The sequence below is a fragment of the Leucopleurus acutus genome (assembly GCF_964270905.1).
Source record: "Leucopleurus acutus genome assembly, chromosome: 9".
Lineage (NCBI taxonomy): Eukaryota > Metazoa > Chordata > Mammalia > Artiodactyla > Delphinidae > Leucopleurus > Leucopleurus acutus.
Window position 1 is genome coordinate 21572864 of NC_139144.1, and position 541470 is coordinate 22114333.

At 40.1% G+C, this 541470-nt stretch overlaps 1 protein-coding gene across 1 annotated transcript; it reads right to left on the reverse strand.

The window, feature by feature from the left end:
- Positions 1-122196: 122196 nt before the first annotated feature.
- Positions 122197-476697, reverse strand: LHFPL3 (LHFPL tetraspan subfamily member 3; the record flags this gene model as incomplete). The annotated part of the gene is made up of 2 exons (XM_082846249.1): positions 122197-122549; positions 476256-476697. The coding sequence occupies 2 exons, from the start codon at positions 476695-476697 to the stop codon at positions 122197-122199; spliced, it is 795 nt and encodes a 264-aa protein (XP_082702375.1).
- Between the last annotated feature and the right edge of the window lie 64773 nt (positions 476698-541470).

A 541470-nucleotide genomic window follows, 5' to 3' on the forward strand; every position in this document is an offset into this window, starting at 1 on the left:
ATTCAAGAGAGGAAGCAAAACTGTTGTGGTGAAGATGGCCCTGTTCTTTTTTTTTTTTTTGTGGTACGCGGGACTCTCGCTGTTGTGGCCTCTCCCGTTGCGGAGCACAGGCTCTGGACGCGCAGGCTCAGCAGCCATGGCCCAGCCGCTCCGTGGCATGTGGGATCTTCCTAGACCGGGGCACGAACCTGTGTCCCCTGCATCGGCAGGCGGACTCTCAACCACTGCGCCACCAGGGAAGCCCGGCCCTGTTCTTTTAAAAAAAGACTTTTTCAAAACAGTGGTCTGTGGATCTCTTGCATCAGAATTACATGGAATGATGATTTAAGAATCAGATTTCTGCATCCTCACTGCAGAACTCCTAAATCTCTGTGGGTGAGGGGTCAGCACCCACACTTAAATAAGCTAAGAGTCTGTCATCACGTATAACTGACATCTCTCAATTATGCTTGGAGCAGGGGCCTCAACCTAGGGCGAGCCTCACCGTTGTCTGGAAGCCTGAGAAACACAGGTGGCTGGGCCCCACGTGCAGAATTTCTGATTCAGTAGGTCTGGGGCGGGGCCTGAGCATCTGCGTTTCTAACAAGTTCCTGGGTGATGCTGAGGCTGCTGGTCTGGGGACTACACCTTGAAAACCACTGGGTTAGAACAATGAAAACAATCCAGCCTTGTGTCCGTCAGGTGTACCCTACTTAACTGTTCTCGGGAAGCCCCGACGATCAGAGTGTGGGTGGTGGTGGCAGTGGTGGGCTGGTGTTCTGTCCCTCCAGGAGGTGAACATCTGGGGAAGCAGTGCAGAGTCACCTGGCCTTCAAGCCAGGCCAGTCTGCACAGGACTCCTGGGGGGAAATGTGGGTTGGTACACGTGCGTCTGTCAGATAACCAGGCTTCTGGTGGCGGGCTCTTCAGACTCGAGGGAGCTCAGTTTGGTTTCAGGTAACAATGGGGTTACAGGTATATCTTAGGGCAAGTCAGGAAGGATCCAGCAGATCCCAGAACTAAGCTGGTATAACAGGAGGTAGAGTCCTCCTCACCATGACTAACTGGCCAGCTGGGCATGTTCCCATGGCGACAGACCACTAGGCCTCCAGGCTGATATTTCGGGGGCCTCAGGCCTCTGATACACCCTTTCCTCTATCTAGAAAGTATTTCAGGCTGAGGCCTCCTCAGACCACCTAGGACATGCTTAGCTGTGTTTTGGGGCAGCCCACAGTGTCTGACTTCCTCCCCTCCTGCCTCAGACGCCTGTAGTGACCAGTATGGCCACTAGAGGTCTCAGCAGGACAATTATTACCCTAGGAAGGGGCCAAGAAGAACCTGGGAGAAGCCTTGAAAAGCGCGTCTTCCCACGACCCCAGAGATCTCCGGCAAAGGGAAAAGTAAGGTGAGGGGCTCATGACCTCTGCCTGCCTGTCCAGCATCCTCAGCATGACAACTGGTCTTGTGTGGCTGCCCAAGGATGTAATTTTCCTCTTCATACGGCACAACAGTCACCATGGGAGAAGGAATGGTAACACCAGGGCAATGATGGTTGCCAAGAAGGGGCCTTAATTTCCAACAGCTGCTCCCTCCCAATGACATGGTCGATTGGCATTGTTCAATTTTATGTTAAGTGCCACGCAAATGCAGCTTTAAGAGTCCTCTAGCACAACCCCTCCAGCCAGATTTGCTGCTGCCTGCAAAGCCCTTATTCCACCAAAATCCTGAAGCTGAGATTCTGTCCCAGTAATATTTTTCAAGGTCGCAGCTCTTTGCAGCTCTCCATTTTGTCCAGCAGCGTTAGAACCTAAGACACACACAGGGAGCTTATCCACCTCTGTATTCATTCCCCCTCCCTGTCCTGCTCTTCCCACCAGATCCAGGGGAGACGGCTGCAGACCTGATGGGCTATCTTGGAAAAAGGTGCATGTTAAGCCAAACTTGATCCGTGGACAACAAAAGGGGCCAAAGGTTAAATCAGTGATGATTCTTTGCTTTATAAGAAAGATTGATTATGAACATGCCATGGATTTACCATGGAAAAAGAAAGCTCTGTTAAAATGACATTGCACCTTCGGTTAATCTCTGTATTTCTATAATTTTACGTAAACAAGGAGTGTATCTCAAAACTCTGCTGCAAACTAGCACGTGTGGGTCTCTACTCTTGCCTTAATTGGTGTTCAAATTATTCTCGGACTGCCTCACTGACTTCCCTGGCCCTGTTAGCTCAGGGAGCAATGCATCGAAAGGAGAAAATGTGACTTAGCTCACCTACTGAGTCTCCCTAAGCTCCAGAGCTCTAATCAGTGGTGTCTTGGAAAGGAGAGAAGTGGATATCAGCCAGATAACCTCAGACTGCAGAAATCAGCTTATCTGAGATGATCACACCTGGAGTCGGCCACGTCCACCTCCGTGTGGCAGGTCCGTGTAAGGGGGGCAGGCTACTTGTCTCTCACCTGCATCTTTCCGTCCTGCCCTTGTCCTTCCTCAGTTAATAACAGAGACTCACAGAGCTCTTGCTCCTGTAGGCTGTCCCCATTTACACAGCCTGACTAACTTTTTCCATAATCCTATGGTTAGAAATGAATACTGCTGGGAGGAAGCTGCATGGAAACAGCCCGAGGTTAGGAGCAAACTGAGCGTCATGTACTTTTTGAAATTAGCTGTTGTCCAAGTCGTTTTACAGATGAGGAGCCCAAGGTCCAGAAGGGCAGAGTAACTTTCCCAAGTTCATGCAGATATGTAGTGGCAGAGCCAGGAATGGGAACCGGGGTCCCTTCTTGGGAGGGAGACTCCTTCACTTTCATTCACTTCTTGGTTGTGTACATGGTTCTCTCCCAGACAAAAATGAGCTGGGGCAGCACAACGGTAAGATGCTTTGATGGAAAGAGAACTGAGTTATAATCCAGGCTCTGCCCCATTTGGGCAAGTTACTTTCCCCCTGGAGGCCTCAGTCACCTGTGAATTAAGGGGTTTGGAGTGAAGAATCCATCTCTAAGGACCCGTAAGCTCCAGCATCCTGTGTATGTCTAAACGACGGGCTCGAGTCCCAACCCTGCAGGGGACTAAGTGCTCCGTCACATCTCATGAGAGAGCCCCTGCACTTTTAAATTCTTGTCATCTCTGACAACTAACTTGGAAAGTTTCCTCCTCACTCCCTTTCGACATGCACTAGAAACTTCTGGGAGACTGAGGACAAGAGGAAGTTCCAACCCTGAAATCACGGTCAGGTGGGGAAAGCTGTACAGTAAGACAGGATACTTTTTGTCAGGCACAAATTCCTCCTCCCCAATTTGTTACTCTGTAAATCTAGTTTATCACATATTGAATTTGTGTGTGTGTGTGTGTGTGTGTGTATGGGTGTGTACAATGAAGGGTCAATATAACCCTTCATTGTACAGGAACCATTATCCTTTCTCATTGGCTTAGGAACCATTATCCTTTCTCATTGATAATCACAGGTTTGGTCAATATATGTACATGTGTCCATCATATACACAGGTACAGAGAAAACAATAAACAAATGAGAAGATGACCACTTTTCTCCATGGCTCATTTTAGCCCTGTTGCATGGTATTTATTCTCACAGAGCATTCACTCTGCAAAGGCTCACAGAGCAATAATCCATTTAGGCTGGTGGTCCCAGAAGAACACTGCACAGCAAAGATGCAATGGGTGCCACAGCCTGCATGAGGGGCCGACACACGTTTCTGCTCTGTGGAGTAGAACGTTGCTGTGAGAACGTGGACACTAGCCCAGAATCCTAAAATCTGAAAATATGAGGGCTCACTGTCAGAGAACAATAACAAAACGCATTCCCCGGGTGTCCCCAGCTCCTTCCCGGGGAGGTGTCAGGCAGACAGCGGCAAGTTCTCTAGGGATTGTGGGAGAGAGAAATACAAGTACAAAATCAGGAACAAAGACATAAGCTCTACGGCTTAAGAGCGACGGTTCATGCGGCCCCAGGGGCAAGCGGCGAAAGCGGGAATCAGAACAGCGGAGGAAACATGCGGGGATGGTAGGCGGAAGCGCACAAAACACAGTCGGGCCCAGCGGAGCCATGCTCACACTTACATGGCGTGGTCTCACACTACCTTAGTGTGCTTTAAGCATTTCCATCATCTGAGAGTTTAGGAGGGAAAAACAGAATAGTTAAAGGTACAATAAATTAAGAGCTTGCACTTTATCTTTAAAGGTTAATAATAACGTGTCATTCCTGGCCATCCGATTCCTAGTGTGAAGAGCAATACGTGTGACAATTCATAGTGGTGAGAAGCACAGTTCTGAGAGCCAGACCCTGGTTTCATATCTTGGTTCTGCCACTTGTAGCTGTGTGACTCTGTGTAAGTGTCTTACTTTTCTATGCCTCAGTTTCCTCATCCGTAAAATGGGTCTAATAGTACCACTTACCTCATAAGACTGTGGTGAGGGTGGAATAAATTAATACATGTAGAATACTTGAACAGTCCTATTCAAGACTAAGTATCATCTAAGCATTGGTTATCACTGTTGTTATTTTGATCTTTAGCTTCCTCAGGCAATACCACCCAGAGTAGATGATCAAAAGTTTACAGAAAGCTAAGGACTTGGTGAGAAATTTAGATGCTCAATAAGAAAAACAACTGAAGAAATCAAACATTCAGGAGAAAAACAGACAAAGTTAGAAACGCACGGGTTGAGCAATAGTTTCTGTGTTGTTATAATTCTTTGAGGGTGTCATTTCAAATTCCAAAGCAATTCAGAGTAGCTTTTTAAGAAAGATAAATAAAAATCAATGGCACACACTCAGATCGATTAGAACCCTGAGGCCTGGTTCGTGTTGGACAATTCCAGGCTGTGTACACATCATCAGGTGTTAACCTTTGGACTGATGGCATCTAACATGTTCTAACTTGCTTATGCCCAGTGCCTCACACAGTAAGCGAATTGCCAAAAGGTGTCAGCGCAAGGTTTCTGGGTCATGAGTACCAAGTCATACAGAAGGACAGACTCCTCTATTCTTTCCCAGAACCATTCTGTCAGCTTTGACTTCACTTGGCAGGATACGGTGGTCAAGGAAAATATGACCTTAACCTGAAAGGAACCTGCAAGTGAAGTGCTCTGAGGATAACCTGGGCTGAGTCTGCCTTTGCTGATTACACTCGGAGTCCCTGGGTGGCCAGAACCAGTGCCCTGCTAGTGCTTTACTTGCCCCCAGAGTGAATCCTCTCCCCCACTTCCATCTCCTACTGGTGCATCTGCACATGGAGACAGGTCTTATTTAAAAACATGTGGCAGATGGCCAAGAGGCACATGAAAAGATGCTCAACATCGCTAATTATTGGAGAAATGCAAATCAAAACTACCATGAGGTATCACCTCACACCGGTCAGAATGGCCATCATTAAAAAGTCTATAAACAATAAACGCTGGAGAGGGTGTGGAGAAAAGGGAACCCCCTTGCACTCTTGGTGAGAGTGTAAATTGATACAACCACTATGGAGAACAGTATGGAGGTGCCTTAAAAAACTAAAAATAGAGCTACCATATGACCCAGCAATCCCACTACTGGGCATATACCCTGAGAAAACCATAATTCAAAAGGAGTGATGTACCACAATGTTCATAGCAGCGCTGTTTATAATAGCCAAGACAAGGAAGCAACCTAAATGTTCACTGACAGATGAACGGATAAAGAAGATGTGGCACATATACACAATGGAATATTATTCAGCCATAAAAAAGAACCCAAAAATGCCATTTGCAGCAACATGGAGGGACCTGGAGATTATCATACTAAGTGAAGTAAGTCAGACAGAGAAAGACAAATATCTTATGATATCGCTTATATGCAGAATCTAAAAAAAATGATACAAATGAACTTATTTACAAAACAGAAATAGACTCACAGATTTAGAGAAAGAACTTACGGTTACCAGTGGGGAAGGGTGGCGGGGAGGGAGAGACTGGGAGTTTGGGATTGACATGTACACACTGCTATATTTAACTGAGCTAACCAACAAGGACTTACTTATAGCACAGGGAACTCTACTCAATATTCTGTAATAACCTAAATGGGAAAAGAACTTGAAAAAGAATAGATACATGTATATGTATAACTGAATCACTTTGCTGTGTACCTGAAACTAACACAATATTCTTTTTTTTTTAACATCTTTATTGGAGTATAATTGCTTTACAATGGTGTGTTTTCTGCTTCATAACAAAGTGAATCAGTTATACATATACATACATCCCCATATCTCCTCCCTCTTGCGTCTCCCTCCCTCCCACCCTCCCTATCCTACCCCTCCAGGCGGTCACAAAGCACCGAGCTGATCTCCCTGTGCTATGCGGCTGCTTCCCACTAGCTATCTATTTTACATTTGGTAGTGTGTATATGTCCATGCCACTCTCTCACTTCGTCCCAGCTTACCCTTCCCCCTCCCCATGTCCTTAAGTCCATGCTCTACGTCTGCGTCTTTATTCCTGTCCTGGTCCTAGGCTCTTCAGAACCTCTTTTTTTTTTTTAGATTCCATATGTATGTGTTAGCATACGTATTTGTTTTTCTCTTTCTGACTTACTTCACTCTGTATGACAGACTCTAGGTCCACCCACCTCACTACAAATAACTTAATTTCATTTCTTTTTATGGCTAATATTCCATTGTATATATGTGCCACATCTTCTTTATCCATTCGTCTGTCAATGGACACCTAGGTTGCTTCCGTGTCCTGGCTATTGTAAATAGAGCTGCAATGAACATTGGGGTACATGACTCTTTTTGAATTATGGTTTTCTCAGGTTATATGCCCAGTAGTGGGATTGCTGGGTCATATGGTAGCTCTATTTTTAGTTTTTTAAGGCACCTCCATACTGTTCTCCATAGTGGTTGTACCAATTTACACTCCCACCAACAGTATAACACAACATTCTTAATCAACTATACTGCAATATGAAATAAAAATTAAAATAAATAAAAACATGTGGCATTCCATGAAACCCAGATTAATGACCCAGGGATACCTCATTCCTTCCCCTCTGACACCTTGCATCTCCTGCTTCCCATTTCGCCTCTCCTGACTTCTCTAGTCTGGTTGTTACCTGACTATGTCACTTCTTATTCATCACTGGTCTGAGAAAGTTTCCAGGGTGGAAGCTGTAGGACTCCTCTGTCACTCTGAGTTCCCTCACGCCCTTTCTCACTTCCTCAGAGGACTGTGTTGGCCCTCACTGGGATGTAAGCATTCGGATGAAGCAATGGGATCCTTTAAAGTTGGAATGTTGGGTGCTAAAAGCATCATTTCGAATGAAAAATGAAAAGCAACACTGGAAGTCTTCAGCTGGTCAAACACAGAAGGGAAGAATGACAAGGAAGATGCCAGGGTCTGTTAGGAAGCCTGGCTTAGCCAACTTTTGCCAGAAAGGGTGAGTCATAGGCTGCCTAGGCAGGAAGCACGCTCACCCCTGGAGCACAGACCCCATGATGGTTCTCGGCTTCCAGAGAAGTGCATTTTCCCACCAAGCTGTGTGTGTGTGTGTGTGTGTGTGTGTGTGTGTGTGTGCGCGTGTCCCCGACCACAGACTGCTGTGCTATGACAAGGCCTCTGCTTTGAGCAGAGTTTTAATCTGGCTGATATTCTTTTGTGTAGATGTAACTCCAGCTGCCAGTTGGGCTGTGGGCTCCTAAAGGCTGGGCCTGGGCCCTTCTTTCTCGGGCAGCCTCTCACCCTGTCAAGCACAGTAGCAGCAGGCTGTCTACTGCAGGAGCAGGTTAAGGCTGCTGGTGACTGCAGCTTCATTTGTCTGGCAGGGATGCTGGTGTTTTAAAGACACACTCTCAGATCTTTCCCAATCGCAGGTACTGCCTCAAGGACGTAGACTACAGTGCCTGGGCTCTGGAACACAGAGAGACACCTTGATCTGTCCAACACCTCTTTGAATGGATGTTATTTACGTCAACAGAATGTTGCTCTGGCAAAATTACTAACGGGAGAAAGAGGCAGAGGACACTTAGAAAAGCAAAGGGGTTTCCAACCAGAAAAAGTAGGTCTAATGATTTAATATTTGCAGCAGTGGAGACATTTAAACAGAATTATTAAGCAATTAGCCAAATTTTAACTAGAATGGGAACTACAAGATGATTTCAGAGGGAACCATTTCAAGTTAAGTCATTCTCTTGCCTTGGAGGGCTTTCATTCCATGCTGACCAGAAGGTCATTATTTTAACAGAAGAGACAGAGGCAGTCACATTTTTCTTGCTGATGGGACAAGCAATGCCACGTATCCTGGGGGATCAGTGATCCTATCAGGCCACAGGACCGCATCTGGAGAGCTGGGGCCCTTGCTGCAGTGAAGACAGATGTGGTATCATCATCCTGCACGGGGTGAATATTAGTAAACAGTTCAATGGCAGTAGCTTCTAAGTTCTCCTCTAGGTCCCAGGACCCAATGCTCTCCCAAGGCAGGACAGACATTTCTAGGTGGAAGCTGTCAGGCTAAGTTTCAGTGGGCAGCTCATGCAGGAAAAAGGCCAAAAGAATGGGTTCTATTGCTAGATGAGGGGCTGATGCCCGAGTAATCTTAGAGTATTTTGATGCTCTATGCTGTGTCTTGGCTACAGAGGTCTCAAGGCAAACCTCTTCTGGGTCCCTCTGAACCCTAAGCATTATCCCACAGACTACAGGTATGATATGCCAACCACTGCTGAGGCAATGGGGCATACTCTCTGTGCACCCTTCCATAAATGTGGGAGAGGACTCCTTAGAGAAAAGGAATAGCATTACTTCTACCAAAAGGCAGCAGTGGCTTGGTGGTTCCATGCACATGCATGGCCAGCACAATTTTCTCTTTGCTACAGACGCAGACAGGCCTTGTACCATCACTGCTCATATGGGACCCCTTTGACTGTGCAGAGACCTCACGACACATGTGTCACTCTCAGAGTGGAATATCAACCAACAGGCTGAGAGTCCACTCATTAAGTAATTTTATTTATGATACTCAAAACATAAAAACAGACATAGCTTTTATGTTCCCATTTGATTTACTCACACTCGAGTGAACAGCTGTCTCATTCATTGGAAACTTTATAGAAACCAGCCCAAATGTCCCTCTGAGATTTCTTTTGTATCTGGGTGATTTGCACTGAATCCTGGGAGTCTGGGTTCTATAGTTTAATTTCCCACTTCCTAGGTGGTAGCAGATAATAGATGGAACGCTGAGCTTTACTCAGTGAGTAAAGCTGAGTGTTGACTGATTTTTTTTTCCTTCAAATGCATCACCTCTTGACCCTTCAGTGCTCCGTGGTGGAGGGTAACAAAGAAAAGAACAGAAACGAAAGAGAGTCCTAGTGAAAACTACTTTCAATTGAGAGGCCTTTCAGAGAAGACATAGGAGATGGCACTGCAATTTACTGTTACAGTCAAAGAAATCTAGGCTGGATGTGACCTTGGTAATTCATTATCCAGTCCCTTGCTTCATTTTACAGATGAGGAAACAAAAGCTCAGAGAGTACGAGTGAAAGCCAGTTGGAGAGTCAGGGTTAGAGGGAGACCGCCTGACTTGTGGTCCAGGACCACCCCACCTATCACACCACTTCCCATTTGCAATAGAAGGGCACAGTTTTCTAAGCAAGGACCTCCATTAGGGAATATAATAGGAACAGTATGCCCAACCTGCCCTCTGAGTCTGGAAAGGTTTAATCTTTTCATGAGCAAGCTAAAGGCAAAGTTGAAAAACTGCTTCAACTCCTCCAACAAGATACAAATCAAGGGGTGTGTGTGGTCTGCCTCTAGGTCACTGATCTCCAAATCTGAAGAAACTATGGACCCCTTTAAAGGAAAATAACCCTCTAAGACCTATGGTAAATTTTCTTAACCAGCATTTGAGAAACATTTACCTAAGACAGCTGAAGTCTCATTCTTTGAACATGATTTTCAATTGAGAAGTCTCACTGAAGAAAAGATAAGTTTTCTGTTTATAATCGGTAAAAATGAAAGCACAAAACCTAAATGTCCTTACTAAGCCCAAAGAACCCCATCTCCCGCAAGCATATGTGCCTGAAATCTGATTTGAGAAATACTGTCCCAGCTCAGAATTCATTACTGCTCTCTTGTCTGGCCCATGAATGAACGTCTTCAGTTTACATGCCTCCCATCTTCGCTCCTTTGGTAGCTACTTCTTTTGTACCGAACGGATTTTTAGTTCACATTTTTGCAATGGGGCCTGTGTGTCCTGTATTCCTGTTGCCTCGTCACCCTCTCTCTTTCTGAATCTGGGGTCACTTTGTGGTTTACCTAATATTTGCTTTAGATGAAAATTCATCACAATCCTGCTTTTGTGGAACGGTGTTTGTAATGAAAATGCTAGTTTTCTAAGGTGAAGGCGATTCAGGTTTCGAATCTGACATCTAGGTAGCATCAGTCCCCATCTGGATTTCAGCAATGAAGTTCCATCGGTTAAAATGCACCTTAAACACCTCAGCTGGACTTGTACGGTAGTTAACTTCCTTGTTTTACAATCTTACCAATTTAACATTGCCATCCTGTCCTCCCTCTGGGGTGACAGGTGGCTAAAAACACATTTAGATTTTCCTCTGAGGGGGGATTTCTCTCTCCTTGACAGTCTCTCTCTGCTCTGTGTCTCACAGACAACTAGGAATTTGCCATGGAGTTCCCCTTGGGAATGCCTCTTTCCTGCCTCTCTCCATTCATCTATCCTGGGTCAGAATTTTCTTTTTTGTTAAGAATTCATTCCCCAGTGGAAATGTTAGCATGGCAGAGTTTCTTCCAGTCTCTTACAGCGTTGTTGTTGCTTTCTGCTTTGGATTTTATGGAAAGCGATTAAAAAAATGAGACGGGTCCTAGTTCTATATTATTTTGGCTAAAAAAAATAAATGGAAGCATGTTTCTCTATACTGTACTGTACTTGTACATTCCAATACGGCAGCCTCTAGACACACGTGGCTATTTAAATTTAAGTTAATTAAAATAAAATACAGTTAAAAATTTAGTTCCTGGGCTTCCCTGGTGGCGCAGTGGTTGAGAGTCTGCCTGCCGATGCAGGGGACACGGGTTCGTGCCCCGGTCCGGGAGGATCCCACATGTCGCGGAGCGGCTGGGCCCGTGAGCCATGGCCGCTGAGCCTGCGCGTCCGGAGCCTGTGCTCCGCAACGGGAGAGGCCACAACAGTGAGAGAGGCCCGCGTACCGCAAAAAAAAAAAAAAAATTTAGCTCCTCAGTCTCACTAGCTACATTTCAAATGCTCAGAAGCCACATGTATCTAGGACACTGTATTGGATAGAGCAGACAGAGAGCACTTCCATCATTGTTCTGTGAGACAGTGCTGCTCTACATTTATTATGCTCTAATAAAACTTTAATGTAAGCCGTGTACTATGGTGTAGAAGTCTAATTCTGAAAAAGATACAATGAAACATAAATATGTAAGTATGTAAGTCATCTTCAGTCAAAACCCACCTGTAAAGTGCTGAGGATAATTATTTAATATATTTAATAAGCAATACAGGGACTTTCCTGGTGGCTCAGTGGTTAAGAGTCCACCTGCCAATGCAGTGGACACGGGTTCGAGCCCTGGTCCAGGAAGATCCCACATGCTGCGGAGCAACCAAGCCCGTGCGCCACAACTACTGAGCCTGAGCTTAGAGCCTGTGAGCCACAACACTGAAGGCCATGAGCCTAGAGCCCGTGCTCTGCAACGAGAGAAACCACTGCAATGAGAAGCCACCGCACCACAATGAAGAGTAGCCCCCGTATGCCGCAACTAGAGAAAGCCCGAGCGCAGCAATGAAGACCCAACACAGCCAAAAATAAATACATAAATAAATAAGTTTATTAAAGAAAAATGAACAATACAGGTAGAAGTCTGGGCGTCTTTATGTTCAAGTCAGCCACATAAAGCCTCATCATTTAATTGAGATTCTAAGAAGATCAGCCTTTATTTAAATGAAAAGATAAAACTGACTTTCTCTAAATGGAGGTAGGTGTCTGGAGTTGTGGACCGTGGAAGTGTATGGGGAAATGTATCAGAAACACCTGGAAACTTGCATCAACTTAGACAATTCCTCCTCTACCCAGATAGGATGAGGATTTGTTGGGGCAGTGGATGTGCTGCATGTGGAACTTCTGTAGTGTGAAAAAGCTCATCGGGTGGTTCTCATGTGTCTTCTTACTCCATTCCTCTAGATGGGAACCACTGCTCCCAAGAATGGCTAAACCGGTTGAGGAGACTTGCCTAATTACAGAATATCAAGGACAATTTATGTAAGTCAAGTACATAAGTCTTTATATGGGTTATATTAGTCAGAGTTCTCTAGAGAAGCAGAACCAATGGGAGATAGATACACAGATGGTGAAACTGATGATAAGAATTGGTTCATGTAATTATGGAGGCTGAGAAGTCCTGCAGTCAGCTATCTGCAGGCTGGAGAACCAGGAAACCCAGTGGTGTAATTGAGTCCAAGTCCAAATGCCTGAGAACCAGGGGAGCCGATGGTGTAAGTCCCAGTCTAAGTCTGAAGGCTGAGAATCAGAAGTGCTGATGGCACTTCTGAGGGGCAGGAGGAGACGGATGTTCTACCTCAAGCAAGAGAGCAAATTCACCCTTCCTCCAACTTTGTGTTCTATTCAGACCCTCAACAGATTGAATGATGCCCACTCACACTGGTGAGCGTAATCTTTTTTACTCAGTCTACTCTGTTCTGGAAATACCCTCACAGACACACCCAGAAATGACGTCTTACCAGCTATCTGGGCATCTCTTAGCCCAGTGAAGTTGATCATAAAATTAATGATCACATAGTTTAAGTTCTGGCTACAGGGGATAGTCTAATGGGCAATTCTGCATAAAAGTCTAAATAGAGTAAAGCCTTCTGGTTAGCAAGGTTACATTGCTTCTCCAAAGCAGTATGAGTAAAGTCTGAAAGCAAGTTAGCAGAGCATTAAACATTTATTCATTCAAGAATCACTTATTGGGCTTCCCTGGTGGCGCAGTGGTTGAGAGTCCGCCTGCCGATGCAGGGGACATGGGTTCGTGCCCTGGCCCAGGAAGATCCCACATGCCGCAGAGCGGCTGGGCCCGTGAGCCATGGCCACTCAGCCTGCGCGTCCAGAGCCTGTGCTCCGCAACGGGAGAGGCCACAACAGTGAGAGGCCCGTGTGCCGCAAAAAAAAAAAAAAAAAAAAAATCACTTATTGAGCATCAAACACCTTGATATGTACTGTGAATACGATAAAATAAGTAAGGGATGATTCTGGAGTGTGGTAGCTAAATTTCTGCATGGGCTTTGGAGTCAGCCTGGGTTTATATCTGGTACATTCTAGCTGTGCTCAGGCAAATTACTGCACTTTTCCAAGGTTCAGTTTGTTATTAAATTGGAGATAATGCTAGCACTTATGCCATGGGGTTATTATCAAAATTGAATAATATAAGATGCATAGTAAACATTCAATAAAATTTAGTGACTACAGATTATTAAACAGCATATAGAGGGCAGAGTCAACATGGCAGACTAGGATGACACAGGAATTGAGTCTCTGCACAACTGGGGCACCTACCAGGCACCGGTGGGGGACCACAGACACCTGAGGGAATGGGAGGAATCCCCAGTGACTGGGTAGGACATGGGGTGGAGCGAGGGGGGAGGATAAGTGGAGGCGGGACAGGACCCGCGCCCCTGAGGGGCGGCTGGGGGAGGAGGAGGGATCCCACACCAGAAGGGGGATGGGGGGGACGATGGGAGGGCAAAGGATCAAAAGGCAGCATGGCCAGCATTTCCCCTGCCCACCTGGGCCCCCCAGGAGCCTGCTGAGATCCTGGGCCTGATCCTCTGCCCATCAGGGCCCCCTCCAGCAGCGAGGGTCCTGAGGGAGTGGGACGGAGGGAAGGGGGAGCAAAAGTAAAGGCCAGACCTCCGGGGAACTGCACCCCTGAGGGGCGGCTGGGGGAGGGGAGGAGTTCCTACAGCCAGCAGGACCCACCCACAATGGGGGAGACCCTGCGGGGGGGGGGGTGCGGAGGAACAGAAGGCAATGCAGCCAGTGCTGAATCTAAACTGCTATACTAACAGAGAACCTCAGACCCCAGGAACTATTAATCAGAGTGAGGCCTCCCAGAGGTTCTCATCTCAGCACCAAGACCTGGCTCTACCCAACTGCCTGCAAACTCCAGTGCTGGACACCTCAGGCCAAACAACCAGTAAGACAGGAATACAGCCCCACCCATCAAAAAAAAAAAAAAAAAAAAGAAATGACAAAAAAAATGTTACAACGAAGGAGCAAGGTAAAACCCTACAAGACCAAATAAATGAAGATGAAATAGGCAAACTACCTGAAAAAGAATTCAGAGTAATGATAGTAAAGATGATCCAAAATCTCAGAATGGAGAAAATACAAGAAACGTTTAACAAGGATCTATAAGAACTAAAGAGCAAACAGATAGTGATGAACAACACAATAACTGAAATTAAAAATACCCTGGAAGGAATCAATGGCAGAATAACTGAGGGAGAGGAATAGAAAAGTGAGCTGGAAGATAAAATGGTGGAAATAACTGCAGGGAGCAGAATAAAGAAAAAAGAATGAAAAGAATTGAGGACAGTCTCAGAGACCTCTGGGACAACATTAAACGCAACAACATTCGAATTATAGGGGTTCCAGAAAGAGGAGAGAGAGAGAGAAAGGACCCGAGAAAATATTGGAAGAGATTATAGTTGAAAACTTCCCTAACATGGGAAAGGAAAGAGCCACCGAAGTCCAGGAAGCGCAGAGAGTCCCAGGCAGCATAAACCCGAGGAGAAACATGCTGAGACACATAGTAATCAAACTGATAAAAATTAAAGACAAAGAAAAATTATTAAAAGCAACAAGGGAAAAATGACAAATAACATACAAGGGAACTCCCATAAGGTTAACAGCTGATTTCTCAGCAGAAACTCTACAAGCCACAAGGGAGCAGCACAATATATTTAAAGTGATGAAAGGAAAGAAACTACAACCAAGATTACTCTACCCGGCAAGTATCTCATTCAGATTCGACGGAGAAATCAAAAGCTTTACAGACAAGCAAAAGCTAAGAGAATTCAGCACCACCAAACCAGCTCTACAACAAATGCTAAAGGAACTTCTCTAAGCGGGAAACACAAGAGAAGAAAAGGACCCCCCAAAACAAATCCAAATCAATTCAGAAAATGGTAATAGGAACATATATATCGATAATCACCTTGAATGTAAATGGATTAAATGCTCCAACCAAAAGACACAGACTGGCTGAATGGATATAAAAACAAGACCCTTACATACGCTGTCTACAAGAAACCCACTTCAGACCTAGGGACACATACAGACTGAAAGTGAGGGGATGGAAAAAGATATGCCATGCAAATGGAAATCAAAAGAAAGCTGGAGTAGCAATTCTCATGTCAGACCAATAGACTTTAAAATAAAGACTAAAAAGAAGACACAAAGAAGGACACTACATAATGATCAAGGGATCAATCCAAGAAGAAGATATAACAATTGTAATATTTATGCACCCAACATAGGAGCACCTCAATACATAAGGCAAATGCTAAGAGACATAAAAGGAGAAATCGACAGTAACACATTAGTGGGGGACTTTAACATCCCACTTACACCAATAGACAGATCATGCAGACAGAAAATAAATAAGGAAACACAAGCTTCAAATGACACAATAGACCAGATAGACTTAATTGATATTTTTAGGACATTCCACCTGAAAGTGGAAGAATACACTTTCTTCTCAAGTGCACATGGAACATTCTCCAGAATGGATCACATCTTGGGTCACAAATCAAGCCTTGGAAAATTTAAGAAAACTGAAGTCATATCAAGCATCTTTTCCGACCACAATGTTATGAGATTAGAAATCAATTACAGGAAAAAACCTGTCAAAAACACAAATACATGGAGGCAAAACAGTGCACTGCTAAAGAACCAAGAGATCACTGAAGAAATCAAGAAGAAATAAAAAAATACCTAGAAACAAATGACAACGAAAACACGATGATCCAAAACATATGGGATGCAGCAAAAGCAGTTCTAAGAGGGAAGTTCACAGCAATTAAAGCTCACCTCAAGAAACAAGAAAAATCTCAAGTAAACAATCTAACCATACACCTAAAGCAACTAGAAAAAGAAGAACAAAAAAACCCCAAAGTTAGTAGACGGAAAGAAATCATAAAGATCAGAGGAGAGATAAATGAAATAGAAATGAAGAAAACAATAGCAAAGATCAATAAAACTAAAAGTTGGTTCTTTGAGAAGATAAACATAATGATAACCCTTTAGCCAGGCTCATCAAGAAAAACAAGGGAGAGGACTCAAATCAATAGAATTAGAAATAAAAAGGGAGAGATTACAACTGATACTGCAGAAATACAAAAGATCATAAGAGACTACTACAAGCAACTTTATGCCAATAAAACGGACAACCTGGAAGAAATGGAAAAATTCCTGGAAAGGTACAACTTTCCAAGATTGAACCAGGAAGAATTAGAAAATATAAACAGACCAATCACAGGTAATGAAATTGAAACTGTAATTAAAAATCTTTCAACAGACAAAGGTCCAGGACCAGATGGCTTCACAGGCGAATTCTATCAAACATTCAGAGAAGAATTAATATGTATCCTTCTCAAACTCTTCCAAAAAATTGCAAAGGGAGGAACACTCCCAAACTTCTTCTACAAGGCCACCATCACCCTGATACCAAAACCAGACAAAAATATCACAGAAAAGAGAATTATAGAGCAATATCACTGATGAACATAGACAAAAAAAATACACAACAAAATACTAGCAAACAGAATCCAACAACACAATAAAAAGATCATACACCATGATCAAATGGGATTTATCCCAGGGATGCAAGGATTCTTCAATATATGCAAAACAATCAATGTGACACACCATATTAACAAATTAAAGAATAAAAACCATATGATCACCTCAATAGATGCAGAAAAAGCTTTTGACAAAATTCAACACCGATTTTTGATAAAAACTCTCCAGAAAGTGAGTACAGAGGGAACCTACCTCAACATAATAAAAACCACATACGACAAACCCACAGCAAACATCATTCTCAATGGTGAAAAACTGAAAGCATTTCCTCTAAGATCAAGAACAAGACAAGGATGTCCACTCTTGTCACCATTATTTGACATAGTATTGGAAGTCCTAGCTAGCCACAGCAATCAGAGAAGAAAAAGAGATAAAAGGAATGCAAATTGGAAAAGAAGAAGTAAAACTGTCACTGTTTACAGATGACATGATACTATACATAGAAAATCCTAAAGCTGTCACCAGAAAAATACTAGAACTAATCAATGAATTCGGTAAGGTTGCAGGATACAAAATTAATGCACAGAAATCTCTTGCATTCCTATACACTAACAATGAAAGATCAGAAAGAGGAATTAAGGAAACAATTCCATTTACTATCGCAACAAAAAGAATAAAATACCTAGGAATAAACCTTCCTAAGGAGGCAAAAGACCTATACTCAGAAAACTACAAAACACTGATGAAAGAAATCAAAGATGACACGAACAGATGGAGAGATATACCATGCTCCTGGATTGGAAGAATCAATGTTCTGAAAATGACTGTCATCTACAGTTTCAATGCAATCCCTATCAAATTTCCAAGGACATAAGATATTCCAGATATCTCAAAATGGTTCAAGTGGGTGTCCCAGTGATGGCAATAAGAAAAAAATGATATCGGAAGGACTAGACCCAGATCTTCCTGAGAGGCCAGATGCCCCAGTGCCTGATGTAGAAGGTGAAAAAAATACAGAAGAAAGTTCAGACAGCGAATCTTCTTTTAGTGACTAAGCTTAATTTTGATAACAATTACATATACACGTGTTGGTGCACATTTACATTCTCTAAGAAAGAGAGCCTGAACTTTAACTCTTAGTCATAAAAGCATCAAATGGCTACATATCCACCACCAAGCTCCCTCTGTGAAAAAATAAATAAAGCATTTATAATTAAAAAAAGAAATTACCAATAGCATTTTTCACAGAACTAGAACAAGAAATTTTATGATTTGTATGGAAACACAAAAGACTCCAAATAGCCAAAGCAATCTTAAGAAAGAAAAATGGAGCTGAAGGAATCAGGTTCCCAGACTTCAGACTATACTACAAAGCTACAGTAATCAAGACAGTATGGTACTGGCACAAAAACAGAAATATAGATCAATGGAACAGGATAGAAAGCCCAGAGATAAACCCACGCACATATGGTCACATTATTTTTGACAAAGGAGGGAAGAATATACAACGGAGAAAAGACAACCTCTTCAATAAGTGGTGCTGGGAAAACTGGACAGCTACATGTAAAAGAATGAAATCAGAACACTCCCTAACAACATACACAAAAATAAACTCAAAATGGATTAGAGACCTAAATGTAAGGCCAGACACTATAAAACTCTTAGAGGAAAACATAGGAAAAACACTCTATGACATAAATCACAGCAAGATCCTTTTTGACTCACCTCCTAGAGAAATGGAAATAAAAACAAAAATAAATAAATGGGACCTAAGGAAACTTAAAAGTTTTTGCACAGCAAAGGAAACCATAAACCAAACGAAAAGACAACCCTCAGAATGGGAGAAAATATTTGCAAATGAAGCAACTGACAAAGGATTAATCTCCAAGATATACAAGCAGCTCATGCAGCTCAATATCAAAAAAACAAACAACCCAATCCAAAAATGGGCGGAAGACCTAAACAGACATTTCTCCAAAGAAGACATACAGATGGCCAACAAATACCTGAAAAGATGCTCATCGTCACTAATCATTAGAGAAATGCAAATCAAAACTACAATGAGGTATCACCTCACACCGGTAAGAATGGCCATCATCAAAAAATCTAGAAACAATAAATGCTGGAGAGGGTGTGGAGAAAAGGGAACCCTCCTGCATTGTTGGTGGGAATGTAAATTGATATAGCCACTATGCAGAACAGTATGGAGGTTCCTTAAAAAACTAAAAATAGAACTACCATATGACACAGCAACCCCACTACTGGGCATATACCCTGAGAAAACTGTAATTCAAAAAGGTACGTGTACCACAATGTTCACTGCAGCACTATTTACAATAGCCAGGACATGGAAGTAACCTAAATGTCCATCAACAGATGAATGGATAAAGAAGATGTGGCACATACATACAATGGAATATTACTCAGCCATAAAAAGGAACTAAATTTAGTTATTTGTATTGTGGTGGATGGACCTAGAATCATACTTCATATACAGTGAAGTATGTCAGAAAGAGAAAAACAAATACTGTATGCTAATTCATATGCTAATGCATATATATATGAAATTTTAAAAAGCAGTACTGATGAACCTACTGGCAGGGCAGGAATGAAGATACAGATGTAGAGAATAGACTTGAGGGCACGGTGGGGAGAGGAAGCTGGAATGAAATGATAGAGTAGCATTGACATATATATGCCACCCAATGTAAAATGGATGGCTAGTGGGAAGCTGCTGCAAGCACAAGGAGATCAACTCAAGGCTTTGTGACAATCTAGAGGGATGGGATAGGGAGGGTGGGATGGATGCTCAAGAGGCAGGGGCTATGCGGATATATGTATACATATAGCTGATTCACTTTGTTGCACAGCAGAAACTAACACAACATTGTAAAGCATTTATACTCCAATAAAGATGTGGGGAAAAAAAGAGCATATAGATTAGTAAGGAAGATAAACTCATTTGATCTGTACTCTTCAGTGCAGAGATGGCTGGTTCAACTGATAATGAAATGGTGCTAAAGAAGTCAGAGGTATAGATTTAATCCCTGTGTGGTCCAATAAGCTGTACTGTATAGCAGATGCCCCTGCCTTTAGCCCTATCATCTCACAAATGTGGACCTCTAGGAAATGAGGATGATGGTATATGGACAATCAAAAGTGAGAGCTGAGAATGATCCAAGATGGAGTTGGTCCAAGTTTCTTCCTTCAGAGATAAGCAGACTAAGGTTCAAAGTAAAAGTACTTGGACAAACTTTAAACATAACCCCTTGGTGACAGAGCTGAGGTCAGAACCTAGAGATCCTGATTCTCCGCTCAGTGTTCAGTGTATATGCACTGATAGTCTCCTAATGCAAGAGAAATCTTCATCACCATGAAATATTAGGAAAGATGCTTACCTTACTATCACTGGGCTGTGGGGTTATTTCCAAACCCACTGCTTTAGCTTCGGAACCCAGACACCACACTGGGTACAATTTTCATTTGTCCTCAGAAGAAAACTGACATCCTATGAGACATAGCTCCTAGAAGGGACTCCATGCAGACTCACAATCTATTACAGCCAAGTGTTCTCAGGATCTAGTTTGGGGTACATCCCAAAGGTCAGTCTGGCTCATCAATGCTCAGCAGGGGTAAACCTTCGATTCTTTCTGGAATATTGGAATGACTGGGACCACACAGTGAACTAATGAAAAACAGGGTGCAGGAAGGTAGGAGCCAATCTTCATGTTCACCACAGCCCTGACACTATCTCTCCCGGCCTTTAATTCTCAGGGCAGATGGTCACCTTCCTACTTCAATCACTGCTTTCACTTTGTCACCTCCTAAAAGCACAAATGATGAAAGAACAGTGGGCTTTTCTGAATGTGATGGCCTCTTGGTCTGCTGAGCACTTCTTCCTGTGGCTGTATGGGATAGCTTCTTCCAAAGACAATAAATACCTCATCATAGAGGGCCAGCCACACACAGTGACAGTAAAGAGAGGTATAAGACAGCCAAGATGCACCTTTAAAAGTTTAAGTCAGATTATATTACTCCCAGTTCACAGCCATCCAATGGCTCCCATCACAGCTGGAATAAAATCCAAACTCCTTTCCCTGGCTTATAAAGCCTTTGGATCTGGCCCTTGCCTACCTTCCAGCTTCATTTCACACCACTCTCCCTCCTACCTAGTACTATCCAAACTGCCCTTCTTTCTGCTTCTCATTCCCATCTTTGGAACTTTGACCTTGCTCCTCCCACTGCCTGGAAGTCTTTCTCATGACTGTTGTTGGATCAGTCTCTCCAGATTTTGGCTTACATGTCACATCCTCAGAGGCCCTCCCTGAACATCCAACCTGGGGGAGCTACTTGGTCCCTGTCTATCATATTGCCTGGTTTAAATTCTCTGCATAGCATTTTTTACTCTCTGATAGTTTCTTCCTCTTAAGTTTATTTATTGCCTGTCTCTCCCCAGCAGAAAACAAACTCCAGGAGAAGTGGGATTTTTGTCTACCTGGTGTGTTACTTTATCTCCATCTTCCAGAATGGTGCTTAGCACATAGTAGGTGCTCAATGTGTACTGACTGAAATTAATGGATGAACAAGTGACGACCGTTTGAGGATCAGAGCTCATCTCAGCTTACTTTCCTGCTGTTGCTGTTCACGCCTACAGTGAATTTCCTAGGCTCTGGACAGTGGCTGCCTACATGCAAAGTGTGGAGCGCCCTGAAGAGCAAATCTAAAAATCACTCTTACCAGCAAAACACATAGCAAATGTTGGCTGATTGAACAATACTTAATGAGTGCTTACTCTGTGTCTGATACTAGGGTCTTTATGAGCAGTCACTCATTTAATCTCAATAAATCAATCAGTTAGGCACTATTCTCATTTCCATTAGTGAGCATCAGTAGACTGAGGTCCTTACAGTTAAATGTATCACCCATGGCCACAGATATAGTAAATGGAAGGGTCAAGACTTGAACCCAGGGCATCTGACTCCAGAGGCCACACTGCCACCTGCTACAGAAAGTTCACAATGGAACCCACACAAGTGAAGAGAATGCAAGGAAGGAAGGAATGGCAAAAAGAAAGTGCCAGAGAATAAAAATTTATATTTGTTTAATGAATATAAATCTGGCTGACAACTGTCTTCTACCTGCATCAAAATAAACGGTATCCCTACCACTCCAAGGCTACAATGGTCTTCAGTGATTTGAGAACGTCCATTGAGATGAACAAACGTCTCAGCAGTATGGAGGCCTAGTAAAGGAATTCCCTGGGCACATTCCATCTAAACCATCATGTAACTGAAGCTGCCTTCTCTGTCTCCAAACCTGAGCAGGTCATGCTGAATGGACTGTGCACATGTGTGTTGATTAACTAGCCAATGGAACGTTGGGAGCCTGTCAGCTAGCTTTTGGCCCTAAGCCTTCCTTCTGCCCACCTCCCAGTTGTTCAAGTGTTTGTCTCTACTGGACAATGACAGCTGCCACACCTTATCGGGCATCTGGACTCGCCATCTTGATCCCTCTTGCCCAGCCAGACCCCAATGATGTCTACTAGGTCCAAACAGCTAATTTTAGGAAGCAAATGATGCTATAGACTACTTAAGTCAAATGACAAAAGCACTGGTGATGTCCAAGGGCAGGAGATACAGGAGAGATGTCCAGGAGATACAGGAGAGAAAGAGAGATGAGGATTCAGAAGGAGCTTGCAGTTCAGCTGTGATGGAATCCAGAGACAGGGAAGTCCCGTCTGGTCTGACCTTTGCATCAGGTAGAAATACTGAACAGAAAGATCCTAAGACAAGGTGGTGAGCCATGACAGGAAAAGAACTTTTTTTTTTTTTTCTTGCGGTATGCGGGCCTCTCCTGTTGCGGAGCACAGGCTCTGGACACGCAGGCTCAGCGGCCATGGCTCACGGGCCCAGCCACTCCGCGGCATGTGGGATCTTCCCGGACCGGGGCACGAACCCGTGTCCCCTGCATCGGCAGGCGGACTCTCAACCACTGCGCCACCAGGGAAGCCCAGGAAAAGAGCTTTTTGAGGTGGATGAAAAGCATTCTAAGTGAGAAGTAACAGAGTAAAAGAAATGCTTTAGGACTCAATTTGCTGGGTTCAATATGCTTTACAGTAGTATTACTCTCTGGCACATTTGGACAGAATGAACATTAGTTATGAAGAAAATTCTCTCCCAGATGTATGCACTCAAGCCCTATGAATTAGAATCACTGAATGTATAGCTGGGAGAAAAATTTGGTCCTTTATACCTGCCTGTGTTTTTTGTTTTTTTTTTAATGTTCCTGGAGAATGTAATACTATGGGTACTAATATCGCCTGATAGGATGATGGACAATGCAACCAATTTTAGATTCTCCACCATGAAAGGCCAATGACAGTTATCTGCTGCAGCTAAACTCCTAAACATTCGAGTCTATCTTCTGTACCAAGCTCTTTAACTGGAGAAGAAAATAACAAAGGACAATGCTGATTTCTGTACGTTTCATTCCATTTCAAAGTTTTCTCCCTGTTCCAGCGTGGCTTTCACCAATATATACTGAAACGGCAAAAGACAGGAAAATAGGAGAAGTGAAGGGACTGGAAAAATTTACATAGTGTACATTTCATTAGTCCCTTAAATAAATGAAGGGCTGATCAGGTAGAGGGACTGAGACTGTCTACTGCATGACGAGCATTTCCTTGTGCCATCTTTAGTCCATTTCCATGACACCTTTGAAGGCAGCTATTATTAATCCTCCTTTTACAGATGAGGACAGTTAAGTCCAAAATGCTTTAGTCTCTTACCCAAAGTCACCTAACTAGAAACCAGTAGTGCAGGTTCAGTGGGGATTCAAATTCAGGGCTAGCTGCTCTGAAGACTATGCTCTATCGAGTGCCCCACGTGCGTCATACAGAATTCCGAAACACTTTCTTCTGATGTATTAAGGTGCTCTATGCGACTTTACATCATTAATCTTCACAATCATTTTGTGATGCAGGAAAATCCCCACTGCCTCTACTTTTTTTTTTTTTTCAATGAGGAAACTATGCTGCAGGGAGGCTCTCAGAGAATCTGAAAATCTGACTGGGGTGTCTGGTGGTTTGCTGTACGCAGGCACACATGGGGATTGTGACTGAGCGAGGGGCGGGTGAGGGCACCCTGGAGGAGAGGGGGCTGCAGGCCATTCTCCCGAGTGGCAGTGCTTTACGCTTGATTTTCTCTCTGATACAGGACGTGGTTACGCATAGCTTGACAAACACCTCCAGGCTCTAAATGTTGTTCCTTGCTCAGTTTGAAAGTTTTGGGTTTTCCTTCAAAAGAAACAAACTCAGTTTTTCTCAAGGAAAAATGCTCTCAAGGACATGTTTTGAGAGCACGATTACATTCTTGCCAAAGATCTCTTTACATCGTTGGAACTGCCTGATCTGAATTTCCAAGCAATCTGGGAAACAAACCTGTGCAGACTGCACTTTCACCAAAACTCTCTCTGCTTCGGCAGACACTGGAACGCTATCGTGCTGGAGGATGCTGCTGTGAAAGGTACATGCTTTGCTTAGTCAAACTTCTACTCTGCCAGGCACAGTGATGAGCATTATATGTTTAATTTCTCATGTAATCTTCCTCAGACCCCCATCAGATGGGCAACAGAACACAGTGGTTAAGAACTCAGGTGCTGGGCTTCCCTGGTGGCGCAGTGGTTGAGAGTCTGCCTGCCGATGCAGGGGACACGGGTTCGTGCCCCGGTCCGGGAAGATCCCACATGCTGCGGAGCGGCTGGGCCCGTGAGCCATAGCCGCTGAGCCTGCGCGTCCGGAGCCTGTGCTCCGCAACGGGAGAGGCCACAACAGTGAGAGGTCCGCGCACCGCAAAAAAAAAAAAAAAAAAGAATTCAGGTGTTAAGTAAGAGCTGTGCAATCTTGAGCAACTGCCTTAACCTCTTGGTTTGCTCTGTGTAAAAGTAAGGATTATATAATAGCACCTTCCTCACACAGTTGTTGTGAGGATTAAATAAGTTAACATACGTGAGCCACTGAGAACAGTGCTTGGTCAGTAGAACATGGTTGATAAATACTAACCATTCTTCCTATCATTCCCATTTTATCAATATAGAAACAGAGGATGATATTGATTAACGCCACAAAGAGAGATGAAAAACCAGACTTTAGACCCAGTTCTATCGAGTCTAAGGCCTCTGCTCCTTCTCTATGTTGAGCTGCCCCCCTTAAACATCAATAAACAAGTCCGGGAAAATATGAATGCAGCCTTTGAATAAACAACAAAATTAAAAATAATCAAAAAACTATGATGATACTGCACTGGTTTCCACAAAAATTATTAAACCTATTATAATCATTTGTAGACTCAAACCATTTAAAAAAGAACTCTCTCTGGTTACTTTTAGTATTACCATTATGTATGGATAATATTTTTTTATTAGGAATAAAAGTGCAGCTTGATGACATGCAACTTAGATTAACATAAATTAGCTTGGATAAGAATATAATTTTTAATTTGTAAAGATGAACATGGTTACATGGTAAAATGGTCAATGTCTAGCTATAAATATACTATGATTATAGAAGAAAAGTGATGAAAAGAATAACTTATTATCCTTTCTAGTCCCTCTCCAAAGTAGAGCCACCATGTTACTTGTGGTCCAATCAGGTCCATTTCAAGAGTGAAAGTGGACGCTATTTATAATTATGTCAGGTCAGCAGGTATAAACTGGGACTCTCCCAGGAAAGTCAGGATGGATACCCATCCTAGCCAAAGAGAAACCACTTTTTCTTCTATATATTCCATGAAAACCCAGCAATCCGTGACTTAAAAGGCACCTGTGACTTCTATCACTCCTCACAGCAAAGTGGGTCCTTTTATATTTTTTCTGCTCTCTTCCTTTATAATTTCACATTTCTACTTGCCTTTGACAGTGGGCAAGCCAGGCTGTGGACCCTTGGTCAGCAAGATGGGGGTGCTCTATCTCCCCAGGAAGCAAGACCTGAGGCCAGGAACTTGGGGCCAAACTGTAGCCTGGGCCTCATAAGGATGAGCTTTGGGAGTCAGTATGTTTTGGAGACAAATTTTCCTTCTTACTTTTCTACTTATGCCATCTGTCTGGCTAACCTCTTCAGCTGCTCTGGCCTGGGGAGCCTTCACCCATCTTTCCTGTGGTTGAGAACAGGAGGGCTGCTGGCTGTGCCTTACTGAGCCCTGGCTGCCTCATCCCCTGGGAAGGGCCATCAGGCCAGTACCCTCTGGGAGTAAGTCCTGAACTCCTGGAACACTGCTCCTTTGCTGGAAGGGTATCTGGGCATCTACGTCTCTTGGTTTCAGACAGGAGGGTAGGGGAGGGAGCTAGATTTGAGTTACTGAGTTCTCTGCTTGCTGGGGCAGGGTTCTCTCCTCCCCATTCTGTGAGGCTGTGTCCTTAACCCTTTGCCTGCTAATTATGTGAACAGCACCCTCTGCGAGTTTGAGGAGTTTGAGGGCAGTGGGGACAGAGACCTAGAGGCCCTGCCTCTCTGCTCTGAGGGCATCAGAGCCCAGGAAGGTCAACTCTGTTTCTCAGACTGCCCCATAGGAAGAGGCCTGGGCTGTCTCAGAGCCTCTGATGAAAGAGTCCCCCAGGGCTGACTTATGAGTCAGGCATGGCAGGAGTGGGCTGCAAAGAGAGAGTCTAAAACTAGGAAACTGACAGACCTGCTCTGTTTCCTTTTGCACTGCCCACACCTGGATCATTTTGTTCTGCTGTGTGAGCCCCAGCTACAGAGAGATCTGGTTCACAGAAGAATGTTTAGGACTTCTGACAGTACCGTCTGACTTGAAGGACCTGGGGGTAGTTGGTCTGGGGCTGAGATGGTCTAATGAGCACAGGACAGCTGCTTTCAAAATGCCAAAGGCTGTGATCTGGAAGAGGGTCTAACCTCTTTTGTGAGGTCCCCAAAGGGTGGTGGAGGCCTCTGAGAGATGGGCCTTGACCCAAAGATTGGATAGGCCTTCTGAGGGAGTCGGAATAGTGAGATGGGCCAAGTATTTCCAAAATAGCTTAAAGTATACATTAAATAATAGCTTTTATTCACTGAATGCCTTCCATTAGCTAGGTGCTTTACATATCGTGAGAGGCTACTAATTAGTCACCTAGTATCCACTCTCTCCTTTTGTCTTAATCCCCTACATTGTTGAGGGTAGCAATGTGTCCATCTCAATTCCTAACTCTTCCAGTCTCCCTTGAAGATAGGTATGACCAATGAGTTATAAACAAAAGTTGCTGGGTGAGGCACCTAGGAAAACTCTTTAAACAGTTAGCTGGAAGGCAGGCTTCTTCTTGTTCCTCCCTCTTCTGCTTCTTCCTAACTGAAATGGAAATGTGATGATTGGAGCTGCAGGAACCATCTTATGATCACAAGGTAATCGCGAGGATACAAGCCACAAGCTAAAGAGAATACAGCAAAACAAAGAAGGAAATTGGGACATTCTTGATGTTACGGAGCCCCCTTGCCAGTCATGAACTGCTACCATCAGAATTCATATTATACAAAGGAAAATCAACCTCTCTGTGTTAAAGGCACTATTATTTGGATTTTCTGTTATATGCAGCTGACTCAGTCCTGAAACACACATGGTTTCATTTAATCCTCACAATTCTGGATTATAGGTCTTACTGTATCCTTTTTATAGATAGGAAAATGCAGTCTCCAAGACATTAAATAATTTGTCCAAGGACACATAACTAGAAAGTGGTAGATGTTAAGATTTGTCTTGGATCAATCTGACCCCAAGTTCATCGTATTTCCATGTTGCTTCTCCTTTTTTTTTTTTTTTTTTAACAGAGCAGCTAACGTGTGACAGCAAATTCTGTACAGTTCACACCATGGAACGCTCTTGCTGTCTAAATATGCTTCAGTTCATGAGGCTCACTGTGGCTATGCTTGGCCCATGCCAACCTGAGTGGGGAAGGGAATTGATCATTTGTATCCTCCTCATCTCTGTACCAGTTCCTTATATCACTGTCCTACCTTAACATATTCTCCCTCCCTCCCTCCCTCCCTCTCTCTCAGCCATACATGCCTGCTTGAAATGTATACTCAAGGCTAAAGGCTGTTCTGTTTTGAGTTACTGGACCTACTGCTTCAAATGTCCACTCTCTGTGTGTCTAGACACCAGCTGAGTTACACAAACATGAGTACTTCAAAGAAGGCAAGTCACAAGCTGGGCCCTGTGCTTTCCAAGCTCCTAAATCTTGTTTGAATAGTTTATTAGCCATATGTCTTTTTCTTCTTCTTCTTTTTTTTTTTTTTGTTCAGCTTAGTGGCCATACCAGCAAATGTGAAGGCTGATTTACAGTTTGTACTCTGTGCACTCTCTGAAGTGGGGTGAAAAATGGAAAGGCTTATGTCAAGCCCATTCATTCAGACACATTCAAGATCAAATTAATTTTAAAGTACTTATGAGCTATTTAATGTTTCTGAGTTCTCCTTTACATATCTATGCTGAGCTTTATGGCATAATATATATTTCAAGCTAAAGCTATTGCAGATTTGGAAATACAATTTTTTTTAAAAATTATTTATTTATTTATTTTTGGCTGTGTTGGGTCTTCATTTCTGTGTGAGGGCTTTCTCTAGTTGTGGCAAGCGGGGGCCACTCTTCATCGCCGTGCACGGGCCTCTCCCTGTCGCGGCCTCTCTTGTTGTGGAGCACAAGCTCCAAATGCGCAGGCTCAGTAGTTGTGGCTCAAGGGCCTGGTTGCTCTGCGGCATGTGGGATCTTCCCAGACCAGGGCTTGAACCTGTGTCTCCTGCATTGGCAGGCAGATTCTCAACCACGGCGCCACCAGGGAAGCCCTGGAAATACAATTTTTTTATATAAAAAATTCTGGGATGCAATACTTCAGAGAATGAGAAATTAAGCTCAGAATGGAGAAAACCAAAAGGGCTCAGCGTCACAGAATGTTGTAGCTGGAAGGGCCTGAGAAATCATCCGGTTCAGCCCTCTCATTTTAGAGATGGGAAAACTGAGGCCTAGAGCAGTTATGTGGCTGCATTGGTCACATAGCTGGTTAGGACAGGACTAGTCCTTGAACCTGGGCCTACTAACTCTTCATTCAGATGAAAAATACTTATAAAATTAAAAATTTTGGTAACAGAGGGACTTCCCTGGTGGCGTAGCATATAAAAATCCACCTGCCAGTGCAGGGGACATGGGTTCGATCCCTGGTCTGGGAAGATTCTACATGCCGCGGAGCAACTAAGCCCGTACACCACAACTACTGAGCCCGCGCTCTAGGCCCTGTGAGACACACTATTGAGCCCGTGTGCTACAACTACAGAAGCCCTTGTGGCCTAGAGACTGTGCTTTGCAACAAGAGAAGCCATTGCAAGGAGAAGCCCGCACACTGCAACGAAGAGTAGCCCCCGCTCACCACAACTAGAGAAAGCCCACGTGCAGCAATGAAGACCAAACGCAGCCAAAAATAAATAAAATTCAAAAAAAATGTTTGGTAATAGAAGTTTTTTTGGAATGAACTCATCTTCTTTTTTTGAAATTAGTTATTAATTTGGGGAGCAGTTAATAACATTTGCCACATACTGTGCTGACTATCATGTATCACTATTTCTGTTCATCCCATACAGCTTGGACCATAATCCTACTGTTGGACATGTCTATGCTCATCTCCTCACGTAGACTATAAAGTTCTAGAGGCTTGGGACTCCATGTTACTTTGGTTTTGCATTCCTTGCAGGTATAGCACCAAGACGGTGACATAGCAGACACTCAACAGCTACTTCATGATAGAATGAACAATGAGAACAAAGCAATCTTTGCGTACAAGCCCACTGTCCTTTAAAATTCTACCTTCATTTTTACTCTCTCGCCTGTGTCCTTTTTGTGTTAGCCCTTTGCTGAAGATCACAGCTATTTTGCACCTCTCTTCGATCTAGGATTCCCCCAAGCTGTCATGGCTTACTTGGCCTTAGGGGCGAACAAAGAGGGATTTGTTAACAGACCACTGCTGGCCCACAGGGTGTCTTTGTGTGAAGTAGAAAAAGTTATTCCTTCTTTGACAAGGGTTCTCAACCAGGGGAAACTTTGGATCCTAAGGGATATTTGGCAGTAACTGGAGACATTCTGGTTTATGATAACTGAAGAGTGCTACTGGCTTTGAATGGACAGAGGCCAGGAATGCTGCTAAACATCCTGAAATGCACAGGAAAGCCCACCAGCCCCAAAGAATTAGCTGGTCCAGAATGTCCACAGTGGTGATGCTGAGAAACCCTGTAGCAAGAGGAAAACATTCAGAACTAGACTAAGATGAAATATCAGGGACCTTGTTTTTACTTGAGAAATGTGTTATAAAAAGAATTTAGCATTTTCTACATCAAGTATCTCTTTCAACCAAGACTGAATACTTCTAGACATTTGTATTTAGAACATCAGGACTACACTAGAGTTTATTTAAGCTCTATGTAACCACCTTTGAGAAAGACCCTTCAGACTAAGGTCACTTCTGGAACAGAATGAGCCCGGGGCTACTGAAGTCTCATCCAATCATTTAGTATCACAGAAACCTCCTTAAACGGACAAAGCCTACATTATGATTGATGGTTGTGAATTATTGAAAGGTCCTCCCCGCTTCCTCCTCCAGGTGGTATTGTCACCAGACTCTAAGTTCAGCCCCTCATGCTTCACTCAATAGGCCCTTTCTGTCCCTGGTGTTGATGCCTTCTTAATATATGCAGGCTGTTATCATCTCCACCCTACAATTCGGGGGAGGTAAGTAGCTCTCTAAAACTCTTGGTAAATTTACCAACCTTTGATTATAGTACTTAATCTGTGTTTGCAAAGTGCTTCACCTATATTCTTATTCATGCAATTTATTGCATCGAGATGAGGTTTCACTTGGAGCTGGGAGAACTGGTTATTTAATTCACTTCTCTGTGAACTCTGCTTTTGCAACTCCAGAAGCTCTGCTACTTTAGGCCTTTAAAGACAGCAAAAACAAGGTTATAAAGCAATGTAGTGAGACGGTCACGCTGCAGGTTAAATCAGATCTCCTGAGTCCAGCACCCCATCTCATTCATATCACATGAAATGCCGTTAATGGGTCTAGTCTTTGTCTTCCAGAACCTTTGGGCCCACAAGTTTATAACTCCTGGAACTCAAAGATTTGGCTGTCTCTGAGAAGCAGCGACAGGTAAATTTAAGGAATAATTTAGGATTTCTTTCCAGAACCAAGAATATACTCACCACCTCGGCCCTCACTTCAGAGTGTATCTTCATTAAACCACCTCTTGCCCACAGCTACAAGTGCTTCTAAATTGGAAATCTTCACTTCCTTGCCTCTTCTGCTCCTACAGAGGCAGCCCTGCCACACCCTGGGGTGGACGCTCTTAGCAGGGGGCCTGTGCTACTCTGGAGTGGTCCACAGAGTTTTGGAAGAGGAGGATGTGGGGCAGCCCATCCAGCCTCATTTCCCCAAGTCCTTACCACTATAGACATTTGCTAAAACCCATGGAATAGATTTGCTCTGGCAGGCACTCCCTGGCGCGTTTAATAAAAATTCAATACAACATAATAGTATTTTTTTTAGAAACAGAAAACGTGCACAAAAGATTAATCTAGGTATCCAGAATGAGTGACATCAGCAAAATGGCTGAAGAAGATGCTCGTTGCTCATATCCCCTCCTTAACAACAACAAGTTGGAATCCATCCATGGACAAAAGTACCTTTGTGGGAGCTCTGGGATCCAGGTAGGAGACTGTCAAACCCCAATGCAGTCTAAGAATGAGGAGAGCTATTTTGGCAGAAAGTCCCTCACCCAGGCATCTAACTTGCTGACCACGGTCCTGCCTATAGACGCAGAAACAACGCTGTCGCCATGAGGACTAGGCTACAGGCCCTTTTGGCTTTGGTTCTGTCTTATGGATCATACACCCAGGGACCTGGGACAAGTCTCACCCACCTGTGTGCTGAGTCACGTGTGTGCTCGGCCCTGGCTGTGGTCCCTGTAGTGCCCTGTAAACTGGCTCCAGCTACTCTTGGCCGTGGTCCAGGAGCCCCTGGTGAACACTGACTTAGACAACCACCCATGGAGGAGAGTACATTTGTGGAAGTCTGGTTTTCCAGAGGAGAAATTCCAGCACTTCAATGGAGCAAAACAATTCAAAATTGGATGCACTGGAGAGGAAAAGAGGAACAGTTTGACTTGACCTGTACCAACCCTCCCCAAGGTGGCACAGCTCAGTTCCAAGAGCCCTTCTTGGCCTGTGGTTACTCCTGTGAGTGCTCAGCCTTCCCATCTGTGCAGGACGCTGCCAAAGAGGCTCACTTCTCTCTTGTGTCATGAGCTGCAAGAATGGGGGGCCGGAATGTGTCAAGGGGAATGCAGATCCTAATAACCGTATCAAGGACTCCATGGGGGATGCCTACCCATGAGCCACTGCGGATGTCTCGCCTCCAGATCTCCTCACCGGGCCCCCAGTGCTCTGCGCACCTCACCCACATGGCCCATTACCTCATGCCTGACTCCCTGTACGTATTCCCAATGATGGCAAGAACAAGCTTTCGCGGATGGATAGTGAGCCTGAATCTGTGGGCCTGGGAGAGACCACAAACTCGAACATTTAGCACTGCCCTTGGGAGAGCAAAAGGGAGGTTGTCAGCATATGGCATGGCTCTGCAGGATTGAGAGAAGGCATTCTAGTTTAAGAATTCTGCCACGAGAGGAGGCAAGAAGTGTGGAGCAGGTGTTTCTACAGAAGATCTGATAAAGCCTCAGATTTATAGCAGGGCTGACAGAAGGTATTTCTCTCCTGAAGTCAGTTAGTAAAGATGGAGGAGGCAACTTCAAATGCTAAGACAGCAATGTAAGACTTTAAGGAACATAAAGAATCAAGGACACATGATATTACCAAAGGAACACAAAAATTTTCCAGTAACCAATCCCAAAGAAATAAGGATATGTGATTCACTTGACAAAGAATTCAAAATAGCTGTTCTAAGGAAGTTCAATGAGCTATTAGAAAACACAGAAAGATAAACCAACAAAGTAAAAAAAAAATATATAAGAAAAATGGGAAGTTTAATAAATAGATAGACATCATTATCAAAACAAACAAACAAACAAAGAAAACCCCCAACAGAAATTCTGGAGCTGAAGAACACAATGAATGAAATGCAAAATGTAAAAAGAGTATCAACATCACAATAGATCAAGCAGAAAAAAGAATCTGTGAATTAGAAGATAGGAACTTTGAAATTATTACATCAGAGAACAAAGAAAAAAGAATGAGAGAGAGTGAAGAAAGCCTGTGTGATTTATGAGCTACCATCAAAAGAAACAATCTTGGAATTATTGGAGTCCTGGAAAGAGAAGAAAGGGAGAAGAAGGCAGAGCTTATTTAAAGAAATAATGGCTGAGAACTTCCCAAATCTGGGGAGAGATTTAGACATCTAAGTTCATGAAGCTTATGAGTCCCCAAACAAACTCAAATTAAAGAGATCTCTTCAAAAAAAAAAAGAGATCTCTTCAAGACACATTACAATAAAAACTGTCAGATATCAAAGACTAAGAGAGGACCTTAAAAGAGCAAGAGAAAAGAAGTTTGTAACTTACAAGAGAATCGCGTAAGGCTAAGAGTAAGTTTATCAGCAGAAACATTATATGCCAGGAGAGCTTGGGACAATATATTCAAAGGGCTAAAATTTAAAAACCTGCCAACCAGAATTTTCTATACAGCAAAGCTGTTCTTCAGAAATGAAGGAGAGATAAAGATCTTTCCATAAAAATACTTATATTAAGAAAAAAGAAAGATCTCGAATAACCCAACTTTACACCTCACAGAACTAGAAAAAGAAGAACAAACTAATCCTAAAGTTAGGAGAAAGAAAGAAATAACAAAGATCAGAGTGGAAATAAATGAAACAGAAACTAGAAAGACAATATAAAGAACAATGAAACTAAGAGCTAACTTTTTGAAAAGATAAACAAATTGACGAAATTTTAGCTAGACTAACAAAAAAAAGGAGAGAAGACTCAAATAAATAAAATCAGAAATAAAAGACAAGATATTACAAGAGGAGATATACCACAGAAATACAGAGGATCATAAGAGAATACTTTGAAAAAATATACACCGACAAACTGGATAACCTAGAAGAAATGGATAAATTCCTAGAAACATGCAACCTACCAAGACTGAATCATAAAGAAAGAGAAAATCTGAACAGACCAATAATGAGTAAGGAGGTTGAATCAGTAATAAAAAACCTTCCAACAATGAAAAGCCCAGGACCAGATGGCTTCCCTGGTGAATTCTACCAAACATTTAAGTACGAATAAATGCCAATCCTTCTCAATCTCTTCCAAAAAATTGAAGAGGGAATGCTCCCAAACTCTTTTTATGGGGCCAGCATTACCCTGATACCAAAGCCAGATAAGGACACTACATGGAAAAAATGAACAGGTCAATATCTCTGAGGAATACAAATGCAAAATTTCTCAAAGTATTAGCAAACTGAATTCAACAGCACATTAACAGACTCAAACACTGTGACCAAGTAGGATTTATCCCTGGGATGCAAGAATGGCTCAACATATGCAAATCAAAAAATGTGATAAACCACAGGAACCACAATGAGAGACAAAAATCATATGATTATCTCAAAAGATGAGGGGAAGTGTCTGACAAGTGCAACTCCCTTTCATGATAAAAACTCTCAACAAATTGGGTACAGAAGGAATGTTCCTCAAAAGAGTAAAAGCCACATATGACAAACTCACAGCAAACATCATACTCAATGGTGAACAGCTGAGATCTCTTCCTCTAAGATCAGGAACAAAACAAGGATATCCACTTTCACTACCCCTATCACATAGTACTAAAAGTTCTAGACAGAGCAGTCAGGCAAAGAAAAGAGATAAAAGGCAGCCAAGCTGAAAAGGAAGATGTAAAACTGCCTTTGTTTGCAGATATTATATAGATATATACAGACAATCCTAAAGACTCCATCAAAAAACTGTTAGAACTAATCAACCAATTCAGTAAAGTTGCAGGATACAAAACCAACATACAGAAATCAGTTGCATTTCTATACACTAACAACAAATTACCTGAAAAAGAAAAAAAGAAAACAATCCCATTTACAAAACAATAAAAAATAATAAAATACTTAGGAATAAATTTAACCAAGGAGGTGAAAGATCTGTACACTGAAAATTATAAGACTTTAAGAAAGAAATTGAAGATAACACAAATAAATGCAAAGATATCTGTATTCATGGACTGGAAGAATTAATATTGTTAAAATGTCCATACTACTCCAAACGATCTATAGATGTAATACAATCCCTATCAAAATTCCAGTGGCATTTTTCACAGAAATAGAAAAAACAATCCTAAAATTTGTATGGCATCACAAAAGACCCCAAATAGCCAAAGCAATCTTCAGAAAGAAGAACAAAGGTGGAGGCATCACACATCCTCCTTTTAAACTATATTACAAAGCTATAGTAATCAAAACAGTATAGTCCTGACATAAAAATAAAAGACACACAGACCACTGGGACAGAATTGAGAGCCCAGAAGTAAACCCATGCTTATATGATCAATTAATCTACAACAAAGGAGGCAAAAATATACAATGGAGAGAAGACAGCCTCTTCAATAAATGGTGTTGGGAAAACTGGACAACTATATGCAAAAGACTGAAACTGGCCCACTTCCTTACACCAGACACAAAATAAACTCAAAATGGATTGAACACTTAAATGTAAGTTCTGAAACCATAAAACTCTTAGAAGAAAACATAGTCAATAAACCCTTTGACATTGGTCTTAGTAATATTTTTGGGGATCTGACTCCTCAGGTAAGGGTAACAAAAGCACACATAAACAAATGGGACTACATTAAACTAAAAAAGCTTTTGCACAGTGAAGGAAACTACCAACAAAATGAAAAGGCAACCTACTGAATGGGAGAAGATATTTGCAAATGTTACATCCAATAAGGGTTACTATACAAAAAAAAAACTCATACAAATCAATATAAAAAAAACAAACAACCCAATTTAAAAATGGGCATTGGACCCATATAGACAGTTTTCCAAAGAAAACATACAAATGGCCAACAGGCACATGAAAAGATGCGCCTCATTACTAATCCTCGTTACTCATCATCAGGGAAATGCAAATCAAAACCACAAGATATCACCTCACACTTGTTAGAATGGCTGTTATCAAAAAGACAACAAATAACAAGTGTTGGTAAGGATATGAAGAAAAGAGAACCCTTGTGCACTGTAGGTGGGAATGTCAATTGGTGCAGCCACTATGGAAAACAGTATGGAGCTTCCTCAAAAAATTAAAAATACAATCCAGTAATCTCACTTCTCAGTATTTAACTAAAGGAAACAAAAACACTAATGTGAAAAGACACATGCACCCCAAAGTTCACTGCAGCATTATTTACAATAGCTGAGATATGGAAACAACCTAGATGTCCACCAGTGGATGAATGGATAAAGAAGATGTGAGATATATATATATATATATATATATATATAAAAACACATAAATATATATATATATGCAAAATGGAATATTATTAAGCCATAAAAAGAATGAAATCTTGCCATTTGTGACAACATGGATGGATCTTGAGGGTATTATTCTAAATGAAATAAGTCAGACAGAGAAAGACAAATACTGCATGATTTCACTTATATGTGGAATCTAAACAATAAAACAAAACCAAAATAAGACAAAGCAAAAATGAGCTCACAGATACAGAAAACAGACTAGTGGTTCCCAGAGGTGAGGTGGGTAGAGGTAGGCAAAATGGGTGAAGGGAGTCAAAAGGTACAAACTTCCAGTTATTTTATAAGTCATGGGGATGTAATATACAGCAGGGTGACTAGAGTTAATAATACTGTACTGCATTTTTGAAAGTTGGTAAGAGAGTAGATCTTAAAAGTTCTCGTCGTAAGAAAAAAAATTCTGTAACTATGTATAGCAATGATGTAAACTAGACGTACTACGGTGATTATTTTGCAATATATACAAATATCTAACCATTATGTTGTATACCTGAAACTAATATAATGTTGTATGTCAAGTTTACCTCAATTAAAAAAAAAAACCAGAAGAACACTCAATGGGGAAAGAGTAGTTTCTTCAATAAGTGAGGAAACTGGATAATCACATGCAAAAGGATAAAACTGGACCCCTGTTTTACAACACTCACAGAAATTAACTCAAAATGGATTAGACTTAAACACAAGACATGAAGCCATAAATCTCCTAGAAGAAAACACAGGGAAAAATCTCCTTGACATTGGTCCAGCAAGAATGTTTTGGATATAACGTCAAAAGTACAAGCAACAAAAGCAAAAATAAACAAGTGGGACTACATCAAACTAAAAGGCTTCTGCACAGCAAAGGAGACTATCAACAAAATGAAAATGCAACCTACTAATGGGAGAAAATATTTGCAAACATCTATCTGATGAAGCATTAATATCCAAAATATATAGGGAACTCATAAAATTCAACAGCAAAAAACCAATCTGACTTAAAAATGGGCAGAGAAGGCTTCCCTACTGGCACAGTGGTTGAGAGTCTGCCTGCCAATGCAGGCGACATGGGTTCGAGCCCTGGTCCGGGAGGATCCCACATGCCGCAGAGCAACTAAGCCCATGCACCACAACTACTGAGCCTGTGCTCTAGAGCCTGCAAGCCACAACTGCTGAGCCAGCGCACCACAACTACTGAAGTCCGTGCGCCTAGAGCCTGTGCTCCACAACAAGAGAGGACATGGCAATGAGAAGCCTGCATGTCGCAATGAAGAGTAGCCCCTGCTCACCGCAACTAGAAGAAGCCTGCACGCAGCAATGAAGACCCAGCGTAGCCAAAAATAAATAAATTTATTTTAAAAAATGGGCAGAGGACTTGACGTGTTTTCTAAAGAAGACATACAAATTGCCAACAGGTACATGAAAAGATGCTCAACATCACTAATCATTAGGAAAATGCAAATCAAACCCACAAGGAGATATCACCTCACACCTGTTAGAATGGCTATTATCAAAAGATGAGGTAACAAGTGTTAGAGAGGATGTGGAGAAAAGGGAATCTCTGTGCACTGTTGGTGGGAATGTAACTTGGTGCAGCCACTATGGAAAACAGTATGGAGGCTCCTCAGAGAATTAAAAATAGAGCTGACATATGATCAAGCAATTTCACTTCTGGGTAGACACCCAAGGGAAATGAAAACAGACACTGAAGAGATAACATGCACTCCCAAGTTCGTTCATTGCAGCATTATTCACAATAGCCAAGATATGGAAACAACCTAAGTGTCCATTGATGGATAAATGGATAAAGATGTGAAAAAATATATACATAAAAATTATATATACATATATATGTATATATATATATGTGTGTGTGTATGTGTGTGTGTATATATATATATATATATATATATATATATATAAAATTCACCCATGAAGAAGGAGGAAATCCTGTCATTTGCTATAACATGGATGGACCTTGAGGGCATTATGCTAAGTGAAACAAATCAAACAGAGAAAGACAAATAGTGCATGATCTTACTTATATGTAGAATCTAAAAAAGCTTAACTCATAGAAACGGAAGTAGACTGATAGATTGGTGGTTGCCTAGGGCGGGGCAGTGGGGGAAATGCGAAGATGTTGGTCAAAGGGTATAAACTTCCAATTATAAGATGAATAAGCTCTGGGGATTCAATGTACAGCATAGGTAATACTGTATTATATACTTGAAAGTTGCTGAGAGTGTACATCTTAAACCTTAAATGTTCTCACTAAAAAATGAAAAGATACGTATGTGAGGTGATGCAGTTGTTAACCAAGCCCATCCTGGCAATCATTTCACAACAGATACCTGAATCAAGTCATCACGCTACCCCTTAAACTTAAAGCTATATGTCGATTATGTCTCAGTAAAGCTGGGGGGGAGGAAAAAAAGGTTAATCTAATTGTGGCGATGTTTTATAAAGGTTTTAAAAAGGTTCTATTTTATAAATTAGCAGTATAAGAGCTAATGTTGGGAAGAAGCCTCTTGGAAGGTGTTTGAAGTTCCCAGGGAAGGGGAAATGCAGGCCAATTTAAGCGGGGAAACGCTGGGGGTGTCACTCTAGGCTCCTGTCTGGGATCAGATCCTGAAAATGCTTAAATCCGACGTCAGGACAAACTGGTTGAAAAGTTAACTGTTTGCTTTCCTTGGCAGTGGGCTCATTGCAAAGGGTTGGGAGGCATTTGCTCCTCTTCTGGAGAGGGTGCGGTCAGGACCTCTGGCACAGAGGTCTTTGTTTTCTTTGCCTAGAGGGGAGGTAAGGGGTCTCCCACAAGTTGGTGCTCGCTGAGGTGGTGATGGTCAGACTGCGTGAGTGACGTGCGTTGCCTGAATAGAGGGAGAAATGGCTTCTACGTGATACTGGGAGGAAACTGGTGTTGCCGGTTCCACACGTGGTGGCCCTCTGCACCCTGCTCTTAAACTGAGGCAAGCTGGGCATGAGATAAGCTGCTAGGGAGCCTCAGTAAAGATCCCTGGAAACACCGATTCATCTGCCTCACAATTCTGCCAGCATCATCTCTGCTACCAGCTTGACAAGGCATGGCTGGCTTATGAAAATGTATTCTGGGCATTCAGCTCACATCTCTTTGAGTATATTCCTTTTGCTAATCAAACCCAGAGAAGCATTTCACTTGGTCAGATGCCAAGCAGAAGCACTGACACTTTAATCTGGACTGTGGTACATTATTAGCACTCTGCTCACCCTTTCATTCATTTGCTTCTCTCCCAGAAGAAGCTTCCTGGATGATTTTTTCACTGAGAATGATAAATGGGCTTGACGTTTCCCGCTCTCATTTTTTGCATGTCTGTGAATGCACTTGCATTTTCCAATTTTCAGATATAACATGTCCAGATGTGTATGAGTGAGAAGATGCAAACGTCCTGATGAGCTTAATTTTCCTGGAGAGAATTTTGCAATAATATGAATATGGAGCCCAAATTGTTAAACACACAAGGAAAGAGAACGGAGAGAGTTTCTCTCTCATTAAAAAAAAAAAAGTCACAATCAGCTCATCTTGTGCATTGCTTTGATCCTAGAGTTTCCCTTTCATCAGGGACCTGGTGACAGTGGGGACTATTGTGGCAGCTGAAGCTTCTCTATAGCCATGTTTGTTTCTTTGTAAATTTTGAAACTGATTGCTTCTTGACAAACTGGGTGCCTTCAAAAATATAGGCTGCAGTGGTGGATTCATAAAGATGGTGTGGAATCCCTATTAAAATATGCAAATATTAATGAGCTCTGATATAAAACGACTGGAATCCTGAATGGTCATGATTACTTTTGAGCAAAGGGCTTCCCCGTGAACTGCATTTAAAGCGATTAACTGCTGTAACATGGGGTATTAGTGCCGAAGGACATATACTTTATATTACAGGAGTAATACAACTGCTGTTTTTATGAGAAGAGGGAAAAAAGGCACAAGCTTCCTACTGCAAATTATTTTCTCCTGGGATATTGAGAAATCATTCAGAAGCCAGGGTCAGAGTTTTCTGTGTGTAATCATGTACGAGGCTCCTGTGCGAAGCTGAATGTAAGTAGTTGAGAGAGCAGACAGCAGGGTTGTTTTCGTATTTTTTTCCAGATCCAAATGTACTAGAGGAATGTATCCTTTTAGAGACAGATAAACGGCAGAAGAGGTTTGCATAAAACTGAAATAAACAAAAAAACTGAACTCTGGTGAGCTGTGGTGGATTGCCAGTGGTGATATGTTAATTGTGATGGTTGTAAATAGGGACCATCTGTTTTGGAACCATTATTAGAAATGCAAGCACATTCCCCATCATTCATGTGATTTACTATTTTCTTAGCAGGATCAAGATGAAAAATTTTTAGTTGCCTTTACAGGGATCAAATTAAGCTGATATTAAATCCATTTAGTAATGCTGGGAATGATTTGGGTCTTTTTTTTTTTTGCGGTACGCGGGCCTCTCACTGTTGTGGCCTCTCCCGTTGCGGAGCACAGGCTCCGGACACGGAGGCTCAGCGGCCATGGCTCACGGGCCCAGCCGCTCCGCGGCATGTGGGATCTTCCCAGACCAGGGCACGAACCCGTGTCCCCTGCATCGGCAGGTGGACTCTCAACCACTGAGCCACCAGGGAAGCCCTGGTTTGGGCCTTTGCCTAATGCATGTAAAATAAACATTATGAATATCAACAGGGGCCATAATATATTTTCTTAAGTTTCTACATAGCTATGAATTGTACAGGCAGTCTCTTCTATAATGAGAAAAGAGAATCTCAGTGTTGGTGATGGCATTACCAGAGATAAAAAAGAGGAAGAAACCTAAAAACTAGCACTTAAAGACAAAATCTCAGGGAATTCTCTGGTGGTCCAGTGGTTGGGACTCTGTGCTTTCACTGCCAGGGCCCGGGTTCAATCCCCAGTTGGGGAATTAACATCCCACAAGCCACACGGGGTGGCAAAAACAAACAAATAAAAACAAAAAAAAACATGAAATCTCAAGGATCTTGAATCTGTATAGGAATTCCTTTTAAAACAAGCTAACAAATTCCCAAATGCAACCCATGTAAATAACCACATTATAGGAAAAGTGAAACATCTTTGTTTTTCTGGCTTTGCTCTAGTTTCCTCTCTGAGTACTTCTGAATATCTGAAATTTAGATTATTAATTATTTCACTTGTAAACCTGAGTTCATAATGATATGCCCTCTCAGGGTCAAGAACAAAAGAATCTCAGTAAAGCATAAAACTGAAACTGTGTTTAAAAAAATCAAGTAGATGTTTAAAGATCACATATATTGGGCTAGCCAGGTCAGCTGTCTCAGGCAAGCAAGGAATTCCACAAATAATGTTAGAACTTCCTGCCTGTATGGATTGTGATAGGTTCGATAGATTACCCAGAAGGTGGTGAAAAGACTCTCCTTGAAATTGATAGAAAATGAAACAGAACGGGAAAATGAACTACCATAACCTCAGAAGAGTTTAGGCACATTCATCCCTAAGAGTTCTGAAATGAACTAGATGACCCCTGCTGGCTCAATAAATCCTTCCTTCCCCTGTTTTCTCATCACTCTTCTTGCTTGCTCTAAGTCAGCACTGTCCAATACAACTTTGTGTTATGTTGGAAATGTTCTGTATCCGTGCTGCCCAATATGGTAGGCACTGGCCACATGTAGCTACTGATCACTTGAAATGCAGCTAGTGTGACTAAATTGGAAACTTTAGGAAATAAACTATTTAATTTTAATTAGTTTAAATTTAAATAGCCAGCATGGTTTAAGTCCTTAATATTTCAAGTGAAGACTTTATGATGAGTCAGCAATGGGAGGATTTCAAAGGACAGTTGATGATGTGGTGTGAGGGAGGGACTGTTCAGAGCAGAAGGGTGTAAGGGTACGGTTAAGGGGGTTCATATGGGATTAAAATGAGACAAATGGTACTGTCTGATGGAGAAGGCTTCTGTGAATCTCTGCCTAAAACTGTCAATCAGTGAATCAGGGAAGGCCTCCGAGTTTCTTAGGGATGTGAAACCCTTGGGGCTATATAATAAAGCACAGGCATGGTTTTTGTCCTTGGGATTCTCCCAGTCTAATGGAGAAAGATGAAAAAGAGTAAAGATTACACTATTGACTGAAAAACAAGCAAATACGTTTTGCAAGAGATTGGGAAAGGGATGGAATCCAGAGATAGAGTTGGAAAGTAAGGTTATTAAAAAAGGTGGCATCTACGTGAGAAAACTTCCCTGGAACAAGAAAGCCGTGCTGTTCTTTGATTTGGGGTTGGGCTGCATCAAGACAGCCACTAGAGAAGATTAATCAGGTGAGGAGGAAAGTGGTGGGGGGATGCCTGTGAGGGCTGATTGAAGATTATGGGGTGAGGTTAAAAAAACCTGAGCCTTTACTCGACACATCAATATTGAATGCCCCACAGGGGATAGGCACTGTCTGTGCACAAAGCATTGGACAGGGCTCCACCCTCAGGAGATTTTAATGAAGATGGCAAACCAGCTCTGCCTAAGCTGAGATAAACAACACTCCAGTGAAGTGCCTGGAGAGGCAGAGCAGGGCACTCCCAGCTTCAGAACAGAGAGAGGCCCCTGCGCGTTGGGGTGGCCAGGGTGCTGGGGGTCTTGGGCTTGAAGAGTTTAACAGGGTGGGAAGTAGAGGAGGGAGAAGGGACAAAAGCTGGAGAGGAGCTACAGAATGACTGGAGGAGACAGTTGTCCGGAAGTTAAGGTGGTAACGGTCAGAAGTATGGGCTTGACCCAGAGGACTCTGGAAAGCCACACGACAGAGAGCTAATGAGGCAGACTTGGTAAGGGCATTTTCTTGACAAATGCAGTGGTGTTAAAACAGCCCGAGGCTGGGAGGCTCCAGGGAGGCCGTGACCGGAGCAAGATGAGCTATTTCTACACTCGGGCAAAGGTTGCTTAGGCCCGAGCCCTCTGCCAAGCTGAGTGGCCTGAAAATGAAACTGCTCAGCTCTGACAGCCACTGTCTGCCTGGAAAAGCAGGGTCCAAAGTTCATTTTATAAGTGAATTCCCACGCAGACCAAAGTAGAAATTTCAGAGGAGGCTTAAGAGATTAAACCCAGTATCTCCTTTATGTAACTGCTCATAATAATTGGAAGAAGAATTCTGAAACCATGGTTACCATAGAGGACTAAAATTAAGATCAAAGGTGATGATTTCAAATCCAAGGAAATAGAACAGGTTCAAGCTAGAGCTCACATTTATGCTTTGTATAGACTATCTGATAATCCTCTGCAAATGCATCTTTTTATGAAGCAACCTCAGGAGACAGTGTAGTGGTTCACGCAGCCCTGAAGCTTAGCGCAGATCCCCACCAGTCCTGGGTAGCAGGATGGAATCCTGCTTGGCTGAAAGGAAATGAGGTTTGTAACAGGTATGAGGTTGTTAGACAGGATTCTTACCTACACTGTTGATTCTTGTTCCTCCTGGTGGGCCTAGCTGGGCCCTATTAGCTAATAGCAGAGGTGATGGCTGTAAAAAAATTTTCCCAGGAGACTTCAGAATAAAGGTTTTCTAATAGGGCTCAGTTTTTCAAGTTGTTCTTTCAGACAGGAATCTCAATCTCGTATTTATAAGGAGGGTGGAGACTGTTGTGGAATGTTCTAGAACAGGTGACAGGAGGTACACCACGGGGCTAATTCTCCTCATTGTGAAAGGGGTGCCAGCCTGTCTGGAATGTTGTGGACAGCTACGAGGCCTCTGCACTCTGAATGAGCAAAGTAGTTCCCTGCATAAATCCCTCATTCTTCAAAGAGGAGGGTACATTGCCAATACTGTAAGTTGGGCGGGAGGCTGTTCTCACCACTGAGTCTCTTTCCCCCAGTGCTGCTATGAGGCAGTGTGGTTACCCAGTGTCTCCCAACAGTCATGCCTGCTGCCTGCCAAGAGACGACCTCTCCTTGTGTCAGAAACCAAGAGACGGTTGAGGTCATGGGAGCCTACTATGGGTGGGGTAGGGGACAGGGGAGAATCGAGTGGAATTAAAAGAAAGGGCCCTCTGAGGGGAAGATGGTATTGGGGGAGACTTCTGAACAGAAGGAGGAAAAGGTAGAGCTGGAAGAATTCTTTTAGGGAATAGAATATTTGGGAATATCCCCCAAATTATTCCTTTGGGGAGTAAATCATTGTAATTAGAATTTTAAAAATTTGCAGTTTAGGTTCCCTCAAATCACTAAGTGGTCTCTTTATCTTAAAAGAATTTTTTTGTGTGTGAAGTACACACTCAGAAAAGTGCATAAGATACAAATGCACAGACTAACAATTTATTATAAAGTGAACACTAGTCAGGTCAAAAAACAGGACATTGCCAGCATCCTGGAAACCCCACATGCCCCTCCCCAGTCACATGACCTTCTCTTCCCTCTGGGAGTGACACCATTCTATCTTTCATGACAATCACTTCCTTCCTTTCCATTATGGGGTTATCAGCTATGAACACATTCCAACAGTATTCTAAGTCCAACTTCTGATCCTAGAGGTATACTGTGTGTTCTCTTCCTTTCACTCAGCTTTGTGCATTGTAACATTCATCCGTGTTGATGTGGGTTGCTGTGCCTCTTTTATTTCCATTGCTGTATAGTATTCCATTACATGAACACACCAATTTATTCATCCATCCTACTAGGGATGGCCACTTGGGTCATTTCCCTTTCCTTTCGGAGATCATTGCTTTCTCAGCAGCTGCTGGCTCTCCATCAGTAGTGGTCATGCCAAAAAAATAATTAATTGAAGCTCAGAAGGAGACTTTCTAGATTTTAATGAAGATCAATCACTGAGAAAATGTTATCGATCACTTTCCAGGTAAGACAGCATACACGACACACAACAGAGCTCACGGATGCTCGGACACTGAGGAAGCGTGAGTCTCCATACTGGCAACTCTCAAATTTTCACCTGCTCTAATTTTGTCAACATTAGAGAAATAATTCTCTGTATTAGTACATTCAGCTTACAAATGATCAAATAATAATTTAAATATTTACTGTTTGTGAGCTGTATTAATTCTGCAGACTTACTGTCCAAATCCATCATTGTTGTGTGTATTCTCTAAAATAGCTTTCTCTCATGATGATACAATCAGCTAGTAGATGACAGCAATAAATGTCTTCATGTTATTTCAGGTTTAGCCTTCAAAATGAGAATGAACTAAAAGTGGAAAGAGCTTTAATATATGCATTCATTTATGCTAGCTTTGACAAAGACTGATGCCGAGAATCAATGTGGCATCTGTCATAATGATAATTGCTAAGGATTATAACAACCACAGCAACAACATGCTGTCAACCAGATATAAAATGATGCCACTAACTCAGAGTCAGTAGAATATACTGTTTAATTTTTTTTCCCTCCAGGACTGGGATATATGTGTGCTCATCCATCCCTGTTCTCTTAACTGACCCCCATTAAAAGTCTGACTTTAGGCAAGTTGCCTTTGATCACATTTCATCCTGACTCTAACTTCAAGATGGAGACAGTTCTCCTGGGCACACTCACGGTATTCCTGGACCCCCTGATATAAGAAATGCTATAAGGGAAAGGACAGAGCAATAATCCTTTGCTGCCAGTTTATTCTGGCAGCTATAATGACAACAGTCATAAAATGTGTCAATTAAACATCATAGAGCAATTGGAAAGAAACAACTCCCTTAATTGTTCTCTTGGTGGAAAACCCTTTGGTCAAGAATTTCACATAGGGCTTCCCTGGTGGCGCAGTGGTTAAGAATCCACCTGCCAATGCAGGGGACACGGGTTCGAGCCCTGGTCCAGGAAGATCCCACATGCCCTGGAGCAACTAAGCCCGCGTGCCACAACTACTGAAGCCCGTGCGCCTACAGCCCGTGCTCCACAACAAGGGAAGCCACTACAATGAGAAGCTCGTGTGCCACAATGAACTAGAGAAAGCCTGCGCGCAGCAACAGCCATAAATAAATAAATAAATAAATAAATAAATAAATAAATAAAAGAATTTCGCATAAACTCAGACACATATATCTGCTGTCTAATGGATATCTTCATTTGAATATCTTATTGGTACCTCCCACCTCAATATGTCCCCACACGAGAATGACCGTATGTCTGGTTTTCCAGGAACAGGCTCAGTTTATATTGTTGTCCCAATAGTACCAATAGTACCTCCTTTCCTTTTCAGATGTGTGCTGGTCTGGAAAATAAATGATATGGTCACCCCACCCCAAAGGAACTCATGTCTTCCCTCCTCCAATTTCCCTCCATGTCTCCAACTTACGACTCCACTGATGTCCCCTTTCTCAGCTACAGGCACCATCATCCTTCCTGTGGCTCAAAGTGGAGGAGAAGAATGACCTTGTCTCATCAAGCCTTGTAGATTCTACTTTGAAACCTTTTTCCAACCAAGCACTTCTCCGCCTGCCTGCCACTGCACTTCTTCATATACCATCATCTCTTGCCTGGCTCTTCTGTGAAGCCTCCCCTCTGGTCCCTCTGCCTCTTGTCTTGATCCTTCACAATTTGATTTCCACCCCCTTTGAAGCACAAGTCTGATCATGTCACCCCTGCTTAATCCCTGCCATGGCTTCTCATTGTCCTTGGATGAAGTCCATGGTTCATGGGGCCCATCACGGCTGGCCCTCTGGCTGCTCCTTTTAGCATTCTAATGTTACCCTCTACCTTCCAGGCATGCAGGACCTCAGGTGTTAGGAGCACTGTGCCTGCGCTCTCTGAGGTGCTGCAGATACACCTCTCATCTGGCACGTTCTTCCCCTTCACCTGGCTCACTCCTTCAGATTTCAGCTTACTTGTTGCTTCCTCTAAGAAGCTTTCTCTGGCCCCTGCAGACTAGAAGCAGTGTTCCTGTCAGGTATAGCCTGCTTCTTTCCTACTGGAGCACTGATCATAATTTATTCTAATTGCTTCCTTATAGACTATGTGCTCCAAGTAGCTAGAATTGTGTTCATCTTGCTTATCACTGAATCCCCGGCACCTGGCTTGTGAGCATCACTGGTGCTCAGAAAAGATTCACCAATGAAATGACTAACATTCAAATCCAGGGTATCTGAGCTACAGAAGAATGAACTTCCTCTGTCCTGTTTGGGACAGACTCCTTTTACCCTCAATAATAATTTCCTTAGCAAAAATAAACAAATGGGATCTAATCAAACGTATATGCTTTTGCACAGCAAAGGAAACCATAAACAAAATGAAAAGACAACCTATGGACTGGCAGAAAATATTTGCAAATGATGCAACTGACAAGGGCTTAATTTCCAAAATATACAAACAGCTCATACAATTCAATAACAAAACAAACAAACAACCCAATCAAAAAATGGGCAGAAGACCTAAACAGACAATTTTCCAAAGAAGATATACAGATGGCCAATAGGCACATGAAAAGATGCTCATCATCACTAATTATTAGAGAAGCAAATAAAAACTACAATGAGGTATCACCTCACACCAGAGGATGGCCACCATCAAAAAGTCTACAAACAGTAAATGCTGGAGAGGGTGTGGAGAAAAGGGAACCCTCCTACGCTGTTGGTGGGAATGTGAATTGGTGCAGCCACCATGGAGAACAGTATGGAGGTTCCTCAAAAAACTAAAAACAGAGTTGCCATATGATCCAGCAATCCCACTCCTGGGCATATACCCAGATAAAACTATAATTCAAAAAGATACAGGCACCCCTATGTTCATAGCAGCACTATTCACAAGAGCCAAGACATGGAAACAACCTAAGTGTCCATCAACAGATGAATGGATAAAGAAGATGTAGTGCGTATATATCTATATCTCTCTCTCTATCTATACACACACAATGGAATATTATTCAGCCATAAAAAAGAATGAAATAATGCCATTTGCAGCATCATGGATGGACCTAGAGATTATCATACTAAGCAAAGTTAGAAAGAGAAAGACAAATACCATATGATATCACTTATATGTGGAATCTAAAATATGACACAAATGAACCTATCTATGAAACAGAAACAGACTCACAGACATAGAGAACAGACTTGCGGTTGCCAATGGGGAGAGTGGTGAGTAAGTGAAGGACTGGGAGTTTGGGATTAGCAGATGCAAACTATTTACATAGAATGGATAAGCAACAAGGTCCTACTGTATAGCACAGGGAACTATATTCAATATCCTGTGATAAACCATAATGGAAAAGAATATAAAAAAGAATATATATGTATAACTGAGTCACTTTGCTGTATGGCAGAAATTAACACAACATTGTAAATCACCTATACTTCAATAAAATTTTAAGAAACTATTCATTTGGTACTATACATAAGACTCCTATATAAGATTATTGATAGGAAATACTACTTATCAATAATTCTAAATTTAAAATGTTATTGTGAGTGTGCGGGTTATATATTTTAAAAAAGAAAATGTATCAAGAACTAGTAAACACAGTTGACACTAGATCAAGGGCTTCAGGATTTTTCCTCACAGAAAACCTGTCCTGTGTCCAGGCTCAGCCCCTTAAAGGCAGATGTGGATGGTCCCTCCAGCACCACTGCAGCGTCCACTAATATGCTCTTCGAAGTAGAAATTGGAAAGGGCTCTTCGCATGTCGTTCACTCTCTTCAGCACGTGTACTAAGAAAAGAATCTGAAGGCATATGTACGTCTTCTGTAGGGCTCAGGAAACTGACATTTAGGAAAAAGATGTTCAACGATTTATAAACTTCTGGAGAGCTCCATGCTGAAAGACCTGAACTTTATTTTTTAATATTTCCCTCCCCCAGCTTTATTCAGATATAACTGACTTATTGTTTAAGGTGTATGTACAATGTGTTGATTTGATACATTTGTATATTGCAAAATGATTGCCATCACAGCATTAGCTCATACCTCCATCCTGTCCATAATTATCATTTCTTTTTTATGGTGAGAATGTTTAAGATTTATTCTCTTGGCAACTTTCAAGTACATAATACAATATTGTTAACTATAATCACCATGCTGTATATTCAACCCCAGAACTTACGTGTCTTATAACTAGAAGTGTGTACTCTTTGACCAACATCTCCCCACTTCCGCCACCCCCCAGCTCCTGGTAACCACCACTCTACTCTCTGTTTCTACGAGTTTGGTTTTTTTAGATTCCACATATAAATGATATTTTCAGTATTTGCCTTTCTGTAAGACCGGCACTTTAGATTCATTCCTAATCTTTTAGTAAGATGATCCAAGATCCATTGGGTGTGTGTGAGAGGGCAGCAAATGACCAAGTAGTGATTAATAAATATTTTGTGAGGGATTACCCTAAAATCAAGAGATACTCCTAATAATTAATACTAATAACCTTTTTTGTTGTTGTTGTCATTTGCCTGTTTTTATGATTCACTAGCCTTAAGGTATCTAATAAATATTGCCTTGCAGTGCGGGTAATTATTACAAGTTGGTGAAACCAGCCACTGGTAGAGCAAAAAGAATGAATATTTCTGGGCTTCCCTGGTGGCGCAGTGGTTGAGAGTCCGCCTGCCGATGCAGGGGACACGGGTTCGTGCCCGGGTCCGGGAAGAGCCCACATGCCGCGGTGCGGCTGGGCCCGTGAGCCGTGGCCGCTGAGCCTGCGCGTCTGGAGCCTGTGCTCCGCAACGGGAGAGGCCACAACAGTGAGAGGCCCGCGTGCCGCAAAAAAAAAAAAAAAAAAAAAAAAGAATGAATATTTCTCTCTCAATATCCAGACCCGTGTCACCCAGGGCTCTGGCCTTGAGTTTCTGTCTTCTTCACCTCTTCACTTCCAATTCTAGAGGATTTCTACCATGCTGTGGAAAAAGCGTGGGCTTTGGAGTCATTCAGGCCACAAAATATTTGCTGACTACCACAACGTACCAGGCATCATTCCAGGATCTGGCTCCTAAGCAGGGAAGTCCTGAGGCATAGGTTCAGATCCTAGCTCTGCCAATTCCCTGCTGGACGATCTTGGGCAATCCAGCCACCTGTGAAATGGGTGGTAATTTTTGAAACGGGAATAATAATTCTTCCATACTGAAAGTGGGGGCTGGTGGGATCAACTGGTAGTAAGTGTCTCATAGTGTTTTAAGTATCTAGCAGGTGCTTGATAAATGGTACCATTTAAAATAACCTGGGCACTCTGGTCCCTGCAGGATGTTGGTAGAGTTTGCTGTCTTATGCCTCCTCGTGTCTACTGGAGGCAGACTATGGAAGGGGGAGAAGAGGAGGTTGAGAGTCAGAGCACTGTCACTTACACCACAGGCACAGCCCTCGTGTGAACACAGACCACATCTTCCTCTAGGATGGAGTACAGTGCTGGCTGAGGCAGAGTTCCAGACCTCCTGACCATTTTGTTGAATGGATGAAGGGGCCAGGAACTATGATGTCTTCTCAAGAATTATCCATTTGCGATTAAACACCAGTGTCTACCAATATATTCAGTAAGAATAAATATTCCAAAGATTCAATAACGAGTCTGCTTTACACTCTTTGGATGGGTGGGTAAAGTACAAAGATAGAAAAGAAATATATGCCTTGCGGAGGCTGTTTACATCTTTTGTATTTCACAGAGGGGAGCCAGGCTCAGTGAATTCATTCTCTTCTTCCTCCTGCTGCTTCTTTTGCTTCTCCTTCCACTGCTGCTGCTTCTACCCCTTCTTCTTCTGCCACTTCACCAGCATCATCACAGTCATCATTATCAGCAGCAACAGCAGTAGCAGCACCATTAACTTTTATTGAAAAACCGTATGGTCCAGGCATTAGGCTATGTAAGCCCTTTACATGACTTTGGGATGTCTGTGTATCTCTTGTCAACCAGGCAGTTTAGAAGAGGGTTTTGAGCTGGAAATAATAGTTTGGATTTGGAATCTGTATTAGTTTTCCAGGGCTGCCATAATATGTACCACAGACTGAGCGGCTTACGTAACAGAAACATATTGTTTCAGGGTCCTGGAGGCAACAAGCCTAGGATCAAGGTGTTGGCAGGGTTGATTCCTTCTGGGGACTGAGGAAGGATCTGTTCCAGGTCCCTCCTCTCTGGCAGTTTGCTGGCAATCTTTGGCCTTCCTTGACTTGTAGAAGCATCATCTATTTCGATCTCTGCTTTCATCTTCACTTCGTGTTCTGTGACTGTGTGTGTGTATGTGTGTGTCCAAATTTCCCCTTTTATAAGGACACAGTCACACTGGATTACTGCCCGCTCTATGACCGCATTTTAACCTTACTACCTCTTTAGAGACCCTGTTTCCCAACAAGGTCACATTCTAAGGTAACTGGGGTTCCAACAACTCTTTTTTTGAGGAGATACAATACACCCCACAACAGGGTCATAGGGATAAGTGAAATTATTAGGAAGAACATGTAGAAGGAACAGAGGACTGCGAAAAGGAGAAGAGAATTTCCAAAAGCAGTGTTTAACGCCTGCCTGCGAGGCATTGAGGACAATGAGGCCCGTGGCTCTGGCAGTTAGGAGGGTGAGGGCAGATACCTGATGCCAGACACAGCCCATGGTAGGACTTTGCTGGGTGCCCTTTCCTCATTCCAGGGGCCAGCCCTACAGATATTTTGTTCAAACTGAATGAAAAAAAAAAGGACCTCCTTGTACTAATAAATCATTAATCTTCCTTCTAGAAATGTCAACAGAATTTAATCATTTTGATTTTTTTTCATGTTGAAAACATTCAGATGATGTTCAGATCAAAGAACACAATGGACAAACATCCTAAAAAGATCCTAGGTACTCTTCATTTTAGTAGACACTCCAGAGAAAACATTCATGGTCATCACGAGAGCATGTGTGACTACTAAAAAAGAGAAGTTTGATGCTTTGGTTCCCAGAATCCAGAACTTGTATTTGTATCAAAGACAACTTTGGGATCAATGCAATCCCTTTACTAGTTTATGAATGTACCAAGATCCAGACCCATTTGAGGATCCTCGGGAGAAACTGTCATAGAAAATTTCCCCTAGCAGAATGAGTCTTATCCTGAGTTAATCATTCAAAACATGTAATGCATCTCTAAACAGTCTATGAATAATTCAGTCCTGAAAAAAACTAAAACTGAAGTGTGAGAGAATCATTATGTTTTGCAGCATATAGCATGAGAACTCTGGAAACAAACAAACAAACAAAAAAAACCCAACCCAACCAAAGTGAAACTAAAACCCAGAACCTTCAAGTAGTTATGACCCAAATGACCTAAACATCAGTTAGAAAAAAATTAGCAAGCTTTCCCCCTGTATCCCGCTCTTTGTCTGAAAGCTTGCACCTCTCAATGCCATGCGCCAGGCAGAGCTGTGTCTTCACCCAGGATTGCTGTAATTCCTGTGCTGTGAGTCTCAGGCATTATAACACGGCCCGCAGCAGGCTTTAATTACCCATAAATGCACCACCTGTCACCTTTTATTGCTTAATCATGAAACATAACACGGTTTACCGTGCGATGAGATTGAAATACTATATTGAGTTGCAGAATCACAGAATCCACAGAAGAATAAAGCCCAGGTTTGGGATGAAGCCGCGTGGCAGGGGTAAACCTGGTGAATCCTATTCCCTGAGGGGTGAGGCATCCAGTCTAAAAACTGTGGATGGGGCAGAGAGGAGATGGGTGTGAGCAGAAAGGGGGTTCAGTGTCAGCCTAAAAAGCCCAGAGGAAAGAGGAAAGAGGAAATATGACTCTCCATGTAGGATGACGGTTCTCCAAAGAGCTGGGACACCCTGGAGCCTGACTGAAGGAAAGGCTTTGCGCTTTGGTGGCTGGAAGTTTTGTGCAGTGCTGTGAATCCTCCTTCAGTGCTAACTGCAGCCTGGGCTCTACGGGGCTGCAGCTAAGCGTCCCTGGAAAGAGTGACAGAGGGGAAGAGGAAGGGACTGAAGACAGAAGGAAGGCTGGTGTGGGACTATATACTCTGACCATGCATGATGACTCCAGATAGGAAAGGATGTCAAAAACAGTAACAGGTGAGAACTGTCCCCATCACCACAGACAGTCATGACCTGACATTCACATGGACTGCATTTTCATTTAAGTCATTTCTCTCTTGAAGAGCAATTATTTTGGGCTCCAAAAATGCTTCCTTACCCTTCAGCTCAGCACTGTCACATTATGTGTGGAGCTGACTTCTGTAGCTGAACTTAAGGGATGCCAGAAGGGTCCCAGATATCAATGAAAAATGTCACTGAAGGTCTTTTCCTTTGGGTTAAGACCTGAGGGATCTGTGATAACTGGCCCAGTCAGATGCTTTCTCTGAACAGTGAAACTGTTAGTTCCTAAACTGAGGTTAGTGCACAGATGAGTGAGGGGAATGTATGGCGAGCGAGAGTGCTGGGCCTTCCCCAGGGTACATAAACACTCTGGCTGCTCAAGATTGGCACTGGGTGCTGGGTAGGAGGGGGTGAGGGAACCAAAGCAGACCTGCAAGAGATTCTGAAAGGCACGTGGGAGGGACAAGGAAGTGCATTGGTTATTTATTGCTGCATAACAATATTACCGCAAACCTAGTGGCTTAAAACAGCACGCATTTGGGCTTCCCTGGTGGTGCAGTGGTTGAGAGTCCACCTGCCGATGCAGGGGATGCAGGTTCGTGCCCCGGTCCGGGAAGATCCCACATGCTGCAGAGCGGCTGGGCCCGTGAGCCATGGCCGCTGAGCCTGCGCGTCCAGAGGCTGTGCTCTGCAACGGGAGAGGCCACAGCAGTGAGAGGCCCGCGTACCACACACACACACACACACACACAAAAAAAAAAAAAAACCAGCATGCATTTGTTATCTAGCTTTTCTGTGTCCTCTGTCTTAGAATCTGTCACAAAACTGCAATCAAGGTGTTGACCAGAGCTGAAGTCTCACCTGAAATCCTGACTGGGGAAGGATATACTTCCAAGGTCACATGGTTGTCAGCAAAATTTAGTACTTTGAAGGCTTTTGGACTGAGGGCCTCACTTCCTGTCCAGAGTCACCTTCAGTTATGCAGCCCTCTCTAAATCATGCAACCAAGGCAATAGAGTGAGACTGCTTCCAAGGTGGAAGTCACAATCTTACATCTTAATCATGAAACCGACATTCCATCACCATTGCCATATTCTATTGATTAGAAAAAGTCACAGGCCCCAACCACACTCAAGAAGAGGGCATTACAAAAGGGTAGAATGTCAGGAGTTGGGGGTCACTGGGGGCCACTTAGAGGCTGCCCAACATAGGGAATCAAGAGGGATGGCAGACATCTATTGTTTTTTTTTTTTTTTTTTTTTTCTTTTCTGCTTTCTATCCATTCATCTTTCTTCTGGTACTTAGATTTTCCCTCTCCATCATCCCCAAAGTGATTCTGGCAGTCCCAGCTGCAGAGGTGACATGTGACTCAAGCCTGGTTAACTAGAATATCATGTCTGGTGATAACGATTGGCTTAGGGTTGGACATATGACCCAACAAGAGCCAGCGAAAAACAATGAAACCTTCTTGGGAATCTGGGAAGAATATGCCCCACTTTTCAGACTGACTTAAAACTAGAGAGAACCTAGGGCTTAAAGCTGCTGCCTCTACTTGCTATGATGTAAAGCCCAAGACTGAAGGTAACATAACAGAAGGAGCACCAAGAAGAGTCCTAACGCTACTGTTGAACCAGCCTTGAATCCAGCTGTGCTTTAAGTGAATTATTCCTAACATACTCAATCCATTTTGGATCAAGTTTTCTGCGATCTGCAACTGAAAGGGTCCTAATTGACACAAGGGAAGAAACTAACATTTATTTGACACATTTGGGGGTCATGAACACGCCATATCCCATCTGAAGGCAACTTCTGAATCCTTTGGTTTCATTTAGAGTTGACAAATTATTTTACCTACAGTGATAAATATTTTACCTAAAATATTTAGCCTATAATGAATTGCCCTAACACGAAGTACACGTGAAGCTTTGAGATAAAGGGGGTGGCTTCCATGATTATCACCTTCCTTTCACCTTTGACTTTCTTGTATTTTTAGCAGCCCCCCAAAACAGAAGGGTCCCAGATATGTATATCCTGCATAGGAATTTATAGCTTCTTCTAGAGCATATTTATGGCTAATATGACCCAAAGGGTCACCTGCTGCTGACATTCACCAATTCAGCCACATCCTTCCAGTTCAAAGTCTTCACACCCTGTGGTCTCTTTGTCTAGATCCCAAGGCTCTGCTAGACCACTGCTGTTTCTCAGAATCTCTCTGGTCTCCCCTGGGACAAGCAGGAACTTCTGACACTCCTACATGCCTCGAGCAGCCCTTGGCAAACTGGAAGCATACCCTTAGGCCCATCTGCCTGGTCACCTCCCTCAGCCCTGTCTAGTCTGTGGCTCAGCGGCCAGATAGTGTGAATTTTTGCACGAGGCTGGTGGTCTCATAACGGGAAGCCAGGCCAAGGGCCCATCTTCTCTGGGGCCTCCAGAACTTATCTGGAGCTTCTATTGTACTCTGACTCCTGTCCACTCCCTGGTTCTGGTCCCAGAGTTGGGTGTGTGTATAGAAACTCTAGCATCTCAACTGCTACCCCCTTCTCCAATTCCTCCTTTATGTACTGTCTCTCTGGCCAGTAAGGAAAGGAACGAGATCCCCCAGGAGTACTCAAAGAGGTATTTGGGTAGGTGGGTTGATGGTGGTGGGAGGAGGCAAAGGTTTGGGTGGGGAGATAAAGGGTCAATTAGTTCAGCTTAGGCAGGTTGAATTTGAGGTGTCTTAAGGTATTGAAGACACCTTGCATTAGCTGTTGGAAACAGGATTTGGAGCTCAAGAGTGGTTGTAGTCAGAGTGGCTGGTTATGGGTAGTCAAAACAATGGGAGTGGATGAGCTTAAGGAAGAGGAGAGAGGGGAGAAGAGGTGTGAGGAAGAGAAGCTGGGAGGACCCTGGGATGGAGTAGTTGGAAAGGTAGGAGGCAAGTTCTCGGTCCTGCTTGGAAATGAAGCCTAAGATCCCATCCATACATACATATCCATATAGATCCATCCATCTAATCCGTCCATCCACCCAGACCCCAGAAAGCTTGACACCTCTTGGAAAGCTCACAAAAACTCACTTAAGCAGCGACACATCAGGTTCATTTTGTCTTTCAAATAAGAGAGAAGTATATTTGGTAAACTGAGATGGAAAGTCAATTATCATTGAGGAAGATTCTCAAAGGTGAGGCACTGTCAGGCTTGGGCTTAAGGGCATCTCTGGTTTAGGGACAGCAGCCCCTGCATGATCTGCTTTTGTAACTATTTAAAATTTCAGCTCGCTTCCATAATAGCAACAAAGGACAAAGCCTAGACCTGGTATCCTGCAGTCACAAAAAGGAAGGTCACCTGGAAGAGCAGAACAAGAGACCCCAGCACCAACTGGCCGTGGGTCAGGAGATAGAAGGCTGCCAACACAATTGTCAGGAAAGAAGATGGAAGACCAGTCTCGGAGATCACGACGGCTGAGTTTATGCCGGGGCAGCGGCTGCAGGGTGAGTCGTGGGAAGGCAAACTTATGAAGGGCATCAATCAAGGTAAAAGCAAAAGGAAAATGAGGTGCTTCAGGGCACAGTGTGTGGGAAGCAAGAGCGTGATGGAAATCATTAGGAGAGACGCTGAGACTCCCTTGCCCAGCAGGCCCTTTGTCAGCAGCGTCTGATTCCAGCTCCTAAGGTGGGGACAGAGAGTCTGTATGTCAGCATTGTCAATGCCCAGGGATGGTCCTGGAGGAGCCTGCTCCTCCCCTACTGTGTCATGAAAAAGAGGGAGGCCAGGGTCTGGGGGCTTTGGGTTGTTTCTCTCCCTGGACTATCAGGGAAGGACTGGGGGGGCATGGGCCATGCTGGTGTTTCACCATCTCATGTTGACCAGACCGACCTGTGAGGACTGTTTGTCAAAGGAAAGGGAATCTCTTCTCCAGGTGAGGCTGGTGCAGCTGCCTGGATGTGACTGCGAGGCACACGTTTCCCGCCAGCAAACGTCTGAGACTCCACTCCCATCCAGACTCTGCTGGCTTGAGCACCAGCCAGCCAGGACCAGAACCCAGAGCCCAGACCTTCTTGCTCCCAGGTCACTGCCCTTTTACAAGCTAGCACACAGCCCAGTAACAATTTCTGTGCCTTCCTATTTTCATCTCTGAAATTATGATAGTAAAAATAGCTCTTAAGTATGGAATTATAACTGCATTTTAGAATAGAGCACAGAAAAAAATCTAAAAACTGAGCATCTTGTCACTATGAAATCATGCCGTTTTTTGAAGATTATGACCTAATCAATACTACCCAGGTATGCTATTCTGGAAGCTCTCAACAACCAGGAAGAGTGTTGTTTTTTTTTTTTTTAATAGATTTGTTTTATTTATTTATTGGCTGCGTTGGGTCTTCCGTGGCTGTGCACGGGCTTTCTCTAGTTGCCGAGGGCTTCTCACTGCGGTGGCTTCTCTTGTTGCGGAACACACAGGCTCCACGTGCACGGGCTTCAGTAGTTGTGGCGCACGGGCTTAGCTGCTCCGCGGCATGTGGGATCTTCCCAGACCAGGGCTCGAACCTGTGTCCCCTGCATTGGCAGGCAGATTCTCAACCACTGTCCCACCAGGGAAGCCCCAGGAAGAGTGTTTTTGAATGCAGCAATATAAATTATCTATAGGAGGGTAAACCACCAAATCTTAAACATTACTCTCAGTGGGGGGAAAAAAAAAACCTCCTCCAAATCATTCTCAGATTATATACCATGGAATTCCACACAATTCATTTTTGTTGAGCTGGTTAGAAAAATTCTACAATATATACAGGTCAGAGTCAATCCAAAAAAAGCAGCAACAGAGACAGGAGTTGGTTTTAAAAGTTTTTTTAAGAATGAAAATATACTTGAATATATGGAAGAGGTATTTTAGTTATTAATCACTAAAAAATTTGAGACTTTTTGTCTTATTTTCATTTAACAACTAAGCTTTCAAAAATCAGAAGATATCCAGAGACTTTACAGCACCTATCTTTTTGGTACTAGGATAATCTATATCATATACCTATTTGTTCATACTTTAAAAAATGCTGTCATTTTACAAAAAAGGCAATTAAGAGTAGAATGACGGTTACCAGGGGCTGGGGGAATTGGGCAGATTTTAAGGGTACAAACTTGCAACCAGTAGATAAGTCCTAGAGATCTAATGCACAGCATGGTGATTACAGACCATACTATATTATAAACTTCAAAGTTGCCAAGAGATTAGATCGTAATTGTTCTTACCACAAAAAAGAAATGATCATTAAGTGATGTGATAGAGGTGTTAGCTAACGCTATGGTGATGATCACATTGTGATATATAAATATATCATATCAACACGCTGTACACCTTAAACTCACACAATCATAATGTCAATTACATTTCAATGAAAAGCCAATTATAAGATGAAATGGTACCAAGTTATACTTTTTGGTAGACTATACATTAGAGCAATAAGCATTGCCTATGTGTAGTAATATACACATACCAATTAGTGATACCTACATACTTCAAATGCATTTCAAAAACTAAAACTTATTTTAATAAACATAAGACTTAAAACTTTTGTTTTCTACATTGTAGGTTAGTTTTTTCCATGAATACATTTCTGATCTTAAGTAACTGTTTATATGAATTCAGATTTCCTTGATCTGGATAATTCTTTTTTCCAAAGTTTTTGAGTAACTTCTTTAATTAAAAAAAAATCCAACAGAAAGTAGATTCCTTTTTATTTCTTATATGCCAGGCATGAGTTTATGTCCTTAAGATCATTAGATTATTTAAAAGAGATGAATTAGGAATAATTTTTTTCTTTTGTTTCCCTTGAGGACAAGAACCATAGCTGGCAGCTCTGTCTATAGAAGGGGATTCTCGGGAAAATGTTGCTTTTTTTTCTGGCTCTAGTACAGATGTGCTCACCCTGGCCTGCCCATACTAATTGATATGTGATGTCCACCTCACCTGGCCTCCTTACCTAGGACAAGACCCCAAGAGCTAATATCAGCTGCTGCCATGGATGCTGTTCACAGTGGTATCAAGGACAGACAAATATGTTGGAGTATTAGAGAAAAGATCTTAGTAGGTTTTAACAACAAAGTTTATTTCTTGTTCCCCACCATGGGTTGGCTGGGGGCTCTGCTCTATGTCTCCTCATTCAGGGATGTAGAATGAATCAGCAGCCACCATCTAGAGCACTCATCTCACAAGCAGAACTAAAGATAGGTCTGGAGGCCTCACACTGGCCATTAAAAGTTTCTGGCCTGGCAATGACATGTGTCACTTCTGCTCACTACTCATTGACTACAACAAGTTTCATGGTCCCACTCAATCTCTAGGAACCAGGAAGTACAATCCCATCACATGCCAGGAAGGTGGGAAGCCAGAAACACTTGGTGGACGGCATTAATGAAGATTATAGTCACCCACACAATATACATCTCCTCTGTCTCCTTCCTAGGAGAAGGCTGACTTTGATTAGTTATCTATATCTCTCTCCCAGGCTGCCCATTAAGTTAGGCAAATCTGACCTATTTCCGTTCCAGAATAGACCTTGATGTATTTAAGCCAATCAAAATGATCTCAACCTGGTTGCAGTTAGTTCAGGAAGGAACATGAGACATAACTTAGGCCAATGAGATGCTATGAGAGGTTGTAGGGCCTTTGGGGAGTTTCTTATCATTTTTCTAGGACAGCTTCTAGGGGTAACTCTCTTGTTCTCCCTGGATGTGAGACAGAAAGCATAGAAGCCCAAATGAGACTTGCAGCCATTCTGTGACCAAGAGGAGAACAAGTCTCAGGCTGGAGCTTACACTGGGGATGGTAGAGCAGAGAGATAGAAGACACGTGGGGCTCTGAAGAAATAACTGGCTTCTGCATCAGTCAAACCTAAAGCTTATCCTACCTTTGGACTGCCAGTTATCTTAGCCAAACAATGTCCTTATTGTTTAAGCCACTTTGAGTTGGATTTTCTGTTATTTGCAGCCCAAAGCATCCAAACTGATATATCTGCTTAACTAGGTTTCCTGTCATGTCCTTCCTGCTTGATTTGTAGCCCTTGACTCCAACTTGGCCTCCTTATTCATACCCTACTGGCCACCCTTCCCTCTTGTCGCAGTTCACTCAGATGTATCAATGGAATATAGTTTTGCCTCAAACTCCCAGTATCGTATGAATTCCTCCCCTTGCTTACTGATTTCATGACCTTCATACATGGCCTGCTGTTCTTTTACTCTCTGCCTCCAACTACTTGGACCATTTCTGGCCTCCCTTGATTAGCAGCTCCCCATACCAGTGCTAAGAAGGACACCAGCTTCTCAAGGACATTTTTGCTTCTTGAAAACATGTCCTTTGTGTTGTTAAATTGTATTTTACCTACACACTGGTTGAAACTAAAGCAGCCCATCTGGTCAAATGCTATCTGATACAAAAGGTCAGTGGAGCAGTACTCCAACTCTGTCAGCTGCACATACTATCAAAGAGCTGTCAGCTTTGTGATTTAATGACTTGCCTAAGTCCTAAATTGGGGCTGCACTCCTGAAGCCTCAGCAATCTGATTTAAAGCTGCCATTGAAACATCCCATCGCATCCCATACGTGGGCTGAAGGGTGACAGCAGAGCACATTTCTATGGCACTTGCCACAGCAAAAGGCAGAAGCCCCAGCGCTCAGTGAGCAGGGATGTGCTTTTTAGATCCAGATTTTAATGGGCATATTTTACGTGAATTCTAATAGGCATGAGTTAACACAGTTTGTATGTGTCTCCCAGCCTGGCTCATACACCACCATAAATACAAGAAGCTGTGCCAAGATAACTCACTTCAAGTAATTTCGGAGAAGTCAGGGACGAGGCAAAGCCGTGAGTAATCTAAGAAATAGAAATATGCTAGGAGCTGTGTGGGGGTAGAGGGCCTGGTGTTGACTGGTGACTGGACACGCGCAGTCTGAATTGGCCCTTTTCTGAGTTATTAATACTTTCTAAAACCATACCATGGAAGACCTGGACCTGTTATATTTACTGTCTTTGTATCTAACAGGGGTGATTCCAGAGAAATTTCTGGCAGATTCTGGGAAAATATTCTGAGACTGACAGTTGCTTTGGGGAATAAAGAGGCAGCATGTGTCTGCTTATTTTCCCCCTCCTATTCCTTTTCTTTAGCTCATTTTATTGAGTCATGCAGGGCTTTCACTAATACAGTTGAGGCTTACAAACTGTTAGAAGAATTGCTGTCTTAATGAACATCATTTAAGGAAGAGAGGAAGAAAGAAAGGAGAAAAGGGATGAGGAGAGAGAACAGAAGGCTGTTATCTAGCCAACTTGGCTTCCTCTCCTGCAGAAGGCTGACTTTCCGGCAGTGGGAAGGAGGATGGGTCAAATTATGGTAATTAGGATCTGATGTGGCAGCTCAGGATGTGCATTTCCTTCATTTCATTGTTTGCTACAGGACAAATAACACACTTCTGAGTTTGCACCAAAGGATTATTCTTGGGACTCAGAAGAGGGACGGCCATCAGAGAGCACGTCTGGCCTGGTTTTCCAGAATGCTTTTCAGGGAGAGAAGGCAGGTGGCTTAGTAGAATCAGGTGACCTATCTCTAGGGGACGTTAGAGACTTTAGCAAAGGATCATGAGATGTTAAGAATTTCCCTGTGGATCCAGGTGCTGGCTAAGTAGTTTGATTGTGCATTGGATTATCAAAATCATTTATTTTTCCTTTCTGTGTTCTACTAAACACGTTTTGCCTTCCAAGAGACTCAAGTTATAGGAAAAGCCCACAGGGAATTAGGTAGGTTTAGCTCATTTTCTTATCGAAGGGAGGTTGCAGTCATTTCTATCAATCCAGCAAACGCCCTCCAGCCCAGGCCCTGGACTTTCCCCATCCATTGTGAGGTGTGACTGGCAACTTCTCACTGATGATAGAGATTGCCAACTCTCCCTAGCTGTCAGTCACTGTACAGGTCACCTTCAAGTTCACTTCATATTAAATAAGAAAGGAAAGGAAGTGCTTGAAACACCAAACTGCAGGATTGGTTGGAAGTTCCCAGAGTATATTTTAACAGAATCACATTTTCCAGCAGCTACTTTTGAGAAGAAACTATTAGAGAAACATTGGTTCTTGGATGTAATGTGATTGCAACATCACGAGCTGTGGGATGAACATCTGCTATTAAAGTAGGGGCCCACACCGACAGCCACCTGAATTCTACATGTTTGCTATCAACACAGCCCTGTAGTTCCAATTATTATTCTACATCATTCCCCACTTGGCAAATTTACACAGCCTTCAGTTCATTGCCTCTTCTGGGAAGGCCTGTGGCAACTTTGCCCGTGTTCTGATTATTATTCGAGTCACTAATAGCAGGAGTATCAATACTCTGCATTCATCACGTGCCAATGATGACGGCACCGAGAAGCTTCAGAACTGGAATCATTTGATCTGCCTTCTCATTTTGTAGAAGAAACTGGGGCTCAGGTGTCCTCCTCCAAATCTGCTGTCTATTTAGAGAAAAACTGGCAAGAGAATGCAAAGGCTTTTTTAATGTAAATGTCTCACTGAAGTCTAATGTGTATTGTACTTCTGTATTACATATAGAAAAGTATGCATATCATATGCGTGAGCTCAGTGAATTCACAAAGTGGGAACACCTAGCCAGACAGCAACCAGCTCAAGAAACAGAATCAGTACCTTTATGCTCCCTTCCCAACCGTACTGTGACCCTCTAAGGGTGACATCATCTTGACTTGGAATACCCTAGACCGGTTTTGCCCGCATCCAGACTTTATACTAATGGATCCCAAAGTCTTTAACTCACTGCTCCTTCTACCACCACCATAGTTTAGCTGGGAGAGAGAGAGCTTCTACAGGGGATGACATAAAAGTTGAGCACTATCAAAAACAATGCTGGAAGGAGAGTCCACCTTTATTTTGAAGTCAGATTACCATCATATTCAAGTTGGCAGCTCTATAATCTTTCACAGTGAGAGACAAGGCCACTTTATTGGAGCCAAGTTGCTAAAAAACCAAGACAAGCCCAAACCAGCTCCTGTCCGATCAGTTCTGAGTGCAGGGCCACCTAGTTGCTTACTGGCCACTCTGATGACAGTTACAATTCTACACGTGTGAGTTCTAACCATTCTTTAGAAAAATTTATTACCTTTCTGTGGTGGCTATTGATTTTCACCCTGACATATTACTCTTCTTGACAATACTGCTTTTTCATCACTGACGTCTTAGTAGATTCAGAGACAGAAATATCACTGGAGTATGTTTTCAGTTTCCTCATAATGAACCGCCAACTTTCTATGTCTCATTTCCTAGAATGCAATGTTAGTCTTTCTGTTTGTTTGGTTCATTTTGAATTAAACACTTAGTTTCTATGACAGACATTTCCCATCATTCCTCTGTTTTCTCCCCTTTCTCCAGGAGGTAATGCAAACCTACATGCTTCATTTACCATCCAGTTGTGCAGCTGACTGCATCTTATAAATGTGAGCAAATAGCAGGATCGGATACAGACTAATGGTCAGCTCACAGAATATCCATGACAGTTGTTGCATCCTTTGGTCACACATCCCTCTTTGCACAGTCAGATATTTTTTCCAAAGTGGTTTTTTATGTACTCAGATATAAGTGGCTACAGGATTGGGTCTACCAGCTGCCCAAACTCTTTCAGCATATCTGTGAATCATCTTATTTTTCCGCTCTACAAGTTACTGAATATGGGAAAAACAGAATAGATCCTCCTTGTCTGGTAAATGAAGGAGATAAAGTTACAGTAGTAGAAACAAGGTACAGGAACTAAGTGCTTGGGTTTGCTCTCCAGAGGGCATTTTATACAGTCTGTGCCTACTTCCCCAGAGGCAGCAGGATTCTTTTGACATTTGAGTCTTGAAGAACTCTAAGAGATAATAGTGAAAAAGCTATTTAGTCATGGATAGAACCATGTCAAAGTGAACTGAAATAAGTAGCTGTGACGGAGGTGATTAACTCATATGTAATAGAGTTTGGACTCACAGAGAATTCTAGTAGTTTTTGATTTCAAATGGGAGAGAGACATGTTATGGTTTCCAGGAAAGAAGCTAGCCATAGAGAGATCTTCTCTCAGATTAAAAAAAATTTACAGGCTTCCAGCCTTTAGCTGATAAGGGGACTGGAGGCATACACTTCTATCTATTCTCCTTCCCAAGATGTCTACCCAGTGTCTCCTTATCCATTGGATGGTTGTAGGGCATCCTGCATTTGTGGGATGAGGGAAAGGGGAGAATGGAAGTAGGAAACAGGGCAGGAATGATACTGATGGGGAAATGCTCTATCTCTGACTTTGAATGGGAATGTGATGTTTTCCTTCCAACAGCAGTATGGAAACTTTGTTATTTTGAACTTCATAAAGATCCAGTAACTTTCTACAATCCATTGGGAGACTGGGAGTAGGCAAGCTCTCCCAGACAAGCTCTCAGGTTCCTGAGAGCACAGTATCTTGAGAAAGAAAAGCCTGAAAATATCCTGTAGTTACTACTAAAGACTCTTAAAAGTTGACTGTCAGATAAGGTTGTCCTAGTTTGATAGGCCAGGTGAGTCAGATATAGTTGCCTTGGAATCCAAGAATATCAAGTCCCTGCACTCCTGGGGGAATATTATTTATAATCAGGCAGGAAATACATCCCTTAAGATCCCTGAAAGTCAGAATCTATCTCCATCTTCTTTGATTGTCAGAAGTGGCAGCAGCCCAAAGAAGTTGAGCTTCCCAAGGATGGCAAGGCAACCAGCAGTTCCGGCCATGCCTCCAAAGATGCAGGCAGGTGTGAAGACCTTTAAACTGTAGGGATCACATGGTTGGAAGCTAAAAATATCAAGGAACCTGTGATGTAAGGCTGCCAGAAACCCTTTCTCTCTACTTAACTCCATGATTAATTAAACCCTTTTTAATTATGCCAGAATTAGCCCTGTCCATAGAAATGTTGCCCACAGGCTCAGTGCCCAGCCTTTTGAAATTTCCTTTGTACTTTCATGTTTGTTTTGTGAGCAATGAGAAAGTTTCCCTGAGGCCAAGGAAGTCTAATGACACCCTCCCCCCATTTTCAGATCAGATCACAACAGTGATAACTTGGTTACTGGAGAGGAAACAGCTCAGAGAAACAGTTCCAATTACACCAACAGGAAGCATGAACAACAAGAGAGCAGGTTATGGCAATAATAACAGAATATCAATCAGAAAAACAATGGTAAAGCCTTAAATTTGTGGAAGATCTAGAAAGTTCAAGATGCTCTATCTGCACTTTCATGTCAACAATGTATAGAAAGACCAATGACTTGATAATTAAACGTACATGTTTTAGTGTTTTATTGATATGAATGGCTTTTGCTTATCCTGTCTTTTTTGATCCTTATTTGAACCTGGGAGATAGAAAGGTATGTAATATAGCAGTTTTGTATACAAGGACAATGAGGCTCAAAAAGGTTATGTGACTCGTCCCAAGTCACGAATGACTTTGAATCTGATCACCTAGCAGTTGGTCGGATATGAATTTCAATGCACTAGAATGTCCTGTTCAACATATTTCAGGAGGGTGAATTCTAGATTATGGGCTTGGCATCCTAACATAAATCAAATAATTACTAAGATTACTATAGCCTGTTTTAGGCACCATGGGCTTCAAAAGGAAAATCGAATGTGATGCTGCCCACAGGTGACTTACAACCTGGCTGGGGAGCGTGGCCCTGAAATAAGGGATAAACAAGACACTGCAAAACTGGACGGTACCAAAAAAAGCAAGAAAATTCCAGAAAGGAAACATAAATATGGCCAGGCAATGCTAGAAGATTTTCAGATAGGAGGCTGTAGAAAAGTAGGCTCTGCCTATGGGGAGACCAGTGGGATGTGTGAATCTGACCCAGGGAGTAAAAAGGCAACTTGAGGAACATCTTGATTTTAGTTATGTACATGAAGATTTTGAAATTTGTGGAGAGAATTGCCTTGGAGGGGTGAATAGGTAAGGCTATGAGGATTCAAATCATTTAAAGCTTCAGGATAAATTTCAACACTTGGAATCGCATTTGGAAGCAACCAGGGAGCCAGGCTGGAGCACAGAGCCCTGGTTAACACAAAAGGTCCACCTGGTTTACACGACTCAGCAAAGTGCCATCGCCAGCTTTCTTCTTGTCTTGCAAGGCAGTTTTGAATAAAAAAAGTAGCAGGATAAATCAGGAAATTCAGAAACCCAGAGGCACACTTGCTTGGCTGGCAAATCTACAATATATAATGTAAGTTCAGTGCCGTCATTATATAGCAGAGAAGAAAAGAGCTCCTAGAAACAGTTAGGGCCTACAGTCAGTCTGAATGTTGACAGCGAGTCCTGTCCAAGGCTTCACTCCTCCACTGAGATGTGTATGGAGAGGAATTCTCTCAAAAAGCATCTAAGTCAGCCACAGCCACAGCCACCTGAACCTGGGGCTAGTAAGAGTCAGTGTTGACGACTGATAGTGGAAGGAAAATCATAGTTTATGAATAGATGGCTATATTAGGTAATTTTTCTCTGTTTTTCTACTACTCATCTCATGAAGCTGTCCAAACCCATTTCAAGGTGCATATGGATTTAGTAGAAAATGGTGGGAAAGGAGTGATTGACGCCTGAAAATAGGAGCCAAAGTTTCTTATTCCTAGTAGGGTGGGCAGTGGGACAGGAAGCCAGAATTTATGTTTTTATATTAATTTTGTTTCCTTCATGGTGGCTTCCAATGCAGATAGTTGAAGGTTGGCTGGAACATGGGAAACCCCAGAAACCCAACCCATTTAAAGATGGCCCCTTAGCATTCCTCTCAGCTCTGGGAGTCTTGGAGTTTATAGTCCTTAAAAGTCACTTATTCCCTGAGCCGTGTCCCCAGGACTGAGTTAGGTTCTCTCCATGTATTCACCAAGAACACTATGTTCTTATTGGCTATAGTGTGAGAACGTGGTGTGTGTGTGGTGTGTGCGTGTGCGTGTGTGTGTGTGAGAGTAAGGGGTGGGGGGGGGAATTACTTGGTGCAGGATGGTTACTGGCCTTCCACGGTAGTTCTGGAATGGAAGCTGTCATAAGCAGGTGATGGGCTGTGAATTCCATTCTTCACTCAGTCCTTCTCAGTCCCCTGTGCTTTGCATACTGTGAGCAACTTGTCCTGTCCTGTGTTTTGGAGTTTAAATATATATATATTTTAAAGCGTAGTCTATAAATACAAGAATGGTGTTCAACAAGCAGCAACTGCTTTCCACACCAGCAGAAAGCGAAGTTGGATATGTTGGACTCAGAGACACGCAGTGCTTCCCTAAAAGGGTTTTACAGGGTAATTCTGGCTATAATTTTTGCCCTGCTGCTCACTTTCACCACCACTCCCGTGTACATGCAGTCTTGCTCAAGAATGAGAGAGAGAATGGATGAAGGTGAAGAGAAAGACGGAGGAAGTGGGCAGTATGATTTGGACGCCTCTTTCACCAACACCTCAGGAAAATTCCTCCTTGCCCACGAATGTTCACATCTCCATACACTGTTGATGCAGCATCTTTTCCTCAGGCTTCAGCAATTCTCACAGCTTTCACGTGAGGAAGGCGAAGAGAAGACAGTCTTCGCCTCATTAGAAAAGCAAGAAAGTCACGGTACCGGCTGGCCTTAGTCTGTGAGAAAGAAGTAGACTTAGAACTCCAGACCCAGTTTATCTCCTCACACATATAATGCAAGCACAAAGTAGAGCACTATGTGCTTTCTCAAAAGTGCAAGAGCGAAGCAACAAAACAAGGTTTTTATAGTCCCACTGGATGAAGCCCCACAGCATACTGAAGAGATAAAGTGTGAAATGGTGCCTGAAGACAATAAGCTAAGTTAACGGAGGAGTCAGTCTGAGAGGCTGCAGCTGACAGGATTCGGGACGGAGCATCGCTGATGTCTTCTGGAGAACACAGTCTTGAATACTTCATTCATATCTCTTGATACACATACGCCAAGCTCCCTAATAGTTAGGCTGTAGGTGATTCTATTCTGCTTCTTAGACTGTAAATTAGTTGACCTACATCATGTATCAGAGATTATAAAAACAGAACCAGCAAATCTGCTGGGAAGACTCTTCATCAAGGAATTACATTTTCTCCTATGTGTAAACAGAAATGGTTTCTACTCGTCCTGCGGGGCTATACACAATTTATAAAAAGCCTCACTAGGGATAGGTTGCACTGCCCAGGGTTTAAAAATTCAATGAAAAGAATGCAAGGAAGATAACCATCCCAAATCTATTGTTCTCATGCTTTCTATTGTTTTAGGACACGTGATTATCCTGGGAATGAGCTAACATTAATTTTTGGCTTCACAGCTGCTGTGTCCCAACAAGTCACCCAAATTATACTGAAAGGAATTGCAAGACTCTTCTGTACTCGAAGGGCAGAGAGCATAAACTGAATAACGCGAGGCTTCAGTGATGATGCTAAGAGTGTTTCTGAGTGCTTCCGGATGCAACTGTGAGAACAAGCCCATTTTAGAAGTGGAAGAGTATCTGCCACAATGCCCAGCAATGAACACATTTATAAGACAACAGAACGAAGCATAACGGCAAGTGGCTTGAAATAGCAAAGATCTACCTTAATAATCACAGATTGCAGTGAGGCCAAGTCATACACGGGGTAAGAGAATTTTCCAGAACTATCTTTATCTTATTGGTTCTGAACAATGCTGGGTTTTTAGAGTAAGTCACATTGTTTCTTTAAAAGTTATTTTTCTAGTAATACAAATGCATTCATATGATCTGGGTAATTAAACTTAATTGTGTAATTAGAACAAATGAGCATAATTAGATTGCACTAACCACATGTAACAACATTATTAGGTATACAAATCTTTCGTTCAAGTTTTATACGGAACACACAAACACACACGGTAGTTTTACCCAAGATCATGAACATCTTATCATGTCATTCAGGATGGCACTATTATTTCAATGCCTGTTACTCCCCTGCCTAAAAGAAATTGTATAGTGGTACTCAGATGTTAATGAGGTCTGTTAGTGAGAACACATGCTTAAGTAGCAGAATGAGAAAGTTGATTCTATGATAATAATAATAGCTGCCATTATGTCATGAATTGGGTTAACCACTTTACGTATCATCTCATCCAAAATTTGACAACTCTATGGGGAAGGTATTCTTAACCTTATGTGGCAGATGAGGACTTTGAGCAAATAGCAACCAGCTACAGAAAATTTCAAAGCTTGGCTCTTAACCATTATGCTACCTTTTTTTATTTTTTATTTTTGCGGTACACGGGCCTCTCACTGTTGTGGCCTCTCCTGTTGCAGAGCACAGGCTCCGGACGCGCAGGCTCAGCAGCCATGGCTCACAGGTCCAGCCACTCCGCGGCATGTGGGATCTTCCCGGACCGGGGCACGAACCCGCGTCCCCTGCACTGGCAGGCGGACTCTCAACCACTGCGCCACCAGGGAAGCCCCATTATGCTACTTTGACATGATAATATTGATTATTTTAATTCTAAATATTGCTACTCAAAGTCTCCATTCCCTGCTCCTACATCTTTCCTTGTGGACAGCTGAAATTTGTATAAACATTTCAGTCTGTAACCAGTACCTAAGCTGGTTGGACCACTGGGCTCGCGGTAGGTGGGAATTTTTAAGACGAAATTATTTACATCACAGCCATATTGCTCGTTGGTAAGTGTTCACTTAATACCCAGGAAGCATGAGTTTTTTCCAGAAAGAGAAATTGGGGGTAGAGGAGAGTATGTCCACACAGAGAGACGCAGACATGGAGTTAAGAGATGGGTCTGGTGGGCGAGGGGAAGTGTGTCTGCAATGTAAGGGATTTGGGGTCAGGGAGGAAAAAATGACAGAGCAGGTGGGGGCCAGAACACAGGTGCACAATTGGTCCAACCAATGCTTGTGAACTAACTCTGTGGGAGATAGGAGACCATGGAAGTGCTCATGGGGTTAAAGCTTAAGCAACATCACTACATAATGAGATATGCCCTTTAGAAAGAAAAATCTGGCACTGGTATGAGAAATAAACTTCTTGGAAGAGCAAATGGAGACAAGGAGGAAGCTACTGCCATAGTCCAGCTGTGAGATGATGAGGCCCTGCAGAATGAGAGAAGTGGCCAGATTCTCAAGACATCTCTAGTTTAAGATCAACAGGGCTTGGATAATCAGTGAAAGCAGGTTGGAAAAATCCAGACAATATTAACCAAGATCACAAGGAGGAGCTTCTTTATTTCCTTGGGAGAAGTTAAAAAAATGAAAATCTGGATATGTTGAATTTGCAAGACCTAAGAGACAGTCAGCTGGACGTGTCCATTGAGTACATGGAGCCTGGACTTGGGTAGAGGCTAGAGCTCGAGATGCTCACTGACTGAGTGCCTGCTTCAGCTCCAGGCCCTCTTTTAGAGACTTGGGAGAGCAGTGAACAGTCGTCATCATGTCAGTGTCTGGTGAGGCCGGAGGGGTGGCTGAAATCCTGGGAGTGTGAGACAAGGAGAGAGGACGGCCAAAGACAGAATCCTGAGGAACCTCGACAACCGGAGGGCAGGTGGGAGAGGAGGAGGGGGCAGCAAAGGGGGCTGAGAGGGAGTGGTGACAAGGGCAGGAGCACACAGTATTAGCTGGAACAAAGGGAGGGAATCAGGTCTGCTTTGTTTTTTAAGTTAAAAAATGTTTAATGTGGTTAAAAAAACACATAACCTAAAATTTATCATCTTACTCACTTTTAAGTGTACAGCTCCATGTGTTAAGTATATTCACATTGTTACACAAAGGATTTCCAGGACTTTTTCACCTTGTAAAACCGAAACTCTATGCCCATTAAACAATTACCCATTTCCCTCTCCCCCAGCCACTGGTAACCAACATTCTGCTCTCTGCTTCTATGAATTTGACTACTTTAGACTCCTGATGTAAATGGGATTGACAGTATTTACCTTTTTGTGGCTGGCTATTTTCTTAGCATAATGTCCTCCATGCACATCTATGTCATAGCATGTGACAGGATTTCCTTCCTTTTCAAGGCTGAATAATATTCCATCGTATGTATATACCATATCTTATTTATCCATTTATCTGTCGATGGACGTTTGGGCTGCTTCCACCACTTGGCTATTGTGAATGATGCTGCTATGACACAGATGTGCAAATACCTCTTGGAGACCCTGCTTTCAATTCTTTTGGATATATACCCAGAGTAGGGTTGCTGGATCATACGGTAGTTCTAGTTTTAATTTTCTGAGGAGCCACCATACTGTTTTCTACAGTCTACTTGGTTTTTGATATCCCTAATTCTCATTGGGAAGAATAGAAAAGAGAGCTATCTTGCATATTAGCTGTGTGTTGAGGAGCATATGTGCATTACCTTATGTAATCCTCAAAACAATGTTGTGAAGACGTATTATTACCGTATTTTGCAGGAGATACAGAAGCAATAAGTAGTCCATAGAGCTGGTTAAGACTTGGGACTTGACTTTGGGTCATTCCTGATTTTCAGATGTAGCCATTTTGCCATTTTATTTCTAAAGAGAAGGGCTCATTTTCTCAAGCTCCCTAGTGATTCATGAACTGTTTTTCATAATCTGGAGAGTATTTTGTGAATCACAAGGTTACACTGAAAAGGATCGAGAGTCAGTAATTATCCTGCCACTCTTTGATAATTTGGGCCCCAGATTCTTAAATAGTCATATTCTTCTATGCAGAAAATAGAAGCAGTTCATTCTAGGTATCACCAACAGCACCCCAGGTTAGCACTATGCTGAGCCGCTCATTTCTAGCTTGGATGTCTGCATTGTATAACGGTTGCGGTTATTGTGCAGAATTAATGAATAGTTTGCAAACTAGCATCACTTCTGTGAAAGTTGATGGACATGTTAATTACACCTTATTTAGATTTCACAGTTGCATGACCCAGATTCTTCTTTTCTGCCAAATTTCCAAAGATTCACTGGCATTTTAGAAACTCCAGTAAACACAGTTAGTGTATTAAAATGCAAGCGATGGAGGAACTGGCCACGCAGAGACAGGAAGATGATGAGCTTGGTTTATCTGATTTCAGGGCTAGAGTCAGGTAGTCTATTTTCAGGATTTTAAGTTGATTCAACAGTGTGTATCTTTCCCCTTTAGGGTTTTATTAAAGTCTATTGTAGGCACTGTACCTACTCAGTGTCTCCTTTCTATTATGCAAGGATCAAAGCATTTACTTGAAGCCGCATCCTGGCTGCTAATTACCAGTATCCTCAGGGCATTAACTCTCTTGTTTATGGTGTTTGTAGTCTATCCTTCTAGAATATCGAGATGCACACTTGAGTTTGAATCCTGGCTTCACCACTTTTTATTGTACTAATGTGACAGGCATTATGTAGACGCTGGGGATACACCAAGTAAACAAGATACAATCCCTGTCTGTGGGAGCTCAGAGAGAGCCCACTGGGTTAGCTAAGCAAGTAAGTAGACAATTACACTATGCTGTGATGGGGATATGATCAGGAGAAAGATAAGGGACTGTGGAAACACACAGAAAAGATCTCTATCCCAGGAGTTAGGTGGAGGGTTAGGTCAGGGAAAGCTGCCTGGAGGAAGGGTTGTCTAACAGATTAGTGTGCACCAGAATCACCTGATGGGATTGTTAAAGAGAGATTTCTTAGTCCCATCTTTAGAATTTCTGATTCAGTAGGTCTGGGGTGGGGCCTGAGAATTCCCATTTCTAACAAGTTCCCAGTTGATGCTGATACTGCCTGCTCTGGGACCACATTTTGAGAACCACTTCTTTAAGCCAAGATCTGAAGGAGGGTGAAGATTGAAAATGTATGTGTGTATGTGTGTGTGCTTGTGCTCACCCATGGGGGGTGGGGCATGGGGAGCGCTGGGTAGAAGTATTACAGAGGCTTGGAGATTAAAGAAGGCATGACATGCTTGGGGACATCAATGCTGTAGAGTGTAGAATATAAGAAGTGGTGAGAGGTGGAGGTGTCAGCAGTGACACGTTGCAAAGGACCTAGTTGGCCATGCTAAGGAGTTTGGGCTTCCCCCTCAAGGAAATAGGAAGCTGCTGAAGTGGTTTAGCCAGCAGAGTGTTGTGATGTGATATGCATTATAGAATGATAAGCATTATAGAATGCTGCTCTGGCTTCATTGTGGGTAATGGGATGGAAGGGGCAACATGGGAGCAGGGAGACCAGTTAGGAAGGCATTAGTAATCCAGGAGAAAGATGATGGTGGCTGTGCAGAGACTGTGGGTTTTTTTTTTTTTTTTTTGCTGTGGAGAAGGTTGTGGTGGATTGAAGATGACCACAAATACTTGGATCCCTCTTCCCACTGAGAGAGGGGGGGTCTGTGTTTTCTTCCCTTGAATCTGCATGGGCTTATGACTAGGTGACCAATAAAATAAGGCAGAGGGAATGCTGTGCCAGGTTCCAGGCCCAGGCTCTCAGAGACTGGCACCTTCTTTTCCTACCTCTTGGAGCACTTGTTCTTGGATCCCTGACCTGCCTTGTGAGATGACTAGACAGCTTGGCTGGAGAGGCCATGAGGAAAAGTCCTGAGACTACATGCAGCAGGAGAGGGTCCCAGCTTTCTGGTTATGTCTGTCAAAGTGTCACTCATGTGAGTGAAGACATCTTGGGATTCCAGCCCAGCCCAGCCACTAGCTGAATATTATCAAGTGACCCCAGTCAATGCCATGCAGAACAGAAGAACTGCCCTGCAGAGCCCTGCCTGAATTTCTGACGCACAATGTTATGAACATAATGGAATGGTTGTTGCTTTGAGCCACTAAGTTTTGGGATAGTTTGCTTAGCAGTGATAGATAATTGGAACAGTTTCGGTAATTTTTTTAAAAATTAATTAATTAATTGGCTGCATTGGGTCTTCGTTGCTGTGTGCGGGCTTTCTCTAGTTGTGGCAAGCGGGGGCTACTCTTTGTTGTGGTTCGTGGGCTTCTCATTGCGGTGGCTTCTCTTGTTGTGGAGCATGGGCTCTTGGTGTGCAGGCTTCAATAGTTGTGGCACACGGGCTCAGTAGTTGTAGCTTGTGGGCCCTAGAGCGCAGGCTCAGTAGTTGTGGTGCATGGGCTTAGTTGCTCCATGGCATGTGGGATCTTTCGGGACCGGGGCTCGAACCCGTGTCCCCTGCATTGGCAGGCGGATTCTTAACCTCTGTGCCACCAGGGAAGCCCCCAGTTTCAATAACTGAATCACAAAGAATATCAATATTTAAGGGGCAGGCAGGGGAAGAGAGGCCCTCCCAGCAGGATAAATTGTAGGGAAGGAAGAAAACAAGGAGAGTGTGGAGTCATGGAAGCCAAAAGAAGAGAGTAGATCAAATAGGAAGGGGTGGTTATCAGCATCAAATGCTGTTGAGAAGAAAAAAAGATAAGGACCAAACTGTCCTTGAGATTTAACAGCACAGAGGTCTCTGGTGACACTGGTGAATATTTGGTAAGTCCAGAAGACGGTCTGCAGTGAGGAAGTGGAAGCAGAAGGTGGAAAGAGGGAAGATCCGTGGGTATGTAGGGTTGAGGAAGGTTTTTACTTTTAAGTTATCGGACTTGAATATATTCCAGTGCTGATGGCAAGAATACAAAACACAGGGAGAGAGTAAGGCGAAGCGCTGGGGACAGGCGGATACTGTAAGATTCTGCAGAAGCCAGAGGGGACATGTTCCACTGTACAAGCAGACGGATTTGTTTGGGATGGAAGAGGGACTCCTCTTGTACTGTGCCAGGAGGGAATGGGAAAATGATGGTACAGAGGAAGAGAAAGGTATAGATGTATGTCGGCTGTAAGGCGAGGGGATACTTTATCTGACGGTACCTATTTCTTCTGTGAGGGAGGAGACAGGCTGTGTGCTGAGACTGGTGGGGGAACAGGTGAGACAAGACTTTTAGGAGAATGGAGAAGACTTGAAATAACCACTGTGGGGGACAGCAGGGAGCCAAGCAGAGAAACAGAGAAGGATTGCATCCTGGGTAATGGTACATATTTCTGTGGATGTGTGATTTTCTTTTCCCTTTGGCACTACTTAGCAGTCCAGGTGTAAAGTCAAAGAAGGCAGACAGTTGGATTAATCTAGGGTTGGAGCCTTGGTGGACTTATTTAAAGGCATGGATTTGAGGCAAAGGATTTGAGGATGTTGGCAAAGAAAGGACTGAAGTGAGGGCACACCGATCAGAAAGCAAGCGATGACAAAAAGAAAGTCAAGTTTGAGGGATCAAGGTCTTGATCAGCTTAAAGGACAGAGAATGGATATCCGGTTTTGCTTTTTGGAGGCTGTAGGTAATGGCAGAGTCCAGGATCTAGAATAGCTGGCTGGAGTGGAGAGGAACTGAAGAGCATTAAGTAGAGGAAATCAAAGCACTGAGAGTCCCCGTGATGAGGTCTCTTTGAAGGGGGCCGGGCTTGAAGGTAGAGGAAGCCCGGGGGCACCAGCTGCTGAAGTGCTCAGAAAGTACGCAGGTCTGGGAGGTTGTAGACTACTGCGATGAGGACGGGCTGGGAGAGAGGAGACCTGGTGACATGAATCTCAAGGAGCCTTTTTTTCCTGTTTCTTTGTTTTTAACCTGAGGGTGCCAGAATATGCCCTGGAAGCAGCACTAGAAATCAGGGAGGATACTGTCACCACCACCGTAAAAAGCTGTGGGTCAATGAGCACATCCTCCGGCCAGGGCTGCAGAGGTGGGGCTCTCAGGCAGGGCTGGGCTTCGGTTGAGGCAAGGAGACGGGGAGGAGGTTGAGGCAGTTGTTGTTGTTGTTGCTGCTGTTTTTACCACAGAACAGGGGTGCCGGACACTTGCTGACAGTGGGAGTGGAATCACTGCTTGGGCCCCTGCTATGGCTCTCTCCCTTCCATGGAGTCTTGGTTCCCATGGAGGAAAGTGGGCTTCTGCACCAGCACTCGCTCAGGAGGAAGTGGCCACCAGTGTGTGGGGTGGGGTCCTGTCCTGTCCTTGTACATGTGGGATCTCTCTGCCCAAGGATGGGGCCACACCTATAGAGAGGTGCTCAAGAGGAGGGGCCCCTGGGCCCTAGAAAACCTTAGAATTCCTTTGCTTATAGGCAAGATTATAAGCTATGAAATAGATTAAAGATTACTTTAAAAAAACCAAATTGATACCACTTCGAAGAGTTCCACTTAGGGGTTTCAGTCATGAAGCTGTGCTGCAGGGATGGCTTCTTGGAGACCAAACACAGTTATAGTAAGAAGCCTACGGACTTTTGTCAAGTCAAACTTGCTGCATGTGGCTATTGAGTTTGTTCAGAATCCATGTTCAGGGAGAAGTGAAGAAAGGAAGGAAATGCAAACTAGAGATCAAGAGTTCTAGACTATAACCTGTTAAACTATATTTTAGGTACAGAAGATACAGAAAATCAACAAGCCGTCCCGCTGTCCTCAAGGAGCTCCAAGTTTAGTGAGAGAGGCAGACAAGTGGGCCCACACGGATACGAGGCTCTGCTCATGTGGTGCTTACTAGGCCCTGGTGTCGCTTTCCGTGTGTGACCTACTTCATCATCACAACCGCCCTCCGAAGTGAGACCTATTATTATCCCCGTTCTACAGAAGAAACTGTGGCACAGAGATCACACAGTTATTAAGTGGCAGAGCGAGGCCGTGAATCTAGGGAGTCAGGCTGCAGAGTTTGTGTTCTACCACAGGAAGCCGCCTGTAATTACAGTATATGCGATAGTAGCTATAAAAGGCTCATGCATACGGAGCAAAAGAAGGTAGGACGGGTTCCTAGAGGACACATGTGACATTTGAATTGGCCCTTGAAGAATAGCTCACATTTATCGAGCCAGGCCTTATGGCAAGTATTCTACCTAAAATAATTCCACTGAATTCAACTCTCCTGACATGCCTCCCAACATCCCTCTGAGCGGAGGCTCAATTATCATCATTCCCATTTTAGAGAAGATGACACTGAAACACAGGATGCTTTAGCACTGGCTGCACGTGACAGAGCGTGTGCTGGAGACTGGATTTTAACTGAGGCAGTACAGAGACAGAGCTGGGCCACCCAACCACTGCACCTCAGCCCAGGAGCTCCAGGTGATGGTTATGGGGGGACAGGGGACCTGGGCAGAGGGAGTGTGTTGGTCAAAGTAGGAGGAGGTGTGTGCAGGAAATGCCTTGGATGCTAGCAGGCTCGGGGAGTTCCTGCAGGGTGCACATAGCTGGCAGACTGGAGAAACAGAGTGAAGGATTTTGATTCCACTTGGGCATGAGGATAACTGTTCCTTCCATCTAAGCACGTGGAGCTCAGGGCACCTCTTGGGTACATTTGTGGAGTGGTGAAGTCTGTGGCTGGAGTGCTCCTGCCTCCCCTCTCCCTGCACCAGGAACACATCCCAAGCTCGTGTGGCTCAGCCATCCTAACAGTCAACTGATGCTGGCTTAGGGAGGCAGCAGCTGATCAAGGCACTCGAGCCCGAGTTGATATGGTTGCCACCTCTGCACAAGGCTGTGGGAGAATGAGTCACTCACAGGAGGGTCAGGCTGTAGATGACTCAAGGAGGTGGGGACCATTGAGAGCCCACAGTGATGCAAATCTAAACCCAATCAATCTCCTGGTTCCAAAAGCATGTGTGAAGGATCTTGTGAGAAGTATGTGGGCTCATGCTCTCTCCAGCCATAGCACCTCTGGCTCCACTGCCCTTATAGGACCTGGTCTGCTTCCTTCTCAGTCCTCCTTCCCGAAGACAGGGCTCTAGTCCCAGGAAGCTGAGCCCAGGATGTCGTGGAAGGAGCTTGGGTAAGCACTCTTTGGGAAAGGATCATGGATTAAATACATGCCAGATTCTTTCTAGACATCAAATCCTGCACAGACCAGCAAGCAGCTGGGGGAGAAAGCCTGCTGAAATGATTTACTTAAATTGCAAGGGATCCCCGTCCTCCCCTTTCTTTTCACTGGGAGGAATTTCTCAAGAGAATGTGATTTCTGCTGTTTCTGTTCCAACTCTGCCTCCTGGTCAGTCACTCAGACAGAGAAGGAGAGAGAACAAGTGGTTAATCTACGGCCATTGAGCCGTGTATCAGCGAGCCAGAGAGGACTGTGCAATGGTCTCCCCAGGTTTCTGCGGAGAAACTAAATAAGACAAGCTATTTTCTCTGATGTGCTGGCAATCAGGCACTGGGGATTTCTGGGAACACTGCCTTTGGGGGTTTGGATCAGGAAAAGGGAATAAATAGCAAGGGGCAATGAGAAACCGCAGACAGCAACCAGAAGGTATCCTCAGGAAAAGCCTCGTGGCCCCTTACTCCCATCAGACCCCGAGCCCGCAGCACTCCCTGACTCGATACCACAGCAGCGACAGAATCAGGAGCGATGGGCCACACAAGGGGCATCCGCTAATGGACTTCAGGGCTTATTAGAGTGCCATTCCCTGCTAACCTCTCAAACCCTGTTTTCTAGGAGCCCCTGGAAGGAAAATATCAAGTGCTCAAGCCTGAACTCATCTCCAAACATATCAAAGAATGTGCAGAGACCCATTAAAAACCATACGTGAAACACTGTCCCTTCAAGGCAGAAAATCATGACAAGGGAGGTGACTTCTTTCTCGTAAGGCCACACCAGAAGTCTATGGGGCTATATTTTGTCCCCTGCATCTCCTTCTTGTGGCCCAGACAACTTGAGACTCCTAGAGGTCATGGCGCTCAGAATCAGACAGCACTGGGCCCTGTGGATGACGCTGGAACATAATGTCCTTTTCCAGTGAGGTGGTCTCAGGACAGAGTTCGCTAAATCGAGCATCATTTTATTTCTCAAACGGGGCTTTTTGCAGTTGAATCAGGGGTGAGGGGTGTTCAGCCATAAGTAGGTATATTTGTTCCCCTTGTCGTAAAAGCCTGTCACAGCTTGTTTTCTTACAGTGTGGGATTCGCTGCCCTTCAGTCTGCCAGCCCAGCCACCCAACCCGACCCTCACAGTTCCACATGCTGTAAATAAGAAACCAAACACAGGGGAGATACTCAATGAAAATGCAGCATCTAAATGTCAATACAAATATTTGGGATGTTAAAACAGCCATTTCTTGTTAGATTAAGACCAAGAGATTCTCCAAGTGTGGACCCAGGACTGGCAGGTTCATATCACCTATGAGCTTGTAGACATGTGCATTCTTGGCCCCTACCCCAGACCTTCGGATCAGAAACCCCGGGGCTGAGGCCCAGTGGAGCGGGGAGGCTTGGAAGGTAATTCTGATGCACACTGTTAGGTGAGAACCACTGGTTTACACTGACCTGAGTAAAAGAGGGAGCAGGCAGAGGGCTCTTGTGTCTGGACTAGGACAGATACAGGCTGTCTTACAGCGTGGGAGGAAGGGGGAAAGGGCTGAATTGGCAGTAAGGGTGTAGAGACCCATAGGTAGCTAGGTAGCTTGGTGGCATGGATATGGGGTATGAATTTTTAAAATTTGCTCTATTTGGCATTATAATCATGGCAATAGGTTAAATGTTATATTTCCCAATACATTTTTCTTATCAGCGTGGGCATATAATTTCAATTGTAGCCTGAGTGACTCTGGACTCACAGAGATGACTTCCCTTCTAGTCCTTTGTATCTGTCATGCCCACCACGATGAAACTCTGATGTCCTTAGGAATACCTTTAGAGTTATGTCCACTGTGTTTACACACCTCTTTGGCTTTGGTCTGGTGGTAACCAGTCTACACCTTAAACCCCCACTTGAAAATATGGACAGAGGGTATTTTCGGAATTACATTTTCCTTCTTTTCTTCTCAACAGTGCATTCCAAGATTCTGATACAAATGAGATGCATTTTAGGGTACACATGGAAAATCAAGATTTAAGAACAATGTAAACATGCGTTTTTTAATATTCTGGTAAGCTGAGCAATAAAGATGGGAGAGAAAGTTCCGAGAATTTAGAAGAAGAAACCCTGAAGGATAAGCCTTTTAGCCAAGAAGAAAGACTGTTAGTTGCTGGTTATATTCGGAAGATTTGCATTTTAAAGTTAATGACTGAAGTAATAAAACTTCCCAGTTAAATTATTACAGTGGCTGCTTGCTTCAGGGCAAGCAAAAAACCTTTGAGGCTTTCTATCATGTTCTTCAGTCTGGCAGGAGAGGGTATTTTAAATTCTTGCAAAACGGTTTCTTTAATCTCTTACTTTTCTCTACCTGGCCTCTAATTCTCACACACCTAGCAGGCAAATGAAAAAGAATTTTTTGTACAAAAAATGTTGGTATTTGGATACAAACGGGTAATATTAAGAAAGCTGAGGCTTCCTTGGAGATATCCTAGGTTAATAACCTATAAAAAAATCGGTAGCTGTATTTAATTGCCTAAAATGCATCATATTTTGGTTATCCTATTTTTGACCCTTGGTGTGATGCAACCTTTGACATGTGCATTGATGATGGGACAGGACCCTTGAAATCAAACCTGCCTCAGAAAAGCCCAGATATTTGCTGTAACACCAGTGCTGACGCCTCGGCATTTGCCTTGCATCAAAGAGGCAGGGCAAGTGGAAATTTTACAGTAAATTCTGCTCTAATGCATAATGATGCTAAGACTCATATATTTTGCCTCCTGAATGAAGCCTTTAAGGCAGCATGCTCCTTGTACTGCAAAGAGATCCTCAGAGCAAAACTCCATAAAAGAACACGATCAGCAAGAACTGAATATACAAAAGTTCTCGAATAAAATGAACCATATCTCAATGCCCAGAATGTAAGTAATCAAAGCACTCTTTGTCAATAAAGCCCAAGTTCTGGAAAAACACTGGGACCCAGTGATGGGCATTTGCTTAGAGGCTCTACTAGGGTTTAAGCACTGGAAAAGCTAAAGGCTTTGTTTGACCTCAGATTGCAAAGACCCTTTCTTTCTACACTATCTGAGTAAAGGTACGGAAGTGAACAATGAAGAGGTAGGAATTGGGTCCTGGAGACTTACTGCCTGGGACCAAATCCTGGCTCCACCACTTATTAGCTGAGTGACACTGGACAAGTTATCTAAAAATCTTTTGTGTTAGTTTCTTTATCTGTACAGCAGGGCTAACAGCAGTATCTAACTTAAGGTTGGGGTTGGGTAATGATGTAAAGTGCTTAGAACCATGGTCGGCACACAGCAAGCTCTCAACGAGTTCAGCTTCTACTACCAATGTTATTTTAGTTTTTATGAGTGAGGGCCCTGTAAAAAGAAGAGAAGAGGATGCACTGCTTTCTTCCTTTCTTTTCTCCTTTCCTTCTGTCACCTTTCTCTCTTTCCATTTCTATTTCTTGGCCACATTCCAAAGGGGTTCTTGAAGCCGAGGAGTTACGCTGAGCATGTTTAGTGTTGTGTGTGGACACAGCCCTGGTCTAGAGAGGGGGGCGCTGACTTCCCTTCCTGGCTTTACCATTAACTAGCTGTGGGACTGTGGGGAAGTTTTCTTGCCTTCTGTATTAGTTTGCTAGGGTTCCCTTAACAAAGTATCACAACCTGGGTGGCTTAAGACAGCAGAAATGTCTTGCCTCACAGTTCTAGAGGCAAGAGACTAGAGGTCCAGAGCAAGGTGCCGGCAGGGTTGGTTCCTTCCGACGCTGTGAGGGGGGATTCTGCTCTAGGCCTCTCACCTGTTTCTGGGGGTTTGCTGGCCGTCTTCGGCCCCCCTTGGCTTGTAGAAGCATCCTTCTGCTCTCTGTCTCCCTGGTTACAAGGTGTTCTCCCTGTGTGGGCGTCTGTGTCCAAATGTCCTTTTTTTTTAATATTCTTTTTTCTTTAAACCCCACATTTGTTTATTTATTTATTTTTGGCTGTGTTGGGTTTTCGTTTCTGTGCGAGGGCTTTCTCTAGTTGTGGCAAGCGGGGGCCACTCTTCAACACGGTGCGCGGGCCTCTCACTATCGCGGCCTCTCTTGTTGCAGAGCACAGGCTCCAGACGCGCAGGCTCGGTAGTTGTGGCTCACGGGCCTAGTTGCTCCGCGGCATGTCGGATCTTCCCAGACCAGGACTCGAACCCGTGTCCCCTGCATTAGCAGGCAGATTCTCAACCACTGCACCACCAGGGAAGCCCCAAATGTCCTATTTTTATAAGGAATGGATTAGGGGCCTACTCTACTCCAGTGTCACCTCATCTTAACTAATTATACCTGCAAGGACTCTATTTCCGGATCAGTTCACATTCTGAGGTACTGGAGGTTAGGACTTCACCATATGAATTTGTGATGGGGGGCACACAATTCACCGCTAACACAAGGGGACACTTCTCAGAGTCTTCTGGATGTTGCTGTGCTCTGTGATTCTCTGAGAGGGGCATAAAGCATGTATGGTATTTCTCCAACTTATCTAACTAGAGAGCACTTTTGTTCTGCTGTGGAGAATCCTGACAACCTCATGCTAATCATGACAGCCTTTTAGACAACGCTGACAGGGCCGTGACTGCCCTACCATGAATATGACAATCGGGACTGACCATAACCTGGCTCAGAAAGTCCTCCTCCATCTCAGGGCAGAGACTGCCTCCCACCATCTCCTCCAGCTGCACCCTGCCTGTCTGTGGCTAGCTCGCCAGGATGATGGGTGAAAGCAAGACAGCAGCCCCTCACTGCTCCGTCAGTCTCTGGGTGGGCAAGAGACCCCCCAGGGGGCCTTTCTGGCTCCGAGACAGCTGGTGTGGATAACACAGAGACTGGGCGGCTGCATTTACATTCAAGCAGCTGTGATCCCACACAAACTAGAAGGGAAAGCCCACAAGGGAGAAAATGACTTACTCATAAAATTTTAATAAATAGGTTAAAAGGAAAACCTCCCTCAGCTTCGCACTGTGTTGCTGTCAGCGAGCACATCTTTCATAGCAAGCTGACATTCTTGTCGACAGTGCTGTTAACAGCACTCCGAATAAGGTAATTACCCAACAGAGTTAATGTTAGCCAAACTGCATAGTACTTGAATTAAAAATATATCTGATTGCAGGACTGAAGCCTGAGTCATGTGTCTTACCCACTGAACGTGTGGTTTGCCTGCCTCGAGAGTAGGAACCGACACGGGAAAAAGGCTGCCATTTACATTCTGGACGTGAAGCCACTCTTGGAAGGAGGTGCCTCGAAGATGCTTTCTTCTCTACCTCAAGGCAGCAAGAGAAAGAGATTTCTGCTTTCTCCTTTATCTCTGCGTGATGTTTCTGTTCACTTTGCAGGGCACAGTGTAGTTTAGCACAGCCTGCCCTTTTCCTTGAAGAGTGAGCTGAGGTGGCATCAGAATGGGAAATGGCACTGCTATATCGGTTCCAGTGTCCTTGTAGGACTGGTGCAAGGAAACAGTCTGAGCTGCTCTCTGAGCCCTCCTGTCTGCATGCCCTGGAGCTGCAAAGCTGTGAGACAGCTCACACAAAGGCCATGAGGTTTGAGCAGAAAGAGTGCAGGACCTGGGGTCAAAAGAACTGGGTTCTAAGAGTCACTGTGTCATTAACTAACTGATTTTTGGCAAGTCAGTTCCCTTTTTTATGCCTCATTATCCTCATCTGTCAAACAGAAGTAAAAAAATTCACTCTATCCCTCTGGGGTGAGATAATAAAAAGAATAATAGGCATGCAAGTACCATGAATATTAGTAGCTTTTATTAGCCTTAACTGATTGGCCAGCAGGGAAGTTGCCATTTTAGGATATTAAAAAAACAAGACAAAACAGACACTAATAAAAATAAAACTAAGGAACTTCCTAACAAATATAAGTCCATGCCAGATGGCTTCACTAGTGAATTCTACCAAACATTCAAAGAAGAATTAATACCAATTCTGATCAAACAATTCCAAAAAACAGAAAGGGAGGAAGCACTTCCAAACTTATTTTATGAGGTCAGTGTTACCCTGATACCACAACCCGACAAGGATGCCACAAGAAAATTATAGGTGAATATCCATGATAAATGCAGATGTAAAAATTCTCAACAAAATATTAGCAAACCAAATTCAACATTACATTAAGAGGATCAAACACCATGATCAGGTGGGATTTATTCCAGAGATGCAAGGACGGCTCAACATCCACAAATCAATCAATGTGATACATAAACAAAATGAAGGATAAAAATCATATGACCATCTCAATAGATGCAGAAAAGCATTTGACAAAATTCAACATGTATTTATGATTAAAAACTCTCAACAAAGTGGGTATAGAGGGAACATACCTCAACATAATAAAAGTCATATATGACAAGCACATAGCTCACATCATACTCAATGGGGAAAAGGTGAAAGCTTTTCCTCTAAGATCAGGAATAAGACAAAGATGCCCACTCTTGCCACTTTTATTCAACAAAGTATTTGAAGTCCTAGGCAGAGCAATTATACAAGAAAAAGAAATACAAGGCATCCAGATTGGAAAGGAAGAAGTGAAACTGTCACTATTTGCATGTGACATGGTATGCTATATAGAAAACTCTAAATACTCCACCAAAAAAAAAACCTGTTAGAAAAAAATAAATAAATTCATTAAAGCTGCTAGATATAAAAACAATATGCAAAAATATGCTGCATTTCTATACACTAATAATGAACTATCAGAAAGAGAAATTAAGAAAACAATCCCGTTTACAATTGCATCAAAAAGAATAAAATACCTAGAAATAAATTTAACCACAGAAGTGAAAGACCTATACACTGAAAACTAAAAGACATTAACAAGAGAAACACAACACAAATAAATGGAAAGATATGTGCTCATGGATTAAAAGAATTAATATTGTTGAAATGTCCATAATACACAAAGTAATCTATAGATTTGATGCAATCCCTATCAAAATTCTAATGGAATTTTTCACAGAAACAGAACAATCTTAAAATTTGTAGGAAACCACAAAAGAACACAGATAGCTAAGGCAATTTTGAGAAAGAAGAACCAAGTCGGAGGCATCATGCTCCCTGATTACAAACTATGTTACAAAACTAGAGTAGTCAAAACAGTATGAGATATATATAAATTTTTTTTTTTTTTTTCCGGTACATGGGCCTCTCACTGTTGTGGCCTCTCCCATTGTGGAGCACAGGCTCTGGACGCACAGGCTCAGCAGCCATGGCTCACGGGCCTAGCCGCTCCGTGGCATGTGGGATCTTCCCGGACTGGGGCACGAACCCACGTCCCCTGCATCGGCAGGCGGACTCTCAACCACTGCGCCACCAGGGAAGCCCCCGATATTTTCAAAATAAAAACATATGCGTAGATTAATGGAACAAAATAGAGAGTCCAGAAAAAACCCACTCATATATGGCCAATTAATTTATGACAAAGGAGTCAAGAATATACAATGGGGAAAGGTCACTCTCTTCAATAAATGGTGTTGGGAAAACTGGATAGCTACATGCAAAAGAATGAAACTGGATCACTATCTTACACCATACACAAAAATTAACTTAAAATGGATTACATACTTGAATTTAAGAACTGAAACTATAAAACTGCTAGAAGAAAACACAGGCAGTAAGCTCCTTGACATTGGTCTTGGTGATACTTTTTTTTTTTTTTTTTGGATTTCACATCAAAAGCAAAGGCAACAAAAGTAAAAATAAGCAAGTGGGACTACATCCAACTAAAAAGGTTCTGCACAATAAAAGAAACCATCAACAAAATGAAAAGGCAGGGTCTTTCCATTTGCTCCTCCTGCAGCAGCAAGAGCAGCACTTGGCAGTGGCAAGTTGGGACTGAGCCCTGGGCAAGCCCCCACAGGGTGGTGCTCAACTGAGAGGGGGGCTCAGTGCCTAACTGAGAGGGGGGCTCAGTGCCTAAAGGGGTGTGTGTAGGGTGGAGGCAGCCAGCTGGGACCAGCTGGTGGCCCTGGACAACCTCCCCCACACCCACACACCCCTTTTGTGTTGTAGGCTGACCCTCCAAGAGCAGAGGCAGCAAGAGGAGGTGTGTGCACCAGTCCTCACAGGGAAGCAGTAGGGATAGAGCCCGGCACCACCTCCTGGTACTCCCTCCAGGGAAACCCAGAAAACAAGAAAGAGCAAGAGCTAGACAAATGCCTGGCTTTGAATTGGAGACCATTCAACTGTCTTTTGCTTCATTCCTGGAAATATCACTGCAACTAAGTAAGGAAAAAAAATACCCGAAAGAAAGAAAACAAAGAACAAAATACCCCAGAATTCCTTAAGAACACCATGTGGCTGACAGGATCTTGGTGCTCTGCCTGGGTGTCAGACCTGTGCCTTTGAGGTGGGAGAGCCAAGTTCAGGACATTGGCCCACCAGAGACCTCCCAACTCCACACAATATCAAACGGTGAAAGCTCTCCCAGAGATCTCCATCTCAACGATAAGACCCAGCTCCACTCAACAACCAGCAAGCTACAGTGCTGGGCACCTTATTCCAAACAACTAGCCAGACAGGAACAAAACCTCACCCCTTAGCAGAGAGGCTGCCTAAAATCATAAAAAGGGCACAGACACCCCAAAACACACCATTGGACACAGTCCTACCCACTAGAAAGACAAGATCCAGCCTCATCCACCAGAAAACAGGCACTAGTCCCCTCCATCAGGAAGCCTACACAACCCACTGAACCAACCTTAGCCACTGCGGGCAGACACCAAAAACAACGGAAACTACAAACCTGCAGCCTGCGAAAGGGAGACCCCAAACACAGCAAATTAAGAAAATTGAGAACACAGAGAAACACACAGCAGATGAAGGAGCAAGGTAAAAACCCACCAGACCAAACAAATGAAGAGGAAATAGGCAGTCTACCTGAAAAAGAATTCAGAGTAATGTTAGTAAAGATGATCCAAAATCTTGGAAATAGAATGGAGAAAATACAAGAAACGTTTAGTAAGGACCTAGAAGAACTAAAGAGCAAACAAACAATGATGAACAACACAATAAATGAAATTTAAAATTCTCTTGAAGAAATCAATAGCAGAATAATTAAGGCAGAAGAATGGATAAGTGACCTGGAAGATTAAATAGTGGAAATAACTACTGCAGAGCAGAGTAAAGAAAACAGAATGAAAAGAATTGAGGACAGTCTCAGAGACCTCTGGGACAACATTAAATGCACCAACATTCGAATAACAGGGGTCCCAGAAGAAGAAGAGGAAAAAAAAAGGGACTGAGAAAATATTTGAAGAGATTATAGTGGAAAACTTCCCTAACATGGGAAAGGAAATAGTCAAGTCCAGGAAGCGCAGAGAGTCCCATACAGGATAAATCCAAGGAGAAACACACCAAGACACATATTAATCAAACTATCAAAAATTAAATACAAAGAAAAAATATTAAAAGCAGCAAGGGAAAAGCAACAAATAACATACAAGGGAATCCCCATAAGGTTAATAGCTGATCTTTCAGCAGAAACTCTGCAAGCCAGAAGGGAGTGGCAAGACATATTTAAAGGGATAAAGGGAAAAACCTACAACCAAGATTACTCTACCAAGCAAGGATCTCATTCAGATTTGATGGAGAAATTAAAACCTTTACAGACAAGCAAAAGCTAAGAGAATTCAGCACCACCAAACCAGCTTTACAACAAATGCTAAAGGAACTTCTCTAGGCAGAAAACACGAGAGAAGTAAAAGACCTACAATAACAAACGCAAAACAATTAAGAAAATGGTAATAGGAACATACATAATGATAATTACCTTATATGTAAATGGATTAAATGCTCCCACTAAAAGACATAGACTGGCTGAATGGATAAAAAACAAGACCCGTATATATGCTGTCTACAAGAGACCCACTTCAGACCTAGGGATACATATAGACTGAAAGTGAGGGGATGGAAAAAGATATTCCATGCAAATGGAAATCAAAAGAAAGCTGGAGTAGCAATTCTCATATCAGACAAAATAGACTTTAAAATAAAGACTATTACAAGAGACAAAAAAGGACACTACAGAATGATCAAGGGATCGATCCAAGAAGAAGATATAACAATTGTAAATATGTAGGCACCCAACATAGGAGCACCTCAATACATAAGGCAAATGCTAACAGCCATAAAAGGGGAAATTGACAGTAACACAATCATAGTAGGGGGCTTTAACACCCCACTTTCACCAACGGACAGATCATCCAAAATGAAAATAAATAAGGAAACACAAGCTTTAAATGATACATTAAACAAGATGGACTTAATTGATATTATAGGACATTCCATCCAAAAACAACAGAATACACTTTCTTCTCAAGTGCTCATGGGACATTCTCCAGGAAAGATCATATCTTGGGTCACAAATCAAGCCTTGGTAAATTTAAGAAAATTGAAATTGTATCAAGTATCTTTTACACCGCAATGCTCTGAGACTAGATATCAATTACAGGAAAAAATCTGTAAAAAATACAAACACATGGAGGCTAAACAATACACTACATAATAACCAAGAGAGCACCGAAAAAATCAAAAAATACCTAGAAACAAATGACAGTGGAAACACAACGGCCCAAAACCCATAGGATGCAGCAAAAGCAGTTCTAAGAGGGAAGTTTATAGCAATACAATCCTACCTCAAGAAACAAGAAACATCTCAAATAAAAAACCTAACCTTACACCTAAAGCAATTAGAGAAAGAAGAAAAACCCCCAAAGTTAGCAGAAGGAAAGAAATCATAAAGATCAGATCAGAAATAAATGAAAGAGAAATTAAGGAAACGACAGCAAAGATCAATAAAATAAAAGCTGGTTCTTTGAGAAGATAAACAAAATTGATAAATCATTAGGCAGACTCATCAAGAAAAAAAAGGGAGAAGACTCAAATCAGTAGAATTAGAAATGAAAAAGGAGAAGTAACAACTGACACTGCAGAAATACAAAGGATCATGAGAGATTACTACAAGCAACTATACGCCAATAAAATGGACAACCTGGAAGAAATAGAAAATATAAACAGACCAATCACAAGCACTGAAATTGAGACTGTGATTAAGTCTTCCAACAAACAAAAGGCCAGGACCAGATGGCTTCACAGACAAATTCTATCAAACATCTAGAGAAGACCTAACACCTACCCTTCTCAAACTCTTCCAAAATATAGCAGAAGGAGGAACACTCTCAAACTCATTCTACGAGGCCACCATCACCCTGATACCAAAACCAGACAAAGATGTCACAAAAAAAGAAAACTACAGGCTAATATCACTGATGAACATAGATGCAAAAATCCTCAACAAAATACTAGCAAACAGAATCCAACAGCACATTAAAGGATCATACACCATGATCAAGTGGGGTTTATCCCAGGAATGCAAGGATTCTTCAAAATATGTAAATCAGTCAATGTGATAAACCATATTAACAACCTGAAGAATAAAAACCATATGATCATCTCAATAGATGCAGAAAAAGCTTTCAACAAAATTCAACACCCACTTATGATTAAAACCCTCCAGAAAGTAGGCACTGAGGGAACCTACCTCAACATAATAAAGGCCATGTATGACAAACCCACAGCCAACACTGTTCTCAATGGTGAAAAACTGAAACCATTTCCTCTAAGATCAAGAACAAGACAAGGTTGTCCACTCTCACCACTATTCTTCAACATAGTTTTGGAAGTTTTAGCCACAGCAATCAGAGAAGAAAAAGAAATAAAAGGAATCCAAGTTGGAAAAGAAGAATTAAAGCTGTCACTGTTTGCAGATGACATGATACTATACATAGAGAATCCTAAAGATGCTACCAGAAAACTACTAGAGCTAATCAATGAATTTGGTAGAGTAGCAGGATACAAAATTAATGCACAGAAATCTCTTGCATTCCTATACACTAATGATGAAAAATCTGAAAGAGAAATTAAGGAAACACTCCCATTTAACATTGCAACAAAAAGAATAAAATACCTAGGAATAAATCTACCTAAGGAGACAAAAGATCTGTATGCAGAAAACTATAAGACACTGATGAAAGAAATTAAAGATGATGCATACAGATGGAGAGGTATACCATGTCTTGGATTGGAAGAATCAACATTGTGAAAATGACTATACTAGCCAAAGCAATCTACAGATTCAATGCAATCCTTATCAAACTACCAATGGCATTTTTCACAGAACTAGAACAAAAAATTTCACAATTTGTATGGAAACACAAAAGACCCCGAATAGCCAAAGCAAGCTTGAGAACGAAAAACGGAGCTGGAGGAATCAGGCTCCCTGACTTCAGACTATACTACAAAACTACAGTAATCAAGACACTATGGTACTGGCACAAAAACAGAAATATAGATCAATGGAACAGGATAGAAAGCCCAGAGATAAACCCATGCACATATGGTCACCTTATCTTTGATAAAGGAGGCAAAAATGTACAATGGAGAAAAGACAGCCTGTTCAATAAGTGGTGCTGGGAAAACTGGATAGCTACATGTAAAAGAATGAAATTAGAACACTCCCTAACACCATACACAAAAATAAACTCAAAATGGATTAAAGACCTAAATGTAAGGCCAGACATTATAAAACTCTTAGAGGAAAACATAGGCAGAACACTCTATGACATAAATCACAGCAAGATCCTTTTTGACCCATCTCCTAGAGAAATGGAAATAAAAACAAAAATAAACAAATGGGAGCTAATGAAACTTAAAAGCTTTTGCACAGCAAAGGAAACCATAAGCATGAGAAAAAGACTCCCCTCGGAATGGGATAAAATATTTACAAATGAAGCAATTGACAACGGATTAATCTCCAAAATTTACAAGCAGCTCATGCAGCTCAATAGCAAAAAAAACAAACAACCCAATCCAAAAATTGGCAGATGACCTAAATAGACATTTCTCCAAAGAAGATATACAGATTGCCAACAAACACATGAAAGGATGCTCAACATCACTAATCATTAGAGAAATGCAAATCAGAACTACAACTAGGTATCACCTCACATCAGTCAGAATGGCCATAATAAACAAATCTACAAACAATAAATGCTGGAGAGGGTGTGGAGAAAAGTGAACCCTCTTGCACTGTAGGTGGGAATGTAAATTGATACAGCCACTATGGAGAGCAGTATGGTGGCCCCTTAAAAAAACTAAAAAGAGAACTACCATACGACCCAGCCATCCCATTACTGGTCATATACCCTAAGAAAACCATAATTCAAAAAGAGTCATGTACTACAATGTTCATTGCAGCTCTATTTACAATAGTCAGGACATGGAAGCAACTTAAGTGTCCATCGACAGATGAATGGATAAAGAAGATGTGGCACATATATAGAATGCAATATTATTCAGCCATAAAAAGAAACGAAATTGAGTTATTTGTAGTGAGGTTGATGGACCTAGAGAGTGTCGTACAGAGTGAAGTAAGTCAGAAAGAGAAATAAATACTGTATGCTAACACATATATATGGAATGTAAAAAAAAAAAAAGGTTCTGAAGAACATAGGGGTAGGACAGGAATAAAGATGCAAACGTAGAGAATGGACTCGAGGACACAGGGTTGGGGGGAACAGTAAGCTGGGACGAACTGAGAGAGTGGCATGGACTTGTATATACTTCCAAATGTAAAATAGATAGCTAGTGGGAAGCAGCCACATAGCACAGGGAGACCAGGTCGGTGCTTTGTGACCAGCTAGAGGGGTGATTGGGAGGTTGGGAGGGAGATGCAAGAGGGAGGGGATATGGGAACATATGTATATGTATAGCTGATTCACTTTGTTATATAGCAGAAACTAACACACCATTGTAAAGCAATTATACTCTGATAAAGGTGCTAAAAAAAAAAGGCAGGCTAATGAGTGGGAGAAAATATATGAAAATTATATACCTAATATGGGGCCAATTTTATATATATATATATATATATATATATATATATATATATATATATATAAAGAACTCATACACCTCAATAGCAAAACCCCAAACAACCTCATTTTAAAATAGTCAGAGGACCTGAATAGACATTTTTCCAAAGAAGACATACAGAGGGTCAACAAGCACATGAAAAGACGTAATCAGTAATCATCAGTAGTCATCAGGGAAATGCAAATCAAAACCACAATGAGCTATCACCTCACACCTGTCAGAATGGCTATTACCATAAAGACCAGAAATAACAAATGTTAGCAAGGATGTGGAGAAAAGGGAACTCCTGTTCACTGTTGGTGGGAATGTAAATTGTTGCAACCGCTATGGAAAACATTATGGAGGTTCCTCAAAGAATTAAAAATAGACCTACCATATGATCCAACAATTCCACTTCTCAGAATTTATCCAAAGAGAAAGAAAACACTAATCTGAAAAGATATTTGCACTCTCTTACTTGTTGCAGCATTACTCAATAACCAAAAACATGGAAACAACCTAAGTATACAGAAACAGATGAATGGATAAAGAAGATGTTGTGCATACATATAGAATGGAATATTATTCAGCCATGAAAGAAGGAAATCCTGCCATTTCTGACAACATGGATGAACCTTGAGGGCATTATGCCAAGTGAAATAAGCCAGACAGAGAAAGATGAATACCACGTGTTCACACTTGTATGTGGGATCTAAAAAAAATAAAACAAAACAGAAAAACCAAACAAACTCAGAGATACTTAGAGAACAGACTGGTATTTACCAGAGGCAGGGGATAGGGTGTGGGGGAAATAGATGAAGGGGGTCAAATGTACAAATTACCAGTTATAAAATAAATACGTCATGGGATATGATGTATAGTATGGTGACTATAGTTAATAATACTGTATTGCATACTTGAAATTTGCTAAAAGAGTACAAGTTAAAAGTTCGCATCACAAGAAAAAAAATGTGTAACTGTGTATGATGACAAATGTTAACTAGATGTATTATGGCGATCATTTCACAGTAACTGAATCACTACATTGTAAACCTGAAACTAATATGTCAATTGTACCTCAATAAAAAAATAAAAATAAATAAAACTAAGGGTAGATTCTGGGCTCAGAGGAAAAAATCCAGAATCTCTTATTTTCTTCAGAGAGTAAGTGGTAGAGTTAGCAAATCACTCATGGATGAGCGTGATGAACAGCAGGAGAAATATTAATTAGGAACTACAAAGGAGAGCCAAAATATCAATACTCATTGGGCTAAAACACTAACTTTCTTTAAAAAAATTTAGTGAAATACTCAAAATATAACATATGTAACTATGTAACTAGTATATATTTCCAAAACTGTGGAATTGGAGTATATGGATATAGCCTCTACTGAAGCAAATGAGATATCAAATGGCAGCGTTATCTAGTGGAAAGAGCACTGAGCAGATAGATGCTACCTCTGACATGAGCAAATCACAAGAAAAACCACCTCTGTGCCAATGTTCCCACGCCTATAAAATGGAGATGATAATTCCTGTCCCCTTCACCTCATAGGATTGAATGAAATGAAATACATATCTGAAAAAGTGAAAGTGCTGTACACCTATGAGGTATCATTATTTTAATCATTTGATCTGTTCTCTGTTCTTATTCTAATTCAATTCAGCAAAGACTGATTGGAGGGTCTACAGGCCAAGTGTGGTAAGTTTGGTAAAGAGGTTACTCATGCATGTGGCTGCATGAAGCAAGAAGAGAAAGAGGTGGCTTCTGGCTGGAAGGGCTGAGAAGGGTTTGTTACAGAGGTGATGTATGAGATGTCCCTGAAAAGTATGACTGATTGATCCACCCTTGCGCCAAGCACTGTTCTAGGGCCTTGGGAGTTCATCAATGAACAGAAGGAAGATCCTTGCACTTTAAGGAACTTACATTCTAGTGGAGGAAGGTCGGGGCTGGGTGAGAAAGAAGATGCAAGTCATAAGGGTGAGGAGAGATCATCCAGGGGGGAGACAGCAGCGTTAATAAAGATACAGAGAGGGAACTCACAGGGGCTACAGAAAATAAGCTTCATTTCTGGTTTTATTTCAGATTATTTGGTAGTGGCTGTCTGGAATCGATGTTGAGGAGGATTCTGAGACTTCCTTATGGCTCAGGCGGAAGAGTGACAGGATTGATTAATGATGTCTGCAATGGGTGTGGCAAGGGGGAAGTGGAGGATGTGTGTTGGATGTTTGCCATTCCTATGTGGTTGGATTTTACCTGTGCCATTATGGTCTGTGCTCTTCCAGTCTCCTGAGAATGTTATGGAGCTCAGTAAGCAAGTATTATTAAGTTCAGCACTTATGTGTACATGAAAAATTATTTGGACATTCTCAGAGCAAGGCTTTCCTACATATATGGAAGTGTTACTGGTCTACTTCTCTAACTTTTACCTCCTCTACAGTGAGACCACAAGTAGGTGTGTTACGCAGCAATGTTTTACAGAACCTGTTTCTCTTTGTGGTTCCACTTCTTTGGCTCCCTGGACCCCAGCTCAAAGTGAGCTTCAGCCTCAGATTCTCAGAATTTTTAGTTGCTTAATTTTTATTCCTATCTTCTGTTTGGAGTCATCTAATTTATCCCCCTCACAGCATTCTGGAAAGAGAATGATCTATTTCTTTCCTTTAAGTCTCCTAAAGAAACTATGCATCTCTCCTTGTTGACTCATCCTCTTTGCCTCATATCTCTTACAGTTTATTGGGGTTTCAGAATATCTTATACTAGAATGACTCCAACTTTCTGGCTGGGCCTCAAAGGCAGATGGGAGGAAACCCTATTACTTAGCCTTTTATGTGTCAAATAAATACATTTAGCAAGTCCTTTGTTGAGATTGTATTGCTTTTAGGCTACCATGTTAGTGCAAAATTTATTTTGTATATCAAGAGTGTTAATTTTTTCTATTAGATTGAACTATAGGAAATTGCCATATTTTAGGTCAAAAAGGTTGCCTGAAATGTACTACAGTTCAAACTAATATTTGTATACTTTCTTTAACAGTGCTAATCTGGAGGGTCTGATTTAGACTATATTAGGGAGACTGTCTTGTTCTTAGAAAGGCAAAAGAGAGATGAACATTAATATTTTGTTAAAACATGTCTTCCTGCCTTTAAAGCCCATTCTTCTTGTTCCCTCCTTTATGACAGTAAGAAAGTTGCTCAAAAGCCTTTCTTCTCAAACTTGAAGGGTTGGATGCCCTTCAACTTGGCTTTTATAAATGATGTAAAGCCAGAAGGCAGTTTGTCCCCTTTAGAATTCACTGGTTGGATGGAAAAAATCAAATATTTAACGAGAAACTCTGGGATGTTTGAAATGATATCCACACTTCTGTTTCCCAAATGCCTGAGGGCAGTTTGGTTTCTGGATTCACTACTGAATAGCATCTGTGTTTAATAGCTGACAGAACCTTGAAGGAAGGTGAGGCTGGTGTTCAGAGACGTTCTGTCTGAGCATCTCTTTTTATTTCACTTATGTCATCCAGTGGCTGTTTGTGCATGCAGGTATGGAAGTACCTGAATGCTTTGATTAACATTTGTATGAAGGATTGCAGGGCAACTGAAGAGTGCAACAGAACAGGCAAGTTGGAGAGAGGGCTGTTTCAGTTTGCTAGAAGGTGGAAACAAACCCATCTTCTAAAAGGGCGATGCTAGGAGTAGTGTTCTGTTCCTGGAAACAGAAGTCAAACTAATCTCTTTGTGCCAGAGGCTTTGCTTGCTGGACCTCCTTCTCGTTGTTTGAAAACTGTTAGTCGTAGAAATAATGCGGCCAGTTGGCTAATTAGCAGGGATTCTGCTGCTGGGAAGGGTAGCATCTACAGATGACAAAGGGACACTAAGAGACCTTGGTTCCCTGCACTGTCGTCTCATACCATTTCACACAGTACCTCTAGCTACGTTGGGCAAAGGAGCAGGCTGAAGCCCAGCTCTGTTGACTTCACTAATAAAAAAGGCAACACTCAGAGTGGTTTTTACTCCACAGAGATAGGAGTGTGTCCTTTGGTGTCAATTTCTTCTCACTGAGCCAAGAACAGTGTTCTCAGCAAATTCTCAGACACCCTCAGCCAATTGACCGGGTCACTGTATGAACTTAAAAACAATATCGAACATGAAGATCAAAACTAGAGAGCTGAGATATTTCCAGTAAGAGGAAGGAAGGAAGAAGCATTGTTCCTGGTTTTGTTTTCTAGCAGAAGGATCACAAGGGTGTTGGAATGTCTGCTTCAGTCTTTCATAAGTATTCTCCTTGGAGGCTGATGTGGAAGAGGTCAGTAGCTTGTTTTTCTTTGCTCCAAGAGTCATTATCTCAGAGCTTTAGGGATTAGAGAACTGAGAATGCCACATGATGGGGATGAGAGGGTAGAAAACAATCTGGGAGCATTTACTTTTAGGTAAAGATGAAAATTACATGTCTTCTTTTTCTGCTTTGTTCTACAACTTCCTTAAAAGTCATGTTATAGGACAACAGTATAAATAAAAATTATTTTACAAGTGGGGAAAAAACCCCAAATCTGGAGATGTGATTGTTAGGAGGGGAAGTCAGAAGCCACTGAACTCTGGGTTTTTATTCTAAAGCCAACCTGTGGATCTGGTGATATATTTTGGTCAATCCATTTCACTTCCATGGTTTTTTCAACAAAATCACGCTCTGCCTCCTGTGCAAGTTGCAAGGTTGCTTTAATTAGGGTTTGTACTTTGAGAGGCTTGATGAAAGATGCTTAGAAATTCAAGGCAGTGTAACAAAGTAAGCCGAACGCACCTTAGAAAAAGATTAAAAATATGCACAGGGTACCTAAAACTCATTTCAGAGAAGCCTAAACGCAAACTTTACCCAGAGACTACACAAATACCAACTGGAGAGAGTAAGATCAGCTTCCCCGGGCCTCAAGATATCAGAGGCAGGGTGATTCTGTTAATCCTGTCCCTCTGGGTATTACGTGAATTTTCAGCCCGTCTCTCTAGGTCTTCTCCAGGACGGAAGAAACCTGCCAGAGGCACCCCTGGGTTACAAATCCTCCAGCATTCCCACTTCTCCTTCCAGAGCTCATTCCCTGATCGCAGCACCAAATGACCTCTCTCGGCTCCATTTAATCCCCAACTGCTCTCGTCCTAAACAGTTTCTATCTGATCACTACTGAGGGCACTAAACTAGAAGACTGAAGAGAATGAACATGATGGTTACCTTGACAAATATCATTTTCAGAAAGTCCCAGCTTATCTCATTTGATCATAACTTTGACCTTTTTTTAGACTGGTTTGGATTATAACTTCATCTTTCAAAATTTGCAGACATTCCGTGATTTTTTTTTTGTTGTTGTTGCTGAAACATTTTTACAGGAATAAAGACGGGGATGTAGAGAATGGACTTGAGGACACGGGGACGGGGAGGGGTAAGCTGGGACGAAGTGAGAGAGTGGCATGGACATATATACACCACCAAGTGTAAAACAGATAGCTAGTGGGAAGCAGCCGCATAGCACAGGGAGATCAGCTCGGTGCTCTGTGACCACCTAGAGGGGTGGGATAGGGAGGGTGGGAGGGAGACGCAAGAGAGAGGAGATATGGGGATGTATGTATATGTATAGCTGATTCACTTTGTTATACAGCAGAAACTAACACACCACTGTAAAACATTCAGTGATTTTTGCTTTTAGCTTTTTAAAAAGAAAATCCAAGTTTCTTAAGATAAAGGCAAGCAATTACAATGCTTCCCATAATTACAAGCTCTGCTAAATGCAAATAATAATGGAAATAAAATGTATGAACTTGGTATCCAAACCAAGACTAAGCTACTTTGGATTTGGTGCCAGTCAGAGATATTGACTGAAAACCCTTGAAATGAGTTTTCCTTCCCCCAACATCATTTTATGTGTTTTGAATATGACTTTTCTGGGACATCTGGTATGGTTGCCCAAACCCACAGTTTGAACTTTGCCACAGACTGACAGAGTGATAGAGGAGAAAAATTGAGGGGAGAAGGAAATTAGAAGAGAAAAAAATGGAAGCACGAAGTTGGGAAGCAGAATGAAAGAAGAAAGGAATGTTTGCTCTCTTTCTCATCCTCTGATGTCAAATTCTGTCACTCATATGAGGGGCTCAGAATCAGAGGATCACACACAAGGCTAGAAGTATGGCAGTGGTTTTCAAACTGTGGGCCAAGGAACCCCAGCGGTTCTTTTCAGGGGCTGCCTCATAGATGGGGACGGAGAGAAAGGCTCCATCCCCTTTTCCCCAGACCTCATGGACTGGACAGCAAAACAGAATCCTAAAGGGAGAGCCAATTATAGTTTTCCAGGTGAAATTTAACCCATTTAGTATTTTAGTTTTAAAATTAGATCATCACAAAATGAACAAGGTGGAGAAAATCAGCAAAGATCAGAAATGATCCAAGTGAAGCATCCTGTAGTTGTTATTGGTTCACGTCCTTCATGGCGGGATTTTCCAAGCTCAGGGGCCTGACAAAGCGGGTGCTCCTCACATTGGCCTCTGCCAAAGCCTCGTTCCTGTGACATTCAGACTCCCAAGAAAATACAGTTTAGTTGTAGATCACCCCACTCCTCACTCTTCAGATTGTCTCCTGTATCTCCTAAGTGTCTTCTGTTCTCTAGAAAGCCAATATAACAACAAAGCTCAGCTTCACCACGCACAGAGATTATTTTACGGTCATTCCAGATAGTCGCTATGGATCTCTGTGCCAACTCAGGAACAAACAATTGTGTCATACAATGATGATCCAGCAGAAAAGAAGCCATAGAGCAGGGTTTAGAGAATTATGAGAGCTGACTATAAAATAGAGAAGAATATGCTGGAGTTTAAAAATAGCTCCCAAGTAGTGGTGCGAAGTGCAGGGGGGTGAATAGAGCCTGATGTCAATCATGAAAGAGCTGCCAGAACTTTTCCGGGAGAAGGGCAGGATTTCTGCCCAAGAGATTGGAGCCTGGACTTCCATCACTGTGCCACAGTCATCAGACATCTGCACTGCACATAAGCGGTGGGGGGTGGAAATGCCTGATGTAAGCTCTGCTGAGAATGACAATAACTGAGTCTTCTATCACAGGACTCTGCCCTGCTGCCACAAGGTCATCATGGGAGGAATAATGGGGCAGCTTGCAAGACCAAAAAGTATTTGGTCCTTTGCATGCCCTGTATTGCACTTCGTATGTGACAGCAGCTCAGTAACTATTAGTTAAAGATGGTGCAGAAAATGCCTTTGTAACTTCTCTTGGTAAATGCCTTTCTTTGCAAAAGTTAGGTTGAAAGGAAAGCATAACTACTTCTAAAAGCGATGACAAGAAAGCAGGAATGAGTCCTTCATGCTAATGCTGTCCCTCCCCCACAGAAATAATTCCTAAGGGGTATTAAAATTGGAAGGTCATCTAGGCATCTCTTTGAAGTACAGCAAGAAACTATAGCAAGGTCTTTGGCCAAATACTGAGTTCAGCAGCATTCTGCAGCCCATGCTTATCTTTAAACTCAAAAGAAAAAAATCTAATTCTATTTCAGATGTGTTTTATCAGCTCCCTAGTAACCTGCTAGTGTCATAACCTTTCCTCTTCCTTGTAGCTAGGCTGGAGTCCTTTCCCTTAAAATGGCCATTTATTTAGACTTATCAAAATTTTAGCATTCAACAGAATTTTCCCCACCCGCTTCATCAAAAACAAAATGAAAAACTAAGTGTCATTTTCTGGTTGCTTCTAAGGAACCCATTATAAGAAGTGGTTTTGAAGTTTCAGATCTGATATCCTATGAGATTGGGCTCCATTTACATTTTGGCTTCCCTCACCCATACCCCAACATTATTTCCCCCGAGAAACAGAAGACGGAGGCATGAACCTTGAACAAGTCACCTAGCTTCTGTGAGCAATTTTCCTGTCTCTAATATGAGGACAATAATAAGGGGACGGTTGAAGGATCAAATGAGACAGAGGATATAAAAACACTTTGTAAAGTACTCCACAGATATAATTATAAATACTAAAGAAGCAGTGATAGTACAGTGGAATGAGCATCAAATTTGAGGTCAGGAGATATGGGTATAAATCCGAAATCTTCTGCTTAACAGCTGTGATTTGGGGCAAGTCATGTAAACTAAGACCCACTTTCCTAAATTGTTAATGTGGATCATTAAACTACCAAAAAACTTCACAGGGCTTTGTAATTGAAATAATAGCCGGGTGAACCAGGGGTAGACATTCAGCCTAACCTAAGCCAATCAGTTTCTCTTCCTTGGGAATCTGGGATTAGGCTTAAAGGACTGTCCATCATTTCTGAGCAAGGATGTCAGAGAGAGGAGAACTCAAAGCACCTTGTATAAAGGGCTGATTAGTAAAGAAAGCAGATTTACTGAGAAGGAAGAACGAAGTGGGTGAGAGAGACAGGGATACACACGCAGAGAGTAAGAGTCAATGATTACTCCTTGATTTCTTTACTGCTCCGTTTCTAGGTGACATCCCTAAATATCCTTACTGTAAATTCCTCCCGGATTAGTCAAGGTTCAGCTGCAGATAAGAGAATCCATTCTAGCTAGTTTAAGCGGAAAGGGGTTTACTGTAGGAATTGGGTACTGACCAAGTTGCTGGTAGGGAGAGGAGCAGGCTCTAAGCCAAGCTTTCAGGACAACTCCCCAAACAACCCCACAGAAGTGGCCCACTGGGGGAGTTACTGCCCTTCCAGAAAGCTGGGGAAGCAAGAAGCTGCTCCCAAAGCCACTGGCTTTAGGACCACACTGGTTTTGTCAGGAGCCACGCCAGGAAGAATCTTGATACTTGTGAAGCCAAGAACTGGCCATGGAGATATGTGCTACCACTCTCACCCTCTAGCCACCGCACCCGCTTATCAACGGGGGGGCATGGCCTCCAGCTCTTGAGGTAACCTCTGCTTGGTGGAAGCTAAGTGGTGTGCAGAGCCGCATTCTAGGGATCTGAGCAATGGGATCTCCACTGCTCCCGCCTGTGGCGTGCAGCAAACCACACATGGGATACAATAGGGTTCAGTGGGCTAATGTGCATATCCCCACATCTACTTTGCCTCCTTCTCTTCAAACTTAGTCCAGTCAATTTCTGTTCATTTAAACTGAAGAGCATTCATCAACACGCCCATGACTACTGCCAGGCTGTTGAATGCACTGCAATGGAGCCACTGGGTTTCTTTCAATGAAATGTTTGGGGACAGCCACCTCAGACACCCACATAGAAAAATAAGGACAAGGTCTGGGTACAGTTGGGGCATTGTGACCTTTACAATGTCTCTCCTGTCCTCCCCCAACAATTTTTGCGCTGAATTACTATTGACAAGCCCAGAGCTTAAGATATGGGTACTTCCCACATGAAATAACTGAAGAATTAACAGAGATTGAATCATTTCTGGCATCATCACAACCCTGAACTGAAGTCTTAGCAGGTCTTCATACTATGTCCCGCAATGCCTGGCACCTTACCCTTCCCTCCCTCTCCCATCTTCAGGCCACTTGCTGAACTGAAGGCCCACCTCCTTCCTCAAATCTGGGGTCAGACCGCAGGAGCCCTGGGCTAGAGTTATGTTATCCCATTAGTGTGCTGCTAGGCCTGTACGGGGTCATGGAAAGAGCATAGAATGTGAGTTGTTTGCTTTGCCACTGAACAGTGAGGGACCTTAGACTAGAAATTAATTCCTCTGAACTTCAGATACTTGTCCAAGATGGAGTAATAACGCCTGCCACAGATGTCTATGAGAACTATATGAGATAGTAATTACAAAGCCCTTTGCAACAGTGCTCAACACCCAGACCACGTGTATTAAATACTAGCTTTTTCAGGGCTGAGTTTTCATATCTGTGGGTTCAACCATGTTTCTTTTTTTCTTTTTTCTTTTTTTTGCGGTATGTGGGCCTCTCACTGTTGTGGCCTCTCCCGTTGCGGAGCACAGGCTCCAGACGCGCAGGCTCAGCGGCCATGGCTCACGGGCCCAGCCGCTCCGCGGCATGTGGGATCTTCCCAGACCGGGGCACGAACCTGCGTCCCCTGCATCGGCAGGCGGACTCTCAACCACTGCGCCACCAGGGAAGCCCTCAGCCATGTTTCTGAAGCTGCACTTTTGGTCAATGGAACCTTGTCTTGTTGTCCTCGGTCTGAGTCTGTGTCTCAGTTCTAGGAATCTGCAACTCAGCTGCTTGCCCACACAGATTTCTGATACTTCTGAGATTCCCCACTGCACCCATCACCCTTCCAACGGTCATGACATCCTCAACTGCTACTGCTGGCCTGAGGTACCACATGCTATTTGTCATGTTGCTCTCCAGATACCAAGTTCCACCTGGCTTTTCTCTTGTCATTTTTAGTCGGGTCCTTATTTTTCCTCCTTGCTATCTGCATCTCCCTCTCTTTCTCTCTGGCTTCAGTGAACATACCTGCTCTCAGGTCGTGGATATTAACCCTCTCATGCCAGGTACTGGCATGCCAGGTACAAAGTCCTCTAGGTCCCTGCTGCTCAAACTGTGTGCACTGGCATCACCTGAAGCTTATTCTGAATCAGAATCTGCATTCTAACAAGATCCCTAGGTGATTCGTAGGCACATGACAGCGTGAGAAGCACTGCACTATAGCAAGGAAATGTAGGTAGCTTAGAAAATCTTTTGGTAGTGTCTGGTAAAAATTGATCCGTCTTCCTCCTTGTGATGTTCTAGAGAAAACTGCTGTTTCCTAATATGGTTTGCTGGCACTTCCATCAAAGGGACTGCACTATGGTATTCCGTGTCTTTACATCCAGGGCATGGGCTTTGTACTTGAAGAATGAAGTCCAGGCTTGTGTCAAGATGCCATTAAGTGAAAATTCTGGTAGGCTATATATCTGGGGATATTGACTCTACGGCAGTTCTACTTGTTTCCGGATCAAATCAAATGAAGGAATTCTGCATTTGTGAAATACACTATGAAGAGGAAGAACTCTTCAAGTCCATTTTTTATCTTACGTTTTTTCCCTCATCCTATTCCAGGCTTCCCAAACCTTCCTTCAGAACCAGCACCCAAGAACAGAGCAGAGCCCAGGAGTCATAAGAGACATGGCAGGGAAAAGCTTTGAAAAATGTCAGGCATTTTTGGTGACTTGACTGAACCAGTGACCTTTCCTCCTAATGTTTTTGTTCAAAACGTGTCTTTGTGATATTGGGGTAATTACAGTTTTTTTCAATTATTCAGATAGACCAAAATCCCACCCTTTCCCTTCTTAAAAGCTCTAAGCGCTACAAGGATGAACTATTCTAAACATAAACAAAAAAGAAAAAACCCAAATCAATCAATCCACATTCAGATAAGAAAACAGGCTTAAAGCATCTGTTATGAAAGGTGTAGGCTGTGGGTGACTTGAGAGACTTAGTGGTCTTTCCAGCCTAATTGCCCCACATCCACTTCACTTCCATCTATACAGTCATTAGGTGACTGAGTAAAAAACAGCCTGTCCCTCTGTTTGGTTTTGAACACACATATGCTACTCGTATTTCTGATGAGGCATCTAAGGAAGATAAGTCTTCTATTTTCAGCGCCAATATCAGTTTGCCCAATCCTATCAAATCAGCACACCCGGGTCTGCTGTCATCTTGTGAAAATGATGGGCTCCACGATAGGCAGCATAAGGTAATCTGTTGTTTTTCTTTAGATATTGCCAGGGTTTGAGAGTTGGGTTAGAAGAGAGGGCTTAAAAGTCATTAAAAATAAATAAAAGGAATGAAAAGGGCTCTCCCTGGCAAGAATGAAAAGGGCTAGAGGTCACTGGCTAGAAAGATTGAAAATGTCCCCAAGCCACTTAATAAATCAAGAGATGGTGGAACTTGTTAGTAGAAAGGTAAATAATTTCTTGTCTCTTGAGCACAGCAGTGGTGGTTAAAATACAATAAGTTAAATTTCAGACTGGGATAGGATTTTTCTAAGCTGCGGTAAACACACAGTGACTATCACTTGCTTTTAAAAAATGCCACTAGGAAAATATCTGACAATGTGGCTCCATCTTAAATAAAAGATACTGCATGAAATTTTCAAAAGGTAGTAGTGGTGACTTAGAAATGTGTGTGCTTGAGAAAAGACTGCCCAGTGTTTACATGATGCGAGACATCCACATGTATCATTTCCTCTTCTCTGCAGGAACTGGGTGAAGAGGTGAATGCTTCCTTACTTGCAATAAAGTACTTACGTTCAATGGTTAATTTAAATGAATTAAAAGGGTCATGATGAGTGGATCTTTCCCAGTCCATACTACAGGGTGGCCAACTTTAGCTAAGAGAACAATAATGGACAAATTTATAGATCAAAGTTCAGTTTCTGCCAACGTAGGGAAGCATCATTATTAGCTTAAGACAGATAGGCATCTATATAAGATATCATATCCAGCCAGTACCTCAGAGGTTCTCAAATTGTGGTCCCTGGACCAGCAGCATCAGCATCTCCTGGGAACTTGTTAAAAACATCAATTCCAAGGCCCCACCCTGACCTGCCGAATCAAAAACTGCGGGGGCAGAGGCCAGCAACCAGTGTTTGAACAAGACCTCTAGGAGACCTCACCAGTTTGAGAGCCACTGCTATCTAGCGAGGTCTGAGGAGGGACTGTGATAGAGCAGAAAGTGCCAGGGCTCTGGAGCCAAGCCCGAGTTCCTTCCCTCCCCGCTTTGCCAGCACTAGCTGTGTGACCCTGGTGAGCCCTTGGACTCGCTGATATTGATTTTCTCTTCTGCAAAATAAGGACCATCTCCCCTCCTCACAGATGACCTAAGTCCTTGTTCATACAGTGGCTCAGAAAACACTGATGCTTTTCCTCTTCCTTTCCCTGAAGCTGGGTTCCTGCTGGGAAACACAGCAGGTCGGATTCATCAATTATTTGTGGAAAGCTAAGAGCATTTTCACATACTCATTGACATTATAATTAAAGTCAGAAAACTTGTATTCGGTGGGCTATTTGCTGCCTCGGCCTGTGCTGTCCTATTCAGGCCCCACTGGCCATGTGGGCCGTTGAGCACTTGAAATGTGGCTCATTGAACTGAGATGAACTACAAGAATAAAATACACACTGGATTTTTAAGACTTAGTATGAAAAAAATGTAAAAATATTTAATTTAAAACTTTTCAAAATTGATTACATGTTGAATTTAAAGTTTGGATATACTGGGTTAAATATATTCTTAAAATTAATTTCATCTTTATTTTTTTTAACTTTTAAAAGTGTGGCTACAAGGAAATGTCAAAGTACTTTTCTGCCTCACATGACATTTCTGTTGAACAGTGTTGGTCTAGGCATCCCCAGGGTCTAGCATGGCACTGCTCTCATGCCAGACCCAGGAGACCAGGGAATAAAAATTGCTGATAAAAATTTATTATCTTCTTGGCTACAAAATTTATAACCTCTGTGGAACTGTTCCTCATTATAGTCTTTGCAGCATTTTGTAGCTGCAAAGGATTCCATAATCTTTTCATCCGTTATTGCTCAGGACATAGTCTGTGAGGCAGGTCACTGCTAAATTATGAGACTTGTTAAAGTGATCTTCACCATTTAAAGGCCAGTGGAGGCCTCCACAGACACATACCCTCACACAGTGGTTAAACGGGATCGCAAAGGAATGGCAAGAACTACAAAGCAAGAGTCTGGGGTGGGGAGCGAATACAAATGTGGGGCTAACCTGGAGTAACTTGTGCATGTTAGTCATGTCCTCCCTGCCAAGGAAAGCTCACTGTGTGGTCCCCCCATCCCATGCGGCATCACTTCTCCCCTACTTCACCATGCTTTCTAACGGGCAGAATCTAGAGACTTGATTAACCCTTCAGATATTTTAGACTCAGTTTTCAGGAAATGAGGGTTCTTTCAGCATCAGCTCACTCTATCTTCTCTTGCTTAACAAAAGCCAGTGAAAGGCGGTTCCCTCCGATGTCTATTTGTCCTCGGTTCGACGTAAAAATCAGCTCAGGAAATCATTTGTCAATCAAGTACATTACAGAGAGAAACAGTCATGGAATTACCTGACTTGAGATGTTTCAAATGACAATTTTGTACTTGCACCTCTTCAAGTATTCAAGACAACACAAGGCTGCTCTAATCTTTAAAAAGATTTTAGGATTAAGGAAACTTGGCACTCTATGTTTCAAATATTTAGTCTTACTTGAAGAACCCAACTCTTACAGGAGCCTCAGGGAGGGTTCCAATAACAGAATGAAGCCCCTTGACATGAGGAATAGGCCAGGTGGTAAAGACAGATGACTCTATGCAGGTGTAATATGTATGATATCTGATCAGTCTTTCATTTCAGGTTTTTGGTTTGGGGGGTTCAGAAAGTTCCCAGTTGGCCAAGCTGAAATAAATATTGAGTACCTGCTGATGCCAGGCACTCTGCCAGGGCACTGAGGGTGCAGAACGGAAAGAGACACAGTCCCAGGTCCAGCTTGGACTAAAATAGAAATAAATGACAATCCCCTTTACATACCCATGATTATTATTTTATTGATTTTCATGTATAGAGCTCATTGTTTTCTTTTTTCCTTGTTTGCAAGGCACCATTCTAGGTATTGGGCCCTTGATACATTTTTAAAGTATGAAAGGCATATTTAAATTTAATTTTAGCAGCAGAGAAAGGGATATTTTGCACACAGTAGTGAAAAGTCATTAGAATCTGGGCTTTCCTGGTGGTTCAGTGGTTATGAATCCACCTGCCAATGCTGGGGACAAGGGTTCGAGCCCCGGTCCGGGAAGATCCCACATGCCGCAGAGCAACTAAGCCCACGCGCCACAACTACTGAGCTTGTGCTCTAGACCTCAGGAGCCACAACTACTGAAGCCCGCGCGCCTAGTGCCTATGCTCCACAACAAGAGAAGCCACTGCAATGAGAAGCCTGCACACTGCAACGAAGAGTAGCCCCCGCTCGCCACAACTAGAGAAAGCTCACGTGCAGCAACGAAGACCCAACACAGCCAAAAATAATAAATAATTTTATGAAAAAAAAAAGTCATTAGAATCTGTATTTAGTATTCAAACCAAAAATGCCTTTTTGAATGAATGAATGCTTCTTTGAAGGTAAAACTGTTGCATTTATAATGTAATATGAATGCACATTTCAGGCTGTTTAAGCAGGTTTTCCCCTACCCTGGGACAAAAGATTCATTTTTTTTCTTCAAAGAGACTTGTGGATACTCAACCATTTCATTAGAAACTGACAATTTTGTATTTAAATTTTATATATGCCAGATTGTAGCTATTGATACTAGTATGAACATTAACAGCAGGCTATGATAGTCTATCAAAGGTTCAGGACAAGGTACCATGATTTAAAGGTTAGGAACAAACTTTATAAAAACTTGTAATTTCATCTCAGTCCTTGGTTAACATCTCTGCATTTGTTCTGGATTCAAGAAAGGTTTTTTTTCATTTATTTAAAAAAAAATATTCCCAAATAGCACTATCTATTCAGTTGTCTACTTCTTTAAGGATAGATCTCCACCCCTCTGCACGTCCCACCCCCAGACCCCAGAGTAAGACTCATCTATCTTTAGTTACTGTATTAAAGTTAATATCACACTAGTCACTGGGGCTTCCGCCCTCATGTGTGTGGGTATTTCTCTGTGTGTGTGAGAGAGACTTGTTCAGGCCCACTTTTTGCATCATCTGGCATTCAGTTTTCCTGCTTTTCCAGCTAGGCTGTGTTCCCTCTTGCCTGTCACTCATAAGAAGGATGTGGCTTCCTGTGTTGATTGCATGAATGGGCCAGTTCTTCACCCTTCCCTATCCTCTGTCCAGTTATTTTGCTGTGCCTTCCTCCTAGGGGCGGGGTGCAATTCCCCACCTGTAGGCATGGCCATACAACTTACTTTGACCACTTACTTTAGCAGATGTGACACAGCAGAGGCCCAAGTGTCCTGTGCTATTGAGCTTGATTTTCCTGTGTCTCTGTCATCACCACGGGAAGAACATGCTGGCCTGTTAGTTCCAGGAAGAGGATGAGAGACACGTGGAGCAGAAACACCCCCAGACAAGTCTAGTCTAGTTGCTCCAAACCCCAGGTAACCCACAGACTCCTAAAGAATAGTAAATGATTGTCTGCTTAAGCCACTGAGTGTTGGGATGGTTTGTACACAGAAAAACTTCCATCCTCCCTACTCTGTCATCATCACAGATGACAGCTCTCCCCTTCTCTATTTCACAGGCTTCTTTTCCACCTAACATCACTCTGTCCCAGCACCCGGTGGCAAAAAGTGGGATCCTCTGTGGAACTGGGGAAGTGGAAGAGAAAATAAGGGGAGGAAATAGGGCAAAGGAGAGAAGACTGATACCAACTGCAAGATTTTTATCGGAAAGATGGAAAACTTAATTGTCACCGCACTCAGCCTGCTCCTGCCTCCATTCTCCCATCTCCTTTCTCTCCCCCAGCCCTAATTTCTTACCCTTAATAAACAATGTTCCCACAATCAATCTTCAAGATAAGGCTGAAGTTATATTACAATAATGCTAATATTTATTGAATACCAACTGTATATATTAAGCACTGAGTTAAGTGCTTTACTTGGACTGTATCTTTTAAACCTCATTGTGATGCTGTAAGATAGATAATGTGATCTACATTTTACTCCTGAAGAAGCTTAAGGGACACTGAGACCCACAGCTAGTAAGGGCTGGAGCTGAGGGTCTAATCCAATCAGCCTGATGCCACAGCCCAGGCTCTTTACCCCCACACCACACGGCCTCCTCTTGTTGAATCCCCTTATTCCCATTCCCCACTGTCATTCTTCTCCCCTCTCTATGGGCAACCATTAATGGATATATTTTTATTTTAATATATTTTATATTACACACTGTGGATCATTGTTTGATATGAATTATTTTTAATTTATGTAAATGGTATTTTATTACCTATATTATTGTTTCCTTTTTCTCACTAAGCATCTTGTTTTTTATACATCCATGTTGCCATGTGTTGACTGCCAAAGCAATCCTGAGAAAAAAGAACAAAGCTGGAGGTATAACCCTTCCAGACTTCAGATTATACTACAAAGCTACAGTAATCAAAATAGTGTGGTACTGACACAAAAACAGATATATAGGTCAATGGAACAGAATACAGAGCCCAGAAATAAACCCACACACCTATGGTCAATTAATCTATGACAAAGGAGGCAAGAATATACAATGGAGAAAAAAACCCGTCTCTTCAACAAGTGGTGCTGGGAAAGCTGGACAGTGACATGTAAAACAATGAAATTAGAGAATTCCCTCATGCCATATATTAAAGTAAACTCAAAATGGTTTAAAAACCCAAATTTAAGACATGACACCATGAAACTCCTAGAAGAGAACGTAAGTGAAACACTCTTTGACATAAATCATAGCAATATTTTCTTAGATAAATCTCCCAAGGCAAAATAAATAAAAGCAAAAATTTAAAAATGGGACCTTATCAAACTTAAATGCTTTTGCACAGCAAAGGAAATCATCAACAAAATGAAAAGACAACCTATGAAATGGGAGAAAATATTTGCAAATGATACGACAAACAAGGGGTTAATATCCAAAGTATACAAACAATTTATACAACTCAATATCAACTACTAGCAGTGCCGAGGGAGATCCCTGCCTGTTATCCTGTCTAAATTCTGCCAACCTAAAAGGTGTAAATTTACAACTCATTGCTCTTCTAATTTATATTTCTCTATTAACAATTTGGGACATTTCTTCATATACTAGTTCCTTCTGTTTCCTTTCCTACAAATTGCCTGTTCTTTGCTCATTTTGCAATTGATTTTGATTTTTTTTCTTATTAATTTCGAGGAATTCCTTGCTTATTCTAGTTAATTGCTATTTTGTAACGTTCCAAATAACTTCTCTAAATCTGTCACCTGGTCTTTGTTCTTGCTGTCCTTCATGAACAGAAGTCGTATTTTGATGTAATTCAATTAATCTTTTTTTGCCTTATGGTCTGTGCCTTTGAAGTTTTGTTTTAAAAAATCCCATCCCATCTCCGGTTCTCAAAGATTTTTATTTTGTATTTTTGTCTATTGACTTTATGGGCTTACATTTCTATTGCCTTTTGTAAAAAAATCCAATTGCTTAAATAACCTTATTCTTCTAACATTATGAGTGAAACAAGCTTTGGAGGGCAAATCCAAGAAATTGACCGTTGCTGACATCAATTGCTTCTATGAAAAGTATGTGATCTGAGTTCCAAAACACCAAGCTGGACGTAAACTTTTGGAATAGATCCTATTTATGCACTGAGGGGTGCCAGGATATGTATGAAAAGCAACTCTAAAGTAACAATACTGCTCTGGCCATGGTTGTTGGCCTCAGTATCATAACATTATAATTGTAGTGTTAATCTGATTATAAATGACCCCGAGCAGTGTTGCTTAAAGCATTGCCCTCAAATCAACTGCAACACATTTACTTAAATGTACTTATTGAAAATACAGATTTCAGTGTCAACACCCATAGAATGTACAACACAAAGAGTGAACCCTAACATAAACTATGGAGTTTGGTTGATAATAATGTGTCAATGTTGGTTCATTAATTGTAATAAAAGAGCCACATTGATGTGGGATGTTGATGGTGGGGAGGTTGTGTATATGGGGAAAGCGGTGTGTGGGAACTCAGACTTTTTGCTTGATTTTGCTGTAGTCCTTAAACTGCTTTTAAAAAAATAGTTTATTAATTAAAAAAGAAGACTCCTTAGAGCTGTTCCTTAGAACTACTAAAGCCATAATTTCATTTTTCATTAGCATCCCAGGTAAATATTATTCTCATAGAAGTTTGATAGCTACTACCTGAAATGTATCTTTTAATAATAATAATAATAATATTTGTTACCTGGTGGGTGTGAATTAGCTGGTGAGGGAAGGGATCAGTTTAGAGTGTATCAGGAGAGAGAGCCAGAGATAAATGGGTTTTGAATAATGAGGGAGGAGTCCTCCCAGTTTATTTTAGCTTCTAATAAAGATTTTATTACTTATGTTTGTTTGACATATGGATTTTATTTGCCATGTATATGGTGAGGAAAATAAAGATGTGTTCTGACCAAAACACAGGCACATACTAGCCTAGTAGCACTAAACTTTTATCACCCTATGTAAGAACTGAAGTGATTGTATTCCCCTACATTCAGGGGATTCTTGTCTTTACTGCTTTTTCTGCCTGGGTGGAATCCCTTCCCTCTATCACTTCTGAAGGACACTTCTCACAGACATTTTTAAGGCCTTGAGTTTGGCTCTCATCTGTCCAGCAGTGCACTGAAGGAATTTTCCGCCAGGTTGAAATTGGGTAACATTGTAATGAGTGAGTCTTATTTCTATCAGGGGATCATGGGGTCTCCTTGGTGACTGTCACTGAATTTACAGAGCTGGCTATATGGTTTGAGCTCTTTGAGTAGCAAATATAATGGAATACCTCCTCCCCCATCCCACCCCTGATCATCCTGGGATATGAGTACATGCAGGAAGATTACAAAAAACAAAGCAAAATTTCCCACAAAACCTCCAACCAACCAACCCTCACCAGTCGTATTGAAAATATTTGTAAAATTACCAGATGAAAAACGTCATATTTAAACATGTGGAGGGAACAATTTCTAGATCTTAATGAGGTCCCCATTATGATGCAGAGTTGCTAAGAACAAAGGGAGACCATGGTGCAGTGGTTAGGGTGTGGGCTCTGCACCGCATGAACCATGGCATACAAACAAGCTCTATATATGTGTTTGTCAAGTAAAATCAAAGCTCTCAAAATAAAAACAGTTTTCATAGGTGTCAGACATTGTGACAGTTTACATACACTATCTCATTTTCACAAAATGAGGCAGGTTCTATTAACGTCCTTACAGATGAGCACACGAGGCTTAGAGAGGTTTGCCCGAGTTCACAGAGACAGCAGCTGCCACAAATCGATTTCCCAGGGCTGGCAGAAAGCTCTGCTTCCAAAAATAACAGCAACTGAACTGTATCAGAGATGATTATTTAGCCTATTACAGAATGAAACTTGACTATTTTCATGGGTTACCTACTGATTTCTAATTATAAAAATTCAAACTGATGAGATGATCTTTATTTCCCCTCTCTGTTCCTCATCTATAAAACGAGGGCACTGGGTGAAGCCATTGGTCCTCAGCCCTGGCTGTACATGAGAACCGCCTGAGGAGTTCTCACACCTGGATCCACCTCATGCCAACTGAATTAGAATCTCTGCAGTGGCGCCCAAGCACTGGAATCTATTTTTAAGCTCCCCAGCTGACTGTAAAGAGCCAAGTGATTTCTGGCTCTACAAGTCCTCACTCTGTGATTATATTTCAACATTTCTTTAGCTTGACCCTGTCCCCCACCACACCCCAGTACAGATGAGAGGAGAGAGTTGGCCATTCACCCAACATCTGAAGAGTTATTAAGCCCACCACTAAGACTTCTTTTCAGTTGGATTAAAAAAAAAAAAAAGAAAAAACAAAAAACCAAACAGTCACCCATGCTTTTAGAGGATTTTCCTGAAAAAGAAACTTCAAGACAGTGTCATCTGGTAATCTGCTACCATGTACTGATCTACATAGCATCTCTGAGCCTCGCTTACCAAGGTCAGGAAAGGGTTTTCTTATTTTTTCTTTTTTAAATGGGTGAACTGGAAACAAACCTCCCAGAGCCCAGACAATTGCACTTCTCCCGTCTGGACAGTCAGAGAACGTCTGGTTCATTTTGTTTGTTGGCATTGGCACCAAAAGGCCAGCCCCTGGTGAGAAGCTATCAGGTGAGCAGATGGAATTTGCTCATGTGACTTCTTCTGGGCTTGTCACCTTCTCTGGGACAAGGGACAGTGTTTTAGATTTTCTTTGGAGAAGCTGCCCCTTGTAAGGGCTCCGGATCGGAGCCCTCCTTTCAGTGAGCACTGCAGCTTCACCCGCTGCCGCGAGGGGCTGCGTCCGGCTTCTCTCCAGCGACCGGCCTGCCTAGTGGTCCTGTCAGAACATGTGCTGGGGTGGCTGACACTAACACCACAGCTGCGTTTCTCCCTGGTTGAATTCTGCCCTTCAGATCGCTTGACAACATCGTCACTCTCGCTCTTGTGGGCTTGACAGCGCACTGACTTGCAGACAGCATCGCGTGGCAGTTGTCAGAATTCACATTTCGTCTCCTGGTTATTCCAGACACATCATCAAAGGTGACGTGGTGAAGTTAAGTTAGGGAGATGATATCTACTCAGGCCAAACCGATTTTTCCCCACCAAATCTGAGGCTGAGATTACGTGTGCAGCAAAGCAGGAAGCAAAAGTCAATGAAATGCATAAATACAGCACTTGCTGAGGATCAGCTGGCTGGCTGACTGGAAAGACATCGTTCAAGGGTGATAACATTGGCGGTACAATGGACTTTTCCCCAAAACAGTTTCTGGAGTTTAGATTTTCAATAGGCTGCTCTAAAACGAATGCTTTAGCAATAAGTGAGAACTCCCCACCTCTCTATTCTGACTTGTCCCTGTCCACAACATATCTATTGCATTTTTTTCATTTCTTCACAGTTGTGTTCTCCTTTGTTTATTTAATACTAACAGACTCACTGATGTTTTTCTACAGGCTGATTTTTTTAAAGCCTCTCAGCAGATGAAACCTTGCGTGTCAAATTGTCCTTGGGAAGCAGTCTCTGCTTATTATAGCATCATCTTTCACTGGTGCTGGAGTGAGGCAGCTGTCAGTGACAGCATGCACTCACAGAAGTGGTACCAACAAAGTGACCTGGTGAAGCCATGTCTACGAGGACGGGATTGGAACTCAGAAATATAACCTAGTGCCTATAACACTACATGTTCTCCCCAAAGAGACTGAGGGCAAACCTTGCTCCACTCATTCTGGAACTCTCAGTGTTTATCACGAGGCTTGACACACACGAGGTGTGGAGGAAATGTTTGATGAGCTGACTGCTGTGGTTTTGCCCATTGCTTGGCACACAGCAAGCACAGAGTACATTTTTGTGCCTGTTGAAATAAGGCCTAAAGAGGTACACTGATTTGCTGAGTGGCAGAGTTACAGTATATTGTTCCAACATGCCGTTCTCTGATTCTTTAAAAATACGTATCTATGTGTAACATGGAGGCAAATTTATTTCCTTTGCAATCCATGAAGTAAGAGACAAACTGCTTCGTGTGCAGGGAACATGTTAAATGGGACATTTACTTACACAATTCTTTCATGGAATTGATTCAATAAAAGTAACAATAACAAGTGCTTAAATTTATTAAGCATTTACTATGTGCTGAGAACTATAATACTGGATATAACAGATAAATAAGACATAGTCCTTGCTCTCAAGAAACTTAGAGTAAAAAATGTAATTTGCGGGGTTTTGTTGGGGGGTGGTCATATTTTGTAAAGCACTAATAGAACACCTATTTCTGCAAGTAATCTCAACATTTATTTATCTCAGCAGTATCCGCTTGGCACTGTGTCCTTACCTCCCCTACCAGACATTAAAAACAGAAGATGTGATACACACACACTCACACACACACACACACACACACACACAAACGGAATACTATTCAACAATAAAAAAGAACGAAATTTTGCCATTTGCAGCAACATGGATGGACTTGAAGGGCATTATGCTAATAATAATAAGTCAGAGAAATGTCAGACAGAGAAAGACAAATACTGTATGATATCACTTATATGCAGAATCTAAAAAATACAACAAACTAGTGAAAATAACAAAAAAGCAGACACATATGTAGAGAACTAGTGGTTACCATCAGAGAGAGGGAGCGGGGAGGGGAAATGTAAGACTGGGGGACTGGAAGGTACAAACTGTTAAGTATAAAATAGGCTACAAGGATATACTGTACAACACGGAGAATATAGCCAATATTTTATAATAACTATAAATGGAATATAACCTTTAAAACTTGTGAATCACTGTATTGTATATCTTTATATAATATTGTACAGCAACTATATTTCAATAAAAAAGTCAGAACCCCCCCCCCCAAAAAAAACAGCTGTTTCTCCTTTGCCAGGGGCAAGTGAAGTGACAGGTTACATTTTCAGTGTGTTCTTCAACCTCACAATGGAATCAGTGAACATGCAGCAAGAATGTAAACATCACTTGCCAAAAAAGTTTCATGTACACTAAAAAAAACAAGTCTGAGTAGGGACACTAAGCCCCAAGGAGATTTAACTAGAATGAAAGTCAAGAACACTAATGTTTCATTTGGTACCTGTGCTTCTCCAGGTAGAGCATGTGGAAAAACACCAGAGACTCCAGCATGAATAAGAGGAAAGCTAGAGGGGTTCATTGTTAGGAAACTAACTAGATAAACAGGAAGCAACTAAACTACTGGAGAATATTTATGGGGGAGAAAAAATTTTCAGAGGTATATTTGTGGCCTAGAAGTGTAAATATGTAGATAAGAATACCAGAAATAACAGACGTCACGAACTGAGATGGGGAAGACCATGGGGGAAGGAGGCTTTGTGGGAAAGACAAGGAGCTCAGTTTGGGAAAGTTTCTTAAGTTTGAGAAGCTAATTTAGATATTAAAAAAGGGTGTCAAGTAGGCAGTTGGGTATATGAGACCAGAGTTCATTGGAGAGGTGGAAGGTGGATTAAATTTGGGAGTCATTAGGGTACAGCAGTCATTTAAAGTCACGGGAATAAGGACACAGACCTACTAGAGAGTGGACTTGAGGATATGGGGAGGGGGAAGGGTAAGCTGTGACAAAGTGAGAGAGTGGCATGACATATATACACTACCAAACGTAAAATAGATAGCGAGTGGGAAGCAGCCGCATAGCACAGGGAGATCAGCTCGGTGCTTTGTGACCGCCTAGAGGGGTGGGATAGGGAGGAGATATGGGAACATATGTGTATGTGTGACTGATTCACTTTGTTGTAAAGCGGAAACTAGCACACCATTGTAAAGCAATTGTACTCCAATAAAGATGTTAAAAATAAATAAATAAAGTCATGGCAGAGATGAGATAACCTGGGATATGAACCTAGATACAGTGGAGAGATAGATAGTGAGGAATCAGCAAAGGAGACTTGAGCCCAAAGAAACCCACAGAGGCAAGAGGAAATCTAGGCAAGGTCAGCTACTGGAAGCCAGGTAAAGACAGACCTTCAGATGGTGCCAGCAGTCAGTTGTGAAAGGTTGCTGATAAGTCAATACAAGGATTGATAATCGACTATGAAATTTAACAATTAGGAGACTGGGGGTGACCTTCGTAAGACAGTGTCTGTGAAGTGCTGGGGGTGAGAACTTGAATGGAGTGAGCTTATAGAAGAGTGAGAGGAGAGGAATTAGAAGCTCCAAGTATATAAAACAACTCTATGAGCACTAAGGTCTGCTCCAACTGAGACTGACGTGAGCCCTTCTGAAAAAGTGTCAAGATGTATGCCATTTTTTAGAGGCACACTCTGAGATGCTTTGATGACCAAGGGGGCTTTGTTCAAATCCCAGTGGGAAACAGACAATTCACTATGGCCTTATTAAAGCTTTAATTCAAAGCACTTGAAGATACTTTCTTTCCTACGCTTCCTGATCTTACCTCACCAGGTTTTTATAAAGTTACAGAGTCAAGTAAGAGGATGAGTTTTAAATCAAGGCTTTCCCCCATTCTCAAGTGTATTAAACTTTTGATTGAATAATATTATCTAAAAGCTACCAAACGAAAATAAGACTATACTCTTACTTGCACAGGGCTGACTACTCAAGTGGAAAGCAATAGAATCAGCAACCATAAAGAATTGATTACATCATGTTGTGTTATTACACAACAGAAAGAACTCGAAATTTCAAGTAAAATGATTTGTGTTTGAGTCCTGGATCCATTCCTTCCTAGCTGTGAAAATTTACACAGAATATTTAACTTTTATGGGCCTCGGTTTTTGACGTGTAAAACTAGGATGATGGTAACTACTTCACAGGATTATTCCAAAGATCAATTAAAATGTCATATGGGGGAAATGATTAGTAATAAGTAAAGCCTATATCAATATGACTGATTATAAATTGCTTCTACATCTATGCTTTTGGCGGATTCTCCCAACCCTACAGAGGAGGCAGAGCTGGGTATTATCATTCCCATTTTAAAGAAAGTGAAGCTGAGGCTCTGAGATGTTAAGAGACTTGTTCAAAGTCACATGACTAATCAGTGCCAGAGTTGAGACCAGAAAAAAAGTTTGTGTCTGTGATCTGGGGCCTTGTTCACTGTCCAGGTGTCCACATGCACATCACATAGTATGGGAATCTAGTGGGGCGAGGAGCCTCCTCTGCAAGGGACAGAGTTTCTAAATCTGACTCATTCTCCTCTTGGTGGTGTGCACGAGTGGGGTTGTGACAGCAGGTTCAGTGGGGAGGTACACGGCTGAGGGAGAAACACCTAGGCATCCTGGACCTCCCTCCCCTTGACCTTTATCTTTCCCTTCTCCTAGTCACCCCTGCAGTGCTAACAAGTCCCTAAAAGAGCCTTTAGTGTATTCATTGCTCTGAGGGTAGAAGCTATTACGACTCTCAGAGCATCCTTAAAGGACGCCTCTGAAGGTGTCCCTTGAATTGGAATATTTTACAGCTGGAAGAAACCTCAGATGCCATTTAGGTAAGTCTGCATTTTACAGAGAAGGAAGCTGAATTCCGGGACTATTAAGATATGAATGCAAGGCTCCTCGGGTCACATCACACCAGCTCTGGGCAATGCACACTCTTTCCACAGACCACACTGCCACCCTCAATGAGGCCATGGCACGGCATGGTACCTTAACTCAAAATCTTGAAGCATTTCTCAATTAGTTATTTAAGTAAAATGAATTTATTCTAACTCCCCCTATTATAGCATTAAAGAGCTTACACCACTTAATAAATAAGAGGCAGCTGGAGTCACCTCTTGATGGATAATCATGTTTTCTCATTTGAAGTTAAAGTGCTAGAAGACAAAGTGACTTTAAATCTGCTCAGGAGAGGCCCCAATTATCTGATAAGCAATTCCAAAGACCATACACATAAACGCAGAAACAGACCTCTTTATGAATGGTGTCTGACAAGGAAAGAGATATTTGTGGCATAGGAGCTCTTGAAAATGTAATTATTTATCCTTTCACAATTAATGAAAGAAACTGAAAATGAAGCTTTCATTTCAAATCCTTTTTATCTGGATGAAACTTTAATTTTACATAATGAAATTGACTTCACAGTTCAGTGTGTTAAAATATGCACTTAAGCAGCATATCAAGGTTAAATGCCGACGGTTGTTGGCTCATTTAGAAATCATGCTGCCCAACGCCCAAAACAAGAATGAACACCTGCCTGTCTGCTACTAGCCCCAGATCCAGGGACAGCACACAGCCTGCAGGGCTGGCTCCCCTCAACATGCAGGGGATGCAGTTGAGTTTTCTCGCATATGCCGACTCCTGTATAAAGTCAGTTGGATATTTAGAGTTTTCACTCCTCTTTGTTTTTCAGTGGGGCTGTTTTTTATTTGTTTTTTTGTTTGTTAGAGCGCCACAGATGATTAACTTTCTCTCTTACAGAAGTCTGCCCTAAGACAACACTTGCATCATCAAAGTTGTTGCTTTCAGTTTGGTGAAACAATGTTAAAACTCCTTTATTCAGATTTTGCCATTTCACAATTTATGATAAATTTCAGCTTAGATCTCTTTCAAATTATATTTACACTCTTGGAAAAGGAGGACCTTATGAAATGCTGTGGGAGGTGTGGTATGGGAACATGAAAAGGGGATTGAGGTGAGTTCACTGGACATTTATCTTAAGAGACAGGTGGAGATGTTCATCTGTGGCTCTCCCTGTTTTCCCTTTGAATAGCACCTTTGTGACAGTTAATTTATGGCTCTGGAGCATCCTATGGAGCACCTTTCACCCTAAGACTCTGTAAGTGGAGTAAAGGCAACAATTAGAGCTGCATTCCCTTCCCTTCTCTGATATAGGCTGTAACAGTGATTCTTGTTTTGACCATTGGGGTGGTTGCTGGGAAAGACTTATGGATCTAAGCAATATCTTATTGTACTGAACTCATTTGGTGGCTTTTCTAGATATACAGGGCAATTGTATTATTAGATTACAAAAGCCACATTAAGAAGAAACGATAATGAGACCTTTCAGGACAAACTTCTTCGAACTGGGGGCATATGCCACATTTGCAGGTTTATTCTTTCTGTAATGGTCCTGCTACTTGTTATAAGATGTAGGTTGTTAGGATGATTGACAGGCCATAAAACTGGAAGACTGTAAAAGATACTACAGTGTGTGTGGTGATATAACCTATATCATAACCTATTTCCTCTTCTGAGTCAAAGCTTGAGTTATGGTATTATCTGCTTCCATGATACCAGAAGGCATCACGTAGTTTATAACATCTTCCAAAATTCCATGAGCTAGATTTGCCTCTTGTTTCATTGCATTGCCCTGGAACCCAAAGGAGGCCTTAGCTATCAAAGGACATCACGTTAGTTTTATCAGTTAAAAAAAAAAAAATTGATAGTGAAAAACAATGTTTCAATAAGGGAAAATTTATATTAACGTAGCCATGCAAAGTACCTATATAAAACCAATTTCATAATTACAACTTATTCTTACAGATCCTCAGGGAAGTGAAATCTGAGAGAAGGTAACAATGATGTATTTAGTTTTGGTTACTGCATGTACCTCAAAGCCATTAAACTACTGGTTAGTGAAACTATGTTCATACACAAACATACAAACAAACCACTGATTGGTTTTCCCTCAAACAACCTAAGTTTTTGCAAGTTTTAACAATGAACAAGTGTTTAAATAATAACAAACAATAACGGCTACTCTCTACAACAACTGTAAATCTCCTACCGTTTCTCAGAAACATGCAGGTTTGATTACATTGTATACAAGGCTTAGAAAACCTTGCTCTAATTTTTACACCACCCTATTGTTTACGGATCAGAACTGCCTGGGTAACAGAACTGTTGATACATTCTCAGAGTTCCAGGAAAAGCAATTTCAATTGTGAAATAAAAATGTGGTAGAACTGAAATATTTCATCAATATGGCCTGGTGTTCTCTGCTGCTTTATTAGATCTATCTGATTTGATACAGATGAACTGCTACTGATTTTAGTCCTTCAGAACCAGATGGAAGAAACTCTAGAATACATCCAAATATGATACGTTCAAATGGAGAAGATGATGAACACAGAAAAATTATTCACAGATAGTCCCTAAACCTTATATTGGCCTATTTTAATCTTTCTCATTAATGCTTTTACAAGGTGTTTCCAATATATCATTGAGTAGAAAATGATGCTTTCTTTAATAAAGACCTAGACAGAAGGGATCAGACATCCACATTTAACTGAATCAACTGGTAGAAAAGACCCATCTTGGAAACTGTTGATTATTATTCTATAATCCTGCCTGTTCCGTCCTGAAGTATGAATTCAGGAGAATTCTCAGTTGTATGTGTGATTGTGAGTTAGAATTCTCAGTGGCCAAGTGAAAACATTCCTGGCTTTGTTATTTTTTTCTTCTGAATTTTCTTCTTCTTTTATGTGGTCAAAGGATATCTGGAAAGTTAAAGGTTCTCAATATAACTATGAATTGTACAGTGAATAAATAGAATTCTGGGTGGTGGTGACAATCAAGCATTTGCAGAACAAAGTAGTTTTCTTTAATTCATTCTCTAGGGAAAGGTAATTTATTCTAATATTGAGCTATCTCTACTATTAAATTTGAAGTGAAGTTAACAGGACAGAGACCCGTCTGTGTACATCCAACAAGACACAAAGACAATAGCCAAGGGCACCAAATTAATGAGTGCATGTTGAAAGCACTTTAAACCTGCAACATGCTTTATAAGTGTAATCAGCATCTAGAAAAGGCAACTCAGAGGGAGGTAGTCATGTTTTTAGGAAGTTCAGCACTATTCCCCTATGAAAGGATTATTTTTGTGTTTAGAATATTTTTGATAGACCCAAGTAAACTAATATGTATTCTGTCTATAAATCAGAGGAATAAAGGGCTCGCGGGTGACTGCTCCTCTCCCGGACTTCTCTATTCATCTCTTTATAGTTCATGGCTTATGAGCATAAATTGTGATGCTCTAAGTATAAAGCTTGCTACACTATCGTTACATGTGACATTCACGTAGATACTAATGTATGCTTATATTTGAGGCATGTTGAGGCAGTGAAGAGTTTTTCAAGTAAACACTACTTGAAATAAACTAAATTTCATAATTCAAAGATGGATTTAGTTCTTAATTAGGAATAAAAGCTAGAAGAAGGAGCCACTCAGTTGAAGGTGCTGATACAAGTCCAAAGTATTAAAGATAACATAAAGACAAAACAATTTAATGAACCTAAGGCTTTAACAAAACAGAGATAGTAAAATTCTATCCCAAGAAATTGGTTTAGAAATGTGGAAAGAAAATTAAAAGATTTATCCTGAATAACGACTTGCTAGCTCTTACTGGCACACTAGAATATTCATGTATCATTCACTAGTCAATGTCCTATTTTCTATCCTAGTTTGTGTGTGTGTTACAGAAGGCATTTTCTTTTTCAAGAGAAATTTGAGGACTTTTGATTACCCAGATAACACATTTTAAAATTCAGCTAATTAGGTAAACACTGAAATATCTAACCGTAACTATTTGTGGCCAGTATCTCTACCTCTTTCTGAGAGGTTGAGTCTGAATTCAAGTATATTGATGGTGAGCAGTTTAACAAAGATGCTTATAGATGATTCTCAAAGACTCCCCAGGCATTTATTTCAACCTGGAAAATAGCTGAATACGTGGCGAGAAAGCACTTGCTGTTTGGCCAAGTAGGGCCTCCCCACATCCACCCCCCAAAAAAAGTTGTTTCATAGCCATGGACTCAGAAAGCCTCAGAAAGGTAAACATAAAAATACACTATTTTAATTGTGTAAATGTCTTGAGTCTGGGAAAAGTCTGTGAACTAGACACCATTAAAAGATGCAGTATCTGCTAGTCCCAAACTCCCAATCCATCTTCCCCCAACCCTCCTCCCCCTTGGCAAACAAGGTCCTACTGTATAGCACAGGGAACTATATTCAACATCCCGCAATAAACCATAACGGAAAAGAATATGAAAAAGAATGCAGATATATGTATAACTGAATCACTTTGCTGTACAGCAGAAATTAACACAACACTGTAAATCAACTATACTTCAATTTTTTTAAATGCAGCAAATTAGACCCAGCGGGGATGCACTGCTACCAGACGGGAAAGAATGCAGAGTGTCATATTTTGTGTTTGAGGTGTCCAGGTAAGAGTTCCCCAAAGCAATCTTACCTTTGTTTTCTGCCTTCAGTTCCTCTGCCATCAAGCTGTCTTGTCGGTTACCAAGCACGAATGCCAGAAACGAGAGGATGAGGGCATCCAAAATCCCAATGATAGCCAGGATGTAAGCCCAGCGGACTGAACAAGCCCCAAGAGTGTACTTGTCTGTCTTTTCTCCACACATCCGTTTTACTTCATCTGAATCCCAGCCATCAGGGAAAATCATACAGCCAAGCACAAGGCAGGCAGCTTAGAGAGAGAGGAAAAAAAGAGAAAAGGAGTTACATAAATTTCATTTTAGCAAATATAGCTACTATGTGTCAAATCATTGTCCAAATTCTTGATGTCAAAACCAGCAAATCTTACTGCTGTCCAACCCTGAGTGATTTTTTCCTGGTTAACTTAATAGCAGCCCAGCACTCTGCAGTGAAAGGGGCTCTGGGAACACTCTTTTCAGTGAGACTGAGCATTATAAGAGAGGTTAAGGTATGTTGATCAATAAGAAAATACTTAAAAAAAAATTGAATTTGAGTGCATTTGTGAGAAGGCTTCCACTGCAAATAGGCCACAGGCAATCCTAACACTGCAGAATGACAATTCAATGCTGGCTCTGAAGAGCTATAACAGCAGCCAGGTTGGGGATTAGGATAACATGGAAAGTACCAGAGCATATACTGACTTGGAGTCACAGTAAAAAATAGTTTCATATGGTGACCTCCAACATACACACTAAAAAGTTTCTTGAAACTACACTTACCACATGCAATGCACTCTGATATTTTCTAGTCTATTCTCCGTTCTATTTCATTTTTTAAAAGGCCGAAAATCATGGTAATGCAGTGTGGTACCACAGAGCTTTCATGGAAATTCAGGAATTTAAGGAGAATACTTATGTTCTATTTCCCAAATATCACCATGTGAATCATATGAATACTTTTCAATAAGAATATGTTAATTTGAAGGCTTTTGTCGCTACTCTCTTTACATTTTATCCAATTATTTGAGGGTAAATGATGACAGTGTTAGGTTGCACAGAGCATTCTGAACAGGTAGTTCACTCATTAATTCAACAACTGCTTATCGAGTGTCTCCTATGGAGTACCAGACACAGTTCTTGGTGCCATCAAGGGATACAGTCATCAAGAAAAGAGACATGGTTTATGTTATCACAGACTTTACGTTCTGTCAGGAAAGGAGGCAAAAAATGAGTAAGCATGCAAATAAAATAATTCTAAGTTGTAATAAGTAATAGGCAAGAAAGAAACAAAGGGCTCAGAGAATAGCGGGTGGGACCTTCTTTAGAGAAAGTGATCAGGTAAGGCCTCTTGAGGGGATGACATTTAAGCTAAGGCCAAAAACAGGCAAAGCACTAGACATGTGAAACAGATGGGAAAGATGTCTCAGGCAAGAGCATGTGCAAAGGCCCCGATGTGGGAAAGAGGCTTGGTGTATTTCAGAAGCTACCAGGAGATGAGTGATGGGGGTGGAGAAAGTGATCCTGTTGATGCTGTGAGGCAGGCAGGGGCTATGCATCCCAGCAGGTCATTGTTTCCAGGGCATGTAACTAAAGAAGACTTGGATGGCACAACCCAGTTAGAGTTCTGTGACTGTCGGAGGCAAACAATCCCTGAAGCTGGCAGGAGCAAGTCCCACACAACTCTTACCTCACTGCAACTCACTGAACAAGCCAGAAGTAGACAACTATTATCTTACTTTTTAACAGGAGCACAGCTCTACAAGACAGGTCTGGAGGAGACAGATACCAAGAGGGGTGACAGGAAGGAAGACTGCCTGGGAGAACTCTGATTTAGGATTCCTTGTTATTTTCCAGGATGATAGTTCAAAACTTTGGGTCACACTTAAGTCCTCTCTTTTCTTTGCCCCATATCACAAATGTTGCCATGCTCCTCTTACCTACCTGTGCAATATCTCTGCATAGGCACTCTTACTTTAAGCCTTCATTATCTCTCAAAAGGAACCTAACTTCCCTCTGCCTTCTGTTCATCCTCACTGTATTTTACATCACACATTACTGCTCACGCTCAAGATGTCTTGCTGGTTCCCACTGGTACTGAAGAACACTCAGACACTCAGCTAGGTATTCAAGGATCCACGGTCCAGCCCCTACTTAGTTTCCAGTCCTCTTCCCCTTTATACTCTCCACTTCATGTGGGTTGAAATACACATGATCCCCTGTCCATGCACCAAGTTTTTGGATCTCTGTTTTCTCTTTTGCCTGGAGAATTTGCCACTACTGTCCCTAAATACTCTACTCTTTTTTTTTTTTTTTTTTGCGGTACGCAGGCCTCTCACTGTTGTGGCCTCTCCCGTTGCGGAGCACAGGCTCCGGACCCGCAGGCTCAGCGGCCATGGCTCACGGGCCCAGCTGCTCTGCGGCATGTGGGATCTTCCCGGACCGGGGCACGAACCCGTGTCCCCTGCATCGGCAGGCAGACTCTCAACCACTGAGCCACCAGGGAAGCCCCAGAGGAATCTTAAAATAAAACCTGGGCTGATAACAAGGTCGGGTTTTGGCCTCCCAGGGAAAAAGGTTTAGGTCCCCCACTCACAGGTGGACTCCAGGTGTCCTTCAGGCCAGAAGGCACTGGAATTTGTACTGCATTCTCCACCCCCTTCTTGTTGGCTGTCTCTTAAGGTGAAAGATCTGATCTTTTAAAAAAATTCATCTGTTTTGAAAATCTGAATGGTTCTGTAGTAGGATAATAAAAAATGAAACTCAATTGCATTTAAAAGCTTTCAAAACTTTGTAAGTGAAGTCTGTGATTAAAATCCAATTTTTAAATAAATATATCCTATCTTTTTGAAAGCTGTGCTTCTAGATGGCCACTGCAGAACAAATTTTATTTTCTGACAATGTATTATCAAATATACATTTTCTTCTCACCCTATCCGAACTTCCCCAACTTGGCTGTTTTATTTTTGAAAGGCAAAGCCCCCTCCCCAAAGTTATAGTGTATTAAAGATTAATTTAAACCATTAAGATAGTTTAGGCTCTGTTGGTTTCTCAGGAAAGGTATGGTTATTACATTCTGCATTAATGCTTGAGTGCTATTATAAATTCTGTTTTCTGGCATCCTATTAACCAGAACCTCACTAACCTGCACGATTTGTAGAGCCGCTAGAAACTAACAGCTGTTTGTAATCCTGACTAAGAAGTACCTGCAAGATGCTAGGCTAATGCCTCAGTCAACAAAGGATGAAATAATATTCCTGTTGGCTTTATAATTATTTCTAATTCTTTACAAATTGATCATCCTGTAAGACGCAGCACCACCACTATACTAAACATTAGCGTATACAAGGCACCAGAACATCTGATTAACTTGGACATGCTATTTCCTGACTGGGAGGGATAGTGGAGAATTAGTTCCAACTGGGATATTATCCAAAAACGGTTCCTTATTAGAATGTCACCTAGAAAATGACTAAGTTACTCGCAGTTATATATTCCTTCATTTCAGCAGTAGGTTTTCCAGAAGTATATCAGAGAACATTCTTGAATATTAAAGAGAAACAAGAGCTCACAAGCTGGAAGTGAGCAGAGAATAATGATGAAAAGAAACCTATGTCCTTACGGAACGCTGCCATGACATCTTCTAATCTAGAATATACAATCAAGGCACCTTTGTGAGGGCAGCACTGTTGATTTCAATTTTAAGCATATTCCAAATGGCTAGGAAGCATTCACATTCTAAAAGGAACCTCTATGTAGAGGCTGCCCACAATGGGTTCTTCTGAAATAGTACACAAACAGCTAGTGGTTCCCTAGAGCCACTAATTGCCCTGGCATTTTTCTTTGCCAAAGAGCTGAATATAACCTCTGTGAAAGAAACAGCCTCAGAAAAATCCACAACTGTTTTTAATTGGGTCTTTCTCCAAAGGGAAATGAAGCAAGAGGAAAAAAGCAATGGCGGGGGTGGGGGGGTCCTATGATTTGGGTCACTTGGGCCTGCTGATATTGCTGAACCAACTATCCTAATCAGGACTTTCAACATTGCAAACCTGAGAACGGCTTATTTTTTGGACAGGAAGGGAAGGTCTAAATTCATTCTTTTAAAAGTCTATGCACTGTTGCACAAAAAGCATTATAAACTGCCTCACGTTGCTGAAGCACTCAGAGGGAACGTGGTGAAAACAATGAACCTGAGTTCACTTTATCAATTATTCAGGCATATAGTAATTGAAGAAACTGATGCCAGCAGAGCTGCCAGGCTATGGAGGGGGAACTTTCACAGGAGGATTTTTACTCTAAACACCTGGTAAAGGAGAGACACGAAGCATTCCTACAGTTTCTTCATTAGCACACGGCCAACAAAACTGAACCCTAGTATTCATACGTCTGGAAAAGGTACTGTATTTATACCTCAGTTTACCTCTGGAGAACTGAGTTGCTAGACAATCCAGGACAAAGTACTGTGGTTTAGAGTCCAGTGGAGAAAACCAATTGTCTCCTGATCAGTTTTGGTTTTAAACCCAGTATAATTTTATGAGCATTTAACTTGGGGTCATAACACAAAAGATACAACATCCCTTAGAAAGAGGAGAAAGAGAACATGTAAATAAACAACGGGCTCTCAAAAGAGGAGAATTAGAAAGTTGTGTGGGATGAGAGAAGCTTCTCTGCACAGACGCTCAGCCCTAATTGCCCGAGTAAAGGGCGCCATGCATCCACGTGTACCTTGTGCTCAATCAGCTGGTGTGAAACCCACACCATCGGGTTTAATAGAAAGGGGAGAATCAGGAGCCCACCCACACCTGTACTTAAGAGCTACGTAGTGGAGAAAAAGCTTTTCCAGAATATGAGGAAAAACATTTAACTAAGTACAATGTACCTTGCTAACGTGCCCAAATTTTGAGGGTTACTAGCCAAATATAATTACAAATCAGAATGTAGAACTTAAAAATACAATATAGTTCTGATCTCTAGAATGCTAGTAGATGGCTTTTGATATCTATCTTGGATCCAGTCAGACGCCATGAAATCTTGATATGACATAGTTAATAACAGTACACACCATAATAAATATCTAACATTTATTAAACGCTCACCATGAGTGGGGCACACTGCACATACATCATCTCATTTAATTCTCAAATAAAGACAAACATGAGAGCACTACGTCCCGGCTTCTCTAGTTTCTAGAAACAGGGATTTTTCCTGAAATACCCTTCACTCCCCATCCCATTCTTTCTTCCTTCCCACTGAGATGGAGTGAGTCCCCTGAGGAATACCTGGAGGAGAGGTATTCTGCATACCAGCCCAGCCCCTTCCTCTCCTTACCTTAGGAGCAGTTTGCCCACATGAAGAATATACTCCACTCTTCTGTGCTGTACATTTTACACAGGGTGGGCTTGACTTTCCAGTGATGCCCAGAAGTAGGAAGACAAGTATGTTTGATTCTGGGGGTGCAGATTAGGAAGTCCTTTTGGCTGAGAGACCCAGAGTCATTTCTTCAACCTAAGCCTTCTCATCCTAAAGGGTATATTTGGTCTCCATCTGCCAGCTCTTCTCTCTCTTAGTTGGTTCAGAGCTTGGGAGGGTCCCACAGTTCTGGAGGCTAGAAGTCTGAGATGAGAGCACCAGTATGGTGGGTTTGGTGAGCACCCTCTTCTGAACTGCAGATGGCTGACTTCTCGTTGTATCCTCCCTCACATGGCGGAAAGACAGCTAGCTAGCCCTGCAGCCTCTTCTTATAAGGTCATGAATCCCATTCACGGGGGCTCCGCCCTCAGAACCTAATCACCTCCCAAAGGCCCCAGCTGCTAATACTATCATACTGGGATTAGGGTTTTAACCTGTGAATCTTGGGGAGACATAAACATTCAGTCCACTGCAGAGGGGGAACAGAGGGTTGTCATTCATTGTTTCTCCACCAACCCCAACATTATTTTCTTTTTTATGTATAGGAAAAAAGGAAGCTGAAGCACAGAATCTTCAAATAGCTTGCTCAAGGTCATGCAAAGCCCACAAGTGGTGAAACAGGATTTGAATTCAGGTAGTCTAGCTTTGGAATCTATGCTTTTAACACCACATACACTATTACCCTTTACTTATCAACAATAAGGATGCACATGAAATTACTTTATATTAGAGTTTAAGATTTCACTCTTTTCTTTTTTTTTGGCCATGCAGCGCGGCATGTGGGATCTTAGTTTCCCGACCAGGGATTGAACCTGTGCCCCCTGCAGTGGAAGCACAGAGTCTTAACCACTGGGCTGCCACGGAAGTCTCGAAATTACTTTAGAATATTTTTATTTTTACTAAGAACACTTACAGAATCTTGAAAGTGCTTGTTGTTTATAATTAGACATTTATTGAGTACATGAGCTACTACTAAAATGATGCTTAGAAACTGCTAGCTTTTATATATATAAATATTTCTTTTGTTTACATCAGTACTTTACCTAATCAGAATTTCACCTTATATGCAGTGCCAAGAACATAAGAGTAATTATAAATTATAAATGTGTGAAATGGGAATTAATGAGATTAATTATAAATAAATATATGTATATTTGGTTTTATACACATTTCCCAAAAAAAATCCAACCTTTTTTTTTTGGCTTGATATTTTAAGTTGGTTTTTGGCTTGATATTTTAACTTGGCTATCTATTAGCCAAACATTTTATATGCTCTTAAAAGGTACATATTCCTTTTAAGAGTATATATGTGTATATATGACTATGAATATATTTACCTTATTAATTTACATATGGTTACTTACATATAGAATAAGTTCTACTTCAGGTAAAAATAAAGACATGAGTCAATTCGGTCCTATTAAAGTTTTTGTGAAGATTTACTTCTTTTAAGTAACTTCTTTGAGTTTCAATAGACACATTGTTTTAATGAACATTTCAATAAACGCAAAACCAAACATGCTGGCAGGTCACAAACTTTGAAAATTGCAGGAGAGCTCTTGAGTCAGGCAACATTTTCAAGCGCTAAAATCTATATTGCATTTCAGACACAGGACCTTAATAGAAGAAAATATCGTCTTTCTCCACAGCCTATGAACAGTACGCCTATCATCGTTCTCCCAGCAAATCTGCTTTAGCCATGGTAACACCTGGAGCAAAGACCAATTATTATCTTGCCAGCACTTTTCCATGTGGCTCCTTGTGCCAAGCTACTTTATTTGTAAAACAGGGAGCCCTGGTCTAGATGTTTGAGTGGTTATTTACTATTTACTTTATATCATTCATATTTAGGAGTATATTTGTATTCACTTGACGCTCCATACATACACATATGACGAGAAATAACTGCATCGGTAAAGTAATTCCTGAGCAGACTCAATGTCTTCCTGCTCAGCAGACAGACAGAGGGTGGTATCCTCGCTCTCTGCCCTAACTCAGGGAAAGGAGACATTGGCTGGAGTTTGACAAGGTCAGGAATCTCATGCCAATCCAGCTAGCAGCATTTCATTTCTCTGTAAAAAGGGGTAAACTTAGGAGCAACTGAACTCCTTCTCAGTGAGGATGAGCTCTCCCAAACCTGCCAGACTCCCCCGAAACAGAGTGCCCATTTGTACACACTTCCCTGAAACAGAATTTGTCACCAATATAGCTTTATGGTGGCAAGCTTTTCTTTTACACAGCTTGCCCACTTTTTATTTTATTGATGTAACATTTGAATTCTTTAGAAACTTCAAATGGCAAAAAATATTGTTCAAAGAAAACATGTGGAAAAAATAAATACTACATACTAAAAATGTCAGAAGTGGAACTAAGCTCAAGCAAGATGGATGCTTCCCCAACCATCTTTTGTAAGGAAGGCTCCTACTTTCAAGGGGGCATTAGATGCACACATGTACACATTATTTACAGACTCCCAGGTTATGTTTTTTCACAGTTTAGCTGATATTTCTTTCTTTCTTTCCCTCTCTCTTTTCCCTTCTTTCTCCCCCCTTCTCTTTCCTCCCTTCCTTCCTTCCATCTATATCTAATCAATATATCAATATTGATATCAATATCGATATGATACATACAGATCTCCCTCTGCTTCACTCCTGGTCCCTATACAGCTTAAGAACAGCCACATAACCTATGGAGTGGTGTCATTCTTTGCAGAGAGGGCTTGTAATATCATTCAGGACAGATACGGTCTAGTCTAGGCACTGAATTATTTTTTCATCACGTTGAAAAAGGCGGAACAGCACAGTGGGGCTCTGGATAACAAAATTTTCGAGCTGACTGTTCCTAATGTCTATTCTGTTCCTCTTTAGTATCACGTCCTCATTTCCATCCCCTCACCACTTGGATGCTTAAGATCAAGGTTATGTGGACTCTCAGGGTCTGCTTTATTACAGCTAAAACAAAAAACTGCTAAAGAAAAACACAACTGTGGCAAATTGTTTGAATTCCTTTTTTTTTTCTTTATTTCTTGCTCCTTGAAAAAAAAATTTTTTTTAAAGCCTTCCATTCTCTTTGCTGTGCCTTTGAAACAATTTATTCAGACTAGGGAAAATAATCTGAGATATGTTAGGCTTTAACTAATCTATGGTAAAATCTTCAGTGATTTATGTTTATGGAGAACGCTAATGGTTTAGAACAAAAAACTGTCCCCAGAGAAACCGAATTGGAATTGGCAGTAGGTATCAAAAATGAATAGGAGAAAAACCAGGTCAAGAGAAGGTGAAAGAAGTCAGTGGGTTAAATGTTCTGTCAAAAGATTTTCACGCATCTTTCAACCTCAAATTCTTAAAGTGGTAACCAAAAGTTTATAGATACAACCTTGTCAGGTGTGACATTTGAAGGACAATGCCTGAATCAGAACAATGCCTTCCCTTGACTAAAAGGAAATGCAATCCAGTCTTAACCTGCCAGTGAAATGCCCAGAAGGTGGTTTTGCTTTGAACTCAGGTGCTAGAATGGCCCCAGGCAAAGCTCTGGCTAAATCTCCCTCAGCAGGGAGCTTGGGCTTTTGCTCTCTGCCCTTGGGGGATCATTCCTGCCCTCAGGGTTCGGTACTTTCACCCTTTAACCAAGGCCCCAGGTTCCTGACTGGGGTTAAAAAAATCTACTGTGATTCATGTGCCACTCTCATAACCAAGGCTGGGGTATGCTGATGGGAATTATAGCACTGTGATGATCTAAAGTATTTTAAACTTCGAGATGATGGCCATGTGAATTACTGATAAACTCTGCTAATTAGAAACATTTAATAAAGTGATAGGATGGTACACTTGTTCCAACATGTTTCAGTAAAGAATTTGTTTTTCTTGGGCTTCCCTGTTGGCTCAGTGGTTAAGAATCCACCTGCCAATGCAGGGGACATGGGTTCGAGCCCTGGTTGGGGAAGATCCCACATACTGCGGACCAACTAAGCCCTTGTGCCACAACTACTGAGCCTGCGATCTAGAGCCCACGAGCCTCAGCTACTGAAGCCCGTGCGCCTAGAACCCATGCTCCGCAACAAGAGAAGCCACAACAGTGAGAAGCCACAACAGTGAGAAGCCCACTCACTGCAATGAAGAGTAGCCCCCACTCGCGGCAACTAGAGAAAAGCCCGCGCATAGCAATGAAGGCCCAATGCAGCCAAAAATTTAAAAAGAAAAAAATTGGTTTTTTTTTACCACTATCTGAATCCAGAATACCAGTTTCCTGCTTGCCCAGACAGAGAGAGGGATATTAATTCTTGTTAGAGACCAATATATGACCAGGAGCAGAGCTTAAAATTTCTGAATGGAAATTGAGAACAGTCTAGAGCAGCCATGATCTGGGCTTGGGTCCTGGTCCCTATCTTGAGTCCGGCTCCAGGGAATAAAAAGATGAACACACATTCTCCACCCTACAACCCTGCCTGCTCTCCCTCTTCAAGGTACTGTTTGTATTCTTCAAAGAGTAGTCGACTTTCATACATAAAAGAAATATCACTTGGGACAAACTGAGGGCTTGTTGATTCTACAATCAAACACAATCTAGATTAAGCATTTCCTTATCTGTACTGTGTATTAGTTTTCTACAGCTACTGCAACAAATTGCCACAAACTTAGTGACTTAAAATAACACAAAACCATTTTTTTTTTTTTAGATTCCATATATTTTTGTTAGCATACGGTATTTGTTTTTCTCTTTCTGACTTACTTCACTCTGTATGACAGACTCTAGGTCCAAGGTTCTGAAGAACCCAGGGGCAGGACAGGAATAAAGACGCAGACATAGAGATTGGACTTGAGGACATGGGGAGGGGGAAGTGAAAGAGTGGCATGGACATATATATACTACCAAATGTAAAATTGATAGCTAGTGGGAAGCAGCCGCATAGCACAGGGAGATCAGCTTGGTGCTTTGTGACCACCTAGAGGGGTGGGATAGGGAGGGAGACAAGAAGGAAGAGATATAGGAACATATGTATAACTGATTCACTTTGTTATAGAGCAGAAACGAACACACCATTGTAAAGCAATTACACTCCAATAAAGATATTAAAATATATATATATATATATAATTCTGTAAATCAGAATTCTGATACAGGTCTCACGGGGCTAAAATCTCACTGTTTGTAGGGCTACATTCCTTTCTGGAGGCTACAGACAAGAATCCATTTCCCTGCCTTTCTTTTCCTGCTTCTAGAGACTGCTGGCATTCCTTGGTTCCTGGACCCTTTCCCTCTTTCAAGGTCTTCAATGGTGAGTGGGGTCTTTTCACATATCTCTCTGACACTCTTCTGCCTCTTCTCCTTCCACTTTTAATAATTCATGTGATTAGATTGGGCCCACCCAGATAATCCAGGATAATCTCCCCATCACAAGGTCAGCTGATTAGCAAACTTAATTGCATCTGCAAACTTAATTCCCCATCTCCATGTGACCTAACATATTCACAAGGTTCCAGGCACTAGAGAGTGGACATCTTTGGGGGGCATTATTCTGCCTACCACATGATGTTACACATGGTAGTGTGTTGTTACAATCTTTTTTTAAAAATTGAAGTCTAGTTGGTCTACAATGTTTCAGGTGTACAGCAAAGTGATTCAAATACACACACACACACACACACACACACACACGTGTATATATATATATATTCTTTCTCAGATTCTTTTCCATTACAGGTTATTACAAGATACTGAATAAAGTTCCCTGTGCTATACAGTAGGTCCTTGTTGTTTATCTATTTTATACATAGTAGTGTGTATCTGTTAATCCCAAACTTCTAATTTATCCCTCTCCCCTACATTACCCCTTTGGTAACCATAAATGTGTTAGAATTCTAAGTACGTGAGTCTGTTTCTGTTTTGTAAATAAGTTCATTTGTATCACTTTTTTAGATTTCATATACAAGTGATATCATATGATATTTGTCTTTCTCTGTCTGACTTATTTCACTTAGTATGATAATTTCTATGTCCATCCATGTTGCTGCAAATTGCATTATTTCATTCTTTTTTGCAACTGAATAATATTCCATTGTATATATGTACCACATCTTCTTTATTCATTCATCTGTCAATAGACATTTGGGTTGCTTCCATGTCTCGGCTATTGTAAATAATGCTGCAATGAAACTGGGGTGTACATATCTTTTCAAATTATGGTTTTCTCCAAATGTATGCCCAGGAGGAGGATTGCTGGATTATATGGTAGCTCTATTTTTAGTTTTTTAAGGAACCTCCATACTCTTCTCCATAGTGGCTGTACTAATTTATATTCCCAGCAACAGTGTAGGAGGCTTTCCTTTTCTCCACATCCTCTTCAGCATTTATTGCTTGTAGACTTTTTGATGATGGCCATTCTGACCAGTGTCAGGTTATACCTCATCGTAGTTTTGATTTGCATTTCTCTAATAATTAGCAATTTTGAGCATCTTTTTGTGTGTCTCTTGGCCATCTGTATGTCTTCTTTGGAGAAATGTCTGTTAGGTCTTCTGCCCATTTTTTGATTGGGTTTTTTTTTTTTGACATTGAGCTATATAAGCTGTTTGTATATTTTGGAAATTAATCCCTTGTTGGTAGCATCGTTTGCAAATATTTTCCCCCATTCTGTAGGCTGTCTTTCTGTTATGTTTATGGTTTCCTTTGCTGTGCAAAAGCTTTTAAGTTTCATTAGGTCCCATTTGTTTATTTTTGCTTTTGCTTACATTACTCTAGGAGATAGAGCCAAAACATACTGCTGCAATTTATTCAAGTGTGCAACACACTTCAAAGAGTGTTCCGCCTATATTTTCCTCTAGGAGTTTTATAGTATATGGCCTTACATTTAGCTCTTTAACCCATTTTGAGTTTATTTTTCTATATGGTGTTTGAGAATGTTCTAATTTTATTTTTTTACATGTAGCTGTCCAGTTTTCCCAGCACCACTTATTGAAGAGACTGTTTTTTCTCATTGTATATTCTTGCCTCCTTTGTCATAGATTAATTGATGATAGGTGCATGGGCTTATTTCTGGGCTTTCTACCCTGTTCCATTGATCCATGTGTCTGTTTTTGTGCCAGTATCATACTGTTTTGACTACTGTAACTTTGTAGTATAGTCTGAAGTCAGGGAGTGTGATTCCTCCAGCTCTGTTCTTCTTTCTTAAGATTGCTTTGGCTATTCAGGGTCTTTTGTGTTTCCATACGAATTTTAAAATTGCTTTATTTCTATGAAAAATGCCATTGTAATTTGATAGGGATTGCACTGAATCTGTAGATTGCCTTGGGTAGTATAGTCATTTTAACAATATTGATTCTTCCAATCCAAGAACATGGTATATCTTTCAATCTGTTTGTGTCATCTTCAGTTTCTTTCATCAGCATCTTACAGTTTTCGGAGTACAGGTCTTTTGCCTCCTTAGGTAGCTTTATTCCTAGGTATTTTATTCTCTTTGATGCTATGGTAAATGGGATTGTTGCCTTAATTTATCATTCTGATATTTCATTGTTGGTGTAGAGAAATGCAACAGATTTCTGTATATTAATTTTGTATCCTGCAACCTTATCAAATTCATTGATGAGCTCTAGCAGTTTTCTGGTGGCATCTTTAGGATTTTCTAGGTATAGTACCATATCACCCGCAAAACAGTGACAGTTTTACTTCTTCCTTTCTAATTTAGATTCCTTTTATTTGTTTTTCTTCTCTGATTGCTGTGGCTAGGACTTCTAAAACTATGTTGAATGAAAGTGGTGAGAGTGGGCATGTTGTTATAATCTAGTTCCTGTCTTCTGATTTGTAGTTACTGTGGTCCACACTGAGAGGCATACAGTTGTAGATCTATTGTAAGGGATGAACCCTGAGCATCTGTGCCACACAAGGCTGGCCTTCCATGGATCTCTGCTGGGTTTTCTGGGTATGACATGGTTCTATCTTGATTTCCTGATTACCTTTAGGTTTTCCTGTTGGGACCAACGTTTGACCTTTTTTGAGCCTGCTTTTCTGAAGTCCTGATATTTTTCCTGTCTCTGACAGTATACATTCTTTAGCTTAAGCCCTTAAAGGCAAGCTTGAGTCATGTTTCAAGAGTGTGGATTATCTTGACCAAAGCAAACAATGCTCAGAAAGGCCATGACTTGGGGGCCTTCTTGCTAGGACCAAATCCACTGCTTGGCTATCTCTCTGCCTTGGATATTCAAGCTTCCAGCTTGAATCACACCTAACTTTGAATCCTTTGGGCTATTTGCTATTCCTCTCAGTGACTCTGTGCAAGCACACACTTGCTAGTCCCTACTTTCTCCCTTCCAGCACTGGCTCCCTCTTGGGGTCACAGCATACTACTTGGCGGAACTCACCTAAACTGCAACCAGCAAGGCCATCTCAACAGCTCCAGACCTATAGAGATGACACCAAAGACTATCTTTTCTCCCTCCTTCCTAAAAATATGGGTGATCAAGATGAGTACCTCTGATGTCTGCAGAGTGAGAGCTGAATAATAATTTCCCGAAACTTTTGCCATTTGACACATTTGGAAGTTTGAATAAGAGTGCATATGGATCCTGTCCCCTAACCTCTAGGTACTGATGTATTCGACCTGTGGGCTCAACCTTCACACCTCTAACCCATCTTCACAAAGACAGGCAGTATATTGGGAGGTTCAGATGTAGCTGCATGGAGTTAGTTATGGGTCTAGTGTGTAGCATGAGCTCAGTACCTCAATTCTTACCCATTATTCCCAGGTACTGATCTCTGGACATTAATAATAGAATTATTATTGTTATATAAAGCCAAAGCCATCATTTAGGTTTCTGAGAGTCCAGAATCTCCAGTGAGATGAGTAGTTTGAACCAATGTTGAAGAAAATAAATTTGTCAGGGAAATTGGAGCAAAAACCTGTAGTGCCTTCCTTTTCCTAAAATATTTTAATACTGTAAAAATAACAGCTAACATTATGAAGCACTTGTGTCACACACACTCTTATATGAATCAACTCATTTAAACCTCATTACAACCCGATGAAGTATGTACTATTATTACCCCCATTTTATAGAAGTTGAAACAAGAACAGAGAGCTTAAGTAACTTTGAAAATGGCACAGCTGCCAGGATTGACACCTTGGGCAGTCTGACTGTTGTTCCATCTCTTAACCATTTTATAATTATAGAGTTTAATTTTTACTATTTCAGGAAAATACAGAGCTTTCCTCTAACAACAAAATCAGAATACCACAAAAGATTCACCCAAGAACTGGTGAGACTGATATAGATAATCTGACGAAAGACTGGTCTTTGACTTAATTAAATACAGTCAACAATTAAGGTCAAAGCAGGTTGTTAAAAATGCAAAAATTGGACACATCAACAGATATTTGTATTGCAGTACATGGCTAGAAGCCCATTACTGAGAAATGGTCTTGTGGTGGAACAATACTAGAGTTCCCATGAACTTTAAGAAATGGACCAACATATTTTAAAGTGTTGGCATCCTGAGTTGTCAAAATGACATTCCTAGAAATAACTGGCAGCACAATCTCAGTAAACTGAAATGCAGGAACTTCATTGATTTTTGTTATTGCTGTTGTTGAACTTTAGAGCAATATATTCCCAGTTAAGGGAGTTCTTGTCAACAGCTGATGAGAGCCTTAAGAGGTGCCATTTCTTGTATGGCCAGACATAAAGTGATTTTACATAACCTTGGCAAACAGCTTCTTCAGTCAGGTAACTATTATTTACATCCCAGTTCTGGGGACAACAGGTGATTAAGACACATCTCATTCCTTCTCTCAAGGGACTTCTAATCTAAAAGGGTACCTAGTTTAACTGCTGTAATACGGGAAAAAGGGAGAAACAGGCTACTGAGTGTAACTGAACATATAATCTTAAACCTCCAACCTATGCTTTGAAATTTCAAAATTTGCTGAAAGGGAAAATTTAAGATTTTTAGTCTCAGACCATTATTCTTTCAACCAGATCCAAAAGTTGGAAGGGGACTGGGACAAAGAGGACTGGAAGCTGGAGGACATAAGTAAAACCATATGTGTGTGTGTGAGTGTGAGAGTGTGTGTGTGTGTGTGTGTGTGTGTGTGTGTGAGAGAGAGAGAGCATGGTTATTTAATTATAATACTATATAAAATAAAGGTACAGATATAACTGTTAAGACTTGGAAGATAACTAGTATCAAGATAGGAATATGCAGTAAAACTTACAATTACTAGGGAGGACAAAAGGGATTAAAAAAATAATAATTCTAGCAAAAGAAATAGGAACTGGGGTATAGTCTCAAGCTGAGGAGGTCGGGGGATGTCTCTGCTATATGACAATACGATTCAAACTCAAGCTCCCTGTATCATCAATAGTGTGGTATGTTATTCATCTCTTCTACTGGAAGTACAGTAAATATTAGGACTGGATGTTTCCACAGTGAAAGTTATGTTTCCTTGAAAGAGTCCAAATAGGGAAAATGATTTACCATTCGCATCTTTTAGATCAGGATACTTCATATCTTTCCTCAGTGCCAGATCCTAGAACACTGCCTGGAAACGTGAAGTGATGTATGGTTTACATGATCTATAAAGGCTGACAAGAACCTTGCTCTTGGGTCTTTCTTCATGGTGATGGGTGTTTGATTGTTTCCACCAGCCCTCCAAACTGGCCCTTCGAAGCAAGGGGAAAAGAGTTCTAGGCCTCATACTCCTGCTCTCCCCTCAACATTTCTTTATTTCTGGCACATTCTAGGTCTTTGGCCTCTCTAAGGTCCCTGTAGACTCCTCTCTTAGCATTTTTTGGAATTAAGCACCATTTCATGGTTTTAAATTACTCTTGCTTGCCCTGGTAGTGTCAGGGCTAAATACATCCCTCCAAACTTTAATTCTTCTCTTTAAGCATTCTTCTTCCTGCACTGGGGAGGAGGATCACAATGGTCCCTTAAATTCTACAGGAAGTGTTTTCAGTCATGCAGATGCAATCAATAGAGAACTCAACACAGCCTTTATAAGCCAGAATGGAGCCAGTATACAAAAAGATCTTTAAAAAGTACTGGAGAAAATGGAAAAGGCACACAGCTCTGTAACTAAAACTACTCACGGGTCAGAGGGAGAGAAGGAACATTCTTCTTGTGGTCCCAGCAGGGATCTCTATCAGGGATGGTTAAATGCTTAAGAGTTCCTTGAAGTTCCAGTCGTCATGGAGCTATTTGTAGACTGGTCTTCCCAGGATATCAGTTGCTTCAATATTACAGATTATTCTTGCATGGTTGGTGGCCAGTACATTTTCGTGGTTTCTAGAGGGTCCCAATTTTGCAGATCCACTTGACCAGGAAGTTTCCATTCCTCAGTAGGGGGTGTGTGTGCTTATTTTATTCATTTCAGGCTGATACAATGCTAAATTTGACAGAAGATATTTTTCAGTGAACTGGCTGGTTAGAAACCCTAAGCTTCTGGCTCTTCCCTGACTGAACACTATGTACCCTGGGAAGTGGTGAGCTCTGGAGTGAATTAAGCCTAATGGAGCATGAACTTAGGTCTACATCCATCTGCAGTCAGGCACATTCATTTATTGGGTTGGACATGAAATGGTGCTTTAGATGTGGTTGAGTGATGATGCAACTGCTCCTCTGGCACACCTCGGATGTTGAATGTTTGGTGTCAAATTTAGAATGAAGACCTAAGGCTTCTTTTTGTTGTTTTATCATAACGCCCGGAGGGACCAGGATATTGGTTAGCATCAGACACTAGTCTAGCTGGGCACTGGATCCTGTAGATATCACTCACTCCTTGCACCCTCGTGCCACTGCCGACCCTGCTCCTGCTAGAATCTCACAATTGCAGCTACTCATGCTTCCCCGTTTTGGTTTTTTATTTATTTATTTATTTAAAGATGTTGCCAAGCATGAGAATTGTGGCTGGGCCACTTAATCTGGAATGATATTGACATCAGCACTGGCCATTGAAATTTCATCACATAGCAAAACATCACTCATGATGATCCTTCTCCCATCTGAAGGCTAATAAAAGAGGAGGCATTCATGGGGTACTTTATAAGATATGCCCTACCAACCTGAAAATTGACTTCTAGTAGAGAGTTACTATCTACAATTTTCACCACCTCAATGCAGTAAGTTCATACATCCGCAAACAATGGTTCTGGGATGCAATCTTTACTGAACTTGAATTTTGGCTCTGCTTCAACCTAGAGTAAGAGCTACATCATGGATGCCAACTGTCTTGCATATGAGACCTTAATGGTCAAGAAAGTGAGAATGCTGCCCACCTGGCCTAACTTGTCCAGCTGTAACAATGTCCCCAGTGGTCTCTTGGAATGCTGAGTCACAGGCCAGAGCTAGATGCTATACAGCAGTGTCCTTGTCAAGGCCTGTCTGTAAGTGATATCCCTGTCTGGTTTACCTGCCAGTGGTATCGCTCGCTGGCAGCACGTGATATCCTGGAATTCTTAAGGTAATGAGAAATATCATGCCTCCTGTTGCTTTGGTCTGATGATGCTGAGTAGCTACTATCATCATGACATTGGGTCAGGCTGTAAGGCTAATAACATAGTCTACTGCTTTGCCACTAAAATAATGTATTGGAAGATGAAGGCCTGAGAACACATCCCTGACTCATTCCTCCAAAAAAAATGAATAAATTGAGGCCGCTGGCAAGTTAAGAGGGTGTGTGCCAACCTGAGGGTCAAAGTTTCTGCTCCCTGTGGTGTTGAGGAAGAGTGGAGAGGGCTGTGGAGTGGAGACTCCAGATTTCCTGCTCCTGGAGGGGCCAGACCGGCAAAGGCCTGTATGCATATTCTGCTTATGCTCCTGGGAGGACTGTAAGACCCCATGGCCTGGAGGAGAGATATTTTTGTAGCTGAATTGCTTCCAGTCCCTTAGGCGGAGAGGACTGCTGCTTGTTCCCAGAAAGGCCTCCTTCCCACCTCAGGGCAGCGACTACCAGCTCAGTGCTTATCAACTGACATAGCAGAAGTTTTCATGGCAAACATCAATGGCCTAGGGAACCTCTAAGTCCTGACTGAAGCTGAAGGTAAATAAATCATGAAGAGTCAAAGGAATGATAATTCCTTTAACGGGAATCAGACACCCAAGGGAGAAAGGAAAAGCTGAACTGGAGCTCGTGGCTGTACTGCCATAGAACTGAAAGACATAGGAGAGAATGTGAACAAAGTACTGATTCTCCTCAACGAGATGCAATTAGAATACATTAGACTTCCTGGAGCTAAATATCAACCTCAATTTAAAAAAGGAAAAAAAAAAAAAAACCCGACCTGAAGAAGATGGGTGTTGTTGAGAACTGAAATAGTGGTTTGGAACACCCTGAAGAACAAATGGCACAAAAGAACAAAATCCCAAGGTATAAGGGAAAGGACAAGAGATCTGGAAGTTAGAAACTTAAAATGTAAATAGTAAGAGCTCTGAGAAGAAAGAAATATATGGAGATATAATTTTTTAAAAAAGAAGAAAATTTCTTTGGATAAAGACAAGTTTTTAGATTAATAATAGTTACCACGACTCAGATGTGATTAATGGAAAAAATTTACATACCTAGTTATACCTTGGTGAAGCTTATAAATTCCTTGGATTAAAAAAATCTTATAAACTTCTACAAAGAACATTATGACAACAACAACAAAAATTAACTAAAGAAATGGTTACTATGTGTTACAGAGTTCTGAAACAAAAGATATACTGAAAGGGAAAATAATATCCCCCAACTAAAATTTTGAAGCAGTCCAGCAAACCCTACAAATTTTAGTGGAAGTAGAAATGCTGTGGTGTATTGGAAATGATTAACAACTGATTCTATGGAAAAATGATAAACAAAAAACAAAGCCTTGCTTTGAAGTGCTTGCCAATTTTCACAGTGTAACTACTCCCTCCAACGTTAATTTCAAGCTCTCAAAGTGATGTCATTGAACACAGAGTTGGGAAGAAAGGAGTCAGTTTAAACCAGCTCCAGGACACCACTGCAGAGAGCGTTAATGTAGATATAACAGCTTAAAAATATCACCTCTATGGAATATGTGATGAGCATGCAAAGAAAATACCTTAGTGGAAGGACACCTTTAATATGTTAACAGAGAAATGCAGGTGTGATTATCGCTGTTGGGGTGAGAAGGTAAGCCTTGGAAGAACTGAAGACAATTAATCAGCACTTCCAAATTAACAGGGCAAAATACAATGAAAGAACTGACCAAGTCAGAAAAGTAAGAGGGACTTCTGGTTTCCAGTCCCTCATGCAAGGAGCTTGGAAATCACCACTTCATCCTAATTGTAAGTAAAAAATTTGTACTAAAAAAGTCAATAAACTTTCTCACATCTATCAGGAAAGTGAGGTCACAGGGCAAACTGCTACCCCCAAGTTTGGAGAGACAGACAGGTGGATACAGAAACTCACAACTTATGAGAGCAGAAACCCATGAGCAGAAACCTGAGGAACCAGTGCAGGGGTAGGAAAACCTGAACTGTAACTGACAAATTGCTGGGGGCTCAGTGTGGACAAGTTTGAGAGTTAAAAACTCCTAGGGACCCAGTCACAAGGTGGCCTCCACACATTTGTGAGTTTTACCTTCTGGAGCTCTGCCAGATCCCCAGAGTGAAGACTGGAGAAAATTCCCCTCATGATGCTGGCAGAGAGAGGGGCAAAGGAACCATTCTGAAATATGCCAGAGTGTCTGTTCATCTTAACAAGGCCTGTCCTCAAGGAAAACTATTTTACCAGAGTCTAACCTATTGGGATTTTATCAAAGGTTAATCAACATGGGGGGAGGGAGGAAATACCCAACTCCAGCCCCTTCTAGCCATCCTGTCCCATTTAGAGCTAGGGAAAAACTAGAGAAGCACTTGTAAAGAAAAGTAAGAAGAGGAAAAAGAAAAAAATAAAGTGTGTTCATAGTAAACCTAAAATTAATGGAAGGAACAACACAAAGAATATCAGTTATGCAACAAATATGGAAAGTCTGAATTTCCCTATCAATATACATTATCATATTCAGTTAGACAAAATCCAGTTATATGTTAACAAAAATCACCATTAAAATAAAGTGACAGGGGATGGAGTAAAGATGGCATACTAGGAGGACACGGAATTCGCGTCTCCTCATAACTAGAGCAACTATCAGGCACCGGTGGGGGGCCACGGACACCTAAGGGGATGGGAGGAACCCCCAGCGACCAGGTTGTGAGATTGTGGTTCCCAGGACGAAGGTTGGGCCCAAGCTCCTGTGGTGGGAGCTCCAAGTCCAAACATCAGGACTAACAGAGAACCTCAGACCCCAGGGAATATTAATCGGAGTGAGGCCTCCCAGAGGTCCTCATCTCAGCACAAAGACCTGGCTCTATCCAACTGCCTGCAAACTCCAGTGCTGGACATCTCAGGCCAAACAACCAGTAAGACAGAAATACAGCACCACCCATCAAAAAGAGAAAAAAAAACTGAAACAACAAAAAAATATGTCACAGACAAAGAAGCAACGTAAAAACCTACAAGACCAAATAAATGCAGATGAAATAGGCAACCTACCTGAAAAAGAATTCAGAGTAATGATAGTAAAGATGATCCAAATCTTGGAAATACAACAGAGAAAATAGAATAAACATTAAGATGAACCTAGAAGAACTAAAGAGCAAACAAACAATGATGAACAACACAATTACTGAAACTAAAAATACTCTGGAAGAAATCAATACCAGAATAACTGAGGCAGAAGAACAGATAAGTGACCTGGAAGATAAATAGTGGAAATAACTACCACAGAGCAGAATAAAGAAAAAAGAATGAAAAGAATTGAGGACAGACTCAGAGACTTCTGGGACAACATTAAATGCACAAACATTCGAATTATAGGGGTCCCAGAAGAAGAGAAAAAGAAAGGGACTGAGAAAACATTTGAAGAGATTATAGTTGAAAACTTCCCTAATATGGGAAAGGAAATACTCAATCAAGTCCAGGAAGCACAGAGAGTCCCATACAGGATAAATCCAAGGAGAGACACGCCAAGACACGTATTAATCAAACTCTCAAAAATTAAATACAAAGAAAAAATATTAAAAGCAGCAAAGGAAAAACAACAAATAACATACAAGGGAATCCCCATAAGGTTAACAGCTGATCTTTCAGCACAAACTCTGAAAGCCAGATGGGAGTGGCAGGACATATTTATAGTGATGAAAGGGAAACACCTACAACCAAGATTATTTCTACCCAGCAAGGATCTCATTCAGATTTGATGGAGAAATTAAAATCTTTACAGACAAGCAAAAGCTAAGAGAATTCAGCACCACCAAACCAGCTTTACAACAAATGCTAAAGGAACTTCTCTAGGCAGGAAACACCAGAGAAGGAAAAGACCTACAATAACAAACTCAAAACAATTGAGAAAATGGTAATAGGAAGATACGTATTGATAATTACCTTAAAGGTAAATAGATTAAATGCTCCAACCAAAAGACACAGACTAGCTGAATGTATACAAAAACAAGACCCATATATATGCTGTCTACAAGAGACCCACTTCAGACCTAGGGACACATACAGACTGAAAATGAGGGGATGGAAAAAGATGTTCCATGCAAATGGAAATCAAAAGAAAGCTGGAGTAGCAATTCTCATATCAGACGAAACAGACTTTAAAATAAAGACTATTACAAGAGACAAAGAAGGACACTACAGAATGATCTAAGGGATTGATCCAAGAAGAAGCTGTAACAATTGTAAATATTTTGGCACCCACACAGGAGCACCTCAATATATAAGGTAAATGCTAACAGCCATAAAAGGGGAAATTCACAGTGACACAATCATAGTAGGGGACTTTAACAGCCCACTTTCACCAACGGACAGATCATCCAAAATGAAAATAACTAAGGAAACACAAGCTTTAAATGATACATTAAACAAGATGGACTTAATTGATATTTACAGGACATTCTATCCAAAAACAACAGAATTCACTTTCTTCTCAAGTGCTCATGGAACATTCTCCAGGATAGATCATATCTTGGGTCACAAATCAAGCCTTGGTAAAGTTAAGAAAATTGAAATCGTATCAAGTATCTTTTACAACCACAACACTATGAGACTAGATAACAATTACAGGGAAAAATCTGTAAAAAAATACAAACACATGGAGGCTAAACAATATACTACTAAATAACCAAGAGATCACTGAAGAAATCAAAGAGGAAATTAAAAATTACGTAGAAACAAATGACAATGAAAACACAACAGCCCAAAACATATGGGATGCAGCAAAAGCAGTTCTAAGAGGGAAGATTACAGCAATACAAACCTACCTCAAGAAACAAGAAACATCTCAAATAAACAACCTAACCTTACACCTAAAGCAATTAGAGAAAGAACAAAAAACCCCCCAAAGTTAGCAGAAGAAAAGAAATCATAAAAATCAATCAGAAATAAATGAAAAAGGAATGAAGGAAACAATAGCAAAGATCAATAAAACTAAAAGCTGATTCTTTGAGAAGATAAACAAAATCGATAAACAATTAGCCAAACTCATCAAGAAGAAAGGGGACAAGATTCAAATGAAAAGAATTAGAAATGAAAAAGGGGAAGTAACAAGTGAAACTGCAGAAATACAAAGGATCATGAGAGGTTACTACAAGCAACTATATGCCAGTAAAATGGACAACCTAGAAGAAATGGACAAATTCTTAGAAAAGCACAACCTTCCCGGACTGAACCAGGAAGAAATAGAAAATATAAACAGACCAATAGCAAGCACTGAAATTGAGACTGTGATTAAAATCTTCCAACAAACAAAAGCCCAGGACCAGATGGCTTCACAGGCGAAGTCTATCAAACATTTAGAGAAGAGCTAACACGTATCCTTCTCAAACTCTTCCAAAATATAGCAGAGGGAGGAACACTCCCTAACACATTTTATGAGGCCACCATCACCCTGATACCAAAACCAGACAAAGATGTCACAAAAAAAGAAAACTACAGGCCAATATCTCTGATGATCATACATGCAAAAATCCTCAACAAAATACTAGGAAAAAGAATCCAACAGCACATTAAAAGGATCATACACCATGATCAAGTGGGGTTTATTCCAGGGATGCAAGGATTCTTCAATATACACAAATCAATCAATGTGATATACCATATTAACAAAATGAAGGCTAAAAACTATATGATAATCTCAATAGATGCAGAAAAAGCTTTCAACAAAATTCAACACCGATTTATGATAAAAACTCTCCAGAAAGTAGGCACAGAGGCAACCTACCTCAACGTAATAAAGGCCATATATGACAAGCCCACAACCAACACCGTTCTTGGTGGTGAAAAACTGAAACCATTTCCTCTAAGATCAGGAACAAGACAAGGTTGTCCACTCTCACCACTATTATTCATCATAGATTTGGAATTTTTAGCCTCAGCAATCAGAGAAGAAAAAGAAATAAAAGGAATCCAAATCAGAAAAGAAGAAGTGAAACTGTCACTGTTTTCAGATGACATGATACTATACATAGAGAATCCTAAAGATGCCACCAGAAAATTACTAGAGCTAATTAATGAATTTGGTAGAGTAGCAGGATACAAAACTAATGCACAGAAATTTCTTACATTCCTATACACTAATGATGAAAAATCTGAAAGTAAAATCAAGAAAACACTCCCATTTACCACTGCACCAAAAAGAATAAAATACCTAGGAATAAACCTACCTAAGGAGACAAAAGATCTGTATGCAGAAAACTATAAGACACGGATGAAAGAAATTGAAGATGATACAGACAGATGGAGAGATATACCATGTTCTTGGATTGGAAGAATCAACATTGTGAAAATGACTCTACTACCCAAAGCAATCTACAGATTCAATGCAATCCCTATCAAACTACCACTGGCATTTTTCACAGAACTAGAACAAAAAATTTCACAATTTGTATGGAAACACAAAAGACCCCGAAGAGCCAAAGCAATCTTGAGAACGAAAAACGGAGCTGGAAGAACCAAGGTCCCTGACTTCAGACTATACTGCAAAGCTACAGCAATCAAGACAGTATGGTACAGGCACAAAAATAGAAATATAGATCAATGGAACAGGATAGAAAGCCCAGAGGTAAAGCCACGCACATATGGTCACCTTATCTTTGATAAAGGAGGCAAGAATGGAGAAAAGACAGCCTCTTCAATAAGTGGTGCTGGGAAAACTGACAGCTACATGTAAAAGAATGAAATTACAACAATTCCTAATACCATACACAAAAATAAACTTAAAATGGATTAAAGACCTAAATGTAAGACTGGACACTATAAACTCTTAGAGGTAAATATAGGCAGAACACTCTATGACATAAATCACAGCAAGATCCTTTCTGACTCACCTCCTAGAGAAATGGAAAAACAAAAATAAACAAATGGGACCTAATGAAACTTAAAACCTTTTGCACAACAAAGGAAACCATAAACAAGATGAAAAGACAACCCTCAGAATGGGAGAAAATATTTGCAAATGAAGCAACTGACAAAGGATTAATCTCCAAAATATACAAGCAGGTCATGCAGCTCAATATCAAAAAAACAAACAACCCAATCAAAAAAATGGACAGAAGGTCTAAACGGACATTTCTCCAAAGAAGACATACAGATGGCCAAGAGGCACATGGAAAGATGTTCAACATCACTAATCATTAGAGAAATGCAAATCAAAACTACAATGAGGTTACCTCACACCTGTCAGAATGGCCATCATCAAAAAATCTACAAACAGTAAATGCTGGAGAGGGTATGGAGTAAAGGGAACCCTCTTGCACTGTTGGTGGGAATGTAAATTGATACAGCCACTATGGAGAACAGTATGGAGGTTCCTTAAAAAACTAAAAATAGAACTACCATACGACCCAGCAATCCCACTACTGGGCATATACCCTGAGAAGACCATAATTCAAAAAGAGTCATGTACCACAATGTTCATTGTAGCACTATTTACAATAGCCAGGACATGGAAGCAACCTAAGTGTCCATCGACAGATGAATGGATAAAGAAGATGTGGCACATATGTAAAATGGAATATTACTCAGCCATAAAAAGAAACAAAATTGGGTTATTTGTAGTGAGGTGGATGGACCTAGAGTCTGTCATACAGAGTGAAGTAAGTCAGAAAGAGAAAAACAAATACCGTAAGGTAACACATATATATGGAACAAGAACAACAAAAAATGGTTCTGAAGAACCCAGGGGCAGGACAGGAATAAAGACGCAGACGTGGAGAATGGACTTGAGAACACGGGGAGGGGGAAGGGTAAGCTGGGACAAAGTGAGAGAGTAACACTGACATATACACAGTACCAAATGTCAAATAGATAGCTAGTGGGAATCAGCCGCATAGCACAGGGAGATCAGCTTGGTGCTTTGTGACCACCTAGAGGGTTGGGATAGGGAGGGTGGGAGGGAGGGAGACGCAAGAAGGAAGAGATATGGGAACATATGTATACGTATAGCTGATTCACTTTGTTATATAGCAGAAACTAACACACCATTGTAAAGCAATTATACTCCAATAAAGATGTTAAAAAAAATGTTTCTTGCATGAATGCTTGTCATTCAATCAGAAATTCAACTCTTTCCTTGTGTGGAATGTGTTACAAGTTGCAGCAAGGGAAACGGGTACGGGCTTAAGCAGGTTGCAATGTAATGGAGGGGACCAGACAAGCTAAGATTATCAAGAAAACTCGAGGCCAGGTGTCAGCAAACAATCTGTAAATGACTGGATACTGAATTTTAATTTTAGGTTTTGCAGCCCATATGGTCTCTGTTACAACTACTCAACTTAGCCATTGTAGCATGAAAGCAGCCACGGACAATATGTGACCGAATGGATGTGGCTGTGTTCCAGGTGTGGAACATATACCTGATTCACTTTGTTATACAGCAAAAAGTAACACAACATTGTAAAGCAATTATACTCCAATAAAGATGTTAAAGGAAAAAAGAAAAAAAAAATAAAGTGACAAAGATATGGCAAACATATGTGTGACTATGTCTCCTCAGGCAAGGAAAACAAAAGCAAAAACAAACAAACAAATGGGACTACATGAAACTAATCAGCTTTTGCACAGCAAAGGAAACTATACAAAAAAGGAAAGGGCTTCCCTGGTGGCGCAGTGGTTGAGCGTCCGCCTGCCGATGCAGGGGACACGGGTTCGTGCCCCGGACCGGGAGGATCCCACATGCCGCGGAGCGGCTGGGCCCGGGAGCCATGGCCGCTGAGCCTACGCGTCCGGAGCCTGTGCTCCGCAACGGAAGAGGCCACAAAAAAAAAAAAAAAAAAAAAAAAAGGAAAGCCACCTACTGAATGGAAGATAATATTTTCAAACAATTATCTGATAAGGGGTTAATGTCCAAAATATACAAAAAAACTCATGCAACTCCACATCACAAAAACCACAAACGACCTGATTAAAAACTGGTCAGAGCAAAGATGTACAGAACAAACTTATGGATACCAAGGGGGAAGGGGGGTGGGGTGGGATGAATTGGGAGATTGGAACTGACATATATACACTACTATGTATAAAATAGATAACTAATGAGAACCTACTGTATTGCACAGGGAACTCTACTCACTACTCTGCAGTGACCTAAATGGGAAGGAAATCTAAAAAAGAGGGAATGTATGTATATATATATAACTGATTCACTTTGCTGTACAGCAGAAACTAACACAACATTTTAAGCAACTATACTCCAAAAAAATACATTAATAAAAAAAACTGGTCACAGGATCTGAATAGACATTTTTTTCAAAGAAGATATACTGATGGCCAACAGGCACATGGAAAGATGCTCAACATAACTCATCATCAAGGAAATGCAAATCAAAACCACCATGAAATATCACCTCACACCTGTCAGAATGGCTATTTTCAAAAGACAACAGATAACGAGTGTTGGTGAGGATGTGGAGAAAAGGGAACACTTGTGCACTGTCGGTGGGGATGTAAATTGGTGCAGCCACTATGGAGAACAGTATAGAGATTCTTCAAACAATTAAAAATAGAACTATCACACAATCCAGTAATTCTACTCCTGGGTTTTTATCCGAAGAAAATGAAAACACTAATTAGAAGAGATACATGCACCCGCTACGTTCACTGCAGCATTATTTATAATAGCCAAGACGTGGTAGCCACCCAAATACCCATCAGTAGATAAATGGATTTGCAACAGCATGGATGGACCTGGAGGGTATTATGCTAAGAGAAATAAGTCAGACAGAGAAAGCCAAATACTGTATGATTTCACTTACCTGTGGAATCTAAAGAACAAATGAACAAACATAACAAAACAGAAACAGATTTATAGATAGAAAGAACAAATAGGCAGGAAAAAATAACACAGACAGATTGAAAATAAGGGTATGGACAAAGACACATCTCATTAATGCAAACAAAGGAAGCAGTAGTAGCAGAATTCAAAGTCAAAAGCATTTAATGGGACCCCTGCCGTCTGCGGGCCGCCAGGCCCAGGTCGCCACCGGGCTCTGTCAGTCGGTATCTTCGTGAAGGTCTCTACCGCCCCTTTGGCCGTGTCCAGGCTCATCCATTTGCCACCCCTCTCCACGGGGCCTTCTGAGCCCCGTTCACCAAAGTTCAGGAAGAGCCCCCAGGAAAGAAGATCAACAGGGCAGCACGGTGCCCTGCCTCTTTTACCTGCCCGCTTTGCTGCGGCCAGCCGCGCTCCTCCGATGGCCTGATCTTAGCACATTTTAATATGCCTGTGTCCACCTCAGAATAATGTCATGGAACCTTTCTGGGGAAGATACCGACCACAGGAAGCTGCTTCGCAACCATGAGCTAGCGATGTCTGGTGATCACAGGAATCCTCTCTTTTGTGTACTTCTCTTCACGCACACACACACACACACACACACACACATTCACACACACTTCACACACTCTTTAGTGCATTGCCTCTTCCATACGCCACCCTCACTCTCCTGGTCTAGCTCTTCCTATTCTCCATGCCCTGTCCGCACACACGCGCTCTCCACCCCCCAGTACCCGGCCTTACTGTCCACCTGACACCCCAGCACAATCCCGCCTCCCTCCCATTCAGTGTGACACGCGGAGCTGCAGCCGGGGCACACATGAAATCCAAGGGCCTGCAACACGGCTCCACGCACAATTCAAGGCCTGTTAGGGGAGACTACCCCCCAGTCCGCACCCCAAGCCTACACCCGCGGCGAACACAGACACCTCTGTCTCCTCTCTCCACAGACAACCCCCTGCTCCCTGGGCCCATGTTTTTTGTATTTCAATACTAAGCCTAGACTGAAGCACAGAGTAAGTGTGAAAGCCCAAACATAAAGAGAGGTGACCACTTCCACTGAAAAAAAAAATTTTTTTGCGCACCATTAAGATTCAGCCTCTTTTAATGAGAAGAAATCCCCACCTTTCTTCCAATTCTCCTGGGCCCCAGAGCCATTTTCACGTTTTCCTGAGTGCTTTCCCCCGAGATGAGCATAGCTTCCAAAACGCAGATCTGAGGAACTGAAAAGAAATGAGCGGCGCCGGGAAGAGCCAAAGAGATGCCTGTTCAGGCCGCAAGATGGCGGCGAGGATCGCAGAAGACGCCGCGCTCCCCAGACCTCAGCTGACGGAGAACCGCGATGAGAGGGGCCACGAGGCCAGCGGCACCAACTTCCTGTATTCCAGTCAGAGGAAAAGAGCCTCTGCTACCACAGGAGATTTAAAACGTGGAGGACCTCTCCTGCTGCAGAAAAGGCCGGCTCGGAAACCCCTTTCCAGCCAGCGGCTCCACTTTAGGCGAGGCACACGCGCGAGTTCATCACGTGGGCTGCCGTGCTTCAGGCTGATTGGTCGATTGATGGAGGGTGGGTGGGCTGCAGGCTCCGGAAGCCAAAGTGGCACTAGAGGCTTTTGCGGTGATAGGGCTTTGAGGGCTGTGAATATTTTTTTTCTTTCGTATGCCTCAGATTGGGGACCCGATATCTGGAGCTCACTTAGAATTTAGGATTAGGTCACACAGAAACGTCTTAGTTTGCAACAAGTCCATTTCAAGAAGCAGTTTATTAAATGGTGAGGCCAGAACTGTGCTTAATCCAAAAGACTTAAGACAATTCGTGCCTGGAATATCATGTGTGGGCTTTAACTGGGTTCTGGTTTGCACAAATCAACTGCAGAAGACATTTTGAGAAACATTAGGTATACTTTAACATAAACTGAAAATTAGATTATGTTGGGGAATTATTGTTAGTTTTGTTAGGTAACCAGGGAAGAGGCCAAGGAGGAAAAGTAATTCCGATTTTCAGACACACATGCTGAAGTTTTTTGCCATCTAATGATTTTTGGAATTTGTTTTAGAATATTTAAACTTTTACTAAATGAAGGATATGGAGTAAAATGGAGGAAGAGGAACAGTCTATAATAAAGGGGAAAAAAAGCATTTAATGGGACAAAGAAGTTTATATACTGACCAAAGAGGATATCCATGAGAAAAATAAGCCATGAATCTTTATACACCAGGTTATGTACAAGCATAACAGACCAACACCTTAGAAAAAATTTTCTAAAAATTTGAGGAGAAAATGATAAAATCACAGTGGGAGGTTTTAATAAACTTCTTTTGGAATTTGACAGTCTGAAAATAAACTAAAGGATTTGAGGAGCATGATCAACAAGGTCGAGTTAACTGACATGTATAGAATTTTTACTTTACAAACACAATAGGTAATCTGAGCCTTTAGAACACTTGTAAATATCAATTTGGTGATGAAGAACCTAAATAAATTAATAACATTGGGATTTAGAAGCTACATCTTGATTTGGAAAGATCAGAAATCAATAATAAAAAGATGACCAGAAAAACTACTTGGAAATTAAATAGATGCCAGAAGTTAAAAAAAGCTGGAAGATAAGAATTTTTGGATTGAAAAAACTCACTAAATGCTGAGTGGGGTGAGTGAAATCAGATAACTCATGTCATTGTAAAATTGTAGAATGCCAAATATAAGAAAGTAATGTTAACAGCTTCTAGAGAGAAAAAAGTTCAGTATAACAGACAGGAATCAGACTGACATCAGGCTTATCAGCAACACTGGATGCTTCAAAACTGTCTAGCAATTCCTTAAAAATTCTAAGGACAAAGGATTTTCATCCCAGAATTCTATACCCAGACAGATTATTCATTAAGTGGGAGAATAGAGTAAAGACACAGGCCTACAAAGATCCAAAGTTTACAACCCATCTATCTATTCTTAAGAGTTATTTGACGACGTACTCCAGCAAAATGAGGGTGTAAACGAAGAGGAAGGCACGGCGTCCTGAAACAGTAGATCCAAACCAGGAGGGCAATAAAGGGAGCCTCCCAGTTACTGAATGTGCAGCAGACCTGGAGACAGACTGGCACAGATTGGACAGGGGGGATGGAGGGCTCTAGAAAAAATGGAAGTTGACAGAATAGAAAATATGATGGATGTTTAGGGGGCAAAAAGGACATAATAAAGTCAAATAATGCAAGACAAAAGGGCAATTAAAACTAGAAAAATCAAAACTATAAAATATGGCATGAATTTAAACCACTGATGGAATTTAAGAAGAGCAAATCCATTAACCTCAATGCTAAAAATACTCTCCTTTGGGTCACCAACAGAGGAAGGAAATATAATCAAACACACCATGTGACCCGAGACAAAAACACATTTGCAAGTTATATTAAAGCAAAGGCAGTTCAGACCTTTTCAACCCTTAGAGTCAACCAACGGACAAAGTAGAGATGATTAACAGTGCCTGCAGGATGTGTCACATAGGAAGCTCCATATACTCCCCACCCCCCAAGAGAAAGAGTGGAGAGCCCTTCCTCCCGGTGGAATCAGGAGAGAGACAGTTTCATGGGCAGTGAGTAAAGAAGAGTGAGGACCCTGACTGGGTCCCTCATGAATCCAGTAGCTCACCAATCTGGGCCTTGGCCAATGGGGTGAGTGGGTAGAGATTATGGACACTTCAGGTAGGCTAAGAGGAAGGCCAAAAAAACAGAGATCAGTAATTTCTTTCCTGGTTATCTTTGAGCCAATATTGAGAAGGGACAGGAAAAAATGAAATGGTGGTATGACACATTGATGTCAAAAGAGGACTCGAGGCAGTTCTTATTGATTCCGCATAGCATAGAGATCCTGCATGGTCCTCAATTGCGCAGGATGTGTAAGATGCCTAAAGATGCAGACTGCTGGTCTTATGGTGGGGGTGGGGTGGGGGGGGGGTCAACGCAGGATGGGGTGAAGTGACCTTACAGCTAAGGACTGAAGGGTAGATTCCCAGACTGGGGAATGAAGAGAGATTGCAGCTGACCCCAGGGGATCTGTGAGGCCTGATGGCTGAGGTTGGGGTCTACTCATCAGAGCAAGAGAGCAAACTCCCTGGGAGAACAGACCAAAGATGCTATTATGCTGGAGGCAGTATGGCCGGAACTTCTTTGGGTCAAGACACCCCAACTGATGTCAGAATGCAAACCAAGGGCCTGGCGCCAGAGCTACGAGGATACCTAAATTCTGGGAAGGAGTAAGCAGCCAGGAGAAGCCTGGAAAGTAGGGAAAACTGCCCTTAGAGTAAAATATACATAACATAAAATTTACCATTTTAACCACTCTTAAGTGTACAGTTCTGTGGCATTTTAAGCGCATTCACATTGCTGTGCAGCCAGTCCCACCTCCAGACGTTTTTCGTCTTCCCAAAATGAAACTCTGCACCCATTAAACACTCTCCCCATGCCCCTTTCCACCCCCAGCTTCTGGCAATGACCACTCAACTTTCTATGAATTTGACTGTTTCTATGAATTTGACTGCTCTCGGAATTTCACAGAAGAGGAATCATACAATATTTGGTCTTCTGTGACTGGTTTATTCCACCATTAGGTCTTCAGGATTCATCCATGTTGTAGCATATGTCAGAATTTCCTTCCTTTTCAAGGCTGAGTAACATTCCATTGTACGTGCAGCACATTTTGTTTTATCCATTCATCTGTCAGTGGACACTAGGGTTGCTTCCACCTTTTGTCTATTGTGAATAATGCTATGAACACTGGTGTACCTGTTCATCAGATATTGTTCAAATCCCTGCTTTCATTTTTTTGATTATATATCCAGAGGTGGAACTTGGACCATATGGATTTTCTGTTTACTTTGTGAAAAACCATACTATATTGGCAGTCGCACCATTTACCTTCCTACCAGCTACATTCAAGGGTTCCAATTTCTCCACAGCCTCATCAACATTTGATATTTCCTTTTTCTTCCTCCCTCCCTTCCTCCCTCCCTTCCTTCCTCTTTCCCTTTCTTCCTTCCTTTCTTTTTTTGATAGCAGCCATCCTAATGGGTGTGAGCTGGTATTATGGTTTTGACTTGCATTTCCCTAATGACTAGTTAGGGAATATGTTAAGCATATTTTCATGTGCTTATTGGCCATTTATATACCTTCTTTGGAGAAATGTCTATTCAAGTCCTTTGCCCATTTTAAAATTGGGTCATTTGATTTTTTGTTGTTGTGTTGTAGGCGTTCCTTGTATATTCTGGATATCAATTCCTTATCAGATACATGATTTACAAATATTTTCTCCACTTCATGGATTGCCTTTTCACTCTGTTGATAGTGTGCTCTGATGCATAAAAGTTTAAAATTTTGATGAACTTCCATTTACCTAGTCTTTCTTTGTTTGTTTGTTCTTGGTTGTGCTTTTGGTCCTTATAGAGTTTTAAACTTTGAATTGACTGAGAACCGAAAGAGTCTAAGTCAACACACTTCCAAAGCTTAATGAGCAGAAAGAGACATGGCTGACTTTCACTGGTACATTCATGACTTTTTGGTTTTTATTTTTTGCTACTGGGTGAGAATTAGAGCTCTACTGTAAAGTATGATGGGTTATTAAAAAAATAAATAAAAGTTGCTTTTTTTTTGTTCTTGTACATCTGAATTTTAGTGTGTACATTTTTGGCCCTTACTCAAAAAGACGGCAGAAAATTCAGTAGCAAAATGTGACAAAAGCCCCATGGAAACTTTGATAGAATATCATTCCACACCGAGAATGAGGCCTGGCTGGCAGGCACACTGCTCAACATTTGGAGAGTTATACACATAGGCCCTGTGATATTGGATGAGGGTTGGGAACTTATTTAGGTTAGTTTGTTTTTCCTTCTCAAGAACATGAAAACCATCACCGTGGGAATAAGAAACCTGTAATACAACCATGCTAAAGATGGGAACTTAAATTGAAAGTCATAAAAGGCAAAACAGAATTTCAGAAGGAATCAATATGCTGTCGCATCCGTTACCTGCCTACCAGGTCCCTGGGATGCAACTGGGTGTTCATTAACTGGGTGTTCTCTCTGCTGCTCTGGTTTCATCAGCGCCAAGTTAAAGAACTTGACCAACTGGCTTTCTTTCCCCTTCATATTTGAGAACATAAATATTGCATTGGCACTAGGGTAAAACTCAATTATAAAGACAAGTTAGATGAAAAGCTCAAAATAAAAGCTTTGCTCTTAAAAAAAAGAAAAAAAGCTTTGCTCTTTTGGTTTTGTTGTACTTCTGAAATCGTGTATGGAGAAATTGTTCTGATCTCCAAAGTATACTACATCCTTATTATTTTTGAAAAGGCAAATGAATTATTACATTTACATTCTTTGGCCTAATATACAGCAAATCTGATTTCTGTTCTGTTGGTGCTTCTAAGAAGGCTATAAATCTCCTTTTGGCAGGAAACATCACTGTATATTTTATTTATTTTTTGATCATGCGCTATTAATATTCTCAGGCAATATATCTGCTCTATCCTTGTTTATGGATTCTTGCAGCATATAAATTATGTGAACCTCCTCATATATCTGCCAATTTGAAATAAACTGCAGGTCCTCACATAGATTCTCAAAGAACTCAGACTGAGTCTTTGCTCAGAGCTTATCTCTTATTAGTCATTAATGCTTGTCTTTATTTTGGGAGACAGTATTTTCTTGTTGCATCATTGCCCCCTTTCTCCTGACCAGACAACTATTTCCTTGTTGTAGGAAATGTCCCCTTGACGTGGAACAGAGAAATCCTACCGGGAGCGACTTGATTCCCTTCTGCCCCAGAGCTTGTTGACGGAAACAGTTTCTAACAAAGGGATAAAACGATGGGTTATTTCATTTTAACTTCACCAGCTAATTTGGCTTTAACAAAAGACAATTATCTTTCCTTATGCCTCCTCTTCACCTGTTCCCAAAGAGTGGCATTTTTGCACGTTCACTCCCGTGCTCTGAAACCCCTCTCCAATGAGCCTGTCTGCTGTCCTTGGACTACCCCAATGCTATGCATTTATTTTTTATCAAGCAGCTCAACACCGATTCACAAAACAAATTCCTGGGTTGGAACTCTGCAGGGACACCCGGTTTACAAGGTGCTGAAAAATCCTCAGAGCCATCAATTTCTTTCATCTTTTGTGGAACTACCTTGAAATTTTCAGTTCTTGCTGCATTTAGTTCTCTCCTTTAGTGATGGTGAAGCAGGGACTTACACTTGTTTCTATCTTCCCTTCTAAGATTTCCTCCCCATCCCCTTAGCTAATTTAGTCCATATTCTCAAAACCCTTCATAAGGTAAATTTGGTAAATTTTACAAGGTACGTACACACACATGCACAAACACGTATACACACACATTCTCAGTGACACGATTTTTTTCTGTTTCATCCTTTTAAACTTTCACCCATCTCTTTCTTTCAACTCCCATTTGCTGAGCACGTTTTTTACACCCTGGTGCATTGCTGTTCACGTATTCTCATTTAATCCTCAAAATAATCTTGCAAGTAGGGATTAATCCTAGTTTATAAATGAGAGATTTGAAGCTCAGAATTCAAATCATTTGTCAAAGAGCATGCACATTTCGGAAGTGGGTGAGCAAGGAGGTGAGCCCAAGTCTGCTTCTCTTTCTACTCTAGCCTGCTGCTTTTGTACCTGGTGTTCTGCACAATTTCCAGGCCTTCTGCTCATTGCTTATTGCCCTTGTCTATCTAAGGCAGACATGAGCTAGATTTAGTACATTTATTGCTAGTGCTCTTGGGTCCCTTGGGGAAGTGGTAAGTTTCTTCTGGATGTTTTGCATTCCTCCTGTCAACTTACTTCATCTACACGGACCACACCCATCAGAAACAATGTGTAAATCTTCCAGATCTGAAATACCCAGATGCAAAGCCCTTGTTTTCTTAGTCACAGCTTCTTTGGCCATGTTTACAATTAGGATATTTGCTCCTTTTCTTCTTCTTTTTTTTAAAAACTAGTGGTTTTTTTTGTTTGTTTGTTTGTTTTTGCGGTACGCGGGCCTCTCACTGCTGTGGCCTCTCCCATTGCGGAGCACAGGCTCGGGACACGCAGGGTCAGCGGCCATGGCTCACGGGCCCAGCCCCTCTGTGGCATGTGGGATCTTCCCAGACCGGGGCACGAACCCGTGTCCCCAGCATCGGCAGGCGGACTCTCAACCACTGCGCCACCAGGGAAGCCCTATTTGCTGCTTTTCATCTGGCATTTCTCTCCAGCTAAACTGTCCTTACCAGAATATTGAGGATTCAAAAATCTAGGAGACCCAACCGGTAAGGTTATACCCTTTTTTTTTTTTTTTTTTTTTTTTTGCGGTACGCGGGCCTCTCACAGTTGTGGCCTCTCCCGTTGCAGAGCACAGGATCTGTGGTAGACATCCATACAACTCTGAATTTTTCACTCTATTTTTTTTTAAATTAATTAATAAATTTATTTTTGACTGTGTTGGGTCTTCGTTTCTGTGCGAGGGCTTTCTCTAGTTGCGGCGAGCAGGGGCCACCCCTCATCACGGTGCGCGGGCCTCTCACTATCGCGGCCTCTCCTGTTGTGGAGCACAAGCTCCATACGCGCAGGCTCAGTAGTTGTGGCTCACGGGCCTAGTTGCTCCGCGGCTTGCGGGATCCCCCCAGACCAGGGCTCGAACCCGTGTCCCCTGCATTGGCAGGCAGACTCTCAACCACTGCGCCACCAGGGAAGCCCTATTTTGACATCATGTCGGCAAACATTTATATACATTTCTATCGCTACTGCTTCCACTTCCAGAAAAAGAAAAAAAAAAAGGGGGTTTTTAGGTTTTTAATTGGATAAGTGAATTAACTTTGTTAATTCAATGTAATTGCCATAGTGCCTTTAATAATTGTTGTTTTTTGGGGTGTACTTAGGTTAAGACTATTAAACCTGGTTCCCAAGTCTTCCATATTGCAATAGACCAGTGTTTCTCAACCTTTGTTTTTTCATTATTCCTGTCTAAGGAGCATTTTTAGACTTTTTTCGTAATTGCCCCCCTTCCCAAGAAATTTTAATACTAAAATGCATTGTGTATCTGTTTACAAACTATAGCCCTTTGGGAGGGGATCACAAACCAGTGTAAACTGATATTGCTCCCACTGAGAATGCATGCAGAGACCACCGAGGTAAATTCTACAACACTGTGGTTAGGTGTTAAAAAATTCCAGAACACTTTTTATGATCCTTGCTGTTTCTGCATAGGGAAGTACAAGCAAACACTATTTCTCCTTCCATTTCAAGACACTATCACTAGACCTAACTACTTCCTAGTGAAAGTAGAACATAGACTAATTACTAATTATGTGTGTGGTTATTAAGAATCTCAGATGACAAAATCAGGTGTGCAAGAAACCCAACTTTCTGTATTTTTCAAGAATGAAACAATTTCCATTTCTTTCTCCCATTCTGCTGCGTGGTAGACATTCAGTATCAGGTAGCTCAAGATTCTCACTCCTCTTTTCTCGGGGATTTTGTTTAAACTCCTGGCAGAGCTCTGGTCCTGAGTATCCTATCAGGACTGGTGTCTGTTGAGATGCCCTGGCTTCCAGTGGCTGGTCCGGGTAGGGCACTGGTTTTTTGTTTTGTTTTTTAAGTTAAAAAAAAATTTTGGGCTGCGTTGGGTCTTCGTTGCTGTGCGTGGGCTTCCTCTAGTAGTGGCGAGTGGGGGCTACTCTTCGTTGCGGTGCGCGGGCTTCTCATTGCTGTGGCTTCTCTTGTTGTGGAGCTTGGCTCTAGGCACGCGGACCCTAGAGCATGCAGGCTTCAGTAGTTGCAGTGCATGGGCTCAGTAGTTGCGGCGTGGGCTGTAGGGCACGTGGGCTTCAGTAGTCGTGGCACGTGGGCTCAGTAGTTGTGGCTCACGGGCTCTAGAGAGCAGGCTCAGTAGTTGTGGCAATGGACTTAGTTGCTCCGTGGCATGTGGGATCTTCTTCCTGGACCAGGGATCGAACCCACGTGCCCTAAATTGGCAGGCAGATTCTTAAGCACTGAACCACCAGGGAAGTCCCAGGGCACTGTTATATTCTCTTTGTAGCCACCTGCAAAGATCTCTGTCCTCAGTTGTCCCATTCTTGGCGTGTGGGAAGTACATGGTGGCTCCCACAAACTGCTGTGCTGCAGTGAGTTCCACTTCTCTACTCCTATCTGGCACCAGGGCTCACCTGCATGCCCCACGGGTGGTGCAGGGGACACTGCAGGCTGTCTGGAGCCTGTCTGCTGTTACTTACGCTGGTTGAGGAGCTGGGTTCTTATTACCTCTGCCCACTTTGAGAGTCTGGGCACAGCCCTGGAGATGTGGTCCTGGGGTGGGGTAAGGAAAAGGACTTCTCTTCAGGGACCACCTCTTCTTCCCTCCACCCTCCTCACACCCTGAGGGCACTTTGCTCTCATTACTCACAGTGTTTCCAAACCTTTTGTCTTTTGCCAGGGCTTAGGCTTTTGAAACTCAAAAGCCAAGAATTTGACTCTTGTTATTTGTGTCCGGCTGAATTGTCCTTTATGTGAGGGAGTGAAGGCAGAGTTCTGCCCAGCTGTCCCGAATATGGAAAAAGCAAGGGTAATATAAAATATTAGAGGTGCAAATGTAAGTTACCATTCTGAAACAGGATCTCAACAATCCTTGGGTGCTTATTTCTCACTCTGAAGGACTAGTTCTTATTTTTTTTAATCTATAACCATTTCTCTACTTAATACATTCCCACTGGTAAAACTCTATTTCAATAGGGCAAGGCATGCCCCGCCCATGTGAGAATCAACGGTAACTCATCCTGGGTGAATCTAGTAAGGTGTGCCCATTTATACCTGAAGTGCATAAGCCACCTGAGAATCCTTCCTTCCTTCCTGCTTTTTGAGAATCTGCTGTGTGTTTTGGACTTTAAACTTATCCTTGGAATCTAGGCCTTGGAAACAGAGGCCTAACCTCAGAGTGCAGCCTAAGATGGTGGCAAAGGATAGACTCGGTCCCATTTGGACCTGATCATTCTTAGAAATATTTAGAGAGGGCAATCTTGGAAGAGACAGACTTTTTGTGGGTTTAGCAAGATTGAGGTTAAGAGCTTAATGATGGCCATTCACATTTAAAGCCTGGTTAACTCTGGCCATACCAGTTACACAGAGAAATTTATTCTGAACCTGGCCTCGAAGATTAAGCAGAACTTCTTGTACCATCTGCTGAGTGTTTGGAACTTTGCTTTTACAGCTCTTCTCCAAAAGCGGGACAAGGCACTAAGAAGTATACAGTGCAAGGAGTTCAAGTAGAAATTTGTTCCCTTAACCAAAAATTTCAGAACATACCATCTAATAGAATATTCGATGTGTAGGGATTTTGAGTTTACCCTATGTAATCGACATGAATAATATGTAATAATACTGGAAACTATCAATTTTGGAAGCAGCATTTCACATTCAATTTTGTGAATAAAGAAGCCTAAGTAAAACAAAAAAAAAAAAAAGAAAAGAAAGTCATTTCAGAAAGTGCCCCTCTAATTTTAAACACAGACAGGGTCAACCCATATCTACTCTTCCTTTCCCCTCTGGCTAAATAGCACACTTCAGGCCTCCATTTTCCTCTGCAATACCGTCGTTGCTTCAGTGGCATTTCTATTTATCACACTAACATGGAATCATCTGGCTGCAATGTCTCCTCAGGTCTTGCCTGGACTTGCTAACCATTTTCTCAATTCCTCCTCATCTAATCCTTCAGAGATATCTAAACAACAAGCCACGAGGAGCAACCGATCTTAATCTGGAGAATACCTACAACTTCCCCGGGCAGGTCTCAGATGTGTCCATGCATAGTGTGTTTATCATGGAATCTGTGCTCTCAACACTATGTTCTGTCTTTTGTCAAATGAACAAAATCTTAGAGGCAAAGGGTCCTGCAGTTCTGATACTCAGTTGATCTGCTGTGGCTACAGGTACCTGGTTACACCTTCTGGAGGCTTCCTGTGATGGGCACCTGTAAGGATACCTCCTGGGCGCTCTTACACTCTTTTAAAAATCTAGTGAGTTGAGTAAGGCAAGGAAAACGCATTATGAAGGAGACAGTGTGGAGGAGGGCAAAGAGTACCTGGATTTGGGTCATGCTACTGTCTCTGAGGGTTTTTTTTTTTATGAGTTACTGAATCTTTCTGGGCTAGGCTTCATCTGAAAAACAGAACAGATGAACTAGAGCTGCATAGTCCTAAAAACCTGTATCTAATACTTCACTCCGTGGTCAGAAGAATAAGTGAATGAGTTTCTCTTTGAGAAGGACAACCTATTTCTCTTCTCAAAGTACCCATATAGGCAGGATATTTAGAGATATCAATTCATACTTTGTTTTTACTGCTGTCAAAGAAACAGAATGAGCATGATTTTCCCTGTCACCCAAAAGAGGACAAATGGGACCCTGAGTGGTGGGTATCAGGGATATCCTTAACTCCCAAGTTCTCAGAAAAGGATGAAAATTGTCTAAGAAGTAGGAGCCAGCAAGGTTTGAGCTGGGCGCACTTCCCCTCTCTGGTGCAGGCAGCGCGTGGCAGGGTGGAGCATCTAGGGCTGCCTGGCAGTGGGGACCTGGATTCCGACCTCTACAACTTCCTTTCTTTGGGGCACCAGGTGGGTTTTTACCCTGAACATATCAGTGGCATTGAGTGTGGAAGAAGTTCCGAGCAGGAGGTGGAAAATCATATGCCCTGCTGCCTATTTTTGTACAGCCTGGGAGTAAAGAATGGATTTTACATTTTTAAATGATTGAAAACAAATTTTGAAAAGAATAATATTTTATGACTGTGAGATATTAGAAAAAATATATATATTGGTCTCGGCCCCTGGTTCCTGGAAGAGAGCTCCCGAAATTCTTGTAATTTCCTAAGTGACAAGAGCACTAGGAACATCTTCTGTTCTCATATTTGGTCTTTGACCCTCATTCCTGACAGAGTTCCTAAATCCCTTGGAATTTCCTGGGTGATCAGAGTGTCATTTGTTCCAATGAGGTGACTCTTCATGGGCTCCTAGATGGGGCTGGTCACCAGAAAGACCAAGCCATGATTAGCAGCTTGGAATTTTCAGCTCCACCCCGCATTCTCCAGAGAGGAAATGGAGTTAGTAACTGATCATGCCTCCATGAGGGAGCCTCCATAACCAATAGTATGGGGTTTCGAGAACCTCTGGGTGGCTGGCCATGTGGAGGGGCTGGGAGAGTAGGGCACTCAGGAGAGAGCATGGAAGCTTTGCGTTCCTTCCCACATACCTTGCCTTATACATCTCTCCCATCTGGAAGTTCATCTGTGTCCTTCATCATTTCCTTTTCTAATGAACTGGTAAACGGTAAATAAGCTGTTTTTCTGAGTTCTGTGAGCCACTCTAGCAAATTAATCCAAGCCGAGGAGGGGGTCATGGGAACCGCTGCTTTATGGCCAGCCAGTCAGAAGCACAGGTGCCACCTGGATTTGTGATTGGCATCTGAAGGGGTGGGGGAGTCTTGTGGACTGAGCCTTTAATCTGTTGATCTGATAATATCTCCAGATAGATAGTGTCAGAATTGAGTTAAACTGTAGGACGCCAAGCTGGTGTCACAGAATTACTTGGAGTGGGGAAAACCCCCCCACGTCTGGTGTCAGAAGTATATTGTGACTGTGGTAATAATGTGAGAGTAAAGGAGAAACACAGGAGGAGGGAGGACTAAGCTTTCTCCTACACGACACATGAAAATTACACGAAGTTCACAGTTTCAATGTCCATAAATGAAGTTTTGCTGAAATACAACTACATTCATTTGTTGACATGTGTATTGTCTGTGGCTGGTTTCTACAATACCAGAATCAAGCAGTTGCAAGAGTGACCAGTACGGCCTGCAAAGCCTGAGATATTTACTATCTGCCCACTTATAGAACATGTTGACCCCTTGACTAAGAGAGCCCTTGGAGACTTTCATTTATTTCTTGTGAGAGGAGTTCCATAATGACTGAGGTGAAATTTCCCACCAGTTGGGGTTCATGGCAGACCAAATTAGATGTAGAGAGATATAAAATAAATATGATGCTTATTATATGAGTGTTATAGATTAAGACTTGCACCTATTATTGTCGTTTGCAGAAAAGATTACAAAAGAAGTTTTACTGAACTGGGAACCTGGCTTAAAGGGCCCTCTTTATTAGGCACTTTTCCATTCAAATGTCATCTCTGGGTAAGGGCAGAGCATTATATAATCTCAATCAATTAGTAAGCTGCAAATTCTGAAAACAAATATGATCCATCCCTATTATACCGACTAGTTTAAGGTGGAAGATTTTTTAGTATTTGGCTATACAGTCAATAAAAATGATTTAAAAAAGTTTTATTGAAAATATGTCTCTATCAAAGTTATCCCTCAGAGGAATCTTAAAGGTGTTTCAAAGACCAAGAATCAGATTCTTCTACTGGGAAAGGACAAGTGGCATTCTATTCGATTCTATTCTGCTCTACTCTATTCCATTCCATCCCATCCCATCTCATTCTATTTATTTATTTTAGCGACACAGTCTTTTGTTCAAAGGTAATCTGAAGCACAGAAGCATGGTATTAAAAACAGACAAGAAGCTGAGCTGGGCTGAGCTGCCTGGTGGGGAGCTTGGAGGCAGGGTCAGGGTCAGGGGATCCGGAATCCTACCTCCTCCACATCTTCACCTAAGAAGGTCCCTTAGGAGAGGGGGTTTCAGGACCCGCTCTTGAAAAACTCTGGATGAATATAACCTCACTATTTGTATGAGTATTGGGTGATCTGTCCTAAATCTCAGTTAAGTAGGAAAGAATTCTTTATCATGAATTAACTTTAGTACAACAACAGTATGGGAAATAAAAGGAAATAGCTAGAAAGCAAAACTTAAATTCAGAATTGTGGATTAACAAGTTTGGCACTAATGTATGTTCCAGAAACTAAAGTTTTAAAAGTAATCTGGCATTTTCTTTATGGAAAAAGAGGGTTAAATTCTGTCCCTAAATATAGATGTGCCTTTTTACAAACATTACAGAGAGAACTGGTTCTTTATCAATAATAGCAGCATACACAAAAGCCAACAAAAATTTTTTGATGAAGTCTCTAATTTGAATAAATGGAGAGAAATGTCAAGTTCCTGGCTAATAAGGCTAAATGTTGTATAAATGTCAATTCTTCCCCAATCGAATTAAAGGGATGTGGACTTCTGATTGTTGTTTCTGGTTTGTAGCTTGGTGATAATATTGAAGTTTACTAAGAAACGAAGAATGCAAATTAAAATAAGGAACCATCATTATATTACCCCTCAATTAGTAGAAACTCAGAAACATATACTAACTCCGGAGTTAGTTGGCTTTGTATTTAGATTAGTACTTAGACTGCTTCTGGGAGAGCGACTGGCATAGTCTTTCTGGAAGCTGACATTATGTTTCAAAGTAAAGGTATCAAACACCCTTTGACTCAGGAAATTTTCAGGTGGGGGGAACCAATACTAAGAAATCACCAGTCATGGACAAAGATTTATAAAGAAGAACATTCATCATAAAATGATTAAAATAGTAAACTAAATTATAAACCATATATCTTTTCAATTAGGGGTGGTTAAATTTTGAAATCATCACAAAATAGAATAATAGAGATCCATTTAATTTTCTTCAAATTATATAAGCTGGGAAAGTGTTCAGGACAAGCAAAAAAATCAGGTCACAAATCCACCCATATAATACCACTTTTGCTTAAATTAAGATTGATAAGAAACACACCCCTTAGCAGCAGTGGTTCGTATTTTCTAACTTATCTACAGTAAGCATGTATTGCTTTTATAGTCAGATATAAATAAGCACCATAAGAAGAAAAAAATCCCATCAACTAAATATGAGCTTGAATTCCAAATGTTGCCTATTAAAATTAATGTCAAAGCACATGACACAATCAAATCCTAACAACGGCTCAGCAGTTGAGAGGATAAAAATAAACTTGCAAATATACATTCGAACAGAGGAAGGGGGCACAATTATCCAAAAACTTGTCTTCCCGTCGGCACAGTCCCACTCCAGGACCCTCTAAAGCCAGACCAAAACATTTTGATCTTCCCAGAGGTTTCAAGGTTCCCATTATTGTAGGGAACGGAATGGTGGGTATAAGGAACAGAATTCCAGTGAGCACTGTCAGACACTATGCTGGGCACTTTAATTCTCACATCTTCCCAGATGAGGTCACTGAGGCTTAGAGCTGTGCTTCTCAAAATTCAATGTGTCTGTGAGTCACCTGGGGATCATCAAAGGCAGTTTCTGATTCAGTGGGTCTGGAGTAGGGTCAGAGGTTCTGCATTTCTAACAAGCTCCCTGGCAAAGCCTGTACTGCTAGCCCCCCTAGAGTAACACTTTGAGGAGCTAGGATTTCCAGAGGGAGGTCTCTGGTCCAAAGTCAAACAGCTAGTAAAAAAAAAAAATGGGTATGGGTGTAGCTTTCTACTTTTTTGGCTGTTCTTAAAATAAAAGTGAAATGAGTTTGAATGTAGGATGCCTACATGAATTATTTTCCACAACTAGTTAGGCTACTAATAACAGTGCTTGGCAATTATGTAGTTCCTTATAGTTTCAAAGCTTTTCTGTAACTATTAGTTTGCTAATCCACCAATTTATCTTGAAGAGAGGTAACTATTATCACCTGTGCTCTATGGCCCAATTAACTGTACACACTTATCTTCAATCCTTTACGGTAGGCTGATGGCGGAATTAGGATTTAACTTGAGCTATGTAAGTATTACACACAGACATGTATGAGAAACTAGACCAGGATAATGTGTGTGGGACGTGGCCTACATGTGCCTTAATGTTGTCTTTTAAAGGTTAGAAGAATGATATTTGTTGAGTGAATACATGTTAGAATCAAGCCCTTTGTTAGCTGTGTGGTTTAGGCAAGTTACTTAACCTCCCTAAGCCTCAAAGCCTTACCTGTATGGGTTGGCCAAAAGGTTCGTTAGGGCTTTGTGGTACGATGTTATGGAAAAACCCAAATGAAATTTTTGGGTCAACCCAATAGAATAGGGATAAAAAGGCCTTGAGGGGATTAAATGTGATGATATTTCCTTCCTCTCTTAATCCCTTCCTTTCTCTCTTCCCTCCTACCTTTCTCTTGCTTCCTCCCTTTTTTCCTCCCTCCTTTTCTTTCCCTCATCTTTTCCCCCCAACGTTATTAAGATATAATTGATATATAACATTGTGTAAGTTTAAGGTGTACAATGTGATAATTTTATACACACACATATTGAGAAATGATTATCACAGTCGGGTTATTTAACATACCCTTCACCTCACATAATTACCATTTTTGTTGTTGTTGTGGAGGTGAGAACTTTTAAAATCTACTGTTTTAGCAACTTTCAAGTATACAAGACAGTGTCTCCACGCTGTACATTGGACCCCAGAACTTATTCCTTCTCTCACTGGATGTTTGTACCCTTTGACCCTTTCCTTCTTTCAATAAATAATTTTTGAACACACACTTTGTGCCAAGAACTATTCTACATGTTGCCTAAGGATACGGCAGTAAATGAAACAGACAAAAATCCCTGTTCTTATCCTCATGGGCCTAAGATTCTATTGGGGGAAACAGATAATAGGGCATACCACCCCCAACCCCACCAAAAAAAAAAAGACAAACAAGCAAACAAACAAAACCCTCAAAACCAATAAAATATGTTAAGCACATGTAACAATGTCTTTCACTTCATAAATGCTTAACAAATTAAAATATTATTAGGATACTGGGGTAGGAGGCTATATCTCATAGAAGACAATCTGTTCAAGTACATGTTTACTTTTCTATATGAAATAGCAATACTTTAAAAGTTCAAGCTTAATTTAGGTTGGATGGATAGATACTAGAGTTCTATGAATTCAGCCAGTAACTAATTTATTCAATAAACATTTAGAACCAGGCTAATTTTTCTTCCTTTAGATGCTTCCCTTCCTATGTTTTGGCCCTCAGGTAAAATTTACCCTGTGTGGGCCACCCCCAAGCTTCCCTACTTTTCTTCTTTCACCTCCATCAAGTTTATCTCTTTTTTGGTCCTGATTCTTCCAAGCAAGGATCTCTTAGTGATTACAGTAAGCATTGCCTATTAAATTGTCCTGGCTAATGTGTCCATTTATAGTGTGAATTCTCTTTCCTATACCCATGGAACAAAACCTACAAAAGGCCTTTGGGACCAACTTCCCTGGAAAGACTTGAGAATCGTTAGGTCTTGCAAGGGGAGTTCCTTTTAAGGAGGCATGAATGATGTGGTAAGAAGCAGAAAATGGTAGGACTTGACAGGGAGGTATTTTTGGAGTAAAGAGAGCTTCAAGTATCCTCAAGTCACACCGTCAGAATTTCTTGTTCGTGTCGCCCACACAATCCTGACCATAAGTGATTGATGAGTAATCCCCTGTGCAGGCAAATATTCCTGCAGCCATGAGGGGTGATGAATGCTGTCACACAGGCAATGCCATGACATCCAAACAGGGGAAATCTGTTTCCAGCTTGAAGCCCAGTCAGGACACTACTCTTGCTGCCAAAGGAGTGGGAAACACCTCATCCCGTCCCCTCTGTATAAGGAGCAGCACAGTGGGGGCAGGCAGGCTGAATAGCCACATTACCATGTGGGCAGAAACAGCCCATTCTCAGGGAAAGCAACAAGGGTTCACTGGTCTGCGTGCTTATCTCACTGCTTTTCTTCTTCCCTGTGACACCGAAGGAAATGTTGTGCTTTGGACGTGGCAGTTTTGAGAAGCCAATTAATCATCTCAGCAGAGACGTTGAGAAGGCAGCTGGATATACAAGTCTGAAGATCAGGGAGGGGTCTGGGCTGGACATAAAAAATTTGAACCTCATTGAATTGCATGAGATCACCCAGAAAAAAATGCAGACAGGGAAAGACAGAGGGCAAGGGGTTATTTCAAACAGAATGTCTTCCATTTGCCAGGGCAAAGCTGCAAAGCACCCACTATTAGACTTTTCTGTCCCTTTCCTTCAGAGTTGAGAGACCACCTGAGTTTTCTTTGCACTCTTGTTTCACAACTAGCCTAGTAGAAATCTTAGGAAACAGAGGGTAGCATGCATTTTTGGACTTTTGACTTCACAAACGTACATTCTTAGTGGGAAAAATGTGTCAGGCACAAAATTACAATTACTGTGTAACAGAACCCCAAGAAACATGGAGAGAAAAAGTATACTGCAAATCTGACATTTGACTATGAACCTTGGCATGTAAGTTCTATTCAGATTCTAAGTATGGCCTTGTCCTCTCTTATTTGACAATAGTATAATAAACATAGACCAATCAAGCTAGTTAACAGGCTAAAGCATTCCACGTATGTTTTGGTTTAAAGTACACACATTCCTTGATACTGCCTTAGAGCCTTCAAGAGGCAGAAAGAATCTCATTCCCTACTTCCTCAATATGGGCTGGACTCAGTGACTCTCTTCTAATGAACAGAATAAGGCAGACGTGGCTACATGACTTCAAGGATGGTACACAAAAGACAATGAGGCTTTAGACTTTCTCTTTTGGATTACTAACTCTTGCATCAGTCAGCCACCATGTAGTGAGGACACTCAAGCAACCCTGTGGAGAGATCCATGTGTTGAGGCCTCTGTTTCTGCCAAAACCCAGTAAGGAACTGAGACTTCTTGACAACAGCTATAATGGAAGAGGATCCTCCACTTGGAGGCTCACGTTAAGGCTTCAGATGACTACAGCCTGGCAGACAGCTTGACTGACATCTCATGCAACACCCTGAGCTAGAACCACCCAGCCAAGTTGCTCTAGGATTCCTCACCTTCAGAAACTATGTGACTAATACATGTTTTTTTTGCAGTATGCGGGCCTCTCACTGTTGTAGCCTCTCCCGTTGCGGAGCACAGGCTCCGGACGTGCAGGCTCAGCGGCCATGGCTCACAGGCCCAGCCGCTCCGCGGCACGTGGGATCTTCCCGGACCGGGGCACGAACCCGTGTCCCCTGCATCGGCAGGCGGACTCTCAACCACTGCGCCACCAGGGAAGCCCCTAATACATGTTTTACGTTGCAAAGCTTTGGGTTAATTTTTCACACAGCAATAGATAATGAATACAATGTACAGTTATGAATTATAATTTGAAGTATATTTTCTTTTAATTTTTGTTTACTTTGTAGAAAATTTATTTAGATTTTAATTAAAGTTTCCACAAGTATACTCACACTAATGTGAAAACAAAAAGAAAAAATATTTCATATGTTATTTTTAAAAAGCAAGAAACAAGTGAAACCTATGGCCACACTGATGTCAATGTTCAAATGCAGAGTTAATTGCAATGTAAAGAAAGTCTAACTGAAAGTTGTTATGACTATATAATTATACCTATAATTATACCTATATAATTATACCTACCATAATTTCATTATTTTTAAAACATTATTCTCCCATCAGAGTATAATAGTTACATTACCTTAAGTACTATAAAATTTAATAATTCTGATTAAGAAGAATTAAGAATTGTACCTTTTTCTTCTAGTTAAAAACAGAGACAGTAGTAGATTTGGGGGAAGCTCTTAAAACACATTAACCAGAAGAAAATACCTCTTAAAATCTCAGCCATAAAACAAAACACTGGAAAAGAGCAGGGTTTTTCCCTCCTCCTTTTAAGAGGTCATTATAGGGTAGTTCTTCATTTGTAACTCTAATGTGCAGCACATGCTGACAGAAATAAGCCTATTTACTTATTTTTATTTAACTACAGCTGATTTACTCCTAATTTATCTTTTCCCCTCCCCTTTCCTCTTTGGTAGCCGTGAGTTTGTCTTCTATATCTGTGAGTCTGTTTCTGTTTTGTAAGTAAGTTGATTTGTATTTTTTCAGATTCCACATATAAGTGATATAATATTTGTCTTTCTCTGCCTGATCTACTGCACTTAGTATGATAATCTCTAGGTCCATCCACATTGCTGCAAATGGCAATATTTCACTCTTTTTATGGCTGAGTATTATTCATATATATGAATATTATATGTGATATATATATACACACATATATATATGCCACATCTTTATCCATTCATTTGTCAATGGACACTTAGGTTGTTTCCATGTCTTGACTATTGTGAATAGTGCCGCTGTGAACATTGGGGTGCATGTATCTTTTTGAACTACAGTTTTCATTCTATTCTTAGTTTTTTAAGGAACCTCCATACTATTCTCCATAGTGGCTGTACCAAATTTACATTCCCACCAACAGTGTAGGAAGGTTCCCTTTTCTCCACACCCTCTCCAGCATTTATTATTTATAGAATTTTGATGTGTCCATTCTGACTGGTGTGAGGTGATACTTCATTATAGTTTTGATTTGCAAGAAATAAGCCTACTTAAAACACAATATTTGAGAAGTAGTGTTGTCTACCTTGTCTGAGCATCACAATCTTGCCTGTAACATTAGGACAGTATTTACCCTGTCCAGAATTCTATCTTTACCAGGATGCAGAAGTTATTTAATTATAAATTTTATGACACCAACCAACTATAGGAATTAAGAAAAAACCTACATCATGGAATGAGAACTCTATATGGTTTACTTAACAGTGAATTTATACCTAAATTACATGCATCTATGAATTTTATACAGTGGAGATGGAATTAAACCTCCAGTTTCTCCTAGGAAACTGATGGGATCCTAACTCCAAAGGGGCTGATAGTCCTGCATCTCGTCTACTCTGGATCTTGTCTCTTCTCCTACTGAACAGGGTTTGATGATCCTTTCCTCCATGCCCCATGCCATAGAACTGCACTGTCCAATACAGTAGCCATTATCTGTATTCTGGTTCTGTAAATTTAACTTAATCAAATTGAAGAATCTGTTTCTCAGTTGAACTAGCTCCATTTCAAGTCCTCAATAGCCACATGAGGCTACTGCATTAGCACAGGTGTAGAGCATTTCCATTGCTGTAGAAAGTTCTAAAGGATGTGCTGCCCTAGTATGTTGCTTCTGTGCTATTTCCATGAAAAATTCCTAGCCTTTTCTTCTGCAATTGCTCCATGTGCCAATGTAACTAATAAATATAAAACAGAAAAATTGAAACAGGCGAATCTAATAAAATTAAGATCATTTATCTCACACCACCCAGAGATGAACATATTGTTTGACTTATTTTCTAGGCATATGTAAACAGAAATAGGCTATAGAGTTTCGCTATATTAGAAGCATTTTTCTGTCATTACTTCCATGACATCATTTTAATTGCTGCATAGTATTTTATCATATAGATATTTCTGTATTGTTCATCATGTTCCCAACTTTTCACCACCCCAATTATGGATACTGTGAACACTCTCATAGTTAAATCTTTGCCCTCATCAATGTGGCACATATATACAATGGATATACAGTATATACAATATATACTCAGCCATAAAAAGAAATGAAATTGAGTTATTTGTAATGAGGTGGATGGACCTAGAGTCTGTCATACAGAGTGAAGTAACTCAGAAAGAGAAAAGCAAATACCATATGCTAACACATATATATGGAATCTAAAATAAAATGGTCTGAAGAACCTAGGGGCAGGACAGCAATAAAGACGCAGACGTAGAGAATGGACTTGAGGACACGGGGAGGGAGAAGTGTAAGCTGGGACAAAGTAAGAGAGTGGCATTGACATATATACACTACCAAATGTAAAATAGATAGCTAGTAGGAAGCAGCCGCATAAGCACAGGGAGAAGAGCTCGGTGCTTTGTGACCCTCTAGAGGGGTGGGATAGCGAGGGTGTGAGGGAGACGCAAGAGGGAGGGGATATGGGGATGTATGTATATGTATAGCTGATTCACTTCGTTATACAGCAGAAACTAACACAACATTGTAAAGCAATTTTACTCCAATAAAGATGTTTAAAAAAATAAATATATGTATATATCTGTACTCTATATCAAAAAACACATTTATTGCTGACTTTGGGTACATTTCTAGGATCATAATTTCTAAGGCGGGGACTGCTGAGTCAAAGGTATGCCAAGGGGCTTCCCTGGTGGCGCAGTGGTTAAGAATCTGCCTGCCAATGCAGGGGACATGGGTTCAAGCCCTGGTCCGGGAAGATCCCACATGCCGCAGAGCAACTAAGCCCGTGCGCCACAACTACTGAAGCCCGCACGCCTAGAGCCTGTGCTCTGCAACAAGAGAAACCACTGCAATGAGACGTGTGCCCAACGCAGCTAAGAGTAGCCCTTGCTCGCCGCAACTAGAGAAAGCCCGTGCACAGCAACGAAGACGCAACACAGCCAAAAATAAATAAACACAATAAATTAAAAAAAAGAAAAAGGTATGCCAAGTTTTCAGGCTTTTTTTTTTAACATCTTTATTGGAGTATAATTGCTTTACAATGGTGTGTTAGTTTCTGCTTTATAACAAAGTGAATCAGCTATACATACACATATATCCCCATATCTCTTCCCTCGTGCATCTCCCTCCCTCCCACCCTCCCTATCCCACCCCTCTAGGTGGTCACAAAGCACCGAGCTGATCTCCCTGTGCTATGCGGCTGCTTCCCACTAGCTATCGGTTTTACATTTGGTAGTGTATATTTGATACAAATTGACACACTGTCTTCCAGAAAATATATACCAGTTGTCAAACCTTGCAACATTGTTTCAGAAAGACCATGTCTCTATCTCCTAGTCAACTATGGATTTTTTTTTTCTATTTTGTGTTCTTTGCCATTTTGGTAAGGGAAAAATTAAATTTCATTCATATATATGTATATATTACTGAGGCTAAACATCTACAAGTCTTTACCAATGGTATTCCTAAGATGGTTTGCTTCATCCAATGTGGTTGTCAGATAATTTTTTAAAATACCAGATGTGCTTGGTAAAATATCTTCTACCAGAAAACAATATGTGCATGATATGAGAAGTTTCTTGATGACTTCTTACTACATCTTTGCTTTTACATTAGATATACTTAAAATTCTTTTTCACTCCTTTGGAAGCCAGTGATGAATTTTTTTAAGTAAAAAGGTGATAAACATAAGGCTATGACTTCCTGACTTCACAAACCTGTTCATATGTATAATCCTTTTCTGCGCTGAAGTGTTAGTGTTCCTCTCAGATATTTTTGAGTTTTTAAGTGTATCAGGCATACTAACCTTTTGTTTGAAAATTTCCCCCGATCTTGGTTTTTGCCTTCAGACTTAATTTGCAATGTCCTTAGAATAGAGAACAGTTAATAAACATAAAATGACTAAGTGAGCATAAAAGCAATAGAGCTCATGAAGCAAACATTTGACATATGTGACCACATAAAAACAGTACTCTTCGGGCTTCCCTGGTGGTGCAGTGGTTGAGGGTCCGCCTGCCGATGCAGGGGACATGGGTTCGTGCCCCGGTCCGGGAAGATCCCACATGCCACGGAGCGGCCGGGCCCGTGAGCCATGGCCGCTGAGCCTGCGCGTCCGGAGCCTGTGCTCCGCAACGGGAGAGGCCACAACAGTGAGAGGCCCGTGTACCGCAGAAAAAACAAACAAACAAACAAACAACAACAACAACAAAAACTGTACTCTTCCAAAGGTCTCAGTCATCTTTGCTGGTTCCTCCTCATCAGCTGGCCCATAATGTTGGAGTGCCCTAGGCTCAGCCGCAGACAACTTTCCTTCCCTCTCCCACTTCAGCCCCTAGCCAAAGATCACCTCATCTGGTTTCAGGTTATTAAAAAACACCCACATTCTGAGGACTCCCAGTGTCCATCTCTAGTCCCATCCTTTCCTCTGGACTTGAGACTCATACATCCAACCACTTTGGAGGGACATCTCGAATATAACACATCTAAAAGGGAACTCCTGGGTTTTCTTCCCAAACCAGCTATCCCCACAAACTCCCTCATGCTTCAAATTACTTATCTAGCTGCTCAGGTCAAAAAAAACATGTGTCATTTGAGACTCCTCTCTCTCACACCCCACATTGGATCCTTCAGCAATACCTGTTGACTCTGCCTTCAAAATATATCCAAAATTTGATTATTTCTCACAACTCCTTTGTTATCACCGTAGTCCAAGCTAGCTTCATATACTACCTAGATTGTTGCAATTGCTTCTCAGTTGCTTTCTCTGCTTTAGCCTTCGTCCTCCCCAGCTTTTTTCTACATAGCAACCAGAACGATGATCCTTTTAAACCTTAAGCCACACTATGTCACTCTTCTGCTCAAAACTCCCAAAGGCTTCGTATCTCACTCAGAGCAAAGGCAGGGAGTAGCAGGAAGACCCTGCAGGACCTTTTCCTAACTGCTGCACTTTTGACTTCATTGCCCATTGCTGTCCTTTCTGCCCACTCTGCTCAGCTACTCTGGTGGCTCTTATTTTGAAGACACTAAGTTTTCTCTGCCTCAGGGCATTTGCAGCTCCTATTGACTTTCCTAGAAAGTTCTTCTCTTAGATGTCCAAATGGTGAGTGCCTTCTCTTCTCTCTGCTCAAATGTCATCTTCTGAGGCACACAGCCTCCTAATCCCTGGGATTCCTTATTGCTTCTACTCTGCTTTATTTTGTTTGTTTTGTTTAATGAATACATTTCTATTTGTTCTTCTCTGAATTGCTCAGATCATGGATTCCTTTTTCTTTCAAGTTTTTCGTGTTTCTGTTATTGGTTTATATGAATGATGCATATTTGGGATACATTTACCCTTCATTGGAAACATTTTCTACTAATTTTGATTTGCATTAAAATTTTGTTTATGATATCCCCTGAAGCATAGAAATATTAAAATTTTATGCTGTCATGTGTGTCAGTCTTTCTTCCTTATAGTTTCATTGCTTTTATGCCTTACAAAGTGCTTTTCCCCTTTCAAATTTAATATTCACACATACTTTCTTGTAGAGTATTCATTTTTTAAAAAAATTTCATCTCCTCTATTAACTTTCATCACATTTTCAACATGCAGCCAAGAATGAAGCTTTGACAGTAAGCCATAAGTTTACACAAGCAAGCATTGTCACTTTTCTGCAGTAGCAGCACTGAGATAACACGAGACTTGAGTATTTTCTTTCTTGTGCCTTTCTTTACTGAAAAGCAATAAAAAAAGACCTGAAAGATTTATCCATACCTCAAATTCATTTACCATAAATCTCTTGAAATTATTGCATTTAATTTTGTTTGGTTTCTGGCAAATAAAAAATCAACTTAGTTCCCCAATTAGATTGTTAAATGCAGATTTTTAAAGATCACAGTGATGACAGAACTGGTACATGTTTCATCATAATACACCTGCTTATGAGAACTGACGTTAAACACTAAAAAGGATTTACATTTAACATGGATCATTTGCCATGTGGGCAAATACTTCCGGTTTACTCAGAGCTAGAGTCGTTACATGGTTCCAGAGGGATGTATTGCAGATTTTGCTGATTACTCATTAAACAGCTGAAACATGTATAGACATTATTTATCTTACAAAGCTTACCCACAGGTAAACAGACATAAAAATTAGGTAAATCTATGGACAAGATTATGGTTCTTGGAAAGGTTAAAATCACCTATATTTTTGGTAAGCTTTTCCTTGTGAGCACATTTTAAAAGCTGAAAATAGGAAGTGCTGGAAGGTCACAAACTTAACAAGCATGTCTTGTCATCCAGTGAAACACGGCATTACACTGCCATGCAAAATCTGCAACTTCTCCCAACAGGTCACTCAGAGACCAACGTGGCTCTCTTTGCATAGCAGAGACAAGGTTTTGACTCTGCTCTCTTTTCAATGTGATCTCTGCTCCCAGGACAGTTGTTTCCCAGTACATTACTCATGGAATAACACTGTATACATTCCTCCAAGAGCCAGGGAGGCTATGACAGGCAGCCACCATATCTGCTTTCTACAATAATAAAGTCTCCAAAAAGTGTTAGGCAAGAACATATAACAAATAAAGGCAAATAATTTTATACTTAATATTCTATTTCAGAGCTTCTCAAGGCAAACCAACAAGATAATGCTAACTTAGTGTTTCCCAAGAACTTCATACTATGTGTGGCTAAGTCACTTGGGACCCGTGTATAAACCCTTTTTATGTTTTGCTCAAGTGTTTAAAAAGAATAAAGTCTGATTTAGTTCAGAATTCAAGTCATTCCCAGCCTTTTTAAGATACAGATCTTACGTAGAGGATCTATAATTCAGGCTGTGAATTTGCAGGGGGTGTCCCAGATGTCATAATGGATTTGTACACAAATGTAAACTCATCAGTAAATGAGTTATCACTGCAAGGGATTAACATCTATGGTCAAGTGAAAGAGGGGGGAACGTTATTTCATTCAGATTCGAAATCAAAACAGCCTTGGGAGAGTCATGCAGAGAAATGACCACATTTTCTCCTTTACTGATTGGGTAAAGAAAAACACACAGGAACCCTGAGGGCTCAGGTGCTCTAAAGAAGAGGACAGCAACTGGGACCCATTCCTGGGATTGACCAAAATAATGGGAGAAGAAGAAAGGTGAAGGAAAACAGCACAAACTCCACGAGGGTTCATGATGAACTGAAAAGGTGTGCTTCTCTTGAGTTCACAAACACCAAGACTAGATTGAGTTGTGATTCGAAAACACAGGTTTAGGACTGAGATACTTAACAATAATTTGGTAGAGAAGGGGAGCAAAGCAACCTGTGAGTTCCCATTAAGTGCTAGGCACACCCTAGCTACATCATGATCTTATGATGCTGATTCTTTCATCGACTGTATAAAATGTGGGGAGAAGAGTCAGAGCTGGTGCTGCCACTTTCTAGCAGTTGACCTTGAAGAGATTATTCATTTCTCTGAGCCTTGTTTTCATGTCACTCACTCTTAATCACTTATTCATTCATCCAACATTTATTGATCATATTCACTGTGCCAACTACTGTGCTTGGAATCAACAACACAAAGATGAATTAGGATATGGACTTTGGCCCCAAGAAATCCTGAGCCAAAAAGGCGAAATACCATAGCAGGTAGATTATAAAACAAGATGGTTAGTGCAACTAGAAGAGAGGAACTCTGTGAGCCCAGATCATTTATCCTGGGATGATATTCAAAACATTTAACATCTTGTTAACATGGTATTGCTGAGTCACAAGGGAGGCGGCCAGAAAAAAACCAACCCACTGACCCATCAGTTTGGCCCTTCCTGTGCCTATTGGCTGGATGTCAGCCCTGCAGACATCCCATCAAGTAGGAAGTTTGCATGAGTAACTATTGCAGCAGCAGCGACAACAACAACAAAAGTGCACTTGGGAATTAAAGTGAATATTCTAAGAAGGGAGAATATATTACAAAAAAATTCAACACTCTCCCACTTGCTTTTATAAATTGCTCTTTAGTACTACCATCATAATCAATAAAAGTAATGGAAGGAAAGAATAATTCTTTCAAAAGAAGGGCTTCCCTGGTGGCGCAGTGGTTGAGAGTCCGCCTGCTGATGCAGGGGACACGGGTACGTGCCCCGGTCCGGGAGGATCCCACATGCCGTGGAGCGGCTGGACTCGTGGGCCATGGCCGCTGGGCCTGCGCATCTGGAGCCTGTGCTCTGCGGCGGGAGGGGCCACAACAGTGAGAGGCCCACGTACCGCAAAAAAAAAAAAAAAAAAAAAAAAAGAAATAGGAACATTGATATTAGTAGAGAAAAAAATCAGACACCAATTCTCCAACTAAATTATAAAACGTGTATAATAACATTTTCTGGGTTGTTATTAGGATTAAATTAAATAAAGGATGGGATGTAGACCAGCTATTTCAGTACTTAGCACCTAGAGGGCCCTGAATAAATGGAGACTCTTAATGTCTTTTTTACAGATGAAACAGACTCGAAGAGGTTAATTAATTTGTTCACGTTTACATAACTAGTGTTGAAGCCAGAATTTGATATCATTATATAACCACACAGTGGAAAAGTCCATAGCTTTTCCTTGTATTTCTTTAATTACTAAGTTGTAAGTTGTTGCAAATATAATGACGTGTTAACCTTCGTTACTATTTACCTTTGGCTGTTTCGACAAGTTCAAGGTTGTACACTAAGTGGATAACTAATATTTGATATGCTGATATTTAGTCCAATTACAAGGCTTTGGAGGAAGACTGGCTAATCTGACCACAAGTTCATCACCCGGATGACATTGATCCTGCTGGGGCAGCTACTTTAAATTAAAGGCATAAGCACCCAGGAGGATGGAAGCAGCCGCTGGGTTGTGAGCCTTGAAAAGTCAAATCTATAAAGTGACAGCAAGGGCCCATGGCATGTGATGTTTAATACAGGCAGGGAGCATGACAGTGCCTTGTGATTATAAGAATGTGGCATAGCCACCATAAAACATCTTTATGTGCTCATATATACTGGGTGCCGTGTAAGCCAATTAAGGATTTTTCTCCACAAGAAAGGATAATTGTAGGAGGAGATATTTGCACTGGAAATTTGCACCTTTAAAAAGGTTTCACCTAAAATCATTTAGAAGCTATAGTGGAATATTTCAAACAGGATTTGTAAAGATAAAGCAAGGTACATCTGCAATGCATTTGGAATCTATGGTTTTATGCCCAGAGGAACTCCACATGGGAAACAGAGCTCAGCAGCAGGAGTCCTTCTCACCTCAAACTGAGCCACCCAGTCTTCTCCGATAGTTAAGAGATTAGGAAGACACCTGTCGATCTAGGCACTGGAAAAAGTCAAAGCGGCAGAAAATCAATTCTTTCCTCAACCACGAGTCCATTAGAGATAGGTCATTCTTTCCTCATGCATCTGAAATAACTCACCTTTGAGCAGAGATAAAACATATGTAAAGCTTCACTAAAAAAAAAAAAAAAAATCACATTTTCTTTCTTTCAAGTTATGAACAACAGATACATGTGAATTAGGGTGTCTATACTCATAGCTCTTACTGCCTTGGACACAACTCTGTCTTGATATAATTGCTTTGTAGTTATGCAAAGCAGAGTTTCTGTACAGGGACAAGTCAAAGTTACTGTGGATACTACAGTTTAGAAATTCCTGGAATTTTTTTTGTTTTTTTTTTTACAATTAAAACAAATCTCAATATGGTTGTATTTTTTAAATGAATGGATTATTATAATTACAACCTGATTTTTAAAGCTCTGAACCATATTTTCCTCATCTTCTGAAGAAAATACTTTAACTTCGGAAAACAATTCAATGTCCAATCTTCATGGATGGACCCACCTGCTGAGTGTTCTGATGAAAACTATACAGAGAAGCCACCAGTTAATTACAGATACACAAACCGTCACTTTCCATTAGAAGCTACATTTGTAGATAACCAAAAATGTTTCAATAAAAACATGACCTATTGGGATTCCCTGGTGGCGCAGTGGTTGAGAGTCCGCCTGCCGATGCAGGGGACATGGGTTCGTGCCCCAGTCTGGGAAGATCCCACATGCCGCAGAGCGGCTGGGCCCGTGAGCCATGGCCGCTGAGCCTGCGCGACCATTGCCTCTTTTGAAAACTAGTTTTATAATAGCAGTCTGGGGCAAGAAATTCATAACTAGTAAATTAGTAATTAAGTGCTAAAGTTCATTCCATGAAATAGTATGGCTTTTAAGAAATCTGAAACTCAACACTCATTACTTTAACAGGACCAGCAGAATAGTAGCTATGAGTATGATATATCTGTGGCTAGAATGGCTAAATGTCTATCAAGGACTCATATTTCTCTTCCATGATAGAGACAGAGGTGCTGCCAGGAAGTGACTTCCCAGCCAGGAACAGACTTTCCAGCCAGGGACTACATTTCCCAGGCACCCCTGCACCTAGGTGAAGCCCTGGATTAATTCTCACTAATGGAAGTGATGTGTGACACTTTCAGGGCAAGATGACTCAGCCAAGAGTGTCTGTGTTCTATACATTTTCTGAGAAGATTCTGAGACCTAAGGACAGGGGTAAGCAAAATACAGCCTGGGGGCCAAATCTAGCCTGCCACTTGTTTTTGTAAATAAACTTTTATTGGAATACAGCCATGTTTAGTCAAGTTATGGCTACTTTCTGTGCTACAACTACAGAGCTGAGGAATGGCAAGGGACAATATGGCCTACAGAACCTAAAATATTTACTCTCTGGCCCTTTAAAGAAAAAAGTTGCCAACTCTTGCCATGGGGAATATTGGAGACAGACTATGAAAGGAGCCTGTGTTCTTGAATCATCATGAGGAGGAAAAGTACCTGATTAGACATACCCATTTGGGGTCTGAAGGAGTGAGAAAGAAATAAACTTCTGTATTTGAGGCATCCTAAAATTTTTAATCAAAAAAAATTTTTTTGTATTGTTTTGCCATATGTTCAAGGAGAATTGGAAGGCCAAAGTTTTTATTTGGCTGAAAGAAAGAATGCTTAAATAAAATTTGGTGCAAAACTGGCTAATGTCTTTGGGCAATAAAAACGTACACTTTATCTTTTCTATGGGACAGAAATTAATTTCTATCTCTACTGGACAAAATTCATTGGATTGCTGTCAGACAAGAGTCATTTCCATCACTATTAGTTTTCTAAGAGTTATTATCTATCTGCTAATCAACAGTAAATAGCAAATTAAACAAAGGAACACACTCCGACAAAATCAGATACTCCCCAGGCACTTCTGCTAGCTAGTATGTCACCTAACACTGAAAACACATGCAGTAATAACTTTTGCCTATTTCAAATTTTTGTTGGTCTTATAGACAAGGTGAATAAATATGGTCTGGGTGACCGAATAGTTGAACATCCAGCTCCAAAGACCTCTTGTTTACATGGATCCAATTCTAGGATCATGGCATTCTGTGATAGTAAATACAAATTTATCTAGGTAATACACCATGAAATCCCAGCTCTTTTAGTTTTCTGGTTGTTCTCTTTTAACATAAAATATGTAGTTTCCTAAACTTGATCTCCTACATGGTAACCTGGAAAATTTTGGCATATACTCTAACTCTCCTTGGTTTTCCTATGACAGTAAGGCTACTAGCAGGGCATATGACTCTTTACAATTCTGCATGTTGTGTATGAATTCTGCAACCAGATGGTGTAGCCATGTTTCATTTGAAATTCACAGCCTGGATCTATGCTCAACGAAGGATGGATGAGCCTTGGCTCCTACTTCAGACAGGGAGCTCCAGCCAGAACTGATACGTGGTTTTCTTTAGCTGAATCCCTTCAGATAAAAGTTCCACTCTTCCTGGATTGGAATGCTAAAACTGGCTGCCCAAAGATGTTGAGGAAAAAAGAAAAATTCACAAAGATCCTCTCTATGTGTTGGATATCTATTACTTCTGATGTGTCTTCTCTCTCAGTGTATGAGTTTGTCTTCTAGCATATAGTTAAAATAGTTTGTTTTAAAAAATCCCTAAAAATTTCAGATTCAAATTCACATGCATTGTAAACAAGTTTGACTATAACTCAAGAGATTGAACCTTCCAGTTCTTGGGTTTGTGATCAAGGTTATTATTTTATTTTATATTCTGAAGTTAACATTTGGAAAATAGGCATTCAAATAACCATTTTTTAAAAAATGTGCCAATCATGGTTGGATTTGTGAAGAAAGGCTACATGAGGAACTGGGACTTAAATAAATTGTGGTGAAAAGGAAAATATTTTCAAACACAGAGGAGCATGACTTATTAGAGGTAACTGAGAGAATCAGTTCAAAATATCTAAAGACTCTTTCTGGAAAATCATACATTTTGATTTAAAACTTTAAAGACTGATGATCTAATGGTAATCATACAGAGCTTTTGCTGTTATTAAAGTATTCTGATCCGATATTTGGGAAGATAGACTCCACCAAGAGGTTCCGTCAACATTTACAACCCCCAAAAGAAGAAACTCCTTTTTTCCTTTGCAAGATGGTTGAATATTCATTCATTTGTTTGTTCACTAATTTGTATAATTCCTCCAATAAACATTCATTAAGTGCCTATAAAGCATCCTCATTGCCCTGGGAGTTGAGTGTCGCCTACCACACCCTACGGGGCACCTAGTTAAAGAGAGCTGATTCCAGAGCCAAGCTCCCTAACTTTGACTCTAGACATCTCTATTTATTAGCTGTGTGACCTTGGGCAAGTTATTCAGGTTGTTGTGCTTAGTGTCTTCATCTACAAAATGGAAATTAATAATAGTGTTTACATCATTGGGTCTTTGGGAGTATTCAATGAGATAGACTATTTTAAGAGCCTGGAGCAGTGAAGGTAAATAGTGAGTGCTAATATACTTCTGCTATAATAATTATCTGTAAGATGATTCAGTTCAAATATATCACCAGAACTGAACCATAAACACAAGCCGTGTCCTGCTACCACAGTTATTGGTATCTATATATTATGAGGGAAACACGTTTTAGATTTATCAAGTACTTCTCCCTGTCTCCATCCCAAAATAACATACAAATATCTTTTTCTCCTCTCAACCAAGAAAACGAGACAAAAAAGTCAGAACATAGGCATTTTGGATTCCTGAATTAATTGCCTGTCATTCAGAGAAGGGCAGTGCGGATGGCCTGCTTTCTCAAACGGTGGTCTAACGTGAGTTAGCTCAATTAGAAATATAGCCATGGATGTTGTAACTATTTACAGACTCCTGGGAAGAGGGCACTTGGGTGGAATGGTTAGGACCACCTTCCCACTCAACCAGTAGAAAGATGCTTCTGGAGGCCAAGGAGATTTCTGTGTGTAGTTTACATCTATATATCCAGCTGCCATCACCAACTCATAGGAACCTGAATTTCCTTTGACACCATCTTAATTAGGTTCACTGTGCTCTGGGTCCAGCAACTTCATGGACCATTACTGCACCATCCTTAAGCCTGGCTGATATCAGTGCTTACGTGATCTCAATACAGAGGCATCCATCTCATTAAGAAAGTTAGTTGTACTAATAGAAATGTGGTGTCTCCATGACCACAATGCCAGCCAGCAGCAGCAGCAGTTTTAAGATTTAAGTCCATCTGAGGTTACATTCGTAGGTATAATAGGGAGACGTGTGGCATCTAGTTTTAGGGGATGTGCTCTAGCATAATGAAAAGAAGACCAGAGAAATGGTGTACACTGGAGTGTATGACCTTGGGAAAACCATTTGACTTCTATGTGTTATGCAGATGAGATGAATGTGTTATGCAAGAAGAGATGAACAACCCAAAGGGATGTGGTGAGGCCAAACGTGGAAGATTTTGAAAAAGGAAAGAGCTATGCAAATGTGGCTATTAATATAACCTTCAAGGCAAAGATGAAAGTCTTCAAGGATGATTTAATTGACACTGACTAGAGAGTAATCTAGTTCCTTGTGCCTCCACATACAACAGAAGGTGACTAGGAAGTTCACATTGGGTTGTTTATATAGCAACTTTCTAACCCACTCTGACATGAAAATCATGTACCTTCTGCTAAATTTGCATCTAGTTGATAGAAATAGACAACATGGCATAGTACAAACAGGCAGCCTGGTATGACTAACACTCTCCCCCATACTGACTGAGGAAAAAAAATCCTTTTTTTTTTGGCCCAAGCTACAATCGATTGGAAAGAGATCTCAGCCTGGGACTGGTGGTGGGCAGAGCTGGGCTGGTTGTGCTGACAAAGCAGATGGTAAAGGGATCACTTGTTGTACATTGGGTTCAATTAAACAAAAAGGGTTGCTATGGGAAACTTGAAGGCCAAGGAAAGGAATCAATGTGAAACATCTCATAATTATTAAGAAGAAAGTGACAATGAGGCCCTTCTCTGGGGGCAGTGGGCCAGCAGGGCACAGCAGGGGACCACTTCTAACTAACTCTTTCTCTCTAATATTAGAGCTAGTTGGCTCAGAAATAGGGACTGTGGCTAATCCAGACCAAAGCAAGATAGCTTTCTATGGTAGCCACCCAAATTCTTCCTGATTTTACTGTCTGAAATTTTAAGAAGCAGCACCATTGCGTTCAGTTGCTTATTTAGAACATTGCACTAAGATCCCCATGTTAACAGTTTCAATTTTTGTGTTGAAAAGTAGTCACTTTGGTCTCTTTCAGGGCCTCAAGCCATCCCCCTAATCCTACTAAGAATTCCCCTACCACCGTGGATTCAGGTCATCAGAAGCATCCAGAAAAAACATGTGGCTATACTGTGTGTTATGGAGCACTGCTGGCTGGCATCTGAAAGTTCCTGACCTGCTGGTGCAGCCTGGAATTTCCTGGTGAGAAGGAAAGAGCACTGAAGGGCCGGCAGAAGATGGTGGTCCAGATCCTGGCTCTACAACCTGGGTGCCTTATTTAGAAGTACCTCCTCTGTTCCAGGCACGGAGGGAGGCACTGGGTATCTGAGATGAGGCCCACCACGGAGGAGCTGACAGTCTGTGGGAGCACAGACAGATGTAGAACCAGACACCTGAAATGTGGTACTTACATACCAAACCATCAGAGCAAGCCAAAGGCAAGGAGTGGATGATGCACTCTGCCCGCCCAGAGCTGGGCCATGAAGGATGAACGGGGTTCCAGACACAGCGAGGTCATGTGCAAAAAAGCATGTGGTGTGGGCTTCCCTGGTGGCGCAGTGGTTGAGAGTCCGCCTGCCGATGCAGGGGATACGGGTTCGTGCCCCGGTCCGCGGAGCGGCTGGGCCCGTGGGCCATGGCCGCTGAGCCTGAGCGTCCGGAGCCTGTGCTCCGCAGCGGGAGAGGCCACAACAGTGAGAGGCCCGTGTACCGCAAAAAAACAAAGAAACAAAAGCATGTGGTGTGCTCAGGGGACCAGATGGTGCAGGTAGTAGGACCTCACTGAATCTCAGATTTTCCACTGGTAAATTTCTATCTCATAGGCCTGCCTTGAGAATCCAGTAAGGTAATGTTTATTACACTAGTTCTATATCTCTTCCAGTTTATCTCAAAGTAGAGTCTGGGGAATCACCTGTATCAGAATCATCTGGGGTATTCGTCAAAAATCCAGATCCCTGGGCTCCAACCCAGACACCCTGAGTTTGAATCTGGGGTGCAGCCCAAGGTGGTGACTTTTTAATAAGTACTCCAAGTACTGAAGATGGAGAACCACTGATGTCATCTATAGTGACTCTGAGCAATTCAGAGATGAACTAACCTGATTTCACAGACTCACTGAGTAGATAAAGGACTAAGTCAGCATGTTTTCAAAGTTGGGAGTGAAAAAAAAAGATCAGAAAGATGTGTGTGTACATATATGGGGAAATGTATTTCCCTAAAGTCTTTCTTCTCATTCTATCTAGAAATGCACTTGATATTCAAAAGAAGTCAGAATTGAGAACTCGCAATAATATATATATACACAAATATATTTAATGGTGCATAAAGGGCTATATGCATATTTTTTGATCAAGTCAGCATTAAATACCAAGCAATTCTAACTGCAAGACAGCAAGAAATTTGAGAGGTCTCCATAATATTACTTGAAATCATGTATTATTTTCTTCCAGTGAACACTTTATGATTTAATATTATGGCCTTTTTTTTTTTTCTGCCAAAGGCATAGCATTGAAAATAATTGTACTAGTATCTATGGAAAAACACTTGATTAAATGGGCCCACATATCACTGTAATTGCTTTCTACTGGCAAGTTAGTAGCCAGATAAAATGGGATATTATTCAACTGTCAAGACTTAGAATTTACTTTCATTAAAGCAGTTCATCTTGACTGTGATTGTGGAAGTTTTCAGTACAGTGGAGAAGAAAAAGTTTAAAGCCGTGACCTGTGAGTTGGGGAAGGGGAAGTCTGTAAGAGGCCAGGAAGGAAGCTGGCCAGGAAGGAAGATAACGGACAGAAGGGCAGGTGGGAATGAAATGCACAGAGAGAGCGCCAATTATACCGGAAAGAGTGTCGGATTTGGAACCAGATCTGTATTCACATTCGGGCACCTTCATGCATTTGGTAAAGTAATTAGTAATATCATTCTCAATTTCTTCAGTAAAGTGAAGAAATTATTGTCTATCTTGCTGGGCTGCTATGAGGATTCAATCTCTGCCAATGCTAGATGTTTAGTAACTAATAACTATTAAAATTAAACACTAGTATTTCCAACAGAAAGGTAAAAAAAAAAAAAAAACCCTAGATTTAATTTTTAATCCTCAGAAGGAATTTCAACCAATGATTTGCTGCCTTAAGGATCAAACTTAAACGTTGCCTTTCCAATGTCATTAGTTACACATGAATTAGAACAGTTGAAAGTATTGATAGGCAGGCTTAGCCGAGCATGCCTTCGGGAAGCAGGGTTCCCTTTGGCAGCTTTTCATTAAGTCTGAATTCTTCAAAGGCGAGCTTCTGCCAACAGCTACTGCCTTTAAATTATGCAGAGTTGGAAAACATGTTGATGATGGGATATTTTGATGCTTAAGAACCACTTGAAGAGGGATTCATAAAATTAATTAGCATACACATAAGATTGCTCAGCATGTATTAGATTATGTTAGATTATATTCTGTTAGATTATGCATAATTGAAAAAAAATAAAAAGGGGAATGTGGAGAAAGTGAGTCATCACAATCAGCCAAACTCCTACCCTTACCCTTACAAAAAGGCAAATGGGAGGCCAGGGCTTTGGTTCTGGCCAGGCATATTTTTCTGAGGTTTGGACTTGTGGACAACGGCAAGTTCAGAAAATGTAAGTTAACGTGGGCTCCAAAGGGACGTGGTAGACCCCCATGACCTTTTCAAACAAGGGCAGTAGAATGCAAAGATGCCCAGATGGGGAATTAGAATATCCACGTGATGTCTTAGCAGGAAAATAAAGTGTGATTGTAAATGGTCTTACAATCAGCAGATATTTGGTCAGACAGGTCCTCCTCGGCTCAGGGAGTCCTGAAGAAGTCTGGGAGGTAGGAGGAGAATGCTGTGCGGACGGTGGACAGAGGTATCTTGTGGTGCGTGGCCAGTGGGTTTCCTGTGGGCAGGGCCTTCTCAGGCTGAGCAACGTCCAAAGGGCCACCCTCTTCAGGAAGCATGAAGGGGGAGGATGCCCTTGTAGGTCAACTCCTCATGCAGGATTTACATCTGCCTCTGCCAGGAGATCTGGTCACTAGGTTCCAGGCAGCATCAAAGGAAATGAAGAAGTGCGGCTGGGAGCAGCGGGTCATCAGTGTCACATCCCTGAAAGTAGCCCCGAGATTTGTCCACATGCATTTATTTCCCAGCGAGACTCACTCCAGCTCACGTTACCCTCCTTTATGGCCTACACAAGGCCTCACCAGACTAATGGACGCACTTGGGTTAAACTCATTCGAACTCATTGTTGTGTAGAACAGCGCTTGGTAATCATAAAAAAAAAAAAAAAAAAAAGGCCTCTATGGAACAGGCTCTTCCCCTGCACGCCCTAACTCCCATCTCACTTTCTTTCCCCTGGAATCATATAAAACACATTTAGCAAAAAAACAAAACACATTTAGCCATTTCAGGGATGTTGGAGGGAATCAAATCAAAAAAAAAAAAATTAGCAGCAGTCATCTTGTTTATTTTATTTAGGCGGAGAAGCTCAAATTGTTTTTTTTTTGTACAACCAGATTGATTATATAGAATTTTATATAAAATGTCTCAATTCTGAAATCTGTAATGAGAGAAATAAAACCTCCCCAGTAGAGAAAACCCCTACTAGTCATTTTCTGCTTTTTTGTTACTGTACTCATTTTATTGAAAAAACAAAATGCAATGCTTTTCCGGAGACAAAAGCATATCACTAGTTCTAACCTTTGTCAATGCAGCACAAAAGCAAAGATACTGTGTTTAACACCAGAAACCCACAAATGAAGAACTGAAAGTCATTGGTAACCAAGGAAACGAACAGTGAATGGCTGGCTGTCTTTCAAAGGAAGATAAGAAGGGGCAGGAGAAAGATAATACAACATAGGTTAAATCCCACGGGAAGAAAAGATGCACTGCGCCCAGGTATCCTATTAGTACCACCTCTATTTACATTTTGCTGATTTCTTGCAACAAAATCTCCTGCCACAAACAATTCAACACAAGGAATACCTGTCTTTGGTCTTAGTCCACCGAACAGTTGTGTTTTATAATAAAACCCATTCAATATTTCATTTTGGCCCTTTGAGTATACCCAATTTTGCCCTCAAGGGCTGTCACTCCAAAGTACATACCAAACACTATTTCCTGTCAAAGTATTTATTTGCTGTTGTGATTGACAAGTTATCATTCTTGGAATATAACATCGTCAATTGTAACTATTCACGACGCACACCCAGATATCTGCTACACAATCATGTTTCTCCATTTTTAATCATCAGTCAAATGCATTCACAGGATGCCAGCCATGCACTGAGAGGACAGAGAGAAGAAACAAGATGTAGAACCCTGGACCAAGAAAACCAAAGGGACAGAACAAACATGGAGTGAGAAAACAAAAACCATCCAATTGGAAAAACAGCAAGAGAAACACAGGAAGCGCACTTTGCCAAAGCTATCTACACAGCACCGCATGTACGTGTGGGAGAGCTGGAGTGGGACAAGGGTTGTCATCACTCACGGATGGCTTCCTGGACCAGCTGGGGGAGGCAGAAAAGGAAGCAGAGATGGAAAGAAGCATAGGATGCACTTGGAAGAAACTACACACTTAGCTTCTTTGGATATGTTCTGAAATGGGACTCTGGGACCTTACAAATATTATGACAACCATTTACTGAGTGCTTTCTGGGTGCCAGATGCCTCACTTGGAAGGTTACAAGTATTATGTCTAATCCTCATGATAATCCTACAAGGTATGCACGATTATCCTCATTTCACAGACGAGAGGTCTGGGGTTCAGAAAAGTTAGGTCACTTGCTCAAGGTCACACAGATATTTGAATCTGGAATACAAGTCTGATTCTCAAATTGGAACATTCCCACTATCACCTGCTGCTTTTCTCAGAGGTGCACTTCAGAGGGTACAAGATTCAGGAAATCATTTACTCACTGCAGCCCACCTAAATCCTCTGATCTTGGAAACATGTTCGAATGTTTAAAACAAACAAACAGACATTCTCAGACATTCTCATTAGCTGAAAGGAGCAAGTCCTTTTGGTCAGCCCTTGGGTTTTCTGCCAAGGACACAAGGCAGAAGTACCAGCATGATGCCCTGGACAGCTATCACATCTGCTTTCCTGTTCCTGTTCTTAGACAATGCAACTGACTAAGAAACCTACTAATTAAATTGCAGGTGGAGTTGCAATCAGAGAGGAACTGCTTACTTGTGGTTTCTCTCTGGAAGCAAGTAGGGAATCTCTTGGCACGGAGGGAATGGGCAGACCTGAGGTACCATCCGAAGATATTTTTAATGTGAGCATTGCCATGCAGGAAGTTTCTCCCCCTTAAGCTTAAGTAGTGGGCAAAAAAAGTGCAGTCTCCAGGGATGCACATCGCCTGGCTCTGCATGGAGGCTGCAGGCATGCAGCTTGGTAGAATGCATCGGGCCTGAGGGTCTGGGGGGATGCCAAGCAACAAATTAGTTCTGCATCCCGTAGATGAGGCTGTAATTTCTTTTCCTTGGCCGGGAGGAGGGGATGAAATTTTGCAGGTGAATGTTTTGCAGGAGAAAGTCCCCACAGGCAGGGGGAATGTCAAAGCGTTCTACGTTAATTTGAGGGGTAAAGAGAGCAACCTCCACACACGTATGGGGTCAAAGCAGAGCTTAGCAAAGGGGTCAGCAAGTGACAGCTGGTTAAATCCAGCTTGCAACCCGTTTTGCTGTGATCAGAATGACTTTGGCATTGTTAAATGTTTGAAAAAAGAAGAATATTTGACAGAGACCATATGGGGCCTGCAAAGCCTGAACTATTTACTATCTAGCCTTTTACAGAGAAAATTTGCGGATCCCTGCTTTGAATGTTGCCACTAAAGGACTTCAGGGTCCCTCCGTGCCTCAGTTCCACTCTGGGGATTCCATCATTTGTGCTTTTTACCCAATCCTCAATTTCTGGTTCAATCTTTCTTCTCTCTTGCAGCCCTCCACTCGGCTTAGAAATATCTTTGTTTCCATGACCCTGGCTCCTCTGAAAGACTCTGTCCTTGACCAAACTCAGGCTCTTCTGAGCCTTCTTCTAGACGAGGCCTCAACCTTGGCCTATAAGGACTGCAGACTCTGCATAAATGACTTCATCCACCCTGGGCTCCACTAAGAGACCTGAACCAACTTAAGCACAGTTTCTTACAGCTCAAGGCCATGTCCCCCATCCACTCTTAAGTTCATGCCTGAGAAAGCTCAAGACCCCCAAAAGAATTTACTGTCTGTTCCAGCCAACACCAGAAGATAGAACCCTTGTCTCCGATAAGCATCGGACAGCAAACCCAGATGGCCTAATTACACTGACCAACGCCTTTACCTGCATTTTGTAATTTTCCACTTTTCCAACTTGAGCCCCAATCATTCCCCCTGCCTATTCCCTCCTTCTACCTTTAAACCACCAATCACCTCTGCACAGAACAAAATCGAACTTGGCTTACATTGGACTCTCTTCCCTATACTATGGTAGTTATTGAGTAAAATCAGTCTTTATTGCTTTTTACTAATGTCTGGCTTCCTCTCTGACACCTCCCAGAACTTCTACCCCTCATCCAAGTGGCCCTCACTTACCACCTCCAAGGTCTCACCTCCCACCCACACCTTGGTCCCCAGCAATCAGGATGCTATCTCCAAAAAGTCCCCACTGACCTCCTAGCGGTCTCCTTTCATCCTTTTCCTCCCAGGCCTTTGCAGCATCTGACCCCATAAAAGATCTTCTTTTTGAAACTTTCCCAAGAATTCAGGGCACTGCCATCATCTGGTTCTGTTCCTATTTCGCTCTCTGTTCTCCAATCTACCCTTCAATGTTGGCAATCCCCAGGGCTTTTCCTTAACCCTTTCTCCACATGCTGTACACCCTTGTTAATGGCTTCACAACCAATACCATCTACTGTCCCTGGATATCTATTCATCTTTTCAAGTGTCTCTGGACATCTTTTCCTCTCAAACTTCCTACTCCTCTTACATTTCCTTTCTCAGTTAAAAGCAACTCCATTTACCTAGTTGCCGAGCTTAGAAACTCAGATACCTCTCTGCTGCTCCTTTTCCCCAAAGTATCACAAAACTTCTCCATCATTTGGCGGACATAGACGAGGTAGCTGACATTTACTGAGCATCTATTATGGGTCAGAGAAACCATGCTAGACAGTCCACATAGGTGATGGCATTTAATCCTCACAACTACCTATGAGTCAGACTATGATCACCATTCACATATCAGGAAACTAAGGCTCAGAGAGGTTACTACCTTCCCCAAGGTCTCACTGCTAGTGGGCGACAGTGATTCCAGAGCACGTGCTCTGACGTGCTTTATGGGCAAGATCAAAGTGGTGGTATATGCTGGAGGCATACAGAGTAGAACCCAACACGCATCACGGTGCAGACGGAAGAAGACCTGGCTGAAGTCACTTTCATACACTTCTATGAAAAACTGACGACGCTGGATCTCTTGTATCCGGCTCGGCCCTGCCTGCATGAGAAACAAAGGCAGGCACCCTGCCTCCCTTCCCTTCACAAACTGCACTGCTGAGGGCACGTGCTGGGGTGAGCAACTGAGCCACTGCCAGGTGAGGAGGCACCTTGGAGCGGGTGGCAAGGCCCCAGGGCTCAGGGCTGCACACAGACATGTTTTCCTGGAGATGCTTAATCCTTGGGTTCCCATAGCTCACAGTGCATTCCAGCCAGAAAACCTATGGCTTAAAATCTTTATTTCAGAATAATGGCAATACGGAACCCAGACAGTCAAGGGTTTGTTCTAATTTCTACCAGTCTTAGAGCCTGAGGAGGCTTGGATTCTAGCTCATGGAAGGGAAAAAGATCACCAGGGACCATGCTTTTCCATGTGGCCCAATAAAGGGCAGCCTGTTTCCCACTTATTCAAAGATCTTCCCTCAGTGGCTTGGTTTCAACTCACCCTTGTCCTGCTCCCCGTGGGGTGTTACGTAGTCTGGTTATTCTCACGGCAGCTGTTGCCTCACTCCAGTACTACACTCAGAGGTGACCCTATCACACGAATACACTCAGATCCTTACAAGTCCTTTGAGATGAAGACAGACTTCTATCGAAGTAAGTCACTGTAGAGGTTGATTTTTTTTTTTTTTTACCAGTCTCTCTTTGACAGTATGAATCATTCCTTTTAGAAGTTTCATTGATGCCCCATAGAAATTCTGAATCACCTTAAGTGATTGTCTACTTAGCTTTCACAATCTTTTTCCTGCCATGGACCTGCCATGGACCTCTTTTGCATTTCTCCACAGTGTCAAGGGCAGCTCTCTTTCCACACTGTGGATTTTCTCCCCCGCAACCAAACGTGTGTGTGTGTTGACAAGAGAAAGGGTAATCAGAAGCTTGTAGCACTGAAGACCTCACTCTCTTCGGGCTGTTAACTCTTTCTGAAGGTTACAAACTCTAGGGGCACTCAGGTGTAACAAAAACGATGCTTTCAGTAAGGGATTCAGCAAACTGAATGGAATAATTGAATTTTGCTTGTTATAGTTCTGCTTTGCCATTATTAGCCTTGTATGAAATGTTTCTCTACTATTCCAGATTCATTAAGTCTTGAAAGCATTTAACTGGCTAACTCCCATTAGAAGGGACTGTTCGCTAAGGAAGAAGAAAGCAGCAGTGAGGACGATTTCTGCCGTCACCCTTGTTATCCGGGAGCTGTCTGCAGAAGTGCCTCTGTTGCCCCATCTTGTGTGCTGTCCAGCATCTTCTGAGGCTGCTGGGGACGTGTGTATCCACCCCAGAGGATGGCTCAGTTGGTCCCTGGAGAAACTGTGTCTTCCCATTTCGGTGGCTTAATGGCAGCCTCTTACTACACACACCTTCTCCAGATCACTGTGCCTGAGCACGTGGCATCCGATCCTGGCGTTTTGGACTCCCTGTCGCTCTTACATGGGCAGATGTTGACTCTGAGTTGCTGTCTCCCCTCAAGTAAAAGCCTTCTATTGGGACTCATTCTTGGATGGAATTTAAAACAGACCTCTTGGTTAAATTCTCTCTTGCCCCTGTCTACTAGATCAGTGCTTCTCAAATTTTGAGGGGCACGTGGGTCACCTGAGGATTTTACTAAAAGTGCAGAATGAGTCAGCAGATCTTAGGTGGGGCTTGAGATTCTGCATCTCCAACAAGCTTCCAGGTATTGCCAGTGTGAACCACCGACCACACTTCTGAGTACAAGATACTAGATTCAGTGATACTGGGACAGCACCTCAAGGGGATCCCTCCCGGAAGCTCACGGCTCCACTGGGATGCACAGGCACCTTTGTTCTTGCTGCTCCCCATGACTCACATCTCTGTGCTAGTCACACGCAAACGCATCCTCCTCCCTGGATTAAGCGCCTTCGGCAGATGCGTGCCCTCTCAACAAGAGATTGTATTCACAATTTACAATTCACAATTCACAATTTATCTTTCTGGGCTGGTCTCCTGTCTCCCTCCCTCACCCTAATCACCTTCCAAGTGACCGATACTGGCTGAGAGGCTGCTACGGGCCAGGCCCTGCCCCTTGGACCCTGCAGCTCTCCATGCTCTTTCATTCCTCGGGGCTCTTGAAAACACTATGCCTTTACTAGGAGCCCCCTCTCCCATCCTCTGCTGTTGAGTGCCACCTCCCCTGGAAAGTGCTCCTGGATTCTACCAGGCAGGGTTGCTTGTACCCTTCTCTGTGCTCCAAAAGCTTCCAGGAAAGATCTGTTTTATTTTGTTCATTTGCCTGTCTCTATTCCCCAAATATACCCTCCACACTGTGAGTTGAAGGGGCCTGCAAAGTGTCTTGTCATTCCTAGCATCGATCCTAGCCTTTCCCCACTCTCCAAATTAATGCAATAAAGTGAATTCTGCTAGCTAACCTATGTGCTCTTCAAAACAGTCAAATCCTCTCTCAACTCCTAGGTCATAGGTGAGGTAAGCAGTGCCTAAGTGATTCTGTCCTCTGTTCAACTTGACTGGAGCACAAGGAGTGAAGAAAAATGGGAGGAGCCCTTCAAAGGACAGAAGGCCAGGGTATGTCCACGGAGTTCCCTATGGTTTGGGTTGGAGAGTTGACAAGACATGTCTCATACAGCAGAATTAAACATCCCCACCTGCTACTCTGAGAGCCACTACTGCATTATCATGCAGAGTATGGTGTCTGGGATCAGACAACCTGGGTTTAATCTAAGCAATCAGCTTTACTTTTAGAGCCTGTTTTCCTGATAGGACTAGTAAGCGCTAGTACTAGTAGTCATTGGTAGCTATTCTGAGGATGAAATGGGCTTCTCTATGACCAGCACTTACTCAGTGCCTGGCACAAAGTAAGCGCTTTATACACGGTTGTTACTCTATTACCTAGAACCATGGTAATCTAGGGAAGAGTAGAATAAAGCGGTGCAGGGCTAGGAACAGACAAGTCAGGTCTCCAGCTGGGTGACACAGGCTGAGTTACCAAACCTTACTTTACCTTTACCAGCTTTGTGTGCTCACGTGGGAATAATACCACCGTTCCTTGATTCTGTTGATACCACCAGTGGCGAGATACTTCATTAATTTAATAACAGCTTTCCCTTTGGTAGGGGTCTGAAGATAGAAACTATTAATGTAGACATCATCCGAGGGCCTTGCCTTGAAATTAAGGAAATATGGCTGATTGAAAGGCTCGAGAGGCATCCCTGGCAAGCTCACTCCTGAGCACAGTGCTTGGCAGTGGGGAAGCACTCAGTACACAGAGATGTTATTGTCACTGTTACAAGTAGAAGCAGCCCAGGAAATGGAACAATACACACTCCAGGACTCGTGTTTCTGCCACTGGCTTCCTACCTAGGAGAGGTCCTTCAGGGGTAATTATATTGATGCTTTGATCTGCCAGATGGAAATGGCCCAGCTACTCAGTAAAGAAAGTAGAGAACACACATACAAATATACAATAGAAATAGAAGATACTTCACTCTTCCATCAGTTCAGTAGAAGCCTTCCTCAGAAGTCAGATATCACTGCTGATATGAGTCGATTTATTTAGTAGATATGTGAGTCCTCTTGCACACTAATTTCAATATCATCCATTGCATCCATGAGAGGGGTATATAGCAGACTCTGGTGATTGGCTGACTCATTCCCATCCCAACTCCCTTTCCCTTTCTGGCTCAAAGAATTGCCAGAAGAGGCCTGCTGTAGGCTTCCTGGGAAACTTGCTTTCTTGAAATAGATGCTGCCCCTTCCTCTTCAACCTTCTTTCTAAAGGAACATGAAAAAGATGGCAGGAACTACAGCAGCCATCCAGTGATTATGAGGAAAGGACCAGAGAATCAAGGAGATTTCTGCACTGGCCTTGTAGATTTGTTGAAACAACTTCCAGTAATGTTACATGAGAAAAAAGAAAACTCTTTGTTTAAGTCACTCTAGTAGAGGGTGCTGCTACTTGAAGCTAATGCAACATGGATGCAACTAGAGATTATCATACTAAGTGAGGTAAGTCAGAAAGAGAAAGACAAATACCATATGATATCACGTATATGTGGAATCTAAAATATGACACAAATGAACCTATCTATGAAACAGGATCATGGACACAGAGAACAGACTGGTGTTTGTTTCCCACTCAGCGATGGAGTGGGAGGTTGCAGTTAGCAGATGTAAGCTTTTATATATAAAATGGATAAACAACAAGGTCCTACTGTAGAGCACAGAGAACTATATTCAATATCCTACAATAAACCATAGTGGAAAAGAATATAAAAAAAGAATGTAGGTATATATATATATATATATATATATATATGTGTGTGTGTGTGTGTGTGTGTAACTGAATCACTTTACTGTACAGCAGTAATTAACACAATATTGTAAATCAACTACACTTGAAAAATGAATATTTGACATAGTAAACCCTACAAATATGTGCTAAGAACCAATGCAACAACAGAAAAGCCAAATTAACAAGTTATTCCAGACTCTTCCTAGATGCCTGTAGAGCTCATATTCATAATTCCAGCCCCACTTCATTCTATTTCCTTGCAGGCTGAATGAATACATTCCTTGGGCAGGAACCACTAGCTCAAGCCAAACTCAGCTACCCAAGGTCCAATCCTAAGTTGATATAGGTCAGCCTTACTTAGTTTAGACCATTTTACTTGGTGTTCTGGGTGACATGAGCCTTTATGAACTAAGGAGGAAGCTTTCTAGAGTTGGTCCAAGCAAATGAATTCCCTCTTCCTGAAAAAACCCAGGTTCACAACTTGTACAGTTTAGCAACTATATTATGAATAGTAAAAAAACAGGGAGACTTGTGCTTTCATTAGCCTGAATGAAAAGAAGTAAATAATGAAGACTTCCCCTAAGACTCCTAGTCTGTCCTGGGTATCCCAACGGGATTTCTGATCCCTTTCACTGGGCAGAGGATGGGATCTGTGACTCCGGGTTAATCAATGCCTGTTTCTAACAGCCGCCATTGTACTCAGTTGACTGAATCAAGATACTCATGTTCACAACTCCATGGGGGTCCTGAGGCTGGTGGGGAGGGAAGGCACTGTGCTTATTCATATTTGTGTTGTAGCACTTAGCCCAGAATCTGGTACTCCATAGAAGTTTGCTAAATACTGAATAAATGGTGTCATGTCTATTAACAGTGAGTTGGTAATTCAGATCTCATTGCTGTACTCTAACTGTATTATACTTGCAGAAAATCATCTTAGTGACTAATGATTTAGGTTATATAAACATTCAATAGTGCAGTCCCCTATAATTATGTTTATCTTTGATTAGGACAGCTTCAATTTGTGCCTGCCCATTTAATTTGTTTTAGTAGAATACATATTACAAATAAACTTGGAATGTCATCCCAGTTAAAACAATTTTCTTATTGAGTTTTAGAATCTGTTTTTCTAGTGAAACCCAAAAGGTTTCAGGTCTCTTTTCTCTGTTTGATAATTTTTATATTCTACTTCACAGAAATAAAACTCTGAATCATAACTCCTTATTGTATACATACATAGCACTATTCTTCTTCACTTACAATGATACTGGTGATCATTTAAAGAATGTTCCAGAGTGTGCTACAGAAAATAAAACTTAGAGCCCTTGGTGACCGAAGTGGAAGTGAACAGATTCTTTAAAATACATGTTTATAAATTGAACAACCGATTTATCAAGCACCTACAATACACCTGGCATTGGGGTTGTTGCTGTACAAAATTTACTTAAGCCTCATATAGACATTGAAGGGGATCAGGATATGCCATCCCCAAATATGCCCTCTGACATAAGGATCACTTTGAACTGAAGGCAATTAAGAAACAACAGATACAAGAAGAGTTCTTTGCCCTTTTCTTATCTGCCTAAAAACAGGGCATAAATTTCCCCTTTTCCTGCACTAGGAAGAGAGCTGGCACTGAGATGAGTCTCCACAAACAAATCTTACTAAAATAACCCTTATCTTCCATTAATTCCCCTAGACGTTTCCTAGTTACTTCTCTGCAGTTTTTCATTTCTTGAAGCCCAAACCCTCTTTCCTGTGTTAAAAAGGGTATATAAGCTCCTGAGTCTTAACCACTTTGAGTTTCACTTTTTTTCTGTGAACTCCCATGCATGAAAAATATTAATACATTTATATTTCTTTTCTCCTGTCAATCAGTCTTTTGTCAGTTGAATTTACAGGCCCCAGGAAAGAACCTAAGAGGGTAGAGGGAAAGGTTTTACTCCCCAACAGCATTATTACCCCTCTCTTAGATAACCAAGGAATATGAGGCTCAGAGAGATGAAGTACCTTATTTTTGGTTCCCTGACCTGTAAGAGGTGGTGCCTGGAGGCAAACCCAGGCCTCATGTTCCCCCGAGCCATGGTGCCTGGAGTGTTATGAGGAAGCCTCTCCACCAGGCACTGCTCTGCATTTTGAGGATGAGAGATCCTGATTCCGAAGGGCAGTGGTATGGAAAATCTACCCCCGTGGAGCAGAAACGTCAGGAGAGTGCCCTTGTATCACAAGAGGAGCTAGACAGGGTTCCCTTAGAAACATTTTGCTGTATTCATAAATTATTTCTTCCGCAGAGTTACTTCATATTCTCTTTTTGTCAGGAACACAGTTAATGTGAGATATTCAGAGGGAACATAGCACTCATCAGGGAATTTTATAAAAATTCTTTTCACTGGGCAATTATATAGTTCATGGGATAAGGCCAAAAGACTCCTTATCCTGTTTTATTTTTAAAACTTAAGCAAAAACTTATTTCTTTTTAAAAATAAGATGTCTTTATGGAAAGTTTTTACTAGATTACATGCACATGGCTCAGAAATAAAACGTCTGGACAAGTTAACATGAAATCACTATGCTCCTACTGAGGAGATCGCAGCAAGTTTTAGTCACTTGTCTATCCTTTCTGAGATGTCAGAGCATAACCAAGTAAATACAAGTGCATGTACACACACACACATATTCCTTAACCTCCTTTAAAATATATTATAGCACACAATACACTTTATTCTTCACCTTGCTTCCCCCCCGCCCCTCAGTTGCTTTGTACTCTATTGCATATATGTACTGTCGTTTAACTGGCCCCAAATTTGATGGACATTTAGTTTCTAATTTTTTGCTGCAATGAATAACCTTGTACATACATTTTATACACTTCCACGCACATCTGTAAGTTCAATTCCTAGAACTTCAATTGCTGGGTTAAAAGATGTGTGCATTTGCAAGCTTTTAGATATTGCTATGTTTCATTCATTGAAATTTAAGCAAATCTGTTCTTCATAAGCTACATATTAAAGTCTATTTCTCCATGGCCTCACCAACACAATGGGTTATTAGGTTTTTGAAGTTTTTCTAATCTGATAGGTGAAAATGGCATCTCAGTGCAATTTGAATTTTCATTTTTCTTTTTATGAATGAGGTTGAAAGTCTTTTCATTTAAGCCAGCTGTAATTTCTTTTTGTGATGTATTTTTTCATATCTTTTGTCTGTTTTCCTTCTGATTTATTTTTCTTTATTGATTTCTAGGAGCTCTTTATATAATTGATAAGTTTAGCCCTTTGTCTGTGATGTGAGTTACAAATATTTCCCCGGTTTGTTGTTTGTTTCTGATTTTGCTTTAAATGTTTTTTTGCAGCTTAGAAGTTTTTTGAATTTTATACATTTGAAGATACGAATTTTTTACTTTTTGCACTTTGATTTTAAGTCACAAATGAGAAGGCCTTTTTTACTCTGACATTATATAAAAATTCTTTTGGCATTTTCTTGTATTTTCATGGCCTCATTCATTTTTTTTTTTAACATCTTTATTGGAGTGTAATTGCTTTACAATGGTGTGTTAGTATCTGCTGTATAACAAAGTGAATCAGCTATACATATACATACATCCCCATATCTCCTCCCTCTTGCGTCTCCCTCCCACCCCTCTAGGTGGTCACAAAGCACCGAGCTGATCTCCCTATGCTATGTGGCTGCTTCCCACTAGCTATCTATTTTGCATTTGGTAGTGTATATATGTCCATGCATGGCCTCATTCTTTAATTTCTAATTTATTGTCCTGTATGGTGTGACATGTGAGTCAAATTTTGTTTTTGTTTTCCAATTGCACTCAGTTGTTCCACCACTGATTGACTAGTCCACCCCCACTGATTTGCAATATACCTTGATCATATACAAAAATTCCATCTATATCAAGGTCTATTTCTAGACTTTTCTCTCGATTACATTGGTCGGATTGCTTATTCATGCACCAGTGCCACACCATTCTACTTGTTAAGGCTTTATAATGTTATAAAATCTAGTGGAGGCTAGTTCCCCATCAGTGATCATTCTCAAAACTTGACTGACTATTCTTGCTTGTCTATTTTTTCATTTCAACCTAACTACATTATCTAGTTCAAAAAGGAGGGGGGGCTCTTAATACCTTTATTTATTATGATTGGGCTAAATTTACAAAATGACTTAGGGAGAGTTGGCACCTTTGTGATGTTTGTTCCCACCTACAACTTGGTCATTTGTACAAAAAATATGTACAAATAACTATGTCTATTTTAATATTACATAAAATTCTTCCCCATCTCCAATTGCTTAGCAAAATTATACTTCCAGGGAGATTCCTACCAGTCACATTCTGGATCGTCCCTGGAAGTATGCAAACCTTCGTTATAGAAGTTCAAGTTCTAAGGGCTGTGTTTAAGATGGAAAATATTTTCTCCTCACAATATAATTGGTTCACAATATGAACCATGATCATTTAAACTGCAGATTAGCTGTGTCTTTCAAGTTGCTTAATGACCTTCTTCATCTCTTTCTTGTGACCTTCCACTTCCCCTAGGCCCATATACTACAGCTGTAGATGCTCAGTGACCATTTTATAAACATTCCTTTGCCCTGGCCTCAGTGACTGGCCTTGAGAAAATCTGAGACCTGTATCTAGAAATTTAAGGTTGGGATTGAGAGAGACCAATTTCATTTCTTTTGGTGGCTGGCCTGTTACCTGTTGGTAGCTAAGTTCTGCTATGTGACTAAGGAGGAAATGAAGCTGGTTTAGCAAGAAAAGGAGGAAGCAGATGCACAGAGAACGAGATGAGAATCACAGAGTGGTCCCTGGCTCTAGGCCTTTCCAGGCTGCATTCCCATCCTTGAATTTTATAAAACATCACTGTATCTTTATAATAATCCAATTTGCTTAAGCAAGATGAAGGTGGTTTTTGTTTCTTGCAGTCAAAAGTAAACTAATACAGTCAGTGCTTCTGTATGAAATGATCTATATTAATTCCACAATAATATGAAAAAAAAAACCCCCCAAATATTCCAAATTTCATAGAGAACAGACTTGTGGTTGCCAAGGGGAAAGGGTTGGGGGAGGATGGAGTGGGAGGTTGAGGTTAGCAGATGTGAGCTTTTATATATAAAATGGATAAACAACAAGGTCCTACTGTATAGCACAGGGAACTATATTCAGTACCCTGTGATAAGCCACAATGAAAAAGAATATTAAAGAAAGAATGTATAGATATATGTATATATATATGAAACTGAATCACTTTGCTGGACAGCAGGAATTAACACAACTTTGTAAATCAACTATACTTCATTAAAAAAATAAATTAAAAATATCTTCCAAATTAAAAAATGCTCTTAGGGCTTCCCTGGTGGCGCAGTGGTTGAGAGTCCGCCTGCCAATGCAGGGGATATGGGTTCGTGCCCCGGTCCGGGAAGATCCCACATGCCGCGGAGCGGCTGGGCCCGTGAGCCATGGCCGCTGAGCCTGCGCGTCCGGAGCCTGTGCTCCGCAACGGGAGAGGCCACAACAGTGAGAGGCCCGCGTACCACAAAAAAAAAAGAAAGAAAAAAAATGCTCTTAAATACCTAACAATAGCAATAATGAACATGAATTACATGCTTCCCAAGTGTTGAGTTTAAGGGCTTTACATACTCTCTCATTTGATCCCTACAAAAAGCCAATCCTGTTTTACAGAGGTGGATACTACCCAGGTATGTTAAGTAAAATGCCTGCTCACAGATTTGAGAAAGTCAAGATTTAAAGCCAGAGTCAGAGGTCTCACCTGTGAGTTATGCTGCTTCAAACACTGACTTTGCCTCACAGAAAGCAATGGGAAAGTTTAAGCCAACTCACTCTCGAAGCTGGCCCTGGCTTTCCTCAACTGAGGCTGCAACGCTTACCCGGCAGTTCTCTGACAGAAGCGTTCAGGGTGGAAGACTTGGCCTGAGTAGAAGAACATGTGGTTCTGGAAGAGGCCACGGGCACTGGAGTGCCTACTCGTTTCCCTGGCTGGATGAGAAGGACCCAGATTGGAAATGTGCTCTAAACCTGGACACCAGGTACCATGTTCCACCGGAGAACTGCTTATTGGGAATTGGCTTAAGTATTGAGAAATGGGGCCATATGAAAAAGAAAACTATTTCAAACTACTGAACTTTAATTAAATATAGAAGTTAATACTAGTAGGAGAGCTTTTGGGGGTCTGTTCTCCCTTCAAATCAATATCTCATTCAATTTTTTTTTTCAGGTGTGTACACATTTACCTGGAAATAAAATGGAGTTAATTCGCAAAACATACGCTAAAAATAAATTTTGTGAAAACAAGCATTTTGGAAAAGAAGCCTTTGCTGTACCTTTGGGACTTCTCAGCGATGGGGTGCTCTGGCATGTTCCCTCTGCTGAGTACCATAGGTTGAGGGATGCTTCTGTGCCACCGCTCTTGCTTCAAATGCTTATTCTATCACTAAAGTCTGGATTATATGCACACCAGCCACCCCGGCGCAGTTTTGCTCGTAATTCATTTTTGTGCCTTGCTTTTTGAAAAGAGGAGTACTGGGGCTGCTCTGTCGGGGTAAAAGCAGCAAAGCAGAGCCTGCCTCCACATGCACAGTGCAGCAGGGAGAATCCAGATTATCCTGGTGCAACAGAAAAACCTGGGTGCTTGCCTCTTTGTTATGGTAGGAATGTTTTTATAGTGAGAGCAGAGCAGACGCAAGTTCTGGGAACTGTAGAGGGGTGGTGGGGAGGGGAGAGGCCATGGGGTAACGGATGAGTAGCTCAGTGGTCTGAAACACTCAGTATACATCAAAACCACGTAGGAGCGTTTTAAAAAATACCAACAACTGGAGGGTTTTGTTTGTTTTTTGCTTTTTGATTGATCTGGTGTGACTTGGGCCCTCCTGTAATTTAAAACTCTTCCAGGTGATTCTTCTGTTCAGCAGGGGTTGGGAAACCACTGGGCGAGTTGATGGACACTTGGTAGGCCGGGAGGGTGGAGGAGTGTCCGTAGAAGCAGCAGCAGGCATTGACCGGGGAGGAGAGTCTGAGCACAGTCCTGAGCAGGGCTCCAAGGACTAAGGACAAAGTCATTCCCCCTGCTGGATGTCACACACTGCAGATATCAAGGAGCCTTTCTACCGAGAAAATTGAGTCTTGACCATAAGAAAGCGCTCAGCTTGGCAGATGAAGAAAATGCCACTACCCAGTTCTATTCATACTATTCTAGATGTTGCTTTCCCAAGAGTGGGCATGGATGCCGCCAGTTCACCCATGCTTTGTGTGTGTATGTGTGAGTGTTTCTGTGTGTGTCTGCTTTCTTATCACCCAATACTATTTATATACCTGCGTTATGCGCAGTGTGAAAAAAGAGATTTCTTGGGAACAGCTGGGTTAAAGAAAGTTAGTAAAGGACTCTCACATTGCTGGCAGTTTGAACCTGGGTTGGTGTGTGAGCGGGAGGTCTAGGTGAGAGTATAGGGAAGACAAGTGAAGTTTGCACCTACAACTGTGGGATTGACCATTCTACAGACACAGGTGCCCGAGCCTATTAGAAAGACTCAGAAATGGCAATTGTAACTTAGGACTGCATCAGTGAAATATTTGGTGATGAAGGAGAAACTTGATAGTTAGTATTTTGACTAATCTGTGAAATCAATGACAAGTTACTTTGACTCCTATCAATTAAAAAATGGGAAATGTTTTATCAGTGGCTACAGTCTCCTAGTACAGGTAACACTCAGCAAAGAACTAGTAGCTGACATCCATTAATGGTGCTTGGATTTGAACTACATTCGCTTATAAGAGCTCATTAGCAGATTTCTCAGGGTTTCTCTGGGATAAGATCATAGTTCAATAGCTACCCAGGAAAATTCTGCAATTTTACAAGTAGTGGAGCATTCCTTTGTGAATTGGCTCTGCGTTGGCATTTTTACAAGCTGTACACTGAAGAGAGAGCCCCTTGCTGGATTTTGTTCAGGTGGATTTTGAATCTAAGTTTAAACAAAAATAGAGTTTTCAGTCTTGGTTGTCCATTAGAATCATCTGGGGAGCTTTCAAAAGGCCCAGGCTGTGTCCCAGGACAAACGGCTGAGTACTTCCAGGTGTGGGGTCCAGCATCAGTAGTTTGTAAAGCACTCCCGGTGAGTCTATCGTGTGACCAGGGTCAAGCACTACTGACCTAGCGCTCTCCATGGGGCACTCAGTGTCTCCCACTGTTCCTGCTTTACCCTGGCGATGGCAAGATACATGTAAAAATTTCTAGGAACTTTTCCAGAAACTCTATCCAGAAGAATCATAATGTATATGATAATCATGATGTATATAAGGTATACAGAACGTATATGATTCCATATATAACAAACCCTGTAGTAGTAGCAGCAGCAGGAGTTAAGAAAACAACAATAATAACTAATATTATGGATTATCTCAATCCTAAGAAAAACTATGTGAGGTAGGTACTATTGTTACCTTCATTTTAAAAGTAAGAAAACTGAGGCTATGGAAGGCTCAGAGAAAATTTTGTTTACCATGTCCCTCTTTTATTTCCTGTGTGGGAACTTGGTAGAGAAGGGGTCAGAAGGAGATGAGGCCAGGGGAGCTGCCCTCCAGCAGACAGAGCCAGGTGAAGAAGTCAAGGCTCCACCAACAGAAGAGATCTGGTGGGCACATGCCTCCCTGATGAGCCAGTTTTATCGGAAGTTTAGACATCAGATTCTTGAGGGCATTCATGCCCCCCTCTGCAGAGTAAAGACCAACCTGAGTTTATGTGAAAAAAAAACATCTAAATCAAAAGAGCTTATAAGCAAATAAACTCAAAAAAAAAAAAAAAACCTTGGTTAAATATCGCTGAAGTTGGACTGAAAAGGGGGTAAGCTTTTAACTTCATGAAACGAAAGAAAAGTCATCGCGTATTACAAGATTTTTAAAACAACCGCTCGAGAGAGAGTTGATGAGCTATAGTTAGATAATCTTTTAGCATTCAGAATGCCAGCTGGTGAAGAGGAAACCTCCAGAGCTGAGACTTCCACCGGGTGTCTTATAATCAGGTGTGGCAGTGGGTGGAAGCAGGATGCTCCCCAGACCTCTCTTATCACGCCCTGCGTGGGAGACTGGGGGACCAGGTTATGGGGAAGAATGTGGGAGGGGGTAAAAAGTGGTTTTTATTTCCACACAGAGGGGAAAAAACCCCTCTACCTATGACTAACAAGAAGGAGGAGAAAGAGAGAAACTTCACAAACGAGAGGCTTCATTTTGTAAACATGAGATGTACTGTGCTCTGAAAATTGAAGCGAGCAGTAAAACAAAATTTTACAGTTGGAAACATTTTTATTTATGTTTGTTCTCTACCATATTTATTCCTGAACAACCAGATTCCTCTAGGGGAGGAATAGAAAATAAACCAATTTGTGAAACTTGTAAGTTATGGGCCAGTAGAAAATCTCAGTGTGAAGCAATTTAAATATGGCTCCCAAGGAATCTTTAAGAGCAACACCAAAAGATTTATTATTCTTAGTGTCTATTTTGTTATGTCTGGTTACAAAACTTGGGTTGTTTTTCATCATTTACGTATTACTTCAAAAACATTGCCTAATGAGGTGCAGAGAACAGAAAACCATCACTTTCATAAGGAGATCTTTTTTTTCTATGCCTGTAAATACTAATAATTTAAAAGTTCTTAGATACACAATGTTATGGTAATTATATCTCAATAAAAAAGAAGTACAACATTAAAAAAAGAAAGTTCAGATAGAACCTAATCTTCTGAGGATGTGAATGAGTAGTCTTGCAAACATTTTATAATCTCTCCTATTTCTCCCTTCATATAAAGATTTTCCCAGTCAATTTTTTTTTTTTTTTTTTTTTTTTGCGGTATGCGGGCCTCTCACTGTTGTGGCCTCTCCCGTTGCGGAGCACAGGCTCCGGACGCGCAGGCTCAGCGGCCATGGCTCACGGGCCCAGCCGCTCCGCGGCAGACCGGGACACGAACCTGTGTCCCCTGCATCGGCAGGCCGACTCTCAACCACTGCGCCACCAGGGAAGCCCTTCCCACTCAATTTAAGAAGGAATTTGTCACTGAAACCACAGGTCAGAGCACATCAGCAAAATAGAGTGACTAGTCACCAGAGAAAACCCTCTCATCTTTTACTTAAAAGAAACAGCCAAGAAAGAGAGGTATCCACTTGAATACTACCCTTTCCCCAGAAGAAATCAGTTCTGATTTTCAAGTTTACCTCAAATGAAAATGGACCAAATGAAGGATACTTACTGAGAGGTAATTACTGCACAAGCAATTAGGTGGATCCTCTTTCATAACAAAATTAGCTCATTCGTGTGTCCTCTCTACATAATTCACTGACCATGTTATGTTCTCCATGGTGCATTAAGGGAGGGAGTCACAATGGTCCCATTCAAGTGAAGCTACTCGTGTTTCTAATTTAACTCATTGGCTGATGGTCTAAAGTCTGGTCTTGCCAGCTTTCTCTATCTTGTGCATTGCTGGTGATCAAAAATAATGTCTGGCTTATTTTGACATTCACACTTTTATTACTTTTGCTATTTCTCAAGATATTTGGCATCCCACTTGGAAATAAGATAGACGGGCTAGGAAAAAATGTGGCACCAAAACACAGCGAACACACTTACTTATTCCCTGTCCTACTTTCAGCCCAGTGTGCCTTATCTTTGCTCCCCCACCCACAGGATATGTTCACTTAGGAAAAGAAGACCTGTCTTTAATATGAGTCAACCTAAGGAAGCATCATATAAGGGGCAAATACGCTTCTAAAATCATGTAATATCGTCCAAGACCAAACATAAATATTTTCCCCATCCCTCAGAGGTAACCCCTTTCAACTCTTTGAGCTGTTTCTTCTTGCATTAACTTCCATGTTTCTAAGTATATACATATCCTGCTACCTCTTAACACATCTGCTTTAGACACTGACTATTGAAAAAGGCTTAATTTCCTCTGTGATAGGTAAATATTCTTCCCCCCTCCCAATATAATTATGGTTAGGTCCACATGTATTCAGTGTTTTCATTATGATTATGTAAGCATTGTTCACTGCCGAACCAGAAAGTTAATATGATTCCATTTCCTTTCTAGAATTACATTTTATTGTTGATATAGCTAATAATGCCCTTTCTTTTTTTAAACTTAAAACAATTTTATTTATATTTGTCTGTGTTGGGTCTTCGTTGCTGTGTGTGGGCTTTCTATAGTTGCCGTTAGTGAGGCTACTCTTCGTTGCAGTGCGCGGGCTTCTCATTGCGGTGGTTTCTCTTGTTGTGGAGCACGGGCTCTAGGCGCGTAGGCTTCAGTAGTTGCAGCATACGGGCTCAGTAGTTGTGGCCCGTGGGCTCTAGAGTGCAGGCTCAGTAGTTGTGGCATGCAGGCTCTAGGGAACAGGGCTTCAGTAGTTGCGGCTCGAGGGCTCAGTAGTTGTGGCTTGTGGGCTCTAGAGCGCAGGCTCAGTAGTTGTGGCGCATGGGCTTAGTTGCTCTGCGGCATGTGGGATTTTCCTGGACCAGGGGTCGAACCCGTGTCCCCTGCATTGGCAGGTGGATTCTTAACCACTGCGCCACCAGAGAAGTTCTAATTCCCTTTTTTATTGACTCATTTTGGGGGGAACATCTGATTGTTTCCCACAACCTCCAACAGCTCTATAAAATGCCTCTCGGTATGATTTTCAATGTGGTCAAATTTGTCATTAATTTACTGGTCCATCTCTCTCCTGAAGACATACCTCCTAGGGTCCTCTAGTTTCCTGCTCCAGTCTTGGCTGGCTGTGCTCTGGCCTGGAACAGAGATGGCATGCTGGGACTTCCTTTCACTCTCATACTGGAGGTGTCCTTCGTCTCTTTCCTGTATTGATTTCTACTTGTCTTCCTCCTTCTTGTTCACTCCCCTTGCTTTTGTGGAATACATACTGCAGTAACTTCTTGAGTAATGGTGCAGAGAGACAAATTTTTTGTGTGTGTGCTTGCATGTCTAAAAATGTATTTTTTCTTCCTTTCTGTTTACATGATAGACTGGCTGGATGTAGAATTCTCAGTTAAAGATCACTTTCTTTCAGTATCTTGAAGGCATTTCTCTATTGTCTTCCAGCTTCCAGTGTTTCTGTGGTTACCTCCTTCTTGAATGCTTGTTTTCCTCCTCAGAACCAGTCCTGTTTCTGTTGTATATGTGACATTGAGGCAATGCACATGGTCCAGTTTATACATTTCCTACTTAAGAGTAGTGGTCAGAAATAAACCCCATCCCAATGTAGCATCAACATTGTGTCAAGCTGAAGAGTCAGCTAAATGTTACAGAGTAGGGGAAACCACGTTTAAGGGACAGTATGGCTGGGATACAGACTGGCTATAGCTACTATAAGTAGCTTCTTAAATAGTTTCCTCAACACCTTTTATGTATCAGTTGGAAAGTCTGAGTCACAAGCGGTGAGCTGGAACATAGCCACTCTATCAGCACTGAAGCCAGGCTTGGAGTAGCATCAGCTCTGCAGGGTTGGAAATGTACAAATGACAGATAACATAAGGCCTGCTTGCCAGATTCCACGTGGGGATGGAAAGGGCAGGCAAAAGAAATGTGGTGAAGACTTCTTGGGGAAGACCTAAGGTGCTGCTACCTACACTGTAAACACTGCAGAAGCTAATCAACCTGGCTTGTGGCCCTCAGAGGCAAAGTAAATCATTTTGAGCTGTGGGACCACAAATTCTGGAGGGTAAATAAGCAGAATTGTGAACAGTGACAAAGCCAGCGACTAACTTTCCCGAATATGCAATAAGTAAGGAGCTGCTGATCCCTCATCAGTCTTTATCACCATGTGAAAGCACATGAGCCTCAGTGATGTCACAGCATCCTTCTATGAATACAAAGTGCAGTGAGTGAGACAGGTCTAATATGTCAGCAGAAATAAGGGAGAACACTGACATTGCAAAGGAGAGAAGAACTTTTCCAGTCATCAGCAGGTAACACATATAAGATATTTTTGGTGGCTTAAATGGCAGTATTACAATTACACAAAAGGAATAAAATCCAAACAAAATTTAATTGACAGAAGGCAAGATGGTATTTTATTTAGCAATATTCTCAGACACTTAAGTAAAAACATTTTCAAGATATCTTAATATAACTGGTGCTGAGGACAGTCATTGATCCCATGAATTTGAGAAGTCTGCTTCATATCTGATATCAAGAAACATTCCCACTTAAGGTGTAGCCTCCCAAAATTGTGGCCTAAATGTCCAAAGACACCGTTATTAATCAGTAAGAGTAGAACAGGGGTCAGTTCTTAATTTCTTTAAAAAGAACTAACCTTTAGTTAAAATTACACAGAAAAATCCGATAAAAATCGTTCATTTAATTTCAACTGAAAAAGTCTAAATTTAGCTCTAGGGAATCTCAGTAATATGAGTCTCCCTTTCCCTCTCTCACTACACACACACACACACACACACACACACACACACACACACACACACAGCCACTTATTTCCAGTGATCAGAAAACACTGTCATCGGTTGCAATAATTTAGCAATTCTGCACATGCCGTGAGATCCTTGGCAATTTTCACCTGATGGAACCACAAGGGAAGATTTATTAACCAAATTTAATATTCTAGCATCACAATCTCAGAGTAAATGTTATTTACATCATCACTGATATCTCCCCGAGAGATATTTTGTAAACATAAGAGGATCCTTCATACATCATCAGATTAAAAAAACCATTGAGCATTGGATTTTTGTTGTTTGTCAAATTCTGCAGCTTGATTTGCCAGTATCTGAGGATTATGTATTCCAGGGCAGTGCTGTTTTTTGGTTTCTGGTGCTTTATCTTAGCTGAATATGGCAGTGATTTAAGAAAGCCTTAGTTTAGGGTAGTAGCTGCAGCAATAAACTACTGTCCTATTTAAAGCTTGCTCAGTAATGTACCTAATACAACATTACCTCCAATGAGGTTTCATACTCATGCGCAATTATCAGCATTGATATAGACAGGAGTGAGCCATGTGTATCTAATTTTCAATGGACAAGAGAACAGCTATCACTGTCACACACTTCAGACTTGTGCTTCCCTCTTTCTGCTCTACAAGCCCTTCCATCTAAGGCATTCAGGAGTTACCGTGACATTCAAGATTAAGGGCATTGCTTCCCTGACCCCAGAGGAATGTTAGAAACCTTGCCTACTCTGATGATTCAGGATGAAAAGGGTCATAAATTTACTACCTTTAATGGATTAGACATCTGGTTTGGATAATTCATGGTTACAATTATTTCCTGATCTCCATTATTGCAAGAGCAACAGTCAACTGCAGAGCAAGAATATTAGATTTTTCAGTAACCCTCTCCCCACAACACCGCATGAGGCAAAAGTGCTGTCTTTGGATTCTGCCTTGGAGGCAATATAGGCTGGCAGTTTGATTGTGGATCACATTTTAGAAATTCAGAGTTCGCAGCTGAGGTATGCAAGGAACTGTCCTAGGTGCTGTACTCTTCCTAGTTTGTTATTCACAGGAACATTCAGTACAAATAATGAAAGGAATGGTATCTTCATGAAAGGCAAGCAAAATCAGGAGGTCTCTGCATTGGAAGAACTGGAGACCTAATTTTGTGGAGAAGCCTGCTCACCCCAGATCTGTCCAATATTACAATATTGTCTTCTAGTTCTTCCTGAAGATGTCCCTTCCTTTACCATAACAACCACAGTTTGGTTATAAAAGCAGCAGGAGGGGTGCTCCATCAACTAAATAATCTAGTTTCTGGATGTTCCCAACCAAGACATCCAAGTACCTCATGATATCTCAAATTGTTTTGCATCCATGTCCAGCAATCCATATGTCAAAAATCCTAAATTACATAGATGTGCATACTAGATTGGGGACCTCAGATCACAGCAAAGAGGACCATAAAAAGAGGGACGGATGGGACGTAAGTATTTTAAAGTGCCTAAATGAAAGGACAAAGAAAGGATATTATGCAAATCAGAGCAACTCAGCTTATTGTAGATTCCTATTTGGGAAACTGAAGAAATAGAATGCAAGTTTGAAACCTTCTGCCTCTAATAGTGGCACTTGTAACTGTGAACAGCTGGACTCTAGAGGGAGGAAGTCTGATGCTCAGAGCTCTACACGTCTTTGGGGTTGATAATGAGTCACACATACCACCCTCTCTGGAAAGCAATCTTGTAAGACACGGGCACTCAGGTCTAAAATGTTAGGCCCTGGAGCTAGTGCATATTTTGATTAAAGTGAAAAAATTACATGGGTGTGGAGGATGTTTTTCCCATAATATTAGTGTCTTATTTATATGAAAGGAATGACTACAGTACGTTTGTGTTGTTTATTCTTACTGAATATATGCCAAGTGTGAAAGTGGAGCTTATTAAGGCCTAGAAGGCAAATTGGCTCTGGCAGGGCCATGGGAGGGAAGATGACAGCTGGTTGGCTGGGGTGTTATTTCAGAAACTTTGAAGAAGTTTCATGATGCGAGTACCATGTGAACCTTTTAAACATCACCATCTCTGTATGGGTAAACTTGATTGTATTTGGTTGATAAAGTCATATCCAGTTCATGAAGGACCCCAGGGAAGAGTTCACAGATTGGTAAAAATTCCCCCTTAAAATTTCAGGTTTAGGTGGGCCTTTGACCACTTGGTGATTGAAAGTTGTTTGTAACTTGGAGATGGAGGACAGCCAATGAGTAAGGGAGGCTGCTGTTCACATGGTAAATCCCTGGTGATATTAGTCTCAACAGAAATACCAATGGTAAGAAGGATAATATGGTCTTATCCTTCCTTTATGGATAAGATATAGAGGTACAAAATTAAGGCAGGTATGGTAGACGCTTTGAAGAGAGAAAATTCCAAGTGTTGCTTCTCTCTCTGCTGGAATGCCATGCTTATTACTGCTGCTGGACTTTTGGTCATGAATGGGAGGATTTTGGTCTCCTGTACTGTGGAACTGAGATGGGCAGCATTTTGCTTATAGAATAAAAAGGCAATATTGTAAGTTTGTTGTTTAAGTTGCCTGTTTTATGTGATAGGCCACAAAATGCCAAATGTCATTATAGTCATTGTTTTCCAATAACTGTCATAATTAATTCAGAATGGTCACGGTTTTTCACACATTTTCTTTGGTGAAGAAGGACAGCATATTCAATGTAATTAGTGTCTTTTACATAATGGCATGATACTTAAAACTAGGTGACTTAATGCAAGGACCATCTTAGTGAAGAGTTCATCTGACTATGTATGATTTTCAGAGATGTTTTAATAAATTAGAAGCAGGAAGGGCCCTCTACATATAACTGTCACCTAAACGATTGTGGGAAAATGAATATTTAATTCTTCATAATCTTTAAGGAGGTGAGAACACAATGCTTACTATCTATAAACCATCTTAATGATTAACATCCCACCTGATCAGAAAGTTCAAGTTTATATGCCCGAACCCAGATTTATTCTCCTTTTGCTCTTTAATGAATCTCTGGAGATAAATGTCTCTCCTATATGATAAACTAAAGACACATCCAGCTTTTCCGCTAGGGAAAGAAAGAAGGAAAGCACACCACTCATAAATCTCAACCTACCATTTTTGTGATGGTTCATTTTTTCTTGAGTTGAAGGGATACCACTAAATAGTCTTTCAAAGAATATTATTTTTCCTTCTATCCATCCCCCTATCCATCTTTCTATCCATCTACCCATCCATCCATCTATCCATCCTTTCTTCCTTCCTTCCATCCATCCATCCATCCATCCACCCACCCTCTCTCTCTTCCTTCAAAATAACAATACTTCAAAATAATGACTCCCTTCTTTATTCCAATATTTAAGTAAAAAGAAGCAGCGCTGCTTTGGCTGAAGGGATGGTGATGAGGAGGCCCACCCACTGGCCTCATCCTCCTTTCTCACCCCTTCTTCCCCCTGGAAGTGTAGCTGAAGCACCACCACACACCCTAGGGGAGTCTGTGGTACTCAGGAGGAAGATAAGTTCCAAGGAGATGAAGTGACTTACCCGTGACTGACTATTAGAATAGCTGAAATTTTATAGGAAGTCCTGATTTTCAGCAGGTCCTCCTTTATATACAAACAACAGGGGTTAATTAGAGGAAGCCTCTGATTCGCGATATTAGCTACTTAGCTAGTAGTTGGGTTGTTGAGCACAGCTACAGCTCCACAAACTGGATCCTGAATTGTTTTTAAAAGTGGATGCTCCACTTTCAGATGTGTGTAAAAGTCTCAGGCTATTCGGTTTAAATTTAAAGTGATGTAGCATAAAGGCCTGAAAAACCTCTGGCATCAACAATATTCAAGACTTAGGGTCAAAATTATAACACCAAAAAAATCATCTTTTCTAAAGGAAGTTTCTTAAGTAAATATAACCTTTTATTTCTGAACTAAACACAGTCACTTCCCCGGTGTTTCAGTTATCTAATTTTGTGGAACAAACTATCTCAAAACTTAGTGGCTTAAAATAACATCATCTTATTTTCTCATGATTCTGAGTCAGGCATTTGGACAGGGCTCATCTGCATGGTTCTTCTGCTTCACATTGCATTGACTGGGGTGCTGGATTTCCCAGAAGGTCCAAAATGGCCTCATTCACATGGTTGGCAGTTTGTGCTGACTTTGGCTGGGAGCTCAGTTAGAGGTGTTGGCCAGAGGCCTCAGTTATACTTCATGTGGACCTCTCCGCATGGCTATTGGGCTTTCTCACAGCATGGCAGCTAGGTTCCCAGGGGAAGTTTTTCTAAATTTGAAGGCATAGTCTGAAGATCTTTTAAGATACAGACTCAGAAGATGCTCAGAGTCACTTCTACCACATATCAGTCAAATGAGCCAAAGAGTCAGCCCAGATTAAAAGAGGAACGTCAGTCACATTGCAAAAGAGCATGTGGGAAGAGAAAATATTTGTTAATCATATATATGATTTGTATCTAGAATATATAACAAACTCTCACAACTCAATAATAAAATCCAAATAACACAATTTTAAAAATGGGCAAAAGTATTTAAGTAGGCATTTCTCCAAAGAAGATATATAAATGGCCCATAAACACATGAAAAGAAGCTCAGTGTTATTAGTCATCAAAGAAATGTAAATAAAAAATCACAATGAGAGAATACCTCATACCTATTAGGATGGCTACAGTAAAAGAGACAGATAATAACAACTGTTGGTAAGGACGTGAAGAAATTGGAACACTCATTCAGTTCTGGTGGGAATATAAAACGCTGCAGCCACTTTGGAAAACAGTCTGTTAATTCCTCCAAATGTTAAACGTAAGAGTTACCATGTACTCCAGCAATTCTATTACTAGGTACATAACAAAGAGAAATGAAAAAGAGAAAATATGCTCCCACAAAAGCTTGTATATAATGTTCAGAGCAGCATTATTCATAACAGCAGAAAACAAAAGTGGAAACAACCCAAACGTCCACTAAATGCTGAATGGATACATAAAATGTGGTATATCCATACAATGTAACATTATTTGGCAATAAAAATAAAGTACTGATGCATGAAACAACATTCATTCACTTGAAGTGAAAGCAGTCAATCACTAAAGAACACATATTGTATGATTCCATTTTATATGAAATGTACAGAATAGGGAAATCTATAGAGACAGCAAGTAGATTAGTGGTTGCCTAGGGCTGTGGGGTATGAGGTTTTTGGGGGGTGGTAATAAAAATGTTCTAAAATAAATTGTGGTGATAGTTGTTCACTTATGAATCTATTAAAAACCATAGAATTGTACACTGTAACTAGGTGAATTTTATGGTATGTAAATTATATCTCAATAAAGCTTTTTAGTGGGATGAGGGATATTGTTTCAGCCGTCTTTGAAAACACAATCTACAACACTCAGAGGGATTCATTGTTTATGCCACAGTAAGTAGAAATAGAGGGAATTTAATAAATTGTAAACACATATGCTTTATTGTCTCGAGTGGGAAGAGTATTTTTTGGTAGGTAGAAGATGATGTTTTTGGTGTCAGCATGGGTTACTAAAAGACCAGAAGATTAGGCATGAGAGGCCTATTTAAAAAAAATTCTTTGGGGACCTAGAGTTCAAAATTGCTATAAAGCTAAAGTTTTGTGACCTCCATAAGTGGAGTGGTCCTCTCTTCCTGCCCTCCTTCCTTTTAACATTCTATGATAAAATAAGAGAACTGAAGTTGGAGTGTACATGCTGCCATCTCTTATCCTACTTACAGATGCAACTAAAAAGCCAGTTACAACCCCCTTGTGAGAGAGAGAACAATTCCCTAGTCTGTCATTATCTTCATAGCTGGCAGTAAGATTAAGTGATCTGCCAGCTTCATGGAGGGAAAGGTGTCAATGTCATCACCTCTGTATGGGAGTTCTAGGTGCCCCCTCTTGCCCAGCTCACTCTTCAGTGGTATTTGTCATTCATTACAGAAGCAGCTGCTTCTTTTAGTATGAATCTGATGGACTGGGCAGTAATTCAGTTTGCAAATGTGTTAACTCTGGGAAATCACATATTAGCATTGTGCTTTTAAGAAAGGCCACATACAAAAACATGAGCATACGTGAGTGGCAAACTCTTTCAGTGAAACATCTCTCGTGGAATATTACAGTTTTCTATTAATCCATCAAGAGAGAGAAAAACCCCAATTCAACGAAACCTCAAGAGCCCCCAAATTAATTTTCAGGGCCAGATCTCATTTGACTTTTGCATGGGCAGGACAGGTGTCATGGGATTATGGGTAGGGTTGCAGACTGAAAACTGGGAGACCTGGGGATGGGTCCACAGATTTGGAAGATAAAGAAACTTGAAACCCTAGTCCTCATTTTGTCCCTTGGATTGCCTGTGTAAGAGAGGATATATAGGACAAACGCCTGAACAGAGCCAACTTCTGTGAGCAGAGGATGGGTTTTCCCTAAAGGGGGTAGAGATGTATACTGTAGAGGATTGAGGAAAGGGCTTTCTCTCTGAGGAAGGAAATGAGACAAGTTCCTGGACCTGAGGGCATTTGAAGGTCAACCTCAGTCACGATCACTTTATATCTTTCTCTGTATCTGCTCTCTGGCTATGAAAAGTAGTCAGGTACGTCATTTAACCTTCTTGTTAATCATAAACCCCTAAGCTGGGCTCCTACACACAGGAAGTATTGCCATTTCAAGATCCTTGGTGATGAGTCTGGGCCATTATGCAACTAGAAGTGGAAAATCACTGCAGGGAAGAAAAAGTGCTACACTAAAGATAAAAGGTATTTCTATTTGGCTAGAGTTGCTGTGTGTAACAAAAGACCTAGTTGGAGGCTTAGACAAGGGGTTAAAACTGATAAGGAGTCCCTGCAGAAATGAAATGAATGTTGATTTATGAACATATTCAAAGAATCACAGACTTGAAGGAAGAAAGCAGAGACTGTCACGCAGTGATAAATGCCAAAAATGGAAGCCAAAGTCGCACAATTTGACAATAAAGCAAAAGATGAGGTAGAAGCAAAAAATATGTAACACAATCTATATAGACAAAAGGGTTTATGCATAATTGTCCCATTTAAAGCTCTTAAACACTTTTATGAATCTATGATAGAGTGATAACTGTTTCTAATGACATGTCTAAAGCACTGTTAGATCCGAAAGTGTCCTCTGAATCTTCCAAGATCAAATTATATTTAACAAGATTTGCCTGCTTCTCTGATTTCCCAAGGCTGGGTCACAGGTTTGTCTGAAGGTCCCCTAAGAGCTGTGTTCTTGCCCACACCATATGACACTTGACATATTGTATGATACTTGTCTAGCTCCCCAAGTAGACCACAAACTCCTTGGATAGTGACGCTATGACATTGTTATTTTCCCAGTATCTAGAACACTGTTTGATTCAGCTAATGTGAATTTTCTGATTAAAGGAATAAATTAATGAACATTAAGTGGTTAAGTATATTTAATTTGAACTATTTGAAAACTGATACCTCAGCCTATTGATTTAATAAATATGTAGCATTCTACTAACTAGAATAAATATGTATTATTCTATTAACCAGAATATCTCTCATTCAAATCATTCCAAATTAATAGAAAGTTTAATTAAATTATAAAAGAAATATGACAAGCACAGGCAAAAAAATTCTGAAACAAGAACAAGGGCCTACAATTTGCAACCTGATACGTAGCATTAAAATACCAATGGCATTACCCTAGAAATTTTCGAAAAAGTCATGGTAAAAGGAGTACATGAAAAGTAGCAGAAGTACAGAGAAGGGATTTTTTTAAAAAGCAATGGAATTAATGATAAAACAGTTTTCACACTGTGGTCTAAAAATAGTATCAGAAATAAACATTAATACTGACAAAAGAGACTGTAAGTTGGGACTACATATGAGAAACTGTGTACTATTTTTACTGAAGTCGTTTATATCTAAAAAAATCCCTTTGTACAGTCTTAAAAAGCCTCTCCAGTTTCCCACTCTCCACGGTACACACAGCATGCTGCCTCATTTCTCCTGCAGCCCAAAGGGAGGGCGTTAAGCCTGAGCAATGCTCCCGATACAACCACAACTGATGGTTTCATCCCTCACTAGGTGGGGATGAACTGAGAAGCTACCAAGGGGCCTATTCTTTCAGCTGTCCTGAATCCTAGTGATCTACTCTGTTAGTGGAAAGGGGATTGATTACACCTCATTCTGAACTTGATGAAGGTACCATCCCTAACCTCAGCAAAGTAGCTGGCAAGATATATGTGTACTAGTCCCAGCTCTACCATTAAGGGCTGTGGGACTTCGGCTATCACGTGACCTCTCTGAAGTTTCCCATTTGGATCAAATAATCTGAACCTAGTGATGTTTACATTACCGTTCCTTTTCAGAATCTAGTATAGAGCTTCTCCCCTGAAAACAAGAACCATTTTTTTAAAGAACTGGTATTGAAATGGAGCAGGACCCTATGGTCCTTGCCCCCCATGTCCTCAGCCTGCCTTTTGTCTGTGGAAAAACTTTAGCCAAAGAAGAAGTTTAATCAGAGAAGTGAGAAAATGCAGAAACAGAGGAAGATGGTCAAAGGAGACCAGATAATAATAGTTTAGTCATTAAGCATAGTCAAGGACCTTTAGTTCCTCCTTAAGGGCTATAGATAATATTCTGAGCCATATCCTGTGAGCTGTCTTATAGATACTGAAACCCCTAGCAGGTGGAAGAAGTTAACTACATGATGACCAGGCTGTAGCCATGATATAAGCTGCCACAATTCCAAGAATAGGCCTCAAAGAAGTGGAAACAAACCGACCCTGGAATTGAAGATTAACTGCACCTGAAACAATTGAGATAACGCTGGTCGGACCACTGATGACCAATTTCAAGATGACTGTCAAAGCTGACTGAATTGTTTCTGCATGTAGCCCCCTCCCTCTGTCTATAAAAGCTCTTGCCTCCTGATTGTCGGGGGTGGGAGTCAGCCTTTGGACAGGCGTCCGCCATCCCCACCGGTTGCCAGCCTCCGAAATAAAGCAACCTTACCTTTCCTTTCCTACCAACACTTATCTCTCGAGAATTGGCTTTCGAGCAGCAAGCAGCCAGACCTGGGTTCGGTAATTGTATGTTCCTCTAGGTTATTTAGGTCTGTGACATAGCCCAAGTAAGTGTTTCATTAAGAAGTGGGAAGACAAGTAAAGCTGAGATGATCAAACAACATAAAATGAATTGGAAGAGGTAGGTTAAAAAGGAGGTAGATAGAGGCAGCCAAGCATGGTGTTTAAAAACGTGGAGTCCAGAGCCAGACTACCTGGGTTTGAATCCTGGTTCTGGCACTTGCCAGCCATGAAACTTGGGACAAAACACTTAACATCCTGAAACCTCAATCTCCTCATCTGTAAAATGGGGAGGATAATAATAGTACCTTCCCCATAGGGTTGTGATAAGCATTGTATGAACCTGTGTTGTAAAGCCCAGAGTAAACATTGCATAAAATGGGGTTGTTAAGCATCTGTTCATTGGAGCACTGATGGTATTATTTTCTTTATTGCAGAATTTTTTGGGTCAATTTTTAAATTGACGTAGAGTTGATTTACAATGTTGTATTAGTTTCTGCTGTACAGCAAAGTGATTCAGTTACAAATGTGTGTGTGTGTGTGTGTGTATATATTCTTTTTCATATTCTTTTCCATTATGGTTTATCACAGGATATTGAATATAGTTCCCCATGCAAGTAGGACCTTGTTGTTTATCCATTCTATATATAATAGTTTGCATCTGCTAAGCCCAAACTCCCAGTCCATCCCTCCCCCAACCCCCTCCCCCTTGCCAACCACAAGTCTGTTCTCTACATTACAGAATTTCTTTATTCTTCACTTATTTTCATGTTTATAAAACATAATCTTTATCAAAGTGCAGAAGCAGTTATTAAATATTATAGTAAGAAGCCAAGATGCAAAAAGTTTCTGGTTATAAAAAAAAAAAGGAACAGCTATATTATGGAGCTAGTGTAGAAAGAGATTCTGGGAAAAAACCAGCAAACAAGGACTGAACATAATCCTTTATTTCAGTCATACCTGAGAGTCCTGTTGTGAATAAACATGTATTCAGTCAACAAATGTGTATTGAAAGCCTACTTTTGTTTTTTGTTTTTTCTTTATTTATGGCTATGTTGGGTCTTCGTTTCTGTGCGAGGGCTTTCTCTAGTTGTGGCAAGCGGGGGCCACTCCTCATCGCGGTGCGCGGGCCTCTCACTATCGCGGCCTCTCTTGTTGCGGAGCACAGGCTCCAGAAGAGCAGGCTCAGTAATTGTGGCTCACAGGCCCAGTTGCTCCACGGCATGTGGGATCTTCCCAGACCAGGGCTCGAACCCGTGTCCCCTGCATTGGCGGGCAGACTCCCAACCACTGCGCCACCAGGGAAGCCCTGAAAGCCTACTTTGTGCCAGACACTGTTCTAGGTTCTGTGATATAATGGTGAATAAAATGGGTAACACAGAAGAAAATAATGGAATTGCTCATGACGTTGGAGGGAAGGTGTTGGGAAAACGGAACCCCTGTTAAAACAACAGTACCGCCACTACCAAACCACTGAACAATGGTGCAAGCTGCTAATGTCAATTTCAGGATGTGTTATTCGTTTCTGCAAGTATCAAGTATTTTGGCAGCACAGGCATGACTTTTACCTACACACATTTCCGGGCAGAGTGTTTATGGAGGGGCTCGCTTTTCACTACTTAAGTTTTCATAACATAAAGTTGCCATTCGCAGAGCCCCATTCCTCAGAAGCAGGCAGGTGCTCCAATGAGGTGTCCATCCTCACCATTCCACCAAAAGAGACTCCTCTTGTCAAAGTCACCAATGATCTCCATGTTGCTAAGTCCAATGGGTCAGTATCCAAACCTGGCCCTATTCCCCTGAGGCTGGTCCCTGGACAATCCTCATCTCAGTTAATGGTGATCCTGTCCTCCTGGTTGCTCAGCCCAAAGTCTCTGGAATCATCCTTGACTCTCTTTATTTCTCACATGCCATGTCCAATCCTCCATCAGCAAATGTGTCCAGAATGCCACCACTTCTCTCCTCCTCCACTAATACCCTGGGCCAGGCCTTATCTCGCACCTCAATACGGCAATGGTTTCTTCAGAGTGTTCCTCTGTCGGCCTTGCCCACTTATTGTCTATTTTCTAAAAATGTTAAGTCATATCACATCACTCCTCTGTTCAAACCCTCCAATGTCTTCTCATCTCACTCAGAAGTACATCCCAACTCTCTGCTCAAATGATACCTTATCAGTGAGGTCCTCCCCAAATGCCCTATATAGTATAGCAATATCTCCCACCTTCTACCCAGACAGGCACCTATACACACACTGCCCTCAGAACCAGAAATTCCCCAGCCCCTTTACCTTCCTGTTCCCCCTCTGAGGCACTTATCTCCTTGACTACTTGTTTTTTGTTTTGCTTCTGTTTTAATTTTTATATATCTCCTGCCTTTAGACCATAAGCTTAATGTGGGCAGGGCTTAATCTGTTTTGCTCACTGCTCTATCCCTTGTCTCTAAAGTAGGCACTCAGAAAATAGGTGCATATGAATAGGGATGTCAGAATACCCAAAGCCATTCCCTCCTTCCTTGCTGGCAGAATCTGGACATCCAATTAGGGGAAATCCTAGTTATTCATTCTTCCATAGTCTCATTCTTCTTGCCAGTGACTAGTTTAGGCCTGCATAAATGATCAGATAATATGATGTAATGTGAAAGATTGTTGTGAAAAGTTCCTTGGCTGATAAAAAGGGACATGTAGGAAAAAGATGTCCCTTCTCCCTCAACACAGTATCTGGACTTGAGGCAGTTTTGGGTCCTGAGGACAAGGAGAACACCTGGAAGAACATGAACAATGGACAGCAATGATGTTGTTACGCTGCAGATTCAACGTGTCTGGATCCACCTCACCTATGAGTTCTTGTTCAGTGAGATAATTTGACTCCTTACTGTCAAAGCTTAAGGCCTAAGTTATTTTGAGTTCATTCTCTGTTGCTTGGCAGGAAAAGTATTGTAACTGACACAGGATGTGAAGACGGCCAATTTTCTCTACATGCACAGACATTGGCTCGGATTTTGTCTTCAGCAAAATATGGGATTACTATTGTCATGAATCTGTTAAAGAAAACCTTAAAACGCTAAAATGTCAGCTTGAAATCATTACTGAAGCCACAGAGTAGTAAGTCTGGGGGTTACTTGAAGTTAGAACATTTGGATGAAAGGCAAGCCATTCATCGAATTATTTCTTGACATCTATGTGTTCCTGTGATTCAGGTATCGGGAAATATCTGGATAGTAGATATTATCTAGAAAAAATCATAAAGCTATTAACTGGATTGTTTTCTTTGCATTCAGGTGTTTCAGCATTATGTAAACATGAATTATATCTAGGAAGAACAAAAGAAATGTAAGATGTCATTATTAGAACTCTTCCAAGTCTGAAGCTTTGGAAGGAACCAATTAAATATGTAAAGCAGTAAATTACCTTTTGTTGTCTTTACAATGCCACCACAGGATAGTCCTGGCAGAAGTGAAAGCCTGTATTTTGTGTTATGATTTAAGAACGCTGTTGTTGGCCTTCCCTGGTGGCGCAGTGCTTGAGAGTCCGCCTGCCAATGCAGGGGACGCGGGTTCGTGCCCTGGTCCGGGAAAATCCCGCATGCCGTGGAGCGGCTGCGCCCGTGAGCCATGGCCGCTGAGCCTGTGCGTCTGGAGTCTGTGCTCCACAACGGGAGAGGCCACAACAGTGAGAGGCCCGTGTACCGCAAAAAATAAAAAATAAAAAGAACTCTTCTTAAGCTTGTAAATTCACAAACTTTTAGAAGCCCAAACAAGTAGTTGTAACTGGAGAAACTATTATGAAAGTGCCATGAAAGCATATAACAGACAGAAGGACCCTGACCAAGATGTTTCTAATGTTCCCCTAACTTGACTAAACTTTAGACAGGTTGCTTCCTGACTATAGGTCCCAGATCACCCTTTTCTTAGAGATTTACATCAGAAAACTTGTAACTGTAAATTCTTTTTCTGCCACTTGGAGGTGTAGATCTTCTCCCAACCTCTTGCCAGTTTTATAACCTAAGAACATCTTTCTGAAGGACCTAGGAGCCATCCCTTTGAAGTGTAATCATCAAGAAAGATAGCTCACCTATCTCCCAGTTTGGGTGGTGAGGGGGTATAGAAGCCTAACTTAAGTGCCAATTAGCAAACACAGATGGTCTAATCACATTCACCAACCTTTTTCTAGCTCTCTCCAGTGCTTGAAACCTCTCCCACCTTTTCTCTCAACAGAGCTGAGCTCAATCTCTCTCCTACTGCAATAGTCTTGAATAAAGTTTTCCCTGCCAGTTCAACTTGTCTGGTGCAATTTTTCTTTGACAACCTAATCTAGTTTGAGTGGCAGAGTGGCTGGGGACACTTCACAAAGGAAGTGATGATTAAGACAGGTCTGAAAGTTGGAGTTATCTAGGCAAATGCTGATGGGGGATGAGTGGAGGGTAGGTGGTGTTGAGGATGGGATAGGTATGCAAGGCAACAAGGGATAAATTATTCTTTATCACCACCTTTTATCAACCTTGGCCACTTTCAGCCTTCCTATGGGTTCTGAAGAGGTAATTTCAAAAGCATGATCATTTTCTAAAACCTGGATCCCTTTCTTTGACAGCAGCAATTAAAGGGCATTGAGGTTCATTTGTAGTTACACAGGAAAACAATTCTAGGATTCAAGGCAATAGAGTTTTTATTCTCAACAATTCTTAAATAGCTCAAGTTGCCTTTAAATTAGATCTGCCCTAAGCTGATCTTTGAAGTTTCCAACTGGGCACTGAGCTCTTAAAAAGTTCTGGAGCTCTGGCATCATTCAGTACTGACTCCACCCCAGCCCCACTTTATTGGGGTATGATTGACAAACAAAAATTGTACGTGTTTAAGGTATACAACATGTTTTGACATACATATACATTGTGAAATGATTACCACAAATCAAGCTAATTTACATGTCCACCACCTCACATAGTTACCGTGTGTGTGTGTGTGTGTGTGTGTGTGTGTGTGTGTGTGGTGAGAAGATATGACACCTACATCCTCAGCAAGTATTAAGTATACAATACATTATTATTAACTATAGGCACCATGTTGTGTACTAGGTCTCCAGAACTTATTCATCTCATAACTAAAGTTTGTATGCTTTGACCAACATTTCCGCATTTACTCTACCCCCAGCTCCTGGTAACCACCATTCTATTCTCTGTTATGAGTTTGACCTCTTTGGATTCCACATATGAGGAGTTTTCATTACAAGCACTATGATTATTAAATACATTTCTTTGCATATTTGTTTCCTAATGAATTACTCCAATTCTACCTCTCAGTCATAAACACTGAGAGCTGAGCGTGGTATGGGAAAACACTGATATGAAAAATTCAGGAACGGAGAAGCTATGATTAATGCCACAGTTTAATTCACAACATTTGAGTTCTCAAAGCTAGCCTATGGAGGAGGAAGAGAATCACTGGGCAAGGCAGTCAGGAAAATGAAATGTCAGTCTCTCTAAGCAAAGCAGCGTCATCATCCTTCACAGCCCTCCACCTCCCTGTATTGGCCCAAAACTACACGATTAATCAGTTGAGAGGCAGGAAGGTTTAGATCTCAGCACAGGTGCCTGTGGGGCTTTCATCGAGAACTCTTTTTAAGCGTTTTTAAGCGTTTTAATTAACAGACACATTTTAGAAGCCCAAACACACTGTGTGGGCATTCAACTACTTCTAAAACTACTAGCAGCTATTAGCTAGGGATTTCTCTTTATTCTAAACTTTGGTGTTTGTAAGCGCACTCATTTCTTTTTAAGGCATTCGTTGTTTTGTTTTGTTCTGCTTCTTGGCTATCCATCCATCCATCAGTCCATCCATCCATCCAGCATCACTACTGAAGCATCAGGATAATACTTGACACATTTTATTCAATCCTCAACAACCTGGGAGTTGGCTAAAATCAGCACTAGTCCACATATGTGGAAACTGAGGCTCAGAGGGATTAAATAACATATTTAAAGTCCTAGAACTAAAAGGCAGAGGAGCTGGGATTAAAAACCTGGTTCGATTACAAAGTCTATATTCTTAATCTCTGGTCTTGAATTTCCAAACCTACTTAAGTAATTAAGTTCCCTAATGTTTCTGACACCATGTAACTCCAAAAGAAGAACAAGATCAGCCTAATGACGGAACAGTAGTTGTTGTGATAATTATCCAATTCAATGTTTTAGAGTGATAATATTTTACTGAATACTTACTGTAGGCAAATTGCTATCTCAGAAGCTGATGTTAGTTGCAGATGACATGCTCCCGAAGAGCCTACACACCAGCCTGAAGTGTACAAGGCAGCCCAGGACTGCATTACCTACTGTACAAAGCTAAGCACTTTTGTATTCTTTCTTTCAAATCATTTAAATTGGGATTTAATTCATATTCTTATAACTACTCTTATTCTATTATTACCCCTACCCACAAACCCATCTAAATTTTTTTCTAATATATTCTGCCTTTTAATCAACTATCTCGTTTTGACCCCATGTTTCTTTCTTCTCCTCTATAATTAATTTCAAGTTTGGGAATGGGGTGATTGAGCAAAGATGATTCTATTTCTCTTTTACCCTTTCCCTTTTTTTTCTTTTGCTGCAATCAACTATCCTCACTGCCGACTTCTCTGAGTTGAGCTAAACATCAGACACTAGTCTTCCTTGTTTGCCTTTTAATTCAGACACTCTGAAGTGTTCTAACAAATATACCCTTCCTCTAACTAGCTAAGGCAAAACTGTGCAGAGGATGATGTGTGCCCTGGAGTATTTTCTGCCTGGATTTCTCCCCGTGCAGCCTGTATTGCTTGGTACTGATGTCTCCTTCCAGCAGTATCACATGGTGGGTTGGAATTCCAGCTCTGTAACTGACCTGTGACTTTGGATCTAACCTCCAGAAGTCTCAGTTTCCTTATCTGTAAACTGGAGACAGTAATAGTACATGTCTCATATGGTTGCTCTGATGATTAAATAAAATTAGTGTTATGTTACCTTCCTAATTCATTATGATCATTTAATAAATTTTATCTGCTACCCTCACCACCACTGCTACCATCACCCAACACTTAAAATCATCATCCTAGGTTTCTCCCAACTCCTTTATCAGCCTATGTCTACCTTTCCTGGTCCATACATCTCAGAGCTGCTTTATTTTCTCACCCTTCCTGTCCCCCTGCATTTTAAAATTACCAGTCCAGCCTCTCATTGCTTCATAGGACTCAACTGATTCATGCCACTCTGCGAATGAAAAGATGGTTAGAAGGTTGTTCCAGACAACCAGAAATGGCATTTAAACTGAGTGTGTGTTTGAGAGAGACGCTCTACTTTTTCTCATCCACCTATGTGATGGTTAATTTTATGTGTCAACTTGACTGGGTCATGTAATGCCCAGATATTTGGTTAAACATTATTTCCAGTTGTGTCTGTCAGGGTGTTTCTAGATGAAACTGACATCTGAATCGGTAGACTGAATAAAGCAGCTCATCCTCCCCGGTGTGAGTGGGTATCGTCCAGCCCGTTGAAGGCCTGTGTAAAATAAAAGGCTGAGGAATAAAGAATTCTCTCTCTCAGTCTGACTGTCTGTAAGCTGCTACATAAGCCTTCCCCTGCCCTGGAACTCAGACTCAGAATGGAACTTACATCATCATTTCTCTTGATTCTCAGGCCCTCAGCCTCAGACAGGGACTATATCACTGAGTCTTCTGGGTCTCCTCTTGCCAACTGCAAATCTTGTACAGTTGACCCTTGAACAATGTGTGGGGATTAGGGGCACCGACCCTCCACGCAGTCGAAAATCCACGTGTAATTTAGTCAGCCCTTTGTATCAGAGTTTCCTCCGTAACCGCGGTTCTGAATCTGCAGATTCAATCAACCTTGGATCATGTAGTACTGTAGTACTTACTATGGAAAAAAAATCTGCGTACCAGTGGATCACACAGTTCAAACTCATGTTGTTCAAGTGTTCAAGGATTCAAGGTTTACCTGTACTTCTCAGCCTCCATAATTATGTGAGCTGATTCCTTATAATAAATTATATATATATATATATATATATATATATATATATATAAATAAAATAATTCTTACTTACGCAGCCTTTTTTTTAACACGGGCCTTCAATGGGCTGGATGAAACCCACTCACATTGGAGAGGACTGTATATATATATAATTGGTTCTGCTTCTCTAGAGAACCCAGACTAATACAGACTAAGAGTGGTTCCAGAGGAGAAGAATTTTAAGGAAGAGTTTTCTGAATTCCTACTGGGATTTCGGGAATTGGCTTTTTAATCTGATTAGATTTAAAGATGCTAATGACTTGTTTCCAGTAGTAATAAGGTTACTGATAGTCCACGGTGTGACCTGACAAAAGAGGTGTGCAAAATATCTCCACTGGGTACCCCTAATCAAATCACTTATAAGAAGTAAGAAGCTAAGTGACTCTGTATTTGATACCTCTGAATATTTTTGGAAATCTAATTAGTATGAGGTTGGCTAGTTGCTCCTAATGTGTCTTGACAAATGGGTGAAAGAAAAGGATGAGCTCACGAATTGAAATTCCCAGCTCAAATTTATGCCACATAAAATGACTGAAAGTTTCCATGGGTGCCCTGAAGGAAACCCTTCTCCTGCAGCCCCAGGGCTGAGACTGCTGAAAATCAAATGTAGAATCTCATTTTGCAATTGGTTGAATTACAATGCAAGTTAAACTCCCAGCCTACTGTTAAAGTGGGGGCATTGACTGAGGAAGAATGAGATCCTGTAAGTTGGAATGGGGGCATGTGGGAAGACCCTTTTGAAGCTGGGGACATTGCACTGATGGGTCTTCTTTGCCAGTGGAAGAGGCTTCTCTACTCCCAATGCAAACAGCCTCCTAATCCCCAGTGGTACCAGCCTTTTCATCCCCTTCTGAGGGGATTAACCTTAGGTTTCCTGAGGGAACTGTAATGACGTCCCCTGAGGTAGTTATCATGCAAAACAACGCTGATTCTCCTTAGGACCCATCTTTACCACTCTTTGCTTCTAGACCTACAACTAGACTCAAGTCCCAGCAGGCGCCTAAAGGTGAGGTATGAAGTGTGCTCCATGAGGAGTGTGCCAAAAGAATTACTTGAGTTTTCTAATTTATATAGACAGAAATCTGGGGAACACGTGTGGGAATGAATGTTGAGGTGTAGGATAATGGTGAAAGGAACATAAAGCTGGATCAGACAGAATTTATTGATAGGAGCTCACTAAGCAGAGTTTCAGCATTTAATGTTGCAGCTTGGGTAGTTAGAAAGAATTCTGTTTGGTTGGCTGAAACATGGATCAAAAGGTGACTCACAGTGTGCAAACCGGTTTAATGTAGAGGAAAGGATTCATAAGCTTAGGGAGATTGGAACGTTAGAGTTGATTTGTTGTTTAAGACCTACTCACCCACCCTGGGAGGGTCCAAAAGACATATCTTTTACCACTACCGTGAAAAATAAACTTGTGAGGGGTGCTCCAGCATCCTTGAAGAGCTCTGTGATTGCTCTTCAATGTAGGCCAGACTTTACAGTGGGGACTGCAGTCCCTGAATTCAGTAACCTAAATGTAGTGGGAGTAGCTAGATTCCAGGGTGCCAGGGGCCAAGCGGCAGCATTAACCGCCAAAAGCAAGGTAGGTGTGGTTATCATCATGGACAACAGAGTCAAGGCAGCAGTCATAACAGTCGGGTTCTGCAAACCTGCAGTGTTGGTTAGTTGTTCACGGTATTCACAGAAGTGAAATAGATAGGACTCTACTAAATACTTGGATTTTAGAAGCAGAAAAGTTCTAGGTCAAGTGGACGAAAGTCCAACCTAAATCATAAAAAAAAATTATGGCACCTCAGTCAATTCCCAGATTTGAGCCAGTTTACAGATCTAGAATCCCCTGAATGAAGGAGAGGCTGAGCCCCCTTGAGGAAGGACCCTGGCATACTGCCCAAATTTGGACTATTAATCTTCCTTTTAGTCTTCCCCAGAGGAACCTATGGCCTTTTACCAAGGTAACTATGCATTGGGAAAAAAGAAATAAACTTCGGGGGCTACAGGACATTGGTTCTGAACTGACACTAATTCTAGGAGATCCAAAATGTCACTGTGGTCCACCAGTCGGAGGAGGGGTTTACGGAGTGATCAATCAGGTGATCAATGGATTTTCAGCTCAGGTTTATCTCACAGTGGACCCAGTGGGTCCCCAAATCCATCCCATGGTTGTTTCCCCCACTTTAGAATGCGTCATTGGAACGAATATACTCGGCAGCTGGCAGAATCCACACATTGACTTCCTGACTTATGGAATGAGGAATATTATGGTGGAAAAGGCCAAGTGGAAGCCGGGAGTACTGCCTCTACCCAGGAAAATAGTAAATAAAAAGCAATACTGCATTCCTGGAGGGATTGCCTAGATTAGCACCACCGTCAAGCATTTGAAAGATGCAGGGATGGTGATTCTCACCACATCCCATTCAACTCACCTATTTGCTCTATGCAGAAAACAGACAGATCTTGGAGAATGACAGTGGATTACTGTAAGCCTGATCAAGTGGTGACTCAAACTGCAGCTGCTGTACCAGATGTGGTTTTATTGCTTCAGTAAATTAACACGTTCTCTGGGACCTGGTATGTAGCTAGTACTCTGGCAAATGCTATTTTTCGTGATAAGTGCTGGTAAAGACCACCAAAAGCAGTTTGCTTTCACCTGAAAGGTCAGCAATATACCTTCACTGCCTGCTTTCGGTGTATGTCAACTCTCCAGCCCTCTGTCTTAATTTAGTTGGCAGGAATGTAAATTGCCTTTTCCTTCAATAAGATACCACATTGGTCCATTACACTGATGAAAATATGCTGCTTGGATGTCGTGAGCAAGAAGTAGAAACCACTCTAGACTTATTATCAAGACATTTGGGTGACGGGGGGAGAAATAAATGTGACAAAAATTCAGAGGCCTTCTACCCTGTTGACATTTCTAGGGGTCCAGTGGTGAGGCACATGTTGGGATGCCCCCTCACTTTTTAAGGTGAAGCATAAGTTGTTGCTTCTGCCCCCTTCTACAATCAAGGCAACAAATTCCTCATTTAAGTGTGTTACTCTGGATCATTTACTGAGTGACCCAAAAAGTTGCTAGTTTTAAGTGGGGCTGAGAACAAAAAAAGCTTTGCAACAGGTCCAGGCTGCTGTGCAAACTGCTCTCCTGCTTGGCCATATGATGCAGCAGAACCAATGGCGCGTGAAGTGGCAGTGGCAGGTAGGGGTGCTGTTAGGAGCCTTTGGCAGGTCCCTATAGGTGAACTGCAGTGCAGGCCTTTAGGATTTTGGAGCAAAGCAACGACAGTTGACCCTTGAACAATGCAGGGGTTAAGGGTGTTGATCCTCTGCACAGTTGAAGACCCCTGTGCATCTTTACAGTTGACTCTGTGTATCCATGGATCTGCATGGATTCAACTAACATCTGCATCGTGGACTCAGATAACCACAGATCATGTAGTACTGTAATACTGATATGTATGTATTGAAAAAAGTAGACCCAAGCAGTTCAAACCCATGTTGTTCTAGAGTTAACTGTACTCTCCTTTTGAGGAAGAGCCCTTGGCTGGCTACTGGACCTGAGTGGAGGCTGAACCATGGGCCACCAAGTTCCCATGCAACCTGAGCTGTCCATCATGAACTGGGTGTTATCTGTCCCACCAAGTCATGAAGGTGGGTGTGCACAGCAACACTCCATCATCAAATAGCAGTGGAATATATGTGATTGGGCTTCAGCAGTTCCTGAAAGGACAAGTGAATTACACGAAGAATTGACCCAAACGCCCATGGTCCCCACACCTGCTACACTGCCCTCTCTCTCCCAGCTTGTACCTATGACTATATGGGGAGCTCCCTCTGATCAGCTGACAGAGAGAGAAGACTGGAGCCTGGTTTAGAGATGGCTCTGCAAGTTATGTAGGCATCATCTGAAAGTGGAGAGCTATAACACTATAGCCCCTTTCTGGGACATCCCTGAAGGAGTGTGAATTCCTTATAGTAAATCTCTTAATGTGTTTGGGGGTGTGTGTGTCTCCAATTGGTTCTGGAGAACCCAAACTAATATAGACCCCATAGGAGTGAGTTGCAATTAGATTTCCAATTGACCAACAGGGGAATTGGCAAGTTGATGAGAAAAATGTTATCAAGTAAGTAGGATCTCTATGGTCCTTTAAATCATACCACCTAACGTAGAGGGTTGGGCTTGCTTTAGTCAATTAAAAAAAAACACTGACTAATTCAATCAAAGATGCCCAGATATTTAGTGAGTCTTTCAGGAGATTCAGGATACAAGGAGGATTTCTTATTTACAACTCAGAATCTAACATTTACTCCCAAGTTTTAATTTGTTGTATTGTATCTCTAGTCACAGAAAATAGTTATACAGCCAACTGGAATCAGTACTAGAATGGGGATCAGCTAACGAAATTAGATACAATTTTGGTTTTAGCAATAATTCTGTGAAGGAATTAAGGCAAAATGTTGATGTCTTTAATTTTAGTGGTCAGAAAAATGTGTCCTATATTATTTTTCATACCTCTGTTAGTTTGAATAGTTTCATTATGAAAAATTAAAGAAGAAATAATTATGTCTCCCTCACAAGCCCTAAATGTCTCCACTGGCAATGTCTGAGAATGCAATATCGTGTCTTCCCAGAATAGTTTCTTCCTTTTATCCTCAGAATTGCATTATTTAATTACTGTATTTTTTAACTAAAATATTTAAAAACTAATTAGACACTGTTTTAACTATTTTTCCAGATGTCTTCCTTGCTTACCAGCCAAATTTAGGAAGTGATGGCAAACAAGCTTGGCAGGAGCTGCATGCGTAACTGTTTTCTGGGCACTGTGTAATACCAATATTGTCATTTTAAATGTACTTTACTGTTCTCCTGGGTTTTTACACCCTCTGTGCCATTTCCATTACTGGTGATTCTGTGCCTCTTCCTACTCTTTTAAGCTGAGACCCCTTAATGTGCCCAGCCTCTTAAACCAAAGAGAATATTTATTTTGAATATTATTTACTTAGATAAAGAAATATCTACTTATGTATCTCAAGATATATCTCAATTACTAAAAACGTTCTCCACTTGCAGAAGATGAGTAGTTGCTTACATTTATGTTATAGACGGACCAACAGAAGTATAGGAGTTTAAATCCCAATTAAGATAATAAAAAAAACTAATTGTAGCTAACATTTATTGAAAACTCACTATGTTGCTTAGCTAAGTGCTTTTTTATTTAATCCTTTTAACAACCCCATTAGATGTGCACTATTACTATCTCCATTTCACAGATGATAAGACCAAGGCACAGGGAGGTTACGTAACTTGCTCACATAGTTACGCGGATCAAGCAGAATTCACTTTTTAAATTCTCTTCTGCATGAGACTGACTTAATCACCATGCCTAGACTTGAATGCATTTGCTTAAAAGGTTAGATTACTGCCAGAGGTTCCTAACTCTTCCTACAGGACTGACACAGTGTCTAGAACAGCATCAGTATTTTTACTCTTCATTCTCACTTCAAGGAAATGTGGGTGTGCTTCTAAATGCCAGACGTCATGCTTTTGGTCTCAGGCTTGGCCCCCTGTGGGTGCTGACCCTCTGCCATGAGCCTTCAATCTTCAGTCTTGCTGGACCTAGCCATGGTGGTTTATAGAGCGGACGTCACACAGGGAGCTTTGCAAAGCCTTTCACAGACATACAAGTGACTCTGATCTGAATACCACTTTTGCATGTAGTTAAGATTCAGGGATTTCTTGGTTCATTTCAGGCAGACAACTCTCCTGAGACCATTAGAATGAAACCATACATTTGTGCAGTGCTTTGTGATTTTCAAAGTCCCTTATTGTATAGAATCTCACTTGACCCTCTTAGGCAGGCAGGAGCAGTATTATCATTAACTCCATTTTTTACAGTTTTACAGAAACCTGAGGTTCAAAGAGGACACGTGATTTTCCAAGCTCACAAAGATGGAGGATTTCAAATACAGAGTCAAAGCAAGTCAGCCCTAGACACCTGTTAGCCTGTTTAAAACAACAAAGCTAGTTGTCGTCTGTAGACATGACCAAATGATGAATTTGAAAAAAAAAAAAAAAAAAAAAAACCCAAACCATGATAAAAGCAATACTGCTTTCCAACATCTCTGTCTTCCTATTTCCAAATCTCACTCACTACCATCTGGTCAAAAGCCAACCATGGGATTTCCCTGGTGGCGCAGTGGTTAAGAATCCGCCTGCTAATGCAGGGGACATGGGTTCGAGACCTGGTCCAGGAAGATCCCAAATGCCGCAGAGCAACTAGGTCCGTGCACCGCAACTACTGAGCCTGTGCTCTAGAGCCCGTGAACCATAACTACTGAAGCCAGCGTGCCTGGAGCCTGTGCTCCACAACAAGAGAAGCCACTGCAATGAGAAGCACACACACCGCAGCAAAGAGTAGGCCCCGCTCGCCGCAACTAGAGAAAGCCTGCATGCAGCAACGAAGACCCAATGCAGCCAAAAATAAATAAATAAATTTATATATATTAAAAAAAAGCCAACCATGCTGAAGGAACCCAATCAGTAAAGGTGGATAATTATGATGGGGGTGTGGTTCATACCACATGTTTCCAGTCCCTATGAGCCCCTAAATTCTGTCATCTAAGCGTGTTCTTGGTTCCCTCTAACTAACACCTTTATGTTTAAAAGTAAGAGCCTGTAAAAATCTGTGGTAGATTTTTAATATTTTTTATGATGTTTCTTTCTAGTAACTGTCATTTTTATTTTGACCAGCTTCAAAAACGACCTGAATTTTCTGCTCTTTTAATATGAAAGTAAGCCTGGTGTTTTTTTCTGTAGTTGTAGCAATAATGGTAAACATTGCTTTATGCGTCAGGGATGTTCTTGAAAGTTATCTGTAAACTGAAACACCAAAAATGTGATTTGAGGCTCTTAAAGTGAAGATTTCTTTTATATGAAATATCACTTACTGATGTTTGTGAGTTTATAATTTCACAGTCAGTTTTATCAAATCAGAGTAGACCTTGGAATTTCTGTGTGTATGAGAGTGTGTGTGTGTGTGTGTGTGTGTAATTTGTAAGTACATATCAATAAAATATTTTTCACTCATTACTCTGTGGCCAGCATTCTTAAGTTGTAAGTTTGTACTACTGCAGTAGTTATAATATGAATGAGCATGATTTTAAGAGATTTAACCAAAAACAGCTTGGGCAGCCATTAAGAAAATTAATATACATGCTTATCACTGTCACTGGAATCAGAGGAACTGACCATTTTTCTCACTTGCCTTAATAGGAGAAACCTTTTCATTTCTCTTTATTCCATTACTAAGAAGGTAATTCTTTGGAAAGTCGGATTATTAGAAAGGCGAGGGAGGTAAAATGATTGTCCTTATGAAACAAAGTGAAAGCCATTATTTTGACTGAGAATTGTCAGTCAAAGGTTTAAGAACCTTATTTGATAGGGTAGAATTTTTCTTATGGATTAAAAGGATAGTTTCTTCATTTACATTGCCAAAACCCAGGTTATTTGAGTATTCAGTTATTGATAATTTGTACAGATAGCTGAAAATAACAGAATTGTGTTTACTGAGAGACATTTCAGAACCTTGTAGGATGAAGGAGGTGGCTGGTATATCCCAGTAGGAAAATAATTATTTCCCCCCAATAAAGTCCATTTAATTCTTAGGGTCATTTGTGACCATTTTGAAATAATTCACAGGCTCCCTGGAGACTGACAGTCCTGATAGCTTCATCTGGCAGTGGAACAGTCTTGAAACCAGTTCTGCATGGCCCAGCAGCTTCGACAGCTGAATAATTGAGTGGAAAAATCCATTATTGGAGGAATTTGATCTTCCTGCTACTTGCTTTTCCGGGAAGTTAAAAAATATATATATCATAGTGACAGACACAGTTTTTTTCTGTTATCCTGGTGGAGCTTATTTCAGAGCTCCTGCCAACTCAGGTAGATTCAAATTAGACATTTAAGCATTTTAAGTCATAAAAACCTTAAAATTAAATCATCAGGACTTACACAGATTTCAAAAATGGTAACTGTTATATTTAAGTATGTATTTAAAAATCTATGAGAGGTAAGCTGATCAATAGAGTACATGCTAATGAATACTTGCTGAAGGAATGAATAAACTGATTTAGCGTCCAAGTCCCACTTGAGAAGCTTATCTTAGAAATCCAGAATTTTGTCCAAATGCATCAATGCAAAAAATGAGGAAATGTCTAAGGGTCTGAATACAAGAAATTTTATTCAACAAATCTTCAGCATCTATGTACAAGGCACTGTGGGGCTATGAAGGTGAAAGATATCTGTCTGTCTTCACATTGAGATGGGAGAGACAACCCAAATTACAAGTAATTTCAATGCAATGCAGAGGTCCCACTGTAGACACAGCAAGTATCATGGAACGGTAGGGGTGTGTTAATTCTAACTTGGGGTCATCAGCGAAGGTTGTGCAGATCCTGAGCTTGGCCTGACAGCTTCTACGAGTTATAATTTATTTAAAGGTTGGCTTTGTGAAAAACTCTCCTCAGGTAAGTTCCAGAACTTGCTTTCTGCTCCAACACAGACCATGAGTAGCAGAGCTGAGTATAATGACTATTGTCAAAGGAGTCATATCCCCAGGATATGTTTCACAGTTTTTTACAAGGAGAGAATGGAATAATTTGAAAAATCTCCCCAAAGGTCATCAACTCCTTTACCCCATCCCCGACCTTTTATGTTATAGTTTAAAGTTTATTTTTCACTTTTATACAAACATAAACTTGGTTTCCATTCACTGTGAGTCCTAGACGAATGTATTTCAGTGATTGGTTTGTATGAAACACTTCTACTGACATCATTCTGAAGGCACCATTGCTTCTGTGTCCTTGAGATTTAATTATGCGGAACTTCACCACTCAGCCTTCCTCTGTAATAAAAACCGAATAGAAACATAGTTGCCAGTCACGTTATATGTAAAAATTACAGGACACTGGGTATAGACATGTCAAGCAAGGACTCATGAGCCAGGTTGCTTTCCAGAATCTTCTAGTTCCCACCGGCTCCACTAGCTGCCTTGTGTCCTGCTCATATATTAAGTTCCATTCAGAGGACAAGGAAAGAAAAGAATCTGGGTCCTTAACAAAGACAAACTGCTTACAGAAGAATAAACCTCCAATGTGAATGTTTTTCAGTTTCTAAAAAACTGACATTTTGAAAGTCAGCTATCATGTGAGTCAGGGGCTCTCTCTGTGTAGGTTCCCACCCTTGTTGAAGATGGAATGAGCTCTCCTATGGGTAGGGGGAGCCATGGAACCAAGTGCAGGGCAGTCGTGATTCCAGGTCATGTGGGCCAGAGCCAGCTCCAGGCTTTGGCATAGAGAATGGCTTGTGACAACCAGCCTTGCCGGGTGCTCCTAGCATTCTGGCCCGAGCTGGGAGTTGAGTAGTCTGAGCTCATGCTTGATGCCTTTGTGAGATGAGGGAGAGCAGTGCCAGTGCCAGCTGTAGGCAAGAAAATGCCCAAGACCCAACTCTAGCTCTCCGCGTGGGGTGGCTGCTTTTTGCCATTCATTCCTGGCCTTCATACCACTCAGAGAAGACTTCTTGACCACCCTATCCAGCAGTCACTCTCTCTCCTCGATGTCTATCTCATCATACTGTTTAATTTCATTCAGAGAACTTGTCACTGTCTGGAATATATGCTTCATGAGTGTAGGGGCCGCATAGATTTTGTTCACTGCTGTATTTTCAGTACCTAGAGCACACTTGGCACACGTTAAGTACTCAATAAATTTGTGTTGAAAGGACAAAATTAAGTTGGATCTTAAAAAAAAAAAGACTATAGGGCTTCCCTGGTGGCGCAGTGGTTGAGAGTCTGCCTGCCAATGCAGGGGACGCGGGTTCGTGCCCCGGTCCGGGAAGATCCCACATGTCGCAGAGCGGCTGGGCCCGTGAGCCATGGCCGCTGAGCCTGCGCGTCCGGAGCCTGTGCTCCGCAATGGGAGAGGCCACAACAGTGAGAGGCCCGCGTACCGCAAAAAAAAAAAAAAAAGAAAAAGACTATAACAAGAGTTAAGAGATACAGTTTAGTTGCTAATGTGGAAGGGAAGAGTCTTAAACCGCCCTTTCTCCTGAATGCCCCTCTCCTCACCACCTGCTTTTACCAAGAGTTTCTGATATATCTCCTAAGGGACCAAATCCTTTATGAAAAATCTCTGTGGTGTAAGAAGAGAGATTATCAATGAGCATGTGCTCTGCTTGTAAATGGACTAGAGATGGAAAAAAAATGAGAACTTCTGGCTTAATGGAAAGAACATTAGAAAAGGAATTTCAGAACTGACTCTACAGCCGGTAAACGGAGACCTGGGTAATTAATTGGTTTACTCTTCCAGCAAATATGGAGAGTGGTCCCTACCTCACAGACTGTTATGATTTAGATAAGACATTATATATGAATACACTCAGCACAGTGCCTGGTCCAAACTAGCTGCGTGATACCTCTTAGCTGGAGGTGAATATGCATGAACTTGGGTAGCTACATCCCCTCTTATGTACCTCAGTTTCCTTATCTGTAAAAGAATAGTAACTGCCACTCACGGGGAAACTGTGAAGAATGAATGAAATAACAATACAGCCCCTTATGAACTATAGAGTATGTTCAGGCAGGAGGCTCTCTATTCCTGGTTTCACCATGAGCTAAGTGACTACATCAGTCTTTGGTGCCTCTAAATCTTTATCAGTAAAAAGAGGATTTTATGTGTATTATCTACTTCTTCACTGTGAGGATAAAATGAGATAATAGTTTGGAAAATGGTAAAAGTGAAAAGCATTATGAAATATGAGTTTTTTGTCATCACCACCATCAAAATCAAAGTGATGCCTTCAATGGCTCTGGTAACAGCGTGATTGAACAATAAAGGTCCTATTAGAACCTGCTGAAAGAATAATCTTTCAGTCATAGATCAGCTTGGTGACATGGAAAGTGTACAGAATGAAAGACAGTTCCTCATGCTTTTGAGTGTTTGTACTCCCCACAGAACAGAGCTCAATATCTCAATAAATATTTGTTGAATGGAAAGAATGAGGGTTTAATTCTCAAAAGTAGCCAGCTCAGAGAGTATTCAAATAGTGAAGTAATGGTACGGTGATAAAATCTACTGAACAGTTCTTCTTCTGTGAATTCAGGTACCTTCCTCTTCCCTCACTCCCCAACAGTAACTGTGAGTCAGTGGGCCAGGAGTTACAATTACAAGGGTTAAACACAAAATAAAAGAGTGGAGAGGAAGAATGGGTTCATCACCCTACACAGACATCAGGCCAAGGGCAAAGACGCGTAAGTCCTTATCTGAGGCTCCTGGCATAGGATAAGGAGTCTACAAGCCCGGCCGGGGTCAGAGCCAAAGGGCCAATGCCACAGTGCTCCCTGGGGCTGTAGTTTTAGGGCCAGGGAAGCTCTGGGTGGTGTCTGGGTTTAAGAGGTCTAGGGCTTTTTACAAAACTTGAAGCTAGCGCAGATCAGGACTGCCTGCAGAGCTAGACTTTGGTTATCCAGTGGCCTCACATCAGCCATTGCTGATGTTTGGCTGGGAGAGGCACTTTGGTTGACTGAATGGGAAAACAAGAGACCAGGTCCCTGGCCCTTCCACACTACTGCTGCAAGGAAGAGAAGCCTGGTGCAGGTCCTCTGTGATGCTTCCTTAATACCTGGTGCACATCTGCATCACAGACCTTCTTCAGTGTATTCAAGTATTAAATTTCTGACATCTCCCTCATTAGACAGTGATATGTGCTTGGTTCATCCTCATATCCCCAGTGCTGTACATAGTCTCTGGCATAGAAAAGGTTCTTTACTGGTTGAATGAATGAGGAAGGGAATGGATAAAACATGTGATGGGTTCTTTTACTCTCAAAGCCTAATGCTGCTCTCCCTCTAAAGAGAGGACAGAGGATTCATTGACCAATTAAGGACCATCTAACATCATTACTCTGTCCTACTACTTCTACCCCCATTACAGCCAGTCCAAGAACTTCAGTTACACTTACAAGAAACAGTGTATTTCCAAAATAGAACTTGAAAGCCAAGTTTTATTCCAAAGAAAATGAAAAGAAAGTAAATATAAAACACTTCTGTGACAGAAACCAACTATTAGTGGTCATAACAGTGATTCTACATGTATGGGTTTGACAATCACACAAACTACAAGAAATCTACAGAAATCACTCTCACTTACTGGGTGGCTAATTCTCAACTTGTGATCACTCCAATGGGAGCAAGAGCAAAGTTTTCTCTTCTACTATCTTTAAAAATAATAAGTGGACACAGTTGGGAGAATACTTATCTATTAAAGAAAAGCACAGCCTTCAAGTCCTTTAGAAGCATTCACATACATGCAAAAGGGGCAATCACAATGCTAGCGGAAGCCAGCATTGTCAATATACAAAGCAATTTTATATATTGATGGAAAGAGGACAAATTCTAGTCAGAATTTTAGCAAAGATAATGCCAGTTCCTTAAAAATACAGTCTATTTCAGACTTTAATTAATTAAGATTGTATTTCCTCTGAATTAATGCAAGTAAGTAACCACATTTTATTTTCTTCCACATATCTCAATACAGGCAGGCTCTACTTGTCTATTTATATAGTGGAGTAAAGTAGAGTAGACTTGAATAATCTAATGAGAAAAATAAGCATTTAATTTCTTCTGGTACGACTGTATTATCGGAAGCCTGCAAACTACCTTTAATCAAGGGAGATGAATTTAAAGATGCATCTGCAAGTCTTAACTAAAGTGTTTTACGATTCAGGTGTATCGAAGCTTGAAATGTAAAGAGTGGAAGTGGAAACTTCATTTTGCAGTTAACTCTAAAGGCAGCTTTCATGAATATTCACAGAAAGAATGAGTTGAATTAAATAGTTAAAAGAAAGAACAATTACTCAAAAAGTTTAAATGGAAAGAAATGCCTTAACATGCTAAATATATAAATTAATAAAAGAATGTTACTCCCATTAAGCAAAATATTACTGGCTGTGACATCTTATCTATCCATTTATCATGCTATAGCTTTGTGACTTAGACACTGCATGAATTTAGGTGGGCAGATGACTATAGCCGCTTTCAGGAAGAACAGAAGAGATAGTGTTTGTGAGTTCCTATAATTCAACCAACATTGTTATTTAGCACTCAGATATGGGTTAGACGTTGGGATTGATGTTAGGGATAAAGTACATGAACAAGATAGGGTCACTAATTCCCTCAATGAGCTTATGGACACTTGGGGAGGATGGACATAAAAAAAAAAAGACAATTTAGAGCTCATTAGTCACTCCAATAAAGAGTACAAAGGCCTAGCCACTCATCTTCTGGCAATGAATGGGGGATCCTATTAGGAGGAAAGCTAGCCAAGTCTACAAGTGTAAATCTTAATGTATCATTAGGTATCTGAATGCAACCTCCGCTCTACAAGAGTAGATCCTATGATTACCAAGGCAGGTATGAAGTACACTGAGAAGCTTTATGTCACTAGCTGTTTTGTTACTCATGTGTCTTTAATCTATCTTGAAACAAACAGATCTGAACAGAATGCTTTTTATTTCCTAACCTTTGATAAGAGTCAAAACGATGCAGGATTACTATCATTATTTCTACTTCATGTTGGACAAAGAAACCTGAAAAGTGCTCACTTAGAGTTGTAGCCACCCACCAATCATATTGAGATTTAAATTACAAATGGAGGAAACTACTACTTCATGAAGATGCTGTTGCTTCTGAGGAGAACCTGTGTGATCTGTCTCAACCAATCAGTTCTAAGTATTTAAATGTGTCATGGGCTCACCTTGGAACTGGAGTTCACAGTGGAGGTCTTCATTGGCACCTCTCGACTAAACACATGTTTATGAGCCCTGATAAGGTCCTAGGCAGGGAGACTGCATCCCACGTGATGTAAATTAAAGAAGCAATTTGAAGTTTGGGCACTGCCACCAAAGCTGGATAGAGAGCTCTTGCCTGCAGCAACAGGGGAGCCTAGGAAAGGCTTGCTGCGGACCATCCTCAGAAGCACCACGTAAATAACTGTCCTCATGTCTGATGTTATCTCCATGCGTGCTTGCAGAGGATGTTTGAAGCAGATCCCACAAGAGGAAAGGGCATTTGGCGGGAGTATTCCATCCAAAAACTATTAGAAAACGTCAGGTTCTATCAAAGCAGTTCGTTATCACTCAGCATTCAGCAATCCTGACTGTTTACACAATAGAGAGTCATACGATGCACCTCAGGACTCCCTGCTACTTATTCTAATACTCCTAGTTGGAATATTGTAATCACAATATTATAAATACAACTGAATTAAAAAATAAAATTTTCATTTTCACTCTTTATACTTTATTATTCCTACTTATGTCCTAACCAGATCCTAGTAAGTGTAAAAATAAGAAAGGATTCCCATTAACACAAGCTTAGAGTCTGGTGGGGAAGATGGGCTTCCCCTCCCTTCAAACCACAGAAAAAATTTCAAAATTTTAACGGTGCTCAATGTTTTTAAGGAGAGTTGTGGAGGGTTATAAGAGCATCCATCAGGAATCCTAACTCCGTCAAGAGGATTGAGGGAAGTTTTCCCTGATGTTTAGGTAGAGACCTGGAGAATGACTAGATGGAGGTGGGGCTGGGTGTCCAGGCACAGAAAACAGCCCATGGAACAGTGCCTGTCACACAGTAGGCTCTCAATAAACATTTGCTTAATTAACGATGGAACAGCATGGGCTGTTTAGCCCTTTGCCAAAGCGGACAAGGTTACCATGAAACCTTCAAGGTTATGATTATGAGTTTTCATTGCTGGAAGCTATGCTGTGAGGTCTACGGCAGCTTCAAAGAGAAGTTTCCATTTATTATAAAGCACAACATGGAAGTCCTTTAGGAACTGTTTCACACTGCTAAGAATCAATTTCCAAGAAATTCATGCCACTAGAACAACTTGACCCCAGGAAGTTGGCCAAGAGATTTCTGAAGATGTTCTCCACAAACTGAGAGCACTCAAGGGGAAGCTACACCACTGAGTGTGAACTTAGTCATATGTACTGCAGATTACAACAGTCTGAAACTGTGGCAAATGATCCATGTTCAAGGTAGTCCAAAACATAAGATTCCCTTCTCTCCACGTACAGCACATCTTTTTCTACAGTTTAATTTACCAAACCAAGTAGGAAAGATTTGTCAGGATATCAGATATCTTACTCAAGTGGGCTTTCTGCACGACCTTGTTATCTTATGATAACAAGGGTCAAAATAGAAAAAACATTATAAAATAATATTTCTTTTCATTTAGTGACTCTTCTTACCCTCACACCACATTTTTTAAAACATCTTTATTGGAGTATAATTGCTTTACAATGGTGTGTTAGTTTCTGCTTTATAATAAAGTGAATCAGCTATACATATAAATATATCCCCATATCTCCTCCCTCTTGCTTCTCCCTCCCACCCTCCCTATCCCACCCCTCTAGGTGGTCACAGAGCACTGAGCTGATCTCCCTGTGCTATGCGGCTGCTTCCCACTAGCTATCTACTTTATATTTGGTAGTACATATAAGTCCATGCCACTCTCTCACTTCGTCCCAGCTTACCCTTCCCCCTCCCCGTGTCCTCAAGTCTGTTCTCTATGTCTGTGTCTTTATTGCTGTCCTGCCCCTAGGTTCTTCAGAACACTTTTTTTTTTTTTAGATTCCATATATATGTGTTAGCATACGGTATTTGTTTTTCTCTTTCGGACTTACTTCACTCTGTATGACAGACTCTAGGTCCATCCACCTCACTACAAATAACTCAATTTCATTTCATTTTATGGCTGAGTAATATTCCATTGTATATATGTGCCACATCTTCTTTATCCATTCATCTGTTGATGGACACTTTGGTTCCATGTCCTGGCTATTATAAACAGAGCTGCAATGAATGTTGTGGTACACGACTCTTTTTGAATTATGGTTTTCTCAGGGTATATGCCCAGTAGTGGGATTGCTGGGTCATATGGTAGTTCTATTTTTAGTTTTTTAAGGAACCTCCAAACTGTTCTCCATAGTGGCTGTATCAATTTACATTCCCACTAGCAGTGCAAGAGGGTTCCCTTTTCTCCACACCCTCTCCAGCATTTATTGTTTGTAGATTTTTTCATGATGGCCATTCTGACCGGTGTGAGGTGATACCTCATTGTAGTTTTGATGTGCATTTCTCTAATGATTAGTGATGTTGAGCATCCTTTCATGTGTTTGTTGGCAATCTGTAGATCTTCTTCGGAGAAATGTCTATTTAGACCTTCTGCCCATTTTTGGATTGGGTTGTTTGGTTATTTTTGATATTGACCTGCATGAGCTGCTTGTAAATTTTGGAGATTAATCCTTTGTCAGTTGCTTCATTTGCAAATATTTTCTCCCATTCTTAGGGTTGTCTTTTCATCTTGTTTATGGTTCCCTGTGCTGTGCAAAAGCTTTTAAGTTTCATTAGATCCCATTTGTTTATTTTTGTTTTTATTTCTATTTCTCTAGGTGCTGGGTCAAAAAGGATCTTGCTGTGATTTATGTCATAGAGTGTTCTGCCTATGTTTTCCTCTAAGAGTTTGATAGTGTCTGGCCTTACATTTAGGTCTTTATCCATTTTGAGCTTATTTTTGTGTATGGTGTTAGGGAGTGTTCTAATTTCATTCTTTTACATGTAGCTGTCCAGTTTTCCCAGCACCACTTATTGAAGAGGCTGTCTTTTCTCCATTGTATAGTCTTGCATCCTTTATCAAAGATAAGGTGACCATATGTGTGTGGATTTATCTCTGGACTTTCTATCCTGTTCCATTGATCTATATTTCTGGTTTTGTGCCAGTACCATACTGTCTTGATTACTGTAGCTTTGTAGTACAGTCTGAAGTCCAGGAGCCTGATTCCTCCAGCTCCGTTTTTCTGTCTCAAGATTGCTTTGGCTATTCGGGGTCTTTTCTGTTTCCATACAAATTGTGACATTTTTTGTTCTAGTTCTGTGAAAAATGCCATTGGTAGTTTGATAGGCATTGCATTGAATCTGTAGATTGCTTTGGGTAGTAGAGTCATTTTCACAATGTTGATTCTTCCAATCCAAGAACATGGTATATCTCTCCATCTATCTGTATCACCTTTAATTTCTTTCATCAGTGTCTTATAATTTTCTGCATACATGTCTTTTGTCTCCTTAGGTAGGTTTATTCCTAGGTATTTTATTCTTTTTGTTGCAATGGTAAATGGGACTGTTTTCTTAATTTCACTTTCAGATTTTTCATCATTAGTGTATAGGAATGCAAGAGATTTCTGTGCATTAATTTTGTATCCTGCTACTTTACCAAATCCATTGATTAGTTCTAGTAGTTTTCTGGTAGCATCTTTAAGATTCTCTATGTATAGTATCATGTCATCTGCAAACAGTGACAGCTTTACCACTTCTTCTCCGATTTGGATTCCTTTTATTTCTTTTTCTTCTCTGACTGCTGTGGCTAAAACTTCCAAAAGTATGTTGAATAATAGTGGTGAGAGTGGACAACCTTGTCTTCTTCCTGATCTTAGTGGAATTGGTTTCAGTTTTTCACCATTGAGAACAATGTTGGCTGTGGGTTTGTCACATACAGCCTTTATTATGTTGAGCTAAGTTCCCTCTATGCTTACTTTCTGAAGGGTTTTTATTATAAACGGGCCTCACACCACATTTTATGAGTTTTACCTTTCTCGAATACTAAGTGAGCCAGTGGCTTATGTAATCAAGTCTGTGCTCTGAGCTTTGCTTGAGGGGATGGTTTTTCTACCTACCGAAACAATAATTAATATGTTAATCTAAAAGTCCACTGTGGGCTTCTGAAGGTTTTGAATCCTTGAGTGACAGAGTGATACACAGAACTTTTTGCAAATTGAATCTTGTGAAAAACAGAGTCACCTTTTAAACTGGTGTATGAGGCTCTGGCTCACTAGTAGACCATTAGGAGTCCTTTTATTCAACCCTCTTACCCTTCCCTTCATGGCAACTCTCTCTCTTTTTTAAAAAAATTGAAGTATACTTGATTTACAATGTTGTGTTAGTTTCAGGTGTACAGCAAAGTGATTCAGTTATACATATATATCTATTCTTTTTCAGATTCTTTTCCCTTACGGGTTATTACAAAATATTGTGTATTAATTCCCTGTTCTATACAGTAGGTCTTGTTGGTTATCTATTTTGAATATCATATTGTGTATATGTTAATGGCAACTCTCAAAATGGAACTGGTCACTGTGGCTATTCCCAGTGCATCTTTTCACTTTTCAGTTGGCACACGAAGATGATGTTGCAACAAATGAGCCTGACTTGGGGAAGGTGGAGGGAAAGGTCAGGCGTGGCTACATGAGAAAGAGTGAGATTACAACTCTTCATGGACCATGTCTGGCTCCAGAGGGACATTTGGGGATGGCCCCAGTGAACATCCTGAGGGCAGGGACCATAAGCTATTTTTGTCTCACTATCTCCAGGGCCTATCGTAGGGCCTGGCACATGAGCACTCACTGAATAAATGAATACATTCGTTGAGCAGGGTGGTGGTGGAGAAGCAACAGGAAGTGAGGCAGCCTCAGAGCTCCCAGGGGAAGGTGATAGAACCAGCAGGAAGCAAGGCCTCTGTGGCCTGTGGTGAGTGTTGTGACCTGCCCGCCACGTCACCCATATGACTTTTGCAATACAATTGCTGAATGTTTAATTTCTGGTAAAAATAAATATTTTTAAACATTTTCCCTTATATTTAAGTCCTCCTTCATACCACCGAAGTAATCTTCATAACTATCAACTCTAATTTTATTACTCCTGCTTAATACCTTCCCAGATGCCTACCAGATAAAGTCCACACCCTTGACAGAGTTGAAGAGAGTTTTCATAATTTGGAACATATCTGGTTCTCCAACTTGTCAACCCCCTAGAGACTCGACTCTTTGATTAAACTTAGCTGCTCGTAATTTCCACAAGTGGGCCATTTCATGGGGCCCCAGGCTGCTTTTGTACCTGTCTCCTCTGCCTTCTTCCCTTTGCCAAGCAGTCGAACATCCACTCATCTTGTAAGACTCAACTCTGAACACATCTCTGATCTCATCTTTCTGGATGCCCTTGTATACCCTTCTATCATGGCACCTATAATGTGTCACTGCATTTGTTGGTTAACATAGATATCTCTGGATTCTAGACAGAGGCCTCCTGTCTGGGACCACCTTCATATTCATTTCTGTACCTCCAGTGCATATCATAGTGCCTGTACCATGGTAAGTGCTAAATACAAGCAGACTAAATGAATGAATGAATAGCTCAATGAGCATTTCTCTCTGTATTATTTTTGGCATCACAATAGGAACAATCTCTGTCTCTTTGTTTCATACTCATACATACTAACCTCCTAATTTTATGTCTCTGAACCGGAAAAGAGCATGGATATCATCTTTCAACAGGGTACATTTGAAAGAAGGGTCTGTTCGACATTTCACATACTCCCAGACGGGCCTACCAGCTCTTCCAGTAGCTTTCCAGTGGACTCATCAGGGACCTACAGATTGGGTTAGGGTGCTCTGCTAGAAGAGGTTTTTATAAAACACCCCTATATTGCCTGACATATAACACAGGAGATCCACATCTGTTTACTGAACCAATCACTTTTTTAAAAGTTACTATACCATCTGTTCTGACTGCTGTCTATAAAAATGAAATGAGTAGATAATGCTAATTCTAAAATGTTTAAGATGTTTACACCCATTGGAAATTTTAATAAAATATTTAAATTAAATTCCCTTAAAAAAACATACCTTTCCAACTTTTAAGAAAGGGATTCTGGGTAAGGCGAGATGAAGAAAACGTAATTTAAGTCATCTCAACTTTCTACTTTGTAATACTTTGTACAATCAATTATTTTTTGAGCAGGAACAATAATTTATATGCCGTGTTATCTCTTCTCTTCAATATACAGAGGAGAAAGAAAAGATGTGGGTAAAGATGAAACCAGGGAGGAGAAACTTGTGGGTGGAAGTAGTAGGTGAATTATAAAAGCTGTTGTTAGCACTCTAAAAGATGGAAGAAGCAGATGTGAGAAGAAATAATGTTCAATATTCTCTAAGTTGCTTTCCCACCAACCTTAACTCCTCTTTCTCTTTCCCCATTAGAACTGTCCAATTCTTAAAGTTTCCCTAAGTTCAAATTCTAACACACCTTCTTTTATTTCCTCCTTCCAAATGAACATAAATGAAGTTATTTTCATGGTTCAACTTCCTCACAATTTATGCATGTTCTGATATCCTAATTCAGATTTTCATTCTATTCATTTTTTAACATCTTTATTGGAGTATAATTGCTTCACAATGGTGTGTTAGTTTCTGCTTTATAAGAAATTGAATCAGCCATACGTATACAGATTGCCAACAAACACATGAAAGGATGCTCAACATCACTAGTCATTAGAGAAATGCAAATCAAAACTACAATGAGGTATCATCTCACACCAGTCAGAATGGCCATAATCAAAAAATCTACAAACAGTAAATGCTGGAGAGGGTATGGAGAAAAGGGAACCCTCTCGCACTGTTGGTGGGAATGTAAATTGATACAGCCACTATGGAGAACAGTTTGGAGGTTCCTTAAAAAACTAAAAATAGGGCTTCCCTGGTGGCGCAGTGGTTGAGAGTCCGCCTGCCAATGCAGGGGACATGGGTTCGTGCTCCGGTCTGGGAAGATCCCACATGCCGCGGAGCGGCTAGGCCCGTGAGCCATGGCCACTGAGCCTGCGCATCCGGAGCCTGTGCTCCGCAGCGGGAGAGGCCGCAACAGTGAGAGGCCCGCGTACCGAAAAGAGAAATAAAAAAACAAATACGAAAAACTAAAAATAGAACTACCATATGACCCAGCAATCTCATTCTATTCATTTTTCACATTAATTCTCAACTGACTGACCCTCTTCATTGGTAATTATTACTGTGAAGGTTTTGAATACCATTAAACTCTTCTCACTGGCTGCATTAACTTTAAGATAATTTGATTAATTCAGCAAGCCACTGGTAGATGCAGATTTAATACCTCGTAGAATTTGTGCGTTATCAGTATTTTGCAGCAACTAGATCTGAAAGATAAATGAAATCCTTTGGGACCAGAGTTTTAAAAGGCTGGTTGTTTCCCTGCAAGATTCTAAGTAATTTTGTTAAGCCTTAAAAAGTGCATTCTAAATTGTTTCCCCCAGAATTACAAACAGAACATTCCTCTGCATTCCCCTGCAGTCTTGGTTTAATAACTTTTCATTTCTGTGGTGCACGTATATTTCCAGGGCTCAGCCAAAGGTTCTTCACTTGGGAGAACACAATGACTTTGAGGCAGCAAAAGTTATCAGCTGATAAACTGTAGAATAATGTAACTTGCCAAAACCCTCCACATGCAAAGGCTTCTGCTCTCTTCATCCCTTATCAGAGACAAAGCCAGGTTAGCGTATGTGTATGTGCGTGCGTGTGTGTGTGTGTGTGTGTGTGTGTGTGTGTGTCGTTTTCTCCCCAGTGCCTTATTCCATTTCCAGCATTAGCTGCATCATATTCAAATACAGTGGCTATGGATTAAAATGATGAGGGAGGTGATGGAGAATGCTGAAGAGCCCCATGAAGATCTTGACAAAAGTAAGACCTGTTCCTGGTAAATGTTAACATCTTCTTTTAGAGGAACAAAGAGTTGGTTAAAACATTTTCTTGGGTAGAATCCTTTTAGTCTTAGATATCCCCTCAGGCAAAGTAGTCCCTGTGGGAGTCACCAGGTGCCACAAGAATCTGTGACAGGCCCATGGTACAGGGGAGACAGAGGGCAGATAATAAAAAGAGGAAAGGAAGGACACAAGATTGTTAGTAGTAGAGAGAAGGAGAGAGCATGTGAGAGAGGAAAAAGTGCCAATCATGGCAAATGCCTCTGAGGCTCAGGAGCCACTGAGGGACCACAGTGTGATGGAACAGCTGCCCTTCATGTGTGTGCATAAGGCTTTAGTATAAACATAAAACATAAAACCAAAATAAAATCCAAAAGATGCCACCTACGTTGGTAAGCCTACTCCACATTTCTTAGTTGATTTAGATTTGTTGAATTCACTGAGCTACTATGCTGACTTATGTTTATTCTGTGGACCACTATGACCAGTGAGTTTCTCCTCTTAAGTACTACTATCTAGTGATTCTTTCTTATTTTGATGACTTATGAGTTTTACTCTTTGTTTGAAGTGATAATATAAGCATACTCCTTTTAGGAAAATATTCAAGATTCCATATTAAGAACTCAATGAGACTTTCTTACCTTGGTTAGTCTTCTAATTTGATAAATAACAACTGAACTCTACTACTGTATAATGGCCTACCAGTTGGTTTACATTTAGATGGTATTTTAGTTAATTGCTAGGAAACAAAATAAAATCATGTCAAAACTTTATTAATAAAGGTTAGTCAATGATCTCTATTTTCTACATAGCTGCTTGACTAAAGGGGGGAAAATGAATGCTTGCAATGTTTCGGTTTGGACCAGTCTATTTTGGCAGTACTTTAAAACCTCCCCTATCCAGATACTCTCTGAAATGGCTCCAGGAGTGCCAGACCAGCTACTCAATGATTTTAAGTTTTTTATCTGGTTTTATTAAAAAATAATATATAATAAATGCAAAAATCCTTAGCAGGGTGGGAGGGAGGGAGACGCAACAGGGAAGACATATGGGAACATATGTTTATGTATGACTGATTCACTTTGTTATAAAGCAGAAACTAACACACCATTGTAAAGCAATTATACCCCAATAAAGATGTTAAAAAAAAAAATCCTTAGCAAAATTATCAATCAATGTAATTCACCATATTACAGGCCAAAAATAGACATATACGATAATCTCAATAGGTACAAAGAAGCATTTGACAAAATTCAGCACCCATTCATAATAAATATTAGCAAAATAAGAATAGAAGAGAACTTTTTTAATCTAGTAAAGAGTATCTATGAAAGAACTACAGATAACATCATATGCAGTGGAGAAATGTAGAATACATTCCCTGTGATCAGGAACAAAGCACAGCTGTCTATTGTCACTGCTTATATTTTTCTGGAGACTTGCCAGTGCAACAAGGCAAGAAAAATAAATGAAAGGCTTATAGACTGAAAAGAAAGTTTTAAAAAAAGCCTGTTTGTATTTACAAATGGCATAATTATTTAAGTAGAAGATATTAACTAATTTAAAAAATAATTAAACAATGAATGGATCACTGAAGAAATCAAAGAGGAAATCAAAAATACCTGCAGATAAATGAAAATGAAAAAACAACAATCCCAAATTTATGGTATACAGCAAAAGCAGTTCTAAGTGGGAAGTTTCTCGTGATAAAAGCTTTCCTCAGCAAACAAGAAAAATCTAAAATAACAAACTTACCTTATACCTAAAGAAGCTAGAAAAAGAACAAAAACCCCTCAGGTCAGGAGGAAAGAAGGAAAGAAATCATAAATATCACAGCAGAAATAAATGAAATAAAGACTAAAAAATAGAAAAGATCAATGAAACTAAGAGCTGGTTCCTTAAAAAGATAAACAAAATTAATAAACCTTTAGCCAGACTAATCAAGAAAAAAAGAGAGAGGGCCCAAATGAATAAAACAGAAATGAAAAAAGAGAAGTTACAACTGACACCACAGAAATACAAAGAATAAGAGACTATTAAGAACAACTATATGCCAATAAAATGGACAACCTAGAAGAAATGGACAAATTTGTAGAAAAGTACAATCTTGTGAAACTGAACAAGGAAAAAATAGAAAATATGAACAAATTATCAGTAATTAAATTGAATCAATAATGAAAAAAACTTCCAAAAAACAAAAGTCCAGGACCAGATGACTTCACAGCTGAATTTTACTGAACATTTAGAGAAGAGTTAACACCTATCTTTCTAAAACTATTCCAAAAAATTGCAGAGAAAGGAATGCTTTTGAATTCATTCTAGGAGGCCAGGATCACCCTGATACCAAAAACAGACAAAAAATATTATCATATTAAAAAAAAGAAAATTACAGTCCAATATCATTGATGAACATAGATGCAAAAAACCTCAACAAAATGTTAGCAAACTGAATCCAACAATACATCAAAAGGATCATACACAATGATCAAGTGGGATTTATCCCAGGGATGTAAGGATTCTTCAATATATGCAAATCAATCAATGTGATGCACCATATTAACAAATTGAAGAATACAAATCATATGATCATCTCAACAGATGCAGAAAAAGCTTTTGACAAAATTCAACATCCATTTATGATAAAAACTCTCCAGAAAGTGGGTATAGAGAAAATATACCTCAACATAATAAAGGCTATATAAGACAAGCCCACAGTGACCATCGTACTCAATGGTGAAAAGCTGAAATCATTTCCTCTAAGATCAGGAACAAGACAAGGATGCCCAATCTTATCACTTTTACTCAACACAGTATTGGAAGTCCTAGCCACAGCAATCAGAGAAGAAAAAATAGTAATAAAAGGAATCCAAATAGGAAAGGAAGAAGTAAAACTATCACCGTTAGCAGATGATATATTTTACATAGAAAATCCTAAAGACCCCATCAAAATGACTACTAGAGCTCATCAATGAATTTGGTAAAGTTGCAGGATACAAAATTAATACACAGAAATCTGTTGCATTTCTATACACCAACAATGAACTATAAGAAAGAGAAATTAAGGAAACAATTTACATTTGTTTGAAATTACATTTGATTGAAACCATTTACCATCACTCAAAAAGAATAAAATACCTAGAAATAAACCTACCTAAGGAGGCAAAAGACCTGTACTCTGAAAACTATAAGACACTGATGAAAAAAATTGAAGACAACAAAAACAGATGAAAGATATACTATGTTCATGGATTGGAAGACTTAATATTGTTAAAATGATAATACTACCCAAGACAATCTACAGACCTAATGTAATCCCTATCAAAATACCAAGGTCATTTTTCACAGGACTAGAACAAATAATTTAAAATTTTATATGGAGATACAAAGGGCTCTGAACAGCCAAAACAATCTTGAGAAATAAGAATGGAACTGGAGAAATCACACTCCCTGACTTCATGATATACCACAAAGCTACAGTAATCAAAACAGTATGGCACTGGCACAAAAACAGACACATGGATCAATGGAACAGAATAGAAAGCCCAGAAATAAACCTATACACTTATGGCCAATTAATATATGATGAAGGAGGTAAGAATATATAATGGAGAAAAGACAGTCTCTTCAATAAATGGTGCTGGGAAAACTGGACAGCTACATGTAAAACAGTGAAATTAGAACATTCTCTAACACCACATTCAAAAACAAACTCAAAATGGATTAAAGACCTAAATGTAAGATTGTAAACCATAAAACGCCCAGAAGAAAACATAGGTGGAACACTCTTTAACATAAATCACAGCAATATTTTTTTGGATCTGTTTTCTAAAGAAAAGGAAATAAAAGCAAAAATAAACAAATGGGGCCTAATTAAACTTAAAGGCTTTTGCACAGCAAAGGAAATCATTGACAAAATGAAAAGACAACCTACTGAATGGGAGAAAATATCTGCAAATTATATGACCAACAAGGGGTTAATATCCAAAATATATAAACAGCTTATATAATTCAACAGCAAAAAACAAACAAACTGATTAAAAAATGGGCAGAGGAACTGAATAGACATGTTTCCAAAGAAGACATACAGATGGCCAACAGGCACAAGAAAAGATGCTCAACACCACTAATCATCAGAGAAATGCAAATTAAAACCACAACTAGATACCACCTCACACCTGTCAGGATGGCTATCATCAAAAAGAACACAAATAACAAATGTTGCTAAGAATGTGGAGGAAAGGGAACACTTGCACACTGTTGGTGAGAATGTAAACTGGTGCAGCCACTAGGAAGAACAGTATGGAAGTTTCTTTAAAAAATATAAAATAGAACTACCATATGACCCAGCAATTCCACTACTGGGTATTTAACTGAGAAAACGAAAACACTAATTAGAAAAGATACACGCACCCCAATGTTTATAGCAGCATTATTTACAACTGCCAAGATATGGAAGCAACCTAAGTGTCAATCAACAGATGAATGGAAAAAAATGTTGTGGTATATATGCACAACAAAATACTACTCAGCCATAAAAAAGAATGAAATTTTGCCATTGCAACAACATGGATGGACTTGGAGGGTATTACACTAAGTGAAATAAGCCAGACAGAGAAAGACAAATACTGTATGATATCACTTATATATGGAATCTAAAAAATAAAATGAACTAGTGAATATAACAAAAAAAAACCTGACTCACAAATATAGAGAACTAGTGATTACCAGTGGAGGGGGTAAAGTAGGGGTAGGGTATTAACAAGTACAAACCCACTATTTATAAAATAAATAAACTACAAGGAGACATTGTACAACACAGGGAATATAGCCAATATTTTAGAATAACTACAAATGAAACAGAAACTTTAAAAACTGTGAATCATTATGTTGTACACCCTAAGCTAATATAATACTGTACGTTAACTATACCTCAAAAAATAAAATATTATTAGAATTAATAAGAACTTAGTAAGTTAGTTATAAGGCGAACATACAAAATCCAATAACACTTCTATATATTAGCAATGAAAAATGAAATCAAATAACATTTCTATTAACATTAGTGTCAAAAAACACAAAATAAATTTTAAAAAAGGATCTGAAAAGAGGAATAAAATTTTAAAAGATGTACAAACCTCTCTAGTAAAAACTACAAGGCACTATCAAGAGAAATTAAAGAAGACTAAACAAATGGGGAGACATCCTATGTGTCTGGATTGGAAGACTCAGTGTAGTTAAGATACCAATTTCCTGAAACTGGTTATAGATTTAATGTAGTTCTGATAATAATCCCATCAAGGCCTTCTTTGGTAAAAATGAACATGATACTTTAAAATTTTACATGGACATGAAAAGTATCTAGAATATCCAAAGCAATCTGAAAAAGAGGAATAAAGTTAAAGGACGTCAATACACTACTTTAAAACCTACTATGCTACATTAATCAAGACAGTGTAGCATTTGGCATCAGAATAGACAAATAGATCAATGGAACAGAATACAGAGCCCATATACAGACCCACACCTATATGGTTATTTGCTTTTTGATAAATGTACCAAGATAATTCAATAAGAAAAAGAAAGTCTGTTTAACAAATGAGGCTGGAACAACTGGATATCTATATGGAAAAAGTAAACTTCATCATACACAGAAATTAATTTGAGATCGATCATAGACTCAAATATAAAAGCTAAAACTATAACTTCAAACATAAAAGCTAAAACTATAAAACTTCTAGAAGGAGAGATAGGAGAATATCTTTATAAGCTGAAGGTAGGAAAGGTTTCTTAGACAGGACACAGCAAATATGCATGAAATTTAAAAAAATGATAAATTCATTTTCATCAAAATTAAAAACTTCTGTTCATCAAAAGACACTGTTAAGAAAATAAAGATGCCAGCCACACAATGGGAGAAAATATTTATAAAACATGTGTAAGACAAAGAACTTACACCTAGATCATAAAAAAAATCTTCTACTCAAAAATAAATGGCAAACAAATCAATAAAAATGGGAAAATATTTGAATGAAAACTTCACTAAGGAAGATATAAGAATGGCCAATAAGCACATGAAAAAGTGCTCAACATCATCAGGCTTTGGGGATTCGCAAACTAAACCACAGTAAGGTATCACTACACATCCCTCAGAATGGCTAAAACTAAAAAGACTGATGACTTCAAATATCAGGAAAGATGTAGAGCTCTCATACTTTGCTGATGGAAGTGTGCAATGGTCCAACAACTCTGGAAAACATTCTGGCAGTTTCTTATAAAACTAAACATGCACCTACCCTGTGACCCAGCAATTCCATTCTTAGTTTCTTACACAAGGGAAATGAAATATCCACAAAAAGATGTACAAGAACATTCATCACAGCTTTATTTGTAATGCTCATTCACTGGAAATAACTGAAATGTCCATGAGCAGGAGAGTGGGTACACAAACATTCATACATAGGAATGCTACTCAACATAAAAAGAACCAGGGTACATGCAACAACATGAATGGATCTCAAAAATATTATGCTGAGTGAAAGAAGCCTTACACAAAAGAGTTCATTCAATTTATATGAAGATTTAGAACAGGCAAAATTAATCTGTTGTGGAAAAAATCAGAACAGTGGATGCTCTGGACGATAGAAGTTAGGACTGACTGGGAAGAGTATGGGTGAACTTTCTGGGGTGATAGGAATGTTCTACATTTTTATAGGTGTTCGAGTTACAGGGGGCATGCATTTGAATGATATGCTTAAGATTTGTACTTTATAATGAAATATTGAACTCTAGTTAATGATAAGCATGGGGAACTGTGTAGGTGTTAAAGTCACTGATGCTTGCAACTCACCTTGAAATATCTAAAAAGTAAGATGGATTGATGGATGGATAGACGGAAAGATATATGATAAAGCACAAACTTATTAACAATTCTAGAATATAGGTGGCAAGTACATGGGTGATTACTGCACAATTCTTCCAACTTTTCTTATGTTTGAAATTTTCATAATAAAATGTTTGGGAAAAAGAAAAAAATAAGATATACTGTAGTTGTCACCTGTGACAGACTGCGCTCCTGGGCTTCACAAAATAGTCACCGATAATTTGCATATGTCAGCACTTCAGAGGGAACATGACTGGTCAGCTGAAAGAAGTTTATTAAGCATGAAAAGATTCTCAGAATTTATTTTGACTAAAGATGAGTGAGTGTTTTAATTTCTATAAATCTTCTGGGAGTCTCTGTCAGTATATCCCTGGGTGTCTCACCTTTCAATTTAGGACTGAACGTTGAAAGGTCTTATAGCACAGAATCTAACATCAACAGTTAACTATTTAAGTAAGTACCTCGTTACAAAAAGCTGAGCTTTGAGTTGAAAATCTTGCAACTAAATAGTAAAAGACTTAATTCTGAACCCCCAAGAGCTATAACATGCCCTGTAAGCAAGCTCTAGCTCTAACTTTAGTTACACAATCAGCTTCAGGAGGCTGAAAACACTGTCTTAACTCACTACTGGGTCCCCATTGTGAGCAGAGTTCCCTGATCACGGTAGGTGTTCAGTAAACATTTATTGTATTGAATGGGTGGATAATATTATGGGTTGGCCTCATCTTTTTCACTGGCATTCTAATCTGGTCTAATTCAGTAGTAACTACTGAATGGAGTAATGTAGATATCTATAAAATACTAAAAGCAAGTGCACAATAATGACAACAGGGCTAACATTGATTGGCTGACTTACTTGGGCCTCTAGAATATGGGGAAAAGATAAGCGTAAGCTAAGATCAGGCAACGTAGTTCAGCCCAGTAGACCTCTCAAATGCTTCTAAAATGCATTATTACATGCTCAAATAGTTGGCCCAAAAAAGAGGATGCTTCAGGACACTGGTGGCAGGGCTCTAAATTCAAATTAGGAGACTCAAAATGTAAATCTGCTTTAAGCTCAGGAGTAGCCAAGTATGGTCTTTGAGTGACCACTCTTAGCTGTATCTCAGTTTGTCTTTGACTTTATCTGCTGATCTGCCCATCTATCAATTCTAAATCTTTTCAGGGACATACCTAAACGTGGAGTGAGAAGGGTAAGGTATAGAGTGGTCCCTACTGATGGTACTGCCAAGCAGCCTCCATCATGCCAGAGGTGGGGGTACTGACGGGCAGGGTCCAAGAATATATGCTAAGGACTGGACACCAGGAGAGCTGAAGCAAGGTTAGCAGTGCAAAATAGGAGATTATAATACAATATGATTTGGTACGATATAATGTAATAGAATACAATATCAACTTTTAAGGCTTTAAAATATTTTCAGATGCTTTATTTGATCCTCAGAACATTTTTTCCTGGATGCGTTGAGGCCTGGAACCCACAGGTAAAGGCAGAGGCTATCCCTGGCTGGAGAGCGGGAGGGTGGATATGGTGACCAACGGCAGAATCGGTCTGTGAAAGATGAGAAATCCCAGTGTTCAAATGTCTCATGAAGTGGGATGGAAAGTGACAAGGATTATATCTGAAGCGGGCTCATCACAAGGCAGCCCCATGGAGGCCTCTCAGTAGGGGGGCTCACTAGGAGTTATCCGTGCCCGGAGGAAGCCTTTTTAGAACAAGTCTATAACACTGTGAATCTTCAAACAGAAATCACAGCGACTCTTTCTGAAACCTCTTTCCTGGAAAAGCTAGCTGCCTTAACTTTTCTTGACACCTGAGACACAAACAACCAATATTAAGCGACTTAGAAAAATTCCTTAAATAATTGTCCTTTATTGCATTTCTTTATCTGAGGTACCATTCTTCCTGACATTCTATATATGCCACAATAGAAGATAATAAGCCGACAGAACTTCCTTCCAGAATTTCTTTTTGTTTTTCCATAAAGAAACAGACCCAAATGTATTTTTCTCACTTCACCATGGTTGAGAGGAAAAAGAGAGTCTGTATTACTGTGGAAAAGCTTTAAGTATTTATTAAAGATGTCAGAATGCATTAGGGGCCTTGGGACAGAATGGGCACAGTGATGGTTTTCTAGAAAATACAAGGTGATAATGAGAGGGACCACTCACAGAAACCACAGCTCAGTATGCCTCACATTATGCTGAATAAACTCCATCTCCAACTTCCCATTAGCATTTTTTTTTTTTTTTTGCGGTACGCGGGCCTCTCACTGTTGTGGCCTCTCCCGTTGCGGAGCACAGGCTCCAGATGCGCAGGCCCAGCGGCCATGGCTCACCGGCCCAGCCGCTCCGCGGCATGTGGGATCCTCCCGGACCGGGGCACAAACCCGTGTCCCCTGCATCGGCAGGCGGACTCTCAACCACTGCGCCACCAGGGAAGCCCCTGATGCCTGAATTTTAACTGTTAGAGTTCAAACACTTTCTTGGACATCAAATACTTTTCTTTGACATCAGTGAAAATACAGCTGGCATTAGAACAAAATCGGTTTAAGCTCTTATTTTCACATTGCTGGGAGTTAAGAATCACAGAACAAATTTAGATCCAGGAGAAGGGGACTCAGGAGGAGCCAGGGAAAGAAGGGGTCTGAATAAAGACAGGAGGACCAGAAGCCTACAACATTAAACTCAACTGTTGGTTCTTCATTAATACAGACACACACACACACACACACACACACACACACACACACACACACTGAGAGCAGATATTTGAAACATCACCATAAAAATAGGTCTAATTTGCCCACTTCAGCTTCAACTAAACTGCCCTCTCCTAGGGCATTAGCATTTTCAGAAACAAGGGAGAGTGATTCTCTCCTTCCTTCTTCATCCCAGCCCCTGCCTCCCACCCCATCACATCTTCTCTGCTACCACCACCTACTGGGATGGCTTTGAAACTAGGACAACCACTCTGGCCCTTTATTTGCTAACTGGGCTCAGCATTAATATCCCTGCCTCCCAAGTGCCTACAAATGCCCAGAGAAGTATCTCCCATCAATCTCTTTACTTGTCTTCAGTCAACTCCTCTCTTTCCCCTCAAATGGAATCTCAGACTCACCTCACAAGGGGCCAGTGGGCATGATCTCATGCAACTTCCTGTTTCAGGTTCCCCTTAATTTCCCCCAAATTTATGTACATCCAACTCATCTTCATATGCATATGTAAGTTTCAGAGGATGAAATGGGTCAAGTCCAGTACTCTATCTGTGCCCTTGATCATACCTTTTCCAGTAAATCTAGAACCATATTTTGTCTGCCATTCCCTACCCCTTGCTCCTATCTTCAATCACTACCACTCTTCTTTTCTTTCCATTGGTTGTTTTCTTCTAGTTATAAGATTCATCTTTCTCTTCCCTTTTCATCCAGACTCTCAAATACACCCTTACTTCTTTCTTCCCATTCATATGCATGCCCACTGCAGTCTGGCTTTTATCACACATAGCCCCACTTCCCACCCTATTAAATCCTCCTGCACTGGCTTGCAAAATCTAATGGGCACCTTTCAACCCTTAAAATACTGAACCTTCCTGTTGAATCTCAAGCTGGTGGTGATGTTCTCCTTTCCCAAACTCATTCCTCCTTTAAGTTAGCTTTCCCCCTCTCTTGTCTCCCCCGTTGCGGGTGTCACCATCTACCCAATCCTTATGCTAGAATTGGAGTCCTAATTTCACGACTGCTTCTTTCTCATATATCCCAAGACCAGTTAATCACAACATCTTGCTTATGTTGAGTCTTATATAGCTCTTACATTTTTCTTCTCCCTGGTCTAGTTCAGGCTCTTATAATTTTTTCTTCAGATTACAGCCACAGCCTCCTCACTTATCTCTCTAATTCCAGCTTTGCACATCTCATTATTTAGTGAGAGTGATCTTTCTAGACTATTCCCATGCTTGAAACTTTCCACTGACTGCCTAGCCACTCATGTCCTCTTAATACTTTATGCTCCCAAGCACTGAACTAGTTGAAATTCTCTATATTGTCTGTGCTGATTCTTACATTCAGGCCTTTGCTTATGCTGTTCTTTCTGCCTGGATACCTTTATCTCGCTAATCATTATTTCATGCCTACTTACCCTTTAAGAATGAGATTACGAGTGACTTCTTCCAGGAAGCTCTCCCTGACACCCCCATGCTGCCACCTGCTTCTCTAACACTCCCATAGCTTCTCCTAGAGCTCGTTGTCTTTGATTATCTATTTAATACGTCTAGGTCTCCCATTTATAAAATATGTCCCTCTCCTGAGGGCAAGAACTGAATGTTTATATCCTTAGAACTGCAGTTCCTGATTCATGTTTAATGTTCAGCTAATGTGTATTTAATGAATAAATCAATGAACTGCTGGATCCTTTTCATGGAATACAGGAAAGCTAAGGCTATACAATTCAATTGATTTAGACGTGCTTCATATAGGTAAGAGTCGTCAGAAGGCAACCGATCAAACAGAAGATTAAGCTAAAGCCCAGGGCCCAAGGAATGTTAAGCAGAGAATCTTTGGAGACAGATTCTTTGTGGACAAGGACGCAGTAAGAGACTGTCAAGAGAGATTAATACAATAAAGACCCCTAGGAAGTGATGGCAGATAAGATTGATGGCTCTTGGAAATTTGGCACTAATCATTGTCCTTTTTAAGCCTTAGCCATGATGTGGATATAGCCATAACTTGTTTGTTTCTCAAGGAACCTGGAGGTCAAGGTATAAGATTGCTGACTAAGGGGCACTAGGGAATAAATGGTCCATGAAACAGTATAAGTCATGTCAAAAAGGACAGCAACTTTCTCCAACAGGACAGAGGATCCGCCGGTCTGCCCTGGGAGGAAGACCTATGCTTACAATGGTGGTGGGGTAGGGAAATCTATGCTTCGTTTAGACAGGAAGGCAATCTGGAAGCTTAAAAATTAATAGCAATGCCTAGCATTGGAGGGATACTGGTGGTACTTGAGCCTGCCTATAATCACCATCAGTTTTCTTCTTCAGACTACTCAAAATGAACATACAGTCTAAATATAAACAGTGTCTTTGCAATCTTGGCTGCAAGACAAATTACTGAACCACCCATTCCAAAAAGATGGCCTCCCTTAAACCCCTTCTATATGGAAGTTTTGGAGACAATGCTTTCAAGAACAACACATCAAGAACAACACATCAAGAACAGTTGTGTGGGGCTTCCCTGGTGGTGCAGTGGTTAAGAATCCACCTGTCAACGCAGGGAACATGGGTTCGAGCCCTGGTCAGGGAAGATCCCACACGCCGTGGAGCAACTAAGCCCATGCGCCATGACTACTGAGCTTGCGCTCTAGAGCCCATGAGCCACAACTACTGAGCCTGCATGCTACAACTACTGAAGCCCGTGCTCCTAGAGCCCATGCTCTGCAACAAGAAAAGCCACCAGAGTGAGAAGCCCGCGCATGACAACGAGGAGTAGCCCCTGCTTGCTGCAACTAGAGAAAGCCCATGCACAGCAACGAAGACCCAACTCAACCAAAAATAAATAAATAAAATAAATAAATTTATATATAAAAAAAAAAGAACAGTTGTGTGTAGGGGGAGGTAGTTTCCCTCTTTGTGTTTCAAGGGGAATGTGAAGAAGCCTGCCATGGGGACCTAGGCAGCTTGCTTGCTTCTGTTTTTCCAAGGTCTGGGGGTACTGTCTGCTATTTTATCATTCCCCACATGTTAAAAATAGGCTTATTTGTCAATAATATATTAAAAATGCACATAACACTTTCAGTGAATTTTACAGTCATAATCGTGTAGCTAGTCATACTCAATTTCTATTATTGTAGTCCTTAAATAACCTAATCTCCAAATTTCTTTTCAAGATTAATTTTTTTTCAAAGTAATTAGGGACATCTCATAGACTTCATGCAAACCCTTAAAGAGAATTCTTACAAGCAAGAGGAAAATGGTGTAGTGGAAAGAGGAATAGTCTGAAAGGCAGAGGTCTTAATACTTGGTTCTGGCTTGGTGATTAACTGAGTTAGGCACAATTTCTCTGGGCTTTAGTTTTCTGATTTGCTGAACTGGGGAAACTGGATCCCCTCTAAGGCTACTTCCAACTCTCAAATTTAAAAAATTAGTAATAAGCAAAATATTCTTAGCCTCTTTTTAAGAGTAGTCTTCTGTTGTATGTGTTCCGTTTCAGTTCTCTCAGAAACAAATGCATTATTTGTTTAGTATTTTTCTTTAAAATCAACTCATCTTTCTTTACTAAATGAACTCATTTAAAGGAAACCTCCTATGCTAACTTTAATGGAAAATGAATTATCAATTGCCAAAAATATAATTACTATTAATGTAAATTAATAACTATTAATGTAAATACAATGAAAACAAAACAATTTCATTTAATTCTAGCTAAATCTTGTGGTTGGCCAAAAGCTGTGCTTACAAGACCTGCTCTTTCTATTTAAAAGGAAACTCGTTAATGTTAGAGACCAACGTGAGACTTTGTTCTTCTATTAATTAATAGAATTGAAAGTAATTAAAGAAATACTTTTCTCACTTACGATTCAACGTATTCAATGTAGTCCCTAAAATCATCTGCTGAAACACCAGTGGTGAAGTTCCAGGTTTAGGAAAACACTGATCTACTTTAATCCCTGTACAAGATTAACCCTTAGAAGTAAAGCACTATTAGGAAATATGTGCTATTATGAGGTCACTAATTAGTAGAGCAGAAAGTATCTTTTTTGCTCTTTTGCAAAATTATCCAGCAGAAATATAAAACGTTAGATCACCTTTTCCAAAGAAAGATAGCAGATGTACTTGTGACAATGGGTTATATAAAAAGTGTTGGACAACATTATTATGAATGTTCTCAGTGTCTGAAGAAAAGAAAATCTCCCTAAAAGGCTTGATTTTAGCACCCCCAGTTGAATCTAGGAGGCTGTAAAATTCTTCTTCTCTAGAATATTCTTTTGAGCTAAAACAGACTTGATCCCTTGCCGAATCAAACTCCATATTTCTCTCTTGCTCCCAAAGCCACCTCTCTAATAGGTAGACCATAGATGAGCCTAAAATTATAATTGTGTGTTATTTTACAAACTTTTTAAAATAATAAAATATAGATTTAAATCTGTGAGGAAAATACTTGAAAATATCACATTTTTTTTATATGACAGATTTGTTTTTTTTCAAAACTCAAGTGGTACATCTCTTGAAAGGAATAGAATTACTCAGTTAAAATCAGTACTTTAAGCCAGACTGATAGCCCGAATATCCACCCATCCACCAAATGACTCAGAGTGGCTATCCCTGGGTGGGAGGAGTGTTCAAGATTTTAGGTTTTTATATTCTACTTTACATATGACATATTGTTAGTTTTTTTTTTTTTTTAATAAAAACACATACAATTTTTGAAAGATTTTTTAAAAACCAAAATAGAGTGCATCCAGAGAATCATCAGGATGGTCAATATAGTAAGCACCATTCCTCTGAGGAAGGAATGAGAGCATAAGCATATTTACCCTTGGGAAGACTTGGTTGTCTGCAGATAACTAAGCGTTCCTGGAGATGGGTGGTGAGTGGGCGAATATGGTGGGGTGGTGTTTCCTCTGAAGGCAGAATTCAGGTTAATTGGTGGAAACAACAGGGAAGCAGATTTTTGTTTCTATTCAAGGACCATTTTTCTTATAACCTGAGCCACTCCTCAGTGGATTTGGCTTCTTTCAAAGGAGTGAGCTCCTAATCACTAAATGTGTTTAAGGAAAGACTTGGGAACCGAGGACTTCAGAGATGAGGCATCTGCACTGTGAGGAAGCAAAGGATGGAGAATGGAGGAGCTTTGAGGCTCCTTCCAAAGAGAAGATTCTCTGATTTGTGCTGAAACACATAACTTCATTCCATACCTCATCTTTTTCCATTGACTGAAGATTAAAAAAACAGAGGAAAGAGTTTAGTTTAATGGAGAATCATTTATGGTCTCTTGACTGGATGAAATGACAAATTCTTAAATTTTTCATGGCCTTTTTATTATACAGTCTAAAGTAGACACAGGGCATCACGTAAAAATGAGAAGTATGAATTACTGACATCATAAACCATTTAGGATGAATTTGCTCAAGGAGTTCATAAGAGGTTTTGAATACTGAGGCAAGATGAATTTAAGCAGAGTATGAGTAAGAGTATGAAATATAATCAAATTAACGTTTTAATTCAGATGCTACTCTTATTTACATTTGCTGAGTTCTCCAAAAGAGCCCTTTTTACCAGGTGAACACTGAGGGCAGGATGTCTGAGTTATGTGAAAATGTCTGATTATTTACAAGGTAAGAACAGCCAATATTCCAGAATGATTATTAGAAGGAAAATCAGGGTTATTTGGGTAGGGTGTATATTTACATATAAGAGTTCATAAGAAAGCAGCAGAGTTTATCCCAAGCAATTCTATTATCATCAGTGATATCTATTATCTATTAGATAGTGATATCTATTATCATCAGTGGAAACTGATAATAGAGACAGTGCAGCTGCTAGGCGTTCATTCTAGGATAAACAGGGACAGGTACTGGAAATAAATTTGCTTCAGATATAGCAACTGCCCATTTATCAAGGAGACTGAAATTCAAGAAAATTGTTCCATCTTTTTTGGCTTGTGACAAAATAAAAAATGCAAATCATACCATCGGGCCCAAGTTCTGACTTGAACCCAGGTCTACCTAACATCCTGGCTGAGTAGACAGTGGTGTCACTGGGGACATAGCCAGTTGAGCTTCTGAAATTCCACCGTAGAAAATCCTTCTTTCGGGTGAAGCTTTCTTGTAATAAGGCTCTAACCGAAGTGTGGTACCATCGTGAGGGGTGTGAGCAGTGCTGATGATGCTGAGTGCGGGGCAGGACTGACAAGAGCAGGCAGAAGGTAGAAATGGAAAGGCCTCAGTCAATCAATCAAAATTGATTGGGTATTTACTCTGTAATGATAAATTTTACCCATCCCACCATTTTCCAATGGCTTGTGGAAGGTAGAGCTCTCATAACACAGAAACAGTCTGATTTAATTTAAGCCAGCACTCTAAACATGTAAGAGCAAACACATTTTGGAGAAATCAACATTTTCATATAACACTCTTATGCTCCAAAACACAATGAGTCATGTCTCTGCAATAGCAAATATTTATGATTCTCATGAGTTTGTCTTAAGATTATCCTTGAAGATAATCAGGAAAATTGGGTGGTGGCAGGGGATGGAAGGCAGTAGAGCACAGTGCTTGAGAAGATAGTTTCTAGTTTCAGTTTCAAACAGAAACTAGAGTTTGTTCGAATCTTATTTCCATTATTTATAGGCTATGTGACCTGGGGCAAGTTACTCAACTTTCCTAAGCCTATTTTGTATCATGCATATAGGGGAAATAAAAGAATCTCCTTCATACGGCCTGTTGTCAGAATTAAATGACATAACATCCCAGACTAAGCGTTGTGCCTGGCACATAATAACCCCTCAGTAAATGTTAGATGTCGTTATGAATACTGCACTTACAATTGTTGCTATTAAGAGATGACTGAATGAGAAGTTGCGGACAATCATGTGTAATTCTTTCTACCATTGCCATGAAAGTAAGACTATTTACCTTTAATTTGCAGGTCAAATGTCATTCATTCATTTGAATGTGTTTATTGTATATCAGCAAGATGCTGGTGATATTAAGACAGATAAGACATTTCTCTGTCCTCATGCTCCTTGGAGTCTAGCAGAGGACACAGTCATAAAAACAAATACTTGTAGTACAATGTCACGGGTGCTACACTGGGGATAAATGTAACAGATACCATGGCCCAAGGAAGGAAGGTAAGGACACAGGAAGACTTCATCCTCTGAATCTCTGTTCTTCAATCACTATATAGTCTATAGCTGGACATCTATCCAGGGCCACAACATAAAAGATGAGTTAAAAACATAATTTAATAAAAATATGACATTAGAGGTATTGAATCTTTTAATGAAGGCTAATCACCAACTCTATTCATTCTCAGGGGGATCTTTTCTGTTGTTGTTCAAATATACTTACGTTAGCCTGTCACTTTCATGTATGTTGAATATGTGCTTCAATATTCAATATTCCCTGGTGGCACAGTGGTTGAGAGTCCGCCTGCCGATGCAGGGGACACGGGTTCGTGCCCCGGTCCGGGAAGATTCCGCATGCCGCGGAGCGGATGGGCCCGTGAGCCATGGCCGCTGAGCCTGCGCTTATGGAGGCTTATGGAGCCTGTGCTCCGCAATGGGCCACAACAGTGGCCCGCGTACCGCAAAAAAAAAATATGTCTCATGTGTTTGAATGCTTAGGTGATTTCAAAGACTTACTCGTACTTTTCTAAAGTTTACTAGCTAGCTATAATTTTAACTCATTAATAGTATTTCTACTGATGATAAATTCAGCCATTTGCAAAATGACTTTCCAGATAAATGCAGGCCACACATTGCCATTTAATCTTCCACGTTCACAAGATTCCATCACTGACTTCTATCAGCTTATATTTCATGATCACTACCGGAGAGTTGTTGCTAATGGGAGCAGTGAGCGTGGATAATTCACATCCACACAGCCAGCATCCAAGCCTCTGCGTCCAGCACCAAAAGGAAGATGGTGCCGTCTTCACCACTCTTCTACCCACTTTGGGAATCTGGGCACACTTTTCTCCTACATGGACACAAGGTGGGTATCATGGGCTGGCCCTCCCTGGCTTCAGAACCAGAGAGTTCTGCAGTGTCTGTTATTTCAAGGCCCATCTTCCCACCCTCAGCTCCACTGCCTTCTGAAATGGACTGGGTGCACAGTCACATCTGATTGCCTGGGTCTTAGAACATTACCAGACTAGAGAGTCTGAAAGACGTTCAGGAGAACACATTTCTCTCTGTCTAATTTTGCCTGTTTTGTTTCTTTCTCATATAAAAACATTTTTTATCTAGGTGATCTGATGCAATGTGGTATCTAGGTGAGTTCATTCTATTATTCAAATATCTTTTTATCCTTAGCAATAACCAGCTTTTATATCTTACACACCACAGGCCCTCAGTAAATATTTGTTGAGTTGAATGAAGTACGATTCAATATCATCAGTTCCCACGCTGGCTATTTTACCTATCTTAGTGGTATATTTTGTAATGCAAGGAAGGATTTTCTAAAAGTGGCATCATTACATCAAGAATTACTGAGTCTTGACTATGACAAGCAAAGCTGCGACTGTAACTTACACATCCGAACATCAATCAGTAAAAGTAGAGGCTATAAAGTGCATAGCATAGGGATTATGAACACAAAGCCAGACAAATATAGGTGTAAATCCTGATTCTATCTGGTGTATGACTTTGGCCAGGTACTTTATCTCTCTATTCTTTCTTACATGGGATAATAGTAGCCACACCATAGGATTGTTGGAAGGATCAAGTGAGATATTATATGTGAAGTGTTTAGCATAATGCTTGACATAATTAGCACATACTGCTTATTAATGATAAATTAGAGCTTATAAGTGGTTGCTATTACTATAGCTACTGGGAATCTTCTATGACAGGAAGATCAATTATTGCAACTCCATTTGCCTAACAATCATTAAGTCCTTGGCTGAATGTCAGTTTTAATATGTCTGCTTAGCTAGATAGTTTCTTTACATTTATTGAGTCTTATATATAAAATGCTAAACTTGAAGGGGATAAAATATAACCCAAGGATCTTCCAATCAGGCTGTTGGCTTGCAATTTGGTTAGGTGCCTTGCAAGATGTAGAACTGATGACAAGTCAGATTTGTAAATCACCTAGAATGCATGATAAGAAAAATAAATATTAATGAAAATAATTATAATGTTATTATAATCCTTTTCCTAGATGAAGACAAGAATGTCAAATCAACTAAGAAAGGTAAAAACATTCAAAAATAAAAACAAACAAAAACCAAAAATATTGACCTGTTTATCAAAATGAAATAGACAAGGATGATTCATTGTAAGACTGATGGATAATATAAAGCATTGTGCAAAGGATCAGAGATCTTTTACTGATGAATTGTCATCAGCCAGAAATAGCCACATCATGAAGTACCTTGGGTATCATATGGAAAGGACTTTGGAACAGACATCACAAGCGAATACTGGGAGACACAATAAATCAGAATGAATCCACAATAATTCACATTCACACAGTCAACACCTGAGCCTCTAATCTGGCCAGACACTGGTTACTGGAAAAGGAAGATTCTTCCAAGCCTGGACTGATTAAGTTCCAGTGTTTACTTCTCAGCATGAAATGTCAATAATAGCTGGGATATTAATATGGCAACAGATAGGACTTGCTTATTTGTAGGGTATGAAATAATCTCAGTATTCTGTGGTTTTAATTTGTAAATTGCCTTAAGGCTCATGAAGAATATGACATAGATCAGTAAGGCACAGAAAAAGAAAAGTTAAACAGAAAAGAGAAATGGGAACAAGGTGACATTAAGCCACTTACACTTTAGATTCATACTCCTAAATTCACTGGGCCTAGAGGCAGTTTCATATTGAACCAGGAAAGTTAGGGTTAAAATCTTCTGAGAGATGTTCAAAGATTAGGGAAGTAGCAAGTGGTCTCAACTCATTCCTTCCCCCACCCCACTGCCCATGTTAAGAAAGGACCTAACTCTATCTAGGTTGAGGATGTTGGGTCCTTTATAACTTATCAAAATAGACAGAAAAGTGGCAAAGCAGCAGTGGAGAGCATATTACTGTGTCTTACAACAGTTTCTGTGGGCTGCCTTCTGCCCTGAGTTATTAATCTGAAGGCCAAACTCTGGCTTCAGTTCAAAAGGTGTGAACTCTAAGAATGTGAAATGTGGTTTCTCTTGGGCAAGGATATTGTAAAACATCTATACAACAAGACCTGAATTCTTAGTTTAGATTCAGGATCAAAATAACATGGTAGAAAGCTATGCACTGAGCCTAAGGTGTGGAGAGGTACATGTAACCTCTAACATGTAAATAATAATAATGTAACCTCTAACATGTAAATCTAACATGTAAATAATCATAATTATAATACAGATTAATGTTTAATGAGGCAGAATTCTAAGTGCTTTATGGATACTAACTCATCCAATTTTCAAAATGACACACAAAATATGTACCACTCATATTTTCATTTAAAGAGGGAAAGCCAAAACAGAGAAGTTAAGTAGCATGCCCAGGTCACGCAGCTAATAAAAGGCCGAACCGGGATCTGAACGTATGAGCTTTATCCCTTTTTCATATTTCCAGATTATAAAAATCTAGATTAAAAAAAGAAGAAAATTAGGAGATAGCAATTTTCTTCATTGGATTCATTAGATAACAAGCAGCAAGCTTAAAAACCCACTAGACTTAAAAATATTTCAATTATAAAATATACATAAAGTTCCTAACATAGATTAATTACAGGTAATATACGCACTTGCTTAGAAATGGCCAAGAACTGAATCTGTTCCTTTTAAGCTCCAACCCTGATTCACACCTCTATTGCTTAATGCAAAAGCGATAGTAAGTCCCCAAATTAAATTTTCTGAGGGGAGGAGATGCCTTCCCATTCCTACTCCACCCCTAGGAAACTTAACTCTTCCTCACAGTGCCCTCAGCAACATCTGTCAGGTTGGAAGATCTCAAACAGCATAACCATGGACAGGGTGAGCCCTAATCAATGAGGAGGAAATCACTACAGTGCTAAGTCAGAAAGGGAATCATCGTTTATTGGAAAAGGAACTCACAGCCCGGCTCGCATGGAGCTGTCCATGGTGCTGATCTCTTTTTGAGCCTGGCTACTCATGCTGCTCTTGTTAGTGTTTATTTTGATTACTTGGCTCAGGTCTCGCTCACTCAGTTGCTGCCTGATACCTTTCCAATGTTGCTGTGGAAGACTTTAATCCCTGTGGCCTATCTAGGCAGGGCTTTACAGATTAGGAAACTGAGGCACAAGGAGGTTAATTAATGGGCAGTAAACTGCCCAAGGCATATGGCTAGTAAGTAGTGAAGCTGAGATTCAAACCCAGCCTGGTCAGCAGCAGAGACCATGCCTTCAACCTCCATCTCCCTGAATAAAGGTCTACAAGGCTTAATTAAGTACTGCATAAAAGCAGGCAGGAAGTGCCACACTGTGAAACTGAGAGTTCTGGAGAGGATAAGGTGGCTGATGAGCAGAGCACACCATGAAATGAACAAATGGCCCGCCGGCCAAGTTGCTATAAAGAATTTCCTCTTGGAGGCTGGTTTGCTTCAAAAGGAGTCTTTCTTCCTTTTCTCACACTCCTCCCTGGGAAAGAACTACCCAGCATTTCGCTTGATTATTCAGCTTTCCCTTATTTTTATTCCTGAGAATAACCAATACCTTTATTTTAAATAGGATTGCCAAGTTTAGGTAAATTTTTGAATAGTTGTGTTGCCAAGGGTCAGGAGGGCATGCTTGGCTTCCCACTTTGTCATCAACACTGTAATTACTATTACTATGAATACTACAATAATAAGTAATAGAGTAGAAGCATTTGTGAAAAAACAACTTGATTCTGCATTCAAAGTACCGTGACAACATGAGAGGTCTTCCTGAGCAAAACTTATCCACAGGAACATCGCAGCAAAATTAGGGGAGGGGACAGAGAGGAAGGGAATGTTCATGTTCCTAGGAAGAAAACTACACCCCTGCAGGTCAACCTCTGCATACAGATCCTGCCTACAAACCAAACCATACCTGAGAAATAGAACCCAAGGGTGAGTTATTCAAAATTTATAGCTGTCAGAAACATGCCAGCATTACTCAAACAGAAAGAAAAGTTTCCTATGAAAAAAAGAAATGCAAATCTATGCTTTCCCTAAGCTCAAAGAAATAAAGACCATTTAAAACCTATATTGTTACCAAAATCTCAAAACATCTGTCTTCCCCTGGACCAGCTTAAAAGCTGTTTTTCAAAATACTCCAAAACATGAATGAGTGTGTGCATGCATGTGTGTGTGTGTGTGTGTGTGTGTGTGTGTGGACAAGGCCGGGGCTGGGGCCACTAACCTCATTCAAGTCTATTAAGAAATGTTCCAGTTAGTGTATCGTGTTGTAAGTCTATTGAAAAGGTCAAGGTCTATAGCTGAGCTAAATATAACCTGGTGAGAGAGAGTTAGGAGAGCTCTGGAAAATTTTGAGAGGCTTTCAAACTGTTTGGAAGATAAGAACATTTTTTGAAGGAATTTTATTCTTTTTTATGAAGTGTGTGATTGAAAAAAAGAGGTATCAAGGATGAGTAAAACTTCTTAGACAAATAGCTTTAAAGAGAAATCTAGAATAATTTCTCACTGGTTAAAAAATCATAAAAATAATGCTCTGCTCCTCTTGTCTATCTTTTCTCTAAGAAACTTAAATCATTTTCGCAGGTTTAAATAGAGCTGGTAATCTTGTTCCTTTTGTGAGAGTCGAGGTCAGGGTGACCTTCCAAAGACACACAGCTGACCGGGATCCTTTGCTGCTTAAAATCCCAATGACTCCTCATGGCCTGTGGGACAAAGTCCAGAACCCTGCCATGCAGTCAAGGCTTTTGGTTTTCTGACCAATGGTTTCCAGCTCCCTCTTATTCTGTTTTACTCTCATTCATTCTGTGGTCATTCAAATTACCTGTGATATAACTGTGTGCCTTTGGACAAAGTGTCCTTTCCCACATTGTCTGCAGGCTCTTCCTCACCACTGAACTGTTATTTCCCCAATCACACCACCACTGACAGCTCTGCCCCACCCTCTATTCCTCTTTCCAGGGCAGAAACGATTTCGTCTTCCCTTTGGTCGCCATTGTACATTTTACAGGCATATGATATAACATCCAGAATATTTATCACATTTATTGGTTAACATCTCTGTCCTCCCCTCAGCTGTAAATTCCAGGAGGGCAGTGTCCACCCAGCACAGTGCCTGGTATATAATAAGTGGAACTATAAATAATCAAGGTCTCCAGATAGATACAGAAGTTAAGCAAATTGTTCTCCATTGTGTAAAGACATCCTCAGATTAATCAAAGCTGTTATAATTTTTCTTTTCTAGTCTCATCTCTTCCTTCTCATTTTCTGCCTGTTACGAAAGCAAAACCGTGAAAGCAATGTCCCTTGTGGGTTCCCACCGTCCCAACACATATTTGGGTAGAGGAAGTTCATGCCAAATATGTATGTATATGTAAGCATATGTGTGTGTGTGTGTGTGCACGGGGGGTGGGGTGGGTGCTGAAAAGAGTGTACCCTGAAAAAATACTAGGCTGGTGACTCCTCTAGCCCTATTTTAATCAATTTTGATGGTTTGTGCCAAGCAATAATAGTTACCTTGTGCCTAGCCTTGAAGAATACTAAAAACAGTTCCACCTTCATTTTATACCATTTTACGTGGCAGGAGACTGAGCTCTCACTTGCACAAGATTACTTTTATCAAGAGTCTTCAGGTTTCCTGAACCAATTTCCTACTCATTCCCTTACACTAAACTGAGCTCAATGACAGAAGACCACCACACTTCATGTTCCTTCCAGCATTTCCCTCCAAGAGCACCATACTGTCTGGAACCAAATGCCTGGGTTCAAATCCTAACTCCATCACAGGTTAGCTATGAGACTTAGGACAGTTTACTTAACCTTCTGTGCTTGAATGTCTTGATCTATACAATGGGGATTAACAAAATCCACTTCATTTGATTGTACTATGGGTAAAATGATTAAATATATATATGTGTATACACACACACACACACACACAGTTATAAAATAGAACAATGTCTGAAATATAGTAAAGTCTAGAAAGTATCATTCCTGAACCAGAACCTTTAGCAGCCCACCTTGATTACTACATCAAGTGTGGACTCTCACACTACTTTTAAAATCATCTTTGCTATGTATTCCTTTTTCCACCGATGCACCAGGTTCTCCCATTATTCCCTGTTTAGATCTTATTAACTCCCATCTCAACCTATAGAGGTCTCTTTTCCCCACAGGTCCAACAACTGGATTCTTCAAAGTGGAAGTAAAGTCCAGTTGTCCTGAATATTTCCTGACTCTACAATTCTGCTCTAAGAATCCCTTAATGACTTCACAACTCTATCAAACACTTAAGATAAAGGCACTGAGCTATTGTCTAGCTGTTTCGCGTAGGAAGGCAAGAACAATAGCAGCTGCCTCATTTCTTCCCAGGGCTGGTTGCCAGTTCGTGGTGGTGCTAACTGTCAGAGAACTGCGGCTTTGTGTCTCTCTCACAGGAAGACACATAAAAGGGGTATGGGCACCTCTTTCTTCCTACCACTCTCCTGGGCTGGCTAACCAGTGCAAGCTTGGCCGAACTATCTCTCCTGGGCAGGGATTCCTATTGGAACACTTAGAGAAGGGAATCTTCTACAAAAAGCAGTTACAAATATAATGATTAATTCAAAAAATCACCAGTTTTTTTTTTAAGTTTCAGGACATACATCAATTATACAAATTTATAATTATTGGAGCTCTCCATTTGCTCCTTTTCCTCTGTTATTTCATTTTATAACACAGAACTATTTATGTGTTCATACACAGACATGCAACTGGAGAACGAATATTTACAATAAAACAAGTAATCAAGACTGAGAGGAAAACTGCATCAATTATTGGAAAGAGAATTTTATGGTTAAAAGAATATTGGTTTCAGACATTTTGGTTCTTATTTAGTTTAAGCATAGGATGAAAATACTACTCAGAATAAAATAACACTCTAAAAAATGTGAGCTTTTAATCTCTAAGTAATAATTAACTGTGTGTATGTTCTCATAGTTGCCTAGATGTATTTTATATTTCTGAAAAATAATGTTATATTATACTATTTTTTTCCAGACTTCGAATAGCTGGGATTTAAATTGTATTTGCTGATATTTGCTGTGAGAGCAAATGAAAATATTTTTTCTAAAATATTGAACTCTAGCTGGCTGTCACATTATTTATTATTACATGCATTTGATATAAATGAAAATTGAAGAGGGATTGCCCAAATATTCCTTCCATAAGCTTTTCTGGCTCCTGGAACTTGGAAAGGTATAAATCTCCACTTCATTCTCCTACTTTTCCTCATGTCCTACGGAATAAGAAAGGCCAATGAACTTGCAGGTCAATGTACCGTCTGGAAGTTTTTTGAGGCTGAGAGGAGTTTGCAGGAACATGGCCCTTTGGACGACTGAGGAATCCTGTCTACTCTTACCATCATCAATAATCATGATTTATTTATACAAGATACACATGCATACAAACTGCTTTTATATTCAAGAGGCAACCTTGAAGGATCACCCCAGAACCACGTCACTATTTATCATTCACACCCGTTATAATTCTCATGCTTCCAAGTCCAGATTCCAACGCCTGGAATACACGACTGAAAAAGAACTGCAATATATCCCTCAAGTACTGTGAAGTCACCAATGCAGCCATCAACACAGACAGGTGAATAAATTAATTCCATCTGGAAGCAGGGGAATTAACTGGCATAGTTTATACTTATTGAAAGACAGCATTTGTTGAGTTCTTGTTAATACATGTGCCAGAAACTTTACATTTTCTCACTTAATCCTGTCAACAACCCTGTGAGGTAGGTACAGATTATTACCCTCATTTTATAGAAGAGATAACTGAGGCTCAGAAAAATGACTAAGGTCACATAGCTTTCTGAGACCAGGCCATGGAGCCAAGATCTGAGCTCAGACCTCCAAATCCAAAGTAAAAACATTCATAACTCAGTTATGCAGCTTCTGGAGGACTCAAGAATTTACTGTAGGCGATGACTTCCCTATATGATCCTCTATAGCTACAGTGGATCTTTAATTCAATGTGTTATTAAGGATATTAGCAATAGTAACAATTTGTACCACAATGAAAGGAATCTACATTGTCACTTTCATTACAGGGAGGAAACCATTCATTAAAAGATCAGCCTTCATGTCAATTACTAGTTTCATTACTTGACTTTCTTTTGAGTGTCTTTTTTCTCCCCCTCACCTCTCAACACACAAAATTGCATTTGTTATCTGGTGCCTTATTAAACTTCATTATGCAATGTGTGATTAATAATAGTTGGCAATGAGTCTTGGCTACGTATCAAGGGAATTTCAAAGATAAATTTACTGATCCAAAAGTGCTAGATTAAATATTTTGTTGTGGATTCATGTATATCCACTAGAAATATAAAATTAAATACAAACTACAAAAGAGGTGTTAAATCAAATTCCAAGGTCCTTTCCGATATTTTTTTCAAAGTCAGGATGCAAACAGTGTGCATCAACTAAAGACCCATAAAGTACACTGTGGTTCAGAAAGTTATGTCATAATGAAACACACCACAATAGCTCGGAAACAGCTTCTGGAACAAAAATTTAGTTTGCTAATATCAGGCCAAAATTTTCCTCCTTTGCAATGTGTGTGTGTGTGTGTGTGTGTGTGTGTGTGTGTGTACTATCCTTTTTAAGAGTTTTAGCTCACAGTGGGCTCATAGGCAGCCAACAATCCACTAAGTTTCAGTGTCTGAAGATTTTCACACAAGTTAAGGAAGAAAGAAAAATGCCTGCCTGTTCCATGTAGAAGAGTGGTGCTTCCCTGTTGTACCCTTTTCAGTTTGCAATGCCCCAGTGGAAGAAAGCCTGGTAGAGGAAGGAGGCTGACCCAGGAAGGCCAATGGTGTAATGTCCTTGTTCTTAGGCTTTTCAAATAGATTTGCTGAAGCAGTGTGTTCCAATTATGGGACCCTTTGGAGGGTGGTAGGAAGGAGCCGCTGGTCGGAAAGATACAATGGGCTAAACTTAGTCCCCTTGACATCTCTAGGGGCTGTCCATACAGTTGGAGGGGAGGTGGTGGCTTCCACAGTATTCTTCCAGAGCCAACCCGATCAAACTCACCTTGAAGAAAGCCCTTGAAAGATTAGAGCCCTTCTTCATACTCTACTCAGAGCAAGCAGGAAAGATGCAGATGAGTTGACTTGTAACAAGACCTGGATATTCTCTGGAGGTCAGTATTAGAGGAGCACAAGAATCTAGGGAGTGATGGAAAGTGGCAGGGATGAACATTAGAAAAGAGGCCCAGAGCAGGCCATTCAGAAGTAAAAAGCTTAGAGTTGAGCTGGGCTGATACCATTTGATAAAGTTTATTTGATATTTGATCTTTCTCTTCAGTGACAAATAACAAAGCCAGACAAAGATGAAAATAAAAAGGCAGTGACTATGGAAAAAAGAGGAACCAAAGGCAGTCCACAATGGTAGCATAGGAAGATCCTGAACTTACCTCCTCTCACAGATACACTGAACCTGCAGATGCACATGAAACAATCCTTTTTTTAAAAAAAACCTGAAAACTAGCTGAACAGCTCCTTCACAACAAACAGTAAAAGGGCTACATCAAGATAGGTAGGAGAGGCAGAGATGAGGTCTTGTCAAAAACCCCACCCCAGGTATGGTGACCCACAATCAGGAAGAAACTCACACATCTGGAGTTTCTCTCTGAGAAGCAAGGAGTTTGTGCCCCACATTAAGCACCTAACCCTTCAGACCTGCAATGGAGTGATAAGCCCCCAAAACATCTGGTTTGGAAAACCAATGGGGCTCATGACCAGGAGACCCAAAGGGCTGTAGGGAACTGAGACTTCTCTTAAAGATCTTGTGTGCAGACTCACTCACCCTGGGGACCAACACAAAATCAGCAATTTGAAAAGTGACTAGATTATATGTAAAGGAGATTCATTTGCTAATCTTAGTGTCTGCTGGAGGAGCAGGGGCCTGATGGGACTCTCCTCAAGGACGGAGGCACTGGTGGGCATCATTTTTATGCCCTCTCTCAACTTTGATAGCACTGGCAAGTGTGTCCGGCCCTGTGCTCTCCAGCTGCCTTGCTAAAGCCAGCAGGCATGCAGAGTCCACGAAGAGTATGCTTCTTCATCACCTGGTTCTGGTTCCATATGTGTAGAACATCTTTTTCCATCCCTTCACTTTTAGTCTCTGTGTGTCCTTACTCCAAGTGAGTCTTCTGCAGGCAACATATAGGTCAGTTTTTTTTTTTTTATTCATTCAGCCACTTTATGTCTTTTGATTGGAGAATTTAGTACATTTAAATTAATTATTAATAGGTATGTACGTATTGCCATTTTGTTAATTGTTTTCTGGCTGTTTTGTAGTTCCTCTCTATTTATTCCAAGGATGAAAGGATGGTTCAATATTCACAAATCAGTGTGATACTCTACATTAACAAAATGAAGGATAAAAATCTTATGATAACCTCAATAGATGCAGAAAAAGCATCTGACAAAATTCAACAAACTCTCAACAAAGTGGATATAGAGGGAACATACTGAAACATAGTAAAAGTCATATATGACAAGCCTACAGCTAACATCACAGTTAGTGGTGAAAAACTCAAAGCTTTCCTCTAAGATCAGGAATAAGACAAGGATGCCCACTCTTGTTACTTTTATTCAACATAGTATGGGAAGCCCTAGTCAGAGCAATTTGTCAAGAAAAAGAAATACAAGGCATCTAGATGGGAAAAGGAGTAAAACTGTCACTATTAGTGGATGACATGATTTTATATATAGAAAACCCTAAAGATTCCACCAAAAAACAGAACTAGTAAACAAATTCAGTCAAGTCACAGTATATAAAACAAACATACAAAAATCTGTTACATTTCTATACACTGACAACGAAGTATCAAAAAGAGAATTAAGAAAAATTCCCATTTACAATTGCATCAAAAAGAATAAAATACAGAGCAAATTTAACCAAGGGGGTAAAAGACCCATATATTGAAAACTATACATTAATGAAAGAAATTGAAGACGACTCAAATAAATGGAAAGATAGTCCTTGCTCATGGATTGGAAGAATTACTATTGTTAAATTGTCCATATTACCCAAAGCAATCTACAGATTTGATGCAATTCCTATCAAAATCCCAGTGGCATTTTTCACAGAACTAGAACAAAGAGTCCTAAAATTTGTATGAAACCACAAATGACCATGAGTAATCAAAACAGTCTTGAGAAAGAAGAACAAAAATGGAGGTATCATGCTCCTTGATTTCAAACTATACTGCAAAGCTACAGTAATCAAAACCCTATGGTACTGGCATAAAAACAGGCACAAAGATCAATGAAACAGAATACTGAGCCCAGAAATAAACTCACGGATATATGGTCAATTAATTTATGACAAAGGATACAAGAATATACAACGGGAAAAGGATATTCTCATAAATAGTGTTTGGAAAACTGGAGAGCCATATGCCAAAGAATGCGACTGGACTACTATCTTGTATCATATACAAAAATTAACTCAAAATGAATTAAAGACTTGAATGCAAGATCTGAAATGATAAAACTCCTAGAAGGAGACATAGGCAGTATGCTCCCTGACATCAGTCTTGGCAATGATTTTTTGGATCTGACCCCAAAGGCAAAGGCTACAGAAGCAAAAATAAACATGTAGGACATGGGGCTACATCAAACTAAAAAACCTCTGTACAGCAAAGTAAACTGTCAACAAAATGAAAAGGCCTACCGAATGGGAGGATATATTTGCAAATCATATATCCAGTAAAGAGTTAACATCCAAAATATATAAAGAACTCATAAAACTCAATAGCAAAAATACCCAAACAAGCTAATTTTTTAAATTGGCAAAGGATCTGAATGGACATTTTTTCCAAAGAACACATATAGATAGCCAACAGGCACATGAAAAAATGTTCAACATCACTAATTATCAAGGAAATACAAATCAAACCAACAATGTGCTATCATCTCACACCTATTAGAATGGCTGTTATCTAAAAGACAAGAAATAACAAGTGTTGGAGAGGTTATGGAGAAAAGGGATTCCTCGTGCACTGTTGGTGGGAATGTGAATTGATGCAGCCACTGTGGAGATCAGTATGGAGATTTCTCAAAAAATTAAAAATAAAACTATCACATGATCCAGCAATTCCACTTCTGGGTATTTTTCCAGAGAACATGAAAACAGTAATTTGAAAAGATATATGCACCCCTATGTTCATTGCAGCATTATTTACAATAGCCAAGATATGGAGACAACCTATGTTCATTGGTAGATGAATGTATAAAAGTGTGGTACATATATACAATGGAATACTACTCAGCCTTAAAAAAGAATGAATTCTTATCATTTGCAACAATAGGAATGGACTTTAAGGCCATTATGCTAAGTGAAATAAGTCAGGCAGAGAAAGACAAATACCATGTGATATCTCATATGTGGAATCCAGAAAAACAAACAGAACATAATACAACCAAACTTATAGATACAGAGAACAGAATGGTAGTTGCTAGTGGCAAGGGGTTTGGGGAAGGGGCAAAATGGGTGAAGGAGGTCAAGAGGTATAAACTTTCAGTTATAAAATAAATAAGTCATAGGGATGAATAATATTGTAGTGCATATTTGAAAGTTGCCAAGAGAGTAAATCTTTAAAGTTTTCATCACAAGGAAAAAACCTTTTTTTGTATGGTGACAGAAGGTAACTAGACTTACTGTGGTGATCATTTTGCAGTGTACACAGTATCAAATTGTTACATTGTAGACCTGAAACTAATATAATCTTACATGTTAATTGCACCTCAATCTTTTAAAAAGGTAGTGATTGTGGAGAACATGCATTTTTACAAGAATGATGTATGTGGGAATAATTTTCACATTATTCAATTGTCCCTAATCAAACCAAAGAAGGAACTGGACAACTTTCAAAGGTAAAAATGATTTGAGAACTTATTAGGGGGAAATAAGAACACAAAGGCTTGAATTCAAGATGAGATGAGGCTGTATCCATTTTGGTATAAGTAGCAATGGACAAACTGTCAGGTTTTATCTGATGTAGCTAACCCAGCAATCCTATATTTGAGGCTCAGTTAAGCCAGATACATTTCCAGAATACATTTCTGTTTCTCCAGAGCCTGTTTTATAACAACAGCTCTACTTCTGGTGAGGGGCAGGAAGAGGACCTCTCATTTTAAAGAATTTCACAATTGCACACTCATCCTCAAATCACTTTCCAATTACCACATAAAAACAGACCTCTTTTCTTCAGAAATTATCTTTTCAGATAATTATAGCTGCAGTATGAAGGGATGGAGTGGCAAGGAACTGACCCATGGCAGGGGTGTTTTTGTTTGTCAAGAGCTCTCACCCATCATTTCTCAGCTAAAACTCCTGGTTGTCCTAGAAAGAACTGAAAGAGAAATGACTTCAGGGCTTAGGGTTAATGGGAAAAGAAAATGTTATATTTCTGAGGGAGAGGAAAACAGATGTCCCATCAAAATGCATCTGACCCTATAATGTTCCAAATTTCTGTCTTTGTGAAGGCAAATTATAATCTTGTCGCTTGCCTAACCACCACTTGTTACACAGTGATTTGTGTGTGTGGTTAGCTTATATCCTGAGATAACTTTGGAGCCATACACATCTTCCCCCAAACCTATAAATGTGAGTTTGAGTTTATTATTGGCGTTACTTTCATTCTCTAAAAGTGGGATCATAAAATTCACTGGGAAGGGACTGAAATCCCAGTTATTAGTGGTGTTTTATGACCATCAGCATTTGAAGTATCATTTACTGATCTATTTCCATTTTCTCTAAACAGCACCTAGATTAGCTAGAAGAATAAAAATCAGACAATTCTGCACTTCCTCACCCACCTTTGGGGGTTGAATAAATTGAAAACTCTGAATAGCAGGTATTTAGCAGGTATTTTTAAAAGAGCTCTTGCACTGAGAAAAGTCAGTGAGAAAGGAAGCAGCATCAGTGGTCGCCTTTCTCCCCCATGCACTGGGGTGGTTCCAGCAGCCTCCCACCTGGGAATGGGTGCGTCTGGGGAGGAGGCAAGGGCAGTGCCTGACTGAGCACCATGACTTGTCTGGGCAGGGCCGCTTATCCAAGATTCCTTTTGGGGAAAGGTGGAACAATAGAATTGGCTATCAGAGCATGTTCTGTACAGGACTAATTTGGGAAGTCTCAAAGAGCAGCCCGGGTCCGAGATCGGGTCTCTGGTTTTTTATGGCAGTCCCCAAACTGCTTCTGTTCTTTAGAAGATGGGATCCCTCCACACTGGCCCTTCCATTACAGTTACTGATTAAGTACTCACGGCTCCTCAAGACCACTCAGACCAGCGGAGGGCTTTAATATTCACTAGCTGAATTGCCTTATCTTGTTTAGGGAAACAAAATCTAAATGATATAAGGAATGAAAACTTTTAAGGCCAAGTCTCTGTGACCAGGTCCTAGAACTGGGGCCTCAAAAAACCAAGTCACCTTCCCCTTAAGCTGTCATCTCTGACCTCTCCGTGCCTCTTAACACTCCTGGTACTTCTCCTTATCAGGAAGGAAAGCTTTGTGAAATAGTCACTTCTCTCCCTTATCTTACTCAGTGTCTCAGCAGCACTGCACAGAGATGACCACTTCTTTCTTCAAACACTCTCCTCTGCTGTCTTTCACAGCATGCACTCACTTCTGGTTTTCTCTGACTGTTTGGCATCTGCTTTTTCATTGCCTTCCCGGCCTCCTCCTTTAAAGACCTATAACTGTTGGTGTTCCCTGGGCTTCATCTCAGGCTCCTTTCTCTTCCTTGCTAGATGTTCTCCCTAGGAGATCCCATTTACTCCTGTGGTTTTAAATGCCATCTATGTTTTATTTAGATGGTTCTCAAATTTAAAGAAAAATGTTCAAGCTTATTCATTTAACATTTGCTGAGATTATACAAGGCAGGAGCATGCTTCTGTATTTTGACAACGTTAGCATCCTGGTCCTACACACTTGTTCACTTATGAATCCTTCTTAGTAATCTCTCTCTATTCTCCCACGTGGCCAGTCTGTCAGCAAGTCTTATAGACTTGTTTCTTTTGTGTATTTCATATCTCCTCTTTCCTTCCCCCTGGTCAAAATCTTATTCAAGATCCTCATCACCTTGTGACTAGGAGAAGAAAGCAGACTTTTATCTGGCCCTCCTATGTGGAGAATACTGAACCCAACTCAATATTCACACAGAGTGATGGTGGGGGTCATTCATTCAGCATGTATCATTTGAGCCTACTATGTGCATGTGTTATTGAAATCACACTGTCTTTGCTCTCAAGTTGTTGACATTTTAGTGGAAGAGGCAGAAAAATAAGTGAACCACTAAAGCAAAGGGTGGTAAAGGCAATAATGGGATATGCATGGGTGCCATGGGAGCATGTGGAAAGGGCACCTGCCTCAGTCTTGGGGATCAGAGGAGTTCTATCCCTAAAAGTGAGTTCTGAAGGAACTAGAACAAGAGTTAGCCAGAGGTGTGAGTGAGTGAGTGTGTGTGTGTGTGTGTGTGTGTGTGTGTGTGTGTGTGTGTGTACTGCAGGGAGGATGTGGATATGAGGAAAACAAGCACCAGCACAGTGAAGCAGAGAAACTGCCAGTGCCTCCTCACTACAGGGTTTTAAGCAGGAAAGTGACAAAGTCAGGATCACTCTTTGGAAAGCTCCCTCTGGCTATAGTCAGGAGAAGGGATGAGAGGAAAGCCAGTTGGAGGCTGTTGCATTCAGTAAACCAGGCAACAAACAGATAACGGTAGCTTTGAACAAAGACGGTGGCAGTGGGGATGGACAGAAGTGGAATGATCAATAACTTACTGGCCTTGGTGAATGATTAAATGGAACAGAGCCAAGTTCAAATCTGATCTTAATCATTAACTGGATGCAGGCCAATCACAACCTTCCCTAGCCTCAGCATCGTCATTTGTAAGAGGGAGGAAATAGTAACTAATGCCCAGGATCATTATGATGGTGAATCAGGATTTACTGCATGTGAGAATGCCTGACATAGAAAGTTGTCAATAAATTTTCATTTCTTTCCTTCCTCAAACATTGTATTGATCTTGTAATACCTTACTCCAGAATGCATAGCAGTTCTCTGCTATTTTATTATATTGAAACTAACTTCCTGTAGAGCAATGTTTCTCAGCCTGGGCACAATTAACATGGGGGCCTGATAATTTATTCTTGTGGGATGCTGTCCTGTGCATTGATTAGACGCCATTAGATGCCAGGAGTACTCCAAACCCAGTGATGACAAGCAAAAATGTCTCCAGACATTGCCAAACATCCCTATAACCAGGGGGGAAAACTGGCTGTGGTTTAGAACCATTATTCTAGAATTTTCTGTCCCTTTCCCAACCACACTTTCAATATTATCTCCCATCCCCTCAAATACAGTTTCTGATTACTTTCCTCCATGGACCACCACTCTAGCCAGGTAAGATGTATTACAATCTCATTCTCGTCTCATACCACATAATTTTCCCACACCTTACACAATGCCTAGAACACAGCACTGAACGTCACTGAATGATATTTTCATCAACTCTATTATGAAGAGATTAGAGCCCACACTCCTAGTATGCAGTCAGCATTGCATAAGTCTAGCTCCTCTAACTCTCCAGCTGGATATCATTATCTCCTATTATGACCCCCACCCCAACTCATCCTTTGCCGTAACACTCTGCCTTCCAGACTTCAACATTTCATAGATCAGGGACCTCCACTTTCAATCTCAGCTCACCCACACAAAGAAAACCAGCTAAGTTTGCCAACTTTATTTTTCTAGGTAACGACATTTCAACAGCAATAACAGCACCAAGCATCCCACTATCCCGTTGTTAAAGGAAATTTTCAGAAAAATAGAAAAGAATATAATCTCAGGATAAAAGAAAAGAATTTAAATGGATTGAATTTAGTTTTATGAAAGGACTCACTACACTGTTCTTGTTTTCCTTATTTCTGAGAAAACTGGTGCAGATTTCATCATGGACCAGCTTTTGAGACCCACTGATCTCGTTTCCAGGCCAACCAGACTAGGTTACTTTCTTCCTTGACCTGACCCTCTTGGCCCATGGGCTTCTGTATGCACCCACCCAATACGCTCTTCCCACCCCTCCCTGCCTGGAAACCTCCACTCCTTCTCCAAAGTCAGCCTATAGAAATTAAGTTATGTCCAAATCAGAGGCAGTCTTTCTCCTCACTTACTTTACTTCTTGGGTCACTTCCATAGTCTACCTATGGGAAGTGTTGTTATATAGGCTGCAACTAGCAGTATCTCCTCACCTTTGTAGAAAAGGACCTTGCAGGTAAATAGTGGACATCTAATAAATGCGTGCTGTATCAAGCGGTTGAAGTGACTCCTGCTTTGGATATTCCACTGCCTCCACTGGGAATACCTGCCCTACTAGTTTTCTATTACTGCCATAACAGATTACCACAAATTTAGTGGTTTAAAATAACATAAATTTATAACCTCATAGTTATGTAGGTTAGAAGGCTGACACAGGTCTCACTGGGCTCAAATCAAGGGGGTAGCAGGGCTGTTTTCCTTTTTTGGAGGCTCTAAGGGAGATTCCGTTTACTTTTTTTCCCCCTCAGTTTGTACAGGCCAACTGAATTTCTTGGTTCGTAGCCCATTTTCTCCGTGCTCAGAGCCAGCAATGTTGCATCTCTCTGACCCTTCTTCGATAGTCACATCTCTCTCTGACTCTGACCTGAGCCAGAACAAGTTCTCTAATTTTAAGGATTCTTGTGATTAGATTGAGCCCACTTGGATAATCTAGGATAATATCTCCATCTCAAGGTCCTTACATTTAATCACACCTGCAAAGTTACTTTTACCATGTAAAGTAATATAGTCACAGGTTCTGAGGATTAGGCTGTGGACATTTTGGGAGGCTATTATTCTGTCCATGATACCCACTTCTGCTGTTCTTTATCAATCCACATTCCTCACTCTTTATTCATGATCTGCAATTTGCTCATGCTCATAAAAATAACATCATAGAATCAGGATTTGAACCCAGGTCTATGTGGACACAGAGCTCCCTCTAATACCTTTGTGATAAAGCAATGGCAAACCTCTGCCTTGTGCGGTGGACGGCTACCATGTGGAGTGGATGATGAGGCAGTGAAAACACTTTATTCTGAGCACCTTTTAAATGGCATTTGAAAATGCACTGATGCTTTCCCCCAATACCCTGTGTGTGTATGGTTCTGTGTTCAAAGACAAATGTTCATGGCCATAAAAGACACCTGAAAGACACTCTTCTAAATTGGGCTCCAGCTCTTGTAACTCATCTCTGTGCGGTCAGGCCACACTCATCCCTAGGTGTCAATGTATTTTTAGCATCTTGGAACCTTACACAGTTAGGCTTCCTGAGCTTTGATCTAAGAACACGTTTCTTACAAGCTTCCCTTTAGCTGTCACAGTGTTCAGATTTGCAAAACCTCTGTGGAGTAGGAAGGGTTATTTTTGTTTAAAACTTTAGCATTGATTATACAGTGGTGATTATACAGTGGTGATTCATGGCTTGGGCACTTCAAGGCTTAATTAACATAATAGTGCATGGTAAGTAAGGTCTTTGTGGCAGAATTCAGAACTAACTGGCACTGAACTAAAATCCAGAGTTATTGACTTATTTTCTCTAGCAGGGCTCAGTAGAGACTATTTCTTGCAGAAGAAACCTTGCCTTGACTTTCATTCACTGTGACCTACAGCTTGTTTGGACAGTCAGACAATGAACAGAACTGCCCCGGCTTCAAAATAGTCTTTACCTATCCAAGGAGGACCTTGGTGGCAAGGATTCTAAAGGAATCAACTGTTTAGAGGCAGGGCTGTGTATAACATATCCTAGGTAAGTCTCTCCAATTTCTCTCATTCATTTGCATTAGAGACAATTAGGGAAAGAGAGCTCTCTCTTTTTCTCCAGCTGTGTTGAGGTATAATTAACAAATGGAAATTGTATATATTTAAGGTATACAAGTTGATGTTTTTATATATGTATTCATTGTGAAGTAATCAGCACAATCAAACTAATTAACATATCCATCACTCACAAAGCTACCATTTTCGGCTGAATAGTATTCCATTGCAAGTATATACCACATTTTGAGAGTGCTGTCTTGATTTAAGTTAGCAAAAGCCATTGATGGTAATCCTCCATCTATATATGATTATCTGAGCTTCAAAATGTTCACATCCATGAAGTAGGGAATTCAACAATTTTATCCATGTTAATTAAAACTGACAAATGCATCACAGATTTACATGCACAACTTTTATCAGCCATCAGGACAGATAAAACAGCTAGAGAGGCTGGGTGATGGTTCAGATGCAGGCTTAGTGAGATCACCCTGTTTCATTACATGTGCATCAGATATGGGCAATGTACCCAGGAAAATCAAACAATTGGGGCTGGAACCCACAACAACTGAGTAGGGTGGGTAACAGACAAACAACCAAAAAGCAAAACCAAAGTTGCCTAGCTGAGGAAATTTAGCACAAGAATATCTTTCTTATAAATAGTCTAAAGATTCTGGTGATAACTTCATTTTCTAAAAGTCCTCCATGGGAAACGGAAGTGCCAGAAGGAGAAGGGAACGTGAAAAGAAGCCGAGAGCTTTTAGAAATAATTACTGTTAACTGGAAATGTCACTCTCCCCCACATCCCCAAGTCTCTTTTTAGATTAGCAAGCATCAGTGACCAGATGGAGGCTGTGTGTTGAAATGCCTTCTGTGACGCTAGCCAAACAACTGCAGGAGTCAAGCTCCCCCTGAATAGATGGACCACCAATTGCTCGGGTTAAAGATCAGCCAGGCTCATTAAAGAAGATGCAAGGGTTCAGCAGTTAAATTTCCTTTTTAGCCTCCCATCCTGAGGGACAGAAGCATCTTCCGCAACCTAAAAAAAAATGGTTAACCAGAGTTGGGAGATTACATAGTCCAAACTATTGATATCAAGGACTACAGCAAAGAATATAGACAAAAAAGGATAGGATTAAAAGATGGTCATTTAAGCCTAATGCTTCTGCCCATTAATGACATTCTTTGGTAGCTTTTGGTGTGTTCTATTATAAATGTATTGACTTGAAGGGAATTAGTGGAAGAGTTTTTGTGTAAACGCAAGCTTAATTTATTACAATTCTGAAATAACCAGTACAGGCTGGCTAGAGGGAAGTAAACGAAAGGGGCATCTTATCATCAGTGTAAAAGGATTAAATTAAATAGAAATTTTGAGGCTGCCACTGGAGGGGAAGCACACGAGGAAGCAGAGATCAAAAGTTATGTTTCATGTTTCCTGAGCGAGATCAGATCACAGAAGATTGGATCAATAGCTTCCTCTGACAGAACGACTTTAATTGACAAAGAGAAAGAGCCAATTATTCATTCCTACTTTAGGGGAAGACTTGAGGTAATGGTCTGGGAAATCGTACTTGGAAAACATTTTTCAAGTTGACCTGGAGACGGAAATCTCAAGTATTCCCAGGCACATGGGCTGGGTCAACCATTGAAAAGTATGTGAATCAGTCAAAATTTGACTTCACTGCCCTCTCACACTCATCTGCTTTCCACCTTCATTTATTGCAGTTTGGGGTTACAGCTATCTCCCAGCTTCATTAGAGATAGATATTAGATATAGTCATAGGTCAACAGATATGAACCTCATGGTAACTGCAACTCAAAAACCTGTAACAGATACACAAAAAATAGAGAGAGAGAGGAACACAAGCATACCGCTAATCTGAATATTTTTAAAATTAGGACTCTTTAGAAATGTACTATATACATTTGCACTTTGCTAAACAGGAAAACGAAGCGCCATTTTATCTTGGTTTGAGATGGGGTCCTCTTTACAATTACGAATTATCTGTGATGCCCTCCCTGCAGCCATGGCTATGGACGAAGGTGTAGGTGGTGTGGGCCACAGGAAGACGAGGTAGCTGGCTAAGGAGTCCCTGTGAGCACAGTGATGTTCCCTCCAGACAGCGGAGCTTCAATAACTGTGCTAAGGCGCACACAGCTCATTCTGGGGGCTGCTAACATGTGTGTTGACGCCACGTGCTTCCGTGCTTCCTACATTCCAATGGCATAATTTTTCTTTCTTCCCCTGGCTCCCATCCCCAACATCTACAACAAGCTTACGATTTCCATAGCTTGTTATCCCTGTTGTTTTTAATATTCCCTGCTCTCTTCTTTCTGCATCGTTTCTTTGCTGTCTCTTTGGATGCCCATGCTTCTCCCATGTTCCTTAGCTCTCAAAGGCCAGCCTGATCTTGATACATTCTTCCACTGGCACAGGGCTTTTTTTTTTTTTTTTTTTTGGTAATATGCCTAACATCTAATCTCAGGGTTCCCTGTCTGAAATTCAGGTGTTCTGTGGCTTTCACTGTTGCTGGGCTCAAGGGTTACTCCTCTGCTGGTAAAGGCCCTTTTCCACTTAAACCCATGTTTAGAACAGAACGGGACCCTTGAGGGGACTGTTGGTGGGGAGGGTGTCTATGAGTTAACAAGGATTTATTGAAGTGGGTCCTGAATTACTTCACTCAGTAATAGAAAATGAATATGTTCCAGCTACTCCATGGGCATGCACAGAATCAAATGAAGGGTACAATTCTGAATGCCTTGGAAATTGCATTTGGGTACATTTCACTGGGTTGTAGCCAAATACAACTTCTTGCAATACAGATCCAGAATGACAATACACACTGCTTAACAGAAGCATCATTTGGATTTTTGGCAATTCTCATCAAGTTATATGATATGATCAATCCTTTCCCAGAGACGTAAAATAACACAAAGTATGCCATTTTCTCCTAGGTTTTCTCTTTTACCAAAAAATTATGCATCTTGAATAACTCATTTGCAGTTCAATCTGAGAAATACTGATGTCTAAAACACCTGCTGGTAGGATTAATGACCTTCTTAAATACAGGTTAACAGGACAAAAAATGACAGAAAGAAGAGTCAGGACTTACGGTCTATATATAGTCTTGGTAAATCGACTCTTTCCTCCCCTCCCAATATTTTATTCCCAGGTCTGTGTCAAGCACGGAAGAGGTAGCAATGAAGCAGAAGTCGTTATAATTGCCATCCTCAATGGACTTACAGTCTAGTTATTCAAAGCAGAAAAACCATAGTTTAAAAATGGCATAAAAGAATGGAATAATTCAGGAAAACTTACCACCTCACAGAGGAACTGATTTCTAAATTAATAGTGTGGAAGCAAAATGCATACTGTTTAGTTCAGTGATGACTAAGTGAGGATATAAAAGCAGTCTACAAATACTTTAAAGGTGTAAATACCAAGTAGGGTGAGGAATTATTTTGTCTAGTACTCTACAAAATAGCACTGAACATAGAATTAAGAAAAGGAGTACACTGAATTACAATTACAAAGGAATTCTTAAAATGTAGCTCCAGGGTACTTAATGACCTCAAAACCAGCTGTGGCTCTTTGATAATACCTGCTGTCATCCTGCAATTGTCCAGTCAATGCCACTGAACTTCAAGACTGTAATAGACCCCAGGGTAGAGAAAGGTAAGAGATAACCTCCAGCTCTTTTGGAGCAGGAGGTGAGATGGAAATGTGGGTAGAGGCCAGCCATGGTGGATTTGGGGGGCCATGCTAAGGAGGCCGCACATCAGAGTTACCCAAGGAGCTCTTTCAGCAAATTGATGCCAAAGCCCTGTCTCAAATCCACTGAATTACCCTCTCCAGAGTTGAAGCCAAAATAATATATTTGAAACATTTCATGGAATTTTTTTCTGATGAGATGTCAGGGTTGCAAATATTTGCTGATGAGTTTCAAGCAAAGGAATAATCAGCACTGCATTTTAGATTGTGGGGAACAAAATATGAGACTAGGAACCACATAGAAGTGGTCTGAATAATCCAGGGAAGAAGAGATGAGGGTTTAAGTTAAGGCAGTGTCAGCAGGGGTGTAAAGGAGTGTCCAGAGCAGGTTCAATGATGGCTTAGCGGTTTGAGGAGGTGAAGGAAAGTGAAGACCCAAGACTTCAAGTCAAGTCTGGAAGTCAGGACATCATTCACCAGCAGAGGGCAGCCTAGAAACTAGTTGAGGGAGTTTCTTCCAAGATTGCATGGGACAACATAATCAGAGAGATAGAGCAGAGTCAAATGTTAAAAGGGAAGTTGAAGTCCAAGAAGCAAAAAGGGAGACCAAAGATTACCAAGCTGGTAGGGGTAGAAGTAATAAATGTAATAAAACCTGGAGTCCCAGAGCCAGTTGGATGAGAGCAATAACAAGGAAACAGGGAATAAATCTGGGGTAGCTGTAGCAACTACTTAGAATAGGTATTAGTTTTGTGTGCTTGAGTGGACTGGTCAAGATGAAGGAGAAGGAATGGAAATTACAACCTTGTGAAAGATAAAAAGAACCCTAAAGTGGGGTACAGGTTGGTGGGATAGAAAATGAGGCATTCTACTTTGGCACTGTTGAGCCTGCAGTGCTAAGGAACATTCAAATGGGGGTGTCCAGCGTGCATCTGGATGTAAGGGTCCAAAGTTCAGCGGGCTCAGCAGGGATGAGTCATTAGCAGATGGTTAGTGGTTAAAACTCGGAGAGTAAGATCACCTTGTGGAGGGAAAAGAGGACCAAGAATGGAAGCCTGGATTTGTACATGGATAAGTATTCAGATGTGGATAAAGGAAAAAGCCTCATGAAGGATTTCAAGGAGGAAATATCAGAAAGGCAGGAGAAGAACCATGAAAAAGTGCTTCTTTGGAGTCTGAGGGAGAAGAGAGTTTCAGAAAAGAGTGGTCACTCATGTCCAATGCAGTCAAAGGTCACAAGAAGGTTCATTTTTTCTGGTGTTTCTGTTTATAAACATGTATCTCTATTTAAAAAAACATTATAATGTAGAGGATTTGTCTAATGCTAATAGACAAAAGATGACTGTAAAAATCACTACATTATATATAAAATCATATAAGTAAAACAGTTTAATTTGTAAGTGGAGGCATGACAATCATAGGTTCCTTGGAAGATTTCTGGGAAGCCGATCCTCTTTTCACTTTCTCCTCATTGACACATTAAACTAAACTCCGTTTCTCTTTTACCTTGGACACTGTGACAAATTCATAAATTACTCAATGCATGAGATTTGCAGATCTTTTTGCCTAGTGTTTTTGTTTGTCTGTTTACCCAGTGCAAAAATGAATCAATCAGGCATCTGCCTTTGAGAATGTATGTATGTGTCTACGCTAGGATAATTTTTTTGTGATAATAAGTTACGAGTTTCACCCTATATTTTCTATTTCCTATTCCTCTTCAGAGAAAGAAAAAAAGATTGCCTATAGAAACTTCTTTTCTTGGCTTTTATTTCCAGAAGCAAAAGCCCATTGAGAGGGCTTCCCTGGTGGCGCAGTGGTTGAGAGTCCGCCTGCCGATGCAGGGGACACGGGTTTGTGCTTCGGTCCGCGAGGATCCCACATGCCGCGGAGCGGCTGGGCCCGTGAGCCATGGCCGCTGAGCCTGCGCATCCGGAGCCTGTGCTCCACAACGGGAGAGGCCACAACAGTGAGACGCCCGCGTACCGCAAAAAAAAAAAAAAAAAGTACATTGAGAGTAATGGGGTATAAGAAGATGGGGGTACTTGTGAGGAAAACATAAAGAAAGAAGGATTTTCCCAAGCTAAAAATAGATTCCCCAGGGCCAGAGGAAGAAGAAAGAGAAGTCTTGTGTGCATGCTTCTTCTGGAAATAGGGAGAAAGGGGAAGATTTTCCAAGGCTAAAAACATTATCTAGGCTGGAAGGAGGAGAGAGAGGTGTGTGGTCTCTTGGGAATTAGAAACCGTAAGTTAGTCGCTGACAGTACCAAGAAGAACTGGTAGAACCTAGGAGAAATCAAAGCCCAGGACTCCCAGCCTTGACATAGTTTCTTCTGTGCCCATTGTCAAACCAAAGGTATCAATCAATGCGCTTGATGACATGGGCTGGGATAACGTAGGGACAGATGCTTGATGGCCAGGGGGACCATCCTTAGAACCTTAGCAAAACCATGGTGGGGAGAGCCCTACAGATAGCTGAGGTTACAGTCCAGCAAAATGCGGTGTATCACAGTCAGAATTAAACTGTAACTGAAAAATAAAGAGATATGATAGCTCCCGTACTCTTGAGTTGGTGGCCCTCTATTCTTACCCATTACATAAATCATTCCCCATATGGATCCCTTCGTTATACATCTAGCTGTGATCCTTGGGGAAATCCTAAAAGACATGTTTGCACACAGCAGGTGGGCCAGGCTGTCTTTGTGAAGGTCTCAGCCTCCAGGAAAAAGTACAATTGCCTTTGAAGCATCTCTGAAATTAAGAGTCTCATTTCAAGGCCAGTGACGTAATGATGTTAGCATTGTGCCACAAAGTTAATTGGGATCCTGAGTGTGTTAATCAGCAGAAGCTTAACCCTCCCACTAGGAAAATAATCAGCTCAGACCCAGTGGCCCTTGCCAACTCTTATTTTATCTAGCGGTTAACAGACGTTGTGGTTGTTGGCTTGTGAGAGCTGCTTACATCTTCACTGGAGTGCTACTACTCCCTGAAGTTCTTAGCTGACAAAGTGAGCTGATTAGCCTGGAGACCTCTGGGAAGAGGAAGGGGTTGTAGAGGGAGAGAAAAGAATACTCAACACTGACAGAAATAAAATCAAATGAAAAGAGATGCAATAATTGTTGTAAAACAGAACATCAGTGGTTTAGAGCAAGAAGCAAATGTTAAGTGGGCATCCTCCAGGGCTGACTTAAGACTTTGTAACTCAGACTCATTCCAGACTGTGTTATGACTTCCAGAACTCTCACTGATTTTTTAAAAATACAGCCAATATTTTCGTTTCAGACATTACATAATTGTAAAGCACTTTCTACCAGCACAACCAACGAGCATTATGCTCCTGCCATGGAGAGAAAGCAGAAATGTAAATCGATACTGCATACCATAAATTACTTTTTACTACAAGCCAAGTAAATGATTGCCTGTGACAGTGGACCTGCTTTCCTGGTGAGGAATTAAAAGCATGTTTATTGTTGCAATCCAAACCTTTAAAACAAAACCCTTGGAGGTAGAAAGACAGATTTTGGTGCTTCTGCTACTACTCTACAACACGCTGTTAAATCAGTCCCCTTTCTTAAAGCAGCTAGTAATTTATGGCCCAAAATATGTTGCTGTTGTCATCTGTGGATTCAGAGTCACACAACTGTTAAATTTAACGAACTATGGTTAAGAAATGAATGAATAGTTATGAGCATCACAAATCAAATGCTCAAATCTACACTTCACTTTTCTTGAATTCTAAATATATTTACAGCAGGCATGGCTCCACCCCTCATTGGCTTGTCACGCTCAATTTTACAAGGACAAGCACACCACCAGCCATACTGGCTGTCTGCCAGTTACAGCTGTATCTGGGGTGGGCCTTGGGTGGACTGGAAATATCACTGCTGGGCAGGAAAGTACTCTCTAGGCCATATGCTTTCTGTTTGTGGCCATAAAGGGCCACACGGCCTCCAGTGCAAAGTGATTTGGGCTATATTTGAGTCACTGGAAAATAGAACCAGTATTTCATCTTCTGTAGGTCTATGGGAATTCATTTGTTTTCATTTCTACAGTATATAAAATGACTTATATCTAGAACTACAGGCCCAAGTCTCAAGTTTGGAGTTGCAACCATAAATGATTATTCAGCTGCATCATCTTTTCTTTCCTAATATGTCAGAGCCCCCTTCAGATGTTACACCACTGTTAACATTCCAACAGAAGCTGTACTGAGGCTGGGAGGATAAAATCAGAGCACAGACACATTCTTGGATGAGAAGCAACTAAAGCCGTACTCTCTCATAGCCGTTTTGTACCTGCACATCCATCCTCACTTCTCTTGTCATGTCTACACGCCCTTCAGAGATTGACTCATGCTGCCTGAGTCTCACTCTCAGATTTGCCCTGGTCAGTTTACCCCAGGCTGACTTGTTTGACGCTAGGCTCCCACCTAGTATCCGCATCCTCTGTGCTGACTCGGCCTTTTCTGGAATAGCCCTCCACAGATACTCTCCACGCTTGCTCTGACTCACCAGGCCGCTCTCTAGGCCAGCTGAAGAATCTGCCTGGCTTCTTTCCTGCCACCTCCCCAATTAGTCTGGCCCTCAAAACGTGGGCCAAATCTTTCAACATGATTTTCTGCCTTCTGTAGAAAAAGAGGAATGTCACCCACAGATAGGATATGGGAAGTGCTTGATGACTACTTTCACTGAAGAGGGTGTTATACCCAATATATTTGATGTATCTTCTTTATCACTCTTTTTGGAGGACCCTTGTCCTTGTCATCTCCTTGGAAGGGCCTTCCCTGACCCTTCAGCTGAAGTAGCAACCTCTATTACTCTTTTTACCCAGATTTATTTTTCCTCATTGCACTTAACGTTATTGGGCATTTTATTACATAGGTGTGTGTTTAGTTATTATCTGTCTCCCTACTAGAATGTATGTTCCACTAGGGTAGGGATTTTGAGAGTCTTCCTCATCATAGGATACTGCCTCTCACTTAATAGTTACTCAATAAAACCACTGAATGAGGGTTTGTCTGTCTTTGCTGAGAAGAATCCTATGGTATTACTAGTGGGTCCACAGAATCAGAACTATCTGAGATCTTAAAACTGCTTCCTGGCCTCTGATGTCAGTGCACCAAAAAGTCTTAACTGCAATGTCAACAAAAGTCTGGATAACATTTCTCAAGTGGGTTAATAGGATTGTTCACCAATTGTTCTTAGACTGGGTAGCTTATAAACCACAGAAATTTATGTCTCACAATTTTGGAGGCTGGGAAGTCCACATCAAGGCACCAGCATAGTCAAGTGAGGAGCATCTTCCTGTTTCACGGCTGGTACCTTTTTGCTGTGTCCTCACATGGTGGGAAGGGAAAGGGAGCTCTCTGGAGCCTCTTTCACAAAGCCTCTTTTCACAAAGGCACTAATCCCATTCATGAGGGTTTTACCCTCATGACCTAAGCACCTCCCAAATATACCACCTCCTAATATCAGTCAGGCATTAGGATTTCAACATATGAATTTGGAGGGGGGAACACAAACAATCAGAACATAGCAATCACCATTTTAAAGAAATCATTGATTAACATCAATCACTGTCACAGTTCTCAGGTTGACACTGACTATTACTTACTTATACTACTTAAGTAAATAGGTAATGAATTTGTCATTTGTAACTAGAGAGCTGAGGACTACTATGACATTTTCATACAAAAGCCTCCGTACTTTTTGTCCACCTCTATCTTTTTATGGTATCACTGCTGTGCCATAAAGATGCTTGTTGACATTTTCATAGAATCACAAATCCTAAGTAAAGTTCTTTAACGGATGTATTTTTTTGAGTCTGTTTCGCTACTGTCCCTTTGTTTTGGAAAATCACCTCTTCCCCATTTCATGTGGTTTTCCTAACCACTGAAATTGGAATTTCTGCTGGTGGTGTCTGGGAATCTGAACTTCCAAAAGTACCCAAGGTAATTCTTATGCAAAGTAAAAGTTGAGAAACTTTGATTAGAGGGGTAGGAAAAGGGCTCATGTGGGACCAATCCAAATCTTTTCTTGGATTGATAGATGAACTTTGAGAAAAAGATGCTCTCTTTCTACTAGGGTTGCCTATCTGAGAAGGAATGAATCTGGGTCTTCCAGCAACCTTCTTTTCCACACATGGGAAGAACCTCCCTACTTGGATAAAACCAAGGAGAGACAAGCAGAGTCAAGAGAAGATAAAGACAGAGAGCTGGAGGCAATTCCTCTGGACTAGTCCCTGAGACCTGATTTCTTGAAGGTCTTCTTCCAATCTTGTGAATCCCTCAGTATCCCTCAGTGAATCCCTCAGTGAATCCTTTTGCTTAAATTCACTGACTTGGGTTTCCGTCACTTCCAAAAGTATCCTCACTACCCTAGAGTAAAATAATGTCCACGAACATCATACATTTAGGAGGCTCTAGAAGGCTCCTTGAATATTTATCATATATATTTATACTGATGCCATTAGTCTTCAGAATTCCAATGCCTGATGTCGTTATGTTCCACTATGAGTGGATTAGTACATATAGAAATGGTGACATGAGCAGTTTGAAAAGGAGGGGAACTGCTTTTCTTGGGATGATTTGAGAGCTAAAACAGTGAACAGCATATTGAGATTTAAGATGTGTGATACACATTGAAGAGCTCAACTCTCGAATGGGAAACAAACACCCACTACTGCTTTAAGGGGAGTTGTTAACTCCAGTGCAAGCTAAAGGAGCTGTTGAATCAGCACCACTTTCTCATATTTCCATGATGATGCATATGGCCACAGCAGAGTCTGCTTCTCTAGGAAGCCAACATTACAGCAGAAATACTGGGTATATATAATTTGTCAGTGGTTTAAGCACTACAGAAGCCAAATCAGAAAAAAAAGAATGAAAACCTTTTTTTTTTTTTTTTTTTTTTTTTTTTAAAGCAAACTGCTGAGCCTAAAAAAGGGATTAACAGGGCTGAAAGAATACTTTAGGGGAGGCATAGTACCTACACATTTTGGAAGAAATCTGAACTGTGGGCCAAATACGACTCAGCATTAAAACGTCCCCATTATTCTTGGTCTTTATCCAAAGTAGCACAGTAATCAGTGTTCTAAAATTAAAACACGCCTTTTTCTTGCGGATAAGATATTATAAGACTCTTGAGCAGTACCATGGGTCAGAGTCTATCAGGAGTCCTCAATTCAGTTTAATTCAGTTCAATAAACACTGACAAACACTAGGCTAAGCCTGAGGCTACAGGGAGACATGCTGCAAGACCTTGACAATTGTGCAAGTCCAGAGAAATAGGCAGGATGAATTCCATGAGTGTCAAGGACAACCCCATGTATAATTTCTAATTCTTCACTTGTAAAAATGATGCTCCTAACCATCCCTCAATACGATATCTACAGTCAATGTCCCAGAAGCACCCGGAGGCGTCTGTGCACAGCTGGCTTGTCTCTCCTGTATCAGTTATTGTCTACGGCTCCCAGGTAACATAAAATTAACAGTCAACACAGTCATCAAAGCCATGACCTTGGCCTGCTTATCTGATTTTTTGAAACAGAAAAAAAAAAATTAAAGGTGTTTTCTTGACACAGAGCTCATTTGTGGGAGGGGTGAGTCAATGCAATGTAAAAACAAACACACAAACCCAAGAATGCAAATGATCAGCTTCTTTTAAAGGTGCTGGTTTCCCGCCTTTACTCCAAAAGTAGTTTCAATCTTATTTTGGGCATATATACATATATATATATATATATACTGGAACATTCAATATCAGAAATATCATGGTTAAAATATAAAAAGCAACACATATGTAGTGAGTTTAAGTTTCTCAATCATGAGTTCAGCCAAAATTCAATTTGGTCCACGAAGTTGCCAATGGCTCCCCTCTCTCTGGTTGGGCTCTCCTGACCACCCTGTATTACCTGCAATCAGAGAAGGCCCAGCAAATCTCAAAACACCCATATAAGTTCTGGGACCTTCCTTCCTTCCTTCAAATGCCTTTGTGTCTGGTTGAAAATTCTCACTATAACATCATTCTTTTAGGTTACATCATTATTTCCAGGAAGCCCTTGTACAGAACTCTTCCTTTTGGGAAGAGTAACTGATTAACAGTCACCCACACCAGAGTGAGTGTTAGCATATCAGCCTGCTATGGAGCAATGAGGGTCCTCAGGGAACAGGAGGAAGAGAGTTTTGCTGGAAGAGAAAGAAAGCTCTAAGACAAGGGTCTTCAAAACATTTTTGCTCATATATCCCAGCCCCTCCAAATTTTGAAAAACTATGTGCCCCTGTGCCCATTTTTCAATTAAACATCTAAAGTAATTTATTATAAAATTAAACAGGTATAAAGGAAGTATATTAACATTCTAAAACAAAACCCTAACATCGCCCTTTTAAACATACCCAATGGAATTTAAATAGCACAGACTGGATAATCCATTATCATTTATTTAATAGAACTAGACCCAAACTCTTCGTCAAATTTTTATACCACTCTTTTACTCCTTTAAGTTATATTTGCCTTCCACTTACTCCACTAATTATTATCCAAACATATTATATTTTCATCCTTGGAAACCTTTTATTGATTACTCTATCATAGTTCTCTGAAACAAATAAACAAAAAAGTATATAAATTAGAATAAAAAAAAATGTTCTGTTACCATCAGGTGGCAAAAATTTTTTAAATTTTCTTCTGAATGAAGAAATTATAATTATTAGTAGTAATACATAAATATTATCAGTAGTATACAAGTGATCAAAACAACACATGTAGATTATAAATTTTTGATAAATTATCAAAGTAAAATGCTACTGGAAATGCAGCTCTTAATGGTTTGTTACTCTTGCTGTTGATCTAGCTTATACATTCCTATACTGATATTTATTATTGGAATGAAAAGGGCTCATTATCAGTTTGATTCCTATTTTTCATTTTTATAGACATATACTATGAAATGTTGCTCATATAAATAAGTAGATGGGATTGTATTATAGGAATGCCAACCAATTATTTGAACAAATTTTGAGTTATATGCCCAAAATCATTGGTGATTTATTATTAAAATTAGTTAATAATTTAATTTCATTAAAATTATTTTTCAAATAAATTTAGTCAATTAAATTTAAGATTAATAATTATTTAAAATAATTTTAATGCTTATATCTTTTCATTCATTTTCTAAATTGAGGTATATTGACATATATTAGTTTCAGGTGTACAACAGGATGATTTGGTAAATGTATATCTTGTGAAGTGATCACTACAATAAGTCTAGTTAACATCCATCACCATACATAGTGAAAAATTTTTTTCTTGTGATGACAACTTTTAAGATCTACTCTCTTAGCAACTTTCAGATATGCAATTCAGTAATATTAACTATAGTAGCCATGCTGTATATTACATTCCCAAGACTTACTTATTTTATAATTGGAAGTTTGTATCACTTAACCCACTTCACCCATTTCACCCACCACCATTCCCCACCTCTGGCAACATTTAATTCATTTTGGAAAACAGAAACTCATCTTGTAAAAGCTTTTGATACTTATTCACTGAGTCATTAACTTTATCAGGTTCTGGGAAGTATACCAGAAAGATGTTACCAAGATTCTTCAAACAACTATTCATTAAACCTGTTTCTCTTTCACTTAAAGGCATCTTATCTAACTCAGTGTACTCAGAAATGGTTGGAGAAGGAAAAATACTGTTAATTTCAAAACTCGTTTGCAAACAAAATTTTTAATAACATGACAATTAAATTTTTGTCAAAACTTCAGAGCTGCAGATCCGGCTCATTCAATTTATGTTAGATGTCTTTGACCTAACGCAAGTGGCAAAGCAACCCTTATTGTTAAACAATTGGCTTGACAACCACACTTTTTGTTAGAAACGGTCTGGCCTAGTGTTTCCGTTCTAATACATGCATTAATACGCATCCCCACGACAGCCACCTCACTTTGGATTCTTAATTCTCAGATAGACGGGTAATAGGGTAATAGGATGTGGAGCCCTGCTAAGAGACTGTTGTAAGAATTAAATAAGGCACTGCCACCTTCACTATTTATTTTATGCTTTGTTGGCTTTGTTCTGAAAGAACGCTCCCTCAGGAGCAATGCATTCTTTGATAATAGTGGAGGATGGAAACAATGAGGTCATTAAAGAAAAACTGCCATCACTATGGGATCCAGAATATCTCAACAAGGACAATCATACTTGCCTGTAACACCATGCTTGGCCTGTAACAGCAATGTGTCTAAGACAGGGAAGACACATGCCCTGCCTAAGTGCTTTGATTAAGGGAGGTTACCCAACTTCAGTATTTCCAGTTGTTCTTTTGTTTGACATTCTGGAGTTTACCACAGTGAGGTTTTGGAAGGCTGAAAGAGACTTTGTTTTGTAAAGCAGGAAAAGAGTGATAATGAAACAGGAGGTGGGAAAGAAGAACCTGCATAACAGCTCAGCATATTGACTGCAAGTCTTGTCTTTGGTAGATGAGTTTTAGGAAGGAGTACGTATGGACACTGAGGATCCAGAAGTGGATTCCCTTATGCTTCCTGTGTGTGTCTACCGCGTGGACGCCCTCTGTGAGTCCTGCGAGAACATGAACACTGGTAAGGAGTTCTCTGGCCTTAGGAAACTAAGGGGAGAATGAAAGGCAGTGCTATAAACAGAGAGATTGTGAGAGCTGTTCGCTACATTCTGGCCAAATGTACTAGTTTTCCTAAGGAAGTCATACTTTTTAATTTTATGGTTAAGAGAACAAAACCTCTTCACTGCCAGCAGCGATGTACACACCCAGTGTAGCAGGAACTGTGTTTTTGGCTGTCACATAGGTCAATGGCTAAATTTAGGCAAACGTACAAAATAGACAAACCTTATTTTATTTAGTTTTTTAACATCTTTACTGAGGTATAATTGCTTTACATTGTTGTGTTAGTTGCTGCTGTATAACAAAGTGAATCGCTATACGTATACATATATTGCCACATCCACTCCTCCTTGCATCTCCCTCCCATCCTCCAATCCCACCCCTCTACGTGGCCACAAAGCACTGAGCTGAACTCCCTGTGCTATGCTGCTATTTGCCACTAGCGATCTATTTTACAGTTAGTAGGTATATATGTCAATGCGACTCTCTCACTTCGTCTCAGCTTACCCTTGCCCCTCCCCATATCCTCAAGTCCATTCTCTACATCTGCATCTTTATTCCTGTTCTGCCCCTAGGTTCTTCACAACCACTTTTTTCTCTAGAGTCCATATATATGTGTTAGCATATGGTATCTGTTTTTCCCTTTCTGATTTACTTCACTCTGTATGACAGACTCTAGGTCCATCCACCTCACTACAAATAACTCAATTTTGTTTCTTTTTATGACTCAGTAATATTCCATTGTATATATGTGCCACATCTTCTTTATCCATTCATCTGGCAATGGACACTTAGGTGGCTTCCATGTCCTGGCTGTTGTAAATAGAACTGCAACGAACATTGTGGTACATGACTCTTTTTGAATTATGGTTTTCTCAGGGTATATCCCCAGTAGTGGGATTTCTGGGTCATATGGTAGTTCTATTTTTAGTTTTTTAAGGAACCTCCATACTGTTCTCCATAGTGGCTGTATCAATTTACATTCCCACCAACAGTGCAAGAGGGTTTCCTTTACTCCACACCCTCTCCAGCATTTACTGTTTGTAGATTTTTTGATGATGGCCATTCTGACAGGTGTGAGGTGATACCTCATTGTAGTGTTGATTTGTATTTCTCTAATGATTACTGATGTTGAGCATCCGTCATGTGCTTGCTGGCAATCTGTAGATCTTCTCTGGAGAAATGTCTGTTTAGGTCTTCTGCCCATTTTTGGATTGGGTTACTTGTTTTTTTGATATTGAGCTGCCTGAGCTGCTTGTATATTCTGGAGATTAATCCTTTGTCAGTTGCTTCGTTTGCAAATATTTTCTCCAATTCTAAGGGCTGGCTTTTCATCTTGTTTATGGTTTCCTTTGCTGTGCAAAAGCTTTTAAGTTTCATTAGGTCTCATTTGTTTCTTTTTGTTTTTATTTCCGTTTCTCTAGGAGATGGGTCAAAAAGGATCTTGCTGTGATTTATGTCATAGAGTGTTCCGCCTATGTTTTCCTCTAAGAGTTTGAGAGGGTCTGGGCTTACATTTTGGTCTTTAATGCATTTTGAGTTTATTTTTGTGTATGGTGTTAGGGAGTGTTCTAATTTCATTCTTTTACATGTAGCTGTCCAGTTTTCCCAGCACCACTTATTGAAGAGGCTGTCTTTTCTCCACTGTATATTCTTGCCTCTTATATAAAAAGTAAGGTGACCATATGTGCATGGGTTTATCTCTGGGCTTTCTATCCTGTTCCATTGATCTATATTTCTGTTTTTGTGCCAGTACCATACTGTCTCGATTACTGTAGCTTTGTAATATAGTCTGAAGTCCAGGGGCCTGATTCCTCCAGCTCTGTTTTTCTTTCTCAAGATTGCTTTGGCTATTCGGGGTCTTTTGTGTTTCCATACAGTTTGTGAAATATTTTATTCTAGTTCTATGAAAAATGCCATTGGTAGTTTGATAGAGATTGCATTGAATCTGTAGATTGCTTTGGGTAGTAGAGTCATTTTCACAATGTTGATTCTTCCAATCCAAGAACATGGTATATCTCTCCATCTGTTTGTATCATCTTCAATTTCTTTCATCAGTGTCTTATAGTTTTCTGCATACAGGTCTTTTGTTTCCCTAGGTAGGTTTATTCCTAGGTATTTTATTCTTTTTGTTGCAGTGGTAAATGGGACTGTTTCCTTAATTTCTCATTCAGGTTTTTCATCGTTAGTGTATAGGAATGCAAGGGATTTCTGTGCATTAATTTTGTATCCTGCTACTTTACCAAATTCATTGATTAGCTCTAGTAGTTTTCTGATAGCATCTTTAGGATTCTCTATGTATAGTATCATATCATCTGCAAACAGAGACAGTTTTACTTCTTCTTTTCTGAATTGGATTCTTTTTATTTTTTTCTTCTCTGATTGCTGTGGCTAGAATTTCCAAAACTATGTTGAATAATAGCAGTGAGAGTGGGCAATCTTGTCTTCTTCCTGATCTTACTGGAAATGGTTTCACTTTTTCACCATTGAGAATGATGCTGGCTGTGGGTTTGTCATATATGGCCTTTATCATGTTGAGGTAAGTTCCCTCTATGCTTACTTTCTGGAGAGTTTTTATTATAAACAGGTATTGAATTTTGTTGAAAGCTTTTTCTGTGTCTACTGAGATGATCATATGGTTTTTATCCTTCAGTTTGTTAATATGGTGTATCACACTGCTTGATTTGCGTAAACTGAATAATCCATGCATTCCTAGGATAAACCCCACTTGATCATGGTGTATGATCCTTTTAATGTGCTGCTGAATTCTGTTTGCTAGTATTTTGTTGAGGATTTTTGCATCTATGTTCATCAGTGATATTGGCCTGCAGTTTCCTTTTTTTGCAACATATTTGTCTGGTTTTGGTATCAGTGTGATTGTGGCCTCGCAGAATGAGTTTGGGAGTGTTCCTCCCTCTGCTATATTTTGGAAGAGTTTGAGAAGGATGGGTGTTACCTCCTCTCTAAATGTTTGATAGAATTTGCCTGTGAAGCCAGCTGGTCCTGGACTTTTGTTTGTTGGAAGATTTTTAATCACACTTTCAATTTTGTTACTTGTGATTGGTCTGTTCATATTTTCTATTTCTTCCTGGTTCAGTCTTGGAAGGTTGTAGCTTTCTAAGAATTTGTCCATTTCTTCCAGGTTGTCCATTTTATTGGCATAGAGTTGCTTGTAGTAGTCTCTTAGGGTGCTTCCTATTTCTGCAGTGTCTGTTGTAACTTCTCCTTTTTCATTTTTAATTTTATTGATTTGAGTCCTCTCCCTCTTTTTCTTGATGAGTCTGGCTAATGGTTTATCAATTTTGCTTATCTTCTCAAAGAACCAGCTTTTAGTTTTATTGATCTTTGCTATTGTTTTCTCTGTTTCTATTTCATTTATGTCTGCTCTGATCTTTATGATTTCTTTCCTTCTACTGACTTTGGGTTTTGTTTGTTCTTCTTTCTCTAGTTCCTTTAGGTGTAAGGTTAGATTATTTATTTGAGATTTTTCTTGTTTCTTGAGGTAGGCTTGTATTGCTATAAACTTCCCTCTTAGAACTGTGTTTGCTGCATCCCATAGGTTTTGGATAGGCGTGTTTTCATTTTAATTTGTCTCTAGGTATTTTATTCATTTTCTCTTTGATTTATTCAGTGATCTCCTGGTTATTTAGTAACGTATTGTTTAGCCTCCATGTGTTTGTGTTTTTTACCTTTTTTTCCCTGTAATTCATTTCTAATCTCATAGCATTGTGGTCGGAAATGATGCTTGATATGATTTCAATTTTCTTAAATTTACTGAGGCTTGATTTGTGACCCAAGATGTGATATATCCTGGAGAATGTTCCGTGTGCACTTGGGAAGAAAGTATAATCTGCTGTTTTTGGATGGAATGTCCTATAAATATCAATTAAATCTATCTGTTTTATTATGTCATTTAAAACTTGTGTTTCCTTATTTATTTTCATTTTGGATGATCCGTCCATTGGTGTAAGTGAGGTGTTAAAGTCCCCCACTATTATTGTGTTACTGTCGATTTCCTCTTTTATAGCTGTTAGCAGTTGCCTTATGTATTGAAGTGCTCCTATGTCGGGTGTATATAAATTTATAATTGTTACATCTTCTTGGATTGATCCCTTGATCATTATGTAGAGTCCTTCCTTGCTCTTGTAACATTCTTTATTTTAAAGTCTATTTTACCTGATATGAGTATGGCTACTTTAGCTTTCTTTTAATTTCCATTTGCATAGAATATCTTTTTCCATCCCCTCACTTTCAGTCTGTATGTGTCCCTAGGTCTGAAGTGGGTCTCATGTAGACAGCATATATATGGGTCTTATTTCTGTATCCATTCAGAGAGCCTGTGTCTTTTGGTTGGAGTATTTAATCCATTCACGTTTAAGGTAATTATTGATATGTATGTTCCTATTATCATTTTATTAATTGTTTTGGGTTTGATTCTGTAGGTCCTTTTCTTCTCTTGTGTTTCCCACTTAGAGAAGTTCCTTTAGCATTTGTTGTAGCGCTGGTTTGGTGGTGCTGAACTCTCTTAGCTTTTGCTTGTCTGTAAAGCTTTTGATTTCTCCATCGAATCTGAATGAGATCCTTGCTGGGTAGAGTAATGTTGGTTGTAGGTTCTTCCCTTTTGTCACTTTAAGTATGTCATGCCACTCCTTTCTGGCTAGTAGAGTTTCTGCTGAGAACTCAGCTGTTAACCTTATGGGAATTCCCTTGTATGTTATTTGTTGTTTTTCCCTTGTTGCTTTCAATAATTTTTCTTTGTCTTTATTTTTTACCAATTTTATTAATATGTGTCTTGGCATGTTTCTCCTTGGGTATATCCTGGCTGGGACCCTCTGTGCTTCCTGGACTTGGGTGGCTATTTCCTTTCTTATGTTAGGGACCTTTTCGACTATAATCTCTTCAAATATTTTCTCAGGTCCTTTCTCTCTCTATTCTCCTTCTGAGACACCTATAATGGAAATGTTGTTATGTTTAATGTTGTCCCAGAGGTCTCTTTGACTGTCTTCATTTCTTTTCATTCTTTTTCTTTATTCTGTTCCACAGCGGTGAATTCCACCATTCTGTCTTCCAGATCACTTATCTGTCCTTCTGCCTCAGTTATTCTGCTACTGATTCCTTCTAGTGTATTTTTCATTTCACTTATTGTATTGTTCACCTCTGTTTGTTTGTTCTTTAATTCTTCTAGGTCTTTGTTAAGCATTTCTTGCATCTTCTCGATCTTTGCCTCCATTCTTTTTCCACAGTCCTGGGTCATCTTCACTATCATTATTCTGAATTCTTTTTCTGGAAGGTTGCCTATCTCCACTTCATTTAGTTGTTTTTCTGGGGTTTTATCTTGTTCCTTCATCTGGTACATAGCCCTCTGCCATTTTATCTTGTGTATCTTTCTGTGACTGCAGTTTTTGTTCCACAGGCTGCAGGACTGTAGTTCTTCTTGCTTCTGCTGTCTGCCCTCTAGTAGATGAGGCAATCTAAGAGGTTTGTGCAAGTTTCCTGTTGGGAGGGACTGGTGGTAGGTAGAGCTGGCTGTTGCTCTCGTGGGCAGAGCTCAGTAAAACTTTAATCTGCTTGTCTGCTGATGGGTGAGGTTGGGTTCCCTCTCTGTTGGTTGTTTGGCTTGAGATGACCCAACACTGGAGCCTACCCAGGCTCTTTGGTGGGGCTAGTGGCAGACTCTGGGAGGGCTCACGCCAAGGAGTACTTCCCAGAACTTCTGCCACCAGTGTCCTTGTCCTCACGGTGAGACACAGCCACCCCCTGCCTCTGCAGGAGACCCTCCAACACTAGTAGGTAGGTCTGGTTCAGTCTCCCCTGGGGTCACTGCTCCTTCCCCTGGGTCCCGATGTGCACACTACTCTGTGTGTGCCCTCCAAGAGTGGAATCTCTGTTTACCCCAGTCCTGTCAAAGTGCTGCAATCAAATCTCACTAGCCTTCAAAGTCTGATTCTCTAGGAATTCCTCCTCCTGTTGCTGGACCCCCAGGTTGGGAAGCCTGACACGGGGCTCGGAACCTTGACTGCAGTGCGTGGACTTCTATGGTATAGGTGTTCTCCAGTTTGTGAGTCACCCACCCAGCAGTTATGGGATTTGATTTTATTGTGATTGTGCCCCTCCTACCGTCTCATTGTGGCTTCTCCTTTGCCCTTGGATGTGGGGTATCCTTTTTGGTGAATTCCAGTGCCTCTCTATCAATGATTGTTCAGAAGTTAGTTGTGATTCTGCTGCTCTTGCAAGAGGGAGTGAGAGCACGTCCTTCTACTCCACCATCTTGAATCCAGGAATCTGTGACCAAATGTTTAAATAACAGCCTTTTCACTGTCAATATGATCTGTCCAAATCATAAAGCTCTCAGAATCTCATTTTCTTCATTATAAAATAGGGATTATAATCTGAACCTACACCTTTTAGGATCAAATTGAGGCCCACGTGATATAGTGTATATGTATTTAATGAACAACTATTAGTGTTAGACACAATGTTCGCTCTGGATATACAACAGTGAGTATAATACGGCTTCAAGGACTTGACACAGTCTAGTGGTAGAGACAGATAAGTGAACAGGTCATGGGTTAAGTGGCAGGGAACATGATATGCACAGCAACTGTCACGGGAACACTTAGGAGCCTTGAGGGCTCAGGCAAGGCTTGCCAGAGTAGATTTATATAAGCTGACTCCTGAGCCATGAGTAGGAGTTTAATGATGAGATATATATGGGAAGTGCTCTGCATTCTCTGAGGAGAAAGAAAATATTTTCCTTACAAAGTCAGTTTTCATGCTATTCCAGCAAACTGAATGTGAAGTTCACTTTCAAAGAAATGTGTACATATTACGTGCAATCAACTCCATTTTTGGCTTTGGAGGAAGAGATATGTACAAGATGTCTTTTCACTATATAACTCTGGTCTACAACTATGATCTTTGAAAATGGAGAAGAGTAACTTTTTAAAGACTTTTCATTAATCTGCTTAAGAGAGATTAGCTTTTATATTACAATAACATCCTCTGATAATTGTAACACTGAATAATTTCATTAATTGTATTTATTCTTATTTGAATACTTGCTTAGGTTCTTCTACTATCATCATTCATCATCGTGTGCTTATCTTTTAGGGATTTACAAATATATTTTATATATATGATAATTGGCCAATTGCTATATTCCCAAAGAGTTTTAATTTTTCATCCCTTGAACAAAACAACTCAGTCATCCATGCTCAGACAATTTTCCCCACAACATCCAACACCATTAATGTTGTTAAGCCTTTTTCATGTAGAGCTCACCGACAGCTCACCATTCTCCATCTTAACCATTTTCAACTTTTTACCCTCTGCTTTCTCATTATCTCTAGGCACATACAGGAGAACACACAGTTGTCCTTTGTAATTATCATCATTTACTTCTAATTTGCTCTTCAACATCAGCAACATGAAAGCTTTTCATTTCCATATCTCATTTTAATGTGACGGCTTTAAAAATAAATGTAGCCCAGGGAAAATGTTTTCTCCTGTTCATGACTGAATGTAATCATGGGGTTAGAAGACACAAATTCCACTGGTTGTATGATTTACATCCCACAGGACAGAAAAGATATATATTTTTTCCTTAATGTTCATCCGTCTGACTATTGATTTGCAGGGCCAGGGCCACTCTGATACAATTGTAAATGTTGAAGAGTTTTGCTTTGATGCACTACCTCCTACATATAAGCAGTGTGACTTTGCAATTCTTGAAGACTAGGAAAATTTCATCAGGTCACAGCTGAGGACTGGCCAACAAAAATCTGCCACAGTAACTCAATGAAGAACAAAGCACGTTGAGTCAATTGTATTTCTTTTTACACCAATACCACACAGCAAAAACAAAGCAATAGTGACTCAAGCAATTTATCTTGAAATATGGTAAAGGTTTTAATCCATCACACACCATGTCTCATCAACAAGGTAGGAAGTAAGGTGTTTATTGCCCTCTTGTAATGGGGGCAGATACTTGAATCAAGGAAGGAACATAGAGGAAGAGGTGATATGGTATGTTTTGGAATCAGCCCTGAGCCACTGGATTTGTTTTTTTCTTTTTTTGAGGCCACTGTATTTGTATTCAACATTCATGACCCAGAATCAGGAATGCACTTACAGATCTGTGGAGAATTCTCAGTCAGAAGGGTTGCTACTGCTCTTAATACCACTGACCACATTCAAAATGACTTTAATATTTTTGAGATATTTTAGTATCAGAAGAATGCATTTTAATGCCATAAGTGTAAACATATAAATGAGAAAACATTTAGGACAAAAATCTAACAGCAGACATTAACATTGAAAAGAGAAAATTCTGGGAAATATTAACTGTTTATAAAGTGAATACACAATTAACAATGACTATGAAAACACCCATATCATGTTTATGAAGAGCTAAGGGTTAAGGATAACTACTTCCACTATAGTCTGTCTTAGCTACACTTTTCTATGATTGTCTCTAGTTTTGTCACTGCATTTTAAATTCTACATGAAGAAAGAGAACAGTCAGAGATGAACAACAAATAAAGATGAAAGGAACAGAAAATCGATTCCCAAAGAAAGATGAAAGGAAGGGGGTCTTTATAGGCCTGCAGAGGAAAAATGAGTAAACGGTAACAACTATCTTCAAGTACAGGCAGGATCATTGTGCTGAAGAGTTATTTCCATTATCAACCGAATGAAAACAAAACAAGACATAAAAAACAAGAGCCTAGGGCTTCCCTGGTGGCGCAGTGGTTGAGAGTCCGCCTGCCGATGCAGGGGACACGGGTTCGTGCCCCGGTCCGGGAAGATCCCACATGCCGCGGAACGGCTGGGCCCGTGAGCCATGGCCGCTGAGCCTGCGCGTCTGGAGCCTGTGCTCCGCAACGGGAGAGGCCACAACAGTGAGAGGCCCACGCACCGCAAAAAAAACAAAAAAAACAAAAACAAAAACAAGAGCCTAATGAAAAGAAATGGGCTTACATGAATGTGCTAAAGAAATATCAGACTTAAGAAAAAAAGTTTTTTAATATGGAAATTATCAAACTATGAAATAGAATACTTGAAAACATTTTGGAAATAATTGCCTTGAGCACATAAAAATATTTTTGTTTTTTATGAAATAAACAAACATCCATTATAGAAAATCCAGAAAAATAGTGAGCAAAGGCAATGACTATAAAAAGCACCTATAATTCCATAAGCCAGAGAGAGCTAAATCCTTACAGTCTTTTCTTTGTGTGTGCATGCGCGTGCATATATGTGTTTGTTTTTAGCAAAACAGGCGATCTTTGTTCTTTCTATTTTTTAAGCTGATCCTTCCACTTAAAATCACGTGTGAACATCTTTTCACAGCTTTATAGTATTCTACTATCCTATTAAGCTTCATTTATTTAACCAATCCCTTATATGGGGTATTTAAATTGTTCCTGGTTCTCCGTTTTACAAACATGTGATGAGAATTTATATAACTAAACATTTACAAACATATATAATTACATTTCTAATATAAATTTCTAGAAGCAAATTGCTGAATCAAGGGTTTGCAGAATTCTAAGGTCGTTAGTAACTATTTCTTAACTATCTTCCAGAAAATTTGAAATGATTTATACTACCACTGACAGTGTGAATGAGTGACCTTTTCTAAAGACTCAGACATAACTGAGTATTATTATTTTAAAACATAATGCCCTGAGAACTAGAACTACCAGAATCATCCTATAAACCAGTTAGTATGGAATAGAGTTGAATAAACAATAAGAAATGTTATTTATGCCCTCAATAATGGCATTGGAAAAATACATGTTATTAGAAACCCCTTGAGTTGTAAGGGTTAGAAAGTCACTTTTAGACAAGTTACACTACATTAGTGCATTTCACCTTCCTTGTAAGGAGCAAACCCAAGTACCTCAGGAGGTAATGTATGTGACGGGGACAGGCAGAGCACAGCATCCTCGACCCACCCTGGACAACAGGTACAATCTTCTGTCATCTTAATGTAGAGCAGTTATCTATCATTCATGCCATCAGAGTCAAGGGATCTGTAAGTACCCACTAGGCAGATGGCTTAGCCAACATGTGGACACTGTTTCTGTGGTCTTTTCTTGCACATCTTTATGACTTCAAATAAGAAGAGTATAATACCATTTTTTCCTTAATTTGGTGGTAAGCATTATCTCTTTTAAGAACTAAAGCATTAAAAACTGACTTCTTTCCTACTTCTTAGGTAAAAGTATTTCCAAATTCCAAACCATAGGATAAAGAGGACAGGTTTTAACTAGTTCAGATGTTAGCAAATAAACTGTGTTTTGCACTATTATATTTCATATATAATATAGAAAGTAATGTGTTATACAGTTAGAATACAAGATCTACTGTTCTGGTGGACACGAACAATTCTGAACAAATTGTTTCAATATTCATAAAATCTCAATAATGATATGTGACGGTTTGATGATTCATGTCTATTTTCACTGAATCATTTTCTTTATAGGTATCTTTAGGAGTCTAATTTCCACCCCTTTGACCAAATGCATTTACAATAAGCAGACCACTATCTGATTATTTTAAAATTCTTTTCAGTTAATTCTATTCCCAGCACAGTACAGCTGCAGAATAAATTTGGTTTTCTTTGAGATTTTCCTTGAGTTACAACCTTTCATTTTCCCTCTATTTCAAATGGGAATCTGTCATTTCTAGAATTCTGTTTTACTTCTCTTAACATGCTTGAGCCTTAGGCTGTGGCAGGTCAACTGTCCCAGAACCTCTGAACTCACGGTATTTAATAGTAGACATCAGAGACAAGAAGGGTTTGGGAAATACAGCCACAAACCTCCAGAAGAGAAGGATTGAGTGGCTCGTCAATAAGACTCGTCCTTACAATTAAGGGATAGGAGTATGTATCTTCAGTTCTACAGTTCACAACAATAAAACCACAAGCAAAAAATTCCATTTAGATGGAGTTCCAAAGTTTATTCACATCTTATTTGCTCTTAACTTCAAATCTAAAAATGTCTGCCTTCAGTTTAAACCACATTAGCAATTGTATAGAGCAGTAACTGCTCCCAAGTGGCTGGAGCAGTTTAGTTGGCTGGGTTAGAAGGCTTTATCTTACTTAATAGCTTTTAAATTAGCAGAATGAATGTCGTTGAAAGAAAAACAGCATTAAAGTGGTATACGGTATTGGCTTATAATTTGGTAAAGCGTCTGTGCAAATATACTTGTGATTAACCAAGGAATAATATTTGAAGTTCATAAGGATACACAAAATCAAGAAGTTTGTTCCTTTCTTTATTCTTTCCTTCCTCCACTCAATACATATTTACTGAGCACTTTTGCCTGACACTGTGATAAACCGTGGGGATATATTAATGATAAAGATGAGGAGGCAAGAAGTAAATATAAAGTTGCAATATAAAATGACAAGTGTATAGACAAGATAACTATATGCCAGGTAAGCTAGAGGGTAAAGCTGCTAGAAGTGTAGGGTTAGATGGGGCAGGTTTGAGAGGGTATCTCAGGGACACATGTCAGTTGAAGGCTGACAAGGCATTTGAAAGGTCAAAAAGAATATTCCTGGGAGAAGAGGCTGGAAGACATAAAGGAGCACAGACCATTCAGAGAGCTGCACACGGTCACATCTGAACAGAAGAGAGGGTTTATTCCACAGGCAGGGATTTGCTCAAGAATTGTAGGCTGGTGAGTTCATCTGATTTGTTTGTAGAAAATTCACTCATTCTTCCATGGGGAGGAAAGCGTGTAGAAGAGGGAAAGAAGTGAGGCAGGGGGACCAATGTAGGCTAATTACAATGGTCTGGTGAGAGAGGATGAAAGCCCAAGGTAGTCCACAAGGAACGAGGAAACATAGGTGGGTGGATTCAAGAGATAGCGCAAAACCTACAAGGACCTCATCCCCCATCAGAGTACAAAAGGCTAAGTAATGAAATTGTCATACATACAATTTTAAATACATATATAAATATAAGTATATTATTATATATATTCACTAATTATCTTTTTCTTACCTTCATAGAGGTGAAATGTTAACATAGTTTCAGCTTTATAAAGCAAAATTTAGCAAGCAATACTTTATAAAATCTCAAACTAGGCTGTAGCAAATTCTTTCCACTTTGTATTTCAAAATATCTAGTACTGATTTCCATTTGATTAGAAGGGATCACAAAGATATTGATAAAATCAGCAGGTTGTTGATACAGATTTCAAGAACCTGTCTAGTACCCTCAAGTATGTCTGAGAAGAACAAACCTCAGAAGAACTTTGTCATAAGGCTATGCTTACCTGTGGAATCTCTGAGGCACCAATCTTTACCCACATTCCCATTTCTTCTAGGACTGAATCAGTCCTGGAAACAGTCATCCAATCAGGGATGGTGTATAGCCAATGTTTACCCATCCACATGTACCATGCTCATCTTTATGATTGAATCCACATGTACTATGCTCATCTTTATAACTGAATTCTGTTAAAGAATTCTTTAACAGAATAATACATTTACTGCATTTGGAAAAATAAAAATTATAAAACATCTTCTAATCTGTTGGTGCATTTTGTTATTTTCTTTATTTCTAGCAGTATTTTCTTTTTTCTTCTATTATTAAGAAAGCACTATTAAAATACAATGGAATCTTTTAAAGCAATTTACGAAACTTTGTACAGTTCAGGGGTTAAATGTGATTATAACTGTATGCAGTTTATTATCTTGCTTCAAAATATGGATGAGATCATTAGTTTAATGATTTAAACCTCCCAACAAAAAGAAATTAACGTAACAGATTGAGCTAATTCATCTTATTACTACTCACTAGGCCTCTTCAGGGAGGGAAAACATTCTGTAATTAATGACACAATATTGGTGCACTGAAAGCTAACACAAAAACAAATAATTCCCTCATTCTTTTGAAGGCCTTTCTCCAAAGGCCTGGGAGCCACTGAGACTAACTGGTGGAAGGACTTTCCAACAGGAACTGCCAGGGTGATATTAAGAGAGTTACTAAAAGGATAAGAGCTGGGTCATACTTCAGAGTAAACATAACGGGCTTCTTCCATTAAGAGTAAATATTAACAAAAATGTTAATAATGCAGGTTTGAGATATATTACAAAATTTTTTTTTTCAAAGCACATCAACATCAATCACTTTACTTTATATCAAGAACTCTGTTAAGATGAGTAGGGAAATTTTGATTCATTTTGTAAATGAGGAAACAGGTAAACAAGGGTTAAGTGGTTTTCCTAAGATCACTCATCAAGTTGATGGCAAAGTAAAGACTGGATTCCATGTCTCCTGACTCTTATCTTCCCTTGTATCCTTCTTTTACCCATAAAGTGGTTAAGATGACACTATTGCCTTCAGTAATAAGATTAAGGCAATCAAGAAGCTTTCTAACCATGTTCTATGCCATCACTTTTGGAGCAAAAAATGACTTTCATTCATGCTTCCCTAAATTTGACCCTCCATGAGTTGCTGTACTTGGAATGTCCATGTCCAAACCCTAGACCCACTGCCCTCATGGAAGGAAATTCATTGAACATTTTTGGAACTGGTCCTCAAAGGAGAAATAGATGTATACATCTTTCCATTTAAAAATTTACTTAAATGTTCTATTTTTAGCTCAGAATTGATAGTGGATGCATTTTCACCCTAACAGCTGGCATGTCTAAGCGTTCTTATTGCCAAGGGAAAAGAAAATTTTATTAAAAATTGTTTCCATGTGTAGACAGTGAAGCATAAGTGAACCCAACAAATGAGGATTAAAATTCACTGCAGATTAAAAGATCTTGTACCAATTATCTTCTAGTGCAAAGATAAGGCATCTGGAATAAGGAACAGAGGTGGGTAACAAGGAAGCCTCAGGGCCCAGTGGTTTGATAGAACATATGGGGATTTTTTCCCGGTAATGGTAGTCACGGTTGATTTTGTTGTCAGAGTAGCAACTATAAGCACAATGATGAAAAACAGCATGTTATAGTACTGTGAGTTCACAGCATACATTCATGGTGATTATCTTATTTAAATCGTATTTAATCCTCACAATATCTCTATGGGGCAAGTATTTTTTTTTTGTCCTCCCGTTAGAGATTAGGAAACTGAGGATCAAAGATAAATCTGCCTTAAAGAAAGAAACTTGGCAAACAATCATTTGGGCCTTGGGCACTGATGCCTGCCTCACCCACATGCCTAGTTTTTCTGTCTTCCTTAAAACACAGGCCTTTGGATCCTGGCTTCTAACTTGGTGTCTGTGCCACCTAAGACAGGTTAGGACTCTGTGACTCAGGCGTCCAGACTCTGTTATCAACATGAGCCACGCAGGGCTCTGGTGCTGCCTGTCCACCCTGGGGTGTCTGCTGCCTTCCCTGGTGGCAGTGGAGATGGGATTGATGGGTTACACTGGGACATCAGAGATAAGAGATTTCTAACCCGGCTCCAGGAAGGTACCTAGTAGTGGGCACCATTGGACGGAAGAATGACCAGCACGTTCCACACCCTAGCATATCTTGTATCCAGTTTTGCACAATTAGGGAAGGACGTTAATATTGAAATTTATGTTTGTGCTTTCCTTTCCTCCTTTTTTTATTGGTGTGCGCAGGAATTCTGTAGGATGGTAACCATAGTAACAGAAGAAGAAGAGAAATGAGATTTCACCTCAAAAATTGCATATTATAGGCTGTTTACTAAAAGTGGCACATCTGCTCACCCTCACAGATGAAGACAAAGCCACCTTCTTTTTTTTTTCCAGAAACTCATTTTATTTATTTTTTTTAACATTTTTATTGGAGTATAACTGCTTTACAATGGTGTGTTAGTTTCTGCTTTACAACAAAGTGAATCAATCATACATATACATATATCCTCATATCTCGTCCCTCTTGCGTCTGCCTTCCTCCCACCCTCCCTATCCCACCCCTCTAGGTGGTCACAAAGCACCGAGCTGATCTCCCTGCGCTATGCAGCTGCTTCCCACTAGCTATCTATTTAAAATTTGGTAGTACATATATGTGCATATATACACTACCACTCTCTCACTTTGTCCCAGCTTACATTTCCCCCTCCCTGTGTCCTCAAGTCCATTCTCTAGTAGGTCTGCATCTTTATTCGCATCTTGCCCCAGGTCCTTTATGACCATTTTCAGTTTTTTTTTTTTAAGATTCCATATATATGTGTTAGCATATGGTATTTGTTTTTCTCTTTCTGACTTACTTCACTCTGTATGACAGACTCTAGGTCCATCCACCTCACTACAAATAACTCAATTTCATTTCTTTTTATGGCTGAGTAATATTCCATTGTATATATGTGCCATGTCTTCTTTATCCATTCATCTGTCGATGGACACTTAGGTTGCTTCCATGTCCTGGCTATTGTAAATAGAGCTGCAATGAACATTGTGGTACACGACTTTTTTTGAATTATGGTTTTCTCAGGGTATATGCCCAGTAATGGGACTTCTGGGTTATATGGTAGTTCTATTTGTAGTTTTTTAAGGAACCTCCATACTGTTCTCCATAGTGGCTGTATCAATTTACATTCCACCAACAGTGTATGAGGGTACCCTTTTCTCCACACCCTCTCCAGCATTTATTGTTTGTAGATTTTTTGACGATGGCCATTCTGACTGGTGTGAGAAGATATCTCATTGTAGTTTTGATTTGCATTCCTCTAATGATTAATGATGTTGAGCATTCTTTCATGTGTTTGTTGTCAATATGTATAACTTCTTTGGAGAAATGTCTATTTAGGTCTTCTGCCCGTTTTTGGATTGGGTATTTTGTTTTTTTGATATTGAGCTGCATGAGCTGCTTGTATATTCTGGAGATTAATCCTTTGTCAGTTGCTTCATTTGCAAATATTTTCTCCCATTCTGAGGGTTGTCTTTTTGTCTTGTTTATGGTTTCCTTTGCTGTGCAAAAGCTTTTAAGTTCCATTAGGTCCCATTTGTTTATTTTTGTTTTTAATTCCATTCCTCTAGGAGATGGGTCAAAAAGGATCTTGCTGTGATTTATGTCATAGAGTGTTCTGCCTATGTTTTCCTCTAAGAGTTTGATAGTGTCTGGCCTTACATTTAGGTCTTTAATGCACTTTGAGTTTATTTTCGTGTATGGTGTTAGGGAGTGTTCTAATTTCATTCTTTTACATGTAGGCGTCCAGTTTTCCCAGCACCACTTATTGAAGAGGCTGTCTTTTCTCCATTGTATATTCTTGGCCCCTATATAAAAAGTAAGGTGACCATATGTGTGTGGGTTTATCTCTGGGCTTTCTATCCTGTTCCATTGATCTATATGTCTGTTTTTGTGCCAGTACCATACTGTCTTGATTACTGTAGCTTTGTAGTATAGTCTGAAGTCAGGGAGCCTGATTCCTCCAGCTCTGTTTTTCTTTCTCAAGATTGCTTTGGCTATTCGGGGTCTTTTCTGTTTCCATACAAATTGTGACCTTTTTTGTTCTAGTTCTGTGAAAAATGCCATTGCTAGTTTGATAGGGATTGCATTGAATCTGTAGATGGCTTTGGGTAGTAGAGTCATTTTCACAATGTTGATTCTTCCAATCCAAGAACATGGTATATCTCTCCATCTATCTGTATCATCTTTAATTTCTTTCATCAGTGTCTTATAATTTTCTGCATACAGGTCTTTTGTCTCCTTAGGTAGGTTTATTCCCAGGTATTTTATTCTTTTTGTTGCAGTGGTAAATGGGAGTGTTTTCTTAATTTCTCGTTCAGATTTTTCATCATTAGTGTATAGGAATGCAAAAGATTTCTGTGCATTAATTTTGTATCCTGCTACTTTACCAAATTCACTGATTAGCTCTAGTAGTTTTCTGGTATCATTTTTAGGATTCTCTATGTATAGTATCATGTCATCTGCAAACAGTGACAGCTTTATTTCTCCTTTTCTGATCTGGATTCCTTTTATTTCTTTTTCTTCTCTGATTGCTGTGGCTAAAACTTCCAGAACTATGTTGAATAATAGTGGTGAGAGTGGGCAACCTTAAGACAAAGGCTTCTAATGTACGTTCCACTTGGCTTTTTTTTGGTTCTACCATATATATATATATATATTATATATATATAATATATATATACATATATACACAATACATATATGTGTGTATTTTTTATTAATAATGTTCAAAAGGAAATTTTACTTTTGGGGTTGAAACCTAAGAATCTTCTTTATGAAATGAATTAGCAAGGCTTTGTTCTGACACACAAGTAAACCTTGTAATTGCATAAAACATGCTGTGGGAAGAATGCTTTTGTTTTTTGCTTTGTCAATCACACTTGATGACCATAATAATGGTAATCAGATCATCTTCTCTTCCATTCTCACACCCTCAGCTGCTCAGCTACCCAGCAAATCACCTATAACAACCACAGTCTCTAATCACATAATAGTCCATGGGACGATTTCTCCTGGTTCTAGGGAGACAGGAAGATGCTTAGGGCAGGAATGATAGAGTGAGCAAAAGGGACCTTGTTCTTCACTTAGGCCTTTAATTTTATGTCATAAAGAGGCAGAAATGATATCTGAAAAGTAGTTTGGGAACGTTCATAAGAACTGGAGAGTTTATAAGAACTGAGACTAAAGTTTTTCTAGGTTTCCCCTCCCTCCCTTTCCAGGAATGCTGCTTTGTACTCACACCCTAGATGGACTGCTCTATGCTGGGCCCAGAGGGTGAGCACTACTCCTGCCTGATGAGTGAGATGAGATACATATTCAAGGGCATGTATTCAATCACATTTAAGCTGAAGTAAAACAGGTTAATGGCTAAACACAGACTTTGGAACCAGCAAGGTTCCAACTATTGTTTAAAATCCTGGTTCCTCTATTTATGAGCTTTGTGATTTCAGACAATTAGTTTATCATCCCAAAGTGAAGTAATAAGTGAGGATTAAATGAGATAATGTACACAGTGTCTGGCACATCCTGAGAACCAATGAAGTGAGACACTGCTCAAATAAATGTGCCATGAAAATCCAAAAAGGTAGTGACTAGCTGGCTGATAGGGGTAGAAGAGGAAGGGAGTGAGCCTTCTGTGAAGAGGAGGTATGTAAACCAGAGAAACACCCTAGGAGAGACAGAAGTATAAAGAAAACAGGGTGACAGATTGGGAAACCAACCGTAATCTTAGCTTCTGCTTCTTGCTATGGATTTTGAAAGACAAAAGGATTAAGCAAGCATGATCTTTTTGAGGGTCATGGAGCAATCTGCATATACCACACAGAGCATTAAAGGAGCTAAGGGGCATTTTTCTGGCATGGAAGAAGCAAGGAAGATTTTATTATGGTGGGGGGTGGATATGGACATGGAACATTATAAACAAAGCGGGATGGGAACACAAGGGTATGAGTGGGGAGTATGTGGCAGGCACGGTTTTGAGGCATGGAGAGTATAAGCAAGGAACAGAGGGCAATAATGCATATCTGTTGTATGAGTGAATGAATGCGTAGGAAATATAGGTTGGGATCAGATGGTTCAGGGCATGGAATGTTGCACTAAAAGATTTAGATTTGATGCTAAAGGAGGCACTTCGTGAAAGCATTTTGGAAAATAACGTATGTCAGTTACTGCTTCTATTGTCAATATCATTTCGTGGTGATGAGATTCTGTTAAATTTTTTGAGCAAAATAACATAAGCCTCACTATGTTCTATAACAGTGCTACCTAATAGAAATATACTTAAAGCCACATATGTAATTTATAATTTTCTTATTTGCAAACAATGCAACTGATAAGGGATTAATCACCAAAATATACAAACAGCTCATACAGCTCAATATCAAAAAAACAAACATCCCAATCAAAGAATGGGCAGAAGATCTAAAAAGTCATTTCTCCAAAGAAGACACACAGATAGCCAAAAGGCACATGAAAAGATATTCAACATCACTAATTATTAGAGAAATGCAAATCAAAACTGCAATGAGGTATCCCTTTACACTGGTCAGAATGGCCAACATCAAAATGTTTACAAACAATAAATGCTGGAGAGGGTGTGAAGAAAAGGGAACCCTCCTACACTTTTGGTGGGAATGTAAATTGGTACAGCCACTATGGAGAACAGTATGGAGGTTCCTTAAAAAACTAAAAATAGAGCTACCATAGGACCCCGCAATCCCACTCCTGGGCATATATCCAGAGAAAACCGTAATTCGAAAAGATACATGCACCCCAAGGTTCACAGCAGCACTATTTACAATAGCCAAGACATGGAAGCAACCTAAGTATCCATTGATATGAATCAATAAAGAAGATGTGGTACATATATACAATGGAATACTACTCAGCCATAAAAAAGAATGAAATAATGCCATTTGCAGCAACTGGATGGACCTAGAGATTATCGTACTAATTGAAATAAGCCAGACAGATATGATATAGTTTATATGTGGAATCTAAAAATAAATATACAAATGAACTTATTTACAAAACAGAAAAAGATCACAGACATAGGAAACAAATTTATGGTTACCAAAGGGGAGGGGGAGAGGAATAAAATTAGGAGATTGGGATTAAAATATACACACTACTATATATAAAACAGATAGTCAACCAGGACCTACTGTATAGTGTAAGGAACTATACTCAGTATCTTGTAATAACCTATAATGGAAGAGGATGTAAAAAAAGAACATATATTTATAAATATATGTATAACTGAATCACTTTACTGTACCTGAAACTAACACAACATTGTAAATCAACTATATTTCAATTAAAATTAAAATAAATAAATTTCTAGTTACCACAAAAAAGATGAAACTAATTTTAATATATATATCATAATATAATTTCAACATGTAATTCATGTAAAATATTATTAAGGTAGGTTACATTATTCTTTTAGTATTAAGTACTCGGTATCAGGTATGCATTTTACACTTACTGCATATCTCAGTTGGGACTAGCCACGTTTCTAGTGATCAAGAGCCACTTGTGACTAGTAGCTCCCCATTGTAGAGCATAGGTCTCTACGATGGTGGAGAAAAGTAAGAGACCAGGAGAGGGGATCAGTCCGGAGGTGACTGTAATAGCTCAGGAGAGGAGTAATGGAGGGGGCTGAATTTGGATAGTGGTGGTAAGAACAAAGAAAAAAGACAGTTGCAAGAATTACTGCAGAATTAAAACCAACAGCCTCTGAAAACTAACTTGACAATGGAGTTAAGGAAAAGGGAGGAGTCAGCGCTGATCCTCGTGACTCCAGGACTGGAGAGACGAGTGGGAGCATCAGCAGGTGTAAGAACACAGCAGGAGGAGCCGCCTTGGTCTGATGCATTGGTTGGAGGGTTCACTTTTGCAGGTGTCTGGGGGACATCTAGGTGAAAAAGGCCTGCAGGCTCTTCAGAGGCAGGAATTCTAGAGAGAGAGGATGGGTACTGAAAGCTAAACCAGGAGGTCATCACACAGAGGAGACACTAAAACTCTGCTATGGGGTGACATTTCAGAGGTGGAGAGCGTTAGGGGGAGGAGAAGGGAGCCAAAGATTAAAAAAAATCACACCTACACTCGGAGGTGTGTGTGGGGGAGGAAGAGGAGATGGGGAAGGAGCAATGAAAGAAGTCCAAGGCAACCTGAGAAAGCCCTTTGTCCAAGGTGGAGTACATTCCCAGAAAGTGGGAGTCAGATTCTACAGAGAGAATGGGGAAGATGAGCACAAGACTTGGGAAGGTTTCACTGGAAACCTTCAAGATCCCAGGGCATGGGGGAACAGTAGCCAATTACAAAGGGTTAAAGGGCATATGAAAAATGAAGTGGAACGGGGCACATATATTACTCTTTCAATAAAATGGAAGAATAAATAAATAAGGAATAAAGGAGAATTGCTTGAAGGAGAAAGTGAAGGTTTGATGCTTTGTCTTTTAGGATTAGTGAGATGAGTCCCTCTTTACAGACTCAGGAGAAGGGTCTGGTGGAAAAGGAGGAATGATGGATTGATGAAGGCCCTCAAAGAGGCAGGAGGGAATGGGAGCAAAGATGCAAGTGGAGGGAATAGGTGAACATCTACATCGTCCTCTAAGACAGAAAGGAAGGGGGAGAGGGTGTTAATATACAGACATCTTAAATAGGAAAGGAAGAAATTTGAGGGCTCTCACAAGTCACAGATCCTTTAAATTAGTGGACATGGTAGTTATAAATGAATTTGAAACCAGAATACATTTTCATAGAATTTACATAAGAACCAGAACCGTATGTCTTTTTTTTTTTGAATTTTATTTTATTTTATTTATTTTTTATACAGCAGGTTCTTATTAGTTATCTATTTTATACACATCAGTGTGTACATGTCAATCCCACTCTCCCAATTCATCCCACCACCACCCCACCCGCCACTTTCCCCCGTTGGTGTCCATACGTTTGTTCTCTGCATCTGTGCAGAACCATATGGCTTGAATGTGTATTATTATACAATACTCATTAAGCTCTTCTGTTGTAACCGTACAAGTTTCCAAATGGAAAGCAAAGCCAACAAAACAGTTAGCATGTGCCAGGCAAAGCCTGAAGACAGAGCTATTGCCCAATACTCCCTGCAAGGTACCATTTCTTCAGTAAATTCAGTATGGTCTATGGTCTGATCCTAGGTTCAGGCATGCTCTGAATGGATCCATTCCAGAGCTAATCAGCTGGAAACTGAAACATTCTCCCTAAAATGAGTCAGTAAACAATTTGGGGCAAGTCAGTATCCTCTTTGCCCAGGAAAGTCCAGTGATTCAAGAACGTTACTATCCTGTTTCTATTACAGGAATTTTGATGTTGTTTCCTGTCAACTACTTGTAAATAAGAAAAGAGGAACAATCACTTAATGAAGCACAAATGCAAAACCAACATTTTAAAATAAAATCCAATTCATGACAGCATTGTTATTCAAATGATCCTATAGTTCTCATCTGCTAGTTGAGAATTTATGCTAGAACGGAAAAAAAATTAATAATTTTTAAAATAAATTAACTCCTGGTGAATAAGCACATACTAAAGGAAAGAAACATTCAAAGCCAATTATCTTTTACCACACAAACTTCCTCAACACTGGTACACACACACACACACACACACACACACACACACATTTTCTTAGAATATAAACGTAATTTTTGTGTGACTTTTGAATGAGAATATGTTTACATGTGATGGAATGAAATTGGTAAACATAAAACATTTCTAGTTGGAAAATTTCTGTTTTGGGTGCTGTGTTGGTCATTTTAATTTGGATGAGAAAACTTATTGATTATTTTGGAAATAGTATTAGAAAGTTTAATTTGGATTAAATACAGACTACAGTGGAAATAACTTAAATATAAAAGGATTATAATTCTGTACTTTTATTTTCTGCCTCTATGCCCCCACCCCTACACTGAAGGGGGATGGTGGGAGAGCCCTGAGCGGCAGGCTCTCCCTCACTGTGATGTGATACTCCCCGGCAGGTATCTGGTAGAGCTCTGATATCTCCCTGCCCACCCTGAGGAATGTGTGGGCTGCTGTTTTTATGTCTAGCCCCTACACCCCCTCAGTCTACAATGAGTTTTTATACATGGAAAAGTTCTTGTTATTTTGCCAAGCGTGATAGGGTCATCTCTTTACCTGCAATGCTAAATGAAAATACCTAGACAGGAATACGAATGTGGAACTTCAGCTGGAATAGACCATGATCGACAATGGGAGTCATACACGTATGCACACATTAAAGATCCCCTAAAGCTTAGCTGCAAGTGATCATTTTCCATTCCATTTCCCCCAACTGTATATTCTGTGGGGAAGTAGAGTATTGCCAGGATTCCTAGTTAACTGCTGAGGCAAAAGGTAAATCGATGGAGACAGGGTAGAAACGAAACACCAGCACTGCACATCTGAGTCTACTTCCACAGCTAGATGAGCTTTCTTTATAGAGAAAGATATAAGAACTTAAAGAGCCCCAAATCACTGAAGGAGAGGAAAGGGGAAAGGAATTAAAAATTCTGATCTCCAAGCCTATTATGATTAATAAGACTTGAAAATCTCAAGGATACTATTTAGAAACACATCAATAAAGCTGCCACATAAGCCAACTCTGCTCGTTTACTTGAATCAATATCTTATGTAAAATGACTACATGTCCAAAATAACAAATTTATGATTTTTTTACTGAGTTACTTGGAAGAACTACAAATATTTCAAAATGTGTCAAGGGTATCTCGCCCACATATTTACTTTTACATCTACTTTACAGTATATACATTTTTAGGGGAGAAAAACGGTAAAATTTTCTGTGCAATTTTAAAAGTCTGTGAATCATCAATTTAAAAACCTTGTTCTCTGGTTAAGAAAAGAAAGGACATTACAATTGAACATAAAAGTTATAAAATGATAAATTAGAGTGGCAGTCATCGTGATCCATACCTTTCCTGTTTAATCTCAGCACCCCCAAACAGTTTATCGACAATTAATTAAGCATCACTACTTGCTGAAAATGTTTTCCATCCTACTTTAGGACAAGAAGGGCATCTATGGGAACAGAATCAATCTTGCAAAACAAATCAGGAGTAAGAGTGAGAAGAAATGACTGGTTCTTGTCCTTTGATCAGTGAATGGAGAGGTCCTCAAACATTTGTTTTGATCACAGTGAGCACATTTTCACAGAATTTACTGACTTCCATCTCTTTTGGAGTCAATACCTCAGTTCTACGAACACTCCAATCTCTTTGCAAAACCGAGGTTGAGGGTATCCATGTGGTTCCACATGTGTCCATTTCATCAGGACATAAAGTGCATCCAACATACTTCCTGTACTCTGGTGTACGTTTCCCTATGGGCAGATAATAAACACTGTCCAACAAACTAAAACCCGATGGAGACTTGGCTCTTAGAAGAATGATGCGAGCGCATCTACCAGAACTTCTCTATTCCTCAGCCTGGACCACAGCCAGCCCATGAGCTGCCATTCAAGAGGAGGCACAACTGGGGTGGGAAGGATGGCAGATGGCACACTGGGCAACCTGCCAGCTGCCTTTTGGGTCCTAAATCTGTTCAGTGTTCCTGAGGTGCAAGCAATTGCTGTTTTAGGGCTTGAAGAGGTGGTAAGGAGAAGGAACAAGAAAAGCAAAGCTGGGGCTTCCCTGGTGGCGCAGTGGTTCACCACTTAAGTGATTAAGTGCAGGGGACACAGGTTCGAGCCTTGGTGTGGGAAGATCCCACATACTGCGGAGCAACTAAGCCCGTGCGCCACAACTACTAAGCCTGCGCTCTAGAGCCCACAAGCCACAGCTACTGAGCCCGTGTGCCACAACTACTGAAGCCCGCGTGCCTAGAGCCCGTGCTCCGCAACAATAGAAGCCACTGCAATGAGAAGCCCGTGCACCACAACGAAGAGCAGACCCCGCTCAATACAACTAGAGACAGCCCACGCACAGCAACGAAGACCCAACGCAGACAAAAATAAACAAATTAAATTTTAAAAAAAAGAAAGAAAGAAAAGCAAAGCTCAGAAAGGCAGTACCTTCTTTTAGACTCTTGCATGACGAATGACTGACTCACTCTGTCTATTACGCACATTGCAGCAAGGAGAGAGTCACAGGAGTGCAAACACCTAAGAGCCTAAAAGGACAGACCCAACTTAAAGAAGAGCTTTGCTAACTACACCACTGCCGGGACACCTATTCAGGGTGAGAAGAGAGGCTTGAAAGAGGCTCCATCTGTGCAAATACACAACTGGCAGCAACCCTCCGGAGCCCCTTCATCGGGAAAGTCTGGCTCCACAAGAGGGTTTTGGGACCACCAGTGTGGCTTAGGTTGGGTCCCTAGAAGCAGAGCATGAGCCAGGTAATTTGCAAGTGATTTATGAGGAGTGTTCTCAAGAGACAAACTTGTAAGGAAGTGAGGAAGGAGGGAGATGACGGGAGAGATAAAATAAGGAGGTCGGTCAACTGAAATGTAACTTCAGCATGGTCACCTGGGGAGCTCTAGAGTGAGAAGAGCAGGTACTACAGGGTTCTTTCCCCTTAAAGAAAAGAAGCTGGGCTTTTGTACCCCTGTTTCAATCAGTCATCAGTTACAGCCCCCCCGCCCCGAGGGGAGGGAAGTGTGTAACCGTTCAGGCAGGGCAATTACCCTTCAATAAGGGCAATTCTGCAGCGAAGGGTACAAGTGAGTCCATAGCAGCTCACACTTATGAAGTGAGAGGGGCAGGTGGGAGCAGCGTTACAGATGTGGACACGGCACCAACAGCTGCTACTACACAGTGGCACAGCCTAGACTGCAAGGTCAACCACTTAGTCCTTGAAAGTGGTTCTGTCAACAGTGGAGGGAAATCTCTCAGGACAGCACAAATGTGTGGTTTCACCAGTCACTTTGCATAGCTCTCAAAAACTATTTTAGGAATTCCCTGGCGGTCCAGTGGTTAAGACTCCACACTGCCAATGCAGGGGTTGTGGGTTTGATCCCTGGTTGGGGAACTAAGGTCCCACATGCTGCACAGCACTGCCAAAAAGATTTTAAAAAAACCCAAAAACTATTTTAGCCAACAACAATGTCCTACTGTATAGCACAGGGAACTATATTCAATATTCTGTGATAAACCACAATGGAAAAGAATATGAAAAAGAATATATATGTATAACTGAATCACTTTGTTGTACAGCAGAAATTAACACATTGTAAATCAACTATACTTCAATAAAATTTTTTTAAAAAGAAAAAAAATCTATTTTAACCAGATTATGGTTCCCTGATCTGGTTCTGGGGTAATGTTGTCCAGTTACCACCCCATCCTCAGTCCATGCCCACAGAACATTCCTTTTTCCCCCAGGGGGCACTTTATTGTGCATTGGAGTTAAGACTAATACCTGAGAGCTAACTGTGCAGCAACATACCAAGGAGTGCCTGAAACTTGGGAAGGGTCCTTTCTTAGTAGCCGTTAAGTATCTACCTGAGTTTCACTAAGAGAGAGATTTAAGATACAGGGACAGAATGCATGGAGCACACCTGTAAACAGCACTCAGAGGACAAATTCTTGCTCCATGGGACCCTTACACCAGGGACATGGGTGTTACAAGAACATGTAAAAGGGTAAACCAGTGGCCAGCGAGGGATCAAGATGAGCTGAGGTGCCTTGGTTGTTCCCAACACCCCACTCCTGCCATTTTCCCTCTGGGGGACTCCAAGCCTCGTTAAGACTCTCTGTGTCCAGGTGAGTGGAGCAGTGGAGAGAAGAGAAAGGACTAAAGAAGCAAATACCAAAACTCCCTCAAGGTCCATGACCTTCGCTCTTACTCATTCAGAAGCTGTGACTTCTAGGAATCCCTGGTGACTGAAGCACCAGAAACCAACAGATCGCACATCTTCCCTCGCCAGGTAATTTTATGGAAGTTAAAATAATTCCTCAACCAATCAGAAGTTTCATTAAGATAATGGACCATCATAAAAGGGTTCCTATAAAACTATCAATCTAATAAAAGCCCATTTTGATTCATGAGGATTTTTATAACTTTTAACTTTAAAAATATTATATCGTCATTGTTAAAAAAGGATAAAAACAGAAAGGTAAGAATTTATATACAAAGCACTCACAGTTAACATTGTGATCTCTCCTCCATGCAAAATATAGAGAGGGCTTTGGAGAGTTCAGTAATTATTCCCCATGGCATTGGGCTCAACATGGACCAGCTTTTCACAAGCTGTTCATAAGCCTGTTCATAAGTCTAGGGCTTTTCATAAGCTGTTCATAAGTCTGGAAAGCTTTTCCTTCCCCCTCCTCATCTGGTGAGTTCCTGGTCATCCTTCAAATCTCAGTTAAGTGTCACTTCCTCAGTGAAGTCCTCTTTCACGTGTTAGGTTCTTTTGTTAAATGCTCTTGTAGAGCAGCATTCCTTTCTTTAAAATGCATCGCTGTGTTCATAATCATCCACCCTTTGTTGTGATTATTGGATTAATGTTTATCTTCTCTTCATGGCAGGCTGCATGAGAGCACGGACCATACCAGCTCTGCTCACCAGCTTATGCCGATTGATACCACCATGCTTGGTACAATGCCAACACTTGATAACTATTTACTGAATGAGTGAAGAAATGAATGAAAGTACCTAAAAGAAATTATGTTTTACAGAGACCAGGATCACAATGAAATGTTCAACAGTAATTTATCAAATGGCCCCTCTCCTGCTTTACAGTTAATTTTGCTCCAAATGTGTGCACCGACGGAGTGTATTTATTTCTAAGTTATCTAACATGAAGACTTGAGTGAAAATAATTCCCTTAAAACTTTTCTTTTCCTTTTTTTTCCATTTAGCAATAAAATGAAGGAGACTAAAGAGTCATTTCAAGGTTCCAGTGAAAGTCATTTATATACACCCATTTCCTCCGACATTCAGATCTTATAATACGCAAGGGGTGACAAAAGTCAGGAACAATATCAACAGTCAACATCATCTGAAACCTAGTTTCCCAATCCTTTAACCAGGAAAGTCCTGTCACATTATTTTGATATTTTACATCTCCTGCGCGGTACCTCCAAGTCAGAAAATCTTCTGATGGGATTTTACGTTTGTTTTATTTTTCTATAATAATAATTGACAAAGAGGCTCCTTTGGGCATGCCCATTTTACATGGAAGAAGGTAGATGTCTGTCAATGAAAAATGCTTGGGAGAACATTGAATAAATGCTTTCAATAATAAACACATTACCACTCCACTTTCTCTAAGCTCAGTAGGCACAGATTCAAGACATGCTATACTTCTAAGCAAGAAGAAAAACTACTTCTAAGAGAGACTAGTGTCAGTGACAATATGTGTTAAGAGTTTTTCTCAAAATTAAGAGGCTAAAAAATTAACAGCAGGGCTTCCCTGGTGGCGCAGTGGTTGAGAGTCCGCCTGCCGATGCAGGGGACACGGGTTTGTGCCCCGGTCCGGGAAGATCCCACATGCCGCAGAGCAGCTGGGCCCATGAGCCATGGCCGCTGAGCCTGCGCGTCCGGAGCCTGTGCTCCGCAACAGGAGAGGCCACAACAGTGAGAGGCCCGCGTACGGAAAAAAAAAAAATTAACAGCAAAAAAAAATTGATGAATTTCATGTATTCCACTCAAGAAAGAATAGAAAACAAATCATTCACTATTTTCTAGCCATGGCATCTAGTCAAGCATTTCCTAAAATTGTTTTGAGAAAAACTAGTGTGTACTACTATGTTTTGAAATTTAGCACTGAACAAAATTAAATGGGTTCCTTCATTACAGGACTTCTCAGAGACTTTGTGAACTGTTAAGTGACCAAAATGGAATTATAAGCATGTACATTTCACAAACATACTTGAGCACAGAGCCCTTTCTGTTAAGACACGATTTTTAATATACCAAGAAACAAGAGTATTCAAGTGATATGCCAAAAAATTCTGGATTAGTTAAAAGATTAAAACCACCAGGACAGATGTAGGGGATGGTTAACTAAAAATATTTAGTGGTTTCCTTTGATGATAATGGGTCACATCTTTTTGAATCTCCATCTGCATCATTACTCCCAAGCTTCTATTGATTATCACTACTCCCATAACTTTCAGAGAATAAAAGTGGGAAATAATGTTTAGATATTATTAGAAACAATGGTTTTCCATCTGTACCAAAAACGTCATATTGAGAGCAAGCTTATAGCTTACAAGGGGTGTTTTATACATAAGGAAGAATTCTCATGGAAAAATATGGTTAAACTTATCGTATCATGTTTCTTCTCATCTTGACACCCCACAGTGACTCTCATGGCCTAAAACATGAAGTTTGAGCTTCTTTGCAAGGATTCTGTGCCCTCCATGATTTGGTCCCAGTTTAAATTTCTAGTCTTTTTTTCTCAGTACCCAGTGCTTCAGACATCCCACTGTTCCCCACACACTGTATGCTATTTTTAGATCCCTGTGCCTTTATCTCTTTTATGATTTTATCTGGGCATGTGCTTCTCCCATGTTCTCCACTAAGAAGAACTCACCCACTCTCTGCAACAGGAAATAAAGCCTCTCCATGACACCTTCCTTATGTCTTTTCAGCATGTATTTTATTCCGCTATTACATCCCCTATTCCCGAGCCACAGGGTCTTTAAGGTCAAGGATATTTTCTTATTCTTTTTATTCACCTTAGTCCTAGCACAGTGCCTTTTCATAATACTCAAAAATTTGTCCAACTGAATTGAATCCCGAAATAGACATTCTCTGAAGGTCTTTAGAAGCAGATCAAATTCTAATTGCTCAGCGATGACTTATATCTGCACCTTCCAGAAGATGAGCTAAACTGGCTGGAATGATTTTCTTGTACTATGGTGAATGTGGGTAGAAGAAGAGGTCTTAGGATTTATTTTACATTACTCTCTGCTGAGTAGATCACATGTGCCCCCTGGCATGGTATGTCTTTCTGCTCCCTGACATGGCAGGTTTGAGGGAAGCATGGTGAGCTTGTGAGCAAAAGTACACACTGCTTGTGTGCGTGTCTGTCTGTCTGTCTGTGTGTGTGTAGGTGGGAGAAGGAGGGTGTGTACTCCACACAGCTTTATAAATACTTTACCCCAAATAAATATTTTACTTTTTTTCTTGTTTCTTTTAGTGAAGGTTGACTATCAAGGAACATTTTTCAGAGGAGTGCCTTTATATGCCATCTGTCAAAATCAATTTCTAAAATAAATTTACTCTAAGATTTATTTAGTGCTTACTATGTGCCAGGCACTCTTCTAAATGCTCTGCATGGGTATCTAGTCTAATCGCCACAATAACCCCATGAGATAGAGACTGTTTCATTCTAATTTTACAACCAGGAAAAATGAGGCACAGAGTGGTTATGTAGTTTGCCCAAGGTCACACAGTAGAGAAAGGATTTAAAACCAGGATTTTTTTTGGCCACGCCATGTGGCATGCAAGATCTTAGTTCCTTGACCAGGGATCAAACCTGTGCCCCCTGCAATGGAAGTGCAGAGCCCTAACTACTGGACCGCCAGGGAATTCCCAAAACCAGGCTGTTCTGACTCCAGAGCTCAAGTTCCCCACCACATTCATGAAGAGAAAGGCACAAAGTTAGCAGTGAATAAACACCTGTGCTCTTGGCAAATAGTGGAATCAACTGATGAGACAGGAAGATTATAAGAACCAAGCACAATTGTGTTAAAGCTTTTATAATGTTAGTTGACTTGCCTGTCATTTGCTATTCATTCTGTATTAGATACAAGTAAAAAAAAATGTGGGGTACACGGATGTTCCACTGAAAAGTCCACCTGGGAATAATCCGCATAAAGAAAATCTTTATTGTCATTAAAACTTAAGAAAGGCCAACCATAAATTGCACAGGAAAGTATTTTAACAGGTTGTAAAACTTATGTTTGAAATAAGTATTTATTCCCTACAGGGTTCTGGTAGTTGTTCTCCAGACCACATGTTGGTTGGATTTATATTTCATAGTATATGTCAGTATAATTCTGAGCCATTTCTCGGAAAACAGTTCTCCATTCCACTGCCTCTAGTTCCACAAAGGAGAAAATCTTAGTTTCATTAAAACTACAGCTATTTGAAATTAGAAATCTCTTTTATTAGGATTATTAATATTTGTTCTCCACCTCCTGAGGGATCTAATGAAGGAGGTTCCTATAATGCCACATCAAATTTTATTTTGATCAGGTTCAAAATCCTCAATCAAGGATTGGACTGTGACATTTTACAATGAAATTGCATTTTGTTATCAAGCCAGTGACATAAAAAAAAAGGACTGTGTTAAATTAAAAGAGACTTAAGGGACTACAACCAACTATAATAATACTGGTTTAAACAAACCAAGTGTACAGAAAAATATTGGGTCCATTAGGGAAGTATGAATATGGACTTGATTTAGATGAGATGAAATTTTACCTAAATGAAATGGAAGTCATTGGCTGAAAAAGTAACGGATTACTTAATAGTGGGCATAATAGGATAACATTCTGATTAATTGAAAATGAGTATTTGCAAATACTCATAGACATACCTGCATACAAAGGGATCTGGAAACATATGCAGGAGAATGCTACAGTGATGATTTCTGAGTGGTATGAATGTCATATTTTTTATATTTGCTTGCTTATATTTTCTAAAATTCTAAAAAACACATGTAGTGTTTAAAGGTTATTAAAAATAGATTGAAGTAGCTTTTAAGGACAGTACTTCATATTACCCATTGCATGGAGTGTGAGGCTGCATTTCTAAAAATGTAGCTTCTTTCCGCCTCTCATCTTTCCCTTTTGAAAGCATATAAACTTCATGAGCGGCACAGGCTGATCTATATTGTTTTCCTCAATTTTAGTGACTAAAATAGTACACATTTACTAACACCGAGTAATGAAAATTTTACATTAAGTAAAATGCTCAGTCAAAGCGTTAATGATCCAACTTCACTGTAAGATTTCTCATAGCATCTACACACATTTACTAATATAATTCAAATTCAAGGTATGAATCCAAATGAGCTTTTTTTTTTTTAACATCTTTATTGGAGTATAATTGCCTTACAATGGTGTGTTAGTTTCTGCGTTATAACAAAGTGAATCAGCTATACATACATACATCCCCATATCTCCTCCCTCTTGTGTCTCCCTCCCACCCTCCCTATCCCACCCCGCTAGGTGGTCACAAAGCACCAAGCTGATCTCCCTGTGCTATGCAGCTACTTCCCACTATCTATTTTATATTTGGTAGTGTATATATGTCCATGCCACTCTCTCACTTCATCCCAGCTTACCCATCCCCTTCCCCATGTCCTCAAGTGCATTTCTCTACGTCTGCATCTTTATTCCTGTCCTGCCCCTAGGCTCTTCAGAACCTTTTTTTTTTTTAGATTCCATATATATGTGTTAGCATACAGTATTTGTTTTTCTCTTTCTTACTTCACTCTGTATGACAGTCTCTAGGTCCATCTACCTCACTACAAATAACTCAATTTCGTTTCTTTTTATGGCTGAGTAATATTCCATTGTATATATGTGCCACATCTTCTTTATCCATTCATATGTTGATGGACACTTAGGTCACTTCCATGTCCTGGCTATTGTAAACAGAGCTGCAATGAACATAGTGGTATATGACTCTTTTTGAATTATGGTTTTCTCAGAGTATATGCCCAGTAGTGGGACTGTCCAGCTCTGTATTTCTTTCTCAAGATTTCTTTGGCTATTCGGGGTCTTTTGTGTTTCCATACAAATTGTGAAATTTTTTGTTCTAGTTCTGTGAAAAATGCCATTGGCAGTTTGATAGGGATTGCATTGAATCTGTAGATTGCTTTAGGTAGTATAGTCATTTTCACAGTGTTGATTCTTCCAACCCAAGAACATGGTATATCTCTCCATCTATTTGTATCATCTTTAATTTCTTTCATCAGTGTCTTATAGTTTGCTGAATAGAGGTCTTTTGTCTCCTTAGGTAAGTTTATTCCTAGGTATTTTGTTATTTTTGTTGCAGTGGTAATTGGGACTGTTTCCTTAATTTCTCGTTCAGATTTTTCATTGTTAGTGTATAGGAATGCAAGAGATTTCTGTGCATTAATTTTGTATCCTGCTACTTTACCAAATTCATTGATTAGCTCTAGTAGTTTTCTGGGAGCATCTTTAGTATTCTCTATGTATAGTATCATATCATCTGAAAACACTGACAGCTTTACTTCTTCTTTTCCGATTTGGATTCCTTTTATTTTTTCTTCTCTAATTGCTGTAGCTAAAATTTCTAAAACTTTGTTGAATAATAGTGGTGAGAGTGGGCAAACTTGTCTTGTTCCTGATCTTAAAGGAAACGGTTTCAGTTTTTCATCATTTAGAACGATGTTGGCTGTGGGTTTGCCATATACGGCCTTTATTATGTTGAGGTAAATTCCCTCAATGCCTACTTTCTGGAGAGTTTTTATCATACATGGGTGTTGAATTTTGTCAAAAGCTTTTTCTCCTCTATTGAGATGATCATATGGTTTTTCTCCTTCAGTTTGTTAATATGGTGTATCACACTGATTGATTTGCATATACTGAAGAATCCTTGCATTCCTAGGATAAACCCCCCTTGATCGTGGTGTATGAACCTTTAATGTGCTGTTGAATCCTGTTTGCTAGTATTTTGTTGAGGATTTTTTGCATCTATGTTCATCAGTGATATTGGCCTGTAATTTTCTTTTTTTGTGACATCTTTGTCTGGTTTTGGTATCAGGGTGATGGTGGCCTCGTAGAATGAGTTTCGGAGTGTTCCTCCCTCTGCTATATTTTGGAAGAGTTTGAGAAGGATAGGTGTTAGCTCTTCTCTAAATGTTTGACAGAATTTGTCTGTGAAGCCATCTGGTCCTGGGCTTTTGTTTGTTGGAAGATTTTTAATCACAGTTTCAATTTCAGTGCTTGTGATTGGTCTGTTTATATTTTCTATTTCTTCCTGGTTCAGTCTCAGAAGGTTGTGCTTTTCTAAGAATTTGTCCATTTCTTCCAGGTTGTCCATTTTATTGGCATAGAGTTGCTTGTAGTAATCTCTCATGATTCTTTGTATTTCTGCAGTGTCAGTCGTTACTTCTCCTTTTTCATTTCTAATTCTGTTTATTTGAGTCTTCTCCCTTTTTTTCTTGGTGAGTCTGGCTAATGGCTTATCAATTTTGTTTATCTGCTCAAAGACCCAGCTTTTAGTTTTCTTGATCCTTGCTATTGTTTCTTTCATTTCTTTTTTATTAATGTCTGATCTGATCTCTATGATTTCTTTCCTTCTGCTAACTTTGGGGTTCTTTTGTTCTTGTTTCTCTAATTGCTTTAGGTGTAAGTTAGGTTGTTTATTTGAGATATTTCTTGTTTCTTAAGGTAGGATTGTATTGCTATAAACTTCCCTTGTAGAACTGCTTTTGCTCCAACCCATAGGTTTCGGGTCGTTGTGTTTTCATTGTCATTGGTTTATAGGTATTTTTTGATTTCCTGTTTGATTTCTCCAGTGATCTCTGGGTTATTTAGTAACGTACTGTTTAGCCTCCATGTGTTTGTATTTTTTACAGTTTTTTTTCTGTAATTGATATCTAGTCTCATAGCATTGTGGTTGGAAAAGATACTTGATACGATTTCGGCTTTCTTAAATTTACCAAGGCTTCATTTGTGACCCAAGATATGATCTATCCTGGAGAATGTTCCATGAGCACTTGAGAAGAAAGTGTATTCTGTTGTTTTTGGATAGAAAGTCCTATAAATATCAATTAACTCCATCTTGTTTAATGTATCATTTAAAGCTTGTGTTTCCTTATTTATTTTCATTTTGGATGATCTGTCCATTGGTGAAAGTGGGGTGTTCAAGTCCCGTACTATTATTGTGTTACTGTCAATTTCCCTTTTTATGGCTGTTAGCCATATGTATTGGGGTGCCCCTATGTCAGGTGCATAAATATTTACAATTGTTATATCTTCTTGGATTGATCCCTTGATCATTATGCAATGTCCTTCTTTGTCTCTTGCAATAGTCTTTATTTTAAAGTCTACTTTGTCTGATATGAGAATTGCTACTCTGGCTTTCTTTTGATTTCCATTTGCATGGAATATCTTTTTCCATCCCCTCGCTTTCAGTCTGCATGTGTCCCTAGGTCTGAAGTGGGTCTCTTATAGACGGCATATATATGGGTCTTGTTTTTGTATCCATTCAGCCTGTCTATGTCTTTTGGTTGGAGCATTTAATCCATTTACATTTAAGGTAATTATCGATATGTATATTTCTATTACCATTTTCTTAATTGTTTTGGGTTTTTTATTGTAGGTCTTTTCCTTCTCTTGTGTTTCCTGCCTACAGAAGTTCCTTTAGCATTTGTTGTAAAGCTTGTTTGGTGGTGCTGAATTCTTGTCTGTAATTCTGAATTCTGAATTCTTGCTTGTCTGTAAAGGTTTTAATTTCTCTGTCAAATCTGAATGAGATCCTTGCTGGGTAGAGTAATCTTGGTTGTAGGTTTTTCCCTTTCATCACTTTAAATATGTCCTGCCACTCCCTTCTGGCTTGCAGGGTTTCTGCTGAAAGATCAGCTGTTAACCTTATGGGGATTCCCTTGTATGTTATTTGTTGCTTTTCCCTTACTGCTTTTAATATTTTTTCTTTGTATTTAATTTTTGATAGTTTGATTAATATGTGTCTTGGCGTGTCTCTCCTTGGATTTATCCTGTATGGGACTCTCTGCGCTTCCTGGACTTGATTGACTATTTCCTTTCCCATATTAGGGAAGTTTTCCACTATAATCTCTTCAAATATTTTCTCGGTCCCTTTCTTATTCTCTTCTTCTTCTGAGACCCCTATAATTCGAATGTTGGTGTGTTTAATGTTGTCCCAGAAGTCTCTGAGACTGTCCTCAATTCTTTTCATTCTTTTTTCTTTATTCTGCTCTGTGGTGGTTACTTCCACTATTTTATCTTCCAGGTCACTTATCTGTTCTTCTGCCTCAGTTATTCTGCTATTGATTCCTGCTAGAGTATTTTTAATTTCATTTATTGTGTTGTTCATCATTGTTTGTTTGCTCTTTAGTTTTTCTAGGTCCTTGTTAAACGTTTCTTGTATTTTCTCCATTGTATATCCAAGATTTTGGATCATCTTTACTATCATTACTCTGAATTCATTTTCAGGTACACTGCCTATTTCCTCTTCATTTGTTTGGTGTGATTTTTGCTTGCTCCTTCATCTACTGTGTGTTTGTTTATCTTCTCATTTTGCTTAACTTACTGTGTTTGGGGTCTCCTTTCCACAGGCTGCAGGTTCATAGCTCCCGTTGTTTTTGGTGTCTGCCCCCAGGGGCTAAGGTTGGTTCTGTGGGTTGTGTAGGCTTCCTGGTGGAGGGGACTGGTGCTTGTGTTCTGGTTGATGAGGCTGGATCTTGTCTTTCTGGTGGGCAGGACCATGTCCGGTGGAGCGTTTTGGAGTGCCTGTGACCTTACTATGATTTTAGGCAGCCTCTCTGCTAATGGGTGGGGTTGTGTTCCTGTCATGTTAGTTGTTTGGCATAGGATGCCCAGCACTGTAGCTTACTGGCTGTTGAGTGGAGCCGGGTCTTAGGATGGAGATGGAGCTCTCTGGGAGATCTTTCGCCGTTTGGCGTTATGTGGAGCCGCAAGGTCTCTGGTGGACCAATGTCCTGAACTCAGCTCTCCCACATCAGAGGCACAGGCCTGACACCCGGCCGGGGCACCAAGACCCTGTCAGTCACACAGTGTTGTCCTAAAATGAACAGACTGTCTGTTATTTCTCCAGCAAAGATGGGTTTCTTCTGTACCAGAAAAGAATTGCATTTCTGGATCTATAACCATGAGGAACCATGAGTTAATCCCCCTAAATGAGAAGTATTAAATGTGAAATTGTATTATGCAGCTTTCACATTTTATTAATAAAAATAAAATGTAGCCAGGAAAATTGAGGCATAGAGTGTTTATATAAGTAACTTGCCTAATGTCACAGAGTAGAGAACTTTCTATCTGAGGTTGATCAAGGTTTTTATAAGCTCTATACAGTAATTGTCAAGACCATAGATTTTGAAGCCATTGTCTTGATTTTGATCCCTGGCATTGCCATATACAAACTAGGGCAAGTTACCTAAACATCTGTTTCCTCATGTGTAACACAAGTGTAATGATATCCACCTTATACTGGTGATGAGGCTTAAATGAAACAACTTATAACAGTGGCTGGTACAATATGGTCAAAATAATGGTCAAAATAATGGTCAAAATAATGGAGGAGGGAGAGGAAGATAAGACAAAAACAAGGAGGAAGCCACATCACTTTGTTTCAACAGTGACAAGAAAACGTCACATTCTCATCCTGCAACTCAGTATTGTCATCGTCAATAACTATTACCATTGCCGTCAAAGATACTTATTAAGAACATTGCATGGGATGCTCTGAACTGAATTACAAGGACTCTTCCTGACTTCTAGAGTCTAAGAGACCATTAACGCAAACACATACAAAATAAACCAAAATAACTGGGCATACTCTCTGGAAAGAAATACTTAATTGTCTTATTGTATACAGCATAATGATCATGCATCAGGAATATAACAAATGAGAAAATCATGGGACTTCCATGTTTATAAAGATAAATTGTCTTTTTATTGGTGAGGGATGTCTTTGCAGAAAAGCTGAGATTTCTTGGACTCACTGGAAACTGAGAAAGCTTCCACAAGACAAAGGGTAGAAATAACCACTCTGTGAACTGGGCTGTGAACTGGTGGGAAGGCAGAGTCCTAGATGCAACATGTAGACTGGACAGAAAAGGTCCCACCAGGATTTAGATTATGAAGATGACGGTTGGAATGAAAGGGAAGAGATGCAAAAGCCAGAGGAGTTGCTATGAAGAGAAAGCATGAATGAGGAGACCATAACAAGTGTCTGTATGTTATGTGACCTTGATCAAGTTCCCTACCCTCTTTGTCCCTCAGTCTCCTCATCTGTACAACAGGGAATAATAGGGCTGTTATCAGAGTTCAGCAAATTAGTATTTGTAGAGCTGTTTGTGGTTCCACAGAGGGAGCACTAAGAATGCTGGGTAAGCATAACATGCTGGGACTGTTCCCGGGCCAGGCATGAAGAGGGTCACAAAGATGAGCTGCTCTCTCAGCTAAGGTTAGTTGAGCTGAGATATTACAAATGCTTTAAAATCCTGTCTTACACACAGTATTTTATATGATTGGGACCATGTGGGAAATAGAGGCTCACAACGAATGAGTAGGTAGTAAAAATAAGAGGATGAATATGGATTAAACCATTTGTGAAATCATTCATTTTCTCAAATTCAGAATTATCCTACGAGAGACGCAGCACGGAATCATCAACAAAGGCCAGTTCTGGCTAAGACTACTACTCTAATTGACCATTTTTCCTTTTCTTGCTTTTGAAAATATGAGGCCAGACACCAAGAAAAGAGAGAGGAAAAAAAAAACCCAACAATATCCATTTTCTCCTTTTCTCAGTATCTCCCAACTGGTCCATTCTTCAACCTCCTGTCAACTGTTCTGTACTTTCAGAAAGAAGTACAAAGCAATGCGTGTTCTCACCTAACATCTGACCCCCACACAGCACGCTCACCTGGGGTTTGGGCAGTCTAGAATGTGGCGTTCTAAATTCAGCCACTTACTTCCCTACACTTTTCCATAACTGTGCTATAATTGTGCTCAAAGGGAATGTCAGATTAGGGATAGATATTAATACATTATTCGTCTCACATTTAGGACAGTGATTGTACCTCATTCATGCTCTGAAAGTTAAGAAATGTCACCTTTCTCTAACCAGTAACAACAAAAACATGCTACATTGATTTGAGTTGGTTAAAGTTTCTCTGATAACCATTTTTCATGGGCTTCTAGAAAACAAGAAACAAAACTTAATGTTTACTATTAGGGAACGGAGTTCTACCACTGTTAAAGGTAATTTAGAAGGGGGAAACATCACGAGTCCTTGAAATCGCCAAGAGCTAAATTCAAATGGGTGAGCAGGAAAACTGATGGAAAATGCAGATTTTCAGTTAATGTCTACCTCAGGCACATGGCCACCCTTTGAAGAAGATTTATACCAAGTTTTACGAGTTATTTAAACCTAGTAAATAATATTAAGAATCATTAATAAGCTATTTATTTGGGGAGGAGACTTTCACTAAGAAAAAATAAACTAATTCACTAAGACACAAGTAAACAAAACCCAGTTCGGCACCACTCCCAAGTTAATGCCTCCCAGGAAATATTCACGGAATGAATCCCCCTGCATAGCGCTGTAAAGCTACCTCATCAGACGTGCTGATTTCACAGGTCAGGGCACAAAAGGTAGCAGGGGTTTAAAAACACCTTATCCCTTCTCTACTTGCACAAAACACATTACTGATGAGCTGGGAACAGAATGGAGGTCTGCTTTGAGCCCCCCTGCATGACAACACTTCTCCGTTTCTACATAGCTCTTGTAAGGATCTGCGGCAGCCATTTCTGAAATAAATCCATCAGCTCTGAAGCTGTCGGCACTCATTTTATTTACTCCAGTGACCAGAGGCTAGATCAAACCATCCATACATCCACAGGGCAAAGGTTTGATGTGAGCTTGTTAAATTGGAGTCTCCCAGGGAATGAATGACACGAGAGCTGGGTGAATCAAAGTTCTCTTGCCTGGGAAGCACCTCAGTGGTTAAAGGCAGGAAATGTTTCCCAAGTCCTTCCTACTTTGGGTAATTTGTCACTCTCCATGAATACTGCTCCATGTTGAAACATGCCTATACAACTCTCAGTCTGAGAGCAGATCTTCACATCTTTGCTCTCAACTTGTGAGAGTGCAAATGATACATCCACTTGATTGGTTTTCTATAACCCAAAGTCATTATTTTCCCCTCTTCGTTTCTGAAAACTTCAGGATGACCTGGCAATATAAGCCAGCCAGCCTCCCAAGCTGAAGTTATTGGCAATAGCTTCCATTCTCACCCCATTCTTGTAAAAGCTGGGAAGTTAAAAATTACATTTCTAGACTTCTTAGAAGCTAGGGTTCTGGATGCAATATACATTCTGCCAATGAGATGCCTCTGCTGGCAACATAGGTCGTTAGAACCTCAGTAACTGGATTCCACATGCCAATGTCCAGTCACAGCTTCAAGGATGCAAGACAACTGAGGCTGGGGGGTGGGCAGGGAGGGAGAGCAGTTGTACTTCTTGGCCTCTGGATTGCAGCTATGATAGTTTAACCTCGAAATCAATTGTCCACATGGTTTCTGCTCCTCCAGCACTTTCAATAATTTTGTAAACACCTAACTCTCTATACGAAATCATTCTCTTTAAAATATCTCAAGTGCACTGAAAACTGGCAAAGCCATCTCTCTGGGGTGAAAGCTGCACAAAGACCTGCCCCCTACTGCTAATGTTATGGGAACACAAAAACAATGAACACTAAGGAAATTCATGGGTCAGTCTACAAGTGAAAGACATGGTAAACACTCTACTGAAGAGAAGAGAAAAGAAGACAGAGGCAGTGGGGGTGGGGGGAGGTAGAGAGGAGGAAGAAGAACATAAAGTGGGGAGGGGGAGAGGGAGGAAGAAAGAAAGAAACCAAATGACTTAATACTCAAACTAATAATTTGCTCAATGCAAATTCTCAATTATTGCCAGTCCATGTTTTCAACTATCTATTCTCAAATATGCTCCTGTCCAAATGTATCTTATTTCTTGATTGGGTGAGGAGAAATCAACCCAAGAAATATTATTAAATTGGATATGCGTCTATATGCCATCTGCCAAATAACAGAAGATGGCGTGTTTGTCATGCGACACAATCTAATACAGGGATAATGAAATGGATTAACCCAGCAGAGTCAATTTGCCACTTTTTTCCTGAACAGAGATAAGCCTGTATAACATACATTTTTTAGCACTTTACAGTGTACAAGTTATATTCATATACCATATCTCATTTGCTCCTAATACACTTCTGTGAAATGGACAGGTAGGAATTATTTTTATTCCTGTATGACCGTCGAAGAAATATACACTCAAGGAGACCCCATGCTATTGAGTTGCAGAGATGTGAGTTAAGCTAAAGTTTTCTGTCCCTTCCCCAATCCTAGGTCCTACCCATTACCCCTTACTGCATCCTAGTTACTCCTGTTTGGAGTAACTAGGATGCAGTTGGTAATGGGTAACTGTTGGTAACTCCTGTTACCAACCATGTGAGACAGGTAGGGCAAGGAACGCCTCCCCTCCCATTTTTACAATGAGTCTTATTGACATCACTTAAGACACTCACGACTGCCTTTTTCTGACTTTCCACTAACTTTAGACACCACTGGACTTCAGAGATACAAGTACAAAAATTTAAAAAAAAAACACATTTTATTCTAGAGAGAATGTTGGGAAAGAGGGGCACAAATGTATGTGATGTTAATAATGGAGGTGACCCTTGGAGAATCATTAGGATGGGTTTATTCCTACAGTGGTGAGCATCTTAGAGGGAGGAATGTAGAACTAAAGGGAAGCGTCAGGTATATGGTTCTTGAGAAAGAAAAAAAATGGCAACAGGAACCAAAAGTTAGATGACGATTCTGCGCAAATGCTATGTTGTTGGAACATGTGGAGTCCAACATGTTCCAACATGCTTTCATTTGATTCTCATCAGAAGATTTTAACTCCAGCTAAAATCCCTTCTAATCCACAGGCAGGGATTAGAGCTAGGTCAAACACCCAGTTCCACTTATCCATAAAGTCTTGGACTGATGACAAAACAACCACATAAAAGCCAGTTTGCTTCCATCGAGTAGAACTGATGGAAATACCGGCAGAGCTGTGGCTGAGCAAGAACTGACAACAATATGGGAACATAACTGGACTCTGTAGAATTTGAAAAAGCAACGGTCACTTTTTAGCAGTGGAAGAGCATATTGTTTCCAAACTACCTAGGTATTTTTAATAGTAGAATTAGTATAACGCTATAGAATAAGTGTTTGTATCCCCACAAAATTCCTATGTTGAAATCCCAACCCCCAAGGTGATGGCATTAGGAGGAGGTGGGGCCTTGGAGAGGTGATTTGATTATGAGGGCAAAGCCCTCATGAATGGGATTAGCGCTCTTATAAAAGAGACCCCACAGAGCTCCCTTGCCCTTTCTGCCCTGCGAGGGCACAGCGAGAAGACACTGTCATGAATCAGGAAGCTGACCCTCACCAAACACGGAATCTGCCAGTGCCTTGACCTTGGACTTCCCAGCCTCCAGAACTGTGAGAAATAAGTTTCTGTTATTTATAAGCCACCCTGTCTGTGGTATTTTGTTAGGGCAGCCTGAATGCACTAAGACATGCCCACAGCTGTCTGAAGCATGGTAACACAGTCCACTTATTTCTCTTGTTTCCAATGTTGACATTTCCTGCTCTCCTGGGGAAGGACAAAGATGTAAGTATTGTCTAAAAACACATTTATGTATTTTTAGACACGTCAGAAACATACCTACAAGTTCCAACAACATTAGAAATATTTTTGTTTGTCTGTTTTTGCATACTCTCAACAGCAATAGTTAAGGAGATGTAAATTTTCAAATATGTAAATTATTGCTGGGTAAAGGTATCCTTGATACAATTTTTGGGTAAACTTGTTTAAGCAATAAAAATGGATTCTTTTTTAAAATTAAGGTTAACAGTCCCTGCAAAGTAACATGCAAAAAGAAGGATATCTTGCTCAAATGTTAGATTGCATTACTAATCCAGGCACAAAAAGACAAATATATAGACCCCGAGGTATTTATCTCCTCTCCAGTGCCAGTCACTAATGGGGCGCTTCTCCTTCGGCCAGGTTTCAAGGCGATAGCTTGGGGGAGGTGTGATGCAGCCAGGAACAAGCCCGGCAGAACCAGCCATGAAAATACTTGGATCCCTATAAATTCTCGCCTTCTACACTCTCCACAGCCAAACATTAAATGAAGTATTCCTTAGATGGTCAGTGGGGGCAGTTGGCACCAAGAATTTTGATCTCCTCAGACCAATATTTCTGCCCACTCCACCTTGTTATACTGGCTTCTTTGACAAAGATTCAGAATGAGGTCTTAGGCCAAGGCTATAATTGTATTTCGGGTTTAAATCTGCTGCTTCAGGTTAAATTCCCAGAGTACATTAACATACTAGGATTTGGACACATTAACGGGTAACAAGTGACACTTAAGTGTGGGAATGAACACAGTGCATTAGGAACTGATCCGAAAACATGAACCACTCTAGATATTTTAAAAAGAAGAAATTTAACAGGGGAATTGGTTACACAGGTGTTGGAAGCACCTTAGAAGCCAAGGCAGACAAGGTTAAGTTACTCAGAGATTAACTGCTACCCTGGGCGAGAGGAGCAGAAACACTCTTGGGGCCAAGGTTCCATGCTGCATGTTTCTGGCTGTCCTTGTAGCCTGGCTGCATGTGCAGGAGCCCAGGAGCCTGCTGCTGAAAGCCCTGCTGCCCAGACACACGCTTTCACCCCACCCCTGTGGCCAAAGCCAACAATACTGTTACCTCTCCTGAACTGTTGGAAATCAGCCCCTCCCTACCTCCCAATCCCCTAATAGTGCCTTTCGTTAGCAGAACCTAATGGAAAGCCCACTGACAATGGGATGTGAGAAATACAGTCTGAGTGCTGGGACCTAGCAGTGCACAGGACAGCTGAGAGCAAACAGGCCAATAACAGCACACAAGGTTTTTAAAATACAGCAGAAGAGAGACCCTTTAAAAATGAGTTGGGGATAAAAGCTGAAAACAATCGTAAAGTATTTAAAGCTAAAATGTGAAGCCCCTGTATATTTCTTTCCAAAACTTTGGCAACATCTCCAGATGTAGTTTTTACATATTGGAATATTTTTATTCTTGAAACTGCAGTCTGAACACACATATATCTCATCATTGTTTCAATTTTTAAATATCAGTTTATTAAAAGCTGTATAGCATTAGTCCTCTATCTATGCATTGCCCCCTTCCACCCTTCAATCTTCCAGGTAAACACAAAGTTCTTCTGAGAGCATCTTAATGGCTCTGTCTTGAGTTAACTATTTCATCATAATTTTTGAGCTTACAAAAACATAAAGCATCACATTGTATAAATACTTTACAAATTAAATGTAAACTTATATTCTTCTTTCTTTATTAAGAGTACATAAAATTGCAAAAGACACTTTTCATTTATATATGCAGAACTGTAATAGTCAACTCACTAGAAATTGAGTCTATAATCGCAGTAACAGACAGATAACAAGAGTGCTCCTGGCACGTAGGTGCTTAATGCTCTGCTGGTCAACAGAAAACAAAACCAAAAAACTTCATAATCAACTAAATTCCTATTGTGAACCCTTAAAAAAAAATAAACTAATTGTCACTGAATAATACATGCAATGATTTCTGAAAATAGAGGTTGCTCTGACTTTTTGAGTATTTTTTTCTTACAAATAAGCTAAATATTTGTACAATCTTATAAGGAGGATACTTGGTCAGTATCTTGAGCTGCTAATTCTTAGCAGTTTGAGAGAAATAACTATTAATATACAGAATTCAAAATCTAAGTCCCTCTTTTTTATGAATTGAGCTTTAGATTCTGTTTTTGGAAGTGCTTGCCATACATTGTCCAAATTTCCAGATCAGAAACTTTTCAATTAGTTGTGAATCAACTGATTTGCACATTATAGACCTGAGATAAGCATTTTGTGACTCAATTAACTTGTCTCATCACCAATAACTCCTTAAAATGCTAATTATTGCTAATTATTGTGCATTTTGAAATCACAAGATCCATTTTTGGTGAACAGGGCTGCCTATAGTCAATGTTGATATTGGCGATGAAGTGAAAAGTTGCAATCCACACCTAGTTTGTGCATCAAGATTAAACGAAACTATAAAGGAAAAACACAGGAGGCTCTGAGGCAAATGACAGACACACAAGGAAAAGACTAGGCAATTGATCACAGCTAATAAGGTAAGATGGAATAAGCAGGTTACACACTTCATTTGCTTTCCACTCATCATTCACACAGTACAGACTAGACCATGAAACCAAAGGATAGGGTTTCCAAGTAATTTATACCTTTATAGATTGGCAATATAGGAACTAAAGAATTGAACAGTTAGGCAATTATGCCCCTCATGTCTTTTAATCAAAGCAGGGGGATGGCATTAATGAGTTGGGGAGACAATACGATAGGGAAGGGAACAAAAATTAATTGACCTCATTCTATGTGAGGGACCTGGACCAGGCATTCTGCATACATGATCCCACTGAATTATCCCCAAAACCTTGAGTAGAGTTATTATCCCCATTTTACAGGTAAGGACACTGAGCTTCAGAGAGGTTAAATTACTTGTCTACAGGGTACTAATAACAGAACTGTGATTAGAACCCAGGCCTGCATGTCTCAGGGCTCTTGCTTTTCCCTATGTTATGGATACCCTTGACAGGTACAATTTGTGGCAGGTGAGGATGAGGTTACTCAAGTAGGAACCAGCAGAATCCAAGTGCTGACTGCTCAAGGATAGTAATAATTTTCATTTCTCAGAGGTGAAAACCAATCTTACAACATAGATTTTGATTGCCTGACCTTGGTGGAGTGTTTCAGAGGACAAGCAATGGGTCTGACTGTACCTATGGTCTGACTGATACCCCTCCACACCATGTTCCTTTTACTTCAACAACCCTTTGTACACACACGACATGAATTTAAGTCGTAGCTTCTGCCTGAAAAGTACTTCAACCAGTAAATGGAAAAGTTGAAGCTATTCATCTCTCCCCCATCTCTTGCCTTGATTACCTTCCCTAGGCCTGAGATGGATATTGTCAAGCAAGACACCCTTAACAGCCCCCTAAGCTTTACTATTAGACAAGTTTCTTCCTGACTATATGCCCTTTAAATTTCCCTTTTCGTAGGGTGTTTACTCTAGAAAACTTGCAATTGTGAATTCTTTTTCTTCCTCTTTGAGATGGAGGTGTGCTATAATCCAGGAATATCTTTCTCAAGGGCCTGGGAGCTATCCCTTCAAAATGCAGTCATTAAAAAAGATAACCACCCCAACCTCCTAGTTTTTGTGGGAGGGTAGGAACTTGACATCAAGAAGCACCAATTAGCAAACACAGATGTCCTAAATCACATTAGTTAACCTCCTCCCATCCCAGAAGTCCTCCAGTACTTTTCCACTAGCTCATTCTAGTGCTTAAATTCGCCACCGTTTCTTTCAGTGAAGTTAGGCTCAGTATCTCTGCCCTATTACAATAGTCTTGAATAAAGATTTCCTTGCCTGTTTAGCTGATCTAGTGCAATTCTTCTTTTATGCAAGCAAGTCTCAGATCAAGAACTGGACAATTCAAAAGGTTCTATTAAGTAAATTTTTAAGACAAATTACCAATCATAAAAGTATTTGAAATACATATAACAAACAAAAGGTTAATATCTACTATATAAAGAAATTTAACATATTAAAAGAGGTACAGGGCTTCCCTGGTGGCGCAGTGGTTGAGAGTCCGCCTGCCGATGCAGGGGACACGGGTTCGTGCCCCAGTCCGGGAAGATCCCACATGCCGTGGAGCGGCTAGGCCCATGAGCCATGGCTGCTGAGCCTGCGCGTCCAGAGCCTGTGCTCCGCAACGGGAGAGACCACAACAGTGACAGGCCCGCGTACCGCAAAAAAATAAATAAATAAAAATAAATAAATAAATAAAATAGATAAACAGCAAGGACCTACTGTATAGCACAGGGAACTATACTCAATATTCTGTAATAATCTATAAGGGAAAAGAATCTGAAAAAGAATATATATATATATATATATATATATATATATATTCAGTTATATAATATATATAACTGAATCACTGTGCTGTACACCTGAAACTAAGATGACATTGTAGATCAACTATACTTCAATAAAATAAAAAAAGAAAGAATAAGTATTAAAAAAAAGGTACAAGGATGCCTCCTGTACCACTGTGTAAAAACTGTAAACAACTTAAATGTCCATCAATAAAGCCACAGTAAAATAAAATTCATCTGTAGATTAAGATACAACACAGCCATTAAAACTGATGTCTTGTGTGAGAAGTTGCCATGTCACACTCTGAGTAAATAAGCAGCCCCATTTGTGGAAAAGTCACATAAATCAATCCATACCTACGTATGCATGGAGAGATGACTATAAGGAAATAACACCAAAATGTTAGCAGTGGCTATGTCTGGGTGATAGTTTTGGGAAGTTTTTACTGTCTTTCTTTTGTACGTGACTATATTATTTGAAAATGTTAAACAATGAGCATGCATCATTTTTGCCAACACAATAAAAATATTTTAAACATAGTATATTCTAAAAAAAGAATATATATTCTAAAACCAATTTTATCATATATACTTATGCATAGAAAAAAGGTGCTTTAACCAAGTGTTGACAGTTATCTATCACTAAAATGATTACTAGTTTTTACTTTTTCTATATTGTTTGCCTTCATATATAGTACTTTTAAAATCAAAAGAAGCTATTGCACTAGAAAGCAAACAGGAAAAAAACAAAACTCTTCATCACCAGCATCAAGGCATTCCTCCTTCCCTCATACCCTAGTACTTTACAGATTAGATATGTTTAATCAATTTATGATTGATTGGCTTGCCTTACTGACTCCAATTCCTTCAGTTGTCTTAACTTTGAACATGGCAACCAAGTACACTTTCCAGCCTTGCCAGCTTATCACCAGGAAGACATTTTATCAATGAAAGTAGTAATCTGTATGAGTCGTGAGACACTCTCCCTGACACCCTCCATGAAAAAAAATAATTAGCCATTACATGCATATGATATCCGGAAAAGCAAAATCTAAATCTATAGTTTCAATTCCACTTTCAGTTCTCTCTTGTCCTAGTCCCACTGGGTCTTTAGGAGGAGTTATGGGCTCCTTGCTCAGGGCTCTGGTCCACCTATTATGAGCCTCCCACCTCTGAGGATCCCCCTGGACAGAACGGGAAGGGAAGAAGTAGAGGAGGGTTTACAGGAGTCTGAAACATTCATTTCCACTCTGCTTTGTCTCTTTAGTGAAGGCTTTTCAGAGTGAGACAGAAAGAGAGACAGAGAGACAGAGAGAGAGAGAAAGAGACAGAGAGACAGAGAGAGAGAGAGAGCTCTCTGCAGAATGGAGACAGGACATCCTCAGGGAAGCCATGAGGGTAAACACACAGCCAGCGGCCATTTCTCTTTTTGTTCCTAACTAGAAGGGTAACTTCATTTCCTACTACTGTTTTTTAGAAGGCACTATTTAAAATTCAGAAGTCAGGAAGGGCCTTTTAATGCTAAGGGTGGCACTTGTGATGCCAAAATCCATAAGCAAAACAACTTTTTTCTTTCTTTCTGTTCTCTGCCTCTCACTACTCTTTAGATTTCTCAGATAAGTTTGGGTGATTTTTTTTTTTTTTTCCCTGAGAGTCATCAGTCACAGATGTTTCTGAAGAAAGAAAAAAAAAAACAGAAAACAAATTGCCATATAGTATCCAACCATTAGGAGGGGGTTTTCTTTTGGCCCTTTTCCTTGAATATGTCCACTCAACTGAGGGATGAAAATGTAAATACAAAACCAGAAAGCTGTGTGAGCTGAGGGAAGCAGTTGAATGTGAAGGAACTATCCTCCTCATGTGTCACCTACCAAGAGAATCCAGGCGGACAACTCCGATTATCAAGCAAGTGGTCACCTGAGATAGAAAACGTTAATGGCATTTCACATTCTTAGGGAGGATAGCCTAGAGTCACTAGCTGGAGTGAGAAGGCAGAGTTTGAGGCCATTATCACCACAAGGGATGATGGGAAAGCACCATGAAGAGATGCCCTGTGTCTTCAAACTCAGTTTTCTACCCTGATTCAATCACACATGGACTTCAGCAAGATGGACTGAAGGACTTTTCTTGGAAATGTAAATGGATTAAGGTAAACCCTCAGGCTAAGGCCTAAAAAGACACACTGAGATACGAACCACATATGTGAGGAGCAATCAAGACCTTACTCTTCACCCTGTCCTCATAGAGTTATTGAATGCAGCAAGTCCTGGTGTGGCTTGTGGGATTCCATTTCAGAGTCCTTGCATGACTCCATTCTAATTCCCCACTTCTGTGCCCTGCAGAGGCTTTCTAAATATACTTAGATTGTCACACCTGTACTCAGTGTATGTTATCATGCCATCAGGAGAAGAAGCAAGAAACAGCATGGCATTTTCCATCAAAGCCCAGCAGCACAGTGTGGCAGGGCAGCTATTTTTGCCTTTCAGGGGGAAAAAAATCATTACAGTGGGCAGGCACTCCATCTACAACCTAATGCCCTGCTTCGTTAGAAATCCTTGCACGATGCATCACTGCAAAAACAAACGAGCACAGATTCCTCACCACTGTCTCCGTGGAATTTTATCTTTGACTTCTTGATGCTTATTCCCCAGGAAGAGAGACCAAAAACCCCACACCGTAATTTCATCCAGAAGGAAATGAATCCTTTTGAAAGATAAGTAAAGACATCATCTTAATTTTAATCCGAAAGGCATCTTTGTTTGTGAAACGAACTCTATTAGTATTAAAACACAGTCTAGCCAGTGCACACCTCCTTTCAAATAGTAGTGATAGACACTTCAGCATATCTTCTTAAATGGGTTTTATACTTCTGTCATTAAGTTATTCCAGGTTTAAATGATGACATAAAAATTGTGCCAGGGCCTAAACATTATAAAATCACTTCTTCCCATTCTTTAAAGGTAATCAAAGCTATTTTCTTCTCTATCGAAGCAATTCACATTAATAGTCCGGGCACTGTGTCCTGCTATCTCTGACACTGAGAGACTGTTCATAATAGAAATAACTATAAAAACAATTACACTAAGTGATTTTCACATTGAAATAGAGCCTTGTACAGTGTTCATATAGTACAGGAATCGTTTTCAAAAAGAGGTTCCAGGGCTTCCCTGGTGGCGCAGTGGTTGAGAGTCTGCCTGCCAATGCAGGCGACACGGGTTCCAGCCCTGGTCTGGGAAGATCCCACATGCCGCGGAGCAACTGGGCCCGTGAGCCACAGCTACTGAGCCTGAGCGTCTGGAGCCTGTGCTCCGCAACAAGAGAGGCCGCGATAGTGAGAGGCCCACACATCGCGATGAAGAGTGGCCCTGCTTGCCGCAATGAGAGAAAGCCCTCGCACAGAAATGAAGACCCAACACAGCAAAAATAAATAAATAAAATTTAAAGAGAGGTTCCAAAATACTCATAAAGGGTGACAGGGAATTAGCTTAATGCTGTGGATTGATAGGCTATCAACGAAATAACACACATTTTTCATGAAAACGGCTAAATCACTATTTACTTGATGAACTGCAATGTAATGGCTCTGAAGGAGTCATTTCGCTGTATTGGCTAAATAATGTGTGTTTACCAAAACTGGGTAATTATACAGTCATCATATAAAGCACTGTCTGTGCCTGCCAAGGAACGAGATGAACCTGCTACAGGGTGAGACCTTGAAATTTGGCTACCGTTATTTCTAATTCTGGCACTGCAGCCAGGAATGGATAAACTGTATCCTGAGGAAAAGCAAACGAAAGAAAAGAATATCCCTGTCATTTAATACTCTTCAGGAGCAAAAAAAGTCTACCAGTTAAATCTGTGACTCCAATAAATTATTTTACTGAGAAAGAACCGAAGGATGCCATCTTCCTTTGCAATATGTGAACCATATTAATAATAATGGAAGTTACCCACATGACTTGAGGAGGAAAATATAACATTAAAATCAATCAATTTTGTTGAAAACGAGAATTTTTTCATTAAAATGTATTGGAAAGCCTAAAGGTAAATCACATCTCAATTTATACAGAAGATGGATTTCCTACACAGTAATAGAGAAAGCAAATAACATATGAGAAAAAGAGAAAACTGCCGATATTTGACCATTTCTGACTTACAAAAACAGTAATTTTATATGGTTCAACTTAATATCGTACATGCGTCCCAAACTTTTACTTTCAGATAAGTGGATGTTTTCATTTATTTAAATCAACAGATAGAAAAAAGAAAAAAGTACAAAGTAATGTTTTTAAAGCATTTTTATAAAAACAAATGTTTCAGAGAGAATAGAAAAAAATGCCTAAGATATGAATCTTGGTGAAATCTCTATTTAGGAAACACAGAAGCGAGAAAGGTAAGAGTATCAGCCTAGGGTTCCCCAAATGAGGATCAGGCACTGGTGCTAAGAGCTAAAGAAAACAGTACTAAGCAAATGTCACTGGACTTGAAGATTTAGAGACCATTGATGGCCTTGATTTTTAAAGAACCTAACTGGCTTTTTGACTTGTATCACCAATTAGATGAAAAAATTCTTGAAGGTGAGAAACTTGTAATTATTTGAATCGCTCATCTAGATCAGTAAGTGTTTTGAACTAAAACACTAATCTAAAAAAAATCTTAAAAAATGATACTAAGGAACTTATTTACAAAACAGATTCACAGGCATAGAAAACAAATTTATGGTTCCCAAAGGGGAATGGGGAAGGGATAAATTAGGAGTTTGGGATTAAAATATAGACACTACTATATATAAAATAGATAACCAACAAGGACTTACTGTATAGCACAGAGAACTATACTCAATGTCTGTAATAACCTATAGTGGACAGAATCTAAAAAAGAATATATATATAAATATATATATCTGAATCACTTTGCTGTACACCTGAAACTAACACAACATTGTATATCACCTATATTTCAATTAAAAATTTTTAAAAAATAAGTGTTATGGTTGACCAATTAGAGAAAGTACTGTCTTTTTAAATTCAGTATTCACAGAGTGAATCCCAAAGACTACTGGGGAGGGAATCTTACAACCTTTCTTTCACTGCAGATTAAAGTAAGTTATCATCAGAGGTTTTAGAGAATGAATGCAGTTTTTTTCCCTAGTGTTTACCCCAACAATATGGTCAAGTCCCCACACTTTGCAATCTGAGAACCAAGCTCAATGCAATTTGATATTCAATTATATAATACGCGAGGAAAAGGTGTAGAAATAGGACAAAACGTACTATAAAGTTGTACTCAGCACCAAATGCAAAATAACAACTACAGATTTCAATACTGTCCCTAACGTGAGACAGTTTTCCTACCTTTGTGCCTGAAAACTAATATTCTCCTACAGTTAAGAATTTATAATACTGATCTATTAGTATGAACCAATCACAGCAAGCATGTTATTTTGTAACTGATAGTTTAAAAAAAACAGGTAATAAAATTGGAAAAAATATTTAACTCTAAAGATGCTGAGACCTAAATGTGATATGTGTGCCAAATAAAACTGTCATCTACAAATAGCTCTGATGAAGGATCTTCCTACAGAAAGGGTTTATAGATACAGAAAGAACATAGATAGTTCCACATGATCTTCTGGTGGCCCCATCTTCACTGATTATGTTTTTATCTTTGTTTTTGCTCCTGCCCTCTTCCTCCTACAACATAAGATGTCATTCTAAGTGATTAGAGAGCAGAAAACACAAACAGAACTGATTGCCCTGAAGTCAATTTCTACTGAAAATTACTTCTCAAGTCCAAAGAATTTCTTTTCATTTTGGGGATAATTCCCAGTCCTCTTGAGGAAAAATTCATAGAAACTGACCTACAAGGCATTTTATCAAATAAATATCCAGCTTTGTCCAATTACCCTGTGTCCCTCTGAAAAGGCATTAACTAATAAACCTTCCTGGTGATAAGAACAACATCTTATAACACTTGACTTTCATTAGCAGCTCCTGCAGAAGATGAAATATCCTGCTTTATGGATCAGGGTCAAGAGGCTCAGATTAAACCAAAGGACAGAAAAAACGGTCTTGGTTCTCTCCTTGCTTTGCTGCTATTAACTCGCAGGAGAGATATTAAGGGAGGTGGGATCCAAAAAATTGGTGGACTATGACAACGTGCAAAACCCCCTTTTTTAAAGACATATAAAAGAATGAAATTAACTGTTTCCAAGTCTTATATCTTCAACTTTGCCTAGATACATATTTGATTGTTATAAATGAAAAAGGTATTTATATAAAAAAGGAGGCACTAGTCTAGAAGTCTGTTTTGTGTCACTTCCTTAAAAGAAATGCAGTAACCAGAGAAGGGAGAATTAACTCTAGGGGCAGGTACCATTTCTCAAGCCTGTGAGAACATTAATAGATGAGATGATAAAAGTTTACTGAACATTTACCGTGTGCCAGGTCCTGTATTAAGTGTATTACTTTATTTGATCTTCACAACAACCCTGTAAGGTAGATACTCTTTAATATCCCCATTTAACAATGAAGAAACCAAAGATTAGAAAGATTAAGTAGCTTGCCCAAGGACACACCTAGTAAGAAGGGAAGCTGCAGTTGGACTCAAGGAGGCTGATTCCAGAGCCAACGCTCTTATCCATCAGGTTATACCATTTCCTTATACACTGAAGCTTGTGAAATTGATTTTTCAGTTCCATAAAACACCAAGCTGGGTATTAATGAAATAAGGCACTTAAGTGTCCTAGGAACAAATAAATACACAAGACCACCACATCTTGGTCAGATGACCAATATAGTGCCAACAAACACATGAAAGAATGCTCAACATCATTAATCATTAGAGAAATGCAAATCAAAACTACAATGAGATGTCATCTCACACCGGTCAGAATGGCCATCATCAAAAAATCTACAAACAATAAACGCTGGAGAGGGAGTGGAGAAAAGGAAACCTTCCTGCACTGTTGGTGGGGAATGTAAATTGATACAGCCACTATGGAGAACAGCATGGAGGTTCCTTAAAAAACTAAAAATAGAACTACCATATGACCCAGCAATCCCACTACTGGGCATATACTCTGAGAGCACCATAATTCAAAGAGTCATGTACCACAATGTTTTATATGGTGATGATCAGTCAACTTTGGGGGGATGAATACTGCATTAATCTACATTTCATTTCAATAAGTCCATTAAGATGCTAGATTTTGATAACATCTTTTTATCATTATAATTTCTCTTGTCCTCTCTGTATGTTCCTCTATTACTCTCTTCCAGTTTCCAAAAGAAATATGTCCATTCTGCTTTTTCTGACCACTGAAGAACATCTCTGTAATCATTTTCACGAACAACCTACAGAAGTATAGGTCATCAGGGTGTGCAGAATATTGTAGAGCAGCCTTAGACTGAAATGGGGGTGGGGTTACACACTCCTCACTTAGACCACTTCCAGGGGTCGAGTCACAGCTGCTTTGAGATTAAGGAATTTTACAGTTACCCGTCCTTGGCGGTTACACAGAAGCACCTGGGGCCAGCCTCCACTCCTTTCATCTTGAATGCTTTCGAATTTTCTCATGACTGATATGGAGGGTCTTTTTAAATTCTAGACATTCTGGACTCTTTGCCTCATCTACAAGTGGTGGACCTGGTAGGTCGAGGGAGTCATGCAAAGATGTCTAATGGTGTTGGTATCCTTCAGTGCTGATGGGCAGTCACAAAATGATCAGAGCTCACAGGAGAACACAGACCTTGGAGGCCCAAGATCCATGCATTGGAAATAATGGTCATGGACTCCTCCTGTCTCCTCTGACAAATCACCCCCAGCTGTGCCATCCAGGGTGGGTATTATCCTGGTAGATGCGCAGGGCTGAGGAATGCTAGTATTGTGTGATGCTGTGCTCTCTGCTTTGGGAAAAGGCTTAGGGCTACGTCTTGCCTGTCTTCCACCCTCTTCAGTGGCTACAAAAGACCACAAAATCTCCCGTTTCTACCAGCCACACTGATCTTCCTCTTCTTAAGTCACCCTAACTACACTTTCTGAAAATGGGGTCCTGACAAGGTTACCAACTGTTAGGTATAAACTCTTCCTAGTCTCCAAGATAACCCAAGTCAATGAGGGGATTCAGGGTTTAATCACCAATCACTAGATCACTTATGACAATCACTCCAAAGGACAACTCCAAATATTATAAAAATACAGGATCAGGCTTAAAAATCAAAGGCATCTATGTAGGAGTACAGTGAGATCTAAAGATAAGGAAGCCCTATTCTTTGCCATTCTAGAGAATAAGGAGTGATCTCTGGCAGCCCCAGTGATACACTTAAAAATACAATCACCGCCCCAAACTCAGCAGTTTGCCAAGGAGACTCTTTAAAAAGGTACAATATGCTGCCAGAAAGAGCAAGCTTTAATAAACACACAATTAAATAATCTAACATTGCCTGGTCAGATGGCACTCAGCCTGCAGAACCATCTGGCTGAAGAAATATTCAGAGAATCATAAACCTAAAAACCTAGATTCTACCCAGTAGGCTACAAATCTAGGTTCCTAGATATAAACTGCCTCATGAAAAGATAATGATTCACAAAACCTTAGCAATCTACTCTTTTAGATATGTATTTTCCCTCAGCCTCCATAAATTTATCATTCAGTTCAATTCAACACATAATGTCATTCCTTCTATCTTTTGAAAAGCAAGAATCCTTGTACCAAAGCTTCATGTCAATGTCTATATGCATAGGCTGAAATGGAGAAGAATTACAATAAGGCTAGGATTTTTTAAAAAAAGAATCGAAATAGATAAGGGGTTAATAGCTAAAACATATAAGGAACTCCTACAATAGCAAAAAATACGAATAACTCCATTTAAAAATGGGCTAAGGACTTGAATAGACGTTTCTCCAAAGAAGACAAACAAATGGCCAATAGATATATGAAAAGGGGCTCAAAGTCACTAATCATCAGGAAAATGCAAATCAAAACCACAGTGACATATTATCTCACACCTGTTAGAATGGCTATCATCAAAAAAAATGATAACAAGTGTTAGTGAGGATATGGAGAAACTGGGACCCTTGTACATTGTTGGTGGGAATGCAAAATGGTGCAGCCCCTATAGAAAACAGTATGGAGTTTCCACAAAAATAGAACTACCACGTGATCCAGCAATCCTACTTCTGGGTATATATCCAAAAGAACTGAAATCAGGATCTAAAGAGATGTCTGCATTCCCATGTTCACTGCAGCATTATTCACAATAACCAAAATATGAAAACAACCTAAATGTGCATTGATGGAAGAATGGATAAGGAAAATGTGGTATATACATACAATGGCATATTATTCAGTCTTAAAAAGAAGGAAATCCTACCATATGTGACAACATGCATGAACCTGGAGGACATTATGCCAAGTGAAATAAGCCAGTCACAGAAAGAAAAATATTGCATGATTCAACTTATGTGAGGGATCTAAAGTAGTCGAATTCAAGAATCAAAGAGTAGAATGGTGGTTGCCAAGGGCTATGGGGAGGGGGAAATGGAGGGGTGTTGTTCAATGGGTATAAAGTTTCAGTTACACAAGATGACTAACTTGTACAGATCTGTTGTACAACATAGTACCTGTAGTTAACGATACTGTATTGTACACTTAAAAAATTTATTAAGAGGGAAGATCTCAGGTTAAACGTTCTTACTATATACAGGAAGAGAAAGAGAGACAGAAAGAGAAACAAAGAGAGAAAGAGAAAGAAAGAAAAGAAAGAAAGAAAGAAAGAAAGAAAGAAAGAAAGAAAGAAAGAAAGAAAGAAAGAAAAAAGGAAAAAAGGGAGAAAGGGAGAAAGAAAAGAAAGAGGCACAAGGGAACTACTTTTGGAGGTAATTGATATGTCTATTACCTTGATTGTAGTAATGGTTTTATGGCTGTGTACATCTGTCTAAACTCATCAAATTATATACATTAAATTTGTGCAGTTTTTTGTACATCAATTATACCTCAATAAAGCCGTTTTAAAAACTAAAACAGAGGGCTTCCCTGGTGGCACAGTGGTTGAGAGTCCACCTGCCAATGCAGAGGACACGGGTTCGTGCCCCGGTCCAGGAAGATGCCACATGCCGCGGAGCGGCTGGGCCCGTGAGCCATGGCTGCTGAGCCTGCACGTCTGGAGCCTGTGCTCCTCAACGGGAGAGGCCACAACAGTGAGAGGCCTGCGTACCGCAAAAAACAAAACAAAACAAAACAAAAACGAAAAAAGAAAAAAAAAGAATTGAAAGGAACCACTCACGTGACTTAGTCATAAATCAGATATTAGTGTAAGTAAATATCCTACAAGTAGATACCCAGTCTTCCTTAGGATTCACAGTTAACCTATGTAGTCACACAATTCTTTAGAAATAGAGTTCCATAGTTCACATGCCTTGAACCAATCAGAAGGTCACCCTGGTCATGATCTTCTCTGCATTCTCTACTTAGCATTCTAATTCAGTCAACATACAATCACAGTTTATGCAACTTCTCTTCCTTTTTCCTTACGCCCCTCCTCCCCCAACCATTTTTGTGCTAATTAGTGCCACTCTGAGAGAAGCTGGGACAGAGAGAAAACAAGCTAATGAATTGTTCTCTTCAATTTGATGAGTGTCTGAAGAGAGGATATATAAACTGTAGGTTGAATGTCATTTGCTTATGTATATATGTATGCATGTACACATGTATGTGTTACCTATATGGGAATTTAAATTACTCAAATTTTCCTTCCCCTTATTATTAGACTTTCCATATAATCTCTGTTCAAGTAGGTCAAAATTTCATATGGCCAAACTTATACTTTGGTTCATTTAAAACCATACTCTATGGGTGACAAGTTTATGGCTTTGTACTATATACTGACCTTGAACTGTGAAACTCACATATTAGCTTCAGTAGGTTTTGTCATGGTGGTTAAGATTGTGGTTGCTTCCTTAGAGTTTTCTGTACAATCATGTTGTTTATATTTAGGGACAGATTTACTTCTTTCTTACCAATTTTTGTTTTACTTCTTTTTCTTACTTTTTTCATTGGCTAGGATTTCTACTACTATGTCAAATAAAAATAGTGACAGTAGATATCCTTGCTTTGTTCCTGACCTGAAGGAGAAAGTATTCAACTTTCATCATCACTATTTTAGCTGTAGGCTTTTTGTAAATGCACTTTACCAGATTGAGGAGGTTACACTATTCTTTGTTTACTGACAGTTAATTTTTTTTAAATCATGAACGGACACTGAATTTTGTCAAATGCTCTTTCTGCATCATTTGAGATAATCACATGATATTCAACTTTTAGTCTGTTGATACAGTAAGTAAAATTGTTTGATATTTGAATCATTCTTGGGATAAAGCCCAGCTGGTCATATATATATATATATATATATATATATATATATATAAAATATTTTTATACGTATTGTTGGATTTGATTCACTAATTTTAAAAGAATTTTATGTCTATGTTTATAAGGAATATCCATTTGCAGTTTTCTGTAATGCCTTTGCCTGACTGTGGTATCCAGGGTTATTTTGGCCTCATAAATTAGTCAGGAAGTGTTTCTTCTGCTGCTGCTGTTGCTTTATAAAGAGTTTATATAAGATTATTATAGCTTCCTTAATTCTTTGATAAAATTCATCAGTGAAACTACCTAGATCTGAAGTTTTCTCTGTGAGGGGATTTTTGTTAATAAATGTAACGTTGTTCATAGACATAAGCCTATTCATATTTTCTACTTCATCTTGTGTCAATTTTGATAAATTGTGTTTTTCAAAAAAGTGTCCATTTCATAGAAGTGGCATATACTTGTTCATATTATTTAGTATTCTTTATAGTTTGTAAAATTTCTGATGATATCCCCTTTCCTTCCTGATATTGGTAATTTGAATTTTCTCTTTTTTTTCTTGAAAAGCCTTGCCAGAGATTTAATGATTTTGTCAGTGTTTTTAAAAACTAACTTTTGGCTTTGTTAATCTTCTCTGTTGTCTGCATTCTGTTTAATTTGTTTCTACTCTTAATTTATTATTTCCTTTCTTCTACTTACTGTTGGGTTAATTTGCTTATCTTTTTCTGCCTTCTTAACATGGAAATATAAATCACAGATTTCTAAGCCTTTCCTCCTTTCTATTTTTTAACTTTATTGAACTATAGTTGATTTACAATGTTGTGTTAATTTCTGCCATACAGCAAAGTGATTCAGTTATAGATACATATACATACATATACTTTTTCATATTCTTTTCCACTATGGTTTGTCACAGGGTATTGGATATACTTCCCTGTGCTCTATAGTGCCTTTCCTCCTTTCTAATACAAGCATTTGAAACTATAAATTCCTCTTAAGCACTGCTTTAACTGCATCCCCAAATTGATATGTTGTGTCTTCAATTATCATTCAGTTTTAAATAATTTCTAATTCCCCTTATATACAAATTACACCTCAATGACAAAATCATGAAAAATTGTTTTCATGAGCCTCTGATGTACCAGAGAATCTATATGCACATAGTATATGAATTATTTGGTAAGAACCATGTTTTATGGAAAATCTATGTAAGTATAACCAGTGTAATAACTTTTTAAATTAGGATTTTAAAGAAAATATTTCCAAGGTCAGGTTACAGAGAAAGCACCAGATACAAAATTCATTCACTGCAGTCAAGCTAATGCCACTTACAAGGGCAGCCAAGGTGCACAATGTAACAGTGTCATCAATGCAGTTCATTTTGTACAAACATTTTTTAAAAAGTAGAGCCTGGTAGAATCTTTACAATACTTTAAAATAAGATTGTTGCTAACCATAAAAACTGTTTCATCTCTGGTATCTTGTGGCAAAATACAGAAGTGAAGAAACTTGTCAAATGTAAAGATGTTGCACATTTTCTGACAAAGGACAAGTGTTATAAATCTTCCAAATTGCTCTGTGATGACAAGAAGTATGTGACATAGCAGATATTTTGAAAAAAATATATAATTATACTTAATCTGTCTCTTCAAAGCAAAGGTGTCATTTTTAGCAATGAGAGCAGAAATATCTAAAAGACAAACATGGAAATGTTTAAACATATGGATTTTAAAAAATAACATGGAAATGTTTTCATTTCTTTTCTTCTTAAAAATTATGTGTGTCACCTCTAAAAAGCTTCATGTCATTTTAAACCTGTTTTTTTTTTAATGAATTTATTTATTTATTTAGGGCCGTGTTGGGTCTTCGTTGCTGCACGTGGGCTTTCTCTAATTGCCGCAAGCGGGGTCTTCTCTACATTGTGGTGTGCGGGCTTCTCATTGTGGTGGCATCTCTTGTTGCAGAGCATGGGCTCTAGGCGTGTGGGCTTCAGTAGTTGTGGCACGCAGGCTCAGTAGTTGTGGTGCATGGGCTTAGTTGCTCCACAGCCTGTGGGATCTTCCGGGACCAGGGCTCAAACCCGTGTCCCCTGCATTGGCAGATGGATTCTTAAACACTGCACCACCAGGGAAGTCCTAAACCTGTTTTAAAATCTTTCTAACAAAGAATTTTCATAGGAACCACTTAATAATATAAAACTACAACATCATCCAATTCGTGTGCCAGAACAACTTAAAGACATGAAGAGAAATAGAAATTTACTAGCTGAATTTCAGTAAACGCCTTTGCATAATTAATGAGTGGATAAAAAAACTGAACATCATGCTTTAGTAAATGCAGTCAGTCAATGATGCCCTTCATATGATGTACATATTGTTGTGAGGTCTATATTTCAGCCATCAGATCCACTAAATGCATGCATTTTAAAAATGAATGAGAGGGGGCTTCCCTGGTGGCGCAGTGGTTGAGAGTCTGCCTGCCGATGCAGGGAACACGGGTTCGTGCCCCGGTCCGGGAAGATCCCACATGCCGCGGAGCGGCTGGGCCCGTGAGCCATGGCCGCTGAGCCTGCGCGTCCGGAGCCTGTGCTCCGCAACGGGAGAGGCCACAACAGTGAGAGACCCGCGTACCATTAAAATAAAAAAAAAAAAAAAAATGAATGAGAGGGCTTCCCTGGTGGCACAGTGGTTGAGAGTCCGCCTGCCGACGCAGGGGACACGGGTTCGTGCCCCGGCCTGGGAAGATCCCAGATGACGCAAAGCCGCTGGGCCCGTGAGTCATGGCCGCTGAGGCTGCGCGTCCGGAGCCTGTGCTCCACAACAGGAGAGGCCACAACAGTGAGAGAGGCCCGCGTACCGCAAAAAAAAAAAAAAAGAAAAAAGAAAAAAAAATGAATGAGACCATTGAACTACTCCATCACAAAGTAAGAAACCAAGATTTTAATAAATAAAGAATCCTATTCAATCACACTGCTGTCACTGGTGGCAAAAAAAGAACTGACAGGGGATGCTATCAAAAAGTTTAGAGACTACTGCTTAAGAGCACGAATTGGGTTTGTGTACTGGTCCTACCATAGACAACCCTAGGTTAGCTATTTAATCTATCAGTTTCCTTCTATGAAAAATGAGAATATTAAGAATATATACCTCATAAGGATTAAATGAGATTAAAATGCATATAAAGTACCTGGACCATTGCTAATCACTTATGTAACTTTATATAAAAATATTATTGTATAATATTATTACACTAACTATTATGTTATTGTTATAATAAAATTGTTATAACAATCAATATTATATAACTTCATATAATAAGTATAATGTAAGCCACTTATATAACTTTGAAATATTCTAGCAGCCTCATTAAAAGAGTGAAAAGAAACAGGTGAAACTAATTTTAATAATATATTTTATTTAACCTTATATCTCCAAAATATTATCCTTTCAACATGTGGCACTGGTCACATTTCAAGTGATCAGTAGCTACATGTGGCTAGGGGCTACCATATGGCCCAGTGCAGGTCTAGAAGATAATAAATGTGTATAACAGCTACTATTTGAAATGCTTTTATTGTTATTACTACTATAATTTTCAAAACACCAGAATCCTCATATTCAAATGTAAATCCAAAGCATATTCCTAGATCAAATATTACCTTTGTCATTTCTCTTCTAGGATCTTGGCAATGGCCTTATTTTTGTTGTTTGAGAATCATAAGTAACACAGTTGACTTTATGAGGTTGAATCACAGGCCATGGGGCTAGTCTATAAATAATCAGTCAGGAGGAAATGTAAAATTGATAGGAATTAAATAAGAAACAGACTTTCTTGAGGTAAACTTTCAAAACAGAGAAAAAGAAAAAAGATATTAAATAATCCAAGCAAGGGGCCATCGATTGAGGACACTTTATGTTCTAACAAATCCAGAATATGTTCTAACCATAAAGACTACCAGTGTGTATACCTTGGGTGGGGAGGGGTGATAAAAATAAGTAAAGAAATCTAATATGGAAGGAAAAAAATCAAAGTATAAAGCCTTTTAATAAATGAATATTGAAAAGAATATTATGGAAAGCATTCAATCCCATTTTTTTCCATGCATTTTCATTTTTAAATGTTTACTTTTCTTTTGCTTTAATGTTGTGGTGTCACCAAATAAGAAAATTATATCTTTAGCAAAAAAGATATATCCCAGATGTGAACAAAACACTTAATGAACACTTAATATACTTAATAAATAATTTATAATATATTAATAAATTAATAGTTAAATAAACACCAAATAAAATGAATCATATTATTAATCAGTATCTATATGAAACATATTGATGGGTTTTTAAGGATTATCTATCTAAAGGATTGATCAGCAACTGAAATCTGATCTTACAAAATAGCTTTCTGAGCATAAGCCTATTTGGAACGTGAATTATTAGCATTAACCTGAAAATTTAGGTCTGAATTTGCCTCTAATCACTTTGCAAGTCTATCTGCACAGCAGCTGTCTAATTTAGGCTCACATCCTCACTTTACATTACATACAGTACAGAACTCTACATATTCAATAAAGAAGTCTCACAGAGTCATAGTACGTATAAATATGCCATCATAAAATGGACCTGAGACACTGATTGATCTCACACCTAAGTTCACTCTTCTTCACTGGAAATAAAATAGCCCACTACACACTGAAAAGCAAGTCATTAATTGTAAAGTGGTTCTTAGGCTTCTCTGAATCCTTGAGCCCTTTCAAAGGTGAAAGCTATGCATCCCCTTCCCAGAAAAATTGACATATGCAGAAAAGCTTTTGTATGCAATTTTCATGTGTCTCCTCTGACCCTACGCTAAGTTATTGCTGGAGCAGAAAGATCACCCACAGGCAAATATTCCACAGTTCTAGGTGGCCAAGAAAGTAGTCACACACACGGAACTGCTTCTCTTTATGCCCTAGCTCCACCATATCCATTTCCTGGTTGGTCGGGGGAAGGTGGACCCAATCAGGGGCAGTTAGTTTTCCGTAACCATCAATTAAGTTGGTCCATAGCATATACCCAGTAGTATCCATAACTAATATCTTACTAGTGTTTTTAAATTGGAATTTTTTAACAAAAGAGGTGAATTAATACACATTATAGAAAACCATAAATAGATGCCAATTTACTAAGCATCTAAAAGAAAAATATGTAAGTCAGTTAAAAATGCCTTATATTACTATATATCTGTTTTTTTTTGTTTGTTTGTTTGTTTTTGGTTTTTGCGGTACACGGGCCTCTCACTGTTGTGGCCTCCCCGTTGCGGAGCACAGGCTCCGGACGCGCAGGCTCAGCGGCCATGGCTCACAGGCCCAGCCACTCTGTGGCATGTGGGATCTTCCCGGATTGGGGCACGAACCCGTGTCCCCTGCATCGGCAGGCGGACTTTCAACCACTGCGCCACCAGGGAAGCCCTTTACATCAGCTTTTTCATCCATTGATTCAATAATGCTATTAAACATCTACTCTGTGTCTGGTACTGTGCTGAAAAGCCGTGACGAAGACACAAGGAGCTTATAGTCCATTGAGGGAGACATAAGTAAACAACAGTTACAAAAGAAGAGGGGAAATGTTAAAATGGGGTTAAGTGCAAGGAAACCAGAGGAGGGGCCTGGTTTTCAGGGAAGGTTTTAGGCAAAGTTGAAGACAAGCAGAAGAATGAGTAGGGGCACAAGGCATTCCAGGCCAAGATGAAAGCAGGAGTGATGGCCTGGAGAAGAAAGAGTAAGTGCTGAGGCTGGCAAGTTGTCAGCCTGGCTGAAGCAGAGGTCAGAGTAGGGACATCACAGCAGGTGAGTCTGGAGAGACAGACAGAGGTCAGATCATGAAGCGTCTTGTATATCTTGCTGGAGCTTTCGGACACCATCCTGAGAGACCATGGCAAGGCAATGAAGTGACTGAAAATGGGAAACAATGGGTTCAGATGAGTAAATTAAGCAGTGGTTCCCACAGTGTGGTCCACAAAGTTCTAGGGCACTCCTAAAATCTTCAGAAGTCTGTGTGGTCAAAACTATTTTCATACTAATAGTAAGACACTGTTTTCCTTTTTTACTCTCATTCTCTTGTGCACCGTGGAGTTTTCCAGAGGCTACAAAATGAGTGATGACATCACTGATCTGATGTGCTTGTGTTTTAAATTTTATTGTTTTCGTTTCTAATAAAGTAAATATCTATATCGATCTCTATGCATAGCACAGAAACGAAGGTCCTTGGAGCCCTCAACAAATTTTAAGAATGCAAAGGTTGCCTGAGATCAAAAAGTTTGAGAACGGCTGAATTAAAGGTTTCACTCCAACTGTACAGGATGGAATAGGGAGGGAGGGAGAGGAACAGTTAGGAGGGGCATTTACATCACTGGTGATTGATGATGGTGGCCTAGATAAAGGCTTAAAGTAGGAACAGAGAAAAGGAGATGAGTCTAAGATATGTTGAGGAGGCAGAATCAACAGAATTTGATAATTAATTAAACGTGGGCTGTAAAGGAGAAGTCAAGAAGGACAATCAGATTCTGGCTTTGAAAGTTAAATGGAGGCCTTACAGTTAGAGACAACCCAGGAGGGGCTGTAAGGAGTAGGCTGATTTTTCAGATGTGTTTTGCATCTAGCTGATCATGTCCACTGGTGAGCTGGCTATGTAAGTCTGGAGTACAGCAGAGCCTATAGCTGAAAATAGATCATGAGGTACCTTCAGCATGTAGGTGCTAATTGAGGTTTTAAAGGACATGGGATCAGCTCCAGAGGATGTGGAGTATGACGAGAAGCAGGACTTAGAACAGGAATGGGCAGAAGAGGACTCTTAGAAGAAGAAAAAGAAGCAACCCATAAATGTACTATCAGGAAAGTAAGGCAAGAGTGTTTTAGGAAGAAGGCATGAGTCAGTTGTGTAAAACACTGCTGAAGGGAGTCTTCCAATTCTGACAAGATGACGAACCAGACCTGGTTGCTGAGTTCCTTCCGCCAAATCAACCCTGGAGAAACCACGGAAGCTAGAGGTTGCACAGACGAAAGTATCAGTAGCATAAAAACTGAGAAAGTCCCAGGGAAACCAAAGGCTGTCATGAATCAGCAAGGTCAAGTGCAGTCTGGTGCAATGAGAGAAGAGGTTCAGGGAAAGCTTTTAAATTCTGCTCTAGTCTCCACCCAGCACTGCCATGCAAGATCACAAAAACCAGCCTGTTTCTGTGGTACAACGTCTGGCACCCAAAAGTCCAGTGGAGCAGGGAGCTAGAGTACAGCAGTGAAGCAGATCGACCCCTGGGACATTTATTCCTCCACTTCTCCCCTTTAAACCTCTAGGACTAAAAGATGACAAACCAAGGAGATTGGCATGATAGTGAAATGTAAGACAAGAGAAAACTCTAAAGCCTTGAAGAAAGAAAGAGCTTATCATTTCCAAAGGATAAAAATCTGAATGAAGTCATATCTCCCAGTAGAAAAACTTGGATGCAGAAAGATAATAAAGTAATATTTTAAAGTACTGAAGGGAAAAACTTTGAGCCTACAATTTTATGTCCAAAAATTATTATATACATGTGATGGTGAAATAAATATGCTCTCAGGCTGATAAGGTCTTAGGAAGTTTGCCACCCAAAGACCCACTTTGGAAATATTCTTAGAGGAAGTGCTTTAAAAAGATGAGAAATAAACTCAGGGGAATCCTGCAAGAGATACAGAAAATAAGAATGATCAATAAATTTAAAAAATGTACTACCCTCTAAAAAGACAAGGACCAAAGAAAAGAAACAGAAAAAAATATAGCCCAAAACAATCCAGTTCTAAATACCAGAAGATACCAACATGGTATGGGGAAGGGAGTGTGAGGGCTACAAGGATGAGAGAGCCTCATTGGAGAAACCTGTAGATAATGCTAAGTTAAAATTCGACAGCAATGAATACAGTAACAATGGCACAATTATAGCAGCGAGGCCATGAGAAAGCCTGAGAGGTGTCTGCTGAAAGAGGTCATTCGTGACTATTTGGATAATCAATTTAAGAAAGGTAGTGGGGACTAAAGCCGGACAGCAGTGGATTTAGGAGTGAGCAAGAGACGAAGAAACAGAGAGCAAGTACAGAAAACTCTTGTAAAAATTACCTTTATGTAACAGACAGGGGAAACCACAGACAGGTGAAATCCTGGGTTGTGGGAGGGCTTCTGAGATGGGAAGGAATTGAGCATTTTAAATTTTATGTATCATCACAAAATAGATTTAAGGTGGTTTTGAAATACATACAAACCAAATGAGCAAATTAGGATATAGGGGAACTGAACGGGGGAAAATTAAGTCATCAGATGTACAGCATGCACACCTTACACACTTGCAAAGATGGGGCGGAGGGGGGTGCTGAGCTTCCTAGCAGCCAATTCAAAGAGAACACTTTGCTTAAAAATGAACCCACATAAACATGAATTTCAATTAGAACCCCAATCTGCATTCACACAGGATGCTGCAACAGGCCCTAGAAGAGCTGGCTAAGTCCTTGTCTTGGTCCATCTCTACTCTAATGTCTTCATTAGCTTCCACAAAGAATAGACGTCTCCTCGATAAGGCAACAATTACTCCAACTTGAAAGCACACAGGACAAAGACTGAAAGGAGGTTTTCTGCAAACCAGATTTTTAAAAGAATGCCTTAAATTTAATTTCTTTCCCATCTTGGTTCCATTGTCTCTTCTATTCCTTTTTGTTTTCTAAATGACTGTTACCGTCACATTCAATTGGTATTAAAGCCCTGCCAGGAGTAATGGCCAGAGCAGTCCGAGGAGCACTGAGCTGTTTCTCCTTGATTTTGTCCTTCTGTATCTCAAGTAGAACAAAAGCCTTGTCTTCAAAGCAGTTCAAACATCAACAGGCACGTTGCTTTTCATAAACCACATGTCCACCTCAGGCACCTTTTTTCTTTCTTTCCTGGATTGAACTTCTAAGTCTACCTGCATTATTCTTTGTTGATTTGCCTCAGTCAGGTCTCAAATTCATATACATATATAATTTCATTTAAGCTTCCAAACAACCTTGCTATGTATTATTACCCTACCTCTACAGATAAGGAAAAATAAAATCAGAGTAAGTTGCCTGAGTTGTACTGATTACAGCCCAAGTGGCAGTGCTGAGATTCCAACCTTTTTGTAAGAAATAATTAAGGAATAACACAAATATACCCCTGAGTGTATGGCTCTAGATCTTTTCCTGGATTTTTTTTTTTTTTTTTTTTTTTTTGCGGTACGCGGGCCTCTCACTGTTGCGGCCTCTCCCGTTGCAGAGCACAGGCTCCGGACTCGCCGGCTCAGCGGCCATGGCTCACGGGCCCAGCCGCCCCGCGGCATGTGGGATCTTCCCAGACCGGGGCACGAACCCGTGTCCCCTGCATCGGCAGGCGGACTCTCAACCACTGCACCACCAGGGAAGGTCTTTCCTGGATCTTTAAATGGCTGTTATTCTGCTCTGGTATTTTCTATGCTATTTTGTTTGTTTGTTGTTGTTGTTTTTGGTTTAAGTAACGTCAAGGATGGTTAACATACAAACTTCTAGCTGGGAGAGCAAATCTATTTCAGAGTACCCAGTAAGGATGTGAGGGAAAAATGTCCATCCCTTGGTTGTTTCAGAAGGGACTCCTTGTTTGCTTCAGAAAGCTGAAGGAAGACTCTGGGAGCACATTAATAGATGCTAACAACTTTTTCTATAGGAAAGCGTGAAAACTTGCCCCACTCTTGTGCAAGATGAAACACAAAATATTTTGATACATTATCCTTCTATATTTAAAAAAAATCTAGGCTGCTGTTTTAAAATAGGGCAGATGTGACCCCAGTTGCCTTTTGGGGGGTTAATTTTTAAATGTTTGCACACCAACAATTTCATCAACAAAAACATACATCTCTGAATAAAATGAGAAATACTTATAACCAAGAAGAATAACAGATAATGTCACTGGTAGTTACTGATTTTATAATGTTTTTCAGTTTATCAGAGGGATTTTTCTTTTTGTGCAAGCATTTTGCTTCCTTATTTTGGGTCAAATTCTAAACCTAGCCCTGACACCAGTATTTAATTCCCAGAGGCTAGTATATGTACACAAGGAAAGCTTCCAAAGATATCTTCCTATCAACTGAGTTATTTAAAATAATAATATATTTGTCTGTCAGAAAAAACATACTGATATCATATTAAAGCTAGACTTTTGGATGAGGAAACATATTTTGTTATTCATTTCTAAACAATTTAAAAAATAAATATGAAAATAATTATAAAATAAAACTTTCTAGAGTCATAAAATTATTTTATACTAAGTGGTTAATTCCTTTTTAAAATTAATTGAAGTATATTTGATTTACAATGTTGTATTAGTTTCAGGTATACAGCAAAGTGATTTAGTTATACATATACATACATCTATTCTTTTTCAGATTCTTTTCCCATATATATTACAGAGTACTGAGTAGAGTTCTCTGTGCTCTACAGTAGGTCCTTGCTGATTATCTATTTTATATAGTCGTGTGTATATGTTAATCCAAACCTCCTAATTTATCCCTTCCCCTCCCTCCCCTTTGGTAACCATAAGTCTGTTTTCTAAGTCTGTGAGTCAGGTTCTGTTTTGTAAATAAGTTCATTTGTATCATTTTTTTAGATTCCACATATGAGTGATATGATTTAATATTTGTCTTTCTCTGTCTGACTTACTTCACTTAGTATGATCATCTCTAGGTCCATCCATGTTGCTGCAAAAGGCATTATTTCATTCTTTTTTCATTCACTTTATACATATTAGTGTATACATGTCAATCCCAATCTCCCAACTTATCAAACCACCACCACCCCCCCCGCCACTTTCCCTGGGCATCCGTACATTTGTTCTCTACAACTGTGTCTCAATTTCTGCCCTGCAAACCAGTTCATCTGTACCATTTTTCTAGGATCCACATATATGCGTTAATATACTATATTTGTTTTTCTCTTTCTGCCTTACTTCACTCTGTATGACAGTCTCTAGATCCATCCACATCTCTACAAATGACCCAATTTCGTTCCTTTTCATGGCCGAGTAGTATTCCATTGTGCATATGTGACATATCTTCTTTATCCATTCATCTATCGATGGACACTTAGGTTGCTTCCATGTCCTGGCTATTGTAAACAGTGCTGCAATGAACACTGAGGTGCATGTATCTTTTCGAAGTATATTTTTCTCCAGATATATGCTCAGGAGTGGGATTGCTGGATCATATGGTAGCTCTATTTTTAGTTTTTTGAGGAAACTCCATACTGTTTTCCATAGTGGCTATATCAATTTACATTCCCACCAATAGTGTAGGAAGGTTCCCTTTTCTCACACCCTCTCCAGCATTTATTGTTTGTAGACCTTTTGATGATAGCCATTCTGACCAGTGTGAGGGGATACCTCAGTAGTTTTGATTTGCATTTCTCTAATAATTAGTGATGTTGAGCATCTTTTCATGTGCTTTTTGGCCATCTGTATGTCTTCTTTGGAGAAATGTCTATTTACATCTTCTGCCCATTTTTTGATTGGGTTATTTGTTTTCTGCATCATCTGTTTGTATATTTTGGAGATTAATCCCTTGTCAGTTGCTTCGTTTGCAAATATTTTCTCCCATTCTGTGGGTTTTCTTTTCACTTTGTTTATGGTTTCCTTTGCTGTGCAAAAACTTTTAAGGTTTTTTTTTTTTTCTGGCTGCGTTGGGTCTTCGTTGCTGTGCGCAGGCTTTCTCTAGTTGCGGTGAGCCGGGGCTATTCTTCATTGCAGTGTGCAGGCTTCTCACTGCGGTGGCCTCTCTTGTTGTGGAGCATGGGGTCTAGGCACGCGAGCTTCAGTAGTTGTGGCTCACAGGCTCTAGAGCGCAGGCTCAGTAGTTGTTGCGCATGGGCTTAGTTGCTCCACGGCATGTGGGATCTTCCCAGAACAGGGATCGAACCCGTGTCCCCTGAATTGGCAGGCAGATCCCTAACAAGTGCGCCACCAGGGAAGTCCTGCTTTTAAGTTTATTCGGTCCCATTTGTTTATTTTTGTTTTTCTTTTCGTTTTTTTTATTGGAGTATAGTTGCTTTACACTGCTGTGTCAGTTTGTTTTTATCTTCATTACTCTAGGAGGTGGATCGAAAAAGATATTGCTGTGATTTATGTCAAAGAGTGTTCTGTCTATGTTTTCCTCCAAGAGTTTTATAGTATCTGGTCTTACATTTAGTTCTTTAATCCATTTTGAGTTCATTTTTGTGTATAGTGTTAAAGAATGTTCTAATTTCATTCTTTTACATGTAGCTGTCCAGTTTTCCCAGCACACTGAGGGGTTAATTCTAATATTTCCACAAAGACAGGTCATAAGTGACAAGCCAGAAGCTGTGACTTGGGCTTGAGTAGACGTTTTAGTACTATATGAAGCTCTGTGATTAAGTAAAAATTTTAGATTCAACGTTAATTAGACAATATAATCAGTCAATATAATCAGGACAGCAACTGTTAATGTGTCGACCACACATACACAGATACTGGCGAGAGAACTGGCTAAATTATCAAACCCGAAAAGAAGATGCCTACTTTTGTTATTTCCTAAGTCATCAAGAAGATTCAATTGTTCTCAGGTTTGAAAAAAGGATACTGACTCCAAAAACTTTGCATAGAGAGTAGCATGCATTCTTAGGTATGATGGAACAATTTAATTAATGATGATGTTAGGATCCTGTTTTCATACATGCATTGTTCTATTGTCTCTTCCTAAGTGAGGAAAAAGTTGGCACTATGGGATCACACTACCAGGTTATATATGTAGATTTTAACATAATGTGGACAGACATGTACAAGATGGCCGTCATTTAGGATAAGGTTAGGCAAAGGCAGCATAATATGACCGCAGCTCCAAAGGTCTACATGACCATTTAGAAATGAAACAAGCAAGGTGAAATGTTACCATTACCTACTTGATGCACTATGCCACTGAGATGTCATCTGCTGCTTTACTGGGATGACGCTTTCCATTCATTGTAATTAGCCTTGTTCTATCCTGGCATATGCTACATAACCTCAGCTTTCATATTTTGAACAAGCAACAAGCAGTTGGGACTACTGGGTGACAGTCCTCATTACTGATGCTCATCACAGCCAAAACTGATGTATGAGGTGTTTCAAGTTGTGGTTGCTTGAACTGAACAATCCAAGCTACTTTGTTCATGACCCTGCATACAAAAATGTCAAGTACTTGAAGAACTAGACGATTTGAATTTGAAATCGAGTTTAAAACTCCTGATTTCACATGAACCACTGGTCTGCTTATAACCCTAGATGGAGAGAGTGCAAATGATTTCAACTTACAGCAAAGAAGAGCCCTAATGTAGACTGAATCAGCCAGGAAACAAGTCAGGCTACGTAAGTACAAAACCTGATCATAGAATGTTTTTAAGCTATGTGGTTTTCTTCTTTCAAATTTATACAGTAATTCAAACTACATGTTGACAAAATAATTTCAAGCAAAGACCCTGCCAGGTCTGCTTTAAAGAATGATCTGACACTAGCACCATTCATTTTTCTTAAATTCCATATATATGTGTTAGCATATGGTACCTGTCTCTCTCTCTCTGACTTAACGGCACCATTCATTTTTATATAAGCCATGAACATATTTAAAAGAATAATTTGCTTCCTTTAGGAAGTAGGAGGGAAGCTATATGGCTGCTTACCTGCGAAGTTCTTAGCAAACCCTTTTACTTAGATAGTTTAGTATAGTCTGGAAGAGGTCCAGGAATAATGATATTTCGCTCATCTATAAAGCCAGCTTTTCAAGTTCACAGAGGTTTCATCTGAGAACTGGACTGGTCTCCTTGAGATATTCAAGGATATTTTTTTTTCTCTCCCGTCCTCCCTTTTTCCACCTTGCCTTCCATCTCTCCATAAACATTACTGAAAGTTGAAAATGGCGAGGTCTCTGCTGGATTTGACTAGATAGACCCTGAACACCTTGAGACACAATGCTTTTGAATCCCTGGCATAGTACCTAGAACACAGTAGGTACCTTATAAATGTTTGCTAATTATTCATCATTTAAATTTTATTCAATATGATTTTTGAATGTTTATTATGTGTTGCACACTGGGCTGGGGGCTGGCTGGGGCAGCAGTGAGAGTAGTGAATAATACACAGTTCCTCTTCTCTCAAAGAACTGCATCTAGTAAAGGAGAAAGATCACAGAAATTAATTATAAGGCAGTGTGGAGTTCAATGGTAAGCCATTCATCAAAAAGGTTTTTTTTTAACCCACTAATGTAAATAAAAGCATGAGGCTGGTCCAAAGAATAAAGGATGTCTTGGGGAAAGAGAATTCTTAGCAAAATGTATGTAAGATAGAGAACTAACAAAGTTACCCCTGGCACGTCTAGTTTTAAATTCTCTGATCTGCTCTTAATTTGGTCCCTTTCATAAACCCTGACTTCATTTTCTTAAGAGCTTCACTATGTTTTGGAACATAGTGTAGAACACAGGAACAACAGGAATATTAAAATATCACATACAAGTCAACCGATGAAATTTCAATCCTTAAGAAGCAAGAAAAATTAAAATTGAAATCCCTCCATATATTAGAATAAAATGCTTACATGGACAGTGTACAGAAAATGCCATGCCAATAAACTGGGAAATATACTAGTGGCACACTGCATCAGTCAACGGGGCAATGATAACATTTTACACTACTTTATGGGTGTTAAGTTACAATTTTGTCATTGTGAATAAAAGTAATAGGTAGTGTTGATGGAAAAACAGTTAAAATGACACAGAAGTGGGCTTTCCTGGTGGCGCAGTGGTTGAGAGTCCGCCTGCCGATGCAGGGGACACGGGTTCGTGCCCTGGTCCAGGAAGATCCCACGTGCCGTGGAGCGGCTGGGCACGTGAGCCATGGCCAGAGCCTGCGCGTCCGGAGCCTGTGCTCCACAAGGGGAGAGGCCACAACAGTGAGACGCCCGCGTACCGCTAAAAAAAAAAAAAAAAAAAAAAAGACACAGAAGCTTCCCTGAACTTTATCTTCTATGTGTAACAGTTTATTTTAAGAATATTCAGCCCAGTATAAGGCAGAGCTGGGAAAGGATAAGAATGTATCTATTTTGTAAGTAAAAGGTTAAAAATGAGAAGATGGAAGAAATACTTCATATTTAGTCCTCTACATGAAAAAGCTTCAGAAAAACCTTCTAGAAAATAATTTCACCAAATCATCTCCCAGAGTTAAGAGAATCCCTCAGGCATTCCCAACTGTGAAAGTATAAAAACAACTTCATTACTGAAAAAAGAAATTAGTAACATAATTAATCACCTACAGATGTGATATTAGAGCTAAGAAGAAAGCTGAATCTTTAAGAAAAGCATTTCAGCTAAACTCTTTTTCTTTTTCTTTCATTTCTTGTCCTTCTTTTCCCCTCAGGTGACAAGATAGCAAATAACCACAGTTGTCTTTCTAATCATCATCATAAGAGCAATAATAAGATGTAACATTTATTGAGCACCTAAGATGTGCCAGGTGGAACTATATTAAGAGCTTACATACACTATTGGTGGAACTATATTAAGAGCTTACATACACTATTTCATTCAATATGTGTAACAGGCAAATGAGGCATACATCCATTTTTTGCAGGTAAGAAAACCTTATTCTCAGAGAAGTTAACAAAGATCACCAAATTACTACATGTTGGAATAAACACTCAAGCTCACGTCTATGTGTATGTGACATACAAACATCCTTTGTCAATATCAATACCTGGACAACCCCCATCCAAAATCCCCATTCCAAGAATCCCCAGTCTCCAACCCCACATCTGCTTTCCATCTCATCTCCTCCGCTACCATGATTCCAACACGCCTTTCCCCTTACTGGACCCTACAATCTACCGATTGCACCACTTTTTACAGCCCCTCCGCTACTTCATGTCTTTGTCTCCCTCTCCCCAGCTTAAATGCCAGGTTCTATCAGAGGGTTTCTCAGCCTGGGCACTACTGACACTTTGGGCTGGATAATTCTCTGTGGTGGAGGCTGTCCTGTGCCCTGCAGGCAGTTCGGCTGCATTCCTGACCTCTACCCACTAGGGTAGCCTCTAACTACCAGATGTCAGTAGCTTCTCTTCCAACCAGTTGCGATGCCCAAGAATGTCTCCAGACCTGGCTGACTGACCTTTTACATTAAGCAATATTTGGATTTATTGTTTGGATTTATTGTTTATTCAGGTCGTCTATACTTTTTACACATTTTTTATCTATCTTTCTTTGGTCTGATATAACCTCCTCTGTAATGGAAAGCCGTGAGCCTTTTGAAATGAATTGAAAGACTGTCTAGTCCTGGTACAGATCCTGCAAGAGCTCCTCAGTGCCTCAGTGGACAGCCTTTCTTCTTTCTGTCCCTTTATTCAGCAGCACTTCTGTGAATGATGACAGACAGCTCTCTGATTCCCAGCAAAAGGACCTCGAGCCAAATGGGGCTCTGCCACCTCTTGCAGAGCAAGTGTCAATGGAGAGACAGCTAAACCTGAAAACCAGTTTCTCTAGAATGATACCAGTAAATCACACACTTGGTAAAGTTGTCATAGTTGTAAGAAAATTAATATGAAAACACTATAAACCACAGTCCCCTTCCCCACCTCCCCTTTTTTTTAAGGGAAAGAAGCATTTATAGGATATTTTCTTGTCTAAAGCACTAATTGAGTGATTTTTGTTTTGGGGTGTTTTTTGCTATGTTTTATTTCAGGAAAGCACCTTAGGTAGGATGCATCATATGATCTCTTTAAAAACAAAGCTAAAGCCCATTTCAGACCATTGTTCCTTCTTCACAGACCTGTTCGCTACTGGCTTTTCTTCCTGCGCCACTATCCCACCGACTCCCCACAGCTTTATTGAGGTATAACTGATATATAGCATTATATAAGTTTAAGGTGTACAGTATGGTGATTTTATATTTGTATATGTTGCAAAATGATTGTCACAATAAGGTTAGCTAACACATCCATCACCTCAGAAAGTTAGTTTGTGTGTGTGTGGTGAGAACTTGCAAACTCTACTCTCTTAGCAAATTCCAAGTATATAATATTGTTAACTACATCAATGTACATATAATATACATCATGCTGTATATTAGATCCCCATAACCTATTCATCTTATAACCAGAAGTTTGTACCTCTGACCAACCTCTCCCCCAACCAACCAATCTGTTCTCTGTTTCTATGAGTTTGGCTTTTTTTTTTTTTTTTTTTAAGATTCCATATATAAGTGAGATCATAGTGTATTTGTCTTTCTCTGTCTGATTTATTTTACTTAGCATAATGCCCTCACAGTTCATCCATAATGTTGCAAATGATGCAGGATTTCCTTCTTTTTTATGACTAATATTCCATTGCATACATATACTGATTCTTTTTATCCATTCAACATGGACACTTAGGTTTCCATGTTTGGTTATTGTGAATTATGCTGCAATGAACGTGGGGTTGCAGATACCTCTTCAAGATAGAGACTTCATTTCTTTTGAGTACATATCCAGCATTGGAATTGCTTGTCTCTGTAATTTTTTGAAGAACCTCCCTACTGTCTTCCATTGTTCTGCCAGCCTTTCTGACCACTGCTGGCCCTTTCTAGTTCAGCCTTTCTTCTCTCTATGGCCAGGCCAAGTTAGATGGCCCACCTCTCTGCTTCCATAAGCAGCAGCCCCTCTGATGACTTCATTATAAATGTCCCATCACAACCCCCAAACGTCTTGCTCCATGAGGCCTACCTTACCCTTAACCTCTATTTTAATTGGCACTTCCACCACCTCTCCCCAGCCTGGTCTCCGTTACCATTAGCTTGTTCTCCTTTCCTCTCATAACACATGCCACCTCCTTCCTAATGGACTTGACTTATTTACTCTAACACTTACTTTTTCTTTCTCTCAGTAAAATGCAAATTCCATGAAGGCAGGGAATGTTGGCATGTTTCATTCACCAATATATCCCCAGCACCTGGAACACTGTAAGGAGCTCAGTAACTATGTGTCAATGAATCAATTAATTTTACTATAATTGTTGATTCACTCAAAGGTATTAATATATTTCCCAATAGCTTCTGAGTCCTTGAGTACAGGGATTCCATCTTATTCATCTCTGAATTCCCAATGTATTTTACAACACCATCACCATCACCAGGGTGACAGGGAATATTAATGAATGTGTACAAATTGCTGGCTCTGTAACCCTTTTTTGGTGCAATACCATATTTCATCTTCACCATGAGATAGCTATTACATTATTATCCCCTTTGTATAGGTGAAGAAACTGAGGCTTACTGAGATGAAGTAACTTGCTCGAGTCATATAGACAATTCATGATGGAGTTGGGATTCAAGCCCATTCCATTCAAGTTTCACTCTAGAATTCTTGCGTAACAATTTTGGAATAAAAGTTAGTTGAAGATAAATGAATCTCCATAAGCCATGAAGCCCAACTTAATTTATTTTGAGAGAGGAGGAAATTAGAGAGACTATCACTAGGAGAACTACGGCAATCTGTGCTTTCCATGTCTGAACAATTTCCAAATTCTTTTCTTCCTCCTCTATGTCTTGGCAACTTATCTTATTCTTCCCCCTTTTTATTTTTCTGTAGAGCTTTTTCTCTTCCAGTGCATTATGTAATCTCCAGTGTTGACAGCCAGCATCTTCTCTCTGGCTTCCCTGGCTGAGCCTCTCCAATTCTCAGTAAGACTTCATTTCCTCTAGTTCAAGATGCTGCAGAAAGAAATTATTTTCATGGCCTCTTCCCAAGGAGATTTTTATGTGACTTTCCCCCAGCATATGTGATCTTCATCTACCTCATCTCACATTTTCAGTCCATTTCCTTCTCCCAGAGTGCTCTTTTGAGTCTTTCCTTTCTGACTCCTAACTCTCTGATATCATTCCATAAAAATCAGCTGCTAACAGGTGGCCATCTGCAACACACCCAGTTTTCTCCTGCCCCAAAGCCTTTCCTCTGGTCAGGACTAACTTCGACGCTTTCTCTTCTCTACCCTCACCCAAACCTGCCTACATATTTTCTTTCTTCTTAAATCTACTGGAGCAAAGCTATTCGTGCTCACCAGTCCTTAAGACCACACTTATAGTTAAAACCCACAGCATCTTCCTTTTTAAAAAAAATTTCAATGATAAATCCTTTTCTAATTCTATCCTTTCCCATGTCCTCCAGAACCTTACTTCATTAAGTGTGTTTCTCTTTTGCACAAACTTACTACATTTGCTGTTTCCTCTCTCTGACAGTCTCTCTTATCTTTCAAACAAGATGCAATAACAAGCACAAATGTCTCAGTCTGGCTGTACCCTTGGCCCATCTCTCTCATTCCTTTCAACTCAAACTACCCCAGAGTGTCATCCACGATTTCTCTCCTCCATGCTTCCCACCTGACTGTTCTTCACCCCTGTCAATATGCCTTAATCCACTGCGCTACTAAATCCATCCCTTGGAAGGCTACAAGCAACCATATAAATTTAAATTTTACATAACTTAAACACAACCTGTCTTCAATTTTCACCTTCCTCCATCTTTACACGGAATTCAACACTTACCACCACATCTCGCTCAGCTCGTCTTCTTTGACAAGCCTCTTTGTTACCTACCTGTCTACCTGTCTAGTCTCTTTATTAACTAAAAGGCAGAGGATTATCATAGCTGTTTTATGTCTGCTGCCTGCACTCCACCTGCAAGGGAGGGAAGGCTGCCATGGACACTTTGCTGACCACTGTGCCCTGTCCGGTTCTCTCCTTTCTGTGTAGCAAAAGCAATAAGAAGGTCTGGCTGTAACTCCTGGAAGAAGGCCCAGAAAAGTGCTTTCCATCTTGCTTTGCTTCTGAGTTCTTAAGGTTTATCCACCAAGGCAGATGCGGTCTTCTCTGTGGCCGAGTCTGGGCCCCTGGAACTCTTCCTGGGATCACAGCCAAAGCTCTCTACTAGTAAGTGTCCCTCTGCCTTTCTTTGCCTTCTCTGAACTTTATTTTTTTTTTCACTTTGAGTCTGAGGATAAGAGTGAACTTGTCAAGGGTATGGCCAGGGTATTTCTGGTGCTCTAGTCCAGTTTGATCACATTTTCATGCCATCAAAACACAGAGGAGGAGACCTTCAAGATGGCAGAGGACTAAGACACGGAGATCACCTTCCTCGCCACAGATACATCAGAAATACATCTACACGTGGAACAACTCCTACAGAACACCTACTGAATGCTGGCAGAAGACCGCAGACTTCCCAAAAGGCAAGAAACTCCCCATGTACTTGGGTAGGGCAGAAGAAAAAAGATAAAACAGAGACAAAAGAATAGGGATGGGACCTGCACCTCTGAGAGAGAGCTGTGAAGGAGGAAAAATTTCCACACATTAGGAAGGCCCTTCGCGGATGGAGATAACGTGGCGGAGGGGGAAAGCTTTGAGCCACAGAGAAGAGCACAGCAACAGGGGTGCAGAGGGCAAAGTGGAGAGAGTCCCGCACAGAGGATTGGTGACGACCAGCACTCACCAGCCCAAGAGGCTTGTCTGCTCACCCGCCGGGGCGGGTGGAGGCTGAGAGCTGAGGCTCCGACTTTGGAGGTCAGATCCTAGGGAGAGGACTGGGGTTGGCTGCGTGAACACAGCCCGAAGGGGGCTAGTGCACCACAGCTAGCCAGGAGGGAGTCCAGGAAAATGTCTGGAACTGCCTAAGAGGCAAGAGACCATTGTTTTGGGGTGCATGAGGAGAGGGGATTCAGAGTACTGCCTAAACGAGCTCTAGAGATGGGCAGGAGCCGGGGCTATCGGCGTGGACACCAGAGACAGGCATGAAACACTAAGGCTGCTGCTGCAGCCACCAAGAAGCCTGTGTGCAAGCACAGGTCACTACCCACACCTCCCCTCCCGGGAGCCTGTGCAGCCCACCACTGCCAGGGTCCCGTGATCCAGGGACAACTTCCCCAGGAGAACACACAGGGTGCCTCAGGCTGTTGCAATGTCATGCTGGCCTCTGCTGCCGCAGGCTCGCCCTGCATCCTGTACCCCTCCCTCCCCACCAGCCTGAGAGGGCCAGAGCCCCATAATCAGCTGCTATTTTAACTCTGTCCAGTGTGAGCGAAGAACAGACGCCCTCAGGGGACCTACAGGTAGAGGTGGGGCCAAATGCAAAGCTGAACCCCAGGAGCTGTGCTAACAAAGAAGAGAAAGGGAAATTTCTCCCAGCAGCCTCAGGAGCGGTGAATTAAATCCCCACAATCAACGTGATGTACCCTGCATCTGTGGAATACCTGAATAGACAACGAATCATCCCAAATTGAGGAGGTGGACTTTGGGAGCAACTATAGACTCCGGGCTGGCTTTCTGCGCCTAATTTGTTTCTGGTTTTATGTTTATCTTGGTTTAGTATTTAGAGTTTATCATCATTGGTAGATTTGTTTATTGATTTGGTGGCTCTCTTCCTTTTTTATATATATATATATTTTTTTCCTTTTTCTCCTTTTGTGAGTGTGTATGTGCATGCTTCTTTGTGTGACTTTGTCTGTATAGCTTTGCTTTTACAATTTGTCCTAGGGTTCTGTCTGTCCATTTTGTTTGTTGCTTTGTTTTTACTATAGTTTTTAGTGCTTGTTATCATAGGTGGACTTGTATTTTGGTTGCGTTGCTCTCTTTTTTTCTTTACTTTTTTTATATTTTAATTTTTTTTAACTTTAATAATCTTTTTTAGGTTTTATTTTAATAACTTTATTTTATTTTATTCTTTCTTTCTTTTCTTCTCCCTTTTCTTCTGAGCCGTGTGGTTGACAGGGTCTTAGTGCTCGGCCGGGTGTCAGGCCTGAGCCTCTGAGGTCGGAGAGCCAAGTTCAGGACATAGGTCCACCAGAGGACTCCTAGCTCCACATAATATCAAATGGCAAAAGCTCTCCCAGAGATCTCCACCTCAATGCTAAAATCCGGCTCCACTCAACGACCAGCAAGCTCCAGTGCTGGACACCCCATGCCAAACAACTAGCAAAACAGGAACACAATCCCACCCAGTAGCAGAGAGGCTGCCTAAAATCATAATAAGGTCACAGACACTCCAAAACACACCACCAGACGTGGTCCAGACCACCAGAAAAACAAGATCCAGCCTCATCCACCAGAACACAGGCACCAGTCCCCTCCACCAGGAAGCCTACACAAGCCACTGAACCAACCATACCCCTGGGGGCAGACACCAAAAACAACGGGAACTACGAACGTGCAGCCCGAGTAAAGGAGACCCCAAACACAGCAAGTTAAGCAAAATGAAAAGACAGAGAAGCACACAGAAGATGAAGGAGTAAGGTAAAAACCCACTAGACCAAACAAATGAAGAGGAAATAGGCAGTGTACCTGAAAAAGAATCCAGAGTAATGACAGTAAAGTGATCCAAAATCTTGGAAATAGAATGGAGAAAATACAAGAAACATTTAACAAGGACCTAGAAGAACTAATGAGCAAACAAACAACGATGAACAACACAATAAATGAAATTAAAAATACTCTAGCAGGAATCAATAGAAGAATAACTGAGGCAGAAAAACGGATAAGTGACCTGGAAGATAAAATAGTGGAAATAACTACCACAGAGCAGAATAAAGAAAAAAAGAATGAAAAGAATTGAGGACAGTCTCAGAGACCTCTGGGACAACATTAAATGCATCAACATTCGAATTATAGGGGTCCCAGAAGAAGAGAAAAAGAAAGTGACTGAAAAAATATTTGCAGAGATTAGAGTCAAAAACTTCCCTAATATAGGAAAGGAAATAGTCAATCAAGTCCAGGAAGCACACAGAGTTCCATACAGGATAAAACCAAGGAGAGACACGCCAAGACACATACTAATCAAACTATCAAAAATTAAATACAAAGAAAAAATATTAAAAGCAGCAAGGGAAAAGCAACAAATAACATACAAGGGAATCCCCATAAGGTTAACAGCTGATCTTTCAGCAGAAACTCTGAAAGCCAGAAGGGAGTGGCAGGACATATTTAAAGTGATGAAAGGGAAAAACCTACAACCAAGATTACTCTACCCAGCAAGGATCTCATTCAGATTTGACAGAGAAATTAAAACCTTTACAGACAAGCAAAAGCTAAGAGAATTCAGCACCAGCAAACCAGCTTTACAGCAAATGCTAAAGGAACTTCTGTAGGCAGGAAACACAAGAGAAGGAAAAGACCTACAATAAAAAACCCAAAACAATTAAGAAAATGGTAATAGGAACATACATATCGATAACTACCTTAAATGTAAATGGATTAAAAGCTCCAACCAAAGGACATAGACAGGCTGAATGGATACAAAAACAAGACCCATATATATGCTGTCTACAAGAGACCCACTTCAGACCTAGAGACACATACAGACTGAAAGTGAGGGGATGAAAAAACATATTCCATGCAAATGGAAATCAAAAGAAAGCTGGAGTAGCAATTCTCATATCAGACTAAATAGACTTTAAAAGAAAGACTATTATAAGAGACGAAGAAGGACACTACATAATGATCAAGGGATCGATCCAAGAAGAAGATATAACAATTGTAAATATTTATGCACCTAACATAGGAGCACCTCAATACATAAGGCAAATGTTAACAGTCATAAAAGGGGAAATCGACAGTAACACAATAATAGTAGGGGGCTTTCACACCCCACTTTCACCAATGGACAGATCATCCAAAATGAAAATAAATAAGGAAACACAAGCTTTAAATGACACATTAAACAAGATGGAGTTAATTGATATTTATAGGACTTTCCATCCAAAAACAACAGAATACACTTTCTTCTCAAGTGCTCATGGAACAATCTCCAGGAAAGATCATATCTTGGGTCACAAAAGAAGGCTTGGTAAATTTAAGAAAATTGAAATTGTATCAAGTACCTTTTCCGACCACAATGCTATGAGACTAGATAACAATTACAGGAAAAAATCTGTAAAAAATACAAACACATGGAGGCTAAACAACACACTACTAAATATCCAAGAGATCACTGAAGAAATCAAAGAGGAAATGAAAAAAGTACCTAGAAACAAATGACAATGAAAATACGATGACCAAGATCCTATGGGATGTAGCAAAAGCAGTTCTAAGAGGGAAGTTTATAGCTATACAATCCTACCTCAAGAAACAAGAAACATCTCAAATAAAAAATCTAACCTTACACCTAAAGCAATTAGAGAAAGAAGAACCAAAAAACCCCAAAGTTAGCAGAAGGAAAGAAAGCATAAAGATCAGATCAGAAATAAATGAAAAAGAAATGAAGGAAACAAGAGCAAAGATCAATAAAACTAAAAGACGGTTCTTTGAGAAGATAAAGAAAATTGATAAACCATTAGCTAGACTCATCAAGAAAAAAAGAAGGCTCAAATCAGTAGAATTAGAAATGAAAAAGGAGAAGTAACAACTGACACTGCAGAAATACAAAGATTATGGGAGATTACTACAAGCAACTCTATGCCAATAAAATGGACAACCTGGAAGAAATGGACAAATTCTTAGAAAAGCACAACCTTCCGAGACTGAACCAGGAAGGAAGAGAAAATATAAACACACCAATCACAAGCACTAAAATTGAAACTATGATTTAAAAGCTTCCAACAAACAAAAGCCCAGAATCAGATGGCTTCACAGGCGATTTCTATCAAACATTTAGAGAGGATCTAACTCCTATCCTTCTCAAACTCTTCCAAAATATAGCAGAGGGAGGAACACTCCCAAACTAATTCTACAAGGCCAACATCACCCTGATACCAAAACCAGACAAAGATGTCACAAAGAAAGAGAACTACAGGCCAATATCGCTGATGAACATAGATGCAAAAATCCTCAACAAAATACTAGCAAACAGGATCCAATAGCACATTAAAAGGATCAAACACCATGGTCAAGTGGGGTTTATCCCAGTAGTACAAGGACTCTTCATTATAGGCAAATCAATCAATGTGATACACCGTATTAACAAATTGAAGGAGAAAAACCATATGATCATCTCAATAGATGCAGAAAAAGCTTTTGACAAAATTCAACACCCATTTATGATAAAAAAAACCCTCCAGAAAGTAGGCATAAAGGGAACTTACCTCTACTTAATAAAGGCCATATATGACAAACCCACAGCCAATATCATTCTCAATGGTGAAAAACTGAAACCATTTCCTCTAAGATCAGGAACAAGACAAGGTTGCACACTCTCACCACTATTATTCAACATAGTTTTGGAAGTTTTAGACACAGCAATCAGAGAAGAAAAAGAAATAAAAGGAATCCAAATCAGAAAAGTAGAAGTAAAACTGTCACTGTTTGCAGATGACATGATACTATACATAGAGAATACTAAAGATTCTACCAGAAAACTACTAAAGCTAATCAATGAATTTGATAGAGTAGAAGGATACAAAATTAATGCACAGAAATCTCTTACATTCCTATACACTAATGATGAAAAATCTGAACGAGAAATTAAGGAAACACTCCCATTTACCATGGCAACAAAAAGAATAAAATACCTAGGAATAAACCTACCGAAGGAGACAAAAGACCTTTATGCAGAAAACTGAGACACTGATGAAAGAAATTAAAGATGATACAGAGAGTTGGAGAGACATACCATGTTCTTGGATTGGAAGAATCAACTTTGTGAAAATGACTGTACTACCCAAAGCAGTCTACAGATTCAATGCAATCCCTATCAAATTACCAATGGCATTTTTCACAGAACTAGAACAAAAAATTTCATAATTTTTATGGAAACGCAAAAGACCTCGAATAGCCAAAGCAATCTTGAGAAAGAAAAACGGAGCTGGAGGAATCAGGCTCCCTGACTTCAGACTATACTACAAAACTACAGTAATCAAGACAGTCTGGTACTGGCACAAAAACAGAAATATAGATCAATGGAACAGGATAGAAAGCCCAGAGGTAAACCCATGCACATATGGCCAACTTATCTTTGATAAAGGAGGCAGGAATATAGAATGGAGAAAAGCAGCTTCTTCAATAAGTGGTGCTGGGAAAACTGGACAGCTACATGTAAAAGAATGAAATCAGAACACTCCCTAACCCTTTACATAAAATAAACTCAAAATGGATTAAAGACCTAAATGCAAGGCCACACACTATAAAACTCTTAAGGGAAAACATAGGCAGAACACTCTATGACATAAAGCACAGTAAGATCTTTTTTGACCCACCTCCTAGAGAAATGGAAATAAAAGCAAAAATAAACAAATGGGACCTAATGAAACTAAAAAGCTTTTGCACAGCAAAGGAAACCATAAACAAGATGAAAAGACCACCCTCAGAATGGAAGAAAATATTTGCAAATGAAGCAACTGACAAAGGATTAATCTCCAAAATTTACAAGCAGCTCATGCAGCTCAGTATCAAAAAAACAAACAACCCAATCCAAAAATGGGCACAAGGCCTAAATAGACATTTCTCCAAAGAAGATCTACAGATTGCCAACAAACACATGAAAGGATGCTCAACATCATTAATCATTAGAGAAATGTAAATCAAAACTACAATGAAGTATCACCTCACACCTGTCAGAATGGTCATCATCAAAAAATCTACAAACAATAAATGCTGGAGAGCGTGTGGAGAAAAGGGAACCCTCTTGCACTGTTGGTGGGAATGTAAATTGATACAGCCACTATGGAGAACAGTATGGAGGTTCCTTAAAAAACTAAAAGTAGAACTATGACCCAGAAATCCCACTACTGGGCATATACTCTGAGAGCACCATAATTCAAAGAGTCATGTACCACAATGTTCATTGCAGCTCTATTTACCATGGTCAGGACATGGAAGCAACCTAAGCATCCATCGACAGACGAATGGATAAAGAAGATGTGGCACATATATACAATGGAGTATTACTCAGCCATGAAAGGAAACGAAATTGAGATATTTGTAGTGAGGTGGATGGACCTAGAGTCTGTCATGCAGAGTGAAGTAAGTCGGAAAGAGAAAAACAAATACCATATGCTAACACATATACATGGAATCTCAAAAAAAAAAAAAACGGTTCTGAAGAACATAGGGGCAGGACAGGAATAAAGATGCCGACATAGAGAATGGACTTGAGGACACGGGGAGGGGGAAGGGTAAGCTGGGATGAAGTGAGAGAGTGGCATGGACTTATATGTATTACAAATGTCAAATAGATAGCTAGTGGGAAGCAGCTGCATAGCACAGGGAGATCAGCTTGGTGCTTTGTGACCATCTAGAGGGGTGGGATAGGGAGGGTGGGAGGGATATGCAAGAGGGAGGATACATGGGGATATATGTCTATGTATAGCTTATTCACTTTGTTATAAAGCAGAAACTAACACACCATTGTAAAGCAATTATACTCCAATAAAGATGTTTTAAAAAAACAAACACAGAGAAGACGGTTACTTTCTGTGTTTCTCCCTGCCCCTTTTTTTTCCTCTTTCCCCCTCACTGTGATATTCCTGAGCTTCCAGTCTCCCTCTCATCTTCTTCCACAACTTCAGCCAATGCATATGGCGACTGCCCTCAACTATAATCTTCACTCAGAGAACCCCCAAACCTGTAGCTTTACTTCATCCTTCTTCCAAGTTCTAATTCTGAACTTTTTGTTGGAGATATCCACTTCAAAATCAGTATGTCTAATGTCAAGTTTATAATCTTCTCCCTAAAATCCATTCTCCTTTTAACATCTATATCTGTGTTTTTAGCAGTATCATAATCCTCCAGTCATCCAGATCTGAAACGCAAATCCATCTTTGACTTCTTCCTTTTCTTTCCCTTTCCCCATTTTCCATGGGTCACTAAATTCTGTTAACTCATCTCAGAAATACGTCTTTCCAATTCTCAACTGTTCTATATCAATCTCTCAGCTGTATTTCAAGTTCTGGTTACCTCACCAATGGCAATTTCTCTCTTTAACTGATCTCCTTAACTCTAGTATCTCTGTTTCAAAAAGTCCTATACAATATCACCGGATTGCCCTTCCAAAGTAACATTCTGAACCTGTCACTGTGCTGCTCAGAACCCCCATGGCACTGTAGTCCCTGCTAAATGAAGTTCAAACCTCTTCACCTGACACTTAAGCACCCTCCATACGTTTTCACCAGTATACCTCTTCTTCTGTTTTCTTTCATCACTATCCAACTTGCATTCTAAACTGCAATAGAATTGGATCTGCTAGTCTTACTGTGTGAAACAATTTTCTCACACACGGTAAAGAGCTTGGGCTCTGGAGTCAGACAAATAAGGATTCAAGCTACGATCGCCATAACTTGCAGCTGTGTAACCCTGGGTAAATTACATAACCTTTCTGGGCTATGGTTTTTTTCATCAATAAAATGGAAACAATAATGGTATTTGTCTGGTAGGCTTGCTTTAAGGATTTAAGTAGATAATGCACGTGCAGTGCAGAGTTAGCACAGTGCCTGCCACAGTGGAAGGGATTCACTATCTTTTAGCTAGAATATCGCTAATTATTTCTCATTCTTGGGGCATGATTTATGCTTTCCTATCTATGTCTTCCCCATGCCATACCCGCTTCCTGGAATGCCTCCACTCCACCTCTGTTCATTGAAATCACACTCACTCTTATAGGGTAGGGTGAAATCCTTCCCTTCTCTGAAGCTTTCTGGACTCTTGCTCTGAAGTGATTTCTCCCTTCTCTAAAATCCTAAGAAAATCTGTATCACTTTTAGGAGGTTTATCACATTGTATCACAGTTCTTTTTTATAGGAGGTTTATGACAATGTATTTTAGTTCTTGGCAAGTTTTCTCATTTCTTAACTCAACTCAAAGCCACTTGATCCATGTTCATTGTTGAATCATCTACTGTGCCTGGTGCAGTCTGTTGCCCCCGGGAAATATTTGTTGAAGCAATGAGTAAATAAAGTTTTGATTTTACTTTCCTTAAGAAGAATAGAAAATACCCACAACATAAAAATAACATGAAAGTTAGTAGTTACTGACATTTTACTGAGCACATCAGTGTACTTACCCTGGGTCAGGCACTGCTAAGCATTTTATGGCATGTTAGGCATGCCATAAGGATAGGACTTCCTCATATATTTTAATTAATGTAACTTGGAAAAAAAAAGGATTGTTTTCTTAGCTATTTCACATACAATTTGATTGATCCTCAGCAAAAACACTGGCAGCAACTTAATGCCTCTCAATACTAATATCTAAAAAATGCTTGTCTAAATACGTCCTTCGAAAAATGGCAAGGACCCAATAAAATCGGACCAGAAGAAATGCAAAGTGTAAACTACCTGTGGAAAAATATTTATTCTTTCTAAAGATCAAGTAAATGTGAATCAAAGCAACCTTAAGGTATTTACCAATTAAATACAAAGAAACTTTTTTAAAAAAATCACTGAATCCTGGGATTATGATCAAACAGGCACACACGTATACTATCCGTGAAGTTATAAAGTGAGAAGATGTCTTGGAAATCTATGAATATGTAGTTGGAGTCATGAAGGCTGTAATATTCCATTCAAGACATGGCTCAACAGAAGCAAAAACATATAGGCATACATATGTTACTGTATAAAATAAGAGCAATCTGGAAGTTACTGTGACGGCCCGTAAAAATAGAAAAAACCTTTTTAGAAATAGCATCAACGTGACGGAATATTACGCAGCCCTTAAAGTTCATAATTATAAAGTCAATCATATCAGACTCTTGTCATTCCTTTTGGTTGCCTGGCATTTGAGCTCCTTCCTAACATTGGGAGAATTCCATACCTTATGAGTTTCGCTGAGAGGCTCTAGAAGCAGGAAATGCCAGCTCCTCATTTCCCTAGCCTTCCCTGCAGCTAGGGCATGGGCATATGTCCTAGAAGTCACTGCTCAGATGCCCCTGCCATGCTTTAAAGAGGAGCTGGCGAGCCAGAAAGAGGGGCCAGGGAAGCTTTCTCTCTGGAGACAGCGAGGGCAGTGAGGAGGTGATTCGGGTGTGAGGAGCATATTAGTTTGCTAGAGCTGCTGCATCAAAGCCCCACAGACTAGGTGGCTTAAAACAACAGAAATGTATTGTCTCATGGTTCTGGAGGCCAGGCGTCCAAAATCAGAGTGTTGGCAGGACCACGCCTCCTCTGAAACCTGCAGGGGAAAATCATGCCTTGGTTCTTCTAGCTTCTGATGTTTGCTGGTGACCCTTGGCGCCCACTCTGTGCCTTCATCTTCACGTGGCCATCTCTTCCTTGTGCGTCTCTCCCCTCTTACAGGGATATCAGTCATATTGGACTAAGGGCCCACCCTACTCCAGTAGGACCTTATCTTAACTAGCTACATCTGCAACTATTTCCAAATGAGGTCACCTGCTGGGGGTTAGGACTTTAATCTCTCTTTTCCGGGGGCCACAATGCAACCCTTGGCAGGTGGTATCTACCAACCTGTGCCAGTCTGTCTCCAGTGCAAGCTTCAATGTCTAGTGCTTGGTGGCTTCCTCCTCATGCTGGAGATCTGACTGGGACCTTGCTTTGGGCTCTCTAGCCAATTATCGACCTCCTGGAAAGTCTAGAAGCTATCTGATGTCCTTTAATAATTCTTTTTCTACTTAAACTAGCTGCATTTCTGCTGCTTTCAACCAAGAATGCTATACAACTATTTAGAAGTATAAAAATATTTATGTATCTATGGGTTTTGATAAATTTTTAATGACATGTATCTACCCATATAGAATAGTTTCACTGCCTTAAAAATCCCTGTGCTCCACCCGTTCATCTCTCCCTCCCACCTCACCCCTGGCAACCACTGATCTTTTTTACCGTGTCCATAGTTTTGCCTTTCCCAGAATGTCATCGAGTTGGAAGCCCGCAGTGTGCAGCCTTTTCAGATTGACTTCTTTCACTTAGCAATATGCATTCAAGGTTCCTCCATGTCTTTTATTGGCTTGATAACACGTTTCTTTTTATAATTGAATAATATTCTGGATGTACCAGAGTTTATCCATTCATCAATTGAAGAACAAATGTACAACACAAAGAGCGAACCCCAGTGTATACTGTGGACTGTAGTTAATAACAGTGTATCAGTACTGGCTCATCAAGTGTATTATAACAAATGCACCACACAAATGCAAGAAGTCAATAGAGGAAACTGTCGGGGCAGGGGGTGAAGGTAATATGGGAATTCCCTATACTTTTGCCCAATTCTACTGTAAATCTAAGACTGTTCCCCAAAAATCTACTAATTAAAAATATATTTATGTAGCACATTAAATGAAAAAAGTAGGATAGAAAATAGAATGTGTTTTATGATTGTAAGCATGTGAAAATATGTTCTTAGGTAGCCGAAAACTGGAAATTAGGTGAATATTATATTGGGGTTGGGGTGAGGGAATAGCTCTGCTTTATCAATTTTTCATAATTGTCTTCCATATTATTATATAATTTTCAAAACTTCTGGAAGAAATGAGAAGGAAAGAAACAATGACTCAAAGTCTGCCTCCAATCTGATACTATAATTTATTATTTTCTTAGTAGGAATTTCAAAATAGTGTTTGGGGATAGGGAATCCATCTACCACTCTGGTAGTAAGAAAAAAAACATATCACACAACATTCACAGAATAGTTAAGAGTGACAGCCACTCAACCAAGCTCTCAAGTCAAAGTGAATCTTAACTATTTTGTGTTAGCACGTAGCACAGGCATCACAAACAGAAAATGCTTAACAAATAATTGTTGTTGAATGGTTAAATTATTAATGATTATATGAGTAAGCAAGTGTCCTTGATGTAGGATTAAGAATTTATTCTCCCACTTTTCTGTTTCGATTTCCAATTTCTTGGCTCTGCTCAAACTGACACCAGTTGATGAATAAAAAGTTATGCTCTTAAATCCATTTCTGCACTCATTGTTTTTCATCATGATCTCAATTATATGCTAATCAGAGTTAACATTCACTAGTGGTATAACGATACGGGGCAACTTGTTTTCTTCTCAGGCTGACTCATGAAGAAATGCTAACAACCATTAAATCCAAACACATCCTGAGCAATGCCATTATTAAATATTGGAAACACACTCATTTGAAAAGGTGGATAAAAAATTTTAGATGGCAACATTATCTGAATTTGTCAAAGTTCTTTTTAAATCAGTAAGAGAATTCAACCCTCAAAACTGAAGCGTTAAGGCGGCTGGTTGGCAGCATGAAATTGAATGCAACGAGCCTGTTTTGGATCACTGCTTAGCTGCTAAGGTCAATACGACTTTGTGCCATCTACAATTTATGCATAAATCTAACAGCATAAAGAGATGCTCCAGCCAATTTACATTCTCGGCAGCAACTCTGCTTTTACAATTTGTTTCTGTCTTCTGAAAGGGGGAAAAAGAACAATTTAATTGATTGCACATAGGGTCTCCCTTACAATTTTCTTAAAAATATCAGGCCAGCTGGGCTTCATTTCAGAGTTACCTGTCCTCAGATTGGGACACAATCATGTTTTGCTCAGAATATAGAGGCTCCGAAGAAATTCTATGAAATGCCTAACAATGTTCTCCTTCTGCGGGATCCTTTAAGAAAACCACACAGAAATTCCTCTGCTATGTATCCTGAAAAACTCATCAGCTGCAATTTCCTCTTCTTATTCCTGAAGCTATATATGTTTCTTAAAATGCAAAATGGAAATTCTAATTAAGAGCATATTTTTCACATGGATAAAACATGAAAGCTGCTGTGACTGAGGGTTAATCATTTTCGGTATGACTATGGTTCTCCACCTACTATTCACACTAAATGCCGACAAACAGATTCCAAAGAAAAAATAAACTTTTGTGTGATACAGGTCTCTTTCACTGTAATAATGGAGAAATGCCGTGCCACATTTAAAGGAGATAAAGGGATTCATTTAACTAGCCCATCTCTACTGTAATATTATACTTCTTTAAAGTCTGTCTTTCTAATAAGCGAGAGAGTTTTATACTTTAAATCACTTCTTCTGCAGAAAAGAAATTAATCTGGCCAGTGGGTCAAATGGGAAGTTAAAAAAAAAAATTTCCTAGCAAAAGGTGATCCTGTGAATCGGAAGCCTTGCCTGGTGTTTGACAATGATGGGAATAGAAAAGAGTCATAAACAATGACCCTAAGATACTAAAAACAACGTGAGATGGTATTTCTATGAGTAAACGTTGTTTGTAGTGAAGAACACACCACCATTTGGGGCATCCCAGAAGGCTTCTACCAGAGGTGAGGAACACAGAGCCAACTTCTCTTGGAGAAGGCAGGAGTGCACTGCTCAACAGAATGGCCTCTGGAGCCAGACCACCTGGGTTCCAATTCCCACTCTACCTCTGACTATGTGACCTTAAGCAAGTTATCTTACTGCTCTGTGCCTCAGTTGCCTCACCTACAAAATAGGATCTCCCCCACAGGGTTGTTCTGAGAATTAAATGAACTAATATAAAAAGACCTTGGAAGAGTACCTGACAAATAAGTGCTTTCTAAACCTTAGTATAATTATTTGTGGATGTTGAGGATTCAGAGAAGAACCAAATTATGAGGGCCAACTGGAGAAACAGGCACTTCTTAGGCAAACAATGTAGGGATGTGACACATACATCACAGCCTTTATGTCAATGTTGGCTTAACAACATCAAATTCATTTGAGGGAAGAAGTTGGTCAGCACCATCTGGGGCCTCACTCTGCTGGCTGATGCTGGCCACCAACCTGACTTGTCTGATGAGGAGGGAATCTGCAGGTGGCCATAAGTCAGAGCCTATCCCTTTCCTTTCCTTTAACTGACATATTCTAAGCCAGTAGTTGATTTTGCAAAGAGACCAGTAGCTACCATTTCTTCCTCTAAGCTTGCAGGTAGTAAGTAGATCAAGAGGAGGTTTGCTATCCATCCTCTTCTGTTATTGTGCATGGGTTGTGGGGTGGACCAGAAGGGGATGAAGAACTTTGGAAAGAAAGAAGGCAGGTGACCGGTTCAAATCTCCTTATAAACATGCTAATGACAGACCTCTGATAAATAAATGGTATCTACTTGGAAAAAAAAATATATATATATATATGTATGTACAACTGAATCACTTTGCTGTACACCTGAAACTAATGCATTGTAAATCAACTATACTTCAATAGAAAGAAAAAAAAGGAAAAAAATGGTATTTATTAGCAGAAGAGTCCTTATCTATAGAATACTTTTAGTAGAATGTAATAGGGCAGCCTATTTCCATTGTTCTGAAACTGTTACTTCTAAGCCTCAATTAGGTCTATGATGGGTGTTTTTAGGAAAGAGTGGGGAGGGTCCTCGAAGGACATACATGTTACCTGTATGTTTCAGAGAATTAAGACTATTAAATTCCAAAAACATACAAAAACTATATAAATTATCTTTCCCGGGCTTCCCTGGTGGCGCAGTGGTTGAGAGTCTGCCTGCTAATGCAGGGGACACGGGTTCGAGCCCTGGTTTGGGAGGATCCCACATGCCCCGGAGCAACTGGGCCCATGAACCACAACTACTGAGCCTGCGCGTCTGGAGCCTGTGCTCTGCAACAAGAGAGGCCGCGATAGTGAGAGGCCCGCACACCGCAATGAAGAGTGGCCCCCGCTTGCCACAACTAGAGAAAGCCCTCGCACAGAAACGAAGACCCAACACAGCAAAAATTTAAAAAAAAATAAAATAATTCAAGGAAATAGAGTATATGCTCTTAAAAAAAAAAATTATCTTTCCCTCCTACCACCTTTCGTCAAAAAGTTACACTAATAAGCCTTTTCCATTGTTCTCCTGTGAAGGATATATCTAGCCAAAATAACATGCCATTCTGAGTAATGACTTCAAGATATTCATAATACAGCCAATGGCACAATAGCTATCTATTCTCTTGTTAATCCTTTCACATATAAAGATAAGTGATCAACATTATTATCAATTAAAAAACCTATTGGAACCTAGAGCTGAACTTGTAAGTCATAAAGCGAGAGGTTAACACATTCAAAACCAACTGATCAAGCATGAGAACAGAGTTATGTTTCATACAGCTAAGCTCATATTACATCTTAAGTTAGAATACCCTCACTGAAAGTAATCCATTTGGAAAGAGTCTACTTTTATGAGGACACAGTCAGTATGCCTTCTCTATTCTGCAGTGTTTAAAGCACAGAAGATATTTTCCATTAAAATAATTTCTGGTTGGGTTCTATAATACTCTTACACGATTGAGGAAATGAATCACTTCTGAAAATCATTCAGAATCACATTGAGGCGCTCAAGATACATCAGCATTAGACATTTTGCTTTGCCAATCCATCCTTCAACTGTTTTAATTTACATGTCTACTAATATCCTTTTTAGCTGCTTCCCTGTAGAGTTATCAAGATTGTTTGGTGATTATCTTGGTATAATCCATATTAATCAACACAATATTAAGTACATTATCACACATACTTGTCTCTCTGCTGCAAAATAATATACTGTTTATGTCCTTTTCATGACCTTGTTTGAATCTTTAATAAGATGTGTTATAACTCAAAAATGACTTGGTTGGTCAGTTTAATGGTGCAACATTTCAATTTATGGATTATTATTCCCTTTATTCACTAAATTTATGTTAACTTTTAACTTGTTTACACGTTCATTATTTTATGTTATCCAGTTGATTCTCATAGCAACCCTGTGGACAAGTTAGGTTCTTCAATGGATAATACAGACACAAAGAGAAGTTAAATAATTTGTTCAAGTCATGCAGCTGGTTAGTGAAGGAATCAGGTCTCCTGGTTTTTGTTCAAGTGCTCTTCCTAATAATCAGGAAATATCACCTCACACCTGTTAGTGGCTGTTATCAAAAAGACAAGAAATAGCAAGTGTCGGCAAGGATGTGGAGAAAAGGGAACCCTTACACATTGCTGGTAGGAATGTAAATTAGTGCAACCACTCTGGAAAACAGTATGGAGGGTCCTCAAAAAATTAAAAATAGAACTGCCATACGATCCAGCAATTCTACTCCTGGGTATTTACCTGAAGGAAATATTACTGTCTCAGAGAAATATCTGCGCCCCCATGTTCATTGCAGCATTATTCACAATAGCCAAGACATGGAAACAACCTAAGTGTATGAAACTTGAGGGCATTATGCTAAATGAAATAAGTCAGAAAAAGAAAGGCAAATACCACATGATCTCATTTATATGTGAACTCTAAAAAAGTCAAACTCACAGAAAAAAGGTAGAATGGTGGTCATGAGGGGCTGGAAGACGGGGGAATGGGGAGAGATTGTACAAACGGTACAAACTTCAAGTTATAAGATGAGTAAGTTCTGGGGATCCAATACACTGCTTAGTGACTACAGTTAACAGTACTTTATTATATACTTGGAGTTTGCTAAGAGAGTAGATCTCAAACGTTCTCACCACACACACACAAAAAGGTAATTATGCGAGGTGACAGATGTGTTAACTAACCTTATTGTGGTAATCATTTCGTAGTATATACAGTTATCAAATCATCTGTTATACACCTTAAACTTACACATGGTTATTTTGTCAATTCTATCACAATAAAGCTAGGGAGGATCAAAGTTAATGAATATGCACTGAAGGAAATGAATACTGAAAAGAAAAAAAAAGAGCATCTGGCTGTCAATCCCTGACTCAGCCTCTTTCAGGCTCCTTCTAAGATACCTACACACACACACACACACACACACACACACACACACACACACAGCTAAATCATGAAAACATAAACATAAACATAAACATAAAACATAAACATAAACAAAACAAAACATGGGGTACTACCACAAAATTTGGAGGAAACAGGCCAGTGGAGTTGAACTGAGAATCTGAACTGGAACCTACCATATACTTCCCATTGAAATAATACTAACAACTTTGAGAAGACAGACAGATGTTCTCCCCTCCTGCCCCCCACTCTTCCTGGCCCCTGGCCTCAGTAATCCAGCCCCGGACTGAATCAAAAAACCTTTGTACCATCTCTCTGCCGTGAATTTGCTGTATATGGTCACTAAGTGTCGGCACCACCCCTCTCTTTGGATACCTCCCTCTGCATTCATTCTGTAATTCTTACACCCAGAAAACTATAGGAGCCAGAGCGAGGAGGGGAAGAGCATGAGAAAAGGAGGTACACCAGCAGTGCACTGCTTTCTGAGAGGTGTAAATCCCACCAAAGTTGGCAGGAAAACAAATTGATATAACCGCTCTAAAGAGAAATCTGATAATCTGTAACCAGACCCTGCTCGTCTATAATACCCCACTAATTCCATTTTTAGGAGTCTAGAGAAATCGTCAAACATAAAAGCAAAGATCTATGTTCAAAGATATTTGTCACATTATTTATAATAGCAAATCACCTGGACATCCAAAAAAAGGGGAATAGTTAAATGTTTTAATCACTTAAATACAATGAAATAGTATGCATTCATTTTATTTTCAAGACTATTGAACAAATGAGAAAATGTTTAAAATTTGCTCGTAGGATAACATGTGCTCACAGTACTTATCCCTAGGTAATGAGATCATGAGAGATTTTAAACCTTTCTTAACTTTTCAGCATCGTCTAGAATGTTTTATTTTTTTAAAAAAGTCTACTCTAGAACAAAAACAAATCTTCTGAGAATCAGAGCAACACCAAGGGTTCACCCAATATTCCTTCATATTTGTACGACTTGATAACTTTCAGACACACGCGCACACGCACACAGTTCTAAACTTTCTGATAGATTTTTATCAAATCAAATGGAGGAAGGCCACTTTTCTGGTTTTCTGACAAAGAAGCAGGGTCTGAGAGCTATCCTCTCTTTCACCAAGGTTGGAGGATTACTCCACTGGTGCTGCCACTCCTTTTCTGTCCCACTCTCCCCACCAGCACAAAAGGCAGGCATTGCTAGTCTATCACAGAGCTCATCCCAGTGAGCATGGACATGTCTCAAACTTTTCTGCCTTGAGTGTCCAGATAGGCACTATCCAGTTGTTCAGAACTGGCATGTGGAGTGTAACCTATTTGCTATTTCTGAGATAGACTCTATTGATCGACATTATGAAGCTGTGATGATAAAATGAATTTGGCCAAATAGCTTCCTTATTGGTTTCAAGGGCTTATTTCCAATAATACTCTGCTCAATTCATATGACACCAGGGTGGAACACCAGAGTTGTATCGTAGTGTCCAATATTGATCAATATTTGGGGGATACAGAAAACTATCAAATTTATTCCAGATATCTGAAGATCCAGTGAGCAAATTACCAGCTAGTATGTATAAACACCACAAATTCACATGTGAAAGCTAAAGTTAAAGTTAAATCCAGTCTGGAGAAAAACTGCTCCCACAAGAACAAGGTAGCTCAAAAATTGACCCTACTATTGGCTGAAATTGAAAAACAAAGGGATTCTGAAATAACAAAAATGGAAAAAATACATTTCAAACATACTGTTCTGGCATAGATTAGAAATACTGTTAAAGCCAGAAAAGAAGGTTCAAAGATCAAAAGAATGGACTTAATCATTGCAAACTGTGTTGGATAATAAAATTGGGTAAGAAGAGTCCCACTCCCATGTCTCTGGGTTAGTTGGGCTGAGCAAATAGTCCAACCATGTGAAGCACGGAATTTCTGGGTTTCCTAATCCATCCCATCTGGGGAGAGGGCTCAAAAGAAAAACAAGCCATAAACTATCTAATTGTAGTCCTGTCCCAAAGAGAGTGAAATTAGATGATAGCCAGTATGCTAAAGTGAAAATCATTGGATTTAGAATGATAATAGTACGTGGGTTCAAGTCTAGACTATGCCACTTACTGGTTGTTCACCTTTTTTTTTAAGATGAAAGAAATGAACACTTTTTATTGTTAAGAATTATGTTAATCCTAGAAATTAAATCTATACATCAGCACTTAGAGGACATAATTTAAAGCTTATAATGGAGAGATTAAAGATTCTGCTTTTAATCAGGAAAAGAGAAAAGTTACTCTTACTTTATTTCAAATATATAATGCAGCTAAGGATTGAAGAGAATCAAACTATACCATAGCTGCTTCTGTGGGTTAATCTACCTTTTTATTAGTTTATAGCCACTTTTTAGACTATTGGGCTTCCTTACTTTATTTAGCAAAAGTAAAATAAATTAAAAATCATAATTCTTTTAAGCTTTACCTAGGTCAAAACTAAGTTTTATTCTCAGATGAGTTTAGACTTGGATAGTGAAAATCTGTCCCAAATTTTTAATTAAATTTAAATTTAATATTCATACGTTTTAATGTATCTGAAAAAATACATTAAATTTCTTTAAAAAGTACACTAAATTTTTTGAAGGATCAGCCCATAATCCTCAATTTGAAAAGCTGAAAACTATAAGGCAGCCATGATTATATTATCTAAAAACCAGAGTAGCAATCCTGTTTTGCCCCCAGCTACTTCCCTTTCTCTTCCCATCTGTAACAATTTTACAGGCTCTTCATTTCACATTTAGTTTTTAACTACTTATATCTGCCCTCTGCCCTCACTACACTAATTGGTCACCTTCTACTTTGTGTCTTCTTTTTGCAAAGTCTTTGTTCCCTTGACTTTACTTACATTACTCTCTCCTAGTTCTTTCTTCTTTTCTTTCCTCTGCCACCCAGGCTTCTACATTTCTACATTTGTATTTTTATCTGCTTGCCCTTTTAATCTGTTGTCTTCCATTTAAGTCACGTAATTTTCTCTTTTTTAAAAATTTATTTCATTGTGGTAAGGACACTTAACACGAGCTCTACCTTCTTAAATTTTTGAGGGTACAACACATGCTTGTTGACTATAGGTAAATGTTGTATAGCAGATCTCTGGATCTTATTAATCTTGCTTAACTGAAACTTTATGCCCTTGGATTAGTAACTCCAAAGAAGACATACAAATGGGCAACAGGTATAGAAAAGGTGCTCAACTAATCACCAGGGAAATGCAAATCAAAACCATAATGAGATATGACCTCTCACCCAACAGTAAGGCTATCATCAAAAAACAAAAGCCAAGTGTTGCTGAGTAAATGGAGAAATTGAAACCCTTGTGCACTATTGGTAGGAATGCAAAATAGTGCAGCCATCATGGAAAACAGTATGGAGTTTACTCAATATATTAAAAATAGAACTACCTTATAATCCAGCAATTCTACTGCCAGTTATTTATGAGAACAACTGAAATCAGTTTCTCAAAGAGATATTAATACTCTCACATTTACTGCAGTGTTACAATAGCCAAGATGTGGAAACAACCTAAATGTCCATCAGCAGATGAATGGATAGAGAAAATCTGGCATACATCAGTGGAATATTATTTAGCCTTAAAAAAGGAGAAAATTCTGCAATATGTGACAACATGAATGAACCTCAAGGACATTACAGTAAATAAAATAAACCAGTCACAGAAAGATAAACACTGCATGATCTCACTTAAATGAGGTATCTAAAATTGTCAAATTCACAGAATCAAAAAGTGGAATGGTGGTTGCCAGGAGCTGTGGAGAGGAAGAAATGGGGAGTTATTAGTCATCCAACATTTACTTAAAATTTCTAGATGGCTTGCCATGAAAGACAGTGGGCTAATTTAAATAAAATTATTTCACCCTGAATGGGAAATGAGGCACAAAGAACTTAGTTGATCTCTACTGATTTTGTTCCCACCATCTCTCATGTTGAGATCTTAAACATCCTTCAAGACCTCAGTCACACCCCAGTGACACCAAGGTTTTCCCCATTCTCCATTTCTTTTGCTTCATAAGATCCACACAGCAGTATTTGTGCCTTTCTTATAGAACTTATCCTATCTACTTTTAAAACTATTTTTGTTCTTGACTATCACCTCAAAACTTTAAATTACTTAAGGGCAGGGATTATGCTTTATAATCTTCCACCAACCACAGAACCTAGCAGAGTGACCTGATCTTTTAGAATTAGCATCTAAGTGAGAGTAACCTGAAGAAAGGAGGAGTAATTCTTGTACCCCACAGAGGGTCAGACGTGGTTACATGAGATGTCATTGAGCCCTCACTTCAACCTCACGAGGTAAGTCCTGTGAATGCCCAGTTTACAGACAGAGCAACTGTGGCTCAGAAGGGTTCCTGAGGGTAACCATCATCCAACAGCTATTAAGCGACCAAGCAGGAATCCAACCCATATCTTGGACTCCAAAGTCCAAGGCTTTTCTAACTCATGACCAAAGAGATATAGGTTAACAAGCACAGGTTTCCAGAAAGACAGACAATGCGGGTACCCTGGAATGTTCCCTAAATTATACATTCCCTGAAAGCGGGGTGTGTGCTGTATGTCTTTTTGAATCCCACTGGTTTTAGCACACAGCCTTTGGCCACAAGAAGAGATCAGTGAGTATCTATTGTCTCCATTGCACTTCCCGGTCAGTCACCTGGGACACCGGATATGAGTTGGCTTCCGTGGGAGAGCAATGACATCACATTTTCTTTCTGCACACCTACACGTGTCTTTCTCAAGAAGAACAAATTTAGTTCAGTAGAAATACCATGGGCTCTGGAGTCTGACAACCTGGATTTGAATTCTACTACACAACTGTGAGAATGTTATTCACCCTCTGACTTTAATACATGTGTCAATTAAATGAAACATGGTCTCAATTTGTGGAGACAGTTATAACAACATCCTAGGTGATTCTGAGGAATCAATGATAGAAAATATATGAATTTCCCAGCAACTAGTGGTAGGCAATTGTCTTAGTCTGTTAGGGCTGCCATAAGAGAATACCATAAACTGGGTGACCTATAAATGACAGAAACTTATTTCTCACAGTTCTGGAGGCCGGGAAGTCCAAGATCAAAGCACCCTCAGATTTGGCATCTGGTAAGGACCCAATTCCTGGTTTGTAGACAGTTGTCTTCTTGCTATGTCCTCATATGGTGGAAGGGATGAGGGAGCTTTCTGGGGTCTATTTTATGACCTAATCAGCCCCCAACAGCCCCACCTCCTAATGCCATCACCTTGGGGATCAGGTTTCAACCTATGAATTTTGTGGGGACACAAACATTCAGTTTATAGCAGCAATACATATTGGCTCTCTTTGACCCTTCCTTGGACAATCGCTGCTAGTGTCGGCTATGAAACTGTTCTCTTAACATGTCCAACTCGGCCTGCATTCTGAAGGTAAAATGCTCCCTCTATCCCCTGCCTGGAAGGATGCTTTGCTGATCCAAGTCTACGATCTTTTGGACTCACAGTCTCCATACAAATAGGAATATATCTGCAGCACAATTACATCTCCATTCAGCTGGGTCCCAGCTCACTAGGAAGCTCCCAATTGGCAAGGGTCTGGGTGGAGAGTGGCTGCGTTACAAATGGAAAGCGTTAAATTAGTGAATGACTACGATTTGACAGCATACTTGTGAAAAGTTATGACTCCTTATCTAGAGGACAATAAAGGAAAAAGAAACTCCTAGCCAGATACATCCAGAAATGAGTCACTCTGTGCTAGAATTCTAGCTGTCACTTCACCTGTTTAAGTCAGGGAATCTTGCTAACCTCCTAAAGGTTCCATTTCCTATTTTATAGACAGGAATTATGAATCTTACATTTCAGCGCTCTTGTGAGGAATAAAGGGAATTATAAGAAGTGAATGCCACTGGCCTATGGTCTAACATACAATAAACACTCAACTAATATGTGCTGAACTGAAATCTTCTCAAACATATCCATGCTTTAAATGTTCTGTTTTGTCCCAGATCTAAAAACAAAATTTATAATTAAAAAGTTGCCAGGAAGATAATGATTGGGAGGCAATATAGTATAGGGGTTAAAATCTTGGACTTTTGATGTAAACAGTTGGAATTTGAATCCTGAATCCACTGTTACTGTGTTAGACAAGTTATTTACCTTCTCATTGCCCAGTTTATAAAATGAGGATAATCACAGTACCTAGTTCGTTAGACTATTGACAGGATAAAGAGAGAAATTTTATGTAAAGCACTTAGGAGAATGCCAAGCGTATAATAATTCCCTGGTAAATGTTAGCTGTCATTATTTGGGAACATCTGTTTTTTTTTTTCAATTGAGGTAACAGTGGTTTATAAGTTTCATGTGTACAACATTCTATTTCTACTTCTGTACACACTACAGCATGCTCACCACCAAAACCCGACTTTCCATCCATTACCACACAGTTGATCACCTGGATTTTATTCTTACTTTGGCACTCATCTGATAAATTAAATATTAAATGTACTACTGAAGTCAGCAATGAAAAACATTTTATTTCCTGTCAATTCTACATTATTAAAAAGTAAAAGTGCAGGGAGGTTAGTTTTTATACCATAAAATATTAAACAGGAGAAAATAATATCTCAAATGTCATTATTTTCTTCATTTTATAATTCTGTAGTACTGAAATTGTTTTGCTAGGCTCAAAACTCTAACCACTAGAAAAGTAGACTGACAAATCCCATCACGATTTTACCTTAAGTATAAAAAGTAAGATCTCACAAATAGGATCAATACTATTTTGCAAAACTACCCACCTGAATTTATTAGAAACACATAAATCACACACACACATACACACACACACTCACCCACACACCCCTCCTTAAAAACTCAAGTAACTAAAGTAAGTGTAAGAACCTGTTGAGTAGGTTTGATGGCTCTGATCAGTTAATTGCCAAATATCAACAAAAGACCAGGGAGAAAAAACAAATTTGAGAACAACCTAATTTCCACCTCCTTTGTATTGGTAATTTGAGAGAAGTTTGTTTATTTTTACTTGAACTACAGGGATACTAAGCTATGCAGTCAAGAAACTTAGAGTCCCTGTAAGGTAAAACAGGATAACACAAGATAAAAATACAAAATATTTCAATAAATGTTTAGCTAGGTTCACAGGTAGCTGGTTTCCAGCAAAGAAAAGGTGCCACCTACTCACCTGAGTTTTTCAATTCAGACTCATGGAGCTCAGCTACTCTGCCTCCTAAAAAGGTTCTTCTCTGACACAGAGAGAGTCAGAAAACCATGGAGACAAAGTACGCATTTGAACAGTGCAGTCTGTCTTACACTTTTATGGCTCAATTCTGACTCTTTTTAAGACTGGAGAGGTGACTATGGTGATTTACTGCTACTACCCAGAGTCAAAAGTCAGTAACCTTGATTTTCAAGCCAGACTTTACCTCTCAAAATACTCTCTCTAAAATATAGCGTGCATTTCTCAAACAATCTTACTTCAGCAAAACTGGACCTATAATCAAATCGTTATGGATCTCTAATGAATCACACAAGCATTTTTTTAAAAAATCTTTGTTGAATTTGGCTAAGAGTCTAACTCCAAAGAAATTTAATTCAATGTAATTTTATTTTGAAAATTTTTTAATGTTTAGCTTCAAATTTAAGCATGGCTATTTCACCCATATTACAGAAAGTAGGAAAACCAGAAAATAATTGTCAAAGTGATCTCATTAAAATAACTATTTGAAGATTTAGTTTATCGATCAAGATACAAGATACCATTTTTTTCGAGAGTATGGTGAAACTCTATTATCTCTCTAGAGTAAGCATCAACCAAGTTTTTCTGTAGAGGGCCAGACAGATCTTTGAGGCTTCAGGCCAAATGATCTCTGTCACAACTCCTCAAATTATGTTGTTATAGTACAAAAGCAATCACAGATAATATGTAAACAAATGAGCATGGCTGTGTTCCAGTAAAAACATTGATTATGGCCACTGAAGTGAGATTTTCACATATCACAAAATAGTCTTCTTTTGATTTTTTTCAATCATATAAAAATGTAAAAATCATTCTTAGATAATAAGCTGTACAAAACCAGGTGGCAGGCCACATCTGGCCGGGTAGCTGTAGTGTGCCAACCTTGTTTCTAGCCATCGGAAAGGAATGACACCTCTGTTACAGGCTTTCTGTCTCGTAGTAAGAGAGACCGAGCACCTAGGCTCACAAAGGACATACTTTGATCCCCTGTGCCGTCAAAACTGCAGTCAGTTCTAGAGTGATCCTGGAGGTTCACTTTATAATCTTTCTCAATTTTTTTTTCCTCCAAAGATATCTTTAAGCACATTTGTAAAAACGTTGGCAAGAGATCTGAGAATTAAAAATGTATCCAAAGACCAAAGTGATGCCCTCGAAAAGAGAAAAGTTGAATAGCTCCATCATTAATTGTACCTTTTTCTCATTCATTCTTCCAGGTAACAAAATTTTGCAGAGTGCCTACTCTGTACACAGGGCCTTGAGAAGTACCAGGGGTACAGAGATGAGTAAGACAGAGTCCTTGTCCTGAAGGAGCCCAGGGTCCAGCGGGGGAGATAGGCAAGTAAACTCAGATTCCACACACTGTGCTCTGTGCTAGGGTGCAGGCATCCTCCCTCCGCCTCAGGAGGACCCAGCTCAAACGCCCACGCCTCGCCTGTGTGGCCAAGCCTTCTCCAGTACGATAAGTAAGCTGAGTCTCAAAGAAAGAGTTTGCCAGATACGGTGAACTAGAACAGAATAAGCGAAGTCTATTGTCACAAGCCCTTGGCTAAGCAAGCCAATTCCCTGCTTTAAACTTTCATATAGCTTTACTTTAATTAGGTTGTGGGATCTCCCCCAAGTGAAGAAACTAGTAAGTAATAACAAAGAGGACCATATCTGTTTTATTTGCTCAGAGAGCACACTGTTTTAAAGCCTGCAGCACTTCCAGTAGGAGTAAATATTCAGTCATCCAAAAGTATTCACTGGTTGGAATCTTTTTCCGATAACCTTTTTGAGTTTATCCTATTATTTTTGATTATACCCATGCGGCATCATGCTAAATAATTCTTCTTTCTCTCGGTGTTTTACACATTTTAAATGTTTGTAGACTGTTATTATAACTCCCCTGAGTCACTTCTAAGCAAAGCTAGACATTCTTTGCTACTTTAATCTCTCCCTGTAATTTAATTCCATTGTTCCCTTAATAATTTCTACTATTTGTTTTCTCTTCACTGGGTTCTGGCTTCAATTTTCTGAATCCTTCTCTTAATGAAACATCCACAGCTGAGCCACTCAAATACCAAAAGCAAAAAGAGAGAATGTATAAGTTTATTTATGGCTGTTGTTAGTATAAATCTAGTTTGTCTTGACTTGTATTTTCCAAATATTCTCCTTTCCAAATTGAATTTCTGAAAAATATCTGGCACTGGGTAGCTTCCTCTTCCTTAAATAAAACTGAGTTTAGGGTTTCTGCTTTTGTTTTTCAAATTCTAAATCATTCAAGACGTTATGTTTTTTTTTTTCTTCTCCATTGTCCTTTTCTATGTGGTAAATACAACTTACTTTCTGCTCTTCTGAACACTGCTGAAATTGGTTTTGCTATTCTTATTTAATGAAAATATTAACTTAAATGTTATGCCAAATACATTTCTAAAAATTCCATCATTTGGGCCCTGAACCAAGATGGCACAGTAGAAGGACGTGCTCTCACTCCCTCTTGTGAGAACACCAGATTCACAACTAGCTGCTGGACAATCATCAGGAAAACACTGGAACTCACAAAAAAAGATACCCCACATCCAAAGACAAAGGAGAAGCCACAAATGAGATGGTAGGAGGGGCGCAATGACAGTAGAATCAAATCCCATAACTGCTGGGTGGGTGACTCACAGACTGGAGAACACTTCTACCACAGAAGTCCACCCACTGGAGTGAAGGTTCTGAGCCCCATATCAGGCTTCCCAAGTTGGGGGTCTGGCAACAACGGGAGGAGGAATTCCTAGAGAATCAGACTTGGAAGGCTAGCGGGATTTGATTGCAGGACTTTGACAGGAGTGAGGGAAACAGAGACTCCACTCTTGGAGGCCACAGACAAAGTAGTGTGTGCATCAGGACCCAGGGGAAGGAGCAGTGACCCCAGGGGAGACTGAACCAGACCTATCTGCTAGTGTTGGAGGGTCTCCTGCAGAGGCGGGGGGTGGCTGTGGCTCACTGTGGGGACAAGGACACTGGCAGCAGAAGTTCTGGGAAGTACTCCTTGGCATGAGCCCTCCCAGAGTCTGCCATTAGCCCCACCAAAGAGCCCAGGTAGTCTCCAGTGTGGTTGCCTCAGTCCAAACAACCAACAGGGAGGGAACCCAGACCCACCCATCAGCAGTCAAGCAGATTAAAGTTTACTGAGCTCTGCCCACCAGAGCAACAGCCAGCTCTATCCACCACCATTCCCTCCCATCAGGAAACTTGCACAAGCCTCTTAGATAGCCTCATCCAAAGAGGACAGACAGCAGAAGCAAGAAAAACTACAATCCTACAGCCTGTGGAACAAAAACCACATTCACAGAAAGATAGACAAGATGAAAAGGCAGAGGGCTATGTACCAGATGAAGGAACAAGATAAACCCCAGAAAAACAACTAAATGAAGTGGAGATAGGCAAATTTCCAGAAAAACAATTCAGAATAATGATAGTGAAGATGATCCAGGACCTCGGAAAAACGATGGAGGCAAAGATTGAGAAGATGCAAGAAATGTTTAACAAAGACCTAGAAGAATTAAAGAACAAACAGACAGACGAACAATACAATAAGTGAAATGAAAAATACACTAGAAGGAATCAGTAGCAGAATAACTGAGGCAGAAGAACGGAGAAGTGACCTCCAAGACAGAATGGTGGAATTTACTGCTGCAGAACAGAATAAAGAAAAAAGAATGAAAAGAAATGAAGACCACCTAAGAGACCACTGGGACAACATTAAATGCAACAACATTCGCATTATAGGGGTCCAAAAAGGAGAAGAGAGAGAGAAAAGACCAGAGAAAATATTTGAAGAGATTATAGTCGAAAATTTCCCTAACATGTGAAAGGAAATAGCCACCCAAGTCCAGGAAGTGCAGAGAGTCCCATACAGGATAAACCCAAGGAGAAACACGCCGAGACACATAGTAATCAAATTGGCAAAAATTAAACACAAAGAAAATGTATTGAAAGCAGCAAGGGAAAAATGACAAATAACATACAAGGGAATTCCCATAAAGTTAACAGCTAATTTCTCAGAAGAAACTCTACAAGCCAGAAGGGAGTGGCATGATATACTTAAAGTGATGAAAGGGAAGAACCTAAAACCAAGATCGCTCTACCGGGCAAGGATCTCATTCAAATTCGATGGAGAAATCAAAAGCTTTACAGACAAGCAAAAGCTAAGAGAATTCAGCACCATCAAACCAGCTCTACAACAAATGCTAAAGGAACTTCTCTAAGTGGGAAAAACAAGACAAGAAAAGGACCTACAAAAAAAAACCCAAAACAATTAAGAAAATGGCCATAGGAACATACATATCAAAAATTACCTTAAACATAAATGGATTAAACGTTGCAACCAAAAGACACAGGCTTGCTGAATCGATACAAAAACAAAACCCATATATATGCTGTCTACAAGAGACCCACTTCAGACCTAGGGCCAGATACAGCCCAAAAGTGAGGGAATGGAAAAAGATATTCCATGCCAATGGAAATCAAAAGAAAGCTGGAGTAGCAATACTCATATCAGATAAAATAGACTTTAAAATAAAGAATGTTACAAGAGACAAGGAAGGACACTACATAATGATCAAGGAATCAATCCAAGAAGAAGATATAACAATTATAAATCTATATGCACCCAACATAGGAGCACCTCAATACATAAGGCAACTGCTAACAGCTATAAAAGAGGAAATCAACAGTAACACAATGATAGTGGGGGACTTTTAACACCTCACTTACACCAATGGACAGATCATCCAAAGGGAAATCAATAAGGAAACACAAGCTTTAAATGACACAATAGACCAGATAGATTTAATTGATATTTATAGGACATTCCATCCAAAAACAGCAGATTACACGTTCTTCTCAAGTGTGCACGGAACATTCTCCAGGATAGATCACATCTTGGATCACAAATCAAGCCTCAGTAAATTTAAGAAAATTAAAATCATATCAAGCATCTTTTCTGACCACAACACTATGAGATTAGAAATGAAGTACAGGGAAAAAAAACGTAAAAAACACGAACACATAGAGGCTAAACAATATGTTACTAAATAACCCAGAGATCACTGAAGAAATCAAAGAGGAAATCAAAAAATACCTAGAAACAAATGACAATGAAAACACGATGATCCAAAACCTATGGGATGCAGCAAAAGCAGTTCTAAGAGGGAAGTTTATAGCTTTACAAGCCTACCTCAAGAAACAAGAAAAATCTCAAATAAACCATCTAACCTTACACCTAAAGGAACTACAGAAAGAAGAAAAAAAAAAACCCTCAAAGTTAGCAGAAGGAAGGAAATTATAAAGATCAGAGCAGAAATAAATGAAATAGAAACAAAGAGAACAATAGCAAAGATCAATAAAACTAAAAGCTGCTTCTTTGAGAAGATAAACAAAATTGACAAACCATTAGCCAGACTCATCAAGAAAAAGAGGGAGAGAACTCAAATGAGTAACATTAGAAATGAAAAAGGAGAAGTTACAACAGACAACGCAGAAATACAAAGCATCCTAAGAGGCTACTACAAGCAACTCTATGACAATAAAATGGACAACCTAGAAAAAAGAGACAAATTTTTAGAAAGGTATAACCTTCCAAGACTGAACCAGGAAGAAATAGAAAATATGAACAGACCAATCACAGGTAGTGAAATTGAAACTGTGATTAAAAATCTTCAAACGAACAAAAGTTCAGGACCAGATGGCTTCACAGGTGAATTCTATCAAACATTTAGAGAAGAGCTAACACCCATCCTCTCAAACTCTTCCAAAACACTGCAAAGGAAGGAACACTCCCAAACTCATTCTATGAGGCCACCATCACCCTGACACCAAAACCAGACAAAGATACTACAAGAAAAGAAAATTACAGACCAATATCACTGATGAATATAGATGCAAAAATCCTCAACAAAATACTAGCAAACAGAATCCAACAACACATTAAAAGGATCATACACCATGATCAAGTGGGATTTATCCCAGGGATGCAAGGATTCTTCAATATATGCAAATCAATCAATGTGATACACCGTATTAACAAATTGAAGGATAAAAACCATATGATCATCTCAGTAGATGCAGAAAAAGCTTTTGACAAAATTCAACACCCATTTATGATAAAAAAAACTCTCCAGAAACTGGGCATAGAGGAAACCCAACTCAACATAATAAAGGCCACATACAACAAACCCACAGCAAACATTCTCAATGGTGAAAAACTGAAACCATTTCCTCTAAGATCAGGAACAAGACAAGGATGTCCACTCTCACCACTATTATTCAACATAGTTCTGGAAGTCCTAGCCATGACAATCAGAGAAGAAAAAGAAAAAAAGGAATACAAATTGGAAAAGAAGAAGTAAAATAGTCACTGTTTGAAGATGACATGATACTATACATGGAGAATCCTAAAGATGTCGTCAGAAAACTACTAGAGCTAATCAATGAATTTGGTAAAGTTGCAGGATACAAAATTAATGCACAGAAATCTCTTGCATTCCTATACACTAATGATGAAAAATCTGAAAGAGAAATTATGGAAACACTCCCATTTACCACTGCAACAAAAAGAATAAAATACCTAGGAATAAACCTACCTAGGGAGACAAAAGACCTCTATTCAGAAAACTATAAGACACTGACAAAAGAAATTAAAGATGATACCAACAGATGGAGAGATATACCATGTTCTTGTATTGGAAGAATCAATATTGTGAAAATGACTATACTACCTAAAGCAACCTACAGATTCAATGAAATCCTTATCAAATTACCAATGGCATTTTTTACAGAACTAGAACAAAAAATCATAAAATTTGTATGGAGACACAAAAGACCCCAAGTAGCCAAAGCAGTTTTGAGGGAAAAAAACGGAACTGGAGGAATCAGACTCCCTGACTTCAGACTATACGACAAAGCTATAGTAATCAAGACAATATGGTACTGGCACAAAAACAGAAACATAGATCAATGGAACAAGATAGAAAGCCCAGAGATAAACCCACGCACCTATGGTCAACTAACCTATGACAAAGGAGGCAAGGATATACAATGGAGAAAAGACTTCAATAAGTGGTGTTGGAAAAACTGGACAGCTACAAGTAAAAGAATGAAATTAGAACACTCCCTAACACCGTACACAAAAATAAATTCAAAATGGATTCGAGACCTAAATGTAAGACCGGACACTATAAAACTCTTAGAGGAAAACATAGGAAGAACACTCTTTGCAAAATCACAGCAAGATCTTTTTTGATCCACCTCTTAGAGTAATGGCAATAAAAACAAAAATAAACAAATAGGACCTAATGAAACTTCAAAGTTTTTGCACAGTAAAGGAAACCAGAAACAAGATGAAAAGACAACCTTCAGAATGGGAGAAATTATTTGCAAACGAATCAACGGACAACAGATTAATCTCCAAAATATATAAACAGCTCATGCAGCTCAATATTAAAAAAACAAACAATCCAGTCCAAAAAGGGGCAGAAGACCTAAATAGACATTTCTCCAAAGAAGACATACAGATGGCCAAGAAGCACATGAAAAGCTGCTCAACAGCACTAATTATTAGAGAAATGCAAATCACAACTACAATGAGGTATCACCTCACACCAGTTAGAATGGGCATCATCAGAAAATCTACCAACAACAAATGCTGGAGAGGGTGTGGAGAAAAGGGAACCCTCTTGCACTGTTGGTGGGAATGTAAATTGATACAGCTACTATGGAGAACAGTATGGGGATTACTTAAAAAACTAAAAATAGAATTACCATATGACCCAGCAATCCCACTACTGAGCATATATCCAGAGAAACCCGTAATTCAAAAAGACACATGCACCCCAATGTTCAGTGCAGCACTATTTACAATAGCCAGGTCATGGAAGCAACCTAAATGCCCATTGAGAGACAAATAGATAAAGATGTGGCACATATATACAATGGAATATTACTCAGCCATAAAAAGGAACAAAATTGGGTCATTTGTTAAGACGTGGATGTATCTAGAGACTGTCATACACAGTGAAGTAAGTCAGAAAGAGAAAAACAAATATCATATATTAACGCATATATGTGGAAGCTAGAAAAATGGTACAGATGAACCGGTTTGCAGTGCAGAAATTGAGACACAGATGTAGAGAACAAACGTATGGACACCAAGGCGGGAAAGTGGTGGGGTTGGGGGGGATGGTGTGATTAATTGGGCGATTGGGATTGACATGTATACACTGATGTATATAAAATTGATGACTAATAAAAAAAAAGAAAAATGAGGAAGAAGAAGAGAAACAGGAAATAAGTATATTGTTAATATAGTGAAATAACAACAAAAATATTCCATCCTTTGGAAAATGCACAAAAATAATATTTTCTCTAAGATTTTCTTTTCCTCTAAGAATTTCAGGAATCTTTATAAACAAAATTTTAGATAAATACTAGGAATGAGCCTATAATAGCCATGTTCTATTGAGTTTAGAGTTTTTGCCTGAGAATATCTATTTTCTCCACACATAATTCATTACTTGTGCTACTTCCGATCACTATATAGGGGCTGAGAGTCCTTACCAATGACAGCCAAGCCCAGGACTGGGGCCCAGTCCCAGACTACAACTGGCCCTAGAGCTTCCTCTCCATGTAACAAACAAGAAAATTTTATACATTTTGTTACTTTTATAGGACTCCAGTGCAGATGTCAATATAAAATTCATAGCTCTAAATTATTTACAGCAGTGTAATAAGGCACATGGTTAGTCCAGTAAACCCTTAGAGATGGTGGCTGTCCTCACCAACAGGGGGTATTTATAAAAATGATGTAAAATGGAAAACCCATAAATAGTTCTCATGAAAGGTTTTCAGAAGGAGGAGGTTAAAATTTTTGAGTTGAAAATACTGAGAAATTTTTTTAAATGTCTGTGGTTTTCACAAAAATTTTAAGAAGCTGGGACAGTTTAGATAGTGTTAAAGGGTTTTTGAGTTTGTTAATTTGGTTGAGTGCAAATGATATTGCCTTTGAGGTCAAATGTCTAGATCTTTTTTCATTTAACATTTATGCACTCTGGTAAAAATCAGATGTAATGTAATTGAAATCTGGAATTTTTCAAGCATAACTCATAAACTAAGGAAACTCTGTATGCTCGATGTAAAATATTTGATTTTCTTCAGTAAAATGGTAACCAAATGGCTTTCATGATGAATAACCTTAAGAATATGCCCCTATGTAAATCAACTATACTTCAATAAAATAAAATTAAAAAAAAAAAGAATATGCCCCTAGGCAGATGAAAAACTTGACCTACCAGATAGGGTTAATTATATTCTCCCATTAAATGTTGGACAAACTCCACCAAATACAACTTCAGTTGCAGGATAATTTATGCCAGACTGTTCTTTTTAACAATAGTTAATTGGCAGGTTCAGACACTTCTTGTGTCCATCACCACATCTGAGAATACATGTCTTCTTCTTTGAACTTCAGTAAGTAACTTGACCCTGGATGACTGCTCAAAGACATCAATCTGTAAAAACACATGGCAGGTCAAGCTCTAATTCTCTCATGGAGTCTTTCTATAGCCCTCCATACAAACGCTGGGGTACCTGGAGTAGCCACTTCAGCCTAACATAACTGCCTTAAGAACAGAAAAACACAATGGAATTCATAAACAGTTTACTCTGATCTCACCCAGTGACAGAAGAGATGTGGGAAAACATCATTTGAGCAAAAATAAACGATAAATAAAAATTTAAGTTACCCAGCAAAACTAAAACTGCACAAAATACCAACATTCACTCTGATTTCAAACAACTTAGTACCTAGATGCTTACCCTAGCATCATGGAGCTGCACCATGGCCTCACCCACCTGAGGACCTAGGATGTCCAGGGAAGTGAGAGGACAGCAGGGCTAGCAGCTTCTAGGCCAGCTCATGGAAACTCTCCATCCCTCAGAAAATTCCAAAGGAAGTGACTTCTTACCCCCCAGTTCCTTGCCATCTTTCAGCAGCTCACAGAAGCTCCGGCAAACTGGTGTTTTTACCCCCACTATGACTATAAGCCCAGGCAATAGAAAGGAAATTGACCATTTTTAAGCACCCACTATATGTCAGACTCTATGGAAGGTACTGGGGACATCGAAACAGATAAGAACTTAACCCATGCTCTCAAGATGCTAATGCTAGCAAGGGAAAAAAAAAACAGGCAAACAAATCATAGTAAAACAGTGTGATAGGAGCTGTGATATACTGACATGTAGCTTGGATGAGAGCACCCAGGAGACACTCTTTTTGTCGGGGAAGGTTTCCTGAAGGAGGGAAAAGAGAAGTTTGCCAGCGAAGGAAAGAAGATTAAGAGTGAGGAATGGGATATGGCAGCTGCTGGGCAGGCTCCCCCTGTCTATCTATCATGAGAAACTGTTGAAGTGGTTCTGGTTTTTGCCATCTCCATGGGGCTCAAGATAAACTTTCTACGTACAGGAGCCTTTACTTATGCCCTTTTCTTGACATGGAATGCCCAGTCCCTATTCACTATCGAATTCCCACTCTCCCTTCAAGGTTCAAGTCCATTGTCAGCTCCCTTTGAACTAAACACTCCTTGGTTTAGTTCAAAGCAACTTGGTCTAGGACACTGCTTCTTTTCTGGTTGCTCACACCCCTCCTTCTGCCTTTCAAATCGTAGATGCTCTGTGTTTGCTGAATAAGTGGGTTATTGGAGGGTAAGAAATGTGCCTTCTTTTCATACCATGAGGTATGTGCAGGGGGAGAAGAAGGATGGACTGCTCTCAGAGAAGGCAGAAAGGGCAGTTCTGTAACTTGGCATAAATGAGGGGGTAATGTGATGAAGTGGCTGAAAACTCCCTGATCAACAGTTACATGTTTCTTCCTACGCTGCCACTGTAAGCATGGCCACGGCTTCCCAGGAATTCCCAGGGCCCCAGGTTTTCTTAGGTGGTGTGGGTGGTGAGAAGGTCAAAAATTAATTGAGATTCATATACAGGCATACCTCCTTTTATTGTGCTTTGCTTTACTGCTTTTTTTTTTTTTTTTTTGCAAATTCAAAGTCTGTGGCAACTCTACATTGAGCAAATTTATCGGCGCCATTTTTCCAACAGCATTTGCTCACTTTGTGTCTCTGTATCACATAATTCTCGCAGTATTTCAAACTTTTTCATTATTATATTTGTTATGGTGATCTCTGACCAGTGATCTTTGAAGCTACTATTGCAAAAGATTATGACTTGCTGAAGGTTTAAATGATGGCTAGCATTTTTTAGCAATAAATTATTTTTAAATTAAGGTATTATGTTTTTTAGACATAATGTTACTGCACACTTAATAGACTACAGTATAATGTAAACATAACTTTTATATGCACTGGGAAACGAAAAAATTCATGTGACTTGCTTTATTGCAATATTCACTTTATTGCCATGGTCTGGAACCAAACCCACAATATCTCTGAGGTAAGCCTGTAAAAACAATTTTTTAAGTGAAATAACTAATGGAAGTTAAGAGGAACATGGTGAAATGATTTGTTGGGTAATGAAACCAAAAACACAATAATAAGATTCTCTACTCTTAGTGTTACAGCTCTAGAGTAATTTTTAAGATGAGAATGTTACATGATATAAAATTATAGTCTATAATTTTTACTTTAATGAAATTTGTATAATTTTATTGGAAAATTCACTTGTTACTAATTACTTTAAATTAAATATGTCCCAAACTCTATAAAAATGTTCTTTATGCACTAATAAATTTATTTTTGTATTTGATTTTATTGTCAGTCCTCCCTGATTTCCACATTATTACTGGGACTCCTTGGATATATTAATCTAATGATTTTTAACCCAACCAAGCCAAACATTATAACTAAAAAAATAAAATAAAAAGAATAAAATCTCTGCATATTTTTCACCTTTCTTTTTCTTAACTATTCATCATTGTGCTTTTGTACCATATTTCATTGTAGAAATATAGGGGATCTAATGAAGAGTATGGGTTGGAGAAAAGAGGATGCCTCTGATTTCCCTAGATTGAGCTTTGATGAACCTTTAATATAATAGCTCTGTCATTCCTTCCCTTGAGGAATTCAGATTTATAGCATTATAACTCTACGCTGGCTGGCTACACCCTCTGCTTTCCGTCAGTTGAAATCTTATCAACTTTTTCTCAGAGGTACAAAAAATTAATAAACAGAAACCTCAATTAAATAGAGTCGGGAAACCGGAAGGGGGAGCTCTCACGCCCTGCGACCATAACAGAGTCCAACAGGAAGAAAGACTCCTCTTCTTTCCTGGCAAGGACTCAACCAATGAAAGGCCATGGTCTCTTTGTTTACTGAGCCCTCCCAACTTCCTCTTCCCCACTATAAAAGTGTGCCCTTTCCCTTGCTGCTGGGGGACTTGCATGTGGCTCACATGGTTGCAGGCCCCGATTGCACTTCTCTGCTGATCCCAAATAAACCCGTCTTTGCTGCAGAAATGTCTTGCAGTTTATTATTATTTCAGGTTAACAGAGGTAATGGAGTTGCCATGTTTTCTACATGGACCCAAGGGCAGGAAAGGGGCCCTACAGAGAGAGAAGAATGAAGAAGAGGGGCCTTGGTGTTCTTCCAATATGTCCTTCCTTCAGGCCTACCTGCCTTCTTGTTCTTGAGGCCAGTAAGACAATCTGGATCCCCTTTGGGTTTTAAATTTACTTGCCTATTTCTATCCCTTTTAGCCAGAAAGAGCTTTTTTAGTAAATGCACATTTATAAAAAGCAAAGTTTTATTTTTGAGGGTGTTATAAGATCTAAAGGTAGATGAACACCATGAACATTAGGAAATAAAGAGTAAATCTCATTATGACTTAATCCAACATGTGAAATCACCTGGTGCCTTAGAAAAATCCAAGCTGAGGAAATTTATTCTCATAAAGTATTGAAATTTATTCTCATAAAGTATATTTGAGACCGAGCGGAAACTGAGACAGAAAAATGCAGAAGAAAGTATCTCAGTGGCAGGCAATTTATTTCTTCCACCTGTTGTCCAATTACTCCCATGTCTCCTAACTGTTGCCTCTCCTGTCAGTCAGTGGGTCCTTCTGATAACTAAGTAGATAAAAACTATGGAGAGCGTCTTTGGGGTAGGAGTGGAGGAGGAAGTCTGAGAGTAGGTGGCAAAGAAACTGGCTGCCAGTTTCAGAAAAAAATTATTGCCTATAATGATACAAGTGACACTAAGTGGCAGACTGGCTGGGCACACAGGTAAGTCACTGAATGTACTAAAAGAACATGGAGCATGTGAGCAGACAGGAGAATCCAGCTATTGCCACAACTAAACAGCTCTGAAGACAGCTTTTTTAATGGACTGTGGACACATGTACTTAGGAAAAAACTAGAGTTAATTTTTAAATCTCCATGTTTGTTGGTCATGCTAAAATGAGCCTTGTAATTTAGTAAGCTATCCAGTACTTAATAAAATAACTACAAGCTCCTTAAAAATCAAATCTTTAGAATCTCTTCCCCTTTGGTGGCTTTCATGGCAATGAGACATATAGTAAATGTTGGGTAATTGTAATATAAAATTAGCTCTCTGGGCAAGAACTAGTCACAGCATATGACAGTGTTGATCCTTAGAAAATGATGGCTAGTAATTATAACTAATTAACCTCAATCGACTTATTAATGCTAACCAGAATGTTTAAAAAGGAATATAAAATTAATAATAATATGAATATATATACTTTGATTTTCACCCATAACTTCTTTACAAAAGGAATTCTCCTGAAAGAAATGTAGGATAGATGGAAAACTAACACTAGCCTAAAATAAATATAACATGCTTGCAGAGGATTTCTTTTCCTTTTTAGAAATGGCTATTTACATCTTTTTGATTACTTAAAAAAAAAAAAAGAACTTTCAAAGAATCAGAAAACTTAGAAGGGTATAAAAAAGAAAATTTAAATGACCTAAATTTACATCACTAGGTCCATTAATTGATATTTCTGAAGTTATCCTTCCAGACTTTTTTTTTTTTTTTTGCAAGTCTATTAGTTTGAAGACCAGAAGCATCAACACTACCTGGGAGCTCATTAGAAATGTTGAATCTTAGGCCCCACCCCAGACCTACTGAACCAGAATATGCATTTTAATAAGGTTCTCCAGGTGATTTGATGTATGCTAAAAGTTGAGAACTACTGTACTAGGTAGAGTTTTGGTTTGCTTTGCCAAAATGTTGAACCAGAATTTTTCAAAACAGTTTTACTGATATAATTCACATACTGTACAAGTCACCCTTTTAAAGTATACAAATAAGTTTTTAGTATATTCACAGAGTTGTATAGCCATTGCTAATACCTGATTTTAGAATATTATCATTACCATTAGCAGTTACTCCCCACTCCTACCCCCATAGTCCCCAGTAAACAATCTATTTTCTGTCTCTAAAGATTTGCCTATTCTGGAAATTTCATATAAATAGAATCATATAATATGTAATACTTGTGGCTAGCTTCTTTCACTTAGCATGTTTTCAATATTCATCATGTTGTAGCATATATCAGTATTTCATTTCCTTTTATTGCTGAACAATATCCCATTATATGGACACGTGACATTTTGTTTATCCATTCATCACTTGATGAACTATTTTTTTCACTTTATGGCTATTGTGAACGTTCATCTACAAGTTTTTCTGTGGACATATATTTTCATTTCTCTTTGTTATATATCTAGACATGGAATTGCTAGCTCATATGGTAACTATGTTTAATTGTTTGAGGTCCTGCCAGACTATTTTCCAAAGTGACCCCACCATCTTGCATTCCCACCAGCAGTATACAAGAGTTCTGATTTCTTCACATCCTCGACAACACTTGTTATTATCTGATTTTTTTTATTCTAGCCATCATAGTAGGTGTGAAGTGGTATCTCATGGTTTTGATTTGCATTTCACTAATAACTAGTGATGCTGAGTATCTTTTCATATGTTCATTGGACATTTGTGTATCTTTCTTAGAGAAATGTCTGTTCAGACGCTTTGCCTGTTTTTAAAAATAAATATATATTTTTTATTGCTGAGTTATAAAAGTTCTTTAAAAATAGACCCTTAACAAACAAATGATATTTTCTCTCATTCTGGGGGTGTATTTTCACTTTCTTGTTCATGTCCTTTGAAGCACAAAAGGTTTTAATTTTAACTTTGATGAAATCCAATTTATCTATTTTTTCTCTTGTGTTTGTGCTATTGGTGACATAGCAAAGAAACCATTACCCAATGACAGAAAGATTTACAACTATACTGTCTTCTAAGAATTTTATAACTTTAGTTTTAACATTTAGGTCTATGATCTATTGTGAGTTTTGTATATGGTGTGAGGTAGGAGGTCCAACTTCATTCTTTTACAGGTGGATATCCAATTGTTCCACTACCATTTGTTAAAGAGACTATTCTTTCCCCACCAAATGCTCTTAGCATCCTTGTTTAAAAAAATCAGTGGACCATAGATGTATAAGAGTATTTCTGGACTCTCAATCTTATTTCCTGATTTATATGTCAATTCCTATCCTAGCACCACATTGTCTTGAATAATGTAGCTTTGCAGTAAGTTTTGAAATTGGGAAATGTGAGTCTTTTAACTCTGTTCTTCTTTTTCAAGATATTTTGGCTATTTTCAGTCCCTTACACTTCCACAGGAATTTTAGGATCAATGTTTCAACTCCTGCAAAGAAACAAACTGAGATTTTCACAGTGGTTGCATTGAGTCTGTAGATTACTTTGGGGAGTGTTGCCATATTAACAATATTATGTCTTTGAATATGGGATGCCTTTCCATGTACTGAGTCCTTTAATTTCTTTCAACAATGCCAGTTTTCAGTGTATGTCTTAAATTTCTTTTGTTAAATTTATCCCTAAGTACTTTTTCTTCTTGATGTTATTAAAAATGGAATTGTTTTCTTGATTACGTTTTCAAGTGTTCACACATTTTATAGTGTTCATTGCTAGTGTACAGAAATACAACTGATTGTTGTACATTAACTTTTTATCCTGCAACCTTGATAAACTCATTCATTAGCTCTATTTTTTTTCTGGATTCCTTAGGTTTTTCTATATATAAGATCATTTATAGAGAAAGTTTAATTCTTCCTTTCCAATCCTGATAACTTTTATTTTTTTTCTTGCCTTATTACCCTGACTAGAACCTCCAGTAGGATGTTGAATAGCAGTTGTGAGAGTGGACATTGTCTTGTTCCTGATCCTAAAGGGAAATCATTCAGTCTTTTAGTGCTTTTAGTAGTCTCTTAAGTATGATATTAGCCAAAGGCTTTTCATATTTTTCTTTATCAGGTTGAAGGAATTCCTTCTATACCTAGGTTGTTGTGTTTTTATCATGAAAGAATATTTTATCAAATGCTTTTCCTGTGTCTACTGAAATGCTCATGTTGTTTTTGTCCTTTATTCTATCAATAAGATATATTACATCACTAGTATTTTGTTGAGGATTTTTGCGTCTTTATTTATAAAGGATATAGGTCTGTAGTTTTCTTGTGATGTCTTTGTCTGACTTTGATATCAGGGTAATACTGCTCTCATAGAGGGAGTTGGGAAATATTCACTTCTTTTTTATTTTACATAAATTTGTGAAGGATTGATGTGACATTCTTTTCTTTGGGCACTTTGAATATGTCATTGCACAGCCTTCTAGTTAACAGTTTCAGTGAAAAGTCAGTTGTATATCTTATTGAAGATCCCTTGTAGAAAATGAATTGTTTTTCTCTTGCTACTTTCAAGATTCTGTTTGTCTTTGTGTTTCAATGGTTTGACTATAATGTGTCTAGGTGTAAACATCTGAATTTATTCCACTTGGAATTCACTGAGTTTCCTGTATGTTCAGATTGGTGTTTTTCATCAATTTGGGGGCAAGTTTGCCACTATTTCTTGAAATATTCTGTCCCTCGTTTTTCGCTTTCTTCTCTCACACCTTTCCTTCTGTGACTCCTACTATGCATGTATCGATATGCTTGATAATGTCACAGGTCTCTAAGACTCCGGTAATTTTTCTTCATTCTTTTTCTTTCTGTTCCTCAGGCTGGATAATCTTTTTTTTTTTAATTGTATTTATTTATTTATTTATTTATTTTTGGCTGTGTTGGGCCTTCGTTTCTGTGCGTGGGATTTCTCTAGTTGCGGCGAGCTGGGGCCACTCCTCATCGCGGTGCGCGGGCCTCTCACTGTCGCGGCCTCTCTTGTTGCGGAGCACAAGCTCCAGACGCGCAGGCTCAGTAGTGTGGCACACGGGCCTAGTTGCTCCGCGGCATGTGGGATCTTCCCGGACCGGGGCACGAAGCCGTGTCCCCTGCATTGGCAGGCAGATTCTCAACCACTGCGCCACCAGGGAAGCCCAGCCTGGATAATCTTAATTGTGCTTGCTTCAGTTTTGCTTTTCTTTTTCTGACAGCTCAAATCTTCTTTAGAGCCCCCTATTGAATTTTTCATTTCAGTTATTGTACTTTTCAATTCCAAAATTTCTGTTCAGATCTCTATAATCTCTATTTATATTCCCTATTTAGTGAGACATCATCCTCATATTTTCCTGTAATTCTATAGACATAGTTTCTTTCAGTTCTTTGAATATATTTATATAGCTGATTTAAAGTCTTTGTCTAGTAATCCCAACATCTTGGCTTCCTCAGAGACAGTTTCCACTGACTGTTTTTTTTCTTGTGTGGGAACCATACTTATTTGTTTCTTTGTGTGTCTTGTAACTTTTGGTTGAAAAATGGACATTTTAAGTAATATAATGTGGCAACTTTAGAAATCAGATTCTCATTCCCATCCAGCGTTTGTTGTTACTCTTCTTTTTTTCTGTTGTTGTTGGTTTGTTTGTTTAGTGACTTTCCTGAACTAATTCTATAAAGTCTGTACCCCAGACTTTCTAGCTACAGAATTCTCTGCTCAGTTAGCTTAATGGTCAGCTAACGATTGGACAGGGATTTTCTTAATTGCCTTGAACTTAGTTTCCCAGCCTTTACTGAGGGGCTCTGTGTGTATATTGGGGCACACCTGCAACACACTGGAAGTTTATAACTCTGCCTAGTGCCTTCACTTCCTGCTTCTACAGAGCCTCAAAATCAGCCAGACATGGTAAATTACAACATTCTCTGGTCTTTCCTGACATGATCATAGCCTTGCACATATATGTAGCCTTCTATATCCCCAAGACTATGGCAGAGCTTTTCAAAAACTCCTATGGACATCTTACTTCTCATATCTTCTTTTTAAGTTTTTGACCAGGTTCTTGTTTACCCTAGTTGGCACTGTAGCTTCAGGCAGCAGTAATATTAAGTAATTACCACGATTATTTTTTTTACACACTCCTCAGGGATAGTGATTTTCCTAGACAGTGAGGTCCAAATCAGGTCAAATAATGACAGTGCCCTATGAATATAGCTTTTTCAGGGAACTGTGGGAAAGGTCAAGTAATGACAATACTCTGAAGATAGGATGTTTTGGAGAGTTCCAAACCTGTTAGCCCTCTCCAATGGCTACTAGGTTGCTGGTTTTCACAACTACAATTGTTGTGAGGCTGCTAGTATTCAAGGCTACCACAGAGCTGGGTGAAGGGGGATGAGTACAAGTAAAAATGCCATAAAGCTCACTGTTCCTAATGAGATTCAGATGTTTTTCTTTAATAAATGCTTTTCAGATTTTTGTAAGCCTTTGGTTAGTTTCCAGAGCTCTGAAAAAGTTGATTTTGATAAACTTTGTCAGTGTTCTCACTGCTGTTATGGAGATGTAATTTTTAGAGGTCCATTCCCAAAGTTCTTCCTCCCTTCAAACTTTAAAAAATAAGTATTTTAAAACTTACTCCTCTACTAAAAGTAACAAAAATGAGAACATGACATTTGATGCATTAATCTTCAATGTAAAACAACTTATAGTTCACAGTATTATAATGTAGGTAAGAAAGTGCAGTTGCCTTAGCTCATCCTAGCATTAAAGTAAAGCTCCCTCTATTTCTTGAAGCAATGAATGAGTGAATTGGTACATGAGTGGATAAATGAATGAATGAGTGAATGCATGCATAAATGATGAATGTCCATCCTCCCCAGGAGTTCAAGTGTTACCAAGGAAGGAAGGCTGGCAGCCTACCAAGATGCCTTCTAGAGAGGCAATCATTATCTTAGTGATTTTACCCTGTTGCCAAGTCCGGCCTTCGGATTTGCAGACTCAGCTTAAAGCCAGTCTGTCAACACATAAGTGGGGCCACACCTCTCAGACAGCTTCTCATTAACCCAGCTCAGAGAGATCAGAAAGCCAACTTATTAATTTACAATAAGAACTATAAATACCATGAGGACCACAATAATTATATCAGCAGGTCTAGTGAGTTTTCTCCCTGTAGGTAGATCTAGATGGAAAGATAAATCCTTTTGAGATGTTTGCCGGGTGAGCACAGAAACAGGACAATAAGAATTGTTATAAAACACAAATTTTTAATGACATTGGGCGACTGAGGCCTGAGACTCTATTAAAACTTAGCTTCTGCCTTGTTCCTGTTGCTTTAGGAGACTAGAAATAATGGAAAGGTAATCTCACCATAAAAGACCCAAGACCCTTTTTACCTGGAGGAGGGAGTCAGCGGGGAGGTTAAAGAAAGGGAGGGAATAAACATCTTCTTCGTACTTTTTTGAGCCACCACCAGTCTTTGTTTGGAAAGTTGGGCCCAGCAAGGAGTTAAGCTGGCAGGGCCCAATTGGGATAGAGAGAGAAAGATGAATGCTTAAACAAGAAAAGGAAGTGGTCTGACCTGGCAGAACATGATTTCCCTGAGCTTGAGAAGAGTAAGAAGGGGACAGGGTTTGGGAAAGTGGTTCCACAAGTGGCAGAGGCCTACAGCCCCAACTTCAGAAAGCTGGACATTCAATATCTAACTGCTCAAGTTTTCAAGTGGACCATTCTGAGGCAGGAGATTGATGAGCCCCAGGCTGAGCGGCTGGAGTTTGTCCCCTGAGGGCAGATACACCAAGATGAAGAGGAGGAGAAGCTAAGCCCTGCCCAGATAAGAGACCACATAGTTCTCATTCTCGGGGTCAAGGAGACCTTCCCAACTACACATGCGCAGAAAGGCTCCTCAGAGGTCAAAAGGGAGGGGGCGTCACCCCACAGTAAGTGATGTCAACCTACCCATAGATCTCTTTACTAGAATCCATCTTGGCTAAGAGATGTGTGCACACACATGGGAGAACGCTGAGATAAACCAAATACGGACTCAGAACCAGGCAAAGCAAGATGACTGGCCAAAGGAAACCCAGAAGAACTGCCCCATATAACCGATTCAAACTACCACGAGGGCGCAACTCTCTCTCTGAGTCCACCCATGTGAGTCTATTCACATATACCATTTTTCCTCCTGATAAACACTCTACATGTTTCACTACTTTCCATCTCTTTGTGGGAATTCATTTCTACAAAGCTGACAAGCCAGGGCCTTGTCACTGGCCACTGGTTTAGTGGCTAGGATTCAGGGCTCTCACTGCTGTGGCCTTACTTCAATCTCTCCTGCTTCAAGGTGCTGCAGGCTGAGGCCACCAGAGATCAATTCCAGCAGTAAGAGTGAAGGCAGCCTGAAAACTGGAGGCCCAACTTCTCTAGAACCTGTAGAACTTCTCTGTCACCTGTAGAATTCCTCAGTGCAAAATGTAACTAAGATTTAAGTTCCCAACTGCTCCTTACTTTTCTGATGCAAAAAGACTTCCCTCTCCCGGGCAAAGTTTGAATGGTTCTCACCAAGATCCTTTTCACTGATTCCCCTTTTAATATGTGCCATTTCTGAGCGATCCCTATTTTTTTTTTAATTTATTTATTTATTTTTGGCTGCGTTTGGGTCTTCATTGCTGCGTGCAGGCTTTCTCTAGTTGCAGTGAGTGGGGGCTGCTCTTCGTTGCAGTGCACGGGCTTCTCATTGCGGTGGCTTCTCTTGTTGTGGAGCACAGGCTCTAGGCATGCGGACTTCAGTAGTTGTGGCACATGGGCTCAGTAGTTGTGGCTTGCGGGCTCTACAGCGCAGGCTCAGTAGTTGTGGCGCACGGGCTTAGTTGCACCACGGCGTGTGGGATCTTCCTGGACCAGGGCTTGAACCCATGCCCCCTGCCTTGGCAGGTGGATTCTTAACCACTGTGCTACCAGGGAAGCCCGACGACCCCTCTTTTGATATGTTCATTCTTTAGTCTTACTTTAGCTTCATTCAAGTCCCTCATACAGACTTAACAGAGCTGCTCCAACCCTAGTTCCAGGAGGCATCTCATTTTACCATCACATCCTGATTCTGCCACTCAGTTTTGTATTTATTATATCTGCATTGAACAGGTTATCGTCACATTCGGTGTCCAAATAACTGTCTAAAAAGACATCTGATCCTTCTCTTTTCCCCTTTACCCTCTGTCTAGTCTTCGATCTCCCTATTCTTAAATCTTTTCTTTAATTTCCCTCAGTCCCTGGAGTTGATAACATTTCCTGACACGCTTATTCACTAGGTCTTTTCCTTCTCCCATCCTCAGCACCCTCAGTGGTTGGTTTCATTTAGTTTCCTTTGCCATCATTATTGACCACTATTTAACTTATTCTCCCCACATACTCTTCTCCCCACATACTCTGCTCTAATCATTCAAAATGTCTCTCATTTCCATCTCTCCCACCCACATAGGTTGCAGATGGAAAAGTCAAGTGAATAATACTCATGTCTACCACACTTCCTGAATTCACAAGATGCCCTCTTGAGTGCTGAAAGAGGCTACAGCTAGAGGTCAGACAACTGATGACATGCTCAAAAATAATTCCACAAGACACCCAGCAACAAGCCCTACTGACATTCAAGATTCAAAACTAACCTTTAATGAGGGTCCATAAGACTTTCTCCATTCCCCCGATGAGAAAAGAGACAAGAGTGCCACTGCTTTCTTGCATATTTATAGCTTTTTTTAAAAAAACGGGATAGCAATTCCTGTAATCTTACCTTCAGACTTTAAAGACCTGTCAAAAAGAGCAGCAAACTCCCAACAAAGTCCAGGCTTCCTGAGAGCAACGTTTTTCCATGTAGAAATCAAATGAATTTTAAATGTTGCTCTTTAGGAGAAAAGACCATTTCCTTCATAGAAACACTGTGAAAGAGAAGCCAGGTGCTGTGTATTTCATCAGCAAATGCTAATGAAATGCTAAGATCTTAGGGCATAAACTGTCAGACTGAAGATCTTCAAATGCTGGTTCAACTCTCTGAACATCTGGTTAGAGGAAGTACACTCACAGGGGCCAATCAGCATGTATGTTTTTAAAAATTAACTTTAATGATGATTGACAAGGCCAGTCTATGTCTAAACAGATTAAGAAGCCGCTAATTTGTGAAGGATATTGACAATCCTATGTCCAAGACCCCAGCCATAGTTTGTCTTGGCACTTAAAACCTCCATGCCATTGTCACTGGGTTAGACAGGAGCCTCAATTAGAACTGACACTAAAACATACACAATTCACAAGAGAAAAGAAAGGGGAGGAAAAGCACAGTTATTAAAGTACTGCTAGGGTTTTATCACATTTGTGACTACATATGATCCTGTTACTACATATGATCTTCCCAAAACTCTCCCCAGGTCCAACTGTTACTATCATTATGATGAGGCATTATAGTATGGTGGTCAGGAGCATGGGCTGTAGAAGGAGACTAACTGGACTTGAAGCCTGGCTCGGTCACTGTGCCTCGGTTTTCTCATCTGTGAAAGGGGGCAAATAATGTACTTAGAGCACTGCTGTGAGCAGTAGATTAATTATTACAGATAAGCTCCCTTTAAGAGTGGCTGGCACATGGTAAGAATGTAACGAGTATTTTGATTATTTTTTTCAGATGAGAAAACTGAACCGTAAGGAAGTGAGGTAACCTGCTGACAATCATACAGCAGGTAAGTGCCAGAGCCCTGAGCAGGAATCAGGGCCATCTGCCTCCAAGCCCAGGCATGTGCTTTGCATACCATCTCCCCACAATAAGGTCTCAATGAAGCCGGCATGTGGAAATGGGACACAGAATATGTAAACTACGGTCAGATGTGGGGCAGAAAGAGAACAATGGTCTGCAAAAGTCTAGGTCAGTGATACTCAAACCTCTCTTCACAAACAAGTTCAGAGCTCTTGATACTCAGGCCACATCTAAGAACAATTAAACCCAGCGTCTTTGGAGGTGGGACCCACTCAGCAGGAGTGAGTAAAGTTCTCCAGGTGATTCCAATGTGCAGCAAGTTTGAGGCCTGCCAGATCAGAATCACCCAGAGAACTTGTTAAATACAAACTTCTGCCGCCACCCCCAACCCCCAGAGTTTCTGATTCAGTAGAGATGGGATAGGACCTGAGAATGTGCATTTATAACAAAATTCCACGGTGATGCTGATGCTGCTGGTCCGGGGAAAGCCCTTTGAGAACCACCGCCCTAGACAATTGAGAGGAGCTACAATATAGTAAGAGGATGAATGTATGCAGAGATAGGAGGAGCTAAGTATCTCAGACTGGAGTCTAGAGACACACAGTGGGGAACAAAACACACTCCTGCCCGCCTCAAAACTTCTTTCCTGAGGCTTGCTCAAATGATGAATAAGAGTTGACATTTTTATGCCAATCTTTGGTATTTTTAATCAAATGAGTGTCTCTCATCATTCCAGTACATCTGTTCCAGTGGAAGCAGTAATATTTCACCCAACACCAAGCTTTCAATGAAGGAGATTGGATTTTTTTTGGCGGGGGGATATTTTTTTTAAAGTCAAAACCTACTTACCATTATTCATTTATAAAAATGTTTTATATTAATGCATGAGCAGAGATTCATTGGCAAATAGTGAAAAGAGGAATCTTAACTTGTCCTTAGATTCTATATTCCATGAGAGTAAAGACGTAACTGTTTTACTAACAACTTCATATCCAGAACAAGTGCAGTGGCTGATACACAGTAAACATTCAATAGCTGCATGTTGAACAGAGGAAGGAAAGAAGGGAGGAAGGCAGGAGGAGAAAGAGAGGAAAGAAACATGATGCAAGGCAACAAACAACAAATGGGGCAAAGAAGATTAGGTGGGTATAGTTCACAATAAAGAGATAATGGTCATCAATCTTTATGTATTATGAATAGCATGACATGGAAATATGGAAAAGAAAAATGTTTAATGTATAAGGCAGAAATGCTAGAAGCTCAGCAGTAGTAGACCTTTTTGAGTCACCCTATTTAAGTCGGCTCTTACTTACAGTATTTCATTGAACTCTCTTGGTAATCGACTTGATCTGTAAATCTTAGTCAGCATGTAAAGGAATGGCACCCAATTTAACTTACAGTCCTATGTGAATATAGTCATATGTGAACACTGGATTTTAATCTTGTCATCCTGCTTTATACTTTTTTTTACTTTGTATAGTACTTTAATATTTCCTTCACAGTCTATTTTTGCAACATGGATTATATTTAATTCTTTTAATACTTTTTAAAAACAGCTTGGGACTTCCCTGGTGGTCCAGTGGTTAAGACTCTGTGCTTCCACTGCAGGGGGCACAGTTCAATCCCTGGTTGGGGAACTAAGATCCTGCATGCCACTCGGCATGGCAAAGAAAAACAACTTTATTGCAGTATAACTTATATGCCTTAAAATTCCCCTGTTATACATGCCTATTTGCAGTCTCTATGCTTTTTGGAAGGTATAGTTCTATTTCTAATTCTACTTATAAGTATCCTTCAGCTTTAAAAAACACACTGAGCCTATGACACCAATTATCAGCAGGAGAGTGAAACAGTGCTTTTCAACTCCCTCTCTTGAGGTTAAAAAATAAACATATTTACTACTTTCTACTTACTATTCCTCACACTTGCTATTTTTTTAAATAATTCAGGATTTTCTAACAAGCTTATAAATAATAAACTAGTATTTATTTTCTCTCAAGAATTACTTATTACAATTACATTCTCAGTAAACAAATTTTCAACGATTAAGGATTAAATCTGCACAACTGATTTCAATGTTCTCAGCTATTCCTTTTATGACATGAATTCCCCTCTCTTGTTTTGTTTTTATTCATTTCTTTCTTAGCTAGAGAATGCCTGTAAGGAAAATTTTCAGGATTATATAAAAATGAGATATTTTCTAAGCCCTTCTAAATCTGAGAATGTCTTTCTGATTCTTTCAGGCATATAGAGTTTAGAATTCCTCAGTCACAAATGTTTCTCCTAAAATTCTTTTGACACATGGTCTTCATCTTATGGAGATGTCTAAGACTTACTTTTTATTCTACTGTAGGAAACTTTTCTTTCCCTTACTGAATGCTTGCCAGAATTTTACTTTACTCTTGAAATTCACACAGATATGTTTAGACTACAGCTATTTTCATTAATTTTTCCTAAAAAATTTTTCAGTAGATTCAGGTCTTCTTGAGCCCTGGAACATTTTCTTCTATTTATATCTATGAATTCTGCTGATGTTCCATTTCTTCTTGAACCTTGTTAGAAATACCAATTACCATGTGCTGGACTATGGTTTTTCATCTCCACCTCTAACAACTCTTAATTTTCATCTCTCTCTTTCTTTCTCTCTCTCTCTCTCTCTCTCTCTCTCTCTCTCTATATATATATATATATATATATACAAGGATATTATTTTAAATAATATAATAGTTAATGTCTATTAAAGGACTCACCATGTGCTGTGCACATGGATTATCTGAATAAATCTTCACAAGAAAATTCTATAAGATGGGTCCTGTTATATCCTCATTTTGCAGTTGAGAAACTTGAGGCTGAGAGAAGATATAGTTACATGTTCAAGGTCGCACAGCCGGTAACTGATGGAGTTATGACGGGAAGGCAATCATTCTGGATGTTTGATGCTGTGCTCTTAACCACTATGCTTACTAATAAGAATATGATATGTATCATAATGAAACAGATAAGGATTTATAATAACACACACAAAGTATTCTTCCCATTAAATCTATGCCATCAGCAGAATTCAATATTTCTGCTTTAGTCAGAGAATTTTCATATAACCGGTCTAATAAATACACAAATATGGCATTTCCCATCATGATAAACATGAGATTTGGTAAAACCTGGGACAGCACTGTAACTGAGGGTCACAGACTGTGGCTTCAACCACATCCATTGCTTCCTCTACATAGCAGATCATCCCCTTACCCACCATTTCTGTTTCCCCTAAAGTTCAGAATGGATCTACACATATGCATGAACTTTTGTGACTTCTTCCCTGATAGGTCAGTGGCTTTCTTCTCTATTAGATCTTGCCCTAGAAGCATTCATTAACTGGTGAACCTACAGGAAAGTCCATTAGCCAATGTGTCTATTATACCACCCTCCTCCTCAGATGTCCTGCTTCCTTACTTGGACAATTAAAATAGTTGACTAGTCCAAGATTTTTAAAAAGAAGCACTTTATTATTCAGATATGGTACTTCTCTCGGATATATCATGATCCTTAAGAAACCCCTTTACTAGCCTCTTGGAATAAGGAAGGGACTCCATTTTCATGTTCGAGAAAACATCAATAATGGACAGGCACAGTTACAAACTTACAAGGGAAATACTCCAACATCGGCAGTTAGTTTGGTCTGGCTCAGGCCGGTCTTCAATAAGGAATGCCCAGGAACTGTGGAAGGTTTCCCCAAATTACCTCAAGTTCCCTGAGTTATCAATTTGGAGACCTGGCTCTGTCATGCAGCAGCTTCAGGGACCTGCCAATCAATCTGGATTTACAAGTTTGCCCTAGAAGTGGACCTGGTTGCACTGAGTTGGCAAGAAGGAGCAAGGTCTGTATCTCCGGGCCATCTGGCACTATTTCTTTCAAAACTTCTATGCTAAGTTTATAAAATAAAAGTCAGCACTCTTGCCTGATATAATTGGTGCTTGGTTTCAGAATTCAGGAGCAATATACTGGATGATATGTTGGGAGACAAGAATAAATTGAACCCAAAGCATAAAAGAAAAACATTGATAAACTGGACTCTTCGAAAGACTCCGTTAAGAAAAATGGAAAAGGCAATTCACAGACTGGGAGAAAAGATACAAGATCTATATATATATCTCAAAGGAATAGTACCAAGGATATATGAAGAGCTCTCACACCAAACTCTTACAATAGATTTGATAAGACACTTCACTGAAGAAGATATACTAGTGGCCAAGAAGCACATAAAAAGTTGCTTAACATCATCATTACTCATCAGAGAAATGCAAATTAAAACAATGAGATACCATCATACATCCACTGAATGGCTATATTCAAAGCAATGTCAATGACAAGTGTGATGAAGATGTGGAGAAAGTGGAACTCTCATACGTTGCCAGTAGGAATGTAAAGTAACACAGCCACTTTGGAAAAGTTTAGCAATTTCTTAGAAGTTAAACATGCACTTACCCTATGTCCAAGAAATTCCATTCCTAGGTATCTACCCAAGAAAAGTGAAAGTATGTACATTCACAGACTTGTACATGAATGCTCATAGTAGCTTTATTCATAACAGCTAAAACCTGGAAACAACATAAATGCTCATCAACAGATAAACAAATGTATATCCATACAACCGAATACTATTCAGCAATGAAAGAAAATGAACTACTGATAAACACAATCATTTTGATGAATTTAAAAAGCAGGCTCTGCAAAAGAAGCATAAGACTAGTACACACTGTGGTTTCCAATTCTCTGAAATTCAAGAAAATGTCAACTCATCTACAATGACAGAAAGTAGATCAGTGGTTGCCTAGGTCAAGGATGAGGGGAATGACTGCAAAGGGGCGAAAGGAAAGATCTGGGTGTGATAGAAATCATCTACCTCTTGATTGTGATAGCGTTAGTTAGGTGCATAGTTTGTCAAAACTCAACTGTACATTGGAAGTAAGTCATTTTATTATATGAAAATTATACCCCCAAAGAGTTGATATTTTTTTAAAAACTAAGCTGAGGGGCTTCCCTGGTGGCACAGTGGTTGAGAGTCTGCCTGCTGATGCAAGGGACACGGGTTCGCGCCCCGGTCCGGGAAGATCCCACATGCCTCGGAGAGGCTGGGCCCGTGAGCCGTGGCCGCTGAGCCTGCACGTCCACAGCCTGTGCTCCACAGCAGGAGAGGCCACAACAGTGAGAGGCATGCGTACCGAAAAAAAAAAAAAAAAAAAAAACTAAGCTGAGAGTAAATTTCTTTCAGGAAAGCTCAGAATTCTAGTGCAGTGCTCCATCCATTTTATTTTCACAAGACGGAATTTTTACAAGAATTGAAGAAGCCACAGAGAAGTAAAGTTTAGGTTTCTAAGTTGAAGGCAAATAAAAACTTAGCTCTTATTCTTGAGAAGACACAGGAAAATTCAGAAAGCATTATTATATTTTAATATGCAGATTTGTCCTTCCCAGGGGTTATGTAATGCTGAGAAGACACTGCAATGATTTGGGGTGGGGATAAAGGTGAAACATGGCGCAGTCACTGTTTTGCCAACTGTCACAGAAAATGGTGAAAGAGTCAACTTATGCTAATTGACCCAGTTCTCACAGGTGCGAGTTGATTCTTCAGAAAAGCCAATAGATGGTTTCAAGTATTCCAAGCAATTAGGCTTCTGTCATCTCTTTAAAAATTGATTCCAAAAAATAAAGGTATTGTGATGAAGAGATGCTTTTCCAAAGCATTTGGTTTGAAATGCTTCATTCCTTAAACTCTTCGTTTTCCTCCTACCTATGTGTGCTTGGTGACACATCAAAACCTGATTTCTTTCCTTTTCCTATAAAGAATGGAGTTATGTCTCCCTCCAAGTAACAAATAAGCAGGGAAACAAAAGGACACTTTAACCATTAAGTGTGTTTTGCAAGAGGTATTCAGCACTATCGGCACCCCGTGATCCCTCTCTGGGTCACCTTTCCTAAGGATGGTTTAAATCAGGCACCTTCGAGGATGGGAGGTGAGTCAGCAAATTCCTCCCTTCCATCCTGTGATTAAACAAGGCATGGAACTTTAGAAGATGTCACGGCGAATCCAGTCCCCTGCCACCCACAACAACGGGGATATATCCGACCTTCCTGCAGTCCTAATGGAGTTAGCTGGGAACTGGAAACATTTCCCCAGATATTTGGGGAAATGTTTATTCTACCAATGTTTATTCTATTTATTTGGGGAAATGTTTATTCTATTTATTTTCTATTATTCTATTTATTATTCTATTATTCTATTTATTTGGGGAAATGTTTATTCTACCAATGTTTATTCTATTTATTTGGGGAAATGTTTATTCTACCAATAAAATTCATTATGAATTGAACTTTAAATAAACTAATAGTTTGTATTTCTTGCTCAAAGCAAATAGCATTAGTAAGGGATAAAAAAATGATCCTAATGACAGGTGGGGTCAAAACACTCTGCTTCCAATTCTAGTCATTCATCAAAGACTCAAAAAAATAATTTCCTCTTTATCATGTGCCTAGCACTGTGCTAGGATCTAAGAGACAAAGAAAAAAAACACACACGTAAAGACCATCCTAAGAAGCTCACAGTCTGGTGGAGGAACCTGTACTTCTAGTAGGCTCCAAAACTATTCGCAGTAGCATTAGTCCCTCTGATGCCATTCATCAGAATTGGTTACAAGACCATCCCATTAGATCAAGGCAGGGCTCTGTGTGTTTCTAATACCCCAGACAAACCCCACCTAGTACTTCTCGTGCTGTGTCTTAATTTCCAGTTTTCCCACCCACCCCCATACCTATTCTACAAAGAAGCTTTAATATCCATTCATAGATAACAGAATTACCCTCCAAATCAACAGATATTCAAGACATGTTTATTCCCAGCTTGGGAGCAGGTTATAACACACCATCAATAAATAGAAAGCAAAAATAATTTCAGAAATATTAAAACATATATAATACTTTTGAACCAAGTGTTTCCTAAGTTCATCCAACTAAAAGTTCATTTCATTTATTTCACAGTTTTTCCTGAAATGTGATACTGTGCAAATAAGACTTTTTTTCTTTGATCTTATTTCCAAGTAAATTTCAAGCACCTTGTTGTCTTGAAAAATTTGCTTAAAGCACAATATGCCAGTGGACACACTATTCCGTTAGATATTACATGGAGGAAAAGGTCTAACAGTCGAATAAGTAGAACATGTTGGATTAACAGAGTTCACCAGCATTATGTACTGTGGGACTTCTCAGAACCTTTAATAGGTTAGCGCGCTTCATGAATCATTAGTAGAGGATGAACGCATGCAGCCGTTCACAGACGTACTTGCCTGTGGAAGTGTTTTTCTTAAAAAGCATGTCTCAAGAAAAAAATTTTTGCATGTTTAAGCCACAGACATTTTCCTTTACTCAGAAGTATAGTCAGTGACAGGCACGGAGTGTTTTATTTGGGTTAATTCATTATCCACCATTCACTGGTTAATGTATACTAAAATCACAACTGGCTGATCCTAGGATGAATAGGATGTGAACAGCATCCTGTAAACACTGAAGTCAAAGCTGCATCAAGAACTATGCTAAGAGCTTCCCTGGTGGCGCAGTGGTTGAGAGTCCGCCTGCCGATGCAGGGGACACGGGTTCGTGCCCCGGTCTGGGAAGATCCCACATGCCGCGGAGCGGCTGGGCCCGTGAGCCATGGTCGCTGAGCCTGCGCATCCGGAGCCTGTGCTCCACAATGGGAGAGGCCACGGCAGTGAGAGACCAGCGTACTGCAAAAAAAAAAAAAAAAAAAAAAAAAAAAAACTATGCTAAAACTCAGATGCAAGTATTCGATTTACTGCTCCTGTTGGTCCCACAGCAACATCATATATTCAGAACCTACAACCCTGAATTTCCATTTCACAGGCTCCCTGACCAGAAAAGGACAAAAAATCATACAAGTCAAAGTGAACCTGAGAAAGTAGTTTCCTCAACACTGCCCAGGCCAGTAGAGGCTGGATTTTTATGTTGTGGGTGGACGTCTGAGTACCTCCAGCAAAGACTAAAGTCATGTTTAGGTCCTGACTACTCTGGCTGAATTCATAATGTTTTTAATGGCTGTTTGGAAGAGGAACAAATTATCACCAAAGAGGAAATGGTTCTGAAAGAGCTAGATTATTCTTAAATGGACTGCAACTTTCACTGAAAGGAAAAAAGGAATTAACTGGCCATTAGCAATCTACCCACCAAAATTTTTTATCCTTTCTGATGTTTTCAATGTGAAGTGAGATAATTCTGGTCTTCAGACTTTTGGTCTGGATAAATCCTACAGGTATATTCATAGAATCGGGGAACATTCATATGCTATGTGCATATCAAAATAAAGCGAAATAGCTCACTTTATTTTGTTGCAACACTATTTTGTCTGTGCAAAATTATGTTCCTGTACTCTTATAAGTATTCTTTAATGTCACTTTCAAATTCTAAGCATAAAAGTATCACACAGCCTATGAACCAATTATGTATGTGTAGCATTCATACTGTGAGTCACCTGGAAAAAGGGAAATTTTGCCTAATTTCTCAGTTGGGGAAAGTCATGGCAATATCACTACTCTAGAACTTGCAAGTTAAGGAATGGAAGCATCAAGTTCAAGTCCAAAGTGAAAACAGTGAACCATATTCTGAGACAAAGAGAACCAGAAAGCAACTAAAAAACAGGAGAGAAAGACATAATCAACTGGAAAACACAGAATCAAGTGAATTAGACTCTTTCCCTCAGAGAGAACCATATCCAAATGATTCTCCTCTAATGTCAAATTCTCCCATCCCTCGTGGGTCATTCTGGGGGAGAAAAAAACATATGCCCTTGTTAGTAAACCATTCCGATCTTGCAGGAAGTGGAGAGTTGAAAGTGAGAGACAGAGTTATTTTTTAAAAAGCAATAATCCAGGTGGATTGGTTTCTTTCGAAGACTGGAGCCAAAGCTCACCGTCTGGGGTCTCTCTCATTAGGGTCTAGAATTTTATAATTCTCTTATGCATTCAAGAATTCAGAAGAACTATGGTAGCTTTTTCTCAACTGACAAGACCACAGAACCACCAAGATCCAAGAGTTCAAAACAGGAAGGAGCATTGTTTGCAAATCATATGTTTTATGAAAACATGTGGCTGGATGACAGAGGCAGACTCTGGAGCCAGATGTGTGAGCTCAGATCCCAGCTCTGTTCCTTATCAGCTTGAATATCTTGTGAAAGTTACTTCGTTGTTCCTCAGTTTCCTCATCTGTTAAAAGGGAATAACAGTACCACCTACACATGCTGGTCACTAAGCTATTTTCTTTTTTCATTTTATTTTACTTTCTTTATTTATCTTTGGCTGTGTTGGGTCTTCGTTGCTGCACCCAGGCCTTCTCTAGTTGCAGCGAGCGGGGACTACTCTTCGTTGCAGTGCGCAGGTTCTCATTGTGGTGGCTTCTCTTGCTGTGGAGCACGGGCTCTAGGTGCAGGCTTCAGTAGCTGTGGCTCGCGGGCTCTAGAGCACAGGCTCAGTAGTTGTGGCACACGGGCCTAGTTGCTCCGTGGCATGTGCAATCTTCCCAGACCAGGGCTCGAACTCGTGTTCCCTGCATTGGCAGGATTCTTAACCACTGTGCCACCCTGGAAGTCCCTAAGCTATTGTCTTGAAGGGAGACTACAAACTCTCCTTTTTATACTCTATTCTTTGATGCTGGGGCTGGGACTCTGCAAGCCACGTTTCTACTTCGTCATTATCCTCCTTTTTGGCTCTGCCAATGTGGGGGGAGGGGGGCGGAAGAGAATGGAAGCCTGGAGGAGGAAAGAGGGACTTCTTGATCTTCCTTTCAGTTGCCCTAATCTTTCTTCTTCTTCCCATTAGTGGCAATTAGTTCCAGTAGCTGCAGTTAACTCCAGTTTGCACTTTTTCCAACTCCAAGAACTAGCTTCACTGTATCCCCTCATAGACACCAGCACCAACTGGGCAGCATCCTCCCCTTAGAGGACCAAGCTCCTTCTCTAAGCATCTAAGCCTTATAATTTTAACCTCTTCCCTTTGTTCCTCCATCCTTAGAGGTGTTTGCTACTTCTTGCAGCGGGTGCCTCCATGAAGCTTTTGCATTCCTTTTTTGCCTTTTCAGTTCTTCAGTACATGGTTAACACATAAGGTTAATAACATGGTTAATAATTCTTCATATTAAATTCTCTCTATTAAAATAATTGACGTGGGAAAAGACCAGCTAGAGCCTGGGAGAAAACATTTGCAAATTATGTATCTGATAAATAAAGAAGTCTTCCAACTCAAAACTAGGAAGATAACAAACAAGAGACTTGAATAGATAATTTACCAAATAAGATAAGTGAATGGCTAGTAGGCACATAAAAAGTGCTCAAAATCATTATTCTTTTTGAGAATGCAAATCAAAACCACAATGAGATACCACTAAACACCTATTAGTAATGCTATAGTCAAAAGGACAGATAAAACCAAGTATGGACAAGAACGTGGAGAAACTGGAACTCTCACACATTGATCATAGGAATGTAAAATGGTGCATACACGCTGGAAAATAGTTTGGCTGTTTCTTAAAAAGTTATTCATAAACTTACCATATAACCAAGTGATTCCAGTCCTAGGTATCTACCCAAAAGAAATGAAAACATATGCCCACACATTATTCATAATACTCAAACTGGAAAAAATGTAAATGTCCATCAACTGGGGAATTAATAAACAAAAACAGTATAACCATATAATAAAATTCAACTCAGCAATGAAAAGAAATGAACTTCCGATACATGCAACTACGTGTGTGATGTTCAAAAGCATTATGCTAGTGAAAGACACCAGACACAAAATACCACAGATTGTAGGAGTCCGTATTTATGAAATATCCAGAACAGGTATATCTATATGGATATTGAGGAAATGAGTAGTTGCATGAGGCTAGGAATGGGAGCAAGTATTGACTGTAAACAGACTCTAGGGCGTTCTGGGGGGTGATGGAAATGCTCTAAAACTGGACTATGGGGACAATTGCACACGTCTATAAATTTACTAAAAATCACTTATGTAAACTTATGATGTAAACTTATAAACCATAAACTTGTGATGGATAAATTTTATGGTATATAAATTATATCTAACAAAGCTATTAAAATGGTATGGTTTCTGATATAACCCTCATAGGGTAGCTGTGAATATAAAACAAGTTAATATGTAGGAGGTGTGTAGAATAGCACCAGGCACGTAGTAAGTGCTATGTAAGTGTTAACTTACATTATATTACTTTGTTCTACCACAAATTAAACATTGTATGTACATTGCTCTTGGCACATAGTAGGTATCAGTGCAGAACAAGCTGGCCATGCCCTTCTAAGAGGCTGGTATGGAGGCATCCATACCGAAACCGTAGAACCATTGGTGTGGGAGTGCTATGCAAAGAAAAACAAAACAGCACACGCACACGCACACGCGCACACACACACCAACCATATTTCGGAACAGGACAAAGATACTGGGGCTGGGAGTCAGGGACAGGAAAGGAGAGGAAAGACTTAGGCAGCGGCAGGAACAAAGAAATAAATGAAAGGCCGGAAGTGCTGGTGAGCATAAAGGGACAGACTGCAAACCAGAGAAGTGGGTCCCCACCTCCCCCACCCCATGCAGGTAGGTCAGTGTCTACAAGCATCTTGCCTTGGCCAAGGTCCTGCAACTTCCTGCTAAGCTAAAATCGGAGACTTGAAAGTCCCAAACTGAACCATTCAGGTCCCTTTCTTCCTTTCTCCCTCACATTTTCTTTCAAAAGAAGCTGGACAGAGGTTTTAACCACAAGGAAAATGTTATTCAAACCCAAATTGTCCTGCTGGGGAAAATAAAGTGCAGGACCCACAGCAAAGGCTGCCTGGCGAGGTGTCCTAATACAGCCCTCCTGAATTCCACAGTATACCTACATCACATGCCCCGCTGCTAACCAGCTGACAGCTTCACTCAATACTGCTCTGTATGGATAAACAACCGAGCAAAGCACTGAATGCCCAATGAGAGGAAAGCTGGGTTCCCAGGCAAGAAATGATAGCCAAAGAATTACAATGACAAATTTCTAAGTGCTTCTGGGCTAAAGGCTTAAAGTTCAGAAGTACAAGGGGGAGAGTAAGCACTGGGGATATAGCTACTTCTAGTAAATGAACGATTACAGACATAAAATGTTTTCCTTGTATCTTTAAATGAAATTCTAAAAAAATTTTCCTGTGGGATACTCTCCCCTCCTTAAGTCCCATCAGTCCCTCAGCAACGGCCACTTTCATCTGCAAGTCACAAAAACTCAATTTTATTTGCCTGGGCAGCCAGAAACGAAAACAAACAAATAAACCAAAACATACTTTTTCTAACATGATGTGAATAGCTCTAGAATTTCCAAGTTGGAAAACACATATCCATTGTGCTGATGTTTCCAATTCCACTATATTTTACTGTGGTCATCATTATGACAGCAGCCTCCCTCTTCGACCTGCTTAAAATCTAATAATCTATATCCTCAAACCATAAACAGCCCATTGTATCTGACCTAACATTAATACTAGGTAGGGGTTAAAGTTGAATCCCATCTTAAGACAAAGCTTGAGTGTAACAACACACCAATTCACTAATGTGGAAACAGGAAAATGAGGAAGATGTTCACTCAGGTGACAACTTAAATACAGGGCATTTAATCTCCAAGCTGGAAATAAAAGGGCTACCCTGACATTTATAGCCCATAAGGCTCCCAGAACTCAGCATCGAAATAGTTCTCTCTGATGATCAAACATGTTATTTGTATGCAGTAAAGGTAGAAACTTCATAGAACCTCTCAAAAATGTCTCTCTGATATTTTAGTTTGATCATCAGAACCTAGCTAAATGCACCCCAATATAATTAACCCACAAACTCCAGAGCAAACTTAAACCACTTCTCAGATAAATTTTAATAGCAAAATAATGGGGCAGGAGGGCCCCAGGCAGTCCAGACTTCATTACATTTAGAAAACATGCTTCAGGACATTCACAACAAAGCTATGAAGTATTTTCATAAATATGTAATTAACAACCATCCACACTTGGCAAAATAAATGAAAAAAATCCCTACATTCGGCAGTGCTGGCTGTTTGATTTGTTTTCTCTTTCCCGGCTATTTTGCAAAATTCAACAATCCACAAATGGATTCACCCATCTCTAACATAAGTTAGCTGAGTTCTCATTTCTCTGTACATATTTACTGAATCTCCTGAAATGACTCTTTATCAAGAATATAGTCAAAGCCATGACCATAAAATGTATTCATGCAGGCAAGCAGAAGGATATAATTTTGTATCAGGGTGAGAGCAGAAAAGCTTCCTATAGAAGTGGGAGGCAAGGCTGGTATAGTTAGGGAAATTACCCTTTATGGTGGAGACAGTCATAAAGAGAGGAAAGGAAAGCCATGGATGGGGTACTTGGCAGGAGAAACTAGGTCATCTCCTCTGAATGAGATGAGAACTTCATGTGTCATTTCTGGTCTACAGCCTGGTCACTGCAGAAATTTTTTCCTGATTTCATCTTTTGCCATCATCATAGACAGCATTCAGCTTACTTTGCTTCCAAGAAGATCGACTGAGCATCTACTCTGCGCCCGACGATATACTAAGGGCTGGGATATCAAAATAAAAGAGACTTTTGGCCCTGGCCTTATTGGGCTCATAGTCAAGTCCTCTGCCCTCCCTATTCCTCAACCTTCTCAAAAAGAGAATGTAATTTCCACTCTATTTCAACCACTCACGGGTCTTAGTGCATCTTGGCTGAGTACTGTTTTGCCTCCAGTGTTTCCTGCGTGTTCAAGACCTCCTCTCCTTCCAACTGATCCTTCTCTACTCCCTCATAGAGACCACAGAAAACTTCAAACTCTTCTGTTTTTCTCCCAAGCCAAGTTGCCAAGGGAAGTCATTCCAAGGTGTCCCCGTCTTCCATTCGGGCTCCCTCCACCCTTGTCCTGGTGTGTCAAAGTATGAAAAATATGGTAACTGAGTACACCACCATTCCTGTTGTTCAATTTCATGTGAGTCCTTGAGGGGCTCCAAAATGTTTCTATTCCCCTCTTGGTAACTCTCTTGATTCCGCTCCACACAGTCGTTCCAAACTTTTTCTCTACTCCTTACTATGTCCATCTCCCCTTCCTGCCCACATATCCTAGGCAGATGACCAAGCTGGCACGAAGGCTTTTATCTTCCTGACGCCACCTCATCCTGTTCACTACCCGTATCTCCACCCACTGTGGCCCCGCTCCAGCCTGTCTCACCTTTCTGGACTGAATCTTCCACATTGATCTCCTGATGTCACTCTCTCCCACCTCCTTCACAATCTTGCTACAGCAGAAATTTTCTTTCTCCTGCACCTTCAGTAACTCTCTCAACTAACTCCTTCTCTCAGTCTAGTACAAATACTCTGAAGTCTCTTCTAGTCTAAAAAGAAATTTCTCAGTCCTGCTGTCCCTCTAAACTGACAATCCCTTGCTTTATTTTCATTGCCAAATTTCGAGCTACAATGTTCTCCTCCAGTTTCATCTTACAAGTGAAGAAAGCAAAGTTACATAATTTGTGCATGTGTGAGTGTACCTAAACACAAGGATGCTACAACTCTGATGATTCCCTTCCTCCTAACATTGCTCTCTCCAACACCTAAATTCTAATTATGACTGTGCCGCACCATTTTCCACTTCTAGAACTTGCCCCCAAGACAAGAGTAGAATTTTGGTAGATGATCTGGGTTCTTTGGACTTCTGAACAGTGCTAAGCAGACATAAAGATCTAATATCTACTATCAGCTTTGCTATTACTTGTTCAAAGCCATTTTTCTTCTGGCAAAACCTCTTCAAAATGCATGTGCTGTGTGTGTTTGTGTGTGTGGCTAATGTTCCTTTTACATTTATTCTGTTTGGTTGTGTTTCCAGCTCACAGAGAAAATGCAGCCCACAACAAAAGGAGCTGCTGGAACACATGCTGAAAAGGGCAACCACTCATAAACAAGCCCCCCACCATCATCATGCTGTAATATTATCAAACTGTGCCTACTGCCAAAGGCTCTTATTACATGTTCTATACAAAAATCTTTGAGTAATATTTGCCTGTCTGTCTCCTCTGTCTCCAGGCCATCTAGGAAACGGCTAAATCCCAAGATTAGGTTTGGGCTGCTGATTTGGGGGCAGGAACTTTTACAGAACATCCTCCTTGTTACTCTGCTTCTAAGACTGAAATATAGGAACCTTCAGCTACAGCACTTGGTTTCTCTGAATTTTCATGAGTCCACATAGGAAAGTCAACATCTGAATTAAATATATTCCAAGCCATAATGACCTCCTTAATAGCTTAAACTAGTTAACCTATTAACAAGAAAAGGAGGAAACTTGTGAAAATAAATTAAATCAAGCCTACTCTGGGAGACTCTATTATCGTTCACCAACATCTGGTGTCCTTCCCACTTTTTCAATGAAATGTGAACAGAAGTAGCATGTCAACCCTTGGTGAAAGCTTTAAGAGGCTACATGTACTTCACCAAGCCCTCTTCCCTCTGCCCCTTGGACCGAACTATGGTAAACAAGGCGAGGTGCCTATAGTATAAAACGTAGGAGACACTCTTCCCCAGGGTCATGTAAATGCAGGGTTGGCTCTTGTAGGACCCTGAGAGTGAGTGCCAGTGGTGCCTCGCTGGCCTCACCCTAGAGCCAGCACCACCATAGCGGCTGCCCCATGAGCCTGGATCCCCAAGGGAGGACGCTATCCACATGAAGCCACCCTGCCACCCACACGGACATGTGGTGAGAGGACTAAGTTGTGGTTAAATCACTGAGATTTTGAGGGTTATTTGTTACTGCAACATAACCTCCCAACATACACTCATCCTCCCAACATTACAAATTAAAAACTTAAAATTTTAGTAGGAGGCAATTCTATTCTTACACAGCATGGAGGAAAAAGCATGAGCGGGGCTGTCAGGCAGACGTGGATCTGTGTCCTTGGCCTAAAACTTACCAGCTAGGCGACTTTATGTCATTTATACTAACTCCTTGGTTTCTTGTAAAATGTGACTAAAGATACTTTTTTTTCCAGATTTTTTCAGAATTAAACAAAATGACTTAGGCAAAGGTCCTGGCTCAACTAATTCCAACCTCCTTAGGAATCCGAGGCTTACTCTACACAGAGCCTCAGAGGGTCCCAAGAAGATGGAGTCCAGGTTGTCCACAGGTTAACCATCCCTGAGGAGATATAATAGAAAGCCTGGATTTTATCCCAGGAAAACACCCTCTATTGGCTTTTCCTCTTCCTTCTCCTAATCTCCCTGCTCCTCACTTTTATTTTTCAGGAGCGCCTCCCCAAAACTGTCTTTCTACAAATCAAGACAGATTTATGTATCTTGAAGTAACAATAGTCTCCCTCATGGCTTCAAGATTTCTATGCTAGTTTGGCCGCATTACAAACACACATTTAATCATCAAATCTGAATTGTTTTACTAGAAACCTATTATTATGTGAGTCAGAGATGAAGATCATTACCTCAGGGCCCTCTGTGTGCCATTAAAAATAATGTCTTATACTGATCGCCGCATTTCCTCAAGAAGCACAAACACTGCCGATACATTATCTCATAAATTCTCACGGCGGCCTGTGAGGTAGTGTGGGGCAAAGGGCTGCTATTACCCATCCCACCCTTTCTCTTCAGTGCCCACTCTCAGATGGAAAAGTTCAAAAGCAATTGAAAAATTAAAGTTCTTTTACCCAGATCAATCATGAGAGATTTTCCAGATGCTATTTAGAATGTACCTTCACAATGTACAATTATTCCAGCCCTTCACGCCAACACACATTAAAGTTGCACCATAAAAATCAATAGAAATCTATAAATGCGATCAGTCTTCTCTGCTAGAAGGCTCCTGAAACAATGCTATTGTTTTCCCACCAGCCTCAAAAGGGGATGACACTACTGTGGCTTAGAGCAGAGATTGGCAAACTTTTTCTGCAAAGAACCAGATAGTAAATATTTTAGGCTTTGTGGGCCATAAGGTCACTGTTGCAACTACTCAATGTCTGCTCTCGTAGCAAAAACAGCCATAAATGAATGGGCGTGGCTGGGTTCCAATAAAACTTTATTTATGGACCCTGACATTTAAATTTCATACAATTTTCAAGTCATAAATATTCTTCTTTTAATTTTTTCAACCAGTAAACAATGTAAAGATCATTCTTAGCTCAGTTTTTGTAGAACTGTACAAAAACAGACAGCAAGACGGATTTGGCCCCCAGGCTCTACAGCTGCCCAGTTATTAGCTTAGAGGCCAAAATGGGGATTTTTGAGTCTACAGAGCAGATGATCTCCCCATTTTCACTCTCCCTGAAGTCCTTCTCTGTACTCTTTCATTGTTTTCATCTTGGGCAAGAATGTATGTAAATATTTAAGTGCACACACACACACAGAACAGAAAGCACTTATTTAAAAATTATATATCCACTGTGGAAATCAACTTCCCTAAAGCTAAAAATACTATGAATGGAAAGGCTGGATTTTATCTTCAAGTCTGTCATTGCATTTATATTTCAGGTGCCAGCTGATCCATCCTCAGGCATAGAAATTGGTGGCTTGTTCAAGTCCGGTTAGCTCTTCCCTGGTCTCCTACTTCCCCTGCCCAGTCTCCCTCTGGCCTTCCCTTCGTCCAAGATGCACCTGGATGCCTTCACCTGATTAATTCAATACACACTCATTCAGGTCTTAAATTCTATGCCAGGCTCTGTGCCAGACACCATAAATGATGACAAGTATGACTATAAACACATGGGCGGGTGTACAGCCAGCACTGGGGAGGGTGTGGTTAACTGTAGGACATGACACCTGGGAACACAAGGCTCCAAAGAGAAGGTTATGCTTAAGGTGTGTTTTCTAAGAGAACAGAAACTCTTCAAGTAAATCACTTGCCATTGCCCTGGTCTTCTATCAGGAAACATCCCCTGGATTGCCCTGTCTCCTTTAAAACTGTAGGTGCTCTATGCCTTGTTTTCTGGTGACTAGATGCTATGGGCTGAGTGTTTACGTCCCTCTCAAAATTCATATGTTGAAATCCTAAACCCCAAAGGTGATGGCACTGGGAGGCAAGGCCTTTGGAACGTGCTTAATTCACGAGGGTAGAACCTTCATGAATGAGATTACTGCCTTACAAAAGAGGCCCCAGGAGCTTGCCTGCACCTTCCACCATGTAGGGATACAAGGAGAAGTCTGTGACCCTGAAAAGTGCTCTCACCCCACCATACTGGCATCCTGGTCTTAGACTTCCAGTCTTCAGAACTGTGAGCAATAAATTTCAGTTGTTTACAAGCAACCCAGTCTGTGGTATTTTGTTATAGCAGTTCGAACAGACTCAGACATTAGCTCTGTGGCTAAAAACCTTGCTAGAATGGTGCAAGGCAAGGACTCCCCTGGTGGTGCAGTGGTTAAGAATCTGCCTGCCAATGCAGAGGACACGGGTTTGATCCCTGGTCCAGGAAGACCCCACATTCTGCGGAGCAACTAAGCCCGTGCACCACAACTACTGAGCCCGAGTGCCACAACTACGGAAGCCCACGTGCCTAGAGCCTGTGCTCTGCAACAAGAGAAGCCACTGCAATAAGAAGCCCGCGCACCGCAACGAAGAGTAGTCCCAGCTTGCTGCAACTAGAGAAAGCCCGCACACAACAAAGACCCAACTCAGCCAAAAATAAATTAATTAATTAATTTAAAAAAAAAATGAATGGTGCAGAGCAAAGTAACAGAGTTTGAGAATCAGACTGTCCTGGGTTTGAAGTCCACTTTGACACTATCAGTGTGACTTTGAGGGAGTTATTCACTTTTCTGAGTGTCAGTTTTATGATATGATGCATAGTGCACAAAACTGTTAGAAAAAGTAAAATCAGAGGAAAGGCAAATATTCAACATGGAGGCAGAGGGTGATAAGCTGGAACTGATGCTGTTACGACCACTGACTGAAGGAAAAAAATTGCGGCACAGCAATTAAGAGCTCACATGTCAGACTTATGAAGAAATGGACTTGCAAAAGGGAACTCTAACAGGGAAGAAATCAATTCCAGAGAGATTTAGGAAGCTGTATTGTTAGCACCTGATGGCTGTTGGTAGGCAGATGACAAAGGAGAGCTGGCTTGCGTGACTGGATAGTGATGCCTCCACAAGAGAGGAGAATACAAGAAGGGCAGATGTTGTATTAATAAAGTTCAGCTAAAAGGATGGAATGGAAATAAAGAGATTTTTAAAATATATGCAGAGGGGCGGAGTCAAGATAGCATACTAGGAGGATGCAGAATGCACATCTCCTCACAACTAGGGCACCTACCAGGCACTAGTGGGGGACCACGGACACCTGAGGGGATGGGAGGAACCCCCAGTGACCACGTAGGATGTGGGGCGTGGGGGGGAGTGAGGGGGGAGGAAAAGTGGAGGGGGGATGGAACCGGCACCCCTCAGGGGCAGCTGGGGAGGGGAAGGAATCCCACGCTCAAAGGGGGAAATTGGGGAACCAATGGGAGGGCAGAAGATCAAAAGGGAGCGTGGCCAGGTCTCCCCTGCCCACTTGGGCCCCCCGGGAGCCTGTTGAGATCCCAGGCCTGATCCTCTGCCCACCAAGCCCCCTCCAGCCGTGTGGGTCCTGAGGGAGTGGGAGGAAGGGACAGGGGAGCAAAAGTAAAGGCTGGACCTCTGGGACCAGCACCCCTGAGGGGAAGCTGGGGGAGGGGAGGAGTTCCTACACCCAGCGGGACCCACCCACCGTTAGGGGTACAGCGGCGACAGGGGAGACCCTGGGGGAGACAGTGGGTGAGGGGCATGAAGGAACAGAAGGGAACGGGGCCAGCGCTTTCCCTGTCCACATAGGCATCAGGGAGCCTGTTGGGCTCCCAGGCCTAATCCTCTACCCTGGAGCCTCCCTCCTACTGCTCAGAGCCCAAGCCCCACCCCTACATCCCCACCCAGGGCCCTACCTCTACACTCGGAGACCCCCCTCTGAGACCCCCTCCAACGAGCTGGACCTCAACTCCACCCACACACCCTCACTCAGGGCCCGACCTTCAAATTCCGGAACTCCATGCTCCAGAGGCCCTCCCTTCCCCTTCTGCACAGGTCCTAAGTATAGGCCCTGCCCCACGCTTGAATGTTGCCCCGCCTAGCCCCGCCCTATGTTCAAACATCACCCACCCACCCGCCTAGGTCCCAACCCACCCTAAATCCCGCACCTGCCTAAGTTCCACCCCCCCACCTAAACTCCACCCCCATAGCCAAGGCTTTTTTTCCCTCTTCTTTTCTTTTTTCCTATTTTAGATTGGGGTTCTGTTTTACTTTGTTGATTCATTGCTGTTGATTCTTTTATATTTTCATTTTTCCTAACAAATCTTTTATTTTTCTAATTTTATCTTATTCTTTATACTTTGGAAGTGATCTCTCCTTTGGGCTTGTTGCCCGCTCCCCCTTTTATTTTCTTTTCTCTGCTGTGGTTTCACTTTACGAGTTGTTTCAATTATAGTTTTATTTTTCCTAATATATTTTTTATCTTTCTAATTTTATTTTATTTTTTATTCTTTGATACTATACTGCTTTTTTTTATTTCTTCCTTTTTTTTTTTTTTTTTTTTTATACCACACCACAAAACTAGAGGGATCTTGATTCCCAGGTCAGAGGTCGGGCCTGAGCTCCTGTGGCAGGAGCTCCGAATCCAATCTGCTGGACTAACAGAGAACCTTACCCCAGGGAATATCAATCACAGTGAGCCCTGCCAGAGGTCCTCATCTCAGCACCAACAACCAGCTCTATCTAACTGCCTGAAAATACCAGTGCTGGATGTCTCAGGCCAAACAACCCATGAAAAAAAAAGAAACAATAAAAAAATATGTTACAGACAAAGACAAGGGAGCAACGTAAAAACCTACAAGACCAAATAGGCAACCTACCTGAAAAAGAATTCAGAGTAATGATAGTAAAGGTGATCCAAAATCTTGGAAACAGAATGGAGAAAATACAAGAAACATTTAACAAGGATCTAGAAGAACTAAAGAGCAAACAAACAGTGAGAAACAACACAAATACTGAAATTAAAAATGCTCTAGAAGGAATCAATAACAGAATAACTGAGGCAGAAACATGGATAAGTGACCTGGAAGACAAAATGGTAGAAATAACTGCTGGTCAGCAGAATAAGGAAAAAAGAATGAAAAGATTTGAGGACAGTCTCAGAGATCTCTAGGACAACATTAAATGCACCAACATTCGAATTATAGGAATCGCAGAAGAAGAGAAATAGAAAGGGTCTCAGAAAATATATGAAGAGATTACAGTTGAAAACTCCCCTAACATGGGAAAGGAAATAGTCAATCAAGTCCAGGAAGCACAGAGAGTCCCATACAGGATAAACCCAAAGAGAAACACACCGAAACACATTAATCAAACCATGAAAAATTAAATACAAAGAAAATATATTAAAAGCAGCGAGGGAAAAGCAACAAATAATATACAAGGGACTCCCCATAAGGTTAACAGCTGATTTTTCAGCAGAAACTCTGCAGGCCAGAAGGGAATGGCAGGCCATATTTAAAGTGATGAAAGGGAAAACCTACAACCAAGATTACTCTACCCAGCAAGGATCTCATTCAGATTTGATGGAGAAATTAAAACCTTTACAGATAAGCAAAAGCTAAGAGAAATCAGCAGCACCAAACCAGCTTTACAACAAATGATGAAGGAACTTCTCTGGGCAGGAAACACAAGAGAAAGAAAAGACCTACAAAACCAAACCCAAAACAATTAAGAAAATGGTAATAGGAAGATACATATTGATAATTACCTTAAATGTAAATGGATTAAATGCTCCAACCAAAAGACACAGACTGGCTGAATGGATAAAAAAACAAGACCTGTATATATGCTGTCTACAAGAGACCCACTTCGGACATAGGGACACATACAGAATGAAAGTGAGGGGATGGAAAAAGATATTCTATGCAAATGGAAATCAAAAGAAATCTGGAGTAGCAATTCTCATTTCAGACAAAATAGACTTTAAAATAAAGACTATTACAAGAGACGAAGAAGGACACTACATAATGGTCAAGGGATCGATCCAAGAAGAAGATATAACAATTGTAAATATTTATGCACCCGACATAGGAGCACCTCAATACATAAGGCAAATGCTAACAGCCATAAAAGGGGAAATTGACAGTAACACAATAATAGTAGGGGACTTTAACACCCCACTTTCATCAATGGACAGATCATCCAAAATGAAAATAAATAAGGAAACACAAGCTTTAAATGATACATTAAACAAGATGGACTTAATTGATATTTATAGGACTCTCCATCCAAAAACAACAGAATACACTTTCTTCTCAAGTGCTCATGGAACATTCTCCAGGAAAGACGATATCTTGGGTCACAAATCAAACCTTGGTAAATTTAAGCAAATTAAAATCATAACAAGTATCTGTTCCAACCACAACACTCTAGACTAGATATCAATTCCAGGAAAAAATCTGTAAAAAATACAAACACATGGAGGCTAAACAATCCGGTACTAAATAACTAAGAGATCACTGAAGAAATCAAAGAGGAAATCAAAAATTACCTAGATACAAATAACAATGAAAACACAACAACTCAAAACCTATGGGATGCAGCAAAAGCAGTTCTAAGAGGGAAGTTTATTGCAATACAATCCTACCTCAAGAAACAAGAAATATCTCAAATAAACAACCTAACCTTATACCTAAATCAATTAGAGAAAGAAAAACAAAAAAAACCCGAAGTTAGCAGAAGAAAAAAATCATAAAGATCAGGTCAGAAATAAATGAAAAGGAAGTGAAGGAAACAATAGCAAAGATCAATGAAACTAAAAGCTGGTTTTTGAGAAGATAATCAAAATTGATAAACTATTAGCCATACTCACCAACAAAAAAAGGGAGAAGACTCAAATCAACAGAATTAGTAATGAAAAAGGAGAAGTAACAACTGACACTGCAGAAATACAAAGGATCATGAGAGATTACTAAAAGCAACTATATGCCAATGAAATGGACAACCTGAAAGAAATGCATAAATTCTTAGAAAAGCACAACCTTCCAAGACTAAACCAGGAAGAAAGAGAAAATATAAACAGACTGATCACAAGCACTGAAATTGAAACTGTGATTAAAAATCTTCTAACAGGGCTTCCCTGGTGGTGCAGTGGTTGGGAGTACACCTGCCAATGCAGGGGGCACAGATTCGTGCCCCGGTCCGGGAGGATCCCACATGCCACGGAGCGGCTGGACCCGTGAGCCATGGCCACTGGGCCTGCGCGGCCGGAGCCTGTGCTCCGCAGCGGGAGAGGCCACAGCAGTGAGAGGCCCGCGTACCACAAAAAAAAAAAAAAATCTTCCAACAAACAAAAGTCCAGGACCTGACTGCTTCACAGGTGAATTCTATCAAACATTTAGAGAAAAGCTAACACCTATTCTTCTCAAACTCTTCCAAAACATACCAGAGGGAGGAACACTCCCAAATTCATTCTACGAGGCCAACAACACCAGGAAACCAAAACCAGACAAAGATGTCAAAAAGAAAGAAAACTACAGACCAATATCACTGATGAACACAGATGCTAAAATCCTCAATGAAATACTAGCAAACAGAATCCAACAGCATATTAAAAGGAGCATACACCATGATCAAGTGGTGTTTATCCCAGAAATGCCAGGATTCTTCATTATAGGCAAATCGATCAATGAGATATACTGTATTAACAAATTGAAGGATAAAAACCATATGATCATCTCAAAATCAGAAAAAGCTTTTGACAAAATCCAACACCCATTTATAATAAAAAGGCTCCATAAAGTAGGCATAGAGGCAACTTACCTCAACATAATAAAGGCCATATATGACAAACCTACAGCCAACGTTGTTCTCAAAGGTGAAAAACTGAAACCATTTCCTCTAAGATCAGGAACAAGACAAGGTTGCCCACTCTCACCACTATTATTCAACATAGTTTTGGAAGTTTTAGCCACAGAAATCAGAGAAGAAAAAGAAATAAAAGGAATCCAAATCAGAAAAGTAGAAGTAAAACTGTCACTGTTTGCATATGACATGATACTATACATAGAGAATCCTAAAGATGCTATCAGAAAACTACTAGAGCTAATCAATGAATTTGGTAAAGTAGCAGGATACAAAATTAATGCACAGAAATCTCTTACATTCCTATACACTAATGATGAAAAATCTGAAAGAGAAATTAAGGAAACTCTCCCATTTAACATTGCAACAAAAAGAATAAAATACCTAGGAATAAACCTACCTAAGGAGACAAAAGACCTGTATGCAGAAAACTATAAGACACTGATGAAAGAAATTAAAGGTGATACAAACAGATGGAGAGATATACCATGTTCTTGGATTGGAAGAATCAACATTGTGAAAATGACTATACTACCCAAAGCAATCTACAGATTCAATGCAATCCCTATCAAACTAGCAATGGCATTTTTCACAGAACTAGAACAAAAAATTGCACCATTGGTATGGAAACACAAAAGACCCTGAATAGCCTAAACAATCTTGAGACAGAAAAACGGAGCTGGAGGAATCAGGCTCCCTGACTTCAGACTATACTACAAAGCTAAAGTAATCAAGACAGTATGGTACTGGCACAAAAACAGAAATATAGAACGATGGAACAGGATAGAAAGCCCAGAGATAAACCCACGCATATATGGTCACCTTGTCTTTGATAAAGGAGGCAAGAATATACAATGGAGAAAAGACAGCCTCTTCAATAAGTGGTGCTGGGAAAACTAGACAGCTCCGTGTAAAAGAATGAAATTAGAACAGGTCCTAACACCAATCACAAAAATAAACTCAAAATGGATTAAAGACCTAAATGTAAGGCCAGACACTATAAAACTCTTAGAGGAAAACATAGGCAGAACACTCTATGACATAAATCACAGTAAGATCCTTTATGACCCACCTCCTGGAGAAATGGAAATAAATCAAAAATAAACAAATGGGGGGCTTCCCTGGTGGCGCAGTAGTTGAGAATCTGCCTGCCGATGCAGGGGACACGGGTTCGTGCCCCTGTCCGGGAAGATCCCCCATGCCGCGGAGCGGCTAGGCCCGTGAGCCATGGCCACTGAGCCTGCGCGTCCAGAGCCTGTGCTCCGCAACGGGAGAGGCCACAACAGTGAGAGGCCCGTGTACCGCAAAAAAAAAACAACCAAAAAACAGAAAACAAATGGGACCTAATGAAACTTAAAAGCTTTTGCACAGCAAAGGAAACCACAAAAAAGATGAAAAGACAACCCTCAGAATGGGAGAAAATATTTGCAAATGAAGCAACTGACAAAGGATTAATCTCCTGAATATACAAGCAGCTCATGCAGCTCAATATCAAAAAAACAAACAGCCCAATCCAAAAACAGGCAGAAGACCTAAATAGAAATTTGTCCAAAGAAGACATACAGATTGCCAACAAATACGTGAAAGAATGCTCAACATCACTAATCACTGGAGAAATGCAAATCAAAACTACAATGAGGTATCACCTCACACCAGTCAGAATGGCCATCATCAAAAAATCTACAAACAATAAATGCTGGAGAGCGTGTGGAGAAAGGGAACCCTCTTGCACTGTTGGTGGCAATGTAAATTGATACAGCCACTATGGAGAACAGTATGGAGTTTCCTTAAAAAACTATAAATAGAACTACCATATGACCCAGCAATCCCACTACTGGGCATATACCCTGAGAAAACCGTAATTCAAAGAGTCATGTACCACAATGTTCATTGAAGCACTATTTACAATAGCAGAACATGGAAGCAACCTAAGTGTCCATCGATAGATGAATGGATAAAAGAGATGTGGTACATATATTCAATGGAATATTATTCAGCCATAAAAAGAAATGAAACTGAGTTATTTGTAGTGAGGTGGATGGACCTAGAGTCTGTCATACAGAGTGAAGTAAGTCAGAAAGAGAAAAACAAATACCATATGCTATCACATATATGTGGAATCTAAAAAAAAAAAAAAAAGGTTCTGACATAGATGTCCTGGCCTATTGTAAAAGAATATTCATGTACTGTCAGTCAGTCAAATGTAAATGAATGCACTTTGAAAATTAAAGGACAGAAAAAATATTTGTATTATATTTAAAAAAAAAGAAAAAGTAAAATCATGTGTAAAGAGTGCCTTGCACATCTTAGACATCCAACATACTACATCACACTCAAATAATCATCTTTCAATAGGTGTCCCCTAGAGATAGGCCAGCCTGAAGCCTGGACCTTAACGGTGGCCACGGTTGATACAGTCGGGCAGAATTCTCCCTCTATAAGTATAAAGCTGCTGCTAGGTCCCCACGTGCAGCACTCAGAGACCTGAATAAACAGAAGGAGGCCTGAGATGTGTAAGTTTGCTGATTCAGTTTTGCGGAAAGGACCACATCAAATTGTACTTAGCTTTTTTATATGTTTACTGAGTTGTTAAGGATGGGAACATTCACACCTCAAAAAATTTATTTTGTCTAAAATTTGTTTTTTAAAGGCTGAAATCAGCAATTATGAAATCAGCATATATGATGGTTAATAGTAACTTTTAAATTTCATTTTCAACTTGTAAAAATGACATAAAGGTAGCCCAACATAGGACCTCCCAAAGATTCTTTGAGTTGTCTGAAGTCCCGCTTATGCCAGTAAATAAATTTTTCCTTCACAACTTCAAATACTTAACGTTGCTTCTAAAAAACCTGAAAATATTTCCAAGGAGAAATCTCTGTATTGAGAACATTAGACATGCAATGTGCTGTTTCCAGTTGAGAAGGAAGAAGCATGAACACGAACAGAAGGACATCCCGAGCTGGCCCTCTTTGTGCGGCTCTGCACGTCGTCTCTGAACATATGCTCCACGCAGCCTCTTCCAGGGAAGGCCCATTTTACTCCCTGGCCCCAGGGCACTGTCAGAACCCATTTTCTTGGTGATCCATAACTCTAGCTGGGAATTCATCTCTGTCTGTCAGTAGCAACAAATTTGAAAAACATTTCTCTGAACTGTCACCACTGCAAAAGGATCATTATGCTGACATCCACCGTACAGCAAGTGAGAGCTCATGCTATACACAGAGGAAAGGACCCACACATCACAGTTCCCAATAAAAAGCGAGCCTGAAAAGCATTTACTATGAAGAAAAGAGCCATGGCAGTAAAATATTCCCAGGAACCCAAGTACAACAGCCAAGCTAAACCTCAGTTTTCTGACAGCCCAGAGATTCATGACCGTCTTCCCAGTCGGTGCACTCTAAACAGAAGCTCCCTGTATCTGCAGATCTTCATCACTGGCTCTGTGAAAGCCACCCAATTCTGTATTATCTTTACTACTCAATATGCTTTCAAGCTGTCTAAGCAAAGCCTGCCTGTGCCCTCACATTATAAGCTGGGGATTCAGAACAATAGGCTTGAACAATGTCCATCTCAAGTGTGTAAGGGAGCTGAGGCTGCCCCTTGTCAAGGACCTGAATCCCTTGCTTAAACAAAGGTAAACACAACAAATTGGCACTTTTAAATTACACCTAACCAACCCACAATAACAGGTGTGTTCCAATTTGGGCCCTCTGCAGTTGGCTATGCAGAGCACTGTTAAATGACAATAATATTTGCTTATTTTTTAATAATGGTAAAAATACATATCACATAAAATTTATCATTTTTAAAGCATACAGTTCAATGGCATGAAGTACATCCACAATGTTGTGCCGCCATCACTAATCATTAGAGAAATGCAAATCAAAACTACAACGAGGTATCACCTCACACCAGTCAGAATGGCCATCGTCAAAAAATCTACAAACAATAAATGCTGGAGAGGGTGTGGAGAAAGGGAACCCTCTTGCACTGTTGGTGGGAATGTAAATTGATACAACCACTATGTAGAACAGTATGGAGGTTCCTTAAAAAACTAAAAATAGAACTACCATATGACCCAGCAATCCCACTACTGGGTGTATACCCAGAGAAAACCATAATTCAGAAAGATACATGCACCCCAATGTTCACTGCAGCACTATTTACAATAGCCAGGACATGGAAGCAAACTAAATGTCCGTCAACAGATGAATGGATAAAGAAGATGTGGTACATATATACAATGGAGTATTACTCAGCCATAAAAAGGAACAAAACTGGGTCATTTGCAGAGACATGGATGGACCTACAGACTGTCATACAGAGTGAAGTAAGTCAGAAAGAAAAAAGCAAATATTGTATATTAACACATATATGTGGAATCTAGAAAAATGGTATAGATGATCTTATTTGCAAAGTAGAAACAGAGACACAGATGTAGAGAACAAACATATGGATAGCAAGGGGGAGGCAGGGGGTGGGATGAATTGGGAGATTGGGACTGACATATATACAGTACTATGTATAAAATAGATAACTAATGAGAACCTACTGTATAGCACAGGGAACTCTACTCGGTGCTCTGTGGTGATCTAAATGGGAAGGAAATCCAAAAAAGAGGGGATATATGTATACGTATGGCTGATTCACTTTGCTGTACAGCAGAAACTGACACAGCAGTGTAAAGCAACTGAACTCCAATAAAAAAAAAAAGACAGATTACACATTTTATGTGTGGTCGTGGAAAGCAGTATTAGGACAAATGAGTAGAAATTAGAGAGAAGCAGATTTTGGCTCAATATAAGAAGGGCTTTCTAATAATCAGACATATCTAAAATTTTATAAACAATGTAAAGTATTTTTCTGTTAAACAAAACTTTACTTGTACAAAGTGGCGTTTCACTTCAGTCACTGAAAATTTAGCATCCGAACTGAGATGTGCTTTCTTTGTTAAATACGGATAGGATTCTGAAGACTTATTATGAAAAAAGAATATTAAATATCTCATGAACAATTGTTTTATCAATTACATATGGAAACAAAAACATATCTATTGAGTTAAATAAGATACATTATTGAGATTAATTTCACCTGTCTCTTTTTACCTTTTTTTAATGTGGCCACTAGAAAATCTGAAATTACATATGTGGCTTATATTAAATTTTGAATGGACAATGCTTATACAGAGAGATGGGCAAAGCTCTGACCATGAACTTCACCCCATGAACTGGAACACAGTTTAACAGCAGAAAAATTTCAGCTAACAAGCATATAAAGAGATGATTTTTTAAAACCATTAAAAATCTAGAGAAATGTAAATTAAAACAAGGAGATATGACATTACACATACAGACTGACCAAAATTAGAAAATTACAAAAAGATGAGAAAACTGGAGATGCCAGTGGAGATGAGAGGGTCCAGGAGCACTCCTGCCCTGCAGGTGGACATGTGGACTGGAGTGGCCTGCCTAAATGGCAAACTGACCCAAAACAGTCAAAGTTAGCATGTGTGTGCCCTACAGTCCTGCAATTCCCAAACAATCCCACACAGGTTCATCAAGGGATGTGGACAAGATGCTCAGTGCAGGGTGGAGACCTAGAGGCAATCGGGGTGTCACCAGATAAGATATGGTGGATACCACTGTGGAGTACTGTGCAGGTGTTGGTAACAATGGACCAGAAGTCCCTACAGCCAATGGGTGGCTCTTCAAAACCTGGTGCTGCAGAGCAAAAAGTTTTAACTAGATACATGGATAACAAAGAGAGAGAGAAATCTATAGCAGAATACCATTTACTGAAATTAAAAATAGAGGAACACAAAAGAGAAGTCTTTTTTTACAAGAATCCATACAATCGAAAGGATACACTTCACACTCCTTACAATGGTTTGTCAGTGGGTGAGGAAGGCAATGGGAGGGGGAAATGAGGAAAAAAGGGAGTAACTAGAAAAAATATATCAAAGAAGACAGACAGAATCCAGCCTTGCTTTTGCACTTACCACGGTGGCTGTGGACAAGGGCCATAACCTCTCTGAGCTTCAGGGACATCATCAGCAAATAACAAAATCTATCTTGAAGGACTGTTAAGAAAAGTCAGGGTGCCACATATAAAGCACCCAGCACAGCGCCATTATATCCCAGGACTCCTTAAATGGCAACAACGATTATCGCTGGGATTATCGCGCAGGTCCTGCGCACCCTTTGAAGCACATGCTCCTGCTCTATTAGGCACTGATGCTCACAGCTTAACTCCAGGCTAACCAGGCATCGAGGAAGAAAATAAGGTGACATAATTCAGATTTTAGGTAGTTTGAAAGGATTATCCTTTATCTTACAGGAATTACTCTCACTCTGCCAATACTTCTTCCATCCAGAATCTTCTCTCTCTGCATATATACTGTACAAATGAATAATTTATCACTGTATCTATCAGAGACACAGACCCAAACTAAGGCCTGAGGAAACATAAATAAAAAGAACTATAGCTGATTCACTTTGTTATAAAGCAGAAACTAACACACCATTGTAAAGCAATTATACTCCAATAAAGATGTTTAAAAAAAAAAAAAACTTATGTGATTCAATGACAGAAGTTCTGAGAAAACTGTGATCCCGCCCACATATTATGTTCCTCATTTAGTCTCATCCAACATCTCTGGCAGCACGGCGCACCCTAATTTACCCCCTCTTCAGTGCCGCTGCCTATAAGCTCAGGTAGCTTTAAAAGGTGAATTCCTCCAACACTGTCTCCTGCTGCATATCTATCTTACCCTTCCTCACAGAGTGGCCCATAGTGTGACAGTGTGATAGATGTGCATATATACCCATATATAAATTATATATATATTACATACATATGTAATATAAACTGTTCTCCTGAACTCGTCAGAGCTTTTAGTGCTTCCTCACAAATCCACTGCAAACAGAAATCAGTACATTTCAACCCCTTCCAAGCCTCTGTGAGGCATCCAGAACAGAAGAGGAAACACAGCCTTTCTGTGTAGCCCTCACAGGCACCCCACGGAAATCAGGCGCCTATCCAGTGCAGTTGGAGACTCACCTCCTCTCAGCTGCCAACTTTCAAGCTTTTTTAGATTGTTTTTAAATGGGGTTGGGAACCCCAACTGTTACTGGAAGATTACCCAGGAGCATGTGGCTGGTTCTACCTGGATCCTGCCCACACTCACTGGACCCAGACTTGTGGCTGGAGTCCTGGTTTTGGGCCCACATGATCCCCCCTACACTGAGGGTAAAGATTGGAGAAAGCTCCACCTCTGGAGAAACAGGCTTATTGTCTTCTGCCTTGAGGCCTTCCCTTTAGGTTATAAACAGGTGAAATCTCAACAGTGCCCTAGTACAGGATATTAAAAGGGTTTTCAGGGTACAGGAACTCCTGAAACGTGCAGGATAGATGAGGAGAATTAGGAGGAGAATCAGTGCTCACCAAAGGAGACATGTTCCGTGTATGAGTTGTCGGGTACAGGGGCAGGATGGAAGACATGGGTGGGCTACAGCAAGAAAGGGTAGTATGCTAGAGACAAGACCTGCTTAAACAAAGCAGAGAAAGGGAATAGACTATTAGGGGTAATAATGATAACAGCTATTAGCATGTACTTGGTAGTATTCAAAGAATTTTACATGTAAAAGTAACTTACATGTAAATTGCTTGGAATACAAATATAAAAGCAATACTTTATATTAATTCATCAACTTACTTTGTCCTCACAAATAAGAAGAAAGGGGAGTAGTCATCCAGTTGTACTAGATCTTAGAGAAAAGGAAAGCATGGACTTGGACTTACAGGATGTAAGGAACAGTGCCATAGTCAGGAAGGGAGGGTATTCAGGAAATCCTAGGAACTGCCTTACGAATTAAAGCTTTCCAAATACTTGGCAAATGAGAAGCTGAATGTATCCTTAGGGGGTGTCAAGGTGGCTGTCTTAAAAAATTTAAATTTACTCAGAGACTTGGGATTCATTTTCTATGTTTGATGAAACTATTAACAATTAACAATTAAAATCATAAGTCTGTTGATTCCAGGAGTAAAATTTTAGACTATGATTTAGTTTCTTTTCATCTTAATTTTTTTTAATTTAATTTTTATTTTATATTGGCGTATAGTTGATTTACAATGTTGTGTTAGCTTCAGATGTACAGCAAAGTGATTCAGTTATAAATACATATATCTATTCTTTTTCAGATTCTTTTTACATATGTTATTACAGAATATTAAGTAGAGTCCCCCGTGCTATATAGTAGGTCCTTGTTGATTATCTATTTTATATATAGTAGCGTATATATGTTAATCCCAAACTCCTAATTTATCCCTCCCCCCCCCATTAATTTTCTTCTAAGAAGAATTTTATCAGCCTGGCTTTACATATAGTAACTTCTGATCTGGTAGGCTTGTCTATATTTATTGGCGGGAGGGGGCCAAGAAAAGCCAAAAGACTTTTCCAACAAATATGATCCTGTAATCCCATTGAGACAAGGTTAATCATAGAGGGGTGTCAAGATTTGCTTTGTGTTGCAAAGTCTGCAAACTATAAAATCAATAATATCTGGCTCAAAGGAAAATGTACAGAAACTGGGAAAGAAAGATGACATCACACCAAGGGTGAGAAAGGCTGAAGAGATGAGATATGACAACAGGGAAGAGAAGGAATTTCTGTGGATGCCTGCCATCTTATGTGGCACTGAACAGGTTAACTGAACCCACTGATCTCTGCCTCAGGGCCCTTGCACTGCTACTCCCACTGCCTGGCTTGCTCCTCTCCCACCTCTCTATGTCTTCTTTCTCCTAGGTCTCTTCTTAAATAGGGTCTCATCAGAAAGACTTTTCATCAGCACTCCCCATCATCATTCTTACCATGCTTTGCTTTCTCCACAGCACTTATTGCATTTGATATATTATATATTTAGTTGTGTGTGTCTGTCTGCCCCCAGCAGAATGTAAGCTCTGTGAGGTCAGAGAATCCATCTGTCTGGTTCACTGCTGCACCATCAACAGCATCTAGAACAATATCTGTCACTCCTCAGGGGCTCTATAAATATTTGTGGAATGAATGAATAAATGTCCCATTCCATCTTTAGTCATGAGTCTTCCCTTTATCCTTTAGGTTAACATCAACACATAGACTCTTGGTACCAGTCCCTTGATTGTTACTGGAAGGGGGAAAATAAGATAGTTCAGTGCAGTTCTGAGTGTGGACCCTGGAAGCAAACCACCTGGCTTCAAGCCTGGCTTCACGACAGCACTGCCCAACAGAACTTTCTGCCATGATAGGAATCTTCTGTTCTACACTGTCCAATAGAGTAGACACAAGCCACGTGGACCTACTGAGCACTTCGAGTGTGGCTAGTGTGACTGAGGAACTGAATTTTTTATTTAGTTTAATTTAAATTTAACTAGCTGCATGTAACTAGAGGTTACTGTATTGGACAGCACAGTTCTAGTTGTATAATCCTAGACACGATTTATTAATCTCTCTGTGCCTCCATTTCCTCATTAGTGAAATGGTAATAATAATAACAATGACAGCAGTAGCAGCACCCACAGGATTTTGTGAGAATTAAATCAGGCAAAATGCAGTACCCTAAAACAGTACCTGGTACATAGTGAGCTCTCAGTAAGTGGTACTATTGCAGGCAAAAGGAGCTGGCTTTGCAGTAACACTGAATCCTTATTGAGACATAACAGCAATATTAATCTAACATATAAATAAGCAAAGGGAAACTTAGGCATTTCCAGAAAGTAAGATTATATCAAATATGTGATAAGTCAGAAAATAGGGTAAATGTAAGGGAAATCGAGAATCGCATGCCAACAAGTTGACAATTTTAATTGACTGTAAATGTTACTCTTTAATAAAAGAGCAGTTACCATAGCAGCCAGACATCACAAAGTCATTTCAAAATCAAAGACAATGAGCATCTTCTTAAATAATCCTTGTGAACAATGTAACTGAGCAATATCATGAAAGGGCTCCCTTGTATGTCTGAGGTTTATCGTTGAGAACAGTTCATTTCCCAACAATTTTCTCCAGTTTCCCATCTCTACTTTACACCCAAGATTCTACACATCTTTCTTATTTCTGAGGGTTTATTTAGATGTCTTCTAAGAACTCATAACAATGAAAAGGTAAAAAAATTATTTTATAGAAAAACAGGATTATGAAGGATAGCTTATGACACCACTTTATTATTGCCCTAGGAAGCAGCAAACTGATGTTATTGTATTTTGAAGGAGGCTTGAATTAATTTTTCAGTATTGTGTATTTTTTGTGAGCCTCCAAATAAAATGTTCTTTCCCTACCTCTACAGGTTTTATTTTTTTTATATACTCATGCTTTTCTTCCTTCCCAGAGAATTTGAATGTCAAGCCAAATTTGAAAAGAAGAGCAGGAGGATGGGGCAGAGGAGGATTAAGAAAGATTATTTTGCTCCCTGATTAGACTTTACCCTATCAGCTCTCCTCTAGCTACCATTATATAAACGTCCTTAACTGAAGCAGGGATGGCAGAGACCACAGAAGATTACTCCTGCCTCTGTCACATGACAGACCCATCTGTCTAGCTCCTTGAACTGTATTGCTCTCTTCTGTCTTCCTCCTTTGTCTTCTAGATCATCCCATCTTGCTCTACTCTCAGATTTTATGGTCATTACCTTGAAGGCTGAGAACTAAAAGAATTTCTTTTGGAAAACAGTCTGTTTAAAAGCAAGGTTTATACTCACATATGTTAATGTTTACTTGGTTCTGGAACATTTTCATTCTTTGTGTTAAAGGTCAAAAATCACAAAGCATAGGGCCCACATATCTGATTTTAATAAAACATCTATTTGTTCAGTGCCAAATTTCTCTGGTCAAGGTGAGCCATTTAGAATGTGTCATTCCATATTCCTACACACAAGATAGTAAAGCATAATCAAGTTCGGTTCATAGTTCATTGTTTTGAAACGTGAAATAAAAATAGGACCTGTTTTCTTAAGGAGAGCTTAAATCATACAGAAGTGGTAGGATCTCTAGTTGCACTGACTCTGTGGGGAAATCCCTATGTTGACGTCTTCTCTAAAAAGAGCTGTGAAATTGTCTTTAGATCAATTCCTAGGATAGAGCTTTGTATTGTGGCATACGTTTAATGCACTGGAAGGTAAAGCAAACTTAAAACAACAAGCATCCTGGGCACTAAATGCAGTGGTGAATAAAACAGCCATGATCCCTGTCCTCGGGAGGCTCCTAGTAAGAAGGGCGCAAGGAGCTAAATTGCTAACTGCTACACTTCCTGTCCGAGCCCTCATGATGTCATTCTACAGATCCCAATCTTCAAATCCAAAAAGAGGGCTAAAAGGGCATCCACTTGAGGGAAGTTCCACATCTTTCTTTGTTCTCCTCTCACTATCATCAAATCCTCACAAAGGCCTAGAATGGAAAGGGCTAAGGTCACCCCACAAAAAATGGAGTAGCAATGAATTGACAGCTTCAAAATGTACAAGATTCCTTTTCTAGATTAAAAGAGAAATAAAATTTCGAGTTCATGTGGCAGTTTTATAGAACAGCAATCTACTGTGCTCTTTACACTTCTTTTTGTTTCTTCTGGGACTGCCTTTCTAGAGTGATGATGATGACACAGCCATCATAATGGTGATACTAATATCTAACATTTATGAGTGCCTTAGGTACTTTTTTTTTTTTTGTGGTACGCGGGCCTCTCATTGTTGTGGCCTCTCCCGTTGCAGAGCACAGGCTCTGGACGCGCAGGCCCAGAGGCCATGGCTCACGAGCCCAGCAGCTCCGCGGCATGTGGGATCTTCCCGGACCGGGGCACGAACCCATGTCCCCTGCACCGGCAGGCGGACTCTCAACCACTGCGCCACCAGGGAAGCCCAGAAAGGTACTATTTTTAACCTCATTTTACAGATGAGGAAACTGAGGCATAGATAGGCTAAAGAATTTGTCCAAGGTCATACAATGACCTTGTAAATGAAGCAGCCACCACACAAACCCAGGTATTCTGGTTTCAGAGCTTATGCACTCATCTAGTATGACAGAGCTGCCTCCATGTTTTTCTTCTTAGTAATGCAATATTCTTTCCAATCCTGAGAAGAAAACCAATCACAAAGAGATCCTTAATATTAGAAAGCATTTTAGTCTTCATATCATCTCTAGTACACATAACAGGCACACAGTAAGGAAGGATAAATGAATAAATGAAAGAATAAAAGAAAAACTAAAAACTCAATCACAGTATTTCTGTTATTTAATTTGGTACTTTTATATTAAAACTAAGAGAAAAAACAAACAAACCAAAAGAAAAAAAACACAAAGAGAAACTAAAATACCACACCTTAAGATTTTAATTCCAATTAAAAAAGTAAAATTTGGGTCAAAAAAAAAAACTAAGAGAAATCTACATTATATGCATATGCCATTGGAAGTGGAGACCTTCACTTCTTTGCTCCTAATATATAGCTCATCTTAGAAAAATATGATGCTAATTTGCCACGGGAGGTTCATGAGTCGCGAGCAGTGGGTTCAGAAATTAAAACTGGTTTGCATGCATCAATCTACACTTCTCCAATCATCTACCCCTTTTAGCAATGGCATAAATTGGCTGACTGGGCACTTTGAAGTTTAGTTCTACGTGGTCATAGAACTAAGCAATGTCAACTAAATATTATCCATAGGATTTACATTTTGGGCAACACGGCAGATCAAATGTCCCTCCGCACCCCCACAAAATATCCCAAATGTCCCTCCGCACCCCCACAAAATATCCCAAATAGAATACCTAAAAATACCTATTTCAAAAATATTTTTAATGTGCATGGCTTAGCAGTAGTAAAGTAAGAGAAATCCATACAGATAAGAAAAATTTCAGAGAAGAAATTGAACACCAAAGCTAACAATGACCTTGGTGGCATCAACTGACCCTTAGTGGGTGAGGGTTTTTTCTCATGTTTTTCATACTATGATACACATCAAAAATGAAATTATTATAATATCAATTGCTAGAATAAATGAGAGAGTATTTGGGAGCATTTATATGTAACTTTGCAAAAACATTCATTATATTTACTTTATATAAGAAAAATAAATTATAAAGTATTAAATATATTGAATATATATCCAATATTAAATATAGTGAATTTGTATAAACCTGCCATTAGAATATTTGTAAATATTTTTAAAGTAACTTGAACTTTCTTTCATGAATGTATATATTTTTTCATTTTATGTCATACTTGAGATGGTTGCATGCAATTCCTAATAAAAACTTTTAAAGATGATCTCTTCAAAAGTCTCATTATGGATAAGCCATTTTTTCTGTAAGTTTGTAGCAGCTAAAAATCAATGAGCTCGGTAACCAACTAAGAAGTTAGAAAAAGAACAAAAGAATAAGCCCAAAGAAAATAGAAGAAATGAAATAAAAATAAAACTTAATGCTATAGGGGTTCCCTGGTGACGCAGTGGTTTAGAGTCCGCCTGCCGATGCAGGGGACACAGGTTCATGCCTGTGTCCCACATGTCCCACATGCCACGGAGCGGCTGGGCCCATGAGCCATGGCCACTGGGCCTGTGCGTCCGGAGCCTGTGCTCCGCAACGGGAGAGGCCACAACAGTGAGAGGCCCACGTATCGCAAAAAAAAACAAAAACAAAACAATGCTATAGAACAGAGGAATGTAATGGAGATGAACAACAAAGTTGGTTCTTTTAAAAAGACTAATTTAAAAAATTAAAAATAAATTAAAAAGACTAATAAATCTGACAAACTTTTGGCCAAACTTATCTAAAGAAAATAGGATGCCAATGAACAACTCCAACGATTTTAAGAGTATAGAATGAACAACTTCATGCCAGTAAATCTGACAGGGTAGATGAAATGGACAAATTCTTAGAAAAATATATCTTTAAAAACTGACTGAAGATGAAATGAAACACCTGAATGATTCTATAACAATTAAAGAAATGTAATCAGTAGTTTAAAATCTTCCTCAAGGAAACACCAGGCCCAGACACTTTTACAAGGTAATTCTATTCAACATTCAAGGAACGGGTAATTCCAATGGTTCACAAATTCTTTCAAAGAAAAGAAAGAGACTTCTCAAATACTTTTATGAATTTTACATAACTCTGATACCCAAACTAGATAATGACAGTATGACAATGCAAAAAAACAAAAGCCTTACTCATGAAAATACTTTAAAAATAATAAATAAAATATTAGAGACTGCTGAGTCTCACAATGTATGTGAAAGTTGGCTTTGTTTTAAAAAATGCAATATTTCAAATCAGAAAATCCAGTATTGTAATTCATCTCATCAATATATACTAGTTGGAAGTCATTTGATTACCTCAATAGCTACAGAAAATTCATTCAATAAATTTCAATATATATTCACAATCTAAAAACTCCTTATCAATGTAGGAATACAAGAGAACTTCCTTAACCTAATAAATAGTATTTGCAAAAAAAATCTACAGCATATGTCATGCTAAATAGTGAAATATTAAAAACATTTCCTTTAAAAACAGAAAAAGACAAAAATTAAACAACATGTTACTCGGGAATATGTACGTTAGTGATATAACTATAAGGAATGTAGGGTAATAACACAAAACTCAGAGAAGTGGCTACCTCTGGGTGGTTATAACCAGGAAAGTGGATAGCAGATACACAAATGGTCATTATTGTCTTTAAACTCTATACACAAACACACACAGGCACATACACACAATATAAAACATATTATTCATAACATGTTTGCAGATGAACTGAAACAATGATTCATTCTGCAAATGTTAAACAAATCCAGAATGATGGCTAGTCTAAATAACATTGTAACTACAATAGAAATTTAAATCACCTTATCTTCCATTGTACAAGTTCATGCTTGCCTTCATATACATCATATTTCTACACTAAACTTAGGTCATAGTTTAACACATTTGGGAATAAATTCCAAATGAACTGCTCACATCCCAGTGAGACTTAGAGAGAAAAAATTAGATATGAGACATTCTATTTCCTGAGTAAATCTATCACAATTAAAACTTCAGTGTAAAGGGACCACCTCCCGCATCTTTAGGTTGGTCTTTTAGAAACCTTTTGTAAAAAAATCAATTCTTTAACAGTACACAAAGGAAAGGAACAGCCTTCATCAAATGAACTCACATTGATTGCAGAATTCTTCCCCTTTGTTCTATGCACGTTAAATTCAGCCCCAAAATTCTAAGAGACCCCACAGCAATGCTTAGTGTGCTCTATTGAACCACAATATCCAGACAGTTCCAGATTTTCTGCTTGGTCTGTTCAGGCACAGACACTTTAGAGGGCACTGGAGGCAAATTGGAACATTGGCGCTAACGAGGGGGAAATCTGAGGAGGATTAAAAAGAATGTTTTCTGAGCACGAGATGGAAAAAAAAGGCTTGATATTGAGCAGGGAAGTGTGCTTTTTGAAAGTTTTCCTCTAAAGAACTTTCTGTACTTCTGGTTCCCAAAGAGACAAAATAGAAACCAGACTGAGTTCAGGTTCCTTTTTTTTTTTAAAGAAAAAAAGAAAAGAATGGAATTTGTGTGTTCTTTGAGTGGCTTCCAGTGGAGAAAGGTATGTGTGAATATAGCAGGCACTCATTCATTCTCTTTTTTGTTACTGTTGTGTTTAAGGAAATGGAGACTGGAATATGTAGGTAGGCACTAGTAACGAAATTAGGTGCCCAGTTTTTCATTCTGATCATGTGAAGCATTACTTGCTTATGACTGGGGTCCATGTTCTAAGTTATTGTAAACACTATTTTTAAATTCTGCAAAGTCCCTAAAGTTTCCCAAGAAATGGTATTTCCAATTCTACTTTTTTTTTTTTTTTAAATTTCAAAACATCCTCAGGCTGCTGCAGATGTAACCAAGCAGAACCCTATGGAATCTTCCCAGGACAGACTCCTCCCCCATATCCTCTGCTGTAGCTCCTCTCTGAAGTACCTAGATAATAATATGTGATGCACATTTCCTGAGTTGTTTTACAGAGCTAAAACCACCGCCAAATGGAAGAAATTAACTACTTGATGATCATGAGCACATAGCCCCCAGCCCTTCTGGCGCCTAAGGATTGATTAAGTTAACCTGTGACACCGCCCTGTCCTCACCATCAGCCAATCAGAGAATTGTGCATGAGCTGATCACATGCACACCCCTCCCTCACCTTGCCTTTAAAAATACTTTACTGAAACCCATCAGGGAGTTCAGGTGTTTTGAGCAGTAACTGTCCTGAACTCCTTGCTTGGCACCCTACAGTTAGCACTGCACTTTCCTTCACCACAACCTGGTGTCAGCAGATTGGCTTTATTTCGAGTGGGTGAGTGGACCCAAGTTTGGTTCAGTAACACAGAGACGCAACCTGCAACCATAATGCATCGTTTATGACCACCAAGATCAAACAGCTATTCAGAATCCTGCAGTTCTGTATGCCTCAACTTCTTTTGAATTCTACAGTAACCTACTATTAGCAGGTCTCCAGTGACCTGCCAATTCTCCAGGGATGTCCAAGTTATTCCAAAGTGTCCATCTTCAAGCTGAGAAACCAGAGCCAAAATGTTCAGAGGGGAGAAAGACCATCCCAATGAGTCCTCTAAAAAGAGTAGGTCAGTGGAAAGTCACAACAGCTTCTTAACAAGTCAGATAAGTTATAGAGAGTAATTTCAAAGAATTTATATCAAGGCAAGGGACTGCAAAAAAGTCCAGGAGGTGCCGGCTTTTTCCTCATAGGTAAATGAGTGTTCCCGTCTACTGCTTGCATTTTGGATGAATGCCTATTCTTTTTCAGCCTTCATATTTTATCCTCCACCCTCCAAGCTCTAAAATGCTATCTTACACGTAGTGTCAGGGGGAAAATGACTCTGGACCTGACCCTATAAAAAGGAAAGTTCTGAGAAGATGACAGGGCTGGAGCTCCCTCTAGAGCCCATCTTGCAGTGCATGGAGGGGTCTTCAGGAAACTGAACCAGAGCTGGACAGATCCTGGCCCATTTCCCCATCCCAGCTCATCTTGCTAGAGAGCCCTTTCCAACAGACTGAGAGGTCTGCAAGAGCAGAGCTATTCACCATCCCCTGCAGGATGCAGTTGGGAGGCTGCCCAGCAGTGCTCACCAGCATCTCTTCACCAGCATCTCTAGAAGCAAATGGTCTGATCCAGAATGCTTATTTAATAAGTTCTCTTGTCAATCTCAGCTCTGGATATTCACCACCAAAGGGATCTTGATACTATGTAGAACAGAGAATGTTCATTTGTTCATTATTCAATCCAGCAGTTTGGGTCATAGTCATAGATGTAGTCATAACAAATGGATACTCTCATTTTACAATAAGCTGATGACTTTAAACCTGAAAGGAGACTTTTTTTTTTTTACATCTTTATTGGAGGATAATTGCTTTACAATGGTGTGTTAGTTTCTGCTTTATAACAAAGTGAATCAGTTATACATATACATATGTTCCCATATCTCTTCCCTCTTACATCTCCTTCCCTCCCCATTCCACCCCTCTAGGTGGTCACAAAGCACCGAGCTGATCTCCCTGTGCTATGCGGCTGCTTCCCACTAGCTATCTACCTTACGTTTGGTAGTGTATATATGTCCATGCCTCTCTTGTGCTTTGTCACACCTTACCATTCCCCCTCCCCATATCCTCAAGTCCATTCTCTAGTAGGTCTGTGTCTTTATTCCTAGGTTCTTCATGACATTTTTTAAATTAAATTCCATATATGTGTGTTAGCATACAGTATTTGTCTTTCTCTTTCTGACTTTCACAGCCATTATCTTTCTTGATCCTCAGAATGAGGTAGGTCTGGCATATACAGGTTGTGAAATGAAATTATCCTTCTTTAAGTTGTGTATTGTGAGTCCAATTGTTCTGTCTACTAAATTTTCTGAATACTAACCACTTCTCCAGCCCTGCTCTCTTTAGTAGTAGTAATAACAACAACACTGCCAATCATAGCTAACGTTTATTGAGTGCTTATTGTGTGCCAGGTCCAGTTTTAAGTGTTTTACATGCATTAATTCAATAACCCTAAGAACATAGGTGTTTTTATTTATTTATTTTTAATTTATTTATTTTGGGCTGTGTTGGGCCTTTGTTGTTGCATGCTGGCTTTCTCTAGTCGCGGCGAGCGGGGGCTGCTCTTCGTTGCAGTGCGTGGGCTTCTCATTGCAGCGGCTTCTCTTGTTGCAGAGGACAGGCTCTAGGCGTGCAGGCTTCAGTAGTTGTGGCACGTGGGCTCAGTAGTCGTGGCTCTTGGGCTCTAGAGTGCAGGCTCAGTAGTAGTGGGACACGGGCTTAGTTGCTCCGCAGCATGTGGGATCTTCCCGGACCAGGGATCGAACCTGTGTCCCCTGCATTGGCAGGCGGATTCTTAACCACAGTGCACCACCAGGGAAGTCCCCGGTGTTTTTAATTAAAGTCTCATTATACTGAGAAATCTAACTCTAGATATCTGTCTATAATTGTTCCCTACTTGCTTCCTCCTTTAATTTCACCCTGTCTTTGACGGTTTTCCTAATATTCACTTTATTGATAAAGGCACAGCAACACTTGGTTAGCAGATGATATGTTTTTAATGTCCATAACTACAGCCTCTTTTTACGTATCCAAAATACAATTGTGTTAACTTTAGAAAAATGACATCAAGAAAATGGAAAGTCAAGAGTAGTTAGACGACTTGGCCAAAATCATTCAGCCAATAAGCAGCCAAGTCAAGATGCAAATCTACACCCAGTTCCCTAATGCCTCCAAAAGCTGCCCAAGTCTATTTTTACCCTTTCTGGAACTGTGTCTGTGACCTGGTGATCCCGTCTACCATCACCACCTTCACCATTGCCATCAATAAGCAAACCTATTAAGAATGTTTCTACATTTGACGCAGGGCAGAAATGGATGACACAGAGCCAGTAATGCGGACATTCCTACAGGAATTCACACTCTAAGAATAAAAGCAAGGAGATCTGAGATATAACCAAGGGGACAAGGTGGGTAAAGAACCACTCAGGCTCTAGCTTATGAAAATGAGAAGGACAGGACGAGGAGTACCTCATCACACCTAAGTATGCTTGAAGAGGGAAGCCTGATAAACATGTAGATATCTTCCCTGTAAATACCAGATCCTTCCTTTCACATTGATACAAAATGTTGCAAATGCACATTTAAGTTAGCAGGAAAAAGAAAGTGATAGAAAAGGCACTGCACTGGGAATCACATGTGTTAGTTTCAACTCTATCAAGGTGTAATTTTGGCAAGACAATTTCTCTCAGCCTCAGACGCAAAATATTCTGTCAGACCGGGGAGAGTCTGATTTTGGTTCAAATCATTTACTGGCTCTGTGACCTTGAATAATTTTTTAAGCCTCAACTTCTTCATATGCAAATGTATATAATTCTAACCTTGTAGGTTTGTTGTGAAGGTTAAATATACAAACTAAATATACTAAGGTTTTTGCAAATGGTAGTTGCTTAATAGTATTTACCATTATTATTTCTTTATCAAGGAAACGAGGAAACTGCTAAATAATTTTTAATATCCCTCCAACTTCTAAAAGCCTGTGAGTCTATATTCACTTGGCACTGGGTTAATCATACTTATTTAAATGTTTGCTTAGACAGATTGTTGCTTTATGACCATGTCATTTTTTTTCACATAAATGGTCAATCAAATCACATCTAGAAAAAATAATTCTTATTTTCATTCAACCCACAATTTAATTGGGGTACATTAGCATTAAGTCATTAATGGAAGTGAGATAAGAAAAATGTCTCAAATTGTTTAGATTAAGTATAGGTAAAAACCTAATCTACCCTTTAATGCAAAATTACCTATGAATTGGTGCAAACTTTCACAGTTTTCCAAACAAGAGGTAATTATTTTTCTAAATTCATACTACATCATCTTTTCTCTGGAATAGTGTTTTTCACACATTTTGAATACAGCCCATAGTAAGCAATACATTGCAATCTAGTCCACATACACATATGTAAATATTTTAGGAAATAAAGTTTTCACAAAACCCTTATTATCTGCATTGCATTCACATTTTGTATTCTTTTTTAATCCAAGCTTTAACGCTGATCATTATCTACTAAACTGATATCATGACCTATCAAAGGGTCACCAACCATGGTTTGTAAAATGCTACAGTACAGCAATTCTTTCTCTATGAAGGTTTTTTAAAAATGCCAACTAGTCAGTACTACATCTTGTCCAGTCAACTGGTTAAAACATGGACATTCAGTCAAATAATATGTAGCATTACACAGATCACAATATTGCTGGTTATTAATCATCTGAAATTTAGATAAATTCAATTAATCTAGCTTATAACTATATATGTTCTTAAAATGCTCTGCAAATATATTTACCCTAAATGCTCACTGTAAGTTCCCTTTCCCCACTAAAGGCATTATAGAAATCAATTTAGCTTCACAATCTGGAACTAGAATTTCAAAGAGAAACTGGAGGAATGCTATTTATCAAATTTTACAATGACCTTTTCTTTCTTAGGTTGACTTATTTAATCCTCTATGTTTGCATCTGCCATACAAGAACCTCTATCATCTCTCTCTTTGTATAGCTTGATTTTAGAATCTACTGCAACTTCCTACAGGGGGGTGGATCCATAATTTTTCTTTCTTGACAATTGGGATTTGCACACAGCTTTGCACTGTAATGCATATTCCAGCTCTCTGCTTATCCTGTGTCAATACATTTTTAAGCCATTGATGATATCAAATTCAACGGGCTTTTGATGTTATCAAATTTCACAGGCTTTTCAACCTTGAATTTCTTCATGTCTTCTCTATTCATACTTCATTTATTTTTGCTGTCACTCTTCTATGTCCCTGTCATTCTTCACATCTGGATCTATTTGCCTGTGTTTCAAATACTGAGCCTCCTGTCAATGATGATACACATTTCCCACTCTGATTTTTACAGCCTCACTCTTGATCGTCATTGAAACCAAAAAAAGGCCATACAAAGCACCCCACCGCAGGAGTTTCCAGACACTTAAGTAAACGGGCCTATGATGCATTCTGTACTAAAGCCAAAGTTGAGTTCCCTTCAAGCTCCTGTTTGCCATCATTTTCTAGTGTGAAACTTTTCTGATTAGTTAAGTTCTGCATGTCTGCCTTTGAGCTAAGGCCTCTTTTCTGATCTACAACTATTTATTATTCATTTCACTACTTTTCACTACTCTTCCACTAGCCCTTTCATTGATAAGTCATAATCTCAAAATTTCATGCAATTAGACTAACTTCACACAGCCTATCATTTAGGATCTTTTCTCCTACTAAGGACACACAGACAGTCCCTACACTACTGCAGACCTGGTTTCATTAGGAATGATATCAGAATCCAGGCACGAGAGACCCATTCTGGCAATTCCATGCCAGCAACTCCATTTCAAAAAAGTTTGCTTTCTTTTTTCACCCTGCTCAATAGTAATTAGATATGGTTCATGTCTATATTGATCAAAAAATTATTTACCTTTCTCTTGCAAGTTACTCATTCTTCTGTTTTATTCTAGCAGAAGCAATGAGAAATGTGCTCAAGATTGCAGTTAGGACAATTTAACTACGGATGGCGCTGTGACCTTGTGCAGTACAAGCGTCACAGAATCGTAATCATAACTTGAGAGCTGCATGATATTAGTTATGTAAACATTTAGGATGCTGGGGGAGGATGGTGTTGTTTCTTTCCTTCCTCAAAAGGCCCTAATGACTTTTCAAAACAGCTTTATGTTTAAATCATCAAATAACTTACCTACTATTTGCTATGTGAACCAGCCTCTTAGCCTCTTAGCTTTCTGTCATTATTAATATCTTCTTGTTATTATTAAGAATAAAGGTCAGCACCTTGGTCTTTCCTCATATCAAATAAAAACTCCACTTGACTCATTATAAGGAAAAATCATATTAATTAAAGTTGGTGCTGACCCCCAAAGTTCAACTATATTATGGAAATTGCACTTTAAAACTCTCCCAGTTATCATGCTATGAAGCCCCCAAACTAGAATTCTCCTGGAGTGTTCTTTGCTTCATGCCAGTGCGATCTGAAGTTCTCTCTACTCCTCTCCCCATAGTTTATCTCCTCACACCACACGCAGAAGGGCATTGAGCCACATGCAGCAACTATAGCTGTATGCTCTGCTGGGTTTGGGGTTTTTTGTTTTTTGGGTATTTTTCATTTAAAATTTTACTCACTTTTAAGATTTCTAAGGTATGTACATAAAATGTAACATACTGGCCTGGCCACCTGGATTCTCTTTACTGCATGATATCATCACACCAAACAGAAGCACCAATCACTAAATAATCATTTTCATGTTAAGCACCTGATACCATATTCTGGTTATGTATGTATGTGTATATATATATATTATCTATAAATGCATATAAGCCCCTTTTTAACATTTTTACAATGGAAAAAAGCTGTTAAATGTGGAGCCTCACACCAAGAAAAGAAACCACCTAATAATATACCTATGGGTTATACGGGGTCTGTTATTTTTCACAAATGTTCACTTAAAATCTCACTGTTATAAAAATCATTTGATATTCACATTAATATGTTTTCCAACATCTCTTCATTGTCATAGTCCTTGTCATACTACATAAAAGCAAAAAAAAAAAAAAACATTTTCTAAATTCTCATTTCAAATCATTTTCTTGTAAGTTTGGCTTGGTAAATCGAAAATTCTTATAAGTGAAATGTGTTGTAAGAAAATGAAAACTGCCTTCCCTGGGAGTACACATTCTTCTCTGCAATCTGGGGGAGTATTTGAAATGCACTGGCAGAGGAAAAAACCCTCTTCAGGGCCATTCCGTAACTCTGAACTTAGGATGGATTAGCAGCTCCAAGAGGCAAGACCTCACTTTCTCACATGCTCAGCACCACCCAGATAAAGAACTGTTGATGATGGTCCTGAACTTGAGTAAATCCAGACCTTGCCCTCTTTTCAGAGTTCCCCATCAGAGCTCTGCACATGCTGGGCCACCCATCTGAGTCAGCCTGCACGTCCAAGAAGAGCACATCTGCTCTGACGCCCAGAAAGAAGAAAGGAAAACCTGGAAGACATATCCTCTTCTCCTGTCCAGATTGCTCCTATAGGCGTGCAAGGAAACCCAACCTGGAACAGGAGTCCCCTCTATTATGAAAGAAAGGCCTGACCTTTTGATCCTTACATAAAACCTCCATTTTGAATAACATGATTTTTTTTTTTCATGAGAAACTAAAAGGTAAGGGAAATTTTGCTGAATCCTAAGATATAATTAATTATATCCTAGCATTGTAATAAAGATCATTACCTATGCATCAGAAAAACCCTCCATTTGGGAATAAGCTCATCATGAATTAGGCTGTCAAGTCACAACCACTGCCATCAAAGAATTTTGGAAGAATTCCTTAAGTGCAATTACTGCTGATGCCACAAACCAATGAGAAAGATGAGCATCATGGCTTTCAAAGTATATGGTATTCACTTCTCAACATGGCATGTGGGACATTTTAAATCACTTCCTTTTCTTTTCATTCTTCATGCCATTAATCATTCATTTTTTTATTCATTAACTCAATAAAAATGAACACCTACTATGTGCCAGACATATACGTACTACTGTGTGCCAAGATACAGTAGTAATAATAACATAAGAACAGTAACCCTACCTAACACAACTATACTGCTTGCCTGCTATGTGCCAGACACTGTTCTCCTGTATACCTTGGCTTATTTAATCCTTGCACCAATCTCCTAAGTACAATTATATGCTCACTCTGCAGATGAGCAACTGAAGTACAGAGAAATTAATTCCCTAGGTCATACAGTCAATGAGTAGCAGAGCCAGGGTTCAAACCCACATCTTTTTACTCCAGTGTCCGTGATCTTGACCTCTATGCTATATGAAAAACAGACATGGATTTAAAGAACTTTCAGTATACTGGAAAAGACAGACATTAAACAAATAAACAAACAAACACATTTCTAATCTCAAATGCTGATAAGATATATAATAAAAGAGCAAGGTGCCCTGAGAGAATGGTACAACATTGCCAAGGCTCTTCCTGCAGGCTAAGAAATGCAGTAATTACCTCAGGTGACTCTCATCTCAACTAAATGACAAAGGTATAAAATTTAAGAAAACAAGCTGATTAAAAAGAGCTGGGGAAAACTAAGGCTGGGCGGCTGGGGAAGGTAACTAAGCAATTCAGCCCTTAACCCTTGCCACAGAGCCTCGCCATCTTGGTGGCCCTTCCTGTTGGTACACTCAGAATGACCAGAGATAGGGATCTGGTGAATGCAACCCCCTCCTCCTATCTTATCCCTACCAAATATGGAAATCTAACTGGATCCGGTGCCCCTTATTCACAGATGAAACCAAGTACCTCCTCATCTGCAGTTTTCCACCAAAAAGTCTGTGGTGGATGTCTAAAACCCTTAAATTCTGCCTTAATGCTTTAGCTTATTAAAAAAATAAAAGATTTCATTGGCCTATAATGGGTAAAACTTGCGTCTCTGAAAAAAATTTAAGACATGGTTGATAGTCAGTAAAACAAACAAAACCCCACCTTTATGAAACTTGGCTATTAATAGACTTGGAAACAGACTGAAATACTGATTTGAAAACAAATACATGAAAGCAGAGAGTCAAGCTCCCAGAAAGACAAAAGCCCCTTCCCATCCTGATTTAAAGAAAAAAAAAGATCTGTACTTTATTGCCTTGCTTGACAAGTACAGAGCTACCTCTTTCTTATTAGTAGAGAAATCATACAGAAAGAAGAAACATCTCTCTTCTCAAGAAGTTGTCTCTCTGTGAATTGGGGAAATTTTGCATCTCTAATTGTTATTATTTATTTTATACATTATTTTTCTGTCTTCAGTCTTTATGTTTGGCATAGTCCCTAAGTATAGGATTACATCTGGAAGAAGTGTGACATATTAGCTCCTGATTCTGTAGTTTCACTCCACTGAGGTTAATGATGATTCAGAGGGGAGAGCGCGGAGAGGGCAGGTGTTCATAATGGCACCATTAATTATGTGCGCTTTGCACATCTAGGTAGAAAGCAACATCATTTTCAGGTCCAATAAATAAAGTACTTTTTCTAGTTCATTGTTCAGAATCATAAAAAGAATAATTCTTGATGTTGTATTGCCACAAGAAAGTCTCCTGCTTCATCATCTTAGTGTATCATTTCATATGGGATATTCCACCTGGCTCTGATATACCAGGTTTAGTAAAATGCTTAGATAACTAAATACACAACTTAATCATTTGACTTCTAATGAAGGTTAAACAGTCTCAAGCAAACGGCACATTAAGTCTCATCTTAATAGTTAGAAAATTACACTTGAGAGGCCTAGGTACACTTAAATTATGAGAAGCCTTCTTAACATTAAAAAGAAATAGCCTAAAGGTTAGAAACTAAACTTTGACAGTAACTTACAATACATTATGTTAAATTTACTGTTAGTGTCATGAGACTTTAAACACCTTAAAAGCACGTTAAACAAGACTTTCTTCAGATATACCTTCTTTATCCCATCCTTTAAAAACATCTGTGAATAAAACTGACTTTAACTCTTAATATAATTGACTTTGATTCATAATCAATTCTTTTTTAATTAATATACTTCAGTAATAAATAAGATTATGTCCTTCTGTGGTTTACCTAGAAATAAAATACCAAATAAATTGAAAATAAAGATTTTTAAAGTACGCCAGAGACTTACGGATCTGGACTTCTCCGAAAATGAAGTAAATATCCTTATATCTTCATCAGTACAAAGGCTATCATTACATTTTACATTGGTATATAGGAAACAGGACAGTATACTGATGTCAAATTTCTTAAAACATGACATCATATTTCACTACTGCAGAATAAATGATTTTTGTGTGCTCTATTCCAGGAAGAGGAAAGAAAAAAGCATTGTAATAGTTGCAGTTTGTATTAACTTCAAAATGGTAATTCTTTACCAAAGATAGTTTTCTTTCCTTTTTAAAACAACAACAACTTTGGTTTAGAGCACAAAATCTCATAAAAATAAAATATCTTATAACATGTTGAGAAATCACCTGCAAATTACTTTCAGACCTTTGAAAAAGAATCTAATTTGAATCACCAGTCTAAATAGGTCATTTAACTTAGAAAAATTAAAATTAGCTGTGCAGGGTCAATTCTTTTTTTCTCAAGCATCTGCATCCTCAACATCCTGCTATCTTCAAAGTCAAACCAGAGCTAAGTGCCAAGAACAACAATAATATATGAATTTATTCCAAATCTCAAAGTTAGTCTGCTCTTGAAACGGCCATAAAAGACAACATTATATATAAAAATGGGGGGGGGGGGTTGCTTCAAGAAGCTGGGGGTGGAAGGACAGAAGGAAAAGCAGAAAACTCATATTTCAGAAGAATAATGGTATATTTTCTGGGGGGGGTGTTCTCTACTGGTGTACATTTCTTGCCTCTCATGTGCATATGTTCACGGTATATGGCAAATCAAAACCAGCTGAGGCATACTTAATACAAAGCAAATACTTCCAAACAAGTTCATTCTCCCACAAGCTTCTCCTATAGTAAACTAGCAGTATAAGATCATGAACTTAATGCTCTTGTCCGGCCCCCTTCAGGACTTAATCGTCCTGCAACATTCTGGTAAACTCAGGGATCAAAGCCCTACTCCCCAGAAAACCTTCCCAAGCATAGGAAAAACTACAAAATCTTGAAGGTAACACCTTTAAGAAAGAGAACTATAAAATAAAACAAAATACACATGAGAATGTGGCTGCCTGAGACATCCTATATCCCTTCACAACCAGACCATCCATAAAATCAAAACAAAAACAGGAGGGTGTCAAGTGTTGGAGGATGGAGTCTGCCTTTAGAAGGCAGGGCACCCAAGGTGACTAGCAGAAAGGGAATCGGGATCACGGGAGGTAGGGAAAGGAGTCAGTTTTGTTTCAGGATTCTCCAAAGCCACCAGGAAATGCACCCCCATCCTTTCTGGGTTAAAAGTAACTTTGATGCTCAGAAAAAGTACTCTCATATTCTCCAGCTAGCAACCATCTATCATCCACAGGCAAAGAGTGATCAGAAACACCAATGAAACAAGCTTTCCTCTCTGCCCATCTTCCTAAAGCCACTTCCCCAAAACTGAGATCTTGAGAAATCTTGATTCCCTCAAGATTTCTCTGTTTAAAGATGAAATGGAAGGACCTTTGCTCTGACAAGGAAGCAAACTGAAGACGTGACATTGGGGAATTGCGAAGGAACATTCTTAGCTACATTTTTTTCTTAAAAGGGTAAAACCCAAAACGGAATTCGAATTTCTTCACCTCCAGATGGACGATAAAAATTTTATAACTTCCCGGGACAAGCAACTTCACTCCAGCTCTCAACCACCCTCAAGAATCGGTGACTGAAACCGTCCCAGAGAGCCACAGAGCAGGCTGACCCTCCCTGCACTACAATCACTCCAAATCCGCTTTTCGCCTCGCTGCCAGCTCCTGTTTAGTCCCTCAGCTCGCGCCCTGAGCCCCCGCTTCTTCTCCCCATCTCTAGTTCGTAGGGGACTCGGCCCAGCAACCGCCCTGCCTCCACCGCGTCCCTCTGGGTGGCGTGCCCCACACTTTGGAGGTTCTCGAAAGCCCCGGGACGAGGCGCTGGTGTCGAGGCTGGGGAACCCCGGGGATTCCGGCCTCCAAGGGCTCCCGCCAGAGCGGATTCAAGTTGCTCGGCCCCCAGCGGAGCGCACGGCCTCCCAGTCCCTCCCACTCCCGTCCCTCCCCGGCTCGAGCGCCCCGGGTCCCCCCGCCTCCGCGGAGGTGAGCGCGCACTCACCGGAGGTGAGCTGCATCCAGGCACAGATCTTGTACACCGTAGCCGTGTTGCAGAAGAAGAAGAGTGTAAAGCAAATGATGCAGGCGATGATGAGCATCATGGAGAGGCCGATAAAGAAGGAGGCGGCTTTGAAGGCTCCCGAGGGCAGCGTGGAGAAGTCCGTGAAGCTGCCCCTGCAGGTCAGCTCCCGAGAGAAGCCGTTGCCGATGCAGTAGTGGAAGAGCCCGAAATAGCCGGCTTGCGGGGTGTCCACGCCGTCGCCGATCCAGTAGGGCTGGATGAAGCACACCACGTTGACGATGGCAAAGCAGATGGTGAAGATGGCCCACAGCACGCCGATGGCCCGCGAGTTCCGCACATAGTTGGTGTGGTACAGCTTGGCAGCCTCCTGAGCCGGGAGCATCGCGGCGGCGGCGGCGGCAGCGGCGGCGGCTCCGGGCATTCTCCCCCTCCTCCTCCTCCTCCTCCTCCTCCTCCTCCTCCTCCTCCTCCTCGTCCTCCGCCTCCCCCCGCCTCTCCGCGCTCAGGAGACACACTCACCGAGCCGCGCGCGCTGCAACTCCCCTGCCTCCGCCTCAGCCCAGCAGCGCCAGTTCCAGAGTCTGCATCCTCGCTCCCGGAAGGAGGGCGGGGGAGCGCCGAGCACCCCTCCGGCTCGCCTGACACAGCCTCCCGGCCCCCCTCCCTCCCTCCTGGTCCGGGCTACCGCCCTCCGCCCCTCTTCCCGCCGCCGCCGCCGCTGCAGCTGCTGCAGCTGAAGGCGGCAAATCCCGCGCTGTGCGGCGTGGCGCGCGAGCTCGGGCGCCCCCCCCCTCGGTTCCCGCCTTCCGCCTCCCTTCACGCCGCGAGCCCAGCGGCGCGGAGGACCTCAGCGACCCTGGGACGACCCTCAAGTGGCTGGCGTGGGCCGGGGACGCAAGCCTAGAGTTGTGGAGGGGGGACCTCAGGAAGGGGCGGGAGCACCCACAGGGATCCTAGAGGCGATCCCAGGATCCCGTTTGTTGTTAGTGGCCGGGCGCCGGAGGCTCGTTCTGAGAGCGTTTCAAGCACCGCACGGCAATGTGCTTCGACCTCTGCATCTTTGCAGACGCGCGAGGGGCAGCGCGGCAGGTGAAGGCGAGAGACGCCAGGGGAATAGAGGCGTGGTGCCCCAAGAGGTTCCCAGTGACAACCACAGAACACCGCCCCCGGCTAACTCCTCGGTGGCCTCGGGTCGACCAGGTGGAGACAGAAGTTGGCCAGGAAACTGGCAGACAATAACGTAAAAGGCACACCTCAAGGGTGGTCTCATACCAGCTCAGCAGAGCTTATTTCCTCTTCGCGTCCCACCGCCCCGCCCCCCATGCAGCCAGATGAACTGTAGCCTACTGATGCCCTATACTTTCCTTTAAGTCAGGTCATTTTCCCCACAAATCCTGCCATAGATGGGGCCTGTGGGGCATAGAAGTGGCTGTGTCACCGAAATGTATAGTTTTTCTGAAAACATCTGGTATTTTGGCCAGTGTTCTAATTCTTATACAAATATTCATTGGCAGCACTGGGCTGGGTGCTAAGGATACTACGACGACAGCAGATAGTTGTTTTTGTTCCTTGTCCAACTAACCAGAAAGTTCTTTTCAGAGTAATTTCCTCTAAATTATCCATATATGACCCCTTACATTTTCATGTGGCATTGCTGTTATACATGCCTGCACTTTGTGCTGTTTCCTTAGCTTAATGTTTTCACTTTGCAGTCTTTCTGTTGCTCTTTTAACAGTCCCTGCCTTTCAAACTCCCTTTCTTTGTTTCTATTTGTTACTTTTTTGGTTCCTTCTGGCTCTGATATAAAACGTGTAACCCCTACTCAAAGCAGTGAAACCGGAATGTTCAATGGCAGCATCAGATTTTGGTAACAAGCCATTTTGAACCATATGACTGCTGAATTCTCTGAGCAGAAGGGAGAGAGTTCAGTTAGAATTTGACCCTTAAATCTACACTTAATCACACACCTTATTATAACGCAGAAACATACGTAAGCTCCTTGACATTGTCTTGCCATTATGCCCAATCTGCCCAGCTTCTTAATAGGACAGTGAGACACGTGAGATACCAGGTAGAACATGAAGTTAGCAGGAAGAGGTAAGAACACTCAGAATGGTTCGGTTTGGAGGGGTGGCTACTGGGGACCAAGGAAGGAAAGCTCCAAAAGGCATTTGGCTACATAAGTGGCTATTATATGGAAAAGGGGTCACACCCTAAGTGGTGAAGACCAACCATGCCCCTCATCTAATCATCTGAAGATTTACGATTGTATGGGGAGAGGGGGGAGATAGTGGAAATAGGGATGTGGGACACAGAAGCTAAGGAAGGGATTGAAACTGGGAAAGAATTTAAAAGGGTGAGTGTTGGAATCTTACATTCAGTTTTTCCTACAGGCGTGAAGTTCAAGGTCCACGAGGCAGGACTTTGGAAGTCAAGAGGACAGCGTTAAACAGTAGCATGAGACCTGAAAGTTTAGACGATGACTAAGAACTTCTCACAGATCTGGTTGTAGACTCTCAGAAGGTCTTTTAAAAATCAGAGGGATTGGGGAGGGGGAGGGGGAGGGAAGATGACCTAAATATGACCCAGCCCAATATAACACTTGCAAGTCTCTAAAAATGTAATTCGTGATGATGCCCCGTCAGTGCACTGGTGGCAATGGAGGGTCAGGACTTCTGTTAGGTTGCATCTGTTTTAACTCCCCTGAAATTGCTGTTAAATCAGAAAATCAGAAGTGTTTTAACATGGAAGGAGGAAGAGGAAAGGTGAGGGTAATTGGATTTATGGGGCCATCTGGCAGGCCATGTGTCCCAGGGGCAGAGATAGCTTTACAGCAAGAACTGACAGTAATTTCTAGTGACTCTTCCAAGCCCTCAAATCTCCCCAAACCTGCTTGTATAAAGTGGTCTTTCTGGGCTTCCCTGGTGGTGCAGTGGTTGAGAGTCCGCCTGCCGATGCAGGGGATACGGGTTCGTGCCCCAGTCCGGGAAGATTCCCACATGCCGCAAAGCGGCTGGGCCCGTGAGCCGTGGACACTGAGCCTGCACATCGGAGCCCGTGCTCCGCAACAGAAGAGGACACAGCAGTGAGAGGCCTGCGTACCGCAAAAAAAAAAAGAAAAAAAGTGGTCTTTCTTTAAAATCAGTGCCTAAAAGAGATCTTACTGTTCCCCTAGGGTGGTTGAGATGGAAGGTTGCTGAGAGGGGAAAGGCTGAGAATCAAAAAGCCTGGTTTAGATCTCAGTGCTTAAATTGACTTTACAGGACCAAGAAAAGACTGGCAAGTGACTCAGATTCAAATGTCGTGATTCAAAGAGCTTTTCTATTTGAGTCGTGCCCAAGGAGAGCCTTATTCTTATTTCAGTTTTGGAATTGCCTCTGGGTTCATGCCCAGTATCACTATGCCAAGGGACACACTCAAGGTGTCCCCTCTTATCAACAGCAACTAGGAACAGACCAGTGTTGGTGTATTGCTGACCTAAAGTGACCCCTTCCTCGTGAGAATCAGAGTTGTTGCTCCTTGAGGTGAGGGGTCAGTCAAGGGTGTACTGAACCCTTCCAATGGCCTTTCTCCCCACTTTTATCCTTCCCTGCACTACAAAAGATTTCCAGGGTGAAGCAGGATCTCCCAAGACTCTTGGAATCAGGGAAGAACTGGAATACATGTAAACTCTTCAGTTGCCATCGATGAATGCAGATTGTCCTTCTATTTCTTCCCAAATCCCCCCGTTGCCCATCTCCAACCTTGCCCTTGGCAACCAGAAACCCCAGAGATAAGACTGTCCCTATCCTTAATCTAAAGATTTAGTCTGGCACCATGCAGATTTTAGGAGCTCAGACAGCTAAGCATCTGGGCAACTAATTACATTCATCAAATGTGATGTGACCAGGACAGCTGTTTGGGGGAAGAGGAAATAATAAATCTAGCCTGGTTCATGCTAAGAAGTTACTATTGATAGAAAAGTATTTTGAAACTATAACATGATTCATATGTGCTAAATAACTAGTAGAAGTCAGTGGCATTGACAGCATCAAATTAGAAACACTGAGCACTCAAATCTCAAACTTCACTGTTAAAAATGTTTTTCTCTTACTGCCACAAAGGGTCAGTAGTGAGACCCAGTTTTACCCCAAACTGTGTTTTAATGTTAGGGCTATAAAAGAGAAAACAGAAGAAGAATAGTTGGACTGTGTAACACTACTCAAAAGATTCCTGGTGAGTAAAAGGACTAAATGTTTTGATCCCAAACTAATCTGTGACGGCTTGGGAGAGTATAAATGTTTTGGAGGGCAAGGGACTTGGGATCCAAACCCAGCACTGTCTTCACCTAATCATGAGAAACCAAGGCTCTTGGGGGTCCTTTCCTCATCTCTAGAATTATGATGATGAAGAGGGAAGGGACATCAGAGGAATTCTAAGGTCCCTTTCTGCAGTAAAATTCTATTCTGTTCTACAAAGACTATTCCAGGATGACTTTGCAAAAAAACCGATTAAACGCAGTACTTGAAAAAAAAATGACGTGAGATCTAACAAGAGATATCAGACTCTGATGATGCAAACATTTTATTTAAAGTTGAGAATCCTTTCTGAGGATTGTTATAATTTTTCAGGCAGTGGGTACTTAGTATTCAGGGGAGTCATTGCTATGACCTTGGAAAATGGAGAAAAAGGTGATTTCTAAAATCTGTTACTTAATCAATGATTAGGGCCAATATTAGATCCCACTCCAGAATATAAAGATTCTAAAAATGAAGCTCTCTTCACTCACCAAGGGTTTCCCTCTGCTCCTCCCCCAATCCTTTTTTTTTAAGAGCTTTACAGAAATCATGAAACATTTCTTAGTCACTAGGTTAGCATTGGCAATCAGATGGATGGATTGTTTCAATGCCCCATACAAATCAAGATCAAATGATCACAAGGCTCTGATTTCACTGCACCTTGGTCTATACCACTTTGCAATGAGATGTGGAACTCCACATACAGAGAAAAGTGGGAAATAGAAATATCAGTCATTCTCCTTCCTGACCTTTTTCCTCTAGTTTGAATTGGATTATGTGTAAGAGTTATCCCTTTTATAAGTTCTTTTCACGTTTCCAGAACCAGCTAAAACCATAGGTTATTTTCTTATAAGGCTGAACACCTCCAGCAGCCTATGTTAGAAGAGCTATCTCTCTGTTAACCCTTTTAAGCCCTTGAGGATTTCAGAACAATTCTGTCTGAAGGTAAGTAGTAACCTCTATTGAGTAAAATACTATGAAAACGTGACCATCACTTGAGGGACGATTTGTTAAGGCTGTCATGGAGTGCTAGTATATTAAAGTTTTAAGTTCAGTATGTAGTTTCTGTTCTCTTTCAAGTTAGTGCTGATTGGTCTTCCTGATCTTCAAAAAAAAATGAATTCTATCTGCTATTCATTCTGAACCTGCTTCACGGAGTTTCCCATTCAAGATGCACCTTGACTGAAAATCAACATTTTCATTTGGAACATCTACACTTGTATTTTTAGTATTGGGCTCATATTTGAAACTGCTACTTGAATTCCCTGCTAAAGGCATCTTTATCCACAAAACTTGTCTCTCCTTCTAGGCAATCACTTGAGTCTCTCAAATCTCAGGTTCGGCCTTGGTGAGACTCTCCCCCAAGCCACATACTGTATATTTTAAGTCTTATAGCCCCAAACACCCGTCTAAATGTGAAGAAAACCCACCCAGATGCTTTCTTTTACTACTATAGTGACACAAAAATATTAATCTTGATAATTCAGTACTTTTATCGAAGGGGCACATTTTCATGCCGATTTTAGTCAGCTTTTGCTAGAGAAGCAAACCAGACTCTCAGTTGCTTATAAACACAAGCATTTTCTTTTAACCCACATCACACAATGGTTGTTGGTTGGCTAACCAAGGTCCAGGCAGTAAACCTGACTGCAGGTCTGCTTGTATTCTCATTCTGAAGTCCAAGTTGAAGGAGCAGCTCCTATCTGGGGCATGTTTTTGGCATAAGGACAGAAGTGTAAGAGGCTAAGGCGAATTATAAAACTGTATCTAAAAACTTCTGTTCAAATATAGCATGCGGCATGTCATCTCATATTCCATTGGCCAAAGCATGTCATAAGAAAAAGCCAAAAGTGAAAGTGCTGGGGGCATATAATCCTCTTACCAGGAAACAAATGTGTGAAAAATTAAGAACTTTAATCAAATCCATCACATCCCTCCTCTGATAAAACTTTAATACCAACTTACTTTTCAAACAGTTCGACTTCCTGGGAAGACTATACGCATATATGATTTTTGTTTTAAGGCTGTAGACTATTTCATTTTGAATAAATACTTCACCCCACTCACTGGTCTTTTTTTTTTTTTGGCTGTGAGGCTTGCAGGACTCCCACTCAAGGAGTGACTATGATTAAGGCAAGACAGTTGGGCCTTATGAAAGCCCTTCATCCTGACTCTACCCGATCAGGGACTTCTGGGAGGAAGAATGACCTTCCCACCGTGGACAGATCTACTGACCAGGGATTGAACCTAGGCCCAATAGGGATACCCTGGAAATGAGAGAGCCATAGAAAAGCTAGATAAGCTCTCCACACACCTCTGGCCAAGGAACGACATGCACATTCAGAGGAGACGAAAAAGGATTTGATGGAAAGTAAAAGCTGAGGAAGACTTGAGAAATGCTGGGGGAATCCATTGTCAGAGGATTGAAGCCTTACAGGTTTGATGTATTTGAGCACAGTCTCTACCCAAATCATTTCCTGACCACAAAGTTATGCACACTTAAGGGAAAACTCTAGGAAGGCAGGCTAAAAAATAAATACAATAATAATAAAAACTGAGCAGAGATATTAGCAGCCACACACCATGAGGGAAACAGATTCTGCAAGCTAAGTCCCAGCAAATTACTGAAAGAAAATGCCTCAGGAGGGAGAAATGAGAATCGAGAGTTGCTATAATTTATTATTTAAAAGGCTCAGTTTTCAACAACAGCAACAAGAAAGAGACATGCAAAGAAATAGTAAAGTCTAACCCTCACTAAGGAGAAAAATCGGTCAGTAGAAAGTGACTTTGGGTGGGCCCAGATGTTGTTTGTTTTTTGACACAATAGTGTTTTATTTATTTTATATATATATATATATTTTAATTTATTTATTATTTTTGGCTGTGTTGGGTCTTCGTTGCTGCATGCAGGCTTTCTCTAGTTGCAGCGAGCAGGGGCTACTCTTCATTGCTGTGCGCGGGCTTCTCATTGCAGTGGCTTCTCTTGTTGCATAGCACAGGCTCTAGGCGCGCAGACTTCAGTAATTGCAGTATGCGGGCTCAGTAGTTGTGGCTCGCGGGCTCTAGAGCGCAGGCTCAGTAGTTGTGGCGCAAGGGCTTAGTTGCTCCAGGGCATGTGGGATCTTCCTGGACCAGGAATTGAACCCGTATCTCCTGCATTGGCAGGCGGATTCTTAACCACTGCGCCACCAGGGAAGTCCCCAGTGGGCCCAAATATTGGTTTTAGCACACAAAAACTTCAAAGCACCTATTTAAAATGTTTTAACAATACACCAACAAGAGGTTAATATACAAAATATACAGACAGCTCATACAACTCAATATCAAAAAAAAAAAAACCTAATCAAAAAATGAGCAGAAGACCTAAATAGATATTTCTCCGAAGAAGACATATAGATGGCCAACAGGCACATGTAAAGATGCTTAACATCACTAATTGTTGGAGAGATGTAAATCAAAACCACAATGAGGTATCACACTGGTCAGAATGGCTTTCAGCAAAAAGTCTACAAATAATAAATGCTGGAGAGGGTGTGTAGAAAAGATACCCCTCCTGCTCTGTTGATGGGGATATAAATTGGTGCAGCCACTATGGAGAACAGTATGGCGGTTCCTTAAAAAACTAAAAATAGAGTTACTATATGACCCTGCAATCTCTCTTTTGGGTATATATCTGGAAAAGATGAAAACTGTATTTGAAAAAGATACATGCACCCCAATGTTCATAGCTAGCACTATTTACAATAGCCAATACATAGAAGCAACCTGGACATACATCAACAGATGATTGGCTTAAGAAGATGTGGTATATGTATGCAATGGAATATTACTCAGCCATACAAAAGAATGAACTGCTATACATAAAGTAAATAAGAAACAAAGATATATTGTGTAGCACAGGGAACCATATTCAAAATCGTATACTAACCTATAATAGAAAATAATCTGAAATATATACATATATGAATCACTTTGCTGTACACCTGAAACTAATACAATATTATAAATCAACTACAGATCAATAAAAAAATAAATTTAAAAAATATGTTTTAAAAAATGAAAGGAAACCATGTTTAAGACTTACCTAAAAGTATAAGAACTATTACATAACAAATAGAAAATTTCAATAAAGAAATAGAAACTACAAAAAAGAACCAAATGGTGATTCTAGAGTTGAAAAATTCAATAACTGAAATGACAAATTCATTAGATAGGTTCAGCAGCAGATTTGATGTGATACCACAAAGCAACAGCGAATTTGAAGATAAATCAAGAGAAAGTATCCAATCTGAAGAAGATAGAGGAAAACAACAACAACAAAAAAGATTAAAGAAAAATAAGCAGAGCTTCAGAGATCTGTGAGACAATATCAAGTGTACCAAAGATGTGTAATGAGAGTCCCGTATAGGGGCAAAAAGTTTATCTGAAGAAATAATGGCACAAAACTGTCCACATTTGAAGAAAAACATTACATATCCAAGAAGGTCAATAAATCCCAATTTGGATAAACACAAAGAGATCCATATCTAGGCATATCATAGTTAAATTGCTGAAGCTGAAAAGGAGGAAACATTGAAAACAGCAAGAGAAAAACACTTCATAGGAACACTGGAACAATACAATCTATGGCTAATTTCTCATCAGAAACAATGGAGGCCAGTGGCATTGGGATGACGTATTCAATATGCTGAAAGAAAAAATAACTGTGAATCAAGAAGTCTATATCCAGGGAAGCTGTCCTTCAAAACTGAATATCAGGACTTCCCTGGTTATTAAGAATCTGCCTGCCAACACAGGGGACACAGGTTTGATCCCTGGTCCAGGAAGATCCCACATGCTGCGGAGCAACTAAGCCCATGCGCCACAACTACTGAGCCTGCGCTCTAGAGCCCGTGAGCCACAACTACTGAAGCCCACACACCTAGAGCCCGTGCTCCGCAACAAGAGAATCCACTGCAATGAGAAGCCCATGCACTGCAATGAGGAGTAGCCCCCACTTGCCGCAACTAAAGAAAGCGCGCATACAGCAAGGAAGACCCAATGCAGCCAAAAAGAAAAAAAAAACAAAACTGAATATCACTCAGCAATTTCAAAAAAGAAGCAAACTATTGATACATGGAGTAGCTTGAATGAATTATGCTGAGTGAAGAAAAGCCAATCCCAGAAGATTACTGTATATACTTTTTTGGGGGCCACACAGCACTGTTTGTGGGATCTTAGTTCCCAGACCAGGGAATCAAACCCAGGCCCTTGGCAGTGGGAGGGTAGAGTCATAACCACTGGACGGCCAGGGAATTCCCAGAAGATTTCATACTTTGTGCTTCTATTTATATAACATTGTTAAAATAAAAAAAACTATAGAACTGGAGAACAGATTAACAGCTGTTAGGTGTTAAGGAAGGAGTGGGTATCTGAGGGAAGTGGGTGTGGCTATAAAAAGGTAATTGGGAGGGGATCCTTGTATTGATGGTAATGTTTTGTATCTTGACTGTATCAATGTCAATATTCTAGTTGTGCTGTAGTGCTATAGTTCTGCAAAATGTTACCAACTGGAGGAAAACTGCATGAAGGGTACACAAGAATATCTCTGTATTATTTCTTATACTTGCATGTGAATCTACAATTATCTCAAAATAAAAAGTTTAATTCTAAAAATTCTATGTAAAGATATACATATTTTAAACTTAAAAAACAAAAACAAAGTGAATGGACCAAACTCTCCAATAAAAATACAGAGATTGTCAGACTGGCTAGAAAACAATCTAAACGTCTGTGAACTGGTAATGGATAAACAAAATGTGTTTTTATCTGTACAACGTAATTTATTCAACCACAGACATGAAAAAACTACTGATACATGCTTCAAGATGGATGAAGCTTAAAAGCATTACGCTAAGATAAAGAAGCCAGGTGCAAAAGATTCCATTTATAGGAAATTTCCAGAAAAGGAAAATACCTAGAGCGAGTAGATTAGTGATAGCCTGCAGCTGGAGGTGGGAGCAGGGATTGATTCAAATGGGCACAAGAAAACTTTGGGGGGAAATTTAAATGTTCTAAAACTGGATTATGATGATGGTTGCACAACTGTAGAAATTTACTAAAAAAAATCTTGGAACTGCACATTTACAATGCTTGAATTTTATGGCATGTAAATTATACTTCAATAAAACTGTTTACCAAATTAAGTTTAATTAATTCCCTATTCCCTATATCCCTATATCCTATATCCCTATATTCCCTATATCCTATAGGGAATTCCCTATTCCCTATACTTCTTTTGAAACCTACTCATACAATTATCAATCCAAAAGTCATCTACTAATTAAATATCGTCAAATCACCAAACTAATAATATTCAAATTAACATTTCTAGGACACAACTGAGAAACTTAAAGATACCACCTAATGAAAATCTTCTTCTTAAATATTATTTATTCACTTATACTAATACAAGTTGATATGCATAAAGACAAGATCAACTCAGGAAGTCCTCTCTCACTATAAATTTGGCCATGGTTGATCTGGCACAGGTTTTTTAGAGGCTGCAATGCCTGGACTACAATGTGCCCTGTAGCAACTCAATTATCTCACCAATTTTCTCCCTCCAAACTACTGCAAAACTCTCCCTTGCACAGTTGGACCATAATGTGCTTTGGCTTTACTTGGTGCTTAGACATCATTCACTAGAATGTAAGCTCCACAGGACCAGGAACTTTTTCTGATTCACTGCTGTGTCCCCAAAGCATAGAATGGTAGTACATGGCATATTGCAGATATCAAAAGAATAAATGAGTGACTTTACACATAAAGACCACTCTATTATGTATTATTACTTCACAATATTACTCTGGTGTACTGTATCATTTACTTCTTTTTTTAATTTTTAAATTTTTTTTTATTTATTTATTTTTTATACAGCAGGTTCTTATTAGTTATCTATTGTATACATATTAGTGTATATAGGTCAATCACAATCTCCCAGTTCATCCCACCACCACCCCCTCCCACTTTCCCCCCTTGGTATCCATATGTTTGTTCTCTACATCTGTGTCTCTATTTCTGCCTTGCAAACTTGTTCATCTGTACCATTTTTCTAGATTTCACATACATGCATTAATATACGATATTTGTTTTTCTCTTTCTGACTTACTTCACTCTGTATGACAGTCTCTAGGTCCATCCACGTTTATACAAATGACCCAATTTCGTTCCTTTTTATGGCTGAGTAATATTCAATTGTATATATGTACTACATCTTCTTTATCCATTTGTCTTTCGATGAGCATTTAGGTTGCTTCCATGTCCTGGCTACTGTAAATAGTGCTGCAATGAACATTGGGGTGCATTATGGTTTTTCTGAATTATGGTTTTCTCTGAGTATATGACCAGTAGTGGGATTGCTGGGTCATATGGTAGTTCTAGTTTTAGTGTCTTAAGGAACCTCCGTACTGTTCTCCATAGTGGCTGTATCAATTTACATTCCCACCAACAGTGCAAGAGGGTTCCCTTTTCTCCACACCCTCTCCAGCATTTGTTGTTTGTAGATTTTTTGATGATGGCCATTCTGACTGGTGTTAGGTGATACCTCATTGTAGTTTTGATTTTCATTTCTCTAATAATTAGTGATGCTGAGCAGCTTTTCATGTGCCTCTTGGCCATCTATATGTCTTCTTTGGAGAGTTGTCTATTTAGGTCTTCTGCCCATTTCTGGATTGGGTTGTTTGTTTTTTAATATTGAGCTGCACAAGCTGTTTATATATTTTGGAGATTAGTCCTTTGTCCATTGATTAATTTGCAAATATTTTCTCCCATTCTGAGGGTTGCCTTTTCATTTTGTTTATAGTCTCCTTTGCCGTGCAAAAGCTTTTAAGTTTCATTAGGTCCCATTTTATTATTTTTGGTTTTATTTCCATTACTCTAGGAGGTGGATCAAAAAAGATCTTGCTGTGATTTATGTCAAAGAGTGTTCTTCCTATGTTTTCCTCTAAGAGTTTTATAGTGTCCAGTCTTACATTTAGGTCTCTAATCCATTTTGAGTTTATTTTTGTGTATGGTGTTAGGGGTGTTCTAATTTCATTCTTTTACATGTAGCTGTCCAGTTTTCCCAGCACCACTTATTGAAGAGACTGGCTTTTCTCCATTGTATATCCTTGCCTCCTTTGTCACAGATTAGTTGACAATAAGTGCGTAGGTTTATCTCTGGGCTTTCTATCCTGTTCCATTGATCTATATTTCTGTTTTTGTGCCAGTACCATATTGTCTTGATTACTGTAGCTTTGTAGTATAGTCTGAAGTTGGGGAGTCTGATTCCTCCAGCTCCGTTTTTTTCCCTCAAGACTGCTTTGGCTATTTGGGGTCTTCTGTGTCTCCACACAAATTTTAAGATTTTTTGTTCTAGTTCTGTGAAAAATGTCATTGGTAGTTTGATAGGGATTGCATTGAATCTGTAGATTGCTTTGGGTAGTATAGTCATTTTCACAATATTGATTTTTCCAATCCAAGAACGTGGTATATCTCTCCATCTGTTTGTGTCATCTGTGATTTCTTTCATTAGTGTCATAGTTTTCTGAGTACAGGTCTTTTATGTACCATTTTCAAATGACAGTATCATAGTCACTAAATAAGAAATCAACATTTTATTCTATGAAAATGATTTTCAATTGCAAATTATCACTGTAAAAAAGAAGAGTGAAATTTTTTTCCTGTATTTGAAACTAATAAGAGTTGTGTAATAGTAGCTGTGGGATAAGTGTTATTTTCTTGACGTCAGGATGTGTAGTAGGGCTGGACATTCTTACCAACACATTTAAAACTAAACTCTTTGGTGAATACCTCAGCATAAATGCAATCATAAATATGGAGCCCTCCTCTGATCTAAAACTGTTCGTCAGTGCAGTCTTTCAGTCTATCTCCTCAACAGACAATAAGTGTATCAGATAATTTGAAATACGCTTGTATTAACTTTTAAATTAGCATCTAATTAAAAATTCTCCTACAGAACTCAAAAATGCTGAAGAATGTGTTGTGTGGATCTCAGTTTAAGAAGCACTGGCCTAGGGACTTCCCTGGTGGTCCAGTGGCTAAGACTCCATGCTCCCAATGCAGGGGGCCCAGGTTCTATCCCTAGTCAAGGAACTAGGTCCCACATGCCACAACTAAAGATCCCGCATGCCGCAACTAAGGTCTGGCGCAGCCAAATAAATAAATAAAATATTTTAAAAAGAAGCACTGGCCTAAATCATTACACATTTCACCTGACAGTATTCTGCAGTTTCATGAGCATTTATATTTCATTAGTGTCCTCACTAAAATCATGAAATAGTACTCCAACTAATTATTCTGTTGGGAGGGGTATTCTACTTAATACATTTTTTCATTGAAAACCCCTGCTTTTAACAATTTTTCAGGCTTGATTCATTCCTACTGTGTTTTATTATGGAGAATTCTGAAATCTCAGTTGAGTATTTCTTCAAATGCTGAAGCAGATTCTTGGCCGGGGTGGAGGGGTAGCTGGACACTGGGGAGGGAGAGCAGGGAACAAAGACAGCTCACTAGGGAATTCCCTGGCAGTAAAGTGATTAGGACTCCATGCTTTCACTGCTGAGAGCGTGGGTTCCATCCCTGGTCAGGGAAATAAGATCCCGCTAGCTGTGCAGCATGGCCAAAAAAAATTAAAAATAAAAAGTGAAGATCAAAAAAAAAAAAGAATGAGGTCTTTAAAAAATAAATAAATAAGACAGCTCACCAGCAACTTTCTGGTCTCTTCCATTGGCAGAGGCAATGGCAACCCCTTGGGGAAGAAGACTAGTTGTACTCCTAATCTTCCCCCACAGAATGTCTGCTCTGACACCTTTGCATTTGGGGGTCTTATACACATCAGATTCACTCCCTTCCTTCATTGACATAAACAAATACTAATTAGTGCCTCCTGTAGTTTGTACAGTGTGCTAATTGTTGGAGTTATGGATGTAAGCGAGATACAGTCCCTGACTGAGGAGGCACACACTATCAGGTAAAAGAGAGACAAATTGAGTACTGCAATGCATTGTGGTATGTTCCAACATCGGATAGAGGTGCATTCTGAAGGCACAGAAGGGAAGCCTCTAACTAGCCTTAAATCCAAGAAAGCTCCCTTGATGAGGGATGGATTGATGAGGGGATAGAGAGAAGTGAGAACAAGCAGGGAAGATGTTACAAGAAGAGGCAGCAAAACCAGTAAAGGCACTAAGGCAGGAAAGAACTAGGGAACTTGGAACTGAAGAGAGATGTGACCATTTTCTTATTCATCCCTCCGTCCATCCATCATCCATTCATCCAACAAATACTCAGTGTTAAATTATCTCTTAAATTCCAGATGCTGGGCTAAGTGGTATGGATTCAAAGGTTATAAAGATTTGACCCCCATTACTCTAGAGGAACCAGAGTCCAGTGGTTCAGGAGAGACCTAAATAAGTGCAGGATCTCCTATCTATTTCTTGAATCTGTTCAATTCTCTCCTTCTTTACCACCAGGCTAAGTTATTAATCACCTCTTGCCTGAACTACTGCAATAGCCACATCATTGTTCTCCTTGCTTTCACCCTCTCCCATTTATCCTTCACACTGAGGACAGCGTACTTTTTGAAATGCAAATCTGATTAGGCCATTGCCTCTGTTTAGAACACTTCAGTGGCTTCTCACTTCTCTGAGACTAAAGGCAAAATGTCTTAGCATGCTCTTGCCTGGTCTGGATGCTTCTACCAGCCTCTTCAGCCTCAATTTATTTGACTCTGTCCTTCTCACTCACTTCTTCAGCCACACAGGCCTTCATGTCTTTGTTCTTACTATTTCCTGTCCCTCTACCGCAGGGCCTTTCCACATGCTGTTCCCTGTGCATGGAATGCTCTTGGAGAAATTTAACTTTCTCAACCTTATTTGTTTCACTCTTATTTGTTCTTCCAGAAAGAAGACTTTACCGACCTCTTAGACCTCCTTATACTCCCTCACGATCTCTTATTTGCACTATTTATCAGACTTATAATCATATATCTATTTATGTGATGTTTGAATAATGCCTACTTCTCTCACCAGATAGTAAATGTATATTTTTCCTCACCACTGACAACTTAACTCCTCATCCAGTGATCAATAAATATTTATTGAATGAATGAATGAACACATACAGTGTGTCAGGTTGCACTTTCCAAAAGTGGCCACAATAATATCTCCCTATCCCACATGCTTTTCTTAATGTGTGGCTTTAATGTTCCTCCTGTTGAGAGGTGCTAATTGTGTTCCCTCCTCTTGAGTCCAGGAAGGCATGTGATTACAGCAGAAATGAAGCTATGTGACTTCTGAGGCCATAAAAGGCAACAGCTGCTGCCTGGTTCTTCTAAGACTTTTAGACTTGGAACTCAGCCACCAAGCCACGAGAAAGTCCAAGATGAAGAACTGAGACCCCCTATTCCACAGCCCTGTCTGAACTCCCAGCTGAAAGCCAGCACCATATTGCATCAAGTGTAGGAGCCACCTTGAAAATGGACCCTGCAGCCCCAGTTGAGCCACCACAGCTTGTACTATGTGGAGCAGTGATGAGCCACCTCAGCAAAGCCCTGCCCCCGAATAAATGATTGCTATTGATTTAAGACAGGAAATTTTGGGGTAGTTTGTTACACATCAAGAGATAACTGCAACATATAGCAAAAGAGATTCATACTTAAGTGACAAGATATCCAGATTAGGTTGTCGAGATCGCTAAATCAGAATGAATATTTGGTCACTCATAAAGTGTTTTTCAATCAACCATTTAAATAATGGAATAGAGCAAAGCAACCATCAAAACAGCACATAAAAGAATCACAAAGAACACAACGTTGTAATTCAACTACACTTCAGTAAAAAATAAGTTTTAAAAAGTCACAGAGAAATCATAGTAATATAAAGGATTTATGCCTTTTCACCCAGTCTAGATCCCAACTCTATACTTTATTTCTGTCCACTCCTTTATTCTTCTTTAGTCTTTCCTATCTTATGCTATTTAAATCTACTAAATTGTCTTGTTCTAATTTTTGCGATACAGGGTTTAAGCCAATGATAATTTTGTGATTGGTAGAGAAACAGCTAAAAGATTATTACAAGGATAATAGAAATAACTGATCAAAGGAATTTGCAGCGACATCTCTTCTGAACAAAAGTGTCTGGAATTGTTTAGGGTCTTGATTTTACTTTTGCATGTTTGTGGCATGTGTCTTACTAGATATATGCAAGTTGAGGAACTTCGTGGATTCTCTGCAACATGGCTGCTAATTAAGCTGATAAGGTTATCATGTTTGTGATAGGGGGCATATAACTAATTTCTCTCTGGAGTACAGCTTGAAAAGCCCTGCTCCAGTCTCCCCTCTAACGTTAAATGTCTACTGACAGGATGCAAAGAGAGCATAGTATATTGTGAATAAAGAGTGCCAGATCCTGAGTCTGGCTACCTGGGTTTGAATCCTAGCTTACCATTTATTAATTATGTCACTGTGGGCAACTCACTTATTCTCTCCAAGGCTCAGTTTCTTTAGCTGTACAATGGGTACAAAATGGTACCCATTCTGGAGGATTGTTGGGGAGGTTAAAAGAGATAATTCACATGAAGCATTGAACAGGTGCTTGGCCATAAAAAGTGCTCAGTAAGTCCAATGCTTGCATTGTATGTATCATGACTCATTGCTTCCAGTTTCATTCTAGATGGCCCATCTCTGCATGACCCTTAGGGAAAGATGGTGTGTGTGAAACAATCTTGAAAGAAATGAGTCAGTTTACAATTTTTAAGAGTACTTCTCACCATATCAAATCATTCCCCTTCCAGAGTCAGGGATTAAGATGGTAGAGTAGAAGGACACGGAGCTCACCTCTCCCACAAACATACATGTGGAACAAATCTCACAGAAAACCAGCAGAAACGTAGTGGAAGATCTCTTATACAACCAAAGCTGCAAGAAAGATCTCCATGTAACCAGGTAGGACAAAAAAAAACCAAAACATTCCCCTTCCCACTTCTGTTGTCTTCAGGTTTGTTGCAGTTTTATTACAAGTTCACCAGGTGAAGAACAACCCTGCTCAGTGTGATGAATCTATTGAATACATACAAAACAGAAACAGACTCACAGACATAGAAAACAAACTTATGGTTACCAAAGGGGAAAGGGAGGAGGGGAAGGACGAATTAGGAGTATGGAATTAACAGATACAAATCATTATATGTAACATAGATAAGCAACAAGGATTTACTGTATACCACAGGGAGCCATATTCAATATCTTGTAATAACCTATAATAGAAAACAATCTGAAAAAAATGTATATATACAACTGAATTACTTTGTTGTACACCTGAAACTAACACAATATTGTAAGTCAACTATACTTCAATAAAAATAAATAAAAACAGGTAATGTTAAAAAAAAATGAAAATAGGGCTTCCCCGGTGGTGCAGTGGTTGAGAGTCCGCCTGCCAATGCAGGGGACGCAGGTTCGAGCCCTGGTCCGGGAAGATCCCACATGCTGCAGAGCAGCTAGGCCCGTGCGCCACAGCTACTGAGCCTGCGCTCTGGAGCCCACGAGCCACAAATACTGAGCCCACGCGCCTGGCAGGAGAGGCCGCCGCAATGAGAGGCCCGTGCACTGCAGCGAAGGGTAGCCCCCGCTCGCCGCAACTAGGAAAAGCCCACACGTAGCCACGAAGACACAGTGCAGCCAAAAATAAATAAAATAAATAAATTTTAAAAAATGAAAATAAAAATTAAAACCATAGTGAGATACCACCGCATACCCCCCAGTAAGGCTAAAATTAAAAAGACAGACATACCAAGTGTTAGTGAGGATGAAAAGCATCTGAAAGTCTCATATTATGCTAGCAAGAGTGCAATTTGGCAAAACCACTTTGTCGAAGTGAAGATACTGGTTTGCCAGTATCTGCTAAAGCTAAACACTTGCATACTCTGTGATCCAGCATTTCCACCCGTAGGTATGTCCCCTAACAGAAATGCAGGGGATTCTGTATAAATGTATACCAAAAGACACGTACAAGAATGTTTATTGCACCACTCTGTAAAACTCCTCAAATGGAAATAACCCAAATGCCCACCAACAGTAAATGGATTTTTAAAATTTTATTTAATATTCATACAATGGAATACTCTATAACAATGAGAATAAGCAAACCACAACTGCACACAACATGGGTGAGTCTCTAAAGGTTCTGGTCACCAATTCCAACGTGTGTGGGGGGAGGGGCAGTTCCACACAACAAGAAGAAATTCTCAAACACTACAATTTACCTCAATTCTGACACTATCTACAGATAGCGTCTGATGAGATAGCATCAGATCCCACAGATCAAGGGGTCACTCCTACAAGACTGCCTGGTATCCAACTTCAGATACCAGTTGCCAGTCCAGATTGTCATGTGTGCTTCTGACCTACCTGCTATAGACTGGAAGGGCCAACGAACCCCTCTCTGAGTCTGATTAGTTTGCTAAAGCAGCTCACAGAATTCAGAGAAACATTTTACTTGCAAGATCACTGGCTTATTATAAAAGGCTATATAACTCAGGAATAACCAGATGGAAGAGATACACAGGGCAAGGTATGGGGAAAGGGTGCAGAGTTGCCCTGCCTTCTCCAGGAGCATTGCTCTCTCCCAGACGCTCCGTGTGTTCACCAACCCAGAGACTCTACGAGCCCTGTCTTTTTGGGGGTTTATGGAGGCTTCATTCTGTAGTCCTGATTGATTAAATCATTGGCCATTGGCGACTGAGTCAACCTCCAGCCTCTCTCCTCTCCCTTGAGATTGGGGATGTGGGACTGAAAGTTCCAACCCTCTAATCACATGGTTGGTTCCCCTGGCAACCAGCCCCCATCCTTAGATTACCAAAGAACTTTCCAGAAGTCACCGCATTAACATAACAAAAGACACCTTTTGGGCTCTTACCAGGCATTTCCAAGAGTTTTAGGAGCTGTGTGTCAGGAGTGGGTTGAAGACCAAATATATATTTCTTATTGTAAATCACAATATCACAGTCTCACAAGAATATTGTTCATGAAATGAAACCAAAGACGGAAGTATATATTGTGTGATTCTGTTTACAGTGTTAAAAGATAGGCAGATCTAATTGACGGGGATAGGAAAATGGTACTGCTGAAAGCAGTAATGACTGGGAAGTGGCTTAAGGTAGATAATGTTCTGTTTCTAAATCTGGGGATATGAGTGTGCTCACTTTGTGAAAATTCATTAAATTGTGCACAGAATACTTTGCTTCTGTATGTACATTATACTTCAATTTTTTAATTTTATTTTATTTTACAGCAAGCAACTTGACTCAAGTCTATACCCCGAATCCATAGCTGTTGGCTATGGTAAAGATTTTATTTTGAGATCAAGACACACCCTTTGTTCTCCAAATCCTACTCTGTTATACTTTTAAAAGCTCTGCAACCAAATGACTGTGACCTTAGTTGGCTGGTTATGACCTTTCTTAGCCTTCTACAGGAGAATGAGTGGACACTCTAAGCCTTACTGTAATTCTGCTTCTACTCATTAGAACTTACCAAGCTTTTCCTGCACATTTTGGACTAATTCTTGCTGTGGGATTGTCACCTCACATTATCGTTATTGGTTTGAGTTTTTTGCCAGCTGTTGCCCAATCTCCTATTTTTTTATACTCATAGACGTGACATGCTTATACCCTCTATTTATCTCACTTACCAAACTACAGCCAAAACAGGAGTTAAACTAAGCCTTGTCTCTCAGAACTTGCCACTCTTAGTTATGATTGAGACTGGGCTCAAGCAGAAGCATCAGAGCGCAGGGAGAGCTACAGAGGAAACCTGGCTGCGTGGTCTCTGAATAGTGCTCTCAAGTATTAACTGAGAAATAAATCATACTAAATCAGGAACAGACACAGAAGTAGAAAAAATGCGGCTGAAAACTTTTTCTGTGACTTTAAAAAACTTCTTGAAATATCTATGATTATAGGCCATAGACAGTATTTCATGTATAATAATAAAAAATTAGTATTTAGAGTGTTTAATGTATGCCAGGTTCTGCGCTAAGTCCTTTTACACACATTATCTCATTTAAGTCTCACAACTACCCTATAAGAGGGATTATAATTATAGTTATCTCCATTTTACAGATGAGGAATTTGAAATTTAGAAGTGTTAAGTAACTCACCCCAGACTGCTCAATAAATGAGTGAGAGTGTTAGAATTTGAGCTGAGGTCTCTTTGGTCCCAAACTCTATCTTAACCAGTATCCTCTACTACATATTTATTGTACAACAGATAGTGTATGTTGATTGGAGATCATGGATGAAAGTCTATATAGGAGGGCTGAAATGAGAGATATTACAGTAAAGTGTAATAAGGATAGAGCAAAATTCAGCAATGGAAAGTATACATCATGTTAATCAGGCCCGATATGGAGAGGCCACCAGTAAACCCAACCATATGCTTATTATTTTATTTTATGGGACCTGGATGCATTGTACATTCATCAGAGATGTCTCTACTCTCTTAACATTCATCAGCATGTTATTTGTTTAGAAACTCAAGGTTGTTGTATCTGTTTACTGAGACTAATTTATAAACATTATGGGTTTTACACATCGTCTGGGACCATTCTTTATTATTTAGTGCCAGTACTAGAAAAAGGAAAAAGAAGACTTGGAGGCTAGAGGTTCACGTTCCTGTATTACTGTTGCCATGACAACACCCAGGCTCTTCACTGATGAGCTGTTGCTATCATTCAAAAAAATAATAAGTTTTGTGTTTTTATTTTCTATTATTGACTTTTTGGATGTATTTTATTTCTTATTTCTTATGACGCATAACCAGAAAAACTACAAGGCGTGAATAATCATCTTAGTTGCTTTGGGATCATGTTCACTGGTTTGTGTAATTCAAATTTTTTAAAAGACATGAAAATAATTACTGTGCTTTCAATTTAAATTTATGATGTGTTATGGTTGAACTAACCATAAAATATAAAATCATAAAACAACAGATTTGGCTAGTGCTGAAAGATTATGGTTAAATCAATAAACTCCTGCATAAATGACCAGGACTAGGTTTTCCAGGCTAGTGTGGTAGAGTGTGGAGGGCAAGGTTGCCCATCTGAGCAGCAGAAGAGATAAATTGGGTGTCTAATGTGGTTGAAGGGATGATGAGTCTGCCTACTTTACCCAAAAATATCTCTTCTGATACTTGTCAGACATGGTGCTTGAAATGCCACTATTAGAGCTTTATTTCTGTGGGTCATGAAAGGTTTTCTTAGAAAAAAAAATTTTGGGGGGGTGAAATACAAGATACATATTTAGAAGTGCATAAGCCATAAATAAAGTTTAACAATTACAGTAATTACTAAGTAAACACCTGAGAAACCATCACTGAAATCAAGAAATAAAACCCTGACAGCACTCCCCCAAATCCTCTATTTATCTTATCCAATTAACAGCCCCTTCTCTCTTTCCCAGAGGTAACAGCATTCTTGATATTTACAGTAACGACTTCTTTTCTTTATAGTTTTATCAGCTGTGTATGCATTCCTAAACAATATAATTACATGTTGTCTATTTTAAAAGACTTTATATAAATGGAATTATAGGTATTTTTTAACATTTTCCTTCTTTTGCTAACATTATATGTAAGATTCATTTATGTTGTAATAATTAACTATAGTTAACTCACTACCATTAGTGTATAGTATTCCATTGTACTCTACTGTTGATGGACATTTGGGCTGTATTTTCTTCATCTTTGGGGTTGATCACATGATTTTTCTACTTTAATCTTTTGTTGTGATGAATTACATTGATTGATTTTAATGTTAACCCAATCTCACATTCCTGGGTTTTTAGGTCCTGGGCAACTATTTTCATGTGTTGAGATTCGCCTCTATTTTTCCTTTTGCTTACAATCCTTGTTGAGTTTTGGAATCAAGGATATACTAACTTCACAAAAGGAGTCAGAAAATGTTTCCTCTTTCTATTCTTCGGAAGAGTTTGTATCCGCTTTATTTCATCATTGAAATATTTCATTATTGAACGTTCAGGAGAATTTTCTGGTAAAGAACTTGATTTCTGTCTCCCTACTCCTGAGGCTGCTGAATCAAACTCAAGCTTCTTGGTATCTTTTCTAACACTGGCAAATGCCCTCAAGCAGCGTTGGGGCTCAGTGACTTTCCTTGCCTCTTTGGGACCAGGCTTTCTCTCAGAATGTGTCTGAGAGTTCCCTACAATTTTGTCAACTTGTCAATGTTTAAACATAAATTAAATTTTTTTAATTTGTTTTTTACTTCTTTTCAGGTCTGCATTTTCATTTGTTTTAAAGTCCAAGGAAGGTAGGTCTGAATAAATACTTAATTCCATAAAGAGTCCTCTATAAAATGCGAATGTACTTGGGAGGTAAACTCTTTGAATACCCGATTGATTCATTTAAGTTCATTGTTTTCCTAGTATATTCCAGAGCTGAGCTAGGTAAGACTGATGGGACAAAGGCTGTGGTCCTAGTAAGGAGAACAGATCATGGAAGTGGCTTACCTCCCACGCCACACCAGCTCCAACTTCTACTGGAAGAAGGAGGAGGTATTGCTACTGTCCCATGACCCACTTGCTTTGACTCCAACATAACTTTAGTGCCTGAGGCAACCTGTTGACTCCACTCTGGCTCCACTTCTGCTCTGGTCACAGCTCCACCAACTAGCTCTGTTCCCATCTTTTCCACACTTTCAATCTCAGTTCATTTGTCTCTGGAAACCAAGAGGCATCAAACCTTCAAACCTCAGAAATTTCACTTCAAAAGAAGCAGGTCCTTGAAGGGATTCAGGGGACACAGCTTGCCGAGTCAGCACATGGTGCCCTGGGTATAGTAAACCACCACAGAAACCACTCTGTTCTTTGAAAGAGGGCACAGGCTGTCTGGGTCAGATGAATTTCTTGGATTATTGAGGGAATAATAATCTCTCTTCCTTAGGGAAGAGGATGCCTCATTCAGTTGTCTACCTGAGTTCTGAGCTGTTCAACTGAGGTCATCGAGCTTCCAGGCAGCAAGAGAGTTTGGAGGACCCCGGCAAGACATGCTAGATTGCTCTAGCTGCTGAAAATGCCCCCAAAGGTCTTTGTTTTCCAGCAATTATTTTGTAACGTCATTAATATATCTTTTGGATAAGGTTAGATGTCTCCTATGGACTTATTAGCCAGTCACTGCAACAGCTCTGCTTCCATTTTAGCCAGTTTGCTTTAGCTTTCCAGTCTACTGCAGGATTTTCATGGAGGTGTATGTATAGTAGAGCTTTGTGTGATATATTTCTGATAACTAACAGGACAGAATGACATGAACTTGTACAAGACATAAAAGTCAGCTCACAAACTCAGGCACACGATGAATATTATTCTTCCCTCTCTTTCTTTTAATATTTCATCTTTAATTCTATCCCCCATACTACCAAGTTGGGAGGAAATTCCACGCTAATTCCTTTGGAGTTCTTCCAGTCCCCCATCCTCCATCCCCACCTCTAAGTTGTGCCAAGACCTCAGAAGCTTTCACAATGAGTAGCACTAGGCTTGAGAAGAAGCAGGAGGATACTCTGATCATCAGTCACTGGTTCGCAATGCTCATGTCTTCAGTCATCTCCCCTGAGTTGGCCACCGTGTCCTACAGGTCCACCAGCTCTCTGCAGTTTCATGTCACTCATGGATGAAGCCAGGAACCTCAGAGTTTACGGTTTTCCTAAACCAATCGTTCTCAACTGGGGCAATTTTGTCCCCAAGGAACATTTGGCAATATCTGGAAACATTTTTGACTGTCACAACCTAGAATGGGTGGGTGCTACTTAAATGTAGTGAGTAGAGGCCAGGGATGCTGCTGACCATCCTACAACACAAGGACAGTCCCCCGCCCCTCCCACCACTTAAGAATTATCCATCCAAAATGTTAATAGTACAGAGGCTAAGAAACTCTGCTCTAGACCAGCAACTTCGCCCATAAAAATTAGCTGGAGAGATTTTGAAAAATACCTATTCCTGGGCCCAAATTGGACCATTTAAATCAGAATCTTTGGAGGTGGACTCCGGTATTGGTATAAAAACTAAAAAACAAAAAATTCTCTCCAGATTTTACCTGATGTGCAGCCATGGTTGAGCACCACTGCCTTGGAAAATCCATCCAGTTATTCCTCTCTGGGGTCTAGCAGTCCCTGTGTGCTATCAGGAAATAAAGCATAAAGAAACCTATAGCCTTCTCATCTCTCCATCATCCCAAGAGCGTCTTCTTTTAATCTGAGGGAGACCCCCTCTCCCTTCTGTTTCTTTCAGCCCATTTTTCTTGCTTATACCACTTCTAATGGGTTTATGCTTTTAGATTACTGGGTCCTATAAACCACTTTTGTACTTTCTACCTGCCCCTTACTCTCCCTTAGGCAATGAAGCACAGAGTCTACTGGAGGAAATGAACAGGAAAATGCTGCGTGTATGTGTTTGGGGAGGGGACCAAGGTTTGGGGGGATATGACATAATGTTTCCAAATATTATCCAGGTGTAAACTTCACAAACATTCTATAACTTCTTAAAAACTACCACTGTCATTCCTCACTATAGCACCTGAATATATTCTAATTGATCTCAGTAAAAGAGTTCTCTTATAGGTTTAAACATTTCTAGTTTTGTTGAATGCTTATCTGAATCCATAACTTCAGATTTACAATTGTTAAGGGACAGTTCCAACAGGATATTCTACCATCAACTCACACTCAACATTTCCAAAGCAAGCTCATCCTCCTCTATTTTGAATGTCCCCGTTTTCTTCTCCACCCCCTCCTTCATTTCTGAATTACCTTCAAGAAAATAGCATTCCTCCATCACTCAGGGTGAAAAGGTGGAATTGCTTTTTAATAACTATCTTTCCTCCATCCACCGATCCTATTACATTATCAAGGTCTTTTCAATCTTTTTTCGAATGTATCTTATTTCTATTTCATTCTTCCAGTTCCTACAGCTAACACCTTAGTTCATGACACTATCACTTCATGCCTCTGTTACTGTAATATTTTCCATCATACTTGGCCCAGTTGATTGCCATGTTCCTTTCCTTTTGCAGCCAGGATATTGATGTCATTGAGCCCTGCTTTCATCAACTCATTGTTCTGCATAACAAATTTCCAGGGTTTCCTCACTGTTAGTTGGATCAATTGCAACTTCCTTTATGTTGCTTTCAAGTCCTCCACAAGTTGGCTCTTTGACCTACCTACCCTCTCTAAATCCATAAATCTTCTAATCCAGCCAGGCTATGACCTAACAGTAATGGATACATACCATGGCCAGTTCTAGAATTGATATCACAAATAGTCTGACATGCAGCTGGGGTTGCAATTCCTGCCCCTGCACTGGGCTGCCTGCCCCTCTGGAGACAAAATTTTCAGTCAATCCTCCACATAGAGACCAGAGGTGAGTTTTCTGGAGGTGAGAGCATTCAACAGTAACAGAAGGACTGAGCCTTCAGGAGTCCTTCTCCCCCAGCCAAGAGAATAAATAGAAAATACTGTCCCTGCCAGAGGGAATGGCCAAGATTACTCGTACTCTTACAAATATAAAGGATACAGGGGTGGCAGTTCCCATCTTATTCTCATGTCATTCAGCAGTTTGGTCCCTACAAAATCAAATATATATTGTGGAGGATGAAGGTAGATTACTGCAAACTCAACCAAGTAGGAATTGCAGTATTAGATGTTGCATCTTTGCTGGGGCAGATTAATGCAGCCTAGGTATGTGGTATGCAGCCACTGATCTGGTAAATGCATTCTTTTTCATCCCTATCAGGAAGAAGAACCAGGAGTAGTTTATATAAATGTGGCATAGACCACAGTACAACTTATGCCTTCATCCAGGGCTATATTAACTCTCTTTTTTTCTGTCATAGTCTGAAGGACCTAGAGCATCTGGACATTCTGTAGAATATCACATAGGTCCACTGTATCCATGTATCCATGAGATCGTGTTCATCAGACTGGTTGAACAAGAAATGCTAAGTATGTTGGAAGCCTTGGTTGAGAACACAAACTCCAGCATGAAAGTGATGATGAAGTACAAAGTCCTGGCCCCCTTCCATCAACTGGGGACAATCTAAAGGAACATCCCAACTCCACTGCTTCTCCTGAAATGAGCTGAAGCTTCTCTTGCAGCTACATCATGGATCAATTTCTCCTCAGTCAAATCCTGCTTCCTTCACTGCTTTACAAGGGTTTGTTTCATAGTGCAGTTCCCAATAGGTCTCCTGCATACAAATATCTCACTGAGAGTCTGTTTCATGGGCAACCTGAACCTTAAATAAAGCCTGAGGTAAAGTCTTTAAATAATGAGGGGGAGTTGGTGGGTGATGTCAACCAGTGAGGTAGTGGGTAGTAGATTCTGATGACTCAAAGTTCTAAGCTGGTATTTTGTGGGAGGGAGGAAAGAGGAAGAATGGTCTACTATCTACAAAAGACAATGAGAAGCTAGGGCAACCTGCAATCCCACTTGCACAGGAGTGTGGGAGAGAAAACAGCCTCCATTTGAGAGGACCAAAGCAGAAGCAGAGGCCTGAGGGGATTACCACCTTTTAATGAGGGCAAGAAGGTGAAGGAAATGTTCAGAGAAGACAGAGGAGAATTTCTTATAGTGGAACACGAGTTTCAGATTGCTGGTGCAAAGGAAAGGCGTGAAGTAGAATCTAAAAGGAAGATGTGCAGAATTGCTTGGGAATTAGAGTGGGTGGGAGGGGAGGCATCCTGGGCTTCTACCAATAATTAAAGTAAACAGAGATGAACATAATGAAATTAGTCTCGGGATTATTAAAGCAGAGTGGGCAGGACAGTCTGTGCCTGTGGATGAAGAGGACAGGTAAGGGCGTCGTTGGCAATGCAGAGTGTCGGGGTCCCATTTCCCTCCACCAGAGTTGATGTGAAGGCTGAATGGAATGGCTTATACATAGCATCAGACCCTCTGAGGCTCTCCCTTCAATCCTTGCACAGGGGAGAGGCAGTCTTTGCCTAAAGTAAAACTTTCAGCACATTTGTGAGATCAGGTGAATTATTTTTATTCTCTTTCTCACAATAGTAACTATGAGACATACACTCCCCCATCATAAAAATTTTTCTTTCCTAATGGCTGATATAGCATTAAATTAAAGATGTTTGGTTATAATAAGAAGCTTCAGAAATTGAAGCTGTCAAGCAAAAATATCTGTGTTAATCTAAGCTCCATTAAACATACACACAGAAAGAAAAAAAGATGGTTATCTGTCAAGTGGGAAGAATAAAATCATCCAGAAATGAAAACATGTTCATGTTTATGAGAAGTTGAGGTGCAGAATAGGCAGAAAAAAATAGAGTGAATCTAAAATATAATCCTCGGGCTTTTTTCTTTGATAAGAATGTTTAAGTTTGGTATTTGGAGAAATATTTCTTCTGATAACTTCAATAACTGCTGAACAAAGCCTTTCCAATTTGCCCAAAAGATTGATTAAATGCCTATGGAAGAAAGACTCTAATTGTAAGCCCATTTTTGCCCTGAGTAACTTGGTGAAAAAGTCATTGATTTATTGATTCATTCACAAAACAAATATTTTGCACCTACTACATGCCAGGCACCGAACTTAGTCTTGAAGATAAAGTTATGGAGAAGATGGAGACGATCCTTCCCATCATAGAAGTGGGGGTCGTAGCCGGATACAGACAGAGGCAACAGCAGGATAGTGTGGTAAGTGCTGGTGACGAAAGTACAGGAGTCCTCTGTGAGCCCTTAGGAGGGGCCCCACCTTGATTTCAGCAGGAGTTAGAATAGTGAGAGGACTAGAAGGGTGTTTGAGGCAAGTCAACAGCTCCTGAGAAGGCCCAAGGTAGAGGAGATCTTGGCAAAACAGACTGGAATCGTCGATGAGTGATGTGGGGAGGGGAGCAGCTAGAGCCTTAAACCAGGTAAAACAATTTGGTCTTTACATTGGGGAGGGTGAGTCTTTGATCACGTCGGCATTTTAGAAAGATCACTCTGAGTACTGTGTGAAAAAGACGGATTGTCGAGAGGGCTTGAAGGGATTGGACCAGGGGGGTTTTAAGACTTTTTTCCATCTCAAACATTCCATGATTTGTTTAAGTAAATTATAGAGAACTTCTGTGAGTAATCACTAGGTCATTCAGAATTGCCACAGGTTATAATAAGGGCTAACACTTACTATAGCCCTTCTGTAAATCAAGGTCTATTTAAGCATTTTATATGAATCAATAAATTACAAACCCACAACAAGGCTATGATACATGTTTTATTATTATTATCATTGTCCCACTTTACAGAGAAGGAAACTGAGACTCAGTGGGGGTCATCAGTAAGTGGCAAATCTAGATTTGTATCAGATTTCAGGGCCCAGGCTTTACCTTGGGATACAAATATACTGACTACTCCACTTCCCATTATTCAGAAATCTCTAGTCCTACAGGAAGCATTTCCCAAGTGGAATGAGAAGGGATCTTCCTTTGTGACAAATCTATAATCTGTACCCAAATGTGGGATGCGCTCCGATGGGAAAGCAGGAATAAAACCAAGCTGATTTCCTCAATGTCTGGGCTCAGAAATCAACTTTGTCTTTCATAAATAAAAAGGTTTCTAGCTTTCATAAAATCTTTTCCCCAGTTCCACCACCACCAAACTTGAATTGGTTAACCAAATACCTCCTCTTTTTGAGTAATAAAATTAGAGAAAGAAAAGTGTAAGAAGCAATATAAGACTATGAACATGACCTTTATAAATAATTAGAGGTGTTGTTTTTTCTTCAGCTAAGTGTAACTATTCCTGATTTTCAACTGAATTTAAAGTGGCTTGAGTTAAATAAATGAATTAAATGCACAACAGATGGGAGGTAACTTTGATATCCCAGGTTTGGTAGCTGAAAGTGTTACAGTTCTTGTCTAAAACTCCTATTAGTAACTGTTTAAGAAAACCAGTATTTTTTTCCTCCCATGAGTATAAAAAATATTATTTTAATACTCCACTATGGAGAACAGCATGGAGGTTCCTTAAAAAACTAAAAATAGAACCACCATATGATCCAGCAATCCCACTACTGGGCATATACCCTGAGTAAACCATAATTCAAAGAGTCATGTACCACAATGTTCATTGCAGCTCTATCTACAATAGCCAGGACACGGAACCAACTTCAGTGTCTATCGACAGATGAATGGATAAAGAAGATGTGGCACATATATACAATGGAATATTACTCAGCCATAAAAAGAAACGAAATTGAGTTATTTGTAGTGAGGTAGACAGGCCTAGAGTCTGTCATACAGAGTGAAGTAAGTCAGAAAGAGAAAAACAAATACCATATGCTATCACATACATGTGGAATCTAAAAAAAAAAAATTGTTCTTAAAAACCTAGGGGCAGGACAGGAATAAAGACACAGAGGTAGAGAATGGACTTGAGGACACGGGTAGGGGGAAGGGTAAGCTGGGATAAAGAGAGACAGTGGCATGGACATATATACTCTACCAAATGTAAAATAAATAGCTAGTGGGAAGCAGCCGCACAGCACAGGGAGATCAGCTCAGTGCTTTGTCACCACCTAGAGGGGTGGGATAGGGAGGGTGGGAGGGAGACGCAAGGGGGAGGAGATATGGGGATATATGTATATGTATAGCTGATTCACTTTGTTATACAGCAGAAACTAAGACACCATTGTAAAGCAATTATACGCCAATAAAGATGTTAAAAAAATATATTCTTTATTTGTGGACATTTCTTCGAGGATTCTTACATGAGGGAAAGGCACCTTTCAATTTCCACTCTGACAACCTCCCAGGCACAGGGGCTGTATTCCTTTTCCTTCAGGTAGAGATGGATTCCGCAGAAATACTCCCAGGCAGCAAGTCCCAAATGGCAGCAATCCAGATTGTCTTTTTCATCTGCTCCAGTCGGTGCAGCCTCAGATCAAGGCTAGAGGGAAGTTTACGGAGGAGGGTGTTGCTCCAGGCAGCACGGCTGTCCTCCATGTTGAAGAGGTTGAAGATCTGCTGGAGCATCAGTTGGTAGAAAACCAGCAGTTTTTAAGCAGCCTGGCGGTTGGAGTAAACAAACTTTCCATTTTGTGATTTTCATGGAAGAAATGGTCGCTTCCAATTGGGAGTGATTAATATACTAAGCTATCAGTTCATAAAACCACCTACATTGTAACCTAGCAGCAATATTGGTAACATATTCAATAGTTTAAATTCTTACTTACATATGGGTTCAGTGTGGGGAAACTTACCTAATTGGAATGCTTCTTATTTTATTAATTACTGTGGTAAAATGTTATTTGAGATCTGAAGAGTCTATTTTCCCTTTCCTTCTTGGCTTTTGGTATTGTCTCCCTCTCACTCTCTATTTTCCTGTAATTTTATCCCACCATAGGAAGGAAGGTGTTAGCAGTTTACACACACAAACACACACACACCACACCATATAGTGTTAGGACGCTTCATGTTTCTTTTCCGGTGTCCTAAAATCCTGTCCTATGTATTCTGTATTGCTATGCATCCAGTTACCTTTGCTGATTGAGTTTAGAAGTTGATTTTAATTTACCTCCTTTATTATAATCCTTAACAAATTGTTAGTGGGTGAGAGACTTCTTTAATGATTCATCCATTTATTTGTTTAAAAACATTCAATTAAGTGTCAGCTACTATGTGTCATAAAATGTGTTTGGCCTTGAGGATACAGGAAGAAACAAGACCATTCTTGCCCTTAAAGACTTCCTGGTCTTGTGAGAGGGGTGGGACAGTGCTATGGTGAAGATGAGCCTAGGATGCAAGTAGAAAAGAGAGAGAGTTGGGGTTCCACCTTCCTGTTCTCTACTAGTTTTTGTATTGCTGCTATAATAAATTACTACAAACTCAGTGACTAACACAACACGAATTAATTTTCTTATAGTTCTGAAGTTCAGAAATCCAAAGTGAGTATCACTAAGCTAAAATCACATTGTTGGCAGAGCTGTATTTCTTCTGGAGGCTCCAGGGGAGGGTCTGTTTCCTTGTTTTTTTCCAGCTTCTAGAGGCTGCCCACATTCCTTGGCCTCTCATCTTCAAAGACAGCAATCACATCACTGTGGCATCTACTTCCGGCTTCACACCTCATCCTTTGCCTCTGCCTCTCCTGCTTCTCTCTTTCATTTATAAGAACCTTTGTTTTTCCATGAGGCCCATCCCAATAATGGAGGAAAATCTTCCCGTTTCAAAATCCTTAATTCAATCACATCTGCAAAGTCTCTTTTACCATATAAAGTGATATGCGCACAGGTTTCAGGGATTTGCACATCGATATTTTGGGGGAAATATTATTCTGCCTACCACAGTTTCCAAGACACCTGTGCCTTCTCAACAGCCTTTTTACCTTCTGCCACCTTGCTCCCTGGTAATACAGCCCAATTTGTTCAGCTGGCAGGTGGGATTCCTTGATCGTAGGTGGGTAGGTCCCTGTCCAGCCCTAGGGTATGAATCACTGGTCAAAAACAGCCATATAATCTCATTCCTGTTAGTCAGTGACCCTTCTAAGGGTAGGCATGTGACCTAGTTCTGGCTAATGGATAAAGGTACAAAATTAATAATACGACAAGATACATGAAGTGTACGCAGGTGCTAAGATCTTTATACAAGGTTAAAGCTTTAATCCACACAATAATCCTATGAAGTAAATTGGTAAAGCCATTTTACAGATGAGAAAAGTCAGATACAGATCAGTTAGGCAACATGAACAAAGTCAAACAACTTATAAACGGCTGAGGTGGGGTTTGAACCTGGTAAGTCTGACTCCAAAATCCATGTTCTTAATTGACACTTCATTGTCTCCAAGGGAAAATCTTTTGAGGAGAGCATCCTTCCCAAATACAAACACAAAGCTCTAGGAGGAGAAAGCCTAATACCCCATCCCTTTCTTCTTGCCTTAACACTAGACATGATACCTGGAGGTGCAGTAGCCATCATGGAGTCATGCAGAAGCAAGAAAAGCATGAATTAACGATGGAGAAAATTACAATGATCTCAACCTCTCTGTTGAGGGTCACTGAACCAATGGCAGTAATAACCTGCCTCTGGATTTCATATAAGGTGAGAAAACTAAAATCCTGTATGTTTAAGCCACTGTAATTGGACTTGCTATAAATTGCAGCCAAGCACCTTTCTAACTGATGCACTTATGTACTACTCTATCACAGCACTTTCCAGACTGCTGCAACTGTTTGGACCCACATCTCCCTCCCTTATCAGACTGGGTGTTCCTTAATGGCAGAAGAAACCTAGTCCAGTAATTAGTGCCTCTCATAGATGGCTCCCAATGATTCCCACTCCTGGATTCATGCCCTTGTGCAATTCCCTTTCCTTGAATGTGGGCTAGAGCTAATGGCCTGCTTCTAATGAACAATTTATGATAAATGTGATGAGGATGTCACTTCCGAGATCAGGCTATAGAAGACTGTAACTTCCCTCTCTCTCTTTCTCTCACTTGCTTTTTTTCTGATGGAGTAGGCTGCCATACTGTGGTGTGGCATATGGAGAGGCAAGGAACTAAGGGTAAACTTAGACCAACAGCCAGCAAGAAACTGAGGCTCTTGGTCCAATAGCTCTCCAGGAACCCAATCCTGCTATCATAAGGGAGCTTGAAAGCTAATTCTTCACCAGTTGAATCTTAAAATGACTGCAGACCACCTGTAGGGAGAGCGTGTGCTCTAGACCTTGAGCTCACACCTCTCCATTCTTTAATCTGAGAATAAAGCTTTCCTTTGCTTCTGAACCAAACTTGGTCTCCTTTTGGCACAAGCCACACCAGCCAGAAGGACCCATGTTGGAAGCCATGTGGCTGACAGGGTCTTGGTGCTCCAGCCGGGTGTCAGGCCTGAGCCTCTGAGGTGGGAAAGCCAAGTTCAGGACATTGGACCACCAGACACCTCCCGGTCCCATGTAATATCAATCAGCGAGAGTCTCCCAGAGATCTCCATCTCAACACTAAAACCCAGCTCCACTCAATGACCAGCAAGCTCCAGTGCTGGACACCCCATGCCAAACAACTAGCAAAACACAATCCCACCCATTAGCAGAGAGTTCACAGACACCCCAAACACACCACCGGACGCGGTCCTGCCCACCAGAAAGACAAGATCCAGCCTCATCCACCAGAAGACAGGTACCAGTTCCCTCCACCAGGAAACCTACACAAACCACTGAACCAACCTTACCCACTGGGGGCAGACACCAAAAACAACGGGAACTACGAACCTGCAGCCTGTGAAAAGGAGACCCCAAACACAGTAAGTTAAGCAAAATGAAAAGACAGAGAAACACACAGCAGATGAAGGAGCAAGGTAAAAACAAACCAGACCAAACAAATGAAGAGGAAATAGGCAGTCTACCTGAAAAAGAATTCAGAATAATGATAGTAAAGATGAGCCAAAATCTTGGAAATACAATGGAGAAAATACAAGAAACGTTTAACAAGGACCTAGAAAAACTAAAGAGCAAACAAACAATGATGAGCAACACAATAAATGAAATTAGAAATACTCTAGAAGGAATCAATAGCAGAATAACTGAGGCAGAAGAACGGATAAGTGACCTGGAAGATAAAATAGTGGAAATAACTACCACAGAGCAGAATAAAGAAAAAAGAATGAAAAGAATTGAGGACAGTCTCAGAGACCTCTGGGACAACATTAAATGCACCAACATTTGAATTATAGGGGTCCCAGAAGAAGAAGAGAAAAAGAAAGGGACTGAGAAAATACTTGAGGAGATTATAGTTGAAAACTTCCCTAATATGGGTGGGATAGGGAGGGTGGGAGGGAGACGCAAGAGGGAGGGGATATGGGGATATATGTATACATATAGCTGATTCACTTTGTTATACAGCAGAAACTAACACAACAATGTAAAGCAGTTACACTCCAATAAATATGTTAAAAAAAAATGACTGCAGCACTAGATGACACTTTAACTGAAGCCTTGTGAGAGACCCTGACTGAGTCAGAGAACCCAGTTAAGCTGTGTGCAAACTCCTGACCCACAGGAAATATTGTTTAATAAATGTTGCTGTTTAGACCACTAAATTTGGGAGTAATTTGCTATAGAGTGATAGGTAACTAATTCAGTGTCCAAAAAGTATTCATTGAATAAAGCAATAAACATTGTTGAGTTGAACAATGAAAAAAGGGTGGAAGTATGGGAAATATTAGGGAATAATTCTTCCATAGAGAAGGTGATAACTAAGCTGAGGTTCGAAGGATGAACAAGAGGGAATGGAGTACATCCAACAGGGGGATTGGCGTGTAAACGGCAGAGAGAATGTAAGGAGAGTTGAGTTAGGAAACTTACTAGTAGATCCTCAAGAATGGAGGGCAGGATATCTGTGGAAAGGAGCTGGAGATAAAGGTGAAAGTTTTAGTAAGATGAACACTCCGAGGCTTTGCAGTACGTCATGCAAAGATGTGAGCTTTGTTCTCTAGGCCATGGGGAGCCAGCGAAGGCTTTCCAGTACGGAAGATGCTCCCGATGGTAGCTATGGAGGGAGATGGAGTTGCGGGGTAGTGGTGGGGATGAGGGGAGGGAGGCCAGCTGGAAGACTACTGCAGGAGTCCAGATAGAGGATGAAGATGCTCCAGAGTGAGGCTGGAGTCGTAGTGGGGAAATGAGAGGATAATTGATTCAAGACCTTTCAGGCTAATGAGACCCCACCTAGGAGTGAGGTAGAAGATAGGATCTAAGGTGACTTGTAGGCCCCGATGGGGTACATACCTTCACTGAGAGAGGGTCTGAGCTGGAGACATAAAGTAAGACATTATTGGTTCAGAGGTGGTAGATGGAGGATGAACATTTAACGAGCACATACCATGTGGCAGATCTGAGATTCTCTCATTACTTATGGTTTCACATTTATTTCTTACAAGTACTTGGTGAGTTATGCATGATTAGCTCCATTTTACGGAGGACAAGGAAACCGAGGGTCAGAGAGGTCAAGACCACGTAGCTAATAAGTGAAAGAACCAGTGTTCCAACCCACGTGACTGTCTCAGAGTTCTAGATAATTTCCGTTTTCCATGGTGCTCTGGAAGACTGACAAAGCGACAGGACCAAGAAGAGAGTCTGGGGAAAGAATGATATTGAAGAGGTGGGTGAAGAAGAGGAGCCTGTGAAGCGAACCACAAATAGGTGGTCTGAGATGGGGGAGAAGATTAGAAGGGGCCGTGTCATGGGGGCAGTGGTAAGAGAGACATTCAAGATGAGGACACTGTCCCCAGGATTATTGCAGCACTGAGCTGAACGACAGGAAAGTGGTTATTAGTGGTCTTGAAAGGACAATCTCAGTAGCTTGATGCCAGGTTGCTAGTGCCTGAGGCAAGACTTAGATAAACCAGCAGGGGCAATCAATGCAGACAATTCCTTCTCTGAGGCTGGCCGTGAAGGGTAGGAGAAAGATTGAGAGATACAGAAATAGGTAGAGGCTGCTCAGGCTTCAGGTAAGATTTTGCTTGTTTATAGGATCAGTTTAGACTTCAGGAGTGGATCAGATTCTGTGCTGAGAAAGACCCAGTGGTTAGGGAGAGGATTGGCAGTTACAGGAGCGGGAGGCTGTTGATGGAATCAAGTTTGTCAGCTGACACAAGAAATCTCAGTCTGGAGACAAATGACAGCCTCCCCCTTGGTCTCCAAATTTAGTCTCCCCTTTGTGTGACCAGGAATGATTCTTCCTCTGCTGTCTTGAAGGTGACCTTCATGGTTCCATTATTCTTTTTTTTTTTTTTAACATCTTTATTGGAGTATAATTGCTTTACAATGGTGTGTTAGTTTCTGCTTTATAACAAAGTGAATCAGCTATACATATACATATGTCCCTGTATCTCTTCCCTCTTGCGTCTCCCTCCCTCCCACCCTCCCTATCCCACCCCTCTAGGTGGTCACAGAGCACCAAGCTGATCTCCCTGTGCTATGCGGCTGCTTCCCACTAGCCTATTATTCTTTATGTCTGTTCTTGAAAACCCTTTGAGATCTTTAAGAACTAATTCAAAACTCTGCTTCTGAGGGGCAGCCCCAGACTAAAAGAAGTTCTAACATGATTTCTGGTTCTACCATACATATTCTGTGTGACCCTTGTTTCTTAGCTTTCCTTCTTATCTCCTTAGATCCCTGAGATATTGTAAAGATTCAAGAGATCACTGTGTTCCTCTTATATCTGCCTAGTACTCAGCACAGTTTTGTGCACACAGTGAGTATGTAATAAACACGTTGATTTGTATCTGCTTAATCCTCAGAAAATCAGGTGCATATAAACCTCTTGGAGGACCTCCATCTTTCTTACACAGGTGGAAAATATCTCAGTATTTAATCCCCGCAATCCATAGGCTAGAGGTGAGGTCATAGGATAATACCTAAGCAGCCTTTTTTATATTTCTTATTAGATAAAATTGTTATAACAACATCTAAATAGACTGTGATTTAGAGGTAAAACAGAAACTGCTGGCTCCCTCTCCTTCAGACCATGGAGATGTCCTTTCTGCAGCACATAGGGACAGAGTAATTGTGAATTCTATATGTATCAGTAAGTTGTTTGCAAGCAGCCATTACCAAAATGAATGAATTAAATAATAACATTACGATGGCTAGTTGATATAGAAATTTGACCCAGCAACAAATCCATTAACATGTTCTGCTTGTTTCTAATTTTAGAATTCTATCAGATTAAGGCAAAACTGAGTCAAATTATCATTCAGTTCCACATTAACTGAAGTCAAGGGGCTGTTCTTTTTCATTTCTATCTGGAAACTTATTTCATCCAGTGTTTAAATTAAATGCAATATTATTATATTGGCGTATGGTTGGTACGTGCAGGACGATTAAGCTAGCTTGTGGAGGCAGAACAAACCCACAACTAGAAGAAAGGAAAACATATTCAGTTCTCTGGCCAGGCATGTTTCAGTATCATGGTTGATATTTTTTACTCTTTGTAAGGTTGCTTTGATATTGTGTAGTCACTCTCTTCAAATCACAGCTCTACATCTAGATGAAATCCTGACCCACCTCAGTATCCCTTAGTCTTCAGCAGCAGGGGACGTGAAAATCACAGCGTGAAGAGGTCAGAATGTTTCCACTGCACCCAGACTCAGGATCGAGTTGAACAGCAGTAACATCCCTACTGCACTGGATAAAAAGATACACGATGGTTTCATCACTAATATTGTATTCTGCTTGTGTCACTCAGTAGACAAGCTGGTGGTCAAGCCCTATTTTGAGCCCAAGGGTAAGAGAATCAGGAGTGAGGGATTGCCTTTTTGAAGTCTTGAAGCACCTCCCCATCTTTGTCATGAATTTTCATCGCTGGAGTGTTTGGAGACCATGTGCCTGAGGGGGCTGTCCATCAGCAGAGACGTAAAGCAGTGTTCTTTGCTGCATGTGATCGATAAATATCCCTTGGCCCTTCTGTGAATAGCAGAGCTGGTGACCTCAGTGTCACAGAAAATTTCTAATTTGGATAATTACATTCTGCTTCTCTCTGTTGCTCCTGTAGCTTAAACAGAAAATGGAATTCTTCATTTTCATTCATCAACTGCTGCTTAACTTACACTGCTGTGAGGTGTCACTGTGAGCTGTTAAACATCTGCTGCACCCTACTTCGGAGGTGGTTGCATTTTCATTGAATTTTACTTTAATTGACTTGAACACACTATATAGGTTATAAATCTGTTTGCAAAATCCTTTCCAATCTACTTAGAAAGATTCCCATAAATATTAAAACACAATAATTAGCTTTATGAGAGATTTAGGGGACACATTTTTTTAAAGACATTTTGTTAAACAAAGTCTATTACTGAGTGTTTTCCACGAATGTACAATAAAAGACACATTATTTTTTCTTTATAAAGCTAAGAGTTTTCGATTAACAAATTAGTCAATCAGTGGGTATGTTCTCAACACCTGCTTAGCACAGGGCTGGGTTCTGGCTCTCATGAAGAGGTGCTAAACAGATCCAAGAATAAGTAGTTTCCACAAGAGGTCAGGCCTATCCCACAAAAGTAAGCACTGGGGATACCAAAATACGTGGGTGGGGGTGTGAGGGGAAAACGGTATGCTCTGCCCCCCCAAAACCACCTTTCCCTCCAGTCTTCCACAAATACCCAAAACCCCAGCTTTAAAGTTCTGTGGAAGATCCCATGAAATGCGAATTTATGTCTTGAAAGGACTACAAATATTCTTACAAGTTTTTTTTTCCCCAACATTTACTGAGAGCCCACTATGTTCCAGAAACCTTGCCTACAGTATTATGATCACCATTGGGCAGGTGAAGAAATTCTGAGAGGTGTATTAAATTGGCCAAAGTTGCATGGTTAACAAATAACAGAAATGGGATTCAACTCCTTTGGCAAGTTGCTGTTTCCGCCTCCCCAGCTGGCCTCCCTGCTGAACTGGATGTGGCCTTTTTCCCACAGGCTGAGGGGAAGGCAGATGCTTACATAATTACAATACAGTGTCACGAGGACTGCCACAGAGAGGTGTACACTCTGGCACCCGAACTCAGAGGAGGGAATGACTAACTCTGCCTGGGAGTCAGAAAAATTTTCATGGAGGAGGTAGCTTTTGTTTTTTTGGTCTTGCCACGCGGCTTGCGGGATCTCAGTTCCCTGACCAGGGAGAGAAACCAGCAATGAAAGCACCAAATCCTAACCACCAGACCACCAGGGAAATCCCAGGAGATAGCATTTTAGACCGGATTTTGAAGGACAGAGACAGGGTGAGTTCCAGAGCACAGCCTGATTTTGTGAAAAGTACTTGGGCTTTAGAATCAAGGACTAGAGTTTGAATCCTGGTTCTAGCTCTTAAACATTCCATGAACTTGAGCAACGTTTTTAAATTTTTCTAAGCATGCTTTTTCTCATTTTCAAAATTGGAAAAATAACAAATTTCTAGGAGTACAGGAGGAGGAAGTAGATAGCACAATGTCTGGCACACAGTGGACATTCGGTGATGATCATTTATCTTCTCCTTTCTCAGTCAGAGAGAGTGACATGCACCAAAACTGGCTGATGTGAGAACCAGAAATTTGGTGTGGCTCCAGTAGAAGGGTGGGGCATCTTGGTGGGAAACAAGGTTTATACAGATTCTGAAAGACCTTAAGTATTCTGTGAGGAGTTTGGATTTTATCCTATAGGAAGTGAGGAGCCATTAGCCATTTTTAAGCCAAAGGATGTCATGATCAGATTTCTGTCTCAACAGAACTCTGATTTCAGTGTGAAAATCGGACATTAGAGTGACAAGGAGGCCAGTTAGAAAGCTGTTACAATAGGACAACTGGCAAGATTTGAGACCCAACATCCAGATAGTGAAAGTAAAGATAGAGAATGACCCTCAGTAAATGAAAGTGATGGAAATTTTTGATTGAAAAGAAATTAAAGCTGACTTGAAACTTTTAATTAATGGGTCCATGTAGATGGTGTTGCTACTAACCAGTTCAGGGGAGTGAAAATGTTTTGGGAGGAAGGATTATTAATCTTATTTTATATACTAGAATTTGAGGATCATGTAGGACATACCAGTAGACATTTCCAATGTAGTTAGAAGTTTGACCTGATGATAAAGACAGAGATATTAACATGATTGTTAATGTTATGTAGGTGGACATTGAAGTTATGACATGAGGCAAAATCACACTGGGAGAGCAGACAAAGCACTAAGAGAAGAGGTCCATGGGAGGAACCATGGGAGAGCATAACCATGTAAAGAAGGAACAGAGAATGTGAAGCTGAAAAAAAGTCTGAAGAACTGTGAAAGAACTTGGAGGAGTCTTATACAAGCCAGGAAGCCAAAATTTCCACCACTACTAAGAAGTAAGTTCCATGAGGGCAGAGGTTTTTGCTGTTGTTGTGTTTCACTGATATCTATCCCAGCTTTGGAACAGTGCCTGGCATGTAGTAGGTACTCAATAAATTCACTGAATGAATAAGTGTTAATTAACATGTTAGGGAAGAAAGAAGTTTCAAGAAAGAGCGGTCAACAGCATCAAACGCTATAAAGAGATCAGGTAGAATGAGAACTGAAAAGATCAGCAACTGAAAAGTCATATGAGGGCTTCCCTGGTGGCGCAGTGGTTGAGAGTCCACCTGCCAATGCAGGGGACATGGGTTCGTGCCCTGGTCCGGGAAGATCCCACATGCCGCGGAGCGGCTAGGCCCGTGAGCCATGGCCGCTGAGCCTGCGTGTCCGGAGTCTGTGCTCCGCAACGGGAGAGGCCACAACAGTGAGAGGCCCGCGTACCGCAAAAAAAAAAAAGTCATACAAGACCTTTCAGTATACAGTGTTCATATCTCAGTGGGTTATAATATAAATGGAAAATAGTATGGAATTCCCTCAAAAAACAAAAAATGAACTACTATATTATCTAACAACCCGACTTCTGGGCATATGCCCAAAAGGAATGAAATCAATACCTCAAAGAAATACCTACACTCCCATTTTCACTGCAGCATTATTCACAATAGCTAAGAAATGAAAACAACCTAAGTGTCTAGTGACAGAAGAATGGATAAAGAAATTGTGTTATACATAAATATATATATATATATGTACACATACTTACATACGATGGAATATTATTCAGTCTTTAAAAAGGAGATTCTGCCATTTACAACATGCATAAACCTGAAGGATATGATGCTAAGTGAAATAAGCCAAACACAGACAGAAAAAAGCTGAATGATCTCACTTATATGTGGAATCTACAACAGTGGAATACACAGAAGAAAAGAGTACAACAGTGGTTACCAGGTATGGGCGGTGGGGGAAGTGGGGAGATGTTGGCCAAAGGATACAAAGTTGAGGTTATGTAGGATTAATAAGTCTAGAGCTCTAATGCATTGCATGATAACTATAGTTAATAATTCTGTACTGAATACTGGAAATTTGTTACTAGAGTAGAGTTCAAGTGTTCTCATTTAAAAAAAAACAAACAGTAACTATGTGAGGAAATGTTAATTAGCTTGACTGTAGTAATAATTTCGCTATGTCTATGTGTAACAAATCGTCATGTTGTACACCTTAAAATATATAATTTTTATTTAAATTTTTAAAAAATAGACAAATTGAGAAGGAATTGATAGAGAAGAAAACAGAAAATGCAGAATGCCAAGAAATTTGGAAGTGGAGGAAAGAAAGGGTAGTTGTAGAGGATAGTTTTCTAGAAAGTCATTATTAGTATGTCTACAGAGAAAGAAATGACTAGAGAGGAAGAAAATGAGCATACAGAGGAGAGTGGTGGCAGGAGACTTTGAGTCTAGGTAGAGGGCTCAGCCTTTAGGAGAAAGAGGGGCAGAAGTAGCAAGAAGGACCTTGGCTATTTCAATGATTTGAGTTAGAAGGGAGGAACCTCAATGAAGTAGGAGGAAAGGTTTCCTAATGAACTTAGGGAGACTGAGGATTGGGTAAGGGTTAGGGAAACAGAGTGAAGAATGGCTAAGGGGAATCACTAAAGCAGGAAAACTGACGTGAGGTTAGCATAGATGAGTTTATCCCATTAGCTGCTGGGGCCTTTGGAAGCAGAGATCAATGCACAGAGGGAAAGTTATTTAGAACAATTTTCTCAAAGAGCAGTAGATGGGACATTGACCAAAGAAAGAAACCTCAATAGAAACACCAGAAGGGCACTTGGCCCTTGGGAAGGTGGAGAGGGTGATAGGTGGGGGTGTTCAAAGAGGAAATGGTACCGATGTTCTTAGAATGAGAGAATCTTGTGTTATATAGGAACTTAGAGGCCATCAAGTCAAAACTGTCATTCAGAGATGCATGGTAACACTTATTATGAGCTTGGTACTGCATAAAGCATTTATATGTATAACCTAATAATAGTTCTTAAATGAATGTGTTTTTCTCTTTTGCCTTCCTGGGTACTTAACCTTCACTCCATTGAGCCTGGATATCCAAATGTGGGTGAAAGAGTATGTTTGAGAAATTAGGAACTTCAAAGAAAGAATGCAGAGTAAGAACATGATAACACTGTGAGATTCAGCTTCTGACATGCAAAATGGGATTAGGCAGCAAGATTATACCTTTGCTAACCAGATTTTTGTCTTGAAAGAGGATTTCCCAAATCCCCTCATCCCCTATATTGGCAAATTTTTTACTGAGCTTGGAGGACAAAGCTCATAATGTTATACCATCTTGTAAGTGACATACTGCGTCCTTCAATAGGCTTCAAGGTAAGGTGGAGGTTGTGGCAGAGATGCTAGTCTTCTCAAAGAGTGGAAGAGGAGAGGAGATAGTGTCAATCAGACATCCCAGTTGGGTCCTGACCTAGTACAAAGAGACCACACTATGAATTATGCATTGTGGAAATAAAACTTTCATTTAAAAAAGTATTATTATGAGTGAAGTACTGTGATATTTTCTGTTCAGTTCTACTTTATTCTATACAATTTTATTTTAAAAAAATCTTGGACACAATCTACTAAATTGATTTTATAACCTACAAAAGAATTTTGATCAACAGTTTAAAGAACATTTCTTTAAGATTTGCAATGAGGACTTATATATTCTTTATTTTCAATATGATAGAGAAGTTTTACTATGTTCCAACATCATTGGAAAACATATTGGAATGTCAAAGAGGTTGATGAAGAAGACAAAGAAAAAGAAGTGAACTTAGAAATTAATGGAAAACAACGTCTCTGGAAAAAGAGACTCCAAGAGCCCTCTGTACCCTAAATCAGAAGCCTTGATGTTAAGAAAAGTTAATAATATGGAATTGGAGCTGGAAGACTTTGAAGGACAAGAAAGTATAGGATAAAGGGTGGGAAAAAAGAAGGCTTTGAGGGGGTACAGTTGGTTCTCACCAAGGTGGTTTCCAGGAAATCCCTGAAGGAAGTCTCCCACCTAAGCCTCCTTTTACACAATTTGCTAGAGAGAAATAAGCAGGAGCCATTCCTGAGAACAGTAGGATGTGCAGAGTTCTCTGGAGGGGTGCCAGGTGCTTATTTGAATTGCTGATGGTTGATAATGAACATCTTTATTTGAATTGCTGATGAAGTAGGATCCAATTTTGGTATATCAGTGGTTCAGATGTGTAAGGAAGTACCTCCAATCTTAGAAAAAAAGGAATCTGACATCTAAAATACTAAATACTTGTAACTAAAATTCTTATTCATTTCACTTCCTCTCCTTACTATATTCTCTTGAAGAATCTCCACTTTGCAGTCCTTGGGACACTCACCAGGTGTCAATTAGAGATTGTGAGGAGAGCAGAGTAAATGGAGAAGATTGGCCTTGGGGACAGATATTCCAAAGAGAAAGATCTTACAGGCTGAGAGGCATAGCTCAGTGAGTAGAGGTCTTTGTTTGCAGGCTAGAGGCAAAAAAAAAAAAAAAGAAAGAAAGAAAAAGAGAAGCCAATTTAAGCAAGCAAGCAAGAAAGAAAGAAAAAAGAAAAGAAAGAGTGTTGTTGGGGTGACTTGCAAATTCAAGTCAGCAAATATGCAGTGAGGACAGGGGCCAGAGCAGTCTGGGGACCTCAGTAACAAGAACCAATGGATAATCTTTTCAAAGTGTTATCACTGATCACTGGAATAGGCCAGTGCCTTGTATCAGTCTCAGTTCAAGAGTCAAAATCCCAAAGGCCACCATCACCCTGATACCAAAACCAGACAAAGATGTCACAAAGAAAGAAAACTACAGGCTAATATCACTGATGAACATAGATGCAAAAATCCTCAACAAAATACTAGCAAACAGAATCCGACAGCGCATTAAAAGGAGCATACACCATGATCAAGTGAGGTTTATCCCTGGAATGCAAGGACTCTTCAATATACGCAAATGAATCAATGTGATACACCATATTAACAAATTGAAGAATAAAAACCATATGATCATCTCAATAGATGCAGAAAAAGCTTTTGACAAAATTTAACACCCGTTTGTGATAAAAACCCATCAGAAAGTAGGCACAGAGGGAACTTATCTCAACATAATAAAGGCCATATATGACAAACCCACAGCCAACATGGTTCTCGATGGTGAAAAACAGAAACCATTTCCACTAAGATCAGGAACAAGACAAGGTTGCACACTCTCACCACTATTTTTCAACATTGTTTTGGAAGTTTTAGCCACAGCAATCAGAGAAGAAAAAGAAATAAAAGGAATCCAAATCGGAAAAGAAGTAAAGCTGTCACTGTTTGCAGATGACATTATACGATACATAGAGAATCCTAAAGACTCTACTGGAAAACTACCAGAGCTAATCAATGAATCTGGTAAAGTAGCAGGATAAAAAAATTAATGCACAGAAATCTCTTGCATTCCTATACACTAATGATGAAAAATCTAAAAGTGAAATTAAGGAAACACTCCCATTTACCATTACAACAAAAAGAATAAAATACCTAGGAATAAACCTACCTAAGGAGACAAAAGGCCTGTACTCAGAAAACTATAAGACACTGATGAAAGAAATTAAAGGTGATACAAACAGATGGAGAGATATACCATGTTCCTGCATTGGAAGAATCAACATTGTGAAAATGACTATAACTATCTAAAGCAATCTACAGATTCAATGCAATACCTATCAAACTAGCAATGGCATTTTTCACAGAACTAGAACAAAAATTTGCACAATTTGTATGGAAACACAAAAGACCCCAAATAGCCAAAACAATCTTGAGAAAGAAAAATGGAGCTGGAGGAATCAGGCTCCCGGACTTCAGACTATAGTACAAAGCTAAAGTAATCAAGACAGTCTGGTACTGGCACAAAAACAGAAATATAGATCAATGGAACAGGATAGAAAGCCCAGAGATAAACTCACACACATATGGTCACCTGATTTTTGATAAAGGAGGCAAGAATATACAATGGAGAAAAGACAGCCTCTTCAATAAGTGGTGCTGGGAAAACTGGACAGCTACATGTAAAAGAATGAAATCAGAACATTCCCTAACAACACACAGAAAAATAAACTCAAAATGGATTAAAGACCTAAATGTAAGGCCAGACAATATAAAACTCTTAGAGGAAAACATAGGCAGAACACTCTATGACATAAATCACAGCAAGATCCTTCTTGATGCACCTCCTAGAGAAATGGCAATAAAAACAAAAATAAACAAATGGGACCTAATGAAACTTAAAAGCTTTTGCACAGCAAAGGAAACATAAACAAGACAAATAGACAACCCTCAAAATGGGATAAAATATTTGCAAACGGGGCTTCCCTGGTGGCGCAGTGGTTGAGAGTCCGCCTGCCGATGCAGGGGACATGGGTTCGTGCCCCAGTCTGGGAAGATACCACATGCCGCAGAGAGGCTAGGCCCGTGAGCCATGGCCGCTGAGCCTGCACGTCCGGAGCCCGTGCTCCACAGCGGGAGAGGCCACGACAGTGAGAGGCTCGTGTACCGGAAAAAAAAAAAAAAATTTGCAAATGAAGCAACTGACAAAGGATTCATCTCCAAAATTTACAAGCAGCTCATGCAGCTCAATATCAAATAAACAAATAACCCAATCAAAAAATGGGCACAAGGTCTAAATAGACATTTCTCCAAAGAAGACATACAAATGGCCAAGAGGCACATGAAAAGATACTTAACATTGGTAATCATCAGAGAAATGCAGATCAAAACTACAGTGAGATATCACCTCACACCAGTCAGAATGGCCATCATCAGAAAATCTACAAACAATAAATGCTGGAGAGGGTGTGGAGAAGAGGGAACCCTCTTGCACTGTTGGTGGGAATGTAAATTGATACAGCCACTATGGAGAACAGTATGGAGTTTCCTTAAAAAACTAAAAATAGAAGCACCATACGACCCAGCAAGCCCACTACTGGGCATATACCCTGAGAAAACCATAATTCAAAAAGAGTCATGTACCACAATGTTCATTGCAGCTCTATCTACAATCGCCAGGACATGGAAATAACCTGTGTCCATCGACAGATGAATGGATAAAGAAGATGTGGCACATATATACAGTGGAATATTACTCAGCCATACAAAGAAACAAAATTGAGTTATTTGTAGTGAGGTGGATGGACCTAGAGTCTGTCATACAGAATGAAGTAAGTCAGAAGGAGAAAAACAAATACCGTACGCTAACACATATATATGGAATAAAAAAAAAAAGTGGTTACGAAGAACCTAGGGCCAGGACAGTAATAGAGACACAGACCTACTAGAGAATGGACTTAAGGACACGGGGAGGGGGAAGGGTAAGCTGGGATGAAGTGAGAGAGTGGCATGGACTTATATATGCTACCAAATGTAAAATAGCTAGTGGGAAGCACCCACATAGCACAGGGAGATCAGCTCGGTGCTTTGTGACCACCTAGAGGGGTGGGATAGGGAGGGTGGGAGGGAGATGCAGAGGGAGGAGATATGGGGATATATGTATAGCTGATTCACTTTGTTATAAAGCAGAAACTAACACACCATTGTAAAGCAATTACAATCCAATAAAGACGTTAAAAAAAAAAAAGAGTCAAAATCCCAGAAGAAAATTTCTGATGACCTAATTTGGGTCACAGTCTTACCCCTTGACCAGGAGATGGCAGTATGTCTCGATTGTTATAACCAACAAGTCTATATCCAGTGAAGGTGAGAATATAATTCTACGGAGCGAAACTGGGACACAAATGACAGGATAGGGATTGGATGCTGGACTGTGGAAAGTCACAGTGTCCACACCATGCAGGGTACCATGCTGATAAAGAAAACAGCCTCAGGAGACCTGCTGGGCCCAGAGGGAACAGAGGAGCTGACATCAGTTCTGAGAGGCCTGGGATCTGCACATGGCTCATGTCCAAAGCAAATGCACTTGACTCCCTGTATTCCTTTCCAGGACTGAATTTGGAATTCAAATCAAATGTTATTTGGATGGAAGAGATATGACTTTACTGGACTGTTTCAAAGAGCACATCAAAGGAACTCTTTGTAAATAAATCATACTGCTGTGTTACATAAATCTTGAAGGACTGTAACGGCTCTTATATATGCAACTGGGTTAAGTTACAATTAATGGCAAATGCCAGGACATTGCTAAATATATTTTTTCCTTTTCCTTTTATCCTTTCAAGAGGTGAAAATGTTGATTCCATGCCTATGGGAATTATGGATCAAACTTGTCTATTCTGCTCGTCATCTGCCATGATATTCCATATTTGAACACTTACCCAATGCAAATAGGGCTTTTTCCTATGCAAATACGGGATTTTTACTAAGAACATTAGGTTGTTTTTAAATCGGAGGAGAGCACAGATTTATTGAAAGATAAAATACTCCTGTGATGCCACTTTCTTAAATGAATAAACTTCACGCACAACTTGAGATGTACCTCTTTAGTAAGTTTACGTAAAGTACCACACAGACACCAGCATTCAAATCCGTACATTCACGTTACTACTGCTGCTACTGCTCCTGCTATTGCTACTTCCTGAGTGCATGAGCCCATCTGATTTGTGTGATCACAAATGGACACAAAACGTCCGTTTGTGATCAGCTCTTCTTTCCCCACAGGATAGAGGAACACCCTAGGGAAGACTGCCATTTGCAGAGTTTGAATCTTATAAAATATGTGCTCCTTGCCTCATGGTCTTCCTTTACTAAAAACTTTCAACAGCCTTCTGATTGCCTCTCAATTTGTGGTCCCTGCTGCTGTTTCCCAATAAGCCACAGCTTTGGTTTGAAGACAATGTAAATTCTTAAGTAAGATCAGCACTATCTGATCTTAATGCTAGGCTGGAGATGCCAAGTTACTTATCCTGAAGTTCCCATGAGGTTTAGGTCTAAAGAACCTCTACATTCCAACTCCTGGACCACTTCTGAAAAAGATAGTGCAAACGTTAACACCATAGCAACAGAAACAGTTTAAGTAGGCCATCACCTTTAAAAATCTATGGATGTTAACCCTAGTTGGGGAGGAGGAAGATACTGAGTGATCATGGGGGAGCTGAGAAGGCCATCTGCTTTAAGTAAGTGGAATTAGATATGTCCACAAGTGATCCGTTCATTTCTATTTGATCACTAGACAATTTCCTACCTTCTGACAGAATACCAGTTTCGCTGAAACTGGACTTGTGTATTTATATAATGGATTTCATACTTGTTTCCAGTTGCAATTTCCTTGAAGATATGCCATTGTAAATGAATGAAGATAAATATATCTACGGGTGCAGCTCCTCACTACCATTCTAGGGAAGGCTATTTCTAGAGATATTTGCTCAAAATGTCTAAGCAGAAAAATTTTGTGAGATCTACAGAAATTCCAGCAATCTAGGTTTTATTTCCTTTTCCAAAAATGAATAAACCAAAACAAATATGAAGTTCCTAGTTATCCCTATATCATAATAGTATAGTGTACTTCAAGTTACTAGCCTTCCCTGTACCTTATATGTAATAATCATGGATCCTCACTGTGCCTATGAAAATCTGTATTAATACTTTATATGGCCTTCTTTCCTTTAGTTTTACATCTGAGCAACCAACTAATTCTGCTTCTACTAATGTCAGCCTGACTGATGTACCACCTCTTTAAAATGCTGAAAGTTCAGATTTGATTTTTCCAGATGAGAAAATGCATTTTCCAGATGCATTTTTCATGATGAATCAATTTGAGAGGTAGACTAATTTTTTATAAAAGAAAGATTGTTTTCATAGTTCCTGGCCTTTCTCTTTCCTGAATAAGATTGGTCTTGTATGGGGAATCACCAAATTGTTTCTCATTATGCAGACTGCTACAGTAGAACCCTAATTTTTGGTTGGAAGTGTCATCTTTTGATCTTCAGCATGGCTACCTGTCAGAGGGACCAACATTTTTCTGTCTCAGCCAATCTTGCTGAGAGCTATAACTTAATCATTTTCTCAGAAATTACCACTGACCTCCTGTGAGACTTGTGCTTCCATCAGACATACAGAATCAACTGTGGTCAAGTGTTGCTCACTATGCTATTGAATAACTCATAATTCCTGAGATTTGTGAAACAAATGTATAATTCAATGCAGTTATTGTGTTCTTAAGGGACTTAATCACAGTCCCCCAAATTATAAAAGAAGTATGTGTTGTTTGATTCCCTTTGGAATATTCTAGATGTTGAATGGTAACTTCAGTTTTCACACTACCCTAGAGATCTTTTGTGATTCCTTGTGTTGGACCTCTCTGTAGATTAAGGTAACTGTCAATCTAAGAATCACATAACTGGTCAAATTAATTGCTACATATGACCAGATTTGGGGAGGGGGGATAATGTGTTTATTTTTCTTCCCTAAACTTTTGCTTTGTAGTTTTTTTGAAGTCATTGTTTTAAGGGATTGGCCTAGACTTACTGCCCATTCTGACAAAGCTCTCCTTTATCTCAGGCACCCTAAATAAATGACTTCGGGGCCAACATTAGACATAATCTGATTCAGAAGCAGAAGAAAATAACTCCCCCACCCAAAGCAAAACCTACTTCTACTTGCTGACCTGAAATTCTTTTCACAGGAATCAAAGTGTCTCATTTCACAGCTAGAAATCAAGGGCAAACACCTGGAAGATTTAAACTTCGGAGTAGATGAGGTTCAATCTAACTGCAAATGCTGCTTATGGCGTTTGATTATGTAGGCTTGGGAAGATAAAAGATGGACCAGCAACAGTGAGGATGGGAGGTTGTTAGTGATGAGCAAGAGACAGTAAAAGAGAAACTCCAGGGGAAATGCAGCCTGGTAGTAGGTGTTCAGAAGGCTGAGAGAGAGAGGCTAGAGTAGTATGCCCTGCTGGGTAAGGCCCTAATGACAAGTAGATCAGGGGAAGTCAAGAAGAGGCAAAACGGAAAGGTGATGGCATTTATACACGTGCATATGCTTGGCTAAGATGTTTCTGGGAAGCTGTGACAATTGAGAGGAATGACTCCTCAACCATCAATTTTGAGGCAATATTTTGGAATGTGGAAAAATCTTGAGGCTAAGGATTTATACTCCAATCAAAGTGTTTGGAATGTTTGTAACAGAGTGCGAAATAAACCCATGATATAGCTAATCAGAGTTTCCTGAAATATGTTATATTCATGTGTCTGGGATTAAAATACTGAATGAAAATCACACTTTGAATCTCACTAACATACTTGGGAGGCTCTCATATGCAAGGCATGATAGAAAAGCATAGTTTTTTTATATCTTCAGAGACTCTCCAGTGACACAATGGTAAGACCTACTTCAGAGGAGAAATCTATATTTTTTAGGCTATAGAGAGTTTCCCATCACTGTAATGAACCATGATGCGGAATGTGTCAGCAAAATACCCAGAACAATGAAGCAATTTCTAACAGAGGAATTCTCTCTGGCCAGTGACCTGTCCTGACTACACAAGGCAAGTATACAAATAGGAAAGGAAAGGGAAAGGGAAATTAAAATTTGTTTGAAAATTGAAATAAAAATCAAGAACAAGGGAAAACTTTTGGATATATGATAACAGAGTATTTAATAGAAAGTGTAGTGATCATTGGCTATAAAAATGATTTCAGTGAGACAGTAATATTAAACTAATCTTTTCCTTTTTGCATAAGACTTAAGATTCGGTGGAACACAGAAACATCATAGACATTTAACATATCTCAAGTTTCAATGCACATTTGATGAAGATTTCCACAACAGCTTCATGTATGGGTTGTTGACATGACAGCATGGTTGGTGAGTTATGGCGGCTTGCACAAACACAGCTGGTGCTTATGAATGACAGCGTGTGGGTCAGCCCTCTTCCAGAGCAAATCCTGAGTAAAGCACTCAGCTCTACAAGTGAGGCAGCATCTTCAATAACGTGTTAGAAGCTCTTCCTTGACTTCATCCTGTTCAACAATCTCAGTGACTTGGATAAATTCCCAGAAAGCAAAATTATCCAAATTTCAGAATGTGAAATTAGGAATGATGATTTATTGAACAGAAAGAAACTACACAATAGATTCCATATTACAATTCATTATTTCTAGTAGCTAGAATATTGGATTAAAAATCTGTAGAGTGAAATTTAATAGAAATAAGTGATAATTCATGTATTTTTCATTAAAAAAAAGTTTGCTTTGGAAGTGTCGTTTGGAGACAGGTTGTTTTTCATGAAAACATCTCATAGAACATTATCCTATCTTAAAAAGAATAGTGTCCAGATCATGAGACAATCAGTTCCTTAACTTATGGAGTATTATATTTGATTTTTTTTAGTGGCACATTTTAGGAAAGACGTTGACAAACAGTGAAGTATCCAGAGGTGACTGGAGCATCCTGGAAACCATACCTATTGAGGAACAATGGAAGGTAATATACTACTTAGTGTTGATAAGAGAAAACTAAGAAAGTCCATCATAAAGCTTTTGAAATATATTTTAAGAGTTTTCCTAGACAAGTGAGAGGACATATTTGTTTTATATTGCTGCTGCAACAACAACTACAACAACAACAAAACCCCCCAGAATCGGTAAGGAGGCAGATTTCAATTCCTGAGAAAATACTTATTTAATTAACTAGGTCAATGATACATGTCGCCTGGCAAGGCAAGGAGCTCCCTTTGCATCATGGCAGAGAGGTCCACAGAGGCAATATTTAAGACACGGGAGTAAGTAGAAGGAGAGATATAGATTATGAAGGGGAGCACACCAAGGATGGAACCCTGACATTGGGGGTCCCTGAGGAAGACAATCCACAGGAGACTGAGTAGAAGAAACTCGAGTGTTAGGAGACAGAAAACAGCATCATTTTATAGAAACCAGAGGAAGAAGCCAAGAAGAAATAAAATGATCACCAGCATTGAACAACTCAAGAGAGATCAAGTAAGATAAGAACTGAAGAGGAATCTTTGGATTTAATAGGCAGGTCACTGGTGATCTAAGTGATTTCAGTCACATTATGAGGACAGAAGCCAAACTGTGGAGAGTTGTGGGAAAATGAGAGATGAGGAAGAGCAGCAGATAGCCAACGTTGTTCTTTCCAAAATGCTATCTGAAAAGTCGCAAAGGAAGGACAATGGGACAATGGTATGGACTAAATGTTTGTGTCCCCCCATGCCCAATTCATATGTTAAAGACCAAACCCCAAAGCGATGGTATTTGGAGATGAGGTCTTTGGGAGGTAATTAGGGTTAGACGAGACCATGAGAGCAGAGCCCTCATCATGGGATTAGTGGTCTTATAAGAAGGGGTATCTCTCTCTGCCACGTGAGGACACAGAGAGAAGGCAGCCATTGCAAGCCACCAGAAAGAGGGCTCTCACCAGAACCTAACCCTGCTGGCACCCTGATCTTAGACTTCCAGCCTCCAGAATTGTGAGAAAATATATTCCTGTTGCTTAAGCCACCCAGTCTATGGTATTTTGTTATGGCATCCTGAGCTGACTGATACAGGCAATAACCAAAATGAGGTTTTGAATCAAGGGACAGACATTTAATTTTAATTTTTGTTAGGATGGACAAGGTTGAGCATGTTTCTAGGCTTAGAGGAGGAAGCCAGTGAAAAAGGAAACGTTGAGGATATAGAAGATAAAATAGATAATTAATGGAACAAAAGTCCTCAGAAAGTAGGAGGAAGTGGAGCCAAGAGCATGACACAGGGATTGATCTAAAATGGGAAAAACACATACTGGGTGTATATGAAGCAGAGTTTCCAGAATCACTCCCCATAACTGGCTGTTGAATATTCTGCATTCAGGAAGTGTTGGAGGACAATAAAATATGAAGTTGGAGAAGAGTGGATTCCACAAAAGGCTTCATTCATCAGGAGATAATTTGGTTTATTACTAGCCTTTGAGAAACTATTTTCCTCCAAGTATAGGAACCTCCACCTATTTTGGGGGAAAATGGAGAAAATTTTATTTCCATTGTAGCTATATGGTAAACAGAGTGATTAAAAAAAAAAAAAAAAGCAAAGCTTAAATAACTGCTTCTAGGTGAAGTTTTAAGCCAGGGGCATACAAGTCTATAAGAGTCAATGAAAATAAATAACAGACATATTACTGATGCTGCACAATACTCAGCCAAAAGCATTTTCTAAAGACTTCCAATGCAAATCCGAGTGTCAGAAATATTTTTCAATGGAGAGAATCATTTCTCCTCTCCTGGGGTTATTGAAGGCCCAATATTTAAGATATAAACTCTTATTTCAGTATTAGGTTCTTGTAAAAACACATTTAATGTTATCTGGGCTCGATTAGTCTCTGCTGATGACTGTTATTAACATAATTTAACCCTGACTTTTCCTGTTCCTGAGGCACAGGGAATTCCATGCACTCCTCAAGTAACTCCTGGCACCTCTAAAGTACACAGAAAATGTTTGTTAATTCAAGTTTCATTGCCTTTTAGCATTTGCCCAGGAAATAATAAATGTGAGAATCAAAGCATGACTGTTTTGCAGAGCCTCATCTACATATAATATAAATAGCCTGATTAAAGGTAATCATCCAATCGTCCTGATTTGCAAATGGAGGAAGTTTTAAAACACTGCCATCTACTGCATGAGCCACAAATTGCATAGGTATTTTACAAACCGAAAGTAGATACAGATGTTTGGCTGTGCCTTACCCAGCTCTATCACTTAACTGTTGAGATGATTTGAAATAATAAACAAGTTATTGGTTTTCTTAGGTGTTGTACCAGGAAAGATAAATTTATATATGCACTTCTATGACACTTTCTAGAATAGTCAGGCTTGTGGAAAGGCAGGATTGGGGAGCATTTGTAGGTTCTGACATGGGAAGCCTGGTATGTAACTAGTGTTTAGTATACCACTTCTGTTAGTGGCTCAGAACCTCCTGTTGTGAGTCACTAAGTAATAACCATCTTGAACATGAAATCCATGCTTGATTTAAAGGGGAGACTTATAAAACCTTCAGTGAAACTAAATAGCTTTTTGTCCGGCTCTCAGAGTCCTTGAAATTCTCAGTTCAAGGGAGGTGAAATAATTACATAATAATGCATAGAGTTAATTTATCTCTTTCTGCAGATTTTTATTATAAAAAAGTTGCTTTCGACAGAATAGTTCACTGATTCTTTTTATATCTCATTTGAGTGTATATATTTGGTAGAGAAATTTTATGAGAGTATTATCTGTGGAGCCTCTATCACCCTAATATCATGAAAAAGTAATCTTGACTGAATTAAATAAAAAGAATATGCTTTCACTGTTAAGTCTCCATTTGTCAGGGGAAAAAATCGTTCTCTAAATCTCAATCATTTTTATCTGTTTGCCTTTCACTGAAGTAGATGATCTATTCTGTGATTTTGCAGTTATTGTCTAGTAATACACATTGAGGTGACATATCGTAGGATTTCAATTGGCAAGACAAATATAAACAAGCAAGATCAATAGCCTGATGACCCTATGGATCAGAACTTTGGAATCTTAATGTTTACCCATTATCTTTCACAGGCTTCTATCTAGGTGTGTGCCATGAATACCAAGTTTACCTGCTTGCAATCTCTGAATAAAGCATACTGACCGAGAAAAAAGAATTGGGAGTAAGCATGATAGACTGGTGCCCTCCAATTCTAACCACTAATCATTAGAACAAGCAATTTAGAAAAGTATATAGTAGGGAATTCTGGTACATTTAAATTCAACATTTTAAACTGGATTCAAATTACATTGCCCTTAGTCATTCACTTCTTGAGTTACATCTAAGAATTAAGAAATAATTCTTAATTTAAAAAACAGATTCTCAGTATTCTGATAAAGAGTTTTATTTTTCTGGTGTGATGGTTAATTTTGTGTCAGTTTGGCTGGACCACAGTTTGTGGTTAAACGTTATTCTGGATATTTCTGTGAGAATGTTTTGGATGAGATTAACATTTTTTTAAACTTTTTATTTATGACGGTGGACTTCGAGTAAAGCAGAGTGGGCTCCTTTGGATGGGATTCATCCAATCAATTGAAATCCTGAATAAAAGAAGACTGACCTCCCTGAGCAAGAAGGAATTCTGTGGCAGATAGCTTTCGAACTTGAAAGCTATCATAGGCTTTTCCAGAGTCTCCGGCTTCTCAGCCCACCCTGAGGATTTTGGACTTGCCATCCTCCATAATAGTATGATACCCTAATGGTTCTGATTTCTAGACAACCCTCACTAATACACCTGGTGTTTAATTTTTTAAATTAAAGATGAATGTCATATTAGATTTTTCCTTTGCAAGCAACAGAATCTGACCCTGGCGGAGTTAGTTATGTTTTCCATGAGCCCACTGAGTAAGCCTTGGATTGACAGAGGAAGTAAGTTGTCTGACAGCCTCAGGTTGGTCACTTTGTCTACCTGCTGGTCCAGGGGCCATCACAGGGGGATTTGGTGAGCATTCACAGTAGCCACTGCTGAGCCTAGGTGTTAGTCAACCAACCAAGCAAATAATACCCATGTAATTCTCTCAAACATTAATCCAGAAGCTCTGTTAAGTGCACTCATATTGATCAATGTAGCCCCATCTAGAATTATTTATCCCCCCTCCTTTTTTCTATCTCTTAGAATCTATTACTATACATATTCTCTTCCCCCCTCCGTCCATCCTTCCTTCCTTTCTTCCTTTCATTCATCAACACAAATTAGCAAACCCTGGCAATTCTTTTGATGTGTGAGTCTTTGACTCTTGGGTTTGACTTTATATTTGGGCTCACTGGGAACAGGTAAAAGGTCTGGAGACAATGGGAGATGGTACAGTGGCAGGAGGAGAATCACCTTCCCCTTGCAAGGAAACTGAGGTGAGATAATCACAGGATCTTCACATGAGGCAGGAGGAGCCTCAGGCAGAGGAGCCGGTGGTGCTTCTCCCTGAGGAGCCTCGGGGCAGTCTGGGATTCTGGAGGACTCTGAGTCACTCAAATCTTCCCATAAATTCCCATTCTTGGGGTCTCATTCTTTCCCTTAACGTTCTTATAAGAGAATAGGCTTGGTCATGAATTCAACTGTTATAAAAAAACAATCGAGAGAATCAAATTTTGAGTTTGATTTTTCTGGTATGTGATCCTGTAATTACTTTTTTTTTTTGAAAGTCATAAGATTTATTTATTGATTGATTTTCTGCTTTGGATAGTCTTTTTTTTTTTTAATTGGAGTATAATTGCTTTACAACGTTGTGTTAGTTTCTGCCGCACAGCGAAGTGAATCAGCTATACGTATACACACATCCCCTCCCTCTTGGACCTTTCTCCCCCCTCCATCCCACCCAACTAGGTCATCACATAGCACCAAGCTGAGCTTCCTGTGCTATATAGCAGGTTCCCACTAGCTATTTATTTCACACATGGTAGTGTATTTATGTCAAACTTAATCTCCCAGTTCATCCCACCTTCCCCTTCCCCCACTGTGTCCACACGTCCATTCTCTACATCTGCCTTTCTATTCCTGCCTTGCAAATAGGTTCATCTGTACCATTTTTCTAGATTCCACATATATGTGTTAATATATGATATTTGTTTTTCTCTTTCTGACTTACTTCACTCTGTATGACAGACTCTAGGTCCATTCACGTCTCTACGAATGACCCAATTTCATTTCTTTTTACCGCTGAGTAATATTCCATTATATATATATGTACCACATCTTCTTTTTCCATTCATCTATCTATGGACATTTAGGTAGTTTCCATGTCCTGGCTATTGTAAATAGTGCTGCAATGAACATTGGGATACATGTGTTTTCTCTGGGTATATGCTCAGTAGTGGGACTGCTGGGTCGTATGGTAGTTCTGTTTTAGTATTTTAAGAAACCTCCATACTGTTCTCCACAGTGGCTGTATCAATTTACATTCCCATCAACAGTGCAAGAGGGTTCCCTTTTCTCCACACCCTCTCCAGCATTTATTGTTTGTAGATTTTCTGATGATGGCCATTCTGACTGGTGTGAGGTGATATCTCATTGTAGCTTTGATCTGCATTTCTCTGATAATTAGTGATGTTGAGCATCTTTTCATGTGCCTCTTGACCATCTGTATGTCTTCTTTGGAGAAATGTCTATTTAGACCTTCTGCCCATTTTTTGATTGGGTTGTTTGTTTTTTTGGTATTGAGCTGCATGAGCTGTTTGTATATTTTGGAGATTAATCCTTTGTCTGTTGTTTCGTTTGCAAATATTTTCTCCCATTCTGAGGGTTGTCTTTTCGTTTTGTTTATGGTTTCCTTTGCTGTGCAAAAACTTTTAAGTTAATTAGGTACCGTTCGCTTATATTTGTTTTTATATTCATTACTCTAGGAGGTGGGTCATAAAAGATCTTGCTGTGATTTATGCCAAAGAGCATTTTTCCTATGTTTTCCTCTGAGAGTTTTATAGTGTCCCGTCTTAAATTTAGGCCTTTAATCTATTTTGAGTTTATTTTTGTGTATGGTGTTAGGTAGTGTTCTAATTTCATTCTTTTACATTTAGCTGTCCAGTTTTCCCAGCACCATTTACTGAAGAGGCTGTCTTGTCTCCATTGTATATTCTTGCCTCCTTTCTAATAGATTAGGTGACCATAGGTGTGTGGGTTTATCTCTGGGCTTTCTATCCTATACCATTGATCTATATTTCTGTTTTTGTGCCAGTACCATACTGTCTTGATTACTGTAGCTTTGAGTATAGTCTGAAGTTGGGGAGCCTGATTCCTCCAGCTCCATTTTTCTTTCTCAAGATTGCTTTGGCTATTCATAGTCTTTTGTGTTTCCATACAAATTGTGAAATTTTTTGTTCTAATTCTGTGAAAAATGCCATTGGTAATTTGATAGGAATTGCATTGAACCTGTAGATTGCTTTGGGTAGTAGAGTCATTTTCACAAGATTGATCCTTCCAATCCAGGAGCATGGTATACCTCTTCATCTGTTTATGTCATCTTTGATTTCTTTCATCAGTGTTTTATAGTTTTCTGAGTACAGGCCTTTTGCCTCCTTAGGTAGGTTTATTCCTAGCTATTTTATGATTTTTGTTGCAATGGGGTAAATGGGATTGTTTCCTTAATTTCTCTTTCTGATCTTTCATTGTTTGTGTATAGGAATACAACAGATTTCTGTGCATTAATTTTGTATCCTGCAACCTTACCAAATTAATTGATTAGTTCTAGTAGTTTTCTGGTGGCATCTTTACAGTTTTCTATGTATAGTATCATGTCATCAGCAAACAGTGAGTTTTACTACTTCTTTTCAAACTTGTATTCCTTTTATTTCTTTTTCTTCTCTGATTGCTGTAGCTAGGACTTCCAGTACTATGTTGAATAATCTGTAATTACTTTTGATTAGAGACTTTTATGTCTTAACTATGGACATTCCATGGTTTTCTGTGAGCTGGGAATTTAATAAGTTGAGGCTTTTATTCTCTTTCTTTAAGCTACCCAGTGCAATTAGAAGCAAACAGCTCATCCTACAGCCCTTAAGGCCATCACAACCTTCCTATTTTTTTCTATGGTAGCAGCTACATGGTCACTCAAAGTATTGCCTTCAATGGGCATTTTATTCCATGTGGCTGTAGGTGTTAATTGTTATTACCTAACTTAATTAGCTCTTTTGCCACTATGTGTGTGCTGTGTGATGCCAGAATCTACCTATTTTTATTAGTTGGATTTTAGGAGCCACCAGGTCCAATGAGTTCAGATAGCGCATTCCAGATTTTCTCCATTTTTCTAAGATTCTGTTGCCTGTAGCTACTTCCATAATTGACTTCTGCAACATGAGTTTTTAGTGGTAAGGAAGAAAAACAAAAACATTAACGAAAGACCTGAAACTGTGTATACTTAACTATTTTAATAACATTTGGAGAATAGCTGAAAAGGGCAACTTGTGAATATATTTCAGAAATGAAAGGAGAAAGACAGAGGAGAACAGTGAGTAAGAGGAGAAAAAAGGAGAAAAAAGGAAGGCAGAGATGAAAGAGAGAGAAACAGGAGGGAGAGGAAAGAAGTTAAAGGACATGTTGATAGGAAAGAAACTAGAAGGCAGGTAGACTTGAGGGAAGGGAGAAGAACTGGGGGAGAAAGAAATGTAGAAAATTCAAGGCCGAGAGCTGGTCTCCAGAGCCCACAATTTTAAACATTACAATCCAAGTTTACACAACTAGTAAGTGGCATTTGGATTTGGAGCCAAATCTCTTAATTCCTTGTTTTGAGAGCCTTTATTTCAACATTTTTTTTCATTTGATTTGGTGCATAGAAAACTATAAAGTCATGTACAAATGAGAATGCTAATGCATTACTTGAACCATACAGTTTACTCCATCCAGTCAACTCAAAAGAAGTAATTAACTAACTCCTTTGATTCTGTATTTTGCTTTGCCTTATGAGACCTTGATCCTACATGTCCCCCATCCCAGAAAGTAGCCTATAGGATTGTTTCTTGTTAACCAGATAGTCCCACAATAGATAAGCTTTGCATTTTCTATGATATCCTGTAGATGGAACCTTGGCTGATGCTTCCATTTCTTACTAAGCTTGTACTGATAGGACTATGTGATGTCCAATTTAGATAGGAGGCATTTGAGTTAATGCAAAATGTAAGTAAATGGATGCATTTTTCTGGTGTAAATTCTCATTTTATTTAGGCTAGCATGATTACAGTTTTACAACATGATTTCAGACTATAATGACATTGCTACACTAATTCTGAGGAAGTCAATTGGATTTTATATACTAGCTATAACAACCAGTAATATTTTATAGCTATATGATGGTTGTTATGAATATTAATTGCCACTATCAACTGTTCCTGGACTTTTACCATTTATTCTCTATTCCTTTGACTTTACAATGAAGGCCCTATAGTGAAATTATTATTATCTGTGCAAAGCAATTTTTTTAAATGCCTTTTTGAACTTTTTGGATTACTCTAATTCTATCTTCCTATTTTTAATGACCGAATATTGTAGAATTAGATTATTTTGGAGGTGGAGGTCTGATTTTACCCTGCTATTACTCATACAATTTCAGCCAGTCTTTATCCTTACACATAGATTATATTATTTTCTAGCTGTTCTACAGGAAGAAAAAAAAAAAAAACTTTAGTGAATGGAAGAGTTAATACTTAGAAGAACTTAATCAGAAAAGCCTGGATAATTAGATAAATTTCAGAATAAAATAATTATGTTAAAAGTCAATAGCTGGGCTTCCCTGGTGGCGCAGTGGTTGAGAGTCCGCCTGCCGATGCAGGGGACACGGGTTCGTGCCCCGGTCCGGGAAGATCCCACATGCCGCGGAGCGGCTGGGCCCGTGAGCCATGGCCGCTGGGCTTGCGCGTCCGGAGCCTGTGCTCCGCGACGGGAGAGACCACAGCAGTGAGAGGCCCGCGTACCGCAAAAAAAAAAAAAAAAAAAAATAGTCAATAGCTATCTGTGATCTGCTTGAACAGTACTAATCAACAATACTTAGTGAGAATTCTTGACAGTATTAACTGTATATAAAAAGAATACATCCCAACTATGACTATACTCTTTTGGCAAAAAACTTTTGTCAAAAGTATACTAAGAACTCTTAAAGAATAGATACATGAATATGTATAACTGAATCACTTTGCTGTGCACCTGAAACTAACACAACATTGTTAATCAACTCTACTCCAACTAAAATAAAAAATTTCAAAAAAAGTATACTAAGAACTCTTAAAGCTCGACAGTAAGAAACCTAACCACCCAATAAAAAATTGGGCAAAAGATGTAAACAGACACTTCACCTAAGAATGTATACATATGGCACATAAGCATATGAAAAGATGCTCAACATCATGTGTCATTAGAGAACTGCAGATTAAAACAACCATGAAATACCGCTACACATCTATTAGCATGGGTGAAATTTTAAAAGAAAATGACAATACTAAACAACCCTAAACTGACAAAGATGTGAAGCAACAGGAACACTCACTCATCATTGGTAGGAATGCAAAATGGCATAAAAACTTTGGAAGACAGTTTGGCAGTTTCTTACAAAGCTAAACATAGTCTTGGCATATGATCCAGTAATTGTGTTCCTAGGTACCTACCCAGTCATGTTGAAAACATATGTCCACACAAAAACCCACACAGGGATATTTATAGCAGCTTTATTCATAATTGCCAAAATGTAGAAGCAACTAAGAGGTCCTTCAATAGGTGATGAGTAAACAAACTGTGGTACATCCAAGCAATGGAATATTACTCAGCAATAAAAAGAAATGAGCTATCAAGCCACAGAAAGATGTGGAGGAATTTTAAAGGCATATTTCTAAGTGAAAGACGTGAGTATGAACAGATCTTATGATTCTAATTATATGATTTTCTGTAATTATATTCCAATTATATGATGTTCTGGAAAAGGTAAAAATATAGAGACAACAAAAAAAGATCAGTGGTTGCTAGAGGTTCAAGGGAGAACAGAAGGAATGAATAGATGAAGCACAGGAGAATTTTAGGGTGGTGAAACTATTCTGTGTGGTATTATAATAGTGGATACACAACATTATGCATTTGTCACAGCCCACAGAATTCTACAATACAAAGAGTGACTTTTGATGTAGATAAATTAAAAAAAAATCATTTAGGAGGTTGGAAGATCCCAGGAAAAATGCAGACTGTGACAAGAAAATCTAATTGTATTACAAATGCATGAAACAACCTCACTGAATGGAGTCCAGGGAAAGGTACTGACCTCAGTAACTTTGGAAATGAATGTAAGATGAAAGGCAAAAGGAACCATGCATAAATAATGTACTCTAGTCTATGAAGTTGTTTCCCTCAGGAGTACGGGTTAACAATTCAAAGATTACTATACATGTTCACTGGAATTAGACAATTAAGCAAATGAATGGCAGATGGTGGGAGCCAGATTTCTTACTGCTGATGTAGAAATTTACAGATTAGCAAGGGGAGAAAGCTAGAATGATCCTGTGGTGATGGAGTAGAGTTGGAAACATCATTAAGAACTCATGTTTAACTTCATATACTTAAGATGCCTACATATAGAAATATTTACAGATATGTGTATATACGCGGGTTAGTATGCACATATATATTTCCTTGGTCTGTCAGCTGACAGGGACTTGAGGAAATGACACTCCTACAGCAACGGGCACATCTAGCACTCAGTGTGGATTTCTAATACCATTCTCCAATGAAAGGAACAGATACCCTTGAAGAGATAGCTTCAAGGACTGGACTTCTAGAACTGGGGCAGGAAATATTAGAAGATAAGCCTAAAGCATCTTGCAGTGCCAGAAAGTAAGGAAATTCATAAAACAAAACAACCCATATCAATGGGGTTATGTCAAAGGGGCAGGGGATCCAGGTAAAAGAGCTCCTAATGGCCAAAGCGGGACCAATTTGAGCAACAAAATACTGTTGGATTATAACCTAAAGTATAAATGCGTATTTGTGAGTCCATGCTGATATAAATCAGTGATTGAATAAATAAACTAACAAACTGGTGAGAAGGGACAAATCCCCCATGCAGGAGGAGTCCAAATAAGTTATGGAGCTTCTTCACCCCAAAGGAGGGGGAGCCTAACTCCACTCCTTATGTGTGGGCCCACTTAGAGATTTTCCTTCTAAAGAGTACAATATGAAAAGTGGGGGGAAGGAGGGTAACTTTACAATGGAGAAACCTGGCCAACACTACTTCAGCCAGGTGATCACAGTCAACATCACCAGTCAAAAATCATATTGAAAAAAACTCATATTGATTGCATGTACCCTTCACATAGTATGATGAAAATGGACTTTACTTTTGTCATCTTCCTCCCCCAAACTCATAACCCCAATGTAATCATGAGAAAAACATCAGACAAGTTCCAATAGTGGGGCATCCTGCAATGCACTTGACCAGAACTCCTTAAAACTCTTTGTTTTTACAAAGAACATCTTAGAAACTGCCACAGCTCAGAGGAACCTAAGGAGGCGTGACAGCTAAATGTAATGTGGTATTCTAGATGGGATCCTGGAACAGAAAAGGGATATTAGGTAAAAACTAAGGAAACCTGAGTAAATGATAGATTTTCGTTAATACTAATGCATCAATATTAGCTCATTAAGTATAACAAATGTACCATACTAATGTAGTTACTAATAGGAGAAACTTGATAAAGAAGATATATGGGAACTCCCTGCACTAGCTGTTCAATTTTTCTGTAAATCTAAAAACATTCTATTGGGCTTCCCTTGTGGTGCAGTGGTTAGGAATCCGCCTGCCAATGCAGGGGACACTAGTTTGAGCCCTGGTCTGGGAAGATCTCACGTGTTGCGGAGCAACTAAGCCTGTGCGCCACAACTACCGAGCCTGTGCTCTAGAGCCCGCAAGACACAACTACTGAGACTGCGTGCCACAACTACTGAAGCCCACGCACCTAGAGCCCGTGGTTGGCAACAAGAGAAGCCACCGCAGTGAGAAGTCTGTACACTGCAACGAAGAGTAGCCCCCGCTCACCGCAACTAGAGAAAGCCTGTGTGCAGCAACGAAGACCCAACGCGGCCAAAATAAATAAATAAAATAAATTTATTTAAAAAATTAATAAATTTTAAAAAATAAAACCATTCTAAAAATTAAAGTCTATTTATATTAAAAAATATGCATGCTATTTGCCAGCACTAAACTTGGATTAATTCTAATGTTACTTTATTTTACATTCAAAGGCAACCTGCAAGAGATACACTACTAGTAAGCAAAAGAGCAGGGATTTACTATATCTTAGTCTGGCTGCAAAGCCCTAATCTTTCCACTAGATCATCATTACTCAAAATATGTCCTGTGGAACATTAAGCCCATTAAAAACTCCTGGGAAGAAATGATATTTTAAAATAAATTATTTACTTGTTAAATACATTTGGGAAATTTGTTATAGAGCTCCCCTGGGACCCTTTAGAGATGCCTAATGGACATTAGCAAATAAATGATTCTGAGAAATCCTGCAGTAAAGAAACCTGTTTAACTTTGTAACACAGTTTTTCCCAAACTTATTTTCTACAGAATCCACTTTTCACAAAACTTTTACTCTACTGGCCTTGCTCCACCAGGCTGCCCCTCTGGGGCTATGGGATGTGATGTGGTCTTCAGGTAGTATGTGTTCAAGTCCAGAAGAATTGACAATCTGTGGCAGATACTCCTGGTTGCCCCCCAATATCAACTCACCCCTTCTTCCTTAGTAACAAGCTCAATTTGTAGTTTGACACATTGTTAGCTAGATAAAAAACATTTCCCAGCCTCCCTTGCCACGTGTTCTAAGCTTGTGATGAAGTTCTGGCCAATGAGACATAAACTGCATTATCTATGGAATTTAACCAAATATCCTTAAAAGGGAGAGAGAGCTCTCTTTCCATCTCCCTTCCTTCTTTCTGCTGGCTGAAGTGTGAGAGCTGGAACTCTGACAGCTATCTTGCACCATGAAACAGCACACCAAGGATGATATAGCAGCAAAACAGAAGAAACCAAGACCCCTGACAACCATGTAGCTGCCATATCAACCCTTAACCTTCCTACCTCCAGACTTCCTTACAAGAGAAAGAAGTACAAAGATATATACTCCTATTTTGTTGAAGCCACTTTTATGATTTTTAAAAATTTATTTTATATGTTGTATTCATTTCTGCTGTACAGCCAAGTGATGTGTGTGTGTATATATATATATGTTTATCCATTCTATATATATTATATAGAATGGATAAATAACAAGATCCTACTGTATGGCACAGGGAACTATATTCATTATCCTATAATAAACCATAATGGAAAAGAATATGAAAAAGAATATATATACAATAGTTTGTATCTGCTAATCCCAAACTCCCAATCCATCCCTCCCCAATATGATTTTAAAATTTGATATGTTGCTAATTTGGTTTGGTTGTTATATGCAGCTGAAGTGACTCTTATATGATACACATTCTGATTTAAAATAAAACAGTACAAAGAAAATAATATATAAGCAAAAAGAAATTCACTAAAGTATTGATTATTTG